The 494,643-nt window shown below is 41.5% G+C and overlaps 9 protein-coding genes across 26 annotated transcripts; 6 read left to right on the forward strand and 3 right to left on the reverse strand.

The window, feature by feature from the left end:
* Window positions 1-6,369: 6,369 nt before the first annotated feature.
* Window positions 6,370-17,829, reverse strand: psmg4 (proteasome (prosome, macropain) assembly chaperone 4). The gene is made up of 3 exons (XM_052016584.1): window positions 17,604-17,829; window positions 12,424-12,499; window positions 6,370-6,538 (listed from the first exon to the last, which is right to left on the reverse strand). The coding sequence occupies exons 1-3, from the start codon at window positions 17,784-17,786 to the stop codon at window positions 6,417-6,419; spliced, it is 381 nt and encodes a 126-aa protein (XP_051872544.1). The 5' UTR covers window positions 17,787-17,829; the 3' UTR covers window positions 6,370-6,416.
* Window positions 17,830-24,232: 6,403 nt separating this feature from the next.
* On the forward strand, window positions 24,233-30,522 carry LOC127570263 (tubulin beta chain). 6 transcript variants are annotated; one of them, XM_052015617.1, is made up of 5 exons: window positions 24,335-24,373; window positions 24,966-25,074; window positions 25,909-26,031; window positions 27,530-27,640; window positions 29,020-30,521. In XM_052015617.1, exons 4-5 carry the CDS (start codon window positions 27,580-27,582, stop codon window positions 30,078-30,080), a joined length of 1,122 nt encoding a protein of 373 aa, XP_051871577.1. In that variant the 5' UTR covers window positions 24,335-24,373; window positions 24,966-25,074; window positions 25,909-26,031; window positions 27,530-27,579; the 3' UTR covers window positions 30,081-30,521. The 6 variants fall into 6 exon arrangements, with proteins under 6 accessions (XP_051871574.1, XP_051871577.1, XP_051871578.1 ...); XM_052015614.1 differs by lacking the exon at window positions 25,909-26,031 and having other exon boundaries at window positions 24,233-24,373; XM_052015618.1 differs by lacking the exon at window positions 24,335-24,373 and having other exon boundaries at window positions 24,968-25,074; window positions 25,927-26,031.
* Window positions 30,523-33,059: 2,537 nt separating this feature from the next.
* On the forward strand, window positions 33,060-79,784 carry LOC127570259 (serpin B6-like). The gene is made up of 8 exons (XM_052015607.1): window positions 33,060-33,173; window positions 49,495-49,571; window positions 59,737-59,902; window positions 61,967-62,104; window positions 71,908-72,025; window positions 77,214-77,356; window positions 77,442-77,597; window positions 77,990-79,784. Exons 3-8 carry the CDS (start codon window positions 59,744-59,746, stop codon window positions 78,392-78,394), a joined length of 1,119 nt encoding a protein of 372 aa, XP_051871567.1. The 5' UTR covers window positions 33,060-33,173; window positions 49,495-49,571; window positions 59,737-59,743; the 3' UTR covers window positions 78,395-79,784.
* Window positions 79,785-79,793: 9 nt separating this feature from the next.
* ripk1l (receptor (TNFRSF)-interacting serine-threonine kinase 1, like) lies at window positions 79,794-146,262 on the reverse strand. 2 transcript variants are annotated; one of them, XM_052015605.1, is made up of 12 exons: window positions 146,150-146,262; window positions 119,147-119,346; window positions 114,051-114,204; window positions 112,747-112,884; window positions 106,995-107,223; window positions 99,503-99,652; window positions 96,792-96,868; window positions 94,885-94,987; window positions 91,705-92,310; window positions 85,345-85,452; window positions 83,465-83,620; window positions 79,794-80,090 (listed from the first exon to the last, which is right to left on the reverse strand). In XM_052015605.1, the coding sequence occupies exons 2-12, from the start codon at window positions 119,296-119,298 to the stop codon at window positions 79,813-79,815; spliced, it is 2,151 nt and encodes a 716-aa protein (XP_051871565.1). In that variant the 5' UTR covers window positions 119,299-119,346; window positions 146,150-146,262; the 3' UTR covers window positions 79,794-79,812. The 2 variants fall into 2 exon arrangements, with proteins under 2 accessions (XP_051871565.1, XP_051871566.1); XM_052015606.1 differs by lacking the exon at window positions 146,150-146,262 and adding an exon at window positions 136,509-136,588.
* Window positions 146,263-146,811: 549 nt separating this feature from the next.
* Window positions 146,812-265,504, forward strand: LOC127570492 (dnaJ homolog subfamily C member 13). 5 transcript variants are annotated; one of them, XM_052016125.1, is made up of 58 exons: window positions 146,812-146,922; window positions 154,228-154,308; window positions 160,104-160,179; window positions 161,261-161,410; window positions 164,930-164,971; window positions 167,598-167,798; window positions 171,385-171,591; window positions 171,789-171,884; window positions 175,801-175,892; window positions 179,667-179,833; window positions 180,196-180,275; window positions 180,362-180,531; window positions 181,645-181,744; window positions 184,019-184,126; window positions 184,855-185,010; window positions 185,489-185,545; window positions 188,967-189,088; window positions 189,166-189,241; window positions 191,018-191,113; window positions 192,351-192,494; window positions 193,367-193,384; window positions 196,440-196,522; window positions 200,274-200,427; window positions 201,877-201,980; window positions 202,067-202,226; window positions 204,816-204,878; window positions 205,041-205,142; window positions 205,226-205,330; window positions 206,161-206,363; window positions 207,306-207,390; window positions 207,549-207,703; window positions 207,817-207,862; window positions 209,524-209,678; window positions 212,459-212,660; window positions 214,106-214,221; window positions 215,544-215,622; window positions 215,851-215,986; window positions 219,660-219,841; window positions 220,130-220,204; window positions 220,288-220,407; window positions 220,611-220,790; window positions 220,971-221,138; window positions 227,247-227,360; window positions 228,458-228,574; window positions 229,859-230,036; window positions 231,591-231,682; window positions 234,135-234,234; window positions 235,781-235,855; window positions 237,497-237,609; window positions 241,987-242,156; window positions 243,571-243,613; window positions 248,001-248,174; window positions 249,232-249,411; window positions 257,314-257,454; window positions 260,665-260,808; window positions 262,017-262,116; window positions 263,853-263,956; window positions 264,693-264,818. In XM_052016125.1, exons 2-57 carry the CDS (start codon window positions 154,241-154,243, stop codon window positions 263,909-263,911), a joined length of 6,699 nt encoding a protein of 2,232 aa, XP_051872085.1. In that variant the 5' UTR covers window positions 146,812-146,922; window positions 154,228-154,240; the 3' UTR covers window positions 263,912-263,956; window positions 264,693-264,818. The 5 variants fall into 5 exon arrangements, with proteins under 5 accessions (XP_051872085.1, XP_051872082.1, XP_051872083.1 ...); XM_052016122.1 differs by lacking the exon at window positions 263,853-263,956 and having other exon boundaries at window positions 264,693-265,504; XM_052016123.1 differs by lacking the exon at window positions 263,853-263,956 and having other exon boundaries at window positions 193,370-193,384; window positions 264,693-265,504.
* A 5,142-nt stretch (window positions 265,505-270,646) lies between these two features.
* Window positions 270,647-335,666, forward strand: topbp1 (DNA topoisomerase II binding protein 1). Of its 3 annotated transcripts, none has more exons than XM_052015837.1 (28): window positions 270,647-271,071; window positions 272,817-272,915; window positions 272,993-273,127; window positions 276,277-276,420; window positions 279,591-279,772; window positions 284,372-284,565; window positions 287,241-287,423; window positions 287,680-287,849; window positions 288,075-288,238; window positions 293,032-293,279; window positions 296,113-296,414; window positions 299,001-299,173; window positions 301,032-301,243; window positions 302,853-303,130; window positions 306,364-306,540; window positions 308,327-308,433; window positions 308,532-308,655; window positions 310,587-310,730; window positions 319,911-320,016; window positions 322,542-322,725; window positions 324,198-324,427; window positions 326,042-326,175; window positions 327,945-328,050; window positions 328,478-328,641; window positions 329,413-329,553; window positions 331,158-331,250; window positions 332,870-333,031; window positions 335,267-335,666. In XM_052015837.1, exons 2-28 carry the CDS (start codon window positions 272,826-272,828, stop codon window positions 335,378-335,380), a joined length of 4,461 nt encoding a protein of 1,486 aa, XP_051871797.1. In that variant the 5' UTR covers window positions 270,647-271,071; window positions 272,817-272,825; the 3' UTR covers window positions 335,381-335,666. The 3 variants fall into 3 exon arrangements, with proteins under 3 accessions (XP_051871797.1, XP_051871798.1, XP_051871799.1); XM_052015838.1 differs by having other exon boundaries at window positions 270,647-270,866; window positions 335,267-335,657; XM_052015839.1 differs by lacking the exons at window positions 270,647-271,071; window positions 272,817-272,915; window positions 272,993-273,127; window positions 276,277-276,420; window positions 279,591-279,772 and having other exon boundaries at window positions 284,388-284,565; window positions 287,315-287,423; window positions 335,267-335,657.
* Window positions 335,667-340,383: 4,717 nt separating this feature from the next.
* cdv3 (carnitine deficiency-associated gene expressed in ventricle 3) lies at window positions 340,384-374,523 on the reverse strand. Of its 2 annotated transcripts, XM_052016003.1 has the most exons (7): window positions 374,080-374,522; window positions 366,335-366,411; window positions 358,866-359,002; window positions 357,713-357,872; window positions 351,324-354,228; window positions 342,418-342,481; window positions 340,384-340,588 (listed from the first exon to the last, which is right to left on the reverse strand). In XM_052016003.1, exons 1-5 carry the CDS (start codon window positions 374,419-374,421, stop codon window positions 354,102-354,104), a joined length of 843 nt encoding a protein of 280 aa, XP_051871963.1. In that variant the 5' UTR covers window positions 374,422-374,522; the 3' UTR covers window positions 340,384-340,588; window positions 342,418-342,481; window positions 351,324-354,101. The 2 variants fall into 2 exon arrangements, with proteins under 2 accessions (XP_051871963.1, XP_051871964.1); XM_052016004.1 differs by lacking the exon at window positions 351,324-354,228 and having other exon boundaries at window positions 374,080-374,523.
* Window positions 374,524-374,801: 278 nt separating this feature from the next.
* lztfl1 (leucine zipper transcription factor-like 1) lies at window positions 374,802-429,995 on the forward strand. 4 transcript variants are annotated; one of them, XM_052016208.1, is made up of 11 exons: window positions 374,802-374,859; window positions 393,958-394,082; window positions 397,665-397,859; window positions 403,879-403,939; window positions 407,912-407,983; window positions 409,404-409,469; window positions 409,594-409,671; window positions 418,256-418,432; window positions 422,908-423,011; window positions 429,114-429,155; window positions 429,701-429,933. In XM_052016208.1, the coding sequence occupies exons 1-10, from the start codon at window positions 374,839-374,841 to the stop codon at window positions 429,130-429,132; spliced, it is 918 nt and encodes a 305-aa protein (XP_051872168.1). In that variant the 5' UTR covers window positions 374,802-374,838; the 3' UTR covers window positions 429,133-429,155; window positions 429,701-429,933. The 4 variants fall into 4 exon arrangements, with proteins under 4 accessions (XP_051872168.1, XP_051872167.1, XP_051872171.1 ...); XM_052016207.1 differs by having other exon boundaries at window positions 429,114-429,933; XM_052016211.1 differs by having other exon boundaries at window positions 418,274-418,432; window positions 429,114-429,933.
* A 38,918-nt stretch (window positions 429,996-468,913) lies between these two features.
* LOC127570358 (C-C chemokine receptor type 9-like) lies at window positions 468,914-487,378 on the forward strand. 2 transcript variants are annotated; one of them, XM_052015832.1, is made up of 2 exons: window positions 468,914-469,051; window positions 484,721-487,378. In XM_052015832.1, exon 2 carries the CDS (start codon window positions 484,729-484,731, stop codon window positions 485,791-485,793), a length of 1,065 nt encoding a protein of 354 aa, XP_051871792.1. In that variant the 5' UTR covers window positions 468,914-469,051; window positions 484,721-484,728; the 3' UTR covers window positions 485,794-487,378. The 2 variants fall into 2 exon arrangements, with proteins under 2 accessions (XP_051871792.1, XP_051871793.1); XM_052015833.1 differs by lacking the exon at window positions 468,914-469,051 and adding an exon at window positions 476,039-476,137.
* The last annotated feature ends 7,265 nt before the right edge of the window (window positions 487,379-494,643 follow it).

Below are 494,643 nucleotides of genomic sequence, written 5' to 3' on the forward strand. Positions count from 1 at the left end.
ACAAGCATGTGAGGTATGGCAACCACTGGATTGTTTTCTCTTTGCCTGTTGACTTGAGTTTTACCTGGGGTCCTTGATGCCACAATCTTATTCTGCATCACTGTCAAGGGCAGTCACACACTTCTCGAGTTCAGCTCTTTGGTCCATGTTTGAACCAAGACTGAGAGATCTGGAGCTGAATGATATTGGGGAAATCCAAACTGGACATTGAGCAGGTTATTGGAGAGCAAGTGCTGCTTGACAACAACCTCCCAGTACTGATTGAGAATAGACTGCTAGGGTGGTAATCGGCCAGATTGGATCTGTCCTGTTTTTTTGTGAACTGGATGTACCTGGGTAATTTTTTACATTGTTGGGTAGATGGTGGTGTAACTGTATGGGACAGCTCAGCTAGAGGCATGGCTAGTCCTAGAGAGCCTTTGCTGCATCCAATGCTCTCAGCCATTTCTTGATATCCCGTGGAGTCAATTGAATTGAATGAACACTAGCTTTTGAAGGTGGGATTTCAGGAGGGAGCAAAGATGGATTTACTCACTCAACCCTTGTCAAGGCTTCAGCCTTGTCCAGGAACATCACTATCAGTGGGGGTGGAGATGGTCTTGGAGCTACCTCCTTCAGTTATCTGTTTAATGGTCTACTGCTGTTGAAGACTAGCTGTGGCAGGATGGCAGAGATTTGATCTACTCTGTTGGGTGGTGGAGTTCCATCTTTCCCATGCTGTTTAGTATTCTGGGGGACTTGTTTTGCAGCACCACCAGGTTTAACCTTCATTATACATCCCTGGTCGGCCTGGGAGCCGTTGGAGCAGCGTGTGTCTAGCAGGTAGGGGCTGAGTATTTAAGACAGTGTTGATTGGTTAATTAGAGGGAGTGAGTACTTGAGATAATAGGCAGGGACAAATATAAGGAGTGGTAACTGAAGAGGACCGGCCAGTGTGTGAGTGGCTCAGGGTAGGAGTGGAGCTCTGAGGCTTTGGCTCAAGAGGCTTCGGCGAGCAGAGGTTGAGGAAGAGCTTGCACCCAGAGAGGTAAGGCTGGGTAGGTTTCTTTAATTTAATTAATGTAGGAGTAGGTAATGAAGACAACAGTTAGGGCTGTTGTGTGCTCCGTATGCAGTATGTGGGAAGTCAGGGACAGCACACTTGTCCCTGATGACTACACCTGTAAAAGGTGCATCCAGCTGCAGCTCCTGACAAACCCAGTTAGGGAACTGGAGCAGGAGCTGGATGAACTTCAGATCATTCATGAGGCAGAGGCAGAAATAGACAGGAGTTTCGGGGAGATGGTCACCCCTAGAAGTCATGAGGCAGGTAGCTGGGTGACTGTTAGGAAAGGGAAGGGGTATAGACAGAAAGAGCAGAGCACCCCTGTGGCCGTTCCCATCAACAAAAGTATACCATTTTGGATACTGCTGGTGGGAACAACCTACCTACAAGTTATAGTGGTCACATCTCTGGCACCGAGGCAGGACCCTCAGCTCACAAAAGGAGGGAAAAGAGGAGAGCAGTAGTGATAGGGGATTCGATAGTTAGGGGGACAGATAGGAGGTTCTGTGGGAGAGATCAAGAATCCCGGATGGTCTGTTGCCTCCCTGGTGCCAGGGTCTGCGATATCTCAGATCGAGTTCTCAATTATTCTCAGGAGGGAGGGTGAGCAGCCAGATGTCGTGGTCCATGTAGGGATCAATGACGTGGGTAGGAAGGAGGAGGAGGTCCTGCAAAGAGTTTAGAGAATTAGGTGCAAAGTTGAAGGACAGGACCTCAAAGGTTGCAATCTCAGGATTACTACCCGTGCCACGTGCCAGTGAGGCTAGAAATAGGAGGATCATGCAGCTAAATACGTGGCTAAGGAGATGGTGCAGGAGGGAGGGCTTCATGTTTCTGGACAATTGGGCTTTGTTCCAGGGAAGGTGGAACCTGTTCCAAAGGGACGGTTTGCACCTGAACTGGAGGGGGACTAACATACTTGTGGGTAGGTTTGCTAGTGCTGCTCTGGGGGGTTTAAACTAGATTTGCAGGGGGAGGGGAACCAGAGTGTTAGAGCAGGTAATGAGGTGCAGGAGGAAAATGGTCATGCAAGGACTGCAGGTATAGACAGAAATCAAAAGTTTGTACGTGATGTTCTCAGGTGTATCTATTTCAATGCAAGGAGTATTGAGCTTAGGGCGTGGATTGGCAGGTGGGATTACGACATTATTACTATTAGTGAGACTTGGTGGCAGGAGGGGCAGAACTGGCAGCTTAATGTTCCAGGGTTCCATTGTTTCAGATGTGATAGAGGGGGAGGGATGAAAGGGGGAGGAGTGGCATTACTAGTCAGGGAAAATATCACAGCTGTACGTAGACAGGACAGCCCAGAGGGCTCGTCTACAGAGGCCATATGGGCGGAGCTGAGGAACAGGAAATGTGTGGCCACAATAATAGGGTTATATTATAGACCGCCCAATAGTCAGAATTGGAGGAACAAATCTATGGTGAGATAGCAGATCAATGTAAGAAAGTTGTAATAGTAGGGGATTTTAACTTTCCACATATTGACTGGGACTCCCACACTGTGAAAGGGCTGGATGGCTTGGAATTTGTCAAATGTGTTCAGGAAAGTTTTCTAAATCAATATATAGAGGTACCAACGAGAGACGATGCAATGCTTGATATCCTATTAGGGAACCAGACAGGTCAGGTGACAGAAGTATGTGTAGGTGAGCATTTTGGGTCCAGTGACCATAATGTATTTAGTTTCAAGTTACTTATGGATAAGGACAGGTCTGGTCCTAGAGTTGAGGTTCTAAATTGGAGAAAGACCAATTTTGTGGAAATGAGAAACCATCTAGGAAGAGTGGATTGGGATAAGTTGTTTTCTGGCAAGGATGTGCTCACTAAGTGTAAGGCCTTCAAAGGCGAAATTTAGAGAGTACAAAGTTTGCATGTTCCTGCCAGGATTAAAGGCAAAGTTAACAAGCATAGGGAACCTTGGTTTTAAAGGGATATTGGTGCTCTGGTTAAGAAAAAGAGAGGTGTATAGCAGGTATAGGCAACTGGGAACATGAGGTACTTGAAGAGTATAGAAAATGTAAGAAAATACCAGAAGAAGGAAATCAGGAAGGCAAAGACATGAGGTTGCTTTGGCAGATAATGTGAAGGTAAACCCAAAGGGTTTCTACAAGTATATTAAGAGTCAAAAAAATAGTAAGGGACAAAATTGGTCCCCTCCAAGATCAGAGTGGTCGTCTATGTGTGGAGCCTCAGGAGATGGGGGAGATCTTAAACAGTTTTTTTTTGCATCAGTATTTACTCAGGAAACTGGCATAGTGGATATGGAAGGAAGGGAAACAAGCAGTAGTGTCATGGAACATATAGAGATTAAAGAGGAGGAGGTGCTTGCTGCTTTACAGCGAATAAAGGTAGATAAATCCCCCGGGCCTGACATTTCCTTGGACCTTGAGAGAGACTAGTGTAGAAATTGCAGGGGTCCTGGCAGATGTCCTTAGCCACGGGTGTGGTGCCAGAGGACTGGAGGGTGGCTCATGTTAAAAAAGGCTCTAAAAGTAAACCAGGTAATTACAGGCCGGTGAGCCTGACATCAGTAGTAGGTAAATTATTGGAAGGTGTTCTGAGAGATTGGATATACAAGTATTTGGACAGCCAAGGGCTGATTAAGGATAGTCAGCATGGCCTTGTGTGTGGTAGATCGTGTTTAACGAATCTTGTAGAGTTTTTTGAGGAGGTTACCAAGAAAGTAGATGAAGGAAAGACTGTGGATGTTGTCTACATGGACTTTAGTAAGGCCTTTGACAAGGTCCCACATGGGAGGTTAGTTCAGAAGGTTCAGTCACTAGGTAACCATTGGAAAGGTTGTAAACTGGATTTGAAATTGGCTGTGTGGGAGAAGACAGATTGGTAGTGAATGATTGTTTCTCAGACTGGAGGCCTGTGACTAGTGGTGTACCTCAGGGATCTGTGCTGGGTCCATTGTTGTTTGTTGTCTATATCATTGATCTAGATGATAATGTGGTAAATTGGATCAGCAACTTTGCTGATGACACGAAGATTGGAGGCATAGTGGACAGCGAGGAAGGCTTTCAAAGCTTGCAGAGGGATCTGAACCAACTGGAAAAATGGGCCAGAAGATGGCAGATGGAATTTAATGCAGACAAGTGTGAGGTGTTGCATTTTGGAAGGACAAATCAAGGTAGGACATACACAGTAAATGGTAGGGCACTGAGGAGTGCGGAGGAACAAAGGGATCTGGGAGTTCAGATACATAATTCCCTGAAAGTGGTGTCACAGGTAGACAGGGTTGTAAAAAAGGCTTTTGGCATCCTGGCATTCATAAATCAAAGTATTGAGTACAGGAGTTGGGACGTCATGGTGAGGTTGTATAAGACATTGGTGAGGCCAAATTTGGAGTATTGCGTGCAGTTCTGGTCACCTAACTATAGGAAGGATATCAGTAAGATTGAAAGAGTGCAGAGGAGATTTACTAGAATGTTGCCGGGTCTTCAGGAGTTGAGTTACAGGGAAAGATTGAACAGGTTAGGACTTTATCAAATCTCCCCTCATTCTTCTACACACCAAGGAATAAAGGTTTACAAAATTGAGGAGCATAGACAGTTAATACGAGTAGGCTCTTTCCACCTAGATTAGGAGAGATAAGTATGAGAGGACATGGCTTTAGGGTGAAAGGTTTAGGGGGAACCTTATGGGGAACTTCACTCAGAGAGTGGTGAAAGTGTGGAACGGGCTGCCATCTGATGTAGTAAATGCGGGGTCACTCTTAAGTTTGAAGAATAAATTGGATAGATACATGGACAGGAGAGGTCTGGAGGGTTATGGACTGGGTGCAGGTAAATGGGACTAGTGGAATAATGTTTCAGCAGACTAGAAGGGCTGAATGGCCTGTTTTCTGTGCTGTAGTATTCTATGGTCCTGATGTGCCTTCATAGTCACAAGCACACTTGTGAAAAGAAAATTTGTATGGAGATGTGGTCTGTAATATTGCAATAACCCCATTATTGAATAAGGCATACAGCACTGAAAACAAGCCCTTCAGCCCAACTTGTACATGCAGACTAGGTTGCCTAACTGAGCTCATCCCATTCGCCCACATTTGGCCTGTATCCCTCTAAACGTCTCCTATCCATGTACCTGTCTTAAACATTTGTAATTGTACTTGCCTCTACCACTTCCTCTGGCAGCTTGTTCCATACACCCACCACCCTCTGAGTTTCCCCTTGGGTCCCTTTTTAAAATCTGACCCCTCTCACCTTAAACCTATGCCCTCTAGTTTTAGACCCCCCCCCTACCCTGGGGAAAAGGGTCATTGAAACATGTGATCTAGGGTTCATAGCGGCTGTTTTCTTCCAAAGGTTATGGGGTCAGGCCTTAAATGAAGAGTGGGCACAATTAGCAGTGGCTGAGCAGTGGATGGGAAATTAAATGAAGATGGGGGTGTGGTGAAGAAACTTCATTACTTGAAGGTTTTGCATTGCACAACAGGGAGCTGCTAATTCACATCAAACACTGATTGAACCTGCTCTTAAATGTTGAAGGTGAGATGGAGGATATGGCCTGAGCATGCACTCCTGAGATCAGCATTCTCTTCCTTCAGGATAAATGTGATGGGCTTGTGGCCCAACACCCTTATGGTGCGGTTCTTAAGTCAATCATTTTCCAGTTGAGGTTCAAATTGTTGCTAACACTGCCCTCAGGTGGCATAAGGTGCTACTGCAGCATTCTAATCTTGATTTAATGTGTATAGTTTGAAGAAAGCTGGGACACTTTGTTTTACAGGAGTTAAAGGATGAGGTAGGTTCAGTCACAGCACATTATCCTTCCTACGCCAACTGCAACTGAAGGTTGGAAACACAAGAGACTGCGGATGCTGGAATCTGGAGTAAAAAAACAAGCTGCTGGAGGAACTCAATGGGTCAGGCAGCATCTGTGGAGGGAAATGGACAGTCGGTGTTTCAGTTTGAGACAGTGAGTCAGGCAACATCTGTAGACCAGTCCTGATGCATGGAGTTCCTCTGAAGTGTGTGCAGGCTCCAGGGGCTGTTGTGGAGATTCACCATCGTTCTCATGGCTCTGCCTCCCTAAAGCACTTGTAATTGTAGACCTTGCATGGACTTATGGCAGTGATCTCAAGGGATGCCTGTAATCTGCACACGCATAACGGGAGACTGCAAACAGTCTGTGAAGTGGCAGCAGCAGGATTTTGTGTAGGAGTCCAGAAATTCCACAACTACAGTAGTTCATTGGGAAGTCTCAATGCCAGGTACCTTGCTCGCTCAAAGCTGGTGGAATCAGCAAACCTACAATTCTTGTTGCACTAGTCAATTCCCTATTTCAAGAAGGCATAAAGGAGGCAGAAATTTTACAAACATTTTATTAATCAAATCAGTATATATTAAAAGCACACTTAGAATTTATCTGGATTGGCCTCCATTTCCTGTTTGATTCTGTTTTCCACTTCTAGGGACAGGCTAGTGTTGGTATTGGGCAAGTTATAGCTGATGAACACTTGTTTCCCAGTCTTCTTGGCTGCATTAAACATAAAGGAAGGTTTTAAATAAAGCTAATAATAAAAAAAACCCTGCAATAGCTTGAACATAAACATAAGAGATTGGGAATACTCAGCAGGTCAGGAAGCATCTGTGGGGAAAGAGACTGGGTTATTGCTTCACTCCAATGCCCTTTCATCACAACTAGGAAAAGTTAGAGATTTTAACTTGTAGACAAGAGGGAGGGGGTGGGGAAGACAAAAGGGAATATCTGATAGGGTGGAGAATTGGAATTGGTCTATTATTGTCACTTGTGCTGAGGTACAGTGGAAAAACTTGTCTTACGTACCATTCATACAGATCAATTCATTACATAGTGCATTGAGATGGTATAGGGTAAAATACATAATGCAGAGTAAAGTATCACAGCAACAGAGAAAATGCAGTGCAGGTAGACAATAAGGTGCAAGGTCATAATGAGTTAGACTGTCAGGGCAATAGTCCATCTTATCATACTTGGAAACCATGCAATAGTCTTATAACAGTAGGATAGAAACTGTCCTTAAGCCTGGTGGTACATGCTCTCAGGCTTTTGTATCTTCTGCCTGATGAGAGAAGGGTGAAAAGAAAATGTCCTGGGTGGGTGAGGTCTTTGATTATGCTGGCTGCTTTACCAAGGCAGCGAGAAGTACAAGATATCTTTTATTAGTCACATGTACATCGAAACTGTGAAATGCATCTTTTTGCAAAGTGTTCTTGGGGGGGGGGGGGCAGCCCACAAGTGTCGCCACACTTCTGGCACCAACATAGCATGCCCACAACTTCTTAACCTGTACGTCTTTGAAATAGCGTCCATGGAGAGAAGGCTAGTTTCTGTGATGTGCTGAGCTGTCCAGGGAGAGATTGGCATAGGAGGTGAATGAGGACAGGGAAGGGGTTCAGCATTGCTTTTCCCTCTTCACTCCTCATTCATTCCCTTCAATTGACCTGTTCTCTGCATAGATCAGGTGCTGCTAACCAGCCTTCCCCACAATATCTCAGCTGCACCAACATCTATGGCAATCTCCACCCTATCCCAGACATTCTATTTGTTCTCTCTGGCCTTTCCTCTACTTTGCAATTCAAAGTTAGTTAATTTCTCCTGTTCCGATGAAAGGTCATTGTCCTGAAATATTAACTGTTCAGCTGCCCAGCCTGCTTGTAGTTCCAGCATTTTATGTTGAGAGCTGAAGGAAAACAGGTTCACAATCAACATTGAGAGCTGTCTATTTTGCATTTATTAGCATCTAATTGGATACATCACTTAAATTATCTTGATGTAATGCAAAAATTTATGAATAAGCAAGCAGGTAAATTACCCACACATCAGCTGTAACCAAAATCCTTTGCTTCTGTCTTCCCCCCCCACCCCTCCCCCAACCCACCCACAATACTACTAATCCACATTCTTCCCCATTTTAGAATATTGAGATATATTGGTTAATTATCACCATTTTACACCACACAAGCTCCAGTGTCAATCCTCTTCCATGTGGATATCATAACCATCAATTAAAGAGTGTTCCTGGTACATCTATCTGACATATGAAGATGTGTGTGGTTGTTGTGTTGATTTGGAATGTGCCCACATATACACACATACTTAGCATTCACCCAATTAAACAAATATCAAACTGCAAATCAAAAAAACCAGCAGATACTGGAAACCTGAAATGAAAACTGAAAATAGTGGAAATACTCAGCAGGTCAGGCAGCATCTGTGGAAAGAGAAACGGTTAATGTTTCAGGTCAAAGCTGCCTAACTCAGCTGGGTTTTTACCTAGTGCAACACATCAAAACTGATGTGATAGTGCAAGGAATTGAACACTGTCCCTCAACTCACTTGACAACTGTTTAAAACAAAAAGTAACTTGACAAAAATGAAAGGGTTAATAAAATTACAATATCGAGCCAATTCTTTCTCGCGTGGTTCCCCCAGTTCTACCAAACCAGTCCTGGAATACATAGAAATGAGCAAAAAGTAAGTTCAACATCTGATTTCCAACTTTAATCATTGGGAAAATGCTAGAATTAATGGTTCAGAAAACCGTAACCCCAACCATTCAGAAATTGAATTGTAGCCTTATGAGAGGGCTATAGATTTAAAAGAACTCTGAGAATGTAACAAACAAGGTAGATAAAGGGGAACTGGTAGATGTAGTGTATTTAGATTTCCAGAATTCATTTGCTAAGACACCAAAATGTTCCATCACACAGGGGGTTTGTGGTATTGGGGATAATGTACTTCCAAGGGCAGAAGGTTGGCTAACTGACAGGATCGGCAGGTTATTTTCAGGTTGACAAAAGTTGTTTATTATTGTTCCATGTACTGAGATACTGTGAAAAACTTTGTTTTTCGTCCCATCCATGCAGATATATTGCAGTTTTATCAAGTTAGTACAAAGGTAAAAGCAATGAAAAGGTAGAATATAAAATTCTCCCCCTAATACTCCCCTAAACTAGATTTGCAGGGGGAGGGGAACCAGAGTGTTAGAACAGATAGTGAGGTGGAGGAGGAAAAAGGTCATGCGAGGACTGCAAGTATAGACAGAAATCAAAGGTTTGTACGTGGTAGAAATGTTCTCAGGTGCATCTATTTCAATGCAAGGAGTATTGTAGGTAAGGCAGATGAGCTTAGGGCGTGGATTGACACGTGGGATTTTTACATTATTGCTATTAGTGAGACTTGGATGCAGGAGGGGCAGGACTGGCAGCTTAATGTCCCGGGGTTCCATTGTTTCAGACGTGATAGAGGGGGAGGGATGAAAGGGGGAGGAGTGGCATTACTAGTCAAGGAAAGTATCACAGCTGTACGGAGACAGGACAGCCTGGAGGGCTCATCTACAGAGGCCATATGGGCGGAGCTGAGGAACAGGAAACGTGTGGCCACACTAATAGGGTTGTATGATAGACCGCCCAATAGTCAGAGAGAATTGGAGGAACAAATTTGTAGTGAGATAGCAGACCAACGTAAGAAACAAAGTTGTAATAGTAGGGGATTTTTAACTTTTAATATTGACTGGGACTCCCACACTGTGAAAGGGCTGGATGGCTTGGAATTTGTCAAATATGTGTTCAGGAAAGTTTTCTAAATCAATATATAGAGGTACCAACGAGAGAGGATGCAATACTTGAACTCCTATTAGGGAACCAGACAGGTCAGGTGACAGAAGTATGTGTAGGGGAGCATTTTGGGTCCAGTGACCATAATGTCATTAGTTTCAAGTTACTTATGGATAAGGACAGGTCTGGTCCTCGAGTTGAGGTTCTAAATTGGAGAAAGGCCAATTTTGTGGAAATGAGAAAGGATCTAGGAAGAGTGGATTAGGATGAGTTGTTTTCTGGCAAGGATGTGCTCACTAAGTGTAAGGCCTTCAAAGGCGAAATTTTGAGAGTACAGAGTTTGCATGTTCCTGCCAGGATTAAAGGCAAAGTTAAAGAGCATAGGGAACCTTGTTTTCAAGGGATATTGGTGATCTGCTTAAGAAAAAGAGAGGTGTATAGCAGGTATAGGCAACTAGGAACAAATGAGGTTCTTGAAGAGTATAGAAAAAGTAAGAAAATACTAAAAAAGGAAATCAGGAAGGCAAAAAGACGACATGAGGTTGCTCTGGCAGATAATGTGAAGGTAAATCCAAAGGGTTTCTATATGAAGAATAAAAGGATAGTAAGGGACAAAATTGGTCCCCTAGAAGATCAGAGTGGTCGTCTATGTGTGGAGCCTCAGGAGATGGGGGAGATCTTAAACAATTTTTTGCATCAGTATTTACGCAGGAAACGGGCACAGTGGATATGGAAGGAAGGGAAACAAGCAGTAGTGTCATGGAACATACAGAGATTAAAGAAGAGAAGGTGCTTGCTGCCTTACAGTGAATAAAGGTAGATAAATCCCCTGGGCCAGATAAGATATTTCCTTGGACCTTGAGGGAGACTAGTGTAGAAATTGCAGGGGCCCTGGCAGATATATTTAAAATGTCCTTAGCCACGGGTGTGGTGCCGGAGGACTGGAGGGAAGCTCATGTTGTTCTGTTGTTTAAAAAAGGATCTAAAAGTAAGCCAGGTAATTACAGGCTGGTGAGCCTGACATCAGTAGTGGGTAAATTATTGGAAGGTGTTCTGAGAGATTGGATATACAAGTATTTGGACAACCAAGGGCTGATTAAGAAAAGTCAGCATAGCTTTGTGCGTGGTAGATCGTGTTTAACGAATCTTGTAGAGTTTTTTGAGGAGGTTACCAAGAAAGTAGATGAAGGAAAGGCTGTGGATGTTGTCTACATGGACTTTAGTAAGGCCTTTGACAAGGTCCCATATGGGAGGTTAGTTCAGAAGGTTCAGACACTAGGTATCCAGTGGAGAGGTTGTAAACTGGATTCGATATTGGCTGTGTGGGAGAAGACAGAAAGTGGTAGTGGATGATTGTTTCTCAGACTGGAGGCCTGTGACTAGTGGTTTGCCTCAGGGATCTGTGCTGGGGCCATTGTTGTTTGTTGTCTATATCAATGATCTAGATGATAATGTAGTAAATTGGATTAGCAAGTTTGCTGATGACACTAAGATTGGAGGCATAGTGGACAGCGAGGAAGGCTTTCAAAGCTTGTAGAGGGATCTGAACCAAATGGAAGAATGGGCCCAAAAAATGGCAGATGGAATTTAATGCAGACAAGTGTGAGGTGTTGCATTTTGGAAGGACAAATCGGGGGGGGGGGGGGGAACATACACAGTAAATGGTAGGGCACTGAGGAGTGCGGAGGAACAAAGGGATCTGGGAGTTCAGATACATAATTCCCTGAAAGTGGCGTCACAGGTAGACAGGGTTGTAAAGAAGGCTTTTGGCTTCCTGGCATTCATAAATCAAAGTATTGAGTACAGGAGTTGGGATGTTATGGTGAGGTTGTACATTGGTGAGGCCAAATTTGGAGTATTGCGTGCAGTTCTGGTCACCTAACTATAGGAAGGATATCAGTAAGATTGAAAGAGTGCAGAGGAGATTTACTAGAATGTTGCTGGGTCTTCAGGAGTTGAGTTGAGGGAAAGATTGAACAGGTTAGAACTTTATTCTTTGGAGCGCAGAAGAATAAGGAGAGATTTGATAGAGGTTTACAAAATTATGAGGGGTATAGACTGAGTTAATGCGAATAGGCTCTTTCCACCTAGATTAGGAGAGACAAGTACGAGAGGACATGGCTTTAGGGTGAAAGGGGAAAGGTTTAGGGGGAACATTAGGGGGAATTTCTTCACTCAAAGAGTGGTGGGAGTGTGGAACGGGCTGCCATCTGATGTAGTAAATGCGGACTCACTCTTAAGAATAAATTGGATAGATACATGGACGGGAGTGGTCTGGAAGGTTATGGACTGGGTGCAGGTAAATGGGACTAGCGGGATAACGTCTTGGCACAGACTAGAAGGGCCAAATGGCCTGTTTTTCTGTGCTGTAGTGTTCTATGTTCTATGGTTCTATAGTGTTACAGTTACAGTTGCAGTGCAGACACCATGACGAGGTAGATTGTGAGTTCAAGAGTACATCAAAAAATGAAATGCCAGAATTAAAAATCAAAACTCTACAGATACTGGGAAATAAAAATAGAAAATGCTGGAAACATTCACCAGGTCAGGCAGCGCCTGTGGAAAAGTAAACAATATTAACACTACAGATACCAAGCTTTCTTGGCCAGGGTGTAGGAGTACTTTCAGGAGCCTCTTGGATCTATCACCATGATGGTAAACTGGCCTCTCTCTCTCCCCGGTGAGTGTGGGTCCTTTTCACCACTAATTGAAAACCCAAACCCAACAGCTGAGATCCTGTCAATGTGCCTGGGACCAGAAGCATGAGGACAAGAAAAGAAACACAATGGAAAATAGTCATTTCAAATGAATAAGTTATCTTACCTAGTCTTTGTGCTATGGAGTTAGGTGTGGTATCAGAGGTGTCTCCAAGGATTAGTGAGGACACTGGAGTTGGGTCCTGAAAACCAGGAGCAAAAGTTACATTAAATCCAGTACTCTGAACTCCTTAATCTCCTAATAAAGGAATGCATTCATCTTTTGATATTGCACATGAAAATTACATTTATCGCCTTATACATATTGTCTGATTTTGTTTCCAGTGTGATCACTGTTTTCAGAGACAAAGTGTATCACATTAACAAGCTCCGTTGGGACAGTTGATCAGTTTCTGCCAATGTTGGTTGTCCACTCCTGACTGAGTAATCTCACAGTTATCACCACCTGAATACCAGACACATTGAAAAAAATCTCACTGCTCAGCACCCATACACAAAAGGAACACCAGCAGCTGGCCTATTCTACCCCTCCTGCCTGCTCCACCATTCAATCATGGCTGACCTTTCATCTCACTGCACTTTACACTAACTCCATATGATTCCCTTTATCATTAATCTCAGACCCGAGTATACTCTGCCACTTAGCTGCTTCTGTTCTCTGCTGAAGAATTTTCTTCTCGTCTTAATCCCGAATGGCTGATCCCCATTCTGAGATTGTAGCCCCCTGGTTTTGTTCACCCCAATCAGGGGAAACATCCCATCTCCTAAGCCCTGTAAATAACTTTGTTTTCATGAGATCATCAGCACAGCATCAAGAAGATCTACTGTTGAAACATGTACACAAACATAGGATACTGTGGTACCAGGATACGGTGAATTGTGGTTTCAAGGATTTGGGGAACGTGGACTTGGGCTGTTGCCTTTGGACTCGTTCAATATTCCTGCTTGCGTAGAGTCCTAGAATAATACAGCACAGAAACAGGCCCTTCGTCCCAATTTGTCCAACCTGACCGAGTCTACCTGAGCTAGTCTCACTTGTCTGCGTTTGGCCCATTATCTCTCTAAACCTTTCCTATCCACGTACCTGTCTAAATGTCTCTTAAATACTGTAATTTCTACCACCTCTACCACTTCCTCTGGCAGCTCATTCCATATACCCATCACCCTCTGTGTGAAGGAGTTGCCCCCCCAGGTCCCTTTTAAATCTTTCACCTTTCACTTTAAACCTATGCCCTCTAGTTTTTAGTTCCCTTTTCCTAAGGGAAAGACCATGTGCGTTCACCCTATCTAAAGCCCTCATGATTTTATACGCCTCTATAAGGTCACCCCTCACTCTCCTACATTCCAAGGAATAAGGTCCTAGCCTGCCCAACCTCTCCCTATAACTCAGTCCCTCAAGTCCTGGCAGCATCTTTGTGAATCTTTTCTGCACTCTTCCCAGTTTAACGATGTCCTTCCCATAACAGAGTGACCACAATTCTACACAACACTCCAAGTGCTGTCTCACCAATGTCTTCTACAACCACAACATAATGTCCCAATTCCTATAGTCAATGCCCTGACTGATGATCAGCCTTAACCTAGTTGAATGGGGGAAGAGGTTTGAGGGGCTGCTGTATCTTGTTCTTAGGAAAACACAGAAAAGGTGGGCATGTGTTTCAGAAACAAGATATTCAGGAACTTGGAGATGGATTTGGAAATGGGGCACTGACTCCCATGGCCACGGGTTGGTGGCTGGAAGCGAGGTTGAGGACAGCAGATTTAAGGAAGATGTCAGTACTTGGGGAACCAGGGGCCAGGAAAGGAGGGTTTGCTGTTTTGTCAGAATAGGGTCAAAGGATCAAGGGGTGGGTCACATGGACAAGCTGAGCTCTGACAGGATTGGGGGGGGGGGTGGGGTGGGGGGAGTTGGAAGAAAAACCATGAAAAGCTCTGACTTGCAGATTTTTAAGTGCTTATTGAGATCCTATTGAACGTGGGGAGGGCCTTTGAACCAGAAATGTTTCAGGCAGTGAGTTTCAACAGATTCATTTTCCTTCACTCATCTCCACTGCTATGAATTAGCTTAAATCTGTACCACTGGCTTTTGACATTTAGGTCCTTCCACCACACCCATGTCTGTATCATCTACTCTTCTGTGAAGACATTTACCATGGAATATCTTGCACCTCCTACAGACCTCTCATCCTTCTGCAGTGTTGAGCTTCCCATTTTTTAATCATATCTTTCACCTTTTCTACCTCAGTATTAATGGATTGGGAGGGTCCTCTTTTTTTTTCCCATTGGGAACATATTTGGTCTGAGCCCTCATTATTTTGTCTTTGAACACTTCCACTGTTTTAGCTTCAAGCAGAGTTTACACTCCATTTTTGTTTGATCATATCTCAGCCAATAGTAAAACTGGCCTTAACCCAATTTAACACTTTTATTCCAGCCCACGTGTGTCCTTTTCCATAAGGATGATGAATTTAACTGTATTATGATCACTACTCCCCGCATGCACCCTCTATAGTTCAGTTCACTTCCTAAAATTAACTCAATTTTTTTCCCCATCTCCTGCCAGGCTTAATTACAAAAGTCATTGAGTGCACTACAAAAGTTCTGTCTAGTGACGTTATAGTAGCTGAATTCCCCTAGGAGCACCATGTTTAATTCAGATCTACACTTCTCTCCCTCTCTGCCAGCTTCAGAGCCGATAGTAACTTACAGCAATGTGAACACCAATTTTTTTTCCTCAGTGTAAACTTACCATATGAAACCTCCTCAATGCTTGGAATGTCACATGACCAGGTTAATTTTAATCATGTGCTTAAAAGAATGATATTTTGCCATTGATAGAGAGAATGTCTTTGGACTGGACTGGAATGTGACTGGGATCATGTGTTTACTTGAATACTGTAACTGTTGTCATTACTAATTATGCAAATAAAATATTTTTTTGAACATATTGATTGGATCAGAACTATACTGTAATAAACCAGCAATTTACAATACTGGTGTGAATGTTCACTCAACCATCATTGGTGCAACTCTTTCCCCACCACATCCCAATTACATCTGACAACCCTGTGACCAGGCGTGCTGAACACACATTGCTGTGTGTCAACAATGGCTTCAACACCAGCCTCTCACACCCATTTCTAGCCTCAGTACCTTGCCTTTATGTGTACACAAATTTACCCTTGAAACCATCAGCAGGTATCTGGAAAAGATCAATGATGGATCAGAATCCGTGCAGTGATGATGATAGAAAAATCAGCACCTCCTCCATGGAGATCAGGACCGAAAATGGCCTTCATCCTTACTAATGGAAGCTTTGGTAGCAGGTACTGCGAACCTCTGAGGTGCTGCCTCAAACAGGGAACATGAAAAAGACCAATTCCTCAGGTTGATTTCTCCTTCTCCCTCTCTCACTTTCTCACTAGGAATACATGCCTCGTGCCCCGAAATTTTGCACCTTCAACCCCATGGTGGTATCACCACCACTTTGAAAGCAAAGTTCTATTTTGCTTGAGACACACACAACTTTACTGTCTCATCTCACAGACAGCATAATCTTAAATTTCACATCCTTGTAATGTTCAGAGTTCTGCAACATGTAATCCACTCTCACCTGGACAGTAGACTGAGTTGCCTTCTTGTGATTACTACTCAATAAATCATGAATTCCTCAGCATACCCTATGACTGATTCCCCCACACATGGTTGCCTAATATTATAGTAATAGGACAGGTCAACTGGTCCAGATCCATGTTTATTCTGCACACAAGCCTTCCTCTTCATCAGCATAATCTTTTACATTTTCCCTTGTGTTTATCCAGCTTCTCATTAAATGCACCTCAGCCACTCCCTGTGGGACCAAGTTCCACATTCTCACTATTCTCTGAATAAGGAGGTTTCTCCAGAATACCCCACTGAATCCATTCATACCTTAAAGCTTTATGATCCCTAGTATTCGTGTCATCATGAACAGGTGGATATATCCATGGGTAGCACAGTGGCACAGCTAGCAGAGCTGCTGCCTCATAACGCCTGTGACCAGGTTCAGCCCTGACCTCAGAGACTGTCTGATAGAAACTTAGCATTAAACTTCTCTGCTTTTCAACTCTGTCTCACCAGAAGTAAAAACAAGAGTTCAACGTGCTTTAATGGTCTTCTTACCCTGTGCCATTACTTTAGGTGCTTTATGTATATGTGTCCCACATTGCTCTGCTCCTCAACCCTTTTTGGACGCTATTTTTCATTTGGTATCTGCCTCCTTGTTTTTCCTACAAAATTCACCCCACAGTGATTTATATTTCATTTACTCTGACAAATAGCACAGCCATTCAATGAGTTCATTAATGTTTCCTGTGTTTTATCACAGTCCCATTGTAGTAACGCCACAGCCTGTGATCTGAACCTAGAGGGAAGTCCCTGTGACATTCATTAAAGCTCAGTTACTGTCCTCAGCGTTGGCACAAAAGGTTTGGTGACATCCACTAATTTTGAAATTGTTCTTGTAATTCCCAGAAACATGAGAAGGCCAGTCAGCCCCTGGTGTCTGTTCCACCATTAAATACAATCATAGCTGATCAGGCCAGCTTCCTCCACCAACCCCAAAGCCCTCAATTCCCTTAATATACAAAAATCTATCGATCTCTAGTGATTTCTGTAAAAGGAAGGGCAAAATTTTCTCTCAGAAGGTTGAGAATCTTTGGAACTCTTTTCCTCAAAGGGCGGTGGAAGCTGAGGTAGATAAATGAGGGGGTGAGCATGAATGTGGAGCTGAGGTTATGGACTAGCCACAATCTTCCTAAATGGCAGGGCAGACTCCTGCTTCTAATTCGTGTGACCAATGGTGTAGTACCAAAACTGCTGGTACGCCAGCTCCCAGATTTTGCTGTCTTGAGGACCGAGTGGCAATGCCCTGGCCTCTGGCCTGGCTGCAGCCAGCTTGCTGTCCAACCCCAAATCCCTCCTGTTTAACTCAAGCGCCATGCTTGAATTCAATGAGTGCTGCATACAAACCATCCTGCACAGCACTTTGAGGCGTTGCGCTATAACACCTAAGTAATGGTTCCTCAGGAGACTGTAGCCAGAGCACAGGATCCCTTTGCCATGTTTATAGAACCAGGCTGTTCCAAGAGGCAGTAATATTTCCCCCTTGTTCCTTATGTCTTACGCAGTCCCGTTTCTGCAGAAAGGGCGGTGCAACCTCACGGACCCCAGCATTGCGACTGTACTCTGTATGCAACGACTCCCCTTGCTGCATTAACACTTTCAACCCTGCTTCACGTTACTCACGAATCTGGTGGTCATGGCGACCGCGAGGTTGGAGAGGGTGGGGGCGGTGCCAACCCACAGGAAGAAGCTGCCCGACATCCTGAGGACGTGGAAATACACCGACTGGCCGGCCAGCTTCTCGCTAAAGTCATGCACTGATAGGGTCCCGGTCCCCGTCCCCAAACCATCCCCAGCTGCCGACATGGCCGGCTCCAGCTTCCTGCACCAGCCAGCACACCTCCTGGGAGCCGTGCGCCTGTCAATCATTTGCCCGGGCTGGAACTTCCGGGTCTGCCTGTCAATCACTCGCCCCGGGCAGCGCATCCTGGCCCACCTATCAATCACTCGCCCCGGGCAGCGCATCCTGGCCCACCTATCAATCACTCGCTCCAGGCCAGCGCTTCCGAGTCCACCTTGTGTTGTAGCTCCAAAGAAATAAGGAGGCAGCTCGTTACGGCAAGATTGCCGTGGTCCAAAGCAACATTGCAGGCTCTCTTACATACTGGATAGGGGGTCATAGTTCCTTAAGGGGCTGCAGCCAGAGCCGGGAGCGTGGCCCAGCTGCACTGGAGGGAAGAACGGAGAGTTTGTTTTTATACTGGTTTTCGGATGTGGGCATTGCTGACAAGATCAGCATGATCACCCTTGAGAGGGTGGTGGTGAGCCGCCTTTTTGAATTTCTGCAGCCCTTCTGGTGAAGATGCTCGCACAGTGCTGTTGGGGAGGGAGTTCCAGGATTTACATAGTGAAGGGTCGGTGATATATTTCCAAGCCAATGTGGTGTGCAGCTTGCAGGGGTGGTGGTGCTCCCGTGGACCGATTTCCCTTATCCATCTTGGGTATGGAGGTAACGGGTTTGGGAGCTGCTGTCAGAGTAGCCTGTGTGCATAATGTAAGTGTATTTTGTAGATGGTGGACACTGCAGCCACTGTGGAGGGAATAATATTTAGTGTGGTGATAGAGGTGCCAATCAAGCAGGCTGTTTTGTCCTAGACAATGTTAAGCTTCTCGAGAGTTGTTAGAGCTCAACATATCCTGGCAAGTAGAGAGTGCTACTGACTTGGGCCTTGCAGATGGTGGAAAGGCCTTTGGGTGTCAGGGGGTGAGTCACTCATCGCAAGATACCCCGCCTCTCTTGCCTTGTAGCCACAGTATTTAGGTAGATGTCTAGCTGAGTTTTTGTCAATGATGCTTGACCTATTGAGTGTTTCCAGCATTTTCTAGTTTTATTTCAGATTTCCAGCATCCAAAGTTTTCTTTATTTCCATTTAACAGGGGTATTACCAGTGTTGTAAGAACATAACAAGCAAGAACAGGCTTTATAGCACCTCAGATTAGCTCTGCAGGTCAGTAAGATCCAATTTTTAACTCAACTCTGCTCTCTCACCAATCTCCACAATCCTTGATTCCACTACAGTCCAATAATCTAACTCCGTGCTGCTTGCTGATTGAATGTCCACAGCTTGCTGTGGTATCTGGATGTATCACGGCTTGGTACAGCAACTGCTCTGCCCAGGACTGCAAGAAGCTGAGTTGTGGTCACAGCCCAGCACATCACAGACACCAGCCTACCCTCCTTGGATTCTGTCTTTACCTCTCGTTGTCTTGGTGAAGCAGCCAGCATAATCAAAGACCCCACCCACCCAGGATATTCTCTCTTCTCTCCTCTTCCATCGGGTAGAAGATACAGGAGCCTGAGGGCACGTACCACCAGATTTAAGGACAGCTTCTACCCCATTGTGATAAGATTATTGAACGGTTCCCTTATACAATGAGATAGACTATGACCTCACTATCTGCCTTGTTGTGACCTTGCACCTTATTGCACTGCGATTTCTCTGTAGCTGTGACACTTTGTGCTGTTGTTGTTTTTACCTGTACTACATCAATGCACTCTGTACTAACTCAATGTAACTGCACTGTGTAATGAATTGACCTGTACAAGTTTTTCACTGTACCTTGGTACAAGTGACAACAATAAACCAATACCAACCACTTATTCTCTCACCTTATTCTGGACTCCTCCACCAGGGGGAGTCTCAGCAAATTAAATAACCATAGTGTTAGAGTGGAGAACAGAACTCACCAAAGGGTAAATTCAGAAGAGGAAGATGGAAGGGTAAGGCTGTAGAACAGATAATAAACACAATACAGTACAATGCCATAATAGATGTCCAAACCAGCCTTCCTTCCACTGATTCCATCTACACTTCCTGTTGCCTCAGGAAAGCAGCTAACATAATCAAGGACTCCCACCCCAGTCATTCTCTCTTCTCCCCTCTCCCATTGGGTAGAAGATACAAATGATTGAAAACATGTACCACCAGGCTCAAGGACAGCTTCTATCCTGCTGTTATTAGACTCTCAAACAGACCCCTCATATTCTAAAGATGAATTCTTAATCTCCCAATCTATCTCGTCATGGCTCTTGCACTTTATTCGTCTACCTGCACTGCACTTTCTCTGTAACTGTAATACTATATTCTGTATTCTGTTTTCTTTTTACTACCTTGATGTACTTATGGAATAAAAGGCCTGGCTGGCATGCAAAACAAAAATTCTTCACTATATTTTGTTACATGTGACAATAATAAACCAATAATAATGTTAAAGGGTGAATAAACTATAACTATCTCTGGTTTGTGGTCATTTCATAGCCCCACCCAAGCCTATTCTACATTTCTTCAACATCCTTTCCCTCTAATGTCTCTAAACCATCCATTCACATAAGCACACAAGAAAGTGGAGCAGGAATGGACCATTTGACCCTTCAAGTCTGCTCCACCATTTATCAAGGTTTTGGCTCCATTTTCTTGCATTATCCCCATAGCCCTTGATTCCTTTAACATCCAGAGAATAGTTTATAGGCCCCATAACAGAGGTTGGATGGAGTACAAATCAGAACATTACAGGTGCATAAAGAATAATGCATCAAAGATTGGTAAAAAAAAAATCAGAATCTTAGTATAGAGGACATTTTCAGAGACGGCATTCAAGATAGATTCAGATTTGGATTAGTTTATTGTCATATCCACCAGGGTGCAATGATCTAAATCATTACAAAGGGCATAAGGCTGCTGGAGCGGAGGATGGGTACTCCTGGGCCTGATCCTAATTTGAGGAGGGACAGTGAGAGGAAAGACCTGATCCACAGTGAAAGAAAACCAAGGCTTCGGCAGGTCACTCTCTTGCTACACCAGTGCAGGGACAGGATATTTTAGACCTTGTATTGCCTTATGAGGTGGGGATAATTAATAACTTTAATAAGTGTACCCCTGGTGAATTATGATCAAAATAAGAATTCATATTGAACTTGGCAGTAATTTAATTAAGTCCAAAACTAAGGTCTTGTTCTCATTACATCTTCACATGTAATTATGAAGGGACAGTTGGCTAAAATAAATTAGGAAAGCAAAATCAAATGTCAAAAGAAACAATGATTTGCAATGAAGATAAGAGATAAAAATACTTCACTGGAAATGTGGTCTAACCATGCAGATCCAGAATAGCAGAAGAGCACGATGTTACCATGAATATGAAAGGAATGCAGGGATATGGATCATGTATAGGTAGCAGAGATTTAGTTTAATTTGGCATCGTGTTTGGCACAGAATATCAAAACATGCAGCCACAGCCAATAGTTAGGACGGATTTTGGAATGTTGGCCTTTTTTGTAAGGGGGTTGGAGTAAATAAAAAGGGAATTTCTGATGCAACTCCACCGTGCAGAGAAGGTTCACTGGGTTAACTCCTGGGATGAAAGCATTGATATATGAAGAGAAGTTGAGCAGGTTGGGCCAATACTCAACTGGAGTTTAGAAGAATGAGAGGTGGTCTTACTGAAACATAGGGGGATTGACAGGGTGGGTGCCAGGAGGATATTTCCCCTAGCGGGGGTATCTAGAACGAGGAGGCCGTTTCAGAACAAGAGGTCAGCCATTTCAGATGTAGATGAGGAAGAATTTCTCAGAGGGTCGTCACCCTTTGGATTCTTTCCCCAGAGACCCGTGGAGGTGGAATCACTGAATATATGGAGATTGACAGATACTTGAACTACAGGGGAGGGGTATGAAGAGGGAGCAGGACATTGGTGCTGAGGCCAAGATTGGATCAGCCATGATCTTATCGTTGGCTGAGCAGCTCCAGGGGCTGATAGGACAATGAGCGCTCCTGTTTCTTACTTTGTTTCCGCTGGGGTGGGACGGAGGGGATCTCTCACCTCCCCTGGGGTGGGAGGTTGGGGGTCCCTCACCTTCTGTGTGATGGGATGGAGGAGCTCCCTTACCTCCCCTGGGGTGGAACGGAGGGGCTCCCTTACCTCTTCCCCCCAGTCCCCAGCGGGCCCTCGCTCCTCCTCTCTCCCTCCCTCCCTCCCTCCTTCGATGTTTTGTTACATTGATTCTCTTCCTTCAGGCCCGCTGAACGAGGTTTGTCCTCTGCTCCCGATGCCGGGGGAGGAGATGGGGTGGGTCTGGATGGACGGTCCAGAGCCAGCGGGAGGAGGTGGGTGATAGGAGCGGGGGAGGTTCGGGCCGAGGATCCAGAGCCGAGCGGGGCCCCCAGTCCCGTTTCCCACCCCCCCCCCCCCCCCCCCCCCCCCCCCGCCGGACGCCGCCCGCGTTCTCACTGGGAGCGCGGCGCCGAGCCCCCGCGGTGTTTGCAGTGACTCGGAGCGGGGACTGGGCTTAAAAGCAGCCCCGCCGATCAAGCGGAGCCGCCCTCCGCCGGTCCCGCAGTTGTGGTCCGCAGCACCGGCCGGGACGTCGGACACGGGGTGTGCAGGGGGTGATCCCACAGCAGCAAGCCGGGACACCTCCAGCCGACAGGGGCAGGGTCGCGCCCTGGAGCGGGGTTCCACCGGCAACAGCTCCCAGACGTGCGCCGCCCTGCAGCAACCTGCGATATTGTCCTCGGACGCTGATGCACTTACTGCAAGGACAGGAAAAGGGTGCCGCTGCTGGCGTGCTGGCTGCATGGGTGGGTGGGCAAGTAGCTTGCCTCGCTGGCTGCATGGGTGAGGAAGGAGCTTGCCTCGCTGGCTGCATGAGCAGGGAAGGAGTTTGCATTGCTGGCTGACAGCGCGGTGCAGCCCGGCTCGTTCCCCGGTGAATGGCTGTGCCACAGTCCCGCACACTGCAGCTCCCGGGAGAAGGGAGACCTCACCTGTACCCCCAACAGTGCGAAAAAAATTCCCGCAAACACCTCCAAATAAAATACCGGAGTACATTGTAGTTAACTTATAAACGCGTTGCAGTGATTTAGCAACGCTGACGACTCTCAGTGGGAAGGCATGGGTTCTGCACTAAACTAGGAGGGGCAGTGCTGAGGGAGCGCCGTATTCGGAAAGGGGCAGTACCGAGGGAGCGCCGTATTCGGAAAGGGGCAGTACCGAGGGAGTGCCGCACTGTGAATAACATCGTAGTCCGGCAGCCGGGGGGGGGGGGGGGGGGCGTGACGAACAGTGCCATGCTGTCTGAGGTGATGTCTTTTCACTGCTGCTGAAGCCACCTCTGCCATCTCAGCTGATGTGATCAGTCACATGAGAACACAACCAAGGCAGACTGTTGCCTCCGATATTCCAGGGGATTTCATCCACCTTCCACTTGCAGGAGAGGATATTTGGGGGAAATCTCGTATTGGTGCTTAAAATTGCATCTGGTTCTAATTGAAAGAGGTGCAGAGAGAAAGTATCCGGGGGCAACTAGCCAGCGACTAAGGGGTACGGGTCCAGGGTGAATGGCAAAGACTTGGAGACGGGAAGGATTGCTCTAAGCATTGAGCTGTTCTGGTCTGAAATCAGATCCAATTCATTTCCTTCCAATAGGAAACTAGACAAATATCTGAAGGGGGGAAGAAGTATAGGAGCATGGCTTGTTGGAGAACTCCACACAAAACGCTGGAGGAACCCAGTAGGTCAGGCAGCATCTATGGAGGGGAATGGACAGTCGACGTTTCGGGTGGAGACCCTTCAGCCGGACCCTTCATACTTGGAGAGCTCGATGGATTGATTGGCCCTCACATATATTCATAGAGTTATATAGGCCCTTCGGCCCAACTCGTCCACGCTGACCAAGAGGCCCACCTCAGCTAGTCCCATTTGCTTGTGTTTGACCCATCTCCCTCCATGGCCTCCCATGCATGTACCTGTCGAAAAGTCTTTTAAATGTTATTACTGTACCTGCCTCAACCACTTCCTCTGGCAACTCGTTCCACATACCCACCACCCTCTGCGTGAAGAAGTTGCACCTCATGTGCCTTTTAAATCTTTCCCCTCGCATCTTAAACCCATGCCCTCTAGTTTTTAGTTCCCCTTCCCTTGGAAAAAAAACCTGTGCATTCACCCTATGCCCCTTATGATTTTATACACCTCCCCCCCCGGGCTCCTACGCTCCAAAGAATAAAATCCCAGCCTGCTCAACCTCTCCCTGTAACTCGTGCCCTCGAGTCCTGGCAACATTCTCGTAAAATTCCCCTGTGCTGGAATATTCCACCACCCCACCAACCCCTGCATTGGAGCCCAAGGATGGAGAGCATCTGGGTTAGTGTGAGTCACTGGGCAGGACGTTGGTGCTCTGTGATTGGTTGGTCCATGTCATATGTGGCAGAGGTCCCGCCTCCAGTCCTTGCTCCTCCAATCCTGGTGTACCAGGTTTGCCGGGTGGGCGGGGCTGCGGGTTCCTTGTTGGGCTGCGGAGAGGCAGCGCTGCACAGTGTGAGTGAGCGGCGAAGCTGAAGATGCGGGAGATTGTGCACATTCAGACCGGCCAGTGCGGGAACCAGATCGGTGCCAAGGTACGACCCTCAGGCGGGCCCGCCCAGTCTTCTTTGGGGTGTCCCTCAACCTTTCCTTTGTTTTAAATCTTGCGGGGAACATATTTTGGCTGAAAAAATCCTCCAAAGACAATACATTCATGCTGAGATTGCAAAAATCGTGCCTTTGTTAAAATCCTTCGCATAATGCGCCATTTAAAAGGTTATTTATTACGTATATTGTCTCCGATTTGCTAAATGCAATGGGGGTCTTTATTTCTGTATGGACATTATGGGGATCAGATATAAAGGATTTCACAGAAGCAGCCACTGTGAATGTTACAATGGACCATTCACAGGGAACGTAAGGTTTGGTTAAATTTGCTGTGGTATCTTAGATTCTGAAGCAGTGTTTGACCCTATTCAATGCTCCCTGAGATTTTTGTTTGGGAGGAGGGATTTTTTTTTGTTTCTTGCCGGAGGAAAAAGAGTAATATTGAATTCTCAAACGTGAATGCGTGAGTGGAAGTCTTTGTTGGCTGGTAGCGGTGGGGAATTTGTCCAACAGCTTCCCCGGGGTGGGGGTTAGCGGAGAGGATCTCTACAATAACTATGCTGTTTTCTGTCTCGCCAGTTCTGGGAGGTGATCAGTGATGAACATGGCATCGATCCCACCGGCTCCTACCAGGGAGATGGCGACCTACAACTGGAGAGAATCAATGTCTACTATAACGAGGCGGCAGGTACCGGATTCTCCTCCTCCCCTCTTCCTCCTTAACGTTTTTTTTTGCCGGGAGAATGGGACACGTTTGCTTCATTCTTCCTGCCGAACCTTCTCTCCCAGGCACCGTCCATTATTCATTTCATCAGAGTCCTGTGGGAATTGGAAGCAGCCGCCCTTTTCTGTAAAGAGTGGATGGGTGTTGCCTCTTCCCCCAAGAAGCTTAGCAGCACATCACTGAATGCACAGATTGAAGCCCCTGCAATGTATCCTCAAAGGTATTTGCATCGATAGATTGCACAACAAAACCGCCCATTTTACACAAAAGCCCTAAGAGGGAGAACAGCGATCGATTAAAGATTTTAAGGAAATTTTCAGTTGTTCTCGGGAGGCCGAAAGACCCCAGGATACCAGTGAGTTTATCAGATTACTGCCCATATGTTAGCATGGTTTGATGAGCAGACACTATTGCTCGAATCTGATAAACATCTCTTCCATCGCAGCACTATTTTGTGGGATGTGCGTTTGGCCCTTGGTAGGATAGGGTCTTTGTAAGATTGGGAATATGATTTTCCTTTGTGTGCCCTCCTCAAATGTTTGAAGATCCCTTGAATTAATAACCCGAGTAAAGCAATTTGGGGATTGGGAAACAGGATTGAAATGAGACAAAATCCAAAACCCTGGCTGCCAATTTATCTGTCCTATACTTCATCCCTTCATCCTGTGTTGACCTTGCTAGCTTGACTGACTACCAGTGTCATCAGTTATGACAAGGCTATTTGTTTGGTTAATGTATATTGCAATGCCTCATGGTGTAGAATATTTAACAATGTCGACCTGAACAAAACTAATATAGCTTCACTGTGTCACGCAGTGGGGTCTATTTCTCATTTGTTTTTAGTTTTTTTAATCCTTGCCACTCTGCTCAATGGTGACGTCAGATGCTGCCCAACCACCCAGTAACAGAGTTAATGTGGCGGTGAGTATTGGCAGGCTGTCTGACCTCCTGGATGAATATCCTCTCCTGCAGAAAACTATAGCATCCCTGCTACTGTCAACTTTCAGGCCTGTTTGACACTATACTCACTGGATGAACGCATTGAGCCCATGGGGGAGTCTGTTGTGTAAGTATAATGTATCCGTCTGGAAGCCATGTGATTAATAGTCTCTTGATAACGGGTTCTCAACTGGTGTCACATTGGGGTCAATTAGAAAACAGAACAGTACAGCACAGGAACAAGCCCTTCAACCCACAACGTCTGTGCCGAAATTGCCAGTTGATTAATTCTATCCCAATATTAAACGCTACATTCCTGCAAATTTATCTCAGGACCGTGTGGGTCAGAATGAAGTAGTTTGGAAATTTCTCTACAAGACTGATATAAAGTCTACTGCTTCCACATCTGATAAACCTATAATAACCTTAGATTTTACTCATTTGTATTCAAGAATATTACAATCCTGTGGCAAGAAAGAGCCTTATTTAAATTTTGAAGAATCTACATTGGTATCCAGAAACATGGATACTTTAATTTGACTGTAACAATGGTTCATTAATATTAGATTCTTAAATAATAATGGGAATCAGTGCTCAATCTCCAGTAGCGGAGATGATGGCTGTGTGTGACTGGGTAACTGATAATAATATGACATGACCAGGTAAGAATGGTGTGACGTGCTGGTGTTTATCTGAGTTGTTCTCTGAAAACTGGTTTCACTTGGGGATGATGTGGTCTCCAGACACATCAAGGGGTGTGGGGAGAGAACAGAAGCCGTGACCATATCGCATGCTGGAGCAGGCTCGAGGAAAAATGGTCTACTCCTGCTCCCATTTTTCTATGTTTTTGTTTCAGGAATAATGGGGAATTTACTGCTGGAGGATGGGCTGTCCATGCTCCCCTGTCTTATGAGCCCTGTCTGTTATGCAGCCCCTTATCTATGAATCCATCTCCGAACACTCTTGCCTCAGTCAATGTTCACCCTCAGTATAGTTAGTCACCTCCTGCAGTGCTGGCATATGCTGGAGGTGAGGACTTTAATTGAAGATTATTTTGTTTTAATTGCTCCATACCATAATGACAGCCAAGGCTTTGTAGTGGCTTTGCTGTGATAGTAGCTTCTGAGCAGAGTTTGTGGATTTGGACAGCTTCCAAGCGGTCTTGTCAACCCACGTCTTCCTTGCAGAGGGAAACCTTTCTGCTGCCCATCCTTTCCTCCAGCCTATTGCACTGGAGAAGATTCCCCCAATTGTTGGGGTTTAAGAATGGACACATGCTTCACACCAGTATGCTGCACTGCAAATCAAGACATAACCTTGTGCTGGTTTAATGAAGTTCAGGAATTTATTTTGTCCTATTGCACACAAAATATTTTGTCTTCCATCTAAAATTCTGACTGAGCACAATGCCTGCCTTTGTTAGATGATGCTGACTGCATAACTTGGACTCCATAACGCTGTCACTTTGTTCCTCCCACAGTTAGCAAGTACGTACCCCGAGCCATTCTGGTGGATTTGGAGCCTGGCACAATGGATTCTGTCAGATCTGGGCCTTTTGGGCAGATTTTCAGACCTGATAACTTTGTATTCGGTATGAATCCTTTCATGCTTAGGACTAGAATTGTTATTTCAGTATCTTTTTGCCCTTGCTAGTGATTGTTAAAGGCTAGGGCTGATATGGAACAGCCAAAAATCGAGCTTCTGCTATTGTTTGAGGGGAGAAAAGGTCTCTCCCCTCCAGGTTTCTCATTCACTGGAACTGAGATGTTTGTCTGCTGCTGCTCATCGGTGCACCGACAAGAGCATTGTCTACTTATGAGCTGGAAGCGTCCTTTCCCACTTCGGGGAAATGAGTTAGGTTCCCTTTAGCAAATTAAATTAACAGTGCTGCTCATGGCCAGTGTGGTGAGTGAGTTGATAAGGAGGACTTTTTAAATTGGAATTAAGTCACTGGCCTGTAAATCTGTAAATGAGCCCAGCCTCATCAGTTCAGGGCAGCAGGAAATGTGATCAGGACCTGGCTGTCTGCTGTGATGGTGCAGACTGAAAAAAGGGTGTCCATCACCATGCATGAAACAATGAAACAGAAGAAAGGCCCCCCCACACACATACCTGCCAGCCTGCTGTATCAGTTTCTGCCAGAGAACTGAGGCTGGAAGGGAGAGTGCAAGGCTGCCAGTCCTCTTGGTGTCTTTGGACCTCCCTGGAGGGGCAGACAGGCTGTTTGTTCCATGGTAACACCAGCCCAGTGCACATCCACAACAAATGTAGCCCCACCCCTCTGCTCCAGACTAGCACCTTCCCCGTAAACCCATCATTTTGTAAGGTCTAAATGAAGAAGGAAAGTTACTCACTTTCAGTCTGAAGCTTGCCCAACAGTCTTTCCAAGGTGCATTTGTGCCTCTTCACCCATAGGTTGGGAGTGTGCTGGTTTACAGCCAGAGAATCCTGACAGCCAGAGATGTGGTTCTCACTTCCTTGAAGACCTGATGAGTGAACCAGTCTGTGTATGAGCTGGTGGAGGGGTGCTTCCCCCACTGTGGGAGACCTGCTGTCCCCTAGCTTGCCAATGTCTGTAGAAGCTGGTTCACCCTGGTCTGTCCTGGGCCCCTCCACAGACCCAGTGGAGAGTGAGGCTTCATGACGGACAGCCTCTAGCTGCTCTAATGGCTCAATGTCCAGTGTCTGGTGTCCAGCAACCCAACGTGCCTGCAGTGGATGACCTGTGCAGTGGGCAAGAGCAAAAACACCGGCAGTTGACTGCACAGATCTGGACATCTTCATAAACAACAAGGTGGCCTGAATTGGATGCCAATTCCTTCATATCTACCTGGGAGTCTGCAGAGCAGCTGGACTAATTAGAATGCTCATTGAAAGTGCTAGTACAGGCATGATGTCCTGAGTCGTCTGGGCTATGAAGCAGCAAAGGTATTTTAAAACTAACACTTGTTGTTGAACAAAATCCTGTAGGCCAGAGCGGTGCAGGCAACAACTGGGCCAAAGGCCATTACACGGAAGGAGCTGAGCTGGTGGACTCCGTGCTGGACGTAGTCAGGAAAGAAGCTGAGAGCTGCGACTGTCTACAGGGCTTCCAGCTCACCCATTCGTTGGGTGGAGGCACCGGCTCCGGCATGGGCACACTGCTCATCAGCAAGATCCGTGAGGAGTACCCCGACCGCATCATGAACACCTTCAGCGTCATGCCTTCCCCTAAGGTGTCGGATACGGTGGTGGAACCCTACAACGCCACCCTCTCCGTCCACCAGCTGGTGGAGAACACGGACGAGACCTACTCCATCGACAATGAAGCCCTGTATGACATCTGCTTCCGCACGCTGAAGCTCACCACCCCAACCTACGGCGACCTCAACCACTTGGTGTCGGCCACCATGAGCGGGGTGACCACCTGCCTGCGCTTCCCGGGGCAGCTGAACACCGACCTGCGCAAGCTGGCCGTCAACATGGTGCCCTTCCCCCGCCTCCACTTCTTCATGCCAGGCTTTGCACCACTGACCAGCCGCGGGAGTCAGCAGTACCGAGCCCTCAGCGTGCCCGAGCTGACCCAGCAGATGTTTGACGCCAAAAACATGATGGCGGCCTGCGACCCCCGCCACGGCCGCTACCTCACCGTGGCCGCCATCTTCCGGGGGAGGATGTCCATGAAGGAGGTGGACGAGCAGATGCTGAACATCCAGAACAAGAACAGCAGCTACTTTGTGGAGTGGATCCCCAACAACGTGAAGACGGCTGTGTGTGACATTCCACCCCGCGGCCTGAAGATGTCTGCCACCTTCATTGGCAACAGTACGGCCATCCAGGAGCTCTTCAAGCGCATCTCTGAGCAGTTCACTGCCATGTTCCGCCGTAAAGCTTTCCTCCACTGGTACACGGGTGAGGGCATGGACGAGATGGAGTTCACTGAGGCTGAGAGCAACATGAATGACTTGGTGTCGGAGTATCAGCAGTACCAGGATGCCACAGCTGATGAACAAGGCGAGTTTGAGGAGGAAGAAGGCGACGAGGATGCTTGAAGGTTTGGCACCTCCCCCTCCCCTTACTGTGGAAGCTGGCAGTGTTGTAGTTTTGTTCTCCTTTCGATCTCTTGACACATTGTGGTTTTAGTTGTAAATCTTGTGAATGTCTAACATAGAATTCTGGTAGGAAAGTTGCTGTGGAACCATGTTGACAATTGTGACACATTCGACAGCAGAAGATGTTTTCCATTTGGCTAATCACTGATAAGATTTTAAAAACGTGTCAAATAAAGTTAGTTTTTTTTTAAAATCAATGAAATTTCGAAGTGACACCTGGTTTGGAATGCTTACTCGTTTGTACTACATGATTTCACTGTGTAATAAATGAACAAAGTCCTTGGACATGTTCATCATCAGTAGGCTCTGCTACCTCCTGTCACCTACTGTGCACAGGATCAGCAATACCTTTAAAACAAGTTAACTTCCACCTCCAGCTTTTCTCTCTGCCTGTCTTGACATTTCCCTCCTCTTTCTATTGCCACTGTTGGCAGTCCCACCAAAGAGCCATCCTCTTTTCCCACACATTTGCCATATCCATGCAATATTTTCCCTGAGCCATTGAGTCTAAAAATGGTAAACTAGTTTCCATTAAATCTGGCCGCCCAGTTATCGTACTGAGTTCTACCCGGGGGTGATCATAGGTTCAATGCTCAGGCACAATGCAGCCTGCAGTAGATCCAGCCCCTCTACTTTAAGCTCACAAACATAGTGTGAGTTCAAAATCAGTAGAGTTTATTGTCAATGTGCACAAGTACATGTATGCAAAAGTGTAATGAAAAACTTACCTGCAGCAGCATCATATAAGCAGCATTTACAAGAAAAACATAAACATAAAACAATTTTTACAAGAAAGAACACAATTAGAACAAAAAAACAAAGTCTGTTTTAGTGCAAAGCGGTCATTGTGTTGCTAAACAGTAGTGATTAACTTGTGCCAGTTGGTTCAAGAACTGAATGGTTGAAGGGAAGTAACTGTTCTTGAACCTAGTGTACCTCCTGCCCAATAGTAGCTGCGAGAAGATGGCATGGCCCGGATGGTGGGGATCTTTGATGATGGATGTAGCCTTTTTGAGGCAGTGCCTCCTGTAGATACTACCGATGATGGTGAGGGATGTGCCCGTGATGTATTGGGCAGAGTCCAAAATTCTCTGCAGCTTCTTACATTCCTGCATATTTGATTTGCTGTACCAGACTATGATGCAACCAGTCAGGATACTTTCAACAGTACATCTGTAGAAGTTTGTTAGAGCGTTCGGTGACAAGCCAAACTTCCTAAGAAAGTAAAGACATGGCGCGCTTTACTTTGGTTTGAGGAGTGGGAGGCACATTGGTGCTGCAAACTCATGCAGGAATACCATGATGGTTGCAATTGTCTCAGAGTACAGTTGTTGCTAATCAACTATTTAGCATTTGATCCCTACACCTTCTCCTTCACCACCATTCAGGGCCCTAGACAATCCTTCCAGGTGAGGCAGTACTTCACCTGTGAATCTGAGGGTGTAATTTATTGCCTCTGGTGCTCCCGGTGTGGCCTCCTCTACATTGGTGAGACCCGACACAGACTGAGTGATCGCTTCGTCAAGCACCTTCATTCCGTCCGCTGCAAAAGCAAGGATCCCCCAGTGGCCACCCACTTCAATTCCACATCCCACTCCCACAATGATATGTCCATCCACAGCCTCCTCTGCTGCCACATTGAGGCCAGGCATAGGTTGGAGGAACAACACCTCATATTTCACCTTGGTGGTCTCCAACCTGACGGCCTCAACATCGATTTCTCTAACTTCCAATAACCCCTCCCCTCTTCTCCCCTTCTTTTCCCTCCTTTGTCTTCCCTCATTCCTGTGGCCCCCTCCCCCCCTTTCCCCCGCCCTCATGACCTGCCTATCTATTCCCCACCTCCGTCCCTTTATTCTATGGTCCACTACCAGATTTCTTCTTCTTCAGCCCTTTGCCTCTTCTATCACCTCTCAGCTTCTTAGATCTCCCCCACCCTCCTACCTTCCCCCACTCCCACCCTCCTACCTTCCTCCCGTCACCTGGACTCACCTATCACCTGCCTGCATGTCCTGTTGCAGGAAGATGATTGTGTGTGTTGCAGTAAACTATTTTTCTTTGTTCCTCTGTGCAACCCAGCCAGAAGCTAATTATTAATGCAATCTTGGGAAGCAGCAGAGAAGTATAGAAATAATCACATGTTGATACTGAACCTTGCAATCTTGGAGTTCTGAGGCTCCCTGTCTTTATGACTGGGAGCAAGGAATCGTCTTCCTGCTGTCAGTGCTTCTATGCAATCCACATTCATTTGCCTTATCCCACCCTTGTTACAGGAGCACCTGGTTGGATTTATCTCCACCCACTTAGTTGCTGCTTTATCTGAAGGAGCTCTCTGAGCAGACAGCAGACATTATTGGTTGCCCATCTTTCCCTATGTTTACCTTGCGTTCAAAACCACTCCCATAAGCAAACCTCACATCTCAGGTGTCCAGCAATTTGTAAAGATTTGCAGGGTTTAAACTGAGCAGCGTTATTTTTGAGGCAATCAACAAAGACATCATGGCAATTACTATAGAGAACCATTCTACGTGGGCTGATGTACACACCTGTAGATGTAGCACGATGAGTATCGGGTGATAAAGTTGACTGTGGACTTAAGACAGCAACCTTGTTGAGTGGTGATCACTGGGTTGTATCAAGTGACTGTAGGGCTGTATGGAAATAAAGCCTGATGCCATTGCTGGACCTGCTGAATTTGTTCAATTTCTATGCCACAAATCTCACACTGTAGCAGATGGGTTCACAATACCGACCCTTTAAGTGTCACAGCATTCAGTGTGGTAAGTTCCTAACACGTGCCATTAGGAGTGGAGCGGGCAATCTCCTGCAACGGGACCTTTGCTCACCTTTTAACAAACAAACTGGGCTGGCGCAGTTCGCCTGCTCGCTCTGCGGCGGAGCGCAGGCCGCCTCACACCGCGGGCTTCAGACCTGGCCAATCAGGAGTCGCGCGGAGGGGACTTTCCGTGAGGAAGAAGCAAGTTCTGCAAAAGCAGCTTTGAACTCTGCCGGCCAGGATTCAACTTCTGCAAGGTTTGTTTACTGGGGTTTAGTGGAACCAGATATCGCAGCTCCAACGAAAGCCACTCATGAACAACAACCACCAGTGTTTGTATAGATTCCATAACGTTATAAAATTGCCCCGGCTCCTCTGGGTGGGTGACTGGGCCAAGAAAAGGTTGTGAATTCAGGACCTTGGGTACAAAAATCCAGGCTGACATTTGACACAAGGGATGAATTACTGTAGTATTGAAGGTTCATGAAATGAGGTTTTATGGGTAGAGATTAGGAACAAGAAGAGTTTGTCACTTTGCTGGGGATGTATTATAGACCTCCCAATAGTCAACAGCAGATAGAGGAACAGACATATCAGAGACGTGTAATAAAAATAGGGTTTTACTACTAGTGAATTACAATTTCCCAAACATTAACTGGGATTATTTTAGCATTAAAGGCACAGCGGGGGGGGGGGGGGGCAGAATTTTTGAGCTGTGTTCAGGAGAGCTTTTTGACACTAAGTAAACTGACCAATGAGGGATGGGCATTATCTTCGGGAATGATCTGCTCAAGTGGAGGGAGTGTCAGCGGGGAGCCTTTTGGTGATAGTGACCATAACTCCGTGTATTTCAAAGTGGTTATGGAAGAAAGATAGGGATGGACCAAGGAAGGCAAACTTCATTAAAATAAGACAGGACCTGGCAAAGATTGACTGGGAGCACCTACTTGCACGTAAGTCTACAGCTGCATAGTGAGAAGTATTCAAAGGTGAAACAGTGAGAGTTCAGGGCCAACGTGTTTCTGTAAGGGCGAAAGCCAGGGGTAACAAATAGAGGGAACCCTGGACGTTGAGGGATATTGAAGGTTGGATAAGGAGAAAAAGGGAAGCATATGGCAGGTGTAAGAAGGGGGAGACCTGTCAAGAATATAGAAAGTGTAAGGGAGATGCTTAAAAAGGAAATTAGAAGGGCAAAGAGGGATTATGAAATGTTACTGGCAAACAGACTGAGGTAAATCTGAAGCTGTTTTATGTATATTAAGGGCGAAAGAATAACCAGAGAAAGAGTGGGGCCCATTAGGGACAATGGGGGCAATCTGCATGTGGATCCAGAAGGTACAGGTGAAGTCATAAATTAACACTTTTCTTCGGTATCCACAAAGGAAGTGGAATTTGTAGGTGGAGGATTCAGTGAAGGGGAGGGTGGATTTCTAGTGCAAGTCTTCATAAATAAAGAGGGGATACTACTGGGTGCCTTAGCAGTCTTAAAGGTAGATAAATACTCAGGGCCAGATGGCATTTATCCCAGGCTGCTACAGGAGGTAAGGGAAGAGATTGCTGGAACTCTGACTGAGATTTTTAAATCTTCATTGGCCACAAGTGAGGTACCAGATGACCGGAGGACTGCAAATGTGAACCCTCTCTTCAAAAAGGGCAGCAAGGAAAAGCGTGGTAATTGCAGACCTGTGAGCCTAACATCAGTAGGAGGGATTTTATTGGAAAAAATCCTGAGGGGCAGGATTAATCAGAGATAGCCAGCATAGCTTTGTCAAGGTCAGATCCTGTCTGATAAAATGTTTTGAAGAGGTAACAAGGTGTATTGATGAGGGAAGTAGGTGTGGTTTACATTGACTTCAGAAAGGTCTTTGACAAGGTCCCACGTGGGAGACTGATCCAAAAGGATAGGGCCCATGGGATCCAGGGCATGATGGTAAATAGGATACAAAATTGGATTGGCAATAGGAGACAGAGGGTGCTGGTAGAGGGTTGTTTTAGTGATTGGATGCCTGATCCACAGGGATCGATGCTGGGACACTTGGTGTTTGTAATATACATGAATTTGGATGTGGATGTAGGTGGCATGATCAGTAAGTTCGCAGATGACATCAAGATTGGTGGAGTTGTTAATATTGTGGAAGAGAGTGGTCTTAGGCTACAGGGTGATAGTGATGCATTGGTGAAATGAGCTGAAAAATAGAAGATGGAGTTTAATCCTGATAAATGTGAGTTGATGCATTTTGAGGGCACTGATGAGGCTAGCAAAAACACCATGAATGACAGGGTCCTAGAGAGTATTGAGGAACAGAGGGACCTTGGTGTACAAGTCCATAGATCCTTGAAGGTGATAGTACAGGTAGATAATGTGGTTAAGGTGGCATATGAGATGCTGGCCTTCATTAGTTGTGTCATTGAATACCAGAGCAGGGAGGTTATACTCCAACTTTATAAAACATTGGTCAGACCTCAGCTGGAGAACTGTGTGCAGTTCTGGTTACCATACTATAAAAAGAATGTGGTAGTGATGGAGAGGGCGCAGAGGAGATTCGCCAGGATATTGCCTGGGATAGAGCATTTCAGTTATGAGGAAAGACTGTAGAGGCTAGGTCTCTTCTCCGTGGAGCAGGGAGGTTAAGAAGGGACATCACTGAAATGTATAAGATTATGAAGGGTATCGATAGGGTAGATAGCAGGAAAAATTTCCCTATATCAGAGACAGATAAAACTAGAGGACATAGATTTAGAGTAAGGGGGATGAGATTTAGAGGGGAACTGAAGGGAGACCTTTTACACCCAGGGAGCGGTAGGTATCAGGAATACGCTGCCTGAGAGACTGGTGGAAGCAGAATTGCTGACAGTATTTAATAATTGTCCAGACAAGCACTTGAATTGCCTAGGCATAGAAAGCTATGGGCCACATGCTAGAAGATGGGATTAATACAGATGGATTGGTTGGCATGGGTGCGGTGGGCTGACTGGGCTATTTCCATTCAGTACAACTGTGTAACTCTATGATATCAATGTTGTCAATGGTAAAATGGACGAAAAATAGCAGATGGAATTTAATCCTGAAAAATGTGAGGTGATGTTGGAAGAGAGGTCACCACACTTTAGGAAAGATATGATTTCATTGGAGATGGTGCAGAGAAGATCCACCAGGATGTTCCCTGTGATGGAGCGTTTTAGTTATGAGAGACTAGATAGGCTGGGTTCATTTTCCTTGGGGCAGAGGAGGCTCAGGGGAGGACCTGATGAAGGTATACAAAATTATGGGAGGTGCAGATAAGGTAGAGAGTAGGAAACTTTTCCCCATGTCTAAAACCAGAAGTCATAGGCTTAGAATAAGGTTTAAAAGGGATCTGAGGAAGAAATTTTTCACCTAGGGGATAGTTGGAATCTGGAACATGCTGCCTGAGGGGGTGATGAAGGCAGGTATTCCCAAACATTTAAGAAGTACTTGGATGTACACTTGAAGAGCCAAAGGCATATAGAAGGCTATGGACTGGGTGGTGTAAGCTGGGAGTGTTACAGATAGGCACGTGGTGAGTTGAAGGGCATATTTCTGTGTTGTAAGGCTCTAAGACTGTTAAGGAAGCTCCAAAAGCTTAGTCACCGAGCTAACCTATAAGGGTGATCTTAAAGAAGGAGAGAGGTTGAGAGGACTAGGAAGGGAATTCCAGAGTTTAGGGCTCAGCAGCTACTGACATGGATGCAAGAGCTGGAGGGCTGGAGTCTGGAATCGAAGCACAGGCTTCTTGAAGAGTAAAAGGGCTGGAGGACATTCCAGAGACAGAGAAAGCATGGAAGAATATGAAGGAAAATTTAAAACTTGAGGCATGGGAGTCGCACAGAGGTGGAATCTCTCTTTTGCACGCACAATGCGCACACTGCAAAAACCAGTGTGGGTCATTGGTGGTGGACTGAAATTCCACCCTTTCTGCTCAGACAGTGTAGTTAAGGGACTTAGAATACTGGAGTGCCCGGATTAATCTCAAGCTTTATTTCATTTAAGTGGTCCAACCATCCCACTTCTTGGATGATATTTTCTTTCAGTTGAAGTGCATTCCAGGCAGAGGAGAATTGACCTCCATTCTCAAACCAACTATTTTTATTGACACAGCTACGAAAGATTATGCTCTGATTAAATGAATGTTGGAAGTCTTGTTGCATATACTGTCCATCTCAACCCTTCCATAAGGCAGTTAAGCTCACGAGCAGGCTACAAAAGCAAGTTGTGTTTGTTTTCTGGCAGGACATGCAGTCTGTTGACAGAGAAATGGGGGGCTGGGTGGGGGGGGGGAAGGATCTGCTTTAAGAAATTTGGCTGTCAAAGGAGGTTCTGTAAAGTTCAGGGAGCAGCAGAAAGTCCTGTCAACCCTGTACATCAGATGTTAGGGACAGCTGGAAAGCCAGGCATGTTGTGGGTGGGATCTGTTCCCGATCACTGGATGGAATCTGGCAGGAGCCAGGCTACCTGCTGGGAGGCTGGTCCAAGGAAAGTTTTGCTGTTGACCACACAATCCTGGGTCCTTGTGAATGCTTAGTGACTCTGGGACTATTTGTGTTCCAGTAATTCAGCTCGGGAATGGATTCTTTTACAACCTGGGCACCTGGTTATGGAAACCTAAAGATGGCTGTTCCCTGCTGCTGTTGTGGTACAGCCAACTTTCCATTGAAATGCAGGACATCTCTTAGAATATGCGACCACTGGCAGTCCCCTTATCCAATCCAATCTGTTGATAGTCAAGGCAGACCCACTCATTCCATAGAACCGTAGAACCATACAGCACAAAACAGGCCCTTCGGCCCACCGTGTCGTGTCGTCCATCAGACCACCCTCACACTACCTAACCCCTTCCTCCCGCATATCCCTCTATCTCACGTTCCTCCATATGCCTATCCAACAAGCTCTTGAACCTGTTCAATGTATCTGCCTCCACCACCACCCCAGGCAGTGCATTCCATGCACCAACCACTCTCTGGGTGAAAAACCTCCCTCTGACATCTCCCCTGAACCTCCCACCCATAACCTTAAAGCCATGACCTCTCGTCTTGAGCACTGGTGCCCTGGGAAGGAGGCGCTGACTGTCTACTCTATCTATTCCTCTCAATATTTTATATACCTCTATCATGTCTCCTCTCATCCTCCTCCTTTCCAGTGAATAAAGCCTTAGCACCTTAAGCCTCTCCTCATATTCAATACCCTCCAATCCAGGCAGCATCCTGGTAAATCTCCTCTGCACCCTCTCCAATGCCTCCACATCCTTCCTATAATGAGGCGACCAGAACTGAACACAGTACTCTAAATGTGGCCTAACTAGAGTTTTGTAAAGCTGCATCATAACCTCGCGGCTCTTAAACTCAATCCCGCGACTTATGAAAGCCAACATCCCATTGGCCTTCTTAACTGCTCTTTCCACCTGTGAGGCAACTTTCAACAAACTGTGAATATGAACCCCCAGATCCCTCTGCTCCTCCACACTGCCAAGTACCTTGCCATTTACCCTGTACTCTGCCCTGGAGTTTGTCCTTCCAAAGTGTACCACCTCACACTTCTCCGGATTGAACTCCATCTGCCACTTGTCAGCCCAGCTCTGCATCCTATCAATATCCCTCTGTAAGCTCCGACAGCCCTCCACACTATCCACAACACCGCCTATCTTAGTGTCGTCTGCAAACTTACTAACCCAGCCCTCCACCCCCTCATCTAAGTCATCTATAAATATCACAAAAAGTAGAGGTCCCAGAACCGATCCCTGCGGGACACCACTAGTCACTGCCTTCCAATCCGAGGGCACTCCTTCCACCACAACCCTCTGCTTTCTACATGCAAGCCAATTCCTAATCCACACAGCCAAGCTTCCTTGGATCCCTCGGCCTCTGACCTTCTGAAGAAGCCTACCATGAGGAACCTTATCAAATGCCTTACTAAAATCCATGTAAACCACATCCACCACACTGCCCTCATCAATCTTCCTGGTCACCTCCTCAAAGAACTCTATCAGGCTTGTGAGGCAAGATCTTCCCTTCACAAAGCCATGCTGGCTGTCCCTAATCAGTCCATGATTCTCTAGGTGTTCATAAATCCTATCCCTTAGAATCCTTTCTAACAGCTTACCCACCACAGACGTGAGACTCACCGGTCTATAATTCCCTGGCCTATCCCTATTACCTTTTTTGAACAAGGGGACCACATTCGCAATCCTCCAATCCTCCGGCACCACCCCCATAGACAACGAGGACTCAAAGATCCTTACCAGCGGTTCAGCAATCTCCTCCCTAGCCTCTCGAAGCAGCCTGGGGAAAATCCCGTCAGGCCCCGGAGATTTATCTGTCTTAATATTATTTAACAACTTCAACACATCCTCCCTCTTGATATCAACAACCTCGAGAACATTACCCCTACTAGCACTCCCTTCCGCATCATCAAGACCCCTCTCCCTGGTGAATACCGAAGAGAAGTACCCATTCAGAACTTCTCCCACTTCCGCCGCCTCCAGGCAAATTCTCCCACCTTTGTCTTTAATCGGACCTACCTTCACCCTAGCCATCCTCCTACCCTTCACGTACTTGAAAAAGGCCTTGGGATTTTCCTTAACCCTACTAGCCAAAGCCTTTTCATGTCCCCTTCTAGCTCTCCTCAGCCCTTTCTTAAGTTCCTTCCTCGCTACCCTATATTCCTCACGGGCCCTGTCTGAACCTTGCTGCTTATACCTCACGTATGTTACCTTCTTCTCCTTAACAAGTCGTTCCACCTCTCTCGTCACCCACGGTTCCTTCACCCTGCCATTCCTTCTCTGCTTCACCAGGACATATTTATCCCTAACATCCTGCATAAGATCCCTGAATATCGACCACATCCCCATGGTACATTTTCCTTCAAAAAGGACATCCCAATTTACACTCCCAAGTTCTCTCCTTATAGCCTCGTAGTTAGCCCTTCCCCAATTGAAAAACCTCTTGTCCTCTGCACCTGTCCCTGTCCATGACAATTTTAAAGGTTATGGAGCAATGGTTACTGTCCCCCAAATGCTCACCCACCGATAGATCCTTCACCTGTCCCGGTTCATTTCCTAAAACTAGATCTAACATGGCATTCCCTCTAGTCGGCCTGTCAACATACTGCGTCAGGAATCCCTCCTGGACACACTTAACAAATTCTGTCCCATCTAAACCTTACTTCCCGGAAGGTTATTACATACGTATATGCCTAAAGAGGGCAAGAATAGGCTATTCAGCCCCTCGAACCTGCCCTGACATTTAATAAGATCATTGTGCAGAAACAAGTTCAGATACATAGCAACATATTAAATGTATAAACCCGGGCCCCATCTGCCCATTCAAGAGGGTGTGAAGGATCCCATTGGCAATAGCTACTACCCATTGGTTGCTTTATCCAGATTTAATTCTAAAGAAAGGACAGCAATCTGTTTCTCTCTCCCTGACTCATCCTGACCAGCTGATTCTTCCTGCATTTTCTAGTGTGGTTTTTTGAAGCTGATTCTCATAGTTTGCACCTCAACAGCTCCTCGTTGACCGGAGTGATCAGGAGAATGCTGGGAGGCCCAGAGGTACTGGGCCAGGCTGAGTCTTTTCAATGTCTGAAGGACCCTTCAGAAACCTGAAGCCTGGGGATTTGCTACAGTTGGTGGATCTTCACCACCACAAGCTAAAAGGGCAGTGTGCAGCAGCCGTCCTGGTACACCTGAGGGTGCTTTCTGGTCTCAGTGTGATTTAAATCATAAGAATCGTAGTCATACAGTACGGAAACTGTCCCTTTGGCTCACCCAGTCTATGCCAACCATTGAGCACCTTGCTATACTAATCTCATCTCTAACCTATATCCTGTTTGTACAAGTGCCGATGGTTAGAGTTGGAGTGTCAGCAAGCCAGTAGCTCCCAACTCTGGGAAGAACAATCTGCAGACAGCTATCAATCCAGAAACAACTGGTCTCCCAATGCCTCATTTATATTATTTTTTTCCACTTTAAAAGGCAAGCAACCCCCACCATTGTGCGCTTCCTGTATAATTCCCCTGCCTTTTGAAACAAGATCTCATTTCCCATTTACAGTAAACATCCTGTAAAATCCAGCTGCACTTGAAAAAAGTAACAACTGATGGAATCATGCAGGTTCCCAGAAATCCAAGCAGATGTAAGGCTCACACTTGGGTGTAAACCCACCTTATTCACAGTATCTCAACACTGACCTCAAACTGAAATGTTTACTCTGTTTCTTTCTCAACAGATGCTGCTTGACCTGCTGTGTGTTTCCAGCATTCTGTCTTTATTAAAGATTTCCATCATCTGCAGTCTTTTGTTTTGGATTACTGATGATAAGATAAGATTTCTTTATTAGTCACATGTACATCAAAACACACAGTGAAATGCATCTTTTGCATAGTGTTCTGGGGCAGCCTGCAAGTGTCGCCACGCTTCTGGCGTCAACATAGCATGCCCACAACTTCCTAACCTGTACATCTTTGGAATGTGGGAGGAAACTGGAGCACCCAGAGGAAACCCACGCAGACACGGGGAGAACATACAAGCTCTTTACAGACAGTGGCCGCAATTGAACCCGGGTCCCTGGTGCTTTAAAGCATTACGCTAACTGCTACATTACTGTGCCTGCCCCTGGCGTAGTCGGGCTAACAATAGAGCAATCAAAAAAACAGGAAATTCCAGATGCTGGAGATCAGAAATAAACTTGCAACTGGAACTGAAAATACAGGACACAGAGGTAGCTAAGGATCTGAAGTAAGTGAGAATAGAGTAAATACTCAGCAAATCAGGCAGCATCTGTGAAGGGAGAAGCACTTGAATTAACATTACAAGCTGATGATCTTACATCAGAACTGGGTCAGTTCTGATACAAACCAGAAAGGCTGGTTATCACAAATTGTTGAATTCAATGTTGACTCAGTGTGCCCATACGGGAGATAAGGTGTTGTTACTCAAGATTAGCAATGAAGGAGGCCAAAGATAGAGAGCTGTGATGGAGAATTAAAGTGACAGCTGAACAGATACTCAGAGTCACCCTTGCAGACTGAATGGAGGTGCTCCACAAAATGGTCACCCAATCTGTATCTGGTTTCTCCAATGCTGAGGAGACCTCACTGTGACCACCGAATTAGGTACACTAGATTGGAAGAAGTGCAAGTGAATCACTGCTTCACCTGGAAAGACAGTTTGGGCCTCTGGATGGAGGGAGGGGAAGAGGTGAAAGGACAAGTATTCCACCTCCAGTAGTTGCTTGGAAAGGTGCTGTGAGGAGTGGGAGTTGGTGAAGTTTGTCTCTTGTTGTCTTGGTGAAGCAGCCAGCATAATCAAAGACCCCACCCACCCAGAACATTCTCTCTTCTCTTTCATCGGGTAGAAGATACAGGAGCCTGAGGGCATGTACCACCAGACTTAAGGACAGCTTCTACCCCACTGTGATAAGACTATTGAACAATTCCCTTATACAATGAGATGGACTATGACCTCACGGTCTACCTTGTTGTGACCTTGCACCTTATTGCACTGCACTTTCTCTGTAGCTGTGACACTTTACTCTGTACTGTTATTGTTTTTACCTGTACTACCTCAATGCACTCTGTACTAACTCAATGTAACTGCACTGTGTAATGAATTGACCTGTACAATCGGTGTGCAAGACAAGTTTTTCACTGTACCTTGGTACAAGTGACAATAATAAGCCAATACCGATACCAAGATGGAAGAGTGGACCAGGGAGTTATGCTGAAAGGGGAGGGGAGGGGATGGTGTGTCTGTGGGGGCCACCTTCTTAATGGTGGTGGAAATGACAGAGAATGATCCATTGAATATGGAGGCTGGTATGGTGGAACCCCATCTTTGCTCTGGGTGGGAGGAGAGGGAGTGAGAAGAAGAGGAAATGGAGCAGAACCTATTTTGCTGGAGGGGAAGCCAGAGTTGAGGAAAAGGAAGACACCTGAGAGGCACTGGTGTGGGAAGTCTCATTTATCAGAGCAGATGTATGCTCAACCTGTGTACCAGTTTGGTGAAAATCCAGTGATCTGTGGTGCAGTGAACCTTCCCATTCCCTCCAGTACATCAGTAAGCTGTGTATATTTTTAAACTGAGGCATTTGACACTCATTTCTGTTTAATATTAGTAATGCTATTTTCATATCATTATTTAAAAATGTACGAAAATCACTTAATCTGTATGGACAGAATTCTGAAGGGTGCTTCTCCCCAGTGTGGAACTAGTTGTATGTTATTTAGCTGGTGGGCACCACTTTCACAGCTAGTTTCTGGTCTGAAATATGTCAATGCCTGCAGCAGCTTAGACCAAATGGAATCATTAGTATTTCACGTTCGTTTAGTAATTCTGAGTCCCGGCATTACGGTCCTGCTGGGGTCAGAGCCTCCAGTGTATCATGGAACCTAAAGAACCTGAAAACCAACTGTCCCAGTATTAGGGAATGCTGGAGCAGTGTTGATAGTTACAGGAATTATTAAATAAATAGGATGGTCCCATTTAGTTAACACTTGTGGTGCGCACTGATTAAAAACCTGCCTTTACTTTCACAAATCACACAATGACAGAGCAACTTTTGGCTCATTTTCTTGAAAAGCTACTCATTAACACAAGACAGTAAATGGGTTCGATGGTGCCTCAGTGGTTAAATTACCAGACTAGTAACCCAGAGACCAGGACTAACAGTTCAGAGACCCAAGTTCAAATCCCACCATGACTGATGTGGAATTTAAATTCCATTTGGCATTGAAAAAATTTCACTCTGGCATCTATTGATGATCACAAAACTACTGGATTATTTTTAAATCTCAGCTGGTTCACTATGTTCTTCAGGAGAGGAAATCTGCCATCCTACCCTTTCTGTGACTCTAGACCCACCAATGTGGTTGACTTTCCATTGCTCTTTGAAATGACACAGGAAGCCACTTAGTTGAAGGGCACTAGGGGCTGAGACCTGCTGGCAAAGCCACAATTCATTAAAAATGTCATTCACATGACCTTACTTACTCAGGAAATTATCATGTGACTTACCTGCTCATAATTGCTCACCGGATACCTTTGCCCCTCAAACCTTTTCCTCATGTTTAGCATTTGACTGATGTCTCTGTTTCAGTGTATGTGCTCCAAGTAATGCTTTCAGCGAGTAGCAGTCTGGTCCTGAATGTAACATTTCTGTTCTTAAGTAGAAATGAGGTTTGAATCCCATTTAAATTCCTGCATGGAATTTATTTCAATAATAACAGTGTAAAGTCAATATTTTTTAAACTAGATATATCAGCTACTATGTCTTTCAGAAATTTATCTTTTATTTCAGATATTTTGAAGTTCCAGTTTTATTCTTTTTATTTGACAGTATATTGCAGATTACTTCTTTGTTGGACTGTGTTATTTCTGTAAAGGCAGAATTAATAAGCAGTGTTCCTGATCTTTGTGTGGGGGCTGAGGTACTCTGATTGCAAGAAACCTTTTAAAGAGAATTATGTTTTAAAAGTCCAAGGCAAGGCCTATTAAAATCTAAGAAAGAAACCAGGTTAGTAAAGGTCATCATTGCATTCATTTCTGGCTGGTGGGTGCAATTGTTGACTTGGAATTGTTGAAGGACATTTCGGAGTATTTCATGATTCTGAACAAGCTGTCTCTTTACTCGCAGACTTAGGTGAAGGCAATACCTTCAATGTTGTACATATAGTAGATGAACACTCATTGCTATCAATGTCAGCTTCTTGTAAACATTGCAGATCCCTGCTTTCTAATCTGCATAAACACATTAATATTTAGTTAAGTGCCAATCTGATGATCAGAAACTGCAATGTAAGCTTTGCTCTAGCTATGGCTGTCAGGGAGGCTGATTACTTCAGACACAGATAATTGGATGAATTAAAAATCTGGCCTTTTGTTTCATTCTTAGTTCTGAAAGATAAGTTACAGTCATAGAGTTACACAGCATGGAAACAGGCCCTTTGGCCCAACTCGTCCATGCCAACCAAGTTGCCTACCTGAGCTAGTCTCATTTGCCTACGTTTGGCCCATGTTCGTCTAAACCTTTCTTATCCATGTACTTGTTTAAATGTCTTTTAAACGTTGTAATTTTACGCACTTCTATCACTTCCTCTGGCAGTTCTAACCATATGCCCACCACTGTGTGAAAAAGTGGCCCCTCAGGTCTCCATTAAATATTTCCCCTCTCACCTTAAACCTATGCTCTCTACTTTTAGAGTCCCCCACCCTGGGGGAAAAAACTGTGACCATTCACTTTATCTATGCCCCTTATGCTCCAGAGAGAAAAAAAGCCCAGGCTGTCCAGTCTCTCCTTGTAACTCAGGCCCATCAGTCCAGTAACATCCTTGTGAATCTTTTCTGCACCCTTTCCAGCTTAGTGACATCCTTCCTTAAGCTGGGTGACCAGAACTGCACAATACTCCAAGTGTGGTCTCATTGACATCCTGTACAGCTGTAACATGATGTCCCGACTCCTGTACTCAATACCCTGACTGATGTAGGCACTTTTTTTACCACCCTGTCTACCTGTGTCGCAACTTTCAGGGAACTATGTACCTGTACCCCTAGGTCTCTCTGTTTTACAGCACCCTCCAGGACCCTAACATTTACTGTGCAAGTCCTGCCCTGGTTTGACGTGCCAAAATGCAACACCTCGCACTTCTCTGAGTTAAATTCCACCTACCATTCTGTGGCCCACTTTCCCAGTTGATCTAAATCCTGTTGTAATCTGAGATAACCTTCTTCACTGTCCACTACACCATCAATTTTGGTGTCATCTACAAACTTACTAACCATACCAACTACATTCTCATTCAAGTCGTTAATATAGATGACGAATAAAAATGGATCCAGCACTGACCCCTGAGGCACACCACTGGTCACAGGCCTCCAATCTGTAAAACAACCCTCCACCAGCACCCTCTGACTCCTTCCACCGTCAATTTTGAATCCAGTTGGTTAGCTCACTGTGGATCCCATGTAATCTAATCTTCCAGACCAGCCTACCATGTGGGGCCTTGTCAAAGGCCTTGCTAAAGTTAGAATAATTGATTCTGTAGCTGCTTTAGGTTCTGTCTTTATTCACCACAGAAGTGAATGTGGTCAGGTTCAATTTGCTTATCTGAAGATTTATTCGTTTCAGCTGCATTTTCCAGAAAACATCAGTAAAGATAGTGTGGTTGACACTATCCACCATCAGTTCCAGCTGAATTAACTGTTCACTGCCTCATGGTAGGGAGTGTTAACTGTTGAATAACACTGCAAGAGATGCTACATTAAAGGTTTAAACTCAAAGTGCAAAACCAAATTAAATTAGATCACCCTCAGCATATCCCATGATGACCAAATTCCTGACCTTTACTCTCTGTTCATGCTACACCCCATAAGATTACTTTGGCCACTTTTTGAAGCCGGGGGGGGGGGGGGGGTGCGGGCATGTGTGCCCACATGTACCTGTGACTACTTATTTGTTGGAGGGGCCTGAACCACTGTTGGCCCTTCCCTCTACACTTCCCTCTGTAGGTTTTGTTTACATTCTCCAGCTTTACACCTACCGCTTGTTTCGTTTATGGCTCCAACTACAGCCGGAAACGGGAACAGTGTGCAACCAAAATGGTGAGCCAGCCTTGTAACCCTATAAATTGTTGGTGCAAGCGCACTTTTAGAACACTATCGCCAGTCCTGATCACTACAGCACTAAAAGACTATCACAACTGGAAGAGATGCAGAAGAGGGCAACCAGATGATTGGTGATAGGATGGAGCATAGGAGGGATTGTGAATTAGATGGATAATGGGATGTAGGGTGGATGATGAGATGGATGATTTCAGGGAATGGATGATGGGATGGGTGGTTTGATGAGATGGATGGCTGGATTATGGAAAGTGGGCATTTTCGTGAAGGAAATGGGGTTGGTAGATGATATCATTGCAGCTCTTAGGAACCTAAAACAAGGACCCAAGCTAGTTGTTTCACCTTGGTTTGTAAGAGATCCTGAGCCCTGGCTTTGATGCAGGTAACAGCAAAACAATCTGCAAAGGCAATATTTCAATGAGTAAGTGGTCAGTCTATAAAAAGGACTCGCAAGGAGATGACTTGTTGAATGGTAACCTCACCCTTGACCTGTGCTCAGTGGGTTTGGTGAGCTTGGAGGCAGCAGGTGAGTTTTGGTTGGCAGAGTGCCCTCATCCCTCCACTATTGGATTTCCTTGCTTTCCACCGTGTCCTGCTGCAGACGGATAGAGACCGATTGCTGTGATTAATCAACAAGTCCATTCATATTGTATCCTGATACCAGAGGGAATGGAAAAGGTAAATGTATCATCCTTGAGCTTCTCTCAACCAGCTATTCCAATGATAGGAGGACTGGTTCTTAACGTTACTGCATCCCTCTGTTGGAAAGTACCTTGGTAATGGTGCCTGTCAGAACTGTCATCTTTGAAATTCAGTAACAATGCCGCACATTGCACATTTCTAACGGCATCCCCACAGAGCAACCGATAACCTTCTATGTTTTACCTCTTGCCACCAACCTGCCTTTGCTTATGCTAACGGAAATATCTTTTCAATGTTCATTCTTTTTAACCATAATGCCTCCCTACTTATTAAATGAGAGATAGCAATCTAGTCTATATGCTGGTGGTGTAAACTACACAGTTGCCTTAATGAGTTCTTGTTATTTTTGGAAAAAAAACAAGCCTGCAATTACCGTTCTCAGTTTGACTCTTTTTAGTTTTGTGATTATTCATCCTTTCCCAAACCCTGTAAGATATTCTAGGCTCACCTTTCACAGCAAATTCGGGATTCCTTGTCCTTGCTTTGAGATCTTAAATTGTGTACACTGAAAATGAAGCATAAGCCTTGTCTGATAACTGTTGCTGGATTATTCGATAGGAAGGCATTGTAAGTTTAAAATATTAAATATTTAAGTTACAGATGGTGAACGACCACGTAAGTAATAGCCACATGAGTGAACAAACTACAACATACCAGCCTGGGTTGGCCAAATGCCAGAGGGGCTGGTGTGTTGCTAAACCACCAAAGCCTTGTTTTTCAACGCGACTTCATCTGTGACTCCCACTGAATGGCCCAGTGAATTGGTCATTAAATGAACCTAATGTGGTAAACTGTGAACATGCTGTCCTAACATGGACAGTAACCCACCCAAGCAATGAAAAGGTGGAGCTGAGGAAAGCAGAGAAATGTACAAGAGATTCAGGAGACCAATGTTGCTAAATGTGTGAAAGTAACTGATTGGGGCTGCCCTCACTGCCCAGTCAGATTAAGCCTGTGCCTGGACCCAAGGACAGCACATTCAGTGAAGATATCCAGGCCTAGAAACAGCATATCCTATGGAGAAAAGGGCTCCAAAACTTGGTGTAGTTATTGAGAAAAGCATGCCAGAACAGGAGGGGAAAAAAGTGTCAGAGAATATATGAAACTATAATGTACACAGGTTGACCCCTTTTCCATTAATTTGCCAATTTAAAGAAAAAAGTACCATTATAAAGAGGCCTACATACTATAAAATAACTAAAATAGATTAATAAAAATGATGTTTAAGTAGCTATGTGTTTTTTATTAAATATATACGTGCTCAAAAACACATCTAAATTAAGCACAAAAAATAATTTGTCAGAGAGCCTATGGCTTGAACTTGGGCTGGAGAGCTTCAAGTATCAGCACTGCGTCACATACATCCCAAAATGGATGCAGTGGATTAAGTCTAAGTGTTCGTATAACTTTTTATAACTCTAAAATAATACCTTTCTTTTCCTCTAATTTTTCTATGTAAGCTAATTACTCTAATCCAGTGTTGTTTGCTCATCAGGAATTTCAAATTGGCTTTCTTTTCCTAGTCTCTGATTCTAACTGTCCCTCCCCTGTGTCTGCTGCGTTCTGCAGGAACTGGTTGGGCAAGGAGGGGACTGGGAAACTGAAGACCATGACTTAGCTGCTGTGCAGCAGCTGCTGACTAGCATGTTCCAATGTTAACCTGAGAGGTGCAGAGTCCTTCTTTAAGTACGCAGCAAAGGTAAAATTTACCCCAACCCTCAAACTGGGAGACAAATTAAACAGTCCCTGAGAATGGAACAACTGTACTGAGTCCAGCAGGTAAAAAGTTCAAGTTTATTGTCATAGGCATGAATACACAGGATATAAATACCATGGATATTAGCTTTTTGCAGCAGCAGCACAGTACATTATGGACATGACAGAAATGAACCTTCATCCTGAACCCAAAAACGATCAGAAGGGAAATTTCCTGACTATCAGAACATCAGTGTTTATCAAACAGTAAGATAGTCATCTGTAACCACAAATGGCAAGCAGTTCTGCCTTGTTTTCTCCATTCAACGTATGATTAGGAGTTAACATAACGTATGATCAGGAGTTAACATACCATCTGTATCCAACTGAATTTCCACTTTAACAGAAGTTGAATGCTCCATGATGTTCACAGTTCCTCATCAACAGCTTTAGATTTGTGAAGATTACTGACAGTTCTGGATTTATAGTCAGGGTGTATAGTCAGGGTAATTCACACTCTTATCAACATTTTACTTTCACTTTGGTTTAGAAAGTGGAGTGGTTCAGTTCCTGTAGGAGAGGCTGCGATAACAGGATCTCTGGAGCAACAAGCAGGAATTTGAAACGGTATGTGTGCATGTTTAAAGTTGATAAATTGCAATGTTACTATCATGCCAATGTAAAAGGCTTTGTGGTTTAGTGAAATTGTTTAATGCAGGTATTTCCATGGCTTGGGGAGAGCACTCATAGTCTCTTCAATATTTGCTGGTAGCAAGTACTCAAGCTGTTGGTTTCGTCATATTATTACAAACAACAGTCATTTATGTAAGTGACCTGGATGAAGGCAGTGAAGGTATTGTTTGTTAAATTTGCCAGTGACACAAAGATATGAAAGTAAGTTGTGAAAGGAGACTACAAATGTTCAATGCAAAGTTAAATCAGTAGGCAGTGATCTGGCAAACGAAGTATAACGTAGGAAAATGTGAAACTGTCCATTTTGAAAAATGAAGCACATTATCTAAATGGCGAGAGACTGCAGAGCTCTCAATGCAGAGGAGCCTAGGTCCTTGGACATGATTCACAAAGGGCTTGACTGCAGATAGAGCAAATAATTAGGGAACAGAAACTGAAACGGGAGGATCCGGTACAGACAGTCATGCAGTGCTGGTCTGAGGAAGCAGATGAGCTCCTACGTGACTGCTTTGAGACAGTGGACTGGTCCACATTCAAAGACTCAGCTGCCAGCCTTGATGAGTATGCCACCACCATCACAGACTTTATCAGCAAGTGTGTGGAGGACTGTGTACCAAAGAAGACAATATGGGTGTTCCCAAACAGGAAACCATGGATGAACCGGGAGATCCACTCCCTACTGAAGGCGAGGACTGCTGCACACAAATCTGGTGATCCTGATCTGTACAAGAAATCGAGGTATGACCTTCGGAAAGCTATCAGGGACGCCAAGAGGCAATACCAACTCAAAATAGAGTCCCTGACCAGCCGCCAGTTATGGCAGGGCTTACATGCCATAACAGGCTATAAGACGAAGTCAGGCTGCATAGCTAACAACAGCGCATCCCTTCCTGATGAACTTAACGCATTCTATGCATGTTTTGAACAAAAGGGAAGTGGATTGTCACCATCCATCCTGACAGCCACCAACGCAGCTGAACCTGTGATCACAGTGGAGGACGTAAGATCAGTCTTCCGGAGAGTGAACACGAGGAAAGCACCTGGCCCAGATGGTGTCCCAGGCCGCATGCTCAGATCTTGTGCTGATCAGCTGGCAGAAGTATTTGCGGACATATTCAACCTCTCCCTGCTTCAATCTCAGGTTCCCACCTGTTTTAAGAAGACCACTATCATCCCGGTACCAAAGAAAAGCAAGGTAACGTGCCTCAATGACTACCGACCAGTGGCTCTGACATCCACCACCATGAAGTGCTTTGAGAGGTTGGTCATGGCACGCATCAACTCCAGCCTCCCAGACAATCTTGACCCACTGCAATTCACCTATCGCCAAAACAGGTCTACAGTGGATGCCATCTCCCTGGCCCTACACTCAGCTCTGGAGCATCTGCACAGTAAAGACACCTACGTTAGACTATTGTTTATGGACTACAGCTCTGCCTTCAATACAATAATCCCAGGCAAGCTTGTCACCAAACTCCGAGACCTAGGACTCAACATCTCCCTCTGTAACTGGATCCTTGACTTTCTAACAAACAGACCACAATCAGTGAGGATAGGCAGCAATACCTCCAGCACAATTATTCTCAACACTGGTGCCCCACGAGGCTGCGTCCTCAGCCCTCTACTCTACTCTCTATACGCTCATGACTGTGTGGCCAGCTTCTGCTCTAACTGCCATCTACAAGTTTGCAGATGATACCACCGTTGTAGGCCATATCTCAAACAGCGATGAGTCGGAGTACAGGAAGGAGGTAGAGAGCTTAGTGGAATGGTGTCATGACAATGACCTTTCCCTTAATGCCAACAAAACAAAAGAGCTGGTCATTGATTTCAGGAAAGGGGGCAGTGTACATGCACCTGTCGACATCAATGGTGCTGAGGTCGAGAGGGTTGAGAGCTTCAAGTTCCTGGGAGTGAACATCACCAACAGCTTGTCCTGGTCAAATCACGTAGATGCCATGGGCAAGAAAGCTCACCAGTGCCTCTACTTCCTCAGGAAGCTAAAGAAATTTGGTTTGTCCCCTTTGACTCTCACCAACTTTTACCGATGCACTATAGAAAGCATCCTATCTGGATGTATCACGGCTTGGTATGGCAACTGCTCTGCCCAGGACAGCAAGAAACTGCAGAGAGTTGTGGACATGGCCCAGCACATCACGGACACCAGCCTCCCCCCCTTGGACTCTGTCTTTACCTCTCATTGTCTTGGTGAAGCAGCCAGCATAATCAAAGACCCCACCCACCCAGGACATTCTCTCTTCTCTCCTCTTCCATCGGGTAGAAGATACAGGAGCCTGAGGGCACGTACCACCAGACTTAAGGACAGTTTCTACCCCACTGTGATAAGACTATTGAACAGTTCCCTTATACAATGAGATGGACTATGACCTCACACTCTACCTTGTTGTGACCTTGCACCTTATTGCACTGCACTTTCTCTGTAGCTGTGACACTTTACTCTGTACTGTACTGTTATCATTTTTACCTGTACTACATCAATGGACTTTGTACTAACTCAATGTAACTGCACTGTGTAATGAATTGACCTGTACGATCGGTATGCAAGACAAATTTTTCACTTTTTCACTGTACCTCAGTACAAGTGACAATATTAAACCAATACCAATACTAAACTAACAACATGTTGTTCATTGCTGGCGGAATTGAATGCAAAAGCGATGGGGATTACTGAGGCCAATCTGGTGTACTATGTACAATATGGCCTCATTCAAGGAAGCAATTTAGGGAAGGTTGATACTGGACTAATACTGTAAGTGAGTGGGTTGTCTTATGAGGAAAGGTTGGATAGGCTGGACTCGTATTTAGAAAAGTGAGAGGGGACTTAATTGAAACATATTATCCTGAGGGGTTTTGACAGATGTGCAGATTCCTCCATGGGAGGTTCTGGATCTAAGGATCACTGTTTAAAAATAAGGGGTTTCATTTAAGACAAGGCAGAGAACCATGAGTCTTTGGAATTGTCTTCCTTGGAGCCTTTGAAGATTTTAAAGACCGAGCTAGATAGATTCTTGATACACGTGGGGATGATAGGTTACTGGAGTTAGGTGGGAATATGGAACTGAGGTTGCAGTCAAACCAACCGAGATCTTATTAAATGGCAGTGCAGAGGTGAGGGGCCGAGTGGCCTGTTTCTGCTCCTAATTCTATATTAGTTTCTATGTCTGTACAGACAATAATGAGAAGTGGTTCTGCAACTGGGCATTTGCTGTGGGAATTAGTAGACACATGAGACTGCAGATGCTGGAGGAACTCAGCAGGTCAGGGCAGCATCTGTGGAGGGAAATGGACAGTCACAGTCAACGTTTCAGGTGAAGACCCTTCATCTGGACTCATAGATGCTGCCTGACCTGCTGTGTTCCTCCAGTGTTTTGTGTGTTGCTGTGGGAGTTAATTTGCTGTCACTGTACTGAAGGAATCTTGGGCTTCAGAATGGCCACTACATTTCAGGCACAATTCAGGGGCAGTTCCAATGTGCTTCCTTTGAAGCCAATTCCTCTTTTGTGTGGTTGGTAGACTTGCTGGTATTCCCCACCCCAGCCCAACCCCATCTAACGACACAACCTCAGTACTGAGCTGAAGTGCAGGAGTTAAGTTGTAATAACTGAACTATTATGTCATCTAGCTGCTACAGCAATCTGATTCTCCTCACTGTCCTTTTTACAGAGAGTGGTTAACGTTAGCCCTTAGGATAGTAATCAGGAGGGATGTTTGAACGCTGGCTGGTAAACTCCAGCCCCTGTTGACAGCACAACCCCATAAAAAAACTTATGTGAAATTCCACCCACCTCCTGCTCACACGCAGTCACCATATTCCAGCAACAAGAATGATAACGTTGGGAGCTTCAGTAGCAACTATTAACCTTCACCAAGTCCCCAGTAACAGCAGCTTTCCTCTCCCGTAATGATTTCCAGAGGCCATTGCCCTAAAAGGGAACTTCTCGAGTTAATTTTGAGTTAATTGTTAATATTTAATATTGTGGCCTATTTCCCTGTAATCTATTCTCTGTCACACAGGCCCATCAACTCCCTACAAATCTCTTGCCATCCACCCACACTGGGGCAAATCACAGCAGGCAAGTAATCTGCTCCCATATCATTGGGACGTGGGAGGTAACCAGAGCACCTGGGGGGAACCAATGTGCAAGTGCCACACCCTCAGCATCAGAGGTCAAGATTGGACTTGAGCTTTGAGGCAGCTGCTGCGCCACCATTGCCCTTCCAACATCCCTCATTGTAGCTAAGTTGTGAAGCTGGCATATGTAGACAATGGCCCAAAACATGGACCCTGGCCTTGTCCTTCTAGATGGTAGAGGCCATACCTATGACCTCTACCATCTAGAAGGACAAGGGCAGCAAAACCATGGGAACATCACGACCTGGAAGTTGCCCTCCAAGCCACACACTATTCTGACTTGGAAATGTATCACTGTTCCTTCAGAGTTGCTGGGTCAAAATCCTGGAACTCTGTCCCTAACAGCATTATGGGCATACCCACACTTCAAGGACTGCAGCGGTTCAAGAAGGCAGCTCTCCACCACCTTCTCAAGGGCAATTAGGGATGGGCAATTAGGGATGGGCAATTAAAAGCTGGCTCAGCCTGAGAAGCTCACATCCCTGGAATGAATATATATAAAAAAAGCTTCCCACAAGGATTTGGTAATTTATGAGGCATAAGAGCTTCCTCATTGTGTCAGGTATTAGTTCAAAAGAATTTGTAACACCCAGTTACTGTGATGACATTGAACTGCCTACAGAGTTAATCGCATCAAAGAATTCTCACATACTGAAGGACTTTCAAATTACTTTTTTTAAAGCAGGGTTCTAAATAAAGAATATAATTTAAAGTTGATATAAAGTTTCTAGAATAAAACATATTTTAAAATCACAAGCTTTAGAACATTTTGTGCATGGAAATTATGGTATACACAGAATTTTAGTGGCTTAAAGCTTGGTAAACAGCAATTATGGCTAGAAAGTTATGAAAACCCCATTTTGTTATGGTGTTACTGGATATTTTTAGTGAAGCCTGTTTGCAAAACACTTGAATTCTGATCAGGTTCAGTGATGTCAGCACTGGAGAAACTGCAAACAGTGTAGTCTATGAAGAGAAGCAGACCAGCAGCAACATCAGAATTTCAGTGGTCAACCGTACTTATAGTGTTAGTTGTACAGACCAACACCAATGGGATCATCAAACAAGAAGCTGGAGGAACCCAACGGGTTAGGCAACATTTGTGGAGGGAAATGGACAGTTGACATTTTGGGTTGAGACCAGTTGAGATGAAGGGTCACGACCTGGATGTCAACTGTCCATTTCCCTCCATAGATGCTGCCTGACCTGGTGAATTCCTCCAGCTTTTTGTTTGTTGCGCTAGATTTCAGCATCTGCAGTCTCTTGCTTCTCCACCAGGAAGATCATTATCATTACTACCTCAGAACTTAGGTCAATATGGTGGAGACTCTCTCTTCCAACAACCATCTCAGGCTTCATACCTTCTACGCTCAGATCCACAGAGGACATTCAATATCCTTAGCCTTGGTCTTCCCTGTCGTCCTTGATTATTCACTGCTGCTCTCTTTCTGAGTGTTTTCACTCACCAGCTCTTTCTTCCTCCTCTTGCAACCCCCCAAGCCATGTTGAAATGAAGATTTTAGGGAGCAGTGATCTGTGCCGACTTCGGGTACAAAGAAAGAAATGTGCCCACTGAACCGTGCAGCAAATGCGCATACATGCGCCTGTAGGTTGATTGCTTAGTGGATCAATTGCAAGAATGTGGCATGTATGCATGCACGCGCATGCCAGTCGATCATTCTGCAGAGTGATGACGCACTCCTACACGAGGAATGTTACTTTTGGTGCGGGACCTTGGGAACTCACATGCTTTTTGTCTCTGTCGGCCTTCTCGATGATCTACAACTGTAAGTTGCTTAGTTTCTTTACTTTGGTTAACATGACTCAGTAAAATTGCTTATTCTACTGCCCATTGTTGTTCTTGTTCTGTGCACACGTAACAATTGGCGATGAGGATCAAAGCAAGAATAGCCTGTCTACTTCAAGCACCCAATCTATTTTGGGCCACAACTATGGCAAAATCAACACCGGAAACCTGGCTACAATGGAAGAAAATCTTCTAGGACTACATCAAACTTCTGCCAATTTTAACACCAGTGGCACTGGAGGAAGCAACGAAACTCCAGCTGCTTCACATGCACTTGGGAGACCTCGGGCAGAGATACTTTGATGTATTATACTTTTAAGTATACCCCTGGAAACAAAAGTGTTTTTGCCGACGCCTTGAGCAGATTACTAGTTGTTGAGGGCACAGTATCTGGCACCTCTCCATTCGAGGTTGTTCACCTGTCACAAAGCCTAGATGAAACACCAATCAAAAGTCGCCTCATTAGGAAGTGGACAGCCTGTGATCCACTCCGATCACAGGTAAAAAGAGCACTACAGGTTAGTTGGCCCACCAGCCCTTCACCCGAATTTCAACCATTTACAAATCACCAACATGAACTGAACCTACAGGATGGCTGCATATTATGGGGCAGTCGAGTAGTGATTCCCCCTCAAGGCTCCAAGCACATACTCCGTGATCTCCATGACGCTCACCCTGGGGTGGTCAGAATGAAGGCACTTGTGAGAAGCTATGTGTGGTGGCTGAAAATTGACACTGATATTGAGAATATGGTGCGCGTCTGCCTTATTTGTCAGAAGATGCAAAAAGCATCACCAAAGGCCCCCCTCAAACCATGGGCCTGACTTGATTCCCTGTGGAAGCACATTCGTGTCGATTATTTTGGACCGTTCTGGGGACATATGTTTCTGGTTATTGTGGATGCCCATTCGAAGTGGATAGAGGCGTTACCTACTTGTACATTGTGTTCCTCAACAACTACTAAAACTAAACTATGGTCTGTCTTTGCTACATTTGGTATTCCGGAAATTATCGTATCTGACAATGACCCAGCTTTCACGATTGCAGAATTTAAGGAGTTTGTAGAGAAGAATGGTATTAGGCACCTGACAATGGAAAAGGAAACACAGGGTGACTTGATGACAAAATTAAGCCGTTTCCTTTTCCATTACTGAATCACCCCAAATGAACTAATGGGTGCATCCCCTGCCGAATTAATGTTCAAGCTCCTTTACACACCAGATTCGAACTCCTGCTGCCAGCCGTCCAGGAATGAACTTGCAGCAAACAAGAGGCCATGAAACAAAACCATGATACCCATACCAGGCTGCAAACGTTTGGTGCCGATGACAAAGTCTACACTCAACTCGCGCACGAAGAAAACTGGCAACCGGCCATCATCCGGCAATGTAATAGTCAAGTTGCAGAACTTGAACTGCCAGATTTGGATCATGTACGCTGGCGAACCGACGGAGGACCTGGCAAAGCCACAGAAGCATCCCCTGCTGACGAAGCAACTGTTCAACCAGATGAACCAACAGACGCTTCATCAAGAGGGAAGGACCTTCACAGCCCACCGACCTTGGCATCGGCTAGTCAGGAAGACACCAAGAGAGAAGCCGCCCCGCTGCGGCGGTCCTCGAGGGTGTATCGGCTGGAGGGCCGATACCAGGCAGGATAGCGGCGGAAAAATCATTTCTTCGTTTTTCTATGTTCACCTAACTTATTTAATTCCCCTGCTATGGGGGGAAGGATGAACCATACAGAGAACACGGCGCATGTGCACGCCTATGCGCGTCTGTCGGTTAATCGCTCAGCGGATCAATTGCAAGAACGCGGCATGTGCGCGCCTGCCGGTCGATCCCTCCGCAGAGTGATGACGCTCTCCTACGTGAGGAACTTTACTTTTGGCATGACTTAGGGGACTCACGCACTTTTTGTCTCTATTGGCCTTCTTGATGATCTACAACTGTAAGTTCCTTTACTTTGGTTAACGTGACCCAGTAAAAACGTTTATTCTACTGCCGGTTATTGTTCTTGCTCCATACATGCATAACACCCAGCACTTGTGTTTGACCAGGTTGAGAATGGTCAGAGGTAGGACCCCAAGCCTCATTAGTGTTAACTGTTGAACTCCTGTTGCATGTGGCAACACCTCAGCAGCCTGTTGGTTTCAGAAATTAATTTCGGACTGACAGTGTCTTTAAGAATTATACTTGCTTTTTACAGCACAGAAAGAGGCCATTCAGCTCAGTGGGTCTATGCCATCCCCAGTAGAGCAATCCACCAGTCTCATTCCTTGTTCCTTTCTCCGGGAAGGCGGGAGCAATAGGAGTAGTGCCAGCAGAATGTGCAAGGAGGGCAGGTTGTTGGTTGACTGGTATATAATGGAGTTTGGGAGAGAACATCTGATAACCTGAAGTGTTGGGTCTGTTTCTACCCCCACAGCTGCTGCCTGGTCTGTTGAGTATTTTTTTTCATTTTTATTTCAGAGCTTCCTGGTCCATTCAAATTTTACTGGTGGTGGTTGCCAGCCACTGGGTGGGAATCCTGTGTGCAGCTCCCATTTTAGGGAAAAGTCCCTTAAGCTCAATTTTAGATCAGCTGATTTTTGGGCTTCCTTTGGGCATAGGATGTTAATTCCTGAAAGTGACTCTTGTAACCCTGGTGTTATTGTTGAGAAATAGAGACAATGAGGTCTAGTTTCTACCTGAATTAATTAGAGCAAGACATTTTTCATCCGATTCCTCAAAACTGTAGAGTTCCAAATATTCACACAACCTTTCTTTCCACTGTCACGAACCAGCAACAAAAGAAACACACTGAGCATGATTCAGAGTTAAAAACTATTTTATTAATCACTACTTATGATAATACGTAAAATAAAAATAAAAATGTTAGTAGGTTAGAATTCAAAAATGTTAAACCTCGAACGTTAACCCCAAAACTAAACTCTTCGTGTGTGTGTGTGGCAAAGTCCAAAACTCCAAATGGTTCTTAAAGTTCAGTTCCGCAAGCCATGGTTCTTAAAGTTCAGTTCCGCAAGCCATAAGGTGAAACGTGAGCAAGGGCTTCTTCAACAACCACCGTTGTCAGAAGATAAGACGTAGATGTCGAAAAACAGAGAGAGAGTAAATACGAAATCCAAATGTTCCACGATGGAACCCCAGCGACACTTCAGTGTTTACTCGGTAGTGACTTCCTCACCCCGAAAAGCATCCGAATCGTGGTCGTCCACACACAGAAATACCTGTTTCCTTCTACAGGTCAGCAACAAAGTGAACTCCACCGGATTACTTCCAACTTCCATACATGGATTTCAGTGGCAGACACAGTTATTGTTTCTCATCCATCGATAGAGAAAACTAGCAGGCTGGTGTCTCTCTCCCTTCTCTCTCTCTCTCTCCTTCTTCTAACTTCTTCAACAACGTCATTACGTCCTTTACCTTCTATTGACGTAAGCACGCCCCACACACACATACACACACACTCTATACCTTAAAGGGACTTTCACTGAGTCCGTAACACCACTTAATGATTCCTAATATCCCAACCATTATTTAATTATTCATTTTTTTCAGGATCTAGGTATCTCTGACAAGGCTCCTCCTTCATTGATCTGAACTGAGTGGCTCACCAGGCCGTTTTAGAGAACATTTAAGAGTCAACTGGAGAGACCGGAGTCCCATATAGGCTGAACTGGGTTAGGACAGCAGATTTCATGTGAATCATTTTTAAGTGGTTGCAAAGAAATTTAATTTTCAACTCTGGTTTCCTGGTAGCGCTGATGGTCCGTCTGTTGCAAAATCTGAACACTGTAGTACAGGAGGAGGGCATTTTGTCCATCCAGCCAAAAGCAATGCAATGCATCTCCCAACCTCATTCTTTCTCCACTTCCTTGCAATTTATGCAGCTCTCCTGATTTATTTGGACATTATATAGAGAGGTGGGAGATGGGGGGGGGGGGGGCGGTGGTGATGAGGGAAATGCAGTGGGAGTCCATGAACAGGTGAGAGACCTGTACACGTGGCCCATGGCAAACTGAAAGCTGCTTCCAAAAAGTTTCGCAGTGAGTTAAAATTTTTCCAATGTTTTAGTTGGAACTGGGATTACTATAGGAGCACTCCATGTTCAACTTGTGTTTTCCTTTTGCTTTCTAGAACAGCGATGACTAATGCTAACACTAAATTTGCCCTCGACCTCCTGAGGCAGCTCAGTGCAGAAAACGGAACAGAGAACATTTTCTTTTCTCCATTAAGTATATCAATGGCTCTGTTAATGGTCTACCTTGGTGCTCGAGGCAGCACCGCTATTCAGATGGCCAAGGTAAGTGAACGTTAGGTTGGTATAATTGTACAGGAATGTAATGGGCAGGTGAGCTCACTAATCCAATTGCTCCAGTAGCTCAGTATTTGTCTCCAGGAATTTCTTTATAATTTCACATCTACTTTACTCTTTCATGCACCTTACCAGACTATGTATTTTCTATCTGTAACTCCCAAACATGGCTTTTTATTCAACAGTTGAGCAAAACTCTTTTGCCGATAAATGCAATTGTTTTGTTTGTTCTGGGTATCACATGTAAGACCAGCATTTATTGAGCATGTCAGATGGATTGTTTAGAGACCCAGTAATGGTGCCATATATATTGCTGTTCTTCCTCTCTCTTATTTTCTCCTTTATCACCTCTTCTGAAAACACTGACCCACTCAGGAAGTCTTTTGGGACCCTATCCTAAAAGCTGTTCTTCATGAGTCATATAGTGCATTTTGGTAGAGGACGCAATTGTCCAGAATATGGCGGTGAATGGACAGCATAAGAATCCGTCCAAATACGTTCCTAATCATCCCTGCCCTAGATTTATATTATATTCTGCATGAAAGTTCATTCAGCACAGAACAAGGCTTCTACCATTAGGTTTAGCACTAGAACGTTTAAACCAGTTTTTAAATACTGAGCCATCACTGTGTTAAAGTGGTGCTGCTCTCTAAGCTTTGGACCAACGTGCATTGGCAAACAAAGTAAAGGGACCATTCCTCTGTTCCCAGCTACAGATCCCATTAGCTCCACCATTGATACCAGAGTCATGCAGCACAGAAATGAATCCTTCAGCCCACCATGTCCATGCCAACCTTTTTGCCCATCTACATTAATCCCATTTGACCATATTAGGACTGTATTATGCAATGCCTTCCCTATTCAAGTGTCTGTCTAAATGCTTCTGAAATGTGATTGTATTTGATTCCTCCTTCATCTCTGGCAGTGGTCCAGATGTCAATCACTCTCTGTGTAATAAAAATACTTTACCCCTCAGATCCCCCTTCAAAGCTCCTTCCTCTCCCCTTAAATCTATGCTTTTTTGTTTCTGATACCTCTACCATGGATGGCAGTATTTCTCAGCTACTAAAGCGCTAATGTAGAATTCCTGTCTTAAACAGCAACCTATCCCCCCACCCCCCACCCCCAGCCCACCTCCAGTTCCTCCTTGGAGGCTCCTTAAAACTTAACTCAGACTAAACACTTGGTCACTTGCCCTGATATTTTTCTTTTCCTGTTCTTTTGTTAGTAGACCCCATCACCACCATCACCACATGAATTATCTTGAAAGGTGATCAATAAGTGGAAGTTGGATCAGTGCTCAATGTCAGGGAAGATGTACAGAAGCCTAAAGTCCCACACCACCAGGTTCAGGCATAATGACTTTCCTACAACCATCAGGTTCTTGAACCAACCTGCACAACCCTAACCCTACCTCAGCAATGGAAAGGACGGCACGGTAGCGTAGCAGTTAGCGTGACACTATTACAGCGCCAGCGATCAGGTTCAATTCCTGATGCTGTCTGTAAGGAGTTTGTACATTCTCCCCGTGTCTGTGTGGGTTTCCTCCGGGTGCTCCGGTTTCCTCCCACATTCCAAAGATGTATGGGTAGGTTAATGTGGTTTTAAATGGGCAACGCGGACTCATTGGGCCGGAAGGGCCTGTTACCGTGCTGTATAAATAAAGTTTAAAGTTTAAACACTATAGATCACCTCTTGCTCTACCATGGACTTGTTTCTGATTGTATTTTTTGCACTAATGTCTTGTTTTTGCAGTCTTTTTCTTCACTCTCTTGTATAATTTACGTACGATTTATGTTCTGTGTTGTTTTTCTTTGTGCCTATGATGCTGCTACAAGCAAGTTTATCATTGTATCTGTACTTCACTGTACTTGCGCACATGACAATAAACTTGATTTGACTTGACACTCACCACACAGTGAAAACATATTTGAATCCACAATCCCTCACCCTGCTAAGCATTAAAATATAAAAAGTAATGCTTCTGAAATGCCTGAATTTATGACGTTCTAATGTCTTAGGAGTGAATGTTATATCTGTTCACATCCGTAGGTGCTGCATCTTGGAGCTGAGGAACAACCCCATTGTGGATTCCAGCAACTCCAGTGCAATGTGAATAAACCCAGCCCTTCTCATCTTCTGAAGACAGCAAATGGTCTCTATGGAGAAAGAAGTTTCAACTTTCACTCAGTAAGGGGCAATCAAACATTGCTGAACAAGAAAGGCAAATGTGTTCAGTTCTATTATTGGAAGGGGAGTGGTGGTAGGGAGGGAAGAGTTTATTCTGTTACTTTATCTACAGGAGGCCACTTTAGTAGCTCATAAACAGGCAGGGTGCTTACAAGTTCAAGTCCTCATGGTTTTCAGAAGTTTGTTTCAGAGAACAGCCCAGATAATTAAATCTGCTGCTCCCTGCCTACACAGGCTTGTCTGCCTTTGCCGGTATTCAGCTCATGGACACTGCTGCTGCTAATATGCCAGTCACTCCACAACCCAGTTGGTTGGCAACTGTGTTGCTAGGAGGAATACATTTCTGCCGTTTCTGGAAAGGAACAAGCTTCAGAAAGTAAGCGGAAACTTTCCTTAACTGCGAAAGAAATGCTTCCGGTTGAGCAGTGGGGAGAGAACTACTTTCTCTGCATTCTGCTGCTGATGAGTCTAAGGCTAGTGGGATACTTTGATCAACAGAATGTCACAAAATTCCAGTGCAGGAACTGAAGCCTACTTTGTGCCAGCCAACTCCACCTGCTCTTATTTTATATTCATGTATCTGGGACAAACTGAAATTAAAAGCTATAATAAATCCTGATCCAAAGTTTTCATCAACAAGTTTCATAGTATACTCCTTAAATCATTCAGGTCACCTCTCATGGAATAAGGGCAACATCAGTTTGGAACAGAAGAGGCAAACATATACAGTAAAACTCTGATAATCTGGTATCTGATTGTTTGGAAACCCCACTGGGCTCATGTGGCTCACTCACTTAAACACTAAGTTCTCGTTATCAAGGGATTTGCATACTCATGACATAGGCCATGTATTACTGGGAGTGAAGGCCAGGTGTGCAGCCAGAGCAGGGGTCCAGAGTGCTTCTATATTTCAACTTGTTTGTAGCTGGTCTGACACCAAGGTCCCAAGAGTGTTGGACTATTGGTGTTTTACTGTAACGGTTATCTCCTGAGAGTGGCCGGTGGAGCCAATCCTTTCATCAGAACACATCAAGCAGTGAAGTAACAAGGCTTGCTGCTGCCCTCAAAAAGTTACCCACTACTGTCAGTTCATGGTTCCCCAGAATCCAGCGCCATGATGCCATCATGGATGCTAAACCACTCATACTAAAACATTCTTAGACAGCAGATTGGATATTTTAAACAATTTAGGGTGCAAAAGATGTTATGGAACATTGATAATTTTACAGTAGTTGAAGATAAAACATTTAAAAAAATAATAGCTTTAATAATCTTTTAATAATAGCTGGTGTATGTGAGGTCATCCACTTTGGAAGGAAAAATAGAAGATCAGATTATTATTTAAATGGTGAAAGATTGCAGCATGCTGTTGTGCAGAGGGACTTAGGAGTGCTTGTGCATGGATCACAAAAGGTTGGTTTGCAGGTGCAACAGGTTATCAAGAAGGCAAATGGAATGTTGGTCTTCATTGCTCGAGGGACTGAATTTAAGAGCAAGGAGGTTATGCTGCAATTGTACAGGGTACTGGTGAGGCCGCACCTGAAGTACTGCGTACAGTTCTAGTCTCCTTACTTGGGAAAAGATATACTGGCTTTGGAGGCGATACAGAGGAGGTCCACCAGGTTGATTCTGGAGATGAGGGGGTTAGCCTATGAGGAGAGATTGTGTCACCTGGGACTATACTTGCTGGAATTCAGAAGAATGAGAGGGGACCTTATAGAAACATATAAAATTATGAAATGGGTAGATAAGATAGAGGCAGGAAAGTTGTTTTCACTGGTGAGTGAGACTAGAACTAGGGGACATAGTCTCAAGATTCAGGGGAATAGATTTAGGACAGAGATGAGGAGAAACTGCTTTTCCCAGAGGGTAGTGAATTTGTGGAATTCTCTGCCCAGCGAAGCAGTAGAGGTTACCTCATTAAATATATTTAAGACAGAGTCAGAGAGATTTTTGCATAATAGGGGAATTAAGGGTTATGGGGAAAAGGCAGGTAGGTGGATCTGAGTCCTTGGCCAGATCAGCCATGATCTTATTGAATGGCGGAGCAGGCTCAATGGGCCAGATGGTCTACTCCTACTTATGTTTAAAATATTTTTATATTTTGATATATTTGAGGACATTACAATCCAAATACATAAATCTGGGTTGTTATTCTCTTAAGGTCTGTTTGTTAAACAGTAGAAACACATTTCAAATGAAGTATTGCATCTTGTGTAACAAAGAAAGAGATTTTCAGTGAGAATACCAAACATTTGTAAATACCTTTGTTTCCGTCAATGACCTGATTTCCCTGGGTCATGCTGGAGAAGGGTGCCAACAACCATGGCTTATGAAGGGGCGCAGATTTAAGGCAGCAACTTTGTGACTGGTTTCTACGGAGATGCTGCTCAACTGGCTGAGTTCTTCCTACATTTTCTATTTTTGTTTCAGATTCCAGCATCTGCAGTTTTACTTGTTTTTCATTCAGGATTTCTGTGTTGATCTGCAAAGCTGTTGTTGGTTTCATTATGTAGTAACAGTGAGCAGTGAATGCCAACAGTGTTATCATCACTGCATCCACTAATTCTGGGCTGTTAACCCCGTTGTCTCGATCCAAAACTGCTGTCTGACATCAAAAGTTCTTACAGCGATTTTAAATGTTTGGATCTGGAGTATTTTGCATCTGGAGTATTTTGGCTCCACATAAAGTGCCTAAATCAGTGGTTCTCCACTTTTTGTGTGGGCTACACCAGGTTAACAGTCCAGATCACTAGGAGCCACTCATATGAAATGCACTTTATTTTAGCTGAATGTGACTAGAAGTATCCAGTCATGTATCCACAAACATAAATGCTAGAATTTATTTAGTTTGGTTTCTGTTGGATAGAAGGGTGTTATGTGTTTGTGTGTTTATCACATAACTTCCATCAAATCATTTTTAAACCTTTGGTTAGTACTGAAGACCCAATAACAGGCTGGGTTTTTGATCCCACCAGCTTCTTATAGTTGATCTTGTGGCGACTCACCGTCTAGTCGGGCGAACCGGCTCGGCAGTTGGGACGCGCGGCGTCGGAGCGACGAGGCCCAAGATGGCGGTGGGCCTCGTCTTTCCGAGCGACGGGGAGAACCCGCGCGCGGGAAAGTCCTGATGACGTAGGACTTACATCATTACCGGTTGTTTTGGGCGGGAACATTCTCCCTTAAAGGGCTCGCGCAAGGCGGGAAAATAAACCAGTTCTGTTTGGCAATCCTCCGAGTAGAGTCGTTTTATTCCGCGGTAGCAACCGCTACATTGGTGACCCCGACGGTCCAAACGGCTTTTGGACCCGCGAAATGAACGACAGCGCAGCAGCCAATGCAGTGGCCCTCAAGCTGCCCACCTTTTGGACACTTCGGCCCAGCGTCTGGTTTGACCAGGCCGAAGCGCAATTCCACCTTCGGCAGATCACCTCCGACTCCACGAAGTACTACCATGTGGTTAACTCTCTGGACCAGGAGACAGCCGCCCAGGTTGGAGACTTCATCCAGTCGCCTCCGGAGGAAGATAAGTACCCGGCTTTCAAAGACCTTTTGATCCGGACCTTTGGCCTCTCCCGTCGTGAGCGCACCACCCGCCTGCTTCATCTGGATGGCCTGGGGGACAGATCCCCATCCGCCCTAATGAATGAGATGCTGGCATTGGTCGAGGGTTACAAGCCATGCCTGATGTTCGAACAGGCCTTCCTCGAACAGCTCCCCGATGACATCCACTTGTTGTTAGCTGACGCCGACTTCAGCAACCCCCGTGAGGTGGCCGCCCGGGCAGATGTTCTGTGGAGGGCCAAGCGCGAGAGCGGTTCGTCCGTCAGTCAAATCACCAGGCCGCGAGCCCACCGCCCGCCTCGCCCGGCCCCAGCAACCGAGCAACCATGCCCCAGGAACGCAGACGACGACACGGGTGACCAGCTGTGCTTCTACCATCAGAGGTGGGGTGTGGAGGCCCGTCGATGCCGCCCACCCTGCAAGTTTCAGGGAAACGCCAGGGCCAGCCGCCGCTGATGGCTACGGCGGCTGGCCGCCGACAGAGCCTCCTATTCGTTCAGGACAAGAAATCTGGACGGCGTTTCCTCGTTGATACTGGAGCGGAGGTCAGTATTTTGCCCCCGACAGGCCGCGACACTCATGACAGGCCACCAGGTCCTCTACTCAATGCCGCCAACGGTACAACGATACGGTCTTTCGGCACCCGTACGCTTCAATTACACTTTGGCGGCAGCCGTTTTACCTGGACCTTTACCCTTGCCACCGTCGCCCGACCACTCCTAGGAGCCGATTTCCTTCGGGCCCACAACCTGTTAGTCAACCTGCGAAGGAAGCGGTTAGTCCACTCTAGCACTCTCCGGACCTATCCCCTGGGAGAAATCAGCCCACCAGCCCCGCGCCTGGACTCCATTTCCCTTTCTGGCGACGATTTCACCAAGCTCCTAGCCGAATTCCCATCGATTTTGGCACCTTCGTTTACAAACTCTAGGCCCACACACGGGGTACGACACCACATCATTACCACAGGGCCACCCCTTCATGCCCGAGCACGACGATTACCTCCAGACAAGCTCCGCCTGGCAAAGGAAGAGTTCCATCACATGGAGGAGCTGGGGATTGTTCGCAGGTCAGACAGCCCCTGGGCCTCCCCCCTGCACGTGGTCCCCAAAGCCACCGGAGGGTGGAGGCCCTGCGGCGACTACCGCAGGCTGAATGACGCCACCACCCCGGACCGCTATCCCATCCCTCACATCCAGGACTTCGCAGCGAACTTACACGGGGCCCGCATCTTTTCCAAAGTGGACCTGGTTAGGGGATACCACCAAATCCCGGTCCATCCGGATGACGTCCCCAAAACTGCGATTATCACCCCATTCGGCCTTTTCGAATTCCTTCGGATGCCGTTCGGCCTTAAGAACGCCGCACAGACCTTCCAGCGGCTGATGGACGCGGTAGGCCGAGACCTGGACTTCGTGTTCATTTACTTGGACGACATACTGATCGCCAGCCGTAACCGCCAGGAACACCTTTCCCACCTCCGCCAGCTGTATTCCCGCCTCCGCGATTTCGGCCTCACGATCAACCCGTCCAAGTGCCAATTCAGACTTGAGTCTATCGATTTCCTCGGCCACAAAATCACCAGCGACGGGGCAACACCCCTACCCGCCAAGGTGGATGCTATCCGCCATTTTGCCCGCCCCGACACAGTCAAAGGCCTACAGGAATTCCTGGGGATGGTCAACTTTTACCATCGTTTCATCCCTGCAGCAGCCCGTATCATGCGCCCTCTGTTCTCACTGCTGGCTGGTAAGGGCAAGGACATCACTTGGACTGATGAGGCTGCGGCTGCTTTCGTTAAGGCCAAAGACGCCCTGGCAGACGCCACGATGCTGGTACACCCCAGGACTGACGTCCCGACTGCCCTCACAGTAGACGCGTCCAACACCGCGGTGGGTGGGGTACTGGAACAGCTACTCGAAGGCTGCTGGCAACCCTTGGCATTTTTCAGCAAGCACCTTAGACCGCCCAAACCGAAGTACAGCGCTTTTGATCGGGAACTTCTAGCGCTGTATCTGGCGGTCTGGCATTTCCGATACTTTCTAGAAGGCAGGCCTTTCACCGCTTTCACCGATCATAAGCCTCTGTCCTTTGCCTTCTCCAAAGTCTCCGATCCCTGGTCAGCTCGTCAGCAGAGACATTTATCCTACATTTCCAAGTTCACAACTGACATCCAACATGTCTCCGGAAAGGATAATGTCATTGCTGATGCACTTTCCAGACCAACCATCCACAACCTATCCTTGGGTGTCGACTACACGGCCCTGGCTGACGCACAGCAAGCCGACGACGAACTGCCCAGCTACAGAACCGCAGTCTCGGGTCTGCAGCTCCGAGATTTCTTGGTTGGTCCAGGTCAGCGGACCCTACTTTGCGACGTTGCGACTGGTCAGCCCCGCCCTATAGTTCCTGCAGCCTGGCGGAGATGCGTTTTTGACTCGGTACATGGGTTGGCGCACCCGTCCATCAGATCTACTGTCTGACTGGTCGCCAGCAAGTTTGTCTGGCATGGCCTGCGCAAACAGGTCAGTGAGTGGGCCAGGACTTGTCCACACTGCCAGACGTCAAAAATCCAGCGACACACCAAGGTCCCACCACAGCAGTTCGAGCCTACCCGTAGGAGGTTCGACCACATACACGTCGACCTCGTGGGCCCTCTGCCGGTTTCAAGAGGAGCCCGGTACCTCCTTACCATCGTGGACCGGTTCACGAGGTGGCCTGAGGCAACCCCCCTGACTGACATCACCACTGATTCCTGCGCCCGGGCGCTGCTCACAACTTGGGTCTCACGTTTTGGCGTTCCGGCCCACATCACTTCAGACAGAGGCACCCAATTCACTTCCAGTCTCTGGGCTGCATTAGCGAACCTGCTAGGGACGCAGCTGCACACCACCACGGCCTACCATCCTCAATCAAACGGGTTGGTGGAACGTTTTCACCGCCATCTGAAATCGGCCTTGATGGCCCGCCTGAAGGGTCCTAACTGGGTTGACGAGCTGCCTTGGGTCCTGCTCGGCATACGCACTGCCCCCAAAGAAGACCTCCGCACTTCGTCAGCTGAGCTTGCATACGGGGCGCCACTAGTTGTCCCCGGGGATTTCATACCTGCCCTTCGGGACCAAGGGGAACAGCCCCCTGCAGTCCTACAAAGACAGTGCGAGAAGCTTGGCGACTTGGCCCCGAGTCCCACCTCACAGCACGGTCAAGCCCCATCCTACCAGCCCAAGGAACTACGGGACTGTAAGTTTGTTTTCGTTCGCAGGGGCACACCTCAGGCGCCATTGCAACGACCATATGAGGGACCGTTTCGAGTCATACGGAATAACGGATCCACTTTTATTTTGGACATTGGAGGCAGGGAACAGGTTTTCACGGCGGACCGCCTCAAACCGGCCCATTTGGATCTGCAACAGCCTGTCGAGGTTGCCACGCCGCGACGCAGAGGCCGCCCCCCCTAAGTGGCAGCTGGCACAGCCCACGGACCTTGGGGACTGTATCGCCGGTTCTGGGGGGGGTTGTGTGGCGACTCACCGTCTAGTCGGGCGAACCGGCTCCACAGTCGGGTCGCGCGGCGTCGGAGCGACGAGGCCCAAGATGGCAGCGGGCCTCGTCTTTCCGAGCGATGGGGAGAACCCGCGCGAGGGAAAGTCCTGATGACGTAGTTATTACCGGTTGTTTTGGGAAGGGAACATTCTCCCTTAAAGGGCCCGCGCAAGGCGGGAAAATAAACCAGTTCTGTTTGGCAATCCTCCGAGTAGTCTTGTTTTATTCCGCGGTAGCAACCGCTACAATCTTAACTTATCCATGCCTTACAAATTAAATTATTAAAACAATACAAATTTACTGGTTTGCATTGTAAAAATACAGATTACAATTTGTATTGCTTTCTCCCAGAGATTAAATAACATGAAAGCTGTTGGTTTCAGTTTGATTGCTGCCAATATACTCAGTAAGTTACATCCCAATGTGGGTTCAGGAAGACTTCAGGTGAGCTAGCTCCACTCCCCCATCCCTCACCATGCTCAGTTCGATCTCATGCAGCGGTAATCACTGGTTATGTCAGCACCAGGCCCAGTCTTGCTTCTCCAGCTCAGTGGATTGATCAACCACTCTGACATACCACAAAACGAGCAGTGAAAAATCAAACCAATCTGAAATACAAACAGAAAGTGCTGCAAACACTCAGTGGGTCCAATTGCATCTGTACAAGGAGAAAAAAAAATTCAGATTCTGATGATGGGTCTTCACTCTGAATTGTTATCTCTGATTTTCTTTCCACCGATGCTGCCTGGTCTGCTGCGTGCTTCCAGCGTTATCTGTTTTCATTTTGGTACAAAGCCCTTACCTGGAGCAGAGCAGCTTTTAGGGAGTGAAAAGTGATATGCTAGTAGCTTGGCTACTCTGACTCACAAATAAACATTTTGGATACTTCCATGATTCGTACAGGGAAAACATGTGGATACTAGTCCCTTTAGCCTTATGGGAGATCTGAGTTCAGACAGGCCAGTTGTGGCACATCTGCCTTACACCACATACCATGTTTCTTACATCAGCCTGAATACCTTGTTTTGGACTTATCTTGAAGCATTCTTGGGCTTTTCTATAAAACATTCCTTAATATACAATTTATTTAAAGCAAATAAAAACTTTGGTAACCCAAGGCTTAATCTCTCATGAATTTTTTTTTTACAGAGAGGGAGAAATAATTATGGAAACAAGTTTTTTTTAACCTGTCTCAACACCCATCACATTGGGTTATACTACCACTATTTAATGAACAGAAAGTATGTATTGTTATGGCAAAAATGGCACATTTCAGAATCCTGTTAATCGAATGAGTTTAATTAGTTTATTAAATAATTGTGCTTGATTTAAAGAGTGGTCAAAACAAAATTCAGATCCAGTTGGATGGTTTTCTGATCTTTAATATTCATTGTATAGAAAAAAATACACATTGCACTCACATAAAACAATAGTACTAATTTTCAAATGCAGTCATCATCCACTCAAATTAGAAATACACATGGTGGCAATGTGCTTAACAGATTCACATGGCTTCTAAGAACATATGAATCAGAAGTACAGAAGTGTCATTTGGCTTGAACACTTAATAGTCTGGATGACATTCTAAATCAAGTTATCTTCCTGTCGAATCACTATCCATTAATTTCCTCAGTATTACAAATACCTATTGGTCCATTTTGAAGAATTTTTATCTCTGTTCTAAACATCTGCCCCCTTATTCAGAGACTGTGATCACCCATTCTAGTTTCCCCAGCCAGGGAAAACATCCTATTAGCATTTACCCTGTCAAGCACTTTAGGATTTAATGTGTTCCAATACAGTCCTCTCTCATTCTTCTAAATACAGGAACTTATGTGCCCCTTTACTCATTCTTTCTACTAAAGCAATTCCAGGAATCAATCTAGTGAACATTCATTGCAATTCTCCCAAGGAAAGTACTCTTCCTTTAATAAGACTGCTAAAATTGTCCACAGTGCATCGGACCCTATAAAACTGCAGGGAGAAAAAAAGTTTCCATTCTTTTCTTTCACTGTAGTCCTTCTGTAATGATCACTATACAAACCAATTTGTGAGCTGTGTAAAGGACATCCAGGTAAAGTGTATTCCACATTTCTGATTTCCCCACTTCTGTCAATAATTGTATTTCTCCACATTGAATTCCATCTGCCATCATCTTGGGCCCATCCAGTTTCGTGTTGACTGTGTACAGAGGGATACAGTACATTTGGTCCCCTCTTCAATGTCACTGACCTAAATTAACCCTATGATTACAGCATACCAACCAAGGAATGACCCACCGTTTTGTGGCAGGTCACCAACTGTAAATGCTTGCTGATATATTAACTTCAATTTTCTGAGTCCTAACTATGTGCAATAATTTCTCATGTGGCACTTGTCAAATATTTTCAAAACAGAAGACACTGCAGTCTTTGGTTCCCCCGTACCTAGACTGCTCATTACAACATCAAAAGCTCTTCACAGATGAGTTGACTACAATTTTCTTTTCATAAATCTGTACTGACTCTGTCCAAAATGTAATGAGCAGGGCCCATTTTGCCAGATCAGTGCAATCAGCTAATGGGTTCCATGCAATCCAGGCATAAGGTGTAGTCCCTTCCTTTTCCTGAATATACATCTCTGCTTACTGTTTTTTGTAACACTTTTTCCTGTCATTATTGGCTCCACAATTCAATGTTGTTCTTGTGCTGTTTTTGCAGGAATATATTGAATCCATATCCAAATTCTACCAGACAGAGCTTACTGCTGTTGATTTTGCAGAAGAAGCAGAAGAGGCCAGAATCCAGATCAACTCATGGGTGGAAGAACGGACTGAGGGTAAAAAGTCTAGTAACAGAACAGGATTGTGGCTAGAGCCCCTCTCAAATCTTCCACTACGTTAATTTATGGATCAAGATATTTTCAATCATTTCCTTTTAAAAATATTTGAACACTTTGATAAAAATGAAGTCATACCCTGAAAAATAAATGTCAAAATAGGAAGAAGAGGAATCTGGGGGTTGCATATACATAGGTCATAAAGTATTAGTAAGACCATTTTAAAAAAAGAAAAATGAAGCATAATGCTAAGGTTGTATCGAGCCCTCGTTAGATCATACAGAACACCGAACAGTCTGGTCTCCAAACTATAAAAACAGAGAGGCATTGGAAAAGCTGCTAACAAGATTTAAAGAAAAATGCTAGAATTGAGAGGTTATAACTAGAAACTGAACAGGCAGGAATTATTTTCTTTATAAAAGAGAAAGCTGAGGGATGAACTGTCACAGATTATGGAAGGATTTGATAAGATTGGTGTAGTGAAGATATCTTGCAGCTCAGACCAGAAGTAGAAGTAGTCTCCCTAGTGAGGCATTCACTAAGTGATGGATCCTGGCGAAACAATATCTCAAATGATGTCACCACAGAGAACCTTTGCAAAAAATGCACTAACTGTGGAAAGGCTTTCTTTATCCCTGATGACAATATTTTACTGGAAAGAGAGGAGATAGCCAGTATAAAAAGGTGGGTGGAAGTGGGGAGGGGAACTGGTGGGAGGAATATGTGGGTGATGAGCAGATGGAGACGGCAGGGGAGGGGAAAGATGGGGTGATGGGGCCGTTGGGATAAGGAACAAAAAAAGAGACAGAGGGGAGTGGTTTTACTAGAAGTTAGCCCATCACCCACACATTCCTCCCAATGGTTCCCCCCCCCCCAACCTCCTTCCCTTTATTCCATGGCCCACTGTCCTCCTATCCATTTCCTTCAGCCCTTTCTTACTTCCACCTATTGCCTCCTAGCTTCTTGCATCATTCCCACTCTTCACCCCCCCCAGCCACCTGAATCCACCTATCATCACCCAGCTCTTGCTCCACCCCTTCCACCCACCTTTTTATTACTGGCTATCTCCCTTCTTTTATTTCCAGTCCTGTTGAAGGGTCTTGACCTGAAACGTTGACTGTTCATTTCCCTCCATAGATGCTGCCTGACCCACTGAGTTCCTCCAGCTCCTTTGTGTGTTGCTCCAGATTTCCAGCATCTGCAGTCTCCTGTGTCTCCAATATTTTAATGGAGAGTATCTTTGCTTCCAAGGCTACTCATTTATCTCCATCAACACAGAGGACTGGTGTCAAAGTAGAGCTGTAAGGTCCTGAATGATGAGGGTTACCTAAGCAGTTATATATTAATGCTGGTTTTGACAATGTTAAGCTTTCTGGAGAGCCAGCCCAAGGATATTTTGATGGAAGATCCTAAAGATTTAGATCTGAAGATTTTAGATGTAGATTTTATGGATATTATTCTAAGTTGCAAGGGACTTGTGGAGAATAGTGGCCTTGCGTCTAGGAATAGGGCCACTGTTGAAGCCAGTGCTAAGGTTTTAAAAGAAGTTAAGATTGTATATACCATTTAGCAGTTGGTTTGTGAATTATATAATGGGAGTCCTTAGAATTTAATGTCATTATCAGAAAAAAATCCTGATGTATTGATTGATGTACAGTGTTTGAGGTGTGATAAGATGAGTAAATATCATGTTGCTTTCCATTATATCAAATGTAGAGCTGTATGGTTGATCAGAGTGAGGATACGACAGGAAGGAACGGGTCTTTCCAGGTTCAGTAATGTGGAGTGATTTTTTTTCATCGATGACTGGTTTAGGTCAGCACAAAATACATAGTTATCTGCTGTCAGGCAGTACTAAGAGAGCGTTAGGAGTAAATATTTCTGTTGGTAATGCTATTGGTGTTGGTAGTAAGGCAAGACCCTTATCTGTCTAGACTAAGGCCAGACTGCAATGTGCAGATTTGTTGTAAAAGGTCAAGTGTATTTGCTAAACAAGTTCCAAAAAAGATAGTGATGATACCTGCTTTAGGCAGGGAGTGTACATATCTAGGAGAAGAGAGAATCCTAACTTGGGTTTTAGGAGATTCACTAAAAGCAAGAGTCAATACTTAAAGGTTCAGAGGCTGTTTGATGAGAACCAAATGATGCTGGTGGGGCAATTAATGGGCTGACCAATAAGCATCGTCTGTCCATTAGAGATCAGCGCTTTAGATGGATTTTTATAGATCTCTGTTAGCAATAACCATATACACATTGCCAAGTTTAGTCTCTTTTAAAATGGGCAAATAATGAGAAGTGTTAGAATCAGTTGATGTCACCAAGATTCCAGAGGCCTCAGATGGAGTCCAAAGGATTCAAAACACCCCAATGGATTAAAACTTGATGAGGTCAGAAAGATTCATATGAATATTTTAGCTTAGTTTTATTCTTTTTGATTTGTGTGTGGAAAAATGCAGGTTAACATCAACTAAAATGTGACCTTATGGTCAAGTTGCAAAATATAGATAACTGGAGGCCAAACACCATCAGTTCCATTTTGCTCAGGATCTTTGCAAAGATACTTGCCAAGAGATTATGCCATGCAATGACCTTGCATATTGGTTGAAAGGGTTTTCTGGTGGCTACCCCAGGCTAACCAAAATGTTCCACTTTAAGGAACTGAATGCTAGGGGCCAAGCAGTATTGGAAGACACCTGTTGTTTTTGTAGCCCTACCAAAAGCTTTTTGAATTAATAATGAAAACCTTATGTTGTATGGGAACTGAGAAATGTTTTATTGACTTTGCTGTGGACCATTATTTAAGCTTAATCATGATGATTGAAGGCAAATAAGTAACTGAACCCATTCCTATTGAGAGAGCAGTGAAGCAGGGCAACCCACTCTCCCCAATTTTATTTATCATTATGATGGAGATTTTGTTATGAACTTTAGTTAAGGCGAGCTGTGTTTTTTATTTCAAGAGTTTGATGCAATTCTCATGTGGTCATGATCAAAAAGCTAAAGATCATTGACAGAATCTGTTTAAGACAGGTCTGAAAATTAATATGAACAAGGTGACCATTTTTATATGGCCTCATTAAATATAAAGGTTTTACTTCTATAAATGGAAAAATTGAAAATGAGTAACAATAAGAGCAAAAAACAAAATGCTGGAGGACTCAACTGGTCAGGCAGCATCTGTGGAGGGACCAGTCCAGTTGAAGGGTCTCGATCTGAAGGATCGACTGTCCATTTCCCTCCACAGATGCTACCTGACCCACTGAGTTCCTCCAGCAGCTTGCTTTTTGCTCCAGATTCCAATATCTGCAGTCTCTTGTCTCTCCATGCATAATGTCGACCTTGATTTTACTGCCCCAAGCTCATTTAAGTATTTGGGTGCCTGGGTAGACCAGTGGATAGTTGCGTTAGAGACTGTTATGTTAGACAGTTGGTTGAAGAATTTGTTAAAAACTATACAGAAGTTGGAATTTTTCAAGTATTTATGATTCCATGTTTTTATTGCTGGTTTTATGTAAGGTTTCACAAAATCCTTTATTAGACTTGGATGAGATAATTAGGAATGCCATGTAGAAGGAGATTGTACTCTAGAGCTAGGGAGGGGGATCTTGGTATACCTAAAGTGACGTGCTAATTTTTCTGGTGATTATAAGTTAGCTGAAAGGGTTTCGTCAAGCTGGAGGTGTTCCGGTACCCCTCTCTTTTGAATTTGCAGGTATTAATTTGGTTAAAACTATTGCTGGGAATGAAGTTTGTCAAGTTTCAATGATGCTTTAGAACAACTGAAATAGAGGCAGAGAATACAGTTGTTGCTGATACTGATGAAGGTTATTCTACCAGGATTAGAAATGGGTGTGACAGTACTTGAGGTCTGGTCAGAACTACCATATCAGGGCATTGGGATGGAATACTTTAAGAATGATAGTAATTTGAGTGATTGGATTAGGGGATATATCAAATTTTATTGGTTTTTTTTACTAAGATCAAACATACCCTGTTAACAGCAGTCCTATTAAACCTGGGATGGATAAGACCTGAAATAATGCTAGATGTCCAACGAAATGAGCCATGGCGCACTGCAGAAAAAAGATTAAGAGACATCATAGAATATTAGACCTACTATTGAGTAATGCTTCACAGTACAGCTGGGTGGTACTAAAGGAAGCAAGACTTGTCAGTGGTGATGGTAAGGTGTGGATCCTGGATCTCATCACTAGAAAGGATAATACTGCTGTAGTAGCATATATATCCATCAATTTAGATGAAAATAATAGCATGGATGGATAAATTTACCAAACATGCTCCCTTGGAAATCACTACCTTGGAGTGCTAAGGTGTATTTATATTGTTCTAATTAATGTAATAAAGTTTGTTTTAAATTCTTTTTCTTCATTACATCAGATGATGTAATTTCATGTTATAATTAGTTGGATTTCTGATCCACTGGTGGTTGGCACTCCACCTTGGTTTAATTCGCTTCACAGTGTGTTTTTGTTACATTATCTACTGGATGTGTCTGTAGATGAACTACTGAAAAACTCAAAAAAGATGGCAACATGTGTGTTCAATACAGAGTAGCTATTAATAAATCCAGTCAGGAATTCAGAAGAAACTAAGAAGTGGTGAGGACATGGAACTGATGGTCTAGTTGAGGTGAACAGCAGGGATGCGTACGTTAATGGGAAGAGGTGAGGGAAGGCTCTTCAGGAACACAAACATTGCCTTGGTCCTGTTGGGCCAACAACTGGTTTTCATGCCATAAAGTAGAACTCCAATAATCCGTTATCTGACTATTTGGAAGTCCTGACAGTTTGGCATGTGGCTCACCAAGTGCTTGCTACGCTCCCTTCCCAATCACCGGGGCCCTGGTTCCTGCGCTCCTTTTCCACTTGTTGGGGTCCTGGCTCCTGCTTTCTCTTTAAACTTATCAGGTTCACTGAGAAATTTATTATAATACTGTACAACATCTGAAAAAAGTAAATTAAGATTGTGTTGAGGTAATAATATGAATATAATTCAATTGTCTGGAAAGTCTGCTAATTCGGCATCAAAGTCCCAAGCATGTGAAATTATGCGAATTTTACTGTACTTTGTAACATTGAAAATACTTTGTACTGTACTTTGTAACATTGAAAATACTTTGTAAAAATGGTTCTGTAAATAATAAATCTTGTGCCCAATGTGATTTAAGGCAAGATCCAGAACTTGTTAGCTCAAGGTGCAGTTGATTCACAGTCAAAGCTTGTCCTTGTGAATGCTGTCTACTTCAAAGGGATGTGGGAGAAGAAGTTTAATGAAGAAGCTACCAAGGAGCGGCTATTCAAGTTCAGTGAGGTAGCTACATCTGGTAGGAAAATGTTCTGTCAAAGCTTTAAATTTATTATAGATAATTAATTAACAAATGTTCTGTTTCCCCCAGGACGAATCCAAGCCGGTGAAAATGATGTACCAAAAAGGAACATTCAAGGCATCATTTATTGAGGAGGTTGCAACTGACATCCTAGAGCTCCCTTATGTTCAAAATGAGCTGAGTATGTTAATCCTGCTACCTGAGGAAATTGGTGGACTCGAGGAGGTAACTTATTAGTTGTGATATCAAATCAAAGTTAAACTGACTAAAAATAAAAGGAAATGTACTATATATTCTTATTGCTTTTGCATCTGGTTTATCAAGAGTTGTAGAAAAAAAGTTTTTTGTATAGGGAAAGAAGCAGATATGATCACTATTTTAAACAGTCCAAGACTGAACCAATACAGCAACATGTAATCTGTTAGTGGTAAGTACATCTTGTGCATCTTTAATTGAAAAGTTTAGCCTGATAATTCTGTCACGTAATGTTTCAGTGTTAGTAAAACAACTGAAGTGCTGTCAGGTTTGATTTGTATCTATTGGATGGACCATGCTTGGAATTTCTGGAAAAAATCAAGTTATCCATTTAATGAATCACTGATTTCTTTCTACTTTAGCTTGAGAAAAAGCTGACAAGTGACAAATTACTGCAATGGACCAGCCCAGAAAACCTGGATCCGTCCGAAATGTCGGTTTACCTGCCCAAATTTAAGTTAGAAGCAAATTACGATCTGGAATCTACACTTACACTGATGGGAATGTCAGAAGCTTTTGACTGTAAAAGTGCGGATTTCTCGGGTATGACAGTAGTAGGCAGCCTGTCTTTATCCAAAATAGTTCACAAATCCTTTGTGGAAGTTAATGAAGAAGGAACTGAAGGAGCAGCCAGCTCACAGGCCACCATGATGTTTCGGAGCTTACACTTTGAAAATGAATTCATAGCTGACCATCCATTCCTATTTTTCATCAGGCACAACAAAACTCAAAGCATCTTATTCTTTGGAAGATTCTCTTCGCCTTAAACAGATATTTTACTTGTGTTGCAATTAGCGCCTATTATTTGTCTGCCTGATATGCACTTAACAATCTTATTTATATAGGATTGCAGCAGAACATTTCAGAATGAACAAATTTACTTGATAAAAGAATTACTGTGTAGTTGAATTTCACATGATCTGAGTTGCCGTGTATTCATTATTATTTTGGTACCAATTAAATTTAATATTTACACTCAATTATTATAGAATTTCAGAGCATAGAAAGTGCTAGTTGTCTGAAAGAGCTCACTGTATAGTTCCCCTGTCGTGTCCATTCCCCAGTCCTACATTCTTTTTAGTTGATCAAGTTAATTGACTTGCACCGTCAAATGAACATTTAACTGCACTGCAAATCAAACAACATACCTGAAAAGATATGAATCAGTGTTCTATGAACTCACCCATATTACACTGCAGAAGCTGACAATAGACTAAGGCAATAATTATTGTAAGGAAACAGGAGCTTCATTATGTCAAAGTAGAATATTGTAATTACATTGGTCAGATAAGTGGTGGAGTTGGATAGAAATTTATTTGCTTTGTGCCTGTTGTGCCTATCTTTCCAAGTAGGTATTGGCTCCACTGCTTGACACATTCTTTCAGTGTCTATAAATACCTAAAAAATGTGTCAAGCAGTGTGTAAATGCAAGTGAAGGATCTCTTTACAAAATTAATCATTGATAACTGGGAGGCAGTCTGTCTTCACAGTTTCAAACCAGACATGCTCACTTGAAAAAATTTAAAAATGCTGTCTGTGGAATGAGAACCAGAGTGCTACCCTTGACTCCAGTCCTGGGATGAAGTGCACCCTGATCTTAGATGAGATCTGGTACACCTCAAAATCCAATTCTGCAAAGTACGGACAGGTTGAGTGGTGCTTGGGGTTTTAGACAGGGCCCAATTTCAGGCCAGTCTAATTGGGTGCAATTCACTGAGGGCTGTGCTCACCCAAGCCTGTGCTAACTTCCACATCATGTTTAAGCAATTGCACAGTGATGGCATAAAACCTATCCTGTTCAATAAAGCTGGACTTCACCATTCTAAACTGCTCCACGAGCCTAACTGACACAGCAGTCCACAGACTTGATCAAGCTGTTACAAGATCACTTCATTTTGTTTAGAAGAAAATAAGATCTGGATATGCAGTCTTGCAAGTTAGTTTTTTTGCTGTGACATGTCATAAGATTTCAAGACCATGTCTCAGACTGCTACATAAAATCAATCTGATCACCATTTCTTCATTTTGTACCAATGCTCTGCGAGGATGCAAATGTCTACTTCATTGTTCCAAATCATTGAAAAGTTTAAGCACAGGAGCAGCAAAGCAATCTCAAGTCTTGAGGTGATGCATCTGCACGTGAACAGGATTCTGCATATAGCCTTACCTTGAAACAGGATAAAACTCAGAGACAGTTTTGAAGACTCAGAGTGAGGTCTGACCTGTTGCAACTATTCAGGGCTTGAACTAGCTTCCGAACAGTGGCACCCTTTGACCCTTCTTTCATTTGCCACTTGTGTAGCATTTTATAAACCTTTTCTTTCAGTCCATCTCTTTCATAGTCATGGTCAATTTCATCAATTTCTGATTCTCTGAACCCAAGCTTACGAGCACAGTGTTTCCAATCTTTCCCAAGTTCTCCTCGCAAGAGGTCCAGATGAGCTTCTTTAACTGGGTTATTGGCTGAATGTGGGGAGAAAGAATAGTCAGTGCCACATTCTTCATCAGTGTGAAGAAATAAAAAAAATCTAACATATATGCTGCCCAATGGTATAGTAGGTAGTGTTGCAGCTCAGAGCTCCAGTAACCTGGGTTCAATCCTGACCCCTCTGCTGCCTGTGTGGAGTTTGCACATTCTCCCTGTGACCATGTGGGTTTTTGCCACTGGTTTGGTGGGTTCATTGACTGCTGTAAATTGCTTCTAGTATGTAGGTGAGTGTCAGAATTGGTGGGAATGTGGGGAGAATAAAATGGGATCAGTGTAGGATTAGAGTAAATAGGTGCCTAACAGTTGGCACTGATTTGGTGAACTGAGGGGGCTGTTTCCATGTTGTAGAACTCCATGACTCGTGTGCCAGGCAATAACCACTTTCCCTGCACTTTCCCTGTTGAATTCCCCACTAACAACATCCAGGTGATCACCACTAACTAAAATCTTAACTGGCTTAACCATATTGTGGTTAGAGGCAGAATATCCACTATTGTGAACTGCAAGTACAATTGGTATTCTTTCAATCCTGCATCTCTGGAACTCCATGCCAAACAGTACCATCTTCACCAAAGGAATTGCTACAATTTAAGATAACAGTTCACCACCATTTTCTCAAGGGATAGAAAGTTAATGATAAAATGGCCCATATTCTGTAAACATCCTTAAAAAAAATTAAGGAAATCTTTTAAGTTGGAAGGATAAAAGCAAACTAAATACAACAGTAAAATATTTATGCTGGAAATATGTTATTTTAACATGATAATTTTAATATGGGCTGAGGCTTTCAATCCAGATAAATGTGAGGTTTTGCATTTTGGGAGATCAAACCAGGGTAGGACTTGTACAGTGAATGTTAGGGCCCTGGGGAGTGTTATGGAACAGAGGGACCTGGGAATGCAAGCACATAGTTCACAGGTAGATTGGGTGGTGAAGAAGGTGTTTGGCAGCTGGCCTTCATCAGTCAGGGCACTGAATATGGGAGTTGGGAAGTTATGTTGCAATTATACGAGACATTGGTGAGGTTGCACTTGGAGTATTGTGTACAGTTTTGGCCACCCTGTTATAGGAAAGATGTTATTAAACTAGAAGGAGTGCAGAAAAGATTTACCAGTGTTACTAGCCAGGTTGCTATTTGGTGAACGTCCCTTTAAGGCACCTGGACAGTAGAGTAGTAGTGTGTGTGTGTTATCTCCAAGACGGCAAGAATAATTGGAGCATGCTGGCTGCTTTGCATGGAGAGAGAGAGAGAGACACTGACTGCTGGTCTCTGTATCGATGGATGAAGAACAATAGCTGTGTCTGTCACTACAATCCATGTATGGATTTTTGGAGCAATCAGGTGGAGTCCACTTTGTCGTTAACCTGTACTGGAAAGCAGGTATTTCTGTGGGCGACCACGTATCGAATGCCTTTGAGGTGGCAGATACTTCGGAATAAAGCAGTGGAGATCTTCAGTGATTGAGGTGTCATATGGGTTTCATCGTGGAACATGTGGATTTTGTAAATTCTCTCTACATTCTCTCTACATTTTCTCTTCAGTCAACAGTCGTTTTGCAAAAGCCCTTGCTCACGTTCTACCTTATGACTTGCTGAACTGAACTTTGAGAACTATTCCTAGACTTGGGGTTTGGGAATTTGCCACACACTCTTCTAGTTTAGTTTTGAGGTTAATGTTTATATCTAACATTTTTTCTTTTCTTATTATTACAAGTAGTTATTAATAGTTTTTAACACTTATACATGGCTCGTTGCGTTTCTACTGTTGCTAATACGTAACACCAGGAATGTTGCCTGGATTTGGGGGCTTGAGTTACAAGGAGAGGTTGCATAGACTTGGACTTTTTTTCCTGGAATGTAGGAGAGACCTGACAGAGGTGTACAAGATCATGAGGGGCATAGACGGGGTGAAAGCACATAGTCTTTTTCCCCAGGGAGGAGGTGCTAAAAACAAGAGGGCATAGGTTTAAGATCAGAGGCGAGAGATTTAAAAGGGACATCAGGGGCAGCTTCTTCACGCAAAGTGTGGTGCATATTTGGAATGAGCTGCCAGAAATAGTGGTTGAAGCAGGCACATTAGCAACATTTAAAAGCCATCTAGATAAGTAGATGGACAGGAGAAGTTTAGAGGGCTATGGGCCAAATGTGGGCAGATGGGACTAGCTCACTGGGCAACACAGTTGCCATGGGCCAGTTGGGCTGAAGGGCTTGTTTCCATGCTCTATGACTCTGTTGTAGAGTATTATTATACAAGCATGACTGGATTGTTTAAACACTCATTATATGGGTGGACTTTAAGCAACCTCACTTGATGCACAATTTTTTAAACACGACCTTAATGCTGGTGAAGTGGGTTGAAAGCAGCTCAGATAGTGTAATGGCAGAAAAAGTACCCAATGTACACAGTGAAGTTGCTGAGTAGGCTTGAAGTTATATGGCCAGAAGTCAGGCCTGAGAACATGTTTATCTAACAAGCTTGGGCAACTAACTCTGCGTCAGGCTGTGATCAGGAGTTTGGTGCAATACATTCACACATTCTGTGGAGGTTGCACTGTGCAACATTGCCACACAGTGTCTTGGTCTTTAATTTTCTCCCCCTTAAAGAGATCCTTCACTCGTCTCACAGTAAATTCCTATTAATTATCTTGCTTAGTACAGTACCTAATAATGCCTGCATTTATGCTGGATATTTTCTTAATGAATTAATTTAGAAGTGCGTTGATGGTTGACTGACAGCGTTGCCATGCACTAAGTTAGGATTACTTTAGCATTAAAGGTCAACGTGCATCAGAACATGCACAAGTTGTCTATTGACCAGCTTGTGACCGTCATTGGGAGAGGCAGATCGACATGCTCCTTTTGAGGGTTAGAACCAGAGTAGCAAATGGAATGCCACCTACTATAAGTGAAACACTATTGTAACTGGAAATATGTTTCTTCGTAGTCACTGGATCAAAATCCGAATCATCATCTAAATATCATGTGGGAATACCTTCACCAGACCACAGAACACTACAGCACAGTATAGGCCCTTCAGCCCACAATGTTGTGCCAACATTTTATCCTGCTCTAAGATCTATCTAACCCTTTCCTCCCACATACCCCTATTTTTCTATCATTTGTGTCTATCTAAGAGTCTCTTAAATGTCCCTAGTGTATCTGCCCCCACAACCTCTGCCGGCAGTGCATTCCACGCACCCGCCACTCTGTGTAAAAACTTACCTCCGACATCCCCCTTATACCTTCCTCCAATCACCTTAAAATTATGTCCCCTCATGTTATTTCAAATTATTACTCCATAACAATAAGCAGTTTGTTGATTTACATGATGCTGAAAGTTTTGTCTTACCCAGACCCTCCAGATGCTGAGCATTTGCTGTTTGTCTGGAAAATTTGAAATCTTGCTGCTTTTTTCTATTAACAACTGTCTTTTCAATATACATAGTGTTATTGTCACCGATTTGAACTCCCTTGGCCTCAGATAGGCAGATGCTTGGTGAACCCTCTAAAGCAAAAAAAAAGGACACAAAAGACTGCAGATGTTGTAATATGGAGTAAAAAAAAACTGCTGGAGGAACTCAGTGGGTCAGACAGCATCTGTTGAGACAAAAGGATGGTTGACGTTTCAGATTGAGACCCTGCATCGGGACTGAGAGTAGAGATAGCCCATATAAAATGGTGAGAGGGAGGGTTGAGGCAGGGGCAGGTAGGTGATGGGTGGAACCAGTTGAGAGGGGAAATGATGGGAAGATGGAGCCCGGTGGGGTAGAGAGGGGGGTGGGAAGTCTCAAACATCCTTTTGACTCCACTGTTGTTGTCTGAAGCAATTGTTTTTTGTCAAAGTACAAGAATGTACCATTAAGGGATAAGAACATGAAACACTTATAATCATGTGGCTTAATAAGAAACTAATGTTTATGCAAACACTTTAGATTAAACCAGTCATTTTGAGTTAGTGTCATGGTGATGCAGATATGAAGAATTCTGGAAAGTTCAGTGCCACTTCCAGTAAACGTCAACACCCTTGCATTTATACATCACCTTTAACATAGCAAAGAACAATGAAAATTTTAAAATCACATTTGCAAATTTTACAAAATTATACTTTCATTTAAACTTTGTCTCTTAGTTCTGTTCAGAATAACAGAGGTAGTTATGTGAAGAAAGACTACATAACTCTCACTGCTCAAATTTCTTTGTTGTATCTGCTTTTACCAACTTTATTTTAATAATGTTAAACTTCATGGAAAATAAACTGAGCATGCACACAAAAAGTACACTTATTTACTCATCTAAAAAAATTCCAAATTCATTGACTAGTTACTCTCTCTCTCTGTGAGATTTTCACTCATGCAACAATGAATAAGTTCCCCTGCGGAGATGAGCCTGTTCAGTCCTTCTCACAGACCTGCAGCTGAGATCTAGAACACAAACTAGAGTGAAGGAGGTTGAAAGATGACCTTACAGCGGTTTATAAAATCATAAGGGCCATATACAAAATGTATTGTCATAGTCTTTTTCCCAGGGTAGAGGAGTCTAAAACTAGAGGCCATAGGTTTAAGGTGAGAGGGGGAAGATTTAAAGGGGACTTGAGAGGCAAGTTTCTCACACAGAGGGTGGTGGCTAAATGGAATGAGTTGTCAGAGGAAGTGGTAGAGGTGGATACAATTATATTTAAAAGACATTTGGACAGGTTTAAAGGGATAAGGGCCAAATGCAGGTAAATAGGACTACTCAGAAAGACACCTTGGTTGGCATGGATAGTTGGGCTGAAGGGCCTATTTCTATGCTGTATAGCTCTATGACTCTAACCTGGTTTGCCACAAGTCTGTGGCACAACAATGCAGTATTCTAGTAGCATCACTATCATGCTGATGCAAGTGTAACCCAGGCCTCCAGCAAAGTTTTGTTTCAATCAATTGGGAAATTCACCAGAACAACCCAAGTGACTGTCCAATTTTCCACCCTTCTTTCAAATTTATCGTCTTGGAATTGGTTGTTCATTACATGGTCCTAGGTGGGAATGTGTTCAACCTGTCCAGGGCAGCTGGCACCTTAATACTGTATACCAGCACACCAAAGACATCCTAAAGTTCTGCTCTGTATCAATTTCAATGCACTTTTCTGATTTGGTACCAACAAAGTACAATGGCAAATCATTTCACCAACAAGTATATTACTACTCGAGCTCTTCAACACCAATAACTCCCAGATAAAACAAACTCTTACCCTGGCCAAAATATTTCAGGTTGCTATCACTCATGTGTTCAAACTGGCCGGTAGGATTCCGAAGAAAATTCCCAATATATGGATTGGATTCACCTTGATTTCTTGAGACTGGGGGGAAAAGACAAAAGGAAGATTCTGGATGATTTTTAGTGATATTTTGTAAATTAGTCTTCATTTCTAACCCAGAGACAATATTCTGCAAAGGTAGAATTAACTTTTCTGACAGTGAAGGAGAATTCAAACTTTCAACCAAAGGCTTTGACACCAATAGATACTTAATGTCTAAACTGCAAGGTCATTCCCTAGAGGGCACTATTGACCAGGAGTGTCACAAGCTCAGTCATAATTGTGCAAAAATACCTATTGTGTCAAGTTAGAATTGGTGGAAAGCATAATGGACACCTTCATTAATGGGCTACAAAGCCTCCACTTTCTAATAGCCACAGCAGCAACTTTTATTTAAGCAGCACCTTCAACACTGCAAAATGTTTAGTTTACTTCATAGAAGGATTGTTAAAGAAAATTCGAAACTGGGCCATGCAAGGAGATGGTAAGGCAGGTGTCCAAAACCTTCAGAAGCAGATTTTAAGGAGCACCTTAAACAAAAAAGGATGAAATTCTAGATCACAGGGATAATTAAAATTTGAGGATAATGCCTCTTGGGACAGAATTGGAAGAGTACAAATAAAGAGTTAGGAGGGTACTCAATGGAGTGACCTGAAAACATGAGTAATTTAAAATTCAGGTGTTACTCAACTGAGAACCAATGTAAATCAAAAAGCACAGAGTGATACATCAACAGAACGGTGCAAGCTTGGAAGTGGCAAAGCTTTGGATGACCTCAAATATATGGAAGGTAGGGCAAGGGAAGCTAGGTAGGAGGGATGTTGCAATAATCAAGGCTTGGGGTATCAAAGGAATGAATGGAGTTTTTAGCACTAAAAGATGGGGCAAGGTCATAGTTGGGCAATATAATGGTAGCATTTAATAGGCAGTTAGTGTTGATACATCATATATAATGTCTGAAACTCATCTCAAGGTCAGATTATGGAAGTGTACTGTGAAATTTTGATATCTCTTGGAAGGTTGATCCACATACATTTTGCACTACAGTTCACTAAAGATGCACACCTTTTGGTACGTCTTTAATACTTATGCAACTAGACCATTCCAAGTCAGTCATGGATGAATCAAGAGTTGAACCTCATTTGAAAAGGTAACACGTGTCTTGATTTCCTCATGGAAAGCAGGCATCAGCTTAACAGGACACTGAATAATTTCTGTTTGTTAGGATTCACAAGAGTTTAGGGTGTGGAGATAGTACCATATTTTGGAGGCCATGGGACCTTTCCAATAACTCCTAGCAGATAATGGAGTATTGACAAGAGGGTCAAAGTACTAAACAAGGCAGTCCCAAGTCATGCATCAGGAGATCCAATCTGTCAGTTATCCAACATTTGCCTTAAAAACCCCACTTTGTTTCTCCCTATTAGTTACCTACAATTTTTGCCTCATATTAACTTTTGGATGACAATGTTGGTAAATTTGGTGATGACACCAAAATTGGTGGTATAGCGGACAGTGGAGGTTACCTTAGATTACAACAGGATCTAGATTAACTGGGAAAGTGGGCCACAGAATGGCAGATGGAATTTAACTCGGACAAGTGCAAAGTGATGTATTTGGGGAAGTTAAACCAGGGCAGGACTTACACAGCAAGTGACGAGGCTCTGGGGAGTGTTATAGAACAGAGAGATCTAGGGTACAAGTACATAGTTCCCTGAAAGTGGCAACACAGGTAGACAGGGTGGTGAATAAGGCATTTGGCATTTGCCTTTATCAGTCAGTGCATTGAGTACAAGAGTTGGGACATCATGTTACAGCTGTACAAGATGTTGGTGAGACCAAACTTGGAGTACTGTGTGCTGTTCTGATCACCTAGCTATAGAAAGGATGTCATTTAGCTGGAAAGGGCGCAGAAAAGCTTCACAAGGACGATACTGGGACCAGAGGGGTTGAATTATAAGAAGAGGCTGGGGCTTTATTCCCTGGAGTGTAGGAGGCTGTGGGGGTGACCTTTTAAAGGGATATAAAATCACGAGGGGCATAGATAAGGTGAATGGTCACAGTCACAGGGTAGGGGAGTCTAAAACTAGAGGGCATAGGTTTAAGGTGAGAAGGGAAAGATTTAAAGGGGACCTGAGAAGCAGGTTTTTCCACACAGAGGATGGTGGGTAAATGGAACAAGTTATCAGAGGAAGTGGCAGAGGCAGGTACAATTATATTTAAAAGACATTTAGACAGGTACATGGATAGGAAAGGTTTAGAGGATATGGGTCAGGCGCAGGCAAATAGGACTAGCTCAGGTAGGCATCTTGGTTGGCATAGATAAGTTGGGCTGAAGGGCTCATCTCTGTGCTGTATAACTCTATGACTCTATTTTTAGCAGTTCTCCAGCCTGGGAAAACACAGACATCTTTATTGGATTTTTAAGGCAAATAATTGTTGAAACTATAGTTAGATCCATATGCAATTGCATATCTTTAAGTGGACATTTCCTTTTAATTTGAGCATCTAACTGGATTACGTGCATTCCCATCAGGATCATTCCAAGCCAGATGTAGAACTGTGCTCATCTAGAGTCATCTTGGTGCTTTGAACACTTTTTTGCACTGGACTTCCCTGGCACAGCTTTTAGTGATACCACAGGACTGAACTTCTGACTATGATTGAGTGTGAAAGTATGTAGCCTACTCTGACAACATGAGCAAACTCTGTTGTAAAGTCATGGTCGGGCATCCTATGAGACCCAGGCTCACAGCCACCAGCACACCATACTATACCCATCAGCTGCAGATTCTAGATTAGAACTCCAAGAATACAGCATTAACTTATCTTTGTGAGGTTTGATACTTTGAAGCCGAAATGCCTGGTCTGCCCAGCTGATGGTTATCTGGCACTGACTATTTACTATAGCAAAAAAATCTATGTATGTATATTTTGTCCAACTATGCCAGATAGAGAGTCTGAATTCATGGTAAGATGGGGAGAAAATTGGATGAAACATTTATTACTAGCAGAGTCAGTCATAAAGTTGTACAGCACAGAAACAGGCTCTTTGGCCCACCATGTCCATGCCAACCCATTTGCCCATCTACACTAATCCCATTTACCTGCATTGGAACCATATTCTTCAATGCCTTGCCTATTTAAGTGACTAAGTAAATGCCTCTTAAAAGTAGTGATTGTATCTGATTCCATCACCTCCTCTGGCAGTGTATTCCAGATATCAACCACCCTCTGTGTTAAAAACTTACCCCACATATCCCCTTTAAAGTTCCTTTTTCTCACATTAAACCCATGCCCTCATGTTTCTGATACCCCTACTGTGGGAAAAAGATTTTGACTATCTACCCTATCGATGCCTTTCATGATCTTATATACTGTACTTCTATCAGGTCACCCCTCAGCCTCCTTTGCTCCAAGGAAAACAAGCCCAGCCTAACTAATCTGTCCCCCTAACTAAAGCGCTCCAATCCAGGCAACATCCTAGTGAATCTCCGCTGCACTCTCTCCAATACAATCACATCCTTCCTATTGTATGGTGACCAGAACTGCACACAATACCCCAAGTGTGGCTAAACCAATGTTTTGTAAAGTTGCAAACGTTCCTACATTACATCTGTTCCAATCAGGCTCTTAATTGACACTGAATTTCCAGGATACGTCATCAGTCATGGGATTCCTCCAGAGCTCCATATGAAAGGATGGCTTCTGAGCGACAGAACTGCCCAGATCTTGCAGAAACAGCTGTTTGACAGAGCTATAAGACCATGTAATACCACTATTGTAAGAGTCTTGGCAATACATTCAGCTGCCTTCAGGGAACAAAAGAGGGTTTGCCTTTACTCCACAGCACCTACCCCACAGCTGTACTTCACTGTGACTTCTACAACACTGTCTGCAGATAGAAATTCCCGGGGAGATGACCAGCTTTCTAAGTCATAGAGTAGTACAGCATGGAAACAGGCCCTTTGGCCCAACTGGTCCATGCCAACCAAGGTGCCCACCAAACATCCCTTTTGCCCATGTTTGGCCCATATCCCTCTAAATTCCTCCTATCCATGTACTTATCCAAATGTCTTTTAAATGTTGTTATTGTACTTGCCTCAACCACTTCCTTTGGCAGCTCATTCCACATATGCATCATCCTCTGCATGAAGTTGTCCCTCAGTTCCCTTTTAAATCTTTCACCTCTCACCTTAAACCTATGCCCTCTAGTTTTTAGTTCTTCCCTGTGAAAAAGACTGTGTGTACACCCTATCTGTGCCTCTCATGATTTTAATACACCTATTTAAGGTCACCCCTCTATCTCCTACGTTCCAAGGAAAAAAGTCCTAGCCTGCCCAACCTCTCCCTATAACTCAGGTCCTTAAGTCCTGGCAGCATCCTCGTAAATCTTCTCTGCACTCTTTCCAGTTTAATGATATCTTTCCTATAACACAGCAACCAAAACTATACACAATACTCTAAGTGTGGTCTCACAAATGTTTTGTATAACTGCAACATAACGTCCTAACTCCTAAACTCAATACCCTAACTGATGAAGGTCAGCATGCCAAATGCTTTCTTCACCACCCTGTCTACTTGTACGCTGCTTTCAGAGTAGCACAGCATGGAGTGGAACAGTACCACTGCCTTTCAAGGTACTCCTCAATAATCGTTACAAAGAACTTCAGATAACTTACCATTGAAGCTCCTCTATGTTTAACATTAATACGTCTCCCCATTCTCAAATAAATTACAATTCCTTCAATATTGTACCCACCCTGAAACCCACAACAGACCTTCTCAACCATGGTTTATATCATTGAACTGAAGAAAAAATACCAAAAGTGCATCTGTATGACAGAAACTATTCTTTATCTCTTCTCACACCTCCATAGCAGCACCTTGGTTTTTCTTTTGTCTCATTCAAAATTTCTGAAATTGAGCTATTCCCATAGCAATGCGGTCATGGGAGGCAACCACTGCCAGCTGCATTGCTCTAGATTCCACCTGGGCCTCTTGGTGTTGCCTCCTACAAACACTTGAATGATGCTACATGGAAGAGGATTTGATGCATGTAACATGCTACAATCCTGAGGCAGCAAGTCCAAGTGAGTTGATCTCAGCTATCACTGGGCCCTGGATCTACGTCCCCACTGACTGACAGGTGGTTTGGTCCAATAAAACCCATCAGATCCCCAAAGCTTGGAGACACAGTCCTGTGGTGTTGCAAAGTACTCAGCCCAATCTGTCCCCTACTGCTGACAGTATAGGAATCTCTGTTTCCATGGAAGCAGAGCCATTGACTGGTCTCTGACTACCCCTGAGCAAGGAACCTGTCAGAGATCCTAGTAGAGTTACCATGTACTCCATTCACAATTGCAACAAGATGATAGTTCAATCCAGAACATTCAAGTTCAGGTTACCCCTGAACAACTAACAAAGGTTATGAAAGAAAGGAAATGTTACTGCATAATCCAAAAGTAAAATAGAAAAGTGAAATATTTCAAAATGTGACTTTAAAACTTTTTATTGTCTCCCTATTCTCAAAAAGCATGCAGAACAAGCTAAAGTACCACACAAGACAAACTTTGGTTAGACTGATCAACAGGATAGGGAAAACATGCTTAAATAGGAACAGGATTAGGTTATTTAGTCCTTCAGATTTATTCATAATTCAAACTATGACCCACGTCTTTTCTCCAGTTTTCAAAATATTTTTAATAACTTGAGATTGATTTTTTTGTATAAAATTATAAAACAGTTGGAGACTTCACAGGCAGGGCAGTATTTCTGAACAGAAAAATATTGCTTTGTGAGGGACATGCATGTCCAATATTTTCCAGTTCAACACTCAGCTTTTCAAATCTAGTAGGGTGTTCAAAGAACGTAATAGCTTCAACTAGATTGACTACTTACGTGGCTTGACTTCAGTTGTAACCTCCATCTCTCTCAGTGCATGTTCCCTAGGACACTAACCTCATTCACCCATTTACAAACATCAGCTTAAATCAAATAGTTCCTGTTCGTGTCTTTCCCTTTGTTAAAAGTTGTTTGGAATATACTTTGGAGCAGGCACATCATTGTGCTATAGCATCTTAATTTGCAAAGAGAAAAATTCTGCAAATGCCGAATTGACTGATTTGACTATACAGTGCAGGACCCACAAACAAGAACAATTAATCATGCATAGCAGGTGTAGTCTTTGCAGAAAGCATTAATGCTGTGCTAAACAATTGGAGACTTAAGCGTAAAATTTAAAAAAGGAAGGTCTGACATCATAAGTTACCTCAAATTAATGTAGCATATTACCTGCCCGTAGATATTGCTCCCAGATTTTGTGCTGCCCAGTTGGTGAACCACCAGTTTCTGCAACAGGAATAGGACCTGGTGTTCTCTGGGCTGGTGCTCTGTAGTCTACAGAGAATCCTGTAGAGCTTATTTTGCTTGGGTCGTGAAAGTTTGTTTCTTCCTTTACTGGCTTTGAAAGGCTCATTAAACTTGCAAAGGAGTTTTCCACATTCTGTTGAACCTGATGAGGGTTTGAATCCTGGGAGCAATACAGATCCTCAGATGGTTCAACCTTAGCCAAGCTTGTGGCAAGATAAGGCAGCATTAAAGAAGGGTAGGAACTTCCAAAAGCAGGTTCATTAGAAACTCTTTTGCTTCTTTCCTTCCTTATCTGTTCAAAATTAGTTGGAGAAATTGAAGCGTCTAGGCGGCTGCCAGTCAAGTGATAATTCATTTCCTCCTCTAGTTTTCTCCTTACTTGTGCATCATCAGCACTCTCATTGTCACAGGCACTGCTGTCAAGATCATTCTCTGCTGGTTCACTTAACTTGCAGGATGAAAAAGTTACCTCTAGAGTGTTACCATTAGCAGAAATTCCTTGTGAGCTGTGCAAAGAGTTTGGATCATCTACAAAATTGAAAACATTATTATTACAACTCCACCTTCTTCGCTCTTTATAAAAGGAAAATGTTACATTGAGTTAATTATTTCAAAATGTGTTTTATGCTGCAAGATTGTAAATACAACCGTGCGTCTCAGTAACCTTCACTCCTGCACTTTACATGGACCCAGTCTGGCAAGGATACCGCAGTGCCTCAAGAGGGTGACATCCATCACCAAGGACCCTCACCATAATTCTTCTCAGGTACAGGAGCCTGAAGACCCACACTCAATAATTCAGAAACAGCTTCTTCCTCCCCGCCATCAGATTTCTGAACAGTCCATGAACACTACCTCGTTATTGCTTTTTGTTTTGCACTATTTATTTACGTTTGTAACTTATAGTAATCTTTGCACTGTACTGCTGCTGCAAAACAACAAATTTCATGTCATGTATGTCAGTGATAATAATTCTGATAGGAAACCTGTCCCTAATATAACACTAATCATTTCCACTGGTAAGACGCATCTTTTTTACTTGAAGCTTGTGTAATTTTTTTCCCTACATTGCAGAAACAATCAGCACAATGTTTAGCGCAGAATTTACTGTATCCAATAAAGTTGAACAAATCATTGGTCAACACTGAGCTATAACCTCTGTGCACCTACATAAAGGAAGGATTTGCTTTATCACTGGTTCCACATGACATCAGCTAAATCCATGAGGAGCTATCTGAGAAAATCACAAAGAATCCAGGTATGATTCTCAGGTTCTGTCGAGTCTACTGACCACAGTTATCACTGGCCTCAGTCCCCCTAAAAACGTCATGAGTACTTGTTGATCCCACCACCTGGCCATTATGCAGTGCTTTTGTGGAAAGGCATGTGGACAACAGACAGACATGATGAAAAACTACAACAAAAAATACTGGAGGAACACAGTAGGTTTGTGAGGACCCTTCATCAGAACTTCAGAATTGATAAAACAAGCGTGTTAAAGGTGGAAGATGGAGACAACACAGGGAATGATTACAATAGGACAATGTCATCAAGTATAATAATTACTTACAAAAACAGCAGTTGGAGACAGAAGGTGACAGAAAGGAGAGCTAGGAAGGGGGGAAAGGATGGAGGGGGAGAGGGAGGGTGGAAAGAGAGAGAGAGGGTGGGTGGAGAGAGAGGGTGGGTGGAGAGAGAGGGTGGGTGGAGAGAGAGGGTGGGCGGAGAGAGAGAGAGAATGGGTGGAGAGAGGGGTTGAAGAGAGAGGGGGTGGCGAGAGAGAGAGAGGGGTGGCGAGAGGGGGGTGGCGAGAGAGAGAGAGGGGTGGTGAGAGAGAGAGAGTGGGTGGAGAGAGAGGGTGGGTGGAGAGAGAGAGGTTGGAGAGAGGGGGTGGTGAGAGAGAGGGAGGTGGCAGGAGAGAGGGGTGGCGAGAGAGAGAGGGGGTGGCGAGAGAGAGAGGGGTGGCGAGAGAGAGGGGGTGGCGAGAGAGAGGGGGTGGCGAGAGGGGGTGGCGAGAGCGAGAGGGTGGCGAGAGAGAGAGGGGTGGTGAGAGAGAGAGGGGTGGCGAGGGGGTGGCGAGAGAGAGAGAGGGGTGGTGGTGAGAGAGTGGGTGATGAGAGAGAGAGGGTGGGTGGAGAGAGAGAGGTTGGAGAGAGAGAGGTTGGAGAGAGGGGGGTGGCGAGAGAGAGAGGGGTGGAGAGAGAGAGAGGGGTGGCGAGAGAGACAGAGGGGGTGGTGAGAGAGAGAGAGGGGGTGGTGAGAGGGAGAGGGGGTGGTGAGAGGGAGAGAGAGAGTGTGGGTGGAGAGAGAGAGACAGACATAGAGGTTGGAGAGGGGGTGGTGAGAGAGAGAGAGGGTGGCGAGAGAGAGGGGTGGTGAGAGAGAGAGAGGTGGGGTGGAGGGAGAGAGAGGGGGGGTGGAGGGAGAGGTGGAGAGGGTGGAGAGAGAGAGGGTGGGTGGAGAGAGAGAGGGTGGGTGGCGAGAGAGAGAAAGAAAGAGTGAAAGAGAGAGAGTGATACACAGTCTGAGAGCGAGAGTTTCAAAGAGAGAAATATCCCGAGGGCTTCAACATACCCACAAAGTGCTGATCCTGAAGGTTACAGTGGACATCATAGAAGCAAAGTAGCAGTGGAGTACGAGTGGGGTGTAGAATTAAAATGACAAACTACCAGAAATTCAGGATCACTTTCCTGAAGGTGGAAAAGTCTGGGTTCCCACACTGGCCTAATCTGTCATTCGAAACAGGAGAGAAGTATTCATCCTCGGTTCTGAGGGGCTGCCTAAGAAAAAATGCAGTGACTCAGACAAAATGAAAGTCACTTAGACAAGAAGGATTCCAAACACAGGTGAAATAGTTTCCAACAAGGAAGCAACAAGTTCAGGAGAGGAAGGGGGAAAGGAATTGGGGGGCAAACATATAAAATTAAGGATTCACATGAAATTTGAGAAATCTGTATAAATTGATTTTTAACATTTTCAAGAAACAAGGCATGAAACAAACAATCTTTGATTCAGAGTTAAAATTCCTCAAAGGCAGATCAATATACAAGAGTAAATTTGTTCCCATTTTATTAGGATTAATTTGCTGTTTTAAAAATTTACCTTTTGGAGGCGTGTCTGGCATAAGACCAACGCAATCCACTTGCAAAGACTTCATCCTTTTCACCAGTTGTCTTGGAGCAGTTGGCCTCTTCAGGGACAGCTCCTGAAGTGATTGAAACAATAGGTCCATGACAAGCATTCTAAGGAAGGCCAAGGCCATGAAATCATATAACAGCTCATTTGTGATTCTGGACTATATTAATAGAAGGCTGACAAGTCCCAAAATCAGTGACAACTCCGGAGACCAACCATCGCAGAAGTAGCAACCCCCATGTCTGGGACGAGGAGACGGGAAATCCTCTCAAGAACCTGACCAGTTCACAAGTGTACGGGTAATAAAAGTTAGTGTCTGTAATAAGGAAAGAACCAAAATAAGTGTAGTGAACTATTAAAGAGAAAGTCCCTACTCTCTGTTCCGATGTGTTGTGGCCGTTTTGAAGCAATAGGCTCCCAGCCCCTTGTTACAGGAATAAATCATAACAATCTTTGTTACTTCCCATTAAGTAAATCCTTCATTGTGACTGGTTCTGTTGTAGATCTTTTGGTTAGTATCATGGCTTGTGTGTCTTCATAGAGCAAGCGTAAGATGAATATGAATTCAGTGGGCACCTGTATTTAGAGAAAGGTGTTCCACGTTCCCTACTGACCATATGGAACGAGTTGCCAGAAGAAGTGGTTGAGGCAGGTACAATAACAACATTTAAAAAAAACACTTGGACAGGTACATAGATAGGAAAGATTTAGAAGGATATGGACCAAATGCGGGCAAATGGGACTAGCTTAGATGAGTATCTTGGCCACCATGGACGAGTTGGGCCGACGGGCCTTTTTCCACGCTGTATGTGACAGAGTCAAAGGTTTTGCTGAGGTCAAAGAATACCACGTACAGTAACTTGTGCTGTCCTTGCACTTTTCCAGGAATTGTTGCATGCTGCAGATCACGTTTGCTGTACCTCTAGATGGCAGTGGGCTGTAATTCCCCAGACATCAGTTATGGGGCTCTACTTTAATGCAATCTACATTAACAAATTAGACGACTGGATCAAGTGTAATGTATTCAAGTTGGTTCCTAATACAAAGGTAGGCAGGAAAGTAAGCTGGTAGAAAACTACAAAATTATGTGGAGGAATATTAGCTTATCACTTTGGTAAATGTAGAAAAGCAGAACAGTACTTAATTGGTTTGAGACCATGACATGTTGATGTTCAGAGAGATCTGGGTGTCTTTGTACAAGAGACACAAAGTTAGTATGGAGGTTGCAGTATATAATTAAAGCAGCATATGGAACACTGACTTTTATCACAAGAGGGATGGAGTACATGAGTAGGGAAGACGTCTGTAATCATACAGCACTTTGTGATCCCACACCTGAATCACTGTGTAGAGTTCTGGCCTCCTTATTTAAGAAAAGGTATCCATGCCCACAGCAAAGATTGATTCTTTGGGATGACAGAGTCATCTTAAGAGGAAAGATTTAGCAGTTTGCCCACAAATATTACACACTTACAAATGCAGATGTCCAGATCTGTTGTGAACAAAGTAAGTACTACTGGCTAAGTCAGGCAATTAACAAAATATTGGTTGTTAAAGCACAGAATGATTGAAGACTATAACTGAGGAGTTGGTAAAATAGTGAAAGTACAGGTTGGTACCAGTCTCAGCGCAAGAACATGAAGTAGGAGGAGGCAGGCAAAGGGTCCATGAGTCTGCTTCACCATTCAACATAGTCACAAGTTTAACATGATCAGAAGGGGTACCTTTGACACATTCCACATGTCAGCTGTTCTAGGCAGATTAACAAAAAGGTGTCAACTTAAAAAAGTTACACTTCAGAATTTTAAAATGGACATTCAATTATCAAATCGATGCAGTAAATGTGACACTTTACTTTTTGGAACAATACTTACTCTCAACTTTTCCACATCATCATCAATATATTTCTGCAGATTTTCTTCATAAAATGGTTGGAATCCCAGATTGCACTCTGAAACAGAGAGAGCTATTACTTAATTCTAAATTTCTCTTACAGAGTGTCTTCCAGAGTTGCCCTTTGAACAGACAATTGTGTTTAAAAGCTGGAAAGGTATGAGAATACAAAAACTAGTAAAGAGAAAAGAAATCAGCACTCAGTAGCCACTTTTTAAAAAATTTTATTTACAGCGCGGTAACAGGCCCTTCCAGCCCAATGAGTCCGTGCCGCCCACCACTTCTTGATGGAATAGCTATAATGGGCAGGCCACTGAGCCAAAGCATAATTCTCTCTGGTCAGCTATTCCCCTGGTGACATCCAACTCACAGGTCAGCAACTCTCCAATTTCTGCAGGATGTTCTGGCATCTGACTTTCCACTCTGGAATCAAATATCCCGAAGACACAAGAGACTGCAGCTGCTGCAATCTGGAGCAACAAACAATCTGAGTCCTGATGCAGGGTTTCAACCCGAAATGTCATCAATTCCTTTCCTCCCACAGATGCTGCTTGACTCAGAGTTCCTCTAGCAGATTATTTTTGCTCCAGATTCCAGCATCTGCCATCTGTTGTGTCTCCAATCTGCTGGAGGAACTCAGTGGGTCGAGCAGCATCTATGAGGGGAAAGGAATTGTCGACATTCCAGGTTGAAACCCTGCATCAAGACTGAGAGTGGAGAGGGGCGAAAGCCAGTATATCCTGAGCTGAGGAGGCAGGATGCAGTTAACATCAGCCATGACTAGTATTAACTCCATTCATCTTGACTAAATAATTCAGTAGTTTATTGTTTGTTTAAACTCTTTGTTTTAATTAATTTTGAGGAACTTACTGTATTTTTAAGTAGATTTTTAATAATCTATTTGAAATGATTTTAAATGGTTCTGATTATCAGAGAAATTTTAAAATAGTTAAAAGGCCTTTGACAGCACCAAGCTATGGGGCATTCTGGAGCAGGACCTCAGGATATGAAGTCCAAGGCTCAGCTGTTGCTCATAACCCATTCTGCTTCTCAGGTCGGCCACGGCATTCAGATTGATTAGTCTCACGAAAGGTAATGCAGGAAATGCAAGGGAGGGAGGGCAAGGTGGACGGTGAGCTGGATTGAGTACAATCTGGCCCACAGGTCTGGCTAGGTATTAGAAGATACTTCATCAACATCCTGCAGGATCCTCTGTAGGTATGCAAGAAGTACTTGGCTCAATGGTAGGAAGCAAAGAGTGATGGTGGAAAGTTGTTTCTTGAACTGGTGACCCGTGACTAGTGGTGTGCCACAGGGATCGGTGCTGGGACCTTTGTTGTTCATTATTTATATAAACAATTTGGATGAGAATGTACAAAGCATGGTTAGTAAGTTTGCGGATACACTAAAATAGGTGGCATCATAGACAGTGAAGAAATTTCTCAAAAATTACAGTGGGATCTTGATCAGCTTTGTAAGTGGGCCAAGGATTGGCAAATGGCATTCAACCCAGATAAGTGCAAGGTGATGCATTTTATGAGGACAAACCAGAGTAGGATTTATACTGTGAATAGTAGCACCCTGGGGAGAGTTATTGAACAGAGGGACCTAGGGGTACAGGTACATAGTTCACTGAAAGTGGCGTCACAGGTAGGCAGGGTGGTGAAGAAAGAATTTGGCATGTTAGCCTTCATCAGTCAGGGCACTGAGTATAAGAGTTGGGATGTTATGTCGCATTTTTACAAGAAGTTGGTGAGGCCACACTTGGAGTACTGTATACAGTTTTGGTTATCTGGTCATAGGAAGGATCTCATTAAGCTGGAAAGAGTGCAAAGAAGATTTATGAGAATGTTGCCAGACTCAGTAGCCTGAGTTACAGGTAGGGGTTAGGCAGGCTAGGATTTTATTCCTTGTAATACAGGAGACTGAGGGGCAATCTTGTAGAGGTGTATAAAATCATGAGGGGCATAGATAGGATGAACCCACACAGTTTCTTTCCCAGAGAAAGGGAACCAAAAACTAGAGATGGGAAAGATTTAAAGGGGACCTGAGGGGCAAGTTTTTCACACAGAGGGTGGTGGGTATAAGGAACAAGCTGCCAGAGGAAGTGGTAGAGGTGGGTACAATAACAACGTTTAAAACACATTTGGATAAGTACATGGATAAGAAAGGGTTTAGAGGGATAAGGGCCAAACGCAGGCAAATGGGACTAGCTTAGGTGGGCACCTTGTTTGGCATGGATGAATTGGACTGACAGGCCTGCTTCCATGCTGTATTACTTGATGACTCTAACTAAAAGGGAGACCAACTTTTTGATATAATAAATTCACTTTTACTGACTTGAATGGCAGGCATCATTATGTATTATAGAATGGGAGCCTACTGCAGGATGCACAACATCACTTAAAATTAAATGTATCCACATTGATAATTACAGTATTATTCAGCTTACATTAAAGAGCTAGTATGTGTAAAAAATACAGGATTGCAGAGAAAAGAATTCTACCCTCAGCAATGAGAAGAGATGCAGTCATTATTCTGTTCAAGTAGGATGACCTGAATTGTAAGTCCAACAGTTTCTTCTAGACTCATTGGCAGAGACCTGCTTTCCTATGCAGGTCATATCTGCCTAGCTTTCCTCAATAGGATTGACAGCTCTTACCAAAGAGTGAAAGATTAGTCAGTTGCCCACCTGAAAAAGTCGGCCTCTCCTCAGGTTTATTTGCCCAGCACCGCTGCATCAAAAAAACCATCTCTTTAGGGGATTCATCAGGAATGAGATTAAGGTCAGGGCGATCTCCTCTAAGAACTAGGTTCATAACCTGGGTATCATTTAATGCATCTGAAAAGATACCAAGAAGGAATAAAAACAACAGAAATACATTACGCATCATTTTTAAATGGGTCTGCCAATACATAACAGGCAACAGAAGTCTGCTGTTTTTAGGTTTGATAGTATCAACTCTTGTTTCTCTCTCCTCAGATGCTGCCTGACCTGCTGTATCCCTGGAATTTTCTGTTTTTATCATATAATGAGTAGAATTGAGGTGAAATTAGTGCTTATACCAGACAAGTACTTATATACATCAGTATCTTTATAAAGTACATTAAATACTCCCAAGAACCTTCACTGTTAAGCTATCAAACAAAATATGGCACTAAACTGCATAAGACTAGGGCAGATGATTAAAGCAAATATCCATTTCATCTAGTGGGGAGTATCATCTCAATTTGCTTTAATTTACAATCTCTCAAGTGATGAAAATTACGTCAGTGTTTCTAGATACAGGAATCAAATTCCTACATATCTCCCAGTATGCCTCTTTCAAATGACCTAACACAGCACAGAAATTTCAATAAGAATTAAAAGCAGAAAATGCTGTAAATACTCCACAAGTCAGGCAGCAGCTGTGGAGAGAGAAACAGTTAACACTTCAGATTAATGACCTTCCAATACAATAAGAAATCAGATTAATGATGAACAAGTCATTTCTGGCCAGAGGACCAGCAAAGAGATAGACAAGCTGATGAACAGCAGAAAAATATTCCTGAATCTGCACTAACATAGGCTTCTGCAAGCATGGACAATCACCAGCATACTGGCTTTCATGCCAGTGTAACATCATTATATTTATACAATCAAGTGGGCATCAGGACTGCTGAGAAGAGTAACATAACTAAAGCTGGGGTCACTGCGGTGGCCAAGATGCCAGGTTCTTTGAGTGATTTGTGCATTCTCGAAATTCACCAGAAGAGGAACCCCAGACCTGCCCAGCAATAGTTGCAGTTCAATCTTGTTTTTCAGTAAAATATTCATTCAAGGAAATCAAGTGCTATGTATGATTATGGCAGCATTAGCATCCACGTAGCAAAGCCTGGTCTCCAGATGCCTTGCCATTGGATCAGGACACAGTGTCCTTTGCTCTATGAAGTCATGTGGGAGTTGGTGTGCAACAGCTACTCCACGATGAAAGAAAGCACACACAGTTAACTGCCGCTCCTCAATATGAATTGAGACCTGAAATGTCAGGACCTTCGAGGACAATGCCAACAGCAACAGAACTGAATGCTGCTCCACTATCATAGTTCAGGAATTCATATGATTTTACATCGTTGCATGAAGTGAGACATGATGAGGCCAGTCTAAAAAGCAAGGCAGTGGCTATATCTGAAGGAACAAACTGGAAGAAGAACACTGTTTTCCGAGAGTAAGCTTTGCCAGCAAGGATGAGCTAGTCTAGCGTCTCAGCAGCTGTCCCTCCAGAATAATTGAAGACCTCAGGATGCTCTAACATAGAACCAACATGCTGTGGACATCAAAACATGCACCCAACCATGAAGTCAAGAATGACTTCTACTTAGTCCTTGAAAATAACCTGGTCCACATCCCAATGGGAGAGAAACTGATCCTCCTGGTTGATTTCAATGCCATATTGGGAAGGCACACAATGTTCTGGCAAGCTATGATCAGTAAGTATGGAGTAGGGAAGAGAAACTTTTTTTTGCCAAAATGTTTGGAGTTCAGGATCATCAAAATAAATACCCTGCTTCATCAGAGGGACAACCACACTTCATCATGGCAACACACCCAGTCCAAGCACCTGTTAAATTATATAATTGTCCAAGTGAGGGAACACTTAGATGTCCACATCAGCCACACCATGACTGGCACAGATGACTGCTGGACTGACCACTGCCTGATCCACTCCATTCTCTCCATCAGCCTGGCCCCAAAACATCATTGCCATATGAAGATCAGTGATGAAGCTCTTATGTACCCCACAAAGGCAACTCTTAGCCTGCACCTCACATACAACATAGAACAGTACAGCACAGGAATAGGCCCTTCAGCCCACCAAGTGTGTACTGACCATGATGCCGATCCACATAATTCCATCTGCCTGCACGTGATCTGTATCCCTCTCTTCTCTGCCTGCTCATGTCTATCTAAATGCCTCTTAAAAGTTGTTATCACATCTGCTTCTACCACCTCCCTGGCAGTATGTTCCAGGCACCTACCATCCTGTGCAAAAAACTTGCCTTGCAAATCTCCTTTAAACTTTCCCTCTCTCATGTTAAACCTATGCCCTCTAGTGTTTGACATTTCCACATTGGGAAAAAGACTCTATCTATCCTTTCTGTGCCTCTTGTAATTTTATATACTTCTCTCAGGTTGCCCCACAGTCTCTGATGCTCAAGAGTAAACAATCCAAGTTTGTCCAACCTCTCCTTGTAGCTACTACTCTTCAATCCAGGCAATAACCTGGTGAACACCTTCTGCACCCTCTCCAAAGTCTCCACATCCTTCCTGTAATATGGCAACCAGAACAGCACACAATACTCCAAATGTGACCCAACCAAAAAGTTTTATACAGATGCAACATGACCTGTCAATTTTTATACTCAGTGCCCCAACTGATGAAGGCAAGCATGCTGTATGCCTTCTTTACCACCATATCCACTTGTGTTGCCACTTTCAGGAAGCTATGGACTTGTACCCAAGATCCCTCTGTATGTCAATGTTCCCAAGGGTCCTACCATTTACTGAATGCTTTCTTCTTGCATTTGACCTCCCAAACTGCAGCAACTCACACTTGTCCAATTAAACTGCCAATTAATCCAACTGCCATTGGAAAGTTGGAAACCCAAATTTCCAACTGATCTGTCAATTCCCAGGCTACATGAGCTGCAAAGTATCCACCGCTACCGGACTGCCCTGAGGCCTGCTTTAACCACCATATGTGAAGAAACTCCTGGTTTCTCTACCAAGAAAAACCAGGGCTGGTTTGATGAAAGAGCTAATCAGTCTGAGACACATGGCATCCCTGGACTGGAATCTCTGCTTTCATTTGATGGAAAAGAAACCACTCTACAGGCACCTGAAGGCAGAGGTCTAGCAGAAAACCTGTGACCTAAATAACAGATGGTGGATGGAGAGAATGCAGGAGACTTGGCAACTCTCTGACATCCCTGGTAAACGTGAGTTGTTCAGTGCTGTAAAACACATCTTGCCCCAACACTCGAGGGCCCCCCAACTGAAAGCCAGGGACAGGCAGGCAGCCATTGCCCACTGAACAGAACACAGAAGACCTCCTTGACTGCAATTCTGTCCTTGATGCAAGAGCCCTGGATGCCATCCCACAGCAGTTTACTTAGCCTAGCCTTGCCAATTTTCCTCATGGGGAAATTGTTGAGAAGGCCATATCCCAATTCAAAAATAACAAGGCCTCAGAAGCAGATGTAAAACCTACAACCCAGTAGTGAAGAGCTTCAGTTACAGATGCACAATCTCATCATGTACAATTGGGGAGAGGATATATAAGAAGACCTCATAGATACCAGAATAGTGGTCATCTTCTGGAAAGTAGACATGTCTGACGATAGTAACTACAGAGAAGGCAGTGACACTAACTAAAAGGTTTTACAACAGAACAAGTCTCAGTGAAGACTCACATCAAACAAGGCCATGTAATTTTCCTTCAGAAAGGATCATCCTTTAGAAAGATCTTCCCTATACTCTGTGGTCAACAATCTCGAGACAGGATACCCTGAGGCTCTCTTCAACATCACAGGGGACTTCAATCAGGCCAACCTCAGGAGTGTGTTACCAAAATACTATCAGCACATCTCCTGCTCCACCAGGGGCACCAACACCCTTGACCACTGCTATACAACCATCAAAGATGCCTTCTGAGCCACCCCTTGTCTTCACTTTGGGAAATCAGACCACCAGGCTGTGCTCCTTCTCCCTGCATACAAACAGAAGCTGAAACGGGAGAATCCGGTACGGAGAGTCGTGCAATGCTGGTCTGAGGAAGCAGATGAGCTTCTACGTGACTGCTTTGAGACAGTGGACTGGACCATGTCCAAAGACTCAGCTGCCAGCCTTGATGAGTATGCCACCACCATCACAGACTTTATCAGCAAGTGTGTGGAGGACAGGTGTACCAAAGGGGACAATACAGGTGTTCCCAAACAGGAAGCCATGGATGAACCGGGAGATCCACTCCCTACTGAAGGAGAGGACCGCTGCACACAAATCTGGTAATCCTGATCTGTACAAGAAAGCGAGGCATGACCTTCGTAAAGCTATAAGGGGGGGGCAGCACGGTAACGTAGCGGTTAGTGTGACGCTATTACAGCGCCAGCGATCGGGGTTCGATTCCCGTCGCTGTCTGTAAGGAGTTTGTATGTTCTGCCGTGTGTGCGTGGGTTTCCTCCGGGAGCTCTGGTTTCCTCCCACATTCCAAAGACGTACGGGTAGGTTAATTTGGGTTTAAAAAATGGGCGGCGTGGACTTGTTGGGCCGGAAGGGCCTGTTACCATGCTGTAAATAGAATTCAATTCAATGCCAAGAGGCAATACCAACTCAAAATTGAGTCCCTGACCAGCCGCCAATTATGGCAGGGCTTACATGCCATAACAGGCTACAAGATGAAGTCAGGCTGCATAGCTAACAACAGCGCATCCCTTCCTGATGAACTTAACACATTCTATCCACGTTTTGAACAAAAAGGAAGTGGACGGTCACCATCCACTCTGACAGCCACCAACGCAGCTGAACCTGTGATCATAGTGGAGGACGTAAGATCAGTCTTCCGAAGAGTGAACACGAGGAAAGCACCTGGCCCAGATGGTGTCCCAGGCTGCGTGCTCAGATCTTGTGCTGATCAGCTGGCAGAAGTATTTGCGGACATATTCAACCTCTCCCTGCTTCAATCTCAGGTTCCCTCCTGTTTTAAGAAGACCACTATCATCCCGGTACCAAAGAAAAGCAAGGTAACATGCCTCAATGACTACTGACCAGTGGCTCTGACATCCACCACCATGAAGTGCTTTGAGAGGTTGGTCATGGCACTCATCAACTCCAGCCTGCCAGACAACCTGGACCTATTGCAATTTGCCTATCGCCGAAACAGGCCATCTCCCTGGCCCTTCACTCAGCTCTGGAGCATCTGGACAGTAAGGACACTTACGTTAGACTATTGTTTATTGACTACAGCTCTGCCTTCAATACAATAATACCAAGCAAGCTTGTCACCAAACTCTGAGACCTAGGACTCAACACCTCCCTCTGTAATAAACAGGCCGCAATCAGTGAGGATAGGCAGCAATACCTCCGGCACAATTATTCTCAACACTGGTGCACCTCAAGGCTGCGTCCTCAGCCCTTTACTCTACTCCCTATACGCTCATGACTGTGTGGCCAGATTCTGCTCTAATTCCATCTTCAAGTTTGCAGATGATACTACCGTTGTAAGCCGTATCTCAAACAGTGATGAATCGGAGTACAGGAAGGAGATAGAGAGCTTAGTGGAATGGTGTTATGACAACAACCTTTCCCTTAATGTCAACAAAACTAAAGAGCTGGTCATTGACTTCAGGAAAGGGGGCGGTGTACATACACCTGTCTACATCAATGGTGCTGAGGTCGAGAGAGTTGACAGCATCAAGTTCCTGGGAATGAACATCACCAACAACCTGTCCTGGACAAACCACGTGGATGCCATGGCCAAGAAAGCTCACCAGCGCCTCTACTTCCTCAGAAGGCTAAAGAAATTTGGTTTGTCCCCTTTGACTCTCACCAACTTTTACCGATGCACCATAGAAAGCATCCTATCAGGATGTATCATGGCTTGGTATGGCAACTGCTCTGCCCAAGACTGCAAGAAGCTGCAGAGAGTTGTGGACACAGCCCAGCGCATCACGGACACCAGTCTCCCCTCCTTGGACTCTGTCTTTACCTCCCGTTGTCTTGGTGAAGCAGCTAGCATAATCAAAGACCCCACCCAGCCGGGACATTCTCTCTTCTCTACTCTTCCATCGGGTAGAAGATACAGGTGCCTGAGGGCACATACCACCAGACTTAAGGACAGCTTCTACCCCACTGTGATAAGACTATTGAACAGTTCCCTTATACAATGAGATGGACTATGACCTATGACCTCATGATCTACCTTGTTGTGACCTTGCACCTTATTGCACTGCACTTTCTCTGTAGCTGTGACACTTTACTCTGTACTGTTATTTTTTTTACCTGTACTACATCAATGCACTCTGTACTAACTTGATGTAACTGCACTGTGTAATGAATTGACCTGTAAGATCGGTTTGTAAGACAAGTTTTTCACTGCACCTCGGTACAAGTGACAATAATAAACCAATACCAATACCAATACAAACCTACTCCCTCCTACACCACACTGCCCCAAACAAAAAAAAGATTTAAGATCAGACCCTGGAAAACAAGGACAACTATTAATATCTCAGGAATCACCTCTTGGCAAAGGTAGATATTGATGATTAAATTCACCACCACCTTCAATAAGCTAGCACAACCTTTGATCAATTAAGAAATAAGATAATTGAAGATCGAGATTTCAGACCTGGCACAAAAGTCATGGTCTACTAGGCAGCAGTGATCTCTGCCCTCCTACATGTTTCTAAAGCTGGACTACTTATAGCAGGCACCTTGAGACAATGGAAGAATTTTCTGCAAAATCCTCCAAATTCACTGGAAGGATAAGTGAACAAACATCAGTGTCTTCTCCTAACAACATCTCGAGCATTGAGGTTTTACTAATTATTTGTTGGGTACATTGGGCTGGGCATGTTAGTAGCATTCCTGACACCAGACTTCCAAAAGGCTCTACTCCAGACTCTGCTGTGGGTGGAGATTATCAGGTGGACAGAGAAAAAGATTCAGGAATGTGCTAAAAGCCTCCTTGAAGAAGGGCAACAAACCCACTGACTCCTGGGAAGTCCTGGTCCATGACCACTCAAAATGGTGGAGTATTTGGGATGGTATTAAGAACCTCGAGGCCATGTATCAGGACAACACAAATGCTCTGTGTAAACAGTGGAAGGAAGACAATAGTTCACAGATTATCCATCCACCCATTCTGTCAACCACCTCCTGCCCCATCTGTGGTCTGCAGTTTCCACAATGACCTCATCAGCCACCTCAGAACCCATAAAACTAGAGTGCAAGCAAGTCATCCTTGATCTCGGAGAACTGCCTAAGAAGTAGAAAAAGACATTGTTCAGTGCAGATGGAATTGAATATATTAACACTGAACAATATTCAAAAACCACACTGGAAAAGAAACAAATAGAAAATACAAAGAATGAGCAGCAAATGTTAATGGATGGTCAGAAAAGTGCATTAGTCAGGAGTAACTCACTTTCATACGGTTCTCTGTTAGTCAGAATCACCCACACCACAATGGAAAAGCTATACACGTCAGACTTTTCTGTGGCTTTGGTATTCAGTGACTGCAAATGCTCAGGTGCCAGGTACGCCAGCGTGCCTGCATTATTCTGGGGCTTCGAACCCATTTGGCGCCTTCTCTTAAGTTCTTCAGTAGTCAATCGGCTCCAAGTTCGAAAAATTGACACACCAAGATCTGCAATCTAACGGTAAAGACAATTGGACACCAATTAGGAAGCAAAAAAAGTTTCTCCTAATCTGCCACGTAAAATGATATGCAGTTTGCAAAAGAATAAACTTAGCTATTTGAGGATTTTCTGCACTTTAAAAGTCTACACCCATGGTAATCAATCATTAACACTACTGACAGATACTTAGGCTGGTAAATCTACCTACCTTGCACCTTTGGTCAATCTTCTTCCCCTAGGCAGTCTTCAGGATTGAGGATGACCTGTTTCCGAGTTCTACCATGGGAACAGATTATCAGATGGACTGAAGAAAAGGTTCAAGTATGTGCTCAAGGGTTCCTTGAAGAAATGCAACACTGGGAACCCCGGGCCCATGACCATTCCAAGTGGAGGAGCATTCAGAACTTTTAGGCCATATATCAGGTGCACATAGAGGTCACATATAAGCTGTGGAAGAGAGCATCACCTCACAAACTATTCATCTCCAGCCTATCTCTGAAAGAGAGTCTCCAATTCCAACATTGGCCACCTCAGAATGGTGCACCTGCTTTAGGAGTTAGGCATGTAAACAACATGGCTTGGTTAAGTAGCCAATGAAGTAATTAAATTTAAAGCTTTAATGCTGGGGATATTGGATTGGGAGAGGACAATGACATTAATTTACTTATCCTTTCAGTGAATTTCAAACATCAACAGTACTTGTGGTATTTTTCCAGTGCCTTGAGGCAGCATCTGTAGGTAGTCCAGGTTTCAGAAGAAGACATAGAACATTGCTGCCTCATAGTCCATGAATTTTTTGCCAGGTTTGAGGTTTTGATTTTCAGATGTGTTGTCCTCAACCAACCAAAGACTGTCCTGATGCATTAAAGGTGGTGGTGAATTTCATCATTGCTGTCTGCCTTTGCTGAGAGATGACTCTTAGAGGGGAAGTGTTTCACATTTTTCATGATATGATGTGAATCTTTAAGTTGGGAGGGCAGTGTGCTGCATTTGGGTCAGGGTAGTAGAGGAACTTTGGCTTGTGGATGTTGTGTGAATGGCTCATCCTCTCCTGTGCTTCAGTGAAAGCATTGACAATGGCTTGGAGCTCAGCCACTGAGGATGCAATATTTGTATTTGCACCTGCATACTAGAGATCAGTTACTGAAGTCCATGTGATCTTGGTTCTGGAATGTAGTTGCCATAGTTTAAACAGCTTCCCATTAGCTGGGAAGTTTGACAGAGGAGAGGTGAAACAGTGCAGCAAGAGAGATTAAGGAAGGCACTGGGTCAGTGATGCAGCCTTGTTTGACACCAGCCTTCAGATACATACCTAAGAAAGCAGGGATTTGTTATGGAGCTGCAATACTGCTACAGGAATTTATAATCTCCACTTCCTTTCATCAATGCCATCCCACCTAAATTTTCTTTCAGAGAAACATCATAGCACATTTTGCCCACTGACTCTCTGCTGGCCCTGAGACCAATTGATGCTTGTGTTACATTTCTCTAAACATCAATTTAAAAGGCATCAACGAATTATTTTTATAAACCAAATAAACTCATGACAGAGGACTGGAATATAAGTATTCATCTGCCAATACTGCCGGCACCATTTGCTAAACAGTCTCCATGGAACAGGCAATTAGAGGAACTCAGTACTAGCAAGTCCTTTTGCTGTAAACAATTGCAATTCTGATGTTATTTGGCCTTACCTAACTTTCAGTGCCTGGTTTTACTTAAAGGATCTACAGCAGGCCATGCCCAAACTATACAAGAGAAACTGCTAGGCCACTGATTGCATGGCTGGAGGAGGAGAATGAATGCTCAGCTTTTCCCCACGAACACAGGGACAGCCCAGGAGTTGTTTGGCTCATTGAACCATGCTGGCTCTCTGCAAGAGTGATCTAGTCAGTTCCGCTCTCCAGATTTTTCCTGTGTAGCTCTATTTGTTTCTTCTAGTACCCAGACAGTGAACTCTAGATCAGGACCACTGTCTATACGAACAACTTCTTCCTCATGTTTCACCTGGTTCTCCTGCAGAACCCTAACCCTAACCCACACCCTCTGGTTCTCGACCATTCTACCAGTAGGAAGAGATTGTCTTTTTTCACTGTCTGGATTCCGCATGACCACAAACACCACTTTCAAATCACACCCCAACTTCTCTTCTCCAAGAAATTTAGCTTCCTGATGTCACTCTCTCACATCCCCAAGTCTATTCTACTAATTTTTTAAAATCTATTTCCTAGATTTAAATTAAATTTTTAAATTTAAATTTTATTTACAGCGAGTCCACACCGCTCATTTGAAACCCAAGTTAACCTACCCGTATGTCTTTGGAATGTGGGAGGAAACTGGAGCACCCGGAGGAAACCCACGCAGACATGGGAGAACGTACAAACTCCTTACAGACAGTGACGGGAATTGAACCCCGATTGCTGGCGCTGTAATAGCGTCGCGCTAACCACTACGCTACCATGCCGTCTTCATGTCTTTCCCATAATGTGGTGACAAGAACTGGGCACACTAGCCCAGGTGCAGTTGAACACATTTTATAGACGTTCGACATAACCTCTTTGCTTTTTCACTCTGTGTCTCAATAAATAAAGCCCAGGATTCTGTATGCTTTCTTCATCACTTTCTCAACCTGCTTATTACCTTCAACTATCTGCGCACACATTAGTATTGGCATTGGTTCACATACACCCAAATCTTCTTGCATTCTCTCCTCCTCTCAACTCCTCGTCAGCTCCATGGAGGGTCTATGGGAATGTCCTGGCACAATCCCATGAATGGCTTGTCCAGTCTAATCAGGCAAGATCTACCCCATAATTATAAATCTCTTGAGCGCATAGAGTCATAGAGTCACAGAGTAACACAGTATGGAAACAGGCCCTTTGGCCTAACTTCTCCATGCCGACCATGGTGCCCACCAAGCTAATCCCATTTGCCTGCGTTTAGCCCATATCCCTCTAAGCCCCTCCTATCCATATACTTACTCAAATGTCTTTTAAATGTTACTATTGTACCTGCCTCAACCATTTCATCTGGCAGTTCACTCCATATACTCACTACTCTCTACATGAAGAAGTTGCCCGTCAGTTCCCTTTTAAACATTTCACCTCTCACCTTAAACCTATGCCCTCTAGTTTTTAGTTCTCCTTCCTTGGGATAAAGACTATGTGTGCTCACCACATCTATACCCCTCATATGATTTTATACACCCCTCAATTTCCTACGTTCCAAGGAATGAAGTCCTTGAGAAACAAAGGACTGCAGATGCTGGAATCTAAATGAAAAACACAATGATGCTGGAGGAATTCAGCAGGCCAGGCAGCATCCATAGAGAAAAGCAGCTGGTCAATGTTTTGGGTCAGGACCCTTCTTCAGGACTGAAAATAGGAAAAGGGGTAGCCTGATATATAGGAGGGAAAAGCAGAGCAGAGATAGGTGGACAAAAGAGGGGAGGCAGGGTGGGCACAGGGCGGTGATAGGTAGGTGCAGGTAAGAGATAGTGATAGGCAGGTGCAGAGGAGGAGAGGTGAGCAGATCCACTAGAGGATGGGTCAAAAGGTTTAAGGGGAGAAAAGGTAGAAAAAAAGGCTAGGAAAGGGAAGAAAAGAAGCATGGTGGAAGGGGGGGTGGTTGGAATTACCTATAGTGGGAGAATTCAATGTTCATGCCATTAGGCTGCAAGGTTCCAGGAAAAAGAAGAGGTGCTGTTCCTCCACTTTGCACTTGGAATTCTCCTGGCAGTGGAGGAGGCCGAGGACTGATATATCAGTGATAGTGTGGGAGGGGGAGTTAAAATGACTGGCAATGGGGAGATGCAGGTCGCGGTTACGGACAGAGCGCAGGTGTTCTGTGAAATGGTCACCTAGTCTGTGTTTGGTCTCACCAATGTAGAGGAGGCCATACTTGGAGCACCAGATGCAATAGGTGATATTAAGGGAGGTGCAGGTGAATCTCTGCTCACCTGAAAGGACTGTTTGGGTCCTTGGATGGAGGTGATGGAGGTGGTGTAGGGGCAGGTGTTGCATCTATGGCGGGGACAATGAAAAGTTCCCGGGGTAGGAAGTGGGGAGAAGTGAACAAGGGAGTTGCGGAAAGAGCGGTCCCTGCAAAAGGCAGAAAGGGGTGGGGAGGGGAAGATAAGCTTGGTGGTGGGGTCCCATTGGAGATGGCGGAAGTGGCGGAGAACGATGTGTTGGCTACATAGGTTGGTGGGATGAAATGTGAGGACAAGGGGGACCCTATCCCTGTTGAGTCTGGGAGAGGTGGGGTTGAGAGCGGAAGTGCAGGAAATGGCAGAGATATGGGCGCAAGCTCTCTCGACCACAGTTGGGGGGAAGCCCCGGTTAGAAAAGAAGTTGGACATCTCGGATGTCCTGGAGCGGAAAGCCTCAGCATGGGAGCAGATGTGGCGGAGGCGGAGAAATTGCGAAAAAGGGATAGCATCCTTGAAAGAGGGTGGGAGGAGCTATAATTGAGGTAGCTGTGGGCGTCAGTGGGCTTGCAGAAGATGTCAGTGGATAAGGAATCTCCTGAGATGTACACAGAAAGATCAAGGAAGGAGAGGGAGGTGTCAGAGATAGTCCAAGTGAATTGGAGAACTGGGTGAAAATCGATGGTGAAATTTATGAAACTGTTGAGTTTTATTAAACTCAAGTCCTATAAGTAAAGTCCTAACCTGCTTAACCTCCCTCTATAACTCAGGATCTCGAGTCCTGGCAGCATCCTTGTAAATCTTCTCTGCACTCTTTCCAATTTAATGTCTTTCCTATAACACGACAACCAAAACTGTACACAATACTCCAAGTGTGGTCTCACCAATGTCTTGTACAACTGCAATATAACGTCCTAGTTCTATACTCAATGCCCTGACTGATAAAGGTAAGTGTACCAAGTGCCTTCTTCACCACCCTACCTGTGATGCAACTTTCAGCGAATTATATACCTGTTCTTGTAGGTCCCTCTGTTCCACAACACTCCCCTGGGCCCAACCATTCACTGTACAAGTCCTACTCTGGTTTGACTCCTCAAAATGTAATATTTCACACTTATCCAAATTGAAAGCCATTTGCCAATTTTTGGTCGACTTACCTAGCTGATCAAGATAGAAATACAGAGAGCAATAAATTTCATCAAAACAAATGCAAGGAAGTTCTTCTAATTTTTTTCAATTACTTCACTGAATCAGAAGGCTGTGGGTTCAGGTTTCACTCCAAGGACATCAGCATATAATCCACGCCTGAGGGCATGCTGCACTGTCATAGGATTCAAATGAGAAGTCAAACTGAGACTTCAGCTGCCACTCAGAATAATATATAAAAAAATTTGTGACCCAACTTCAAAACAAAGCTTGAGTTTAAGTTAATAGTAATAGTAATTAACATTACTAAAACAGATTACTTCATGGCTAATTTTTGCTTGATTTGCAATAAAAGCAGAAAATGCTGGGAGCACTGACCAGTTCAGGCAGTGTCAGTGGAAGAGATACAGTTAACGTTTCAGGTTGAAGAATATTCATCAGAACGTACTTAATTTGTTTTTTACCTTGATATGATAATCTGCATCAACCAAGATGTTTTCAGGCTTTAGGTCTTTGTGTACAATATTCATGACATGTAAATAAGCCATCCCTTCTATAATTTCCAGAATTATTCTTCCTTTTACAGTTAATGGAATAGTTACCTGGAAAATAAAATGATTCATGAAAAGCAAATGATTCATCATACTGCAAAATGTTAATCTGTAATATTGTCTGAAAATTCAACCCAAACTTTGGATTTTCCTAAATTCTCACAAAGGTGCTGCCTTGGTGAATTGCAGATGGCTTTTGCAATTTTATTCCATTTTAATTAATATTTATTTCTAGTCCTAAGAATTCACTGAAAAAAGGCAAGTGTATAATTCGATAGAGACCAAGTGTTGGCATGTAATCATTTATCCCAGGAGCAAACATTACTCAGATGTGTACAGTTTATTTAAATGAAATGCAGCACACTAGAGGGCCTCTAAGAGTAGAAATAGTTTGCCTGCCAGTGATTTCATACAGTATTTAAAATATTTCTTTAGTACTATCACTTAAGATGCAACTTGTTTTGGTCAGTATGTAAAGACACCAGCTACTTCGATACTACACAATATAGGATGGGAACCTTAGACCTATGTTAATTTTACCTGGGGCAGGTAGATTCACTATTATCAGCACCCACAAGATTCTGAAACTAAGGATTAGGGGTTTGCAAAAAAAAATGCAGCCATTTAATGCTGCTCTGCCAGACAATGGAAATAATTAAAGACTTGTTAACCGATTTTACAATATATACCAAAAAAATCAACAATGCAAGGAACCTGACAATTATTCAGGTTTGAAAACTGTTAAAAGAATCACAGAATCATAGATATAGAATGAGTGCATTCAGCCCATTTTCCACTTTCCCCTCTCCCCTCAAGTGCCTATCCAGATTATCTTTGAAAGCTCTGATTGCCTTCATTACCACCAACTTTCCAGGCAATGAATGCAGATCATAAACATTCTCTGCATGAAACTTTTCTCCTCTCAAATCACCATGTAACATTGTACTATTATCCCTAGTCCTCAAACCATCTGCTAATGGGAACCTCCTTCTATTTACCTCATCTAAACCTGTCATGACTTTGCTTACCTACATCTGCAAAGGCAGATGGTAGATACATAGATCATTAGATAATAGATGCTACCTGGCATCTTGCACAATACATAATGCATGTATTATAATGTGTGCAAATTTTTAAGGTAAAGGAATTTATGGTCTCATTATATGTTTATGATATATACCCTTCTCAACATGACAAACGACTCATTCAACACTTACACTCTTTAAAAGCTGCAGCAGGTTTCCATTCTCCATGAACTCCATGACAAGTGAATAATTCCCATCTTCTAAAATAACTCCAATCAACTTTATTACCCGATCATGATTCAATTTATGCATCATTTTACCTTCCTCGAGGAGTGATCCATTATATCTGCAAAATGGAAAAACTGAATTAAAATTACTTGAACTTCCACACTTAAACTGGCAGGTGTGCAAGATCATTGATAGTTCTAAATACTGTGTGTTTTTATATAATTTCCTAACATAGTACAAATAGATTTTTTTTTAAATTTGAGAACCAAACTTGATGATGATTACAGAAACATTTGTATTGAGACTTCTGACTTTTTCTGTAGTTTGACACATATTATTTCTCAAATGGAAGATGGTTTTTATTATTTACAGTCAATATTACACTATTCTGGGCTGTAGCACTTCTGTAACAACCATTGGTATAATTCTTGACAAAACACTACTCTGTGAATTCTAAGCATTCAAATTCATAATCAGTTGGTACTATTCTGGCAGCAGGTTTTATTTAATTATTGAGTGAAACATTCCAATGTGCTTTAAAATGCTGAAATGCGAACAATCGAAGTTGTTCATTCATCCTAAAACATTTTTTCTACAAAATGAAATGTGTAACTTCCATATAGCCTATTGTCTGACAAAAACAGACAAAGACTAACAAGATGAAAGGATGGCAAGGTTTTGGAACCCTGGATGACAAGTTATATTGTAAGTTTAGTCAAAAAGAAAAATGAAGCACATGCAACGTTTAAGAAGCTAAAATTGGACAAGGCCCTTGAGGAATATAAAGGAAGCAGGAAAGAACTCAGACAAGGAATTAGAAGGGCTAAAAGGCGCCATGAAATATCCTTGGGGAGTAGAATTAAGGGGAATCGCCAGGCATTTTATACATATATTAAAAGTAAGAGGGTAGCTAGGGAAAGGGTAGGTCCACTCAAGGACAAACAAGGAAATCTATACCTGGAGTCAGAGAAAGTGGGCGAGTTTCTAAGTGAGTACTTTGCATTGGTATTCACCAAGGAGAAGGGCATGGATGATGGTGAGATTAGGGAGGGGTATGTTGATATTCTAGGGCATGCTGATATTAAGGAGGAGGAGGTGATGGGTCTCTTGAAAAACGTTAAGGTGGATAAGTCCCCAGAGCCTGATGGGATCTATCCCAGGTTATTGAAAGAAGAAAGAAAGGGGATTGCCAGAGTCTTGACAGAGATCTTTGTATCCCCTTTAGCCAGAGGCAAGGTCCTAAAAGACTGGAGAATAGCCAATGTTGTTCCTTTGTTTAAGAAGGGCAACAGGGTCAAACCAGGAAATTATAGGTCAATGAGCCTTACATCAGTAGTAGGGAAAGTACTGGAGAAGATTCTTAGGGACAGGATTTGCTCCCATCTGGAAAAACATGGACATTACGAATAGTCAGCATGGCTTTGTGCGGGGGAAGTCACGTCTTACAAACTTGGGCTTTTTGAGGAAGTGACGAAGATGATTGATGATAGTAGGGCAATGAATGTTGTCTACATGGACTTTAGTAAGGCATTTGACAAGGCTGGTCCAGAAGATTAAATCATATTGGGTCCACGGTGAATTGATTAGTTAGATGCAAAATTGGCTTAGTCATGAAAGACAGAGGGTAGTGGTAGAGGGATGTTTCTCTGACTGGAGATCTATGACCATGTGTTCCACAAGGATTAGTGCATATATGATCTGGATGAAAATGTAGGTGGTCTGATTAGTACCTCTACAGGTGACACAAAAACTGGTGGAGTTGTGGATAGTGAGGAAGGTTGTCAAAGGATAAAGTGGGATATAGATCAGTTGGAAACTTGGACAGAGAAATGACAGATGGAGTTTAATCCAGACAAGTGTGAGGTGTTACACTTTGGAAGGTCAAATGTATAAATTATAGAGTAAATGGCAGCATCCTCAGGATCATTGAAGTACAGAGGGATTTTGGGGTGCAAGTCCATAGCTCCCTGAAAGTGGCAATACAAATGCATAGGGTGGTAAAAAAGGCATTTTGCATACTTGCCTTCATTGTTGGAGCACTGAGTATAAAAGTTAGGAAGTCATGTTACAGCTGTATAAAACTGTGGTTAGGCCACATTTTGGAGTATTGTGAGCAGTTCTGGTTACTGCATTACAGGAAGAATGCGGAGGCTTTTGAAAGGGTGCAGAAAAGGTTCACCATGATGTTACCAGGGTTATAGAGTATTACCTACAAGGAGAGTTTGGACAAACCTGGATTGTTTTCACTGGAGCGTTGGAGGATGACGGGTGACCTGAAAAGTATATAAAACTATGAGAGGCATAGATAGAGTAGGTAGTCAGAGTCTTTTTCCCAGGATGGAAATGTCAAATACTAAAAGGCTTAGCTTTAATTTGAGAGGGGGAAGTTTAAAGGAAATATGCGAGAAGTTTTTTTCTTTTTACACAGAGAATGGTACCTGGAATGTACTGACTGGGAAGATGGTAAAAGCAGATATAACAGCAACGTTTAAGAATCATTTAAGACACATGAACAGGCAGGGAATAGAGGGATACAAACCAGGCACAGGCAGATGGAATTAGGTGGGTTGGCATCTTGGTTGGTGTAGACATGGTGGGCTTAAGGGCCTGTTCCTTTGCTGTGCTGCTTTATGTTTTATGTTCAGACAATTCCTAAAATAGGCTAGAGTCACATCTTTCCCATTTGCCTAATCTAACATAACAATGTGAAGGAATAGTGTCTTGCTTAGAATGAGGTTGGTCATATCATTACATTGTCACAAAGAAAAAGGAGTCTAGAGGAAACAGGTACAGCCTGCAGGAAATACAGAACGGGAAGTATAATAAAATTACTTCTACAAAAAGGGCTAGATTTAATTTATCCTAAGAAACATGAGTCCTGACCAGACCACAGGCATTTGCACGTGAGGTTGGTTCTCTCAATATGGTTTAAGTAGTTTGTTTAAAAGAAAAATCATCTGCGTTACTAATGTGAAAACAGTGGGCAGTATCTATATTTCAGCCATGTATTAAATGCTTGACATCAACTCCTGAGTATCAGCAAAAGTGTATTCAGAAGATCTCCAAACCCACTCAGACAATGTTATAATGAACATTGGGCTGAATCTCACTACCTACTTAACACCTGTGGAGCAAACAAACAGACGACATTCCAAACTAACCATAGCATGGGAGCCCTGTAATTGATTTCAATTAAATGTATAAATGCTGCAAGTTCTGCTTGTCACCTACTTCAGGGTTTTTTGAGATGGTACAAAGTTAGCGCCTTGAGGTGCTTAGACTACTTTCCTCTAGTTGCCTTAACTTCTGAGGAAGATGTTATGGCATTCCGTGACATTCACCTGTTTGCTAGTGTGCAAATGCTGCAAATAACAAGAGAGTTGATGGAGGAAGGAGGATCTGACAGCCAAATATGTTAAGGTTATACATCATTTAACAGTTTTGCAGCAGATAGTGATAAGCAGAAAGGACACAGCATGGACTCAAACAATAACAAATCCCAAATAGATACCCAAGTAAGTGAGCTCATCTTAGTGATAGCACTTGACTACCTGAACAACTGGTCAGTGGAATGACCAGTAACAGGCTGAATAGAGGTAGAAGAAAAAGTTAAAGCCATGATCTCCAGACGCTGCTTTATCCATAATTTAGGGAAAGGAAAATTACAAAAGAAATCATAATCTTGAATAACAAAACACAATTAGCATAGAAACAGGCCCTTTGGCCCACAGAGACCACCAAACACCTACTTACACTAATCACATTTTTTATTCTCCCCACATTTCCACCAGCTCTCCCATGATTTTACCAGTCATCTACACACAGAGCAATTTAGACTATCAACCTGCACGTCTCTGTAACATGGGAGAAAACAAGAGGACCCAGAGGAAACCCACATGGTCAAAAAGAGAATGTGCAAATTAGTGGTCACTGGAGCTGTGAGGTAGTAGCACTACTTGCTGTGCCATTGTGCCACCCAAATAGATGTACAAAAAGGCAAACAAACACCAAATATATCTAAAACCAGTCAAAGATCGAATGTACCTAACATCAAGACCATCTTAGTGTAAACATTCTATAATTCATTACAAAGAGACTTAATGAACAGAATATGGTAAATGTTATAACAATACAAATCTGCTATTCATTATGGTATTAACAAGTTCTGGTAATATTTTTGGACAAAAGTATAAAAGCAAGTTATTATTTAGGATTCCAGGTTTCCCAATTTTGATTAGAATATTGAATGTGATTTTATTAATGTGGCCTTGCTAATGAAACTGCAGTCTGGACATAATCCACACAGATCCACAGTTTTTCCATGGTTCATTGCAGTAAGCTTTTTTTTAAGTGCATAGTTAACATCAGTAATTCAAGGATACAACAAGAATTTCCAAGGTTCTGATTTCTAATACTCAGCTAGCAAGCTGTATCAAGACATGTGCATATATAAGATAAAACTTGTCTCAAAAGGATATATCCTATGGTAGGATGTTTTAGAGACAATTGCGGGGATAATGTTGTCTTTGTTAATAAAAAGCTGGAAATATTACATCAACAGCTTGTGTTGACATCAAGTGAAAATTAGGAGGGATGTAAAACTAGCTTTTGATTTACAGTTGCCTGTTTCAGCCAAAAATTCACTCCCCCCACCTCCGTCCTCCCCCATTCCATCCATTCAAGTGTCTGGCCTCAAATGAAAAACTTGTAAACTTCTACTCTAATGATCCTTAATTAGAATTGGTGCAGTCTTGCTGCTGATCCCTAAGGATAACCAGAATATCCATGGAATTGGATGCCCAATGTTAAACCGAGCAGGGCAGCAACCCAAAGCTACTGAATAACCCACTATAGGAAACACCAGTAATCCTTGGGTTGGATAGATAGGAATGCAAGCTTTTGGCAAGCACCCAACATTGGAAAACTCTCTGAAAAAAACTTGTTTATATACAATCATGGGAATTCCTGAATTTTGAAAAAATATATACTATTTTCTGACTATTATGACCATTCTTGAAAAGGTAAAGAACTTTGCACAGAATAAGCTATGTTGCACTTACTCCATTCGCTGTGGTCCTGTATATACTGTTTTTAAAACAACGAGTCCATGATTTTTCCTGTGGCATAATGAAACCATTCCAAATCCTCCACCATCCATAGGATGTTTCTCAATCAGTTCTTTGGAATCAATGTGGATGTCATCCAAAGACATAATTGTTCCAACCGGGTTTTTCCTTACAGCTAGTTAGTTTTGCAGCACCTATTACAAGATAGAGAAATCAATCCACATGCAATATTACCGATTAAAACACATTGGCGTCTCAAATCATCCAAAACATTCCCAGAATCCAACACATGCATCTTTTTTTTCCCAAAAAGATGATATATCTTACACATTACCCCTACTAGATTATAGATTATATGGCAGTCGAAGGCCACTCTTCCTTCAAATTACTGCAGCATGATAAAATGTACTTATTGACATCTGGGTGTTGCTGCCAAGGCCGGCAATTATGGCCCAACCCTAAAATGCCCTTGAGGTGGTGGTGAGCCACTTTCTGGAACATCTGCAGTACTTTTGGTGAAGGGAGATTCTAAATTTAGACCCTCTGACAACGAAGGAACCAGAGATATATTTCCAAATCAGGATGACACATGACTTGGAGGGAACCTCCAGGTGATGACATTCGTATGTGCCTGATGCCTTTGGTAGTAAAGGCTAGGGTTATGAAGGGGCTATCGGGTAGCCTTGCCAGGTAACTGCAATGTATTTTGCAAATGGCACAAAACACACTGCAGCTATGGAGCACATGTGGTGGAGGGAATGAGCGGTTAGGGCAGTTAATGGGGTGCCAAACAAGCAGGGTGATTTATCCTGAATGGTGATGAGCTGCACGCATACAGCGCAGAGTATTCTATCATACTGCAGACTTGTATCTTGTAGATGCTGGAAAGGAGACACAATGGACTGCAGATACTGGAATCTGGAGCAAGAAACAAATTGCTGGAGGCACAGTGGGTCAGGCAGCATCTGTAGAGCAAAATGGACAGTTGAGGTTTTGGACTGAGACCCTTCATCTGGACGACTGTCCAGATGTAGGATGTTGACCAGAAACCTTGACTGTCCATTTCCCTCTATAAATGCTGCCTGACCCACTGAGATGCTGGAAAGGCTTTGGGACGTCAGGAGGCAATTCAGGATAACCAGCCTCTGACCTGGTAGGGATAGTATTAAGCGGCTGGTCCAGTTGAGTTTTTGGTCATTGCTGTTGTTGTTGGGGGGGGGGGGGGGTGGCATCTGTTGATTATAGATAATACCATTGAAAGTCAAGGGTAAATGGTTATGCGCACTCTTGCTGGAACTGGTCATTGCTTGGCACTTCTGTGGCATGAATGCTACTTAACACTTATTAGCCCATGCTTAAAGGATGTCTGGGTCTTGCTGCACTCAAATATAGGTTGGTCCATCTTCTGAAGAGTTCCAAATGGAATTGTGGAATGATCAACAAACATCCCTCTCTGACCTTATGATAGAAGAAAGGCCATTGGTGAAGCAGTTTAAGATGGTTCAGGGCAGGTTATCAAAACCATGCCAATACTACTTCTCTCTTTTGAGCACGTAGGTGTAGCCTACCCATCACAGATGTATTAGTGCCTCAATGCTGAGGATGTTGACCTTGTAACTGACATTAGTTTGCTAATCCTACCAGTGGACTGGGGGTGCTACACACACAGCATTGGTGGGAACTTTCCAGTATTCTAAGGTGCCTGCTTGTACTTAGCTAAAATCACTAGACCATGAGCTTCATGCCAGCTTTGAGGTCCTGATCCTCCAACTCTCCTTGCTTCAGAAAGCCAAAGGATGCACCGTTCCACTGAAGGTGATAGTGAATTTCATCATCAATATCCATCTTCATTGAGGAGGTAACTCCTGAGAAACAGAAAGCGGTCCATGTTTTCCAGGGTGTGGTCATGTATCTTTATAATCAGAAGGCAATGCTTTTCAGAGGGCGCAAGTCAGGAGAGGACTTTTGTGGATGTTCAGTGCTGTGTACTTTAGTGAACAACTCGACAATGGAGCCTAGCTTCCAAGTAAGTATCATATGCATACTGAAGCTTGATGAAAGAAATTAGAGTAACCTTGGCTCTCGAGTGGAGGAGATGGAGATTGAACAGTTTCTCCTTTTGATCTGTAGGCTCTACTTCTGTAGAAAATGCTGGAGGCACTGCTGAGACGAAGAATGAGGGAAGTGTAGGGGTGATGACACAGCCTCACTTGACACCTCTCTGCACTGATGTTGGGTCTGTTGTGGACTCGTTGGATTGCAAACTATCATGCAGCATACATACGATGGGGATGAATTTCTGTGGGCAGACAAATTTGAGAAGAAAGCTCCACAGTCCTACCAGATTGATGGTTTTTGAGAGGTCAAAGGTCAAAATACAATGGTTGATGTTACTTCCTCCATTTCCCTTGGAGTTGTTGTCCTGTTAAGATCATATTGACTTTGCCTCTAGATGGCAGAATCCACACTGAGCCAGGGAGCATTTCTTCAGCCAGGTGGGGGAGAGGAGGGTGGTTGAGGAAGACCAGGACAATGACTTTCCCTTTGCTAGACTCTTCCATAGTTACCACATTCAGGAAAAGAGCTCGGTCCCTATCACCCCTTTCTAGACCATGGTCTGAGAAGCTGCCGCATGGGGCCAGGTTGGGGGGGGGGGGGGGGCAGAGGGACCAAGGCCCCAACTCAAATCCCAGTCCAACTTTCCCACTGTGGGCTAGCTTTGTTCCCCTGCACTGCCATCCAAGCAGCACTGAGGTCCATCATGGTGCCCACCTGGTAACCAGAAGCTGTGGCATCAATCTCAAGAAAGATTGATGCCTAGACGGCTTTTTGTTAAGAAAATACCACTTAGTAATGGCACCTGAGGTCTTTCCTCAGGGTTGGAGAGTAAGGAAGGGCATAGGGAAGAAAGGAGAAGAGCAAACGACCAGGAGCAGGGGGAGGTTAGGTGCTTGGCGCACGAAAGGAAGGAGGGGGCAAGCAGGGATGTGTGTGTGCAGGGATTGAGTACATGTTCTCAGGCACCTATGCATACATCTACCTTTTTGTAATGCTAATACCCATGCAGCAGAGCATTGACTCCAGGCATCTTGGACTTCTCAGCCACTAGGCCAAGACCTTGCTCTGTCTAGTCTACATGGTAGCTGGTGTACAATGGTCATCCCACGTTGAAAGAAATCATGACAGGCTTCTTCTAATCCTCAACATGTAGTCTGGGACCTGGAACATCAGAACAATCCCAATAGTGACAGATCTGAATGTCGCTCTGCTATCATAACCTGGGAACTCAGACGCTTTGGCATGTTCTTATGTTAACAGTGCTGCCCTGAGGAGGAGATGGCCAGGTCAAAGAACAAAGCAATGGGTACTCCTTCCTCTGAAGAGCAAACCAGAAGAGCCACACCAACACTGTCAAGTGGGTTTTGCTATAAAGAATGAGCTAGTCTTGCCACCAGTACTCCAACCCCACCACCCACTGGGATGTGAACATCTTGTGGTCAGTGTCATACCTTGCACAAAGAAAAATGGGCACTGGAGGTCAATCATCCTAGCCCCAGGACGCCATTGTAGGAATTCTTCAGGGCAGTGTCCTTAGCCCAATCATCTCCAGTTGATTCATCAATGACCTTCCTTTCATGATGAGGTCAGAAGTGGGGATGTTCATTGATGATTGCATGATATTAATTCCATTCACAATCCTCAGCAAATGAAGCAGCTCATGCATACAACAGGACCTGGGCTGATAAAGTGGCATGGAACATTCATATCACAGAAGGACCAGACACTGATCATCTTCAATAAGAGAGACCGTCTAACCACCTACTCTTGATATTCCATGACATTTCCATGGCCTAATCACCATCAACATCCTGGCCATGTCATAAATACCTTGGCTACAAGAGCTGATCAGAGACTGGATATCCTGTGGCAAGTGAATGACCTCTCGACATTCTAGAGCTATCCACCATCTACAAGGCACAAGTCAGGAATGTTGTTCCTTGAACAATCAAGAAACTTGACACCATCCAGGACAAAGCAGCCCAGTTGAATGTTCAGGCCAATGGATGAGATACCATTCATTCCCGCTACCAGTGGGGCTGCAGTGTATACCATGCAAAAATGCGCCTGTTGTTATTCACCTAGGCTACTCCAACAGCAGCTTAAAATCTGTAACATCTATCATCGAGAAAGGCAAGAATGGTTGGGAATACCACTACCAAATATTAATTTGGAAGTAACTTGCAAATATTAATCTTCATTGATGCTGGGTCTAAATCCTGGAACTACTTAACCAACTGCACTGTGGGAATACCTTCACTACAGCAGTTCAAGAAAGGCAGCTCACCAGCACCTTCTCAAGGGCAGCTAGGGAAGCACAGTAAATGCCGGCCATACAAATGATGACCAAATCTCAGATAATGAATAAAGAGTCTCTGAACCCATGGGGGCAGCTGACCCTTTATCCAGCGATCAGGAGTTGCTGGCCAGCTATTAATATGTCTCACATCAGATCTCCTGGCAGGCATGGTAGTGTAGCGGGAGGGCAGGCACGGTAGTGTAGCGGTTAGCGTAACGCTTTACAGCACCAACAACCCAGGTTCAGTTCCGGCTGCTGTTGGTAAGGAGTTTGTACGTTCTCCCTGTGTCTGCGTGGGTTTCCTCCAGGTGCTCCGGTTTCCTCCCACATTCCAAAAAAAAGATGTACAGGTTAGGAAGTTGTGAGCTGCTATGTTGGTGCTGGAAGCGTGGCGACACTTGCAGGCTGCCCCCAGAACACTATGCAAAAAGATGTATTTCACTGTGTGTTTCGATGTACACGTGACTAATAAAGATATTTTATCTTGTCTTATGGCACAACTTAACTTGTGAAACCATTGCCTGGAGATTTATATCCAAGGCATTCATCCTAAAGGTTTCATTTTAGAAACAATATTATTTCATTAATGTAGACTAGAAAAGCCTTCATTATTAGAACTAGAAAAACTACAAATATTACAGATATATTTTATTCCCTTGGAGGAAATTTTCTGTTTAAAACTGTATGACCTCTCAGATTTCACCGTATGTTCTGTGTCCAGGCATAGTTAGTAATAATGGTAAAATTGCAGCTCATATTCCAGGAGCTCAGCTCCTTCCTGCCTTAATAGAAAGAATAAAGTGAAATTTGTTCTTTCAAAACCTTGCTGTACGTTCACCAAGTTTAACAAAACTGCAATGTTTGGTGCAATGTCAATACTTAAACTGAAAGAAAATCTGCAAATGAATATTTTCATTGCAAACACATTAGAGGTAAGTTTCTCTTTCAGTACAAGCCAGACATCAGTAGAAAGGATCAGTTTTACACACCATTTCAATCTTCAAATGAATATTATTTATTTCAACCTCTTCTTATGGCAGCAAGCTCCACATTCTTGCCCTCTTTGTGGAAGAGGTTTCTTCTGAATTCCCAGTTAGATTTTTTAAGCCTGGCAACACTAAGCAATATAATCTTGGGAAAAAATATGGCGATATAAACCTGTAGTCATCCAGATGTTGATGGTTTGGTATTGCACATCCATGGCAGCTGAGAAATAGAGGAACTAATAGTAGAATTGCTAATACCAAATGGGAAGCAGAGAACTTCAACGAGCATGGCAAGCATGAGATAAATGGGGAACTTAAAACAGAAGAATCCTCAACCTTGGTTTTCAAATCCTTCCTTGTTCTCACCCCTTCTTTTGTCTGTAATCTCCTCCAGCTCTATACTGCACAGTTGTACAGGATACTGGTGAGGCTACATTTGGAGTATTGTGTACAGTTTTGATCGCCTTATTTAAGAAAGGATATACTGACTTTGGAGGCAGTCCAAGTGAGATTCACCAAGCTAATTCCTGGGATGAGAGGGCTGTCCTATCACTACTGGCTAGAGAAGTTAGATTCATTCTGTGGAGTTTAGAAGAATGAGGGATTACCCTATTGCAACAGACAAGATCCTGAGGGGGCATGACAGGGTGGATGTTGAGATGTTTCGATTAGTGGGAGAATCTTGAATGAGGGGACACAGTTAAAAGATTAGTGAATGGTCATTTAAAACTGAGGTATGTCGAAATTACTTCTTGCAGACGGTGGCTAATCTCTAGAATTCTCTAGACCAGAGGATTGTGAAGGCTAGCTCACTGTAAATACTTAAAATGGAGTAATATAATTTTTTGAAAATTGAGGACTATGGTGACTGGTGACTGGTATAGAAGAGGAGGGGAGGCTAGGGGTGGATAAGCCATGATTATATGTCGAATCGTAGGGGAGGCTTGAGAAGCCAAGTGGCCTATTCATGTTCCTATTTTCTTATTTTCTAACCCTCCTGTGCTCTTCAATTTCTGGTCTTTTGCACACACGCCAAATTTAATTCATCACTGGTTGTGCCTTCAGCCGTTGAGACCAAAGCTCTGGAATTACTTCACTAATCTTCAATCCTCCTTTAAGATGCTCCTTAAAACCTCTCTTTTTGACCAGGCTTGTGGTCACATGACCCAAGATCTCTTTTAGTGGGTCAAAAACTAACTTTGTTTGACAATACTCCTGTAAGTGTCTTGATAGGTTTTAAAACACATTTTTAACATAAATGAAAATTGTTATAGTAGTGAACTCAGATAGGATTCTATTTACAAAACTATTTGAACCTCAATTTGGATATCATCAGACCATCACTTGCCTTTAGTCTTGATCTGGTAATTGTGACTTGCAAATATATTGCTAATGCTTTTTGACTTAGTATCCAACTCTTTAATGCCACTGTGGAAGTTACTTTTACTAGACAAACTGCAGCAACTCAAGCAGCTCAGTCCTCACCACCTTCCTGAGGGAAATTATGGAGAGGCAATACACGCTGACCCTGCCCATGGATCCCAGTGTATGTGAAGTGGTCAGCATCTTCCAGGTTCCTGTTGTCAAGCTTCACTGTTGGAGTTTAGTGTCGTACAGTAACAGTAGGTTGGTAGAGGACAGTTGCCTTGCAGACGGTCAGTGTCCATCCTCGTATGCTTCAGTGAATGAGTTGACAGTGGCTACAGAGATTCTCAGTGCAGTCACTGTAGCTAGAACAGTTTCCCATTAGTTCTGATGATTAGCTCCTTACCTTCAGAAAGTCAATTGGAGGCAAATTGCAGCAAATTGTCAAAAAGGATTTAATGATATGTTGGGGAAAAGTTGTATGTTTGTTTTTACACCAGTCTGTACTGAGATTGGCTCTGTTGTAGATTCATTGGTTAGGATCATGGCTTGCACGCTATCATGAAGCAAACATAAGGTGGAGATGAATTTCAGTTGGCAGCCAAATTTGAGAAGAATTTTCCACAGTCCCCTCCTGGATGATGAAAGGCTGTAGAGAGGTCAAAAAAAGGCCACATATAGCAATTGCTACTTCTCCCTGCATTTTTTCTTGAATTGAGGCAAGGTGAATATCATGTCCACTGTGTCTCCAGATGGACAGAATCCAGACTGAGATTCTGGGAGCAACTCTTCAGCGAATAGGAGGAAGCAATTGAGGAGGATCCTGGCAGTCACTTTTCTTGTGGCAGATAGCAGGGAGACCTCTCTATAATTATCACAGTCAGCTGATATATATTCCTCTTTCTAGATGTGGATAATGATGTATATTAAACTTTTCTCCTGGTTTTTGTGGTTTCTCCTTCATTTACTTTAGTTTGATGGCAAAATCCTGTTATCAGTCTCACACAATCAAAAGTGGCAAACAGATTATAAAGCAACTTTACAAAACCACAGCAATAAAAAACTTGAAGGAATGAAAAATCAGTTTCATTTTCTGTTAAGAGTCTGCAGTAACCAATAAGCTTCACCTCTGATTCACCTGCTTCCACTCTGCTCTCTCTGTCTGTGACCTCCTGCAATGTTTTGACAAGACCCAATGCAAGCTCGAGGAAAAATGCCTCATCTTCCATATGGGCACATTGCAGCCTTCCAGATTCAATATCTCATTCTCCAACTTTTGATAACATGCTCTTTCTTGCTGTCTATTTAAAAAACAGTTTTGCCTGCCATCCCCTTTTCCTTTCCTCTTTGTGCATTGTCTGGCCTCTGGGCATGTCCCATTACTAACAAATTACACAGCTATAGGAGCATAATCTGATCCCACATGCCACATGGATTTCACTCTATCAAAAATTTCCCTTTGATCCACCCATCGCCCTCCCATGCCTAGACTAATGTGTTTCTCTCTTTCTCAGGTCCGATGAAGGGCTCCTCACCTGAAATATTAACTCTCTTTCCACAAATGCTGCCTGACCTGCTGACTTCTTCCATTTTCTATTCTTATATCACATTAACCCAATTTTACTTATTCATCTGCACTAATTTGTTTCTATAATTTTGTTACTAACATTGACTTTATCAAATTCCTTCCATAATGCAATTCTTAATTAAAAAAAAGTCAAGAATATTGGCTAAACTGCTTTCCATAACTCAATTTATATATCAAAAAAAAATTCCAAGAATATGGGTTAAACTGAAAAGTTAAACCATCAACTTTTTGCTTTAAAGCACATTTTCTCAGTATTTCAAAAACTTCAGTCCATGAAGGAAACGAAACTACTGCATTGAGAAGGCAGGATATGGGGAAAAAAAATTCACAATAATACAAAAGTTAATCTATATCCCTATATTTATCTAAGCAAATCTGGTCAATTTCTTTCTCTCTCAGTCCCAAGTACGTGTCCACAAAATCTCAATAGAGCTAGGAATTGCACAATTATTTCTTGAATCTACTAAATTTACTGGGTGGCAATGAAATCTATTAATTAATGTGCAGATACACAAGTGTGTTAAACTGGATATTTAAAAAAATTATTACATGTTTTATTTAGAGTTTTTACATTCCTTGAAAGCATTGTTTAAACTGAATTGGTATCTTATGCAAATTCAAGGACATTTGACATCTCAATATTATGGTGAAAAGTGTTTAATATTTAACATTCATATTTTCTTTCATCCTTTCTTAGCTCTCACACTTTATTCTGCCTTTACATGTTCTGTAAGAAGTGATTTGATTATCCAGAAATGTTTATTTTCCAGTCTTTGCCCCACTGAATGTTTGCTTGCATCACTCATATTCCAGATGCAAGCACACTTACACAACTATTTGTTCTAATATGTGTATCCTGAGCACATTCTAATTGTTGTTGCCAGGTTCAAGTGACTACCACAACTGATGCTCCAGCCACATCAAAACCTTGCCGGTTTACAGCAAAGAACCTGGTTAGATGTTGGAAACCAAGGTTGAAAATTCAAGCTTATTGTCCCCAACACCAATGAAGGAATAGCAATATGTTTCCAAGACAGGATGGTGTGCGACTTAGAAGGGAACTTGCAGGTGGGAGTGTTCCCATTCCTTTTCCATGATTAGTATTGTGGGTTTGGGATGTAGTATTGGAATATCTAATGAACAACTACAATGCATTTGCAGCCGCAGTGCACTGGTAGTGGAGGGGATGAATGGTTAGGGTGCTGGACTGGATGCCAGCTAAGCTGACTGCTTTGTTCAGGATGGAGTTGAGCTTTCTGGGTATTGTTGGATCTGCACTCATCATATTCCTGTCTTGACCTTTGTAGATAGTCGAAAGGCTTTGACAAGTTAGGGGGAAGGCTTACTCTTCATAGTATACCCAGCCTCTGATTTGCTCTTGCAGCAAAACAGTATTGATGGTGAGATTGGGTCTCGAGTGGTCCTGATGAATTGGGCATCATTGAGCAAGTACCTTTTGATTGAAAGTACACTAATTGGGGACTCTCTTGGTGGCTAGATGGAGTAGGTCGCATCTTGGCACTGCTCCACTCACCTTTTAATTTCTTGTACACCACCCCTTAATAAGACTTTTATAAGACTGATCTTGATTTTTAATTGCCAGAAATGAACACCAGGGCTAAAGCTGCAGCTGATAGCAAGAGTAATGGAGACCCTCAACTTATTTTGGAAGCTATTTCTAAACTGGATAAAAAGCTTGATCAGAGACTTGCCACTTTGGAAACGCTGTTAAAGGAGATTGAAGACAGACAAGCAACACTCATACAGGAGAGTGTTAAACAACAGCAATTAATTGCTGAACTGGATGAAGCTGGCAAAGAGAGAGATCGTAAACTGAGCTTACTGGAAAAAGATTTAACTGCGACCGTCCAAAGACTGGAACAGCAAAGACAGAGGATTATTGATTTAGAAAGCCGCAGTCGGAGAAACAATTTGAGGATTATTAGCCTTCCCGAAGACGCTGAAACTGGTAATTCTATCGAAATTTTTTCTAAACTTCTGATGGATATGTTTGGCTCTGAAGTTTTTTCTGTACGTCCTATACTTGATCGTGCTCATCGAGCGTTAAGACCAAAACCGCCGGCAGAGCAAAAACCATGGCCAGTAATATTGAAATTTCACTATGTGAGTACTAAAGAGCATTTGATTCGAATCGCTCGTCGTTGAGGAATGACCCAATATAAAGATTGGAAGTTTCGTCTGGTTGAAGATTACAGCCCACAAGTTATGAAAGAGAGACTGCATTACAAACCAATTATGTCACGACTTTATCAAGGGAACTATCAACCTGCATTATTGATCCCAGCTCGTCTGAGGATTGTACTCCTCGACAAATCACGCCGATGGTTTAATTCCATCAAGGAAGCTGAAGAATTTATCAAAGATTAACTTTTGACTTCACATGGTTAAGAAACGTGCTATTCTTTGATTTTTATACCTATTTGGTCTACTAGGTAATAATTAACTTACAGATTTGAATGTTTTTTTAAGTCCGGAGATATTTTCCTGCCCTTTGTTAACACTTCCGTGCTTGGGTCTGGAACATGGATGCTTACCATATTTCTATTTAACAATACTTTTTTTCCTTTTATTATTTTACTTTAATATTTTTAATGGTTTGTTTTGGTAATAATTAAAAATCTGAGTGACTGATTGCTTTTTTTTCTTTTGAAATAATAGTAAGATTGTATTTTTTAAATGTCGATGGTCAGTATTTTTGACTGTGTAGAACTTTTTCAGCAAGCGTGTTTACATTTCGAAATTCTGCTTTGGGTACTTGTACCCTCATGTTTTGACTATCGGTGGTGTCTTGCATTCCTTTTAACTTGGTGATTTGCCACCAAAAGAGGTGGGGTTAAGGAATTTAGCGGGTAGCATTCTGGCTATCTATTGGCCAGTTTTCAGGCTTTGGTGGGCGGGGGTGGGGCTGTTTTTTGGTTAGTTGTTTTCTTCCTCTGGACTGATAAACTACAAATATGCCTGAATTGTCATCATATCCGGCTCCTCTGTGAACTTTTTCCTCTTCCTGTTAATGAGTTTCCTGTGCAGTAAGGTTAACCCTTTACATACCATATGTTTTTAGTCTATTAAAATGTATAAGGTGATTAATTTTGTTTCATGGAATATGAACAGTTCAAATAATCCAATTAAGCGCAAGAAGATTTTTAAAGTTTTTCATAGACTGAACGCTCAGATTATTTTTGCGCAGGAGACTCATATTAGGAGAGAGGATAATCAGCGCTTTTTTAGATTTTGGAGGGGTCAACAGTTTCATTCTAATTCACAAGCAAAGGTGAAGGAGTCTCTATTTGTATAGACTCCTCAATTTCATTTGCTCATCATGAAACAATTTCAGACCCGAATGGTAGATTTTTATTAATTACTGGCTTAATTCATAACAAAAAAGTTGTTATGGTTAATGTTTATGCACCTAATGTTGATCATCCCAAGTTTTTTAAACATTTATTTGCATCTTTTCCTAATTTAAACAAATATACCTTGATTATGGGTGGAGGTTTCAATTGTTGTTTAAACCCTTCAATAGATAGATCTGTGTCGAATCACATACTTCCAAACAAATCCGCTCTCTTTATTAATGCCTTCTTAGTTGATTCCGGAATTTTAGAAGTTTGGAGATTTCTACACTCATATGATAAAGAGTTTTCATTCTTTTCTCATGTCTATCACAACTACTCTAGGATTGATTACTTTTTTATTGACTCTCCATTAGCTCCATTTGTTATTGACTGTAAGTATGATGCAATTGCCATTTCTGATCATGTGCCATTGAAACTATCAATTAAATTAGCAGACGTACCCTCTGGTGCCAGACAATGGCGACTCAATCCTTCTCTATTGCAGGATTTAGACTTTGTTCATTTTATTAAAGAACAGATTTCCTTTTTTTTCTCAACTAATTTTATGGAAGAAATTTCCAGTGTGATATTATGGGATACCTTTAAAGCTTATATCAGTGGTCAAATTATTTCATACTCTACTGGATTGAAAAAATGAACTAATAATGAATTACGTATATTGGCTGATAAGATTAAAGAAATCGATAAAAAAATACTCTGATGCTCATAATTTGGAGCTCTATAAAAAGAGAACTTAACTTCAATTACAACACAGTTTATTATTAACATTTCCAATTGAAAATCAATTACTCAAAACTAGGAGTCAGTTTTATATACATGGTGATAAATCTGGTAAATTGTTGGCCAACCAACTGAAAGCTGCTTCAACTAAACGTCAGATTATTAAAGTTCGTAAACAAGATGGTAATTACACAGAGGACCATGATCAAATTAATAAATCTTTTCAAGAATTTTATACTTCTTTATATGAATTAGAATTTCCTGAGGATTCTACATCAATGCATGAATTTTTAAGGAACTTGAAAACTCCGAAATTATCACTTAATGAACATTTAATATTAGATGTACTCATTTCGGAGGAAGAAATAAAGAAAGCAATTTCTTCAATGAATTTGGGTAAAATACCCGGTCCCGCTGGGTATACAGTTGAATTTTTAAAATCCTTTTCTGATCTTCTCTCTTCCTGGTTAGGTAAAATTTTTAAAGATGCCCTATCAGTAGGTAAATTACCACAATCCTTTTATGAAGCAACTCTCTCTTTAATTCTTAAAAAGGATAAAGATCCCACTGAATGTGCATCTTACAGACCTAATTCTCTATTGAATGTGGATTCCAAAATTTTTTCCAAAATATTGGCTTCTAGACTAGAAAAGGTACTTCCACAAATTATTTCTGATGACCAGACAGGATTTATTAAGAATCGTTATTTGCATTTTAATATTAGGAGGTTAATGAATATTGTATATACCCCTTCATCTACAATTCCAGAATGTGTTATCTCGCTAGATGCTGAGAAGGCGTTTGATAGAGTCGAATGGGAATATTTATTCAACACGCTTGAGAAATTTAATTTTAGCCCAAATTTTATATCCGCGATTAAAGTGATTTACCATACACCTATGGCTTCAATACTTACTAATAATCAGAGATCCCCCTTTTTCAGGCTTTTTCGAGGCACTAGGCTGCCCTTTAAGGGCTTTATTATTTGATATTGCCTTGGAACCCTTGGCAATTGCCTTTCGGGACTCTTCTAACATATTTGGTATCACTCGTGGAAAGGGGACCCATAAGATATCACTATATGCAGATGACCTGTTACTCTATATCTCTAACCTGGAGAAATCTATCCCTGCAGTATTATCACTGCTTGCTCAGTTTAGTGTTTTTTCTGGTTATAGATTAAATCTCAATAAGAGTGAACTTTTCTCATTAAATATGCAAGTCCCAATTTATAGGCAATTACCATTTAGATTAGTGACTGATTATTTTACATATCTGGACGTTAAAATTACCAAGAAGCACAAGGACTTATTCAAAGTTAGCTATTTACCTTTAATTGATCACGTTAAACAATTGTTTACTAAATGGTCCCCATGCTGAATTAATGCAGTTAAGATGAATATTTTACCAAAATTTTTGTATTTACTTCAGGCGGTTCCAACTTTCATCTCGAAATCCTTTTTCGATACTATTGATTCTAAAATTCTTTCATATATATGGCAGAATAAAAACCCAAGGTTAAGTAAGAAATTATTTACAAAATTTAAAAAGGGTGGTGGTATGGTTTTGCCTAACTTTAGATTTTACTATTGGGCAATTAATATTAGATATTTAATTTTCTGGGCACAAGATTTAGATGTAATTCAATGCCCTCGATGGGTGTATCTTGAGTATGAGTCCATGCAAGGATTTTCATTAGCTTCTATTTGAGGAGCCTCAACCCCTTTTGCACTTACTAAATTGAGTAAACAAATGACTAACCCAATAGTTAAACATACAATACGAATATGGTTTCAATTTCATACATTTTTTGGATTGAATAAATTCATTTTATCAAGTCCTATCCAATCCAATTTTTTTCTTTCAACTATCCAGAACTGATTTAGCTTTTTCTTTATGGAAAATGAAGGGAATAACATGCTTTCATGATTTATTCATTGATAACTGTTTTTTGTCTTTTGAACAGCTGTCTAATAAATACAATTTGCCTAGATCACATTTTTTTCCCCAATATTTACAGATTAGAAATTTTTTAAAAGTTATTTCACCTTCTTTTCTGATACCATACAAAATTGAAATTATGGAAAAAATTTTAGGTTTTAATCCTTATCAGAAGGCTTGAGAGCAATAATTTATGATCTGATTATGAAAATACGTCTAGAGACACTTGATAAAATTAAGAATGAATGGGAAAGAGAACTCCAGATACTTTTACCTACAGAGACATGGAAGAAAATTCTCCAATTAGCTAATACATCTTCAATGTGTGCTAGACACTCCTTGATACAGTTTAAGGTGGTTCACAGGACCCATATGTCTAAGGACAAGTTAGCCCGTTTTTATCACCATATAAATCCTATATGTGACAGATGTAATTCGGAGGTGACTTCCCTGACATATATGTTTTGGTCCTGTCCTCTTTTAGAAAAATATTGGAAAGACATTTTTAATATTATTTCAACTGTATTGAATATTGATTTACAACCCCATCCTATTACTACAATTTTTGGGTTACCAATGATGGATTCTGGCCATTTATCTGCTTCTGCTTGTCGTATAATTGCTTTTGTTAAATTAATGGCCAAGAGATCCATTCTATTTAAATGGAAGGATCCTATACCTCCTACCACATTTCAATGGTTTTTTCAAACAATAACATGTTTAAACTTAGAAAAAATTAGGAGTGGTACTGTTGATCCTTTGCTTAAATTTGAGGAAGTCTGGAGTCCATTTATTCAGTATTTCCATATGATATAAGCAGACCTTTCTCGAATCCCTTTCAATAACCTTTGAATACAGAGGAGCGGAGCTAACGACATAATAATGTTTTTTTTAAAAACCGAAGAAATATCAGTCCAGTTTTTTTTTTGAAGTTTTTGGTTTGCTTTTGTTTATTTTTATTTTGATTTGGGGATTCTCTTTTCATATTATTAAATTTCTTTTCAATTTTTTTGTATCATGCTCACTTAGCAAGAGAGCGGGAGGTCCAGATTATATATTTGACTCCTTGTGAGTATATATATTAACTGTTATTATTGTTATCCCGATCTCTTCGCACCATATGTATAAATCACTAATGTTATGTATATTAATTTGAATTAATTTGAAATTCAATAAAAAGATTGAAAAAGAAAGTAAACTAATTGAGCAGTAGGTAGTAGGTATTTGATTTATCCTTTTTTGTGGACAAGACATACACGGGCAATTTTCCACATTTTGGATCACTGTTACTGTATCAAATTAGCATGGCAACAAACTTAGTGTGGAGTACAAGTCTTCTGTACTAAAGTGAGCATGTAGTTAATCATTTCAAGTTAAAACTCCAGTGACCTGCTCTGGATGCATTTTGTATATGCACAAAAATGTGATTATAATAATAATGTACTGGTTGGTCATTTTATACATTTTTAACCTCCTGATACATTATATCCCTATCTTCTCTACTATCCCCACTTATTCTAGCATCTTTGTCTCCATTTGGTTTATTCAGTTCTTTTCTCCCTCAATTAAGTTTGAATTTTTTGTGCTCATCACAATAAATCAGCAGCTCAGAATCAGAAGAGCAAAAACATACCTGGAATTACATAACTCATAGCAGTAGTCGGTCATTAGGCCACTCGTGCCTACACAGCCATTCTACTAACAGCTGATCTTTCATATTGGTGCAACTTTCCTGAACTAATCTCAACTTCCTTGATTCCCATAACCCCTAAAAATCAGTCCATCTCCAACTTGAATACACTGAGCAACTGAGCCATCACAGTCCTCATGGATAGAAAATTCTAAGATTCAGTACCCCCTGGGCATAATTTCTGTCCTGAATATTCGATTCCTTATTCTGTGTCACCCAGTTCTTGACATCCTAGCCAGAGGAAGCATTAACTCCCATCTACTTTGCCATGAATTTTTGAGAATTACAAAAATAGAAAGTAATGAACTCAAGAGATGAGACAAAGAATTTTAAAGTTTCCTAGTGAGCAACTATTTATTTCCACCCCTCCCCCATGCCTTATTTTTGATAAACGAGAACTCTCTTCAACTATATCCTTTGCTTCTCAATACCCAACAACTAAATACTCACAAATTACTTTAAAATGTGTCTCCTAATACCATCCTCTCTGGTTGCTTCCCCAACATCTTTGATCTTTACTTCACTTTAATCAGGTCTACAACAACACCTTCTGCTCCTTGATACCATTAACTTTTTGACCACCCAGTTTGATCCTCAGGTGAGTAGTGGCCACTCAAAGTGGCAGATCGCGCCCCCCCCCACCCCACTATAGGAGATTGGGTTGACCCCCAACTCTATGGGTAAGAGATGGTGGGGTCTAACCTCAAATGTGGGAATTACAGAGGTGGGGGAGAACAGACCCAAATTGGGAGATTAGGGTGGGAGTGTGTGTCTGGTGTGTGTGCCTGTGCGTCTCATGTACACGTCTGGTGTGTGTGCACCTGGTGTGTGTTTATCTGGTGTGTGTGCCTGTGCGTCTCATGTACACGTCTGGTGTGTGTGCACCTGGTGTGTGTTTATCTGGTATGTGTGCAGGCCTGTGTGTCTGGGGTGTGTGTGTCTGTGTGCACATGCATCTGGTATGAGTACATGTCTGTCTGGTGTGTGTGTATATACACTGGTGTGTCTAGGGTGTGTATGTGTGCACATGCATCTGGCATGCGTGTATGCGCGCGCGGGCGCCTGGTGTGTGTGTGTGTGTGTGCGCGCGCCTGCCTGTATGTGCGTGTACGTGTGCCTGGTGGCTTCCCCAAGTGTGAACTACGATCCCTGACACCACTGTCGCTTCCTGTAGCCAGAAGCTGGCTGTGCTCTCTTTCACTCTCGGTCGCCATCCCTATACCGGAAAAGCATCGAGCGGCGGGACATTAGCACAATCGGACCCCGCGAGCGGGAATCTCGGCACGTCCGCAACTCCGCCCGACAGATCATGATCCCCGACCCCGGCCTTACCTGTCCCCACCGACTCGGTTTCACTAAATTACTTCCGGACTCAGTCCCAATTCGGTTCTTCACAAACTTCACAACAATTTGCCCCGCCCTCGGAAATCCCCTTGCATTTCAGTCCCGCCTCTCCCCGCTCAACCCGCCGGCGCCTGATCCTCCATCTCCCGCCCTCTCACTAAGTATGTATTTCCAGCACTAAATTAATAAAATAAATATATTGCACTTCTAAAAGTCAGGTCTAGGGTGATAATGGCGTTCATTTCGGAGATGCACGAGTTCGTGAAAGAGTACATGAGATTAGGAAATGGTCTCTAAACTACTTGTTCGCAGTTCTTATAAAAGTTGATAGTAACCGGAGTGGTCGGGTTTTTGACCTACCAGTTCCCTTTTTTGTACCACGGCTTGGGGCAAGTATTAAAAAATGCACACGATGAACGGATTTACTTAATCCAAAAAAATGCTGTAGATAGCAACTCGAGCAACATAGACTCGTGGAGAAAAACAAATAAAACTGCAGATGCTGGAATGTGTGAAAAACAATAACAAAAACAAAATGCTTGAAGTACTCAGCCTGTCCAGCAGCATCTGTGGAAAGGAAAACCATTACGGTCTAGGATCCATCCTCTGAAGGGTCCATGACCTGAAATGTTAACTGGCTTACTTTTTCACAGATGCTGCTTGACTGGCCAAGTTCTTCCAGCATTTCTGATCCCTGCAGAATACCACTGGGCACAGATTTTCTGTCAGAATAACACCCCTGCACCACTACCCTGTCTTCCATGGCCAAGTCAATTTGGAATCCAATCTACCAAGTCTCCATGGACTCCATGGGCCTTAATCTTCTGGATCGGCCTACCATGGGGGATCATGTTGAATGCTTTACTAAAGTCCATGTAAACAACATCCACTGCCCAAGCTCATCACCTCTTTACAAGAACTCAATCAAGATTGTAAGACATGACCTCATCCTGACTAATCCATGCCGACTATCCCCAAAAGGTCCATGCTTTTCCAGATATGAGTAAATCCTATCCCTATGAATCTTCTCCAATAATTTCTCTACCCCTAATGTAAGGCCCATTGACCTGTAATTTCCCAGTTTGTCCCTATGGCCTTCTTAAAGAAAGGAAAAACATTGGCAATTCTCCAGTCCTTTGTGACCTTGCCTCTGGCTAAAGAAGGATACAAAGATCTGTCAAGGCCCCAGCATTCTCCTCTCTTGCCTCTTTCAATAACCTGGGATAGATCCCATTAGGCCCTGGGGATTTATGCATCTTAATGTTCTTCAAAAGACCCAACACCTCCTCTTCTTGATATCAACATGCCCTAGAGTAAGTATCAGGATACTCCTCCCTGATCTCTCTATTCTCCATATTCTTCTCTTTGGTAAATACTGATGAGAAGTAATCTGCCATTCATTTTTCTCAGCTTGCTATCCCCTTCCTTTCCTTATGTTTTTGATTCTGCTTTGATTTACTTTCCCTACCTATCTACTCTCTTTAAAACCTGTATACCTTCAATGGATGTGAATAGATTTTTTTGCTGCAAAGATAAGGTTACCTTTAGAGCTCAGGTATAAACTTAAAACCCAACCTGATCACAGTCATTCTGAACTCAACTTGAGCCTGAGGACTTACAATCTTTTTCATAAGTGACTCTACCATTGCTGTAGATAAAACACTCAAAAATGCCATTGTCCATAATTCCATCCCAGACACTCAACCCAGCACTGGAGGGTGTCTGTGTGTTTCCAAATTTTAAAATTTTGTTCCCATGCAAAACTTTTAACTGTGTTTCTTCCTGCAACCCATCTCCCAACTCGCCAGCTTGTGATCCAATAGCTCCTGAATCGAATTTGCATCTCCTCTAATCTGTCTGTTCTTTTCAGAGCACTTTCTCTCAATGCCTGATAGGATACACCTGCTCCAAATGTGATCTGTTGTAGAACATAGAACAGTACAACACAAGAACAGGCCCTTTGGCTCACAATGTTGTGCCAAACTAATTAAACTAATAGTTAAACACCTAACAAAACTAATCTCTTCTGCCTACATAATGTCCATATCCCTCCATTCTCTACATATTCATGTTTCTCAAACACATCTGTTGTACTTGCCTCCACTACCACCCCTGGCAGCACATTCCAGGCACCCACCACTCTCTATGTAAAAAACTTGCCCCACTCATCTCCTTTCAATTTACCCCTTCTCACCGTAATTGCATACCCTCTAGTATTAGACATTTCAACCCTGGGAAAAGGATGCCAGCTGTCTACTCTATCTCTGCCTCTCATAATCTTATAAACTTCTAGCAGGTTTCCCCTAAGCCTCCACTGCTCCAGAGAAAAACAACATAGATTTGTCCAACCTAGCACGTCCTGTAATCCACACAGCATCCTGGTACACCTCCATCCAGATAAGTCTTAACCAGAGTTCTATAAAGCTGCAACATAACTTCCTGATTCTTGAACTCAGTGCCTCGACTAATAAAGGCAAACATGCCAGATGCCTTCTTTACCATCCTATCAACCTGTGCAGCCACTTTCAAGGAGCTATGGACCTGGACTCCAAGATCTCTCTGTATAGTAACTCTGTTAAGGGTCTTACCATTAACAGAGTACTTTCCCTTTACATTTGATCTCCCAAAGAGTAACACCTCAGACTTGGCCAGATTAAACTCCATCTGCCATTTCTCCACCCACATCTGCAACTGATCTATATCCCGCTGTATCCTTTGGCAATCTTCTACACTATCCACAATGCCACCAATCTTTGTATCAGTCTGTGAACTTACTAACCTACCCATCCATGTTTTCATCCAAGTCATTTATATATAATCACAAACAACTGAGGTCCCACACGGATCCTTGCAGAACGCCAGTAGTCACAGACCTCCAGCCAGAATAAGTCCCATCGACAACATCCATAGCTTCATCAATCACCTTCATCACTTCCTTGAAAAACTCAATCAAGTTAATAAGACATGACTTGCCCAGCACAAAGCCATGCTGACTGTCCCTAATTAGGCCATGGTTTTCCAAATGCTCATAAATCCTATCCCTAAGGATCCTATCCAATAGTTTCCCTGCCATTGAATTGAGGCTCACTGGTTTCTTTATTTCCCTTTTTGAATAACAGAACAACATTAGCTACTTACCAGTCCTCCGAGACCTCGCCTGTGGCAAGAGAGGACATGAAGAACTTGGTGAAGGCCCCAGCAATCTCACCTCTTGCCTCTCTCAATAACCTGGGGTATATCCCACCAGGCCCTGGGGACTTGATGTTCTTCAAGAAACCCAACACTACCTCGTCCTTTATCTCAAAATACCCTAGCATATTAGCATGCTCCACACTGATCTCACCATCCTCCAGATCCTTCTTCTTGGTAAATAATGATGCAAAGTATTCATCTGGGACCTCATTCAGTCGTATGAGAAGTCGCCTCACAGTGCTTGCACAGAGACTCTACCAAACTATAATGAACTGAACTGACCCAGCTGGACCCAACCCCAAAGATATACCCAACCCAAACCCAACACATACAACTGGTAGGCTTTGAGGACAGTGAATGAGGGCTGGACAGACTTACCAGTATGCCAGATGTGGCTTACATTACAATATATTTTGCATCACAGGCTTAATACTTTTCCTCTAGTGATTTCAGGTTATAAACTGCTCCTCCATTTTTGTCTCTTATTTCCTGCTATCTTTGGTATGTGTATTTTTTTATTACTGAGAAGACAAATGCAAAATATTTGTTTAACCGCTTTACTGCTTCCTCATTCCCCAGCTTTAGTTTCCAGGGATCCAACATTTACTTTTGCTACTCTTTCTTTTCACTTCCAGAAACTATTTTTACATTCCTCATTCTATTCTTTTTCAGTCATCCTTTACTTGTTTTGATCTGTCAATCCTCATGTCTGCCACTATTTTTTGCAAGGTTACAAGCCTTTCAGTCTTTAATCATCTTTATCTTTCTGTATAGCCATGGATGAATCCTCTTAAATAAAAAATGCAGACAGCTGCAAATACTCAGAATGTCAGCTAGCATTCGTAGAAAGAGGAATTCTTAAATGTTTCAGATTGATGACTTTTCATCAACTTTGGATACCCATCTGTCTCCACCCCAAAAGTGATTAATAAGACCCAAGGATTCACTTATCTTGTACTGGCTCCTCTCTCAGTGCTCCTCATATTTTGCTTTTTTTTTTCCTCTTCAAGTCAGCATTCTCCATCTCTTTTTTTTTTAAAAATAACATTCCACTATGGTGGTCCTAACTTTAGAACCTTCACCCTTTCTAGGAACCCTTGGCAAGTTGCTGCTTTCAAGAAGTGTGGCACAAAGCTCCATGAACATGGCAGTAAATGAATCTGTTTAAAAGTAACACCATTTAAACTTTGGTCTCCTGCGTCCTTAACTATTCAGAATTATTGATGGTACTTCATGGTAAGAGTAGTTTTAGCATGGATTATTGAACTGGCGAGTTGAGGGTATATTTAGATAGGAACAAAAGTCTATACATACAGGAAGGTTAGCTCTAATCCACTCACTTCCTGATTTTACTGAAGCCAGCTAAGGTTAAGCAGGAAACCTGGTCCCAGGAGGTGGGTTGTCATTGAGTATGCCAATACAGCTCACCACCTTTGACTCTGTTTTACTCTGGACATCAAGTCCTGAGCTTCAGGAAGGTGCACAGAGGAAGCAACAGCATTGAGGAGTAGTGTACAAAGAAGAGTACGAATGCTCTCGCTCAGTTGGTTGCGTAAAGTGCCGCATCATCAGAACTCCCACCCAGAGGTCAGTGATCAGACTTCATATTTTCTTACAACGTAGATAGATGCCCTGCAGCCCATTGTCCGTGCCAACTCTCAAAGCAATTCCATTTCTCTATTCTGTAAGCTAGTCTCTCACACTTACCTATTAAATCCACCCCCCCCAGTTATCCCACCACCCATCTACAATAGGGGTAATTTACAGTAGCCACTTAACCTAAACACCAGCATGTTTTTTTGGAATGTGGGAGGAAACCATAGCACCCAGACAAAATCCATGTGGCCACAAAGAGAATGTGCTAACTCCAGACTGATAACCCAGGAGGTCAAGATTGCAGCCAGATCACTGGAGCTATGAGTCAGTAGCACTACCTTTACCTTCACCATCACTGTGTTGCTACAGAGATGCTGCTGCTAGTGATCTATCTGGTCTTGCAACTTCTTCTGGAGTACTGATTGGAACCAAAACCCTGTAAAGCAGCCAGACTTCCAGGTAGGGTTCCACTTAAATAAAAGTTACTCCTGAAGATCAAAGGCTGCATCACCTGGTGTTTGCAGAAAAATTCCTTGAGACTAGGTAAGTTTCATAAATAATCATATTTTTTGGATCAAATGCATAGAGTTTTCAGGTATGACCACCATTATACCCCTGTCATCAATTTCAGTCTCAAAAAGAAATAAAGCACAGCTTTAGCAATTTCACACAAGAAAAAAAATGTTTAGAGGCAATTTACTTAACTCCTCTTTTGAGCACACTCATCTTGGAAGATAACCCCAAAGTCTGCAGAAAAGATATTCAGTTCATCATGCCATTAAAAGAAATACAATCCCACTGCCTGCTCCAATGCCTACCATCTGATCCATAATTCTCTAGTTACTTTCATTTGAAGGACCTACTCTCAGCAGTCCTGTGTCGTCATCATCACTGATCTTGGAGTCATACAGCCATAGAGTAATACAGGCCCTTCATCCCAACGAGTCTATGCCGACTACATCGCCCACTTTGCTAGCCCCAATTTCCTGCGTTCAGCCCATATCCATCCAGGCCCCTTCCCTCCATGTAAAACCACACATGCTTAAGGTGAAACTTGAACTCACAGCCTCAGTATTTCTCCATCCTGTACTGTCATATAAGCATTGCACGCTGATTATGCCATTAGAGCTCTAGAGATCTTGTGCAAAAAATAACCCTGCTGATCCATTTAAAAGCACTGAAAATCCATTTTAAAGTCTAATGAGTTAATTGCATAATATGTATTGTCAATTCCTAATTACTTTCCATGTATTCTACATTTCCTTATAACATAGAAGGCCATTCAGCCTATTGAGTCCATGCAGACTTTCACAGCAATCCCATCAATCCCATTCCCTCACACATTTCCCAACAACCTTTTTTGTTTAAAACACACATGCTCATTTACAACCCCTCCACATTCTCACACTATCCCCTACACTATGGGAAAATTTAGTGGCCAATTCACCTAACAACCAGCATGTGGGAAGGAACTGGAGCTTCCACGGTCACAAGGAAAGGTGCAAACTCCATGTAGTCAGCACCAGAGGTCAGGATCAAACCTGGGTGGCCAAAGCTGTGAGACAGTTGCACTACTTTCGATGCCAGTGTGGGCTATTATCCACCTCAAATAACAAACCTAAATTGTAATAACCACATTTAGAAATGTAAAAGTGAAAATTTAAGCAGAATTGCCCAGATACTGTGAAATGGCAGTTCTATCTACTCTCCATCAGCAGTCTTGTGTAGATTATAAGTAACTACTAAAATAGAACTTGTGTCTCCAAATCTTTGCCATTTACTAAACATCACCAATGTTAATTAAAATAACACTTACACAAAGATGCTAATAAAATTATATTCTGGCAAATAATTTACCCTTCTCTTTGACTTCCAATACCGACAATGTTTTAAGTTATTCCTCAAGATTATAAATTTCACAGGATTTATTGAATCTCATGGGAACGTATCATTATTAATAACTATTACACAAGTACTTAAGAGTAGACTCTCAGGTTTTAAAAGTGAAGGATAAATGACTAATTAGGCAGAGCCATATTCTACATTCATATAAATCAACATTCTCTTTCATTCTGACTCTATGTGTGCATGTTTTCACATTACAGCATCAAATTAACTGCAATAATTTTTGATTTAATAAGAACCACTGCCCAAACTTTCATCTTCTCTGAACTTTCCAACCAAATGAATTAATTTTGACTAAAAACACATAAATGGAATAAAGGTTTTCTACAGGAATATCACACAGCTATACTTGGAGTATTCACTACCTGAAATAATATGGATCAACTTGATAATCACAACATGTTTATAGCTGTTCCACTGCTGAGAAAACATCTGTGACTCTTACGGGTGAGTGAACAAAGAAAATTTGTGGTCTCTGCTGAACAGAAATTGTTAAAGCACCAATATTGCTTTTCACTTCACTGGAACTGAAACTGAAACTAGCCTTCCAGTAAGAAGCATGTTTCACAGGCAAATATTAACAGGTAATGTTAACATTTTAAAACTATCTCCAATTATCTTTTGAAAGTTGCTATTAAATCTGCTTGAACTGACCTTCACGTTCTAGATCACAGTTTTCTGCGTAAAAAAAATCTGCTTATTTCCCCTCTCATTGACAATTACGGTAAATCTGTGTCCTTTGGTAATCCCTCCTCCTGCCACTGAATTTCAGATTTCAATTGATTGCTTTCTTTTGAATTCAGCAAACTTTCTTTAAATTTATCTGGAGTTACTGTGATGAGGCTGGCTCTACACCTTTCCACACAAATTGCAATTTACATTTTAAAATGATACTTGATCTTGAAGGGTCAAGTGAGTTTCATTGGAGGTCTAGATCTAAAAACAGAAAAGGCTAATTTCTTGTATCAATTCAAGTCTATGTTCTTGCTGTGCTCTAGAATAAGGTCTGTTGATTATGTACACTGTTAACCTCTCTTTGCAATCTCTGAAGGATGCATCTTTGTAGCTGACCTTCCTGCCCAGTACACTCAATGGGGGTGAAAATATATCAGCCTCTTTCTGTACTAATTATTCTACCAATCTTATCCCTTGGATGCACCAGCAGATAATATTCCCATACTTTTTCTTATTTTCTTCCCAAATGACTTTAATTTTTAATTAAGGACTTTGAAGATGACAATTATTTGATGGATGGCAGCACCTTTGACCCATGCAAATGGCCTAGTCTGCCAAGCTACCATTAGAAATCATTTGTCCCTTCCCAAGTCATCTGATAATTTCTTCCCCTTTGAATGTCTCATCTGCACGTCTTTAAAAATCATCACCTAATAACTCTAGAATCTACTCTGATTTCACACCAAGATGTTCTTTTTTCCTATACCCTTCATGATTTTAAATACCTCCGTCAGATCTCCCCACAGCCTCTTCTATCCAAGGAGACTCATCCCAGCTTAGTTCTACTGCATAACTAAAGCCCCTCGTTCATAGGATTAATTTTGTACATCTCTTCCGCATGCTCTCTGAAGCTTTTACAACCTTCCTGACGTGAGGCACCCATAAATGGGCATAATATTATAGTTGTGGCCAAACCAAAGTTTTATAAAGTTAATCACAACTTGCTTGCTCTTGACTCAATGGTTTCATTTAAGAAACCCTGGACTCCATGTGCTATTTTAACTACTTTGTCAATCGGTCTTGCCATTTTCAATAAACACACAAATCCCCTGATCTCTGTTCTTGTCTGATTTTAGAATTGCATTTACATTGTTTATCATCATTCTTCCTACCAAATACAAATCCTCTGCATTTCTCAGCATTATACTTCATCTGCTACTTATCCACACATTCCACCAACCTGACTCCTTGAAATCTGTTGCTGTTCTCCTTATGAATCACAATGTCTCCAAGTTTAGTGTCACCTGAAAATGTGGAAGTTGAGCCCTGAGAACTCAAGTTCAAATCATTGAAATGAATTAAGAAAAGCAATAGTGCTAGTAGTGATCCCTGAGGAACTCCTGGCCAAAAAAGTCTTTCACTCCTGCTACTTAGCCAATATTCTACCCATGCTGCCACAGCCCCTTTAATTCCATGGCTTTCAATATTGATGTGACACCTATCAAAGGCCTTTTGAAGTCCATATATACCAATCAACAGCATTTTCCTCATCAAATTTCTCTGTTACGTCATCAAAAGCACTATGGACTTGCACCCTTAATCCCTCTGTACATCAATGCTCCCAAGGATCCTGCCATTTACTGTATACTTTCCTCTGGCATTTGACCCCCCAAAGTGCAACACCTCACACTTGTTTGGATTAAACTCCATCTACCATTTCTCTGCCAAATATCCAGCTGATCTATATCCTGCTCTACCCTTTGACAACCTTCCTCAACTGCTGGCTGGTGGAGAATATCCATGTGGCACCCAACCCACCACAATATAGCTTACAAATTTGCCTTGAGAAAGCAGCCAACATAATCAAACCCGTTCCCCCCCCCCCACCCTAGTCATTTTCCTTTCTCCCTCTTTCCATTGGGCAGAAGATACAAAAGCTTGAAAACACGTACCATCAGGCTCAAGGACAGATTCTATCCCTCTTGAATGGACCTCTTGGATAAATATGAACTCTTGACCTCACAATCCACTTTGTCATGGTCCTTGCACCTGCAGCACACTTTCTCTGTAACTATAACATGATATTTTGCATTCTGTTATTGCTTTTCCCTTTGTACTACCTTGATGTACTTATGTTTGGAATAATCTGTCTGGATGGCATGCAAAACAAAGCTTTTCACCGTATCTTGGTACATTTGACGTTAATAAATCAATTACCAGTTCCTGTCTCCAAATGCACCCCTTTCCCTTTTACAATTTACCTGATCAGGATATGGCTGGGTAATATTTTTGCAACAAGGAATAAGAGTCATTGGAAACGAAGAACAAATTCTTAATGAATAATCCCACAGATCATTCTACTGGTCTGAGTTCCCACACTGAGAGCGAGCCCTGCTAAACAGATGTAGAACAGGACTACATGCAGCTGTGTCACACTCCTTCAGATTCGGATTAGTTTATTGTCACATACACCTGAGTGCGATGAAATTCCTTTTGCTCCTTTAGCTACTGCGGCAAGGCACGGCGTTGCATGTTGTTGAAGGGAACTCAGGCCGTCCCCTAGCTCGGCGGACAGGCACTCTCCGTTCGGCCGCAGCCGGCCGGCTCAGGCCGTACCCATGGAAACGGCAGACGCTCTCCGCGCCCACACACCCCTCCTACTGCCGTCCGACTTCATGAACCTTTTGGAAGCCGATTTGAGCAAACAGGGGCGCCGCTCGGCCTTTCCGGGGACCCTTTTCTGCCAACTAAAGTCGGAAGGAACCCTTAAAGACACACACAATCCCAATGCAAAACCTTGACACCACACTCCCCACCAGCAACAGCCGGGCGTCTGTTTAAAACGCCGCAACATCCGCGTGCTAGCTGGTCATCGCAATTTCCGGTCTGTCAGGTGGTGGTCGCGTGACGACGAGGGCGCGTGCGCAGTGCGGGCTGTCAGAAAATGGCCGCTTCCTAGGCGAAGGGGGGAAGGAACCGGAGCGGAGCTGTCGACTGAGGCGGGAGTGAGACTCAGCTTCCCTCAGCGCTGCAGGTAACCTGCCGCGTCTGGAGCTCAGGCTTTGTCTGCGATCAATATGAGGTGGCGTGGGCTGGACGGTAGCTTCGGCCACCGTCCCTGGGCTGGAGTTGGTGCTCGACCGCCGTGGAGTGTGAGGGGCGGGGGTGGGTAACCGCCGACTGGCGGCGCCTCATCCTCTGCTCCATAGACAGCGGCTGGGGGGCTGCAGCCCCGGGCTCCTCTGTCTGGACCCGTCCTGGTGGTCTTGTCGCTCCTTTCTGGCCCGTTGTTTGGTCCGGTCTGATGTTGTGCAATTTTTGTGTGGTTACCTTATTCGTTAAAGTTAACATTGATTTTACAACTAGGATGTAACAGTTGGCAGTATGGGACACCGAGGTCACGAACTTATAAAAGGCAAAAAAGTACTTGGTAAGCCTTTCAGCCGATGAAATAGAGTCACGTCCGCAGTTAACTTGGATATCAAGACCTTAAAAACAGCAGCAGTATAATTGACCGGGTAATCTATTTTTAGTGCAGGCTCAAGAGGGTATTTACTCGAGGAACTCCCATATTTTGCTCTGTACCACTGGTTCCGGCAGATAACTTGACTGACAGTTCAATTTAAGTGTATGGTACTGAAACGTCAACCTAGATTATATCTGCAATATAGGGGCTTCTTTGTTAGAGGCTAACGCTGTTATAAATACATGACCCATGCAATTGAAAAGCCTAGATTAGCTGTAATAACAAAATCCCGTGTCTTTGATTCCTATGGTGAAAATAAATTGCTCTTGTGTACGTGAGTCCACTTAGTTCCCACTTCTCTAAACTTTCTTTCTCTCGTCTTCTATATGTCACATGCAGTCTGCTCTCTACTCTTTCCCTGAATTTCTGCAGATAATGCTTTCATCTTTCTCCTGCCTCCAACAGGGTATTCTTACTACAAATTTCATAATTAAGCAGCAAACAAGAGGAAGGTAACAAATGGAGGAATTAAAAAAAGATGTACTTATATGCTGACTTAAGTGATAATATCCTGAAAAATGTTTAAGTATGTTTGAAGTGTAGTAGGAAGTTTGATGTTCAATTTGAGTGAATCAAGCAACCACAAAAAGGAAAGTAGTAATGATCAGTTAATAAGTGAGGGATAAACAAATGAAGATTCAAAATAAAGCCCTGACATTTATCATCTTTTAGAGCATGTGTATCTGAAAGTCTTTGAGATGAAACATTGAACTTAGGTCCCTTTGCACTGGAGAAGTCAATCCTCTGGGATTTGAAACTCTTTCTAGGGCTCAAGTGTTACCTGTTGGGCTACATTTGACAGTTTGGGCTTGAACAAAATAGAATAAAAATACTTGCAAGGTGTTTGAATAAAATTGATAAAGCAAAAACATCTGGGTATGATGGGGATAGTGAAGAGGAAAATTTTAGACTGAAGGAAGGCTTATCAATTGGATAGGAAAGTGACAAATGGAATTTAAAGAAATGTAAGAGGAGGTGCCACTTGAAATGGAATAAATGGTAAATCGAAGAGCAGTGACCAGTGTGTGGGAACAAGGGAAGTGTATACCCACAGATCCTTGTCAGCAAGATGGGTCAAAAGGTGGTGAAATAGGCATATGGCATATTTTCCCTTCAACTAGAAGAAAATAGGTTAGGGAGGGTTTGCTGGAGTTGTATACAATACTAGTAGGGCACAGCTTGATTACTGTGTATTGACCTCATCACTGCATTACAGGAAAGATAGTGCAGGTCATTGGCAAGGTTTTGTTTATCATAGAATTATACCATATCAATGGCTGAACACTCATTTGTACCTACAGCTCGACCCTCTGCCTCCACAAGATTTTCCTTTTGATCCCTAATTGATGCAATTCTTTCTTTGTTTATTTGTTGTTTGTTTTCCCTTTCTATCTGCTACCCTTTCTTCATAGGACCTGCTTACACCTTTATTGTGCTTTTGCCAATATTTCTAATTTTTGTTATGAAATTTACCTCATAACTTTGTTCCTGAAACAATTGAATTATAAACTGGTGAAATTTATTTGCACAAGTTTCTTTTTAAGATTTTGTTATGACTTTCTTTTGTTAAGATGGTCGTGCACTTTTATTGCAAAAGATCCTCTCGAGCAACTTTTGCTCATTCATGTCAATAGGCCTGGGAGTTTTGCACTAATTAGTTGCCTCTGTCCATGTGAATACTTGAACTGTTACTAGCAGAGCAAGAGCATGTTTCCAGATGTGATTTCCCTGACTTGCTGTTTGCAAAGGTATCTGCCAAGTGTTATTAGAAATCTGAATTTTGGGCTTGGAAATTGTTTGCAATTTAACTTTTACATTCTCCCTTGGATTATTGAAGGCATTTTGTTTTGCAACATAAGGTATAAAATATTATTTTGTGCATTTGATATATGCACTTCTAAACTGCATTGGTGCCCATATCTTGTATGGATTATTATGAGACACCCCACCTAATCATTTCTCCAAATATGAGCTCAATAAGTGTGCTGCATTGTTTTTAGTTTTTAAACTGAGATTTATTGCTCATATGTTCAACAGGCAGACCCATATTATCAGAGGCTTCTCCCTATTTAAAACACTTCAGGATTTTGTAATAACCATGTACAAGTTTCTCTAAGCCCTAATCGTGCAAGATGTCCTTGTGTCACAATTTTCTTTGAAACTATTGTGAAAGTAAGATCATATAACAAGATGAATTACTTTCTATCTTGACTAGAGGACAGCTTTAAGGAAGTTTTACAAATGAGCAGCATCACTGTATTAAATGCAGTCCAAGGCAGTGTTTAAATAGGGCAAACAGTGATTTGTACTGTAAGCCTTATAAACTAGTGGAGCTTGATAAGTTTCTTCATGCTGGACTGTATCACAGGAGTGTCAGATCCATTTTTGCTCTTGGTGCAGCAGTTAGATTTGTACCTAAAACCTTTCCATGGCAAGCCAACCTTTTAAGCTTCTGTGTATGGAGCAGAGATGTCATTTGAAGCTCTTCCACATTTGCCAAGGTTGAAGCGTCAGTTGCGAAGCATGATTGCTGAATGTTACAGGAAATTGAACATCATTACCTCTGCCTCCACCCTAACTCAGCAACTAATTGTTTGATGTCTTTGGAAGGTGTTTGTGGTTATCTGCATTTTATGCCATCTGTTAAATATTAAGCATTTCGTCTTGAATTGGTATATTTGAGTTGTTCGAAACAGCAAATTTCTAAAAACAAGACCATGTTTCATGCTGCTCTAGTCGTATCTTATTGTCAAACTATCATTCCTGCTACTGTGGAACCAATTGTCTTGAAATCCCCTTTTTCAATACAATTACTTTTATTGCTGCCTTTTTAAAAATGTTTTTAAGCAAGTTTCTTCTGTCAACTTCCAGGAAGAGTAGGGTGTTGAGATATAAGCACCCAGTCAAACATGGGTTGTTTCATTTGGGCATTGTTTAAAAAATGGTGCCACTAATCCACAGAACAACCTGCAGAGAGCCAGCCTGTTGTGGTTGACATTTTTTTAAAAAGGTGTAAATTTATATCAGCAATTCTTGGTGTTGATCTCGGCTGCTTTTTGTTTTTAAAGCTTTGATATTGTTTGCTTACTCCGTTGTACGTTATTGTCATTAACTTTTTGGTGGCTAGACTTCTGCCAAAATGGCATTGATCCTAATTAAGCTTTTTAATATTTTTTAATCTTTTGGATTGTAGACATCACTGTCAAGCCTGGTATTTTTTTTTTTGCCCACTTCTAATCGTCCTTGAGAAGTTCGTAGTTGATCCCACCTTGAACCATTATCTTTCTGGTGAAGGTACTCCCCATGTGCTGTTGGGGAGGAAGTTCCAGGATTTGGATCCAGTGATGTATTTCCAGGTCAGGATTGTTTGACTTGGGGAACCTGCAGGTAGTTGTTCCCATATGTCTGTTGCCATTGGGTGGGAAAGGTTATGGGTTTGGGAGATGTTGTTCAAGTAGTCTGGATGAGTAATTGCAGTGCATATTGTAGATGGTGCACACTGCAGCCATTGTGTCATTGGTTAATGGATGCCAATCAAGTGGGTTATTTCTAAAATGAATGGTGTCTAGCTTCTTGAGTCGTTGGAATTGCACTTGGGCATACAAGTGAAGAGTATTCCATCACTCTTTTTATTTTGTAGATGGTGAAAAGACTTGGATATTAGGAACTGCCACTTGCTGCAGGATACCCACCCAATCTGAGCTGCTCTTGTCACTATGATATTTGTGGCTGGTCCGGTTGACCCCACAAAATATTGATGGAGAACTTGGCAATGATAATGCCATTGAGTCTCAAGTGTAAGAGTGTCTGTCTTGTTAGAGATACCAGACAATATGAATGTTATTTATCACTTATCAGTCCACCCCTCCATGTTGTCCAAGTCTTGCTACAGGCAGGTAGTGGGCTGCTTCATTTCGCCAAGGAGTTGCATATGGAATGAGCAGTGAATGACCCCATTTTTGAAGTACTGATGGAAGGATAGTAGTTTTTAGGCAGTTGAAGATGGTGGAGGCTAGGAGATGTCCATAAGTGATGATGACTCCTGGGACTGGGAATGACTAACCTATAACCACAGCCATCTTCCATTCTGCAGGGAAATACTTAGAATAGGCAGATCTTGGAAGGTTAGTTTTTTTTGAAGTGAGGTGGGGGGGAATACTGCTGCATACCAAAATGTGTGCAATCTTTACAGATTATTTGCTTTTGGGGTTCTCTTGTTTGTAGCTGGAAATAAGTCAGTGAAGTTTGTCATTCCTACATATGCAATGTGAGAAAACGAGGAAAGATTTAAAAGACTGAGAAGTATAACAGAATATTGGGGGAATTAACATTCTTTTCATTAAGAAGTTAATTCAAAAATGAAGGATTGCATTGAAGGGTAGCATAGTGGAAATGGGAACTTAGTGGATGTTTGGATGTAGAGAAGATTGTATATGGGATTGGGTGAAGGGACACAAATTTGAAGTTGAGTAGGGAGGAAACACCATCTGGCCTAAGAGTTTTTTTTGCCTGTTAAGTTATTGGTTTGGAATACTATGTGATGTTGTGGATGTGAATTTGTTGGTATATTGAGGCAGTAGAATTTATTTGAAAATCATTAGCTGAGTTGACTAGCTGCAAAAATAAAGCTTTGAAAAATTGGCTATGAGCGTTTGAACCACATGAATGTGATTCTGATTTTAGTTTAGAACAAATAAACTAGTCTTCATTTATCTGCAGTTGAATTGATTTGCATTATTTGATTCAACTGACTTTGCAATATTTTGATGTCCAATGAGGAAAACTAATCTTTGGGAATGCATGGTCAATCTTTTTGGGAGAAATTGCTGAAACCTTTTGCAAAACCTGTCTCATTTATTTTTGCCTGTAATCAAATAGGTGATTCTTTCTGAAACTTTTGGATTTTATCTATATAGCACAGTAACAGGCCCTTCCAGCGCAACGAGTCTGCGCCACCCACGTTAACCTACCCGTACATCTTTAGAATGTGGGAGGGAACTGGAGCACCCAGGAGAACATTCAAACTCCTTGCAGACAATGGGAATTGAACTGTGATCACTGGCGCTGTAATAGCGTTGCGCTAACCACTACGCCACCATACTGTCTCGACTGGGTCTAAATTTGACTCTTTTGAGTAGCATACATCCTCAGATATGGGCCCATGAACCTTGAAGGTGTCATTTGAATTTGATTGTTCTCATTGCAATCTGGAGCCAATTACATTTGCCTTCAATTTCTGCATCATATGTTTTTCGTCTTCTACACTTGCAAGGTTTGTTGTCTTTCTCAGTGTTAATTAACTTCCTGTAATGATTGTATATTGATATCTAATAAATTTTGGAATTTAGTTCCAAAGGTCCTCTGGATTATATTGGCATTGGAAGCAGCCTGCTAGTGCTGGGAGTCCCACTGCAAACTAAGTTGTATTTAATTTTGTAGCATATGCTGACTTCATAATTTACCTATTCAAAAAGTAGGCTCTGTGTGGCAGGATAAGGGATGAGCATGTATTGAATGGCAGACTCATGCATTCATAATTTCTAGCTTAAATTGTTTGAAATCAGGAAAATTGCAGGGAACATCAAGAAAGTAGAGATGAAAGCTACCATTCCTGTTGCCCAAAAACTGCAGAACCACGCAATCAAACAACAGATTAGCAGTGGCAAAGAACTTTTGCAATGTTACATAAAATTTCTGGAAGTTGCTGTCTTCCTACTGCAGCTCTACAAGGCTCGGTACTCGCTTTTCATTGTGTATACGTTAATGATTTTGGACTTGAATGTAAGGGACATCAAAGGTTTTCAGAAGATAGAAAAACTGACCCTGTTATTGACAGCTAGAAGGAAAGCTTGAGATAGCAGGAAGATCTAACTGCTCTGGCCTGTTGGGCAGAAAAGTGGCAAAAGGAATGCAATCCAGATAAGTGAGTAATGCATTTGGGGATGTGGTATAAGGCAAGAGAATACAAAATACAGTAAAACTCTAATCTGTTATCCAGTAGTTTGGCATCAGGCTCAACAGGGTCCTGTTTCCCCACACTTTTAAACTTGCTACATTCACTGGAAATTTCATGCTATATATTTATAACATCTTAAAAGCAAAGTGTGTTGGGGAATTAATAGGAGTTATATTCCAATAGTCCTGAAATATGCAAGTCTGGTGCCACCTAAGTCCTGAGGGTGCTGGATTATCAGTTTTTCTGAAAATGGGAGGATGTCGAGTGGGGAAGAACAAATGACTGTACATCCACGGGCCTTTAAAGGTGGCAATACGGACATGAGATGCTTTTCCTTCATTAGCTGAGGCATTGAACATAAGAGCTGGAAAGTAAAGCTGGAATTGTAAACAATATATCAGAGAATAAATAGGAGGCAATTATTTCTTTAGGTGGAGGGGTCAAAAAGCAAAAGACATAAATTTGGAATAACTAGTAGAAGGATTAGAACAGAAATGAGGAAAAATCTCTTCACTCAGTAATAGAGGTCTGAAAGTACCTGAAAGGTTGATTAAAGGAAGAAACCCACTCCATGACTTTGAATTTCCTCTGCTGCTCCATTGAGAAATTTGAACACAATTCTGGGTCATCAGCCCAGGTCTGTGGATTGCTGGTCCAGTAAACACTGGTCCTGTCCCCCTGTATGTTGTCATTATATGGCCAATTGTGGGAGCTTCTGTGTGGAAATTTGACTTCTGGGACTTGCACACTGATACCCCAATATACTTCATTGGGATATCCTGGGGTTCTAAATGGTGCTCCAGAAAGCAAGTCTTCATCTGCCTAATGCTTACAAGTATAACAAATTTATTTTTCAGGTCACACTTCAAAATGAATGTCATCAAAGAGAATAAAGATTTGGCCTGCTTCTACACAACAAAACACTCATGGAGGGGAAAGTAAGTTCTTTCTGATATTGGTTTTAATGGCTTGTTTTGGATGATTATAAAAAACACATGATTAAGTGGTTTGATTACTATTACTGTTTTGAATTTCATAAACAGTTTGTTTTGATTTTCAGTTGTAATTGAAGATTTGGATTGTTGATTGTGAAGAAGCATCTATCTATAAGGTGCTATATCACCTCTCGATGATTCGGCATTTTGTCCAAAAGGCAGTTAAATTTGCACTGGTATTGCTGTTGTGTTGATGTAACATTTTTGATGTACACTGTGGTATAAATGGAAAGTTGATTTTAATCAATTGTTCAGTTTTTCTACATGTACTATGCTTATGAGGTAATGCATTCTGTTGCTGCTTTGTCCTCTGTAATTCCTGAGTTAGGAGGCACTAATGTTAGAAGTGGGAATTTCAAATCTAAGCCATTGAAGGTGATTGTTTTGATTTTAAGAAGGTGAGCTGTAGGAAATGTAATTTTTTTTGTAAGAAACCGCTAGACTATTTTGTTTACTTGCAATTGTAATTTTCTAATAGATATTGAAGGTAAAAGTGAACCATAGATTAAAGGACAAATCTCTTTGTAATTTTAATTTTAAAGACCTAATCTAGTTAACCTAACTTCATCTAATTTACGTAATTGAAGGAAATGCTTGCAATCAGCAAAGTTGATAGAAAAAGATAGGATTTGGTTGCACAAAGCTATATTTCAGAATCTTAGCACTCCCATGCTTGGCTTTAGAAATATTAATGTCTCCTCTGAAATTTGGCATTTTCCCTTGTCTTTCTTACTGATTTCTGCATGTTCTCAATGAAGCTGATTTACAAGAGCCTGAAGGGTTTCAGTTGACGGCAGTTTTCCAAATCTCCATTGATTTGTAGTTCATGAAATTGTAGTTATAGTATCGGGTGTGTGAAATTCATGGTCAAGTAGATCTTGCTGTGAGGGCAAGTATGAGGATCAATGAAGTGCAAAAGAATAAAAATAAGAAAATCATCAATTGACACATCATAAATTCAGAACCATAAATATACAGATAACTAATACTTAGCTTAAATAAGTATTATAGAGTCATAGAGTTGTACAACATGGAAATGGGCCCTTCAGCCTAATTTGTACACGCTGACCAAGTTGCCTACCTGAGCTAGTCCCAATTGCCTGCATAGGGACCATATCCTTAAACCTTTTCTATCTATGTAACTATCTAAATGTTGTACCTGCCTCTACCGCTTCCTCTGGCAGCTTAATCCATACACCTACTACGTGGAAAAACTTGCCCCTCAGGTCCCCTTTAAATCTTTCCCCCTCACCTAAAACATGTTTTGGGCTCCCTCTATCGGGGTGGGGGGGGGGGGGAGAGAGTCTTGTGACCATTGATCTTATCTATGCCCCTCATGATTTTGTATACTTCTACAAGGTCCCCCCTCAGTCTCCTATGCTCCATGGAAAATAACCAGAGATTATCCAGTCTCTCCTTGTAACTCAAGCTCTCCAGTCCCAGTACTATTCTTATGAATCTTTCCAGCTTAATAACATCCTTCCTATAGCTGGGTGACCAGAACTGCTCCAAGTGCTGTCTCACCAATGTCATGTACAGCTGTACTCAGTGCTCTGACTGATGAAGGCAAGCATACCAAACACTTTCTTCGTGGCCCTGTCTACTTGTGTTACTTTCAGGGAACTATGTACTTGTACCCCTAGGGCCTCTGTTCTACAGCACTCTCCAGAGCCCTGTCACTTAGTGTGCAAGTCTTGCCCTGATTTAACTTCCCAAAATGCAACACCTTGCCTTCGTTAGAGTTCAATTCCATCTGCCATTCCTTGGCCCACTTTCCCAGTTGATCTAGATCCTGTTGTACTCCTGGGTAACATTTCTCCCCTGTACACCAAACCACCAATTTTAGTGTCATCTGCAAATTTACTAAACACGCCACCTATATTCTCATCCAAGTTGTTAATATAGATGACAAACAAGGGTGGACCCAGCATGGATTCCTGTAGCACACCACTGGTCACAGACCTCCAATCTGAGAAAACAACCCTCCACTATTACTCTGACTCCAACCACCAAGCCAATTTTTTATCCCATTGGCTAGCTCACCCTGGATGCATGTAATTTAACCCAGAACAGCCTACCATGCAGGGCACTTCTAAAGTCCATGTAGATAAAGTCTACTACCCTGCCCTCATTAATTCCCTTGGTCACTTCAAAAGAACACAATCAAATTTGAGAGGCTATTCACCGTGCTGACTGTCTTTGCCTTTCCAAATGCAGGTAGACTCTGACCCTCGGAATCCTCTCCAGTAACTTTCCCACTGCTGGGCTCTTTGGCCTGTAGTTCCCTGGTTCGCTGAAGGGAACAAGCAGCTCTTAAAGGCACAATGTTAGCTGCCCTTCTGTTGTCTGGTATCTTGCCCATAGCTAACGATACAAAAATCTCTGCCAGGGCCCAGCAACTTCTTCCCTGCCTTACCATAATGCCCTTTAATACACTTGGTCAGGTCCTGGGGTGTCTTTATGTGCTTTAAGACTGCCAGCACCACCTCTTTTGTAATGTGGATATGTTTCAATACATTGCTATTCTTGTCCCTGAACTCTTCCTACATTTAAAGTGCCTCCCACTTGCCAGATGACCCTTTACTGGCTAATAGCATTCCCCAATCAACCTTTGCAAATTCCTGTCTAATACCATCAAGACTTCTTTGTCAGTGTTTGGGAAATCAGCTATAATTAAGCCATTTTTTTTAGTTTGTGTTCCAGGACAGACTCCAAGTATCTAACATTTCTGTTTAATTTAATTCATCCTTTGGTCTAGGCAGCTGTTTTGAGACCAGTTTTGAGGAAATGCAGTGAGCTGGTCATGGTTGCATGAAAAAGAAAGCATATCTTGAATCCTGACCAATATAACAATTCTGAGCACTTCAATAAGCTTCTAAAAGTTCCAGCACTAATTCATGAGTCAGCATTTGTCTGACTCATTACATTTCAATTGTGGACTCTTCAATCAACATTGATTTCAAGTGCATTTTAAGCAAGACTCAAATCCTTTCTGTAATTACGCAACTGTTTCAGCTACAGAAAAAGGAAGCTAAAGCTGCAAATATAATGTTACAAAGTCTTGCTGCCCAAGAGATCATTGGCCATTCTGCCCATTATGCTTGTGTTATCTCTTTTCAAAATGTTTAGGTTCATATTCCTGCTTTTCCTCAGAACTCTGCAAATCAATCCTTTTTGTTTGTACCTGCACACGAACTTGTAGCAAAAGTGCTAGGTGTGAATGCTTGATCTTTGTATCTCTGCGTTGATTTTGCTGTGAGTACTAGGAGTACTAGCATGGGTGTCAACATACAGTATATAAGGACAGAAAAATGTAATACTTTCCACCATTGCAGTTTAGAATATATAGATATTTTCAGTATTTTGGGTACCTTGATATAAGATCTCATTGTTGCTAGAGGGAAGTTCAATTAAGTATTAGTAAAAGTGGTTAAACTTGTGCTAAAACCAGTAAACTTACTGAACTATTTAAATTTGCTTTATTTAAAGATGGACTTGTTTAACTCTTGTATAGCACCTAATGGTTTTGGTACTTATTTGTTTAATTTGTTTATGAATGTTTTATGCCACAGTTTTGCTGCTCTTGAGTGCAAGTGAACTCAATTGATGCAATTGTATTTTGACTGGAAGGACAATTTCTTTTCCACCAATGATTGATTGTGCCCAAGCAACATTCCACAAAAATTGTGAACCAAATTTGCATTGAGCAGAATACAGAGAAACATTGTGCTTTAATCCAATAATGAAATTAGTACCTACCAATCCATTCACTCAGCCAAAGTGTTCAAGATGTTTCTTAAACCCAAGTGTAAAATGTCAAACATCAGCTTTTAATTTCCTCAAAAATGATTTGATTACTAGAATTACTTGTGGGTGGACTTGAATAGAGTAGAAAATGCTCTCGTAAAAGTGCATTCTCTATGCAATAGAAGCCAATCATTATTTGCAAGAACTGTGGATAACAACTCGTGATGGATTGTTACTTCAAACTTGGAGTACTTTATTGGATGCCAAACATCAATGCCAAGGTCCATATTATTAAATATTTTGATAATCTTTTGATTTGTTTCTTTCAAACAGTTAAGAATGTAGGCAGAATGTGGATTTTGCTAGAGGTGGAGAAGGAACACAGATATCTATAACTGTTCATAGTGTAGAATAGATCTTCCAAATTTTACTTGCAGTTTAAAGTTAACACTACCATCTTGCTCTTTGAATGACATCCCAAGTTGTATCTGTAAATCTAAGTCAGCTAAAGCACTGGTAGGTAGGAAAATATTTGGAAAAGGACAAGCAGAGGGGATTTCTGTAATGTGAATGTGTGTGCAGCAGGCATTTAACAAAATAGTTTCATTGGCTGTCATTAGTCACGTATCACTACCTTTAATCCAGTTGCCAGCATTCTTGTGCAATGCTAAAGGTCAAATCCCATAAGCCTCTAGGTGAAACTCCTGAAGAAACACTGCATTGTCAGAGGTGCTGTCTTTTGGATATGTACTTTAAAGATCCATGGTACTATCGTGAAGAATAGGGGAGTTGCCCTGAATGTCTTGGTCAATATTTATACCTCATTGTATTGGAAATGTTGATTATCAGGCCATGATGATGTTGCTATTTTTTTGTTTACGAATTGGCTACAACATTTGAGTCCTTCATTGATTAGTGTAAAAACCATTTTGACTCAAAGTTGCAAAAGGCACTCTATATATGTAAGTCTGACTTTAGTGGATTAGCATTAAACAAATGAGTTGTGAACCATGAGTATAAATGGCTTCTGAGAATAGTTTGCATATATGTGTGTATATGTTTTGCAGCATGTGGAACAAAGTTGGATCTAAATTGTGGGGAGGAGCCAGATAGAGCTAAATAATGCAATCTGCTAAATAAAGAAGAGGATCTATACTTAAATATTGAATCATATGTGTTTGAAGGTGAGGAAATTAAAGTGTGGGGTATGGTAATATGGCAGAAGGAAAAGTATGAGCACCAATTGGAAAACAATGAAGGAGATGAGACTATGGATAAATTGTACTCGTAAGATATCTTCAACCATTAGTAGAGGAAAAGATATTTGAATCCATTAAATCAGTAGATTTTGGGAAACTTCAGCTGACTACAAATATAATGGTTTGAAGAGGGGAAAAAATGGAACTTTGTTTTAGGATCCCATTTGTAACTGGTACCTAAGAAGCCTGATGGAGTGCTGCTCAGACTAGTATTAAGACATTACTCCCAGCAGGGAGGAACAATGACAATAGGGGAAAACTTACATGAGTAAACAAACAATTTTCAAAGTAATTATTTGACAGAGAACCAAGACTAGAAGCAACTTGAAGAAAATGGTTTTGGAGTTGCCCAGTAAAAGGCTCAAGTCTGTGGGGCAAGGGGGAGTTTTGGTGGGGTGAGAATGTTGATTAATGGTATTGGTTAATATTTAATATTAAAAGGTAATCAATAAGAATTCAGAAATATTCTAAGTAGTGGAATGAACTATCCAATAATGTACTGACATGAATAAATATGAAGGTAGAACTGCAGCTGACAGAAAATTACACTAAGCACCAAAAAAACTGATATGAAAGAGTTAAGAAATTTGATTTTCAGATGCTCATTCAATAGATTTAAGATGAACCACTGAAGTAACTAATTTAAAATGTTCAAATTAACCAAAACCTTTTTCAAAAACAAACTGTACAGAAATTGATGTTTACCCATGTTTGTTTTTTCCTTTTTTTTAGATATAAGCGAGTCTTTTCTGTTGGTACACATGCTGTAACCACTTACAATCCCAGCACCCTTGAAGTTACTAATCAGGTAATGAATAATAGTATTCCTGACACTTTGATTCCCTGTTTTAGTGCTGTAAATTATATTTACGATTGGAGATGACTGAAATCTCTTTAGGAGTGGGTATGTTGTTGACTTGCCCTTTCCCTTGGCCTCATTTTAGATTACCCCATCCCATTAACAATCAGTTTTTGGTTATTTTGAGGCTTTGCCATGGCATTTGTAAAGTTTCCAACTTTATTTACCTAAACTAACTCTAATCTTTTGTTATTTCTTAGGAATCTGGCTTTTTCATGTGTGTTGGTCTGCCAAAAACCAGTAGCCTAGCTTGTGACTTGTGCACTAACCACACAACTGTGCCCTCGGACATTTGTTCGAACAGCTATAGAAAGCATAGTTGTTTCTGGATGGTTATCCTAAATTATAAGTTACTTGTGTTTCAAGATCATTTGATTATATCTCACCTATAAATTTTGAGAGTTTAATAGAGCATTTAAAATCATTCAAGCACTTGAGCTTGAATGCTTCACTATTTGCGCAGGCCTAACTGAAATCCAGTTCCTGTTCTAATTCCCTTATGAACATTTCTCTATCCTGGAATGAGAATCTGCATGTTTTGCATGAGTCAGCTTGTATTGCTGAAAATTGATCTGTCTTGGACTTGTAGCATTCAGATTACAGTTCCTTAAATGGACCTGCACTCTAAGTTTTGGGTCTGGGCTTTCTTGAGACAGGTGCCTTTCTAAGGCTATGGCAAACAAATGCTTTTAAGTTGTCTGATACTTTTTAATTTCCATTGACATTTAAATTGAATATTGCCTTATCACACCTGGCCAAAATAAAGCAAACGGTTTGTATACTTTAAAGATGAAAGCTGATTTCAAATATTACTTCCTGTGAAGTGCTTAATTCTAAAGAAGCTATGTGGTGGCTGAGTTTTTATTTTTCTGAATCCCCCAACATTTAAGAGGTGTAGAGTTTTTAAATTTCTTCAGTATGGCTGTGCTTAGGAGCTTGAGAGCATCTGCAGTATACAAGATTAAAGTTCAATGTTTAATTTCAACTCTGCTAAAGAAAATGCATTAACTATGGAAAACTTGCCTTGTAGTGGGCTTATGGAGATATCTGCAGCATTGGTCCTGTAGGCAAAGGACAAGGTACAGAATTCAACCTAACCTTTCGTAAAGGAAGTGGGAAAAAATCTGAAACCCTCAAATTTTCCACTGAACATAGAACAGAGTTGCTGACAGAGGCATTGGTAAGTACGACTAGTTTCAGGAACACTGGCTGTGTATGTTGCTACGACAAAGTAATGCAATCATTGGTGCTTTTTGCACTTTGCATTTAACAGTGAAGGTGGTAGTCTATGAATGGCCATTGTCATATTTGCTCAGATAGCTACCTTTAAATCCACAGATATTGCTCTCTTTGCAGAAGCTGCTTTGTGAGGCATGTCATGGGAAAGTCTTGTAGGTTAGGACACAACACATCTAAGGACTAATAGCATGGATTTGTGGTTGTAGTAAGGGTGAGATTTTCTGTAACAATGACCAAGTCAGAAAACAGCAATTTTAGGAGTACTGCAGTCAATGATACAGCCCCCAGCTTTGTAACCTTCTCCATAATACCCAGGGGAAATTAGTGAAGTATCTGTACTACTCAGATATTTACAAACTGCTCTCAATGTAAATATTCTGGAAATATTTTTGTTGTGAGTTTCTAATGCCAAATACAGGCACATGACAAACTATGACCCTACGTTCATTTCATGAGGTTTGTAATTGTAAGTAATTTGAATTATAATTTTTGTTGTTTGATATTTTGGCTTTTCCTTTATAAAACTTTCAGTTTGCTAAAAATACACAATTTCTTATTTGCTGTCTTTAAGAATTCTCTGATGTAATTGTATGTCTAGTCATTCAAACAATGGATGTTGAACACTAGAGACCCATTTTGAACTGTTATCTTACAGCAAACATTGGGTGGGTGGAAATAGAAATCTTTTTGTGGGCAGTTGGCTGGAAAGTCTAGTCCTTGGCACCTATTTGAATTGATGGAATGAAAGTTCTATTGTGACACCATGAAATACCTAGTTTAAATGGCTTCTAATGTTATCCACCTAATTCTTGAGTCTTCAATATGGAATGATGCTGATGGGTATACAGGCTGGGAGAATAGCTGGTTAAAATGGAAATCTTCTGAATTTCTTGAGTGGAAATCTGTGGCATTTACAGACAAGGGGAAAACTTCATTACATGGCTTGGCCAGAATTTCTGTAATAGTATGCAGTACTTGGAATTTGAGTGGCACAGCTGGTAGCTTCTTTGAGCAATACAGTGTAGGAATGGGCCCTTTGGTCCTGACCACAGATGCTCGCTGTGTGGAGTTTGCTCATTCTCCCTCTGACTGCCTGGGTTTCCTCCAGATGTTCAGTTTCCTCCCACATTCCCAAAGATGTGGGTTGATAGGTCAATTGGCCACTAATTTGCCCCTAGTATGGAGGTGAGTTGTAGAATTTGGGGGAGAGATGAGCATGTGGTGAGAATATTTAAAATAAAGATTAATGTAGGATTAGTGCAAGTAGGTGGTTGATGGTTGGTGTGGGTTTGGTGCACTGAAGGGCCTGTTTTTGTACTATATCTCTCTCTGACTCTAACTTGAACCTTCTAGTCTTTTCCTGAACCACATCTTGGGAAAGATAAGATCTTTATTAGTTGCATGTACATTGAAACACACAATGATCTATTGCGTAGAGAGTTCTGGCGGCAGCCCACAAGTGTCGCCACACTTCCGGCGCCAACATAGTATGCCCACAACTTCCTAACCTGTATGTCTTTGGAATGTGGGAGGAAACCCACGCAGACATGGGGAGAATGTACAAACTCCTTACAAGCAGTGGCTGGAATTGAACCCAGATTGCTGGCGCTGTAAAGCATTATGCTAACTGCTACACTACCATGCCTGCCCAAGCAGTTTTACCTTGTTGCTTATGCTCAACTGTCAAAGTTTAATGGGAAAATGTCTGTTACAATGTTAAATCCCAGTCGACTCCAAAACTGTTTAGTGGTCAAGTGTACTTCCCTTTGAAGGAATACAATTGCCAAACACACCAAATTTTACAGGACTATTTAGATAATATCTGATTGGATGATCAGCAGCAGCTAGAACTCTCTGCAGAGATAATAATGGAGCAGTAATTAGCAAATAATTGAATTATAAAATGTATAGATAATTCTACTTTTATATAGTATTTCCTCTTCCAGACCCTCTGCCAAATGACATTAACAGTTCTTGTGTACTGTCCTGATCTCCCTGAATCTGTTGTTGTCATCTGTCTACTTGAAGAAAAACCTCCATTTTTTTTCTATATACCCAAACTACCACCATATTTCTACATGTCCTTTTCTGAAGTCCTTTAGTTTGTCTGTTTTATGTATATCCATGGTTCCTTGAATTCCTTCAAGGTTTAAGATATGCCTAAATAGCTCTCATTAAAATCAATAATAGTTGGTAAGACTATTATAAATGTAAATCATTTCTTCTCGTGTTCTCTGGCAACCTTATTCACCATACCAACCTCATCCATGACCATTTTCTATCCTGCTGTAACCAGGGAATTGCCAGTGATGGATTTTTCTCTGCTCCTACACCATTATTCTAGTGATTTCAAAAGATCCATCCTTGGTCCTGTCCTTCTCATTTACATACTGCCCCTTGTTGTCATCTGATTCTGCACAGACAATGATAATACCCAGCTCTACCTTACGACCTCCTCTATTGATCCTTTCACTATTTTTAAATTGTCAGGCCATTTATCTGACTTGCAATACTGGATGGGGCATATATTTTCTCCAACTAAACATTAGAAAAACTGATGCTTTATATTTTGCCACTTTTGATCCTGAGATGAACTCTGACACATCTACCTACTGCCCAACCCACCTGGAGTATTGTCCAATTTCATCCCTACCTTTACTCATTTACTGAAACCCCTACTTGTCTTTATCTTTAGATGACTATTCCAAAGCAGTCTTGGCTGTCTTCCCTCATTTTGCACTCTGTAAACCCAAGACCATCTATAATTCTGCAAGTATCCTGTTCACAACCCTGTGTGGTGATTGGAACTTGCTTTGGTTAGACAATATTTCTATTTTTAAACTTATTTTTCTGAAATCACTTCATAGCCTCAAGTTTTTATCTCTCATCTAGGGCTGAAAGCCTCCCAAATCTCTTCTTTCAATTTTGGCCTCTTGATCCCAAAGTTTAATTGCTTCACCATTAGCAGCTATGCTTTCAGCTGAGGCCATAAATCTCCCTGCTGCTTTCCTCTGAACTTTTATTTGTAGCAATGTTTTGTAGCTCAGTTGCATTTTATTTGATAACTGCCTTAGCAAGTTTTAGCAAATTGATAATTCTATATTGGTAATAGAATTCTTTTTTTTTTCCCCTGACTAATTGGCAGCCAATGCACCAAGTTGTGGATTTCTTTATTTTAAGACACTGATCGGCCGGCTACATTTTTGAAAACAATGTTTGATACTAGAGGTATTTGCCCCATCTTGCATTTAATCATTACAAGGTTTGGTGATGTAGGATAAAGGAACAGCTAAGACGACATGGACAATTTCTACTCAAGCTGGTAATTTGTTTTTATGTGAGCCAGTTGACTATTGATTTGTATTGCCTTAATCAGATATTTTGTTTAGCTATGATGGAAAATTGTCTTCTACATTTCTTTTATTAAACGATTTATGGATCTTTATTTTCATTTGTACAGCGGTTCAGGACTGAATTTTCAGAGGGAAAAATCACTGGAAAGGTAAATTGCCAGTTATGCTGTTAAGAACTCTTGGCTATGATGAATTTTTAATGCCTTTGAATAAATTATAGTTGAACATTTTAAATACCATTAAGAAGCTCATAACCTTTATTTTAAACTTCCTGTATCAATAAAAATGTTAAGTGTTTTTCAGTCTTCCAGAGCACTTTTATGAAGCAGCATTTGAAGTCATAATTTTTTTCTCTGGCAAATTATTGTTTCTTGAGTTGAATGTTGCAAGTTTTGTGATTTGCATTGTGTGGCAATAACCAAATTGCTTTTCGACCAATCCTGCACCTAGGCAAGTGAAATCTAAAGTGAAAATATTAGTCAAGCCATCAATTAGCATCTGAGACTTCACTATCAAGTCCAGGTTTAGGTTTATCACTGACATGTTGTGAAATTTATTGTTTTGCAGCAGCAGTACTGTGCAAGATATTACTGTAAGTAAGTTACCAAAAATAAATAGTGCAAAAGTGGAATAACAAGGTAGTGTTCATGGACCGTTCAGAAATCTGATGGCAGAGGGGAAGAAGCTGTTCCTAAAATGTTGAGTGTGGGTCTTCAGGCTCCTGTACCACCTTCCTGATGGTAGTAATCAAAGGGCATGTCCTGGATGGTAAGGGTCCCTAATGATAGCTGCTGCTGCCTTGAGGCACCATCTCTTGAAGATGTCCTCTACTGGCTAATGTCTACAACCCTCTTGGTGTTGGTTTATTATCACTTGTACCAAGGTACAGTGAAAAACTTGTCTTGCATACTGTTCGTACAGATCAATTCATTACACAGTGCATTGGGGTAAAAACAATAACAGAATACAGTAAAGTGTCACAGCTACAGAGGAAGTGCAGTGCAGGTAACATTGGTAGTACATAGTGACATAGAATTTACATTTCAAAGGGTAGAATGGTTATAGTAGAATTAATGAGTAGATCTGTAGAGAGCAGCTTTCAATGAGTCACCACGCTCAGTGCTTCTTGATCCTGCACATTGGAGCCTCCATACCAGATGGTGATGCAGCCAGTTAGAATGCTGTTCACCATATCTGTAGAAATTTGTAAGAATCTTTTGACATGTCAAACCTCCTCAAACTCCTAATGAAGTAGAGCCGCTGGTGTGCCGCCTTTATGATTTGCATCAATGTGTTGGGCCCAAGATAGATCCTCTTGAGATGTTGATGGCCAGGAACTTGAAGCTGCTCACCCTTTCCACTGCTGACCCCTCAATGAGGACTGGTGTGTGGTCATTCAGTTCCTTGGTCTTGCTAACAGTGAGTGCGAGGTTGTTGTCGTGACACCACTCAACCAGTTGATCTATTTCACTCCTGTACTCGTCGCCATCTGAGATTCTGCCAACCATAGTAGCGTCATTGGGGAATTTATAGATGGCGTTTGAGCTGTGCCTAGCCCCACAGTCATGTGTAGAGAGAGCGTAGAACAGTGGGCTAAGCACGCATCCTTGAGGTGTGCCTGTGTCAGTGAGGAGGAGATGTTATTACCGATCCTCACTGACTGTGGTCTCCTGATAAGGAAGTCAAGGGTCCAGTTTCAGAGGAGGTACAGAGGCCCAGGTTTTGAAGCTTGTTAATTAGTACTGAGGTGTCGAATGCCAAGCTGTAATAGATAAACAGCAGCTTGACTTGTGTCTTGCTGTTTATTGCTACTAATTTGCTACTTCCTTCCTGAATTCATAACTGTTATCCTGCATCTCACCACCACCTGTGCACTTTCCTAACCTCTAGCATTGGTCTCACACATAGGCTTGATTCCACTCATACATTTTGTCATACTGATGATTGATCGGATAATACTTATCTTTAATCTGGGAAAGCTTGGGGCAGGGTGATGGCGTTTGAAGTCTGGGTTATGTGCCCTTGATTAAGAATAATTCATTTTATGCAGTTTGACTCCATATTGCAAAATGCTTGCACATCTGAGGCTTTGTGGGTAAAGATGTAAAATGGTGTCAAGTGGTGTTGAGGTTGCAGATAATGTATGCCCTGTAGATATCTACGAGGTGCATTAAATGATTTAATGCAGTTACTTATGCTGCATACATTTGGGTGCTTTGACCTCTTTAGCAAGAATATCACTGTTTTTATCCAGCTGTGGCTCCTGCAACATTGGCCTATGTGAATTCATTTATATTTGGGGTAGACCAATGGAAATGTGTGGCTCCTGAATTTATGGCAACGTGGATGTGTACTGCTTTTGTACACATTTATACACGTGTAAATACAATAGCAATCGCATGGTAAATGTAGAAGCACATTCCCTGCTGCAAATGCAAAATATCCTGGAAATATGTTGGGGGTTGGGGGGGGGAGTGCATGTGAATTTTGGATTGGTTTAGCACAAACAATTCTTTGTGCAAATATTTATAATAAAAATGAATTTTGATATTTTCCTTGATTTCAATAGTTGCAATTCTACTTTCCATATGTTATACAGCCAGTTTTTATAACATTCTGTAATGCAAACATGAATCTATTCAACACTTTGGATCCAATTTTTGCAGGATCCAGGGAATTGGTATTGGGCACTTGTATGTTAGGAAAACCGTCATGTATGTGCCCATAGAACCAGTGTATCAGTGATGGAGAATTACTGCTTTGTTTTCTTTCTAGCGCTATAACTGTTACAAGCATCACTGGACAGATACAAGAAAGTCGGTTGTCCTTGAAGTTACTCCTGGAGGAATAGATCAGATTGATCCTTCAACTAATAAGGTTCTCTGTTCCTATGACTACAAAAACATTGAAGGGTTTGCAGAACTGTCAGATTATCAGGGAGGCTTTTGCATAATTCATGGCGGATTTAGTCGATTGGTAAGCTTTTGTCATTTATCATGTCAAAATTCAAGCATTTAATAAAACTTGGTCTACTTGTGTTTTGAAGTTTTTAAACAAAATTTCTAAAATTTCTGCCCACTTGTTGTTGGAAATATAATCTGTGCAATATAATATAAACATTGAATTAATGACCAATTTAACCTTTACTTGAACTGCAGCTTTACTTTTTCACTTGTCATCTGATTTCATATGGAGGAGTTGAGGTTGAATTGAATTGTCCATGTTCATATCTACCTGAGTAACCTTGTCATCTTCCCCCTTCTCACAGATCAGTCCCTTTTATTCCTTGTACATCCCTGCCATCTATTGCGATGCTCCCTTCCTAACTCCTTTTCTGTGTCCACTTAAGTAAGTTAAAACAATACTTTGAGATTCTCAGATGTCCAGAACATCACTGCTATCTGCTGCAATGCATCCTTGGCCCCCACCTGTGCATTCCCCATCATAGGCTTAAACAGATATCATGACCAACTGGCTTTTCCATGCATTATTAGACCAAGCTGAAGCCCACAAAGTGCTATTAGGTTTTGCTTGGCCACAAACCTCCAAGAGTGAAGAGTTCTGGAATACAAAGATAACCATGGCTTTACACTAACCATGATCTTAAACCCTTCGATTATTTCCTCCATCATTCCAAATCATGTACTTCATGGTCTGTATCAAGAAGACTGAAAACATCTATTGCTGTTATCTTTGCTACTTCCCTTCACCTAACTTACCGAGGCAAAATTACCTGAAGTTTCCCTATGCCTATCCATGAACTGCAGCTTTCTAGAAGTCCTCTCCAATAATTTTCCTTTGTCCCACTGCAAATTTGCATAATGAGGCCCACCTTCCTGAAAGTGGCTGCACAGGTTAATAGGGTGATAAAGAAGGCATTTAGCTTGTTTGAGTTCGATGTCCTCCTGGCATGCCTGGGTCCATGGTATGCTATTGTTATCTTTGTATTCTAGAAGGTATTGAGTTCAAGAGTCAGGAAGTTGTGTTGCAGCTTTATAAAACTGGTTAGACTGCATCTGGAGTATTGCATTCAATTCTGTTTAGTCCATTATAGGAAGGACATGGAGGCTTTAGTGAGGGTACAGAAGAGGTTTACCAAGATGCTGCCTGGATTAAAGGGCATGTGCTATAAGGATAAGTTGGGTAAACTTGGGTTGTTTTCTCTGGAGTGGCAGAGGCTGAGGGGAGACCTGATAGAAGTTTATAAGATTGAGAGGCATAGAGTAGACGGCCAGTATCTTTTTCCCAGGGTCGAAATGTCTGATATTCGGGCATGCATTTAAGGTGAGGGGATAAATTCAAAGTAGATGTACGGGACAAGTTTTTTTTAGTGGTGGGTACCTGAAATGTGTTGCCGGGGTGGTGGTGGAGGTAAATACGATAGCGCTGTTTATGAGGCTCTTAGGCACATGAATGTGCAGAGAATGGAGGTATATGGGCACTATATAGGCAGAAGGAATTAGCTTGGTTGGGTGTTTAACTATTAGTTTAATTCAGCACAGACATCATGGGCCAAAGGGCCTGTTCCTGTGCTGTACTATTCTATGTTCTGTTAAGAAGTCAGCATTGCAGAGATATTTATGAAACGTGATAAGTATATACGTCAGGCAGGATACTGGAGAGAACTTGGGCAGATTGCCTTTCTGCTTCAGAATAGAGGTCCTCCCCAGGTTACTTATGCACAGCTCGTACATCAGCAAGAATCTGGGAGACTGGCAGGATGGATTTGTCAGCTGCTATAGGGCTGCAGGCGTCATCTGCCATGTGGGAACTCGGGGCTGCTTTTCTGACTCGCGAACTGTCCAGGTTACAAACATGTCACAGGAACAGAACCCTGCTGTAACTTGGGGAGGAGCTGTAATGCATGTGGAATCTTTTGAGCTCACCTAAGAGGACTATGGGTTTATGCTTGAGTGGATATAAAGAAGTGATAAAAGTTTATAAAATTGAGAGGCATAGAGAAGGTAGACAGCCAGAACTTTTTCCCAGGGTAGAAATGTAGAATACTAGAGGACATGGCCTTAAGGTGAGAGGGAGAAATTTTAAAGAGGATGAGCAGGGCAAGTTTTTTTTAAGTGTGGTAGGTGCCTGGAAAGCACTGTGGAGTGGTAGTGGAAGCAGACGTGATAGAGCCTATCCAAGAGGCTTTTGGATAGGCACATGAATATACAGGGAATAGAGGGATATAGATGTGTTCTGGCAGGAGAGATTAGTTTAATTTGGCATCATGGCTGGCATAGACATTATGGGCTGAAGGGCCTGTTCCTGTGCTATAATTTATTGCCCACTAAATTAACTATAGCATCTCCCCTCTGACATTTTTAACTGATTTCTGTGAATGATTTCTTCTCATATTTTCCTCCACCCTTTCAAATGTGTTCTTGCAATATTCCACCCTCAACTATGCTTTCATCTCAATTATTGAACATTCCTTTCCAAATTTGCTGCTCTTTCCCATATCCAGTGTGTTGAGTCCTTGTTTTCAGCATGTCTCCCTCATCAGCTAATCAAACTGCTTACTTCCTATTTTGAGCAAAGCCCCGTCAACTCCTGGCCTAAAAATGCCTCAAATTTAAATTTCTCAACCTTTCAACAATCTTCAGTCTTTACCAAAATCTGCTTTTTTTCTGACCCTTTTGCAATGGTGTTAGATTTGACCCTGAGATGAACTTGGACCCATTTACAAGGGGTCACGAAGACCACTTGGTCTAGCAGTACCTGACTTCTCCTCCACAATTCTGTTATTTGACTTGGCTTTTACTTTCTGACTGGCCTCTCTAGTTCTTCCCTCTAAAGATGATCCAACTCTCTGCCTGAGTCTACTTTGCACCAACTTCCATTTAACCATCATCCTCGTGTTTGGTGACCTATATAAATTCAAGGTTGAGCAATGGTTTGATTTGTAATTTGCATTTCTTTTAACTTCATGCCAAGGCATTGTTTCCTCCCTCTGGAGAATTGAATGGCTGGAGGAGATTCCAAAGTACTTGTTCCCCTCATAAACTCTGACCTGTTGAGCATCCCTGTATTTAATCACTCCATTGTTGGCAAGGCCCTAAAATCTAAAATTCCTTTTCTAAACTGCTTCTCCAGCTTTTCCTTTTCAGTCACTCTTAAAATTGTGCTTTGGCCAAATGTTTGGTCATGTGGATAATTGCCAATCGTTGTTTGATGATGCTCCTTGGGACATTGTCTAAGTGAAACTCTTTAAATTTCATACTAGCATCCTTCCTCTGCCAGTCTAATGGTTTTCATAATTCTGGCCTTGGTGCACATACAGTTTGGTCTCAAAATTAGTTTCTGTATCTTGAGGTTGGTAGGTTCAAAGCCTTGGGGTGCTCCCTAAACTCTCTTCTTTTATCAGATACTCCTTACAATCATCCTCTTTGACCAAGCTTTTGGTCATCTCCCTTAATGATTCCTTATGTGACTCAGATGCCTGTAAATGCTTGTGACAGTCAACCATATTAAGGGTGCATGGTGTTGATAACTCTTGCAAGATCAGTGAAGGTTCACTTGCAATACAGTAATTCATTCTCAATCAATATTCTTGTAATTCTAGCATCTCTTTGCATCTGAACAAAGGGAAGAGATCATCAAAAGTGCAATTGACCATGCAGGCAACTTCATTGGCATTTCTCTACGCATCCGGAAAGAACCATTTGAATTCGATTTGTACCAAAATCACCGCTTTGGAAAATACAGCAATGATGAATCCATTACATCACTAGCAGAATTCATTGTGCAAAAAATTGCACAAAGGCATCAGGTATGTTGCTTTTAAGATGAATTGAGCATTCAAGTTGCAACATTCTTTAGTTGATTGTAAACTGCTGAAGCAATGTCATCTCGTAATGTATTTTTTCAGCCTGGAGTTATGTATGAGCTCATCATTTTACTTGAATTTGCATTGTGCAGCAGTTCCCTGTTTATGTATTAGAAATATAATTTTTACTTTTTTCCTAGGATCCAGTGAAAAGAGTATTAGCACTTACAGAAACGTGTTTAGTGGAGCGTGATCCAGCTACCTACAATATTGTGACATTAAAGCCTTTAGCAGAGGTTTGTTTTGCTTTTGACCAATATACTTTATTTGTGTTCCATTTAAAGTAAAAATGAGAGTACTCTATTCCCTGTCAAAAGGGGAGTGATTCATTCCAAACTGTCTGCCTAAGATAGTTTGGATTCTGGGAGATGCATTGTAGTTTCTTCTTCTGCCTGAACTTGCTAACCTGTGCAAGAATTTCAGAAAGGTGTTATGAAATTTCTGAAATACATCTTTCTAAATTGCCCTTATTGAAGAGCTGTTGATTTACTGATTCACTTAGTGTCCAGTGACTATCAAGTATTGATCAATTTCACACCCTTTTAAATTCCCTAGTCACATAGTTTCAAGTACAGTGACAATTGCATAGGTAAAATTGAAAAGCTTGAGGTGTTTAAAGCTACAAAAGTATTTTCAAACATATTTGAGCTATCAGGTAGCTTATAAGATTTAATGGTCAAGAACTACATAATGGCAGAGTTAATAAAGCTACTGCCTCATGGCTCCAGTGGCCCAGGTTGAATCCTGGCCTGGATACTGACTGTGGAGTTTGTATATTCTCCCTGTAATAGTGTGGGTTTCTCCCAGGTGCCCTGATGTCCTTCAGCATTCTAAAGATGTGTAGGTTATAGAGTCACAGAGCGATGCAGCATGGTTCCTTCAGCCCAACAAGTCCAAGCCAATCATGGTGCCCACCCAGCTAGTCCCAATTTCCTGTGTTTGGCCCAAAGCATCTAAACCCTGCCTCTCCGTGTACCTATCCAAGTGCTTCTTAAATGATACTATTGTACCTGCCTCAACCACTCCCCTGGCAGCTCGTTCCATATACTCACCATCCTCTGTGTGGAAAATGTTGCCCCTCAGGTCCCTTTTAAATCTTTTTCCTTAAATCTATGCCCCCTAGTTTTGGACCCCCCTACCCTGGGGGAAAAGACTGTTACCATCCACCTTATCTATGCCTCATAATTTTAAACATTTCTGTAAGGTCGCCCCTCATTCCCTATGTTCCAAGAAATAAAGACCTAGCCTGGCCAACCTTTCCCTATAACTCAGGCCCCCTAATCCTGGCAACATCCTCAAATCTTTTCTGCACTCTGTACAGTTTAACCAAGTCTTTCCTATAACAGGGTGACCAAAACTGTACACAGTACTCCACATGCAACTCCTATACTGATGAAGGCCAACATGCTAAAAGCCTTTCACCACCCTGTCTACCTGTGATGCTGCTTTCAATGAACTATGCACTTGTGCTCCTAGGTCCCTCTGTTCCTTTTACACTCCCTAGTGCCCCACCATTCATAGTACAAATCCTACATTGGTTTGACTTTCCAAAATGCATCAGCTTGCACTTATCTGTATTGAAATCCATTTGCCACTCCTCGGCCCTCTTTCCTAACTGATCAAGACCCCTTTGTAATTGACGACAACCTTCACCATCAACAACACTTCCTAATTTCGTGTCATCTGCGAACTTGCTGATCAAGCCTTGTGCATTTGCATCCAAATCATTTACATAAATAATGAATAACAAGGGTCCCAACACCAACTTCTGCGACACACCACTAGTCACTCTCCTCCATTCTGAGAAACAACCTTCAACCACCACCCTCTGTTTCCTATCTTCGAGTCAGTTTTGAATCCACCTAACTAGCTTTCCCTGAATTTCATGACCGGTCTAACCTTCCAGACCAGCCTACCATGCAGGACCTTGTCAAAGGCCTTGCTAAAGTCCAAATAGAAAACATCCATTGCCCTACCTTTATCTACCTTTTTTTGGTCACCTCTTCAAAAAAAAACTCAAATTTTGTCAGGAACGGCTTTCCATGCCCAAAGTCATACTGATTCCTGATCAGACTGTCCATCCAAATACTGGTAGATCCTGTCCCTCAGAATTCCCTCCAGTGGCTTCCCCACTACTAATGTCAGGCTGACTGGCCTGTTGTTCCCTGGCTTGTCCTTGCTACCCTTCTTGAACAACGGTACAACATATGCCACCTTCCAGTCTTTCAGGAACTTCACCAGTGGCTAAAGATGAAGCAAATATCTCTGCAAGGGCCTCCGCAATTTCTTCCATAGCCTCCCACAAAGTCTGAAGATGCACTTGGTTAGGCCCTGGGGATTTATCCATCTTAATGTGTTGCATGGCTGCAAATACTTACTCCAAAACATCTCCACTAGTTTCCCTTATCTCTTGGGCAAAGAGACGGAGAAATATTTGTTTAAAAATCCCATCTCCTGTAGCTCAAGACAGGCTGCCCTGTTGATCTCCAAGGGGACCTATTCTCTCCCTATCCACCCTTTTAATCTTTATATAGCTATAGAACCTCTTGGGATTTTCCATAACATTAGCTGCCAGATCCGTCCCGTACCCTCTTTGCCCTCCTGACTTCCCCCTCGTGTTCTTAATCTTTTTATAGTTATCAAGGGATTTGCTTGTCCCCAACCTCCTAAACCCAATGTATGCTTCCTTTCTCTTGACGAGACCCCTAATATCCCTCATCAGCCAAGGTTCTTTAAACTTGCCAGCTTTACCCTTCACCCTGACAGGAACACGCTGCTCCTGGACTCTTGCCATAACACTCTTAAAAGCCTCCCACTTGCTATTTGTTCCTTTCCTTTCAAACAGGCTCAGTCAATTGACCTCTGCTAGATCCTGTCTAATTCCACAAATTAGCCCTGCTCCTGTTTAGGACCCTAACCTGTGGACCTGTCCTATCCTTTCCCATCACTACCTTAGAACGAATAGCATTACGGTCACTAGAGCCAAAGTGCTCCCTGACTGCCACTTCCATTACTTGCCCTACCTCGTTCCCTGAGAGGAGGTCCAGTATTGCACCCTCCTGAGTAGGGTCCTCTATATATAGACTCAGGAAACTTTCCTGGACACACTTTGTAAATTCCACCCCATCCAGACCTTTAACACTGGGTAGTCCAGTCAATACCAGGGATATTAAAATCTCCCACTGATACAAACTATTATTCTTACAACTATGAGCAATCTCTCTGCACACCTGCTCTTCAAGTTCCTGCTGGCTATTTGGTGGGGGGGTGGGGGGGGGTGTCCATAATACAGCCCCACTAGAGTGACCCCTTGTTTCCAAGTTCTACCCACATGAGCTCACTGGACAATTGCCCCAAGAATGTCATCTCCAAGTTATGTCCTCCCTTATCAAAAAAAAGGTAGCACCCCTCCTCACTTGATCTCTGTCACACCTGGAGTATCTGTATCCTGGAATCTTAAGCTGCCAGTTCTGCCTTTCTCTTAGCCATGTTTCTGTTATGGTCATAACATCCCAGTCCTCAGAGCTAATCCACGCTCTGGGTTTGTCTGCCTTGCCTGTTAAACTGCATTTCAATGTACAAGATTTAACTGAGTATTCCTTTCCTTGGCTATCGTGATTACTAAACTTGCTCCTGCTGGCCACTGCTTTATCCCATGACTTGCTCCTGATCAGAGTCCCACCATCTCTCTTGCCCCCCCCCAAATCAGGGTAATTGAGCACAGTAAATTGCCCCTAGTGTAGGGAGTGGTAGAATCTGCAGAGAGTTGTTGGAAATGTGGGGAAACAAAAAAGGACAAATGTAAATGGTCGGCATAAACATGGTGGGCTGAAAGGTCTGGTTCTTTGTGTGACTTAGTGATGTTTCACTATTTCAAGTCTTTTAGTGAACTATTAGTAGCAGCACAAAGTAGAGCTTTGTACTTTTGAAGATGAAGAAAACTCTAGGTCTATTCCTAGATTTCCCCCATTGTTTGTAACAGCAATCTGGCCTTTGGCTTAATTTTGTAAATGGTCTTTTGGGATTTTTAGTTAAAGGAACTGGCTTGTATTTTGCATTTGCTTTTTGTTCAGTTTTAATCTTCAGTGATTAAAATTGTTTTCTATTAGTGAAATTATTCACGTTTCTTCATTCCTTCCATCTTCCCCACAGATATTTTCTCTAGTGCTCGACCCTGAAAATCCTCAGCAGTTTAATATCGAATATATTAAAGGTCATGTTTATAAATACTCATCAACTGAAAGGTATGATATTTTAGGACTCCCATAATTTTGTATGTATTAGACATCAGGGAAAAAAAATGGATGACCTCGGACAAAAGCAAGATGCAGAAGCGATTTCGCTTTCTGAATGTTTTAACTTGTTAACAAACTAGTCTTCTGGAGCAGCTGTTCTTAAATTATTTGTATGTCATTTACCTTTAACATGTTTTCAATAACTTTGTATTTCTTGGAATGACAAAGCATTGAAAGAGGACACTTGTTCCTTGCCTCTGCCAGTTCTGTGAAAGAATTATCAAGTGGTCCTGCTATCCTTGTCACATAGCCATGAAAATATTTACTGTTTCCTCCTGTTCTCCTTGGATGAAATCTGCTTTATTGCCCTTTCATGGAATTTGAAACTAATGTGGATGAGGAATTAGTTAAGTGGTAGGAGAGAGACTTGTCAAGTTTAGTGAGTATGTATTTAATAAACAGGATGTGACTAAATGTTTGTTGGCAATCTGTTTCATGGCCTCTGTTTTGGATTTTACTAAAATTACCGAGATGAAGGAATTGGCAACCAAATATTCAGAATTGCTGTTACAATTAGATGGCAGGGGTCAACTGAACTTGGAGATTTTCATTAGGGTAGTTAAGGTTCACAAAACCAGAGTGGATATTGGGCATTAAGGTACAGATCAGCCGTTATCTAGTTGAATGGCAGTAACGAGAATCTCAAAGCTGTTCTGCCTTTCAGGAATTGCATTCTAGACCCTTGTGATTTTTTTTTGGGACATAGGAGTTGGTGTTGAGTTGCATACTTGAAGTGAAAGCAAGGCCTAGGTGAGTCTGCACCTGGACCATTGTACATAGTTTTGGTCATCTTCCCTAAAAATGTATTGCCATTGAGGCATTTACTAAACTGGCTTCAGGGATGGTGAATTTTCTAAGAGAGTGAGTAGACCAAGTCAGTATTCTCTAGAGCTCAGAAGAATAAGGCCATTGAATCTTAGTGGGGCTCACAGGCTGGATACAGGGAGCTAGCTTTCTCCTAGCTAAGGAGGGGTTGCAGTGTCAGATTTGAGGAGTAGGCTATTTGGGACTAGAGAAATTTTATTATTCAGAGTGGTGAATCTTTGTAATTCTCCACTTTGGAGGGCTGTGGCAGCACTGTTGTGCTAATTCAAAATAGAAATCAATAAATTTCTGGATATTTAGGAACTCGAGGGATTGTGCAGTAAAATGGAGTTGAGGCAGATGATCAACCATGATCTTGACAAGTGTGAGGCAGCGTCAAACAGCCAGATGGTCTGCTCCTGTTCATACTAATGTTCTTCCCTTCCTCACCTTACAAATCACTCACCTCTGGATTTGGTACTAATTTGCAACTTGTCCTCCCGTTACTGACTTTCCTGTCAATGGAAATATTTTATCTTATTGATCAATATCCCTCCGATTTTAACACTTTCATTAAATCCTTCATTTCACTTTCTGTACATCAAGGGAGACAACCCCAGCTTCTGCAGTCTTTCTGAAACTGAAGTTCCTCTTCCCTGGTAACATTCTGGTAAATCTCCTTTACAACCTTCTAGAGCGTGGTGTACAGATTACATACAATACTCCATTTAAAGCTATACCAGTGATTTATAAAGGTTTAATGTTGGCATCCCTATTTATTTTCTGCTCTTTTAATAAAGTCAAGAGTCCTGTATCCTTTTGACTGTCTTGTCAACTGGCAATTTTCAAAGATTTGTGTGTGTGAATCCATTGGTCTTTCTTCCTGCACCCCTTTAATATTGTTTAATTTAAACAATGTTGCCTTTGCTAATCCTTTCAACATTCATCAATTAATGCATCTGCAGTAAAATCCCTGTGTCTGCTCCATTTCATCAGTCTAGCTTTGTCATCCTGAAGACTTGTGTTCCCAAGCATTGTCATCAGAAAACTTTGAAAATATTTTATAAGAAAGTCCTGCTCATTGAATTCAAGAAAATCAATTTTATGATTTGAATGTAGCCACTTGTACTTCAAGCTTTTCCAAGCTAGTTATTCAGTAGTCCAATTTTTCAGTGCTGCTTATCTGAGGACTGTAAAATGTGCATGCGCCTCTGATCTTGACATATTCCACCACTGGAATATCTGCTGTATCATTTTACTTGGCTAACCATGTTTCCTTATCTGCTTACAACATTAAGCCAAGAGCAGATTTCACACCTGGTATGCTTTTTTTAAATGCTTGATTACCAAGTAATTGAAAATCTGCCTGTTTTCAATCTATTTAAAACCTAGATAAAACTTCTATCCTATACTCCACTTTGCATACAATTTTAGAAGGAAGACCCAACTGAGGAAAAGTGATGACTAGAGCAGAAGTCCTGGAGTTCTGTGTGCAACAGTCATCTTATGTTTCTGGTTGCATTCATTTTAACACTCCTTGCCACTCACACACCAACCTGTCGTGTCTGTCCTCTGCCTTCTCCATTGCCGTGGAGAGGCCAAACACAAATTGGAAGAACAAAATCTCTTATTCCACTTGGGTATCTTACAACCCAATGGTATGAACATTGAGTTTTCCAATTTCCTGTAACCCATACTCCTTGTGTACTCCTCTGACACACTCTCTCGTCTACCTAGTTTTCTTCTCTTTTGCTCACCTCTCCCATCCACTGCTGTCCTGATTCCATCTGCCCATCAACCTTCCACGTCTGGTTCCACTTATCACCTACCAGACCTTTTACCACTCCTCCCTTGTACAGTTATATACTGGCAGTCTTTCCTCTCCTGATGCATGGTCTTGACCTTTTGCTGCCTCAGATGCTGCCTGACTGAGTTCTTCCAATGTTCTGTTTTTTGTTTGAAAGTCCTGGAGTCTTTGATTTGATTCTTGATTATGGCATTTTAGTTTATCAGTTCAACCTTTAACATGACCATAAGATCCAACATCTCAAACATGTTTATGTCAGATTGACTCACCGGAAAATTTTGATTTATTTAGCACAGTGCTGCACAGCAAGGTTCATTGAGAATTAGGATTAACAGTTGCACTGAAATACTGTAAATTATCTTTAAACTTAATTTGACATTAACCCAAATTAGTTTTGTTGATATGGATGCTATAAAATTTAAGCTTAGTTTCTTTTTGTTTCATGTTAAATTCCTGTTGTATGCCATTTGCTAAAATTTATGGTGACACACTTTTGTATTTTTTTTCCTTGCCCAGATAAATCAATGATAAATGCCCTTTCCTGTTTTCCTCAATTGCCTTCTCGTGGTTTCAGCTGCTTTGTCTCTAATTTTGAGAAACAGCATATCCACTGTAAACTTAATCAGGTCTAACAGCTTATCATAACCCTTTGTTCCTTGTAAATGATATGTTTCTCAATTGTCTATGTACCCAAATTGAATCTGCATGTAACTTCATTTTCAATACATTGACTGTACATCCATTTTCTGTTCATACTTTAAGCAAATTCTGCACATTTAATGAGGAGGCATCCTGCTAACCCAGGGTTTCAATTTCATTCCTTTATTGATATTACATTTCCTTGGTAAAGGACACAGAAGTAACAGACCCCTTTCTGCAGGCATTCCATGGTTTTAAGAGCAAATGGCAATAGACCTCGCTATAATTCAGTGAGCATATTGCATTTATAGATTTAACAATGTTGATATATGGAAGAGTTTTCTATGTAAAACATTACCTAACAAAGGAAACTATTTTGTTTCATTTGGAGATGATTTTAGTTTTTTGGTCTTGAGTAACTGACTAATAGTGTTGAATCTAAAACCAATTCATCTATTATGAATAATTCTTAGAGATTCCTTAATGGCTAGCCTGCTGGATGGAGTGAGAGCTTCTGGGAACAGAGATGTGTGTGTAAAGATGATGCCAACTCACAAGGGCCAGAGATGGGGTTTACTGAGTATGCCAGTAGATGAAGAAGTAGAAAGTCTACATCTCAGGTTTCTAAATGCCCCACCAAGTAAGTGAATCTGATGTATATTTCATTGTAAAATTTTTAGTCTTTCCTGCTTCATGTGTCTAGTATTTCAAGTTTTCTTAATGTTCTAACTAATGCAACATTAAATTTGAGGTTAAGTAGAAATTCTGCTATTTCTGGTTGCCGTTCCAACGTGGAGTCCATAGACTTTTACTTCTCATTTATAGCATGTGTTGAAACATCAACCATTTCTTTTCAGCAGATGACATTGCCTCAATGAATTGCAATTAAAATATGGTTATGATTTAATTAAATAGCTCCAGCTGAAAATTATTTTTCAATAACACAGCTGATTTATAGAAAAATTGCACTGTACTGAATTTTAATTTCATATTGTATTTCAGATGGTAACTTTTCAGATGCAGTTTTCAGGTTTAATGCAAACATCTCCTACAGTGGTGTTCTGCATGCAGTGACACAAGATGTAAGAATTACTTTCCTTTTAAAAAATCTTGCAAATCTTTCCCCCCTTGTGTGAGGTGGTAAGCATTAAAGATTTTTTTTAAACAGGGTCTTTTTTCAGAGAACAAGGAGAAACTGATTAATAATGCTATCACAGCATTGCTCTCTCAAGAAGGAGATCAAAGTGCCAATAATGCAGAACTGGAGAGTCAATTTCAGGCTGTAAGACGGTTGGTTGCTTCAAAGGCTGGCTTTCAAGCTTTCACAAAGCTTCCCAAGTAAGAAGTTTTCGCTATAATGAAAAGCAAAAAAAACCTGCAGATGCAGAAAATCTGAAATAAAACAATAAAATCTTAGAAATATTCAGCATGTCAAGCATTGTCTGTGGAGAGAACTTGAGTGATCATTCAGAACTGGGAAAAAATAAAATGAACATGTTTTAAGTTGCAGAGGTGGATGGGGTGAAGAGAACAAAAGGAATGTCTGTGGGGGGAGACCAAGAGAATCCAGATGAGACAAGTGCTGTTTGTGTGGTCTGAGAGTGCGAAGAATGGTTAAGTGCAGCTTGGAGGTGGTATAACTAGAGGGAGACAAATGATGGCACAACAGTGTAGCGCAAAAGCCAATGGTGCTGGAGCTATATGTACAAACCACAGCAGTTACTGGAAATCAGAAATAAATAAAACAATGTTGGGAATACTTAGCAGGTTGTGTATTGTCTGAGGTGCTCTATATTAGAACTTCAAGATGCAAATTAATTATGTGTGGGTGTGTCCTTTCATCTGGTATCTGAACTGAGACGTGTGGTTTTTCCAAGGAATGTTTGCAGCAAGCTTGGGTTGCATGTGGTTATAGATCAGCACAGCCATTGTAATAATAATGTAGATTGTTCTATTTTAGTTGGGGGGGGGGGGGGTGGATGCGGAGATGGTGCAGGGTGACAAAAGCAAAAACTGCAGGCCACTGAGTAAAATCAATAGACTGGTCAAATATAGTATTCTCAAGTCTCAAAATTAGCAGTACGACCAAAGGGACCTTTGTAATTGCTGCAATCTTGTCCCTTAACACAGACACACATCTTAAAACTGTCTCTTTTTGCTCTTTAAATGCAATAATTTGTGCTTTACATATGTGACCAATTGAAATTGCTAGATATTGCTGACCATTTTTAATGTTTGGTTGGGAGTGGGAGGAGGGAAGCTCAAGGGTCCATTCTCCAAGATGACATTTTCAGTTGTAATTAATTACCACAAGCAGATGCAAATCCCCTCAAACTGGAGACCCAGCAGAAAGGCCAGAATGTTATTACTTTGCTTTGTTTATCATAGATCTGCAGGAGTCATGGCATTCCTCTGTATTGATAAGCACATTTCCCTGTTCAAAACATTCAGGTTTCGGGAGAGGCTTGGTGTGAAGACGGTGAAAGCTTTGAAAAGAAACCATGATGGTGTTACACATGCTGCCATTGATATGTTATGTGCCCTGATGTGTGTAAGTCCAGGATGTGCTCTATCGAATGCCATATTTGTAAAAGCAACAGATATTGTTGTACAACGTTTTAAGCCATGAATTCTTAAGATTGATGTATTTCTGTACAACCAGAGTAGGTTTAAAACTCCCCATCTAGACTTGCTTTGTAACTTGCACAGTTATGGAATTTTACAAGCAACTATTCAGCTTATTATGCTTGCATTAGGTCTTTACCCAATATATGCAAGTTTTTGTACTTCAAATATTCATCTAAGAATTTTGTTCTGTTCCTATCCTTTTTTGGCTTGGGGAATAGAGCAAGTAATAATGACTTTTTTCCAGAAGTATTGGGCACAATGTTCCAGCAGAGTTTTAAAAGGTCCAGCACTATTGTAATATGTCAATTATTGTAACTTGGTGTCTTTGTATTTACTAAACATCTATTCTCCTCATGATTCTCTTAATCAATGTTTTGGATCTTTCTCATTTGGTTAATGACTATTCTGCTGGTGAAAATGGTTTCTCCCATCTCCCTATTAGTTACGAACACTGCCTGTTAACTTGCCACTTAGTCTTCCCTGCAACAAGAAGCACAGTCCCCTTCCAAGACCTTGCTATCCTTCCTAAAGGGTAATCCTTGGAATTGGATACAAAACTTGAGCAGAGGGATGGCTACTGTTTATTAACAGTGTATGGTGCCTCTTGTGTATTTGGTAGGCATTAATAATGCAAGCATAAATCCAAGGGAGAAAAGGAATTTGTAGATAAAGCCAAAATTAGCTGTGGTTGATGGGAAGAAATCTGTAGACTTAAAGGCATTGATGGAGTAGTCAGGTGGGCAGAAAAGTGGTGCTGGCATTCAGTCCCGAGGGAGGCAATGCATTTGGTTAGGGAAAGCAAGTTCTAAAATACTGAGAAATGTAGAAGAACAGAGGGATGTAGGAGTGTGTCTCTGTTCCCTGAAAGTAGAAGTGGGCTTGGTAGACAAAGCAAAGCACATGGGATGCTTGCCTTTATTGCACAAGGATGGATGTGATTGCAATGGGATGGGAAGTTTGTGAAGATATTGTCACAACTGGAGAAATTGTTTGGTTGGGCCAAGGATTTTGCTTCAGAACAAAGGCACTGAGAGGAGATGCTGTTCCATTTTGTGGGAAGGACCAGCAACAAAAGAAACACACTAAGTCATGATTCAGTGTTAGAAACTGTTTTATTAATAACTACTTATGATAATAAGAAAAATAAAAGTAAAACTGCTAGAAGTAAATAAATGTTAGATCTTAAGCTTTAACCCCAAAAACTAAACTTGAAGTGTGTGTGTGGCAAATTCCCAAACTGCAAGTCCAGGAATAGTTCTCAAAGTTCAGTTCAGCGAGCCATAAGGTGAAATGTGAGCAAAGGCTTCTGCAAAACCACCGTTGACCAAAGAGAAAATGTAGAGAGAAAATAGAGTAATTATGAAATCCAAATGTTCCACGATGGAACCCATACGACACCTCAATCACTGATCTCCATTCCTTTGTTCCAAAGTATCTGCCACCCCAAAAAGGCATTCGAGACATGGCCGTCCACACAAATACCTGTTTCCTTCTATAGGTTAATGACAAAGTGGAGTCCACTGGATTATTCCAAAAATCCATATGTGGATTGTAGTGACACAGTTATTGTTTTTCATCCATTGATACAGAGACCAGCAGGCAGGGTGTGTCTCTCTTTTTCTGTGACAGTGCATGCGCGCGCATACACGCACAGTCTTAAAGGGACGTTCACCAATAGTAACCTAATCTGTAACAAGGACTAATTCTCATAGTGGTAATTAAGTGCCATAGTCTTGAGGTTAAAGGTGGAAAGCTTGGAGGGCGGTTGAAGAAAAAGGTGCTTTTAAAGTTGGATACGTGGAATTCGCAAACAAAGGTGGAAGGGGTAGAAGTCTTTGCTTTTAAAGTACCAGGGCTGTGGGCCAAGAGCTGGGAGATAGAATTATTCTAAATGGCTCTCTTTCAGCTAGCATGAGCACAGCAAGCTGGCTGCTTGTGCTATTAATATTTCAGATTTCATTAAAAAGTTAAGCATTGCTTTTATTAGTGTCAATTTATTGATGAAACCAAGGATACTGTACCCTCTTCAATGAGCTTATCAGCTTGTTCTGTCACCTTGAACCATGCATGTGAATTTTGTTGTAGGACATGTATTAATATTATACATCTTTAGAATCCTGGATTTTTAATTTGTACAATGACTTTGTATTTTTGAAGAATTAAATTTTTATGCGAGAATATCTATTTTTGCTTTTAGCCAATGCATGATGACTATGACTTGAGACAAGAGCAATTGAACAAAGCATCACTTCTATCCTCAAAAAAGTTCTTAGAAAACTTACTTGATAAATTCAATGCCCATGTGGTAAGTCTTTCAAATGGATTGTAGCTTATTTTTTTAAATTACCTATTAAATAACTGAATACGTCTTTTGATGAAAGCTTTGTATTTGATGTGCTGGTTTATGTCCTGATGCATAGTAATCTATCACTTTAAAAATAAAAATACCACTTCTAGCAGTTTGTGAAGGATTTCAATTTTTAATTTGAATTGTGCAGATCCTTTGCCTTTTGGGATAATTGAGGTTGTACTTTGTATAAGTGAACCATTTGCCTCACGAATTTCCTAATTTTGCCAAGTAAAATAGGTTTAATGTAAATGGGTGCTCATACTTGATGGGCCAAAGGGGCCTTTTCCATGGCGTATGACTATTACTGTGACATGGAGATATTGTATTATAACCTATAAACCTTTTTGCCAGGTTACTGTTCTTTCCTTGCTCTATCATGCCCCTATTCCAACTACCCGTCTTTCCTACAGAGAATCTGACACGGAAGAAGTAGAATCTGAAAAATCAAACTGAGCACTGGTACTGAAAGATGATGGTAACTACAGAATAAACTGGTTGGCTACTGTGCTAAAGGGCTTGTAATAAGACACATTGCATCTTTGACCAATGATGCCAGCTCATTATTAACTGTTTCTCTTCACGGAATGCTGACCGCCTTGCTGAGTATTTCCAGCATTTATTATTTTGATTTCTACCAGGCTAGTGCTGTTTTCACAAAATACTTCCATTTTTCTCCTCTGCAGGACCATGGGACAGGTGCACTGGTGATTAGTTCCCTTCTTGATTTTCTTACCTTTGCACTCTGTGCTCCATACAGTGAGACAACTGAAGGACAGCAGTTTGATATGTTGTTAGAAATGGTGGCAGAAATTGGAAGAACCTTATTCAAACTTTTCCAGGTATGTCATTCCCTTTGTAAACATTTTGTTGTAAATTTAAATCTTGCAGGCTTGTTCTGGAAAATATTGGAGTCCACAGGACTTGATCTTTTTGCAACTCCAAGGATATAAGGGATATCCTTGCTATTCTTTGTTGATCTGTACATCTAGCTGTAAAAGGTGTTTGAAGTAGTCTCAGATCAGTTCCATGTGTGTATGGCATTTAAAATATTTTTGTCTTATTTGTTTGAGCTAGCTCACAGATGCCATTATAACTGGGACACAACTATGGTTGAGGTGTTGCAACTTAAGTACTGGTAGCTTTACTGAAGTATAGATAATTTGGAGCAAGTTAACTTTGATTCTTGAAGTAGAATTCTTGCTAATTCATTTTAATTTGTGTATCTGTAATCAAGTTTGCAGGTTCCAAGTGTTTCAATGTGTTCAATGATTTTGTAACCAATTTTTTTTTAAAAAATCAATTTCTCTTCATTCTTAGCACCCTTCAATGGCGATTGTAAAAGGTGCTGGTTTAGTGATGAAAGCTATTATTGAGGTGAGTGTTAGTTATGAACTGAGCTCTATAGCTTCTATCCTTTTTTTTGTCACCTCCCACTAACTTTTTGATTCACTGTTGGAACAAGGGTGATGAACTTAAGAGCATGAGTAAGCACATGGAACTACAACATAGCGGCCATTACAGAGACTTGGCTGTCACGAGCAGGAATGGCTGCTGGATGTTCTGGGGTTTAGATGTTTCAAAAGGGACAGGGATGGAGGTAAAAGAGGTGGGAGAGTGGCTTTGCTGATCAGGGACAGTATCACAGCTGTAGAAAGGGAGGATGTCCTGGAGGGATCATCCACTGAGTCAGTGTGGGTGGAAGTCAGAAACGGGAAGGGAGCGATCACTCTATTGGGAGTTTTCTACAGATCCCCCCAATGACAGCAGAGGGGCAGATTTTGGAGAAGTGCAAAAATAACAGGGTTGTTGTCATGGGTGATTTCAACTTCCCTAATATTGATTGGCACTCCTGAGTGTAAAGGGGATAGATGGGACAGAGTTTGTTAGGTGTGTCCAGGAAGGATTCCTGACACGGTATGTGGACAGGCCGACTAGAGGAGAGGCCATACTGGACCTGATACTAGGCAATGAACCTGTTTTCAAATCTCTCGGTGGGAGAGCATTTTGGAGACAGTGACCATAACTCCTTGACCTTTACTATAGCCTTGGAGAGGGATAGGAGTAGACGATATAGTAAAGTATGTAATTGGGGGAGGGGGGATTATGATGCTATTAGGCAGGAACTTGGGAGCGTAAATTGGGAACAGATGTTCTTGGGGAAGTGCACAACGGAAATGTGAAGGTTGTTTAGGAAATACTTGCATGGTATTCTGAATGCATTTGTCCTACTGAGACAGGGTAAGGATGGTAGAGTGAAGGAACCATAGTTGTCAAGGGGAAGAAAGCTTACCTAAGGTTTAGAAAGCAAGGATCAGACAGGGCCCTGGAGAGTTTCAAGGCAGCCAGGAGGGAGCTTAAGAATGGACTTGGAGCTAGAAGGGGGCATGAGAAGGTCTTGGCAAGTAGGATTAAGGAAAACTCCAAAGCATTCTACACGTGAAGAATAGGAGGATGACTAGAGTGAGGGTAGGACCGATTAGGGATAAAGAGGAAATGTGTGCCTGGAATAGGAAGAGGTAGGGGAGGTCCTTAATGAATACTTCAGTATTCACCAAAGAGACCTTGAAGTTTGAGGATGGCATATGACAGGCTGATACGCTAGAGCATGTCAACATGAGGAAAGAGGATGTGCTGGAACTTTTGAAAAACATTAGGATAGATAAGTAACCAGGGCCAGACAGGATATATCCAAGGTTATTATGGGAAGAGATTGCTGTGCCTTTGGCAATGATCTTTGCATCCTCACTGGCTACAGGAATAGTGCCAGATGATTGGAGGGAGGGAACATTTCCTTTGTTCAAGAAAGGGAGTAAGAACAACCCTGGGAATTACAGGCCAGTGAGTCTTACTTCAGTGGTGGGCAAATTACTAGAAGATTCTTAGAGGATTTATGGGTATTTAAAGAAGCATAGGCTGATTAGGGACAGTCAACATGGCTTTGTGAGGGGCAAGTTGTGCCTCATGAGCCTGATTTGAATTCTTTGAGGATGTGACAAGGCACATTGAAGGTAGAGCAGTGGATGTGGTGTACATGGATTTTAGTAAGGTGTTTGATAAGGTTCCTCATGGAAGGCTCATTCAGAAAGTCAGGAGGCGGGAGTTCCAGGGAAACTTGGCTGTGTGGATTCAGAATTGGCTCACCCATAGAAGACAGGGTGGTTGTAGATGGAGCATATTCTGCCTGGAGATCAGTGACTGGTGGTGTTCTGCTGGGATCTGTTCTGGGACCCCTGCTCTTTGTGACTTTTTTTTATATATAAATGACTTGGATGAGTATGTGGAAGGGTGGGTTAGTATGTTTGCTGATGATACAAATGTTGATGGTGTTGTGGATAGTGCAGAAGGTTGCTGTAGGTTACAGCAGGACATTGATAGGATGCAGAGCTGGGCTGAGAAGTGGCAGATGGAGTTCAACCTGGAAAAGTGTGAAGTGATGTACTTTAGAAGATCAAATTTGAAGGCAGAATACAAGGTTAGTGGTAGGACTCTTAATGTGGAGGAACAGGGTTATCTTGGCATCCACTTCCAAAGATCCCTCAAGGTTGCCACACAGGTTGATAGGTTGTTAAGAAGGCGTATGGTGTGTTGGCCTTCATTAGTTGGATATTGAGTTCAAGGGCTGCCAGGTAATGTTGCAGCTCTATAAAACTCTGGTAGGACCACACTTGGAGTATTGTCTTCAGTTCTAGTCACCTCATTATGGGAAGGATGTGGAAGCTTTAGAGAGGGTGCAAAGGAGATTTACCAGGATGCTACCTGGATTGGAGAGCATGTCTTATGAGTAAGCTAGGGCTTTTCTCTTTGGCGTGAGGAGGATGAGAGGTGACTTGATAGAGGTGTACAAGATAAGAGGCATAGATAGTGGACAGTCACATTTTCCCAGGGCGAAAATGGCTCACACGAGGGGGTATAATTTTAAGGTGATTGGAAGAAGGTATGGGAGGGATGTCAGAGGCAAATTTTTTTGTTTTACACAGGTGGGTACTTGGAACGCCCTTCCAGCAGTGTTGGTGAAGGCAGATATATTAGGGACATTTAAGAGACTCTTAGCCACATGAATGATAGAAAAATGGAGGGCTATGTGAGAGGAAAGTGTTAGATAGATCTTAGAGCAAAATAAAATGTTGGCACAACATTGTGGGCTCAAGGACCTGTACTGTGCTATAATATTCATTTTAGAGTTAACATAGAATACAAGGTTCTAATTAAATATAGCCACTCCCTGGACACTGTTTCAGGCTGAACCTGGTGTGTGTAACCTTGAAACATGGTGCCTGGATTGAGCTTCAACCTTGCAGCTGCTTGTAATCAGGCCTGCCTATTTTCCAGCTCCTTATGAAAGCTCAATTATGTCAGACTTGACAGAACTTGCTATGCCATTGCAGCCCTAGTTGTATCTGAAACTTTGTTCGTATAGTAACCTATACCAAGTACCCTTCACCTATCACCCTTGTGCGATCAAGCTTTGAAGCCATGTGATACCAAAAATTTTAAATGTTAACCCTTGTCTTCAGACTCCTTCCTCAATCTGAACCCTCCCAAATCTTGGTATTCTCCCACTGTAGCCTCTTATCTGATTTTCTTCCCTGCATCATTGATGGCTATGACTTCAGCTGTTGAAACCTGAAGCTTCGCAACTTCCTCCCTAAGCATCTTTACCACTCTAAAAGCACATCTTTGAAATTATTCTCAATCCTGTCTTAATGTCTTCTAAGTGCCTTGGTGTTAAATTTTATATGAACATTCAAATGCTTTTTGTAAAATGAAAACTCTAATTTCTTTTGTTCCAAACAAGGAGGGTGACAAGGAAATAGCTACAAAGATGCAAGAACTTGCCTTAAGTGAAGGTGCTCTACCTTGTCACTTGCATACATCAATGTTTACAGTTAGTGCAGATCAGCGCATGCTGACTAATAGGTAAGTTTATCTTGTGGCAGAGCATTGCTTATTAACCCTCTAGGTTCTTAACTAATGACAGAATTATGCTGTTTCAGGCAGTTAAGTAGACATCTGGTTGGTCTTTGGACAGCAGAAAATCCAACAGCATTGAATTTGTTAAAACGGATATTGGTAAGTAATTTTCAAAGTCCTGTTATGTAGCCTTGTAAACTGGTGCTAAATGTTCAGAATATCTCCTGCAGACTGATTCAGAGAACAAGATTATTGCTAAAATTGTATACTTTCCCAAAATGCTGTGCCTCTCCGACAAATTCAGTTCTTGTCTCCAATCTCACAAGATGCTTTTTTTTGTCTTATGTCAAGTTTCTATTCAAGAAACTTGATCACAGTAGTAATGTTTACTACCAGATCATCATCCTTTTGAGATTCTTTAAAACTGTAGTTTAACATCATAATCTGAAATCTTTTTACTTCAGAAATAAAAATAAATGCTGAAAATTTCTGAGCAAGATAGACCACATCTGTGCAGAGAAGCAAAGTTCAGATTTTAGTAACATTTGGCTAGATCGAGAAATTGGTGGGGGAAGCAAGTTGCAAGATGTAGGGAAAATGGGGAGGGAGGCAAAAAAGTGAAAATTGCAGATTAGATGGCTCAAGGCAAATGACAAAGGTAATGGGATAAGTAAGCAAAGGATGGCTACAGAAGAGAAATGGGGATACAAAATCACTCTCGTTGCTGATCATCTAAAGCTCTTGAGGTACCTATGATGTGCTGTTGAGGTGTTGTTGAGCTTTGCTGGATTAGTGCAGGAGGCTAATATTGTAGATTAATTGGGGAATGGAGAATTGACTGGATGTTCAGGTCATACTGAATGAAAACAAGATGGGAAGTGAAGGGATGAAATCCTATCAATGAATTCCTGAATAGAACAAAGGATGTGCATTGCAGTTCCTTTATCATAACTGTGCCCAAATCGCATGGCTCCCAGATCAAGTGTTGGAGCAGTTCAAGCATGTTTCATAACTGGGCTGGGCACCATATGGCAGCTTTGTTCAAGGTGGCCATACATTCAGAATGAATTTGTATTTTAACTGGTTCCAAGCAGATGGGATAGAGTAGAAGGTAGTAAAATGAATATGGTTACAAACTCAAAAGTTTGAGTACCAGAGTCTATGAAATAAGATATTCAGAATCATGAGGTGGAGGCAAGTCTCTTTACAGCTGAATAGTGGAAGCATTTGAAATGCATGCCATAACCAGAGGCTGTTGTCACAAGTAATTATAACTTGATGGACCTATCAAATGCAATAAAAGCAAGAGTATGGAATTGAATACAATAGGCTGGAATTTGCTTGATCTTGCATTTGTCCTAAGGAATGCAGGTGGCCATATTGACCTTCTATGGCTGTGTGGCTTCCAGTGACCTGGCCTTTCTGCACTGGTGGTACTGAGGCAAATTGGTCCATGAGGGACAACAAAATGGATGCTGTCAGAAGGTCTTTTCAGTTTCTAAATGTTTCTAATTAAGCAAAATGAAAAGCCTTGTTTTAATATTTGGGGAGAAAAAACAACTTCCACTTCTCCATCCAGATAGCAAACAAATTGGTGTTGCCTGACTCCAGATGCGGAGTGAGAGATCAAGTGTGACCTCCAGTGCATTCTGTACTTTTGTGTTGCAGTGTACAGGGGTGGAAGTCCAGAGTGCACTGATGCATGCACTGTGTAGTTAGCTGGCAATTCTGTACAGAATCAATTAAAAAGTACTTAAGCTTTGATTTTGTAAAAACTTAAATTGTGTCATTTTCCTCCCAGAATCATTTGTGACTATAACATGAAAATGTGGTTTGGTATTTCGTACTTTTTGGTGCTTCAATGCTGTTCATGCCTAGTTCTACTTCTATTTGGGGAATTTTGCGCTTAAAAGTAAGTAATTCTTGTTTTTTTAGCCAACAGGGTTATTGGCGTTCCTTGATAGCACAGAGCAAGTACCAGAGAAAGAGGTTGACAGGATGCATATCAGGGACAACTTAAAAATTGCAGCAGTAAGTCATGAATGTCTGTGTTTATGAAATGTCACCAAAAATGAAATACTCTTATAGAAAACTCCTTGAACTAGTAGAGAAAGCCATGTGAGAATGGAATAGCTGAGGTGGTTGCTCAGAAAAAAAGGCCATGGTGTGGTGATTTCTGGATGAGTAATTCAACACCAGTTCAGAGAACAGTATAATAAATTCTACCAATTTGGGAATTTAAATTATTTTTGGAAAATTTGATCAGTAGAGGTGACCATGGAGTTCAGGTTGTTTGAAAAATGGGTTCACAAGTCTCCTTTGGGGGGGGGGGGGGGGAACGAAAAACTAGTCATTTTATACCATTGAGTTTAAATAAGTGGGCTATTAATAAGACAAGTTCAAATCTCACCATGGAACTCAAATTTATGAAATAAACTTGGAATGAAAAGTTGGCATTAATGTGAACATGAAGCTGCAGGATTTTTGTTTAAAAACCCATTTGCTTCACTAATGCCTTCTATTCTCTCCTGGCATTCTGGTCTCTGATTCCAGAACTTTTAGGTTCTTAACTGTTCTCTGAATGATTTCTTTAACTATTTCAGTTTGAGGAGCATCGGAGGTGGGAGTTGGTGCTGGCCTTGCCAGAGATGTCTGTATTCCATGAATGAATAAGGAATGCTGGCCTTCCCTAGGAAAAAATGTGAATCCAGCCTTGTACCAGAGTTAACTGATGAACTCTTAACTATTGTAATACCCTGGAAAGCTGCCTGGTTGTAATAATCCAACTGCTGACAAATGGTGAAAGATGACCCATACCGATGTCTTGGTAGCCCATATGGGTAATAAACTCCAGCCTTGCTAGTAATTCCACCATCCCACGTTTTAATCTAGTATAAACATGGTGTTCCCAAAGAATGTGAACAACCTTTTTTTTTACATAATTAGATTGGAAGCAATGACTTGGGACACGAGGGAGCAGCTTCCAAAGTGCCTGTAGTTGGCCGCTGGGAATTGCTTTCAATTTCTTTCCTCTAAAAATAGTGTTCAGATCAAAAACTGCTGAAAATAGAACAAGCCAGCGACCAGCACACTCTGAGTAAGTCTTTACTCTGAGGCTCTCCACTCTTTGTCCAGTATAAACTGTAATTTCCTGTCACTTGAAGCTTCTATTCTAGATATTTTAGCCCCGAATAAAATTTGAAACATACAGACTACTTGAAAGCATTATCTGCTTGTACTTAAATTTCTTATTTTCTTAATCCATCAGGATCAATATGGAAAATTTGGTAAGGTACCAGAATGGCAACGCCGAGCTGGAAGGGCTGCTAAGGAGGTTGAAAAATTTGCCAAAGAGAAAGTTGATTTACTTTTATTGCACTGGAGGGACAGAATGGGCATTGTTCAAAAAGAGGTGAGAGGAGTTTCCTTGTGATAATACTGTGGGGAAATGACTCCAGCTAAGGACGTGAACAAGTGTTGGTGAATGGAGAAACAAGAGGTGGTAGCTGCTGGAATCTGGAGCAACGCACAAAATGCTAGAGGAACTCAGTGGGTCAGGCAGCATCTATGGAGGGAAATGGACAGCTGATGTTTCAGGTTGACCTGAAATGTTGACTGTCCATTTCTCTCCATAGATGCTGCCTGACCTGATTTCCTCCAACGTTTTAAGTGTTGGAGAATAACTGGAAGAAAGTTTCTGCTTGGAGAAGTTGTTTGCCACTGACTTAGTGGGACACCAACAGCACTAAGTTTTGAAATTGATTTATTCATCAAATCTCTGTGCACTTAAATACTTGATAAAAGTGGATTCCCAGGACACTGTTTAGTATCAGCCTAAGCTCAGTAATACCACAGATGTACAGTAATTGCCAGAACATTCTGGAGAGGTCGTGGGGCTGCGGGTTTGAGATAAACTCGCATATGGAATTTCGATATTGTTATGGACAGGAACTCCTGTGAATTGACTGTAAAAGTGGAGGGTGGGTAGAATAGAAGAGGAATAAAAAGGATCAACTTAACCTAGTATTTTCTAGTTGTGGTGTAAAACATCAATGAAATCCATTCCATGTAAAAGCATGTAAAGACTGAAGTTTGAACTTGGCATTTCCTTAAGATTTGTATGGGGTGAATATTGGATGGATTTTTGCATGGAGGCATTGCTAATCAGCAAGTTTTATATTTGATTTGTTAGCAAATACTGACTGCTTCTGTTTGCAAAATTTGGTTTCCTCCTGCTTTTAAAGTTAATTTTGTTTTTCCCTCCCATTGTTCTTGATTCAAAAGCAGGATAGGAACAATCTGGTGAGTAAAAGCTGCTTTTTATTGGCTTGTGCTCATGCATGTTGATGTGAATTGTCTACACTTAATGCAATTGCTTTTTGTACACTGGGCTGGGTCTCTCTGAAACGTACACTGGATGGTCAATTGTGGTTTTTAACCTGGTAATTAAAAAGTTGTACCTATCATTTCAAGTTTCTTGGAAGATGTTGGGAAGAGGATACAGCAGTGAAAATACTGACCTAAGATGTTCCCTTTTGAGGTCCTCCCTCTCACTCAGAATTGGTCTAGCAAGGGTGACAGCTGTACAAAAATATTATTTGCAGCATCCAAATTTTAACAATCTAATTTCAGGAGTCTGCTCTGAATAAGAAACAGGCTAACACTTTAATAACCCCCCCACCCTGAGCAATTAACCACCCACTGCCTATCAGGTTCCTCAAAGGTCCATCCAATAGGCCTGTGTTATAGGGTGATTGGTAATGTGAACCAATGAAATATTGCATAAAGTACTACAGTTAGAGAAGCCTAACCCATTGATTCTTGCATCTGGTGAAGTTTGCATATGGTAATTTTTTTCTTGCTATCTTGTTTTCTGTTGTCCTGACTGGTAGGAATTAAATATTCACTTATTTAAATTTTGAAGGGATATCTGGTGCATCTAGATTCCATTAGTTTCTAGTACGTCCATACACCACCCTTATGCAATGCATCATAATTTAGTTCTGTTATCACTGATTCTGCTTGCTTTGTGTCACACCTCTGGGGAAAATGTGATTTTATTTAACTATTTTACTTCATTCCTTGTCTACAGACTGGCTGTGGTGCACTCCACTTCTGTAGCCTTTGTGCCTGGTGTTGCTCTATCTGTGGAAAATTTGACATTGGCTTATTTAATTGCTTCCCTCAGCAGTGCCATTTATCACAAAGTGCTTTCAGCCCCTTGCTCTTAATGTAATTGGTATTGCCTTCCAACCTTCAGTAACTGACATAACTTGGATTGGCCAGCTTTCCTCATTTGAGATCCAAGATCGGTTTAGGAATACAGTGTTACAGCCTTCTCTTATGGGATGATTTTTTTTTGCTTTAAATAACCCAATATAAATGTTTTTTAAACCAAATATTGTTTTATACTGAGTGTGTAAAGTATTTCAAAACTGTTCCAGATTAACCTTAATGATAAAACTCAGAACATTAGCTCCTCTTTTTATTTTTTAAAAAAAGCAGAGGAATGTTAACCAGCAAAGATGAAGAAGAGCTATTCAGTCTCTCAAGCTAGTTTCACCATTATTACATTACAGCTGATTTGTATCAAAATTGCTTCTACCTGCCTTGTTCCCAACACACTTTGAAACTTTCATTAGGTTTGACTCCACTGCTTTTTGGGGCAAGAATTTTAGGTTTCCACTGCTATTAAGAAATGCTTCTTGCCAATCTCTCCAATTTATCGATGCTTTGACAGTAACTAGGGTGAATTATGAGGAACCAGTTAGCATGCATGGATTTCTATTTGATAGCATTTAACACATGTAGTTGTGGGAGTAATATTTTAGCAAGGAAAGGTTGACTTAAAGAATGGAAAAAAGGATTTGCAGATCAGTATTTTAAAAAAATTGCAGAAATTATGGAAAGATTAAGAAAAATAGGAAGCTAATAGATCATCCTTTACTTGCCTTGGAGTTGGTACAGATTCAATACACTGGGTTTATTCTTAAGATGGGGGTTTTGTCTTGTGAGAGATTTAAGTAAAACTGACTATACACACTGAAGTTGAGAATTTCACTGAGCTGTAAAAGATTTTAAGAGCAATTGACAGAGTTGATGCTGAGAGGCTGTCTTCTCCAGCTTGAAAGTATAAAAGCATGTGGTCCAGATCGGGGTGTCAGCCATTCAAGACTGACATGAAACATGAGATTTCTTTATTCAAGTTATAAATCCTAGAGAGCAGTAGATGCAAAATATAATATTTTAGATTTTGGCAAAAGGAATTGGGGGATATCTGTCCAGAAAGTGAAGGAGATAGAGACTTGAGAGATCTTGTGACCTATTCCCTCATTCTCATGTTCTTATCTTTGAGTAGCCTAGCTATTATTTTGTCTCTAATCTAGAGAGAATTCGCCCAATGCAGCCTGTGGTTGTGGTGAAACTTCCACCCTATTTATTGCAATAATATTGAAAAAGATCCATTTATTTTGATTTAGTTCTCTAATTTTCATATTTCATAACTTTTAAATCTTGCAATTCCTGGAGTGCCATTTAGAAAATCCTCCTTCTGTTTTTTCACTGCACCACTGTCAATGAGCTTAGAAATGTATCTTTCTTTAAAGTGATTTATGCAGTCAAAATGCTGATAACAGTACTGATCCCTACAAGCCATAATTTGTCTCGCTCTGCTAATTGGCAAACATGATCTCTATCACCTATAGCCCTATAAATTCCTAATCATGTCTATACATTGCCTCTACTTCTAGGCACATTCATTGTTCAGGCTTTTGTGTTGCTGAAAATTTAAATCCAAATAACTAACATCCAATTATATTTCCTTGTCTATCATAATAGTTGCCTGCTCAGGTTGGGTGTGGTTTGCTCTGTACCTCATGATCAGTTAAATTTTTTAGAAATGCTTGGTCATGCTGTCTCTCCTTTTCAAATAATTTTTACTCCTTAATAAAGGAAGCTTGTTCAGAACATGATCCTTGTACATTCTGGCTGGTAAATACCTTGACCATGTTTGCCCAGATTACAGCTAGAAGATGTAAAAGGGCAGTTTGTCAATCAAACACTCTTGATTTTACAGTATATGTGGACTTTTTATTGTCTGCACCTTTATTTTGAAAACAATACTAATGCTACATGTCTTTATTCTCAGGCTGCATGTCTCATATTTAACTATTCAGCACTTGTTATAGGTTAATCATGTATCCTCTTTAGAAAACATTTCAAGATATTTTAAATACAAAAGTATTAAGTACCCACACCGGAGGGTTTTGTGTAACATGCTTCCACAAATTGTTATAAACTGTTTGGTGTAAATATCTGTATCATTCGATTCATTGAATTCTTTTTCTTGGATTTGTAGAATCCTAACCAAAAACCAGTTATTTTAAGAAAAAGACGACAAAGGATTAAAATAGAAGCAAATTGGGATCTCTTCTATTATAAGTAAGGCATTAATATTTATTTTCATCCTTTTGTACTAGGGCAATATGTAGATACTGATGAAATGTCTAGCACTGTCTTCACTAGCCCCTTTGCCACCTCTGAAAATCTCGCAGGTATTGCAATATGTTCACATAGATATCTTGCTGAATTTGCAACTTAAACATGGTTCCATTTTTGCCACTGGTTGGAGGTTTAAGAAATGGAGTAGGAAAATAATGTCAAGCCTGTTCAGTATTCACTTCATTCAAAATTATGACTAATTTGTGATCAAACTCCATTTTTCTGCCTTTGAGTATCCCCAAACTTTAATCATCAAAAATCTATCAGTCCAATGCTTAAAATTAGCAATTGATCCAGCATCATCTACCATTGTGTATGTTCTAAATTTCTGCCAACCTCCTGGAAGTGTTTCTCAACTTCAATCAAGATCCTGGCTTTAATTGCTTCAAAGGCACAAACTGTTGTCTCCTTTTTTGTTTTACTTTTTTTTGTCTCTTCTTGACTGACCTTCATTCTAGGCACCCCAGTAAGGGGAAAAGTCTTCATGCTTCTACCATCTACCTTAAGATTCTTGTACATTGAGAATTTCTCACTCCTCTAAACCCAAGAAAGTATGTCTTTTCTGTTAACCCTCTATTTGTATGGTGAACTTTGTTTTTCAGGTATGTTTGGTATTACCACAATGTCAAGTCCCTGCAAGGTTATTTGTGCCTACTGCTAATGAATCTTATTTATCACAGTTGTCAAATATGTATTCTAAAATTTGTCCACCTTTCTCATAGACTGTCTATTCCCACCTAATGCTGTACTACTATCTACTTTAGTGCTATGCACCACTCCCACTCCTTTGTGAACCATATTTCTATTTCCACTATTGTATGCTGGCGCCCATTCCACTGCCAATTTAGTTTTTCTTTATTCCTAATCATTCCCAGCTTTTCTCTTGCTACCTGCTTACTGTTGATAAGCCTGTAAAAAGACTTCTTGTTGAATTTTTTTAGCTGCCAATCTTTTTACTTGGCCTATTTTCCTTTAAACTTCCTTTTCAGCTTCTGTGTTCAACTTGGTTCTTGTGTCATGTGTTATTTCATCTTTGCTGACTCAAACAAAAACTAAGTGCTGGAAGCATACAATAGATCAAGCAGAATAAGTAGGGAGAGCGAGTTGACATTTCAATTGGACCTGAGAAATGGTGAAGGTTTACTTATTGCAGCTGATCTGTCTAGATGAGATTGGAAGAAAAAAAATAAAAACTGGAATTGAGCAATTGACCTGAACAGATGCTGGAAACCTGATTATAAAACAATGCAGGAAATACTCTCATTGGATGTAACATCTGTGAAGAATTAGAAACAATATCACAGGTTGGGCGGCATGGTAGCATAGCAGTTAGTGTGACGCCATTACAGCGCCAGCGATCGGGTTTCGATTCCTGACACTGTCTGTAAGGAGTTTGTACGTTCTCCTGTGTCTGCGTGGGTTTCCTCCGGGTGCTCTGGTTTCCCTCCACATTCCAAAGACGTACGGGTAGGTTAATTTGGGTTTAAAATGGGCAGTGCGGACTCGTTGGGCTGGAAGGGCCTGTTACCACACTGTAAATAAAATTTTAAAAATTTAAATTTAATGACCTTGATCAGAATCGGAAATCTGGTTATCAATTGAATCGGGCTCCCCAGGTTTGTAACATGCTGGTCGGAAGATACAATGCTGTTCCTTGAGCTAGTTGGGCTTTGCTGAAACAGCATGAGGAAAAGGAGTCACTGGGATGGAAAATTTAAAGTGACAGGTGGCTGGAAGCTCAGAATCACCAGGATCCTCAAAGACATCCTTTTCTGACGAGCACTGTCGTATCCTCAATCAGTTCTGCACTCCAGACTTTATCCTTATGTGTTTATCAGGCATGATCTACCCTTGACAGATCCATGAAGGCTGTTACTGAACAGCTGAAACTTTGCAAAGTATTCAGTTACTTTATCCTTAATTATAAACTGGAGTAACTTCTCTACAAAGGATATTGATACCAAGTGTTTAACTGCGACAACATGATAGCTTGCACTGTGCTGAGCAGCATTAGTGTTATGGATGGCAGTTTGTTGCAGCAGTTGCAGCTGTTGCCTTATTGCTCCAGGGAACTGGGTTCAATCCTAACCCTGGGTGCTATCTGTGTAGAATTTGCATGTGTTCAGGTACTCTGGCTTCCTTGTGCATCCAAAGATCTGCTGGTGGGTTATTTCCCTGCTGTAAATTACCTCTTAATGGCAAGAAAGAAAATCAAAATGATAGGTGTGTGAGAGAATGAGTTGCAGGTGTACAGGGAAGGGAGGAGGAACAGGACTAAAATAATTTCCTTCTCTGGGACCTGGCATGGGCTGAATGGCTTCCTGTGTAATAGGAATGTTGCTAGTTGGCAAGCAAAAATCAGGAACCTGTATCCTCAAGGGACTGAGTCTGGATCTGTCCTGTACACTTTCAGGAAACTGAAGTAAATTTATTAATCTTTCATCTGGTAATATCTTGAATTCCCTGGAGGGCTTGACTATTTGGGACTTAACCAATTAAAATCTAATACCACTGAAGGCCTCTATCTTTTCTCCCCTGATAAAATTCTGTGCAGGCAGTAATTGACAGCCATACAAAATTTGTTTTGCTTTTAAATTACTGCACATGGCTTTGAAAATGCAAACATACTACTGACCAATCCCATTTATCTACAGAATATGCTGATTAGCAGCCTGATGGTGATTTAAAAAAAACATTGGCAAGCAGATGCATGGGTAAAAGTATGACCAAAAAAAGGTGTATGCTGTTACATGAGGGAAAATAGGGATTTTGCTGAAGAAATAAAGGGCAAACCTCAGCTCAGTAAATGTGCAGTTGCCAGTTCTGTGGTTTGTGGCAGAACTATTTATCAGAGCAGCCATGCAGTTCAGTGAATGCAAAACTGAAAACTTCACTTTCCTGGAACAATACAGGCCACTAACAGAAACTGTAAAAATGAAAGCAAGATGTTGCTTCCAGAATTTAAACAGAATGTTGTGAACATGCAGCAGGTCTTCATGTTAATTCACCCACCCCCCTCCAACCACCCCAGGTGCTGACCTGAATGTTTCCAGCATATTGTTTTTCTGATTTCAAACATCTGCCATGTATTGATTTTTTTTGACTTGTGAATTTGGCCAGTGGTGCATTCTGCATTGACCTAAGTGCAAGGGCCCCATGCTGAGGTGCTCTTTAAGAGCCTCCAGCAGCTTGCTGTGCCATATGTATGCTAGCTTTACAGCATGTATTTGCTTGAGATATTCAAGTGATTTGCAATAAATTGAGCCTGGTGAGTAACAAAAATAAGTAGGCATGAACTTTGCCAAAAGCCCCAGGATACAAGACAATCTAGTTGTACGTATTCTTTTGATGCTCTATAATGAGAAGCTCAGATTGGAAGGATATCGAATAAGAAGTGTGTAATTCCCTTGATGGCAATGTTGCTTGGAAAATTTCTCATTATGTGGTGAGCAAAAGATACTGATGGTATTTCTTACTGAAGTTTTCAGGAAAAAAAATTTGACATGCACTAATGAAAACCAAGAAACCCTTGAACTGATTCAGAACTTTAAACAACAGATTCAAGTCCTATTTGTAACATGCTATTAAAATCTAGTTAGCATTTATTGCAATATTTGTTTGAGGAAATGATGCTTAAATGCAGTTCTAAATTTCATACAGTAATCTAAAAGTAATCAGTCATTCCTCCTAGATTTCAGATGGATCATGCCAAATCCAACTTAATCTGGAATTACAAAACAAGAGAAGAATTAAGAGATGCTTTTGAAGCAGAAATGAGAGCGTTTAACATCGATAGAGAGCTGGGCAATGCCAGTGTTATCTCATGGAATCACCAGGAATTTGAAGTAAGAGAAAATTCTATTCTAAATTAATGCGTTATTTGTCTTATTCTGTTCCATGAGCCCTTTGTGTGATAAATGTGGCTTTCAGTAACAAATGTCCATTTTCTTTCTTATTCCTTTATCTCTGCCTCTCCCTCTTTCTCTCCTCCTCAACGCCCCCTGCCCTCCTCGGACTAATATGGTTGAGTTGTTTCCTACCTTTTATTCAATAAGCCATTCTAAAATGTAAGAAGGCCAAAGCCAGTGCATCTACTATTTGTACATAGTGCAGACTTTAGGGTCCAAGGATTTTATCAATGTGTTCTGGTTAGTTACTCCAGTATTAATTCATGGTGTTCGTAAGTCTTCCATTCTCAATGCCTTTTGGTTACTTATAATACTTGAGTTATGTCTGGTCTAATATTGCACATAATGCCTGTTCTATTTCCATAATCCCTATTGTGTGCAATTCTGGTCACCATACTATAAAAAGCATGTGATTGCATTGGAGAAGGGAGACTATTGTCTGGATTGGAGAGATTAGATAGTTTGGGTTTGTTTTCCCTGGAGCGAAGGAGGCTGAGGGGTGACCTGATGGAAGTTTACAAAATTTATAAGAGGCATAAGTAGGGTAGATGGTCAGAATTTTTTTCCCAAGGAAGAGGGCATAGGTTTGAGGAGTTTTAAAGGGGATCTAAAGGGAAGGTTTTTAAACAATGTGGTTGATATCTGGAGTGTCCTGTCAGAGGAGGTGGAGTCTGATATCACTACATTAAGGCATTTAGATAGGTACTTAAGTAGGCAAGACGTGGAAGGATATGGTCCTAATGCAGGCAAATGGGATGAGTGTGGATGAGCAAAAACGTTGGCATGGATGTGGTGAGCTGAAGGGCCTGTCTCTGTGCTGTAGGACTGTGACTCTATTATTTACCCCATTACTATTTACTTGTTTACTTTTACTAATCTTTGCATATAAAACTTTCGTTATAATAAATGAGTAAATCGTCCCTTTTCTGAATTGTTTTATAAAATTCGCCCAATCCCAGAGTTTACTACACTTTACAAATTCTTGTTTTCATTAGATGAATTTTATTGTCTAATTTCAGTTGCAACCAATTAAGTTTTGTCCTTAATTGTTTCTCCAAATGTGGGTAGGACAAACTAAAAGCTAAAGTGAATATAGGAATTTTCACTGGCATTAAACAGGGTTTTCATTTTTCTAAAACCTACTGGATAAGTGCTGAAAATGTGTATTCTGGTAACAGTATTTTGATGCATATTGCACCAAAGCTGAAGAAGAATTAATACTGACCAAACCAGACAGTGGGAATCTCAGGAGTCTACTGTATGAAGGATTTTGTTATTCTTTCTGGAAGTATGGTTATGTTATGCAAGACTGTTGTATCTAATGCAGTTGCTACTTTCAAATAATTTGGGAATCTTTCAGCACTGGTTAGCATTTTCCTTATTCAGGTTAAGTACGAATGCCTCGTAGATGAAATCAAAATTGGAGATTATTATCTGCGTCTGCTCTTGGAAGAAGGGGAAAATGAAGAGATCGGTGCAATCAAGAGATCGTAAGCCTGAGTGCATATTACACATTTCTTTGCTTAATTGTATTTTTCTTCTTTGTATCTTTTTTCAATGTGTGCATTTATTGCAGGTATGAATTTTTCAATGAGTTGTATCATCGCTTCTTGCTTACTCCTAAAGTGAATATGAAGTGTTTATGTTTACAAGCTTTGACCATTGTTTACGGCAAATGCTATGAGGAGATAGGACCATTCAGTGATACTAAATACATTGTTGGAATGCTGGACAGGGTGAGCACAACAACTCTTTTGAACTTCCTTCATAGCTTAGTGTATCTTTAAAGAAGCTGCACGTGGGATGTGTTTTCCAAATGGGCGAATTCTTTTTCATTGCACTACAACTAAACCCATTTAATGTAGCCTTGGAATTGCTCTTCATTTGTTTCCTCTAAAACAATGCTGCTGGGGGTGAAGTTGGACCCATTTTCAGTGTTTTGGAGATTTACAAATAGAAGTTAAAGCTGTTGCAACTTGCATTATTGTACTTTGCAAAATGTCACATTTTTTGGACAGGCTAGTGCACAAGTGTTACATTAAAGAGTATTATTTTTCTTGATGTACAGTAGGGCTGCTCAATTACAAGCTGTGGAGCTTGTGCATTAACTACAGTTTTTTGATTTGGCTGCAATGGTTATTTGAGTTTCTCAGTAATCTGTGTGCAAAAGTTAATCACAAATTGTACTAAGTGCTCTGGTTTGTAATTAGACTTTGGCTCCTAGTGTCTCTCAAATCATTGAAGCATTTAGACAACACTAGCTTAGAACAATGGAAACTTAAGTTTTTGTTTAATTGATGTGCCTGTTTGTTTTCATTGGATTCCTTGTGCAGAATGTTAATTTCTTTCTGTTAGGAAGGGCAGTCTGTAAAATGTCAGATGTTTAGTTAAAGGTTAACAAATTGATATCCAATAATTCTCCCATTTTATGAAGGAAACACATTCGAAATGCTTTATCATTCAAATAATAAGTATTGTGTCACTGTCTCCAACAGCTTTGTCTTGTGTTAAGGTGTCATGTGGCATTCTGAATCAAGTGATTTTTGAAAGTGGTCCACATCATTTGGGCACTTGATCTAAGTTTGATTCTACAGAAGACTCGAAACAGTAGTATCATTAGTGAATTGAACAAGCAGAATCTTTGCTTTTCCATGAGGCCTATGGATGGTGCTGTTTGTCATTTGATGGCATTATGGAGAATCTTGCATCTATAGATATGGCTGTTGCCTAACTGGCTAGACTCAGTTCTTGTAGATTCCACCTTTGGCCAGTGGCATCATATTACTGCAGTTTCAGATTCCACTTAAATTTAAATTTTTTTAAAAATTTTATTTACAGCGTGGTAACAGGCCCTTCCAGCCCAACGAGTCCGCGCTGCCCATTTTAAACCCAAATTAACCTACCCATACGTCTTCTGGAATGTGGGAGGAAACCCACGCAGACATGGGAGAACGTACAAACTCCTTACAGCGACAGGAATTGAACCCCAACCGCTGGCGCTGTAATAGTGTCGCGCTAACCGCTATGCTATTATTATTGTAGATATTAAGCAGTTTGGATCCTGCAGTCAGATATTATCAAGATCTCATTTATTAGATGGATATATCTGGGCATGTTTCAAGACTGTTTCAAAAACAATGAGATTGTGCTGTGCATGTCTTGAAGACAAGCTTTAGCAACTGGCAGTCTTTGCACTTGAGTCCCTTTTTGGTTTCATCAGTTCGTATTCTGCCTTGGAATCATTGACTAGATAAGTGCAAAGGGAATGCATGTGAGCTGGGGAAAAATTCTTATATGGGATCATTGCTATAAGAGAAGGTTTTATGCTAGGGTGACCTTTTAAACCTTGTTTATAAAATTGAATATAAGGTAGGCCCTTTTTCCATCCATTGGAAGCACCATTTGAAACTGTGGATATTATTTGTGAAGTGACTAAAGGTGATCTAAATGTTTGGATTGACCATTAGTTCCTCAAAAATACTTCTGATGCAGCATCACTTTAATATTTGTGGAAATTTATAAAGGACTACACCATAAACTTTTTTCATTATCCCTAGTTTTTTCAGGTCAGTGAATTAATTGCATTGAAAGCAAGAAATGGCAAGACTTTGCTACTGAAATTGCTGCTTGTCATTTATCACTTCTGAACAACTACTGCTCAGTCTTTTGCTGTTGAACTCATTGTAATAATTGACACTCTATTAATGGAATCTAATCACTGAATGCAAGATGCCAATCTGGTCAGTTTAGTTTTTTAAAAGCTAAAAGAATTAAACTTAGTTAAATTACTTTGTCAACATGTACAATTTGTGGCGTAATCCACAGGATTTGACACATAGAAAACTATTGCTGCAGACATTTCCTATTATGCTGCCATAAAAAGTAATGTGATAGTGACCAGATCTGTCTTTGTAAGATCAGTTGAGAGAAATTGGTCAGGACTCCAAGGGATGACTCTGCTCTTGCTATGGGATCTTTTAAGTTCCATGCAACGAGGCAAATGAGTCCAGAATTCAGCTACTCATTTGAAAGACAATATCTTTGAACAGTGCAGCATTGCAGTGCCAGCATGGACTTTCGAGTTTTTCTCTAGAGGGAATTGAATTCTTGACACTTGAAGCGATAATGCTAGCCATTGCCTTGTCAGTTGACTCTATCTGTACAATCATGTACAAGATCTGTAATTTTAACAGAAGGGAATATTTTAGGTTGTAGATGATACTGTATTTGAAATATTAGCTAAAGGTTAATCCTTCAGCTTGGATTTCATGTAGATGAAAATTTCAAAGTACATCACAGCTGACGTTAATCTTGTGTTTTTCCAGTGTACAGACAAACTGGAGCGGGATAGACTAATTCTTTTTCTAAACAAACTGATTCTTAACAAGGTGAGGAAGTATCCAAATTTTCAAACTGTTACTTGGCTAACTGATAAGCGGTACATGGTTATTGTTATACCTTTTTTAATATCCAATTAATGTGAAATATTGTGACTGAATAAATATACTCCAATCATTAAAGTGAATGCCAGGAACTGCCATTTGTTACAGAAAAATGTTAAGGATATCATGGATTCCACTGGAGTGAGAATCCTTGTGGACTTGCTTACTCTGGCTCACCTCCACACAAGCAGAGCTACTGTTCCATTGCAGGTGAGTATAACTGATTCACCTCCCATTTTATGTTAAGGGTGATTTGATATTTAAGAAATCATGATGGTCATGTTTGATTTCAGAGCAATGTTATTGAAGCAGCACCTGACATGAAGAGAGAAAGTGAAAAAGAATGGTACTTTGGCAATGCAGATAAGGAACGCCGTGGTCCTTACAGTTTTGAAGAGGTATGTTTTATTGGGATGGAATTTATTGCCTCACCCTGGGTAAACTTTATAATAGCAATTCTCTAAATGTAGCACCACTTGCGTCACAGCTTATGGAAGAGTCTTCATCAAAATGCAATAGTGCAAAATATAAAGGTATTAAGGGTGGTTTCTTTGTCTGTCCTATTTTCTTTATCCCCCTCATTGTTCTCTAGTCTCCCTTTAAATACAACCGTGCAATTCTTTAAAATGTTCAATCCCCATTATTTGGGGATTCTATAGCTAGAGAGCCCAATCTAAACTTTAGACTGCTTGTTAAACTGCTTCTGTTTATTTGGAGAATAAGTAGGCTCCCACTCTATCCTCAGCTGTGGTAAATGGGTTCATTAGCTGCAGTAAACTTGACCCTGCTGAGAAAGCTGTCTTGGGTTCTTTAAAAAGCAACAAAAAGGAAGAGTTTTCCAACATTGATTACACTTTCAAATCTAATGTTTTACCATTGTTAGTATAGTGTAAGTTTTTGAATGTCAGGAAATTGCCATTGCTCTGAAACAGCTAATACCATGTACCTTGCTGTTTGATTAGCCATTGAAATGTCCTGAAGCCATCTGTCTGATTATTAATCTGGTTGAGTCCTAGATGGCATGATGGTCCAAATGGCCAATGTCAAATACTGTTCAAGCATAAGGAACATGTCATATGAATCCATCTTCGTATTGAAGTGACTGCCAAGCAATGCTTTTCTCCATACCCAAAATATTTGCAACTATGTATAGTTTGTTGAAAATTTGTCTCTTCTGTCATCTATTTTTGTGTGCTGTCAGTAATTAAAGTTGTTTTTTCTACTCCAGATGACAGAATTTTGGAAAAATGGTGTACTGACACCAAAGACTCGTTGCTGGGCACAGGGAATGGATGGTTGGCGGGCATTGCAGAATATTCCACAGCTGAAATGGTGTCTCTTAGCTAATGGACAACCTGTACTGAATGAGACTGATCTTGCTACACTTATTCTTAACATGCTTATTACCATGTGCGAATATTTCCCCAGCAGGTATCAGGGTTGTTGCTTTTGCCATTTTAATTTGTACTCCAATGTGAATGATTATCAAAGTAACTTGCTTACTTGACCATGTATGCATCAGGAATGATATTGGTGGTTTCATGATAACCCATATGTGCTTGAATCTCAAAAATTAGCAGGCAGGTCCAACACATAGTTAAGAAGGCAAACCACATGTTGGCCTTTATTTGGAAGGGTTTGGAGTTTAAAAATGGGGAGATTTTGGTACAGTTGTGCAGAGTGTTGGTGAGGTCAACTGGAATATTGTACACAGTTTTGGACCCTTTACCTAAAACAAGAAGGATATGGTAGCATTAGAGGCAGTCTGAAGGAGATTCAGTAGGCTAATTCTTGGGATGGAAGAGTTGCTCTATCAAGAGAGGCTAGACAGTTTGGGTCTCTATTCCTTGGTTTAGAAGAATGAGGGGTGACCTTATTCAAGTTCCTAAGGAGGCTTGACCAGGTAGATATTATGTTTTCACTAATAGAGTTGTGAACAAGGGGGCAGAACTAAGAGCCAGTCATTTAAAACTGGGGTGCATAGAAATTTCTTGAGGTTAGTGAATCTCCAGAATTTTAAGCCTGAGTGTGGTGGAGGCCAGATCATTAGGAATATTAAAAGTGGATATAAATATTTGAAAGATTGGAGAATTGAGGGCTATGAGGAATTGGCACAGAAGAGGAGCTGAAGCCAACATGCATCAGCCACGATCATCATGATTGGTGAGGTAGGCTTTGGGTCTGCTGGCCTACTATTTTCTTGTGATTTTTGTGTTCAAAATTAGATGAAACTTGAACAGTCAAGACATTTTCGTAGAATCAGTTAATGTCTTTGAAGTTTTTCATGTTTTACGGTAACAACTGTAGATCAGTGCATACCCTACATAAATTGGGATTGTCATTAAAGTTTTTGAACTTTTTGCATTCTTCTAGGGATCAAGATAATGCTATTATAAGACCCCTACCCAGAATAAAGCGATTGCTCACAGACAATACATGCCTTTCTCACATTGTTCAGGTACTCTTGGATTTTATTTAAATCTATCGTTTAACTTTTTTGTCTTGCATTGTTGGTCTCATAAAATGAATAATATGGCAAATTTAATCCTGTTAAATTTTGAGATATTTTGATCAAAATGTCGTGTACTCACTGTACCCTGCTCATTTTCATTTTAGCTTTTGGTGACTTTTGATCCCATTCTGGTTGAGAAAGTTGCTATCTTGTTGCACTATGTGATGCAGGACAACCCACAGCTGCCTCGCCTCTACCTCACTGGTGTATTTTTCTTTATAATGATGTACACAGGTTCCAATGTACTTCCTATTGCAAGGTAATAACATCAATACTAATTTGCATTGGTTGGGATGGAGGAAGGTTATTCATCCTTGGGTCTGATTTACAATGTGCATAATCTCAAACTATCTGAACATTCTTTTCCTTTAGGTTTTTGAAGTATACTCACTTGAAGCAGGCATTCAGAACAGAAGAGGTTGGTATCAATTCAAATACAAGCTGGCCCAAAAGTTGAAATTGCTAACTCCTTGTTAACCAGAATAATTTTTGCCAAATAAAAAACTTTTATGATCTAAACACCTTGCTTGCATTTAGTGACTAGAATTTACTAATATGCCCTTGTTTTCTTTCCAAGATATCAGTAATCTTTCATGAGGGAAATGATCTTGGGTGCTGAGCTTCCATCATTTTCCTGCCTTTGTGTCTCAGCATAGCCCCTTACCATGTGTCACTAAAATTTCAATCTCATCAATGGTACTTTTGGTCAAAAGCCTGTTAATTACAATTCTTACTCAAAGTTCAACAGAGGTAAAGCCAATGAAATTTAAAATGTGTCCCCTGAGGAAAATCTGTGCATCTGCTTGATGAGTATTATTGAGTATCATGGGTAATTAACCTTTTGAAGATCAATGCAGTACCAGGAACATGGGGTATGCATTCAATTAGTGTTTTAACTCATAGGGACCTGTTGCTGTTCCATAGTTTAAGGATCATTTGTCCACAAAACACTTGATGTTCCCCCCCGCATCTACATTTTACAGCAGTCCTGTCATGTTTTCAGGACTAGGTTTTTTGAATGAAAAGATGTTGATTTTTGAGGCTTTCCCTCACTCAGTGGTCTGCTGGCTTTTACATAAGTGAGTGCATTAATAAGTAGCTTGCCCAAAACTCTGCATACTTTTTCATGTGTCTTGGCAGTGATCTTTCAAATGTTAAATTCGTATCCATCCATCTTTAAAGCATCGAAACTAATTGCTTTGGGTGTCCCTCACTTGATATTTTTATGTTGGATTCTGTTTAGCAGTTAATGTTGTGGTGTCTCATTTTTCTGTACACTTAACAAATTTCCCCTTTTGAGACTAACTACCTGCATAAATGATTTAACTCTTGACCTCACAATCTACCTCATTCTATCTTTCCACCTTATTGTCTACCTGCACTACACTTTCTCTGTAGCTATGACGCTTTATTCATTCTGTATTGTATTACCCCAATGCACTGTGTACTTAATTGATCTGTATGAACTGTATGCAAGACAAGTTTTTCACTGTACCTTGGTACAAGTGACGATAAACCAATTCCAATTTATGCTGTGAAGTATTGGGAAACTGTGAAACTCCTCCTTTAAAACTGCTTTGCCGATATCATGGCCTAGTAAAATCCTCTTGTCGTGAAAGGAGCTTGATTTGCCCAATGTCAATAGGGAATCCAAAATTAGTCACTGGAAGTGTTAAATTTAATGTGCTCTCCTATAACTATTCAATTTATTATGTAAATTTAGTATAAATTATGCCATTTACTAAAAATCATCAGTACAAATATTATTCTAGGTAGCGGGGCAGTAGCTTTGTCAGTTGTAGGCTTTTCAGTTTGGTGCTGAATTAACAGCCTTTGAAGTAACTTTATTGAAGCCAATGTTTTCTCATTAGTGCAGTCATAAATATTGAACTGTTGTGGTTCTTGGTTGAATGTCTTCCAAGTTGAAAAAGATAGTTATGGTTTTAATAAGCAAGTGGATAGATTTGTCATGTAGCACTTTAAATTTAAAGCATAAGCCAGATTTTAAGCCCTGGGGTAGGGGTAATAGTGGAAAAGGCAAATGCAACATTCCAACTTTTTAATCTGTATTTTCTGCAGGCAAAAGGACAAGATTTGGTGCAGCGGAGTGTTCTGGGACATATTCTTCCTGAAGCAATGGTCTGTTACTTGGAAAACTATGAACCAGAAAAATTTTCAGAGATTTTCCTAGGTGAATTTGATACTCCAGAAGCAATTTGGAGCAATGAAATGAGGTACAGGTGTAAATTTCCTGTGACAGTTGTCAGTCAGTGTATTGCTTGTAATAATTTTATTCCTTGATATAAGTAGGGGGCACTGGTTTGGGTGGTAGAAGGATTAGAGGAGAAATTGAGAAAATTATTCCATTCTTGGGATGAGTGGTGGGTCTGAAATTTGCTGCCTGAAAGAGTGAAGGCAAAGACTCTCACCGAATTTAAAAATATATTTGGATGAGCACTTTGAGAGCTGTAACCTGCAGTGTAGTGGACCAAGAACTGAGAAGTGGGATTAACCTAAAGTAATCAAGGCTGGCCTGACATAATGGATCATGGCTTCCTGTGCTATGAATAACTGTCATTCAATGATTCTACACTAGTCACAATTGTATACACCTCAATTAGATCTATTCCATTAAACCTGGCTCTCCTTTGTTCTAAAGAGAGCTGCCTCATCTTAGGCACTCTCCACTTGTAACTATAATTCTCCAGCCTAGTAATTCACAAGTCATCTGCACCCTCCAATGCCACCACATCCCGCCATAATAATGCATAGTATCGTAGCTGTGGCCTAACTAATGTTTTCTGAGTTCTAGCATGACTTCCCTTGCATATTATTTGCCTCGTCCAATAAAGGCAAGTATTCCGTTTTGTATCTTACCCACCTTATCAAACTGCCCTGCCACCATCAGCCAAGGAACTACAGGCCGGCCAGCTTGATGTCAGTAGTGAGGAAGTTACTGGAAGGAATTCTGAGGGACAGGATCTAGCAGCATTTGGATAGACCCTCTGATTAGGAAGAGTTAGCATGATTTTGTGTGTGGGAAGTTGTGCTCGATGAACCTTTTAGTTTTTTGAAGTGGATGTTGTCTTGGACTAGCAAGGCTTTCAAGGCCCCACATGGTAGGCTGGTCTGGAAGGATGGGTCCCATGGAATCCAGGGAGAGCTAGTTAGGTGGACTCAAAATTGGCTCTGGGTAGGAAGCAGAGGGTGGTGGTTGAAGGTTGTTTCTCAGAATGGAGACCGGTGACTAGTGGTGTGCCACAGGAGTCGGTGTTGGGAGCCTTGTCATTCGTTATTTGTATAAATGTTTTGGATGTGAATGCACAAGGCTTGATCAGTAAATTGGCAGATGACACAAAATTAGGTGGTGTTGATAGTGAAGAAGGTTATTATCGATTACAGGGAGATCCTGATCATTTAGGGAAGTGGGCCGAGGAGTGGCAGATGGAATTCAATACAGATGAGTGTGAGGTGATGCATGTGTAAAGGAACAGAGGGACCTAGGAGTACAAGTGCATAGTTCGTTGAATGTGGCGTCATAGGTAGACAGGGTGGTGAAAAAGGTAGGATGCTGGCCTTCAGTCAGGACACTGAGTATAGGAGTTGGAACATTATGTTGCAATTGTCTAAGTCATTGATGAGGCCGAACTTGGAGTAATGTGTAGTTTTGGTTGCCATTATAGGAAAGATGTGGTTAAACTGGAAAGAGTGCAAAAAAATTTGATGTTGCCAGGGCTAGAGGGCCTGAGTTATAGGGAGAGGTTGGCCAGGCTAAGTCTTTATACCTTGGAACGTAGGAGAATGAGGTGACCTTGCAGAAATATTTAAAATTGAGGCTTGGATAAGGTGGACGGTAATGGTCTCTTCCCCAGGGTACAGGAGTCCAAAACTAAGGGGCATAGATTTAGGGTGAAAGGGGGAAGATTTAAAAGGGATCTGAGAGACAACTTTCACGCAGAGGGTGGCGAGTATGTGGAATGAGCTGCCAGTGGAAGTGGTTGAGGCAGGTACAATAGTACCATTTTTAAGAGGCATCTGGATAGTTACATGGAGGAGCAGGGCTTAGGGATATGGGTTGAATGCAGGAAATTGGGACTAGCTGGTGGACACCGTGGTTGGCATGGACTCATTGGGTTGAAGGGCCTGTATCCATGCTGTATTGTTCTATGACTGACTCCTTGCTATTGATCACATTCCCAATTTTTGAATGGACAAACTGTCTAATTGTGGCCCTGGAGTTCAAATCATTTGTGCTACAAACAGCAAGGGGCCTAGTACTGATCATGTACAACTCAGCTGTCTAATCTATTGTCACTAAAATTACCATTTGATTATTAGCCTTTCTGTCATGAGCTAATTTTTAATTCAAGACTCCACTTTCTGTTGGATCCCTTAGACTTTTACTTCCTTGATCAATCTTGCTATATGGGAGTTTAACACCTTGCTGTAATCAATGTATACTTTAAAAATAAAAAATGCTCTCTGCTACTGCTTCAAAAATTAGTAGTCAAATGTGACCTTCAATTAACCTGTACTATAAATGCTGATTTTTTTTTTATGCTGTCCCTTGGAATGTTTTCCAACAATTTGCCCACTATTGATGTCAAATTGACTGAACTGTAGCTACTTGGTCTATCCCCTCCTTTTAAGCAAAGTTCTGGAAATTTAGTGGGAATACATTTCCGGGTAACTTTCAAACAAGGAAAGCTGGTATGAGTGTCTCCTTTGCCAAATGACAGTACTAATTAAGCAATGCAATAATAAGGCTGAAAGACATCAAGGCATCCAAATCTGTATTTGCATAGAACAATGGCTTTTGATCAAAGCTTGGTTATTTAACACTTGTAATCCATCTAAGTAGCTTTGTCAATCCATATTCCTATGCCAAACTACCTAAAAGTAATTGTATATTACCAGGTATGAACTTGTGCGATATACTTTTATGTCTGGGGGGGAGGGGGGGAGAAAAACTATTTCTGTGATCTAACCAGTCAATTTTCTTTTCTTAAAATAGGCGATTAACAATTGAAAAGATTGCTGCTCATTTAGCAGATTTTACACCTCGCCTGCAAAGCAACACAAGAGCCTTGTACCAATACTGCCCCATCCCTGCAATCAGCTATCCTCAACTGGAAAATGAGCTTTTCTGTAACATCTACTATCTTAAACATCTCTGTGACACAGTGCATTTTCCTGACTGGCCTATTAAAGATCCTGTAAGTTATCTGAATTCTAATAAGAGCATTAAATATTTTGAATCAGTCTTCCCTGCAGAAGACGCTCTGATAGCTGACGTAGAGGGGATCTAAGGGTCTAATGACAGGAAATAAGGCAAAGGTAATGGAGGATAAAAAAGGGATTGGATAGATATCCTGGATCTGATGGCCTGAAATCTCGGATTTAAGGGGTGCACTGCAGAGATAGCAGAAGCTTAGTGATGATTTTTCTAAAATGTTCTATATTCTGGAACAGTTGCAGTATGTTCAAAGGTAGCTAAAGAGAATGGGGAACTATAGTCCAGTTGGCCTGATATTTGGTGGAATTCTGAAATCCAGCAGGGCACTTAAATCTTGATACGATTAGCAGTCAACAATAGTTTAATGAAGGGGGATTTTAAAAGTTCTCATCCTGATTTCAGATCTTTCCACGGCACCTCCCCTCCAAAACTCTCTAATCCTCCAATCCTGTAAGTATTCCAGATAACTTCACTCCTCCAATTTGGCACCTTGATCATTCTTCATTTGCTTCTCAAATGGAGGCCATGACTTCAGCTATTATGCTCCTAAAATCAGGAATTCCCTTAAACCTTCACATCACTATATCTCACATCACTATATCTCACATCCCTATATCTCACATCCCTTAAGATGCTCTTTGCAACCCACTATCTTGAATGAGCCTTTAGTCATCCACCTAACTTTGTTTCGCAACAATTTTGACAGTTCAGCAGTACCTTTTAACAAGGTCAATTAGATTGCAACATTTATTTGGATGTGACCATATTGGTACCCTGCTTAGCACTGCCCCACAAAAAATTGATTTGTTATAACACTCCTGAAGCCTGATCATGTACAAGTACAAACCCCAGTACTAATGCTTGATTTGCATGCTAGTGTGAGGGGAATCCAGTGTTCGTACTTGCCCTCTGCTGGAGCTCCCGCAACAATAAAACAGTGATCATATCATTGCATGGCTCGGTGGGAGTGACTTGTCAAGGCAATGTTCATTGGCTGCCTGTGAGGACAGTTGGGTGAGCTGGAGCAAGATGTGGGGCTTGGGTACACAGTGGCCAGCTGTTACTAACCCTTGTACCAAGGTTTAAGGACAGTTTGCTACATGGAAACTTCGCTAAATATTGCAGAAGGGAAGAACCTGAGCACTCTTCTACTGGATAGGTTGGCATTTTTTGGGTATTTGCTGCTTTAGATTTGTAGTTTGGATATTTTTTGAAAAATTAACTGCAATACCTAAAATGTTCTATTTAAAATAATATCTAGATCACTGCACGACAAATTGCAAAATAAGCTTTTTTTTAAATCTTCTACGTGGAATTGTCAGTTTATCAAAGTTAATTTTGGCAAAGTAGATTACTGCTGTTGATTTTGGTGAACATCTAGATTTGAACATGAATATGCTTATGGTAATTGTTGACTTTATCTAGGTAAGATTGCTTAAAGACACACTGGATGCTTGGAAAAAGGAAGTGGAAAAGAAGCCTCCTTCAATGTCAATTGATGAAGCATACGAGGTTTTGAACCTTCCAAAGGGACAAGGAATGTGAGTAGCTCATGGAAGTTTTATTAGGTCAGAAAAGATAGTTGTGATGCAATTGGCTGAAGTAATGGTCAAATCTTGCCAAATAACTCTTCCATTAACCTTAATTATTTTCAATTTCATTGGCAATACCTCAGATATACTCCAATCCTATCCTGTATTTGTAAAATACACATGGTAAATCTGTATGTGGAAAGTGCAACACTGCAGGAATTAATGAATACAAAATAAGCAATGTTCATAAAATGATCAAGTTACAAACCCTGCCTTGTGGTTAATACCAAGTTAGCAAGTCCATGTAACTGTTTTATTCCCCTGAAGCTTCAGTAATTCATTTTCTATCTGAAATGCAATTTGATGGTTTTATCATATGGTTTTCAACTTGTTGCATTGGCTATTTTGCATTGCCAGGTGACTGGTTGTACTTCTGTCTACTACTTTATTCTAACTCCTGGAACCATATTGCATTTTTTTTCAAATAGCAAGTTGATGAACCAGTTGAAACCTTATGGTTTAAAAAAAACTTGTTAATTTTTAAATGTCAAAAGTATTTTAATTATTGGAAGTTAAACTTGCCTATTTTGTTTACTACCTTAGGTTTTCACATGTTTATCCTGCCTCAAAAGTTTGGTATTTTACCTTGAGAGCTTCAAATGGTTTTGTGCATTCTCAGTATGCGTAGCTTGTAGAAGTTCCATTATGCAGCCTCTCCAACAGTATAACTGAAAGCTTGTCTATTTGAACTACTTTGCTTCTAAAATGTGTTCCATGAGCAGATCATTTAATCCAAGTGGTATGTTTGTGGGGCTTCTCCCTATGTTCTTTGTCAGCATTTCCTTCTATCTTTTTCCCTTCTCTTTCCTCAAATACACCTCTGCTATTTGTCTGAACAAGTATGAATGAGTTCCACATTCTAATCACTGTCTAAGTTGAATTTTTTTTCCTGAATTCTCCATTGGATTCATTAGTGTATATTTTCCCCTGAATTGTGGTATACCCACAAATGGAAACGTATCTTTCCTGTTAACCTCCAAAATGATTACTTCTGTAGGGTCACCTCTTGGCTTCCTCCATAGGAGAATGCTCACCTGTTCAATATTGAACTTTCTAAACTTGGCTGAGTGGGCTCTGTTCTACAAGAGCAAAAGACAGACTTTACCTTGGGCAGGCATGCACTCCAGTAGCATGAATTCCCAGTAGCTTAATGACTCGAATCTGGAGGCATGGGTGGCCAAGGGGGGACTTCTGAAGACTAAGTAGGGAATTCTCTATCTTCTGAAAAATGTTAGCCATGTAATCTGATGTGCCATGAATTTTCTTGATAGGCAGGATGAGAGCAAGATAAGGAAAGCTTACTTTCGCCTTGCGCAGAAGTATCACCCGGACAAGAATCCTGAAGGCAGGGTATGTTCTGTGAGCAAACAGTTGTGAAATATGCGTGTCCCTTTATGTATGACTTGAAAGAACATTTACAGCATCAGTTAAGCTTTGCATTTTTTGTATGGTCTTAAACAATTACCAACTTCAGTTTTTTACTTTGAGCTTTTGCTTGGTACATAGTCTAGATGTATTCATCTATACCTGTTTAATTGGCAATCTTGTAATATTATTCTGTATTGATCATTTTTCAAGGATGTCTTTGAAAAGGTGAACAAGGCTTATGAATACTTGTGCACAAAATCAGCCAAAGTGGTAGATGGGCCTGATCCTGAGAACATTATCCTTATTTTGAAAACGCAAAGCATCCTCTTCAACAGATACAAAAAGGGTGAGATCATCATCTATCAGAACTGTTGACTGACTTTTCTCATGTGCCAAAAACGAGGATCTTTATTTCTTGGATATAAATTCATTTTTAAATGGTAAAAGTGTGCTCATTACATTTGGAAGTACATTGAAGAACTAATTGTGATTGACTAATTGAAAGCCGTAACAAGGGTAGAGAGAAAGTTGGCAGCCACAGGGTAGTCAGCCTTATGAAGGAGCTGGGAAACTTCCACAGAGAATCTGAGATTAAATTTTTCTTTTGAAAAGCATAGTTAAATGAAAGGCAGCATTGGTTTGTTAAAGGGAAATTGTATTTGACTAACAATTGAATTCTTTGAATGAATGGATTGGATGACAGTAATCACAGAAGCATCAAGAAATCAAAGGGTCTTTGACCTGAAACGTTAACTCTTTCTCTCCCACAGATGCAGCTTAACCAGCTGAGTATTTCCGGCATTCTGGTTTTAATAGGAGATTTAATAGATGTGTTTTTTTTTTAAATAGGGATAATTATGTGCAGTGGGAAAATAATGGAGTACAGTTTTAATGTAATTAGCCAAAGAACCTGGAATGAGATGAGAATGCTTTTACAGGGCAACTTGTATGGAATACCTTGCCAGAGAAAGTTTTTGGGAGAAGCTTCATTAAATTTGTGTAATTGAGGAGCCCTGAACAGAACGTAGAACAATACAGCGCAGGAACAAGTGCTTTGGCCCATGATGTTGTGCTGAACTAACTAAACTAGTAATTGCCTAACTAAACTAATCCCTTATGCCTGCACGAGGTCCCTCCATTCTCTGTGCCTATCTGAGAGCCTCTTAAACACAATCATATTTGCCTCCGCTACCACCCCTGGCAGCACATTCCAGGTACCCACTAATGTGTATTTAAAAACAAAAGAAAAACTTTCCTACACATCTCCTTTTGAACTTGCTCCCTCTCATCTTAAATGCATGCCCTCTAGTATTAGACCCTGGGGAAAAGATACCAGCTATCTATTCTATCTCTGCCCCTCATAATCTGATAAACTTCTATCAGGTCTCCCCTCAGCCTCCACTGCTCCAGAGAAAACAACCCAAGTTTGTCCAGCCTCTGCTTCATAGCACATGCCTTCTAATCCAGACAGCATCCTGGTAAACCTCTCTTGCACTGCCTCCACATCCTCCCTATAATAGGGTGACCAGAATAGAATGCAATACTTCAGATGTGGCCTTTGTATAGCTGCAACATAACTTCCTGACCCTTGAACTCATACCTTGACTAATAAAAGCAAGCATGCCATACGCTGCCTTTACCACCCTATCAACTTGTGCAGTTACTTTCAGGGAGCAAGGAACTTGGATCCCAAGATCCCTCTGTACATCAACACTCTTAAGGGTCCTGCATTAACTATGTATTGTCCCTTTATATTTGATCTCCCAAAGTGTAACACTCACACTTGCCCGGATTAAACTCCATCTGCCATTTCTCCACTAAAATAGGAAGGACGTAGTTTCCTTAGTGGCAGGATCAAAACCTGAGGGCATAGATTTAAAAATGTTAGATTAGAGAGGACTTGAAATGATTTTTACCCACTGGGTGGTAGGGCTCTGAAACTAGCTTGATGCTACAAGCAGAAGCCCTTAACATTTTTTTTCCTCAAAGTACTTGCACATTCTAGCTCAAGTAGACATTTTAGGGCTAGAGGTTATTTAATGGAGTTTAGGTAACACTTTTTCATTCACGTAGATGTGGTGTCATTAGTTTTTATCGTGATAGTTGTGCAGTGGTCCACCTTCTGTCCCCTGAGTCCATGCCTACCTTTATCCCCATCTACATAAATCCCATTTGCCCTTATTGGATCCACATCCTTCCATGCCTAGCCTACTTAAGTCCAAATGCCTCTTAAACATAGCGATTGTATCTGATTCCGTCATCTCTTCTGTCAGTGAGTTCTGGATATCAACCTCTTTAAACAAAAACTTTCCTGTCAGAACTCAAAGCTCCTTTCTCTTTTTAAACTTCTGCTCACTTATGATACCTCTACTTTGAGATTCCTGCCTTTCCTTTACAAGTGGTTACATTTCAAAAGTACTTCATTTGTTGTGAAGTGTTTGGAATGTCCTGAAGTAATGAACTGTGATAAAAAAACTTTATCCTTTCACACCCTAGGACTAGAAATCCAATGGGATATAAAAGATTGCAAATGCAACCCAATCTGAAGCAAACAGTCGGGTCTTGAAGTACTGAGCCTTCATCTATTATTTACAAAGAACTGCCTGGCCTGATCTGGCTTGCCCCGAGGACTTGATTCTTTTTGATACCTGACTTGCACTGTCTTATCAGGCAAAACATCCACTATTGTATTGTGTGGAGGTACTACTTTTCTGAAGGGGATGAATTCAGATTGGATCTGGGCAGCTCAAAAGTGCAAAAATAGGGGGGAAAAAAAAGCCACAATCTAATGTTGTTGTTGTTTGATATTTCCCTCTGTCATAACCAAACCAGAGGACCAAAGTGAAGAAGAGCAGGCAAGGAACAGTACACCTTACAAGCATATCTTAAATGGGATACCATCCTGTTGAAGCTACGATGCAGGGTTACATGTGTACTAACCAGCAGATGCAGCATGTAATAGGCAGAGCTAAGCTCTCTCAAAATCAACTAACCAAAGGTCTGCAATCCTGTCACATCCTGTCATAAATTTCCATGGATAATGAAATCACTAACAAAGAGGCAGAGCGCAACAGCACAGATGTGGCTGAAGCATTTGCAACAATCTTCTGCCAGCCATGTTGAATGGACAGTTCATCTTGGCAGCTTCGGGAGGTCTGTGGCTCAGAAGCCAGGCTTTAGTAAATTCTGTCCACTGCAAAATATTTGCAAGTAGCTAACTGTATTGGATGTAGCAAAGATTTTGGATTCTGACAGACTGGCTTAAGTACTCTACAGCTGAGCTGTTGCTGCTCCCAAGCCCTGACCATTCTTTTGAAGTTGCTGCCATAAATCCTTGATCTCCGTACATATTTGTGGGAGTAATTCACCATCTGGATCTGTGTGATTCATGATGATTTTTGGCTACACCTTTCTGAACACAGTTGGGAAAGAACAGTAAATACTAGCTTGCATTATCTGCATTTCATAAATAATAAAACATATCAAAACACTAGAATATGCCCCCTCCCCATATGATCCCATGTAGTTAATTGAATGATGATTGGGGGTGCAATTTGTTGGTCTTTAATATACTTTCTAAATATGAGACACTTCTGTGGAAAACCAACCTGTCCTTGAACAGTCCAGTGTTTGATTAGTTAACAACCTTGCAAAGACCTGCATGAATTGCATGTTTCTTCTGTTAGAATTTTATTTGTGGGAGACTGACATCTTAGAGCCTGTTAACTTTGGCCATTTCTTAGAACACATTGCAGAGTTAGTGGGGGCAAGGGTAAGAAGAGCTGTCATTTTGTTTGTAATGTGGCAGTATACCTGAAGTGCCTGGACTTGTAACCCAGCTGTGGTTCTGACAGCATAACATTTTCACGTGTTCCAGTCTCTCTTGTTAACCCACTGAAGTTGGGCAAACTGAGGTTAGATTATTGGTCAAAACTTTCTGCAGAGTAAATGCAATTAGTAACTTATGAATCTTTTGCAATCTTTATTGTTCTGTTTAACTGTCACTTAATTTTCCTTAGACCTTGAGCCCTATAAATATGCAGGATACCCGATGTTGATAAAAACTATTACCATGGAAACTTCAGATGATCAACTGTTTTCCAAGGTGTCCTTGTTGCCGGCTTCCACTGAATTGGCCTTTCACACTGTAAACTGCTCAGCATTGAATGCTGAGGAGCTTCGCAGAGAGAATGGAATAGAGGTAACTTATGCACAACAATATATGAGGAATGAAAATAAGCATAGCTTTAAAAATCCCATTGTGCTACAAGTTTGGAAGTGTCAAGAGGGGATGCAGTTTGTAAATATTTTCTCAATATTTAAGTCTGTTTACATAGTGATGTTCGTTGTCCAGATGTGATTTGGTCTTCGCAGCCTGTATTTTAAGGACTGGATAAATGCATTAAGTTCTGTGTGCTGTTTAGAGTGAGTGCTTTTTTCCATCAGCTTCCAACATTCATGAATTTTCTAAACGGTTAACTGTTACCAGGTACTACAAGATGGCTTTGCACGTTGTGTGGCAGTGTTAACAAACTCGAGCAAAAAGGATGATATGGCTGTGCAGGTACAATGACTCAATTTTAGTGGGACTTAAAATACTGTATCCAGCTAATTAATAGAATTTAATGTGCCACCTCTTTGCTTTAGGTTTGTGGCCATATCTGCCAGTGCTACAGCGTCGCAGCTCAGTTTGAGGAATGCAGGGAAAAGATAACAGAAATGCCCACAATCATAAGAGACCTCTGCAGGTTGCTGTATTATGGCAAAGTAGGTATTTGCACAGCAAGTCTGATTGCTGTCTGCTAGGTTATTGCAGTTTTTAAAATTTGGACCTGTTGCTTTATCTAAACTTTCTGATACATGGTATTTCTCAAGTGCAGCACTGCATACAATGGAGTGAGTAAAATCTCCTATTTGTGCTTTAATCCACCTAAGTTTTTATACGTGTTCTATGTGCCCATCTTTCACAGAAATTACCGCGGATGGCGATGTTGGCAGTAGAATGTATCGGTTCTTTTTCTGTGGATTACTGGTTACAGACGCATTTGTTTCAAGCTGGTATTTTGTGGCACCTTCTTGTCTATCTCTTCAACTATGACTACACACTGGAAGAAAGTGGCATTCAAAAGTCTGAAGAAACCAATCAGCAGGTAGTTGACACTAGCATTATTTTAGTGTTTATCAGACTTCGATTTCTAAAATGAAAATTAGTTTAGTTTGGTTTTGGAGAATTCCATTTAGCTTATCTAAATATTGTTATATAATTTTACCTTAAGAAATACTGCAATATAGTCTGTAGCAAAATTAATTGTTCTGTTTCTTTTAAACAGGAAGTTTCTAACAGTCTTGCAAAGATCTGTGTAACTGCTCTGAGTCGATTAGGTGGTTATTTGCCAGGAGAAAAGGCAACGCCTGAAAACCCTACCATAAGGAAATGCTTGGCAGCTTTATTATCACCTTATGTCTCAAGAAGGCTTTCTAAAGATAGTCCAGCAGAGGTGATGTTCTATTTCACTCTTAAGTGCATGAAATTCCTTAAATTATCCATGCCAATAACAAGTTTCGCTTGTATGAGTGATGCCACAGCCAATAAGGTAACATGGGTTTTGTTAACAGCTTGTTAGTGAATTACTTTGGAGCAAAAGTAATACTGTAAGGTTTTCATAGTCTCTCCCTCAGTAGAAGAGAGATTAGTCATTTTGTTAGCAAGATGTTTTCACATAAGTGCTTCTCCAATTAATGATCCCTTGGCAGTTTGGTGATAAGATGCTAAAAAATGAATCTTGGCATATGACTTTAATTTGGTAGCACTTTAAAATTGATCTTTATTAAAAAAATATTAAAATTAATAAGACCTTGAGCAGCTTATGAAAGCCCCTCAAACAAAATTTGGCAGTCTGCAACTGGAGATGTTAGTGCAAATAGCCTAGTCAGGGGTAGGTTTTGTGGAGCGTGTTAAAGGAGGAAAAAGGTGGCTTAATGCAGGTTTGGAGTTTAGGACTAAATCAAATGAAGGGATGAGTGCCATTGCATACTTTAATGCTCTCAAATCTGTGAATAACTTCAAAGCCAAAGTACGATTTTTGTTTAAGTGAAAAGTATTTTCTGAATGTCTAGAGTATTGGTCTCCAGTAGTTAAAATTATATAGACTTGTAGCTCAGTTTATATTGTTCCTTTTGGCTAATGTAATGGTAGCAAAGGAGTTTTTTCAATAAAGGTGGCAGAGAAAAAATGATATTTAAAATTATTCCATGTTAATACAGTGGCATGCAAAAGTTTGGGCACTACTGGTCAAAATTTCTGTTACTGTGAATAGCTGAGTAAAAGATGACCTGATTTCCAAAAGGCATAAAGTTAGATGACACATTTCTTTAATATTTTAAGCAAGATTACTTTTTTATTTCCATCTTTTACAGTTTCAAAATAACAAAAAAGGAAAAGGGCCCAAAGCAAAAGTTTGGGCACCCTACATGGTCAGTACTTAGTAACACCCCCTTTGGCAAGTATCGCAGCTTGTAAATGCTTTCTGTAGCCAGCTAAGTCTTTCATTTCTTGTTTGAGGGATTTTCGCCCATTCTTCCTTGCAAAATATTGAGATTCTTGGGCCATCTTGCATGCACTGCTCTTTTGAGGTCTATCCACAGATTTTCAATGATGTTTCGGTCAGGAGACTGTGGGCCATGGCAAAACCTTCAGCTTGTGCCTCTTGAGGTAGTCCATTGTGAATTTTGAGGTGGGTTTACAATTGTTATCCTGTTGTAGAAGCCATCCTCTTTTCATCTTCAGCTTTTTTTTAAACAGACGGTGTGATGTTTGTTTCCAGAATTTGCTGGTATTTAATTGAATACATTCTTCCCTCTACCAGAGAAATGTTTCCCATGCCACTGGCTGCAACACAAGCCCAAAGCATGATCGATCCACCCCCGTGCTTAACCGTTGGAGAGGTGTTCTTTTCATGAAATTCTGCACCCTTTTTTCTCCAAACATACCTTTGCTCATTGTGGCCAAGAAGTTCTATTTTGACTTCATCAGTCCACAGGACTTGTTTAAATGCATCAGGCTTGTTTAGATGTTCCTTTGCAAACTTCTGACGCTGAATTTTGTGGTGAGGATGCAGGAAAGTTTGGAGAAAAAAGGGTGCAGAATTTCATGAAAAGAACACCCCCCCCCCCCCCCCCACAACACCACCAACTGTTAAGCTTGCAGGTAGATTGATCATGCTTTGGGCTTGTGTTGCAGCCAGTGGCACAGGGAATATTTCACTGGTAGAGAGAAGAATGAATTCAATTAGATACCAGCAAATTCTGGAAGCAAACATCACACCATCTGTATATATAAAAAAAAGCTGAAGGTGAAAAGAGGATGGCTTCTACAACAGGATAACGATCCTAAATACCTCAAAATCCACCATGGACTACCTCAAGAGGCACAAGCTGAAGGTTTTGCCATGGCCCTCACAGTCCCCCAACCTAAACATCATCGAAAATCTGTGGATAGACCTCAAAAGAGCAGTGCATGCAGGACAGCCCAAGAATATCTCAGAACTAGATGCCTTTTGCAAGGAAGAATAGGCGAAAATCCCCCAATCAAGAATTGAAAGACTCTTAGCTGGCTACAGAAAGCATTTACAAGCTGTGATACTTGCCAAAGGGGGTGTTACTAAGTGCTGACCATGCAGGGTGCCCAAACTTTTGCTTTGGGCCCCTTTCCTTTCTTGTTATTTTCAAACTGTAAAAGATGGAAATAAAAAAGTAATCTTAAAATATTAAAGAAATGTTATCTTTAACTTTATGCCTTTTGGAAATCAGGTCATCTTTTACTCACTTAGCTATTCACAGTAACAGAAATTTTGACCAGTGGTGCCCAAACTTTTGCATGCCACTGTAGGTGTTCTGGCATGCTGAGCTCGTGGTGAATTGCTGGAGCTGAATTTTTTTATTTTTGTCCCTTGCATTAGCATCAATTAGTTCTTGGTCTGTTCAGCAGCCTTCTACAATTGATCCCAACAGTTAACTTTGATTCAGACTTCAGAAATCCCCCTGCTCTGAAGTATTGGGTCTGTAAACTTTTGGTAGGTCACTGATTCCAGGACCTGATTAATTACAGAGATGTCATTATTTATCTTCCATACTTTTGGCACTCTGCCCCCTGCCACCTTTATGGCAAATTGCTGTCGTCCTCTCTCAACCATATAGATTAAACTATTTGCTTTGGCTGAGCCCTGGTATTTGTATGTTACTGCAGCCTCCCATGCTGTAGCAGGCTGTCTTCTTGCAATGTGACCTTTTTGTCCAGAAGTTTGAGCCACCAGATTTGTCATCTTGATGGAATGTTCAACCAAGGTGCTTCAAGTCCACCTATCAAATTCACTAGACCAGTGCCCATTGTCAGTAGTTAATGAACTAACTTATTCAGAAATGGCCAAAGTCTCAGTTGAAGAGTAATTTCTTATTGGCTGAAGACCTTTATTAAGCTTCATTGCTCTGCTAGTTGCTCCACATTTTGCTTGTGATGGAGCTAGTTTGAGTTAAAATGAGCAAAATCCAAACACTGCTGTAGAATAAGTATCACGTAAGAGCTATTTGAGACATGGTTGAAAAGTGTCCAAAGTTTAGAGTTAAATGTTCCAGGGTACTTTTCAGAAGAGTCAAAGTGGGGGGGGGGGGGGGGAGGTGGACCTGAATTTTTATATAATGTTTATGAAAGGGATGTTAAATTCATTAAAAATAATGAAGGATGCTGTGCAAAGTTCATCCATTTTCAAGGAAGAAGACAGACCTCCTAGGAGTAGTGAATTGGGTTGAAATTGGCTTTCGATAGGACAGAGGGGATAGGTAGTTTGTGAACTGGTTTGTTCCTTCTGATTATGCATGGCTCCTGTGTCCACCTGATGCATGACTTTGATTCCTGATACCATCCTGAATGCTTATCCACTTTAAGCAGTTAAAGGCCAGGTGTCCTTGGGTGGTACAGCGGTGCAACTAGTTCAGCAGCTTCCTCTGTTTTAGAAACTCTGGTTCAATCCTGACCTTCAATTCTGTTTATGTAGAGTCTGCACATTCTCCTTGTGATTTGCATTGGTTTCCTTTGAATGCTCCAGCTTTCTTTTCCCATCCCAAAGTTGTCAGATACAGCAGGGAAATGGGCCCTTTAGTCCACCGTCCATCGTGACCATCAACTACCCATTTGCACTAATCCTACCATCTATCAGCTCCCTCTAGATTTTACTACCCATCTACATATTAAGGCAAATTTACAATGACTATTTAACCCACCAACCTGCGCGTTCCTGGTATGTGGGAAGAAAATAGCATTCAGAGGACATCCACATCACAGAGAGCATGCAAAATCTGTGCAGGCAGCACCAGAGATGAGGGTTTAATCTCTGGTGCTGCCTGCATAGACTTTGCATGTATGGAGATGAATGGTAGAATCTGATGGGAATGTGGGGAGATAAAATGAAATTGGTGTAGGATTGGTCTAAGCGAGGGTTTGAAGGTTGGACAGTTAGCTGAAAGGGACTTTCTCATGCTCTGATGCTAAGTCACTGAGGATGTTGTAATAGTACAAGGATGTTGTAATAATACAGGGAAGTTTTGAGCATATCCTGTTTGCTTGGTAATCATCTCCTAAGGTGGAACTGGGAATAGTGTCTATTTTGGGGGTCTCATGTTAGGCATGTGAATGACATGGCCAGCCCATTGTAGCCAACTGAGTATAACTTGGGCCTCTGGGGATTTTGGGCTGGGAAAGGGCACTGAAGTTGGTTCATTTTTCCTTCCAGTGAACTTGGAGGATTTTGCAGAGACAGTTGTAGTATTTTTTCCAGCGCCTTGACCTACCTGCTTATAGGTATTGCACATCTTGGAAGCATATAGGAGGGCAGGATCACTGCTGCCTGGTAGATCATAGGTTTTGTGCCAGGGCTGATGTCTTGATCATTAAATACTCTCCCTCCAGTTGACCAAAATGGTTGTGCTGGCTTATTTGAAAGTGATGGTGAGTTTCATCAATGTCTGCCGCCTTAAGAGGTGGCTCCTGAGATGTGTGAAGTGGCCCATGTTGTTGGAGGGTAGTGTGGTGCAGTGGTGACAGATTGGTAGAGGACCTTGGTGTTGCAGATGCAGAACCGAAATCTGTCCTCTCCTGTGTTTTGGTGAATGAGTTAATGTCTTTGAGCTTGGCTTCCCAAGTGTGCAAAAGCAAGCATCATGCTTAAACTGCCAGCTTGTCTACTGAGACAGGGTGACCTTGGATCTGGAGTGTAGTCACTGTAGATTGAGCAGTTCACTATTTGGCTCTATTCCCATGAGCAGTTTGTTGGAGGTAAGGTGTAACATTGTGGCAAGAGCCAAGTGAATGAGTGAAGGCATAGGTAAGCTAATGTGGGGGGAAAAAAATTAGGTCATCCACTTTGGTAGGAAAATAAAGATGGAGTATCTTTTTTAAATGGTAAGAGCTTGCAAGGTTTTGGTGTTCAGAGATGGGTGCCCTTGTATCTGAATCACTGAAAGTTAATGTGCAGGTTCAGCAACAATATAAGGCAGACCCTGGTTATGCAAAGGGAGAGCTGTTTAAGCCAATTTCTCCATAAGTCAAATGTTCACTATCCATATTGTATCCATATAGCTATCCATATTGTATCACTACGTGCACTTGTTATAATTTCATTTCATTGAATAATCACCCTTTCGCTACCTATAATTTAAACTAATGGAACACATGCTGTATCCAATCACTAGTGAATACCATGAAATGTATTATTACTAGCTTGAAAAATACTTTAAAAATGTATGGGAGAATTTGCAAAAGTTGGATTTCCATAAGGCGGGGTCATTTGTTAACAAGGGAGCCCTTGTACTGGCCTTTTATTGCAGAAGTATGAGGACAAGTGTAAAGACTTTGGTCCCTGATGAGACTGCACCTGGAATATTGTGCATGGATCTGACTTCACAATATATTTGTGATAGAATTGTAACAAAAGTTCACTGGAATGATTCCTTGCATGCAGGTAGATTGTTCAGTGTGGCAAGATTGAGCAGGCTGAGCCTGTACTCGAGTTCAGAAGAACAAGTGAATTTATTAATGTACAAAATTCTTTGGTGTTTTGATCGGGTTGATGTGGGGAAGAGGTTCCATGTGGCTGTGGTACCTAGAAATCAGCTTCAAAACAAAAGGTCAGCCATTCAGGACAGATGAGAGGAATTTCTTCATCCAGAGATCAGTGAATATTGGGAATTCTCTGTCCAGGAGGGCTATGGAGTTTGAGTTGCTAATCGATAAATTTTTGGATATTTAAAACAAAATCAAAGAGTAAGAGGTTAATGCAAGAAAGTGGCACTGAGGTAAAATATCACCATTAACCATTATTTTTGAATGGTGGGTCAGGCATAAGGAATTGATTGGTCTATTCTTGTGCTCTTTTCTTCTAATCAAGCCCAATTTAAATTGCCTTATTCCAGTGTGGTGAGAAATGGTTGATGTCAAGGCTATTCTTAAGACTACCTTTATTTTAAACCTTGACATTAGTCAGGCTTCACCTTTATATATGAATTGAAATAATCAGGTTTGCTTTCTATATTAGAACGTGTTTTGTTTTAAACAGATCCTCAAAATGCTCAACAGTAACACTGAAAACCCATATTTGATCTGGAGCAATGGTACCAGAGCAGAACTGCTGGAATTCCTTGAAGCACAGCAGGAAAGCATGATAAAAAGGGTGAGGCACACATTTAAATTCTGACTTTACAGTAATGGAGCAAGTCAAGCTGGTTCAGTTAACACTTGTACTCTAAGCACTGTTAGGGGATATTCCAGTGTGTTTGAAAACTAGGCTAAAAAGAGTTGCAGGTATTTGGAGAGGTAATTCCAGATATTGGGGTCTGGTTGCGGAGCAAGTTAATCTGGAATATGCAAGAAATGAGTCCTGTAAGGCTGTAGATGGGGAATGGAGAGCCCATGATGGAATTTAAAATGAATTATTTCTAAATTGGAGGGCCACTGGAGCAAGAGAAATCTCATTCACTTAAGTTATTGTGCTATGGGCAACAGTTCACGCAATGTACAAGATGGGAGACAGGTCTGGATGGTATCAAGGTAGACTGTTCTGAAGATGCAACGGCTTGGATGTTAATTTAGATAACTTGGACAGGGTTGTTGATGGAGCAGGTTAGAGATGGAAGTAGGTGGTCTTGGTGTAGATACCAGAGTCAGAAGTTTAGCTCTGTTATAATGGGCACAGGTTCAGCCGTGGAATGGTGTAGGTAGCCAATGGTGGGGAATGGAATTTGCTGTGGGGACTGAAGATGGCCTTTGGCATGCCAGCATTGGGAGAGAGTTTTATTTATGTAACATTTTACGAGAGGCTGGGTAACTACTTGGGGGCAACTTGGGTACAATTGCTTAAATTGCAGGTGGTATACAAAATCTGTTATGACTCCCTTTTTGTAGTTAAATTAATACTGGGTTAGTGGAATTGGTACATTGTCTCTGCTATTTCACCATGTACCAAAGTCAGCTTGGACTGATGCACACTGCTGCTATTCAGTCCAAATTAACTCTGTCCAAATGCTAATGTAGAATTTAATGTAGAAGGTTGTCACTTTGTTACCCTAATACATGGCATATTTAGAAATATTTGATACTCATAATGAAGGATCATCATTTGTTGAGTATCTTTTGTTTTTTCTTTTTTGTTCATGGCCCAATTTTTAACCAATCTAAAAGCCATGTTTCCAGTAACAGAAAATTGTATTACTGCAAAAATCCAAAATGCATTGGTTGGCACCTAAAGTAATCTCAATATCTTTCCTCAAGGGGGATTGTGATAAAAATTATGGTGCAGAGTTTGTTTTCAGCGAACATGCTAAGGAGCTCATTGTCGGTGAAATTTTTGTCCGAGTCTACAATGAACAACCAGCATTCCCATTAGAGGTAAGATTGCACCATCTTGGTTCTTTCCCTAGAAACAAAATGGTTGTCTTGGTTGATTTTCAAAGCTGTCATATAAAAATAATTAAAGTTGATGGAAAAAGTGGGTGAAAATTATTTCTATTGTATTCCAAAATTAATGACACACGTGAATATCTGGTATTTGCTTTCTTCCTCTGGAATCTGACCCATTTGTTTTGGTACACAACTTCTGCCCATTTTCCCCTACATCCTTTCTCTACCATTTAATCACTAGCAGCATTGCTTACTTTAGTGAAGACAGGAAGTTTCCCCACTGTCTCCATGTGAATTTACTTTGATTCCTGATCCTGTTGCACTATCCTTTTACTCAAGTAGTTATAGAATCAGAATCATGCAGCAGGGAAGCAGGCCATTCAGCCCAACTTGTCAACATTGACCAGTGGGCACCCATCCATATTAATGCTGTTACCCAGCACTTGGTCCATAACCTTCTATGCCTAGGCAATATAAGTGCTCATCTAGATATTTGGTGCAAACCTTTTCTCCATTTTTTTCCTGAAATTTACCTTTGCACTCTATTTGCCCTGAGTTTCTACTTCTAACCTTTTGAACAATTATATCCTTACCTGATGATATTTATATCCTTGCCTGACTTCTACAGTGCTAAGCTTTTTTGGAGAATGGTATAAGGCATATCAGTGTAGCTGTCATGCAATCCAATTTATCAATGAAATGAGGGAAAAAAAGAAATATTAACCTCAGTTATTGAGAGAATACTCCATGATGTAGCACCAGGATTGATACCAGAAGCGCACTGCACATGATATGTGAAGAGGTCACTAGCTGAAGGTTAAGTAACAACTCTGGATTCATTCATGGCAATCATTCGAACTTGTTTCCTGACTCGAAGCTTTCCACTTTATCCAAGGCCCAAGAGGTTTGTGATGGAATACATTCAACTTGCCTTATTCAGTACAGTTCCAACGTTGATCAAGAAGCTTGATGCATGGCAACCTGATTGATGTTTTAGGCTTTATGCAATGTCTGGTGCTTTTAGTTGTCTGTGACAATTGTAATCTGGTTGCTATTACATTTTCTGAAGCCCTTCACCCATTTCACCTGTATCTTTGTGCCAAATTGAGGGATTAGCTGATAGACAGAATAAGTTTGCTTTAGTTGGAGCATTTAAAATGTTTATTTTTGTTTGGTAACTTTACTGTTTGAGGTTGTGCTGTGGAAACAAACAATGAAATTTGACACCTAGCAAATTTTCATTAAGACTAATGCTGTGGCCTTTTCTCTCAGTTTCCAAAGGCATTTGCAGCCAGCCTGCTTGATTATATAGGCTCACAAGCACAATACCTACACACACTAATGGCCATCACACAGACTGGAAAAGTGGAATCTGATCAATATGAAGACAGATTAAGGCGAGCTGAAATGGCTTTGGAAGCACTACGTAATGTCATCAAAAACAATCCAGGTTAGTGTAGCTTGATTTTAATGTGCAATGCCATATTATTGCAAAGTTCTCTTTTCGAATGAGATGGCAAATCAAGGATCCATTTGCCTTTTATGTATTGTGGCTAACACTCTTTACCATTAAAAATGCATAAGTGCACTATTCCTTGTGGGATATGTGTATAGATGATTCAGTGAACAGCAACATGGCAGTTGTAGGATAATGTGAAGTTTTTCACTTTGATATAAAAAGCAGGGTGCATGGTGTCAGACTGAAGCATTTGGATCTCTTTGTCCCTTGTCACAATCTCAAAGTTAACATGCAGCTAGAGCAAACAGAATGAAAACAAAAGTTTGGATGTAAAAGCAAGTTTTTGCTACAGTAATGCAAGGTTTAGGTAAGATGTTGGATGCTTTTTGTGGTCCTGTTTAAAGGCTTTGAAATGTTCAAAAAGACTGTTTCCAGACATGATGGAGAATCTGTATGTCCTAGAATGTATATGAATGAGAGCTGATCCCACTGAAGCAAAGGAGCTTTGCGTGGTAGGTATGGGGATTGTTTTTTCCGGCCATGGAGACCAGAACAAGAGGTCACTGTTACAATAAGTAATGAAGTGAGAAATTTCTTTGGAGGATTTTTTACATTCTGTGCCTCCAGGATAGATTGTGTTTGAGTTAATTTAGTGATTATTCAAGACAGATTCTGGGAAGCTGAAAGTATCCATGGGTACAAGAATAGTAGAGGAAGTTGAGATTGAGGATCAGTCAAATTGAATGCCCTACTCTTTATGTAGGAGCAATGGATGTGTTACAAGGTATTTGGTCATGCTCAAATTCAGCTAGATTAGCTGGATGTGAATTGCCTTTACAAATCAATGCTGATCTCCAAGCTTCCCACTGAGTGCTTCCTTTTTTAAGAAGAGCACCGGCCTTTTCCATTTATAATCTTCTGGAGAGAAAAGTGAATTGCTTTTTAGAAATGGCCCCTATTCCACCTCTCTCCAGCATTATCTATTAATGACGAGAGTGCATCAAACTCTTTGTATGTAGTTGGTGGATGCTGGAATTTATTGCTTTTTTTGTTTGCTGAGAAATTTGATTTAAATATTATCCATGAAATCCAAGTGCCTTTTCATAGAGCAATTGTATAAACAAGGTTTCCAAATATTTATTTCAAGCTTGCTGATCCCTCCCCAGGAGTGATTTGTCCTGATGATTTGCCATTTTAGAGAATGTTAATTTGTGGATGGAGTGAAGAGTGGCAGTCAGGAGCTGCAGGGTGAAAGCTGCTTGGAGTATGTTAAGCAACAAACAATCTGCTGGAGGAACTCAGCGGGTCAAGCAACATTTTTGGGGGTGTGGAGGGAGGAATTGTTGATATTATGTGTTGAAATCCTGCATCAGGACTGATTTTTTTTTTCTCCCCCCCCCCACAGATGCTGCTTGACCCAGTGAGTGTAGTCTCTTGTTTCTCCATTGGATTATGTTAAATTCTTGTATTGTGATGTTGCACTCTGTTCAGTTTCTTTAAATTCCAGTTTACACTTATAGGTCTTCGTTGTGAGTTTTGTTTCAGGTGCCGAAATGGAATGCATTGGTCACTTTAAATTAATCTTTTCTCTCTTACGGGTGCATGGAGCTGGGCAGGTCCAACAGCTTGCATTGGAGGTAAGTCGTGGATTTGTTACTGGTTAAGGTATCTTTCCAGCCTGGTTTTTCCCTTTTTGGACCTTTTGCAGTGGTGTGGGAAATTTGTGACACGGGTATTGGCTTGTAATAACTGAGATCCACATTCCACACTGCCATTTGTGTGCACTATTGTGTTACAGCATTTCAACTGTGTGGATGTGAATCAGTTTTGGTTGCAATGAGATTAGAGTCAGAAACAAGCCATTCAGTCCTTCTCAGTTCCTCCATCTCTGCCATTTCTGTTCTCATGATGAGGCTTTCCATTCCAGGACATCTGGGATGTCTTCTCTTTTCAGAAAACGGGGTTTCCCTTCCACTGTTATCAATGCAGCCCTCGCCACATCTCCTCCATTTCCCTTGTCCTCACCTACCACCCTACGAGTCTCCGCATCCAACGTATCATTCTCCACAACTTCCTCCATCTCCAACGGGATCCCACCACCAAGCACATCTTCCTCTCCCCTCTTGCCTTTCTGCAGGGATCACTTTCAATGCAACTCCCTTGGCCGCTTGCCCCTCCCCACTGGTCCCCCTCCAGGCACTTATCCCTGCAACCATGCTAGGTGTTACACCTGCCCCTACACCTCCTCCCTCACCACCATTCAGGGCCTCAAACAATCCTTCCTGGTGAGTTAGCACTTCACATGTGAATCCATCGGTGTCATCTATTGCATCCAGTGCTCCCGGTGCAGCGGCCTCTACATTGGTGAGACCTGACACAGGTTGCGGGATCGCTTCATCGAGCACCTTTGCTCCGTCCGCTGCTAAGAGCAAGGATCTCCTGGTGTCCAGCCATTTTGATTCCACTTCCCATTCCCACACATTCCCATGGCCGCCTCTATTGCCAAGTTGAGGCTAGACGTAGGTGAGGGGAGCAACACCTCACGTTCCATCTTGGTAGTCTCCAACCTGACAGCATCAACATCGATTTTTTTTTCCTCTAATTTTTGGTAACCACTCCTCTGGTTTCTCCCCCACCCCTCCCTTTTTTGTTTTCCCTCATCCCTCTGGCCCCTTTACCCCCTTCTTTTCCCCTCCCCTGCCCTCATGACCTGCCTGTCATCCACACCTTCCTCTGGTTTCCCCCCTCCTTCCCCTTTTTTCTTTGGTCTACTGTCCTATCAGATTCCACCTTCTACCCTTTGACTCTTCCACCTATCACCTCCCAACTTCTTGCATCATTCCCTCTTCCCCTACTTTTTCCTCCCCTCTTTGCTCACCCCCCCCCCCAACCAAAAACCTGGATTCACCTATCATCTGCCAGCTCGTGCTCCTCCCCCTCCCACCACCCTTTTATTCTGGCTTCTGCACTCTTTCTTTGCAGTCCTGAAGGGTCTCTGCCCGTAACGTCAACTGTTCAATTCCCTCCATAGATGCTGCCTGACCTGCTGAGCTCCTCCAGCATTTTTGTGTGTTAAGCCATTTAGTCCACCACATCCATGCTGACCAGTGGGCCTCCCAATGGTGTCCAATATTAGGCATATTAATCTCATCTTCCAGCACTTGGCCTGTAGCCTTCTATGCCCAGGCAATTCAAGTACTCATCTAGACATTTAAATGCTGTTAGTAACTGCTTCCACCACTCCTTTCAGGCAGTATATTCTGGATACTCACCACTCTCTGGGTAAAGATTCCTGCTACATCTCTTGCCCCTTACTCTAACTCTATGTCGTCTAGTTTTATCTAAACATTATGTCCAAAATTGTTTATAATTAGACTAAAAATGACTTGTATTTTATAATGCCTTTTATTGTGCAAGGTGCTTTTCAGGAATATTTTTCTTTAACTATGTTAGCTCTATTCAGGGTTTTCTTTTTCTGAAGAGGCAATAGCTTTGTATATTTATAAGAATTCAGTGCATTGATGTATAACTTCAGTTGTCTGAGAGCATTTAATAGAATGGATTTAGTGGAAGTGGCAGCTTTGAAAATTTAATGCTTTTAGAGCTCTGTCTTCCATATCTGAAAAGATAACTTTTTTAAGGAAAATATTGGACACCATTAGGCTTCCCCCCTCTGGTATTTGTCAGTGATGGGGCAATAATCGTGCTTTGTAGATGTTGCAGTGTAGAAGTAGGCAGGGCTGCATTTATGCTGGAGCAACACTTCAAGTTGGACTGAAGGTTTAGCAGAGGTAATAGTCCTATCTTGGGGGGGGGGGGGGGGGGGGGTGGAAGCCCTGGTGTTTATTATGTACATGTTAATGCTTAAAAATAACTGGTGATTTGCAAAACCCAATGTTTGATCTAAAGATGTGCTTTTAGAAAATTTGGTGTATAGTATGGATAATGTAGGTCACTGTCTTTACTCAAGGTTTTCTAATTTCCAGTTCTGTAAAGATCAGTCCTGTGGATTAGAAATCTGCTTTTATTATGAATGTTTGCAAAGAGTTGCATGAACAAAATGTATTTGAATATTTTCATACACCATAGGTAGTGAACATAGTAACGGCTAATCAAGAATGTGTAAATAACATTGCTGAATCATTAGTCCTTTCGAATCTTCTGGTTCTACTGCATTCTTTGCCATCCAGTAAGTAAACCTTCATTGTCAAAAATGAGGTGGGGGGTGGGGGAAGGGAGCGGGTGGGGGGGGTGCGGGGGAGAAGAGAAGAAATATAAAATAGATTCCTTGAGTTTGCATTATAGCTTTATTTTGCAACTAACTTGTCTGGATGTTTTTAGCTTGGGTTGTGAAGTATTTAAATTCAGTCCAGCTGATGTCTCATCTTGTTCTCAGAATGTGGGTCTTGCTGGCTAGGTCAGCATCCCCAATTTGTTCTGACTTAATGGCTTGGCCAGAGCATTTCAGAGGGCAGTTGAGAATTGAGTTGCATATAGATCCAAATGGTTTGGTTTGTGGGTTGGTGTCATCTTAGTTGAGTTACTGAAAATGAGTTATCAGGCAGGGGCGATGAAATCTGGCAGGGGCCTGCATCAAATTTAGTTACTCCTATATTGAGAATGTGGCCAGGCTTGAATTTAATGATTTGTTCATTTGCCTGCCTTCTGATCATGCCAGTAATTTATCACTGTGAAATTGTAAATATCATCAGCATACTAGCTGCCTGTTAACCAGTGAGAGGAGGGCTTGCTTAATATTTTGTGTACTATGGGCAATGATGAGGTGGGCTTTGGCAAAAGCTGGTAAGACTGGAAGCATACTGTCCTGAATGTTTCCAGCATTTTGTGTTTGGACTTTAGGCTTGTGCTTGAAACAATATTATGCTGCTTTTCACAGCTTAAATACTTGCCTCCAAAAAATGTTGGAGGGGAACCTAGTCTGCTTTGACCTTCAGTTTTACCTGCAGAGAAATGAGAGCTTTTTCAAATATTCAATGCTGTCCCAACCCAATGTAACATTAGAAGGAATTTTTATTTAATTAGCACTGTCCTTGAATCTTTTTGAATGCATGAATGATGTTGCTCAAATCGTTTGCAAAACCAAATTTAGATAATTCGGCACTGTGTTGATTACTTGTCTACATGGTGCAATAAATCATTCCATTCCCATATAGGTGGGTTTACTTCATTTTTGTCTGTTTATCACTCATTTACTATCCTGGACCTTCCGGTGTTTATTCTGACTTCACTGTCCATCCTGCCCTTTGTCATTCTGAAACACTCGTCATTCCAAGGGAACACCAGGAAAACTGCACCACAACTTGGGACCTCAGCAGATTTATAGAGTCTATCTGATTGCAGTCTTGCTGTTCCCTCTGGGTCAGATGAAACCTTGCTTGCCATGGCACAATTTAACTGGCCTTAATGGAAGGTTTTGTGTGGGGAGGAAAAAAGTGATTAGTCTCAACTCTCCTGGCTGTTTCTCAATTCATCCTGAGCCCAAGCTGAAATATGGCTTGGGGGGGGGGGAAACAGACCAGACATTTTGACTCAGTTGAAAATTATTGTAGATAAGATATGTTTAAAGGAGAAATGTGGCAAAACAACACAAGAAATGGCAGCAATAAGCTAAGCTTTCACTTGTGATGCAACTGGGGAGGCCAAATGCAGATAAGCAGAAAAGTATTCTTGTATCCAAATTTTAAGGTGCTTTAAAATTTCAATCTGCCTCTTAGGTCGCCAGCTCGTCCTTGAAACACTCTATGCTTTGACATCAAATACAAAGATCATAAAAGAAGCCATGGGGAAAGGTAAGTTTCTTATTGACCCATTGTCTGAACATACTGATGTTGGGATTCCACTGTTGGATGTTAATGTATACTCACTCCAGTGTTTTGTTGCGAAGGAATTGAGCAGATGCACAATAATCTCAAGCTTTGCTTTGAATTATCTCTCTAGCAGCAAACTGTGAATGTAATATGTTGTAAACATTTATAAAGTTTGCTGTAGTAATTATAGATGGACTATGGATTGGTGAAAAGAATAAATGCTTAAAATGGATGTCCATTAAAACCTAACTTAGGTGCAGCTTTGGTTTTCTGGACACTTGAATTTCTGAATAATTCTGTTAAAGATGGGTATTTTCAATGGGATTATTTACCAAATGCAAGTAATTTCCATTCAATGGTATTGTTCTTGGGATTAAAAGAAAGTGGTGCTAATTTATAATATCTGCAGTTTAGAATATGGGATGAAGTTGCATGATCTGTTTTTCTTATCTGGTTTTTGGTCTTTCTTTTGACTTCCCTGCATTTATTAAAGTGTACAAATAATTCAGTGTCTGATTGTTCAGAATAGCTGGGAATGTGGGCTGGATATGTGGCCAGAGCCAGCATTGAGTGCAAAACTTTATTTATACAGCATAGTAACAGGCCCTTTGAGCCCATACCACCCAATTACACCCATGTGCAAGCCAGGATTTGGAGAGTTTGAAGCCAAAACTCAAAGTTCTGTGTCCTGCGTTTCCTTTACACTCACTGTGGCTCAGTTTCCCAATGCCTTGAAATGATTATACTATTATGGAACTTTTTTTTTTCCAAACAAAACCAAAATAAAGCTGGATTAGGGTACCTTCAAATGGCCTAGAAAATTTGTTTGGCACCACAAGTCAAGGGTGCAGGATTATTGGGGTTTTATTGTTTTTGGAAAGATGTGTTGGTTTGCAAGTGAAGGAAATATACTTGTTGGAAATATAGAAGTTGCCCTCGGAAATGAGGTAGAATAGAGGAATCTGTGTTTAATTATGTACACAAGGCATTAATGGTAAAGTCTTTTTGAGCACACAAATTCAGTAGCTTGATCCCTGGGATGACCACTCGTTCTAAACTCCAGGCCTATATTCCCTGGAGTTTAGAACGAGTGGTCATCTCATTGAGAAATGAGATTCCGAGAGGGATTAACAGGGTAAATGCTGAGAGGCTGTTTGCTCTTGCTGGAGAATCTAGGACTTTAGGCATCATCTTGGGATAAAGAGTTGGCCATGGAACTGAGATGAGAAATCCCTAAAAAAAAACAAAAGGTTGTAAATCTTTGGAATTCCTAAATCAAAGGGCTGCAGATGCTCAATAAATTTTTGGACATTAAGTGTATTGAAGATGTAAGGTTTGGGTATTCAGTTAACTGATTGCTTTGAAAGCTGGAGCTGGCTTAAGAAACTATGTACTTTTTCATGTGTAGACCAAGGTTTTAAAGGCATCTTTGGTCAGCATGTGTCTACATTCAAGCATGAATGTTACACGTTCATTAGAGGTGTTTATTCAACCTCTGGTCACCTCCATTAAGAGGTTTTTGGTTGAGGAATTAATATGCTCTTAATTATTGTCATTTCAATTATGCAATTTATTTTGGGTACATTTGAGAAGAGTAAACTTATCTACTGCTGTGCTCTTCAGGTGCCCTCATATATCTTCTAGACATGTTTTGTAATTCAACACATCCTCAAATTCGAGCCCAAACTGCAGAGCTCTTTGCCAAAATGATCACAGATAAGCTTGTTGGACCAAAGGTATGTAATTGTTTACCTAGAATCAAATAGTACATATATAGGGTAACCAATCTGTGCCAGTGTTTTTGCTCCACTCTATTCCATCATTCTTCCTCTAACTGCATTAACATTATCCTATTCCTTCTTGTGCATATGTAGCCTTTTTAAATGTTATTTTCCTTGACCACTCCCATTGACAAGTTTCAGTGCATCAATTGCTTCCAAACTCCCCTTTTAATTTCTTGTATTTTTTACGCTAAAGGCCTCTAATTCTGCCTTCTCCCACAAGTAGACTGCACAGTGGTGCAGCCAATAGGCCTGTTGCCTCAGAGTGCCAGAGACCCAAGTTCAGCTCTGATCTTGGGTGCTGTTTGTGCGAAGTTTGCATGTTCTCCCTGTGATCATATGGTTTTCCTCTGGGTGCTCTGACTTCCTCCCACCAGGTTTATAGATTAGTTGGCTGCTGTAAATTGCCCCTAATGTGTAGGTGAGTGGTAGAATCTGGGGCAGTTGATGAGAAACTGAGGAGAATAAAAAGAAAATGGGATTAATGTAGGATTGGTGTAAATGGGTGCTTGATGGTCAGTGTGAACTTGGTGGGTCAAAGGGCCTGTTTCGTGCTGTATCTTTCTGACCCAAGTTCAAGCACCATCTAAAGGCTTTGGACCAAAAATTGAGAGTGCAGCATTTTGGTATTGGTTTATTATTGTCACTTGTACCAAAGTACAGTGAAAAACTTATCTTGCATACAGTTCATACAGATCAATTCATTACACAGTGTGTTGAAGTAGTACAGGGTAAAAGCAATAACAGAATACAGAGTAAAGTGTCACAGCTACAGGGAAGTGCATTGCAGGTGGACAATAAGGTGCAAGGTCACAACAAGGTAGTTTGAGTTCAAGAGTCCATCTCATCTTATAAGGGAACCATTCAATATTCTTATTTTGAACCCCAGCTCATACAGCACAGAAATAGGCCCTTCAGCCCACTAATGTACAGTTTAGAGGAAGAAAATATATAGCCAAGCGAGTGTTTCTTAAAAGGAGTCAATTGCTTAGAAATAAGTGAAGGTTAATACTGATGAGTAATTCTGATTTTATAGGTGCTTTTCTACCATTGAGGAAAAACTCTTATTGGCTGAATTTATCTAATGGAGGTGTTAATGTGCTTGGGATTTAGAATGTGGCTAAAAATGTGCCTTTTTAAAGGAGTACAAGCAAGAAACATTGGTTAACTCTAATTTCTCCTAGCTGTTTACAGATGTCTTCATTGCAAATGACAGCACTTAGGAAAAATGAAACTTGTTGGCAATAATTCATCCTCTGGAATGCAATAGGTTGAGCATAGAAAGGAGAGGCTGAGCATTGAAATTGGGAGATGAGTTACAATCACAGCAAGAAACTCAAAGCAAAAAATTCAGCAATGTTTCAAAGCATTTCACTATGAAAAGACATGGCAGTTGTTTCAGTGGTGCTTGCAGGGTGAATTACAGATAGTTCAAGGTTATTGACAAATTAGGTTCAGCCAAGTATGAATGCAACTAGCATAGGAGGATGACTGTGGATCTGCTTAGTGCCAAAGGTTTGGATGGGACGGAATTTGTTAAGTGTGTCCAGGAGGGATTCCTGACGCAGTATGTTGACAGGCCGACTAGAGGGAATGCCATGTTAGATCTAGTTTTAGGAAATGAACCGGGCCAGGTGAAGGATCTATCAGTGGGTGAGCATTTGGGGGACAGTGACCATTGCTCCATAACCTTTAAAATTGTCATGGACAGGGACAGGTGCAGAGAGGACAAGAGGTTTTTCAATTGGGGAAGGGCTAACTACGAGGCTATAAGGAGAGAACTTGGGAGTGTAAATTGGGATGTCCTTTTTGAAGGAAAATGTACCATGGGGATGTGGTCGATATTCAGGGATCTTAGGCAGGATGTTAGGGATAAATATGTCCCGGTGAGGCAGAGAAGGAATGGCAGGGTGAAGGAACCGTGGGTGACGAGAGGGGTGGAACGACTTGTTAGGGAGAAGAAGGTAGCATACGTGAGGTATAAGCAGCAAGGTTCAGACAGGGCCTGTGAGGAATATAGGGTAGTGAGGAAGGAACTTTAAGAAAAGGCTGAGGAGAGCTAGAAGGGGACATGAAAAGGCTTTGGCTAGTAGGGTTAAGGAAAATCCCAAGGCCTTTTTCAAGTACGTGAAGGGTAGGAGGATGGCTAGGGTGAAGGTAGATCCGATTAAGGACAAAGGTGGGAGAATTTGCCTGGAGGCGGCGGAAGTGGGAGAAGTTCTGAATGGGTACTTCTCTTCGGTATTCACCAGGGAGAGGGGTCTTGATGATGCGGAAGGGAGTGCTGGTAGGGGTAATGTTCTCGAGGTTGTTGATATCAAGAGGGAGGATGTGTTGAAGTGGATTTTCCCCAGGCTGCTTCGAGAGGCTAGGGAGGAGATTGCTGAACTGCTGGTAAGGATCTTTGAGTCCTCGTTGTCTACGGGGGTGGTGCCAGAGGATTGGGGGGTTGCGAATGTGGTCCCCTTGTTCAAAAAAGGTAATAGGGATAGGCCAGGGAATTATAGACCGGTGAGTCTCACGTCTGTGGTGGGTAAGCTGTTAGAAAGGATTCTAAGGGATAGGATTTATGAACACCTTGAGAATCATGGACTGATTAGGGACAGCCAGCATGGCTTTGTGAAGGGAAGATCTTGCCTCACAAGCCTGATAGAGTTCTTTGAGGAGGTGACCAGGAAGATTGATGAGGGCAGTGCGGTGGATGTGGCTTACATGGATTTTAGTAAGGCATTTGATAAGGTTCCTCATGGTAGGCTTCTTCAGAAGGTCAGAGGCCAAGGGATCCAAGGAAGCTTGGCTGTATGGATTAGGAATTGGCTTGCATGTAGAAAGCAGAGGGTTGTGGTGGAAGGAGTGCCCTCGGATTGGAAGGCAGTGACTAGTGGTGTCCCGCAGGGATCGGTTCTGGGACCTCTACTTTTTGTGATATTTATAGATGACTTAGATGAGGGGGTGGAGGGCTGGGTTAGTAAGTTTGCGGACGACACTAAGATAGGCGGTGTTGTGGATAGTGTGGAGGGCTGTCGGAGCTTACAGAGGGATATTGATAGGATGCAGAGCTGGGCTGACAAGTGGCAGATGGAGTTCAATCCGGAGAAGTGTGAGGTGGTACACTTTGGAAGGACAAACTCCAGGGCAGAGTACAGGGTAAACGGCAAGGTACTTGGCAGTGTGGAGGAGCAGAGGGATCTGGGGGTTCATATTCACAGTTCATTGAAAGTTGCCTCACAGGTGGAAAGAGCAGTTAAGAAGGCCAATGGGATGTTGGCTTTCATAAGTCGCGGGATTGAGTTTAAGAGCCGCGAGGTGATGATGCAGCTTTACAAAACTCTAGTTAGGCCACACTTAGAGTACTGTGTTCAGTTCTGGTCGCCTCATTATAGGAAGGATGTGGAGGCACTGGAGAGGGTGCAGAGGAGATTTACCAGGATGCTGCCTGGATTGGAGGGTATTGAATATGAGGAGAGGCTTAAGGTGCTAAGGCTTTATTCACTGGAAAGGAGGAGGATGAGAGGAGACATGATAGAGGTATATAAAATATTGAGAGGAATAGATAGAGTAGACAGTCAGCGCCTCCTTCCCAGGGCACCAATGCTCAAGACGAGAGGTCATGGCTTTAAGGTTATGGGTGGGAGGTTCAGGGGAGATGTCAGAGGGAGGTTTTTCACCCAAAGAGTGGTTGGTGCATGGAATGCACTGCCTGGGGTGGTGGTGGAGGCAGATACATTGAACAGGTTCAAGAGCTTGTTGGATAGGCATATGGAGGAACGTGAGATAGAGGGATATGCAGGAGGAAGGGGTTAGGTAGTGTGAGGATGGTCTGATGGACGGCACAACATGGTGGGCCGAAGGGCCTGTTTTGTGCTGTATGGTTCTATGGTTCAATGATTTGTGGGTTAACATACCTACAGAGAAGTACCTCTGTTAATTAATATATTGATATGATTTTCCCCTTTATCCTGTCATGCTTGTGTTTTCCTAAGAATGAAGGGATCAGGTTAATACAGAATAGGAAATTAATTATACCTCTTGGGGAAATTATAGCTATAATTGCCCATTTGCTGATAAAGTTGGAATAAATTCCCATAACAAACTTACATGTGATCTCCTCTCAATCCCACACTGATTTCTTACCCTGATCTGCATTGGTGCTCTCTGGAGTATTCCACATAGCTTTTTTTTTTGGAATTGCCTGCCTAGCAGGCAAACTCTTTCATGGAATACTGTTGGGATACGATATGCCTTGGAAATTGTCAATTTGGTGCTTGTCATGTTAATGATTTAATTATTAAGCAGGCTCAAACTGTTGCAATAACTGTTATTTGAACTTAGGTGAGGATAACTTTGACCAAATTTCTACCTGGTGTCTTCATGGATGCCATGAGGGACAATCCTGAAGCATCTGTGCACATATTTGAAGGGACTCATGAAAATCCAGAGCTGATATGGAATGACAACTCCAGGGAGAGAGTGTCTACAACTGTTCGAGAAATGATGCTTGAGTGCGTAAACTAATGGTGACATTGCATTTCTTAAAATTATCAAATGATTTCATTTTTTTTTCTGTTGCTCTTTAATCAGCAGACATCTAGATTGTATTGAACAAAGGCAAAGCAGAAAGATTCTCATAACTTGCAATTTCATGTTCAAAGCTAATATTTCTAAGGTTTACTATATATTGACAATGCCACTCCAAATTGCCTATAGTTTAGGAAAATGTATATTCTGGAAAACTTTCAAATAACTTCCTTTAAAATGGAAGCAGTGATCACCATAGTCACAGGAGGTGGTTATTCCTCACAGGGAACCTATTCACCATTGAATAAAATAGCTGATGTATATCCCAACTATTTACCCATAGTGAACTTCTTAGAACTCTAATCACCTTTAGCAAGCAAAATCCAAGTGCCTCAGATTTTTAAATTATATATCAAGTTAACGTTCTGTGGAGAAGCTGTCACACTTCTGTCAGTCTTTGTATGAACCAGCTTTTCCAAACTTTTGTCTTGAAAGCCTGCCACTATTTTAATGTTGTGTTCCTTGCCTTGGATATGCCCATCAGTGTAAAATGTTTTGGTTTATCTACGTTAATAGTTCCTTTCAAGTTCCTAAAACTCAAATTTCACTTAACCCTCTGAGGTCCAGGGAATGCAAGTAACTTGTGTAAGTTCACAATATCACCATTTTTGTCCCTGTTTAACATTCTGATAAATCTTCACATCCTTCCAAAGTCTATCAAAGTTTCAATGATATAGTACATAAAATTTTGCTGAGTACTTTCTGGCAGGATTTTGTGTAGTAACAAAATTTCCTTTCACGTTCTACTCCAATTAAACCTTTTGATTAGTTTCCATGTATGTTCTATATATCCTATTATAATATGGGGACTTAGGAAAGGGTTGTTCATAAGACTAGAAGCTAGGTAACACAGCTTTTCTGCTCTTGATATTCTGTACTCCATCTCTGTGAATTATTGTATGCTCTTGAATTTAGTTAAGTGACATGTCAATAACTTATTTCACAACTTGTTCTTTGGAGACTACTCGCCTATTTTCTCATTCCTCATTTTCTAGATTAATGTGTTCTCTTGTATTTAAATCCTCCATTGGCAAATTTCTATTCGGTGTTGAAAAGTTAACGTTGTAATATTTATTTCAGTTACTTTGTAGACTTGTGCTCTCACATTGTATAGGCACAAAATTGATAGTGTCACAAAGCACAAGATAGCTGAGAAACTGAAGAATTTCAAGAGCAGGCAAGAAACTGGGGTTTGAATTAGCCGGACTTACTGGAACTGTGTCCAAAACTGGAAGCATTCCATCCTGAGAACAGCCACCTATCCATAGACATTAAAAATTCAGTGGAGTTGGATTATAGTATAAGTTAGTGAAACTGATATTTTAAATTTTGTTACAGGCACTTCAAGCAGCAATATGACAATCCAGATATAAACTGGAAGGTAAGGAGAGATTGTAGAACTAATTCAGATCTTGAAGAGTCTTTGAATTAATGTGATGCATTCTCCTGTAATTTCAATATCTAGTTTGAGTAATCATAAATCTAATGGATTGTTTTAAAAACCCATCTCTTTTGGTGGTTGTGTTACTGAATAATTTAGAAATGAGGTTTAGACAGTGCTTAAAATGAAACTGAAACGTTAGCCCCTGTGCTAATGTAGAAAATCCATCTTGGTTTGTTCTTGAAATCCCCACCAACACAGCAAGTCTTTCTCAGATTCAATCCATCCAAATGTGATGACAGATACAAAATGAAGCATTGGCAATGGGGCCAGAAAATGTTGACTGTGGTACTGAAGATTTGTGCTCCAGAACTAACTAAATTCCAACCAAGTTGTTCCAGTACAGTTGCATCACTGGGATCTATCTGACAATGTGGAAAATTGCCATGCTGCATCCTGTTCACAAGAAGGATAAATCCAATCGGACTAATGACAGCCCAATCAAGGTACTCTCAGCAAAGGCACAGCCTCAGAATAAAGGGACGTCCCTTTTGAACTGAGATGAGGAATTTCTTCAGCCAGAGTGTGGTGAGTCTGTGGAATTCATTGCCACAGAGCACTGTGGAGGCCAAGTCATTGGTGTACTTGAGGCGGTGGTTGATAGGTTCTTGATTGGTAAGGGGGTTTAAAGGTTATGGGGAGAAGGCAGGAGAATGGGATTGAGGGGAAAAAAGAATCAGACATAGTTGAATGGCAGAGCGGGCTCGATCAGCTAATGGCCTGATTCTGCTCCTGTATCTTATGGTCTTAAAATGAGGAAAGAGGTTGCTGACAGTGCTGACAAGCAGCAGTTAACAATCTGTTCAGCAATAAAAAACAATGCTGGAAATACCCATCAGGTCAAGCAGCATCTCTGGAGAGAGCCAAGTTGCTCTTTCGAGTCATTGACCTTTCATCAGGTCAGCTGCGCCCAGTTTGGACTTTGCTAGGACCATTTAGCTCTAGACAACCTTGATTCAAACCTGGGCCAAGGAGCTGAATTTCAGGGGCTGAGTGATTGCCCTTGGCATCAAGGAATCTTGGGAAAACTGAAGTTAATGGGCATCAAAGGGGAAAGCACTGCAGTCGTCAGTCATACCTTGCACAAAGGAAGATGGTTATGAAGGTCAATCATCCCAGCCCCAGGACAGCACTGCAAGAGTTCCTTAGGGAAGTGTCCTGGGCTCAGCTATCTTCAGGAGCTTCATCACTGACCTACCATTAATCTCGGGAGTAGGGGTGTTTGTTAATGAGTGCAGTGTTCAGTTTCATTCACAACTCCTTAATAAATGAACCAGTTACTGCTTACATGTAGCAAGACCAAAACAGTCATATGCTATGCTGCTGCAAGTAAGTTTTTCATTGCACTTGTGCATATGACAAACTCAACTTTGACAATATTGAGAACATATTCATTGTCATTCCCATAATTGAGGGCAAGTTCGATTCAACATGAGTTATCAAAGGATTTTTGATTACAAACTCCATTTTGGTAGTGCTCTCTAGATAAAAAGGGTGTAGTTTAATTTGAGTCAATTTTATTCCATAGTTCCATATAGCCCAAGTCTCTGTTTTTGTTGGGGCTTCTTGCTGGAGTTGAAGTATGCTTTAACCCTATTGCTGCATTGACTATTTTCTTGCCCCAACCCACCAATTGTTTTTAATGCCCAGTTCTTTGGTCTTATGACACAGCAGAGCTGAATCACCCCAACATTCCTGTTCTACTATGTATTAGACAAAATATTTGTCAGCAGTGGTTTAACACCTGCATCTTCTAGTGTCACGTGCCGGTTTGGTGGTCAGATTCATTCAGTTCAGTTGGGTTAAGCTGGTCTCCTGAGAAGCAGTTTTTAGCTGCTGCATGCATGATGAAATGTTAGATGTAATTTCTTTGGATGCCTATGCGATATTGCATTTGTAGGATTATTATTATTAAGCTGCAAGTATTCTGGAATGTTCATGGAAATGTGCACTCCTCAGTAGTGAATATAAAATCAATATAGACATTTCTGTAAAATTTCATGGGCTTGATTGTAGATGGAAGGTGTAGTTGAAACCTTGCTGTGTTCACTGCAAAACACTGTTCATGAAGGCCATCTTACAACGAAGACAAAGTTGCACTGTTATACTCAGTTAATGGCTCTAGACTAATAATTGCCCCTTAACTAAAGGTCAGGCCTGAGATAACTTGTGGTGTCCACATCATTTTTACTCATGAACATTGCCGGGACTGGAGGGCTTGAGTTATAAGGAACAATTGGATGGGTTGGGGTGACTTTCCCCTGGAGTAAAGGAGGCTGAGGGATGACCTCAGAGGTTTATAAAGTTGAGAGGCATAAATAGGGTAGATTGTGGGAATTTTTCCCAGGGTAGGAGAGCCTAAAACTAGAGGGCATAGATTTGTGAGAGGGGAAAGATTTAAAAGGGGGGGGGGGTGGGCAAGATTTTCCAGCGGGTGGTGGGTATATGGAACAAGCTGCCAGAAGAGAGGGTAGAGGCAAGTACAACTCTACAACTTAAAGCACATGGGTAGATGGATAGGAAATGTTTAGAGGGACATGGGCCAAATGCAGGCAATGGGATTAGTGTAGGTAGGCGTCTTGGTCAGCATGGATGAATTAGCTAAAGGGCTTGTTCCTGTGCTGTATGGCTCAATGAATCCTATGAAAGTTGTGGATTACACACACAAGTTATATATTTAACCAAATCTGGTTAGGCCACACTTGGGAGTATTGTGTTCAGTTCTGGTTGCCTCATTATAGGAAGGATATGGAAGCTTTAGAGGGTGCAGAGGGGATTTACCAGGATGTTGCCTGGGTTGGAGAGCATGTCTTATGAGGATAGGTTGAGTGAGCTGGGACTTTTCTCTTTGGAGAGAAGGAGGATGAGAGGTGACTTGATAGAGGTGTACAAGATGATAAGAAACATAGATCGACAGTCAGATTTTTTTCCCAGGGTGACAATGGTTGACGTGAGGGGACATAATTTTAAGGTGATTGGAGGAAGGTATAAGGGGGATGTCAGGGGTAAGTTTTTTTTTACACAAAGTGGTGGGTGCATGGAACGCACTGCTGGAAGAGGCTGTGGGGGCAGGTATATTAGGGACATTTAAGAGACTCTTAAAGACATGAATGATAGAGAAATGGGGAACTATGTGGGAGGGAAGGGTTAGATAGATCTTAGAGCAGGGTAAAATGTCAGCACAACATTGTGGGCTGAAGGGCCTGTACTGTTGTGTAATGTTCTATCTTCTAATTTGCAAAGATGATGAACTAGAAAATGTAACAGAAATAAAGAAATTCAGCTCTTGACATATCCTTTTTAAATCAGATAACTAACATCTGTGAATTAAACTTTGTACTTGTATACAAATATTAGATTAGAAAGCCTTCATCAATCTACATTGCTCTTGCTACTTTAAATATTGACAGATCTACACAGGGAAAAAGTCTTTCAACGTGTTGGCTACCTTCTCAACTTATGTGATTATGTCCATGTGCTTTTGTGGGTGTATCACGACATCAGAGATGGTCAACACCTTGAAAATGTGGATGAATGTTATCACTGTATTGGCTGGTGCCCTGACACGGCTGAAAGGGAGCCTCATCTTGATTAAATCTATGGTTGACGGTAACACTTGTCTGGTGTGCCACAGGAAAATAAAGCTTTGCTGCATGTATTTGACACACAATACTACAGGGGAAGGGGAACAAACTGTGGTATAAGCATCAATCTTTTTCTTTCAGTCTTTTTATTGAATTTCAAATTAATATACATAACATTAATATACATATGGTGCGAAGAGATTGGGATAACAATAATAACAGTTAACATATACTCACAAGGAGTGAAATATATGATCTGGACCTCCCGCTCTCTCACTAAGTGAACACGATACCAAAAAAAATTGAAAAGAAATTTCTTTATATGAAAAGAAAACCCCCAGATCAAAAAAAAAAGTATAACAAAAGCATCAATCTGTACTTTTTTTTCAATCCTACACTTGGCTGTCAGATGACAAGGCTATTTATTTTCTATTCCAAAGGGAAGGTCTTGGCCTTCACTTGCACCTGCCATGACAAGACCAATAATGAAATTCTGGATTTTTAAAAAAAACTTGAGACCTATAGCTCAGTAACAAATTTAGGGTAACTGTGTCATGCCACTACTCTTCTCTCAGGATGAAGAGTAGTACCAAAAAGTAATACCAAACTTGGTACAGAATTGAAGGTGGACAGATTACAAAACTGATTCATTAACTATGGATTAAAATATAGCTTGTTTTGACTGGTAGTCTGTAAAGGAATGATTTTGTTTAGGTAACACTAATGATTTCTGTGCTCTTCAGTTGCCTGAGGACTTTGTAGTTGTCTATGGTGAAGTTGGAGATGAATTGTCAGTAGGAGGAGTCTTCTTGAGGATCTTTATTGCACAGCCAGGTTGGGTTCTTCGCAAACCTCGGGAATTTCTTGTTGCATTGCTGGAGAAATTAACTGAGCTTCTGGAATCAAATAATCCTAATGTAAGTCCAATGTGTGTTATGTCAAAGGATGCATGAATGTGCAGAAAACCTAATCTGTGGTTGGAAATGTGAATGCATCTTTCAAGTCTACAGCAGTTACTTCCATATGAAATGGTTGACCACACTCCCAGTACAAAATCTACATTTGCAGATGACTCTCAAATTGGGATACAATTAACTTTGAAGTTTGCAGTAAAGTGCAAAACATTAACAACCTTGCAGAATGAGCCAAATGGGAAATGAATTTCAATATTGGTGTGTCTGCAACCATGAAGTTTGATAGGACCATTAACTCCAAATAAGGGAACAGAAAATGATCAATGACTGCAGATTCACAATGTTGAGTAGCACCAAGTTCATACCATAAGATATGCAAATACCAGGATTTCTAGAAGAATCAACCTCTCTTGAATTCATGTTAAACTTAGATCATTGGTTACAGCACACTTGAACTACAGTGCACAATTTTGGTCTCCAAATTACAGAAGGATTTGAAAGCTGAGGAGAGAAAAAGAATTATAAACCAAAACACTAGAATGGGGTGGGTGCAGCAATTAGGAACTATTGAATAACCAGAGGACCCTTTCAGATGCCCCTTTCTTATACTATGAAGCTGAGTGTGACTTTGAAAACTGCAATAAAGTTATGGAGAAATGTAATAGATTGGGCATGGAAACAATGCTCCCAATTGTGGAGAGTCCAAAATGAGGGGAAATAAATACAACATAGACACCAAAAGTCCTGTGGGGAGTTTGGGAGAAAATTTTCACTTGAGTGATGAGAATTTGACTCCATTAATTGGAGTGCTTAAGATGAATAGTGCAGAAATTAATTCAAAGCCAGATAGGCATAAGGGAGAAAGGAATTGAAGGATATATTGATGCGATAAAAGGAGGATCAAGTAGTGAATAAACATTGTTGTAATTAAATTCATCCAAATGTCACTTTGCTATGTCATTTTATTTGTGTAGATTTCTCTCCACAGGTTAAATTATAAAATGGTGGGAAACAAAGTCCGTATCTTGCACACTTGTAATTGGTCGTCTTCTCTGCACAGGGTGAAACTTTAGAAATGGTTACCACAGCAGCAGTCTGCCTCTTTTATTCGCAGCCTCAGCTGGCAGACCAGGTACCTCCATTAGGCCACCTTCCTAAAGTTATTAACGCTCTGAACCACAAAAATAATGCCATCCCCAAGTCATCAATCCGGCTCATTCATGCTCTTTCTGACAATGAGGTAAAGATTTATTTTATTCCAGTGTGAAATACCAATTTTGATTTTCTTATTCTACAGTTCTTAATTTTTACTGTTTTAATCATCAGGTTCTGAGAGTTAATCTTCATTGCATTTGTTTGATTTGATTTTTTTTGTCATTCCTGTAACTAGTACTTCACCCTCATGACTTGCTATGTTTTAGGTTAGCTTCGAATATTTTCCTCAATTGTGCTGCTATAGACTGCCTCTATCATCAAGACCATCTGCCCCATGATCTGAACCTTCAAGCTCTTCAGTATGTAGTGTATTGAATGCCAGGTTAATCATTCCAAATACATAGGGCAAGGCTCATAATAAGTAATCCTCCCACTTCTATAATGAGTTTTACATCAATGCAGATGGTTAATTGTCTATGCTCAAAGGCACCTTTTAACGCTTTAAGACGTTTGTCATGTGATTACTTACAAAAGAAAACTAGTGAAAATAATCAGCTGAATAAAATGTTGGAATTTGATAATTTATCAAAGTAATAAGTAATTAGTATTTCTCAGGAAATATAGTGGGCTTCTTACCAATTCCACAAATACAAGCTTAAGGAGTTCAGTTTTATCATAATGAATCACCCCAAGACATCTAATTGCTTTTACCTTCCTGTTTTTTGCACACTTGGGTTTTTGGGTGTAAGGGTTAGTTTTTGTTAGGGTTTTTAGTGTAAGGTTTAGATTTTTTAAGTTTTTTAAGTAGTCGAGTGGGGGCTGGACTGCGCAGGCGCGGCGCGGGCAGCTTAAAAAGCAAACAGCCTAGAGAGCGGGCAGCGGAGTGAGTAGCAGCAGAGTGTTCTGGGCTTTGGCTCAAGGGGCTTCGGCGTGAAGGGGCAAGGAGGGTAAGTAGCTGGTAAGTAGGTAAAGGCAAGGTTTAGCTTTTGGTCATTATAGATTTGTAGGTGGGACTAACTAGGGGGAAAAAAAAGGTAGTCAGATGGAGGACATGGTGGTGTGCTGCAGCTGTTTGATGTGGGAACTCGTGGACCTTGCTGCGGTCCAAGATGGCCACATCTGCAGTAAGTGCTTGAGGCTGGACGAACTTCGGCTCAGAGTTGATGAGCTGGAGTCGCAGCTACAAACACCGCGCAGCATAAGGGAGGGAGAGAGTTATGTAGACACGGTGCATGAGGTGACAGTCACCCCCCTTAGGGTAGGTACATCTGAGGTTCAGGAGGCAGCTAGAATGGTGACGGTCAGGGGAGGGAAGAGGAAGAAGAAGTCAGGCAGGCAGACAGGACAGAGAGCCCCGGAGGCTGTTCCCCTCAGTAACAAGTTTTCTGCCTTGGAAGCTGTTGAGGGGGATGACCTGCAGGGGCCTAGCTGCAGTTACCAGGTCTCTGGCACTGGGACTGGTACTGCTGCTCAGAAGGGAAGGGTGGGAAAGAGACATGCGGTAGTGATAGGGGACTCGATAGTCAGGGAAACAGACAGGAGGTTCTGTGGCAGTGAGCATGAATCCCTGATGGTATGTTGCCTCCCAGGTGCCAGGGTCCAGGATGTCACTGATCGGGTCCACAGAATTCTTGAGTGGGAGGGAGAGCAGCCAGAAGTTGTGGTCCATATTGGCACCAATGACATAGGTAGGAAGGGGGATGAGGTCCTGAAGAGTGAGTTCAGGGAGCTAGGCAGAAAATTGAGGAACAGGACCTCAAGGGTAGCAATCTCGGCATTGCTGCCAGTGCCACGTGATAGTGAAGGTAGGAATAGGAGGAGGTGGCTGAGAAGTTGGTGCAGGAGGGATGGTTTTAGATTTCTGGATCATTGGGATCTCTTCTCGGGAAGGTGGGACCTGTACAGAGAGGACGGGTTACACCCGAACCAGAAGGGGGCCAATATCCTTGCGGCGAGATTTGCTAGGGTGGTACAGGAGGGTTTAAACTAGTTTGTGAGGGGGAAGGGAACCGGAGGAGTAGGTCAGAGGAAGAAGGGAATGGGGAAAAGTTAGATCAAACAGGTAGAGAGGCTTTGGGGAAGGAGAAGCAGAATACAGGCTGTAAAAGTAGTAAGGTAGATGGACTGAAGTGTGTTTACTTAAATGCAAGAAGTGTCAGGAATAAGGGGGATGAACTGAGGGCTTGGATAAGTATGGGGGACTATGATATCGTGGCTATTACTGAGACGTGGCTGACGTCGAGAGGAGTGGATATTGAATATTCCTGGTTTTCGGTGTTTTAAGAGGGATAGGGAAGGGGGGAGAAGAGGTGGAGGGGTGGCGATACTGGTCAGGGACACTGTTACGGCTGTGGAAAAGATGGATGTTGTAGAAGGATCATCTCTAGAGTCTGTATGGGTGGAGTTAAGGAACAAGAAAGGAGCAGTTACTCTACTAGGAGTATTCTATAGGCCCCCCGGTAGCAGTAGAGATATAGAGGAGCAGATTGGCAGGCAGTGTTTGGAGAGAAGCAGAAATAACAGGGTTATTATAATGGGAGACTTCAACTTCCCAAATATAGACTGGAACCTGCTTAGTGCCAAAGGTTTAGATGGGACGGAATTTGTTAAGTGTGTCCAGGAGGGATTCCTGACGCAGTATGTTGACAGGCTGACTAGAGGGAATGCCATGTTAGATCTAGTTTTAGGAAATGAACCGGGCCAGGTGAAGGATCTATCAGTGGGTGAGCATTTGGGGGACAGTGACCATTGCTCCATAACCTTTAAAATTGTCATGGACAGGGACAGGTGCAGAGAGGACAAGAGGTTTTTCAATTGGGGAAGGGCTAACTACGAGGCTATAAGGAGAGAACTTGGGAGTGTAAATTGGGATGTCCTTTTTGAAGGAAAATGTACCATGGGGATGTGGTCGATATTCAGGGATCTTAGGCAGGATGTTAGGGATAAATATGTCCCGGTGAGGCAGAGAAGGAATGGCAGGGTGAAGGAACCGTGGGTGACGAGAGGGGTGGAACGACTTGTTAGGGAGAAGAAGGTAGCATACGTGAGGTATAAGCAGCAAGGTTCAGACAGGGCCTGTGAGGAATATAGGGTAGTGAGGAAGGAACTTTAAGAAAAGGCTGAGGAGAGCTAGAAGGGGACATGAAAAGGCTTTGGCTAGTAGGGTTAAGGAAAATCCCAAGGCCTTTTTCAAGTACGTGAAGGGTAGGAGGATGGCTAGGGTGAAGGTAGATCCGATTAAGGACAAAGGTGGGAGAATTTGCCTGGAGGCGGCGGAAGTGGGAGAAGTTCTGAATGGGTACTTCTCTTCGGTATTCACCAGGGAGAGGGGTCTTGATGATGCGGAAGGGAGTGCTGGTAGGGGTAATGTTCTCGAGGTTGTTGATATCAAGAGGGAGGATGTGTTGAAGTGGATTTTCCCCAGGCTGCTTCGAGAGGCTAGGGAGGAGATTGCTGAACTGCTGGTAAGGATCTTTGAGTCCTCGTTGTCTACGGGGGTGGTGCCAGAGGATTGGGGGGTTGCGAATGTGGTCCCCTTGTTCAAAAAAGGTAATAGGGATAGGCCAGGGAATTATAGACCGGTGAGTCTCACGTCTGTGGTGGGTAAGCTGTTAGAAAGGATTCTAAGGGATAGGATTTATGAACACCTTGAGAATCATGGACTGATTAGGGACAGCCAGCATGGCTTTGTGAAGGGAAGATCTTGCCTCACAAGCCTGATAGAGTTCTTTGAGGAGGTGACCAGGAAGATTGATGAGGGCAGTGCGGTGGATGTGGCTTACATGGATTTTAGTAAGGCATTTGATAAGGTTCCTCATGGTAGGCTTCTTCAGAAGGTCAGAGGCCAAGGGATCCAAGGAAGCTTGGCTGTATGGATTAGGAATTGGCTTGCATGTAGAAAGCAGAGGGTTGTGGTGGAAGGAGTGCCCTCGGATTGGAAGGCAGTGACTAGTGGTGTCCCGCAGGGATCGGTTCTGGGACCTCTACTTTTTGTGATATTTATAGATGACTTAGATGAGGGGGTGGAGGGCTGGGTTAGTAAGTTTGCGGACGACACTAAGATAGGCGGTGTTGTGGATAGTGTGGAGGGCTGTCGGAGCTTACAGAGGGATATTGATAGGATGCAGAGCTGGGCTGACAAGTGGCAGATGGAGTTCAATCCGGAGAAGTGTGAGGTGGTACACTTTGGAAGGACAAACTCCAGGGCAGAGTACAGGGTAAACGGCAAGGTACTTGGCAGTGTGGAGGAGCAGAGGGATCTGGGGGTTCATATTCACAGTTCATTGAAAGTTGCCTCACAGGTGGAAAGAGCAGTTAAGAAGGCCAATGGGATGTTGGCTTTCATAAGTCGCGGGATTGAGTTTACGAGCCGCGAGGTGATGATGCAGCTTTACAAAACTCTAGTTAGGCCACACTTAGAGTACTGTGTTCAGTTCTGGTCGCCTCATTATAGGAAGGATGTGGAGGCACTGGAGAGGGTGCAGAGGAGATTTACCAGGATGCTGCCTGGATTGGAGGGTATTGAATATGAGGAGAGGCTTAAGGTGCTAAGGCTTTATTCACTGGAAAGGAGGAGGATGAGAGGAGACATGATAGAGGTATATAAAATATTGAGAGGAATAGATAGAGTAGACAGTCAGCGCCTCCTTCCCAGGGCACCAATGCTCAAAACAAGAGGTCATGGCTTTAAGGTTATGGGTGGGAGGTTCAGGGGAGATGTCGGAGGGAGGTTTTTCACCCAAAGAGTGGTTGGTGCATGGAATGCACTGCCTGGGGTGGTGGTGGAGGCAGATACATTGAACAGGTTCAAGAGCTTGTTGGATAGGCATATGGAGGAACGTGAGATAGAGGGATATGTGGGAGGAAGGGGTTAGGTAGTGTGAGGGTGGTCTGATGGACGGCACGACACGGTGGGCCGAAGGGCCTGTTTTGTGCTGTATGGTTCTATGGTTTTGAGCAGATGTTTTGAAAATCAGCCTGTCAAATCAAGGTAATTCACTAAACAATGCCAGTGGCATTTACAACCTACAAATGTGGGTTGAGTGAGGGTGACAATCAATAGGTATTGATAAATTGGGTTGATAATTTAATCTTAAATTACATTTCACTTGTGCTTTTTACCAACTAATTTAATCCAAAGTTGTTTCTCCCATAACCATCCTAATGGACAGAAAGTAAATGTTCACTTCAAACTTGCACCAACTCAGTTAAGCACACCCTATGTCTTGATTAAAGTAGAAATCTAATCTCTAAGTAAATTTAACTTGCAGTTAGAAAAAAATCTTTCAAACTGTCCTAAGTAAGGTGATTTGCCATGAAAGAATGCAGACAAATTAGATGGACCATTCCTATGCTCTGCTTGTTTCATAAACTGCCCGCCTGCCCATAATGATGAGAAATCGGTTTGCATCTTATCTATAAAAAGGAATAAAACCAATTGCTGGAAATGCTCAGCAGATCTGCCAATATCTTTTGAGAGTGTGTTAATGTTTTGGGTTGATAACTGAAGGTCATTGACTTGAATTGTTGAGACATGAGACTGCAGGTGCTGGAATCTGGAGGAACCCAGCATCTATGGAGGGAAATACAGTCGACTTTTCAGGTGAAGACCCTTCATCTGGACCTGAATTGCTAACTCTGTTCATCTCTTTACAGATGCTGCCGAACTTGCTGAGTATTTTGAGCATGTTCTGTTTTTTTCCACATTTCTGCACCTGCAGTTTTTTTTATAATTAAAATGAATAATCTGTAAGACTGACTTAATCACTATCTATGCATTACAGCTATAGCTTTAATTTATAGTTAACAATTTTATCAACTTCTTGTCTTAGTCAGTGACCCTGTTCATTCAGCAACTTTTGCAGCCCTCCATCTCTGCAGGCTGTGTTCCCCTTGATTTTATTTTCTAAACATTGCTCCTCTGTTCAGACCTCCTTGCCGTTACTGCATTGGACTCCATAAAGTTTTGTTTTGCTAAAGCTGCCCTATTTTACCATGCCTGAGCTTTAAAGGACTGTTGCACAATCTGGTAGTGTTATAAGACAACCGTTGCCCTCAATGTCCCAAATCAAAAACCTACAGATTTTGGAAATCTCAAATAAAACCAAAAGGAAGGTCAGGCAGCCATTTCCTTCAATATCTTGCTCAAAACCTTTAATGACGATCTTGATATTTTGCAAGATTTTTTAAGCCATTTTCCTGTTTTGCAATTTGCACTATTAATGTCCTTTTGCTGCATTTGTAACTCCGGCAGTAGGATTGCTATTACTCTTTGCATTTCTATAAACCCTTTGGGTTTTATGCAAGATTTATTAATTACACATAGGGCACTTGCTCATCTACAATATGTACAGCTCTTGAATTGTTCAACTTTTCACATTCATTTTGTTCCATTAATAGTGTGCCCAGTTTACTGTGAAATATTCCCGCATAATCCTTTGGTCAGCCTTGCCAGAGTTTGATTGTTCATAACTTGCCATCCTGTCCCTTGGCCCCAAAATTGAATTCTGTACTGTTGCAGCCACATTAAGTGGTTGTTCTCTCAGCATGAGAATGTTGACTAATTTTGGCTTGTGATTTGACATTAAATCTAATGTTTCCTTTTCGCTCTGCTCCAGAACACATCACTACTAGAAACTGGGCTGATTACACCTGAAACTGCTTCCCTTTGGGACTTGAGCTGTTTTGTCCTGCAGTCTGTGGTGAAATTAGTCTCCTATTATCCACATGTATTTTTGTGAATTAGCTTTTCCGATCTCAGTACTTGTTCATCCAACCACAGGTCTGTAGGGAACACTTAACAAGATTTTTTTGCTATTCCTCAGTAGGAACTGTCTAGGTTGTATAAATTGTCTGCTCACTCTTAACAATAAGTTAATGCTGTAGTAGCATTTTTATCAATGTTACTACTCGTTCTTCAATTTCCTCTTCTTGATTAAAATGTTATAACCTGGATATTTATCATCCAGTCACATACAGTTTGTAGGTAGGTCTTATTTAAACCATATGTTTCAAATTCACTTTTTTGATTCCTTTATGTACTCCTGTTAGTCACAGACCCCACTATGTTCTTTCACCCTGATCATCCTCTTGCACATTTTATCCAATACTGTTCTTGTTCTGCATTTTTATCAGTTACTTTCCTATTCCTTGATCTATAAATATGGATATTCTCTTCAACACTTCGAATTTCTCCCACTTTCCTTGCCTTTTTAAGCTGATTTTTTTTTTAGTTCTGCCTGGGGATCTGTTTCCGCTCCACCACTGGATTGATTCATTCTTTGAGGGCCTAACCCAGGTCAGATGCAGCTGAAGAGATTCATTCTCCTTCCAGGAGAATTCCTTTCTCTCACTAATCCTTGGCACTCATTTTCTTCCCTTACCAGCTTGTCATGCCATTTGCCTGTGGCTCAGGTGACACAATCAACTTTTGAGTTTGTCTTTTGATTTAGCCCTTGAACTCCTGATACTCACTCACAGCAGGAACTTAATCTTTGTACCTTTTGATTCCAGACCAGGGTTATGATTTGTTCTTCACTCTCCCTTTTCAAACTCCCTTAATAAAGTTTAACTTGACACCAGATGTGTTAAACATGCTTTAGAGATCTTCATGTGGATGTTATCTTCCCCTTGTTGTTGAATCCCTGGCTGTGATAACAGGCTGTCCTAACCGTTGCCTTTCTGTACATCACCAAAGTTAGCAAGTTGTACCTGTTGGACAAGATTCTGCAGTGTGATGGCATTAATTGTAGAAAGGGGAAAGGAAGAATTGCACTTGGGCAGTGCTTACTGACACCTAGAAGTTGGTATTACGTAGTTATCACCAACATTGTCAGATTATGTTCATACAATTAAACAAAAATGTGTGTAAACAAAAAAAAAGCCAGTTAATAGCTCAATCTCAAGTTAACACTTGCACAGAATATTTTTTTAACTTGCAGCAAGTGAAATTGTTTCTCAGCTTAATGAGACTAACTTCTTGTTTAAGTTTTGTGTCCGAGCCATGGCTGTACTGGAAACCATTGGGCCTTTGATGAATGGAATGAAGGTTCGATCGGATATGATAGGCCTTGCCTCGGAGTCTCTGAATCGAATGTTCCAGAAGGAGCAGACTGACTTGGTGGCTCAGGTGGGTATCCCTTTGATAATTTCATGTACCTGAATTGCCATCTGTTGAACATTGCTTCTCAACATATTTTTGTAAAAATGGGATGTATCTGTAGTTGCTGAGAAAATTGGAGGCATAGTGAAAAGGCTGGTTACAATTGCCCAATCCTCCCTGGTGGGGCTGGAGGATTGGAGAGTGGTAAATTTTACAACCCTTAATGTAGCAACGTCCCAGGCAACTAATTACAAGCCACTTTGTTTACATCTGTGGCAGGCAAGTGTTTAGAAATGAAAATGTAAGTGGGGGGGGGGGGGAGATAAAAAGAGGTCTCTGCACAAAAATATTCAAGACAAATATCTGACTAAACTTATTAACAAGGTAAGGTTATAAGTGCACAAACAACAGAAGCAGGAGCAAACTATTTGGCCCTTGTGCCTGCCCACATTTCAATGAGATCAAGAGTGATCCTCCACAGTCCTCAAGAAGAGAATGCGAAAGATTCACAACCCTATGGGTGAAGGAATTTTCTTTGTCCTGAATGGCAAACTCCTTATTTTGAGACTGATCCCTGGTTTTGGACACCTGAGCTAGGGAAACATCATCCCTGTATCTACTCATGCACCTTAAGAATTTTGTATGCTTCAATAAAACTCAGTAGACTTAACCTCCCCGCCTAGGACAACTCCCAACTGCTTCCTGCCTGCATCTCTGGTATCACTCTGAACTTGTACTCTCTCCATCACTTGTGTATCCTTCCTTGGGTCCAGAGATGGTACACAGTATTCCAGCTGTGTTCTTGCTGGGACTGTGTACAATTGTAGGGAAACTCTCTTGTACTGAAATCCTCTAGTAATAAAGGCCAAAGTATTTGTTTGCTTGCTTTACCTGCATGTTAACTTGCAGTCATTGATATCAAACTCTCTCCTTAAAACATTTACTGCTTTACTGTTACAACCCAAGTGGTAGACTTCACATTTTTCCACGTTCAAATGCCATGTCCTTGCCCAGTCACTTAGCCTGGGTGGGGTAGTGGCTACAATGAGTGGTTGGGGTGGGGTGAGTACTGAGCTGGAGGAGTTGACAGGACTAGCAGGGCCAATGCCATGAAGTGGTTTGAACAAGTGGGAATTTGAAGTTGTGGGCATTTAAATCAAGAGCCATTGAAAGTTGTTGGAACAAGGAAGAATGATGAGACATTGTAAGCTTCAACAGCTCATGAATTCAAATACTCCAGATCTTTCTTCCCTTCACTCTCCTATGACCCCATTTCTCCCACCAATTCTATCCCCTGCTGCCTCTTCACCATCCCTTCTAATCACCCCTCACTAGTACTGAACAATCAGTCCTCAGTATAGGCCTCTGTTCCATCCCCATATAGAGTCGTAGAGTAATACAGCATGGCCCAACTCATCAATGCTGACCACTTCCTTTCTGCTTGGTTCAAAGCTGAGCCTTCTATTGAATGATAATGGAATTGCTCAGCACCTTCCTGAACAAGTCCTACAAATATTCACAAATGTTAGCTTACCATTGTGGTCACCACACTGAATGATGTGATAGCACGAGAGGGTGTGTGAAGGAGATTTACAACAATGTAGAAGATTTTAAGATTGAGATATCTTTAGTCACATGTACATCGAAACACAGTGAAATGCATCTTTTGCAATGAGTGTTCTGGGGGCAGCCTACAAGTGTCGCCACGTTTCCAGTGCCAATGTAGCATGCCCACAACTTGGTCATGAGATAGTTTTGGATCGTATTCTTTGGAATACGGGAAATTGAGCAGTACAAAATGATAGGCTTAGAGATGAGCAGTTGTATCCGTGAATTCTGAGTCTGATATGATGAGCTCTTCTGCCACTAACTAGTCTTTGGTATTGGTTTATTATTGTCACTTGTACCGAGGTACAGTGAAAAGCTTGTCTTACAAACCGATTGTACAGGTCAATTCATTACACAGTGCAGTTACATTGAGTTAGCCCCAGACTGTGGATCTTTTTCCTTAATTGTGGCTTCCCCTCTACAATTTCCTGTATCTTTACTCTTGCCCTCTCCTCCCAACTGGAGTAAGAATAAAGTTCTGGTCCTCTCAGTCCACCCCACCAGTTCAATAGATCGCCCTTCACAATTTCCACCTTCGATGAGATGCCACCACCAAATACCCTGCTTTTCAGCATTCCTAAAGGCTCGATCCCTTTGACTCCATGATCCTCTTCCACCTCGGTCACCACTCCTCTTCTCACAGCTTTTTTACCCCATCACTTCCCACCATCTAGGGACGTGAACAGTCCTTCCAGAAGAAGCAGTGCACTGTCTCAGTGAAGCCCAATGTATGCTTTCCACGCATCCCAGGCAACTAATTACAAGGACATGTCATTTACCATCTGGGCTCTATATCAAATTCAACAGTGACACCATTTTCTGTTCGTATCAGAGCTGGCTATTTCTGCTGTCAGGTTATCCATCTGCAGTATTAACTTTCTCTTTCCACAGACACTGCCCAATGCACTATCATTTCCAGCATTTTCCTTTTGGTTTCAGTGTTCAACAACAGCTCTGGCTGGCATTTCACAGCTCTAAAATCCCTTTGTTTCTAACTGCTTTCTGTAAACCTTGACCTCCTGCAGTTGTCTCCCTCTCCAACTTGAAGCTATCTTGTTTCCTCTCCCAGTTCTGGTCTCTGACCTGAAACGTTAACTGTTTCTCTTTCCACAGATGCAGCCTGAGCTGAATATTTCCAACATCATTTTTGATTTCAGAATGTTGCAAAGGCCTGGTGTGGGATGAAATGTAGTCAGAGCTGAAGTCAAGGGTACAAGCTGAGCATGGTGTGTTTGAACAGATGGCAGTGGGACTTGCTGGGGAACCAGGTCTTTATTGGCAGATGAGCTCAGGTGGGGCAGAAGCAGGCAATATTTGAAAGGCGGAGATGCGTGTGTTTAGTGTGGAAGGATGGGAGTGGGATATTCACCACATCCATCAACATCCCATGTATCTCTGAGCTCTGTGTTAGAGTGCACTGAACTAGATATTGAAGTAGCAGTTAGTAAGCTGGGCTCAGTACAAGATTTATAAGTCAGTTAGAATTGTACAGCTGGAATTTCTCTCCCTTTACTGCTTTGCAGCATGGTTAAAGTTTTAATAGACTTGTGGAAATAGTAAATTTACAACTCTTTGGTAACAGTGACTTGGAAATTAAAACATTTTCCTTTTTTTTTTTACCCCCACAAGGGTCTGAAGATGGAGTTGGTGCCATATCTTTTGCAGCTGTTGGAAGGAGTAGGACTTGAGAGGGTTGAAAACCCAGCTGCTACTAAAGCTCAGATTGTAAATGCACTTAAATCAATGACACGGAGTTTACAATATGGTGAACAGGTAAATGTGTTCATTTCCCAAATGATGCCCTGATGAAAAATCCAGACCAATTCAAGATGTTGCCCCATTGCTAAAATAATCTATACATTTGGATACCTGATAACCCAAGCCAATCAAAGTAAATAGTGGGAAATGAGAGTGTGCCATTGGGGAGAAAAGTTTATTTTTTCCAAATCTTATTTGTAAATTCTATGTCCCAAAGAAATGGATGGAGGTATTGCCAGAATTAAAGTATTACTGAAACCATTGGAATGCCACAGTATGCCAGTATAAGGCTGAAGGTACTTTACATTGAAGGCCTTACTGGTTTGCCTGCTGTGGGCAGTAATCTGTGCCAATCTGGAAAGAGATTTGCTGAAATGTTTTTTTTCACTGGAGATTCCCAGTAGGAACACAAGCCACGTCTGACTTTCTGCAAGATTTACTGCATAGCACCTCGCCTTGTAAACAAATTATTGATTTTTGTTTATTGTCCTGTGAACTTGGCACTATACCATTTGTGGTTTAAGATCGTTACTTACAGCTCACCATATCCATGCTGAGCACTACCCTTGGACTGTATAGTGCTAAGTGACAGCCTACGTGGTCTAAAGTTGGTCAAACTGATTGGAGAGGGACACAATCATTGTAATCAGATTCTACATTGCTCCTTTCTATCTCAGTATGTGTTGACCATGGTAATAAAAGTTTGAGCTTCCAGCCCTCGTGGACTCCTCGTTTTGACTCCATACCCCTTGACACTTTCTAAAGCTGAGTTTAGACTTTGAGTGCAGCAGGTGAGCTGTGTTTTGAGCTACTTGTGTAATGATGATGCTAGTGCCTAAGTATCAAGAAAAAACGTTTTTCCGTATCTACTGTAAAACCACTTTATATTTGAAATAAAAACCAGTATGCTGGAAAACTGCTGAAGTCAGATCAGATGCAATTCTTAATCAGAACCACAACCCCCTAATGGACTTGATCATTTAACCAAGAGTGGTGAAAAGTCAGTTTTCAGGAATTGATCAAATGAGAAAACTTTTCATCTTATTGTTCCATGCGTGAAGAATTAATATACCTGTTATATTTTTGATTGTATCATTGTCATTGTGTTGGCTTTGATAATTAATTTTTTGCTACTCTATGTTCAGTGTGGAGAGGTGGCATTGTTCTTGTGTACAGTCATCTGGGGTGTTGGTTACAATGTGTTTAACAACATTTTTGTTTAGGTGAATGAAATCCTGTGTCGTTCTTCTGTGTGGAGTGCCTTTAAAGACCAGAAGCATGATTTATTCATTTCTGAGTCTCATGCAGCAGGATATCTGACAGGTGAGTAACTCTCTAGCGAGTGTCTAATACAATGATTTGAATTATGGCTTGTACTTCAGACCTGACTCCTGATGGCAGCTGCTCTTTCCAAGTAAGCAACTTTTACTAGAAATATTCAAGGAAGAGCTGGCTGTTTACTGTTTCAAGCATTTAAAGGTTACTTGGGCATTCCATTTGGAGGACTTGAGAGATTCTGTTTTGAACAGCACTTTTCTTTTTCCCTCAATGTTGAATTTGAAGCTGATGGGTATGACAACCAGTCCTTCTAGTCTGATTTTTATTTTACTTTCCCATTCTTGAGTAACCTGTTCTGGATAAACCATCTGTTTATCTTATTGTTGGCTTCTAGTTTTGTAACGTGGATTCAGAAGTGGAAAATTCACTGATTTGACAGTGTCATGATTATCAGTCCCAACTCTAGAAGCCGCCGGGTCAGACCAACTGGAATTTTGGCTTGAAAGTATTGTCCTTTTTCAGCCCCTTCAAAAAGACGTGCTAGAGGGGATGTGAGGGGAAAAGGTACAAACGGGAGGCTCTGGTTGTCATAACCATCTATCAACTATGAATTAAACATTTAAAGGCAAAAAAAATGCTATTCAAAATACAATCTCTCAAGTGCTCCAAATGGAATTCCCAAGTAAATTTAAATACTGGAAACAGTAAATAGGAAGCACTTCCTCGAATAATGCAAAAAGCAAGTGTATAAAGAGTAATAGTACTGGAAAATCAATTTTCAAGTTGAGAGTAATAATGGTAAATGGCTGAATCTTGGTAACATTAGCACCAAATAAAATTGTTATTCATTGGAATATGCTTGTGCACCTCTTGCTCTCCCCTTTTAATATTTTGTTTAATGCCACCTAAAATTGTGATTGGACTAGCTTCAATAATAGTTTGAGGCAATATGTGCCATACTCCACAAAACCTTTTGCATGAGAACATAAGTACTGATGCAACATTTATATTACTTATTCACAGAGTAACAGAATGTTCCAGTAGCCCAGTTGCCTTAAGCTTCTTTTGTTCAACTCTATTTGAGCAATAAATCCTTGTGTGCAAATTATGCTTTAATGTGACATCTGTTGAATTGGCAATTGGCTTAAGGGCTTCCTGAAGCCCTTTCACTTGAGCCTTATTTAGAAGCTGTGGACACAGGATTTTTTTAAAAAAAGCACCAAAGGTACAGATGAGCTGATCACTATCATCTTTTGCATTTCGTCACTATAGCTGTTCTAGGAAGAATTTGGTTGCTGCTAAAGCTGGGAATAATTGGTACTCTTGATCTAATTGTAGATGCCATAGTGTCACCAATATGCAGACAGTTTGTTCCTCATTTATATCTGCAAACCACTGATTTGAAGCACTCTGGTAGAACAAAGCTTTCGTTGGGGACTTCATAAAATGACTATGAAACTAACTGCCAGGATTAGCTTTTGACTGCTTGTGAGCTTTTTATGAAGTGCAATGCCTCTCATTTTATGGTATTTACAAAGGGCTCTTTAATAGAATGTCACCAGTAAAATTCACTTGAGGCTTGTTCATTTATGTTACACCCTCACTTCAGTCACATTTTATGCTGGATATTCAGTACTAATTCTATTGCTCAAGTTCTTATGTAAAAGATTAACAGCTACCCAAGATAATCCGTGCTTTTCTGCTTAATTTACTTAATACGGCATTATGCTTTTCTCTCTGCTTTCTTCTATCACTTTCTGTGTATCTTTTCTCTTCCCTAGGTGCCTCACCTTCCCTCCTTACTGGTACTAGTCCCCTTCATCTCAGAAGTGGGCTTTAGGGCTTCTCTGGCAGGCACAATGTTCAATTCTTAACTGTGCAGCAGGTAGATAAAATCTTCCTCAATGCTTGTTTTTGAGGTTTTTCTTTAAATTACTTGTACATCCAGACTTTTGTCTGTGGATTTACTGGCTTGAAGTTTTTTTCCTCAAAACATCCAAAAATTGGATGTACTCAAGTGAGACCTCTCAAACTCTCTCATGCTCATATGGACTTTTTCCATAGCTAGACTACCCTTCCCTATACCAACTGAGATTAAAGTTGTTAATTCATTAATTTGCTGGGTGTGGGCACTGGCAAGTCCATTATTTGCTCCTGAAAAAGTGGTGATGAACCACCATCTAGGGATTGTTGCATTCCCTGTGGTAAAGTTTCCCCCACAGGCTGGGTAAGGAGCTTCAGGATTTGGATCAAATGCTGAAGGGACAGCAGTGTGTTTGTAAGTCAAGGTGGTGTGACCTGGAGAATTTGTGGGTGGAGTTCCATGTGCCTGCTGACCTGTTCTAACTGGCAGAGTATGGGGTTTGGGAGATGCAGCTGAAGAAGCCTTGGTGAGTGGCATGTCTTGGGATTGACATTTTTGATGTAGATTAAGAAATTAGGATCTTGTAATGAGTTGAAATGAAAAAAAAAATTAGAAATTAATATTTTGGGGTACTCTCAAAACTGTAAATTTTCATAAACTTTTATGTGGTGTTGGTTTAAGAGCAACAGTAGTAATTTCCAAAGTGTTCTGTAAACAAATCCAAACATACTTTGCAACTTGTATTCTTTTTATCCAGGTCCTGGAATTGCTGGCTATCTTACTTCAGGAACAATATCACCAGTAATTCCAAGTGGACCACCCCCTGTAGACAGTGAAGTGGTTGATGTAGCCAGATGAAAGATGGCCAACACTCCTTGCCTTGAAGATGAAGTACATCATAGTTGTGAACCATCCTTATTATGACCTGAATAAAGTGTTGTAAACAATTACAAAGAAGTTAATTCTTCCCACTTGTTACATTCAGAATATAATGCTTACATTTTATTTGTAAAATGGTAATTTTATACAGGTGATCAACAAGTTCCATTGAAAATGGTATTGTTCACGAAATGGAAAGCTCAAGATTTTTCAAATACCCAAATATTTACTTTCTTTGCACTTGATATATCTGACTGTAAATCTAAATACTGGATTGTTTTTCTTAATTTTACAGTTTTAGTTTTCAGTTTGTGGGATAGCAGGAGTTGGAATCTCTCCAACTGGTTAACCTTCTGCCTGAAATTTTAAAAGCACGACAGTAAGGCAAGTTTTTTTGAGAAGTAACAAACATTAACTAAACCAGTTTCTGATCAGGCCATGGACCACTGTTCTGCTACTGGCTAATCTTTAATGAGCCTGCTTAAAACGTTGTAAAACATTTGTATAACTGCTTTCTATTTCTGATGAGATGCCTCAAAAGTGCTAACCTGGACATTCATATTATAAATACTTAATGTAATTGTGACCTGTGCTATACAATACCAATATGTAAACTTTCTATATTTGAATGTACATTAGTAAATCAGTCTTGTACATAAAATTTTAAGAATAAAGTGCAAAGGGAATTAGCATCCTTGGTTGTGTAATATTCTGCATTAATGCAGTAATCTGCTTGTGCTACTTCAGTAAGTTGAAGATGTTCTCCAACAGAATATTTTGTATTAAGATCTGTTTTAGCTCCTTTGCTTCTTTTTTTACAAAAAAATGAGAGACCAAACCTCAAATTCTGCATCAGCAACGAATTTGACGAAGCAACAGATCTTTTCTAACCTGGATTTGCATCTGAAAGGAACAGTGAGATGAATCTTGGAACAATTCGCAATGTAATACTGTCTTAATATGGTAAAATGCCACAAGGATTTGAGAGTTTTGAATAACTTAAGGTTTGCAAATGGTGAATGAGGGAAGCCAGGAATACATTGGAATAGTCATGTCCAGACATGAAGTTTCAGCGGCAGTTGAGCAGAGGGAGGCTTGAGCCATGAGACAGGTGGGAGCTGATTGTCCTAATGACATGACAGATGTAGTCTTGACATGCAACTTGGTCAAACAGATTGCTAAGACTGCACTCTTTGTCATGGAGAGGGATGGAGCTAGCACTTCGGAATAAAGTTTGTGTTGGGCCAAAGGCATTGGATCCTGGCTTTATGCAAGGGACCTGGGCTTTGCAGGCCAAGCCAGCATTTAGTTGCCATTGCTGGGTGCACTTGAAAGTGGTGGTGAGCTGCCTTGAACTGCTCCAGTCCTCCAGGTGTGGCTGTACCCACAATGCTCTTGGAGTTCCAGGATTTTGACCCAGTGACAGTGAAGGGACTGATTTTATTTTATTTATCTTTGTCTATTTATCGTGTGGTAACAGGCCCTTCCAGCCCAACTAGTCCGCGCTGCCCATTTTAAACCCCAACTTAACCTACCTGTACTTTAGAATGTGGGAGGAAACCGGAGCACCCGGCAGAAACCCACGCAGACATGGGGAGAACGTACCAACTCCTTACGGACAGTATATTTCTAGGTCAAGATGCTGTGTGGCTTGGGGGGCAACTTCCAGGTGGTGGTATTCCCTTGTTCTCTCTGGTAGAGGTGGTGGGCTTCAAAGGTGCTGAGTTGCTACAGTGCATACCATAGGTGGTACAAACTGCTACTTGTGTTGCCAGAGTGACTGGTTTTGGATGGGGTGCCTATCAAGTGGGTCGTATGGTGTTGAGCTACCAGATGCTTGTCATTCTGCTGGTCTGATGTCAAACTTTAGCTGAGCAGAAATTGTGGTGGTGAGATAGAGCTGAGTGTCACCACTATGTGGAAATGAAAAAAAACTGCAGATGCTGGAACTCTGAAACAAAACCAAAAATGCAGGGAAGAGGTAACGGGCAGCATTTGTGGATAGAAACAGATACTGTTTTGGGTTGAAGACCCCTCATCTTTAGTTTCTCTCTCCCTCTCGCCACTGGTGTGGCCTGACCTGAGTGTTTCCAGCATTTGGTTTTTGTCCTCTTACCTCAGATCAATTCACTAAGCAACGACAAATTGCTGAAGAGATATGAGAGGCTTGGTTAGATTCTTGGTCTCCAGTGGCGATAATGCAGAAGAAGCAAGGTAAACCTTTCCAGATGATTTTCTGCCTTCCAACTGGATGAATATTAGAACTAAATGATAGTAGGTAATGAGGGTGGAATGCAACAGGTGTGTAGATTTACATTTGTAACGAGGGGAATTTTGGTTCTGCGGCAGGTACAGAAATCTGGAATATAAAAGCAAGGACATACTGCTGAGGCTTTATAAGGTGACTGTCAGACCACATTTGGAATATTGTGAGCAATTTTGGGCCCTGTATCTAATGAAGGATGTGCTGGTCCTGGAGAGGGCCCAGTGGAGATTCACAAGAATGATCCCAGGAATGAAAAGCTTTAATGTATGAGGAGTATTTGATGTTTCTGGGCCTGTACTTGTTCAGAGGGATTAAGGGAGTGTTCTCTCATTAAAATCTACTGGATACTGAAAGGCCTGGATAGAGAGGATGTGGAGAGGATGTCTCCGTTAGTAGGAGATTCTAGGATCTGAGGGCACAGCCTCAAAGGGCCATCCCTTTAAAACTGAGATGAGGAATTTCTTTAGCCAGAGGGTGATGAATCTGTGGAATTCATTGCCACAGGGAGCTGTGGAGGCCAAGTCATTGGGTGTATTTAAGGCAGAGATTGATAGGTTCTTGAATGGTAAGGGGGTTACAGGAAGAAGGTGGGAGAATGGGTTTTAAAAATAATCAACCATGATTGAATGCTGGATCAGACTCTGGGCTGAATGACCTAATTCTGCTCCTATATCTTGTGGTCTTAAATCTGATTACAGGTGTTAGTCATGGAGCTCCAGGAGAGAGAGAAGGATTTAGGAAGCACCTCAATGAAGGGCAGTAGAGAGGCAAGGAGATTTTTCTTTAGATGGAGGTTAGTGCTTGAAGAAACCTTCTGTCAGGTGACTGACTCAAAAAAAAATTGGGTGGTCGGCATTTCATTGGGTTTAGTGCAGAGGTCAAAATGACAAGAGCTAAGAGATGATGGGATATTTAAGAAACGAGTGAGATGTGAGTTGGCTGAGGTAGGAAGGAGTCAGTTGGCATGATTGTCTTGCTCATAGTGATGAAGACAAAGAACTTAAATGTTTGGGTGTGAAGTTTGGAAAGACTACAGTTTAGAAGAGATGCTAAGAGCCAGCTTTGCATGGCTGAACAATCCTGAATTGGTGAGCTATTTTCACAGATGTGCATAGAATCCAATGGTGCTTTGATATGGGCAGTTTTGGTACTAACAGTGAAACTAATTCTGTCGAGCCTTCATATTGTTCCTTCTACAAGACGGTAGACAGGATGATGAAGGCTTTGTTAAAGGCACTGCCTTCATACACCAGCTGAGTGGCCTGCTCCATTTTACGTTTAGTCAAGCTTCATATTGTGTGTAAGATGTATCTGCAATGGTGCGAGACCATCACTGTGCACTCCCTATGTGGAGAAGTTGCCGGTATTCAGTACATTCCCATCCCAAGTAACCATCAAACAACCACTTTCCACTCTGCAGCCTGTAACACTGGTCTGGCAGTGTCTGTGAACTGTCTCCCAAGCCCACTATCTCAGGGCTTGCTTGGGTGGGGTAAGTGCACCAGACCAACCCCTGGATCCCCTCTCTATCCCAGGCCTTCAGACACACAGTCCCTCGATTTATTCTCATGATTGCTTGTGCCCAACTATGGCCAATAATAATACCCAACTAGATCCATTTATCTCCATTGAGAACCAACAGTTCACCTCTCCATTACTTGGAGAATTCTTCCTGCATTTGGGCTGTTGTTTTGCTGTCTCAGTGGAAAGTAATAAGCTGGCCTGAACTCTATTGTCCTTCACGTGCGCAATAGATAATGTTCATTTTTTTTCATTTTCATCTCTTCATTGTCTGATTATACTGTGTGTATAAAACCTTGGGACTGTTCCATAACTTTGCTCTGTGTCTGAGACAAATAGAAACTACTATCTTTATTGGCAGATACAAGACTGCAGATGCTGGAATCTGTAATACTTAAGAGCTTACATGCCACACCATATGCTCTGACCTGATGACAATAGCATGAGGCCACTTTGAATGGGCATTCTGAGGCTGGATAGCTTTCATGAAGAATATTTCTCTTCTGGTGAAGGGCATTAGTAGTGGCCATCAAAATGCCTCCTAAAATATAATGGGGAATTCAGTAGAAGCTCTTTTACTGTGACATTTGAAGAGAGAAGAAAATTAAATGGAAGAATTGAAAACAAAAGAGACTTAGTTTGTATGAAGTTGAAGGGATGATGTGAAGTGGATTCATGCTGACATTTGGTTAGTGTCAGTGTGGGAGCATAACTGCAGTAATTTTCCACCTGAGACAATTTTACAGTGCTGTGTTTTCCCCCACTATTCCTGATACTGAGACATGGAGATAACTTCAAGATGCTGTATACCAGGGATAGTATTGTACAAGTCTCAACTCTGACAATTGTGAACCAGGCGGCTAAGGTGATTGAGAACCAGCAAGAATTCAAAGTTTCAAGTAAGTACATATATGGAAAAGGAATTGACTTCAGCCATGTAATAAGCTATTAAAATCAAAGCAATATCTGACAAGTTTACAAAGAAATATGAAAAGGTGTTTCATGAGATGATTGATAGCAACAACTCTAGAGACCAACAAATTGCAGAAGAAGCAACTAAGTATCTGAGTCAGAGGAACCTGCCATGTCAAACCCTGGCTGGGTTCACCGAGAGCAGGTAATATCCAAATAGACTTGATGAGTTTTGAAGGCTGTGAAACTGCTAAAAGAGTTGTGTAACCAAAGAATTAATGAAGTTTGTTTTGGTACTACATAGTGAATCTTTGAACTAATCGCAATTAATAAAGAAATATAGTTAATGGGCAAAGTCAAAGGCTGGTGTGGTTTGTTGTGTGCTGCATTTAATTTGGTTTAATTGGCAACATTACCCTAACAGCAGTGAGAATGTGGAACTTGCTCCCATAGGGAGTTGTTGAAGAAAATAGTATGGATTAAGGGGGTCTGGACAAGCACACGAGAGGGGAACAGGGTCACAATGATAGATGAGGAACAGCAGGAGAGGATTGGATGGAGTGCAGACACTGATGTGGTTTGTTTGGGTTAAGTGTACATCCTAGGTAATCCTTGTCAAGGGAATTTGGAAATGGAAAAGAATAGGGGAATGCCACTAAGGATTGCTTTACTAGGAGCTGGCATAGCCCAGATGGAGCAAATAGCCACCTTCAGTGTCATTACAAACTTGAATTTTAATTTGTGCCTTTGTAAGGCTGTGTCCTGATAAATGAATAATGCAAACAAGAACTGGGTAAATCCTTAAGGGGGTATTTCCTCAGGTAATGGGAAGGATCATAGGGTCAGCAACACAAAGTGGGCAGGCAAAGTTACTGGACCTGGCAGACCCTCCTCCCACTCAGGTGTGCCTGCACCTGAGCCCAGAGTTCCCTTTTCTTGTCTGGGTATGCAGCACCTGGGCCCGGACTTCCTTCATCACAGCCAGATGTGCCCACACCTGGCCCAGAGTTTCCTCCTCCTGCCCAGATGTGTCCACACCTGGCCCAGAGTTTCCTCCTCCTGCAGCAATGCTGCCAGAAGCCCCGCCCATTTCCAGTAAGTCACGTGACCCCTTCATTCGCGCGCCGCTTCCTTCAAGGCCCGAACTTATTTCCATCCAGGAAAATGCCTGAAATCTTTTCCCCCCTGAAAACCCGGGCGATAATCTGACCACAATCACCCCTTCAGGTTATATACAACCTCAGGCGGTGCTCGCCCAGGTTCGCCTCAGGACGGTCCCCGTTTCCCGGGTAACAGTCGCCGGGCAACGGGGGCCTTCCGGTGGCGCGACGGACGGGCTGGAGGCCGCCTGAGGTGAGGCGATACCGGGCCCGGGCTCTCTCTCGCCGGCCGGGTTTTCGGGGGTTGGAGGCGTGGAGCTGGGGTCTGGTGGGTGCCCGGTGCGAGCTCCGGCGGCGCCGGACGCGGGACAGCACCGCTCGGAGGTGAGGAGGGAACGAGGCGGCCCCCGGACCTGGCGCCAGTTCTTCAGGCCTGTCGTCTTCTCCCCGTGCATCATGTAAGCTTGGCCCCTGGCGATTCTGCGGTGACTCTGTGCTACTCTCCTGCCCAAAGCCAGTGTCTGATGGAGAGAGGGAGGAGTGTAGCCCAGTAAAGGGCAGCGAGGGGAACGTACACATACATGGTACTGAAGTACTAGATGAGTGTGTGCGTCTGTGTTCGCCAGGGAGGAGGGTGCCTGCAAAGTAACAGTGAAGGAAGAGGTGGTTGGGACACTAGATACGTTAAATATTGATGGCGCAGAGTTATTAAAAGTTTATTAAATCTAACTAGGTAAATCGCCAGGACTGGATGGGACGTATCCTAGGATTTTGAAGGCAGGATGGGAGGAAATCACTGGGACACAATCTTCCAATACTCTTTGGATTAGAGGGTGGTACTAGAGGACTGGAGATTGGCAGATGCCACTCTCCTGTTCAAGTTAAAAGAGTAAGGATATGCCCAGTAACTGAAGGCCAAGGAGGTCAACGCTATTGGTGAGAAAGCATTTGAAAACATTGACCCGCTTGGAGGAAATTGGATTAATTAAGGCAAACCGGCATGGATGTGTTAAAGACAAATGGAATTTAAACACTTTGGCATCTGTTTTATCGAATTGACATAGTTGATGAGGGTAATGCAGTTGATATTGTGTGTATAGACTTCCAGAAGGTGTTTGATAAGGTTTCACATAACAGGCATAATAAAGTTGAAGCTGAACATGGCATAAAAGAGACGTTGACAGAATAGATAGAAGTTGGTTAAGTAACAGACAACGCAGCACCATAGTGAATGACTGTTTTTCAGACTGGAGAAAGGTGTATAGTAGCATTCCTTGGGGATCAGAGCTGGAGCTGTTGCTTTTGTTTTTGATAAATGTTAATGACCTGGAGTTGCAAACCAGAATCCTAAATTTGCAATGACAAAAAACTTGATAGTATTGTGAACCGTGTGCAGGATACGGACAGAATGGGCAAATGCATGGCAGATGAAGTTTAGTGCAGAGAAATGTGAGGTGATGCAATTTGGTGGAAAACTGAGGAGAAGTAACAGAATAAAGGATACTTTGCTAAAGAAAGTGCAGGAGCAGAAGAGGCTGTTGGGTTGAAGTTCTTTTCCCTTTTATTTTATACCTGTGATCTCTGGTAGCTCAAGGATATATTTTTAAAAGTTGCCACAATTACGCTGGAAATTCAATTCTTGAGGGACTGAATTTTTGTGTTTGGAAGTTGAACATGATATAGGAATTGTTTTGGGACGATCGCGGGTTCTTTGAATTATTCAAAAGAAGGAAAGACTTGCATTTCTATAGAGTCTTCCTTAACCTTTGGAAGTCCAAGGCACTTTGGAACCAATGAAGTGCTTTTTAAGTGCAGTCACTATTGTAGGGAACACACCAAGGTGCCACAGAGAGCAATTTGTTAATGACCATGTTATAGGGGGTGGGGGGGGGGGGGTGTTGATTGAGATGTAATATTATAAAGGTATCCTTGAACCACCAACTACACAAGCTGAGGTAGATAATGACTTATTAAGCATGGGTTTGAAAGCTACTGTGAAGACTCGGGAATAGTGGGGTTGAGGTTTCAATTCCCCACTGCTTTGAGAGGGTGCCATAGGACCTTTACTGTTTTCATATCTTGAAATGACAGCCAGAGAGTAAATCTTTCTTCCATATTGCCTGGTAGATTGCAGAAGGTCATTGTGTATCAGTAAATGAGAGACTAAATGTAAATTGATATTATTTTTTATCTCCAAATTCAGATTGTGAAAATGGCGAAGTCTGCAGGCCGAGAGTCTTTCCTTGTAAAGTTTATAAAAACAAAGGGGAAAGATTCTGAATATTTCACAAAAGCTTTTAAGGTTGGTTAAACATTTTAAAGTTTCTTTTAATTTCATTAAATACAAATAAGCTTGAGTATTATTTTCCTGCTTTCCAGGCAATTAAAGAACTTAAATCAGAGGAATTTCTGCAGACTGTCAATGAAGATGAAGTGTTTAGTTTAAAAGTAAAGGACAGCTCGCTTTATATATGTGACCCATTTGAGGGAGCTGCTTATGATCATCTAAAAAAGGTGCTTATTTTTATGTTTTTATCTTGTGGAATGAAGTTTTCCTTTTATGTTTGTTTTTTATCACTTGCTACAAAAGCATAAACAAAATCAAATATAATACCTGCTGCTACTGTTTTATATGGCAATGGTACCCAGATACAATCAAAGGCAGGAAAGTGGAACTAATTAAATCCCCATAAATCCATCAGTGCACTCAAGTCCATTTTGTCAAGTTTTGGTTCACTTCTGCATAAATACCTTGACTCAGTTAACTCATGAGACTTGATGTGGAAAGCTGGAATTGTTCTTCATCAGCTTGAAGTTGCCATACAGTTATTCTCTCCTCCAAACTTAGCACATTCCTGCCTACCCCCTCCCGACTCCATCTGCCCATTTTTTGTCTTTATCTGTTTCCACCGTCACCCCACAGCCTCTGTCTCCACAATCATCCCCTTGCCCCACCTGGCTCCATCTTCCCATCATCCCCACTCCCCTCATGTGGGTTCACTTATCACCTACCAGCCCTGTCCCATCTATCCCTCTCACCTCTTTATACAGGCCATCCTCCCTCTACACTCTCAGTTCTGGTGCAGGGACTCAACCCGAAACGTTGATCATCCCTTTGCTGCTTGACCTGCTGAGTTCTTCCAGCAATTTGTCTTTTAGTGCGAAGATGTATTTTGACTCTCTCTAAACCATCTGGGGCCCATCCAAATTTGGCATAGTTCACCTGGTTAGTAGGACTTATACAGAGATGAGTTGAACACTGAGAAATCCATGAAGGAGAACCGTGACCGCCCATCATCATTTGAAGAGTTCACTTTTCTATTGTGGTATGTTGCTTCCCTGGAAATAAATTCCAGAATATCAGTTCCCACCATAAATCTTGGATGTGTTGGCCTCCATAGGAGTATTTTCAAGTGCTCTTAATTAGTTTTATTTTTTTTTAGTTTTTTTAAAAAAATAATTTATGTTCATTCTAATGGTTTTTAAATGTGTCTTTATTAGTCCTGGGTTCAACAGGAGACAAAGGTCTGCCCCACCCAGTCTCGCCTATTCTTAAAAGCTGTCAGGGTGTTCCAAGGGCAGAACACAAGGACAATGTTGCCAGAGACTAAGAGACCTCTTTACACCTCATTGGATATTTCCTTGGTGTGAACAATCTGGATGTTGAGATTTAAATGGACAAATGTTGGCATTTTCCTTTGGAATTATTAGTGCTTGCCTGAAAAACCTTGGCCTAGATATGATCAAATAGATCACAGCATGGTACGAACTACTGAATGAATTGTTGAATACTAAGCAGGTACATAAACTAAACAGTTCTATGCTTCTGATATTATTTAAGGCAATCTTGAAATAAAAACATGTATTTCTTTTGGCTGTATTGCTTAGTTAATAATTCTTAAAACTCTTGTAATTAAAGTAGAACCTTCATTTCTTCAAAAAACTTGATCAACATCTGCAACAGATCAACATGTAAGCTGGGTTTCTGCTTAAGGGAAAAGGGCGACAGTCACCCCAGCACTATCACAGAACAGTGAGCAGTAATCATCCTTTACTATGTGTGCGCTGTGATTAGCAAGGAGGATCGAAAAGTAATCCAGATTAGAAAAAGATTACTTTTCTCAATGATTTAATGTTAGAAGAAGGTTAATGAGGCAAGAAGCGGCTCTGTTGAGAATGCATTGATGAGAAATTAACTATGAGCACATATGAGGCATCCAAGTACCAGGAACCAAGAAAGGTTGGAAGAAAAACTGTTGTTCAAAGATAAAAGCAGAAAATACTAGAGATAATTGGTGGGTCAAGAAGCATTTGTGGGAAGTTAATATTTTGTGCTGACGACTCCTCATCAGGATTTACCCTCACTGGCAGTCAAGCAAGTTTCAGTAGATCTTGATTACTTGTTTGCCTCTCTAACAGGAGATGTCAACACCTCTATGAATGTGCCTAGCTCTTTTTAGAATGCTTGTATCAAATCAGGCACACAGACAACTTGTTTTTGAGGTAGTTAATTTTTGCAAAAAGAACCATTCTTAACATCTGGCCTAATTCTGTGCATCTGACGTTTATCTCCCCTCTTGATTTTAATCAAATCATTTACCCACCTATGGAAAAATGTTATTCCCATTACAAAGACCTAGTATTTCCAAAGGATTAATATTTTCCAACAGTAATGACCTGTATAAACCCTTTAACATGGTAGGATGTCCCACAGTATTCACTGAAGCGTTATTAAACAAAATTTGGTAATAGGGTACATTGCAGCAGATAAGCCAAATTTTAAGAAGGAATGTTGTAAAGATTGACATGAGAGTTAGAGGTTTAAAGAGGAAATTCCAGAGTTTAGGAAGGTCTTAACAGCTGAAAAAATAAAGCTGTAAAAAAGACCAGAATTAGAATGCAAGTATCTGAGGATTGTAGGGTTGAGTACAGCAGATGATTGAGCTGGTGGAAAAGGAAAATAAGAATTTATTTCCCTGCACCTCTGCAACTTATCTTCTTTCAACCTCCCATCAACTCCACTTTCCTCCCAGCACATCTTTGGGTTGTAGTAGAAATCGAGAGCAAGCGGTGGAAACCTATGTGGTCAAAGGGAGAATTTGCAAATTCGCATAGATGATACCAGAGGTCAGGATAGGACCTGGATCACTGAAGCTGCAAGGCAGCAATGCTAACTGCTCTGCCTGCTTGAAGCAACATTATACCTTTTTGTACCTCATTTGTTCTTACAGAAGCGGGATAGATAAGGTGGATGGTCACTGTCTTTTTCCCAGAGTAGGGGAGTCTAAAACTAGAAGCCAAAGGTTTAAGGTGAGAGGGAAAATATTTAGAGGGGTCCTAAGAAGTAAGTTTTTCACACATAGGGTGGTAGGTATATGGAATGAGCTGCCAGGGGAACTGGCAGAGGCAGATACAATTACAATACTTAAAAGACATTTAGACAGGTACATAGTTTACAGGGCTATTGGCCAAATGCAGGCAAATGGGACTAGCGCAGGAAGGCAGCTTGGTCAGCATGGACGAGCAGGGCCAAAGGGCCTGATCCCGTGCTGTATAACTCTATGAGAACATGAATCTTGAGAGTTGGCAGTTCTGGTATCACAATCCTACTGTGGGCATAGCAATCACTGTTTTAACCTTTGACATTTCTTCATTCTGTTCAGCTTGGTTGTAGGATTGTTGGTCCACAAGTAGTTATATTTTGTCTTCAGCAACAACGGAATGTACCTGAAGCTATTCATCCTGTCTACAGCATGGTCATGGCTGATGTGGTGGTTTCATGCACCAGCTTGGAGAAGAAAACCAGAGTAAGTAAAGTGGTACTAAATGAAGCTTAACAGAGAATATTGAATTTCTTATTACACTTTATGTTCAATTTAATAAGGTATTTATGCTCATTGGGTCATACAGAATGGAAACAAGCCCTATGGACACTGGGGCTGTGCCAACCACCAGATACCCATTTACACTAGTTTCATTTTAATTCACATCCGCCCCCCACCCCCCCCCCCCCCCATTCCCATCAACTCCCCCCAGATTCTACCCCCCAGCTTCACACTGGCAGCAATTAACAATGACCAATTAACCAGCTCCGGACATCCTTGGGAGGAGGGAAGAAACCCACATAGTCATGCAGACTCTGCACAGACAGCACTGGAGGTCAGGATTGAACCTGGAGCTCTGAGACGGTAGCTCTACCAGCTGCACCATTGTATCCCCACAAGCATACCTACAACCTTTACAAATAACAGCCATTGGCCTCCTGCATGGAAGAAGTGCGGGTCCAGAGGAGCAGCTAAAGCTTGCATGGAGTGGACGTGATCTTATAGATTCATTTTGTCAGGAGATATTATTTAAGGTGCTATATAGAATGCCAGTTGAAGGGGCTGTTTTATTCTGGATGCTACTGAGCTGTTTGTTGGAACTACAGTCTTCTAGCCAACTACTTTATCTCACATTTGACTTGTCTTGAAGATGGTGGAAAGGCTTTGGAGACTTGGGAAGTAACTTGCTTCAGATGTGGCTGGATCAATAAAATTTCTGATTAACCTTGACACCCGAGGATGTTGTTAGTGGAGGATTCAATCATGATAATGCTATTAAATGCTTTGTAGAGATGGTCATTATCTGACACTGTCTGTTGTAAATGTTACTTGCCACTTAGCAGCCCAGGCTTAATAATGTCCAGGTCTTTCAATAGGTGGGCACAGACCCATTCATTATCTGAGAACTTGCGGATGGAACAGGACACCGCAATCATCAACAAACATCCCATTTCTGATGTTATGGCAGAGGGCAAGGCCATTGATAAACTAGTTGAAGGTGGTTAGGTTCAGCACATTGCCCCAAGGAATGTCTATGGCAATATCCTGTGGCTGAAATGATTTATATTGTTTGGTTTATTATGACTCTAGCCATTGAATAGTTTTTCTCTGATTCTCATTACCTCCATTTTGTCTAGGCTCTTTGAGTTAAATGCTGCCTTTCTGTCAGGATAATCATTTTCATCTTGACGGCTATCTGGGCTGGTAGCTCTACCAGCTGTGCCACAGTGTTCCCAAAATTCAGCTACTTTGTACTTGTTTAGACCAAGAACTAGTAGCTCAGGTGGAACTTAAGATACGTATAGGTAAGGTCATCTTGAGAGCACTGTCAGTGACTCTATTCTATTACAGTAATCATGTGAGAATAATTGGTGGAAACACATCTAACCAACAACATGCAAAAATGCCAGTGTTCCAGCTGTAGTGGAATAGCGGTGTACCAATTTTGGTCATGTCTACAGCACTGGTCAGACTGATCTTGTAGCCTTTATTATATTGAATGTGTTCACGTGTTTCTGGATATCACATGGAGTGATTCACATCAACTAAACTCTGATTTTATTACGTGAGGTCTTCAGATGGATCATCCACGTTGCAGTTCTGATTGCAAAAATTTTAGTTATGTCTTTTGGACTTGTCTGCTGTGTTCCTCCCTTGTCGAAGTCTGTAATATTCTTAAAGGTTGCTCTTGTTAGTTATTAAATTGACTACCTCCATATGCAACTGGTTTTGCCAGTAATAGAGTTTTGATGTGAACCATTAGTTGTACAATCATTTGGATCTGTCTATCGCATGATGCTCCTGTCCTGGTTTGTAGCTTCATCTGGATGGCTGTTTTTTTGGTGTGTTTGTTCTACCCCTGGGATGAGCTCTCCATTGGATCAGGTTTGATGGTAATAGGATTGGGAGGAATTTGTTTCACTTTAGATCAAAAGCTAAGAGGGCATATAAAATTTCAAACTAGGAGAGAAATTCCATTTCAATTTCATTTTTTAATTCTGGAAAGTAAAGTCTTGCTAATAGTTTTGTTGAAAGTTAATTTGTTTTTAGTTCATTGTTTAGAATGTTCTGAGCTGTTTCTTTGTGATGCTAGAATTTATTAGCTTAATGACAAAGGAAAAATCAGCCATTTAGTAAAATGTAATTGATTTTTAAACATTTTTGTTTTAATTTAGACTATCAATTCATATATTTATTCACTGCCAGGGCCCTGTGGAGTGTTATGGGACAGAGGGACCTTGGACTGCAAGTGCACAGTTCACTGAAAGCGAAAAGTCAAAGGTAGATAAGGTGGTGAAGAAGGCATTTGGCACACTGGCCTTCATCAGTCAGGGCATTGAGTATAGGAGTTGCGAAGAAGTTGGTGAGGCCTCACTTGGAGTATTGTGTACAGTTTTGGCCACCTTGTTATAGGAAAGATGTTATTAAACTAGAAAGAGTGCAGAAAAGATTTACTAGGATGTTGCCTGGACTTGAGGGCCCGAATTACAAGGAGAGACAGTGTAGACTAGGACTTTATTCCCTGGAATGTAGGAGATTGAGAGGTAACCTGATAGAGGTATAGAAGATCATGAGATCAGGGTGAAACCACAGTCTTTTTCCCAGGGAGGGGTGCTGAAAACAAGAGTGCATAGGTTTAAGATCAGAGATTTGAAAGAGACAACAAGGGGCCGCTTCTTTATGCAAAGGGTGGTGCGTATTTGGAATGAGCTGCCAGAAATAGTGGTTGAGGAGGGCACATTAGCAACATTTAAAAGCCATCTGAATAAGTACGTGGATAGGAGAGGCGTGGAGGGCTATGGGCCAAACGCAGGCAAATGGGTTTAGCTCGCTGGGCAACACAGTCAGCATGAACAAGTTGAGCTGAAAAGCCTGTTTTCATGCTGTATGACTCTGACTCTATGCTGACATTAAATATAAATTAATTATTAAATGCAGCCGATCAGCATTGGTAACATTAACAGTCTGAACACATCTGGTAGCTTGCAATAAAGTTCAATGGGCCAGTAACATTAAGTAAACATGTTAAGTCAAGATTTTAAGTAATTATCTCCTGAAGACTGATTTGCTGAGTTCCTTCAGCATTTTGTGCATGTTGCTCCAGATTCCAGCATCTGCAGAATTTCTGAATAAGTTCTATGTTATTTCCTAAGGATGAAGTACATCAACAAGTCCAGCTGATGGGTGGAAGGATCCTCCGTGACTTTAACATTTCAGTGACTCATCTGATAGCTGGAGAGGTTGGAAGCAAGAAGTACTTGGTGGCTGCCAATCTGAAAAAACCCATTTTGCTTCCATCCTGGGTCAAAGCATGCTGGGAGAAAGCACAACAGAGGTAAGTGCTCATAGCTGCACAGGCAATGCTTCCTTTTAAGACTTTTTAAAATACAGTGGTAACATTCTGATGTGTATTTGTTGCTTTTTATTAAAGGAAAAGACCCAATGTCAGAAAGCCCCAAGTGCTTCACAGCCCAATGAGGTACTTTTGAAATAAAAAGAAATGCTGGAAATACTCAGCAGGTTAGACAATATCCATAGAAAGACCTTTCATTAAAACTTTTGAAGCACAATTATAGTTATAATGAAGACAACTTTGGACCCAGGCCTGCAAAGTATAAAGAGAGTAAACACTTGTATAGGATCTTTCACATCATTTTAGAAAGCCCCAAAGCTCTTTACAGCCAATAAAGTATTTTTTTTTGAAGTGTAGTCACAGCTACCAGTTTGTGCACAGCAAACCCCTGCAATCACTGATGAGATGATCTTGACCACATGAGGTTTTTTTTTCCAGAAATATTGATAATATCCACTTGGATATTGGGCAAAATCCCTTGCTGTTGCAACAGACAGTGCCTTGGAACCTTGGCATGGTTCATTGACCTGGTTCTGCTGGCTGTATGGCACTGACAAGGGCATCAGGGGAGTGGGTGGCAGGAGAAATTACTTTTGCTATCTTTTTAAGAACATACAAATAGCTACTGGAGTAATCTGCATGGTACTTCAAGCTCCACTGCCTGACAAGATCATGGCTGATCTTCCTCAACATTTTATTGCTTGATCCCCATATTCTTCAATATTCCTGAATTTCAAAAGTCTACTAATATCACTCTTGAATGTAATCGGTTCCCATATCCCTGTTGTGTGGAAAACTCCAAAGGTTTGTAATCTTCTGAGTAAATAAGTTGGGTCTGTATTCCTTGGAGCTTAGAAGAATGGGACATAATTTTATTGAAACATATAAATCCTGAGGGGACATAACAGGGTAGATGTTGAGAGGTTTCCACAAAATAGAGAGTCTCCAAAAAGGGGACATTGTTACAAGGTAGAGGTGTGATCATTTAAAACTGAGGTATGTAAGAATTTCTTCTCAGAGGTTTGTGAAGGCCAGGTAACTAGACCTGTTTAAAGAGGAAGCAGATAAATTTGAGAGATCAGGGACTTGAGGACTATATGGAACTAGCACAGAGAAGAATTGAGGCCTGGGGCAGATTGGCCATGAGCCCATTGAATGTCAGGGCATGATTGGGAAGCTAGGTGGCCTACTTCTGACCCTACTTTCTTGTATTCTTGTGAGGAAATTCCTCCTGACTTTGGCCCAAACTGTTTGACTTCTTACCCTGAACCTATGTTCCTTACTTCTAATCTCTTCTACCAAGTAAAACAATCTCATCATTTATCCTATGAAGCTCCTTCAGAAACTTGTTTCATTGAGAGCACGTACCATTCTTACAAATTCCAGTGAATATAGACCTGGATTACTCAATTGTTCTTCTTGGGAGATTCTTCTCATCCCACAAATCGATTTATTAGACCTCTGTGGCATTGTCTCTAATGCAAACACATTCTTCCTGAGATAGTCTCAGGAAAACTCAAGCTGAAATGTATCCAGTCTGGTCTCACCAAAACCCTTTATAGTTGCTGAAAAATGTCCTTAATCTTCCGTGCCACTGAAATGAAGGCCTTTGGGCTGTTTGGTTCCCTAGTTATTTTTGTCATGCATCTCATTCATGTACAAGCACAGTCGAATATCCCTGGGCATAGTTTGGTGAAAAAAAAAATGGTTTTCTGTTATTTTATCATATACTTGCCTAATTTGCTTAACCTGTCCATCTTCTTTTACAATCTCATTATGTTCTATTCAGAGCTTAATTTTTCGTTTTGCTTTGTATCATTCCAAACTTGGTTATATTGCAAGTGAGTCCTTTATTCAGTTGGATATAGCTAAAACCCAAGCAGTGGTTCTTGCACAACCCTACTAGTTACAGTTGCTGATGTGGAAATGACCTGTTCATTCTTAGCCATTTTTTTTTCTATGTGTTGCCAATCTTCAGTCCATGCTATTACCCCCATTCCAAATCTCTGAGTAATGACCTCTAATGTAGCAGCTTTTCAAATGCCCTTTTGAAAATCCAAATATACTACTTTGGATTTCCTTTCCGCTGGACGCATCAAAACTTTTTTTAGGAAGTTGTTAACACTATTTTCCTTTCATGAAATCATGTTGATTCTACATAATCATGTTATGCTTTACATGCCCTATTACTGCTGCCTTAAATGGACTGCAACATTTTGCTGACAGCTAATGTCAAGCTAACTGACCAGTAGTCCCATGTTTTTTTTCTTTCCCTCCTTTCCATTTATACTTCCTGTTTTCTAATCTACTTGGATCATTCTGGAGCCTAGGAAACCTTAGTAAACCACAGACAATGTGAAAGTCTTAGAAAGTGCAGGAAAGATTTAGTAGAATGATTCCAGAGACAAGGAATTTCATCCATAAGGTTAAACTGGAGCAGCTGGGATTTTTCTCTCTGGAGCAAAAATGTTGAAGGGTGATTTGATACAGCTGTACAAGATGATGATTGGTTTAGATGGAGTATGTAGAGGGAAGCTGTTCCCAGCAGCAGGCGGTTCATTTCCACTGAATTAAAGCAGGTGGTGATGTTCCTGTTTTTGGATGTGAGCTACTGTCAGGTGTCAGTTTAAAGAGAATCACTACCATCTGTAGTTCTGATGTCTCCAAGTGGCCTTAGCTACCTCTTACAATAAAGCATTACAGACAGAAAGCCAGGAAGGAAAAGGCACCATTCTATTTTCAACATTTCACAGATTCCCTAAGACTAAAGGGAAGGTGAAATGCTATAATTAAAAATACTTTAAAGTCTGTTATTTTTAAATCGTATGAGAGGATTACAATCCATAGACATGAAGTCAGTGTTCTTTAATGCCAGATGATATTGGCTTAATATGCCTTTTTTTTAAAAACACTCGTCTTTCAGGCATTACATTTTCAGGTTATTTTACAGTGAGTTGAGTAATAACTATCTGATGCTTTTGTCAATTCAGCTGATTTCTTTTGTGTCTGGTGAAGACTACAAGAGCATGTAGCCTCTGAAGGGAGACTGAATCATGAATGGCACAGTGATATCTGAGTTAAATTAGTATGCATAGAAACCCTTGAGTTCCTACTGGTTTCACATTTTAATGATAGAACATGCGGACAAATTCAGGCCATTCAAAGTTACTGTTTGTCAAAAAGAACACGGAAGTTAGTAGAACCATTTCTTAAATGTGGAGGGAAATTAGGACTTGGGATGTCCTTGTGGAAACAACAGGGGGCAGGTTATAGAGAAGGAATGGGATTCTGGAGGGCTCCTTCAGAGAGCTGGTCCTGATGTTATGGTTCCAGTGCTGGGAAAAAAATAGTGATTTCAAGTATGCTATTAATTGGTGGATGTGAAAGTAACGTTAAATATGGGTTGTGCTATAAAACTTTATAGCTACTTTAAAAAAGGTTTCATTTGTGTGTCTTCATGAGTGAATTGATATATTATGTAATGGGTACAAACTGGTTGCTGCATTTACCTATTAACAGTAACTACACTTAATAAGAATTCATTAGATGCAAAGAACTTTGGGATCTCCTGAGAATGTCATAGAGTAATACAGCACAGAAACAGGCCCTTCAGCCCAAATTGTCCATGCCAACCAAGATGCCCATCTAAGCCAGTCCCATTTGCCAGTGTTTGGCCCATATCCCTCTAAACCTTTCCTATCCATATACCTGCCCAAAATGTATTTTAAACGTTATTATTGAGGTTCCTGCCTCAATCACTTCCTCTGGCAGCTCATTCCATATACGCACCATTGTCTGCAGGAAGAAGTTAACCCTTGGGTCCCTTTTAAATCTCTCCCCTCTTACCTTAAACCTATGCCCTCTAGTTCTTGATTCCCCAGCCCTGGGGAAAAAACACTGAGTGCATTCACCCTGTCTATGCCCCTCATGATTTTATACACAGAATGGAGGAAATACTCAAAAGTCAGGCAAACAGAGAATCAGAGGCAACATTTCAGGCCAATGACCATGCACCACAATTATCTGAGCACTGCCAGCATTTTCTATTTTTAATTTCAGATTTCAAGTATCCACAGCATTTTAGTTTCAAACAATTTTCTATACTCCATTGAGTAAAAGCCTAGTCCAGAACCCATCCTCATAACTTAACCCCTTTGGTCCCGCTACACAAAGAGCAGGGTCGCTCGACTGCCTCTCCCCCCACCCCCCCAGTGGAAGGATCTGTGAGGAAGATGCAGGCACAAACCTCAGCCCAGTAGCCTGTGCTCCCTAGGCCAGAATCCCTCAATCACTTCTCTGAAGCAGGAGAGAGATCCAGCTCGCTTGGTGGAAGATTTCAGGTAACATCTCACCTTCTGTCTGATGGCCAACCAGAACAGGGGAGAACAGCTGTGGTGGAGTCGACCACAACAGCCTTCCCTGAACTGTGAGCGCCTGTCGCCTGGCGCACTGTAAATAAAAGCATTTTATAGTGTTTTTGAAGTTGTATTTCATTTATTGGTATCTAGAGACGTAGCTCACAATACAACTCTTACTGTATCATTACTTGTACAGATTTGATTCTTGCTTTCTTTCAAACAGAATGATAAACCTTGCAGACGTGAACATGGAAGAGCACCTCTGTCCTCCATTCCTTGGCTGCACCATCTGTGTGACGGGACTCAGCAGCTTGGACAGGCAGGAAGTGCAGCGACTTACCCTGGAGAATGGAGGTCTGTACACTGGACAGCTGAAGATGAATGAATGCACACATCTTATTGTACAAGAAGCTAAAGGTAAAAGCACCGTGTGTGATTTTTGTACCTGGCAAATTTGATATAGTGAAACCACTACACTACAATAGTGCTTCAAAATATTAATATTGCAGTTTTTGTTTGTGTTTTAGCTCTATTTCTTGCTAAATAAAACTACCATTTTTTATCTTCATTAAGCCCAAGATATGGGTGTTGTAAGCTTTTAGAAATAAATGTAGGAATGGTTAATAATGCGCCAATTTTCATTCTGCTGCTTTGAGCATAAAAAGAGTATTGTATTTGTAAATGAGCAATGACCACAGCTGGATTGGTAAATAGCATGTTGTATGGGTCAATAGACAACAAAATGAGGAAAGCCATCTTCACTTAATTATCTAGAAATATTTACAGCATTGTTGTTCAATAGAAATTTCTGTAGCTGTCTATGTAATAATGGCATCGGTGTTTTGGGCACATTATTTTAGTGGAATGTACTTTGTCTGCGTTTGCACAATGCAGGGGAATGTGTTTCAAAGGTCACAGATTACCCAAATGGTTGGGAATAGCAGGGTTTCCTGGTTTATAAAGAAATAACATTTACCATAATTACTACAGTATAATTGTAAAAGACAGATATAACCTGTAACAGTTGGAACAAGGTGGCTGACAGGTTGTGGTTTTTGTTTGGTTGTCTCAAGATAGTCAAGATAAGGATCCACCCCAAAATCCTCTCTTTAATCTTTTCCTGGACTGCAATATGTTGCCAGTTCTGATCATTGGTTTTAGGAGCAGGAAGGATATGTATAAGCCCTTCAATTTGCCTCTCCAGTTGTTTGAAGGCGACTAGCAGGATGGGCTTCTCTTAGTCTGGGGACTTAACTTCTTGTTTAGGTATCTGATTAATTTTCAAGGCCAACTAGTTAAATGATGGTTTCAACCCCAAGTTTTTTTTAATTTCTGCTGCAGTATACCAAGGCCTTTTTCTGGTCAATGTCCACTTTCTACCAATAATTTCTGCAGAGGATCTACATTCAGCCTTCCAAGGCTGCTGACGTAGTTAAGACAGCTGGTCAACACAAGTGGGTTGTAAACCAGTGTGTATGGGAACGTGTAAGTGGGAACTGGCCTCCTTACAAACCATGAACTCTTAACGTCTTTACAAGTTTTATTGATTATAAACCAGTTCACTCTTATTTGCTATAATACTGTTTCTATCAATTCCTTCTTTGAGATTCTCACAATTGCCCCCTTGACTAATCTATCTTTTTCTAACCTGTTTTCTTGCACTCACTAATTTCTTGCATCATGTGGCTGCAGAGGTTACTGTCTTTTACTTTCTAAACAAATGCAGCAACCCACGTGTGGATTCCTATTTAGCTATGTGTGACGAGCGGTTAATGTATAAGAAAATATTGCCTTGCAATAATTGACAATATTGGAATCCAGTTGTTAAATCATTCATTGTTTTTGTCTCTGGTACTCTACCTGGAAGTTCATGTCAAATAGTTGATTATAATATAAGATGAAAAGATTGGAAATAGTTGGGCAGTGTCCATGGAAAGAAATAGTGTTAGTGTTTCAAGTTGATGACAATCTAATTCAAGTTGATAGTACTCAATCTGACATTCATTAGTTTAAATTGTTTTGTCCTTGACCTATTGAGGTTTGGTCTTCTGGATTTACTTCCTTTAACTATTTACAACCTTGTGTTATCTTGTATTTTTCACAGACACTCCTGATCCTTCTTCACAGACTGAAATTTAAAGTTCCTCCACTCTTTTCTCAAAGTTGAGTTTCTCTGACAGTAGAGATCAGACTCTTACCTCTTTGAACTGGTTCCAGGGCTTGCATTTCTTCCTCTTCTCCATCATCAGAATTAGAAGGGGTAGTCTGAAAGAGTTATAAGACTTGAGCGTGATGGCCTCTGCCATGTTTATGGCTTGATTGATTACTGATCTGAATTTGGACGCACTGACCGTCACATCTACTACATTCCCTAGATTTCTTTGAACTTCATTGCAATTTCTTAAAGACTATTTTGGCTATTTAATAGTGCAAATAAGTTAAATTTTCAAAATGCTTTTAAAACTTAAAAGCCAAGCAAAAAATAGACAACTATGAGTTTACTTATAAATCTGATTGATCATTGATAGTTTTATATTCTAATTATACAAAGATAATCTGCACTCTAGTTTGCAGGATTGGGCAAGTCTACTCCCTTCAGGTTCCTATATGCTTCAGCAACAATTTCCTTAATGAGTAGGGTTCTTCTCTGCTTTTATAGTGTTTGGGTAATGTAGAAATGCCTGCTTTCATCAAATAAAAGTTATTGAACAGTATTACTTTTGAATGTATGATTTCATCCCAGTGAATTCTTCATAATTTCTACAACCTTACCTATATTTTGACAGAAATCTTTCTCCAGATTTACTTTCACTTTAAAGAGGGGAACCGGATCCCTTCTCCTCCACCCACCTCCCAGCCCGCTCAAGCAGTAGCATTTGTTTCACAGACTAAACTTCCATCACATAATGCACTCTGTGGAATATTCACTTTTCCAAAAGCAATTCTCCAGTTAGCTCACTCTATTTCAGATTACTAGATACAGCTCTCATTGTCCTTGAATGTTCACTTAATCAACATTCACAACGGGTAAAATAATTATTTTAACCTAATATAAGTCATTGATTTGCTTATGCTTTCTGCTGTCTGCTCAGGTCAGAAGTATGAATGTGCACAAAAGTGGAATGTATATTGCGTGTCTATCCAATGGTTCTTTGATTCTATTAAGCTGGGTGCTTGCCAAGATGAAGGCAATTATAAAGTTGAATCAGAAAGAAAATCTAAAGATTTAGCTCCAAGCACTTCAACTCCTACAAATATTAGAGATGCATTGAACCGTAAGTAGGACATACTTGTGTTCTTCCTTGTCTTTTTTGCTGGCGCCTCAGAATTTGGTATTTCTGCATTGTTTTTGTTTAAAAGATACTCAACTAATGTAATAACCCAATATAAAATGGAGGTTGTCTTAGTTAACTAGATTTTCACAGAAGCACTAGACACAATGCCTGTAAGTTTATTCTCACCTACAAACTGAGTTTCATTCATTTCATTGACTAGTTGTCTCTTTACATTTGGTATTTTGCCTATTCTTAGCTCAACCTCTATCAGATGTGAGCCATATTTCCAATATTAGCATGAGTTGCATCAATGAATCTGCATTCTCCTCTGCCATGACTGCTAGGCTTGAAGTGCCTGATGACCAGCTTGAAGCACTGGATCTTAGTCTTTCTGAAGTTCCTGAGGATTTGTTGGATGGATGCAAAGTAAGAATGCTTAAAGTTGCTTCTCAGGAATTGTATCACTGGATAATTGTATGGACTGAAACTACAAGGATATGTTCATGTTTGAATACATATAAACATTTTAAGGACATTTTTATTATTTATTAACCTCTTAATTCCAAAATATTTTTCTGATGAATAATTATTGTAAACGAGTAGCTTTTTACATATAAAATCTGACATATGGATGTATATGTATCTTGTCAGATCTATTTATCTGGATTTGGTGGTAAAAAGTTGGATAAATTAAGGCGGATGATTAACTTTGGAGGTGGTGTTCGCTTTAATCAAACCTCTGAAGGTGTTACTCACATAATTGTGGGAGAAGAAGATAAGGAGCTGAAACAGTGTTTAAACAAAATATCACACAGGTATAGTCATTGCATGTTTGGTACAGAAAGATAACATGAAGTGAAATGCATATAATTATCATGTTTGTGTATAGTTGTACATCATATCTGCTCTTTGCATAACAAAAACCCAGTTTCCAGATGTTTGTTGGTTTAGACATGTAACTTACTTGTATTGATCTGCTGAAATATTGTTAGGAAATTTTTCTTATAGTATTGCTCAAGGTTAGAGTACAGTTGATAAATACAGGTAAAACATGGAAGATATGGTATGTTTTGGTTTTGATGGTTTTGGTAGGTCCCGGGTTAAAATTTTTGATGGATGAATAGTGGTTAGTTTACCAAAGCAAAAACAAGAAGGAACATGTACTTTACATATTATCAGATGGCCGACAGTGCTTCAGTGATTTACTTGTGATGTGTAGTAAATCTAAAGCTGTTGGGCCATAACAACAGATCAGTTCTGATTGAAAGGCCATTGACTGGAAAAGTTGACTCTTTCCACCAATGTTGCCTGACCATTAAAGGTGTCCAGTTTTTGTTTTTATTTCCAGTTTATAGTATCTGATTTTTTTTTGCTCTTTAGCAATAGGAGTGCCTCGAGAATGATCTGCTATTTGATTAAACCATTACCACCCTTGATTATTATGTGTTTTTGATTGATTTACCTTGGTTAACCCCTAGCTAACAAAATCTATTAATTGCAGGATTCAAAACTTTTGGAGAATATTTGTGAAGCAGTAATTGATTTTCTGCACGGATGACTTTGTACTGGATTCTGCCGGCAGAGAAAATAGATTCTCTGCATCTATCCTATTGAACCTTTTATCCTGTCACTTAAGATGCCCTCAACCTTCTGGAGAATACTAGAAATCTGTTAACCATTTCATTCCTTAAATCATTCTGGTGGATCTATGTTGTGCATATTCTAAAGAGGAAAAATATTTCTTAAAAAGTTTGTGCTCAAAAATAAATACAGTATAATTGGGGTCTGACCATTGCTTCATTCAGAAGCAACATAACTCACTTCCCATTATATCCCCAATTGGGATAAAACCAAATATTTTCTGTTTTAATCTAAAAAGCTAATGCTGGAAATACTGGGCAGACCAAGAGCATCTGTAGAGAGGGAAACAAATTTAATATTTCATGTAGGTTTCCTTTCATCAGCACCAAATGTGATTCTATTATAAAATGATGCTGAAAATCTGAATTTGTCTTGTATTTCCAATGACAAAATTCTTTGAAAACTTATTTGGCCACTTAGCAGATCTCCTGTCATTGCTCACAGAGAACCAATCAATTTTTTAAAAAGATTTATTTGTTCACTGTTTCTGGGTGACTTTTGCTTTTGCTGGTATTTATTGCCAATTCCTCTGCCATTTTAGAAGGCAGTTAAAAGTTGACCACTGTTTTGGATCTGGAGTTGCACATATTTCAAACCAGATGATGGCAGACTAGCATCACTGAAGACCTTTGGTAAACTAGATGGATTTTTTTTAATGGCATTCAGGTACTTTTGTGGTTGCTATTACTGATTTTAGCTCTTTAATCTTTTAAGGTTTTCAGGTTGCTGTGATGGGGTTTAAATCTGACTAACTGTGAAGCACCGAGGGACTTCTGATACTCTGTAAAGCATTCAAAGTGCATGTGCCTTCTTATTTATTTTTCTTTGGTAAATTAGCCAACTATTCATCCATCAAAATTTTCAACCCAGGCCTTTTGATATTAATCCAGAAACCAAAATCTTTCTATTAGCATTTATTCTGTAGAAGTGGATGACAGCCACTGTCACTTCAGTTACCCATCTTGTTTAGGATCTGTTGCTGGGAATTGGTCTTATTCATTCATTCCTTTTTCTTTAGTATATACAGTAAAATTCCAATAATCCTGCATCTGATTGTTCGCAAATCCTAATGGTCCAGCATCTGACTCGCTCATTAGTCCGTTAATGTGAGCTGGGGGGGTACAGAGTGTAAGCGGAGTGTGTGGCCAGAGCTATGGGTCTGGAGTGGGGCCATGGTCAGGAATGTGGGATGAGTGTGTGGCCAGAGCCAAGGTTGGGGTCAGAAACGTGGGTGGGTTCGCAGCCAGAGCTGGGGTCTAGAGTGTTTGTGTATTTCTCACTCACTTTAAAGTGTATTTCCTCCTTGCTTTAAATTCACTGGGCTCATAGGAAAAATTATCAAATATTGTGTAGCATGTAAAACCAAATGTGCTTGGGTATTAATAGGAGTAACATCCAATAGTCCAGAAAAACTGTTAGTCCAGCAGCACCAAAGTTCCCAGGGTGCTGGATTATTGAAGTTTTACTGTATCATTCTTCGTTTTCCTGTTTTATTTTTTTTCCCTTGTTTTGCTTTGTTTTTATTCGTATATCAAAAGACAGATTGGGTGTTGCTTTGTGCAGCACATATGTTCAGAGTGCAGGGGCATCCCTATGCTTCTCATTGCCCATCTCTTCAATTCTCTACATAAAAAGCTGGAGGAACTCAGCGGGTCAGGCAGCACCAATGGAGGGAAATTGTTGATGTTTCGGATTGAGACCCTTCATCTGGACTGAAGATGCTGTATATTTCCCTCCACAGATGCTGCCTGACCCGCTGAGTTCCTCCAACTTTTTGTGTGTTGCTCGAGATTCCAGCATCTGCAGTCTCTTGAGACTTTAATTCTCTATCCCACTCTGACTTATTTCTCTGTGGATTCCTGCACTGCTAAAACAAGGCCCAATTGAACACCTTGAGGAACAGCACCTCATCTTCTGTGTGGACATGTTGCAGCCTTCCACAAATTCCACAACTTCAGATAAATTGCTTTCTCTGTTTGTATCAGGATTGGCCAGTTCTGCATTAGGTTATCCATCTGTAATATTAGCTCAGTTTTTCTCTCTCCATAAGCACAGGCTGACCTGCTGGATGTTTTCTGCAGCCCTGGATTTTTGCAACTTTTGCATTCTTTTGTTTTTCTTCTCTCTTTCTAACTTGCCCCATTTCCCAATGTAAATGTTCCTTTATTCATGTTCTCTCTTGTTCATTTCCTTTCTCTCTCTCTCTCTCTCTCTCTCTCTCATTCATTTTCTTTCTCTCTTGTTTGTTTTCTCTCTCTCATTTGTTTTCTCTCTCTCCTCCCCTCTCTTTCATTTGTTTCCTCTCTCGTTCTTTCTCTCTCCCTCCTTCTCTCGTCCACTCTCATCCTCCCTAATATATCAACCAAATGACTTCTTGTGCAGTTTATCTACACAGCAACCCTGCCCTCACTCCATCAGAGAGATTCCCTTTGTCCCATTCATCCTTTTCCCACCCTCTCTATATCTTAAAACTAATTGGGTTTGTTTCTGTACCAGTTTTGACAAAGGGTCTTTGACCTGCAATGCAATTCTGTTTCTCTTTCCATTGACATTGTCTGACCTGCTGAGTGTTTCCAGCATCTTATGTTTTTGTTTCAGATTTCCAACATCTGCAGTTTTTTGATATTGACAAATCCTGTCCTGTGTATTTCTGCCTATGCCTTGTTCTACTTTCTTAAGCTGCCCCAGGTGGATTTACCCAATGGTGCAGTGTGGTGGGTGCGGCAAGTTAAAGTGGAAGGAGATCTGAAACCTGGAAATTGTACAGCTCTGAGGCATGATGTGTTGGGTGGGCAAAGAGGTTAGCCATAGACCAAGGAAGATATGCAAAGTACAAAGCAACAGAGCAGTACAGAGAGGTACAGGAATTCTGGCCATCCATTAGCACCACTACCACACTGTTTCCATGACTTATTTGATTATCAGGGTGGTGTTCTGGATGACTTAGATTAAGAGCTTCCAGGTTGCATGGCCAAAGATTCCTGGAGCAGCTTGAGTAGTGTCCACTGCTAGATGTTTTCTAACCAGGTCATTTTTACTTTTATATTTATCTCTTTTCCCTTTGCTTCTTATTTTGAGAGTCTATTGCTGCTTATTGAAATTTTATTTCAGGTTCTTGCAAGTGCTCCTCAGCTTTGCCTTTCAATGCTTTGTGGCTGAGTTTGACAAGAGATGCAACAAAAGCTTTGCATAATCTGATTTGGCAATGCTGATGGCTTTGTTGTTCCATATTGCTGTCAGTTTGGTTGTGTTTTTTTGTCCCCTTTGCTTTCTTCATTTCAACACTTGATATGTTGTCTAAGGTGATAATGGATCCCAAATATTTAAAGGTCCTCACCCAGGCTTGCTAATTTTTTAAAATTCATTTTTCAGGATCTGGGCATTACAGACAAGGCTAGCATTTGTTGTCCATCTCTAATTGCTCTTGAAATGAGTATCTTGCTGGGCCATTTCAAAGGGCAATTAAGAGTCTGCCATATTCATGTTTCTAGAGTCACATGTAGACCAGGCTGGATAAGATTTACTTCCCCAAAATACATTAGTGAACTAAATGGGTTTTTATGACAACCCTGACACTTTTGTGGTCATTGTCACTAATGACTTGTTTAAAAATAAAATCCAGGTTATTAATTGAACTTAAATCCCACAATTGTCTTGATGGGAGTTGAACTCAAGTCTCTGGGTTGTTAGTCCAGGTCATTGAATTGGTGGTCCAGTAAATTAACTCTTGTGCCACCACCAATGCCGAATTAGATTATAGAATAGAAAGCTGATGGTGTTTGTGGAATCATTACTCATTATTGGGCGAGACCACTGGCCTTGTAGATACCTTTTCTGGAAGCTTGCATATTCTTGGTGTATGAAAGTATTAGTCAAGAAGAATCATCTTTTAGAAATTTGAATGTTTATTAATGTCCTTTGCAACTTTTGAATGGAATGATATTTATTGAACTAATATTTGTGTCAGGCCACATGTGGTTACAGCAAAGTGGTTAGTGGATTGCTTTTCCAAGAAACATCTACTTCCTGCTGAGCAGTATTTCCATCCAAATTATCAGCCTGATGTTCCAATACCAGGACATGTCAGCGGTAACCAAACCCATTTGACTCTGAACGGCAGTAACACACTGAAAGCAGCCACAGTCAGTCCCAACAGACAGCAACAAGCAGATGATGATCTCCTATTACAGTACCTGGAGAACAACAAAACTGTAGGTTAGAGACTAATCTTTTAATTTTTAATTTCAAATATTGTGGTGACTTATGCTGCAGTTTCTTCCCTCAGAGGCCTGGGCATTGTTGGGTCAGTAGACTACCTTTTCATCTCTATGCTTCAACCTGATTTTGGGTGGAAATTAAAGATTTTTCGTGTCACCAGTTATGAGCAAGTCTATTAGTGCTCCTGTATTTCTATACACATTTCTTAAAGTTATTTAGCTTCTCTGTAGTTCTAAGTGTTATGCTGTTTAGAAATATTAAATTATTTTATCTTGGATTTAAAGTAGATGACCATATCCTTCCTCACATTGAATACCCAACTGCTAGCTTTCTCATTTGCTTAATCTGTCCCTGTTACCATGTTGCTCCCTTGATATAGCCTATTACATATCATAACTGGGTACCAATGTGGGTATGTAATTCTCTGTTCCTTTATTCAAGTTATTGATATGTATATTGAAAAGCCAAGGTCTTAGTATAGATCTCTGGGGAACAGCCACATACCTCACCCTGCCAATTAGCACACATTCCATTTATCCATGCTCTGCCTTATACTTTCCAAATAATTACCAGCCCATGTAACAGGATTACCTTCAATTATTTTAAAGTATCTCATAATCTGCTGTGTAGGCCTTCTTCAGATTCTTTCTAAAAGTTCGTATAAACGACAGCTATGGACGTTACCTGCCAACCTCCTCAGGGCTGTCCTCAAAAAAAAACTAAATTGGGCTACTTGAGTTCCAACAATCCTAAAGAAGCTCTTCACTAACTGGGGCAAATCAGCCACTTGACTGGAATCCCACCCACCACCCTAAATGTTTATTCCTATCACCAATATACAGTGCACTTGCCTAGGCTACTCCAGCAGCATCTCCCAAACCCTCTCACCAGGGTGGACGAGGGCAGCAGATACACTGGCTTCCTTCCACATCGCCTGACATCCTGACTTAGAAATATACTGATGTTCCTTCCTGGGTCTAAATCCTGGACTGCAGCACCTCAAGAGCTTGGTTCAAAGCCAAATTCTCATGAGTAATTAGATATGAGCAATAAATGATTGCCTTGTCAGCAATGCCTACAATCTGAAAAATGAACAAAAATAAAGTCTGTCCTTTGCTGAATCCCCTGACGTCACCCTGCTAGATAGTAAAGTCCAAATCCAAAATGATGAATGCCTGCACAGCGGCAGGGTCATGTGCAGCATGATGCTGTAATGTGGTTGGGCCTATTTTTTGATTCTGGCAAAGCCGTTCCCCAGGATTCGGGAAGCATTCAAAAGCTATTAAAAATCAATTATAAAAGCAATCATTTTTTAAAATTAAATCACTCGAAACACTTAAAACTGTCTTAAGTAATTAAAAACATTAAAGCAAACAACTAATTAAACACTCTAAAGTATCTTGTCTTCTTCATAGCCTTTTCTTTCCATTCAAATGAATGGGTTTGATGTTCTGGCTTAAGCTCTCACCTGGCAAAAGATCAGGAAGATTACACACCTTGAGTGCCGAGAAATTCAACAAGTTCATGCTTTGCTGCTGAATTCCACGTGGAGTGGAGTCTAATGTCAGTGCAGCCAGTGACTTCAGAACATCAGCATTTGCAGTCCTAAACTCACTGATGTCACTTGGGGCTAAATGCAGTAGTTAAAAACAAAACTGCTAGCATGACCCAACAAGTTGCAGCCCATTACTGATAGATTATACTGACAGATAATGACACTGGTTGAGAGAAGGTGGTTAAAGCTTGTTAGTGGCAACTGATCTGTCTGACAAGGTGTAAGTAAAGACCGAGAGCAAAGGAGAAAAAGTAGTGCTGGAACTATGAGATACTCAGTGGTTGCTGGGAAAATGAAATCAAAGAGAATGCTTGAAATACCAGCAGGTCAGGCAGCGGAGGGAGTAAAACTAAATTCATGTTACGGGTTGATGCAACAGTAAAGGCATCTGAAATTTTTGAGATCTGACAGGCAATTAATTGTTGAGTCCCAAGGTCTGTTAGGTGCCTAGGCAGAAAATGAGATGTTGTTTCTTGAGCTTGTGTTTGTTGAAACCATATAAGAGGCCAAAAACGAAGTCAGAGTGGGATGGAAAATTAAGGTGACAGGTGACTGGAAGCTCAGGGTCACTGTTGTGGACTGAACAGAGATGTTCTGCAAAGTAGTCCCCAATGTGCATTTTGGTTTCTCAACATAACGGATTATACATTGCATACCACATTAACTTTCTTAATCCCTGGAAGTCTCTCTAGCGTAAAATAAATCATTTCTATACATTGCCAAATGGGCTAATGTACCATTCATGGTATTTGTCATTCCTGTTTCTTTTAGATCACTTATCAAAATAACCTTGGCCAATATTCAATCGAATCTAATCTAGGCAAGGTCATCTTGATCTAGTGGAGGTATCGATGTGGGATACAAAACCACTTTTGTCAATTCACTCATTGTATGTTGGGTGCTATGCGTGCTTTGAAAGGTGGCAGTTCACAAAGTTTTAGAATGCATGGTTATCCAATCATTGATGCAAAAAAGCCAGGTCTCATGCACAGAAGTATTTAACATGGAGGTATTTACATTTTTGAAAGATCGGGGAATTGAGGGCTATGGGGATTTGACACAGAGGAGTTGAGGCCTGAGATAGATCAGCCTTGGTCACAGGGGCAGACTTGGGCTGGTGGGCCTATTCCTGCTCCTGTTTTCTTGTGTTCCAAGTTAGTTCAGTCTGCACTTTGAATTGTTGTCTTGTTTGATTGTTAAAATGTAATATGTTCTCATTTTTCCTTCTGCTTCAATTAATTGTTAATCAGATGTTTTTCTTGTCATATACTGTAGAAGGTCCCGACAATGGGAAAAAAACTGACAGTCTCCATGCAACCATGCTGGAAAATAATGAGTTAGCAAACACTTCTGCAAACCAAACCAAATGTGCAGAGGAAGGACTATTTTGGAAAAAGCGATTTCTAATATTTGGCTTTACTAAAGAAGATGAAACCTATATGTCTGAAGTCATTGAGAGAAGTGGCGGGAAGGTTCTACAACCCCACAGCCGGGCTGTTGCAGACTATGCAGTTGTGCCTTTACTGGGAACTTATGTGGATGCAACTGTGGGCGAAGTGGTTACAAATACCTGGCTGGTAAGAAAATTGTTATTAATGACACTTCGCTGTATCAAATGTAGGTAATACAAGTAACTGCTTTTTCAATTATATGACACTTGCTGCTAAGTTGATTTCTCATCTTGTGGTATGACACATGAAAAGCATTGTTTGGGGCAGATTTTTTAAAAATCCTCCTGACCTCCTCAATTTGGAAATAATGAACAAAATTGTATTTTGAACTGAGTATAATCAAACTATTGGATATTATTACCAAAAAGACAAAGACTTTCTATTGAGTTTTGCCTTAATTTAGTTGTCCTAGAAAAAATCAAGACATGTTAAAAGTAAATGAGTGACTTGGTTGAACCATCAGTTTTGCAAGACCCAACTTTGGTTCATGCTGACCTTTGAAAGTTTTACGTTTAAAATGAATGCTTTATGGAAAGGTATTCATTTGACTGTAAAATTGTTATGTGTTAGCTCGGTGATGCAAATGCTTTATTAATTTACTTACAGCCTTGAGTTGGTTGATACACGAATGTACAGAAAATGTTTTCAGTATTGATCAATATCAGATCGTCCCTTTGCCAGTGACTAACTAGTAATACGCATGAAATAAAGCAATGTCTAATTACATGTACTTCCATTATTCTCCTATGTCTGCTTAACCATTCAGTGGTAAAATTGGCTGAGCCATATATGGTATCTGGCCTATTTTGGTGTCCATTGGATTCCATTTGTATTGCACAGCCAATTTGGGATCCTTCAAAGATCACTGTACCAATCATCAGGTTATTGGCTCTGTCACAAGAGTAAACTACTCTTTACAATTTCATTTTTGACATCCTGTGTGATTGTGACAAAACTAGTCTATGTCTCATCATTCTTTAAAGATCGTCCACTTTGTACTTCATCACCCTTTCACTGGCACCTAGCTTTATGGGAAAACACTTGCCTTATTTCAGTTTTGTCCATCCAGCCAAAGAATTACTGCAATACCTAATCCCTCATCTGCACTGTTACTTCTAGTTTCCCCCAAGGAACCATTGACCATACTTTTCTTGTCTATCGCCTACTTCTTGGCAGCTTCATCTGAAAACAGAGCATCAGTTTCTGTGTGTGGTGATGACATCTGGCTTCAGTTAACCCTCCCTTTGTCTCTATCTGTCATTTCAACTAAATATTGGGAAGTCCAAAGTCATTACCTTTGATCCCCATCATAAATTGTTTCATCCATGCTCCTCCTGACTTAAACTGAATCAAACTGTGCCCAAAAATTTTTTTCCATTTTGGTTCTGAAGTCCAGACTACATAACCATCCTTCACTAAATCTGCCTTTCTCCATTTCCTTCACCTTCTTCAGTTTGCCTGCTATTGAAACACTTAACTACACATTTGCTACCCCTGTATTTGACAATTGCACTGCTCACTAGGCAAATTGCTCTCTTTCTCCCTTTCATAATCCTGAGGTCATGCAGAACACTGCTGCCCATTTTCTTATTTGCACCAAATCCTATTCATCTAGAGCCCCTGTGTTTGCTGACCTACATTGACTTCTGGTTGAGCATTGTCTCATTTTTAAACTGCTTCATCTGTGATTTCAGTTGCTTCCATTGCTTTTTCTTCCCCTAGTTTTGTAATCTCAACCTGTTAACCTGCTGAGATAAGTGTACTCCTTCAGTTCTGGCCTCCTGATTATTCCCCAACTTCCTACCATTCCTTCAGCTACTTGCGTCATAAACTCTGGAATTCCCTTAATAAACCTCTGACTTTTTATTTCACTTCCTTCCTTTAGGATACACTCTAAAACCTATTCTTTAGGCAGACTTTTGGCTACCTGCCCAACACATCTTTGTGGGCTTGTCAAGTGTTGAAAGTTTTACCATTAAGAGTCATGGAATGTTTTGCTATTCCAAAGTAGTGTGTAAGTTGTTATTGTAATTGAGGAATGAGGGGTGGGGCAGAACGGGAGCATAGCCAGAGACCTAGGTGCTGCTCATCAGCAGTTTTCAACCCTAAAGTGGCTAGAACACCCTAAGATGGTGTTCCTGCTCTTGAACAGCCACACTTTGTTGGCAAAGCTAACATTACATGGAAAAAAAATTAAAAATCCATTCATCTCCAATGGCAATCTTTGGGAAATTAGGGTAAGAATAGGTCAGCCAGGCAGTCAAAGCTCATCTTTAATTTCCCACCAGCAGCTTTTTGAATAATCCCAATGTTTTTACCTTGTCTACTCTGGCTGATTATAACAAACATTTATAATTGAATGAAAAGGTTCTTTGGATAGCATTGAATTAAAATATACGTTTGATTAAATTTTGAAGACTGTAGGTGCTACTTTTATAAATGCAATAATTGACAGTTGACTTCTCTTTTTAAACATTATTTTATATTGATTTCAATTCAATTCTTGTGATTTTAGTTCATGAAGGAGTTAAGTTCCGTGTACTGTCTCCAGTAATCATTACAAGTTGCTTGCCAACTCATAAATATCTATTATATTATGCATGGCTATTAGTTTTTTGATGGTAGGTATGCTTTACTGCAATTTGTCATTATTACTGATTTTAAAGGATATTAAAGGAATGTGTTTCACTGTTGATCTTCCTCCTGTTGCAGGCAATGTGCATGGATCAGCAGCATGTTCTTCCTTCACAGTCCAATGCCTTATTTACCCCTATATCCTATGTGGAAGGAAGCAATCCACTGAATAACTGCGTACTTTCTATTAGCCAGTTTACTGGAGTAGAACGTGATGCACTATTTAACATAGCAGAATTACTTGGAGCAAGGTAACTGCACATGAAAACGGAAATCTGCAGACTATCTACTGTACACGTTGTTTAAAGCCATCCTTCTGGACATGTTTATCATGGATTCCCTGTGATTTAATATGCATATGGTAAAAGTTAGAGTTCTCTAATGGGAGAAAAGAAATCACCTTGGTTGCCTGCTTGAGAATTTCTGGATACGTATGGGCAAATGGTATAACTGTTCTATACCACATGTTACATCTTGCCAACTGGAAGAAGGCCTGTTTGTACCTGCTCTGTTTCCTGTTAGCCAGTCATCTTACTATTTTCTATTTTACCTTATTTCTTTTGTTCCTTTCCTTGATTTCTACTTGTTTTCCTTGCATCTTGGGTGCTTTATCTGCATCTTTTTATTCTGAAGACTAATCTATTTATTTAATATCTGTAATTTCCTGATTTGTAATTATCGTATACCCTTTGTCATTAAGTGACAAACATTATTAGATACCCTCTTTCTCTTAATGTTGTAACATCTTTTGGTGTTGCCTTTTGATATCTCAAGCCCCTTTTTTTGAATTTGTTTTATGCAGCTGTTACTACTTGCATTATATCCTTTTGCTGGTCATTATTTCTTCCTCATTCTCTTGGATTTCTCCCATTCCTTTGCATTTGTACAATCCCTTTCTTTTACAAAATGCAGCCGGTGGGTTACATCTAACCCACACACTTCTTCCCAGTCTGACAAGACCCACTTATGTGGCAGTGAGAGAGAGCTGGATAGAAGATCCTACTGACCAGCCCAGTTTTCTTCCATGTGCCTGCCCAGCTTTTAACACGTCAATCTAACTACACTCTCTTTCTGTATTTCCTAAATTGGACAATTACATTAGTTCTCTGGGTAATTTTAGAGGGTTCTGGCTGCTGTGTTGATTTAGCACTAAGTTGAAAATTTCACTCATGGTAACAGAGTGTGCGATATCTGAAATAAAAAAAAGGGTGGTTTGTAGAACAAAGAACCTGAGATTGGCAGCCGGACAGTCACAGCTCAAGTTCTTCCTGCCCCAGCCAAAAGTATAATTTCCTGAAGGTAATCATCAAATTTGCATTTGAGTGAATCAGTCATTCCTTTTATCATGTCTGTACAGAGATAGTTCCACAGATTTCATCTTGCTCACTAAAATGTTATTGTTGATCAGTTTTGAACTTGCATTCATGCAAAGATTGTGATCTTGAGTTCTGTTTTAGACAAAGTGAAGCACTTGGCAGGGTCTACACTAACCAGGCCCTTTTAGAATCATAGAAAATATAATTATACTGCCTCTTGGCATTGTTCTTAGTGAGAATGTTCCTAAGTTAGACCTTGTAATTCAGTCCCTCGATCCTTTCAATCATTTGGGTTATGTTCTTTATGCTTTCGATTGCTGCCTGTATTGCAGCAACTGGATCTACAATATTGAGTCACACCAGTGATTTATAAAATTATGGGATTGTCTCACTGATATTATTTTCCTCCAATTAAATTAAAGGTATAGGCTAGAGTAAGACAACATGGGGTAAATGTAAATCAAAAGCAGATAAGTAATAATTATATAGAACTTGAACAAAACTGTAGTTGTGTACAAAGGAGTGCGTGCAGTCCAATGATCACCTTTTAGTATCTGACATTACTTCTGGTATTAGCTGTGCTTTCTGGAATAATTATTGACTTTTTCACACAAGGGAAAACTTAATTGCTGCTTTGCCTTGTTAGTTGCATTAGAAGAAACTGTTACCATTCCCCAAAATCTTGGTCCAATATGGGTAGGGAATTAAAATAATAGATTTTAAATGAAATACAGCCTTAATCAGAAGACATGTGCACATAACAGAATGTATTGAAATTTCTTGCTTTGCTTAGAGTGCAGGAATTTTTTGTTCGAAAAGCTAATGTGAAGAAAGACATGCTTGCCAGCACCCATTTGGTCTTGCAAGAACCACAAGGCTCTAAGTATGAAGCTGCAAAAAAGTGGGGTTTACCAGCTGTATCTTCTGCTTGGCTGTTTGAATCAGCTCGATCAGGAAAGAAGGCTGATGAAAATAAATTCTTAGTAGAAAATTTTAATAACCCTGGTAAGTGTTATGTGAATGATTGTTTAAACCCCATTTTCAAGCTATAAATATTAAAGATGAAGATAATGAGAAGTATTTTACATTGTCATAAATTGATCTTGCTCCTATGTCATTTGAATCCCATTGATGACACCTTCCATTGTCTGCTGATAGGATGGTGAATAGCTTGTTCTGCTTTATAGGCCCAAGGAATGCCTGGGCAATTTTCCATAATGTTGGAACCATACCAATGCTATAACTGTACTGGATTAGCTTGGCTAGCGTTACAACTATTTCTGGAGTGTAGGCCGTATTACTACGGCTAGAATCTTGTTCAGTGCTATAGTCTTTGTACAATCCATAGATGAAGTGAATCGAATTGGCTGAAGATCTGTGTCAGTTATGATGGGGATCTCAGGTGGAAGCCCTGTAGATGGCTGAACATTGTTGATTTGTCTTTCACACTTCACATTAGGCCCACCTTTGCTGTTGGAGCTGCCCCACCCTGTATAGTTTTTTTTAAGTATCCAATATAATTCTCAACTAGATGTGGCAGGACTACAGAGTTTTGGATTGATATCAGTTGTGATAATGTCAGTTGCACACTGCTTTTGCTGTTTTATGTGCATGCAGACCACTGTGTTGCAGCTTCAGTACATTTTTAAATGTTCCTGGTGCTGCTGTTGGCACGTCCTTCTGCTCAGACTTTCCACATTTCCCTGATAGAGGTGCCTTCCTACTTAGTTCCATAAGTCACCATTACCTTCTTCTGCAACAACAGAATCTCAGACTCCATGAGTAGACTAACCATGGGCATTTTAAATGAAGGTTTCCAAAGCAAAATACTGGAAAGCTATAACAAAAATAGAAAATACTGGGAATACATAATAGATCAGAACAGATGAAAGGTCATCACCTGAAATATTAACTGTTTCTCTGCACAAATACTGCTTGCCCTGCTGAGGATTTCCAGCACTTTCTGATCTCATTAAGAGGAAATTTCACATTGTATGTATACAGTTCCATACATTTACTGTGTTGCCATTTTGTTTTACAAGAAAGAAAAGGTTTGGATAGAACTATTGTTTTCAAAGTATATTGGGACCTTTCTGCTCTCTTTTTTCCAAAATACTTCTAATCAACTTTGAACTTGGTAATTCTGTTTCTAGTTGCTTGTTGAGTATTTTTGGAGTTTTCTGCTTTTATTTCAGATTTCCAACATGCACAATATTTTGCTTCTGTATTTAGAAGTCATGAATTTGTATTGAATATTACTGTTGCCTCCTTAAAGCACTCCCGTCCTTGAAGGTGGTTCTTGAAACCTACATCTTTGATCATGTTGTTTTCATGTGCCCTAATATCTCCTTATGTGACTTGGTGTTAAATTTTGTTCAGCAGAAACCTGCTGAAGTACAGTGATTATCAGTGCTATTATCAGATTAAGTTGAAGGCCTTAGATAAATGCAAAGTCATTGCTTTGGAGCTAAGGATTTAAATGATCATGTTCCTGTTTGTATTAGTGAAAATTTTCTGTTGATTTCTGCAACTTTATTTAATGTTGGAATCTGTGACTATGCATGATTTTGTTCAAATATTTTAATCCTTTTATTAAATTTTTACATGAATAAAGTTGAAGAAGCGAATCAGGCTGCCACAGATTTATGCAAAATACCAGAACGTTCACCTGAGCTTCCCTCATCCAAGCTAAGCACCACTGTGACTCCACTGGATATAAATAGGTTCCAGAGTAAAGCCTTCCAGATGGTTGTATCTCAACAAAACAAAGCAGACAAAACAGAAGCAGAAGTAGAAGAACCCAGTCGGCAGAAAGAAGCTAATTTGCGACTTGATACACCTTCAAAATTCCTGTGTAAGGACAAGCTCTTCAAGCCATCCTTTGATGTTCAGGTACTTGCACACTCTTCTAATGCAAGATAGAAAAGGTTGCCAACAGATTTAATGGCTTTGTAATAAATACACTTGGCTTAGGTAATTTGCACATGTTGGACGAACACTGGAGTTAATGTTGGAGGTGTGGAATCTTTATTATAACAAGGTGTTATTCAAGAATAGCATTTTGAAACAAAGCTATGGGAGGGGACCAGGATAAGATGCCCCTTGTCCTTGCTTACCATCAACCAGCTCTCACAGTCAACAGATCCTCCTCTAGATCTTTTGACAGTTCCAATACTGTGAGCTGATGAATCATCCTCTCTCCTCCTCTTGCAGCATTATAAACCCAGCATCTACAGTATTCTATTAGCAAATCTGGTATAGTTTACGTAAGGAATGTATATAATAATTTAACTGGAATATGAAATGCAAAACATTAGTCCTTGGTCTTGGGGAGCTGGCCTGAACCACATTGTCTATTCATCCTGGTTTCCTAAATATCTACTGATGGTTCCTGCTCTTCAGAATTGCATGATTCAAGGTCATACCTTACCTTAATTGTCACCTTAAGGTCGATATGCCAGAATCATCCATTAAAATCCCTGGGTACATCCTGTCCTACCAGTCGGGTAGACCCAACAGAAGGGACAGTCTTCAACATTGACTCCCAGGCCCTAAGAAATCTTGTAGTATGAGGTTAACCATGGGCAAGGAAAACTCCTCCTGATTATCATCTACCATCCTAGTTTAGCTGATGAATCAGTGCTATTCAATATTGAATAATACTTGGAAGAAGTACTTGAAGTAACAAGAGCACAGAATATACACTAGATGAGGGACTTCAGTGTCCCTAACCAAGACTAGCTTTGATGATGCCATCACAGACCAAGCTGGCTGAGTTCTGAAAGGCATGGCTGCCAGACTGGGTCTCAGGCAAGTAGTGAGTTGAACCAACAGAAGGGATAAATTTACTTTACCTTGTCTTCACCAATCTGCCTGTGGCAGATGCATCTGTTCATGCATTGGTAGGAGTGACCATCGCAAAATCCTGCCTTCACACTGAGGAAGCCCTCTAATTGTGTTGTGTGGTGCTACAATCATGCTTAGTGGGATAGACTCTGAACAGACCTGACATTTCAAAACTGGGTACCTGTGAGGCACTGTGGCCACCAGCAGCAACAGAAGTGTGCACCACCACATGGCCTGGCACATCCATGACTCTACCTTGCTATTAAGCCAGGAGATCAACCCTGGTTCATTTCAGAATGGCACCCCAGGAGTAGCAGCAGGCATACCGGAAAATGAAGTGCCAACTTGGTAAAACTGCAACACAGGACTACCTGCATGCTAGACTACCTGCAGTAAACATAAGTAAAACAATTCACAGCCAATGTGCCAAATCAATACTCTGCAGTCTTTCCTGATCTAGCAGTGAATGGTGGTAGTCAATTAAAACAGCAAATGCGAGGTGTAGGCTGCAATAGCATCCATGTCCCCAACAGTGGCAGGGCCCTGTTTGTGAGTGCTAAAGACAAATATGAAGCATTCACAACTATGTTTAGTCAGATGTGCCAAGTGGATGATCAGTCTGACATCCCCGAGGTCGCCACCATCACAGGTGGCAGTCTTTATCTAATCTAAGGTGACCTGAAAGAAACATATAAAATTATGAAAGGCATTGATAATGTAGATAGTCAGAGTCTTTTTCCCAGGATGGAAATGTCAGATACCAGAGGGCATAGGACAAAGCACCCCATTCATCACTCCATATGTTAATAGTTGTACCACTGATGCGCAGTGGCTGCTGTGTGTATTATCTACAAAATGCACAGCTGTTACTCGCCCAAGTTGCTCTAATAGCACTTTCCAGGCCTGTGACCTCTACCACCAAGGATAGGAGAGCCAAGTGCATTGAAACACTACCACCCGCAGGATACCATGCAAATTGCATGCCTTCCTGACTTGTATATCTCTGTTCATTCATCATAGCTAGGTCTAAATCGTGGTACTCCCTACCCAACAGAATTTGGGGCACTTTCACCAGAAGGACTGCATTGGTTCAAGGGCGTTGAGGGATGGGCAAAAATTGTTGGCCTTGCCACAGCAATGTCCAGACCCAAAATGTCCTTGTACCTCATCTCTAGGACATGAGAAATAGGAGCAGGAGTAGGCCATTCAATCCCTCATGCCTGCTGCACTATTCAGTAAGATGATGGCTGATCTTTTACCACAGTGCCACTTTGCTACACTAATCCCATATTAATTCCTTTAATATCTAAAAATCTATCAATCTCTATCTTGAGAATACTCCACAACTGAGCTTCCATGGTGCTCTTGGGCAGAGGATTTTATACGTCTACATCAAATGAACTCTGGCTTGGAGTAAATTAATGTCTTACAGTTACCGTATTCTCCAGTCTAATTGAGTGGTTCTTATTTGTAGATATTAAGTGCTTTGAAAGTGAAATCACTGTTTTAATGCAGGAAGCATAGAAACCAGTATTTACTCCAGAATTCTCCCACTTTAAGTAATCCCCATCCCCCCCTTCCCCACAAACCACACACCCACCTCAAACCAGGCTTCTTCTCTTCTTCCCTTTCCTAGCCTCCCTTTTTCTCCTTTCTCTCCTTACCGTTGACCCATCCCCCGGTGGTCTGCTCTCCCCTCCTCCCCTGCACTTGCCTACTACTATCTTTTATCTGCACCTACCTATCACCACCTTGTGCCCATCCCATCTCCCCTCTTTTGTCCACCTGTCACTGCTCAGCTTTTCCCTCCTATATATTGGGCTTCCCCTTTTCTTATCTTCAGTCCTGAAGAAGGGTCCTGACCTGAAACATTGACGCCTGCTTTTCTCCACGGATGCTGCCTGGCCTGCTGAGTTCCTCATCCATCATGTTTTTCTCCAGTATTTACTCAGCAGGTCCTTGCATTAGTTGTATTCTGCCTGTTATAAATGGATCATAATAGTGTTGAATTCGGTGACGATTTTTCTATAAACTTGAATAAATTGTCCCAGAATGTTACAGTGGGCAATCTACTGATAGTTGTATAGTAACAAAACTCTCAATTAAAATAGCTCTATTTATGTTTTGAAGCCTGTACAGGCTTATGTATTATCTGAATGTCTGTAAACTCAATAAATTTGGCTCTTGATTGTCATTTGAATCCTTTGATGCTGTTTCACTGCATTGCAATCCTTCCTAATTATACGTATGTACTATCAATTACATTTTCTTCGATACAGGATGCATTGGCAATTCTGGAAACTCCAAAGAATCCAAATGGACGGAACAGAAAGATGAGTACTCCCCTTTCTGAAGTCATTGGTAGGAATCTGAAGGTGGCTTTAGCTAATAGTAGACGGAATGTAGTAGTGTCATCTGCAGCTAGCCCACAACTTCATGTGCCTGAACCAGCTAAGGTAAAATGAAAATATAATTTTTTAACACTTGGGGCTGAATGTACTTTTGCTTCATAGACATTCAATTTCTAGGCAAATTGGATGTTCTTATTGAAGCCTTTAGGAGTGGCACAGTGTTGCAGCAGTTGGAGCTGCTATCTCTCAGCTCCAGGAACCCAGGTTTAATCTTGGCCTTGGCTATTGTCTGCATGAGTTTGCATGTTCACCCTGTGATCACGTGGTTTGCTTCAGTTTCCTCCCAAAAGGGAAAGATGTATGTGCTGGTTAGCACTGTAAATTACCCCCAATGTAAATGGGTAGCAGGAGAATTGGGGAAGTGATATTGATGGGAATGTAAGACGGAAAAAAGTGATTTGGTGTAGATGAGTGATTGATAGTCTGTGTAGATATGATGGGCTGAAGCACTTGTTTCCATGATGTATGACTCTATAACATTTCCATATTCATAATTATAGAACCAAATTTTAAGCTTTGTAAGCATCTATTTCCTTCTCTATTTGTTTTATTCAAATGCCTCTTTAAGCCCAAATTTCCAGTATCAGAACTACAGGAAAATACTACAGATGGTGAAAAAATCAGAAATAAAAACAAAAAATATTGTGGTGTTGATAATCAGAAATAAAACAGAAAATGCTGGTTACTCAAGTGCCTGATAGTTTTCTTCTCCATTGAACCTTTCAGTCTCTTCTTACTCCCCTGTTTGTTCTTATATCCTCTTATTTCAAGCAACATTGATGCTTCATTTTGCACCATAAGTTAGCAGTCATTGTTCTAGATAATGACTTCTGCTTCAGTATAGAAATTATAAAGAGCTGGAGGAGCAACGCCTTATATTCTGCCTGGGTAGTCTACAACCCAATGGCATGAATATTAAGTTTTCCAATTTTAGGTAAACCCCTCCTCCCCTTCTCCCCCTGTCCTTCTGATCCTCCAGTCCTCCCCTTCTTTTGTCCCCTTTCCCAGTCCCCCTTCACCCATCTTTGTCCCCTTCCCCGTCCTGGCTCTGTCCACCTTCACCCACTCCATCCACCCACAGTTTCCCCTCACCTCCCATCTGGTTTCAAATGTCGTTCACCTCGCCCTTCTCCTCTAATGGTTCCCATTCTCACCTCCTTTACTTACCCGAATCTGGTTCTGGTAGTGCTTTGTGTTCCTGCTTATCTCCCTTCAGCAGCTGTCTCCCATCTTCATACTCCCCTCCCCCCACCGTGCTCCATCTCTTGTCTTTTCTTTTTCCTCTCTCTCTTTGTCTACCTCCATCTGTCATTCACCTGCCACACTCTTCCAACTCCACCCCTGCTCACTTCCCCTACCCAGCACTACCATCTTACATCCTTCTTCATTCCAGCCTTGGAATCCTTTCTTGCCACTTCCCTTCTCCTCTTTATGCTGGCCATCTCGCCTCTCCACTCTCAGTCCTGATGCAGGGTTTCGACCTGAAATGTCAACAATTTCCTCCCACAGATGCTGCTTGATCCGCCAAGTTCCTCCAGCAGATTGTTTGTTGCTCTAGAAATTATAAAGTATTGGCATCAACGTTTTCCAGTTTCCAATCAAACTAAAAAAATTTCTGGAGAACTATGTTTGTTTGTTTGTTTATTTATTCTGTAATGCTACTCTGTGTCAGTGCAGTACGTTTATATATTGGGAAAAAAAGCTTATCTCAACTAAATGAGATTTCTGTAGATTGTAATGCTTTTTCTCATGTTTTGTAATTCCCTCCTATGAAACCTACCCACATAATGAATAAAAACATTCACTGCAATTTTGTTGCTTTCTTTGACAGGAAGAACCTAACATCTTAGCAGATGTTGTGATTTGTGTCAGTAAGAAGCTTGGTAAGCGACAGGGCGATTTGAATGCAATTGCAGCCTCTCTGGGAGCAGATTACAGGTATTGATTTATTGCTCCATGCACCCACTCTTTAGATTGGATTTTTCCTACTTTGGACAGGCCAAAGCAAACGTTATGCTTAATATTTTCGTTTTTAGGTGGAGTTACGATGAAACGGTAACACATTTCATCTACCAGGGCAGACAGAATGACACCAGTCGGGAATACAAATCAGTCAAAGAAAAGGGCATTCACATTGTCTCAGAATACTGGCTGTTTGCAGTAAGAAAACAATTTCTTTTTTGATGCAGTTTGTTTTGGGGCTCTTCATAAAGTTACATCAAAAAGTGTCCTCTGCTTTGAACTTCTATTTATTTGTTTGCATCAGTGATGGTCTGAAAATTGCTATTATGTACAGTGCTTTAACACATCTAACTGTTAGAATGTTGAACTATATTTCTAGAATGAGAGAACTTTGCTGTCCTTCTCTTTGTCCCATTCGTTTTTCCATTCCCCATGTCCTCTTTCTTTAAACAAAAAAGTATTATAATTTTTAAAGTTTTTGTTGATTTGGCCATAACTATTGTTCTAAATTCCAGCTATTGTGGGTGCATTATAAACAATTCCTTCTTGTCTCCCTTCTTACATCTGATCAGTTTACTTTGTTTTCTGTTTAAACTGTTAACTGTTATAAATGTACTTATTTTGTACAATTGTTATTCTCAATGTAAACTCCATGGCTCATCCTGTGCATTGTCCATTTTGCCACATGATCCATTGAAGTTTTTAGGTGAAATTATGATTACTTCATCTGCCAAGGGGTCTACTCCTGCTTCTATTTGTTGTGTTAAATTGCAACAAGTATAGGAAAAGTAAAATTCATTAGTGTAGCTGTACAAATCATAGAATTGTTATAGCGCACAAGGAGACCAGTTAGCCAGTCAAGACCAAGCTGCCTCCTTGCTGAGAAATAAGTCCTACTCTATCATCCCTTACCCATACCTCAAACTATTTTCCATTAAGTTACTTTCCAACTGCCTTTTGAAAATCCAGTTTTCACCATTCTTTTATTATAGAGAATTGAAGAACCAGATTTTCTCTTGTTACCATTTAGGGCTTTTGGATCTGGTAACATTGGTTAGAATTGAATAATGTATGAAGTATTGCTGTTGCTCCTTGAAAAGAATTGCATCCCAGCTTTCAGACATTTGTGATGGCTGGTTTTTCCAAAGCTGTGGGACATCATTTTTGGGTCGCTTTTAATGGTTTACAAGTGGGAATAGTGGAACACTACTTCTGTGCTTGCTATTATCATCAAATCCCAATTAAAGGAGCACCATACAAGTTTTCTATTTCCTACAGCATTGTTTCTATCTAAATGACATTGCTAAGTTAATGATATCTTGTATCATGCTTCTGCCAGATCCTACTTATTTATACAAAACCCTTCATTATTTGGAGACAATATCATTAAGTTTCTCGTATGTAAGGAGAACACCTTCAGGTTCTCTAGCCTAGCCACAATATTGAGGTCCCTCATACTGTTCTATCACATTAACTTTGCAGTGTGTCTATGATTTTTAATTCCTTCCTAATCTGTTGTTCAGACTAGACACAGTACTAAAGCTAAGTTAGGCCTAACCACCAACAAAAGATCACTCAGCTGAAATGATGACACTTTTTCTTCATGGATTTGTGCGATATTTGCACTTATTTTTTATTCCCAAGGTCTATCACTGTTTTGTTGAAAATCAAAAAAACTGCACATACTGGAAATCTGCAACAAAAACGTAAAATGCTAGAAAAACACAAGTCAGGAAACATCCATGGAAAGGGAAAATGGCCAACATTTCTGGTCTGCAACCCTTTGATGGAACTGACAATTGGTTGCAGATGAAATTGTAATGAAGGGTTGCAGACCCAAAACTGTTTCTCTTTCTGCTTGAACTGCTGAGTTTTTACAGCATATTCTGTTTTTGCCCCACTATTTTGTTGCCTGTTTTGCACAGATTTGTAATAGTGAAAAATAAGTGGAATATATCAACAAGTTCTACAAAATCCTAAATTCCTCAAAAATTTGGTGGCTGTAGAAATATGAAGTCAATATTTTGATTGAATTGAAACTACAGTGGAATATGATTTCATTGTTACCACTTTTGTATTTTATGAACAGTTTGTAATTAGAGCACTATGTCTGGAATTATTTGATACAGTGTGCTGATGAACAGAAAAAGGTGCCTGAATCTCTTTATCCTCACACGTATAATCCTAACATGAGTCTGGATATGAATGCTGTTCAAGAAGTTAAAGTCTCCTCTCGCCAATGCCCTTCTGAAGCAAGATGTGGGGATGAACAGGTATGGTAAGAATGTATAAGATAGTATAATTTGTGCTACCTTTATTGATACCCATGTTTCCTTGGAGAATTTGCGTGTTTCAGTCCTATTGACAACATTCCAACAAAGTTTACTGGCAGATCTCCCATACTATTGCTTGAGGGGCCAAGTGTTCCTCCTTGATTCTGAAAGATATAGGCCACATAGTCACCTTTCAAAACTTTGGAATTGCAATTGGTTTATTGTTGTCACTTGTACGGTGGAAAAACTTGTCTTGCATAACGTTCATACAGATCAATTCATTACACAGTGCATTGAGGTAATACAAGGTAAAATAATACAGAATGCAGAGTAAAGTGTCACAGATTCAGAGAAAGTGCAGTGCAGGCAGACTATAAGGTGCAAGGTCATAGCAGGGTAGATTGTGAGGTTAAGAGTCCATCTTATCGTACTAGGGAAGTGTTCAATATTCTTATAACAGCGGGATAGAAGCTGTCCTTGAGCCTGGTGGTACTTGCTTTCAGGCTTTTGTATCTTCTGCCTGATGGGAGAGAGGAGAAGGGAGAATGTTCGGGGTGGGTGGGGTCTTTGATTATATTGGCTGCTTTACAGAGGCAGCAAGAAGTATAGACAAAGTCCATGGAGGGGAGGGTGGTTTCCGTGATGTGCTGAGCTGTGTCCACAACTCTCTGCATTTTCTTGTGATCCCAGGCAGAGCAGTTGCCATACCAAGTCCTGATGCATCCGGATACGATGCTTTCTAAGATGCATCAATAAAAATTGGTGAGGGTCAACAGGGACATGCCACATTTCTTTAGCCTCCTAAGGAAGTATAGGTGCTGGTGAGCTTTTTTGGCCTTGGTGTCTGTGTGTTGACCAGTGGCTCTGACATCCACCATCATGAAGTGCTTTGAGAGGTTGGTCATGGCACGCATCGACTCCAGCCTACCAGACAACCTGGACCCATTGCAATTCGTCTATCGGCGAAACAGATCTACAGTGGATGCCATCTCCCTGGTCCTTCACTCAGCCCTGGAGCATCTGGACAGTAAAGACACATACGTTAGACTATTGTTTATTGACTACAGCTCTGCCTTCAATACAATAATTCCAAGCAAGCTTGTCACCAAACTCCAAGGCCTAGGACTCAATCCTTGACTTTCTAACAAACAGACCACAATCTGTGAGGATAGGCAGCAATACCTCCGGCACGATTATTCTCAACACTGGTGCCCCACAAGGCTGTGTCCTCAGCCGTCTACTCCCTATACACTCGTGACTGTGTGGCCAGATTCTGCTCTAACTCCATCTACAAGTTTGCAGATGATACCACTGTTACAGGCTGTATTTCAAACAGCGATGAGTCGGAGTACAGGAAGGAGATAGAGAGCTTAGTGGAATGGTGTCATGACAACAATCTTTCCCTCAATGTCAATGAAACAAAAGAGCAGGTCATTGACATCAGGAAAGGAACCTGTCTACATCGATGGTGCTGAGGTCGAGAGGGTTGAGACCTTCAAGTTCCTGGGAGTGAACATCACCAACAGCCTGTCCTGGTCAAATCACGTTGATGCCACGGCCAAGAAAGCTCACCAGTGCCTCTACTTCCTCAGGAGGTTAAAGAAATTTGGTTTGTTCCCTTTGACTCTCACCAGCTTTTACCGATGCACCACAGAAAGCATCCTATCTGGATGTATCATGGCTTGGTACAGCAACTGCTCTGCCCAGGACCGCAAGAAGCTGCAGAGAGCTGTGGACACAGCCCAGTGCATCACGGACACCAGCCTCCCCTCCTTGGTCTTTACCTCTCGTTGTCTTGGTGAAGCAGCCAGCATAATCAAAGACTCCACCCACCCAGGACATTCTCTCTTCTCTCCTTTTCCATCGGGTAGAAGATACAGGAGCCTGAGGGCACGTACCACCAGACTTAAGGACAGCTTCTACCCCACTGTGATAAGACTATTGAACGGTTCCCTTATACAATGAGATGGACTGTGACCTCACGATCTATCTTGTTGTGACCTTGCACCTTATTGCACTGCACTTTCTCTGTAGATGTGACACTTTACTCTGTACTGTTATTGTTTTTACCTGTACTACATCAATGCACTCTGTACTAACTCAGTGTAACTGCACTGTGTAATGAATTGACCTATACGGTGGGTTTGTAAGACAAGCTTTTCACTGTACCTCAGTACAAGTGACAATAATAAACCAATACCAATATATGGTTGGACCAGGACAGGCTATTGGTGATGTTCACATCAAGGAACTTGAAGTTCTTAACCATCTGGACCTCAGCACCATTGATGTAGACAGGAGGATGTGCACCACCCCCCTTCAATTAAATAAAGAGATTCCATTCCCCACTCTTGTTTTCCATTCTCAGTCTGTTTAAAAAATATGCTTTGTACACTTTTGACAGTGGGTTTATAGTATTGAGACATAATATATTTCTTCTTCTCCCCAGCCCCACATTTGCCAAATCCAGAGTTATTTTAGTGATTTATCTCTCTTCCTCTTTTTAACATAATAGCTTTGTAGTTTTTCATAATACTTTCTTTGGTGCAAGTATCTCCCTTGGAGAATTTTCCAAAGACCTGTTCCCGAAAAGGCCATCTTGTAAATTTATATAAAGTAAAATATATATTTATAAAGTAAATTGTAAATAAATAAATGCTAGCCTTGCAAGTGACACACAGATTCTGAAGGTGAATACCTAACACAAAAACTCAGGCAAAATTCTTTGAATTGCAGGCACTCATGGCGAATATGGTTGCCATGGATTCCGGTGGTTTCCATCTTGCTGTTCTTGATGTAAATTTTTTTACTTAATCAATTTATTTAATTCTTTCAGTGCTGCCTGAACCTTACCTAAATCGCTTACTTATCAAACACCATACTCTGTGGACACTGTGCTAAAAATGTGCTGAGCCTTTACCTGTGAATAAAGATTTATGTTCCCAGGTAACAGCATAAGTTGTCTGACTTCAATTAATCAGTTCTAGTTGTTACCCAATTGCCTAACAGACTTCTTGTCTATATCGCAGCAATTTAAAATCACAAGTTTAAGAGAATTTAACTGTAAAACTAAATTAAATCAATAACTTTTAAATGCAGGATGATTTAAGTATGAAAGTAAAGACATGTACTCCAATTTTATAGGCTCTGGAGAGACAACACCTGCAGCATTACATAGTGTTCTGTTCTAACCTAAGGACGGTCATATATGCAATAATAGGATGCAATGAAAATTCACCAGATTGACTCCTGAGATGGGGGAGTTTTTCCTCTGAGGAAAAGTTTGATTAGACTAGGCTTAGAGTTTAGACTGAGTGGTGATCTCATCAAAATGTACAAAATTCTGACATGGCTTAACAGGTTTGATGCATGGATGAAATTATTCGTGGCTGCGGTGTCCAGAAGCAGGGTCACAGTCTCAAAATAAAGGTTCAACATTTCAGGGCAGAAATTAAATTTCTTCACCAACTAAGTGAATTATCTACCCAAATGGTCTGTGGATGCTCTGCTGCTGAGTATAGTCAAGACAGAGGTAGAAAACCAGTCATGATCTTACTGAATAGCAGAGCAGAATTTTCTGTGTCGTTGCCAAATTTACTGATAAAAGCAAAGAGAAGATATGAAGAAATGTTACCTACAAAGAAAATCCAGAGACGTTTTACAAGTTCATTAGAAAAAACACGAGAAATTGGATGTTATTCTCTGTAGCTGCAAGTGAGAGTCCTAAAGGTTGTGTTGCCTGTCTTCTTGGGGCTGGAGAGGAATGGAATGGGATTCCATGTGGGAGCTAAAGGATGATGAGCAGCCAGAGTCCAAATTAAAAGGCTGAAACATAAAGGTAGTAATCTCTGGATTACTAGTTGAGCCACTGGCAAATTGGCATAGAATAAGCAAGATTGGAGAATTTAATACAAAAGTTTGGTATGGAGAAAGTACTGGGGAAAGATGTATCAATTCCACTGGGTCCAGTGTTCTTTAAAAAATTGAATAACTAGGATGGTGGATAAGACTTTAAGCTAGTGATTGGGGGGTGGTGGGGTGAATAGATTCCAGTGGGGAAGATTTTGCAAGTTGCAGAGAAAAGACAAAGTGAGAGTTCAGTATAGCAAAATGAATAATGATAACCAGAGCCTTTAGGAAGGGACTGTACTTAAGAATTACAGAAGTATATAAGAGCAGGGAAAATGTTACAAAGACAAAATTGAAGTGTGATACTGAGTTCATGAAGATAGGTGAATTAATGGCACAAATAGAAGTAAATGGGGGCTCCAAATAATAGCCATTACAGAGGCGTGGTTGCAATGTGATCAAGGTTGGAAATTAAATATTCTAGGATAATTAACTTTGAGATATAGAAAAGGAGGTGGGGAATCACTAATATTTAGAGACTGGGATATAGAGAAAAGATCTTGGCTCAGAAAATCAAGAAGAATTAGTGTGGGTGTTGAGAAATAACAAGGAGCGGGAAAATAGTGGGAGTTGTATGCAGACCCCCAAAGCAGTAATGGTAATAGAGGGCATTGTATAGATCAGGAAATGAGGGTGGGGAATTTTAATCTACATATAGAATGGGTGAACCAATTGGGCAGTACTGTGCAGGATGAATATATGGAGCATATTCCATATAATTATGTTGAGGAACCAAGGAAGGAAAATTTATTTTAGATTTAGTATTGCTTAATGAAAAAGGGGCAATCGATGATATGGTAATTAAGGGTCCTTTAGGGATAATAAAATGTTATATAAAGGTTGAAAAATATTTATTTCAATTTAATCCAGGGTCTTGAACCAGAATAAAGGCATGAGCTGTGAGTTGGCTACGGTAGAGGAAGCTATATTAAAAGGTATCAAAGTGAACAAGCAATGGCTAGTTTTTTAAACGTTGAGGCAAAAAAAACAAGAATAGTCAGCCATAGCTATTCAAAGAATTTAAAAATAAAATTAAATAAAAGTTTATAGCATTGCCAAAAATAGCTAGAAATGGAAAGATTGATGAAATTTTACAATAAGGCATTGACGTACTGAAGAATTGGGAAAGTAGAATATCAAAGGCTTTCGAGACATGTACAAACAGATTACAAGAGCTTCTGTTGATATCTATAAAGGAGAAGATTAGCTAAACATATTGTGGGTTTTTTACAGACCATAATGTGAGAAATTATATTGGGGAATAAGGAATTAACAAAGAAATTGGAGGATATCCTGTCTGCTCGTAATGGAAAAGGGCATTGGAAATAGTTGGGAAATGCAAATCTAGAGGCGTTCAGTGGAATTAGTATTGGAGAAGATAAAGAGAGTGAGAGCTTACAGATTTATGGGATTTGATGACTTGCTTCCGAGGGCATTGAAGGAGTTGGCTATGAAGATAATGGATGCACTGATCATCATCTTCCAAAATTCCATAGATTCTAGGACAATTCCCACAGATTGGAAGGTAGCAAATGCTACCTCAGAATTAAAGAAGGACTGAAAGAGAAAATAAGGAACTGTAGGACAATTAGCTTGAATTAGCAATAGGGAAAATGCTAGAATCCATATCGAGGAAGTAGTCATGGGACACTTGGAAACCAATAATAGGATTGGGCAGTCAACATGAACCAATGAAAGGAAAACCATGTTTAACAAATCTGTTGTGATGTTTTGAGGTTAGAACAATCAGAATAGTTATGGCGTTTTCAGTCTTTCAGAAGGCCAATGAAACGATGGCACATGAGATTATTAAACAAAATTGGGGTGCACAGTAATGAGGGTAGCCGACTGGTGTGGATTGTAAAACAGAAATTAGGCATAACTGGGTTATTTTTGCATTGATAGGTTGTGACCAGTAGAGTGCCACAGGGAACAGTACTGTCGCAAGCTACAACAGTGATTTAAATGAGGATCAAGTATAATGTATCTAAAGCTTGGCAGCAGTGTGGATTTTGGGGAGGATCCAGAGCATCTTCAGGGGGATATAGACAAGCAAGTGTATGGCAGATGAAATTGGACAAATGTGAGGTCATCCACTTCGATAGAAAAATAGAAAGGTGATTTTTTTTTAATGGTGAGAAATTGAAAAGAGTTAATTTTCAGAGGGACATCGGTGTCCTTGTATACAGATCACTGGAAGTCAACGTCCAGGTTCAGCAAACAACTAGCAAGGCAGATAAGAACATAAGAAGTAGAAGCAGGACATCTGGCCTGTCAAGCCTGCTCCGCCATTCATTAAGATCATGGCTGATCTGCCTGTGGACTCAGCTCCACCTACCTGCCTTTCCCCAGAACCCTTAATTCCCCTACTATGCAAAAATCTATCTATACTTATTTAATGAGGTAGCCTCTACTGCTTCCCTGGACAGAGAATTCCACAGATTCACTAGTCTCTGGGAAAAGCAGTTTCTCTTCATGTCTGTCCTAAATCTATTCCCCTGAATCTTGAGGCTATGTCCCCTGCAGTGGCATGCAGAAGTTTGGGCACCCCTGGTCAAAATTTCTGTTACTGTGAATAGCTAAGCGAGTAAAAGATAACCTGATTTCCAAAAGGCATAAAGTTAAAGATGACACATTTCTTTAATATTTTAAGTAAGATTACTTTTTTATTTCCATCTTATACAGTTTCAAAATAACAAAAAAGGAAAAGGGCCCGAAGCAAAAGTTTGGGCACCCTGCATGGTTAGTACTTAATAACATCCCCTTTGGCAAGTATCACAGCTTGTAAACGCTTTCTGTAGCCAGCTAAGAGTCTTTCAGTTCTTGTTTGGGGGATTTTTGCCCATTCTTCCTTGCAAAAGGCTTCTAGTTCTGTGAGATTCTTGGGCCGTCTTGCATGCACTGCTCTTTTGAGGTCTATTCATAGATTTTCAATGATGTTTACGTTGGGGGACCTTGAGGGCCATGGCAAAACCTTCAGCTTGTGCCTCTTGAGGTAGTCCATTGTGGATTTTGAGGTGTGTTTAGGATTGTTATCCTGTTGTAGAAGCAATCCTCTTTTCATCTTCAGCTTTTTTTACAGACAGTGTGATGTTTGCTTCCAGAATTTGCTGGTATTTAATTGAATTCATTCTTCCCTCTACCAGTGAAATGTTCCCCGTGCCACTGGCCGCAACACAAGCCCAAAGCATGGTCGATCCACCCCCATGCTTAACAGTTGGAGAGGTGTTCTTTTCATGAAATTCTGCACCGTTTTTTCTCCAAACATACCTTTGCTCATTGCGGCCAAAAAGTTCTATTTTAACTTCATCAGTCCACAGGACTTGTTTCCAAAATGCATCAGGTTTGTTTAGATGTTTGCAAACTTCTGATGCTGAATTTTGTGGTGAGGATGCAGGAAAGTTTGGAGAAAAAAGGGTGCAGAATTTCATGAAATGAACACCTCTCCAACTGTTAAGCACGGGGGTGGATCGATCATGCTTTGTGCTTGTGTTGCAGCCAGTGGCACGGGAAAGATCTCACTGGTAGAGGGAAGAATGAATTCAATTAAATACCAGCAAATTCTGGAAGCAAACATCACACCATCTGTAAAAAAAAAAGCTGAAGATGAAAAGAGGATGGCTTCTACAACAGGATAACAATCCTAAACACACCTCAAAATCCACCATGGACTACCTCAAGAGGCACAAGCTGAAGGTTTTGCCATGGCCCTCACAGTCCCCCAACCTAAACATCATCGAAAATCTGTGGATAGACCTCAAAAGAGCAGTGCATGCAAGATGGCCCAAGAATCTCACAGAACTAGAAGCCCTTTGCAAGGAAGAATGGGCGAAAATCCGCCAAACAAGAATTGAAAGACTCTTAGCTGGCTACAGAAAGCGTTTACAAGCTGTGATACTTGCCAAAGGGGGTGTTACTAAGTACTGACCATGTAGGGTGCCCAAACTTTTGCTTCGGGCCCTTTTCCTTTTTTATTTTGAAACTGTAAAAGATGGAGATAAAGAAGTAATCTTGCTTAAAATATTAAAGAAATGTGTCATCTTTAACTTTATGCCTTTTGGAAATCAGGTCATCTTTTACTCGCTTAGCTATTCACAGTAACAGAAATTTTGACCAGGGGTACCCAAACTTTTGCATGCCACTGTAATTCTCACCTACCAGTGGAAACAACCTTCCTGCCTCTATCTTATCCTTTTCATAATTTTATATGTTTCTATAAGATCCCCTCTTGGCATGTTGCCCTTTAGTACAGGTGGATTTAAATCTAAGAGTAGATGCATCTTGCTCCATGGGGTTTTACTCTGTGGAAAATCGCAACACAGAGGGTTTTCTAGGAACACAACCCCTCTGTAACATGAGGTTTGCCTGTGTTTAGTTTGAAGGTCTTTTTACAACCTTAGTTATTTGAGTTGTCAAGGTGTGAGTCCTAGCCCACTTCAAGTGTAGCCTGTCCTAAATGAACAACGCTTTCTTTTCCCAGTACTGGTGCAGCTGCTGCATGAGCTGAAACCCATTTCCCTGATCTATGATCCATGACTGAATCCTGTGATGGCTGGGCTGCCATGTGGGGAGATTAGGTAAACTCGGTTTGTATTCACTAGAGCTTAGAATGAGAGAGAATCTAATTCTGATGGGGCTAGACAGACTGAGTGTGGGGAGAATGTCCCTCTCTCTGGCTGGCATGTCTAGGATGGTGGGGGGGGGGGGGGGGGGGGGGGCCGTTGGTTACAGTCCCAGGTTACAGGGCAAGAGATTTAGTACTGAGATCATTGAGATGATGATGAACTTGTGGAATTCTCTACTACTTAGGGCTGTAGAATGTTTTTAAGATGAGAGATGCATTTCTGACACAAAAGGCATGAAGGGAATTGGGGATAAAGCAGGAAATGGTATAGAAGTGATCAGTCACTATCGTATTGATTGGTGGAGCAGGCTTGAAAGGGCTGGTAATTGAGAGATGATTACCTTTGTAGTTCTGCTTTTTAATCTGGCCCCTAGCTACGTCTTCTCTCTCAGCAAAAGCCCTTTCTTGGTTCTGTATATGTCACGGGTTAGGTGGGCTAAATGTCAGATTAATCCAGCAACCACCAGTGTTTTAAATGTTTTCATTCCAGGAACTGTGTCTAGGCTCAGAACTGATACCCAGGGGAATAAGTTTGCATTGAAGGATTTATTCCACCATTTTTGTTACTAAAGTAAATTAAATGTGAATTTGTTTCACCTTTTTGCTAATGCAAATAAATGACCACTGCTGATGGTTTTTTTTGGCAGGCGACTGTCCCGGTGGATGAGCAAGTTGAGAGTGAAAATGATGAAAAATCAAATAATGAACAAACTCTCCAGGAGGAAAAAAATCCTCAAAATGAAGGTTTTGGAGGTAAAGTGAGACTTTTAATTAACATCCAGTAAACTGATTTGTTTCTGCTTGCTGGCACTCATTTGCAAGCAAACAATTTTTCATTACTTAATATTATATGAATTTTGGCATTGTATTCTTGAAAATATTGTTGCATTAATAATAGATTAATGTTTGCCTGGATAGATTAATGTTTGTACAGACCCCTAACCTTTACAATTGTTACCATATTTATTAAAGCAAGGTATAGAAAAAAATCCCGTATGAATATATTAGTCCTCATCTGCTAACACTAAACCAGCCTTAGTAAACTAATCCAGTTTCTCTTCACTTACTATCTGTATGCAGAGGACAGCCTGTTCTATTTGTCTACTTCTGTTAAGATCCTCCCTCGCGAAACTGATTGCTAGTGTGACATCCAGTAATTGAACAGACATTTCCTGGCTAGGTGCATGTTTGCTTCCTAAAAACACTATGTAGTATTTTACTGTGTACAAGGTGCTATATGGATGCAAGTGCTTGTCCTGTCCCTGCATTCTTTTTCTTGCTCAAATATTTTATCTACTTTGCAAATTGTCTCTGTTGCAACTGCATCCATGTTCTAACTGCTTTTTATTTAAAAGAAATTACATATGTTATAATCTCATCCTGGTTTATTGTTGCCACTCCTGCTGCTGAGTGAGGGCCATGGACTAACTTTGACTTCTCAAAACCTTTCCACTATCTGTGTGATGGTATAGCTTTACTTGGCTGAAGGAGTGCAGCTGCAACACCGTGGGAAGATCAGGACTCAGTCCTGATGAAGGGTCTCGAACCGAAACGTTGACTGTCCATTTCTCTCCAATAGATGCTGCCTGACCCATTGAGATCCTCCAGCATCTTGTTTGTTGCTCCAGATTTCAGCATTTGCAGTTTCTTGTGTCTCCATTTTCCTCAAAAGATATTAGTCTCGATCTCCTCTGAACTGCTTTCAACTCATCAATATTCTTCCTTAAGTAAGAAGTCCAATATTGTATATAGCACTACAGATGTGGCCTCACCTGTGCCCTCACCTGTGCCCTATTATCACTGAAGCATATCACTGTTCTTTAGTATTCAGTTGCCCTGGTAATAAACAATAATATTGCGTTAACTTTCCTAAATACCTACAATGCCCACATACTAGTATTTTCAAGTCCCTTGTTAGGGGATAAATCTGCAAGTCTGAAATCTGCAATCTCTCATCATTTAAATTGTAAGACTTTTTTTTCCCTGCCAAATTGGACAGTTTCACATTTTTACCCCACTATAGTGCATTTGCCAGATCGCTGCCTACTCATTTAACCTTTGTAGCCTCTTTATGTCCTCATCACAATTTACTTTCCTACCTGTGTTTGTGTCATCAGCAAACTTAGCAATTATCCTTTTGGTGCCTTCATCCAAGGCATTTATATAAATTATAAAAAGTTAAGGCCTCAGCACCAATCCCTGGACACAACACTCTTGCCAACTAGATTACGAATGCTCAGTGCCTACTCTCTGCTTCCTGTTACCCAGCTAATATTTTCTCCATCCTGATTTATTAGCTTTAATTTTCCACAATAATCTTGTTTCTGTACCTAAGACCAGAGGGCAAGGGTTTAAGTCAAGGAGTAAGAGGTCTAGAGGAAGAATTTTGTCACCCAGAGGGTAGTTGGAATCAGGAATGACTGAGAAGGTGGTGGAGGCAGCTTTTAAGAAGCATCTGGACGAGCAATTGAATTGCCTAGGCATTAAGTTGGCAGTGGACCAGGTGCTAGTAAATGGGATTAGTATAGATAGGTACTTGGCATGGTGGGCCAAAGGGCCTGTTTCTGTGCTATATGATTCTGACCTATCAAATGTCTTTTGCAAATCTAAGTATAGTATAGCTAGCTACTGGTTTTCCGTTATCCATAGGACATGTTACTACTTCAAAGACTCCCAATAAGTTGGTCAAACTTGACTTTCCTCTCAAAACCATGTTGACGTTGCCTGATTACCTTGAATTTTTCTAAGTCCCCTGCTGTAAAGTAATAACTTCTAACATTTTTCCTATGGTATATGTCTGTAGATCCTGCCTTGTGTCCCTTTTTGAATAAAGGGACATTTGCTGTTTTCCAATCTAATGAAATCTCACCCAGATCAAAGGAATTTTGGAAAACTAATGCATCAATCATATCATCATCCACTTCCTTTAAGATCCTAGGATGAAGTCCATCAGGATCTGGAGACTTATCAGTCTGCAGCTCTGACAGTTTGCTTGGTACCACTTTCATGGTGATTGTTATTGTGATATTTATTATTTCCACAGTATGGATACTATGGTTGCAGTATTTATCATCTACAAATTATATTATAGGAGGATGTTAAGAACTTCTGAGCAGCATCTCCTAAATACATGACCTCTTACCTCGAAGCACAAGGGCAACAGGGGGCATCAATGTTAATCAGAATTGTATTCTGATAGTTTTATTTTAAAGCAGACTTCTCTACATAACCTGTCTGATTATAAACTACCTTTTCTGCCTTTATATACCATTTTACAGACTTGACAGAAACTTCCGAAATGAGGGAAAATTTTCAGCGTCAGTTACAGGAAATAATGTCTGCTACAAGAGTGGAGAAACCAGTGGGACACCGTGGAGCTGTGTCAAGGGGAATTCTGGAGTACTCCCCTTCAGCTGATGGTGCCCTTCGTGCAGGGCGTAGCAGAGCACTGGAATCTCTCAGGTCTCTTCTATGTTGACATTAAAATTGCAGTTCTTTGCAAAACAAAAAGTTATGGAATGCTTTGTTACAACTTTAATAAATGCCTTGTAGAAATTAGGTTATTTTTAGCAGTTATGTGGGGCACAATATGTCCACATCTTGCTCAAATAATACAATGTGTTTGTTCAGTGAGAATTAGTTCACATCTCTCAAATGTATTTTTAAATTACTGTGTTTCAGTTTTATTTTTATCTCTGTTTCCTGCATTTGCTACTCAGCTGGATTATTGAACTGCAACTTTATTCCTGTATTAAATAAGAACTCAAAAGCTTAGAATTTGTGTTCAGTTTTGGTTGCTCTGCTATAGGAAGGATGCCATTGAGCTGCAGAGGAGATTTACAAGGATGTTGCCAGGAGTCAAGGGACATAGGTGTATAAAAATCATAAGGAGCATAGATAGGAGGAATGCACACAGTCTCTTTCCCAGGGTTGGGGAATCAAGAACTAAAGGACATAGGTTTAGGGTGAGGGGGGGAAAGATGTAATAGGTACTTGAGGGGCAACTATTTCCACCCAGAGGGTGGTCCATATATGAATGAGCTGCCAAAGGAAGTTTTTGAGGCAGGTACATTAACAACATTTAAAAAGCACTGGGACAGGTACGTGGATAGGAAAGGTTTAGAGGGATATGGGCCAAAAACAGACATACGGGACTAGCTTAGATTGGAACCTTGGTTAGCATGGACCAGTTGGGCCGAAGAGCCTGTTTCCATTCTCTGTGACTCTGAATCAATAGTAATAGTAAAAGAAATATCTATAATAAAATACCATTACAAAGGGGCCATAATTCATTTTGATTTCTCTTTACAACTTCCTGGCAGATTAATTTAGAATGCCTAAAAATAATACAGTATTTAGATGAAAATATGTGAGCCATCAGTTTATAAATACACAAATGTTCAACTTGCATCTGCACTTCCAATACACTGAAAAGAGTGCAGAAAAGATTTTCGAGGATGTTGCCAGGGCTTGAATGACTGAGTTATAGAGAGACGTTGAGCAGGCTAGGACTTTGTTCACTGGAGTGTAGGAGAATGAGGGATGATCTTATAGAGGTGTATAAAATCATGAGGGGCATAGAGAGGGTTAATGCACACAGTCTTTTCTCCAGGACTGGGGAATAAAGAGCTAGAGGACATAGGTTTAAAGTGAGAGGGGAGAGATTTAATAGAAACCTGAGGGACGGCTTTTTCACCCAGAGGGTAGTCGTTGTATGGATTGAGCTGCCAGAGGAAGTGGTTGAGGCAGGTACATTAACAAGACACTTGGACAAGTATATGGATAGGAAAGGTTTAGAGTGGTATAGGCCAAATGTGGGTAAAAGGGCCTAGCTTAGATAGGCATCTTGGTTGACATGGACCATTTGGGCTGAAGAGCCTGTTTTTGTGCTCTGTGACTCTATGACTCAATGATTCTAATATCCTTATCTTTAGGTGCTCACATCCAGCTATAATGGACATCAATACGGAGCCATCACAAAATGAGCAGATTATTTGGGATGATCCCACAGCTAGGGAAGAGAGAGCCAAGTTGGCCAACAACCTGCAGTGGCCTGGCAGCCCCTCTCAGTACTCTGAGCAGTTTCAGAAGAACACAGAGCAGGTGGAGGAGCAAAATGCAAAACACAGAGAATCTTTAACTGATTCAGAAATGGCTGCAATAGGTACTTTAAATTAGTTTTTCCTGTGCCTTAAATATTTTTGTTTTCTCACTATATAGATTTAAGTGTTGTGTTTCTGAATAATACATTTTCCTGCTGTTGTTCAATGTCTTTGTCATGCTTAAACAGCAGAAACATAATGAGCTGCTTGACCTTGTAAATATTTCAACCAAATTTAATTTTAAGTGGCCTTCTGGGGTATTTATTACTTCCATGAATGTTTGATTTATGCCGTAATTGGAAACATCTCAAGGCTTTGTTTTGTGTATAAAAAGATGTTTAGTAAGGAGGGAGGAAAGAAAGATAACTTATTTATCAGTAACTCTTCATTAAACTTTATTCCTGGTTTCCCAAAATTACTACCAAATCTTTTGGAATGGATGAAGCCAAGAGACAGAGAAATTCCAAGTAGCTCACCTCTTTCAAACAGTTACGTTTATGAATTTAAAAATTCTGGAATCATTTATTATATGTCTCATTCAAGGTTCCCCAAGGCAGTTTAAAGCTAATAAAGTCCTTTACTAATTGTAATCATTGTTGTAGGAAAATTAGCCCAATAATGTTCGTTTCTGCAACAATTTTCTCTTTTGGTTGAAAATTCCTGTGATTCCAGTTTGGGAAAGAAATGCAAATAGCCACTGAGAACCTAGAAAACATTGGTGTTTGGCAGGATCTTGGTGAAATTCTGTGTGAGAAGCAAAAAGTATCCATGCAAGTACAGTAAGCAAATACTGTCCTTTGTTCAAAACCTTACTCAGTGGCAAAATTGGTGAAGTGTATATGGAGATCATCACACTTCAGTGCAGGCTGTTGTTGATGCTGGGATTTAATGATTAAAGGTTGACTGACCTTTGTCTCATGTTTCAACTTGCATTTTTGATGAGCAAATTTTGTATTTGTAGAAGGCCTTACTCACTGTAAGTCTGTGTAGAGTTTGCAGTCTGATCATTGATCCCACCATCGCCGCAGTTATCAGCTAATGCAAACTGAACTTGGTATCTTTTAGTGTCTAAAATGCAGAAAACTCATGGTTAAAATTTACTGAATAGCCTAGGAGCCGGGTAAACTCATTTAGCAGAATCAATGTAACTGAAATGGGAATTCTTTGGTCAATTTCAATCCATCATAAGGTGAAAGCCCATTCTAATTGTGTCAATTGCTACACTAACAGCATATAAATAAAGTGTAGGTTAGTATGTGAAGCAGATTTCAAATTTCATGAATCTTAAATTTGTATCATCGCACTTTAGCCTTCCAAGTAGGTCTTAATATATTAGCATTGACCTATTTTTTCTCTTTTTTTAACTATGCTTTTATCCATATCATTTGAATGACTGAGGACCTTCCCCTCCAATTCTAATGCCTATTCACTCTATCTGCTTCATTAATATTTGGATTTTAGTTTGAAAGGAGCTGAAATGGTTTCAGGGCAACTTCCTGTAACCAATAGTGGTTGAGGAAGATCCTGTGATTAGAATGTAAGCCTTTTAATATTATACGCATGCATTCGGACTTGATTTAAGAGGTAAATTAATAGTGAAAAGATTGTGTGTAACATGCATATTTCTCTTTACCATGTTAATGAAGTCTCTGATATTGACTCTGCTTATGTTGTAGAAATTCCACAGCAAGTTGTAGCAGCAAACTGTGACATTCCAGTGAAGGATGATCACCTCACCCCTACACCTCAAGCACCCAGTATTGCCTTTCCACTGGCAAAACCTCTAGTGGCACCACAGCCTAAAGAACAGGTTAGGAAAATACTTGGGATTTAGTGTGACAAAAATAGGAATATGGGGAAAGTAAGGAAGTGATTTGAAAAGAAATGCAGGAGAATTAACATGATGTTCATACAACTCATGTGAGCACAAGTACATTACTATGCCCAAAGTTTTTGAATCTTAACTAACTTTATATTTAATTTAACGTTCCTCTTTTATAATGGCTTTAAAGAATCAATAAAAGCACTGTTCTGTATCATTGCATAGGACTTTTCTGTTCTTGTCAAGCAAATGATGTGCTGAGATTTTTTTGTATTTCAGTCTAGTGTTTATGTTCACTTTTTCTTAATCTTTAGTCTTCAGACATTCTTTAAGTTCTCAGTGTCAATGTACAAGGAAAATAGATTGAAGATACTGAAATGAAGAAACTTTTCACAAACCATTGAAATGTACTCTGGTCCTATTAAATGATGAAAATGTAATTTCCTGAATGCAACCGATAGAGGATCAACAGTGATGTTGAATTAATCAATATGAATAATTGTATGGTGTGGATTGGGAAATTCAATATTAATGTTCAAATATACACCTTCCTTCCACCAAAGGATATCTAATTTAATATTCCTTCTCAACTAGCTTTGAAATATGCTTCCTTATAATTTTTGCCATCTATGTACTTTTCTTCCAGACAAATTGAAATATGATTTGAACAAATATGTGTAATCTATCTCTCTTTCTAGCTCTTTTTTAAAAAAAATGCTTACCCCACCCCTCCCCATGCATTCCTTATAGCCTTTAATTTTCTGTGCCTAGTGTGGAGGAGTATGTGGGGAAACCACAGTTGGCTTGTTCATCCTCCAAGCTCCATGTTCTATCCCTTGCTCCATAAGTAATCTGCAAATCTCAACAGGTGTTAGGCCACCAGACCAGAGCTTGAAAGTAGATGCTGAGTCTCAACAATTCTAAAATCATGACATCTTCTGACATCTCAATCCAGAGATTTCAAATTTCAGTAGATGATGATGAGCAAAGCATGTCTTACTGTGTTTCTGTGGTTCCAAGTAGCTCATAGTAATAATAACAACTTTAATTTTTATGATGCCTTTAATATAGTAAATAAAAACAATGCATTGCTTGGAAGTTTTATGAAAGAAAGTTGAAACTGAATCATGTAAGGGGATATTGGTCAACAAGAAGGTTTTAAAGATCAGATCAAAAGAGTAAAGAGGTGCGTAAATGGAGATGGTTAGGGAGGGAATTGTAGGGTTTGTGCCATGGTAGACACAACCATCAGTGATGCACTGATTTAAATGTAGCTCCCAAGATCTCAAAGGATTGTACAGATATAGGAAATTACAGATAAAGTGAATGACAAGTCTGCAGGTGCATTTGAAAAACAGAATTTTAAAATTTTCCCATGGCTTTCCCAGAAGCCAATGAAGGCTGGGAAGCGCAGTGGGAATAGGTGAATGGAACTTGATGCAAGATCTGAGCAGCGGGGTTTTGGATGACCTTTGTTTACAAAAAGCTCACCAAATGCGAGTTGGAATAACTAAGCCTAGAAGAATCAAAGGAATAGATGTGAGTTTCAGCATCATATGAGCTGAGACAGGGGCAGAGTTGGGGGACATTATGGATGTGGAAATAGACAGCCTCAGTGTTGACACAGATATGTGGTGAAAGCTCCTCTGAGGGACCAAGGCTACAAACAGTCTGGTTCAACTTCAGATGATTACAAGAGAGCAGATGCAGTTGGTGAGGAATGGAATTCATACCAATGTTTTTGGTAAAACTTTCAGGTTGCTATTGGTGAAAGTAAAGAGCCTCCTGTTCAGCGGAGATTCCAGTTATCATCACTGAACCCTCAGGAGCGGATTGACTACTGCCATCTGATTGAGCAGTTAGGTGTGGTATTTTTCTTCTAATTCATGCAATACCTTATTTTAAAAAAAATTCTTCTGCCAAAATATTCATAATGCTACTTTACTGTGCTTTATTATTGTGCTACTTTACTGTACTGTCCCCTGTCTCTCCTCATCTCTGACCCCCTTGCCTTTCCCCATCCCTGCTCACCTCTCCCACTGAACCCGCCTCCTCACCTCTCCCCTTCTCTGATTTTTCCCCCCCCCCTTGCCTCTCCCCACCACTGACATCTCTTCCCCCCCCCCACTGCTCCCCATCTCTGGCCCCTCACCACTCTGTTTATACACATCTAAGGATACTGGAATACTGTGGCATAAGATGAGCCTACCGATCATTAACAGTGACTAAGTCTTCATATTCAGTGACTTGACCAGTTATCAAGGGAAGTGTGAATTTTGCTTGGTTTTAGGTGCTGTGGTACTCGACAGACAGTGCTTTGATCCTTCCTGTACACACATCATCGTCGGACAGCCGTTGCGCAACGAAAAGTATCTGGCTTCTATGGCAGCTGGAAAGTGGGTTCTTCATCGATCCTATTTGGAGGCTTGCAGAGTTGCTGCCAAATTTATCCAGGTTATGTATTCCCAACAGACTATCTCAAGATTTAGTCTCATTCAGAACTTATTTATGAGGCCTTTACTTTTGTTCCTTTATTTTCCTTCTAATTCTTTTGTACATGCCACTAGTTAAAGCTATTTTGGAGATATGTGAAGGTGATTACAGTTCCAGGATGTATTTTTGCCCTAACACGAGGACATTGAGACCGCTTTCCTGTTATCTTTTGCCTCTCTGTAAAGCTTATGACAGTGTTAGCTCTCTGTTGCCAGCTCCGATCATAACCATGGTAGGTAAACCTTATTCAGTCAATTAATGCGTGCTTTTGATTTTGAGAAAATTTTGTTAGACATTATGTATGTTCTTAAAATTTAATTGTTGGCAAAATGATATTTTATTTCCGATACTTGTTCAGGTTTTTATGACTTAAGATTTTTTTGAGCTCTGGAATATAACCATTGAAACATTGGAATTAATGAGCAACAGCCTTGCAATTTGTGAGTTTCCACTTGATGTAATGTAATGTAATGATGTTCCTTCATAAATTGAGGCATACGTGTAACAGAAAATTAAATGGAATGTAACTCCCTTCATTTGCAACCAGTGATACTTCTGCTAGTTAATTATTTTTTCCGTGATCTTATTGTGGGTTCATAGTAATGCTGAAATTGAAAGTCTAAAAATCCAAAATGAAAACAGAAGATGTTCTAAATATTAGGCAGGTAAGGTGGTATCGTTGGAGAGAGAATAGATGTTTCAGTTCAGCTCATGATTCCTTACCTTTTTTAGGAGGAAAACTATGAATGGGGCAGTAGTTTCATCCTTGATGTGCTTCCTGGAATTAGTCTACAGCAGAAAAAACTTGCAGTAGCTGCTATGCGCTGGAGAAAGAAGCTGGAGGTGCTGAGACAAAAGAATGATAGTGCTGAGGTACTGTAATCATGAATTGTCCTCACTTTTGCAGTTTTATGGGTCTTTGGTCACTGAATACAAGAAACTCCATTGGGCAGTCACTAGGTGTATGGACAACATTGCCTTGGCAGATGCATCGCTAGGATGTTGGACATTAGAGACACACAGCCCAGACTGTACAAAGTTCAACAAGGAATGTCAATTTTTTTGTGTGAAGAGGAATTGTTGAAATTTCCCTTTTGAATGTTCATTTACGGCTGTCAAACCAGATCTTAAAAGATTAAATGTATTGCAGGTTTGAAAGCAAGAGCGAGCATTCACATTATTTACTACCACGCCTCCAAAGGTGAAGAGTTTGCATACAGTGAATCGTGATGTCCAGTCACTATCCTGCAAACAAATGAAAAGAGAACCAATTCGTTTATCCTTTCCTAATATGTATACCATTGAATTTCTGATATCATCTTCTCTGCAGAAGAAGCTTCTTTTTGTATGCAGAATGGTGTTTAAAAAAAAACTTCATACTTTGTGCTGAACATGTGAAGCTGTTGACTCAAAGTGTGAGCCAAACTCAAGTTGATAGATCAATGTTAATTTTAATTTTTTAGACAATCTGCTATTGCCCTGCTCTAGTATTTGCTCCTGTCACTAAGCCGAAACACTGCATGTGTCCACTTGAAAAGAAATATAACTTGGATTGAGAATGCAGAAGCCCATGAGATAAGCTGGACTTGATCAAAATAACTATTCCAAAAGCTGCATTTTGCCACTTTGCACTTTTGGTCTCAAACGAGATGGGAAAGAATTTGGGTGTTCTGGAGTTCATGGAGAGCAATGCAAGTACTGCAAAGATTGTAAATTTTTTTTTTAAAAAAGCAGTGTTTAACAAAGGCATTCATGGTGCTATTGAAAAGCATTTCTGAGTCTTCCAAGAGACCCTTGAGAAGCAACAAAGACATACAAGAATTATACATCAGAAGAAGAAATTATACATCAGTATTTTGTTTAAGGGAAAAGAATTCAAAATGCATAATGTTAATGATATTAATATAGACAAATGCAGAGGTCATTAAAAGGCAAACCAGTTTATTTATAGAGGGATAAAACTGAAAAGTAGATAAGTTATACTGAACACGTAGTTAGAAAGCACTTTAAATACTACATAAAATTCTAGAATCCATATTATAGAAAATGATAGGCACTGGAGAACGTGCAGAGATTCACAGGGATGATACTAGATATGTGAATTTATAGATAGCAGGAAAAAAATGAAGAGAATGGGGTTGTTTTCCCTCAAGAAAGTTGAGGGATGACCCTTCACTTGTGTAGAAGAACAAAACTAGAGGCCATCAATATAAGTTGGTCAGAGAGTCACCAAGAAATCTAGAGGAGATTTTGTAAGAGACTTATTTGCCTATAGAGTGGGGAGGATGTGGAAGGGACCAGTGCAGGTGTGCTTATGGTGAGACTGGACAAGGGAGAAGGGATTGGAGAATTAGAAGTGGAAAGGTGGAGGAGACTCGACTGGAACACAGATAATGGAGTGGATGGGTTTGGCCAGGTGGCTTGTTTCTGCATTCTATATCCTTTGTAACCTTGTGTAACTTGTCTTATCTCTGCAGGTTGGTGCATTCAGTGGCTGGAAAGTTATTTTAAATTTTGATCACACCAAAGAGGCAGGCTTCAGGAGACTTTTGCTTTCTGGTGGAGCCAAGGTCAGTTCCTTTTTGTAGATTCTGATTCCAAATGTCTTGCATTGCATATGTGTACATCTTCTCTGAGGATTTCATCGGCTTGCATTCCACACAGATCCATGGCAATTAAAACCATCTGCAGGGCTGCAAGTCTTGATTGGCAGAATAAGCACAATAATTGCACCTCAAATATCTAATCATTATTGGAGCTAATTTACTACTCAGCTCCAGGAATGAGGAACAAATATAAAAACAAAATCAAGCAATTTTATAAAGCTCCCATCCTCCACCAGAAATAGAAAACAAAATAATCAATAAGATTCTTATTGTTGTGTCATTTGGGGAATATTCTTCCTTTAGAGGTACTGAGCATTTTATGATAGCATTATTTACCTTTTTAAGTGTGTTATAAAATCACTTAACTTGACATAAATGTTTTAGCTCCCTAACTTATAACTTTTTATGCTCTGGGCTCCAGTGGGTTCAACACAATTCTGCTTTTCACACCTCTGCCATTTTGACCCGTACCCAGATCACATTATTCCCCATTGTTGCTCAGATTTTAACTTTGTGGATATCAGGGATATCAGGGAAATTTCGGTTTCCTCCATGTGAAAGAAAGTGGTTGAAATCCAAATTAGGGAACATCATTTATTCTTAACCTTGCAGCTTTTAATGCTGTTGTTCATTTGGTGACTGTTCAGCCTGTGTGACTCACAATAGAGCTTCACCTGGCCCATTGATGATCTCAACTTCTTAATAGGGTTGAGATGGTGGAAAGACCCAGCTGATCAGAAAGCGTCTGTGGGGAGAGAGAGACAGTTAACATTTCAGGTCAGAACTGGAAAAGAGAAAACAAGTTAATTTTAAGTTGCAGGGAGAGTGGGGAAGGGACGGATAGGACAGAGGGATTTTTCTGATGGGATAAGGCCATGGTTGCTATGGTGACATACTGTTGATAAAGCGTATCTGGTTGATAGGTTAATGAGGGCAATTAGACAAAGTGAAAACGGACAAAAGGACTTGTAAAAACTCTTAACTGCAGGTCAGCGCTGTAGAGAATGCCCAACACATCAAGAGGTGTCTGTGGAGAGAAATTAACTGAGTTAATATTACAGGTGGACAACCAGCAGCAGAATTGTACGATTCTGATGCAAGCAGAAAGTGAGATGCCTGAAATTGTTGAACTTGATATTGATGGATTGTGACAGGAGTTAAAAAATGGGATTAGTGTTGGACTGGAGGAAGGCATGGACTCTGGGCTGAACGGCCCATTACAGTGCTGTATGACTCTGTGATTCTCTTCAAAGTGCCCATCTAGCATTTCCTGTTTATATTTCAGATTTCCAGTTAAAGTTTTTTGATTTTCAAGTGTTCATCTCATCCAGGAGGTAACATCCATAATAATGCAGCATTCCTTCAGTACCATGCTGGAGTGTCAACTAGGTCATTGTACACATGTCACTGGAGTGGGATTGAAGTGTCATAAGAGCAGGAGGAGCAAAGGTGGTCAGCCCTGCCACCTCAGGCGTCCTTCTGTCTACAATGGACTAAATACACCGCCATAAACTCTATTTGAAGGATGCAATAAATAATCTGAGTACGGCTCTCTTTGGTATAACTGTGACTGTGTATTTCAGGTCCTTCCAAGTCATTTGTTACCCGAATACAAAGAAGCCACTCATCTGTTTGCCGACTTCAGCAAACTTAAACCAGAAGACCTGAGAGTGAACTTGACTGAGGCCATGGAACAGAATGTACTGTGCCTCAAACCAGAATACATTGCAGACTACCTCATACAGGTTTGTCCCACATTCTTAATCTGCATAAAAATGATGTATAGTGTAGGCTGCTGTTTTTGTAAATATCTAAACTAAAGCCTTTTGAATGGTTCAGATGTACAGTTACTAAAAGGGCATTTCTTGCTAAATTTTGTTACCACTCATCTAATTTTTTGAGTATTTAGATACAAAAAGAACCACTTAACACACATAAGAAAGAAACAGACATGAATGTAGTTAAGGCCTTTAGGTTGTCTCAAAGCACTTTACAGCCAGTTAACTACTTTTGACGTAAGAAAGGAAGATGGTGGAAACACTCAGCATGTCAAGTAGCATCCATAGGGAGTGGTCAGATCAAGGACCCTTCGTGTGTGGTCAGTGTAATATTGCAGGAGGCAGTTTGTTTAAAGCAGGATCCCACATTAGCATTGTGATAACGACCAAGGATTACTCCAGACAAAGTCACTGAGGAGAACACTCATCTTTTCTAAGAAATATTGTAAAAGAACTATTATGTTCACCTAAAAGAGATGGCCTTGGTTTAACATCTCATCCACAACAATGCAGCATTTCTTCAGTACCATGCTGGAGTGTCAACTAGGTTATTGTACACATGTCACTGGAGTGGGATTGAACCCACTGTTAAGAACCAGAAACAAAAGAAACACACCGAGTCATGTATAAGTGTTAAAAACTACTTTATTAATAACTACTTATGAGAATAAGAAAAATATAAGTAAAAATGTTAAATCTTAAATATTAACCCCAAAACCTAAACTCTTAGTGTGTGTGTGTGTGGCAGACTCCCAAAATGCAAGTCCAGGAATAGTTTTCAAAGCTCAGTTCAGCTAGCCATAAGGTGAAACGTGAGCAAAGGCTTCTTCAACAACCACCATTGACTGAAGACAAAACGTAGAGAGAAAATAGAGAGTAATTACGAAATCCAAATGTTCCACTCTGGAAATCATACAACACCTCAGTGTCTACTCAGCAGTGACTACTCCACCGCTTTCTTCCGAAGCATCTGCCACCCCGAAAGGCACTCGAATCATGGCCGTCCACACAAATACCTGTTTCCCACTACAGGTTAACGACAAAGTGGACTGCACTGGATTATTCCAAAAATCCATACGTGGATTGTAGTGACAGGCACAGTTATTGTTCTACTTCCATCGATAGAGACTAGCAGGTCTCTCTCCCCCCCTGCCTCTCTCCCCTCCTCTCTCCCCTCCTCTCTCTTCCCCCCCTCCCCCCCCACACACACAAACACCATCATGCTCTATCTTAAAGGGATATTCATCAGTAGTAACCTAGTCCGTAACACCACCACATAGTGACTTGGAATGTGAGAGTGCTGCCAGCTGAGCCTTGGCTGACACAAACCAGCTTACCTTTTAAGTGAAGATGCAAGAGGACTTAGATGCTGGAATCTGAGGCAAAAATTAAGGTGCTGGAGGAACTCAGTGGGTCAGGCAGCATCTGTGGAGGGAAATGGGCAGTTGACATTTTGGGTCGAAACCCTTCATCTGCAGTCAACTGTCTATTTCCCCCCAGAGACACTGCCAGACCCACTGAGTTCCTCCAGCAGCTTGTTTTTAATCCTTTAAGTGTAGGCCCTTTGTCAAAGCTGCTGTATACCCAAAACTTTCACCAGACTTCTATTTCTGTTCTCTAAAGTTTCTCTTTTAAAATTTGATATTCAGCAGTGTTTTAATTCTCTTTTCAGGATCTGTCTGATCTGGTACTCTTTTGCTTGTATACTGTGTTCTCAGTTGTTTCTTGAAATCACATGAAGTGAATTAAACAGGCTTGGAACTGGCTTCTGCAGTGTAGGGATCTGACTAATGTTTTTTAAAACAAAATATTCTTCCAAGCCGTGTGTATCTTTTGATAGTGAAGAGGGAGATGCAGCTGGTTATGTGAATTATTTGTGATACAAGGCAGAAACAGACAAGCCTCATGAGCTTGGTTCTGACAGGAATTTACACAAGATCGCAGCTTGAATGCTGCATCTTTTTTATTTATTCTGAGACCTAATAATTACTGTTATCCAGGGCACATATGCTAATTAGGGGTAAATTACAAATTGTTATGCTTTATCTTGTGATTTAATCAGCCTGCGTATAGATAGTAATAACTGAAGAATGACAGTTTGAAAGCTTGGAAGACTGGGACGGATTTAAGAGGCAGTTGTTGAGAGCTATTCTTTCAGTCACTAATCTTCAAAATAAGCTGGTTGTATATTTTCCTTTCCAGGAGCGCCCCCCTCCGATAGAGAATTACTACCTTACCGACGAGACAGGCAGTGGAGCTCGGAAACGGAAATCATCTGACGACCACACTGATACAAAAAGGAGTAGGAAAACGTGAATTAATATTTTCCCTTTTTGATAAACTTTACAGATATTGCACAGTCGAACTGCAATTACACCTGAGGTCAGGTGAATATTCCTGCCAGTGGCTAAATGGTATGGAATGGATTTCCAACATCGGGCATCTTAATTCCAGCTGCTTATGGGCTAAATGTTGGAAAATTAAAAATAACACTCTGAAATATCCTTTGTAAAATTTATTACCAAGGCCACCTCATATTTGCTAGTCAAATGATCATTTGATTACATTTTTGTTTGTATTTTAAATAAATATATTTGCCTAGAAAATCTTGGTTGCAGACTGTTAGTTTTTAGAGTATCTATTACCTTTTAATGTCTGTACTTTGCATCACCTAAAGCAATTTTTCTCTCCCTCTTTTCCTGTCTTTACTTTCTGGAGAGACCATTCCTTCCTGCAGAGACCATTCCTTCCTGCATACCCATGGATCATGGTCCATTTAACTCATGAGGTGATAAAACTAAAGAGCTAACACCTTGTCCAAAAATCATCTAACTGAAAAGTAGCCTTGATAAATGTTTAATAACTTATATTTCTTTTATTATGTTAGTTTTCATAATTGTTAATAATTTATGTGGGTTCATCTGTACCTAACAGTAACAGCAGTATTAAAACCCCAGTGGCAGGAGAAAGCAGTCATCCGTAACAACAAAGTGTCTTGAATACATCCAAAGCTTTTAAAATGCCAACAATTCTGCATCCAAATCTTTTAAAGTATCACCTGCTGTCGCATAACTATTACCCTATGCCTTTATTGAGATTACATGGAACATTTCAATGTGAACACTGATTACTTATTGGTGTAGCTGGATAGCTTAAAAGTTTGCTACATAGACAAACTCTGCCTGTACTCGATGTATCAAACTGCATCCCCCAGCTGGGGCATCAGATGATACACCTCGATGAAAGACATTGTGATGATTTACTGTACAGTGTAGTGAACAGAGGTTCTGGTTCTCCATTAATTGCTTTGAGCTTTATTTTGAGAGAATTAGAAATGCAGTTCTAATTCTGTCCATAACCACTTCCAAGTGGATGTAAACTTACTGTTACTTGTAGAGTAATGTGATGACAAAAATGACCAAGATAGGCAGAAGGCAGCAGTACCAAAAATGGGTATTAAGGTAGCAGGGACCTGTGAATTATCCATTAGTGTGAAAGGTGGCAGAGAGAAACTGGGAAATTATATGGTTGTTGCCAGAATGTATTGCTGGGACAGTAAACATTTGGGTACTTAAGAGCTAATAGGTGAGAACCAGTGTGGGTATGTAGGGGGAATGATATGCCTAACATTGTTAACAGTCCAACAGTTGAACTATATATTTAATAGTTTATTAGTAATAGATTAGGGAGCATCCAAAAACTACTTGCTGCTCCTTACAGTTGTGGTCCCAGTGTATACTCTGAGGACGCTGATGTGGGTTGAGCAAGTTGACCATTTACAGATCAACAGCACACTCCCTGTTGATGTCATATACAGTTTGCAGGTGATTGACATTTGAGCTGTGTCCCATTTTGGGGTGGACTGTGTTCAAACCCCCAAAATGGGACATGGCAGGGAAATGTCACTGAGATTTCTGTGTCAATCATTTGGGAGGAAATGGGAGCTTGGGAAATGTACAACTATTCTAAAATATTTGGACTAAGTTCCATCTTTTTAATTATTTGCCCAAATACCGGCCTACAAGGTGGAAGTTTTCCAAGCAATGACCAAGAGATTCCACCTCCCAGCGGTATGGTAAGTGATGGACAATTGGAAAGTGGCAGTTCACCGAGCAGTAAGCCACTCCTCTGATATCATCACCTGTCTGTGAATGAAGGACCAACAGTTGCTCCCAGAATTGCCTATTGGATGATTTGGTTGAATAGTGATGCTCTTCCTGAAGCTTTCAATAATTTCCAAGTATTGAACTGGAGTATTCTTATTGACAGGTTAGGGAATGGTGGAGGTGACAAAGAGTAGGAATAATATTTGTCAAGTAGGATGTGACTGGTGTCTCCCTGGCATCTGTACTGGGGCTTATGCTTTTCACTATATATGGGAAGGATGAAGTTGGAGATTTAAATTACAACTCAGACAATGTTGTTGATGGGAGCAAACGCTGCTCAAGCAAGTGGGCAAAGCTAGCTGACAAGTTCGTTGTGGGACAGTATGATGTCATTTACTTTGGACCTAAGCAAAATAAGATGTTTTCAGAAAGATGAGAAGCTCAGAACTATGGTAAAGTGGAGATATGAGTTCATATCACAGAGCTGGTGGACCTGACTCCCATTTCACCACCTCCCAAAATGGTGCGAAGTGCTTTTGATTGTGCACACATTGCCTTCCAAGTTCCCCATACTCTCTCTCTACAGCTGAAGAGGTAGCTCACAGACAGTTTTATGATGAGGCCACGGGCTGAATGCTGGGTAATTGCAAAGTACACATGGTCAGAATATCAGTCTTCAGCAGTACTGAGAAAAGATAACTGGGCTAATTTTGTAGAAAAGCTCATACCCACAGTTAGTAAAGCAATAAACTGACCTGAAAATGCAGGTGAGAGGTAATTTGAACAGCATGATACATGCCTGGTGCTTAGATAATGCTGGTTTGTCAAGGAAAAACATTAAATCTGGACAGGGTTTTATGTTGGAACATAATTGGAGGTTATCTTTATGTGTATTGTCATGTTATTTTAATATCAAAGCTGTGGAGGAGGAAAGGAGTGGGTAAAGTTATTGAGCTAAAAGTATTTTAAAATACTGAATGGATTTTACAGGGAAAAAATAGTCGCAAAAGGGCAATGTGTATCAGTATAGTGGACAGGAAACATTGGAATGTGAGCAAGTCAGAAGTAAGAAAATTGGTTAGAGAAATTTTTTTGCTTTAGTATAAGATGATTTGTACATAAAGTTTGAGGAACTCAAAAAAAAAACTGCTAGGGAAAAAAATCAGGGAATCTTCCAACAGTTTATTTTTTGCTCCAGCATCTGCAGTCTGTGTCTTTCTTGGCAGGCAAGCTTTATAATAGTCTGAAGATAAATCCTTCACCTTTACCCTAAAATATTACCCAATTTCTGCTCATCAGCTGCTGAAACACAAAGGTATTATTCCAAGCAAGTGTGACTATTGCAACAAATCTGTCTGGCCACCCTTGGGTGCCAGAGTTTATGGATTTGATCTAATAAAGACTGGACCATGTTCCAACACACTGGACCATGTTCCAACACACCAACATCCCCCATTTGATGATACACTACTTGCATTTTAAAATTCTCATCCTTGTTTGTTTTCAATGCAAATTCCTCCCCTTTGTCTCCACAAGATATCCGTACTCTGACTGCTCCATAATTATCAGGCATTTCTTCAGCAGCCAATTCTCCAAGTTCTGCAAAGAATCAAACAAGATAAAGTAGGATTGGGATTTGTGCAGTGTTGAAGGTGGAAACAGATGCTTGGTAAGTAGTGGATCTCCACTTGAAAGCTCAACCCATTTCAAAATAGGCCACACAAGAGTCTGGCATGGGAATAAGATTTGTAATACAGGGTGTCACAAGAGAGAATGTCCAGGGTGGGTGGGGTCCTTGATTATGCTGACTGCTTTACTGAGGCAGCAAGTGTAGACAAAGTCCATGGAGGGGAGGCTGGTTTCTATGATGTGCTGAGCTGTGTCCAAAACTCTCTACTGTTTCTTGCAGTCACAGGCAGAGCAGCTGCCATACCAAGCCGTGATGCATCCGGATAGGTTGCTTTCTATGGTGCATTGATAAAAGTTGGTCAGTGTCAAAGGGTTACATGCCAAATTTCTTTAGCCTCCTGAGGAGGTAGAGGTGCTGGTGAGCTTTCCTGACTGTGGCTTCTACATGGTTGGACCAGGACAGGCTATTGGTGATATTCACTCCTAGGAACTTGAAGCTCTTAACCCTCTGGACCTCAGCACCGTTGACATAGACAGGAGCATGTGTACAACCCCACCCCCTTTCCTGAAGTTGATGATCAGCTAGGTTGTTGTCATTACACTTTTCATTAGGCTGTTTGTCTATCTCCTTCCTGTACTCTGAATTATCATTATTTGAGATATGGCCCATTACAGTGGTATCATCTGCAAACTTGCAGGGGTTAGAGCAGAATCTGGCCATGCAGTCATAAGTGTATAAGGAGTAGAGTAGGGGGCTGAGGATGCAGCCTTGGACACTATTCTCTAGCTACAAACCAAGACAAGTGTAATCCCACAATTTAAGAGGCAGAGGAAGACATCAACAGCTGCAGAGAACCAGAAGGGGTAGATTCTTTACCACAATTGTGTCAGGGATACAGAGGTTTTCATGGAGCGGTGGGAAATATGGACATGGTGAGTACTAACTGTACACAAATGCTGCCTGACCAGCAGGTACTGGATTAATCCAAAATAAAAATTAGAAAATTTGTAGGTTTCACAGAATACATTAGATTTACTAAAGTGCTTCCCTGGACAAACATTTCAATATTCTTCATTCCTCTCATAAGAATCCCACACTTCTACTCAGAAATCATCCATTTTAATTATTACACTCTTCATTTGCAAGATTGATTTGGGTAACATTATTCTTCTCTATTTGCCTCTAGTTTGTTTCACATATTCCCACCAACCCAGTAAATATGTCACATCTTACACCTCCAGTTTATTAGCAGCTTGCCCACTTAGTGAGTCCCTTGTTGCTCCCATATGAAGTAGCTTCATTATTGCCAGCAACACACACAAAATGCTGGAGGAACTCAGCAGGCCAAGTCACATCTAATGGAGAGAAATAAACAGGCTCTCCACTTCTTTCTGGACAACAGACCCAACCAGTTCCTCTCCGCCACCCAAAATCTCGTGTCTCCATTATTGCCCCTTTGTTTACCCAATGACACATGGTCACAATACTGAATTATTCCCTGCCCCATTCCCAATCGAGCAAATTCCCTTGAATAAAAGAGGCAAGATTTGTTTCAGAAAATAATCATGTGGAAAGTCAGCCTATAGAAGTAATCAATTTAGAACTTTAATGGTTTACACTGCATGTGAAACAATTCCAACTCAACAGCTGAATGCATTAAGTGCTGTCACTGCTCCAAGAGAAATGATAGCAGTATCTTTCAACCTTCATTGGTTTTCCAGCACCAAGTCTGAACAATATTGTAGCACTCTAGATCTGGCTGCATCTTCCACAGTTACTCATCAGTGCCTGCAAATAAATGAAGAGCAGTGACAGAAATATCATACATGGACTGAGCCTTTACAAAAGCAAATCATGTGGCAAAAAAAATTGGAAGAAAGATGACCTTATCAGGAAACCAAAAGTTATAAAGCAGTCTGGGGGCTCTGGCACACGATTCAAAAATACAATCCAATTTTCTAATGAAATGATCAAAGAGAGATATCTGAGAGAAACTATAGTTTCAAACTGTAACTTTATCTGGCTCTGTTTATATACAAGGTTGTGGAAACATCTGATTATTCACTGATTCTTCAATAAGGAACAATTGGAGGCAAGCTGTGCAGGTATCAAATTGCTGTGGAAAGGTTGATGGGTTATGATCCGTTGCTTTGTTAATCTTGCTCAGCAGACTTGTGCTATCATACTGTACAAAACAAATGCTAATGTGAATTTTATTGAACATATATTTGGCACTTTGAATATAATCTGCCCCAAAAGCAGCAGTAGTTTAAGCATTCATTCCATGTTAGAAGACTTCCACAAAATCAATCAGATTCTGAGTGAGTCCATTGCAGTATAAGCCTATGCAAATGTTAGTCATCAGCAAGGTTTGGGAAATTTATATAATGGGTTTGAATCACAGCAGGTGCTTAAGTGTTTCATTTAAACCTCTTGGGATAGTCTGTCCCTTTCGTAGTCCCTTCTTCCACCACCCCCCCCCCCAACCAAATGTAAATTATGACATTAGGAGATAAGGTGAAAAGATGTTTTTATTAAATATAAGTGATTTGCAGTAAAAGGAAAGCTGCTTGCCCTTTGCATTAAGGTGCAGGGTGAAAAAAAACCTTAGGAATACTCAGGTGGCTGTAGAGAGGGAAAATTAACTTTTCAATTTCAAACTTTCATTAGAACTGTGCTGTGTTTGATTAAAAATCAGTAACTTGAAAGGTTAACTTGTTCTCCACAGACACTGATGTATTGGGTACTTACAGCAACTTTGATTTTATTTCAAAACCCATCAAGCAGAACTGCTGTATTTCTTTGTCTTATTTTAGTTGGATATGGTCTGCATTCTCACACTCAGTGCTGTGGGAAGGTGCTTATTAATTCATGTTTCCATTGACAGCTACTTCAGTTGCTAGCCCTCTCAGTAAACCAACAGGCGTGGGATTAAAGCCCCACTCCAGAGACAAGCACTAGAATGTCTGTCCCACTGCAGTAATGCAACTTTAAAGCAGTATTATTTGGGTTCCCTGGTGGACACAGACGGTCCCAAGATGCTATTTTAAACAAAAGCAGAGGGGTTATCCTCAGTGCCTTTGACCGATATTTGGCCCTCAGTCAACATCATGAAAGTGGACTATCTGGTTGCTATGGCATTGTTTGTGGGAGCTGCCCAGGTGCAGTTTAACTTACGTTTACAAAATTACAACTCCAAAAGTGCTTCAATGGCTGCAAATGGATTGGGAGCCTTGCTGTATATAAATGCAAGTCTTTTTACTCAATTCATGAATTCACAACACTAACGAGTACTCAACACCTAAGTGCCTTAAAATTCATTTTTGCATAATACAATTATAACCATGTTTGGTCAGGGCTTATTCTTTTAGAACAATGATTGGTCAGATGTAGAACATGAACATTTTGCATACATCATATTTGAACAGAAGCTATTTTGGGTTGTGCACAATCAAAACATTTCTACATATTTTTAATCATTTAAAATGGTTTCTTCGCCTTGTAACTTAAACATTAAATCCACTTGTGAACTCAAGATGTTTATACCAAATGAAATCCAGAGTGGACCTTGCTCAGAAATTACTATACATCAGATGCCATGTAGAAATGTTACCTACCTTGGTGAGGTCTTGCCCAATTCTTCAGATTAAGCCTCCACATACTTCAGGGTTAGCCAAAGGTCTCAAAGTGGGAAAGGCCAAAGTGAGAACAAGGAAGAAGAAGAAAAAAAATGTCAGGCAACACAGTCCCTGCATCAGACACACTTCTTCAATTGCAAATAAACCCATAGACAATCTCATGCACAAAAAGCAGGTGATATTTTTATATTATGTCAAATAAGTAAATTTACTCAATCCTATGTAATGCTCAGTTCAAAGTTGCAGAACATTTACTCTGCATCAGAATAAAATGTGAACAAATATTAACTTACAGAATTCCTCATTTGTTCCCCACATTGAAATAAAATAGAATCTATAAGAAATGCTTCCTGATACACTTTACCAATCAAAATAGAAACAACTTAAAAGTTCAGAGATAGAGGTGAGCTTTGAACTGTACACTTCAAGATACATGTAATAGCAGAAACAAGTCTTCTGACAACAGGCACATTAATTCAGAAAATGCTGCAGGCAACATGATTCTGAACACTTTTGATTATTCTACAGTTGCATCAGAATGCAGAAACACAGCAGAAATATTCCCCAAACACAAAGCCCTGGAAAAGAGGGTATATGCCAGCTCTTCAACCTCCAAAAGAACCAAGTTCTACTACTTAAACCATTCTAAAGGAAAACGTCAAGCCTATCTAGTGAACTAGATCAAAGCCAAATCCCAACTATACATTGGATCAAAACCCGATCTTAGTCACCATACATCAATATAGCAGCGATGGATAAAATTACATTCCAATGTTTTTAGCAGTTTCAACCTGGTCCCTGTTCCACTTTAAAGGGAACATTTGGCACCTTCAATCCCATAGTAATAATACAGTGCAATGGACAGGCCCTCAAGTTAACTGTCATTCAATGAGATCAGGACTGATTTTTTAACTCATCACAAGTTTCCTGCCCAATGTGTAGTCCTCACTTCCTCTAGGTTTCCAAAAATCTATCAGTCTCACCCTTAAACATACAACAAATTCCATCACCTTTGGGGTAGAGAATTCCAAAAGGTAAACACACTGCTTAAATGGTAAGCCCAAATCGGGGCTTGTCTACTGCCAGAGGAAACAGCCTCTCAGCATCTTGGTACAAGTAGACAATGTCCATTCTTAATTCCAAGAAGAACAGGTCAAAATGGCAACAAAAATGGAAATACTTTTCACATGCAACATTGGGAATGTGATCACTGCCATCTCAAACCATGATACATATCATTTGCTGAATCACTGATGCATGGTTCAAATCAGTATACTGCAAATTGAAAAATTAAAATGCTTTAAGGAAAAATGGAAATATGTACTGCACTAAATTCAGCTCCTACAGAGGAATATTCTCCAATGGACTAAAAACCAAAGATAGTGTTATTTATCAGGCAGAATAGAGAAGGAAGAGAATGGTGGTAGTTGGCAGGGGAAGCAGTCTCTCTTCCTTCCCATTCAGGCTGACAGCACAATGAGGGAGTGCGACATCACCAAACATACACTGGAGAAGACTTCAACCAAAGATCAAGGCTCTTGAAGTAATGCAAAAAATCAAGCCAGCATCAATACAGCAGACTTCATTATCTTATCCAATATTTTCACTTGACCATTACCACACAAGTTGACTACTCTTTTACCATCTCTGCTGTTGCAGATCAAGTACATGCTCTACCTAGTAAGTACCTGAACTTGAAACCAATTTATTAGTGAAGCAGTTTGGTTTGTGAAACACTAATTATCTTGCAGTTTTTTTTGCTCAGTAAAACATTTGAATTGTGCTATATAGTTTGAGATGTTTACTTGAAACAAAGATAAAGAAAAATAAACATTACTAGTCATTACTTAATATGTAGAACACAAGATATTTTATTAAGCATTGCCAAGTTGTACTGAGAACAACAGAAGGAATAGATTGCCCTATATGTATAGCAAACATTATCCACCAATCAGAACATTTTGCTCATGAAGCAGCCTTCCAGTTCTATGCTAGGCTGGTATAGAAACACCATCAAGTCCAAAGGAAGAAAGCAGCTCTATGAAACATTCAAAGGCCAAAATACAAACAGAAACTTGTGACATATGGAACAAGTGCAGGAGATGCAGCAACTATTTCATAACTTTCATGCATAGATCCCTCAAAGACACCTATGCTCCAAACACCCAAGGACTCAGCACTGGATGCCTCTACCCTGATAAGCTGTCCTCTATTCTTGGTTCTCAGCAGGTTAAGGAAGGAACTCTTCAAATTTAAAATCCATGTATTAATTAAATTGATCAAAATATAAAATGTTCCAAAAAAGGTAGAGAAGCTAGTGTCAAAGTTTACCATAGCCTTGGAGAGGGATAGGAGCAGACGATATGGGAAAGTATTTAACTGGGGGAGGGGGAATTATGATGCTATTAGGCAGGAACTTGGGAGCATAAATTGGGAACAGATGTTCTTGGGGAAGTGCACAACAGAAATGTGGAGGTTGTTTAGGAAGTACTTGCATGGGCTTCTGGATAGCTTTGTCCCATTGAAACAGGGTAAGGATGGTAGAGTGAAGGAACCATAGTTGACAAGAGATGTAGTATATCTTGTCAGGAGGAAGAAAGAAGCTTACCTGAAGTTTAGAAAGCATGGATGTAGAAGAATAAATGGCGTCTTTTGACTATATGGGCTGATGGGATACTTGACATTGTATTAGAGTACTATGCTTGCAGTCAACAGTAAATCTGGGGTTGGAGCCAGGGGGTCTGCAGAACACTGCTGAAACCAGACTTTGAAATAAAACAGGATGCGAGGTCAGCCTTGAGCACACTGATAAGTGGAACTGATTGGTGTTGTTTTTGTCTTATCTTGATTAAATTCTTAAGTGTGTAACAACCATAATTGAACTAGTCACGTGATATAGCTGTTGTTTTAACATACAAAATAAGCTTGCAACCTTCTGTATGTTAGAGTCTGGGTAACAGTGGAGATCGTTGCCCACTCTCCATGGTACCATGTATAAATAAAAGCCTTGGAACGAAACTGAGTTATTGTCTCGTATTGTAAGTAAAAATTAGAGATTCTATGACAATGGATCAGACAGGGCTCTGGAGGGTTACAAGGTGGCCAGGAGGGAGCTTAAGAATGGACTTAGGAGAACTAGAAGGGGGCACGAGAAGTCCTTGGCGAGTAGGATCAAGGAAAACCCCAATGTGTTCTACACATATGTGAAGAATAGGAGGATGACTCGAGTGAGGGTAGAACTGATCAGGGATAAAAGAGGAAACATGTGCCTGGAGTCGGAAGAGGTAAGGGAGGTCCTTAATGAATACTTTGCTTCAGTATTCACCAGAGAGAGAGAGAGACCTTGACATTTGTGAGGATGGCGTACGACAGGCTGATACGCTAGGGCATGTCGACGTGAGGAAAGAGGACACGCTGGAACTGTTGAAAAACATAAGGATAGATAAGTCACCAGGGCCAGACGGGATATATCCAAGGTTATTTATGGGAAGCGATTTCTGTGCCTTTGGCAATGATCTTTTCATCCTCACTGGCCACAGGAGTAGTGCCAGATGATTGGAGGGTGGCAAATGTTGTCCCTTTAAGAACAGGAGTAGAGATAATCCTGGGAATTACAGACCAGCGTCTTACTTCAGTGGTGAGCAAGATTCTTAGAGACAGGATTTATGGGCATTTAGAGAAGCATAGGCTGATTAGGGACAGTCAGCATGGATTTGTGAGGGGCAGGTCGTGCCTCACGAGCCTGATTGAATTCTTTGAGGATGTGACAAAAGCACATTGATGAAGGTAGAGCAGTGGATGTGGTGTACATGGATTTTAGTAAGGGGTTTGATAAGATTCCTCATGGAAGGCTCATTCAGAAAGTCAGGAGGAATGGGATCCAGGGAAACTTGGCTGTGTGGATTCAAAATTGGCTTACCCATAAAAGACAGAGGGTGGTGGTAGATGGAGCGTATTCTGCCTAGAGGTCGGTGACCAGTGGTGTTCTGCAGGGATCCATTCTGGGACCACTGCTCTTTGTGATTTTCATAAATGACTTGGATGAGGATGTGGAAGGCTGGGTTAGTAAGTTTGCTGACGATACAAAGGTTGGTGGTGTTGTGGATAGTGTAGAAGGTTGCTGTAGATTACAACAGGATATTGATAGAATACAGAACTGGGCTGAGAAGTGGCAGATGGAGTTCGACCCAGAAAAGTGTGAAGTGATACACTTCGGGAGATCAAATTTGAAGGCAGAATACAAGGTTAATGGCAGGACTCTTAGCAGTGTGGAGGAACAGAGGGATCTTGGGGTCCACATCCATAGATCCTTAAGGTTGCCACGCAGGTTGATAGGGTTGTTAAGAAAGCACGTTGGCCTTCATTAGTCGGGGTATTGAGTTCAAGAGCCGCGAGGTGATGTTGCAGCTCTGTAGAACTCTGGTCAGACCACACTTGGAGTATTGTGTTCAGTTCTGGTTGCCTCATTATAGGAGGGATGTGGAAGCTTTAGAGAGGGTGCAGAGGAGATTTACAAGGATGCTACCTGGATTGGAGAGCATGTTTTATGAGAATAGGTTGAGTGAACTAGGGCTTTTCTCTTTGGAGAGGAGGATGAAAGGTGACTTGATAGAGGTGTACAAGATGATAAGAGACATAGACTGAAAGGACAGTCAGAGACTTTTTCCCAGGGAGACAATGGCTAACTCAAGGGGGCATAATTTTAAGATGATTGAAGATAAGGGGGATGTCGGGGTAAGTTTTTTTTTTGACAGAGTGCTGGGTGTGTGGAACACACTGCCAGCAGAGGTTGTGGGGGCAGATACATTAGGGACATGTAAGAGACACTTAGACACATGAATGATAGAGAAATGGGGGGCTATGTGGGAGGGAAGGGTTAGATAGATCTTAGAGCAGGATAAAATGTCAGCACAACATTGTGGGCCAAAGGGCTGTAATGTTCTAAAATCGGAACACAAACAGGACTAAACCGTGCAAGAATTAAGTGAGGAATCATATCTATATGGCTTGTGGAATTTGAAATATCTTGCTCCAAAAGGGAGCTGAAAGCTGGGTCAAATGAAACTGAAGAGAGATCAGCAGATTGTTATTTGAGAGGATCAGGGACAGAATGGAGTTGCAGGATACAACAATCAGCACCCAACTGAATAGTGAACAAGCACGTGGTCGACCAGCAGGCAAGTCAGCATCTGTGGAGAAACAGTTAACATCTCTAGAGACAAGTCATCACCTTGAAACATCAACTCTTCCTTGCCCCAGATGCTGCTCATGTACTTCCAGCATTGTTTTAACTTCTGATTTTTGCAGTCTTTTGCTCTAACTCTGTGACCTGCACTTGCTCGTCATTCTTCATGCACACCTTTTCCACAAGACATGGGGGCAGGGGTGATAAGACAGGTAATAGGCTCCTTTCCCAACAACACAAATGGGAATCGTGGCCTTCCAAAGGAAAAAGGAAGTCTTAAGCATGTAAGTAAACTCTTACCCATGCTCAGTCATGCACATTGCAGGAGCCAAAGCACCTTTCCTACTCTTAGGAATTGATTTAAGTCATAGTCAAAGTCATACACACAGAACCAGGCCCTTCCGCCTTCCATGTCCGTACTGGCCATCAAGTATCTATCTATACTAAACCCATTTACCAGCATTCGTTCCCTCAGCGATTTAAGTGCTTGTTGTGAGTTCCTGCCTCCACCACCCTCTCCAGCAGTGCTCCAGATTGCAACCATCCCAAGTGAAAAAGTTCTTGCTCAGTTCCCCTATAAATCTTTTACTCTTCACTTCAAACTCAGACCTTCTAGTTCAAGACTAATTTTAGGATATGGCACAGAAATTCCTTTCACATGTTGATGTACACGTCACTAGAAATACCTCATGGAAGTTAAAGCCAGCACAACAGACAAACTGGCAGAATCCTTGTATTTCCACAGGGACACAAATACAGCACCAGGAGAAAAAAAAATCTGCTTCTCATGGTGTTGGTATTTGGCTTTTTGGATTGGCTAAATTAGGCCTAACATCAAAGTCTTATAGTCATTTACTTCTGACTTTACTGCACAATACCACCAGATGTTCTACAGCTGAGGCAAAAAGACTGGCGGGAGATGTGGCAAGACAAAGGTGTAGAATGAAATGCTAGCAACCTTAGAGACATCCCAGCGACAAACCTGAACACTACCCGACTGCACGGACTGAGGAACTCTCATTGAGACAGTGAAGTTGCATGAAAAAGATGGGAGGAGCATTGTTTTCACTGTGCTCGTCATTGAGAACAAGTTAGTCTGGAGTCTCAGCAAGTCCTTTTGTGGGATAAGTGAATCTCTCATTCTGACATGGAGCCAGCAGTGTATAAAGTCCAACCCCAAAAACTATGAATGAGGTTAAGGAAAAAAATTCTACTCCAACTTGAGCAATGCTTTGCCCACATCACTGAGTGAGAGAACTCCTGGGAGACTTCAATGCCAGGGTCGGATAGGATGCAAAGATACTAGAGGAACTCAGCAGGTCAGGCAGCATCTGAGGGGGGGAAATGGACAGTTGACATTTCGGGTTGAGACCCTTCATCTCGAAGGGTGTGATTGTTAAAGAGGGAGTAGGGAAATAGAACTCTAGTGGAGTCTTCACGATGAAACACCTGGAATGTGGTAATGACATAACCACTGCCTTCTTGTAGTGGAGACAAACATTCAACATGCTCACTCCAGTCAACAGTAATTATTAGACTAGATCACTGTCTGACTGAGACAAGGATGTCATATAACCCATGCTATGACAGATGCCCTCAGAACTGACCACTTCATCAGACTGGCCCATAAACAATGGCAGCAACAGAAACATTGTGGCATGAAAGTCAGTGCTGAAGGTCTCATGAACCCAGCCATAGGCCTTCTCCAACAGTGCATCAGATGGCTTTATCACTCCCAACAGAAGAGTCAACAGACTGCCACGTCCACTATAATTAGTGTGGATGGGTATTTGATGGCCAACATTGACGTGGTGGGCAAAAGGGCCTGTTTCTCTGCTGTATGATCCTATAAATCAGAGACTTGCTACCAGAAAACCCCAGGACTGGTTTGATGAGAATGATTAGGAGACTTGGGAGCTAATTAACCAAAACACAAGGCAGTCTTGGATTGGAAACTCGTCTAGGGAAGTAAAGCATCAAAGGCCAAAATGCTATCAGAAAATTATGACATGTGGAACAAGTGCAGATGATGTAACTATTTCATAACTTCCATGCATAATCCCTCGGAGACATCTATGGCCCAAACACCCAAGGACTCAACCTGCTGAGAACCTAGGATAGAGAACAGCTCATCAGGGATAGAGGCATCCAATGCTAAGGAAGGAACACTTCAAAATAACTCAACTGAGTGATTTTTCTTCTTTCAAGATTCCTTGATCTAAACTGGACAGTGGTGAACCCTACTGAGTGCTTTAGAGACATGAACAATCTACAGCAGGTACCTCAGAACACTGGGGAGATACGAAGGCTGTCTCCGACTATATAGCTGCAGCATGACTTCCTTACTCTTGTACTTTTAGTCAGACCACACTTAGGGTATTGTGTGGTCTGACTAAAAGTACAAGAGTAAGGAAGTCACACTGCAGCTAGTCACCCTATTATAGGAAGGATGTGGAGACCGTGGAAAGTGGGCAGAAGGGGTTTACCAGGATGCTGCCTGGATTAGAGGGTTATGAGGTACAAGTTTGGACAAACTGGTTTGTTCTCTCTAAAGCATTGAAGGATGAGGGGAGACATGATAAAGGTTTTTTAAATTATGAGAGACACAGATAAGGTAGACAGTCCAAAATCTTTTCCCCAGGGTAGAAATATCAAACACAAGAGGACATGATTTTAAGGTTGGGAAGTGAGGGGCAAGTTTGTCTTTTTTCAAAAACACAGAGTGATAGGTGTTTGGAATGGGTTACCAGAGGTAGTAGTGTAAGCAGCCAGTTCAGTGGAGTTTAAGAGGCTTTTAGATAGACACATGAATATGAAGGGAATGGAGGGATATGGATGATACACAACAGAACATTTGGTATAAATTGGTATCAAGATCAGCACAACATCATGGGCCAAGTGGCCTGTCCAGTGCTGTACTGTTCTTTGTATTTAATAATCAAAGACCTCAGCCACCCTGGACATTCTCTCTTCTCCCCTCAGGCAGAAGATACAAAAGCCTGAAAGCACATACCACCAGGCTCAAGGACAGCTTCTATCCCACTGTTATAAGACTATTGAACAGTTCCCTAGTACGATAAGATGGACTCTTGACCTCACAACCTACCTCATTGTGACCTTGCACCTCACTGCACTTTCTCTGTAACTGTTACACATTATTCTGCATTCTGTCCTGATTTACCTTGTACTACCTCGATGCACTCTGTAATGAATTGATCCGTACGAACAGAATGCAAGACAAAATTTTCACTGTACCTTGGCGCGTGAAAACAATAAACCAATTCCAATGAAATTAGCAAGGATGTCAATTCTGAAAAGAAATTCCAAAAATGGATCCACTAGGACATTGTACACAAATAAAATCAAAGATCTCCCTGTGGGGGAAAAAACCTTTTGGTACTTTTCTGCTTTTCAGAGTTTACAGCAGAGTATGCTTCTAAATACCTTAGTGACAATAGAACTCCTCTCTTACAAGTGATATAAACAAGTCAAAGATCTATAACGTTTTCAAAATGAGGTTTGCTGTATGAAAAGGCTTTATGAAACAAGAAACCAGCTTTAGAAACGAGAAGCAGAAAATAGAATCACCCTTTTATTTTACACATCCTCAAACATAATTACTGAAATTAACAGATGTTAAAACATCCACTGTTAGGATTGAGAAATGGTGGCACTTTAACAAAACCAAGAGTGATCTCACCTCAGCTTTACACTCGGAATACGTTTCTGACATCCATATTGTGGAGCTTTATGTAGTATGAAGTCATGAGGCAGACAAGATTCCTGCTGGATCCACCCATGATTTTTGCTCACAAGATGCTGGACTGTCAAGTTAACTCTTTACTTTTAAACAACTGCAGTTCAACGTCCAACTAGATTTTGAAACCTCAAGAACCTACTAGATAAGGTAGGAGAATGAGATATTCGATTGTTTAGTATTTTTCCCCTCAAGGTTCATTTTATAATCTTGTTCCACATTTAAATAGCTTAATATTTCATCTCATATTCCATTTTATATACCAATTAAACACTGGCCATAAACCTTTATTCTTCGATTCCTCCGCCTTTTCCACTTACATGTGTTTCGTTTGAAACAGTGAAAAAATTACTGTGCAAGATCTGATCAATGCATTAAAAGAGAATCATCGTAGCTTGGCCTGGGGGATGTAGCAGTCTTCAGCCTCACTAACCCATCAAATACATTGTTGCATTAAATCATATTAGAACTGCCATTTGACCTTTGGTACTCCTTCTATTTGCAGCTATTGTTTGCTTTGCTATTTGATTTACTGCCACTTTTCAATACTGACTGCAAAACCCAATTGTGCATTTGCAGCAGTGTTTTATTTTAGATTGTCAGCATTTCAACTTGTTTTGCCCAGCAACTGATAAACTTTGATTAGTATACAAGAAGCATTAGAAGTATGCACTGGATTCGACTAAGCTGAGTAATTGTTACGAGGCTGATACTTAATTTTAGATAAAAACTTCTTCTCAAACAAATGAAATTGGTTAAAGTCTTTTTCAATTGCTCTCACAGGCAATGCACTGGCAGTATGATTACCTTCAACTGTACGAGAATATGGGACTGAAGAGATATGGTGGCAGGTGTCCCTTAAACTATAATGGAAACTCTGCAACTATTCTCACTTATTACAGGAAGTCTCCTTGTAGTATAAAATAAGATGTCCAAGCACATTTTCACTGTTAACTTCATGAACAAAAAATGACTTTGGATACAATACTGAAAAATGTCCTCTGTTATACAATGTTTTGAAAACCAAGTTAAATCCCAGTACAATGCCAACTGCTACCAATAGACATACCTCAATGGAGTGTAGTCGTTCTAGTAGCTGACATGAAACAGGCCTGCAACTGAGAGTATCAGTTGAATTATCTTTCTTCCCCCCACCCCAACCTTACCATGTCACCTATTGCAAAAGATTGAGGCACAAATCACAAAAATCCAATAGTTATTGCTCCAACTAATCCTGCAGCAATTTATAGCCATTATAAAGAGACAAAATATTCACATGTTGCAGATTTATTGATTTATTTCTTTTTCCACCAGTACAGCCATAATACATGCCCAGGATTCAAATATGTTCAGACAATAGCTGCTGTTCCATTTGTATAGCACAAAATAGGTTCTAAATCTGCATGTTAAAACAATCCAATAATGCCTACCAAGTGTTGCTGTTAGTTCTTGAAGAGAGAATTAGTTTTATTGCAAGTTAAAAGGAAGGGAATTTCAAAATGCAACTGGTCAGAGCCTAAGATGCACTTATTTCACTATGCCCAATTCTAAAAGTGGTCTTAAAGCTTTAAGAAAATACTGTACCAGTCTTCATAAATAGTTGTACAGTTGTCATTTTTGAACTGTAACCTTAAGCTTTATTTTCCCCTTGTTAAGGTTTCATAATAGTTAATTATATAAATACACAAAAGTAGGATGAATTAAATTCAACCTCCAGAGATTGTGACAAGTGTCATCATTCATGTCACATAACAAACACTAGATTTTGATTGTTCAGGTGAGATTATGCAAATAATTCTAAAAGGAACACTTGTTTGCAAATCCCTGTTTTCCCGTCCCCCATTTCTAGGTTTTAACTGTTGGTCACCACTTTAGTTTTCTACCGTTCTTACAAAGTTGAAGATTTGAGGACTGTGTGGTCTTGCGAGTGTTGCCACTTAAAAAGTAAATGTAAATCTCAAATGAATATTTACCCAAGATCCAAGTTAGATTATAGTTCTTTGAGCATCAAGGATACTTGGAGAAGGACACTGCTGTGTATTTCATTTCTGCATTATTTCCAAAAACAGACTGTGAATAATCTTAAGCAAGGAGGTGATGCAGTCCAAGCTTTTGCATGCAACCACCTAGCCCCAACTTGAAAACCAGATGTTTTAATAGATGCCACACAAGATTTTTATTTTACGGTAAGGTCACTTAATGTTATGCAGCCTCAAATTCAATTTGTAGACTGTCATACAATTTCTATTTCTGCTCCCAGGAATTTAGCAGATTAATACTCTATAATGTTGAACTAGTGTTGTAACACTCCTTTAAAAAAGTGATGGCAAACGAGGTACGGTCAAAATGGTGTCCACAGTTCTCACTGCCAAACTGAGGTAGTCACCTTTGAGGCTCAACATTCAACTAGAAAGCAGGATTATAAACAAATGGACCACTTAATGGCTGCATTTTCAATCTTTATCCAAAAAAATGTCATTCCAAGACTGACACTTCATTCAAACCCTTGTATCAATTCGAGTCCATAGCAGATGACAGCAGTTATTGTGCTTCAAGCTTAAAATTCCCATGATGCCTTGCAGATGCCTCGTTTGTCCACAGAAGCCTATGCCACCTCAATTAAACATTTTTCTGGCATTATGTGAAGACAGGTGGGTTCCATGTTGCTTAGTTACCTGGGATGGAACACAGAGCAGCAGTCTGTAAAATATGCACCAATATTTACTGCTCTTCAAGAACAGCAAACTGGTTGCCAAGTTCTAGCTGAACGGACTGATTTTTAGAACCATCCTCTCTGGCTCTGCTTTTGTATTTCACCATCTCAAAGGTCTTTTCCATTTCTTTATCTCTGGAGAAAAATAAGTTATGATCAGCTAGACAAATGTTCAAACACAACAATAAAAAGCGTCCAAACAAGTATTAGATTACCTACCATACATATGGTCTTCCTCACTCTTTGAATGGTTCAACCGCCACATACAAATGAACAGGCTATCTTTCAATAAGGGAGATCCACCAGGACACTGCAATCTGCATAACACCTATATAAACTTTAAGGGTCAGAGTTCTCCCCTACCCAGAACAGGCCACATTTTGTGAATGTAGTTAGGTTCTTCTGAAGGCAACAGCAGTGACAGTAAACAAAATATTAAGCTCCAAGTTCCACAGAAATAGGAAAAGGTAACAATAGGAAACAAAACTTTGTACTTGGAGGACAAGCTACATTCAAGGAAGGACAACCTTACGTACAGCAGGTAATCTAGCACTTAACACTTTTGTTCAACCTCCACCCATAAGTGTGTTCCACTTTAGCATAGGACAAAAACTGTAAGTGCCATTCCTTAATACTGAGGCAAGATAGGCTTTGCAAATTAACATTAATAATTATTTCATTTAGAGAGCAGAAAATTGTAAAGAGTGGTCTAAAATGTGGCCAGAGCACAAAGCAATTATCCTAACTGGCCATACCTTTATCAATGATTATATTAACTTTTGTTACAAAACCATCTAAACAGGACATGAAAGCTCCACAAATATCACCAAAATGAAAGATTCAATACTGAGGCAAATCTGAATGAGCTTCAGACAAACATCAAGGCTATTTTCATTTAAATAGATCTAATCATGCATTTGTTTCCGCACCACGGCCTGTGCAATTGGAAGCCTCATAGCTTTCACTTTACAAGCTTCTTTAAGTCTCCTAAGGCATGGGTACCAATGCCTAGGCCAGGTTTTGTTAATCATCTGTGAGCATCCCTAACTGTCCTTTAGCAGATGGCAGCAAGTCTGGCGCAGGCTGTGTGGTACAGATGCTAGCTAGACAGTTCCAGGATATTGACCCAGTGACAACTACGGGATTACTATATTTTCTAGTCAGGTTGATGTAGATTAGAAATTCTGCAGGTGGTATTGTCAAGAGCCTTCTATTGGACCTTTCAGACCATCACAGACATGGGTATGAGCTGTCCAAGAAACCTTAGTAAGTTACTGCAATACACTGCAGCTGTCTGTTAGAGACTATGTGTTTTAAGGTGGTGGATGGACAATTTCCAGCTTGTTGACAGCCCTTAAGGTTCATGGCTTGTCTCAAGATTGAAGTGGTAAGGTGCCTTCTGGTAGATTGATGGCATTGCACTCTGTAGAAACAGTTGAAGTTGCCATAATGATCTCATTGCTACATGTAATTCTTACAGGATTGTGGATTCAAATGCTGAAGCAAAGTTATGGCATTGCTCATCCACCCAGCTGTCTAGAATCTTTTTCACAGGTGGTGACTTTCTGGAATTCTCTGCCCCAGAGACCTGTGGGGGCTACCCATTAGAAGTATTTAAAGTTGAGACAGATACAGCTTTGAAAGACCGGGGGTCAGAGCTATGGGGATCTGACAGAGGAGTTGCTGCGCCAAGGGTAGATCAGCCATGGTCACACTGAGTGGCAGGGCAGGCTGAGGGACCTAGCCCTGCTCCTATCTTGAGTTCTTGTACCATTGTCCTTGGCCTACCCCTGCTCCCATCTTGTGTTCATGTACCATTCTTGCACCAATTCCATCTCTGGAACATCAACCTACTGGGATCATATTACAATATCATAAAACTGCACATATATCTATAGTTAGGCCAGGAATGATTCAATGTAGAGTATCACTAAAGAAAGCACATGACAATCTCCAGTACCCAGTTAAAAAGTGATAACACCCTGTACACAATTTCTGCTCTGTACAAACGTCCACTGCCATCGACTCTCACAAAAATGAGCCTAAATTCTAAAAGACATTGGTCAGTTCCCTAGATGCATCACATTAACAAATATCACTTTCTTATGAAAGCTCAATATGCAGGATTATTCTCTGGCTCAAAAGAAAATGGACAATATCCTTGCTTTGAGTACCTTAGGTCAACATAATGCAGAACCTTCTGTAATTATGGGGCTAAAGGATCCTTCTTACAAGCAGTCTATCCCAAGGATGTTCTTTTAAATCTTAGAAAAATGCAAGAACTCAACATTCTCAGACATATTCTTCAAATTCCATGTTCCACTTTTTTTTTTAAAACCATCAGAAAGCGTCTCAACTAAGAATTCTCTGTAATAAGAACAGGAATCCACCACTTACAACCATAAGCTGAGGATCTGCTTCCTACTCCCAAATTCAAGGGTGGCTTTCTCAGTTTCCAAAGGAAACTTGTACATTCAGACATCCAGGCAATTGCAAAGCACACTCCACCATGCTTACAATTGCTTATTTTTCACGAAAAACATGCTTGTTTGATGAACATGCTTGTTTGATGAAAGTGTCAACTGAGGGCATTTTATTAACAAGAAAACCTAAATTCAAGCACTGTTAAGCACAAAGATTCTGCAGTTGGCTTGACTGCCTTGCCACACCTATTGGATCCTGTACTGGGGTTATCACAACCATGTTTGGTTTAACTGATTTAGTCCAGATGACAATTCAATCATAGTAGCCTATTTGTATGTGGAGATTGAACAAATAAGGATGTAAAAATGAAAGTCAGATTATCGAAAAATAAACATTTTTAAGTGAACTCCATAATGTCAAGCTGATTGGCAGACAAAGTGAATTGTATTTTCTGTACAAAATGTGGTTCTTCATTTTCAATTCTTCCTTCAAAGATCCATATTTAAAGTGTATTGGGCAGCAACCCTTTGAGAACTAATCCAGAGGCAATTTAAGCCAATAAAATTACCTGTTGTTGCTGTTAGTTATATTTCAGGCATCTATTTTAATCTGAACTGCCCAATATCTGCAATGCACACTTGGAGGTTAACAGTAACCATGGGAAATAATTTATTTTGAAAAAAATACATGTATATACAGCTTCTGTACCCAGCTACTCCATCAGTCTCTCTATCCATGAGCACAAAGTTAGATTCAGGACCTCCATTCACTGCTGCCCCAACTGATTCATGACTGAACTCTTGCTTGGCTCACAGTGCACTAAGAAGTGTACTTACTCATTGGCCCATTTTTATATCTTGCTCACATTTGTTAAACAAACCTAATGTTTGGCCAGAATCTTTATGAAATAAAGGCTATACAAATATTGTACATTTTTGTATTGTTGGAAATAAGCCAAAGAACACAATGATGCCATATTCATGGGCAAGAGTGCATTGTAGTACAGCCCACAAGATTCACAAGTTGTTGGGCAAATGGCTGACCATCAAGTCCATAAATCAGTTAAAAACTGAAAATGAAGAACCTATCACGGAAAAACACTTTCACACCATAAGTGAAAAAAATGCTTTAAACGCATTACAGTGATCAAACAAGTAGATAATCACTGACAGCAAGTAAACACATTCAGGCTTACTTTCTGGTTTCTACATGCTTTGCTGATGCTTGTAGGGATGGAAACTGTGCATCATTGAAGATCTCGGGTGGTCCTTGTGATTGTGTTCTTCTCACATTACCCGATCTGGCTCCAGGAGGCCGATATACACCAGATGGTTTTGCTTCTGGGACTTCTTCAACTGGAATCATAATGAAGTTAAAAAGCAGATTTTAGCTAAAGCAGTTCAAAATTATACACATTAAGGAAACAATAATGAATCAACATGGTACACTAGGCCTGCAGGGTTAGATCCTAGGTTAACCATATGAATCTGTATGGGAATCTGAGTAGCCTGCTCTGGAAGTAAAGAGAATTAGGGTCAAAAGTGACCATTTCAACCGACTCGAAAGTACCAATAAGCCTTATAGAATTATTACGCCTACCCTTTTGCTCGATGAACAAAACAGCAAGAATAGGGGAAGCAATGCAGTAAGAAAAAGTTTAATAAATTCTCCAGGACAAAACACCCAATGCCTGCCAGAAGTACAAGTCACTTCATTCTTCCTGTGAACACAAATTTAAGCCCTCCTTTAATGCTGCAGCTCTTTAAACTTAAAGATGCAAGAATTAGTAATGGGTATTTCTTAACAGGTGCAAAGAGGCTACACCCCAAAAGCTTTAGAATGGAAATGATTTCCAAATCTAATAGCTCCTGAACATTAGTGGGAAAAAGAACCATTACAGCAATATAACTCAGATAAAAGACATTTCAGGAAAGTCTAAGCCTTGTTTAGATTACGTGTTAAGACACCTGTGCTTTAAAGGTTCCATTCAAAGCACAAAAACTTTCAACTCAAGGAATAAGGGTCAAGTTACTCAGGTATGAAGAGTCAAGTAGTCTTTTAAAGTGTTCCACATAACAAACGGAGTGGCATAATTAAGAATACTAATCATTCAAATACAATCCTGCTTTGACAACTATTTCATAGTCTTGTAGCTATGTGTTGAATGTAAAGGTCCTATAAACATTTCCTAAAATTCCACTTGAACAGCTTCATAGTCTACTGTTAACAGAGCATATTCAATAATGTCACTGTAGATTGGCTGATGATTCTAAGCTATTTAGAGGTTAGCAATGTAGGAATACAGGAGTAGAAGTCCTTCAGTCTAATTTCTCACTGTCTATGCTTACCTACAGTGACAGGTGCCTGCACTGGCGTTATCTTGTTCCAAGGTCCAATGGTCCTATCCCCTTCTCTATACGAGATATTCTCTCCATCCTCATCTTGATCTTCTTTCTTCTCATTATCTTCTTCCTCTCTTTCATCACTAGAGTTAGTAACAGCTAGCATTAAACTAATATTCAGAAAGTCCAAACAGCTTAAAATTATGTATAGGCATGCACTTAAACAATACCATAATTATGCCTTCAATTAATACTCCAGACTCATAATTAAGCAAAATTCAGGATGTTCAATTTTAGAATGTGAACTTTGGAGCTACGATGAATAGACTGTCACGTCTTTAAACCAAGAAAATTTCACCCCATTCTTTTCTCATACTGTTGCTATTTTGCTGCAAATATACAACCACATACCAAAAGGACAGTCTGCCACATTTCAAACTTTCCCCAGAAGGCACACAAACATAGGTTAGTATTAGCCTGATTTTATTTGTTGTGTATGACCAGCCCCTAACACCTTTCAGTTTTAACAGTTGCAAACGTAGCTTGCTGCCTGAGTGAGAAGGAACATTTTCTACATTTTTCTAAACAGCTCAAAGCTGCTACAATATTCTGTATTCCTCTTGTTCAAGAGAAGATTTTGTTTATCAAAAGGAGCACAGCGAGCTGAAACATACCAAATAACTCAATGCTGCTGAGGTTAATAAGTTCAAAACTCTACTTCAACAACACCAGTCTAATATCCACTGAACTGCACCGTGGTGCATGCTATACATTTACAACTTTCTCTGCCACGTACCCCGGAACACTAGTCATGCTAGTGAGTGCTGATCTTAGTAACACGATGAATGGTACCATCTCAGAGACCGAGCAGCTGGAGAACTGAACATCCCTAGTCACTTCACACTGCAGATGAATGAGGGCCAGGATTGGCTGAGATGAGAGGGCATAACATCCTACATTCCTAATCTTTGCCAACCTTCAATCAACAACCATGGGAAGAAACGAAGGTGATTTGAGACTCAAGGCATCCTGGTCATTATCTTCCCACCACCACCCCCCCACCCCCACGACTGATAAGATCAGATTTTTATTAGTCATATGTACATCAAAACACACAGTGAAATACATCTTTTGCGTAGTGATGTTGGGGGGCTGCCCGCAAGTGTCACCACGCTTCTGGCATCAACATAGCATGCCCATAATTTCCTAACCTATACATCTTTGGAATGTGGGAGGAAATCGGAGCACCCGGAGGAAACCCACACAAACATGGGGAGAACTGAATAATAACAAGTCTTACTTTCCATAGAAAATGCAAGACATTCAGCCCTTGAAACTCATTTCACTATACAAATTGATCAAGAATGATCTATATTCCAATTACATTCAATTTTGCAACTCAATCATCAAAAATTAATCTCAGCACTGGAAGTTCCAATTGTCCAATCACTCATGACTTTACGGGGAATAGTTTAGATTTCAATTACCTGTTGGGAGATAAAATGCTTCTTGACTCCCCTCCCACCCCCTAAAAAGCCTGGCCATAAATTTTATTATGCCCACTTGCTCGACTCGATGGCAATAGCTCCTTTACTGAGATTTTACATATTTGATCAGAACATCTTTCAGATTCAAACAATTATAAGACTAGGCGTTCTATACGCATTTTAAGAGGAAGCGAGTAACCAGGTAAAGAGTAGGCCCCCTTAGGGACCACAGAGGCAATCTGTGCATGGAGCTGGATGTGGATGATGTCCTCAATGAATACTTCTCATCTGCTTTCACTAAGGACATGGTAGAGGGAGAGTTCCTAGCAGGAGATGGTGAGGTTCTGAAGCATGTTAGCATTAGGAAAGGCTAGAGGTCTTGCAAAACAAAGGAGGACAAATCCACCGTGCCCGATGAGATGTATCCCAGGCAGCTATAGGAGGCCAGCAACTTTATCATTTTTGCATTTTGTTAGCCATGGGCAAAGTACCAAGTGACCGGAGAATGGCAAATCTTGTTCCTTTATTCAAAAAGTGCAGCAGTGATAAGCCACATAACTACAGGCCAGCAAATCTTACATCAGTGGTTTGGAAACAATTGGAAAAAAAAATCTAGGGGATAGCATTTATCTTCACTTAGAAAGACTGGGATTGATTAAGGATCGTCAGCATGTCTTTGTTCATGGGAAATCCTGCCTGTCAAATTTGCCTGAATTTTTTGAGGAATGAGGGGAATGCAGTACTAAGGCCTTTCACACGGTCTCACATGGTAAGCTGATCCAGAAGGTTAGAGCCTTTGGGATCCAGGGCAGGCTGGCAAACTGTGCTTGGTAATGGGTGGCGGTAGTGAAGGCTTGTGTTTCTCATCAAAAGTCTCCAACTGGTGTACAGTGCCAAGACCCTTGATGTTTGTGATACACGTTAATGACTAGAACATGAATATACAAGGTATGATGTGCAAGCTTACATTTGATAAAAACTGGTGATGTTGTGGATAGAGAGGAAAGTTGTTCAGGGTACAGCGTGATTTAGATCAGTTAGAAACTTGAGCAAAGGAATGGCAAATGGAACTTAATTCTGACAAATGCCAGGTGATGAATTTTGGGAAGGCCAACAAAGGTAGGATGTACACAATAAATGGTAGGGCCCTTGGGAGTGCTGATGAACAGAGGGACCTTGGGGTACACGTCAACAAATCCCCGAAAGTTGCAGTAATGAAGGATAAGATGGTGAAGGCATGTGGGATGCCTGCCTTCTTTAGCTGTGGCACAGAATACAAAAACTGGGACATTATGTTACAGCTTTGTAAAACTTTGCTTAAATCACATGGTGGTAATGCATGCAGCACTAACCCCTGAACTGTAGGAAGCATCTGAGTGCACCAGAGAGGGTGTGGAGGAAATTCACCAGGATGTTGCCTGGATTGCAGCATTAAGATTACAAGGACAGACTAGATAGGCTTGGTTTGTTTTACCTGGAGCGGAGGTGGATGAGGGGTGACCTGACAGAGGTAAAGAGAATTAGGAAGGTTATAGATAGGGTAGATAGTAAAAAATCTTTCTCCCACAGTCGATAAGTCAAAGCCAAGAGAACGTAGGTGGTTTAGCGTGGATCTTAGAGGAAGTTTTTCCAGAGGGTGGCTGGAGTCTGCAATGCACTGCCTTAAGAGTTGCTGGAGGCAAAGACTCTCATGACATTTAGGAAACATCTAGACAAGTACTTAAATCACCAAGGCATAGAAGGTTATGGATCTAATGTGGGTAAATGGGAGTAGTGTAGGGAGGTACAGTGGGCAGCATGGACATGGTGGACCAAAGAGCCTGTTTCTGTGCTGTATGACTATGAACGTGTCTAATTTAATCTGTTCGCACAATTTAACTTTATAGACACCAATAGCGATTTTACAAAAACTAACACATACTTATGCAGGGAAATAAATTCAACTCATCATTTACTTTACTACCTTTACTATTTTCCTAAGCATTACTTATCCTTCATTATAGTTATTGCCAAAAACAAAGGAGTCCAGGTGGATTCTGACCAAAGCTTTAAATAGCCAACTCCCACGAAATTGAGAATAGTTCTTGTATATGTCTACTAGTTTGAAAACCAAATCTCTCCGATCTTCTAAACTTCTGTTTATCATTTAGAAAATCACCTGATTTACTGTTCTAAAAGGCCATCAAAACAGGAAACTACTTCAACACATCTACCCTAATAAACTCCTTTATCATTCATTCAACTTTCCAGACTCAGTGTAGCGGTTAGTGTAACGCTTTACAGCGCCAGTGACCCGGGTCCAAATCCGGCCACTGCCTGTAAGGAGTTTGTACGTTCTCCCCGTGTCTGCGTGGGTTTCCTCTGATTTCCTCCCACATTCCAAAGACAAACAGGTTAGGAAGTTGTGGGCATGCTATGTTGGTGCTGGAAACGTGGCAACACTTGCGGGCTGCTCCCAGAACACTCTACGCAAAAAGATGCATTTCAGTGTGTGTTTCGATGTACATGTGATTAATACAGATATCTTATCAAGGAAAACTCAAGTGCCAATCCCTTTTGGAATTATATATTGAAACCAGATCTTAATGTCTGCAAGTGAAATAGGCTTAATTATTTTTCTTCAAAAATGTAATATCTTGAATTGATCTCTTCTATGTTCAAAAGTCAATAATAATCATGGTTTTAGGTTGCTGGTTTTATCTGCGATGGAGATAATAGTAATAGTTATCATGCCCTCAAAATTAAGTAGGACTAAACAGGAGTTAGGATAGCATAAAGATTGGGGCAGAGTACTGTAGGTGTTAAGTGACTGGACCAGTGGATCTCCGGACCATTGATGCAGAAGTTCAAACCCATCAAGGCAGCTGAGGAATTTAAACTCATGTAATTAAAATAAACTTGAAACTGAAAACTAGCCTCAAAAATAGTAACTATGTAACTACCAGATTGTTGCAGAACATTTGGTGCATTAATACCTTCCAGGAAAGGAAAACTGCTATTGTTACCAAGTCAGACCTATATGTGACTCCAGAAACACGAGAGATTGAGTGCTAACTGCCTCAATTTGGGTAATTGAGGACAATAAACCCAGGCATTGCCAGGGACATCTACATTCTCTTGGTGAATGAATAAAGTCAATCCATGAGAATTCTATTTTTGTGTTAATAGGGGCTAAATTTGCTGATAATACAAAGATAGGTGATAAAGAAAGGTTCAAGGAGGATGCATTGAATCTGCGAAGGGATATAAATAACAAGAGATCTCACTGACACATACAAAATTCTGACAGAGTTCGGCAAGCTGGAGACAGGATGTTTCAAGTAGCTGAGTCTAGAACCAGGAGTCACAAGCGTAGTCCATTTAGGACTGGGATGAGGAGAAATCGCACTCAGAAGATGGTGTTTCTTTGAAATTCTCTATCCCAGAGGGTTGTATTGTTTAGTCATCAAGTTCACTTTGAGTTTGATGAACCTGTGGAATTCTCTACAAGATGACTAGGCAGGCCAAGTTGCTGAATATTTTTGAGGTAAATAGTTTTCTAGATACAAAAGGGACCAAAGGGTATAGCAAGAGGGGAAAAAAAACTTGAAATAGAGGATCAGCCATCATCACACCAAATGCAGAGCAGAGTTAGATGCCTAAATGGCTAGGCTTGCTCCTGTGTTTCTACATTAAGCAAATGAGAAAACAATTCACATATAGGAGTATAATGTGAGAAAATGCAAGATTATCTGCTTGGATAGAAAGGATTCTATTAAAAGAACGTCTATTAAATGGAGAAAGATTACAGATTGCTGCAGTACGAAGGGATTTGACGACCTCATGCACAAAACACAAAATTAGCAAACAGGTACGAAAGTAATTAGGAAGCCAAACAGAGTTTAACTCTATTGGATATAGGTGGTGGAATATAAAAGTAGGGATGTCTTGCTACAATTGCACAGAATGTCACAGGAAGGTGATTAGATTCCCTTAATGGAGATGATCATTATTTGGCATCAGTGTGGCTAGTATACTATCTCCTACCTTCAACCCACACCTTGATGTTATCCAGGTCTTGCTGCAGATGTATATAACTAAGTGAGGAGATGCAAATGGAGATATCACTGAAACCCTCTTCTAATTTATGATGGGCAGCTGACAATGTTCAGGCTCAGGATCCCAAGTAATTTTTGAAGCATTTTCCTGGGGTTGAGGTGCTCAACCTAAAGCCATCTTCATTTGTACTAGATACCACAACATTCCCCTTGAATGGACTGGAGGAAGAATATATTCTTATGATTCAAACAGCTTAACATAAGAAATAGCAAAAGTAGGCCATTATTCCACTCATTTTGCCTGCCATTCAGTATCATGACTGATCTGTTATCTCTGTCACTTTCTTGTATCCCTTAATTCCATTCATCTTTTGCAAAAGCAGAACAAGGTTTGAAGGCTTTAAAAAAAATGGATTGCTCGGCTCCAGTAAGAGCAGAGTGCAAAAGCATGGTAAATCTATATATAATGCTGATTAGAACTCAGCTGGAATTCTGGGCACCATACTGTAGGTAAAATGCAGAAGGTTTGATTTGATGACTACACAAGTTATCTACTAGAACGGATCAAGGATGCTGGCTCCAGTTACATGGAAAGGCTGAGGAAGCTGGTGTTCTCCTTAATACAACAAAGATAAAAAGATTGAATGAAAGGTGTATTTGAAAATAAGTTACATTAAAATAATTCATTATAAAGACTATGAAAAGCTTTGATAGAATAAATATTTTTCCATTAAGAGGATCAGTAGCTAAAGGAGAGAGATTCAAAGTTGACTAGCAAAAGTACAAGAGACAATATGATAAAAAACAAAACAGCAAACTGTAATATGGAATTTACTACCTGATAAGGTTGCAGTAGATTGAAGAGTTATATTCTAGGGTGTGGGATAAACACTTGAAGGTGGGAGTAAAAACTCAGTGATAGAGAAGCAATAGGGGAATGGTACTGAAAGAGCACAATGGGCCAAATGATCATGCCACAATATGATCAGGTTACAACTAATAAAATGAATTGACATGAATTTTCTCCTTTATTCATTTCTGAGCTTTGGATGTCTATGGTATAATCAACATGTCACTAATCATCAACTGCTCTTGATGAGACCATGGTAAACATCCTTATTGAACCAGCAGCTCTTCTAGTGAAGATACCAGCAATGGTACGTGGGATGGGGTCCCAGGATAATGAAGGAACTGGGATACATTTCCAAGTCAGACACAGGTAAGTCCAAACATGGATGCTACAGTGTACCGTTAAGATAGTAGCCAAAGCTATGGCCATATCAGTTAAGAAATTTTCACAACTATAACTGCATAACATCCTACTAAGTGGGGGTGCTCACATGCTTCTGAAGCCCTTCTTCCTCTGGGTGGTAAAGGTCACAGGTGTGGGAGGTGCTGTCAAAGTAGCCAAAGCAAGCTGCTGCAGTGCATTTTTGTTTAAGGTATTTTCACACAGCAACCACTGTGCGCTGCTGATGAAGGTAATGCATATTTAGGATGGAGTACCAATCAAGCAGGTTGCTGTGTCCTGGATGGTGCCAAGCATTGAGTGGTGATGAACTTAGATAGTGATCCATCATACTTCTAATTTATGCATCAAAGGAAGTAGAAAGGCTGCAGGAGGCAGGTACTGCAGGACATGCAGTCACTGATCCACTCTTGCAGAGGAACTTCATGTGGTTGGCCCAATTGAGTTTCTACTCAGTGGCAACTTCTAGGATGTTGATGGGGGACTCAGTGATGGTAAAGCCTTTGAGCATCAAGGGAAGGTGGTTAGACTCTCTTGGAGTGGTCATTACTTAGTATTTGTGGCATAAATGTAATTTGCTACTAAATAAATCACTAAGCAAATAAAATAAGTCCCACCTGTCTACTTCTTGTAATTATGGTTTAAGCTGAGTGAAAAAGTTTCCTTTAACTGAAAGACTAAATGGTTAATTTCTTTGCTCACCTGATTTGTAAGGCATGGATCCTTAAACCACTGTAATCAACTTCCTTTTGTTCAAACTCCTTCCATTCCTCATCCTCCTGTAATAAATCTAAAGATTAGTTTATACACATTGATTATTTTATAAATAGACAATCAATGGTCTGTAAAAATCTCAAGGTTTGGCATAATGTAGAAAACAGAACTAAATAAAAAATTAACCAATGAAAGCCAGTGTCTTCTGTTGTGTTGTGAACTGAAGCACCCAAGCAAAAAAATTCTGGGATTAAAAATAAAGGCCATTCAGCTTTCCACGGGTCATTCTTCTACAACCTCATAATTGAACCACGAATATCTGGCTAAATGCATTCCAAATATTCCAGTGACCATGTCCCTACACCTAGCTTATGTAGCCGAAGTGTGGATTCAAGCCAACTCTGGATCTAGGGGATCACAACTCTTTTGGACATACAAATGCTCTGAAATTATTCCCCATGTTCCTGAATTCAAAGTCTTCAGATGGTGCAAAACAGAAACTGTAGCAATAGAGGGGATAAAAGCAAATTTCAGAAGGGCAAGTTAACTTTGCAGACAAGTCAGATGTTTAATGTGAAGTTCAGTGTGAAGTAATGCATCTTGACAGGAAAAAATGAACAGCAGCAACATGCATTATGTGGTATATTTAAGAAGTTCAGGAAAAGCTGGAGGATAATCAAAAGCCTTTGTAAAAGTAACATAAGATGTAAAAGTTATGCTAAAGTTGTAATAATCACTGGACAGGCTTCAGCTACTTTGGTGTCAATTCTGGCCATTGCATGTACTGGGGTGTCATGGATTTAGAGAGAATACAGAGGATTTACTAAAATAATAACTTGCGAGAGACCACCAACATGGAGAGACTGGGGAAGAAAAATGGATTGCCCTCTTAAAGTACAGATGGTTCACAGTCCAAATCATGTGGGAATTCGAAAGAAATACAGAAAAAGTACAAGCAGCAAGAAAAAGTATTTAAGATAATTAGCGAAATAACAAGATTTTAGTTTTTTTTAAACTCGGTGCATAAATATAATACAGATCACTGTCTGAAAGGAGGTTCCAAGGGGAACTGCAATATCCACACTCGAAAGACAAAAACTGTATTATGAGGAAAAGGAGAGAGCAGAATTTGATAACTCTTTCAGAAGTCTGCAAGGTCACAGTGAACATAATGACCTTCTGCATTCTTTGATTAAATGGGCTAATGCACTACTATGTAATGATTGGGGAAAAAAAAGGAAACCAAGTCAGCGATGAAGGATGACTGTCAATGGTGTGGGGTTGCAAAAGGCCAGTGGTGAAAGTATACTAAGCTACTGGCAAGTTGAGGGTGGTGATGTGAAGGACCAGGTCAATAATGGGTTTTAAGAAAGAGCTTACTTGATGCATAGAAAGCAACCCATTTGGCCCTTCAAGCCTGCTCTACCATCTAATACATCATGGCTGATCAACCATCTTAATGCCACATTCCCATTCTCTCCACATACCCCATGACACTTTGCATCTAAAAATCTAATTTTAAATAGATTCAGTTATTTGGCTTCTATGGCACCATGGTAGTGAACTCCACAGATTCATCACCCACTTTCTCATTAGTCCTAAATCTCTTGCGCTGCAAAGGCCGTGACCCACACTCTAGACACTCCATCCAAGAGGCTGGGTCCTCCTCACGGCCAGTCTGTCTAACCCCATCAGAATGTTGCAAACTTGAATGAGACCCCCTCTCACTCAAAGTTCTGGTAAATACAAAGCTAATCAACCTAACCACACCTCACATACAGTCTTGCCATCCTAGTTACCAGTCTGGCAAACCTCATTGCACTCCTAGTTAGGATATCTATTGTGAAGGAGACCAAAACTGCACACAATCCTCCTTGTGTGGTCTCACCAAGACTCTTGGGCTTGTATCCACTTACTATGAAGGCCAACATATCATTTGTCTTAACTGCTTGCTGCAGCTGCAGTGACTGGTGTTCCAAGGACATCCAAATCTCTCTGTGCATCAACATAATTTAAATAATATGCCACCTTTATATTTTCCTACCAAAGTGAAAAACTTTGCATTTATCTACATTATACTGCACCCACCAAGTATTTATTCATTCACTCAATCCAAGCCTCTTTGCATTCTCCTTACAATACCACCTAGTTTAGTATCATTGACATAACTTTAACTGAGGCCCAAACATTGAAAATCCAAGTACACCACATTCACTGGTTTCCTCATCTATTTTATCACCTGTATTCTCAAAACTTCAGGTTGGTAAGACAAAACTTCAAGTTGGTAAGACATGGTGTTGCTAACAAGGTAAGTCAGCAAGCAAATGTGGAGCTGTGCCTATTGAACGTCAATCTTAGCCTTCACTATAGCACAGGGATACAAGTATTTCCTTCAGCCCCCAATGCATATTGCCCCATCCAATAAGATTCCTGACCCGTGATCTGATTCCATATATTCTTCAATTCTGAACATTCTGATAAGATTTTTGCTAACCACAAAAAAAATTAGCTTAATGTTTGCAAAAAGTTTTTTAAAAATGCAGAATAAATCAAGGACCTAAATAGTCCACACTGTTCCTTTGGTTGAGGTGAATTCCAGCTGCAGGATAGGAGTGACTACACTCAATATCAAAGCACATTTTAGAGATTATGGTATCAATAATAACCAATAGACATCATAAAGAGTAGTCAGATCTTCGAGCCTGTGCCACAAATCATTATGACCAATTACCTCAGCTTCATTTTCCTGCATTTTGCCAAAATCTCCCAGTTCCAATCTACCGATCCATGTACTGAATGAACTCAATGACTAAATCACTACAGCCCACTAGAGTAGAGAAATGAGAAGGATAGCCACCCTTAGTGAAGAAATTTCTCATCATCTCACTCCTAAATCGCCTATCCTGATTGGCCCACCCACACCACCACCACCACCACCACCCCCCCCCCCCCCGACTCCTCAGCTGGGGGAAAGGTCCTCCCTGTATCCATCTTGTCAAGACTTGTAAAAATTTTTTTCAACTGAGATTACTACAATGGAATTACGATGTTTTGGCCATTACAGGGACTTAGCTGTCGCAAGGGTAGGATTGGCTGCTTGATGTTCCAGAGTTTAGATATTTCAAAAGCAATAGGGAGGAAGATTAAGATGTGGGGTAGGGTAGGGTGAGGGAGTGGCATTGCTAATCAGGGATAGTATCACAGCTGCAGAATGGGAGGATGTTGTGGAGGGACCTTCTACTGAGTCAGTGTGGATTAAAGTCAGAAACAGGAAGGGAGCAATCACTCTACTTGAGTATTCTATAGGACCCCCAATAGCCACTGGGACACTGAGGAGCAGATAGGCGGATTTTGGAAAAGTGCAAATGTAACAGGGTTGTCATGGGTGACTTCACCTTCCCTAATATTGATTGGCATCACCTTAGTGCAAAAGGTTTAGATGGGGCAGAAGTTGTTAGATGTGTCCAGGAAGGATTCCTAACACAGTTATGTGGACAGGCCAACTAGAGGAGAGGCCATACTGGATCTAGTACTAGGCAATGAACCTGGTTAGGTAACAGACCTCTCGGTGGGTGAGCATTTTGGAGATAGTGACCAAACTCCCTGACCTTTAGCATAGCTATAGATAAGCATAGGAGCAGACAATATGGGAAAGTATTTAATTGGGGGAGGGCTAATTATGACTGTATTAGACAAGAACTTGGGAACATAAATTGGGAACTGATGTTCCCGGAAATGCACAGAAGAAATGTGGAGGTTGTGTAGGAACAACTTGCATCGGGTTCTGGATAGGTTTGTCCTACTGAGACAGGGAAAGGATGGTACGGTAAAGGAAACATGGTTGACAAGAGAGGAGGAACATTTAGTCAAGAGGAAGGAGGAAGCATACTTAAGGTTTAGGAAGCAAAAATCAGGCAGGGCTCTTGAGAATTATAAGGTACCTAGGAAGAAGCTCAAGAAGGTTCTTAGGAGAGCTATTAAGGGGACATGAGAAGGCCTTGGTGAGTAGGATTAAGGAAAACCCCAAGGCATTTTACACATATGCAAAGAACAGGAAGATGACGAGAGGGAAGACCACTCAGGGATAAAAGGGGAACTGTGCCTGGAGGCAGAGGAGGTAGGGGAGGTCCTCAAAGAATACCTTGCTTCAGTGTTCAACAGGGAGAGGTAGCTTGATGAATGTGAGGTCAGCATAGAACAGGCTAATGTGCTGGAGCATGTTGAGGTTAAGAAAGAGGTAGTGTTGGAGCTTCCAAAAAATATTAGGATAGGTAAGTCCCTGGGACCGGACAGGATATACTACAGGTTACTACAGGAAGAGATTGCTGGAATGTTGATCTTTGTGTCCTCCCTGGCCACAGGAATGTACCAGAGGATTGGAGGATGGCAAATGTTGTTCTGTGGTTCAAGAAAAGTAATAGGGATAATCCTGGGAATTATAGATCAGTGAGTCTTACATCAAGGGTGGGCAAACTATTTTAGAGGATTCTTAGGGACAGGACTTATGAGCATTTGGAGAAGCATAGTCTTATTAGGGATAGTCAGCATGGCTTCAGGGGGCAGATCGTGCCTCATGAGCTTAATTGAGTTAGGCTCAAAACAAATTGATGAAGGTAGAGCTGTGGATGTAGTGTATATGGATTTTAGTGAGGCTTTTGACAAGGTTTCCCTTGGTAGGTTCATCCATAAAGTCATGAGGCATGGGATCCATGGAGACTTGGCTGCATGGATTCAGAGTTGGCTTGCCGACAGAAGGCAGAGGGTAGTCATAAATGGAATGTACTCTGCCTGGAGGTTGATGACTAGTGGTGTTCTGCAGTGATCTGTTCTGGGACCCCTGCTCTGTGAATTTTACAAATGACTTGGATGAAGAAGTGGAGGGGTGTGTTAGTAAGTTTGCAGATGACACGAAGGTTGGAAGTATTGTGGATAGTGTGGAAGGTTGTCGTAGGTTACAACAGGATATAGACAGGATGGAGGGTTGGACAGAAGAGGCAGATGGAGTTCAATCCCGAAAAGTATGAAGTGATACACTTTGGAAGATAGAACTTGAAGGCAGAGTACAAAGTTAATTGCAGGTTCTTAGCAGTGTGGAGGAACAGAGGGATATTGGGGTCCAAGTCCATAGATCCCTCAAAGTTGTTGCGAAGTTGATAGGGTGGTTAAGAAGGCGTATGGTGTGCTGGCCTACATTAGTCGGGGGATTGAGTTCAAGAGCTGCGAGGTAATATTGCAGCTCTATAAATCTCTGGTTAGACCACACTTGGAGTATTGTTTAGTTCTGCTCACTTCATTATAGGGAGGATATGGAAGCTTTAGAGAGTGCAGAGGAGCTTTACCAGAAAGCTGCCTGGATAAGGGAACATGTCTTACGAGGAAAAGTTGAGCAAGCTAGAACTTTTCACTTTGGAGCAACGAATGATGAGAAGCGACTTGGAGGTGATTAAGATTATGAGAGGTGTAGATAGAGTGGACAGCCAGCATCTTTTTCCCAGGGTGGCAATGGCCAATACCAAAGGACATCCATTTAGGGTGAATGGAGGAAAGTTTAGGGGAGATGTCAGAGGTAGGTTATTTTTTGTTTAAAAGCACAGAGTGGTGGGTGCCTGGAACACACTGCTGGGGGCGGTGATAGAGGCTGATATAATAAGGACATTTAAAAGACTCTTAGAATAGGCACGTGGATGTAAGAAAAAATGGAGGATAATGGGCTGTGTAGGAGAGAAGGGTGAGGTTGATCGCGGAGTAGGTCTATATAGGTCGGCACAACATTGTGGGCCAAAGGGCCTGAACTGTGCTGTAATGTTCTATTCCTTGTATGGCAAACCTGCCATCACAGGAACTAATATGACAGCTTTCTTCCACCCCCCCCCCCCCAAATTCTCTCCCCGGTTCATCTTTTCCGTCTCCCCTGGTTCATCTTTTCCGTCTCCCCCCCACCCTTACCTAAATTTATTACCTCCCCTCACCTGGATCCATCTGCCCCCCACCACATACCTTTCCAGCTGGGTTTCTTCTTCCTCGGCCTACCCTTCCTATCCCCTCCCAGCTCCATCTGCATCTCACCTGGTTCTACCAGTCACCTACCAGCCCCCATTTCATCCCTTGCTCTCACTGCTTTATACTGGCCATCTTCTCTCTACACTCTAATGTAAGGTTTCAATGCAACACATGGACCATCCAGAGATGCTGCTTGAGCTGCTGAGTTCCCAAGTTTGTTTTTACTTCTTTCAAAGAACTTGAACAGGCACAACAGATGTAATAACCTCCTGCATTCTATAATTCATTAACTGAGCAACTTCACTGACAAGTAATGACAGTTTAAAAAAATTGGAAGTCAGCTACTTTCCCCAAAGATGGAACAAGGGTGCGGTTGCAAGAGTTAGCCACTTACATATATGGGCAACTTACTGAAATTGTACATAGCACATTGGAAGATTATAAATCACCTCAACCCCTGGAAAAGGCTAAAAGTATTCTTCAAAACTCTAGGCTTGACCACCTTCAGCTCCTTCAGTGTCAAAAACTAGAATGATTGTTCATAATTTCATTCGCAGGTCATGAAATAACACTCAATCTCATGAGAGGTCACTCACACAACATAAATGCCTGACAATGACTTCTTCATCTCTTGCATTCCATCACATTACTTTCAGTAACCACTCTAACATTAACACTTTCTTTGGGGTGGAGATTGACACAAGCACAGACTTACCATAAATACCGTGTCTACTAGGGTAGGTCAGAACCTGGTTATTCTGCAAGAATTCACCCACTACAAGGCACATCAGAAGTGTCATGCAATACTACAATATGCTTAAAACTATCCACAAAAACCTCAAAAACTCAAAATGAAAATAAAAAGAAACGACTTCCCCACCCTCCCTGCAGCTTAACAAGCTTCTTTTCTCTCCTTCCCAGTTCTGACAAATGGTCTTCAACCTGGAATATTAACTTAACTCTTGCATAGATGCGGCCTAACCCGAGTATTTCAGCCTAAGGAACGTAGTTTTCACAACCTAGACATCCCACTTAACATTATAATAACCCTTTTGCACCATCTAAGATTATTTTTGCTGTTCAGAACAAAGGGATGCAGCCGAGATATGTTTGCATAAATACACAGCATTAAACTTAGCTAATACAGCCTAAAGGCTAAATGAACAAATGCAATATGGCTACATAAAACCACGTTAGCGCTGCTGAGTCCGAGAGGCTTACAAACTAATCAGACAAAATGAAAGATAAACGCTCAACATGTGCGTTTAAGGATAATTAAGAGAAACAGGAAGCGCTTAAGACCGATGAATGTACGATCGCCAATAGGAAGGGCAAAGGAAATCAGTGAGGGCAAAGGAAACCAGCGAGGCCAGAATTTGAGAAACATGTTTTTTCTTCCCCCATCGCCCACTTCACTCTCAACCTCTCACGTTAACCAGACTTCCCGCTTCATCTTCCTTTCCTTTCCTCTCCCCGTCCGAACAACCCAGAAGATTTTCCCCCTTCCCACCACACATGCAAAGCATGACTCAACCTTCCACCATGCAACGCCCCCTCCCAAAAAGCTCTTCCTCTCCGCCCTCGTGTGCGCCACCGGCCCCCCCATCCATCCTCCACTGGGACGAGGGAGGATATTCTCGACCGCACCTCGGGTGCCAAGACCCTATTCCCTCATGTGCCCCATGCACAAGGCCGGGGGCCTCCAGTGCAACGAGCCGGCGAGGCCTGCTCACCCTGGGCCGCTCCTGCTGCGGGTCCTGGTTCTCCCCCTTCGCCATCCGCTCCTTCTCCTTCTTAGGCTTCTTGGCGACTCCGGTCGGGGCGGGGGCCGTTGCCGGCGCCGCGTCAGCGGACGCCGCGGCCGGGTCGGTGAGCGAGGCCGCAGTCACGGCCGGCTCCGGGGCCGAGGCCGGGGCCGGTGCAGGCTCGGCCGACAAGGCCACGGGCTCGGCCGCCACGGCAGCTTTGGGCGGCGCGGCCGGCCCTGCCTTCGCCACTTTGGTTTTGTCTTTCTTCTTCTTCTTGTCTCTTTTGGCGAAGAAATCATCGAGGCTCTGGTGCTCCCGCTCGGCCATGGCGGCGGTTACCAGGAGACGGCCCGAGACTACTGCCGTCCTGTCCGCGCGCCCATGCCGCCTCGCCGCAGCCCAACTTGCCCTCGCCGGAACCGGAAACCGCCCCGATTGTCAGGCCCGGCGACCAACCAGACCTCCTCGGAGCCAACCAATCGCGGCCGGCGGCGAGGGAATGGGGCGGGCAGGTACGTCCTTTCCATCAGGTTTGGCTGCGTGGAGCGCGGCGGGGGACGTGCGTGTATGTGGGAGGCAACTGACGGGAATAGGGGGCAGTGCATGTGTGTGGGGACAACCAATGGGGTGTGGGGGCGGGCAACTGACAGGGAATGGGGTAGCTGACCGTGTGTGCGTGTGTGGGTAGCTGACGGGGTGTGGGCCGTGTGTGAGAGAGGAGTGACTGCGGCAGGAGGAGACAGGATGGAGAAAGAAAAGGAGCGGGTGAGGTGGGATGGGGAGAGAGAACAGAGCTGGGGCTAGGGAGGAGAAAGGGAGTGGGGAACAGGGGTGGGGGTTGGGAAAGGGAATGGGGTAGGGCGAGAGAAACAGGTGGGGAGGGTACTCGGCCCCTTGCTGCTGCTCTGCCACATAAGATCATAGCCAATCTTATTGAAACTTCAGAGGAGATATGATACTGTAGGTGCTGGAATCTGGAGCAACACACAAAGCATTGCAGGAACTCAAGCAGGTCAGAAGGCATCTTATGGAGGGAAATAGATGATGTTTCGGGTCAAGATTCTTCGCCAATTCGAATGAAGCATTGCTAACTAAAACTTCAATTCTACATTCCCATCTGTCTAGGTATCCTTTCATCTCCTTACTTATCAAGAATTTACCCACATCTGCCTCAGAAGTACTCAAATGCTCTGCTTCCACTGCCCTTTGAGGAAGAGAGTTCTAAAGACTCTTAGCACATGTTTGAGAGTTTGCTTTCAACATCTTTATTCCTTTAAGAAGTATGAATGAAATTTATTATACAAACAAATGATTAATATCTGTGTACACATTGACCAACTGCAGATGAATCTAAAATGCCCTGAACTTTACCCTCACATCTTCAGTCCAGGCTGTCGGCAGGTATCAACATTTATGCCTGTAATAACTTGTGATCCCTTTCCTAACTGTTTCATTCCAAACCAAAGCAGATGACTGGAGCTCATCGTTAGGTTGCCTGAGTTTAGCCGGACAGAGTTCACCCTTTCCCATCAACACGTTTCCATTATTCTTGTTTGTTTACCTTCTATTTGTACACAAGATTATATGTTGTTAAAGTGTCCTTTGGAATAATCTAATTTTTGCTTCATTCATTAGCTTATATTATGGTTAACTATGGTTGACTGGATTTCTGTTTTCTAAGGGGATATGGTTAGCACAAAGTGGCACTTAGTAAAAGATTAGCTCATTGAATGGCAGAGTAGGTACATGGTGGAGTCACAGAAGGGCTACTATTATATCTCCTGTCAACAGCAGTCTGTTGCTGTCATATCCTGCTTGTGATTAGTTCACAAAGAAAGCTGTTTGGTTGGGAAGGGCTTCATGTGAACTGTGCTGGGAGAAGTATCCTGTAGTAGGAGAGCACATGGCTATCATGTGACAGTAACAACACTGACCCCTCTGGTCAGAGGACAGCATTGCTCCTCTGACTGGAAGTGACACCACTGTCAATCAAGGTGTGGCTCCACCCCACCCATCCGGTGTGGGCATAGGGATTGGCCCTGGAGAGCACCTTTGTTCCTGAACCTGCCTGACCATTGGCCTGTCTAAATCACTTGGCCAGGCTCCACCCAGCCCCATAAGAGTGTTGCACTCCCCAGCCCTTCCTCTTTCAACTGCCCCAGGAGTAGTGAAACCACTGGTAAGAGTGTGCACCACCATGTGGTTTGGGAGCATCTTAGATTCCAGGGAGTGTTAGAGCCAATGCTTGTGTAGGTCAAGGTATTCAGGCATTGAAGTATTTATCCTCCATCTTTGAGATTCCAAAAGAACCTTTTCACACAACACCTGGCAAATTGCATAACTAGGGTTATAGAGAGGGCATTCAACTAATTATGTTGAGAGGCCAGGGTTCTAGTGACAGGATGTTTAATAAATCAAAGAAAATGAGAGATCATTGGCACAGGATAGTGAAGAGGTGAATAAAAATAAAACATGATAGAAGAGTCCAGAAAATAACCAAAATTATAGCAGAAATTGAATCCAAAGTAAAAGTTGTTACAAGTTTATCTGAACAAAATGTGCAATATTTGTAACAAGATGGATGAGCTAATGGCAAAATAGAAATGAGTTTGATTTAAAAGCTATTAGAGTTGTGGTTGCAGGGTGACCAGGATTGGCAGTTCAGTATTTCAGATTATTCAATATTCTGAAAGTATAGGGGGAAAAAAAATAGGACAGTATTAGTCAGGGAAGGTACCAATGCAATAGCAGGTAGTGATATAGTAATGATATGGAATAATTTGGAGTGGAAAGGAGACATGTCAGAGTGGTCTATAGGCCCCCCCAAGGTGTTGCCACACAATAGGATAAAGCATAAACAGGCAAATATTAAAGACATGCAAGAAGGGAACAACAATCATCATGGACAATTTTAACCTGCATATTGATTGGACTAATCAAACCTGGCAAGGGTGCCATGGAAGAGGGATTTGTGAAATGCATCAAGGATTGTTTTGCAGGGTAATATGGGAAAGAATCTACTGCTGAACAGGCAGTTTTAGATTTTTCTTTTGTAAAAAGATACAAGAAAACTAGTGCCACAATATGGCAGAATTACAGTTTGAGGGCAATCACCTTGGGCACTGCCCCCAAAGACAATATCAGTCAACTTAAATAAGGGTAATTACAATGGTATGAAGGAAGTTGTTTAAAGTGGACTTGGCAAATAGGTCAGTGCATGAGCAGTAGCTGATGTTTAAGCAACTATTTCATAACACTCAGCAGCAATTTATCCCAATCAGAAAGGTACACAATGAAAATGATGAACTCTGGTTAATGAAGGTAAAGAAAAATATTACATCAAAAGCTAGAGCATATAAAGTAACAAAAGCTATGGTAGACCAGACAACTGGGAATTTTTCAGGAACCAACAGTAGACTAAAAAGCTAATGTGCAGGGAGAAAATTCATTATGACAGTATGACAGTGAAACAAATAGCATAAGCTTCTATGAATGTGTATTAAAATAAGATAAAGGTGTGTGGGAAAGTGAGACTGGGGAATTAATAACAGGAAAGAGCAAATAATTTTATACCAATTCTTTGCATCACATTTCAGTGGAAGACACTGCAAATATCCCAATGATAACAGACAGGTAATTTCAAACAGGAGGGAAGAACTTGTAACAATCCCTATCACAAGGGACAAAATGTTGGAAAAATCTAATGGGACTAAAGGCAGACAAGTCATTAAGACCTAATGGTCTTCAAGGATTTTAAAGAAAGCAGCTGCAGAGATAGAATCTTTAAGAACTCACCAAGTTCTGAGAGGGTGCCAGCTGATTGGAAAACTGCAAATGTGATTCCCTTGTTCAAAGGAAAGCTTAACATGTTGTTGGAAGGTACTAGAGGTATCACTTGGAGAAGCTTAATGCAATCAAGTCAATGTGGTCTTACAAAAGAAATTTTTATAAAAAACCCACACTTGATAAATGTGTTAGAGTTCTTTGATAATATAACAAGCAGAATTAATGAATGTCACAATGCTGGAATCCAGAGCAACATACACAAAGAGTGCTGGAGGAACTCAGCAGGCCAGGCAGCACCTATGGAGAGAAATAAACAGTTGATATTTCATGTCTCTACCAGGAGGTTTTTTGACCAGAAACAAACATTGACTGTTTATTTCTCTCCATAGATGCTACCTGACCTGCTGAGTTCCACCAATAACAGTTAATAGATGTACTGGATTGGGATTTTCATTAGACATTTAAAAACATATCACAAGAGGCTGATGCACAAGTGCTTATGGTTTTGGGGTGGTGGTAGTAGTAGTGGGAAGATCGAAGACTGGACATCACAGAAGACAGAATCAGAATAAATGGATGGCCAGCTGCTGTGGTGCACTTGAGGCAGTGGTGAAATTCATCAATGTCTGCCTTCATAGAGGTGGCTTGCAAGATATGTTCATGCTCAACTTTATCGTTGGGGGGCGGGGGCTGGTTGTTGTATGTGGTGTCATGCAGTGGGGCAGGTTAGTAGAAAACTTTGAATATTTATAAATGGAACTGATCTTTATATGCAGAGGATTCTAGGAATAGAGTGCATAGTTTAAAAAAGTACAAGTGAAAAGCAGATATGGTATAGTTATTACCAAGTTTGGAATTCTAGCATTGGGAATACAAGTGATAGATGTCTGTTACCCATGAGATATTAAGGGATATCTGAAGCAGATGGTATTCCTGCTAAAATTCTAAAACTTGGCCAAGAGGAACTTCAGACATTTACAACCTTGGAGATGCAAGGGACTGCAGATGCTGGAATGTGAAATACTGGTAGAAGCTGTCTGAGCTGCTGGTGTGCGTTTTCAAGCTTTTGACCTGTACTGCTCTTGGAGTTAGTGCACAGTTAAGAGCTTATCCATTGTGCCTCTTTGGTGGACAGCATTCACAGTGACTCAGGGAACAATTCGTCAGCTACTGGTAGGCGATGGCAGAGGAGGACTCTTGAAATGATTTCCCCAGAGAACAGAACACACCTGTCGTTCTTGTAGTCACATTTCTTGAAGATGGTTGAGCCCTAACTATAATAAATGAGATTGTTTGTTGCTACATTCAGTCTGCTGGAGGAACTCAGCTGGTCGAGCAGCATCTGTGGGGGAATGGAATTGTCGACGTTTCAGGTCGAACCCCTGCATCGGTCCAGATTCCAGCATCTGCAGTTTCTTGCGTCTCCGAGGTGGTCCACTCACTGGATGAATGAAGGGGCCCCCACCGCAGACAAGCCCCTGGAAGCATGAGCCTGCGTCCCAGGGTTTGCAGAGTTGCAGAAGCGAAAGAAACTGCCGGGAATCGGAAGCAAATCAAAATAGAGTTAGAGCAAGACACCCTTCGGCCCCTTCACTCACCCAGTGCCATTGACCAGTTGCCCCATTTGCCAGCACCGGACTCGGGGGGATGGGGGTGGTCGTGATTGGAGGGCGCCGATGCCACGTGCGCAGCTGACGTGCGCCGTTGCCGTGGTGATGAGTCTGTCGGGCCTCAGGCTGGCTGAGCGGCGGATTTGTGCGGCGCCGTCGGCGGGCGAGGAGCAGCGGGAGTCGGGGGGCCGCGTTATCCGAATCCGACATGGTAGGCGCGGGGCGACTGCGCTGCGTCCACGGCGACCGGAGCTTTTGAACGGCCGCAGGGTCCCTGAACTGGTGCCGAGGGTCTCGGGCTGGTGTGAGGGGCCTGTAATGGGGGTCGGCCACTAACTGGGCTTTGGGCATTGGGCTTGCTTCCACCCCAGTTGACGAGTGGCAGACGCCTGTGTGATTTACTTCAATTTACGTCGTTGAACACATCGGGAAACAGATTTGGAATGCTGTTTCTGCTAGGAGTTGGTATTCATGGGGAGAGCAGTGTCAGTACAGGATTTGGTGCTTAAAAATACCTGGGACTGTGTTGCAAAAACCAAGTTGCAGATGCAGGAAACTTGAAAATAAAAACGAAGTACTGGAGATACTTATTCAGTGGGCCAGACAGCATCCATGGAGCTGGAAGTTGGGTCCACCACTTTTCTTCAGGATTGTGAAAATAAGGGGACAAGTGTTTTAAGTTGCATGGGCAAAGGAGTGGAACAAACAAGGATGGGGACCAAGATTGTCCAGGTGCCATAAATGCTGTCTGGGTAATGAATGCTTATTAATCTCAGTTGATCTGTCTGGTGGAGTGTAAATTGAGGAAGTTGAATGAGGCTGTTGGGCGGAGAAGTGTTGGAACTGAGATGCAGAACACAGTAGTTACTGGAAATACTTAGACACTACCTAATCTGTGAAGAGAAAAAACACCAAGTTAATATTGAAGGTGGATCACCATGCTAATGTTACCACAACCTTGTGAATCCCTTATCCTTATTAAATGTGACAGCACTTTTTGCAGCAAGACCACAAGACATAGGAGCAGAATTAGGCCATTCAGTCCATCAAGTATGCTTCACCATTCGATCATGGCTGATCTATTTTTCCCCTCTCAACCCCATTCTCCTGCCTTCTCCCTATAACTTTTGACACCCCTACTAATAGAGAACCTATTAACCTCTACTTTAAATATACCCAATGACTTGGCCTCCACAGCCATTTGTGGTAATTAATTCCAGATTCATCACCCTCTGGCTAAAGAAATTCTCCCTCAGTTCCAAAGGGACATCCTTTTATGGAGGCTGTGCCCTGTGGTCCTAGACTCTCACTACTGGAAACATGTCCACTCTATTCAGGCCTTTTAATATTTGGTAGGTTTCAAAGAGATTCTCTTCTTCCCCCCCCCCCCCCCCCAAATATTCTTCTAAACTCCGGCAAGTACAGGCCCAGAACCATCACTCGTGTTAACCCTTTCATCCCCAGGATCATTCTCAAACCTCCTCTGAACCTCTCCAGTGCCAGCACATCCTTCTTTAGACATGGGGCCTAAAACTGCTCACAATACTCCAAATGTGGTCTGACCAATGCCTTAAAACCTCAGTATTACATCCTTTCTTTTATATTCTAGTCTTCTTGAAATGAATGCTAACATTGCATTTGCTTTCCTTACTACCAACTCAACCTGCAAGTTAACCTTTAGGGAATCTTCCACTAGGACTCCCAAGTCCCTTTGCACCTCCAATTTCTGGATTCACTCCATTAGAAAACACCACCTTTATTCCTTCTACCAAAGTGTATGACAATACACTTCCCTACACTGTGTTCTATCTGCCACTCTGCCCATTTTCCCCAACCTGTGCAAGTCCTTCTGAAGACCATTTCCTCAATACTACCTGCCCCACCACCTATCTTTGTATCATCTGCAAATTTGGCCACAAAGCCATCAATTCTGCCATCCAGATCATTAACATCATGTGAAGAGTAGTGGACCCAACAGACCCCTGCAGAACACTAGTCACTGGCAGCCAATCAGAAGAGGCCTCCTTCATTTCCACTGCCTTCTGACAGTCAGCCAATCTTCTATCCATGCTCGTACTTTTCCTGTAATACCATGCACAGCACCTTGTCAAAGGCCTTCTGAAAATTCAAGTAAACAACATCCACTGACTCCTTTGTCTATCCTGCTTGTTACTTCCTCAAAGAATTCCAGCTGATTTGTCAAGCAAGATCTCCCCTTAAGGAAAACATGCTGACTTCAGCCTATTTTAATCATGTTTCCAAGTACCCCAAAACCTCATCCTTAATAATGGTCTCTAACATCTTACTAACCACTGAAGTCAGGCTAACCCATCTATAATTTCCTGTTTTTTTGCCTCCCTTTCTTAGAGTGGAATGAGATTTGTGATTTTCCAATCCTCTGGAACCTTGAAAGATCATTACTAATACCTCCACAATCTCTTCAGCTACCTCTTTCAGAACCCTGGGGTGTAGTCCATCTGGTCCAGGTGACTTATCCATCTTCAGGCCTTTCAGCTTCCCAAGCAGCATCTCCTTAATAGCAACTACACTCACTTCTGCCCCAACTCTAATTTCTGGTACATTGCTGGTGTCTTCCAGTGAAAACTGACTCAAACACATTGTCTGCTATTTTTGTTCCCCATTTTTTTCTCTGGCATCATTTTCCAAGTCTGATGTCCACTCTTGCTTTTACTCTTTATAGATCTGAAAAACTTTTGGTATCTTCCTATTATTGGCTAGTTTGCCTTCATATTTCATCTTTTCTCCCCTTATTGCTTTAGTTACCTTCTGTTGGTTTTTAAAAGCTTCCCAATACTCTAGCTTTCCACTGATTTTTGCAATATTGTATGCCCTCTTTTGCACTTTGACTTCCCTCATCCTCCCTCTAGGGTGCTTCTTCTTGGGATGAAGTGATCCTGCATCTTCCAAATTACTCCCAAAAAGTCTTCCAAAAAATTCCTGCTCTACTACTATCCCTGCTGGGGTCCCCTTCCAGTCAACTTTGGCCAGCTCCTCTCATGCCTCTGTAGTTACCTTTACTCAACTGTAATATTGATGCATCTAATTTTATCTTCTCCCTCAAACTGACAGGAGCTGATCACTGTCTCCCAAGCATTCCTTTACTTTAAGTTCCTTAATCAAATCTGGTTCATTGCACAACACCAAATCCAGAATTGCCTTTTCCCTAGTGGTATGGGCCACAAGCTGCTCTAAAAAACCATGAGGCATTCTACAAATTCCTTCTCTTGGGATCCAATACCAACCTGATTTTCCCAGTCTGCATGCATATTGAAGTCCCCATGACCATAGTAACATTGCCCTTCTTACAGGCCTTTATCTCCTGTTCTAATTTGTACCCCATATCATTCAGAGGCTTGTATACAATTCACATCAGGGAATTTTTCCTCCTTAGTTTCTTAACTCTACCCACAAGGATTCTACATCTTTTCATCCTATGTCACTTCTTGCTGAGGATTTGATTAACCAGAGTCACCCCACCTCCTCTGCCCACCTTTGTCTTTGATAGTATGTATATCCTTGGATGTTTAGCTCCCAACTGCTATCTTCTTTCAGCCACAACTGATGCCTATGTCATACCCGCCAATTTCTAACTGCACTAATAAGCTCATCTACCTTGTTCCATATACTGCACGCATTCAAATAACTCCTTCAGTCCTGTACTCATCACCCCCTTCTCAAATTTTTCTCCATGTTGCCTGAAGTTAAATTCTTATCCTTTTCTAAACTTTATTCTGGAGACTTCAGTAACCTCTCCTGCCCACTTTCCTTTTTACTTTATCCACACTTTTCCAATCTGTTGAACCTACCCCTCCTACAATTTAGTTTAAAGCCCTATCCACAGCCCAGTTAGGTGATTCACCAGGACCCTGGTCCCAGCATGGTTTAGGTGGAGCCCATCCCATCAGAACAGCTCCCTCTCCCCAATACTGGTGTTAATGTCCCACAAATTCAAACCCACTTCTCCCACATCAATCTTTGAGCCACACATTTCTGATCTTATTAACCATGCACCAATTTGCACATAGCTCAGGTAGCAATCCAGAGATTACTTTTTTTCATTCTGCTTTTTAAATTTAGTTCCTAGTTGCTCTTTCCTTGTTCTACCTACCACATGGACCACAACAACTGGATCTTTCCCCTCCCACTCTAAATTCCTCTGTAGGTCAGATGAGATGTGCCAAACCCAGGCAGACAACAGCCTTAAGGATTCTTAATCCTTACAATAGAGAACTGAGATATTCCCCCAACTATACTATCCCCAATTACAACTACATTTCTTTTCTCCCCTTCTTGAATGGCTCCCTGAGCTACAGTTTGGTTGCTCATCCTTCCTAAAGCCCCCAGTCCCACCCACACAGAGCAAGCATCTCAGACCTATTAGACAAACTCAAGGGCTGAGGCTCCTCCAGCACCACCTCTTGGGTTCCCCCTACAAGTTTCACTCACAATCACACCCTCTTGTCCCTCACCACAGACCAAATTTGAAGCAGTTAACCTAATGGGTGTGACTGCCTCCTGAAACAACATCCAGGTAACTCTTCCCCATCCCTGATGTGTCAGTGTTTGAAGCTCAGATTTCAGGTCATTAATTTTGAACTCAAGTTCCTCAAGTAACCAACACTTACTGCAGATGTGGCCACAAAGATCCACCTGCTCCCACAGGATGCTGCTGCAACACATCACCTCATTCTGCATTCCTACTTTATTTAATTAGTTGAAAATTAATATCTTTTTATTTAATTACTGTTATCAGTAACCTCATTTAAGTATCAGCTACAAGCCTACTAAGCAATTAGTCCATCTGAGTAGTGTAAAGAGGTAAGGGTCTTACCTGGTACTCTTGCACCAATGTCTCTCTTCACACACACTGGGCCACTCCACTTTAGCTTACCTTCCTTTTATTGGCAGCAGCTGCTGCCCTATTATCCAATGAGCCAATCAACATACCCTATCAAATGCCTCTTAAAACAAAGATGTATTCACTGGTTCTCTTTATTGGCCCTACTTGCCAAATCAACAAAAATATGATTTTTTTTCAAGTTGACTCATAATTATATAATTTTCCAAGTGCCCTGTTGTTACATCTTTAATAATGGATTTCAGGAATTTGCCACCAAGAAATGTCAGGATAATTAGTCTATTGTTCATTATTTTTCTAATTTCTTAAATGGTGGTGTTGTACTTGCTGCCTTCTGATCTGCTGGAACCATTCAGAATCTAGGGAACTTTGGAGAATTGTCACCGATGCATCTACTATCTCTGTAGTTGCCTCTTTTAGCAGCACATCTGTCAGGTCCCAAGGAGTTGTCATCTTAATTTCTCCAGTACTTTCTCTTCATGATATTAATATTGAGTTTAAGTTCCTTACTCTCATTAGCCTTTGGTTTATATCTGCAACATTTACTGGGCCTTCAGTAGTGAAGATAGATACAAAATAGTTGTATAATACCTCAGCAATTTATTTATTCCTCATAATTTCTTTGAGCATTTGTCAATATAGGACCCAAGTTTACTTTTACTACTCTTTATTTTTACTGAGCAGTGGATGCTCTTCCTTTTTTTTGCTGATTTACTTTCACAATGTATCTTCTCTCTTTCTTGAACTTTTGATGTTTCCAAAAGTCTCTCAATCCTTGGATTTACTACTGTTTAAACAAATTTATAAGCTTTTTTTAAAAAATAAAATCTGGTACTATACCTTCTTAGTTAGCCATGGCTGTATAATTTTTCTTGAACTTTTAATTTTCCAATAGAATACATATTCATTGAGAATTTTTGAAATATTTCTTTAAATGGTTACCATTTGTTTCTCTTCTGGAAAATCTTTTAATCTAATTTCCCAATCTATTTTGGCTAGTGCATCCCTTACACCCAGATAATTATCTCCTATTTAAGCTCAGGAGTATAATTTCTATCATATTGTGAACACTTTTCTCAAGAGGATCCTTTACTCTGATATTGCTAATTAATTCTATTTTATTATAAAAGACAATGTCTAAAATAATCTATTCTCTAGTTTGTGCAGTGGCATATTGTTTCAAAAAACTTTACCAATAGCATTCTATGAACTTAACTTTTGAGTAATTTTTGCACTTTAATTTACTAAGTCTGAGGTTCTGAATTTCAACCTGAAAGCTTCTTCTACATTTTGAGTGGTCACAGGCCAGGGATTCCCATAAATCAGTCAGGATATTACACATTTTCAAGGAGCATTTGAGAACATCCGTGAAATGTGTCCTTTGCTCACCTGGTGATCTCTTGTGACAGGACTCAGTTTAGAGTACCTGTTTCTGGTGTCAGGTGTTGGGATGCAAATGATGTACACAGCACATCGGAGCTGACTGCGTGTAATTAGGGCTTCAGTGCTAGGAATGTTTGCTATGGAGAATTTGCTGATTATTGTTTGCTTATCTTGCTGGCGAATTTGGAGGATTTTGTGGTGACAGTGTTAGTGATATCTCTCCAGTGCTTTGAGGTGGCTATGTAGACAATTCATGTCTCTGAGGCACACAGGACCATAGGGATCACTACTGTGCAGGGTTTGAGGACTTCACTCTGTTTTCCTCAGCAGGTCAAAGGCTGTGCTAGTGGATTGAATGTAACAGTGAATTACATCATCCATCTCTGGAAAAGCATGATTTGCAAGGAGGGAATAGGGAAATCTAACATCAATGGAGTTATCCTCTTGACAATGTGCTGGCAGCATGGTCTGTCAAAGTCGATACCTTATTTTGTCTGAGGGACAAGCACAAGATCTCATGGCAACAGCCCTGCTCCTGGCACTGAAACCTATCAAATTATGCTATTGTTGAAGCAAGGATGTCCACATCACTGTGATAAGTACTGATGATTGTTGGACTGACCACCACCTTACCTGCTTCATTATCTCCATCAGCCTGACATCAGAACAACAGTGTTAATAGAAATGTTGCAGCAAGAAAGTCAGTGTTGAATGACTCCACAAAGAAGACTCTCTTCAGACAGCAGTTGTCAGGCAGCCTGACAAACCCTAATCAACAGGAGCTGCAAAGTGTTCTCAGTGTCTGGACTGCCCTGATGTCCACCATAATTAGCACCTTTGGAGCAACCCTTGGCTTATCTACCAGAAAATGTTAAGACAGCTTGATGAAAATGACCAGGAGATCCAGGGGTTTTATAATAACAAACATAACTAGTTCTTGGATGAAAACTCCACCACATCTTTCAGGAAAAGAAACAGTACAATAGACACTTGTATAAAACTCATGACTTAAAGAACAGAAAGAAGGCAGAAAGCCAAGACCATCTGCACACCTACTGAGACCCAAGAATGGAGGAGAATTTATCAAGAATAGAGAGACAGTCAGCACCTGCTGAAAGGAGTGCTGAGATAAGAGATCAGCCATGGTCCTATTGAATATTGGAGTAGACGCAGGTGAACTTCTCTTTCTATTTCTTATGTTCACTTTGAAGAACTTAATAATCATGACTGTTATTGACATGAATGTTCTTGATTCCATTCCAGAGCAAAGTATCTTGTCCAGCCTTGATGCCACCCAGACCAACAAGTAGAAAAAGCCATATGCCAACTGAAAGTCGACAAGGCTTCTGAAGCAGATGGCATCTCTGCTGGAGTTCTAAAACTTAGCAGCAAGAACATCCAGTCACAAAATCATAATATCTCTCATGTCCAGGAAGAGGAGGACGTTCCAGGGAACCTCCAAGATGCCTCAATTATGTATGATTTTAAGAAAGGAGACAAATATGATTACAGTAACTCCAGAGTGCTTTCCCTGCTGTCTGCCACAGGAGATCCTCCTTGATTGCCTCCTCACAGTGGACAAACAGCTGCTCCCTGATATGAATTATTGATTCTGTCCATCTAGAGGTGCAATGGATACGATCTTCACCACATGTCAACTCCCAAGAGACACACTGGGAGCAACACCAAAGAATATATATATGACGTATTTTGATCTCAAAACATTTTGGTTCCATCAATCAAAAGGGACTGTGGAGCATTCTTCACAAATTTGGCTGCCTGCAGAAAATTGCTAAAAGGTTACAACAGAGTTAATCTTGGTGTAGATCAATATCAAACAAGGCTTCGCTTCAACACTTCTTCTCTCAATATTTCTTGCCGTATTGCTGTACTTCACCTCCAACAAGACAGACATTGTCATCTTGCAACAATGTCACTAACAGCTATTTGTGCACTCAGTTTGCCTATTTGTAAAAACTTCTAATAGATAAAAAAGAGAAAAGCAATATGGATCCCATAGAGATGACAATACATCTATTGTGCCCTCGGTTTGTCCAATGGTTGTATTTTACTTGAATTTTTGGAACTCAGTAAGGGAGCGATCACTCTATTGGGAGTATTCTATAGGCCCCCCAGTAACCACCAGGACACTGAGGAGCAGATAAGTAGGCAGATTTTGGAAAGGTGCAAAAATAACAGGGTTCTTGTCGTGGAAGGCTTCAACTTCCCTAATATTGATTGGCACATCCTTAGTGCAAAAGGTTTAGATGGGGCAGTATTTGTTAGGTGTGTCTGGGAAGAATGGCCAGGCCAATTAGAGGAGAGGACATACTGGATCTAGTACTAGGCAATGAACCTGGTCAGGTGACAGACCACTTGGTGGGCGAGCATTTCAGAGATAGTGACCACAATTCCCTGACCTTTACATAGCCATGGACAGGGATAGGAGCAGATAAGATGGGAAAGCTTTCAATTGGGGAAGGGCTAATTAGGACCGTATTAGGCAGGAACTTGGGAGCGTAAATTGGGAATAGATATCCTCAGGGAAATGCACAGAAGAAATGTGGAGGCTGTTTAGGGACAACTTGCATGGGGTTCTGGATTGGTTTGTCCCACTGAGACAGGGAAAGGATGGTAGGGTAAGGGAACCATGGTTGACAGGTGCAAAATTTAGTCAAGAGGAAGAAGGAAGCATACTTAAGGTTTAGGAAGCAAAAATGAGGCAGGGTTCTTGAGAATTATAAGGTAGCCAGGAAAGAGCTTAAGAAGGGACTTAGGAGAGCTAGAAGGAAACATGAGAAGGCCTTGGTGAGTAGAATTAAGGAAAACCCCAAGGCATTCTACGCGTGCGTAAAGGAAAGGAGAATGACTAGAGTGAGGATAGGACCGCTCAGGGATAAAGGGGGAAACATGTTGGTAAGGGAGGTCCTTAAAGAAAACTTTGCTTCAGTGTTCAACAAGGAGAGGGACTTTGACGTAGAGCAGGCTAATGTGCTGGAGCATGTTGAGGTTAAGAAAAAGGTAGTGTTGGAGCTTCCAAAAAACATTAGAATAGATGTCCCCAGGACCAGACAATATACCGCAGGTTACTACGGGAGGCGAGGGAAGTTTTGCTGGGGTGTTGACGATGATATTTGCATCCTTCCTGGCCACAGGAGTGGTACCAGAGGATTGGAGGATGGCAAATGTTGTTCCCTTGTTCAAGAAAGGTAATAGGGATAATCCTGGGAATTATAGACTAGTGAGTCTTATGTCAGTAGTGGGCAAGCTATTGGAGAGGATTCTTAGGGACAGGATTTATGAGCATTTGGAGAGCGAGCTCTTATTAGGGATAGTCAGCATAGCTTTGTAAGGCGCAGTTCGTGCCTCACAAACCTAATTGGGTTTTTTGAGGCAGTGACAAAATAAATTGATAAAGGTAGAGCAGTGGATGTGTTGTATATGGACTTTAGTAAGGCATTTGACAAGGTTCCCCATGGTAGGCTGATTCAGAAAGTCATGAGGCATGGGATCCATGGAGACTTGGCTGCATGGATTTCGAATTGGCTTACCCACAGAAGGCAGAGGGTGGTAGTAGATGGAGAGTATTCTGCCTGTAGGTCGGTGACCAGTGGTGTTCTGCAGTGATCTGTCTGGGACCCCTCCTCTTTGTGATTTTTATAAATGACTTGATGAGGAAGTGGAGGGATCGGTTAGTAAGTTTGCAGATGACACGAAGGTTGGAGGTGTTGTGGATAGTGTAGAAGGTTGCCGTAGGTTAGTACAGAATATAGGCAGGATGCAGAGTTGGGCAGAGAAGTGGCAGATGGAGTTCAATCCGGAAAAGTGTGAAGTGATACACTTTGGAAGAAAGAACTTGAAGGCAGAGTATAAGGTTAATGGTAGGATTCTTAGCAGCGTGGAGGAACAGAGGGATCTTGGGGCCCAAGTCCATAGATCCCTCAAAGTTGCCGCGCAAGTTGATAGGGTGGTTAAGAAGGCGTATGGTGTGCTGGCCTTCATTAGTCAGGGTATTGAGTTCAAGAGCTGCGAGGTAATGTTGCAGCTCTGTGAAACTCTGGTTAGACCACACTTAGAGTTTTGTGTTCAGTTCTGGTCACCTCATTATAAGAAGGATGTGGAAGCTTTAGAGAGGGTGCAGAGCAGATTTACAAGGATGCTGCCTGGATTAAAGAACATGTCTTTTGAGGAAAGGGTGAGCGAGCTGGGGCTTTTCTCTTTTTTTTAACCAAAATAAACTTTATTCATAATAAAAGACAAACTATATACAATAATAAAACAGTGCAAACCTTTACATTCATGTACAGATCAGTCATTAGTGTTACATTTTATAAAACCACAGCACCACGTCACCCGTGTGGCTCCCTGGGGTGATACCCCAATCCCATATTTACAATCTTTAAGGGGATTCTTTGGCTGACCCTGCCCCTCCCTCTCCAGTGGCAGAAGAACCCTAAACTGTTGTCCTTCCCCACCGAGCCTTCGCATTGACTGCACCCAGCTTCAGTGTGTCCCTCAGCATGTATTCCTGCAGCCTGGAATATGCCAGTCGGCAGCATTCCCCTATGGACATTTCGCAGTGCTGGAAGACCAACAAGTTTCGGGCAGACCAAAGGGCGTCTTTCACCGAGTTGATGACCTTCCAGCGGCAGTTGCTGTCCGTCTGTGTGTCTGTCCCCGGGAACAGCCCATAGATCAGAGAATCCTCTGTTACGCAGCTGCTGGGAATGAACCGTGACAAGGACCCTTGCATCTTTCGCCACACCCTCCTCGCAAACCCACAGCCCTCAAAGAGGCGGCAACCGTCTTGTCCCCAGTGCAGTCCTCCCAGGGGCAGCGCATGCTGGGAGTGAGGTTCCGACCATGCAGGAAGGATCTGACTGGGAGTGCCCCTCTCACCGCCAGCCAAGTGAGGTCTTGGTGCTTGTTGGTGAGTTCTGGCGATGAGGCATTCTGCCAGATGGTCTGGACAGTCTGCTCAGGGAACCACCCCACAGTATCCATTGAGTCCTTCTGCATTGTCTGCAGGATGTTACATGCTGACCACTGCCTGATGGACTTGTGGTCAAAGGTGTCGGTCTGGAAGAACTTTTCCACGAAGGACCGGTAGTGCGGCAACGTCCAGCTGACTGGGGCGTTGCACGGCAATGGGGTCAGGCCCATCCTTTGCAAAGCAGGAACAGGTAGAACCTCGGTACATAGTGACACTTGGTGCCCACATACTTTGGTTCCACGCACAGCCTGATGCAGCCACAGACGAAGGTGGTCATCAGGATGAGGGCGACACTGGGGACACCTTTACCCCTACTGTCCAGGGACTTGTGCATGGTGACCCTTTTTTTTATTCAAAATAAACTTTATTCATAATAAGAGACAAACTATATACAATTACAAAACAGTGCAAACCTTTACATTCTTGTACAGATCATTCATTAGTGTTACCTTTTTATATATATTAAAAAAAAACAGCACCGATGCCACACGTGTGGCTCCCTGGAAGCTACCCGGTCCTGTATTTACAATACTTAGGGGCTTTCTCACCTGTCCCCGCCCCTCCCTCTCCAGTGGCAGAAGAACCCTAAAGTGTAGTCCTTCCCCACCGAGCCTTTTGAGTTGGCTGCACCCAGTTTCAGTGCGTCCCTCAGCACGTACTCCTGCAGCCTGGAATGTGCCAGCCGGCAGCATTCCCCTACGGACATTTCGCACCCATTGGACCGGCACAGGATGAGAGGCAACTTGATAGAGGTGTATAAAATTATGAGAGGCATAGATAGTGTGGACAGCCAGCACCTTTTCCCCAGGGCGGCAATGACCAATACCAAAGGACATCAGTTGAAGGTCCAAGGAGGAAAGTTTAGGGGAGATATCAGAGGCAGGTTTTTTTTACACAGGGAATGATGAGTGCCTGGAATGCACTGCCAGGGGTGGTGGTAGAGACTGATACAATAGGGACATTTAAAAGACTCTGAGGCACAGGGAAGTAAGAAAAATGGAGGGTTATGGGCTGTGTAGGAGGGAAGGGTTAGATTGATCAGGGAGTAGGTGTTTATATAGTCGGCACAACATTGTTGTGTGGAACCTTTCTATGTTCTAAGTTATGCACATTATGTTTCTAAGGAAGAATTTTTACACGTAGAATTAATGCTGCCGGAAACGGTGGTGGAGGCTGATATGACAGGGTCTTTCCAGAGACTGTTAGATAGGTACATGGAGCTGAGTAAAATAGGGGGCTACGGGTAAGCCTAGTAACTTCTAGGGTAGGGACATGTTCGGCACAGCTTTGTGGGCCGAAGGGCCTGAATTGTGCTGTAGTTTTTCTATGTTCTATGTTCTAAATTGGCTGGTGAACTGAAAACTCTTAGCAATGAGAAAAGGAAATATAAAATGCCCTACTTTTTTGTGGGCAGATCATTGATATCCTGTAAGGATTTGTTCTGGTTTTCTTTTTAAGATTCCATGAACTGCATAATGTGTTATATGTTAATATGAAATTTTCTAATGAATCTAAACTAATGCCAGGCAACAGAAGTTAGTAAAATTTAAAATGAATCCGAGCCATTTGAGATGGTGGACTAAGGAATGAATATCATATATTTTGATGTTCAGATTTACAAACTGGGAAAGAAACTGAGGCAAGCAGAATGCTTATTCAGGAAAATTACAAAAGGTTTAGAAATAATAAGTATTGTATTAAATTAAATTTTATTTACAGCGTGGTAACAGGCCCTTTCGGCCCAACGAGTCCGCGCCACCCATTTTAAACCCCAAATTAACCTACCCGTACATCTTTAGAATGTGGGAGGAAACCGGAGCACCCAGAGGAAATCCACGCAGACACGGGAGAATGTACAAACTCCTTACAGACAGCGACGGGAATCGAACCCCGATCGCTGGCGCTGTAATAGCGTCGCGCTAACCGCTACGCTACCGTGACGCCCCCAAACGCTACCGTGCTGCCCCCAAATTTTTTATTAGTTGAAGTGGCGCTGGTTAAAACAGATGGGTATTGATAGAAATGATTAAATGCTTTATTAAACAGAATGTTGCTGAGCAGCTGGAAATGTGGACAATGTCATGCCATATAATGTGACCAGTGAGATATATAATGTAGGAGTACTGCAGTTTCTTCTGCTATGTTAATATTGCACCTCTTTAATGCAGGATTGGGCCAAATGTCTTGCGTGCCTCCATTTTGATCCTTGCTCTGATGCTGACCACAAACTTCATTGATACTATGAGAGTACTTCACAGTATGGTTACTGCTGAAAGATTCCAGTCCTATTTCATTGCACATGGTTTGAGTGTTCCACTGAACTTCCTGTGCCTGGTGCTCATGAAGAGAAATTTCATCTGCTCCTGTGCTATAGGCATGTTAGTCAGGTCAATTCAATATTGAATGGGTGAAAAATGTTTCAAAGTATCTTTTTAAGAAGAAAAAACTTATTATCAAAATGAAATGGCTTTAATTTCTTTTCATTTTCTAATAATTTCTCACCTCTTTCGCCCACTGCTTCTGTGCCAAACCTCAGCTTTATGCCAACAAAGTAGTGCCCCTGTTCATTTAAGTGGCATTGCCCATCCTCAGTAGAAAGGTTCTTTTTCTAAACTTTATTAATTAAAATAATGTTACAAAATTATTTTTAATATCTTTTACTTTTCACTCATCTAAATGTATTTACTACATTTCCACATGTTTCTGATCTCAGAGTTATTTAGAAACAGTGGGAACGGCCTCACTGATACCACAATCTAGCAGAAGCCATCAGAGCAGTCCATGGTAGGGCCTTGGTTTCTGCTGCCTGAGGCCTAATAGCCTCTTGTGGACCACTCTGCGTCATAAAACACCCAATAGCTGTGAAAATGAGGCCCTGGTTGTTGGAAGCTGCAAGAGTAAATGCAACCATTTATTTCCCATGGGAGGCTAACACAGGGCATGGGTGGGTCACAGACGGTATTGAATGTACTGATTGGTTGGTTGTGGGAGCAATTTGGAAATGTTTTTGACGTCAGTGGTTGTGAGGGAATTCAACTAGGCCATTTACACTCTTGTCAGTGTTGCTAATATTAAGTTTTCCTGCCTAAACATTTAATCTTTTTTCTGAAGAATAGTGTTATTCATTGATTTCATTTTTCATATTGAAAAAAAATTAATAATTGAATGATTTACTGTGAATAGGAAACTAACTTTACCTTTTCCTCTCTCAGGCTGAGCTGGGATTAAATGAACATCATCAGAATGCAGTAATCAGCTACATGCGCTTTGCTCGTTCAAAAAGAGCACTGAGATTGAAAACCGTCGATTCTTGCTTTCAAGACCTGATGGACAGCAGGTGTGCATCACACTTATAGACTGCTGATTAGAAGAAACAGTGAATATTGTATATTGTGTGTAATTGTTATTCAGTTGCCAGGGTGTTTTAATGTAAATGGTTAGTCAACTTATTGTTCTTTGAAGATGTAAGACTAAAAGTTTGATAAATACAAAACAAAATGACTTTATATTGTCTGGCTATCATGGTACTGTCTGACGTGCAAACAGAATATTTTTTTCCAGTTTTGGGCATCTAGTATCACTATCCCATTTTACATTAGATTTAGCCTGGTGGAGTGAAGCCCCTTATCTCGCTTCACAATACTGGGATTTAACATGCAACCCTAAAACCACATCCTGCTATGCTAGTTTTAGATATTCCAAGATATTTCTGTGTGAAATTCCCAAATGGTATCTCATTATAGACACTTTTACACTGTCAGTCAAAATTTATGTTGTTTTTTTTTTAATTATCTAGTATTCAAGAGTTTTTTTTACGTGATTCCTCCTTGCTGACTGTGGAATGTATGAGTCCATGTCTTTATGTAATCTGTTTCAGTTAGATATTGTAAATGCATTTAGCAAAATGTGAAATAAAACTGCAACAAATTGTAGAAGGTTGAAGGAAAAACAAAAAAAACACGAAGTACTTCATAAATGAGATCATATCTTGGCAGAAAACAACTGACAACACTGAGCATGGACCCTTTGTCAAAATTTGGTAAATCCATTTCTTATAATATAGGCAAAAAATGCTGGAAACACTGAACAGGTCAGGCAGCAGCAGTTTCAGGTCTGGGATCCTTCCATTTCCTCAATACGTTTCATTATTTCTGTAGAAACCCTGCAGAATTGGGTGTGTAAGGATGGAGAGATGGTCATTTGTTTTTAAGCAGCAAACACTGAATATAGGAAAATAATGAATGCTGAGCATTCTGATAATAAATTGGGAATAAGCCCTTGACCTTCAACAATACTGAGACTCCTAGTGTCAGCATCTAGTGCAACCAGAAGAGCAAATGGCTTAATGTCCAATCTCTCATTGCATTTCCAGAATCAACACACCTCGAATGAGGAGTCTGATAGAATGCTTAGCGCATTATTGATAATATAAGACTAAGAGATGTGAGGTTATGAATTAGGTCAGTCAGAAGGGTGGGCAGAATGCTGACCAGGCATATTGGAACAAGAGACCCTCCAATTGGAAAAGTGGAAGCATTATCTACAAGTTGTAGAGGTTTTGATTATTAGGCATATGGTAAACAGTATATTTGTAAATAGTATGGAGTCCTTATACATAAGTTTACCAACCTGGGACTAGTGTGAAGTGTACCTTGAGAAAATATTGAAAAGAAAGTGGACAATCCAAATCTTGCAGTCCATATTGGTTCATACTTGACAAAATTTACTGTTGGCAGAGTGTTATAAACTAAATTAAAGGACTTAACAAGGATTACAGTCTCTGAATTAGTATGTGGGTTGCAAACAAATTGCTGTAAGGGTATTAACATTAGGGAGTGACACATCAAGGAGTGATGTGAGGAATGGAACACTGGCACCATACTGAGACATACAGGAACTGGTTCCACCTATACTGCAAAGGTTCTGGCTGAAAGGATAAATAGGGCAGTTGTGAAGATTTAAAATTACTAACTGTTGGGAAGGATTCAAGGAGAGGAGGTAGTAAAACAGTTCTAAAGCAAACAAAGAGGAAGAGAGTTTCATCAAAAATAGACTGACTTCATTTGCCTGCAGATGTGGTAGAGGTGAGCTCCATTGTAGTCTTCAAGGGGAATTTGGATAAATGTACAATGAAAAAAAATAAAAAAAGCAAAGATCATGACTTTTACACAAAGAAAGCAAAAATGACAAATCTGAACTAAAATATTGAATATGAAAAGAAAAATCAATGCCAAAAGCTTTTTACAATTGTATAGGGTGAAAAAGATAGCCTCATGAAAACAGTTAATGGAATTACTTTGTATCATTACTTATAGTAAAGGAAGGGGAGTACGTACTGAATATAATTAGGAAACGAGTAAAGCATTTTGCAGAAAACCCTTCCTCAAGATAAGGGTGGAACTGGATTGGAACACTTACATATCAATTTGAAATTTGAGATACGTAGGATTTTATTAACCAAATATATTCGGGTGGGAAAGGTCAAATATGGTTACATGAAGTTGGGTTTGCGATCAGGGTAGGAACTTAATAGAAATAGGAATAGGCCATTGAGTCCCTCCTTTCTGCTCTGACATTCAATAGGATCATGGTGGATCTTTTATCTCAGTATCACTTTCCTGTACTAACCCCATAATCTCATTGAGTGATGGAGTGGGCTATTCAGGTTAAATGCTTATTTTTGCTCATGTATGAATTCTGAAATTGAAATACCACTTAATAAGCGACACCTTTTTAGGACAGAGAATTTGTTTGATCAGTACCATTTTGATGTAATATCTATTGCCACACTGTGGCTACTGCTTTGATTCATTGGATGCCCTGTAGAGATTAACCAAGTTTATTGTGACTGCACCACCTCCTGTGACTTCTTCTGAGGAAAAACTAGGAGCAATTTCTTGGACACACCTTTTTGCCAAGATGTTAAACTATATTGCTGTTGGTTCATTGCCAATAGATCATTGCTCTGGAATTGCCTACCTAACATCACTACAAAAAAGGTACTGGTCCAAGGAGAATAGCCCTCATCACTTGAGGACAATTATCCACATCATGAGAATGTTTATTTTTAAAATAATGATACATTAATTTGCATCTGATTAAAAAGAGTTACACTAAAATTCAATTACACAGAGAAGCTTGGGAAAGAGAATACTAGTCTTTCCTATCACCTGCGTTGCTTGGTTTTGTCACAGTGAGAACAGGAAGTCCATAAGTAGTTAGAAACTTATCAGGCAAACAGTTAAGTTAACTCAAAGAATTAACTATCCTATCACCTGCGTTGCTTGGTTTTGTCACAGTGAGAACAGGAAGTCCATAAGTAGTTAGAAACTTATCAGGCAAACAGTTAAATTAACTCAAAGAATTAAGATATCTAAAAATACTAGCACCATGGCCAGGCAGCTGTGTTCCTTCATTAAATCAGTGCAAAGGGCTTGAACCAGGTTTAACCTCAGGGCTGATCAAGGAAATTCTCCATTGTAATTGTTCTTGAACTGCACTCCATGAGGAGTTCAATGTTGGAGAGCAAATGAAGAAACATTGATAAGATATTTGGACTCAACACCTTAATGCCATTGCTGTGAATATTCCCAGGAATGAATGACACTTTGGTAATGTCAGTTTTGTACCTATTTAGGTAAGTTCCAAAGTTCAGTTGTTTTGTACAAGAATACTAGATTGAGGCTCAGGTAGAAGGAGGGTATGAAACACCTTCTTGGATATATTCTGGCTGCTGGCTGAATACTGGCAATGGAAAAAGTCCTCTGGTATCTTCTTCCCTACCATCTCAGCCGGGGAATAGTCATTATCATGGTACCAGCTTAATGCATATATAAATTGATTTCAGCTTAGAAATGTAATAAAGGGATGCTTAATGATTTGGAAATACAATGTCTAATGTTTATTATTTTTGTACTAGACTGACTGAAGACACATTCACTGTGGATGAAGTGACAGAAATTCTAAATGGACTGAAGGTTGTTGTTCATAGTGAGGTAGAGTCCGAGCTCATCAACACCACTTACACTAATGTGCTGCTACTGCGTCAGTTGTTCTGCCAGGCTGAGAAATGGTACCTGAAGTTGCAAACGGACATTTCTGATCTGGAAAACAGGTAGATCATTTACAGTTTTTAAAAGTGCAGATGTATTAACCTAAGTACAAAAACGGCAATCTAAACTCACCATAGCTAATTTGCTATGCAGAAAATGTTCACATAAAATGTTTTTTTAGTTGTTAAAATTACCAATCCAAGTAAACTTGTCTGGTTTGTCACATCTTATATTTGAATATTATATTCATCAATTGGGCACTTCCATGTGAAAATTCAATTAAACATTGGAGGTAGATTAGATCTCCATGGGTAAAAGCAGTGAACAAATCGAAGATGATGAGAAAACAAATTTATTAAAAACTGAAAATATTGATATTATAAATTATTAATATTAACATCTTAGAAGGTTCTGGAATCATTGTGAAGGAAGTTGGAATCCTGTTGTAGCAGGTTGTTAGGAATTATTAAGGCATCCTGCACCCTACATACTCAGATTAATGCCTCCAGGGACTGCACATATAGAATGGTGGTTGTGAGGAGAATATTGGCACAGAATTTATGGTCAGGTTGATATTGACCCATAAAAATACTCACTACTTTGCACAGTTCCCCTGCAGGAAGGTAAAAAGAAGCTGATCCTCAGCGGTGAGTAGGCAGTGGCTGTTCTACAACATTAATTGCACCACCAGGGTGCCCTGTAAAACTTCTTTAAAAAAACTACAACAGGTAGCTGGCCAGTGCTCTTTGGTGTAATCAGCTGTTAAAACTATCCTAAACATCTTCCTAAACATCCAAAAATTATTAAAAACTATAAAAATGCAAAATTAGACCTTTAAAGTTTTAAAAAATTTCTTTAAAACACAAACAGTTAAATTAATTCAATGAATTAAAATATCTAAAAATACTAACACCATGACCAGGCAGCTGTTCTCCTTCATTAAATCAATGCAAAAGAGCTTGAACCAGGTTTAGCCTCAGGGTTGATCAAGGGAATTCTCCATTGTAATTGTTCTTGAACTGCACTCCATGAGGAATCCAATGTTGGAGAGCAAATGAAGAAACATTGATACAAAGCTGTTAACAGGTGTCTGGAATTTCCATGAAATATCTGAGTTCACATGTTCTAACCCAGGCTATTAACATTGCCTGATGTTTCTAAGTAATAGTTTTTTTTATGAAATGCCAAAGATAATTTAACTTCTACAAAGTCATTGTGTTGTCAACTTCAACGTGTTCATAAGAAACCTTGAGTGTGTATATGCTATAAATCTGAACCACTTTTACATCAGCTGTCTAAGGAAACAGGATAAGATGGCAAGAAGAGGGCACAGACACAGATATTCTCACACAGGCAAACGTTTTGAGCATTTGCCTCTACTGATGAGATCATAGATGATGTAGGCAGGTCATGATCTGCATGTTTTCTATGCTGATTTAAATAGAGAAAACATCTTGTTTTCTTCAATATTGAGAATCTTGCTCATCATTACACCTGGAAAACTGCTAAGACAGAGTAGAAGTGCAAGCAGCATAACCTGTTGCTCATCAGCTGCTCATATACATACTGAAAACAAACCAACCAGTAATATCATAACCATCCTTAAACTCATTGCATTCTCTTAGTTTTAGGAAATTTGCATACAGTCAAATAATGAGTCAAGAAGCTTGTATGCAGCAAATCCAGTCCAGTGGAATTGGGAAGGCAGGAGACTGCAGATGCTGGAGCAACACACAAGATGCTGGAGGAGCTCGACAGGTCTTGCAGCATCAATGGAGGGAAATGGACAATGGACTTTTTGGGTCGAGACCCTTCAGCTGAGCCGCTAGAGTCTCCAGTCCAGGTGAAGGGTCTGACTGGAAACGTCAACTGTCCATTTCCTACCAAAGATGCTCAGATAGAATTGGGATCTGCATTGAGAACTAAATATTAGATAGCTGTGTAATCACTCATAATGTGTGTTCCCCTTGAATGCATCTTAATCATTTCATCACATGGTTGTGTGTCCCACGTTTCTTCTGAGTACATCATTAGATATTTTAGTGACCATCTACATTTGTAAATAGTAAAACCCTGCCCCTACCTCCCTAAGAAATGCTTTAACAGTCAGCTAAGGCACATTCCCAGGTTTACCAGCTATCAAAACTGCTAATAAATGAATACATTCAAAAATTGTAACAAACTAACCAGTCTATTAAAATTGTTTAAACTAATTTTCTAATTAATAAATAAAACGTAACCATGGAAAACTTATAACAATTGAAGGTATTTAAGTTAAACCAATTAGTTCAAAAATGTAAATTATGTGTAACTTGCATGTCTCCTTTGCAGTTGTTCCTTTCCATTGAAGTAAGAGGAGTTACTGAACCAGACAGTGCAGATTCAATGGTAGATTTCCCATCATAATTGTTGGGAAATTTCAGGAAGTTGACATTCCACTGCTGGACTCGACATTGTAGAGCAGCCAGATTGACAGCAGTGAGGGCTTTCAGGAAGTTCAGAACATCTGCTTTCGTACACACTTACATAGGTGTCCTGACAGTTACCTGGGGAAATGCCAGCAGTTCCATATACATAAGTTGTCCACTAGTCTTGTTCCTTTATGTAATGTATATTTACTGAGCCTGTTTTTATTCTTAAAAGTTATTTTATAAATCTGTTGAATGATTAAAAAAAACTAATCTCCATTAATCATTAGATTAAAAAATAGTTTTGCTTGCACTATTAAACAATAACACAAATAATATTTTTGAAGTTCTTTAATATTTTCAAATACTGATTTCAATTATGACAGGAGAAAATGTATAGTGCTCAAATTAGGAATACTTGCTCAGTAAAAGTGAGAAACGAAGAACAGTATTTTTCAACTCACATTCAGATACAAGTACTGCAGTACAATGCCTATCATGAATGTACATAACCATGCTCAAAAGAAATTTCAAACTTTAGAGCCTGCAAGTCAACAGTCTTTTATCTGGTTCAGCCATTAACTAGTACTGTAAGGTTTGTTTATGGAGATGATGCCAACTGGTTCCTATGTGTACAGTCATCTGTACTTATATCTTGTTCTCATAATAGAACCATAGAACCATAGAACAGTACAGCACAATACAGGCCCTTCAGCCCACCATGCTGTGCCGACCTTTAAACCACGCCTAAAACTATCTAACCCCTTCTTCCCACATATTCCCCTATTTTAAATTCCTCCAAATGCTTATCTAACAATCTCTTGAATTTGACCAACGTATCAGCCTCCACCACCACCCCAGGCAGCTCATTCCATGCACCAACCACTCTCTGGGTGAAAAACCTCCCTCTGATATCTCCCTTCAACTTCCCACCCATTACTTTAAAGCCATGCCCTCTTGTATTGAGCATTGGTGCCCTGGGAAAGAGGTGCTGGCTGTCCACTCCATCTATTCCTCTTAATATTTTGTATACTTCTAACATGTCTCTCCTCATCCTCCTTCTCTCCAACGAGTAAAGCCCCAGCTCCCTTAGTCTCTCCTCATAATCCATACTCTCCAATCCAGGCAGCATCCTGGTAAATCTCCTCTGCACCCTTTCCAACGCTTCCACATCCTTCCTATAATGAGGCGACCAGAACTGGACACAGTATTCTAAGTGTGGCCTAACCAGAGTTTTGTAGAGCTGCATCATTACCTCGCGGCTCTTAAACTCGATCCCACGATTTATGAAAGCTAACATCCCATAAGCTTTCTTAACTACCCTATCCACCTGAGAGGCAACTTTCAGTGATCTGTGGATATGAACCCCCAGATCCCTCTGCTCCTCCACATTCCCCAGAATCCTGCCATTGACCTTGTACTCTGCCTTGGAGTTTGTCCTTCCAAAGTGTACCACCTCACACTTCTCTGGATTGAACTCCATCTGCCACTTCTCAGCCCAGCTCTGCATCCTATCAATATCCCTCTGTAAGCTTCAACAGCCCTTCACACTATCCACAACACCACTGTGTCGTCTGCAAACTTGCTAACCCACCCTTCCACCCCCTCATCCAAGTCATTAATAAATATCACGAAAAGTAGAGGTCCCAGAACCGATCCTTGTGGGACACCACTAGTCAATCTGAATGCACTCCCTCCACCACAACCCTCTGCTTTCTACAGGCAAGCCAATTCTGAATCCACACAGCCAAGCCTCCCTGGATCCCATGCTCTCTGAAGAAGCCTACCATGTGGAACCTTGTCAAACGCCTTACTAAAATCCATGTAGACCGCATCTACTGCTCTACCCTCATCAATCTTCCTGGTCACCTCCTCAAGGAACCCTATCAGGCTTGTGAGACATGATCTTCCCTTCACAAAGCCATGCTGGCTGTCCCTAATCAGTCCATGATCCTCTAAATGCTCATAGATCATGTCTCTTAGAATCCTTTCCAACATGTCACAGAAGAGGATCATTCAGCCCGTTGGGTCCATATTCGCTCCTGGGGAGCAATGCCATTAGTCCCATTCCTCCTCTCTTTCAACCTTGCTTGTGTAAAAGCTTATCAACACACCTATCTACTTAACCTATCCACAAGAACCCTGGTATTATTTCTGTTTAGGTGGAATTTATACCAGCAATACAGCTTCTTGCTCCACTACTGGTGCAGTCTCCCATTAAATAGAATTCATCCCTTTCATAACACTTTTTAAGTCATATAATCCAATTATGTGATCTGTCTGTTTCCATGCTAGTTAGCATGTTGCTCCAGCAGTAAACTAGATCATCACCCTTTTTTCACAATTTAAATCTGTCTTCCCATGGCTTTCTTAGCATGACTTCCTTGATAGTTCAAACGTCATTGGTCCTAATATGGAGCATAACTACTAGACCATCTTCACCCTCTTTCAATTTCTCTTACAGTTTGTCTGAACTATCTTTACACTACACTATCTAAATATTAGTTTTTGGTTATAGCTGGAGAGGATACCAAATTCCCCTGTCTTCTGTTTTTCTGAAGAACCTTTGCATCCTTTCCATCCTTCTGCGCCCCCACCCCACTGCCCTTCCAAATCCCCTCACTCTTTTAGCTTTCTGGCTCACTGTGGCATGATTATTAGTCTGGATATTCTCCTCATATCCCTCATCTTTACCCCACAAGATGCAAGAATAATTTACTTGCTAGATAGGACGAGTGACTGTGGTGCCACCTTCTGTTAACCTCTGGTGTCACTTGGTGCTCCTTCTGTTCTTTTTTTCCATTTTTTATTTCTGGCCAGGCTACATAGCAGTTTCAAATCACAGAGAAGTTGAGTTTGCCTGAGGTGCAGGTTGAAAAAAATGCAAGTGGAGAACAGTTCTAAATCGACTTGCCCAAGTCTTCTCCCCAACTTGCTCATTTCCCTATACTATTTTTGTATCTTACTTTTCCTGCCCCTCTTCCTTTGCTTTACCCTGTCAGGTCTGCGGTGAAATGTTTTGAAGCTCAGTGGTGGAGACAGCAAAGCACAAAAATTACATCAACATTTAATTTTTTTTAGAAAAAGTAATTTACCAAGAAGGATTGCAAAATCAACCAGACAGCAAACTGGGAGGTGCACTTAGTCTAGAGATCAATTGAAGTAAGCCTTGAGATAGGTTTGCAAGTTATGAAAAAAAAGAGAATACCTGGCATCAAGTGATGGAAATAATATAACACAACTGTGATTGATAGAAGAAAAAAAGTGCAAGTTATAGGAAAGGAGTGTTAAAGTACAAAGGTTTTTGCAGAAGAAACCCTTTATGTACATTAGGGAGTGGGAAACCCAGTGACATTCAGAGTAAGCTGTATGGTTCCTATAAATTGAAAGACTTAACATAATTTGGGAAGATGTGTAAGCCCTGTGATAGTAAAGCTTGATGCCTGTAAATGGGAAAATTGATGGGCATTATGCATTGTTTGTTATAGCATACTGTTGTCAATATAAAAAGGTACATGTACTAATTTTAAAGGCTGGTGTTAACTGGATTCCCATTCTCATGCTATTTCATTTGAAAGCTGACCCACTGACCTTTTAATAATCAAACTTAGGGCTTTTTAAGCATTTTAGGAATTTATTGCTAATTTTTCTTTTTCTTTTATTTTAACTTCAGAGAACTCTTGGAACAAGTGGCAGAATTTGAAAAGACAGAATTTACTTCATCAGGAAAAAAAGTAAGTTTAACTTAAACTTGGTAAAGTTTTATCTACTTATTTTGCAATTGAACATTAAGCTATTTCTCGTTTGGGATATAAGATAGAGTTTATCACAACATTTCTGCAACCATGCAGGTGCACAGAGTCATTACAGCACAAAATGAGATAATTAGGCCCATCATGTTTTGCTGATTCTTTTAAGATTGATCCATTCCCTTGCTCTTTTGTCATAGCCCTGAATATTTTTACCTTGAAATACATCCTGTTCCCTTTTGAAAGCTGTAATTGACTCTGCATTAACCACATCTTAAATTAGTGCATTCCAGATTATGACTGTGCACTTATTGAAAAAAGACTCCTTTTTCCAATTTACCCTGGATCTTTTTAAGTATTATTTCCTTTGATCCTTGAACCCTCTGGTAATGGGAAAACTTTGTCTCAGTTTGCACAATCTGTCAAGATTTTGAACACTATCATATCTGATCTCAACCTTCTCTGCTCTATGGAAAACAACCTAGATTCTCTAGTCAATCCTTGTAAAAGAAATCCCTGGAACCATTTTAGTAAACTTCTTTGGAATCCTCATATCATTCTTAAAGTGTCAGGACCAGCATTGGATGATTCTCTTTTTGTGTCCTATTTATTTTATAAGGGTTCCTTGTTTTTAGACTTCTGTTAATGGATCACATATATTTTGTTAACCACTTTCTCAATTGCCCTGCTGCCTACAAAGATTTATCCACATATAGATCTAGGTCTTTTGTTTCTGCACTCACTTGACAGTTGTACCATTCAGAGTAAGGATCATTTGTTCATCTCTGCTATAAATTTCAGCTGCCATATATCTGCCCACTCTAGTAACCAGTGTCCTCTTGATGTCTATTACTTAATGTTTACCACACTTTTCAGCTTTGTGATATCTGCATATTTGGTAATTTTATCCTGCACATCCATGTCTGAGCTATTTATACTATCAAAAGTAGCAGTAGTCCCAATACCAATCCCCTGGGGAACACCACACCAGTCTGAAAAGCAACCGTTCAGAAATAATCTCTGCTTTCTGTCCCTCAGCTGATTTTAAATCCACCCTGCCACTGGCTCTTTTGCTACTGGGCTTTTTATGTAGAAATTTATAAAACATGACTTTCCTTTCACAAACCCATGTTGCTTCTGGCCAATATTTCCTAAAATATTTCCTATTATTTTCCAAGTGTTCTGTTATCACTTCCTTATTAATAAATTCCAGAATTTTCCCTCTTTCTGATGTCAAGTTAACTGGTCTATAGTTCCTCGTTTTTTCATCCCACCCCTTTTTTAATGGTGGGACTACCTTGTAATCTATAGGAACCGTTCTAGAATCTATGGAATTTTGGAAGACCCACTGTCTCCATAGCTACATCTATGGGACCCACGTTAATTTTAGAAAATCTTTTGATTTATCCATAGAAACTCTTGGTCTGTTTTTATGTTTCTCACTAACCTATTCTTGAATTCTATTTTCCCTTTCCTTATCAATGCCTTAACCCTCTTTTGCTCAGTTCTGAAACTATCTCAGTTCTCGGATACCAATTTGTTGGCAACATTATAATCCTTTTCCTTTGATTTAATATTTTAACTTCCCCTGATAGCCGTGGCTGGACCATTTTTCCTGTTCTTTTTCCTTAAGTGGATATATATATATCACTTGTTAACATATGCACTAATTCTTTAAATGTTACCCATTGCTTGTTTCAATATACCTCATTCTTCTGTAGTTGCTTTATTCAGATTTGAGACCCTACTATCAAATTGAATCAAATACTTTAAACTTACATAAAAACTCTGTCATATTGTGATCACAATTCTCTAAAAGCCCCTTTACTGCCAAATCATCTATTAAACCTTTCTCATTTCACAATAATAATTGTAAAATAGCCTGCTCGCTTGTTAGTATGTTGTTCTGGATAACCATCTCTTTTAAACTCCAATGAATTTCCCCTCTACATTAGTATCACCCATTTTGTTTGTCTAGTCTATCTATAGATTAAAACTTCATCATTATTGTATTAACAATGTTACATAAGCCTCTGATTTCCTGGTTTATACTAGGTCCTACATTAACACCACTGCTTGGGGACCTGTATACAACTCTGACTGGTGGTTTGCCCCCCCTACTGTTTCTTAGCTCCACTCAGTCTAATCCTGCTACTTCATTTTCTGAGCTAAAATCCTTCCTCTGTACTGTCTGTAATTCTTTAGTCTCAGGACTACCCTACCTCCTTTTTATATTTTGCTGTCTTCTAATCCTGAAATATTTAGTTGCCCCTCACACTCAGCCTTCCTATCCCTCACTCTAGTTTTCTCCACTGTCCGTGTTCCCCCTTCTCTCCTCTCTTTGTTTCAGCAAATATTTTTCATACTTCCTGCACTGTGATGCTTTTTATCATCTCCCACTTTTGTGAAGTGCCAAGGATTCGTTAGTAACTGTATCATATAGGCACAGATTACCATTCTTAATCTCCAATAGCCCTTGGGTTTTATCATGTTTGCAAACTATTATTGGGTTTCCCTTTATATTACCAAGTCCAGGACTGATTGTTCTCTTGTTGAAAATAAAAAGAAAATGTGGGAAACACTCAGCAGGTCAGGCAGCATCTGTCATAAGAGAGTTAATCTTTCAAATCTTGCTAAGACCCCTATTCCTTGTTGCCTATCTATATTCCTCTAGGCTTTTGCAGTATTGAGCCCTTGCATCTGATGTAAACTTCCCCTTTTTTGCCTTATTCTACCTTGTTCTGCTCAGATTTTGGAGATCCCTTCCAGGAACATATTTACTCTGAGCCCCTCTCTATTTATGCATCCTTTCAGTTATTCTGACACTGATTCTAGTTCACCTTTGCTAAATTATATATGTGCCTAGTAAAATTGGTGTCTCCTATTTCAGATTTTTTACTGCTGATCTAATTTGGTTCTTTTCCATTGTTATGTTAAATCTAACCGAATGTGATCACTACTGTACAACGCCCTGAAATTTACACCCATTCAGCTTCATAATCACACCAAGTTCAGCAAGATTCCTCTTTCATAAAAACAGAAAATGCTGGAAACACTCAGCAGGTCAGCAGTCATCTGTGGAAAGTGAAATAGAGTTAACGTTTCAGGTCTTGCTAAATACTGGTTAAAAAGAGTTCAGCTGAATGCATTTTAAAAATTCTGTACCTTTTATACCTTATACACAGTTCTATTCTGGTTATTATCAGAGTATTTGAAATGCTCCCACCATTACTGCCTTTTGTTTTTGCTTTTCAGAAATTTGCCCACGTATTTGCTGTTGCCTTCGTCTGATTGTCTGGAGACCCATTGTACACACATAATTGTACAACTGGCCTGCTTTTTATTTACACATGTCCATTGATGTCCACAGCTCATCTAGACTCCTTGTACTGGTGAATGTACAATAAGATCCAGCAAAATTCCCATGATGTCGATCTTATAGTCTTTGTTTCCTCTCCCTTCTAAACTCACTCACTAACTCTCGCCTTCCATTCCCAATTAGCCTCTCCCATTTCCAAGTCCACACTCAAGTTCCATCTCCGTGTTGAACTATTTTAAACTACTCCAACACCACAAGCAAACTTCCCTGCAAGGGATGGCCCTAACAAGGTGAACCCATCTGGCATGTATTGGTTTCTAATGCTTCCACTGCGCAAAGAAAACCTCAGGAATCTCACTGTTTCTTAACACAAGTGCAGATTTAAGAGTTTTTTGTATTGCCTTTATTTTTTGATAATTGTCTCTCTATTCTATTATTTTTATTCCATTTGCAATGTCCTTTTTTTAATAATCAATTTTTAAGTTTATCTTGATGTCTTTGTTTATAGAATGGAAACCTACTGTACTAAGCAAAACTTTATTTATAGACTGACACTAAATCAGTATATTGATATCTATAACCTACCATGTGATGTAATGATCAAGCATATTCATTTGGTCCCTTGTTTTACCCTACAGGCAAGCACAGAAATCAGTAAACCAAAACTTGCTCCTTTGAATGAAGGAGGAGTGTCTGAACTCTTGAGCAAGGTGAGACTTGTCTGAGGAAAGTATAACTAAAATATATTTAAAGGTATAGATAGGGTAGATGATCAGAGTCTTTCTCCCAGGGCAGAAATGTCAAATACTAGAGGACATAGCTTTAAGGTGAGAGTGGAAAAGTTTAAAGGAGATGTGTGAGGCAGATTTTTTTTTAACAGAGTGATAGGTGCCTGGAACGTCCTGTCGGGTGGGGGTGGGGGGTGGTGTTGGAAGCAGATACAATAGTGATTATTAAGAGGCATTTAGACAGCCACATGAACACGCAGGGAATGAAGGGATATGGATCATGTGCAGGCAGATGGGGTCAGTTAAAATTGACATCATGGTTGGCACGGACATCATGGGCTGAAGAGCCTGTTCCTGTGCTGTATTGTTCTATGTTCTATATATTCAAGAAATTTTTTTAAAAATGAGTTAATGACAGTTTTCATCCTGTTGTTAAATAATAATGAAGACCAACGTTCCTGAATAGTTAAGTCAATGTTCTTTGCCTTTGATATAGATTTGTTATCTTGTTGAATTGTTGTGGAGTTATTGTCTTGCCTCTTTCTCTCCTAGCTGCCATTGATCTCTTCATTCCGTCAATTCTGGCTTCTTGTAGATCCCTTGTTTCCTTCACTCCATTGTTGGGGTGCATGTGGCCCATTATTAAGTATTTTGGTCACATATACTGCTAACTTAGATAAAAAGTATGTTTTTTGGATGATATGTTGCGGGGGGAGTGATGTGAGGGACCAAGTTGGTGGGGCAAGGTCCAGTCCAGGTTTATCAGCCCCATACGCTCCATCTGTTCTTGACATGGCTGACTTACCAGCATCAGTTTTGGAGTGCTGACAAGGATGTAAGTCAGAACCAGATTGGATCTAGATCAAGGCATACTGCAGATGCAGAGTTGGAGTAAGGAAAGGAGAGTGGAAAAAATTTAGACCAATCAGGATGCCGAGACAATTACCCCAAGACAGTGATGGGCAGGTAGCTAATCAAACAGAAGCCCTGGATTTTTATTCACTCTCCCTCCTCTGCCATGCCATATCTCAACTGCACCCATACCTCTCTTTGCTTCACCCTGGCACCTCTCTTCCCCATGCCTCTTAAGTATAAAGCTGGGGGACCAGATATGAAGTACTCCTGATCCTCGGCTCAGGAAGTTGCAGAATATCCCTGGACTCAATGATGAGTCTAGAGTGGAGAAAAATTTCAGATGCAGGCACATTCTGTACATCCACACTGTGATCCACAGACATGGAAGTCCACTGAATCATCAGCTAGCAACCTTTGCAATGGAAACCCAATATTTTGGCAAAAAAGACAACAGTGCATTAATTTTATTAAAATTCTGGATTTCATTTGTGATAAAGACTGGGTAAGTTGTTATGAGAATGTATGAGTTTTACCTTTATTTGTACAGGAAATTACACGACTCCAAGAGGAGAATGATAAGCTGAAGGCAAGACTGAAATCTATAGAAGCACAGGTAATGTGATTATCATTACGTGATCATTGACAACCAAGAATTGAAGAAATGTAAGACCAGTTTCCTTATTTCAAGATGTATGTTTCTTGAAGCATATGACTATTTTTAATTACTGAAATTTTAGGCCACAAATGCACTGGATGAAAAGTTCAAATTAGAGCGGGTTCTTAAGGATTTAGAAAAAGCCCAAGGGGACCAAGAGGTAAGCCAAGTTTAAAATTAGATGCCTGATATGCATTATTTTTCCAATACTCTACAAACAATCAGAAATATGTAATAGTGTTCTATTTGATACCTTGACCGACCATTGCACAAAGGGTTTATTGAATGGATGTATTCAATGTGTTTAATATTTGCTTAAGTCTTATAAGATACAATATGATTCGTGGAGTTGGAAGGGGAGTCTCTTGAGTTATCCTGACTGAAAAAGTTGTTTCTAGCTGTACTACTTGTTGTTTGGGAGACTTGTAAACTGTAGACTCCTTTATGGATTTGGCTGCAGCTGCAAAAATAGGGTTTGATTTTTAAAGGGACATCCTATCAAGGAATAGGAGGAGGCCATTCAACTCTTAGACTTGTTCTGCTATTTAGTTAGCTGTTTTGTATCTCAATTCCATTTACTTGACTTCATCCATTCTACTGAATATTATAATAAAACTCCCGCAAGCTTGGCTTTGAACATTTCAATTGACCTAACATCCACAGCATTTTGGGGAGAAAATCCCCTCAAATCGCTTTCTAATTCCACTCCTAAAAGCCTTGCTTTGATTTTGGCCTTTGTTACAAAGTAGTTGGAGTATAAAAGTGGGGAACTTTTGCTACACCTGTGCAAGGTGTTGGTGAGACCACAGTTGGAGTACTGGGTACTATTTTGGCTGCCTTAATTTACAGAGGGGCATATTTGCATTTGAGACATTTTGGAGAAGGTTCACTGGATTGATTCCTAGGACAGAGGGGTTGTGTTGTGAGTAAAGCTTGAGCAGGTTTGTCCAATGTTTATCCGTACCTAAGGCAATAGGAGGTGATCTTATTGAAACATACGTCCTAAGTCAGCTGGACAGGGTGGATGTTGAAAGGACATTTCCCCTTGTAAGGGAATCTAGAAATAATAATGTCAAATTAAGGGATACCTGTTTAAGATGTAGACAGGAGGAATTTCTTCTCAGAGTTATGAATCTTTAGAATTCAGTAACCCAGAGGGATGTGAAGGGTGAATCATTGAATTAATTCAAGCAGGAAAGTGGAGCTGAGGCCAAGATCAGATCAGTCACAATCTTCTTGAATGGCAGTGCAGACTTGAGAGGCAAATGGCCTTCCCCCTGTTTCTTATGCTCTTTTACCAAATATACTTGTAGCTCTTTTGAATTCCTGTTTGTGCCAACCTCTGATTCTAAAGGCTGTGGCTTTTCACCCACTTACATGTTTTCTAAAGAAAACAGGCTTTTGTGGTGTGGAGTTTCAATGCAACCATCATGACTGCATGGGAGGGCTGGTCAGGTGACCCTATGGTGTAGCATTTGGACCTCGTGCCACAAGATTTGCTGCAGCCTTGGCCAACCACACAGGATTGCCCAGCAGCACATGTTGTGGCCGCAACAACTCAGTTAATGGCAGGTGGGTATTGGGTTGGACTGCGCGGGTCAAGTGGCCAGATAAAGAACAAATAGACTTCAGTGTGGAGAAGTGTGAGGTGGTATATTTGCAGAGGATAAGCAGGAAACTTGCAATAAATGTATACTGAAAATTGTGGATACACAGAGGGATCCTCATACTTGCATCTGCAGATTCCTGAAAGTAGCAGGGCATGGACATTAGGTGATTATGAAGGCACATGCAGTGGCATGCAAAAGTTTGGGCACCCCTGATCAAAATTTCTGTTACTGTGAATAGCTAAGCGAGTGAAGGATGACCTGATTTCCAAAGGGAATAAAGTTAAAGATGACACATTTCTTTAATATTTTAAGGGAGATTAGTTTTTTATTTCCATCTTTTACAGTTTCAAAATAACAAGAAAGGAAAAGAGCCTGAAGCAAAAGTTTGGGCACCCTGCATGGTCAGTACTTAGTAACACCCCCTTTGGCAAGTATCACAGCTTGTAAACGCTTTCTGTAGCCAGCTAAGAGTCTTTCAATTCTTGTTTGGGGGATTTTCGCCCATTCTTCCTTGCAAAAGGCTTCTAGTTCTGTGAGATTCTTGGGCCGTCTTGCATGCACTGCTCTTTTGAGGTCTATCCACAGATTTTCGATGATATTTAGGTCAGGGGACTGTGAGGCCCATGGCAAAACCTCCAGCTTGTGCCTCTTGAGTCCATTGTGGATTTTGAGGTGTGGTTAGGATTGTTATCCTGTTGTAGAAGCCGTCCTCTTTTCGTCTTCAGCTTTTTTTTACAATGGTGCGATGTTTGCTTCCAGAGTTTGCTGGTATTTAATTGAATTCATTCTTCCCTCTGCCAGTGAAATGTTCCCCGTGCCACTGGCTGCAACACAAGCCCAAAGCATGATCGATCCACCCCTGTGCTTAACAGTTGGAGAGGTGTTCTTTTCATGAAATGCTGCACCCCTTTTTCTCCAAACATACCTCTGCTCATTGCGGCCAAAAAGTTCTATTTTAACTTCATCAGTCCACAGGACTTGTTTCCAAAATGCATCAGGCTTGTTTAGATGTTCCTTTGCAAACTTCTGACACTGAATTTTGTGGTGAGGATGCAGGAAAGGTTTTCTTCTGATGACTCTTCCAGGAAGGTCATATTTGTGCAGGTGTCGCTGCACAGTAGAACAGTGCACCGCCACTCCAGAGCCTGTTAAATCTTCCTGAAGGTCTTTTGCAGTCAAACGGGGGTTTTGATTTGCCTTTCTAGCAATCCTACGAGCAATTCTCTCAGAAAGTTTTCTTAGCCTTCCAGACCTCAACTTGACCGCCACCGTTCCTGTTAACTGCCATTTCTTAATTACATTACGAACTGAGGAAGCAGCTACCTGAAAACGCTTTGCTATGTTCTTATAGCCTCCTGTTGCTTTGTGGGCATCATTTATTTTAATTTTCAGAGAGCTAGGCAGCTGATTAGAGGAGCCCATGGCTGCTGATTGTTGGGACAAGGTTTGAGGAGTCAGGGTATTTATAAAGCTTTGAAATTTGCATCACCTGGCCTTTCCTAACGATGACTGTGAACAAGCCATAGCCCTAACAAGCTAATGAAGGTCTGAGGCCTTGGTAAAAGTTATCTGAGAGCTCAAATCTCTTGGGGTGCCCAAACTTTTGCATGGTGCTCCTTTCCTTTTTTCACTCTGAAATTGTACAAAACAAAAATAATACACTAATCTTGCTTAAAATGTTGAAAAGAATGTTTCATCTTTAACTTTCTGACTTTTGGAGGTCAGTTCATCTTCTACTCACTTAACTTTCCACAGTAGCAGAAATTTTGACCGGGGTGCCCAAACTTTTGCATGCCACTGTAGGATACTATCCTCTTGTTAGCCAGGAGAATAGCAGGGAGCTTCAGCTTAGGGTTCTCCACATTGTATCCCAAGAATAAGGAATGGGTTGTGGACAGCAATGCCAGCTTTCATTTCAAGCATGCATTTTTAAAAATATATATATATTTAGGAGAACTGCAAATGGTATTGGTATTGGTTTATTATTGTCACTTGTACTGAGGTACAGTGAAAAACTTGTCTTGCAAACCGATCATACAGGACAATTCATTACACAGTGCAGTTACATTGAGTTAGTACAGAGTGCATTGAGGTAGTACAGGTAAAAACAATAACAGTACAGAGTAAAGTTTCACAGCTACAGAGAAAGTGCATTGCAATAAGGTGCAAGGTCACAACAAGGTAGATCGTGAGGTCATAGTACCATTGTATAAGGGAACCATTCAATAGTCTTATCACAGTGGGTAGAAGCTGGCCTTAAGTCTGGTGGTACATGTCCTCAGGCTCCTGTACCTTCTACCCGATGGAAGAGGAGAGAAGAGAGAATGTCCCGAGTGGGTGGTGTCTTTGATTATGCTTGCTGCTTCACCAAGACAACGAGAGGTAAAGACAGAGTCCAAGGAGGGGAGGCTGGTGACCGTGATGCGCTGGGCTGTGTCCACAACTCTCTGCAGTTTCTTGCGGTACTGGGCAGAGCAGTTGCTGTACCAAGCCATGATACATCCAGATAGGATGCTTTCTGTGGTGCATCAGTAGAAGTTGGTGAGAATCAAAGGGGACAAACCAAATTTCTTTAGCCTCCTGAGGAAGTAGAGGCACTGGTGAGCTTCCTTGGCCGTGGCATCTACATGATTTGACCAGGACAGGCTGTTGGTGATGTTCATTCCCAGGAAGTTGAAGCTCTCAACCTTCTCTACCTCAGCACCATTGATGCAGACAGGTGCATGTACATCACCCCCTTTCCTTAAGTCAATGACCAGCTCTTTTGTTTTGTTGACATTGAGGGCAAGGTTGTTGTCATGACACCATTCCACTAAGCTCTGTACTCTTCCTGTACTCTGACTCATCGCTGTTTGAGATACAGCCTACAACGGTGGTATCATCTGCAAACTTGTAGATGGAGTTAGAGCAGAATCTGGCCACACAGTCATGAGTGTACAGGGAGTAGAGTAGACGGCTGAGGACACAGCCTCGTGGGGCACCAGTGTTGAGAATAATTGTGCCGGAGGTATTGCTGCCTATCCTCACAGATTGTGGTCTGTTTGTTAGAAAGTCAAGGATCCAGTTACAGAGGGATGTGTTGAGTCCTAGGTCTCGGAGTTTGGTGACAAGCTTGCTTGAAGGCAGAGCTGTAGTCAATAAACAATAGTCTAATAAATGCATATATTATTTAGATTTTTAAAAAAATATACATTAGTTAGGCCAAAAATAATATTTGACATCGGTAAGGGCATGAGCAAAATATCCAGAACGGAACAGTTTTATATACATTGTTGGGAGCAATGTATCAACACAAGTGGCAGCAGCAGGATTGTGATTCGTACTCAGGATTCAGAAGAGGACTTAAGACCTGGCTTGGAGATTCTCCCTATTTCAGTAAGTTAGTTTACAGACCATGCAAGTACTCCGGTTGGATACTGATGTAAAGATTATCTAATTATAGCTTATATTATTACTTAATGGAGTCTTTAGTACCGCAGACAGTGAGTTGGATCTTTTTTGAAGTTTCATTTTTCCACACTAAAGCTAAAGACCCAGACATTGATTCAACCACCGCCTACAGATGTTCAAGTGCCCACTTGTTATGTGCGAGTCTGTACTGTGAGATTTGTTTTAGGTTTAAGAAAATTAAAATACTTCACCCAAGAATTTGTTACAAAAGTGAATCACATTTTTGGCACATATCATCATAAATTTAAAAATATGAGCATACATTTTGTCCTCACACCAAGCAGAGATAGGATTTCTGTGTAGTAGCTGACAATGCACCATCAGGATATAGTGTTACACAATCCCTGGATTATCTCTCTTGCTGAGGTGAATGCCCTGGAGATTTACTGCCAGACAGATCTAACACTGTGACAGGCCCCAGAGACTAAAGCAATGAGACCCTGAAGATTGAGCTACGTAAGGCCCCAGAGACTAATCGGGGGGAGGCCTGACACGGTTCCTAGGTTATCATTCTGCCAAGGCAAGTGCCCTGGAGTCTGACCACCAGGCAGCCCTGACACTATGTGAGGCTCCGGAGATTAACTAGTGGGCAGGTTTGACGGTACTTGAGGCCTCATAGGCTGACCAGTGGACAGGCAAGCCACTGCAATAAACCCAGAGACTAACTTACGGATCAGCCTGACACCATGTGACTCCCAACAAACTAATCAGCAAGCAGGCCTGACACCATGATGGGTTGTGGAGACCAAGCTGTGGGAAGTCCTGGCACTGTGTGAGACTCCAGAGACTGACCAGTAGACAGGCCGGATATCACATGAGGTCCCAGAGACCAACCAGTGGGAGACCCCAATTCACATAGACCTTACCTCCCTGGAGACTGACCGTCAGAGAAACTGGCATTGCATGAGGTTCCAGTGTCAGGGGTGGCCCTACACCAACATCAGAAGAAATTGGGAATAACTTGCTCCTCCTGCCAGGTCAGCAGGAGGAGCAAGTTGATGTGGTACATTTGGAATTTCAGAAGACCTGAAATAAAATGCCACACAGGAGATTATTGAAGAAAATTAATGTGCATGAGATTGGGGATAGTGTACTGGCTTGGATTGAAAACTAGGTAATGAACAGGAAACAATGAGTAGACATAAATGAGTCATTTTTAGGTTGGGAGACTGTGACCAGTAGAATGCTGCTGGGGATCCCCCCGTTCATAATCTATATCTATGATTTAGATGAGGAGGGTAAGTGTAATATGTCTAGATTTGCTGATGTTACAAAGCTAGGTGGCAGTGTGGGCTTTGAGGAGGATATGGAGAGACCTCAAGAAGATATAGGCAGGTTAAGTGAATAGATGAGACTGTGGCAGATATAATGTGAAAAATGTGAAATAATCCACTTTGGTAGAAAAAAAAGCAGAGTGCTTTTAAATGATGGAGGATTAAAAAATATGGGTGTTCAGAGGGACCTGGGTGCTTTGTACACAATTCATTTGAAATTAAAATACAGCTACAGCAAGCAATTGGGAAGACAAAGCAGTATCTTGGGCTTTATTACAATAGATTTGAATAGAAGCAAAAATGCCCTGTTGCTCTCCTATCGGACCATGGTGACACTGCATCTGGAGAAGGATTATATTTGCAATTGAGGGAGTGTAACAAAGGTTCACCAGATGAATTCTTAGGGTGAGAGGATTTCTACTAAGGAGAGCTTAAGGAGACCGGGTCTATACTCTTCTGAGTTTAGAGGAATGAGAGGTGATCCCATTGAAACGTGCACTATTTTTACTGGGTATTTGCAGAGATGTTTCCCCTGGCTGGGTATCTAAAGCCAGGGATCACAGCTGGCTATTTAAGATGGATGTGAAGAATGTTTTTCACCTAAAGGCTAGAAAATATTTGGAATTTTCTACTTGAAGGCAATGAAAACTCATTAGTTGTGTATATTCAAGATAGAACTCAATAGATTCTTGGATATTAATGGAATCAAGGGATACAGGGTTAGTGCAAGCAAGTGGCACTGATGTAAAAGATGGTGTATGATTTTATTGAATGGTGGAGCAGGTGCAAGGGGCCAAATGGCCTTCTGCTATTTCCTTTGAGCAGGAGCACTCAAGTAGGTAGAATCGTGTATGGGTTTGCCATCAAGGAGACACTCCATATAAATAAAGATGTAATAACAATAACAGTAATAGTTAAGAAAATTAAGTCTTCCTACATCTGGTCTGCAGGCTCTGCTTTGGTGCATACAAGTAAACCAGGTCACTATGTGATGTAGGGCTCCTAAGTTCATCAAAGCTGCATGGTCATGTCATCAGACCTTGGTTTTGTGATGTTTGGGCTGGCCTGTGGATTTCCTGCCCCACCCCAGTACCTCTATGGCTTTACGAGAAAACTGACATCCATAATCAAAATCTACAAGACAGCCAAATTTCCTTTCAGATGAATCCTCCACAATACAGGACTATTGGGAATAAGAAATTTGTAAAACTCTAGTTAGACTACAGCTAATGTACTGAAAGTGGTTCTATTTAGCACTTTATGGGGAGTGATAGATTTATGAGAATGTTGCCAGGACTGCAGAATCATAGTTATGAGGAGGGATTGACTAGATTGTGGTTCTTTTCTTAGGAATAAGGATGCTGAGGGTTTACTTAACTGAGGTGTATAAGATTGTGAGGCTCCTTGATAGTAAAGTCCTATAATCCTCAACACAGAGGTCAATATTTGGGGCTGACAGGTTTAAAGTAATTGATAGATAAATTATTGGATAGATAAGAAATTATTTCAACCAGAATTAATTCTGGAACTCACTGCCTGAAATGGTGTTAGACACCAACTTTCATTGCATTTAAAAAAAATTACTGAGCAGTTGATAAGTTAGTCATAGAGCCATACAGCACAGAGACGCACACTTCAGCCCACCAAGTCTGTGCTGCCCACCAATCTCACACGGTTCCCATTTTATTATCTCCACATTCCCACTGACTTCCCCCAGATTCTTCCAGCCACTTAAACACTATGAGTAATTTACAGTGGCCAACTAAGTCTTTGGGATGTGGGAGGAAACCAGAGCACCCGAAGGAAACCCACAAAGAAAAAGGTAGAACATGCAAATTCCATGTGTACAATGCCAGGAGTCAGGATTGAACCTGGGTAGTTCTACTAGCTGCTCCACTTTGCACAATTACTGACAAAGAGCTGGGAAGTGGAATTGGGCTGAATAGCATTTGTTTTTAACTCGACAGGCAGAATGGTCTCCTCCTGTATCATAAATTACTATGATTCTGAGGTTTCAAATTTGGGAATCTATTCTTTGTTCTTATTGAAGCCTTGATAACGAGGTCCAAAAGGGAGGTTTTGGTGTTGCAGATACCAGTTGTTTTATTTTAAATTTTGAAACATTTGTTTTTACCACGTTACTAAAAAATAAGATATGTTTTTGTAAATGTTATCTTTGTCTATTGCATGTTTGTCCAGAGTCATATTTTAATTGAAATTTACTTACTTCCTGTTGCTTGCCTGAATGGTATTTTGGTATGTATTATTTAATAATCTCAGACCTCACTGAATTGCTTAGATGTATAAAAGCACACAATGGGTATAATAGTCAACTGCATTTAATTTTCTAATGGCCTTTTGTTGTATTACAGTACAAAAAAATTACAAGACGTTTTGATCTTTTTCTTAGTCCAAATTGAAAACACAGGAGGTTGCTGATCTTGAAGCAACATTGGCAACACTGAAGGCTGATTTTGAGAAGAGCCTGAACATGAGCAGTGAGAACCAGAAGAGTTTAGAAAATAATCTCATTGCCACCAAACATGATCTGCTAAAAGTACAGGAAGATCTCTTGTTAGCTGAGAAGGTTTGTATCATATATCTCTTCATTGAATAGAAATGAATAAATGCTCTTAAGAAATTAAGACTGATGCTAGCTACAGACAGAATAACATAAAAGCACTAAAGGCTAGCAAATGGAAGCAGTCTAGACCTGTGGGAGAAAGACAAAAAGCAAGTCTGCACTTGTGCTGCAGAATAACTGTGTTAGCAAAGGTGGAGAAAAGTTTTCATATCAGCATTGTAGATAATGGAAAAAACATATTAGTGATCCTGTTTGACAATATAGTGGATAATCCTTGTCTAAGGGAAATTGGCATCAAAGCAGACATAACTGAGATTAGGAAACTGGACTAAAGGTTACAGTCCAAAAGACAGAGAGAGAAACGAAGAGGGTTAGAACGTAGAACAGTACAGCACATGAACAGGCCCTTCAGCCCACGATGTTTGTGCCAACCATGATGCTAATATAAACTAATCCCATCTGCCTCCACATGGTCCATATCCCTCCATTCCCTACATGTTCATGTGTGTATTTAAATGCCTCTTAAATGTTGCTGTCGTATCTGCTTCCACTACTGCCCCTGGCAGCACATTCTAAGCACCTGTGTGTTAAACAAAAAAACTTTGCCTTGTAAATCTCCTCTCATTTAAACCTATGCCCTCTAGTATTTGACATGTCCAGTCTGGGAAAAAGACTCAGACTATATATCATAATTTTATAAACTTCCCTCAGGTTGCCCCTCAGCCTCTGACGCTCCAGAGAAAACAACCAAGTTTGTCCATCCTCTCCTTATAGTTAATACACTTCAATCCAGGCAACATCCTGATGAACCTCTGCACTCGAATTCAGGTTAAATTAGAAAAAAATTATGAGTAAAAGTAAAACTGTCCAACTGCAACGTACGCCTAGTTGGTTCAATACTGACCTTTTAGGGAAGTAATCCCATCCCTGACTTCCCTGGAACTGCACATGGCTCCAGTCCCACACAGAGATGAATTCTTAACTACACACTGGAGTGTCTAACAAGCAATTGTATGAATAATGTTCAGGACTTCTAGGGACAGTTAAAATATTGCTGGATTTGCCAGCAGTGCCCATTTCTAAGAATGCATGCATCTTTTCTTTAAGATAATAATAGTATCATTCAGGTGGTTCTGATACTGTGGGAAAGCCATTTGGCCCATTGTCCCAGTGCTAGCACTTTGGAAGAACAATTCCAATTGCCCTGTTTTGCTTTTTCCTTTTAGTTCTACAAATACTTCGTTTCCATTTATATATCCAATTTCCTTTTAAAATTCACAATTAAATCTGCTTACATTAACCTTTTAGTTAGTGGAAACCAGATGCATATAAATTGCTACATAAAAACATGTTATCCCTTTTAAGAGTTAAAGACCTTGATATGGATACGGGGATGCAATCCATAAGCAGCTCATGCTTCCACAGGAGCAATGGGTTGTTGCATGTGAGCAGTTAGCTGACCTCCATCAACAGAGAGATGTTGTATGTCAACAGATTACCTTCCTGTAGGAGCAAAAAGATGCCACAGATGAGCGGATTACTGTCCTACACAGGAAAAGATATGGTGCATTGGAACTAAGATATATCACAAGGGGTAACCTGACCAGCAAGGTCAGGCTATTGATTACCCCCTTTGCAAGGGCACCAAGTCATCTTTGAGGGAGCACATTCACCCAAGTCCCACAGCTAGTATCCAAGACTGCTCATTCAATTGGTCCTGGACAGAAGTCTGTAGCTGACCTATCTTGTGGATGTCTGTGCAGACACAAACTGAAAAGGAGCAGCTTTTCAGCAGACAGACCGCAGCCATATGGGGGACTTTTTTTACACAGCATTAGAGAGCCCTTGTCGTGCTATGTTAGAGGATGTCAAAACCCACATATAAGGCAGTGAAATAGGAAAAGCAGTAGGGTGTGATTTTAATAAAAATATTATGATTTTCAGTGTTTGTGTTATTTGACTTTCTGTTTCTAAATAATTCTGAACACACTGAGCTGAGTCCATTTAGAGCAAATAGCATGTTTCATTACACTGCTGTGGCACTGCCCTGCCTTGGCTAGAAAGGTTGCTGACACAGTGTTATTGATGGCGTCAACAGTGAGGCACCCATGGAATGGGTACATCAGGATACTAATCACTACAGAGGGACAAGGAGTTCTTGGAGTGCATGTCCACAGGTCCCTGAAGATCACAAGGCAGGTAAAGAAGTTAGTTAAGAGAACACAAGGCACACTTGCCTTTATCAGCTAAAGCATTGACTATAAGAGCCAGGAGATTGTATTGGAACTATATAAAGCATTAGATAGACCACAGTTGTAGTGGAAATTAACAAGGGTGTCACTGGGCTGGAGAATTATTGTTACGAGAAGGTACTGATTAGGCTGGGGCTGCTTTCTTTGAAATGAAGGAGGCAGAAGAGGGATTTAATCGAGGTGCACAAAATCATGAGAATCCTACAAAGGATGAACAGGATTGACCTCTCTCACTTGGCAGAGGGGTCAATAATAGAGTATAGCTTTAAATTATTGGTACAAGGATTTGAAGGGAGTTGAGGAAACATTTTTCATCTAAAGAGCAAGTGGGAGGTCTCAACTTTGTGTGAAAGAGTGGTGGAAACCGAAATTTTCATCACATTTAAAAAGTAACTGGAAGAGGACTTGAAATGCTGTACTGCATACAACTATAGTCAGAGAGCTGAGATATGGGGTAACCCTATTGGCTCCATCTTTGACCAGCAGAGGCACGATGGGCCAAGGATTCTATGAAATGGGTATCAATAGGAAATGCATGAAAGGGTCAGAGAGGCTCCTTATGGGATGTGAAAATATGAAGTAGAATTAATGAAGTTCACTAGATCACATTAAGACTAGGAAGCAGTTCTTCTTTGATGCATTTGAAAACAAAACATAGTTCTCACTGAGGATAAATTTAAAAATTGGCTTAGAGAAAAGCTATAAAACACCAGAAAAAAATGACAGTGGCTTCTGCTGCTTGTAAAATGATAGGCCAATTTAGAAGTGGGATAATGCTAAAGGAATCAAGAGATATGAAGAGCAGGCAGGAACGGTACTGAAGTGGATTATTGGGCATGATTGTGTTGAGTGGTCCAGACCAACTCCTGGTCCAACTTTCTGTGTTAAAGACAGAATTCTAGAATTCTATGGTCTTTTCCACGAAGAAAACTATTTTGTTGAGTAGCTGGGACTTTTGGCAGAGAATTTGTAGAATCATTGTTAAATATGATGAAACACCGGCACTGTATGAAACCCCGGCACTGTATGAAACCAGCATATATCACTCAGTTTCCTCAAATATTTTGTTTTGAAATTTTGGTTTAGGCGTATCTGATATCTTATTGCATCTATGCAAAACCTATTGGAAAAATCTTTGACATTGGTATTTAAAATTGGTGAAGTAATGGATTATGATTTTGGGTGTGTACTTGTAAAATCTGCAATTTTGTTAATACTTGCTGTTGCTCCCTCACTGCTAATGTAGCTCCTTGGCTACCACCATCTCACTCTGCCCCCAAGCAATATGTTGTGCTTTCAGTTCCCTGTTCCTATTGGAGATGACCTTCACAAAAATCAAAACGCAAAAGTTTCAGCCATGGTTGCCTAACAATTTGGATTGGAACGGGCAGCCTGCTATACCCTTGTCTGATTGGCTCTACTAAAAATGCAGTATAATGTTACAACTGTACAAATCATTGGTGAGACCACACCTGGAATATTGTGTACAGTTCTGGTCACCACACTATAAGAAGGATAGGTGATTGAGCTGGAGAGGGTGTAGAAAAGATTTACAAGGGATGTGGCCTGGACTGGAGGGGTTGAGTTAGAAGGAAATGGATTGGCTGAGACTTTTTCTTGGAGTGAAGGAGGCTGAAGGGAGATGTTATAGAGGTTTGTAGAATCATGAGGAGCATAGATAAGGTGGAAGGACGCAGTCTTTTTCCCATGGTAGGGAAGTCCAAAATCTAGGGGGCATCTGTTTAAAGTAAGAGGAGAAAGATTTAAAGGAGACCTGAGAGGCATGTTTTACACACAGAGGGTGGTGGGTGTATGGAACAAGCTATCAGAGGAAGTGGTAGAGACAGGTACAGTTACAATGTTTAAAAGACATTTGGATAGGTACATGGATAGAAAAGGCTTAGAGGGATAGGGCCCAAACCCAGACAAATTCAGGTAGATATCTTGGTTGGCATGGATGAGTTGGGCTGAAGAGCCTGCTTTCATGGTGTATAACTCTGTGACTCTATGATGGGCCAGCCAGTCTGTTATTACTTATTTCGTGTTTTGTGCCAATGTGGACTCTGCCCAGAGAAAACAGAGGCAGCTGCTCATCATTATAAAACAGCAAGCACTGACATAAAATATTTTCCTGTTTTATTAGAAAGCCTTGCTCAGTCTGGTATGTTGTGTTTGAGTGACAATTTATGTGCTACTCTTTTAATGAAATGTTAATTTGATTCACAGGAATTAGAGAAGAAGTTCCAGGAAACAGCTGCTTACCGCAACATGAAAGAATTATTAACAAAGAAGAATGAGCAAGTGAAGGAACTACGCAAACGTCTTTCACAGTAAGTTGACATCTGAAAATTTTTCTTATCTATCCAGATTTATAAGGGTAGCAATTCTTCACTATATTCCACAGTACAGTTTGAACTTGGAAGGCCATTTAGCTATTTTTATTCAGATGTTCAATAATACTGTAAATCCTTCCATTTTAGTATCTAATTATTTCTTCAATGATATTTGAGTTTGCCTTCACCATTTTATCTGGAAGTAAGTACCAAAAATTGAGCAATTTTTGGGTAAGGCTGTACTCTTTTAGTTAAGTAGCTCTATTCCTTGTATTCCTTTTGTCAGAGTAGGAAAAATTTTGATGAGAATGCAGATGAAGTCAATAGAATAAGCATTGCTTCCACATCATATATGTGGTTTTGCAGAAGATTAAATGATTTAATTGCAGTTTTTAAGATAAAAACCACTGTTCAAATGCCTTCTCATTACAACTGTACCACTTGCCCACTCTCAATGAAGCAATCTTATCAAGCCCCTCTCCCAGCACAGTGCACTCTGCTATAATCAGCACAGCTTTCAAAGGTGAACACGAAATCAGGCTCAACACTCTACTGCAGTGGCAAGGGAATTCTGCATGGTCAGTTGTTCAGCAGCAAGGGAGTAGCATACTGTCAGATAAGTAGGCTTTCACTTGAGGCATTAAACTAAAGTCCTGCCAACTCACTTGAGTTGAGTTAAAAGATTCCATGGCACTATTTGGTATTGGTATTGGTATTTGTACTGGTATTGGTATTGGTTTATTATTGTCACTTGTACCGAGGTACATTGAAAACCTTGTCTTGCATACCAATCGTACAGATCAATTCATTACACAGTGCAGTTACATTGGGTTAGTACAGAGTGCATTGAGGTAGTACAAAGTGCATTGATGTAGTTCAGGTAGAAACCAGTAACAGTACAGAGTAAAGTGTCACAGCTACAGAGAAAGTGCAGTGCAATAAAGTGCAAGGTCACAACAAGGTAGATCGTGAGGTCAGAGTCCATCTCATTGTATAAGGGAACCATTCAATAGTCTTATCACAGTGGGGTAGAAGCTGTCCTTAATTCTGGTGTTACTTGCCCTCAGGCTCCTGTATCTTCTTTCCAATGGAAGAGGAGAGAAGAGAGAATGACCTGGGAGGGTGGGGTATTTGATTATGCTGGCTGCTTCACCAAGACAGCGAGAGGTAAAGACAGAGTCCAAGGAGGGGAGGCTGGTGTCTGTGATGCTCTGGGCTGTCCCCACAACTCTCTGCAGTTTCTTGCGGTCCTGGGCAGAGCAGTTGCCGTACCAAGCCGTGATACATCCAGATAGGATGCTTTCTATGGTGCATCGATAAAAGTTGGTGAGAGACAAAGGGGACAAACCAAATTTCTTTAGCCTCCTGAGGAGCAGGGGTTATCCATGGTATCCTGCCTATTAGTTATTCACAATGAATATCACTAAAAACAGATTACCTGACCATTATTGGGTTGCCATTTGTGGGACTTCACTGTTTGCAAATTGACTTTTATTTCCCAATTATAATAGTGGCTTTTTTAAAAGTTCTTCATTGCATATAAAGCATTTTGGGATGTCATGAAAAGTACTATTAAATGTAAATTGCTAGTGGAGACCAACACAGTGAATCCCCCAGCCTCCGGTTGAGAAGGGACAAAATGGAAAATCTATCTACATGTGACACAAGGTTTTATTTATACCTGGCTCCACCTATCGCTTCCCAGCTCTTGCTCCACCCCTGCCCCTCGCCTCTTTATACTGGCTATCTCCCCTCTACTCTTTAGTCCAGATGAAGGGTCTCAACCTGAAATGTCGACTGTCCACTTCCCTCCACAGATGCTGCCCAACCTGCTGAGTTCCTCCAGCATTTTGTTTGTTGTTCCAATTCCAGCATCTGCAGTCTCTTGTGTCTCCTCTTTGCTTATACCTAGTCCACCTTTTTTCTTCCTGCTCTCCCACATCCTGCACACTTGGCATATCAATCTCCAGTTGCCTCCTACTTACTTCCCTCCCTCTGCTCTTACTGTCAAACCCTTAACTCCTGCCTCATGCTCATTTCACTTCCTCAGAATGCATAAGCTGTGTAGTCATTGGAGGAAGCAAACAAGATTGATCATGAAGATACATTATCACTTTATGTGACACTTAGAGCCACAGATTTAGATATTAATACCACTGGTGGTCCATGTCGGACTGGAAACTTAATAGCACTGCCTACATAAATACTGTGGCGATGAAAGTAGGTGAGTATTCTGTGACGGGGACTGACCAACTCACTCTCCACTTGAGGAAAAGAATGACTTTTTATTAGCATTTTCCCTCCCGATCAGGACATTCCAAAGAGCTTTACAACCAACAAAGTATTTTGAAGCATAGTTTCTGTTATAACATAGGAAATGTGACAACCCATTTATGTACAGCAAGCTCTCACAAAAAGCAATGTGATAATGGCCAGATAAACAGCTTTGGAAAAGTTGATTGAGGTATAAAGGTCAGTTCACCAGGGATAACACCCATTCTCTCTTCAAAATTATACCATGGTTGTCTTTTGCATCCATTTGAAAAGAAGGCCTCTGTTTAATGTCTCTTCCTGAAGATCCTGGGTATTGCACTGGAATGTAAGTGTACCTTTCTTTGCTCAAGTCTATGTATCCAAAGAACGATGAAAATGTAGAATTCACCACTACATGGTGGTTGAAATGAATAACATAACCATATTTAAGAGGAGACTAGACAAACATGAGAGGGAAAGAAAATAGAAGGTTGCACTGATAGATTTAGACGAAAAAACAAATAAAACTGCAGATACTGGAATTGGAAACAAAACCAGAAATGTTGGAAGAACTCCACCTGCCAAGCAGCACTTGAGGAAAGAGAAATTATTTAATGTTTGGGGTCAGGGACTCTTCCTCAGATCTGGAGGAAGAGTGGAGGATTGAAAACAAAAGACCTCATGGAAATAGGTTCAAACAGATCAGATGATAAGGAGCATGAGTACTGACCATTAGCAAGGCATTTTAAAGAAACAGAATGAGAAAGGGGATAAGCATGATAATGGGAAACAATGAGAGAGTAGTTTACCTGAAGTTAGAAAATTCCAGAAGGTTGCAAAGTGCCCAGTTGGAAGACAAGATATTGTTCTTCTAGGTTATGTTGGGCCTCATTATGGCAGTGGAGGGAGCAGAAGTGGGACTGAGAATTAAAGTGGCAACAAGAAGCTCAGAATCACCCCAACAGACTGAATGCAGGTGCTCTGCAAAGCGATCACCCAATCTTGCTTTGAAAACTGCAACCCCTCCACTCTTCCCCCAGTTCTGAGGCAGGGTCCTTGATCCAAAATTTTCTCTTTCCACAGAAGCTGCCTGATTGGCTGAGTTCTTCCAGTATTTTTGTGTTTGTTTTAGATGAGAAAAGATGGGAAGAGGCCTTGAGGAAAGCATAGACACCAGCATGGAGTGGTTGGGCCTGTTCTGTGCTGCTCTACACAATGTAGTCTCTGGAATGTGGATTCTGTGGGATTTGAACAGATCCATCTGAACCAGGTCCAAAGTGCCACCAACTGAGCCAGTGCAGTTTCAACAACAAACAAAAGCTTAGCGTCATCGTGACATCCCATCACCTCCTGAAACATTTGCACCCTTCACCAGTGGCTTACGTAGCTGCAGTCTTGTATTTACAAAATCCACTGCACTAAAACATGCAAGCAGGACCCAAAGGAGAGTAGTGCATGGGGTTCTAGCCACACGGTCAGTGTTGATTGGTATAATGAAAGCATATGGAATACCTATCATGTATAATTAGGGCAATCTAATATAAAACAAAGAGAACCATAGTGCCTTTGACCTAAACCTTGATTTGACTCATCACCTGTCATCCTTCACCCCCTCCTTGGTCCACCTATCACCTCCCCTCCCCTCTTTATACTGACTATCTTCCCTCTGCACTCTCCATCCTGATGCAGGATCTCAACCCGAAACAATGAGAATTCCTTTCCCCCCCACAGATGCTGCTTGTCCCACTGAGTTCCTCCAGCAGTTTGTTTTTTGCTCTGGATTAGACTCAGTCTCTGGTAGCATTCCCATTTCTGGTCCTGCCACTTGGCGGGAATAGAGGTCAAGAGGAGAGCTATCAGATTAATACCTTGTGCAAAAGAAAACACTTATTTACTATGTATAGGTCAGTGAGATAAGTACTTTTGAAAACTATACCAGGAAGATTTGATTTAAATAGTTAAAGTAAGGAGCCGGCTAGATCTCGTACATCAGGACAGATTATTTAATTTGGATAAATTAGGGAGAAGATGGGGTCATAAGTTATATAAGGATAGAACTACTTTAATATTGAGATGAGAGCTACTGCTCTTGACATTAAGTCAGCATTGAACAGACTGTGGCATTAAGGAGCCCTGGTAAAATTTAATTAGATGGAAATCAGAGAAAATGTCATCCACTGGCTGATGCTTGCACAAAGAAAGAAAGTTGTGATGATTAAGGGCAATCAACAGGCCTCATTCATGCTGCAAGGGCAATTCTAGGCCCAACCATTTTCAAAAGCTTCATTAATAACTTTTCTTCCTTTACGATGTCAAGGATGGGGCTGTTTGCTGATGATTGTCACATCTTTAATTACATTAATGACTCAAATAATAATCAGCCTATATCAATATGCAGCAAAATCTAGACATTACTAAGGTATGGCTGATAATTGATAAATAACGTTTACCTCACACAGTTACAAGGCACTAACAAGGGAGAATGTAACCGTCTATCCTTGACATTCATTGATATTGTCATGCTGAATCCCTACCTGTAACATCATGGATTGACTGTTGACCAGAAACTTAACTGGGTCAGCCACGTAAATGCTGTGCTTCAAGAGGAGGTCAGAGATTGGGTATTATGTGGTGAGTGATTCACCTCCTGACTCCCTAAAGCCTGTAAGGGAAATGTCAGGACTTTGATGGAAGACTGTCCATTTGACTGGATGAGTGCAGCTCCAACACCACTTGTCAAGCTTGACATCATCCAGGACAAAGCAGGCCACTTAATTGGTACCACATTCACCACCCTACCATTATGCTCATTACAAGCACACAGTGGTTGCAAAATGATCTGCAGCAACATACCTAGGCTTCTCCAAATCCATGAATGCTACCATCTAAAAGGACAAGGGGAGCTAGCATGTGGGAATGTCGCCTCATGGGTGGAGGTGGGGGTTGCTCTGTGCAAGCTACATATTATCCTGACTTGGAAATATATTGATGTTCCTTAGTCATAGTTGGGCCTAAATCTTGGGACTATTATCTAATGGCATTGTTGGAGAACCTTTAAAAGAAATGCAGCAGTTCAAGTAAGCAACACAAACTGCTCCAAAGCCTTTACAGATAAGATAGTGCCAGCAATGCCCACATCCAATAAATAAAATTCATTAACTTCTTTCATGGTTTGATCTTTGTAATGGATAACTAGCTCATCTAATAGGTGCAGATTTGCTGCAAATGTTTAAGAAGGATGGTGACTGTAAAAAGCTACATTCAAAGATTAGGTGGGATACTGGATGATGTGCTACCTGTTTACTGTTAACTCCTGGAATTCATTTGTGATCACTCTTATGGTGAAATGGGGTGGGGGAAGGAAGGTGTGAAGAGAGGAACAATGGTCAGCAGGAATTTCCCCACAATTCTTGTTCCCTGGAAGTGGCTGGATTGATTTTTAGAGTCATACTGTACAGTAGGGAACCTAGCTGGCCGTCATGTGCCTTCCACAGTTTGGCCAATAGCCTTCTAAGCCAAGACCTTGTTAATGTTATTTGTTACTCTCGTATTATTGGTGAGGGTGCTCAATATCCTTTCATAACAACCTTGACAGACCAGTTGTCTTTTTCTGATTTTCCTTTTTAAAGATATGTTTGAGTCTTTTGTGTTGAGTACTAAAAGCAAAGAGCACATTACCTCATAATTAAAACGTATAGGTTCCAAGTTATAAATCTTCAATTATATCTTAAATCGGTAACAATAGTTTTAAAAATAACCTCTTGGGATATTTAGGGTATGTACTTTTAATTTCCTGGTGTTTTTATCCTGAAAGTAGAACACTAACTGTGTGCTTAATACTTTTAGGTATGAAGCAGAAGACTAAAGACATTTTGGATTCTTGTCAAGGTGCTTTGGAAAATAAATTTTAATTAGCTGCTTTTTCATGTTTGGGGGATTTTATTTAGAATTGTTTCTTCTAACATTTTTGCTTTAAATTAAAAACTGTTACATATATTTTAATGTCTTCGGTCCTTATAATTTTCTTGTAATCAGTTTCATTTCTAGGTGCATGCATGTTAGTGATGCTGCAACCAATAATCATGAATTACTAGTCACTTCTATTGACGCAACAGATGGACAGAGAGTACCATCATAAAGATTAAATCAAAACAATGAATTACCCCATCATATATGCTTGAGTGAATGAACTTGCATATATACAGCACCTTATTATGTTCTCAGACAGACAGATTAGTTTATATCCAATAAGTCTACCTGAAGTGCAGGCACTTACGTAATTGAGAGAAACTGAAGAGCCATTTTTTTCATGTTGACACTTGTGGGAATTTCATGGTCATGATTTCACAGTCATAACTTAATTATGATTACCATTTAGAGCATAGTGATTAAATGTGATATTGCCAAGTCTTTTACAATACTTTTAATTGCAGAACCAGCTTCACAGAAAGAAACCTTCTTTGAGATGAACATCTTTGCCAGTATATTATTTTGTCATGCATTGAGTGGCTAAGAGCTTTTAGGAGATATTATTAAAGCCTTTTTTTTCCCATCAGTTATGTAGACTTTAGAGCTAGTACCATATTTCTTTTGAAATTCAGTGCAATTTGCTGTGAAATATTGTCACACCTCTAAATAATAAATATATTTCTGGTTTGAAAGTTGGCACTTACATTGGTCTTTGTATTCATCTATGAAGACTAAAATATATTAAAAAGTTAATTTTCTGAGCTGCTTTGTTATTGTTTCAGTACTAGGTAATAGTGCGCTTCATCCTACTGAATCAATGAAAGGGTGTTGATTCATAGTGCAATATTATTTATAAATAATGTACTATTTATAACACACATATAGCAACTGCATTCTACTCTTGTCAGAACACAAATTTACAATAACAGGAACTTTTTATGTACTTGCTGCTTTAGAGAATATCCCTCAAATTGTCTACCGTCACATGACTCCCAACCCTTTTTTCTCAACTAGTTGTGCATTGAATCTACAGGCTTCAGAATTAATTCTTTGCACACTGCAGTAGCTTGACCGTCCTCATTTTTCACTTCCATGCTTTGTAAATCAATCTGAATAAATTGTCTGACAAAATCAGGTCTAAATTTTGGAACCTCCACCAGTCTTAACCTCATAATTTAAATTCTTGATCTTCCTTTTTGTTCTCCTTCCAACAGATTCAGGACTTGTTGACTTTAACCTCTAGATTTATTCCTTCATTCTACCATGTACCACTGTTTCATTCAAATGAGACGTGTTGGGAGTGAGGATGAAATGATAATTAGAATCTCCCTGGGGCCAAATTAGCTACAGAATCTTATGGAAACACAAGAGACTGTAGATGCTGGAATCTGGAGCAACACACAAAACACTGGAAGAACTCAGCAGGTCCATAGATGCTGCCTGATCTATCCTGACATCCTTAGGTCCCTTATTCTGACATCTGAACTATGTGGGCTCACAGTTCTACAGTGCACTGTCTGATAATTGATCTGTCAAACCCTGTTATTTAGTGGGATCTGGAGATGGAAGGTATCACTTGGTGCCCTCCCTCTCTTCTGCCCTTGACAATTCAGCAGAGCAACTGTCCTGCTGGCCACTCTATGCTGTATTTCCATTTGAGATTGGTGGATTAGAAAGGTTTAAATCCCCACAGAAGGAAGAGAACTCGGAATCAGATCAGGTTTATTATCACTATCTTATATGACATGAAATTTGTTGTTTTGTGGCAACAGTACAGTGCAAAGACATAAAATTACTATAAATTACAAAATAAATAGTGCAAAAAAAGGAATAACGAGGTAGTGCCACATTGAGGGCAGACGCAGGTTGAAAGAAAACACCTCATATTCCGCCTTGGTAGCCTCCAACCTGACAGCCTCAACATCGATTTCTCTAACTTCCAGTAACCCCCCTCCCCTTTTTTCCTCCCTCCCCCCCCTTTGTCTTCCCTCATTCCTGTGGCCCCCTCACCCCTTCTCTTTCCCTTTCCCCCACCCTCATGACCTGCCCATCTATTCCCCACCTCCTTCCCTTTATTCCATGGTCCACTGCCCTCTCCTACCAGATTCCTTCTTCTTCAGCCTTTGCCTCTTCTACCTTTCACCTCTCAGCTTCTTACACCCCCCCCCCACCTACTTCCCCCTCTCACCTGCCAGCCTGTGCCACTCCCCCTCCCCTGACTTTCTTATTCTGGCTTCTGCCCTCCTCCTTTCCAGTTCTGATGAAGGGTCTTGACCTTTAACATTGACTGTTTATTTCCCTCCATAGATGCTGCCTGACCTGCTGAGTTCCTCCAGCATTTTGTGTGTGTTGCTTCAGATTCCAGCATCGTAGCATAGCATTCATGGGTTCATGGACTGTTCAGAAATCTGATGGCAGAGGGGAAGAAGCTGTTCCTAAATCATTGAGTGTGAGTCTTCAGGTTCCTGTACCTCCTCTCTGATGGTAGTAATGTGAAGAGGGCATGTCATGGATGGTGACGGTCCTTAGTGATGGATGCCAACTTCTTGAGGCACTGCCTCTTGAAGCTGACCTCAGTGGTGGAGAGGGTTGTGCCTGTGATGGAGCTGGCTGAGTCTACAACCCTCTGCAGCGTCTTTCAATCTTGAAGCCTCCATCCCAGGTGGTGATGCAACCAGTCAGAGTGCTCTCCACTGTACATCTGTAGAAATTTGCAAGAGTCTTTGGTGACATACCAAATCTCCTCCAACTCCTAATGGAACTGCTGGCAAGCCTTCTTCGTGTTTGCATCAATGTGTTGGGCCCATCTGAGATGTTGACACCCAGGAACTTGAAGCTGCTCACCCTTTCCACTGCTGACCCCTCAATGAGGACTGGTGTGTGTTCTCCTGACTTCCCCCTTCTGAAGTCCACAATCAATTCCTTGTCTTGCTGACGTTGAGTGGGAGGTTGTTGTTGCAACACCACTCAACCAGCCAATCTGTCTCGCTGCTCTACACTCCCTTGTCACTATCTGAGATTAGGAGTCGCCAATGCCTAAAGTTTAAAAAAAAGCTGCTGGATGAACACTGCGGGTCAGGCAGCATCTGTGGAGGGAAAGGGATCGTCAACGTTTCAGTCAAGACCCTGCATTAGAATTCCTAAAGATTGCCCGTTGTCAAATTGGGCCTGAGTTTGTCAATTTAGGGAAGTCAGGGTATACACAAAGCAAAATTATCCAGTCATAAGCAAACAGAAACTCTATTTAGGTGGTTTCCTCAGTCATTTTTGGAGATCTGCACATGAGGTGCTCTATTAACCAAAAAACACTGTTCCAATAAGCATGTACTCCTGAACAAATTACTTCCTTTGTGTGTAGATATAGTGGAACCATTATCATGTATACTCACTCAAATTGTCTCCCTTTTGCTTTCATGTTCCAGTAACCATTCCTACATTTATTCACAAAGCACTGCTGCTTGTTGCCATGGTTATATGTACCTCCCTTGTGAAATCAGCTGAAGACAGCAATTTTGCTTTGAATGCTCTTGAGCAAGTAATTATGCAGTACGTGAATATTCTGTGGTAAGGTGTTTTGGACAGACGTGGATTTATCAGCATTTATAGCTTCCCTAGAAATGAGTCTGGAGTCTAGCATTACACGTGTTTTATAATTTCTGTATTATTAAAAAAATCAGGTCTCTTCTATTCTTGTCAATAACAAATCTGAGAAAATTGAGGAAGTGGTACTGGAACAATCTTAGGACTGGGGACACCGAGGTTGTGAACAATTTCAGACAGTGGCCAGGGAGATTGTGGCAGTGAATGCAAACTTCTGTGCATCCATTACTGGGTATCAGACAAGCAGTCGACAATTTAGAGATGATGGAGGCATTGATTGGTGGTGTTGATAAAGCTGGATGTCTTCAGATCATTAGCCCCAGCCTTGCCTAACTAGTCTTGAAATATTACCACTATGCTACTACAGCCCCGTGTGATGGAATTTGCAGATAACACTTCACAAACTGAAACGGCAGTGCTGAATCTCCACTCCAATTAACTGAATCAAAGTTGCAAAATGGGTGCATTCTATTATTCCCTGTTCAAATGACAGCTTTATCAGAGAGATATAGAGCAATTTGCAACTTAAGCTGGGCAAATTTTATTTAGTTCCAGGATCTCCTGGTACTTCGGAATAAGTAGTTTTAAATATTTTGCATCTTTTGTAAACCTGTTAGAGGTTTCCATTGGGTTTTCCTTTTCAGTTTTCTGTTGGAATCTTCTGTATGTACACATCATTATATGGTTAGGTACCTCACATTTTTCATCTGAATGATTGCCAACAAAGTTGATGTACTTTATTTTTTTTAAAAATTGGAGCAAGGTACCAATTAGGATGTCAGTAAATCCTCAGCAAACAGTGGATGTTTCTAACATGCATAGTTTTGTATGAATTATTACTTCTCAATCTATTTTTAGCATTTGTTGCACATGTTACAAGGTTAATATGAGTTCTGTGCACAAGATGGCCAATTGCACAGCAGTGAATGGATGTCAAATTTCTGAGCTTTCATTTCCCTGCCACTTTAATTCTCCATCCCACTCTGACTCCTCCTTTGGCTTCCTATACTGTTCCAATGAAGCCCAGTACAAGCTCAGGGAACAGCACCTCATCTTCCATCCAGGCAGGCTGCAGCTCTCAGAACTCGATATTGAATTCAACAATAATCAACTTTTCCAGTTTCCATCAGAACTGTCCAGTAGCTGGAACCAGGAGCAAAAATTAAACTGCTGGAGAGCTCATTGTTCCTGACCAGCTGAATTCCTACAGCAGTTTGTTTTCTGCACCTTTAATGTTAATGCAGTTTTTTCTCTCTCCTTAGATGTTACCCGATCTGTTGAGTATTTCCATCATTCTCTGTTATTTCAGATTTTCATTAACTACTGTGTTCTGTATCTCACAGTTCCAGCATGTTTTTTTCCTCTTTTTTTTAAACTTCCAGCACACCTCCAGAATGATCGCTCTCTTAGACAGCACTGAAAACAGTTGTGTCACTGGAACATTCTTGGTCTCCATCCTATCGCTGACATTCCATTTGCGCTCTCCACTTCTGTCTTCTCTGCAACTTAAAGCACTTCTGTTTTCTTAACTTTCCACTCCACAGGCCTGTTGATTATTGATATTTTTTCCCAGATTTCTTAGGGCTTTCAAGAAATTATTAGTCTGTTGTCCACTATCAGTGAATTATTTTTGCACTTAGGAGGTGTAAAATATACCTTTTTTTCTGCCATTTACTGCTTCATTATTTTATGTACCAGTTAAAATATTTTGTTGGTGCCAATGGGAGTGGTTGGTTTGATCCCTTTTGAATGGCTGCTTGGTTATTACATTCAAGTCTCAGATCACCATTGAACAAAACTCTAGATGATGACTCGAATCTTCATCTAGTGCTTTTGCTAATACCTTGGATCCTAAACTGAGACTTTTCTGAATGGTTGGACATATGAAACAAGTCCCAAAAAGTTTTTTTTTGATTTTGAATTTTAATTGTTTTAAATAAGTGTTTGTTGCAGACATCATGGGCTGAAGGTCCAGTTCCTGTACTGTTCTATGTTCTAAATTATAAATATATATAAAAATATTGACTACACAGCATCATTCCCTTTTTTAATTTCTTCTGCCTTCCCATCCTATCATGAACTTTCACTTTATTCTACCCCAACCTAGATTTGCTTTACTTATAATTCCATGTCAAGCTTTTCTTATTTCTGATGAAGGGTCATTAACCTGAAATATTAACTCTATTTTTTGCTCTACTGTTGTAGTCTGACCTTCTGAGCATTTGCAGCAGTGGCTGTTTTTATTTAAAAAGTAATTTTTGATGGCCACCCCCTTTTTAAATTAAAAAGCTAATGGCAGATTTTGCAGTGCCCTTCTCCCAAAAGTTGCTCAGTAGTTGATCTGTTGAAGGAAAAGTTGGTGCTAATTGTTAGCCTCATTTGGTGCCCAATTTTTCTTTATACCTTTTCTGGTGTCCACAGCTGACTGCAGGAATTGAACGCAGCAAAGTAACTTACATGAATATCCAAGGAATCTGAACAGCTGTTTTCACTAATGAAATTAGGAGCCATAAAGTTCCCATTACTGCTCTCCTCATTGCTCTTTTGACACCATCTGTCCTCAATGTCATGTTTGCCTTGCCAAGAAAGGTCTTTTAATTTTGAATAAAAATGATTTTGCTCCTTTGACATGTAGTGAATGGGCCTCTACAAAAATGTTACATAGTAACGAATAAAGTGTTTTTACTTAAACAGGAACAACCACAAATCCCATTTGCTAACTTTATCTGTCTAACCATCCCCTCTCCTGTGCACTAACAACTAATGTTCTTTGTAATAGAAGGAATATTCTCTCCAATCCCACCCCTTATCTGTATAACTTCTGTATCCTACTTGGAATAAAGAGGGAAGCCATACTGTCAAACTGGTATCTTCCTTTCTCCAGACATTAATATAACCCTAAATAATAAATTAATGAGAGAGTAATTTATGATTTGTTGAACATAACAAAATCATTACAAGTAAGTAATATGCCTTACACTCATATTTAGGATTTGGACTTCTGCCCAAAATTTTAAAAAACAATATGCTAGAAATACTCAGTGGGTCTGGCAGAATCTGTGGAAAGAGAAACAGAGAAGTCCTTCAGCATATTTAAGACTAAGTTAGAGATGTTTCTAATCAGTAATGGTAGTGGAATCAATGGTGAAAGGGCAGGATAGTTGGATCAACAATACTACTGTTGAATGGTGAAGCAGGGGCTGAATGGCCTGCTGCTGTTAGCACTTCTTATGGCTTTATAGTTTTACTGCAAGATGGAAGCTTTTCATCAACATTTGTACAAGGTAGTTCTTTGTCTTGACTGGTTAAGAGTACGTGACTCCATCCTGTAAGTATAGTACCAAGAGCTTTCCCTGGGTCTAATTCAGACTTAAATCAGATCTCTCCAGTCTGTTTTCTAACCACTGTGTCTGGCTCCTGTTCTTATCTACATGAGATAGTTCCAGATGCAGTAAAATGATGAATAGTTATTGTATGAATCCACAGCTTGAAAAGACTTACACAAAAAGCTCAATGGTGTTACTGTTCTGAGTCAAATAGGTTTCATTACTTCCTGTGATAAATGCAACTGGTAAAACAAAACACTTCAGCTAATAGAGAAGTGACAAACACCAAAATGTTTATATAAAGTACTAAAATAAAGTCCTGAGCTCCTCCACCTGTGGAACCATTGCTATCTTTTGGGACTTGATGGTCAACATTTCCTAATATGGATCAAATTCTGGATATATCAAAAGCAGCTCTGCTGTATTATCAGCATTATTTGTCCCACACAAAGGGAGTTGTTGGGCTCCCCACACATAAATATAGATACACTTCCAGGGTCCCTCATATAACACCTTGATATAATCCCATTCCATGCAAATTTGAGGTAGAATTTTCTTTGCATCGTGTTTGTACCACTGTTCAACTTCAATATCTAAATGAGAAAACAGCAGGTCAAATCCAACCTGGCCAGTTAACATTTCATCAGTCTACTTTCAACCACCTCGAAAATCAGGCAACAATTGCCCACCAATGACCTTCTCACTGTGATCCTGTAATTTTCCTCAAAAACCACTTGACTGTGAATCTCTTTATAACCTTGGTCTAAACATATATTAAAGAGCTGAATTCTAGAAGTAAAATGAGAGACACTGGCAGCAGCCTACTTAATTGTAATAAAGACCTCCAATTATTTTATCAGACTTATCCTGTCACATGATCCAGGCAGTGCTCCTAACATTATCATTGAAAATGTTCCTTTACAAATTTCTAACTGATCCTGAAAAAGTGGGAAACTGCTTCTGACCTAACCTCCAAGGCAGAGTGTCCGTTACCCAAGGGCGCATTGGTTTTCTTGCAAAACCACATCAGTTTACAACAACGGGAATAAGTCAAGATTGAAATCAAAATAATTCTGGAACTAATGCATTTTCCTCAACTCAGCCCACCCTCCTCACTCTTGCAAAGAGCCAGAGACTTCAGCTTGAATATTTATGCAAGAAAATATTAACATATTTAACATACTTGAAGATTCAATCACAGCATGCATATTGTTCATGTCCTAAGCAATTGAACTGAAGTGTAAAATCAATTGGGATCTATGTATGCAAACAACAGGAAATTCAATCGCTGAATTATTGTAAATTATGAATCTATACACAGATTCCATTTAGTTTAAAGAGGTAATGTTGATTATAATACAATGCTTGTTGGATTCACTGATGCAACACTAAAGCATGCATTTCTGCTGAAGAAACCATGTGTGCCTTGAGTGAAAGATGGGCCTTAAAGAAAGGGGAAGACCAGTTAACTCATGTTAAGGATCAGTCCGCACCTGAGCTGCTTTTGGGGAGTTTGACACCGAAGACAAGTATGAACTCTTCTCTGATGCACCAGATGGCTCTGATGTTCCAGGTAATGCTGTACGTTCTCTTTGATTTGGTGGAGGGGGAGGGGTGGGGTTTAGTTGCCTGACTGTTTAGATGCTTCCCCCCCCCCCCCCCCAATGTATATACCTCCAATGTCAAAATGTGCAATCATCCATCAGAAAATTTATGGTGTTTGCTCCCGTCTCTGAGCTGCCAGTTCTGGTTTAATCATTCTGTTTGAGATAAATTACTTGAATCTGTGGTTATCTTAGAGAACTGCCACTTCAAGAGGTGCCAATGTGGCTTTATAAGTCTCTGCTTCTAGCAAGACTATTATGATAGCATGCAGTTGCTATGCACAACCAGATTGAGATATTTACATCTCCATGACATCTTCACAAGAAAATCACTCCCCATGGCACCACAAGAAATTGCCCTAGGCATTCTGTGCATTGCCAAGCTAGTGTAATTTCTCTGTTAATGTTAGAATTTCTAGCCCTATAGTTTTGCGATGCTACATTGGCCTAGATTTCCATTTTATTATGAGTAGGTAATGACAAAGGGGATTAGATTGGTTAAACTCTGAAATCTGGAGTCGCCAATCCAAGTTCCTCTCCAGAATATTTAAAATTTCCATTTTTCATATGAATGCACAGATTAGGAGCAGGAATAGGTCACTCAGCCCTTGAACCTTTTCTGCTATTCAATAATTGAATACAAGAGCATGGCTGATCATAACCCCAACTCTGCCTTCCCATCTACCTGCAGCAACCTTTCACCTTGCTTATCAGGAACGTATGTACTTCTACCATAAAAATGTTCAAAGATTCTGCTTCCTCCACCCTTTGAGGAAGAGAGTTCCAAAAAGACTGACAAACCTCTGAGAGGAAAAAAAGTCACCTCAACTCTGTTTAAAATGGGTGACTCTTACTTCTAGATTCTCCCACAGAAGAAATATTCTCTCCACAGCCACCTGTCAAAGCCCCTCAGGATCTTGAGCAGCACACAAAGGTGTTGGAGGAATTCAGCAGGTCAGGCATCCTTATTCTGGATGTCTCAACCTGAAACATCAACTATCCATTTCCCTCCATAGATGCTGCCTGACCAACTGAACTCCTCCAGCATCTTGTGTGCTATCCAGGTATTAGTCTAGTAAATGAAAACAAAAAAATTGCAGATGCTGGAAATTTGAAACAGAAACAATAAATACTGGAAACACTCAGCATGTCAAGCAGTGGAAAGAGAACCAGAGTTACCGTTGTAAGTCAGAGATCATTCAAAACTGGAAAATAAAGAAAAAGTTAAAATTGCAAATAAGATGGTGGGAAAGATCAATAGAATGAAGGGAGTATCTATGATAGGGTGAGGCCAGGTCCAATGAGTTAATGGGGCAGTTAGATGACGATTGTGCTCCTTTCTCTGTAATATGTTGTTAATAGCAGAGTTTGAGACATACCTAGCAAATTAGGCTGCAACTAATGGACAGAGAAAAATTGAACCAATACCACAGATGGGTGACTTATAGCAGAAATGGCCAGTTGTGAAACAGACTAAGAAAGTGAGTATTGTGAAGTTGGAGATTCCGATTTTGAGGTGCCTGCTGGAAGATGAGGTATTATTCCTCAGTCTTGGGTTGGGCCAAGTTACTCTAAGAGATCTTCTCTGAACTGCTTCCAACACATTAACATCCCTCCTTAAATAAGGAGACTAATACTCTACACAGTACTTCAGATGAGGTCTCACTAATGCCCCATATAACTAAAGCATAATCTCCATGTTTTATATTAATCCCCCTTGTAATAAACAACCATTAGTTTTCGCAATTACTTGTTTACCTGCATATTCATCTTCTGTGCATCATGCATCAGGACACTCCAATCCCTTGGCTCCTTGGAGCTCTGCAATCTCTCACCATTCAGATAATACGCTTGTTTTTCGTTTTTCCTGCCAAAATAGACAATTTCACATTTTCACACACAATACTCCATTTATCAGATCTTTGCCCACTCACTTAACCTATCTATATCCCTTTGTATCCTCCTTATGTCCACTTCACAAATCTACTTTCCTATCTCTCTGTCATGAACAAATTTAGCAACCATGCCTTCAAGACATTTATAGAAATGGTAAAATGTTAAGGCCACAGCACCAATCCTAGTAGTGTATCACTCATTACATCTTGCTAACCAGGAAAAGACTCATTCGTGCTGACTCTCTATTTCCTGTTAGCCAGCAATCTTCAATCCTCACTATTATGTTACCTCCTGCAAAGTTAACTTTTATTTTTCACCACAGCAGCATCTTTATCAACCAGCCTCTAAAGTGCACTCACCAGTTCCCCTTTATCGATAACACATCTTTCTTCTTCGAAGAACTCCAATAAATTTGCTGATATAATTTCCCCTTCACAAAACCCTGTTGACTTTGTCTAATACCTTGAATATTTTATTAGGCGCTCTTCAACGATAGCTTCTCACATTTTCCCTACGACCGATGTTAAGTTAACTGGTCTGTTTCCTGCTTTCTGTCTCCCTCCCTTTTTGAATAGTTACATTTGCTATTTTTCAATCTGATGAAATCATCCCCAAGTCAAAGGAACTTTGGAAAATTATAAACTATCTCACTAGCCACTTCTTTTAAGAACCCTAGGATGAAGTCCATCAGACCCCAAGACTTGTCGGTCGGCAGCTCCAACAATTTGCTCTGTATCACTGCCCTGGCGACTGTAATTTTCCCCGAGTTCCTCCCTCACTTTCAATACCCAATTTACAGCTATTTCTGGGATGTTACTTGTCAAAGTCGAGTTTATTGCCACATGCACAAGTACATGTATGCTCAGGTGCAATGAAAAACTTACTTGCAGCAGCATCACAGGCACATAGCATCAGATACACAACATACTAGTTATGAAGGCTGATGGAAAATATCTGTTTGATTCATCTGCTGTCTCCTTGTTTTCTGTTATTAACTCCCCAGACTCAACTTCCATTGGACCTAATACCCATTTAACTTTTTTCAAAACACAAGTGGAAGCTTGTACTATCAGTTCTTGCATTTTGGACTAACTTTACCTTGTACTATTTTTGAGAGTTGCAAACCCTGTGCCCCACGCCTCTGCCTCATTCACCTTCACATCAGTGTGTTAGGTGGATATACTGAAATGTTTTGATGTTACAGGCTGTCCCCAGGTTACAAACACCCGACATGTGGACTCCCCTACATATGAATGAGCAGATTTACGAATTTTCGACTTAACGAAAATTTTCCGATGAATTTTTAAACAATTATTGTAACAAGTCAAGCTTCCCACACTTTATAGCAAAGCTTCACCGGTGAGTGTGAGGCAAATCCAGTGACTTGGGGTGAGCCGGTGTGGTCGGAGCCTGACCGTGCAGCTGTATGCTGCCGAGGCGGAGGCGATACTTTTGGCAGGAATTAGTGGTTTGAGCCACTGTGCCAGCTGTTCGGAGGTCTCTATGGGCGGGGGTTTGCCGGCTGCTGCGGGGCTGCAGGCACTTTCTGCCAGGAAGGAATGGGGCATTTCCGTGTGCCTTCTCTCCCCATCCCTCCCGAGCCTCGCTGACTCAGTGCGTGAGCCGAGTGAGGCTGCTCCCTGCTGTGAGCGCTGAGCGGACCCACTCGCTCACGCACTGAGTCAGAGAGGACGGCTGGCGGCTGCTTTTCCCATGCCGCCTCACTGTCCCGTCACCACTCTTTCCATGATCCTCTCCCACCGTTTCTGTTCATTTCTGACTCACGAACAGTTTGAGTTATGAACCGTTCTCAGGAACGGAACCCTGCCGTAACCCGCGGCCTGCCCGTACCAGACTTGGCACGATGTGAAAGCACAATAGGTAACGCTGTCCAACGACACAGATGCTGGAAACAGCCACCAGCCTAACAAATGGTTTGACCACAAACACATTTAAACGCTTTAGAGGGCGTTTTAAATACTTGCTCACTAACGTAAATTAATTTTATAGACCAGCTTCTGCTTATCCCAGAGTTTGGAATTGTGTTATATAAATTTGTCTAACGCTACTATAACTGAAGCATTGTTCACATACTGAACATTTTCCACCTTCCACCCAACCGACCTCCACCACCACTGCACACCCTGGCTGCAAGGTGTGTACCATCTACACTGTGCACTGCAGCAACTCACGAAGGCTTCTTCGACAGCTCCAAAACCGGCATCGAATGCATCAAACAGACTCCACTTGCAAATTCCCCTCCAAATCACATAACATCCCAACTGGGAACTAAATCGTCATACCATCATCGCCACTGAGAATGACGATAAATCCTGAAACTCTACCCAACAGCAGTGTTGAAGTATCTGATCAGCGAGGAGTGCGACAGATTGACAGCTGGTTATCACAATCTTAAAGGAAATTAAGAATAGACAATAAAAGTTGGTCACGCAAGTGATGCCCCTATCCAGTGCATGAATAAAAATAACCTTCACCCATATGGTGCTGAAATGTGTGGATCCTGTTAACTGGGGAGAGTCCAGAGTGACATTTACTATCAGCTGTCATCTTGGGAGAGATGATCTGATCAACAAATTGATCTGAAATGACAAATAATAGAGGGCATGCATTTAAGGTGAGAGGGGAAAGGAGATATGTGGGGTCAGTTTTTTATATGGAGAGTGGTGGGTGCCTGAAACAGGCTGCTAGGGGGAGTGGTGGAAGCAGATACAATGGTGATATTTAAGATGCTGTTAGACACATGAATATGCAGGTAATGGAGGAATATACCAGGCAGAAGAGACTTAATTTAATTCAGCATTGTGTTAGGCGCACACATTGTGGGCTGACGGGCCTGTTCTTGTGCTATACTGTTGTATGTTGTGTGTTCTGTGTAACAAATTAGTTGGTGCTGTAATCATGTCATTTATGAAAGTGGCTTTACTCAGCTACTTAAACAGAAATCATTAGGAATGATAATTGGGATGTTGAATATCATCATTGCCTTTTGCCGATAATAGATTTTACTTAAAGTGTGAACCTCTCAAGTTCCCAAGGGCCATTTAATCACTTCTTAACCAACATTTGAATGGAAGATTCAGAGAGTTGGGAGCCGTCGGTTGTTGATGGCACAATACAAGCACAGAGTTGCATCAGTGTACAAATTGCCATGTAACTTGGCCAGAAGTAATAAATCTCCAAGCCAGCATCTCTGGGGAATTTTAATTTAACAGTTTAACAGTTAGAAATCTTGATGTAATTGGCATATTTGGCCTTTTTATCATTTATATTTTTGGCTTCAGAGTTGTGTTTTTTCTGGTAAATCACAGAATTGTTTAACAATTTCTGACTCATTTTTAAAGTCTGCTTTCATTACAAAACCACATTTTGGTCTCGAAACACCTCAGTTAGCTCAGCAAGTTAGTCACTGAGGAGTTGAGCTACACTGAATCAGTTCCCACGTTCAGTTTGTACTCAGTGAGCTGAGCCAACTTGGAGGTTCTGACTGGAGAGGGCAATGGAATAATCCCCTGCCACTTTTCAAAAATTTCCAGGGGATCTTTTACGTACGCTGAGACATCAGATGTGGCCTGGTTTAATCTCTTGTTCTGAAGGTGCCATTTTTGTTAGTGCAACACTCTCTTTGTCAGAAATGATTACATGGGGTGGAACTTGAGCCAGGCATTTGATTTAGAGGCAAGATCCCTAAACAAAGAGACAGAATTTACACTTTTGATAGACAGGATATTCAATAAGCGTCTGATAGACATGCACACATACACCAAATCCAGGTTGCTATTGACATTTAAAATTCAGGTCAAGCTTAACTCTAACCTCAATGGGTCCAGCACTATCTGTGGAGAGACAATTGAGGCTTAACTTTTCAGCTCAATGACTTTTGATGTTCTAATGAAAGATTGTCGATCCCAAAAGTTAACTCTGTTCCTCTCTCTATGCAGGTTGTCCGAATTGCTGAGTATTTCCAGCATTTTCTATTTTTAGTTCCTTTAACTGCGAGTTACCTGCATTGTGGAAACATGAGTCAAATGAGTGCTGGTCATCCTAATTCTAAGAAACTTTCAGCAGCTCGTTGAGCACACATGTATGGCCTAAGACATTGCAGCTTTAGCAGAGCAGACACCAGCTTTCTTAATTAAAGGAACAGCTCCTGGTGTTCCACCTGGGTAATCTACATCTTGGCAGCATGAACACTGAGTTCTCCAACTCCCAGTAACTGCTTCCCCCTCTGTCCCTGTTCTCTCCCCTTCTGATCCACCAGCCCCCATCACCCGATATCTCTTCTGTCCTCCACCCACTCCATCTGCCCGTCACCCGCACACTCCTCCCACCAGTTCCCCTCTCCCCACTACTCCTCTTTGTCCTCCCCACTTCCCTTCCTTGATTCTATGCTCCACCTTTCTCTCCTATCAGATTCCATCATCTTCAGCCTGTTGTCACTTTCGCCTATCGCCTCCCACTTTCTGGTGCCATTCCCCATCTCCCCTCCTCCATCTGCCTATCACCCCCCACTCACCTGGATCCACCTATACCCTGCCAGCACTTGCCCCACCCTTTCCCTCCACATTTTTTTTTACCGGCTATCTCCCCTCTATCTGTCAGTCTAGCATGAAATGGTACAATTTTGCACTTCAATTAAGATTCTATCTAATTTCACTAACACTGGGTGCATTTGCTTCATCCTTTATGCCTAATCTCATTCACCGCCTGTTCTGCACAGAGACGTCTCTGCCGAGTCTAATCTCCGTCATCTTGCATTCTAATTCTGTGCTCTATGTATTTTGATATATCATTTTTTAACAAAACAATGTGTACACATCCTTGCCAGTTTTATGTTAAATATTCTTGCTGAGTGTACTTGGTTGTGGCAATCCCACTGCCGAGTTAACTGGTCATAGCCCTGATTCAGTCCATGCAATACTGAGGGATTGCTGCACAGTTGGCAATGCTATCCTTTGGAAGTGACATTAAAGTGAGACCTCTGCTGCCTCCTGCATGGATGTAAAATATTCCTCAGCAAGATCCCTGGGGTAGTATAGTGGTTAAGTTACTGGACTAGCTCTGTAGGCTTGGACCGTTCATTCAGAGACATAAATGCAAATACCAACACAGCAACTAGAGAGTTAACTTCAAAGTATTTAAATTCCAAGTAATTAAATAAATTTGGGGATTTTAAAAATGATTTGCCATTTGTAATTTGTAAACACCCATTTGGTTCCGGGAAGGAAGTCTGCAATCCTTGTCTTTCCTATGTGTGACTTAAGATGTGGTTGACTCTTAATTTCCTCATATCAGGGCATTTAGGGATAGACGGTAAATGCTGGTGCTGCCAGATGTTCACATCCCATAAATGAAAAATATATTTGGAATGGATGTGGGGTTCTGGTATCATAACCAATATTCATACCTTACCAACACCAATTAAAAGGTTGATTTGGACAATTATCCCATTTGACTGCACTTCAAAAGCAGTGCATTGACTATAAAGCACTTTGCAATGACCTAGGCACAATATAAGTGTAATTTTCTTTTATAACATAGTGCTTCACATGATAGGCTAATGAATAAGCCCATGGATAAATCTCGCCCTCCATTCAGAACTTGCTGCTGGCAATCTAAATCAATATTCCATCAACCAAAGAGGGGGCTGCAGACACATGGCACCAAGAGCTGAAGTGAAAATCATTCTCCTTTCCTGTGAGTGTCTGAACAAATTGACTTTTATGGAGCCATAAATGGCTTGTTGAAGTCCATTTTACTGCTGTTAGTTTCTTCGAATCCCTTTTATATGTGTGAAAAGATATCGTCAGGTGCAGATGCTCTATAATAGAATCCTCTATGTGTAGTTTTTAAACTTTTATCAGTGAACATTTATTGTAAAAAATTATTGTGAACATATACAAGCATTAAAAGAGAACTATGGAGACCTTTTGGAAAAGTGATTGTGCAACTGGTCAGGGAGAGACATGGAGTCAACACCGAACATTCACACTCACTCAGTGTATGCTTGGTTTGGCTGACTTGTGTGACAAGGCATATGAATTTCCAAAGGTGGGTGTGAAGGAAGAAACTCAATTATCCATTCTCAGCACATGCTGCCTGACCTGCAGTGTGTTTTCAAATAAAATAGTCCTCCATGGACTCTGTCTATACTTCCCGCTGCCTTGGTAAAGCAGCCAGCATAATCAAAGGCCCCACCCACCCCAGACATTCTGTCTTCTCCCCTCTCCCATCAGGCAGAAGATATAAAAGCCCGAAATCACATACCACCAGGCTCAAGAACAGCTTCTATCCCACTGTTGTAAGACTATTGAACGGTTCCCTAGTACAAGAAGATGGACTCTTGACCTCAATCTACCTCGTTATGACTTTGCACCTTATTGTCTACCTGTACTGCACTTTCTCTGTAGCTGTGACATTTTACTCTGCATTCAGTATTGTTTTGCCTTGTACTACCGCAATGTAGTGTGTGATGAATTGACCTGTATGAATGGTTCGGAAGACAGTTTTTCCACTGTATCTTGGTACAAGTGACAATAATAAACCAATTCCAATTCCAAAATGCTGGAAATATTCAACAGGTCAGGCAGCATCTGTAGAAAGAGAACAGTTCTGACAAAGCATCTCAGACTTGAAAAGTTGATACCGTTTTTCTTTCTACAGATGCTGCCTGACCTGCTGAGTGTTTCCAGCATTTTCCATTTTTATTTTAGATTTCCAGCATCTGTTTTTGATTTTCACATGTTTTCAACATTCTGGTTTGGAAATTCATTCATGTTGCTCTGTGTTGTTGTGTGCTGTGCAATTGGATTTTGAAATTTAGTGGAATTCTGCCTGATTCGGTGGTAATTGGTATTTGGTTTATCATTGTCACATGTACCAAAAGACTTTGTTTTGTATGCCATCCATAGAGATCATTTCATCACATCAGTGCATTGAGGTAGTACAAGGGAAGAATGCAGAGTATAGTGTTACAGTTACAGCAAAAGTGCAGTACCGGCAGAGAATAAGGTGCAAGGCCATAACGAGGTAGATTGTGAGGTCAAGAGTTCACCTTATCGTATAAGAAGTCTGTTCAATAGTCTTATAACAGCAGGATAGAAGCTGTCTTTGAGCCTGGTAGTGGATGAACAAGAGACAAGAACACAAGAATATAGGAGCAGAAGTAGGCCACTCGGCCCCTCAAGATTGCCCTTCCATTCAATATAATCAGGGTAGTTCCATGCTAGCCTCAAGAGTTCAAATTACATCAGGCTAACTAGGGAATTTAAATTCAGTCAATCTCAATAATCTTGTATTTTTTAAAAAATAAACTAATCCCAGTAATGGTGACCACGAAACTATTAGAATTTCATAAAACCTATCTAGTTTTTACAGGACAGTAAATCGGCCCATACCTGGTCTGTCACTTCTGTGAGTTTAGACCTACAGCAGTGTGGTTGATTCTTAGCTGCCCTGGGAAGTAGTCCAGCAAGAAATACATTGCACTAAAAGCTCCACGGGACACCATAAAAATAAAACTGGACAAGCTTCAGATTTGGATATGGGAAAGTGATTCCCAGTCCTGTCAATCTTGTGGAGGCCCTCTGAAGAACAGCTGGAGGTGGGTGTCTACATTGGGAGAGCTACCTCAGACACTATGTAAGTAACAACCTGATATAATTGCAACCACTGTAACCTGAGCCATAACATCCAATGTGCCAGGCTCCTCCATCACAATTCCCCTGTGTCATCAGACAAGGTGACACAGAGGAGTACAGGCAGAAGAGGTTAGCTCTGGGAGTCTTCAACATTGATTCCAAGTCCCATGAAGTCTCACAGCTTCAAATTCTACACAGGTAAGGAAGTCTCTTCCTGATTACCACCGACCATCCTCCCTCAACTGAGGGATCAGTGCTTTTCGCTGTTGAACAAGGGATGCTGGAAATAGCAAGGGCACAGAATGTATGTTGCAGTGAGGGCTTCAATATCTGTCACCAAGGGTGACCCCAGCATCACTGCTGAATGAGCTGGCCGAGTCTTGAAGGACACAGCTGCCAGTTGTAGGAGGTCACTCATCTCAGCCCCAGGGCATCACACTGCAGGAGTTCCTCAAGGCAACATCCTGGGCCCAACTACTTCTAGTTGCTTCATCAATGACCTTCTTTCCAGAAGCGTCCAAGGTGGTGATGTACATGGATGATTGCACAATGTCCGTTTCTACAGAATGAAACAGCCCATGCCTGCATGCAACAAAACCTGGACAACATTCAGGCATGGGCAGATAAGTGACAGGTATCACTCACTGGGCACTGACCACTTCCAATAGGTTGGAGACTAACTAGCATTGATATTCATTACCATTGCTGAGTGCCCCATTATGTTCGTCCTTGGCATAGTGGGTGGTCGTCATTGACCAGGAACTTAACTGGAGCAGCCATATAAATACTGTGGCTACAGAAGCAAGTCAGAGGCTATGTATTCTGCAGTAAGTGACTTGCCTCCTGATTCTACAAAACCCTTATACTATCTTCAAATCACTTGTCTGGAATACGAAGTGACACCAGTGATGGAATACTCTCCACCTGCCTGGATAAGTGCAGCTAAAACAATACTTAAGAAGCTCGACACTAGCTAGGACAAGTAGCCCACTTGATATGCACCCCATCCACCAGTTTAAACCATCAGTCCTCCATCATAGCTCACAGTGCTTGCACCATCCACAAAATGCACCGTGATGCACTACTCCAACAGCACCTCCCAAACCTGTGACCTTTATCACCAAGAAAGACCAGGGCAGCAGGCACACAGGAACACCACCATCAACAGGTTCCCCCTCAAGTTGAACACCTTCAAGGTGATCGTCATTCCTTCACTGTTGTGGGGTCAAAATCATGGAACTCGCCAATGGCACTGTAGGAGCACCTTCAACAGGAGGACTGCTGCTCACCCCCACCTTCTCAAGGACAAGTAGGGATGGGCAGTAAGTGCTGGCCACATCCCATTAACAACACGCCACAACTTCTCATCTGGTAACTGTGGCTGACCATCCAATGCAGCAGCAAAGCTCGATAGCTAAGAACAACCTGGCGTTGTCTCAGCAGGCACATTTTACAAACATAACCATGTAGCCCATGTCAGATAACAGGAAATGGTATGGTGACATCAAGCATCAAAAAGCCTTCAGCAACTAGTACGGGATTCACAGTTTACTCACCGATCCATTTTGAACTGGTGCAATGTGAACCACGTTAATGTAGAGCAGGGGCAGGTCTCCTGGATCAGTTGTCAGCCTTTGGTACCAACCTCAAGAGAGTCACACAATATATTACAGCGAGATGCTGAGGAAACATCTGCTCCTGCTTCTGTGAAAAGGCTGTTGAGGCTGAAGCCACATTTTGTTCATGTGCAGGCTGCAGATGTCTGCATGGAAGGCATCAAAAGCCCAAACAAACTCGATGACGCCTACATTGTGCCTGTATCTTCAATTCTTACTCAGAGTTTGGAGAGGATGCGGTGCAGCACTGCTTATAGCACATGTTCATTTGAATACTAACGTCTAGCCAAAAGCTAACATGGATATGAAATTAGTTTAAGACATTTTACAGGAGCATTACCAGACAGAAGTTGACAATGGTGCAAAGGGGGAGAGCATTAGAGCAGGTGACTAAATGGTTATTCATCACCACAGGTTTTAAGGAATGTATTAAAAGAGAAAAAGAGAGACAGAGGGAGGAGGTGGTGGGGGTAGTGAAGTGGAGATGTTAAATAAGCAAATTCCAGAGCTTGAAGCCCAGAATCTGAAATCACAGATATAAAAACAGAAAATGCTTGCAAGGTTCTGCAGGTCAGGCAGCATCCATGGATGGAGAAACAGTTAGCATTTCACATCAAGACCTTGTGTCAGGACTGAGAGCGTGGATTCAGTGGAGCGGCAGCGAAAGTGCAGCTTGTGCAGGATGGATTTGGATTGGATGTAGAGTTCTCAGAGGGTTACAGGAAAAGAGATTGGCATGGCAGACCATGAAGGGAATTAAACACAGGGAAGAGAATTTTAACATCACAGTGCTGGTAAGCTAGGAACCAACACAAGCAGGGCATACAGGGTTGGTGGTACAAAATTCATGATCTGGGCACTTCACTCCTGTAGCTGACTTCATTGGCAACCTCAATGGATGATTTCACTGGGAAAGAGGTTTCTTCAGGCAGTAGCAAAGGGTGTGTCCCAGTGAAGAAGGTATGACTTCCATATTTCCCTACAAAAAGGCCATCTCTGCCTATCGGGTCTGTGCCAGCCCATTCTCCCACTACTTGACCTTGTAACCTATTCCAACTCCGGTACCTGACACTCCAAAGATGCAACTTGATTGGTGCTGAGAACACAGCCAGAGCACTGAATGGAATTCAATGCTGAAAGGCTGTGCCACTGTGAAGAATAGATTACAGGGGGCCGAAATCACTGTTACCTGGTAGACCATGAGCTTTGAGCTGACTTTCAGGTCATGAGCTCCAAATGGTCTTTTCAACAGAGAGCCAAAAGCACTGGAGGGGGTGGGGAAGTTCACCCTGGAAGTGCCCACCAATCACCTTGCTAACACTTTAGGACATAGAGATGATTCGGCCCAATAATAGTCAAGCATGCTCAAGCAATATTTGATTGATTCTCATAATGTCCATGTTACCTCAGCATAGGTCTTTTCCAGAGCATCATGCCAATCCTGCAGTCTGCTCTCACTGGTGCCGGTGGAGTTCTGTGATACTGTCCTAAAAAGAGGGAAGGGGTTCTGCTGCATCCTCTCAAGATAGCAACTGTGTCAGCCACCTCTTCCACCCAACTCCACCCTTGAGTGCCGCACTGCCAGTGACCCAGGCTGCCTCAGCCCATGTCCAGATGATGCCGAGTGCAGCTCGATCCTCAAGATCCACTACTACTTAAGGTCACCCACCTCAGCTGTCCTGGATGGAAGATCTGCAGCTTTGCAGGTAGTTGCCACTGGGGTAATAATTGGGAGAGAAAGCAGAAGAGGGCAATAAGCACACGAGACAAGCATTAAAGAGTTGTAATTATTATTCACTTCTGTTAACAATTAGATACAAAGGGAACTGAGTGATTTGGTAAATTTGCTTTCATACAGTCATAGAACAGCACAGAAACAGGCCCTTTGGCCCACCATATCTATGCCAACCAGCAAGTGTTCATCTATTCCACTTACCAGCACTTGGTCTGTAGCCTTCTATGCCTTGGCAATTCAAGTGTTCATCTAGATACTCTTTAAACATTGAGAGTACTTGCCTCCACTACTTTGCTTCTGGATTTCTTTTGATGGTGAACAAAATGCATGAATTTGGAATGATGTAAGGCATTAGGGTGTGGATTTGGGTTGTGGGATGGCTGGTGTCTTGTGGATGGGAGCACTGCTTCTTCTTCGAGGTAGCTGGCAGCTTGGTGGTCAATCGCTCACCTCACCTTCCTCTTCAAGGTGGCAGATGGCAGAGCCTTCAGCAAAAAACAAATCTAGATTTTATTTTAATGATTTTAACTTTTGTTGGACTCTCGCTTCTCAAAATACATTTCTAAATTGAGAACTATTTCCTGAACTTGGTATTTTTTCCTCTTAGAAGCTGTCCCCATACACTAAAAGAAAAAAAACAAACAAGTCCAGGTCTACATTGAGTACATTGAAAATATGGGAAACACTCAACAGGTCAGGCAGCATCTGTGGAGAGAGAAACCAGGTCAATGTTTCAGATTAAAGATCCGATGAAGGTTCATTGACACAAAAAGTTAATACTGTTTCTCTTTCCACAGATCCACAGAAGTAATATGCTCTTGAAATTCTCTATTTCAATGGCATGACTAACGTGCTGGATTGGATTCAGGTCATGATTAGATCAACCTTGAACTTGAAGCAGATTCAAGGACAAGTGTCATATTTTCTATGTTCTGAAGATACAAGAGAACTAAAAATGGTATCAACCAAACTATTGCTCACCTTCTAATTATGCCAAGTCTTCTGTGGATGGACTGTATCAAAAATGAGGAACAATAGTGAGTGACAACACCCTGATGAGTTAATCATCTGTCAGGAGTAATTTGCATCCAGCTGTTACATTGTCAGTGAATGAAGCAGAATGGTGACTGTCCTTTTGTTGTAGTTCACTTTTACACTAGATTTTACTAATTGATTTGAGGGATTAATAGGACAAATTTAAGGATGTAACGTTTAATAAGTATGTTAACTACAGTATGTTTTACTTATTGTGTGCGGTCCTTCACATTGGATGTACCAGAGGACTGGGTCAGATGACACACTTGCAGACCAATAAGTACAGGAAGTCAGTTCCCCTCCATACACAATGCCCAGGAGCAAGTGTACAAGGTTAGGGAAATGGCAAGTGATCAATAGGACTTGGTGATCTTGAGTGTTGAATCATGTCCCTGGGAGGACTGGGAAAGGCAGGAGAGGAGGAATAGTCACAGGAGAGGGGTGAAGACAAAGTGCCAGGAACAAAGGGAGAATAGGAAAGAAACAGCAGAATTGTGGGAGGGGCAGAGTAGAGGAGTGGAATTGGGGAAGGTGACCCAGGTGATCAGGGACATGGAGAGCAAGCTTGTGATAAGGGAGAAGGGAGTGAGGGACAGGGGAGGGGAGTGAGGCAGCGGGACCAGGCAAGTGGTAGTGGGTAGTGAAGGTGAAGGAGCAGAAGAGGGGAGTGAGGGTGAGGGAGCAGTGGTGGGGAGTGAGGGTTAAGAAGCAGTGGTGGGGAGTGAGGGTGAAGGAGCACTGGTGACTAATGAGGCAGTAAATAGAACACACAATGGTACAGCATAAGAACAGGCCTTTCGGCCCACAATGTCTGTGCTGAACACAGTGCCAAATTAAACTAAATCTCATCTGCCTGCACATGATCCATTTCCCTCCATATTCACGTGTCTAACAGCATCTTAAACACCGTTATTATATCTTCTTCCACCACTAACTCCAGTAGAAGTAATAAGAGAGTGTGGGAGTAGTGATTAGTGAGGGTGGGGAGCAGTTTGAGACACATCTAGTGGGGACAGGTAGTGAATTAGCATTAATGGGGGAGTGAAGGTGAGAGGGCAGGCTGTGAGGATGAGGAGCGATTGGGTAATGGTGTGACAGAGGAATCAGAGCTGTAGGAGGAACGTGGGTTGAGCAGATGTACTGGGAATCCGGTGATGTTGGGAGAGAGGAATAGTGCTGATCACACTGGGGGTGAGGGTGAATCAGAATCAGACTTATTATCACTGTCCTATGATGTGAAATTTGTTATTTTGTGGCACCAGTACAGTGTAAAGACATAAAAATCTATAAATTACATAAGTAAATAGTGCAAAGGATTAATGATGTAGTGTTTATGGGTTCAGGGATCATTAAGAAATCTGATGGTGGAGGGGAAGAAGCTGTTCCTGAATCATTGAGTGTGGGTCTTCAGGCTCCTGGACCTCCTCCCTGATGGTAGTAACAAGGAGAGTGCATGTGCCGGATGGTGAAGGCCCTTAATGATAGAAGCCGCCTTCTTGAGGCACCGCCTCCTGAAGATGTCCTCGATGGTGGAGAGGGTTGTGCCTGTGATGGAGCTGGCTGAGTCTACAACCCTCTACAGCCTCTTGCAATCCTGTGCATTGGAGCCTCCAACCAGTCAGAATGCTCTCCACTGTACATCTATAGAAGTTTGTAAGAGACTTTGGTGACATACCAAATCTCCTCAAACTCCTAACAAAGTAGAGCCTCTGACATGCCTTCTTCATGATTGCATCAATGTGTTGGGCCCAGGGTAGATCGTCTGAGGTTTTGAAGCCCAGGAACTTGAAGCTGCTCACCCTTTCCACCACTGACCCCTCAATGAGGATCAGTGCATGTTCTCCTGACTTCCCCTTCCTGAAGTCCACAATCTTGGTCTTGCTGACGTTGAGTGTGAGGTTGTTGTTGCAACACCACTCAACCAGCCAATCTACCTCACTCCTGTAAGCTTCCTCATCGCCATCTGAGATTCTACCAACACCAGTGGTGTCATTGGCAAATTTATAGATGGTGTTTGAGCTGTGCTCAGCCACACAGTCATGAGTGTAGCGAGAGTAGAGCAGTGGGCTAAGCACACATCCTTGAGGTGCGCCTGTGTTGATTGTCAGCGAGGAGGAGATGTTATTACCGATCAGCACTGACTGTGGTCTCCTGATAAGAAAGTCAAGGATCCAGTTGCAGAAGGAGGTACAGAGGCCCAGGTTTTTAAGCTTGGTGATTAATACTGAGGGGATGATGGTGTTGAATGCCGAGCTGTAATTGATAAACAGTAGCCTGAGGTATGTCCTGCAGTTACTTAGGTACCCCAAGGCAGAGTGAAGAGCCAGTGAAAGTGTGTCTGCTGTAGACCTGTTGTGGCAGTAGGTGAATTGCAGCAGATCCAGGTCCTTGCTTAGGCAGGAGTTAATTCTAGTCATAACCAATCTCTCAAACCACTTCATCACAGTAGATATGAGTGCTACTGAGTGATAGCCATTGAGGCAGCCCACCCTGGTCTTCTTGGGCACTGGTATGATTGCTACCCTTTTGAGGTAGGTGGGAACAGACCACAGCAGTGAGAGGTTGAAGATGTCCTTGAACACTCCAGCCAGTTAGTCAGCACAGGTTTTCAGTACCCAGCCAGGTACATCGTTGGGGCCTGGATATCAGCTTCTGGGATAGAGGTCACAGGGTCGTTGGATGCTGTGGGGATTCACCCAGGTATCGTGTCATTTTCCCTTTTAAATCATGCATAAAAGGGGAGTGAAGCATCACTGCCATTTATGCTGTTAGGTTTCAACTTACAGGAAGTAATGGCATGCAAACCCTGCCACAGCTGTCGTGCATCCGATAGTGTCTCTAGCGTCAATTGGAATTGCCTTTTCACTCTTGTGATGGACTTCTGTAGGTTGTACCTGGACTTCCTGTAGGATTCTGGATCTCTGGTCTTGAACGCCACAGATTTGGCCCTCAGCAGATTGCGAATCTCTTGGTTCATCCAGGGCTTCTGGTTTGTGAAAACCCAGTATGTTATCGAAGGCACACTCTCGTCCATGCAGGTCTTGATGGGTGTGTGATAATGGAGTGAGCCAGCAAGTTGTAGAAATGGAAAGCGATATCAAATTTCTTGGGAGGTATAATGAGATACCAAGAAATTGACGTTGGCCTTCAAAGTGAGAACTGACTGCATGGCAGACATATGCAACAAAATGATTGAACAATAGCAAAGGTTTTAGAAAAGGGACCATAATTACTATGTGAATGTGCCCCATTCTGGGTTCAAGGCCCACTCTCATACCAGGTGTTATTGCTCAGTGATCTCAGAGGAAGCGGGGATAGGAGGAGTTAGCATTTATCTATGTGTTAATAACTGAAGAGATAAATGTGCCAACCGCAAACTCTAGGAATAGCTTCAAGTATAAAAGCTGATGCCATTCTCAAAGATGAATAACAGATAAATACTCTTAGTGTGCTGCCACTGTGGGCTCATTTCAGTGCTGCATCCATTACTGCCCTCCTCACCGTTCACCACCATTCCAAGCTTTGTTCCAAGCTACCTAAACTGCAAGATGAACTTCAAAGAGATTGCCTCTTCATTGTAGGCAGTCAGAGAAAATTGCAGAAATGTATTACTTACTTTTATTAATTGCAGAAACATCAGTGGGTATATTTTCTTTTTGGGTAGAAACTACAGACTGATATTAAGTTTTTTTTCCTGAAACATTTAAATCATACATAATGGCTTTTATTTCAATTCACATCCCCTGGTACAGTGCAGTTGAATGCACCAGCCAGTAAGGCAGTTGGCTTTGTTATATGGTCCACTGCGTGAGCAGTGAACCTTGGATCTAGGACTGGGTCGGCAGGCAGCAGGCTCAGAGTGGTTTAGACATGGGATACAGGGCTTGAGAGCAGCTGGTGGGGGAGACTGGAGACCCTGGAGTAGTAGGACGGAGATCCAGGGAGCCTCCCTGAGGGAGGCCAGAGACTGCAGGAGCTAGAGGACTTGGTCTGAAGTAGGAGGCTTGAGTGTGGAATCCACCATTTCCTCAACATTTTCCTCAAAGGGAGAAGGCAGGGTGGATCACAAGTGGAGCTGAAAGGGTGAAGGGTGAACCAGGAGCAGGGACAGACAGAGTGAAGGGGCAACTGACCTAGGGATGTGCAACAGTAATCGGCTGCAGGGTGATTGGGAGTGGACCGGGCAATGTGAAGAGGGTATGCACACGACAGAGTGAAGCAGAAAGTGATGTGGGTAAATGGAATTAGTGTAGATGGGTACAAGGGCGGCATAGACATGGTGGGCCGAAAGGCCTGTTTCTGTGCTGTATGACACTGTGACTGTGATCACAGTTTAGGCAGCCCCCCAAACGTCTCTTAACTTGAGAATTTCACCCTGCACATCCAGTTAACATGTCAATCTAAATGAAATGGTGGTCCTAGCATTGACCCTTGCAGAATACCACTGTGACAGAAAGAACTGAGCTGTTTGACATTGGAGTGAGTGTATACCAGGTGTACATGCTGTAGTACACCATTCACGGCTGCACCATACTCTATGTGGAAACTACACTTTGAATTTCTCGACAGTACATGGCTCATATTCTGAAAGTAAACACAACAGAAGGCACAGCTTTGAATCTTAAAGGATAGTTAAGAAAGAGAGCTCTGGGAACACCACCTTGTACCAGACTAAAAGAAAACTGTTCACTTCTGCTTTCTGACTTAAGCCAATTTCCTGCCTCTGTTGCCACTAACCTTTTAATTCCATGGGCCTCTGTTCAGCGAACCAGCCTCTTGTGTGGGACTTTGTCAAATGCTTTCTGAGTGTTTTTGTAGACAACATCTACTACCATTCCTGCATCAACCTTCTCCTCTACCTCAACAGGTAATTCAAGTCAGATTAGTCAGGTGCAATTTGCCTTTACTAATTCTGTGCTGGTTCTCCTTGATTAATTCACACTTATTTATATGCTATTAATATTTGTTCTGTTTAATGTCTCTAAATGCTCCCCACAACCAAGGTTAAACTGACTGGCCTGTGGCACTGGCAATTCCTACACTCCTTATAAACAGTCCTCTGGCATCCTCCCTGTATCTAGGGAGGATTGGGAGATTAAGGCAAGCCTGCCTGTAATCCTGACCCACTCCTCCATCTGTATTCCTCGCCTTCTGTATCCTTTGCCCTTGCCCTCTGCAACCCCCACCCTTGGCAGCCTGGAATCTATTCCACCTGGCCAAGGTGACTTTTTTAAACCTATTTCCACTCTTTCTAAAACCTTCTCCATATTCACCACACCATTATTTTTCCCATCACTCTTCTACTGACTGTTGGCAACACCCTCTCCCTTGGTAGATTTCTCTGCCCTATTCCTAGTACCTGCTTAATACTTACATTTGTACACTGGACAATTGGATTCCCATTTGTGTTAACTGCCTTTCTCTGCTCATATTCTCCTCAGCTTATTTTCCTTGTTGCTTCCCTTCTCAGCTTCCAAACTCCAGTTCTCACTGGAGTTATTCACCTAATGTACACCATTTCCCTTTCTCTCATTGGCCACTTTATCTTTATCATCCAGGGAGCTCTAGCTTCGATTTACTTCCCTTGTCTCCTTGTAGGAATATACCTAGCCTGTGCCTAAAACGTCTCCCCTTTGAAGGTCCTGTTATGGTTTTACCTGTCAACGTTTGGTTCTACTTTATTTTGGTACCTTCTCATCCTATTGAAATTATCCTTCCTCTAATTTAGAAAATCTACTTCAGATTTCTCCTTGGCTCTCTCCATTATTAATCTGAACCTTATGATCCAATGATCACAGCTCCCCAAGTGTCTTCTCACTAACACTTAGTTCACCTTGTTCCCCAAAAGCAAATGCAAAAATGGTGCCTTCCTTGTGCATTGAAAACAAACAAGTTCTCCAGAATACGTAGAAAGGCCAGCCTATTTTTCCTCTTTAACACCGTTCCAATCCACATTCGATGATTTGAAATTCCTCAATATCCTCCTGCAAGTTTTGTTGTTGGTTTGCTGTCCTCATTTGGAATTCCCCAACAGTGACATAGGCGTCTTCTTTCTTCTTTGCACTAACCAAATGCATTCTGTCCTGAGGGATGGTGAGTTCGGACAAAGGATCCCAGGTTTGAAACATTGACTGTTTTTCTCAGATGCTAAATGCTTTGGCATTGGATATTTTTATTGCATACTGTTCTTGACTTCTTGAGGACAGCTTCTTCCTCCAGCACCATAACCATAAGAGCATAAGTCATAGGAGCAGAATTAGGCCATTTGACCCATCGAGTCTGCTCCACCATTCAATTGAGGCTGATCTTTTTTTCATGCCCATTCTCCTGCCTTCTCCCTGTAACCCTTAACCCCCTTACTAATCAAGAACTTATCCATCTCTGCCTTAAGTACACCCAATTACTTGGCCTCCACAGCCCTCTGTGGCAAGGAATGCCACAGATTCACCACCCTCTGGCTGAAGAAGTTCCTCCTCATCTCAGTTCTAAAGGGATATCCCTTTATTTTGAAGCTATGCCCTTGGATGCTAGATTCTCCCACTAATGGAAACATCTTCTCCACGTCCACTCTATCCAGGCCTTTCAGTATCCAGTAGGTTTCAATGAGATCCCCCCTCATCCTTCTGAACTCCATCAAGTACAGGACCAGAGACATCAAATGTTCTGCATACATTAAGCCTTTCATTCCAGGGATCATTCTTGTGAACCTTCTCCAGGGCCAGCACATCCTTCCTTAGATATGGGGCCCAAAATTGCTCACAATATTCCAAATGCAGTCTGACCAATGCCTTATAAAGCCTCAGCAGTGCGTCCTTGCTTTTATATTCTAGATCTCTTGAAATGAACGCTAACATAGCATTTGCCTTCCTTACTACTGACTCAACCTGCAAGTTAATCCTAAGGGAATCCTGCACCAGGACTCCCAAGTCCCTTTACACCTCCAATTTCTGAAATCTCTCTCCATTTAGAAGATAGTCTACGCCTTGATTCTTCCTACCAAAGTGCATAACCTCACACTTCCCTACGCTGTATTCCATCTGCCACTTCTTTGCCCGTTCTCTCAACTTGACCAAGTCCTTCTGCAGACTCCCTGCCTCTGCAACACTACCTGTCCCTCCACCTATCCTTGTATTGTCTTCAAACGTGGCCACAATGCCATCAGTTCCTTCATCCAGATCATTAATGTATAAAGTAAAAAGTTGCAGTCCCGACACTGACCCCTGCATAACTCCACTAGTCACTGGCAGCCATCCTTAAAAAGACCCCTTTATGCCCACTCTCTGATTTCTGCCAGTCAGCCAATCTTTTATCCCTGCTAGTACCTTGCCTTTAACACCATGGGTTCTTATCTTGTTTAGTAGCCCTGTGTGCAACACCTTCTCAAAGACCTTCTGAAAATCCAAGTAAACATCTTCCTTAATCAGTACTGCCTCCCATCTTCCCTTCCCTCCATCTTTTCTGAATACCCTGGATCCTGTCCTTCCCAACCATTTTTCAATTATCTTTAAAGTGTCACAATCCCACACAGATAACAGTACATACAGCTCCATAAAAAAACCACCAGAACCTTCCCCTAAATCCCCATTTAATCACGCCGTCCACTAATGCCCCATTCATCACTGTGTTTCTGTAGTGTGGTTTCCAAGGCTCATATTTATGGTTTGCAGCAAGACTGCAAAGAGAAGATGTAGATCCTTTTCCACAAATTCGTGCTGCTGTTAAATCATTCTGTTGCAGATGTCTGTTGGATAGTCATTTCTCACGTTTGAAGTTAACGTCAGTTTCCTATGGACTACTGTTTTTATTAGCCAATTATTTTTCACAGTTTGAAAGTTGTAAATGAAATGGAATAAATTGACTGTCTGATAGTTGCATTTGCCATTTGACAGAAGTGTTAGGAGATTTTATTTGGCCTCCTGAAGCCACAAAGTAGTGGGCAGGAAACCATTATGAGTAAGAACAAAGTGCTCTTTATCTTTGCAGAGCAAAGGTTTAATACCATTTGGGTTCCTGCTGCAACATTGATTTTTGGCTGATGTTGGCTGCCTCAGGCTAAAACCATACCATTAAAGTCTTGTTACTTATTGTTACTTGTTCATCTTTCACTATCTGGGCTTTGTTGGTAAGGACAGCATTTTATACTCCCTCTTTCACTGCCCTTGAACTTGTTGGGCCATCAGCGTCAGAGGGAGTTTTAAGACTCAACCACTATTGGAGTCAGACTGCGGAATGTTGACAGATTTCCTTTGGGGAACTAGAAGAGTTTTTAACAAACCAGATTTTTTGCGCTTTTCGTTATGAACAATGAGTTTATGCTAACATTCCAGATTACTAACTGAATATAAATGCCACAGCTGCCTTGTAGGAGGTAGCAAAACTACGCTACTATTGCCTGCCTCTGATCTCCAGACTCCTGACTGTACCCCACAGCCCCTGATGTCTCCTACCATGTAATTCCAAACCATTGCTTTGCAATCCCCAGTCTCTCACTCCTAAAGCCTCTCCTCCTCACTTCCTGATTTTCCATTTCCCACACACTGATCAACCCATCTGTCCCTTTCCAGTTTCCTATCTCTCCATCCCTGAACCTGAACATCTTGGTCTGCTATGTCTTTGTCCCTTTTGACACCTTCCCCAAAATATGCACTATAAAATCATAAAAATTATAGCACAGAAGGCCATTCAGCCCATCATATTTGTGCAAGCCAAAAAGGAGCATCCTAGGTGACTGCCCAATACTCACCCCACAGTCATGTGGGTTCCAGTGCTTCAGGTGGCCTTTTAAATGTGTGAGGGTTACTGACATTACAGCCTTTCAGGCAGCGAGTTCCTGAGCCCTCACTGCAATTTGGGTGAAAAAATTTTCAGAGTACACGGAACATAGAACAGTGCAGCACAGGAACAGGTCCTTCAGCCCACAATGTCTGTGTTGAACGTGATGCCAAATCAAACTAAATCTCTTCGGCCTGCACATAATCCATATCTTTCCATTTCCTGCATATTTGAGAGTCTATCCAGAGGCCTCTTAAATGCCACTAATCTTTTTGCTTTCTGTTTTCTTTTTACTACCTTGATGTAATTATGTATGGCACGATTTAACTAGATGGCATGCAAAACAAAAGCTTTTCACTGTATCTTGGTACATGTGACAATAATAATAAATCATGCCTTTAACCCTTCGATCAGTTTACAGATCCACCCCCCTCCCCTGCTTATTAGCCCCTCTACTAAGAGAAATAAATTCTTGTTCTTCATCCTGACTAGCTCTTTTGGAAGTTTGCACACCTCAGTTAAGTATCTCCGCAGCATCTTTTGTTCCAAGGGATACATCCTTAGCCTTGGCAGACTTTCCTTAGTTATAGTTCCCCAGCCCTGGAAACATCTCCCCTGCACACCCTACTGTCCTATTCCCATGGTGTACTCAGTATTCAAACTGCGTCGTAACTAGTGTTTCCCACAGTTCTGGCAATAACCTCCTTGCTCTATTATATTCTGTGTCTCAGCTAAGAACCCAAGAATGCCATATCTCAAAGTCAAAGTTGAGTTTATTGTCATATGTACAAGTACATGTATGTACAGGTGCAATGAAAAACCTCTTGCAGCAGCATCACAGGCACAAAGCATTAGAGGCACAACATTCGCAAGAAAAACATAAATTAAGCAAAATTATACAAAAAATAACAATTAGAACAAAAAACAAACTAAAGTCCATTGTAGTGCAAAGTGGTCATAGTGTTGCTATATTGAAGTAGTGATTAGGGTTGTGCAGGTTGGTTCAAGAACCGAATTGCTGAAGGGAAATAATTGTACTTGAACCTGGTGGTGTGGGAATCTGTTGGATAAGTTCATATTTCAGTTTGCTTTTTGAAAGTAAAGCACGTGACGATTGGTGAGGAAGGTAAGGTAAGGTGTTTGGAGACACAAGAGACCACAGATGCTGGAATATAGAGCAAAAACAAACTGCTGGAGGAACTCAGTGGGTTGAGCAGCATCTGAGGGAATTAGAATTGTTGACATTTTGGGTTGAAACCTTCCACCAGGACTGAAAGTGGAGAGGGAAGATAGCCGGTATAAAGAGGAGAGGAGGAGGGGTGAGACAGGGGCCGGTGGGTGGTTGGTGGACCGAGGAGGGGTGAAAGATGATGGGAAGAAGGAGCCGGGAGGGGTGAAGTTGGGAGACAGAGGCAAGGGGGTGATAGGGGCAGCAGACAAAGAAACAAATGGTAGATGGAGCCAGATTGGGTGGGGGTGGTGGAGAGGGTTAGGGTGAAGGTGGTGCAGAGTCTGGAGAGGGATAAGCAGGAACACAAAGGCTACCAGTGCTGGACTCTGATGTAAGGAAGGTGATAATGGGAACCATTAGGCAGATAGAACCATATGGAGGACAGGATCCGATGGGTGAAGTGTATGGGTGGACTGAAGCAGGAGAGGGAGGGGGATGAAAATGGGTGTGTGGGTATGGGGAAAGGGAACAAAAATGGGAGAGCCAGCACTGGATCGAAGGAGAGAGGGAGGAGAACACAGGAGGTAAGGGTTACCTGAAATTGGAAAACTCAGTGTTTATATCATTGCGCTGTAGGCTGCCCGGGTGAAATATGAGGTGTTGTTCTTCCAGTCTGGGACTGCTAGTGAATGAGGAGATCCAGTTGAACTCCTCTGTGAGTGGATCTCAGCAACATTTGGCACACCTAGGATATACAATGCAGCTTGTAGAGCTGCTCCCTCACTGCTCCAGAGACCCAGGTTCAATCCTGACCTATGGTGCTGTCTGTGTGGAGTTTGCAGGTTCTCACTGTGAGAGAGTGGGTTTCCTCTGGGTGCTCCAGTTTCCACCCATCCCAAAGATGTGCGGGTTGGTAAGTGAATCAGCCACTGTACATTGTCCTTCACATGTTGGCGAGTGATGGAATTTAGGGGGAATTGATGTGACTGTGGGGAGAATAAAAAAATGAGATTGGTGTGGGATTAGTGTAAATGGGTACTTGATGGTTGATGTGGACTTGGTGGGACAAAGAGCCTGTGTCCACGCTGTATGGCACTGCTCCCTTCACCATTTACTATCTCCTGACTTCCAACAACATATAAATCTATGTTACAAATGGGAGAGATGGTACCTTCAACCAAACAGCCAGAAGAATATTTTAGGGCTAGAACTAATAACTTACTTGGAATAAAATATTGATCTTGATGATGAAAAGAGAGAATGATTTTTTTTGAACTCAGCAGGTCAGGCAGCATCTGTGGATAGAGAAACAGAGTTAACATTTCAGATCAAAGCCACTTCATTAGACCTAGAGAAGAGAGGGAGCAAGTTAGCTTTAAATTCAGAGGAGGTGGGGGGAACAGGTGATAGGACAAAGGGAATATCTGTGATAGGTGAGGCCAGGGTTGGCTTGGTGATAAGTTGTGGTCAATGGGTTAATGGTGGTTATTAGAGAGCGATAATACAAAGGTGTGTAAAATGCTGCACATTGTGGGACATGCTCAACAGGTCAGACTGTGCTAATGGAGAGAGAAATGGCCAGTTCTGACACAGACACAGAAAGTCAGCTATACACATTCTGCTGGCAGAACTCAGCAGGTCGAGCAGCATCTGTGGGAGGAAAGGAATTGTCAATGTTTCGGGTTGAAATTCTCATTAGGACTGAGAGTGGAGAGGGAAGTGAGCTACCTGAAGTGGGAGAATTTGATACTGAGTTCAGAAGGTTGCAACATGCCCAGATGGGAGATGAGGTGCTGCTCCTCAATCTTGCATTGTGTTGGGTCTCATTGTAGCAGTGCAGGAGATCAGAGCAGGAGTGGGACGGGGAATTCAAATGGAACTTTGCTTCATTTCTTGACAGTAAACTCAGGTTGAGTATACGACCTATCAAGTTTCACCCGGTGCCTGTTTCAAAGTCTTTGACCTTAATGATGGCAGGAAACACATGTTGAGGGAGCCGGTATAAAGCTTCAATAAGGGACTACACCAGGATGTGGAGAAACTGGCAGGTATGGAGGGAGTTTATTTTTGTGAAACGTTCTTTATTTTTGTCCTATCACTTTCCCAGTAATTTGGTCCAACACCTGTTTCCACTCCCACTGAGAAACAGGAAACGTAATGAATCATATATTGTACAGGGCTACAACAGCTCGGGCTTCATTGCAGTTATCCATGCTTCACAAACAAGACAACACAGGGTCTGAACCTATTCGGTGACACTCCTTGAGGCTGCATGGACCTCATTAGACCTGTCCTCTGCTGGGAGTCTTGCTGGGATTGACGGCCATGAGTGAAGGGTCTATCGTCCTTGGGTTATCAGCCCAATACATGTCCTTGGGGGCTATGGAGAATTCAATAATGATAGTTGAACCATGAATGAGCCCTGGCTGCACTAACAAACAGGATCACACACTGGAGCCTGCCCTGTTCATCTGTTCAGAAGGTTCAAGGGCTCATGGTGAGCTTTGAGTTACGGAGGGGGGGGGGGAGGGGGGGGGAAAGATCCGTCAATTGCACACTAAAATTGTGGGCAACCAAAGAGCCTTTAGAAATGGCTTTCTCCCCTGTCCCCCACCTTTCCTTTCTCTATCCATCTCCTTCTCACTCTCTGGCTCTCTCTCACTCCACTGTTCTCCATATTTCTCCCTTTTTCTGTCCCCTCCTCATCTCTCTATCCTCCTCTCTCCCTCCCTCCCCCTTCTCTCTCTCTAAGCCCCACTGCTTTCCCTTTCACCAATTTCTCTCGCTGGTCAGTCGGAGATCCCACAATGTTGCTTGGAGGTGCTTGAGGCAGAGCTTTGTTCCTCTTCTAAAGCCAGTAGCCTTTACTCAGTAGAAAGGTTGTCTCCTGAGGCCCCAACCACAGGAACTTCCTGCACCACAAACCCTGGTGAGCAAAGGTCCCTGTTGGGGCTAATCTGGCTTCCTGGGTGACTTTGTCCATTATAAAACCAAAAAATGTCTCAGCAACACACCCTGCTTAAGACTGTTATGTGTGAGCACAGTTGGAGATCAGATCTTTATCACAGAGTCACTAGAGTCATACAGATAGAAACAGGCTGTTCAGCCCACCGAGTCCATGCTGACCACCAACTTTCCATTTAACTAATCCTACACTAATCCCATTTTATTCTCCCCACACTCCCATCAACTCCTCCCAGATTCTACCCCTCATCAATACACCAGGAGCAACTTACAGAGGCCAATGAACAACCAACCTACATGTCTTTGGCGTGAGGGCAGAAACTAGAGCACCCAGAGGAAACCTACACAGCCACAGGGAGAATGTTCAAACTCCACACAGAGAGGAGCTGAGGTCAGGATTGAACCAGGGTCACTGGAGCTCTGAGGCAGCAGCTCTACTAGCTGAGCTGGCTCAGCTCCTCTGTGTTAAATGGGGACCGAGTGCACCACGGAGCTCCAGTAATTGATCCCCCAGCTGTTTGCTGGAAGCACTGGCCAAGGGAGGAGATGTAGCTGCTCCCCCTCAGGATGACACTGCTCATTGACACACCACTGTCAGAGCCTCACTGTCACTGGCCTATCCACACCGTGGCTGCTCGGGCCCAGACAGTCCATCTGTTGCCGGGATTACCCGACCTGAGGCAGTCACTCCCACTGCAGCCTGACCACTGCCACTGGTTGGGCTCAATCCCGACCTCCGTACTGGGAACATTGGCCTGACATGGGATGCTGATGTTGGTTGGCTTTTCCTGCCAGGTGTCTGCTCTTCTGCAGCTTGTCACCCCAACCTATGTTTTAGAATGTAGAACATAGAACTGTACAACGCAGCAACAGGCCCTTCAGCCCACAATGTTTTGCTCCTGTACGTGAGCTCGTGCAGTGAAAGGACAGAAGCAAGGACACAGAATGTCCTCCTCCTCCCACCACATTGACTGCTGGCTCCTTACCTTCCTCCTCCTCCTCCACTGGTGGTTGGCACAAGTTCTCCCCTGTGAGCCAACAGTGATTAGAACACAATCAACAGCGTGGCAGTTGTGTGTGCATTGTCCTTTTTGTTGGAGCAATTCAAAGATCAGCACTGGATTCGGTCTGTTAACAGCAAGGCAGTTTATTCAGGGCTCGACTTAGCTGATGCATTAGGGAGAACGACCCAGAATGTTTTTGGCTCCTTCTGCCTGACTTACAGAGTCGTGGCAATACATACTTGTTACAGAGCTTAGCATATGTGAGCAATGTTCCTCAAACACAATGTTATCAGCACATATACTGCCTATGTGCAGACCTTTACTAACTGCAGGAGCCTGACGACTAGCTGTTGCGTCCTGTTTGTTCTGCAGTTGCTATCCACAAGGTCACAACAAGACATTTTATTGCAAAACAAGTATATCAGATTGTCCTTACTTATGCAACCACACCATTGCTGAATCTGCCTAACTCTGTTAACCTGCCTAATTATATTAGGACATAGAACAGTACAGCACAGGGACAAGGTTCTTTGGGTCACTATGTTGTGCCAAACTAATGAGATCTAATCCCTTCTGCCTGCACATGGTCCATATCCCTCCATTCTCTGCTCATTCATGTGCCTATCTAAGAGCCTCTTAAATGCCTCTATGGTATCTGCCCTGGCAGTGCATTCCAGGCACCTACTGCTCTCTGTGTAAGAAAACTTGCTCCGCACATCTCCTTTCCTCCCTCACCTTAAATGCATACCCTCTAGTATTAGACAGTTCGACCCTGGTGTTGTGAAACAGGTTCAGGGTCTCAGAAGGCGAGGACTCTGAATGCAGTCTTAGAGATAAATGATTTGTTTACAAAAGACAAACATGGGGAAAGGGTAACAGGAATAACACACACACACACAGTTGATATCGAGCGTGGGAAAATCGCATTGGAGGTAAAATACACACACACAACAAACTGGGTACAGACAATCAAAGAAAAACAATACGATACCTGCCACCCCTTGACTCAGTGCAGGCACGGCTCTGTGCTGCCAGGGATACTAACTAAGATGATCCCAACCCTTTTAACAGTGCACACCTCACCAATGGTTTCTCCAGCGCCATTTCACAGTGCTCAGCCTGGGGCAAAGCAGGGTCATCCCTCAGAGACAAAAGAGAGAGAGAGAGCCGAGCACATGTGGCACTCTTTATAGTGCTGGAGGGCTGGGGGGTCCAGCCCAGGTAATTTAAAAAGGCCAATGGCCCGGTGCCGGCAAGGACTAATCGATCATGAAGGCCAATGGTCAGGTGTGCACTGATGGGTGGGGCAGGGCCAAACCTTGATTGGCAGTGGTGTGTCTTCCAACCAGGTAGCGGCAGTGCTGTCACATGGCAGCCACGACCCTCCACGATACACATGGGGCAAAAGATATCTGGGCTGTCTACTCTGTCTATGCCTCTCATAATGTTATAAACTTCTATCAGGTCTCCCCTCAGCCTCGGGTGCTCTGGAAAAAATAACCCTAGTTTGTCCAACATCTCCTTATAGCACCTACCCTCTGATACAGGCAGCATCCTGGTAAACCTCTTCTGCACCCTCTCCAAAGCCTCGACATCCTCCCTATAATGGGGCAATTAGATTTGAATGCAATACTCCAGATGCGGCCTAACCAGAGTTTTATAAAGCTGCAAAATAACTTCCTGTCTCTTGAACTCAGTGCCTCAACTAATAAAGGCAAGCATGCAGTCACCCCTAACCATCCCTACCCCACTTTCTACTTCCAGAAATGATTAGACAGTGAGGGAGTGACGGAGACAGAGTATATGATTCTTGCCCACTCCAGAGATTGTGTGTGTCCTGGGTGCTGGGGTTGGATGTCCCAGCACCCATTAAGAGGAGGAGCTCTCCTCCAGGCTGGTCATTGGCTGAAACTGGGACAGCCTTCCCTCCTTTCTGTCTGGGAGGCAAGTGCTCAATTCTTGGAATTTGCTACAAAACTAAGTGTCTAATTAGTAAGTTGGAGCCATGAGCTGGTTGGCTGATTTAATGAATGTAGTGTCTCTGTCTGGCTGTAAGTGGGTTTGGTGAATTGAGACTTGGCTGCTGAGTGGTTAGGGTGCTTCAGGTAGAGGGGGTATATCTATCAGCTGCCGAACGTCGAGCTCTCACCTTCATTGTCCTTCTGAGGTCATGATACTTCCTATAGTGCCCCATATCTGGAGGTGTCATCTCCACCATCACTTCCTGCCGGTGTGGCTCTGGACAGTCTAAGCACCCCCACCTTGTTTCTGCTGCAGATCTCTTAAGACAGGTTGAAGTAAGGGGCTCCCTTCATCCTCTCTTCCCACTGTGGGCTCACTCACAGCAATGAACTGCTCAGGGCCCCTCTGAGACCTGGAACCCTGGCCTCATACCTATAGTGAAACTAAATGATGAACAACAGGACAAATGAAGCTTCTCCCATTCTAACAACCCACCGGAAAATTTTGTATTTTCTGCCAACTTCTTAATTATGCCTTCTACACTTAAGTCACTAATAAATACCACAAAAAGTTGAAGAGCCTCTGAAACAACCATTAATCTCTCATTAATCATTTCAATTAGTTTACTAAAATCAGCCTTGTTAAATCTGCAACTCGGTTTGTGACACACCCTTTCCCCTTCACACCTAATATTGCATTCAGTTATGCCCACCTGTGGCTAGATTATTGTTGGCTGATACAATCTCCTAACTCATCACTAAATCTAACATACTTTGTGCTCCTGTTGGTTCAAGTACGTTTTGACACAGAAAACTGTCCCAAATATGCTTTGGGACTTTTCCTGTTTCTTCTAGTCTGTGTGAAAATGAGTGTCTCCAATCAAAACTACTCTATTTTTTCATTTGCTTTTTTGTATCTTGGTATTTCACTACTATTAGGCTTCAGGTAACTCTCAGTTCTAGCCAGAGAATTTCTACTAACTGTTTACCATTCCTTTATATCAAATCCCCTGTGCTTTCTAACGACATTGGAACCCGGAAGATTTATTACCCATTTGTGCTCCGTTTGTAGCCAGATGTCAGGGATAATCGCTACATCATCCCCTTAAAGTTGAATTTGTGTCTGTAATTCTGTTTTATTTGTTCTGTTATGTCCATTAGTGTGTATACCTTAGTGGACAACTGGCCCTATCCTGCCCTTATTCCCTAATGTTTCTTCGCTTGCACATAACTGATACATTCCTTGTTGCTGTTGAATGTTGTTGTGGGTCTTGTCATTTGCTGAGGAGTTGTGAATGAAATTGAATGTTATTCAATCAGTAGTGAACATCCCTGCTTCTGACCTTATGAGGGAAGGTCTTTGTTGAAGCAGCTGAAGATTGTCGGGCTCAGGACACTGCACAGAGGAACTCCTGAAGTGAGGTCTTAGGATCACTGACTTCCAACAACCATAACGATCTTCCTTCATGTGAGGTATGACTCCAACCAATTCCTCAGGTTTTGTGAAGCTTTCTTAGAACAAGAGTAATACAAAGCCCTAATGTTATTGTGGTTGAGAAGCTCTTCCATGCATTGTGGTCAGATGTGAATACGTAAATTATGAGTGATCTGGCATGTTGTGAAGACAGAAAGAGGAAATTTAAAGAGCACTCTGACAGGGCGTGTGAGATACCCATTGGCACTGGGGAGCCGTTGTAGAACAGAGAGTGCCAGGCACTGAAGACGACAGCTGCACAGAAGTGCCTATTCACTGCTTCTTTCTTCAAGGTAACAACCGATTTGTCAATTTTTAATTTAGAACTTGTTCAGTAGTTTTAACCTGTAGAACTAATGGCAAAGAGACTAATTTTTAATGACTGGTGATATTTGGGGAGAAAAACAAAAAAAAACAGATGTTGAAAATCTAAAACAGAAAATGCTGGAATTACTCAGTAGGTCAGGCAGCATCTGTGGAGAGAGTTAACATTCCAGGCCAGTGACTTGTCATCAGGAGTATTTCCAGCATTTTGTGATTTTTGTTTAATATTCAGGGGGTTCTGCATCAGTAATTCAACCAGCTTCAGTGCTGCAAGAAAGCAGAGGCAGCATTTCTTTACGCGGGGGCGGCTTAACTGTGGAATTCTCAGCTACCAGTCTCCTCTGTAATTGTACTGAAAAGGGTTAAAGTGTATGGGATTTAAGTGGAATGGCAAAGACATGGTAGCTCATGTGTTGAAACTTTTTATGATCCAATTATACTTATGATATTTCTGCTAGACTGCAGGAATCTGGAGCAAACCTGGAATCAATATATTTTCTTTAATGATCAATAGAGAGATTTTTTCCAGGGTCTGCATTGCCTGAGTATTTCTTATTATATTTACATTATTATTAAAGACATCCTAATACAGGAAACTCAATGGACTTCCTAGGTCAGGATAAAAGAAAATGATAACTTTAACAGCACACTCTCTATTTTCCTGAACTGCTGTGTGAACCCCCGGTTTCAGGAGTCCATTAATTAACAGGCAATGTCTTGAGCCAGGGAGAAAGGCCTCAGCCTCACTGTTCAATCAACACTACTAATGAGCCAAGTTGGCTAGCTAATGATGAGGACTGTCCAGATGTAGCCATAGAGATGTACAGCACGGAAACAGGCCCATTGGCCCACCGAGTCTGCACTGACCATCAAGCACCCACTTACACTAATCCCATTTTATTCTCCCCACATCCCCATCAACTGCCCCCAGATTTTACCACTCATCCACAAACTAGGGGAAATTTACAATTAACCTACAACCGGAGCACCCACACAGTCACAGAGAAAACATGCAAACTCCACACAGCAAGCAGCCGACATCAGGATCAAAGCCAAGTAGCTGGAGTTGTGAGGCAGCAGCTCTAACTACTGTGCCACAGTGCTGCCCCATCTGGTTCTCAAGTTAATTAAGTTGCTGCAGTCCCAGTCCCAGTTTCCCATCAACAATTGTGTCATCTTAGAGTAAGGCCGTGACTTCAGAGAGACCCCACTCAGTTTCTCCTGAATGAATTATTGAATTGGGATGGAACATTCCTTGACATATGAGCAACAAAGAAAAGCTGGAGCTGTAGGGCAAGGAGATGAAAGGATATGAAACCAAGGAGTCAGTTTAAGGGTTCTGACTGATGTATGTGGTCACGAACAACATGATAAGGGCTGGGTAGGAGCCTAAAATAAATTAGCTGTGAATTCTCAAGAAGCAAGATACTTGTGTTAAGTATTCTGAGCTGTCCTACTCTGATAAATTTATGGGGGACACTCAAAGTTAATCATGTGAACAGAAGTATTAAGCCTGGATGACATTTAAAATTATGAACAACAAGGTAAATCAGTGGGATCTACACTGTTAAGATGATAATAAAATATTTACAAGGATAATGCCAGAACTGAGAGATTATGGAAATGAGTATTGACTTGGTAGAACCCTTTAGTATTTGATAAGATAGATGTAGAGATAATGTTTTACTTGTGGTTGAAATCAAAATTAATGGGCACAGGTATAAGATCATAATTAAATTTAATAGGTGATTCTATGGCAATGCCTTCACCTGGAAAGGGTAAGAATTCTCTCCCACATACTTTGGTTGGAGCAGATAAGTTAAGGGAGACTGGATAAACATGGGAATAGAAAGACAGAGAGAGTTGGGGAGCGTCATGTGGAGAAAAAGGATAGACATCCTTAAACTGAATGCCATGTCAGTGCTTAACATTCTATGGGTGACGAGAGAGGTGGAACAACTAGTTAGGAAGAAGAAGGCAGCATACATAAGATGTAAGCAGCAAGGATCAGATAGGGCTCGTGAGGAATATAGAGTAGCAATGAAGGAACTTAAGAAGGGGCTGAGGAGAGCAAGAAAGGGACATGAAAAGGCTTTGGCAAGTAGGGTTAAGGAGAATCCCAAGGCTTTTATCTCGTACGTGAAGAGCAGAAGGATGACGAGAGTAAAGGTAGGACCGATTAGGGACAAAGGTAGGAAGATGTACCTGGAAGCTGTGGAAGTGAGTGAGGTTCTCAATGAATACTTCTCCAGTATTCACCAAGGAGAGGGGTCTTGAGGATGCTGAGGACAGTGTTGGTAAGGTTAATGTTCTAGAGCATGTAGATATCAAGAGAGAGGATGTGTTGGAGTTGTTAGAAAATATTAAGACAGATAAGTCCCCGGGGCCTGATGGAATATTCCTCAGGCTGCTTCGCGAGGTGAGGGAGGAGACTGCTGAACCGTTGGCTAGGATCTTTGAGTCCTCATTGTCCACGGGAATGGTACTGGAGGATTGGAGGGTGGCAAATGTTGTCCCCTTATTCAAAAAAGGAAGTAGGGATAGTCCAAGGAATTACAGACCAGTGAGTCTCACGTCTGTGGTGGAAAGGATTCTAAGAGATAGGATCTATGAGCATTTAGAGAATCATGGACTGATTACGGACAGCCAGCACGGCTTTGTGAAGGGAAGATCTTGCCTCACAAGCCTGATAGGGTTCCTTGAGGAGGTGACCAGGAAGATTGATGAGGGTAGTGTAGTAGATGTGGTCTACATGGATTTTAGTAAGGCGTTTGACAAGGTTCCACATGGTAGGCTTCTTCAGAAGGGGAAGGGATCCAGGGAAACTTGGCCATGTGGATTCAGAATTGGCTTGCCTGTAGAAAGCAGAGGGTTGTGGTGGAGGGAGTGCATTCAGATTGGAGGGCTGTGACTAGTGGTGTCCCACAAGGATCAGTTCTGGGACCTCTACTTTTCGTGATATTTATTAATGACTTGGAGGAGGGGGTGGAAGGGTGGGTTAGCAAGTTTGCAGACGACACAAAGGTCGGTGGTGTTGTGGATAGTGTGGAGGGCTGTCGAAGCCTACAGAGGGATATTGATAGGATGCAGAGCTGGGCTGAGAAGTGGCAGATGGAGTTCAATCCGGAGAAGTGTGAGGTGGTACACTTTGGAAGGACAAACTCCAAGGCCGAGTACAAGGTTAATGGCAGGATTCTGGGGAGTGTGGAGGAGGAGAGGGATCTGGGGGTTCATATCCACAGATCACTGAAAGTTGCCTCACAGGTGGATAGGGTAGTTAAGAAAGCTTATGGGATGTTAGCTTTCATAAATCGGGGGATCGAGTTTAAGAGCCGCGAGGTAATGATGCAGCTCTACAAAACTTTGGCTAGACCACACTTGGAGTACTGTGTCCAGTTCTGGTCGCCTCATTATAGGCAGGATGTGGAAGCATTGGAAAGGGTGCAGAGGAGATTTACCAGGATGCTGCCTGGATTGGAAAGTATGGATTATGAGGAGAGACTAAGGGAGCTAGGGCTTTACTCATTGGAGAGGAGGAGGATGAGGGGAGACATGATAGAGGTATACAAAATATTAAGAGGAATAGATAGAGTGGACAGCCAGCACCTCTTTCGCAGGGCACCAATGCTCAATACAAGAGGACATGGCTTTAAGGTAATGGGTGGGAAGTTGAAGGGAGATATCAGAGGGAGGTTTTTCACCCAGAGAGTGGTTGTGCATGGAATTCGCTGCCAGGGGTGGTGGTGGAGGCTGATACAATGGTCAAGTTCAAGAGATTGTTAGATAAGCATATGGAGGAATTTAAAATAGGGGAATATGTGGGAGGAAGGAGTTAGTTAGTCTAAGGCGTGGTTTAAAGGTCAGCACAACATGGTGGGCCAAAGGGCCTGTATTGTGCTGTATTGTTCTATAGTTCTATGTAAATCCTTGCTTAGAGTTAATCAACAGGCAAAGAAATGAATGAAATATATAGGTTCACTAAAAAGTTTCATGTGTTCTTTCTGCATGTGCTTATAAGGCTGAGGGCAGGAAGATGTCTTTTACAAAACAATTTTCTTAATGACTATGATTTTTTTCTGCACATTACTAAAAGGTTAAGAAAATATTCATGTCCTTATAGGAGATAGAAGACAAGGTTGGTTTTGTAGATATATTTTGTAATTTATACATTGCTCTGCCAATTGAGAGAACTGTTGAAATGATTGACTAGGGAGGGGAATGGGTGGAAAAGGTTGCGTAGGCATCTTATCAGATTAAAAGCACGGGACTAACACTTGCCCCGAAACCTCTTTGAAATGCTAACATTCAGCACCACACGAATAATTGATTAGATTTTACTCATTCTCAAAACCTTATGAAAACAAAGTCTCATCGGTCTTTTTTAGAATAAAAATAATTGATAAATTGGGGTTTCTGTTCTGAACTTGAAAAGAAAAAAGTAAAATCAGTAGTTAAAGGCACAAAATAGATGTATTGGGATGTCACAACAGATAGGGGTTAGAGTTATAATATAAGGTTTGAGAACTTATGTTTTATTATTATGAGAGCAGAGAACAACCTTATTGAGTTACTGAACAGCAAAAAAAAATCTGGAAATCTAAAATTAAACAGAAAATGCTGAAAATACTCAGCAAGTCAGGCAGCATCTGTGGAGAGAGAAAATCAGAGTTGGTGTTTATGGTCAATGATTTTTATCAGGGACAATATAGAATGTAAGATTCTGTTCTAAAAGAGGTGCAGAAGCAGAGGTTCCTAGGGGTGTGGATGCACAAATCATTGGAAGTGGCAGGGCAGGTTGAGAGAATGGTTAGTAAGGCATACATAATTCTGGGCCTAGACTATAAAAGTGGGGAAGTCATACTAAACCTTTATAAAACACTGGCCAAATGGAGAATTGTGTGCAATTCTGTTTGTCCCATTAGAGGAAAGGTGTAAAGGCATTGAAGAGGGTCCAGAAAAGATTCATGAGAATTGTTCCTGGGTTGGGGGACCACAGTTACAAGGAGAGATTAGAGGGGCTGGGGCTGTTTGTTCTTAAAGGGAAGACTGAGGGGGATTGGATAAAGATAGATAAAATGATGAGGGGTCAGGACAGTTGGAGGTGTTTGCACTTGTGGAGGTGTCAAAGCCAGAAGTCAGAGGTACAAGAGAAAGAGTAAAAGATTTAAGAGTGACATGAGAAAAATGTTTTTTTACGCAGCATGTGGTTGGAATCTGGAATGCACTGCCAGGTGGAGGGAGGTCCCTTAATTTTATCCTGCACTGTTCCCAATCCCATTTGACTCATTCTAGACCACGTTTGGCCAGAGAGAGGTGATACCAGACAGTGCCCTCTCCATGATTAGAACTTCCCTGGATGACTGTTGATCTCAAGAAGCTCCTCGCCATCCAGGACAAAGCAGCTCACTTGATTGGCAGCCCATCCATCACTCTAAACATTCACCCCTCCAGCAGTGGCGACAGTGGCTACAGTCTCCCTGACTCCAGACACTGCCCATTCTCAGCAGGCTTCCCACACAACAGAACCCATTGGAGATATTTTCAGCAGTTGTGGTCAGGTGATCTTTATTGCTCGAACCTTGAAGTCAGCAAACAGATGAAAGAGTCAGCACTGGGTGTAATACTAATAAGTGCAAACTGTGCAGTCACAAAGCAAACAAAACCTCCTGGGCTAAAGGTTGCATCAGCCTTCATCTGAAAAGACCAATTGAATACCATTTTGCAGCTCCATAGTACCAAGGAGGTGTGAGTCTCCTTGTAGCCCAGATTTAGTGTAACCATTTATGTGCAAATTATTTACATGTAGAAACTCTAGACCCTGTAATTATAAGAACTTTGTACATTAAATTCAGTTAACACTTGTGTAGTATGAAAATTAACAGTTTACATGAATGCATTTCAATATTTGGAACAAACATTAAACCACAACACATATTGACATTAAATGGGGACACAAGAGACTGCAGATGTTGGAATCTGGAGCAACACACAATCCACTGGAGGAACTCAGTGGGTAGAGCAGCAAGGACCTGATACAGGGTTTTGACCTGAAACGCTGACAATTTCTTTCCCCCCACGGATATTGCTCAGCCCCTTGAGTTCCTCCAGCAAGTCGTTTGTTGCATGTAGACATCAAAGTTTCACTATTAGAACTGCTGGAAATATTTGCATTATCAGAATATACTTGTATTCAGGTGGAATAGTGTATCTACGGCTGGTCTCAGACACATTGTTCAGATCTATTGTAACATTTTAGTTTTAGAAATTTAAATATTTCTAAAATATTAGAACTGTACAGAAGTCCCACACCACCAGGTTCAAGAACAGCTACTCCCTTAAACCTTTCAGTTCTTGAACCAACCTGCACAATCCTAATCTCTACCTCAGTGTAGCAACATTATGACAACTTTGACCACTTTGGACTTCAATGAACTTTGTTTTTTGGTTCTAATTGTATTCTTTCTTGTACAATTCTTGTATAATTTATGTTCTTCTTCTGAATGTTGTGCCTCTAATGCTATATGCCTGTAATGCTGCTGCAAGTAAGTTTTTCATTACACCTGTGCATACATGTACTTGTGGGTATGAAAATGACAATAAACTCAACTTGATTTGACTGTAGTATTTTTCAATACAGAAATAATGCTTTTATTCTTTTTCAGAAGCTCAGCATTGCTGGCAAGGCCAGTACATTGCCTACCCCCAAGTGCCCTTGAAAAGTTGGTGGTGAGCTACCTCCTTGAACCACTGCAGTCTTTCTGGTAAAGGTGTCCCTACAGTACTGTTGGGGGGAGTTCCAGTATTTAGATCCAGTGACGATGAAGGACCAGTGATATATTTCCAAATCAAGATGGTGTGTGACTTGGTGAGAGGGTATCCATCCTCCAACATGACCACAATATTTAAATCAATATGACACCCACCACCAGGATATTGTTGGTAGGGTCTCACCATTCAATGTCAAGGGTAGGTTGTTAGATTCTCTCTTGTTGGAGATGGTCAAAGTCTGGGACTAGAATGAGCCAAATGTTATTTCCCCCTTCTCAGCCCATACTTGATTATTGTCCAGGTCTTATTGTATGCAAGCACGGGTTGCTTTATTTGCTGAGGAGTTGTGAATGGACACAGTGTAATCATCTGGCTCTATGACAGTAGGTCATCACTGAAGCAGCTGAAAATGGTTGGGCCTAGGACACTGCCCTGAGGAACACCCAGCACTGTTCGGGGTGAGATAACTGGTGTCCAACAACCACAACCACCCTAGCCTTTTCTCTTTGATCCCTATTGACTTTAGTTCTACCAGGGCTCCCTGATGCCACACTCCATCAAATGCTGCCTTGATGTCGAGGGTGGTCACTCTCACGTCACCTCTGGAATTCAGCTCTTTGGTCCATGTTTGAACCAAGGCTGTGACGAGATCTGTAGCTGAGTAGTCGCATTAAAACCCAAACAGGGCATTAGTGACCCCTTACAGTATACCCAGGCTATTCAGGGCTGATGTCAAGGGCTTTCCATTAGAAAAGCAGGTGGAAATCTGCAGGCTTCTTCCCCAAAGATGCTGCAGTGGCTGGAGGGACACTGAAGTGGGAATGTACATGAGGTATTTAATGGTTATAGAACTGAGGCGTGTGATAGTAATGAAGATACAGCTCGAACTGAACGACACAACAAACTAGAGGGGGTGATGGTTCCTTTCTATTCATTGCAACACTGAACACGCCACAGAATTCCTAATTCTGAGCAGGCACTGTGGACTTTTTTGCATTTCTCTCTTACGTTTTTTCATCTCAACACTTACATTTGATCCCTTCCGAAGCAAAGAGATAACCTGTCACTATTTACTGCACATAACTTTATAATTCTAGGAAAAGCAGCATCTGTGGAAAGGGAAGCAGAGCTGACATTTCAGGTCAGTAATCTTCACAGGTGTAGAAACCTCGAATGGTTACAGCACACACAACGAGGTCATTCAGCCCATCGAGTCTGTGCCAGCCCTCTGCCAGTGCAGCTCTCTATTTCCATCTCTCTCTATTTTTTCACACCATGGTCGTATACAGGTGTCCAGAACAGTGTGAGTCTCAGGCCACTTCGAAGGTATACTGTTGGAATGATGCTTCCTCTGGTGACCTCTGGGTGCTAACAACTTTAAACCCTCTCGTGCACCATTCCTGGGCCAGTGAGAGGATGAAAACCGATCCCTGTGCTGGATTTGAGAAAGTGAATTCCTTATTCTGGTGATCGGTGAAATCTAAGCTTGGAGGCTTCTCTGTTGTTGTAAAGGTGCACTGCCGGCTTAGGGAGGCCTGGAAATCCAAACTCACTCCATCAAGGTGGAAAATATTTCCTGCCGGGAATCTCGCTCCCCAGAGAGGTTGGATGGCTCCAGAGCACCGTTATAGAGGTTGAATACGGCAAATTAATAGTCTGGTCTCTAAGTGGCAAAAAGAAATGGGGAAGGAATGTAATTTTCATCAGGGCAAAAACTGAGCTCTGGCAAGAGCTGATGTCAAGCCAGAAGGTGATAGAATTTATAATCTTGTTTTATCCAGGTACCAACCTGTTTACAAGTTATGTGATGCTGAGGCAAATTAAGTCTGTTTTCTTGTTTACATTAAGTATTGCAAAATGTGATGATCCAGTTTTCAAATGACTGAGGATGTGGGCTAACTTGTGGTTTGTACTCACTAGCTCTGCACCTGACTGATGTAAATCTTTGGGTGTCAGTGGTTTGAATGAAAAACACAATGTTTAACTGAAAACCATCTAACAGAGCACCCTTTTACAAAAGAGCTGTTGGCGCATGTAACCCCAATGATGAAGCTGATTAGAGAGCCTGGGTGGCCATTTAAGGTAGATTTTTGTGCAATGGCGTGACTGAAATGCACTGATAATGTTTCAAAACTGCATACAGAAAATAATCTTGCAAAAGTCAGTTTCTGCATTGGGTTTATTCTGGTGCTGAAAGACCTTCCTCACTGCACACTCCACCTGCTCAATAAATGGTGCAGAGCCACATTTTAGTGCACTTTGCAACTTTAATGAAGAATAGAAAAAGACTTTGTTTTAATACAAAATAAACTTTATTCATAATAAAAGACAAACTATATACAATTACAAAACAGTGCAAACCTTTACATTCTTGAACAGATCATTCATTAGTGATACCTTTTTATATAGAAAACAGCACCGATGCCACACGTGTGGCTCCCTGGAAACTACCCGGTTCTGTATTTACAATATTTAGGGGCTTTCTCACCTGTCCCCGCCCCTCCCTCTCCAGTGGCAGAAGAACCCTAAACTGTAGTCCTTCACCACCGAGCCTTTGCGTTGGCTGCGCCCAGCTTCAGTGCGTCCCTCAGCACGTACTCCTGCAGCCTGGAATGTGCCAGCCGGCAGCATTCCCCTACGGACATCTTGCAGTGCTGGAAGACCAAGTTTCGGGCAGACCAAAGAGCATCTTTCACCGAGTCGGTGACCTTCCAGCAGCAGTTGATGTCCGTCTCTGTGTGTGTCCCCAGCTGCTGCTGAGGATGAACCGTGACAAGGACCCTTGAATAAGACTGGGTGTTTACTGTGAGAGGTGTGAAGCCTGAGCTTTTCCAGTTGGGTTGTCTGCCTCTGATGCGTTAATGCACAGAGGATCCTGTTAATGTGCAGAGGGGTGCATTTTGGATCTGGGCAACCCTTCAAGGATTTTGTCCAAACATTGGGTCTGCAGATAACAAGAGCCATGTGTGCAGAGACAGGGGAGAACCCCTCACTGGGTGGCTCAGCCTCTGGAGGATGGTCTGGGAACCTTCCTTGGACAGATCCCTTTGGGGAATGAATTAACTGGCTCTTCTTTGGGTTTAAGCATAACTTTTACACTCAGTAGTTCTGAAGCGCAGGATCCCATGTGTTTGTTAATTGGTCCCTGGAAAATTGTAGCTATGAGGAAAGATTGGATAGGCTGTGGTTGTTTCCATTGGAATATAAAGAAAGCTGAGGGGAGACTTAATTGATGTATGAACTTAGGAAGGGTCAGGATACGGTAAATGAAAAGACCTACCTCCCTTAGCAGGGAGGTCAAACCAAAGGGGCGTGGATTTAAAGTATTTCTTAGAATAATTCGAGGGGAGAATGGGAAAGGTTTTTCCACTCACAGAGCAGTGGGGGTCTGGATCTCATTGCCTGAGGGGATGGGGGAAATTGTTGGGTGTGGACTTGAAGAGCCTCACCTGCAGGTACAAACCCAGTGTTGGGGGGCTGGTGGGATTGGATCGGGAACTCTTTTTCTACAGCACGGATATGATGGGTCAAATGGTGTCCTCCTTCATCATAAATTTTCTATTATTCGATAAATATGGCTCATCAGCTTCAAAGATCCATATATGTGAACTTCCAGGGTATGTCTGTTTAATCCTGCATCACGTTCAGCCTACACATTTACAAGGTTAGGACCGTTACGTAGCCAAAAGCAGTTTGTACAGACACTCAAGGGAGTCCATTTGCTCTGACTGGCTTCCATAACTTCAAATGCATGTATGTACCAGGTTCCTGGTACTGTTAGAGTAACAAAGCAGGTCGTTAGAACTTCCAGGGAAGTTCTTGGCATAAGTTCTTGTGATTCCAAAGAGCAAGTGACTCAGAAACTCTCTGGGCATTTTAGCACCTTAAGAAAACTTAAGCCAAAAATCACACTATGTTTTACATAAGCTGGAGCTGAAAGCCTTGTCTGATTTTGGCTTCAGTCATATTTCAGAATGATTTCCAACCCAGACATTAGTTCTAGTCTAGCACAGGAGGATTTTTAATACATTCCATTTGTTACCATAAAATCAATCTCTAATGGCGGCATTTCACACTGTAAATACCTGAACAACCTGTTGGAAGAATAGATGCCTTACTGCTTTAGCCAGGGTGAAATTAACAGCAGATGTTTGGAAACAAGCAAGATTTATTTGAGGAAAAGGATATCATACAAAGGGAAGGCTGAATTATGGAAGGAATAATTTAATCTCTACCTAATGTTAACTCTTGCAGCATTGTTGTATTTTTATCTGGCCGAAATAATTTCTTGTAAAGTTAAGAATCTAAATTAGTGGGCTGAAATTTATCAAAAACTTCATTAGGATGCTGCCTGGATTAGAGAGTATTAGCTATAAGGAGAGATTGGACAAACTTAGGTTGTTTTCTCTGGAGCATCGGAGGCTGATGGGAGACCTGGTAGAAGTTTATAAAATTGTGAGAAGCATAGATAGAGTAGACAGTCAAAGTCCTTTTCCCAAGGTAGAGGTGTCAAATACTAGAGGACATAGCCTTAAGGTGAGAGTGGAAAAGTTTAAAGGAGATATGCAGGGTAAGATTTTTACACAGAGAGTGGTAGGTGTCTAGAATGTGCTGCCGGGGTAATAGTGGAAGTAGATACGATAGTGGTGTTTAAAAGGCATTTATACAGGCACATGAATATGCATGGATGGAGGGATATGGATCATGTGCAGGGGAATAGGTTTAGTTTAAATTGGCATCATGGTTGGCACAGTCATAGTGGGCTGAAGGGCCTGTTCCTGTGCTGTACTGTTCTATGTTCTATGTTCTAAGTGTTTTGAATTCAGAACCTCAGTCCCAAATGTGTAAGTGAGTGCCCATGGTACAGAACATTCTGCTGGGAATAGGGATCATTGCTTTACTTGGAAATCCCTCAGTTTCAACCACTGCAAACTAACCTGGTTGTAGGGTTTTTTTGGTCTTTAGAACTGCAGAGGGAAAATGCTGAATCTGAGGAGACTAACTCAGATTCAGAAGGGGTAGGGAAAACGAGACTCAGTTCATGAAGGGGAAGTCGAGGTACTGCAGTTTCTGGAGTTGTGACTTCATGTTGTCAGGTCAGAAAGTGCGGTCAGTCAAGCAGCACTTACCAACATCCAGTGGGTTTCTCCAGGACCACTCTACCTCAGACCTCATCACAGCCTTGGTCCAAACATGGGCCAATGGTCTAAATTCCAGGGCTGAGAGTGGGCTTCCTTGGCATAGATCATTGAAAGTGGCATCACAGGTAGACAGTGTGGTTTAACATGCTGGCCTTCATCAGTCAGGGCATTGAGTATAGGAGTTGGGACACTGAGTGTGGCATCAAGGAGCCCCGGTAAAATGGAACTCCATGGGCATTAAAGGAAAACACTCCCATGGTCAGAGACCAACCTTGAACCTAAGAAGATGGTTGAGGTTGTCAGAGATCACCGATGACAGTAAGCACCAGGGCTTCACTACAGGAGGTCCTCAGGGCAGTGACCAAAGCCACTTACCTCAAAAGATCAGGAGTAGGGATGTTTGCCAATGATTGCACCATGTTCTTTTCCATTCGTCACTCCTCAGCAAGTGAAGCAGTCCATGCCTGCGTGCAGCAAGATCTGGACAATATTCAGGACAGATAAGTGGCAAGTAACATTCTTGCCACAGTGAGAGAGAGTCTAACCATATTTAATGACAATGCCATCACTGAGTTTCCCACCACCAATATCCTGGGGTTACCATTGACCAGATAATCAAATGGACCAGAATATCTGTGGCTACAAGGCAGGTCAGAGGTTGTGTATCCTGCAATGAGTGACTCACCTCCTGACCCTCCAAGGCCTTTCCATCAATTACAAGGCACAAGTCAGGTGCATGATGGAATACATTTTACTGGGCTGGCGAGGTACAGTGCCAACAACTCCCACGAAGTTCAATGCCATCAGGATGAAGCAGCCTAATGACTGGTAACCCATCTACCACCCTAAACATTCAGGCCCTTCACCATGGGTGCACAGTGTGTACCATCTACAAATACACTACTGTTACCTGCCCAGGCTACTCCAACAGCACCACCTAAACCCACCACCACATGGAAACACCACCACCTGCAGATTCCCCTCCAGGTCACACACCATCCTGATGTAGAAATACATCACTGGGCCTTCATTGTCACCTGGTCTAATTCATGGAACCCTGTCCCCAATAACATTTTGGGAACATCTTTACCAGAAGGACTGGAATAGTTCAAAGAAGCTGCTCACCAACACATTTCCAAGGGCTATTAGGGATGGCCAATAAATGCTGGCTGGTCAGCGGTAAAGTAGTTCCAAGTCATCTAATAAATGACTAAAAATGAGTTCTGGCCACTTGATAATCCCCAGATTTAATTGTTCCACTACTGGGGTCTTTGTCTTCAGCTGTCTAGACCCTGAGCGCTGTAATTCTCATGCTAAGCATCTTTACCACTCTCTAATTTCTCACATTTTTATTTTACTCATATTTCCTCATATCAGAGAAGGAGGCCATTCAGCCCATTGAGTCGATGTCAGTTCTCAAGAGCAGTCCCCATTCCCCATTTATTTCTGTACCATCTATTCTCCTTCACATGCTTATCAACTCCCCCCGACTCTCTTGTCACCCACCTACACTAGAGGTAATTTACAGTTGTAAATTAATCTACACGGAGCACCCAGGGGAAACCCACCCAGTCACCGGGAGAATGTGCAAACTCCACACAGACAGTGTCGGAGGTCAGGATTGTACCTGGATCACTGGAGCGGCAAGGCAGCACCATTAACTGCTGCATCACTGTGCTACCTACGAGGATGCTCTTGTGACCAACTGCAAACACCCTCTCAGTAAGAGTGCTGCTTTTGTGCTGGTGATTCAATGGCTATGGCTCAAGGTTGAACTCCTTACAGAGATGTGCAGTGGTGGAACTTGAACCTGCTGTGGGTCTGAGGAATCTGCCCACCAACCCAGAGTCTGTTCATTTCAATGGAGAGTATTGGTTGTGAGGGACCTGGTACGTATATCATCACTTATGTTATTTAATTGCATTTATTTAAATGTTATTTTTAAAGGGTTTTAAATACTTCAAAATAATTATGGAATTTTTTTTCATTGATTTGTAATAATTTTTCACAATTTTGAATAGTTCTACTTTTTTATTTATTCACTTAGCAGGATCTGGTGGCGAAACATTACCCTGAAACTCTGTAGTTCTTCCAGTGAAGGTGCTGTTGGGGAGAATGTTCCAGGATTTGGACCCGGCACTGATGAAGGACTGGCAATGTATTTCCAAGTCAGGACAGCGTATAACATGGAGGGGAAGCTGCAGGTGGTGGTGTTCCCAATGCACCTGCTGCCCTCTGACCTTTTTTTGGGTGGGAGAGGTCACAGGTTTGGGAGGTGCTGTCAGAATTGTCTTGACAGCACCTGAAATGTTAACCCTGTTTCTCTCTCCACTGATGCTGCCTGACCTACTGAGTATCTCCAGCATTTTCCGCATTCATTCAGAGTCCTTGAGAGGCTCAACAGTCTGGGGGGCTTGGCTTAGCCAATTACAGATAATTTTGTACCATTTTGTGGGCGGAGCTTATCTTCATTGCATCATGCAAAACCTTGACATCACATAGGGCCTTGCTGTTTGATTTGGGACAGGTTTGGCTGTAAACCAACACAAAGGAGTCCCTGCATATTGGTCAGTGCTGAGCTTAGGCAACTCTCTGCTGGCAGCATTTTCTTGCCTATTGAGTTCTTTCTGCCAGCTTTTTAAGGATAATCACTTTGTCCAGGTACTTCACATCCTAAGGTTGAATCCTCGTGTTTTTCCCCTCGATAAGAAACAGTAAAGCAAATGTGTGCTTTTGTACATCCAGGTCTGATAACAGGAACCTAACATCAGTGAACAGGAAACTAACTGAGAAACTGGATTGTGAATATTTATGTATCTTGTCAATTTAATACTAGTTTATCCTGAATTTCTCCAGCACTTTTTAAATGCAGGGGAAAATAGTATTAAATTGATGTAAGAGCAGCTTCTTCCCCACTACTATCGGACTCCTGAACCAATCACCTCTTTCATATCCCCTTCCTGGTGGTGCTGCCATGTTCTTGGACTCTTAATTCTACCTCTCTTGGTTACTCCATTATTGTCACTTTAGCATTTCTTTTTGCACTACTTCAGATTGCACTACAATCTTTGCACCATTCTGCTGTTTTGCACTTTGTATTTATTATTGCCATGTATACTGTTTACTCTGTGAGCTTCATGCAAGCAAGGAATTTCATTGTACTCTTATGTATATGACAACAAACTAATCTAATCTAATCATGTAGAAAGTGGTAATTTACTTTACAATTAATCCGTTGATGCCCTGAAAGTAGGATCGGTTACTAAGTATTTACTAAGAATTGTTTACTGGAATTGTTCACTGCATGTTTATCAAGTCGTCTTAAGATATTAATCATAGATGAGAAACTTTGTTACATCTTTTCATAAATGGTCACCTTGGTTCCTAATTAGCTGTTACTATGGTTGCTTAACTGGTGGATATGTTCACTTGCAGGCAAGGACATGGCAGGAGCTGACCAATATTTTACCCCCACAACCAATGACTACAGCTCCGAGTATTCAATTTATGACTATGATGAAGAATCAAATGGATTATGCAGAAAATCAGAAGTCCGACAATTTGCCCAATATTTTCTTCCGCCTTTCTACTTCACTGTGTTTCTGTTAGGCTTTGTGGGGAATGTTTTGGTTGTAGTGTTGTATGTTTACTACAAGAGAATAAAAAGCATGACGGATGTCTATCTCTTGAACCTAGCTATCGCTGACATCCTCTTCCTCTGCACTCTGCCGTTCTGGGCACTGGATGCAATATCTGGATGGATATTTGGAAATTTTATGTGCAAAACTGCTAACAGCATTTATAAGATAAACTTCTTCAGCTGCATCTTATTGCTGTCTTGTATCAGCATTGACCGTTACATTGCTATTGTGAAAGCAGTTAAGGCACGGGCTTCAAAGAAAAAAATACTTCTTCACAGCAAGTTAATCTCTCTAGTTGTCTGGGTGTTTGCAGTGCTGTTGTCTCTGCCAGAATTTTGCTTTAGCTTACAAGACGAAGCCCAGAAGTGTTCTACAGTCTATCCAGGGAATAGCCTGAAAGCCACAGGGTTTGCAGTTCAGGTGGCTGCTGGGTTTTTCCTGCCTTTTGCAGTCATGACATTTTGCTATTCCATGATCATTTGGAAGCTTCTCCAGGCCAGAAAATTGCAAAGGCACAAAGCTATAAAGGTGATAGGGGCTGTGGTGGGTGTCTTCGTTTTCTCACAGTTACCGTACAACAGCATCATAATCATGAAGGCCATGGATGCTATCAATATTACAATAACCAACTGCCAAACCATTAAGAACCTGGATATTGCCACCCAGATTACACAGTGCTTTGCTTTCCTGCACTCCTGTCTGAACCCACTGCTGTATGCATTTATAGGGGTGAAATTCCGAAAAGATCTGTCGAAAATCATGAAAGACATAGGCTGTGTCAGCACCTTAACCAAACCACAACAGAGCTCTTGTAAATTCTCTCCCGATTATTCAGAAACCGAAACAACAGGGACGTTTTCCTTATAAACCCCAGTTAACAGAGGCATACTACAGGGTGCTGGTGTTTGAAATACAAATGTTCCATCTAAGCATCTGGAATGGCAAAAAGATAGAACCCATGGAAAGAATTTTGTTTTTTATGTTTTTCTACTTTATGTCAAACTTATTTTTCGAGTTAAGATAAATTAATTTTGCTATCATTAAAAGAGAAAGTTTTGTAGAATTGAACTTGCTATTAAAAGGGAAATGAGTCACAAAGAGCCTGCTGTTCAAAAATAAATATTAAAATGGGCAGTGCAGCGGCATCATGCCTGAGTAATAACCCAGTGATATCATAACGTAACACAGGTTTACATCCTCAGCCTGAAAGGTGTCGTTAGAAGGAATGAGGGAGTGAGATTTTCAGTTACACTCGCAAGGCCTGGGCTCTGGAGTACAGATCACAGACATGAAGCTAAATCCCACCGTGGCAACAGAGAAATTTAAACCAAGTTAATTAAAGAATCTGGAATTCCATGAACACAATTATTATGATACAGAGGGAGGTCGTTTGGCCTATTGACTTTGTATTGGTTCCCAGGGGAACAGTTCAAGCGATCCAATTCCCTTTTGTCTCATTGTAAGGGTAATGGTGAACATTACGGTTAAATATTATTTGTTTTTCTGCTCTCCTGTGGGGTGGGAAACCAGCATCCCTAAGCTTTATGGCCCAGGTGTCTCTGCAGATCTAAAGTTATGTGGCTGGCCCTTAACCCTCCCCTGGACTGACCTACCAGGGCATAGTCCTGGAGTCTTTAAACATCAGCACCTTGTAAATGTAAAAAGAACCATAGATCAGTGAAGCGCAGTGGAAGAACCCAAGAGTAGTGAAAGGGTTAGAGAACCAGGCACAATACCAGTGAGATACTATTGTGACCATTCCTCATCAAAAACTTATACAGTGACAGCTTTACAAAGGGTTTTGTTTATTTTGGCATTAGAATGCCTGAGTAGGAATTTAAGGTCTGGGCTATTTTAAACCTTGGCAGGTTTCATGCATTAAAATGTGTTTTACCAATGCAATAATGCAATGGTTGCAGTATTTTTATTGGTTGGCTGAAAGCAAATTTTTGCCAGAATTTACTGCTGTCAGTGGTTGTTGGGTGGGCTGCTGGGAATGAGTTGAATAGGTAGTATATGCAAGATGCCAGAACGTGTGGGAGAGATCTGAATGAGGAGAAATTATTGCAAGAAAAGGGACGGGTCATTTAAAACCGAGGTATGTAGAAATTTCTTCTTTCAGAGGGTGGTGAATATCTGGAATTCTTTGTCCCAGAAAGTTGTGGAGGCAAGATCATTAGAAGAACTTAAAGTAGAGGTGGATACATTTTTGAGAGCTGTGGGGATCTGACACGGAGATGGAGTTGAGGCCTGGGGTAGATCAGCCATCGAGTGGCTGGCAGGCTTGAGAGGCTGAGTGGTTAAGTCCCACTCCTGTTTTTTTCTGTTCTTGCGTCAGACACTGAAGATTAAAAGAATTAACTAGTTATTTTAGAGAAAGTAGTAATCCATACAGTTATCATTATGTAGTTTTAACACATCAAATAATCATCTTGTAGTGATTAAATGTACTTTGCTGTTTTATCGTACATTGCATTCAATATTTTGTAATCTTTCTCTTATTTTTGCATTTGCTTTGAGAATAAAACTATGTATGTTCTGGACCCTAAAGAATTCGACTGTTTTCTTTGTACAGAGACTTGTTATTGTGATGTACATTTTATTAATGTGTATCTTGTGTAACTTGGTGTGTCATAGATAGGACATTTATGCTGCAGTTTTACTACTTTATATATTGAGTCCTAAGTGATGGACAAATATGTTGGCCAGGTGTTGCTGTTTTGGACACAAATGTCGATCCAGCTACAAATTCTATTCAAAGCTCAGTTTTCAGAAATTTCTGTACAAGTTCACTTGCATATCATCAAATGCACGACCTTCTTTGAACCCATAATATTAGACATACAGCAAAGTAAAAAGACTTTGTTTTAAATAAAATTGCATTAAAAAAACTCTTCAACATACAAGAGTGATCCATAGGGGTTTAGTGTAGCCAGCATAGGTTAAACACATAAAGGCAATTTTCAACATAGTATCTGGCTAATTCAAAAAGCTAAAAATTACAGATGCTGAAAATCAGAAGTAAAAGCTGAAAATGCTGAGGAACTCCACAAGTCTGTGTAGAGAGAAGTGGAAAGATGAGGGGAGGATCTCATTGAAACCTACTGGATACTGAGAGGCCTGGATAGAGTGAACGTGGAGAGTGTGTTTCCGTTAGTAGGAGAGTCTGGGATCTGAGGGCACAGCCTCAGAATAAAGGAGTGTCCCTTTAAAACTGAGATGAGGAGGAATTTCTTCAGCCGGAGGGTGGTGAATCTGTGGAATTCGTTGCCACAGAGAGCTATGGAGGCCAAGTCATTGGGTGTATTTAAAGCAGAGATTGATAGGTTCTTGATCGGTAAGGGGGGAAGGTGGGAGAATGGGGTTAAAAAATAAATCAGCCATGATTGAATGGCAGAGCAGACTCGATGGGCTGAATGGTCTAATTCACAGGAGTAGAATCTTATGGTCTTATGGAATTCACCATCAGGCCAATGACCTTCCATCAAGACCCTTTTGTTGTATTTATTTTCAGTTATTGTCAGCAATGCCAGCATTTACTGCTCATCCCTAATTGCCCTTGAGAAGGTGGTGGTGACTCGCTCTGGTGCTCCCACAGTGCTGTTGGGGAGGGAGTTCCATGATTTAGACCCAGCGATGATGAAGGACCAGCAACATATTTCCAAGTCAGGATGGTGTGAGGCTTGGAGGGGAGCCAGCATGTGGTGGTGCTTCCTGCCCTTGCCCTTCTTGGTGGTGCAGGTACTCTTGTAGGTGGTACAGACTGTGGCCATGTAGGGACCATGAGGTCTGGAGTGGATGGTCCTGGTGAAACACAAACTGGGTGAGTTGGTTACTGGCAAGCAAGTACCACCAGCCAGCACAGTAGGCAACACCTTCCATAATTTTGTAGATGATTGAGAGTAGACTGATTGAGCAGAAGTTAGTTGGACTGGATTTGTCCTGCTTTTTGCGAACAATTTTCTACATCTTCATTAGATGCCAGTGCTGTAACAGAACTGTAACAGGTTGGCTAGAGGAGCACATTGCTCTGGAGGTTTGCAGTGCTACAGTTGTTGCCAGGATTTAAGGGCCTGAGTTATAGGGAGAGGTTGGGCAGGCTAGGACTTTATTCCTCGGAGTGTAGGAAATAGAGGAATGACTTCTAGAGGTGGATAAAATCATGAGGGGCATAGAAAGGGTGAACGCACACAGAGAAAGGGAATCAGAAACTAGAGGGCATAGGTTTAAGGTGAGAGGGGAAAGATTTTTAAAATGGACCTGAGGGGCAACTTCTTCACGCAGAGGGTGGTGAGTATATGGAATGAACTACTGAAGGAAGTGGTGGAGGCAGGTTTACTAAGATTTAAAAGACACTTGGATAAGTACATGGAAAGAAGGGGTTTAGAGGGATATTGGACAAATGTGGGCAAATGGGACTAGATTGGAGGGGCATCTTGGTTGGCATGGACGAGCTGGGTTGAAGCTGTATTACTCTATGACTCTATGTGATGTTGACTGTCCTCACAGTATTAGCTTATCCAGAGTTCTCAGTATCATATTGAATAAATCAAATTGGTTGAAGATTGGCTTCTTTGATGGTGAGGATCTCAGAAGGAAGCTGGGCAAAGTATCCCTGAACAGTCTATAGAAACAGCAGGGAAACCAGGACACTGCTGGTTTCCTGACCTTCACCATGGTCATCCTCAGTCAGCAGACATCACAAACTCCGTGGACATTCATCGCTTATGTGTTGACTAGTTTGTTCATAATTGGAAAAGACTCAAGCAACGTGTTGGGCCTGGTGAGGTGAAACAGCCTACTCAATCCTCACAAACCAAACATGACCATCAGTGCGGCCTCTCAGCTAGTAGAACTGCTGAAATAATTAAATGTTTTAAATCACCACTGATACTGTGGCAACTTCAGAGGATTGTGAACACTGGGATCTCCCAGTGATGGGTCCTGATCCTCGGCTGTAAAACTGAGGCCAAAGGGCTTGGGAGAAACATGCTGACGTACACGGTTGGAAATAACACGGACTCTGGGGACATCTGATTTGCAAACTAGTACCCATTTGTCGGGGCTGAGCCTGGTTAACACTACCTGGAAAATCACTATTGATGAAGGCGAGGAATCCACTAGGGACCAGAGTGAGGGTGTAGAGAGCCAAGGTCCCAGTACAGAGAAGCGGTGAAGAGACCGCCAGGACAGGTATCTGTCAGGTGATGAATTGTGAGCCTTCACCATGTTTCCAAGAATACATTTTGCTGTTTCCCACATTATGGCAATCCCCACATCTCTGAGGAAATTGGGACAATAATATCCTGACAGTATGTCAAGGTACAGGTGAAATGGACTTCTGCAGGTCATTGCTCATTGAATTATAAATACTAGTTGAATGCAGTAGCTGGGATTAAAAAGCCCACTGCCAAGACCTGATCTTCCAAGCTTGAGGTCAGAGAGTTCCCCAGTTATGAAGGGACCATGCCCACCCTGATACTGGTCAATTCTGGAGTTTGTACTTGATGGAGATGATCAACTCATTGGCTGTCTCATTTTCAGCAGGAGCCAATGACCAAGCTCATTGGTTATCCATAATCATCATCCTGTTACCAGGCACAGTGAGTGCTGGACACCAGGGGACAGCTCTGGATGGGGTTCTAGTTTCTGCAGCTAGGGCAACACTGGGCAGTTTTGGAGATCATTTGCTGCAGCACAAAGGGAGCTGGGTGTCCTTGTAAACCAAACAAAGTGGAGGGCTCACCCTTTTATGACAGATGAGGAGGAATTTCCTTTTGAGGCCTGATAAGCCTTTGGAATTCTCAATCCCAGAGAGTCAGGGAAAGGATCCAAGGTAGATAGATTTCTGGAGAGGGGAGTTGAAGGTTATGGGGAACTGGCAGGAAAGTGGAGCTGAGGGCAAGATTAGGTCTGGCACAATCTCATTAAATGTCAGAGCAAATGGCCTACTCCAACTCCCCCAGCAATGTTTACTTGGATTGAATGCTGTTGTAACTGGTATCACTCATCAATGGGTCTGGGGCCCTATTTCAGATGTTCATAAAAACACTGGGCCAATGGCTTCCATCAGTAGAGCCACACACAGCTATTGAAACTTGTCTGTGCAGTGGAACACAAGAGACTGAGGCTGAAACTATCAGTGCCTAGGCCACAGGAGTCCATATGGAACCCAGCAGCCAAAGCTGGGGAATGGCCGCTCAGTCCTGGTGGAGAGATGGTGAGAGATGGAGAGAGAATGAGAACAGCCTGCAGCTCCCTTAGAGAAAAGCGTTGGTAGATGGGCAGCTCTCTCTAACAAACACTAGAGTCTACTTTAAATATTCTGCCAATTACTTGATGAAGCTGCTGAACTTGCCAGTACAGTGTGGTGGAGAGAGCATGAATTCCATCTGCAGTTGTCCACATCTAGAGTGCTCTGTTTATGAAGGAAGTTTCCCTTCAAAACAAACCCCCACCATCCTATACTCAGCACCCATCACCACAGCTTAGTTTACAGTGGCTTGGGAAGATCTGACCCGGTGTAGGAAATGCCGCCCCATTGATTTCAGTGGGGTTTATGGGGCACTCACTTTTAAAAACTATTTGTTTCAGTTCATCATTGGAGACATTTAAAAAACCATTAACGTTGGTGACATCCCTCCTGGGTTTCCTTCCATCAGAGGCATTTTGTGAGTGAGGCTGCCACACTCCCCCCACCCAACCACAATGTGGACTGTGTTCTGGGCCGTGGAGCCCCAGTGAGATGGCAGGTCCAGTACACCAGAGCACACAGCGACCCTGATTCAGCCAATTAAAAAACAAGGACACTGCAGCGGACATGTTGGTTGGCTGGTATAATGTAACAAGTCAGTGGTGATTGGCTGGTCTGTTGTAAGTCAGTGGTGATTGGCAGGTCCATCAGCAATGCATGAGTACAGAGGAGTGGCAGGCAGAGAAAGCATTTATTGGTCACCACAGTGGTGCCAGCCGGTAGAGCCACTGCCTCACAGCTCTAGTGACCCAGGTTCAGTCCTGACCTCGGGTGCTGTCTGTGTGGAGTTTGCATGTTCTCCCTGTAACCAAGTGGGCTTCACCCAGGTGCTCTGGTTTCCTACCACACCCCAAAGATGTGAGGGTTGGTAGGTTTATTGTCCGCTGTAAATGGTCCTTGGTGTTGGTGGCTGGTAGAATCTGAGGGGAGTTGATGGGAATGCAGGGAGAATTAAAAATGGGATTAGTGTAAAAGGGTGGTTGATGATAGGTGGGTGGAGGGGCCTGTTTCCGTGCTGTACCCCAGGGACCGGCCTGGATAGGCAGTTAAACCCAACCCCACCAGGGCCCACATGAGCCTAAGGGCACACATAATGTGTTCAACACGAGCATGACACAGACCTAGCCCTGTCAGGCTGGGATCTACAGTGGTCCCTACTGCAGAGCACCTTGTCCCTGAAGAGAACATACTCTGTGGGAAAAGACACAACTAACTCACTGTTACAGTGTGATTGGAGAGTGGGATGTTTTCCACTTGTTCTTCTGTCAAACAGACTGTCACCTAAGCAATGACCAAAATCTATTTTCCTCACTGTTGTGGTACCAGACCCAAATGTTTCATCTGAGGTTCTGGGCGGAGATTTATCTCCACTTTGGACATTGTTTGGTGTGTCCATGTTAAATCAGGTCCGTTTTAAGGATTTCTCAGACTGCAGAGACTCCTTACAATTGGCAACTGTCCGAGAAGCTCAGTCTGGGTGTTTGCTGTGGTGTGTGAAGGGTTTTACATGGCTATAACTTGTTACAAACAGATGTCACTAGGGACCAGACTAAAGATGAAGCAAAAGAAGTAATCCTGTGTCAGAGCTCTTACCTTGACACTGTGGCCAGAATATCACTAGACTGACATACATCACCCTTCACTGGTGTCAGACCATCTCCAACACTGGGGGATGTCAAAGAAATTGTGAAGGGCACCTGGAGTGTAGGCACTGCACTGAAGGATCTCACTCTAAGAGTCAGCTTGGATACCCTCATGCCTGCAGTGTCCTTCAGTGGTTAGAGGGGAGAGTTGGTCTGGATCGAGTGGATGCGGACAGTATGTTTCCATTAGTAGGAGAGTCTGGGATTTGAGGGTACAGACTAGGAATAAAGGGACATCCCTTTAGAACTGAGATGAGGAGGAATTTCTTCAGCCAGAGGGTGGTGAATCTGTGGAATTCCTTGTCACAGAGGGCTGTGGAAGCCAAGTCATTGGGTGTATTTAAGACAGAGGTTGATAGGTTTTTGATTGATAAAGCAGTTAAGGGTTATGGGGAGAAGGCGCGAGAATTGGGTTGAAAAAAAATCAGCCATGATTAAGTGGCAGAGTGGATTTGATCGGTTGAATGGCCTAATTCTGCTCATACGTCTTATGGTCCTGTGGTGACTGCGGTGGTGGGAGAAGAGTGGATTGGTCTTCACAGGGGTGGGGTGTGGTAGTGGTGATGCAAGGAAAGGCTGCTAAAGTTCCCTCAAAATCCCTTTCAACACCAGGAACAGACACAATGCCATTGGTCATTCCCTGAACAGCAGGAGGGGCCGACGGGCTCTTCCTGCTTCCATTTCTCATGTTCTGTGGCTACGTGTTCACAGAGCATGACCACGTTGCACTCGCTTTGGCTGGACGAGCAGGCTAGCTGAGGAATAGCAACACAGCTCGCGGACGTTGGGTGGCGTTCTCAGTGCTGCTACAGTGGCCGAGATGCTAGCCATCAGATACTGCCCTCTGGTTGGCTCCACGTGTGTTGATGTGCAGCTGCCCACTACTTCCCTTCCAGTAGAGCTGTGTGGCACCTGGCATTCTCCCTTGCACAGCCCTCCCCACCATTGACAGCATCTACAGGAGGTGCTGCCTCAGGAAGGCGTCTACCATTAAGGATTCCCACCATCCAGGTCATACCCTCTTCTTGCAGCTACCATCAGGCAGGAGATACAAAGCCTGAAGTGCCACACCACCAGCTTCAGGAACAACTACTTTACCAATAATCATTAGGCTCTTGAACTGACGTGCACAACCCTAACCCCACCTCAGCAATGGAACACTACGGACCACCTCTGGCACTACCGTGGACTTATCTCTGATTGTGTTTTGTTTTGCACAATCTTTTTATCTCTTCACTGTCTTGTGTAATCTATGTTGTGTGTGTTGTCTGAACCTACCTGCCTGTGATGCTGCTGTAAGCAAGTTTTTCACCGTGCCTGTACCTCACCGTATTTCTACACATGACGATAAACTCGACATGACTGGGCTGTTGTTTCAGTGGGTCTGGAGGGACTCCCTGGGTGCTGAGCCCACATGACCCTCCCTCCTGGTCTGTCCATAAATTTCTTGTGTGAGTGACGCTGGGGACTGGGGGGGGGGGGGGGGGGGGGCTAGGGGGTGGCGGGCAGAAACCTGGGTCATTCTCCCTGGCATCGCCATCTCACTGTTGAGCTTCCTTCACAAGTGAATGTCTACCTCTTGGTTTAGGATCAAGCAATATCTCCCAGCCTAAATCTGCTCAGAGTCAACCCAAGGTAATTAGCATAAGAACTGGAGATGAAATGAGAAAAAACTTTTCTCTTAACATTAGTCTGGCAGCACATTGGATACAGAGTTAAGAGTTGTTTTCAGAAATAATTGAAAGAGAACTTGCAGGAATGTAGGGAAAGAGCAGTGAACTGCTGCAGAAGGACCTTCATTTGCAATCAGCCATTTTACTA

Source organism: Pristis pectinata, chromosome 5, assembly GCF_009764475.1.
Source record: "Pristis pectinata isolate sPriPec2 chromosome 5, sPriPec2.1.pri, whole genome shotgun sequence".
NCBI classification, from domain to species: Eukaryota; Metazoa; Chordata; class Chondrichthyes; order Rhinopristiformes; family Pristidae; genus Pristis; species Pristis pectinata.

Bases quoted from the DNA above. Each gene is read 5' to 3' on its own strand.
- LOC127570263 (XM_052015614.1), top strand. From the start codon at position 24,317: ATGCGGGAGATTGTGCACATTCAGACCGGCCAGTGCGGGAACCAGATC. The intron at 25,075-27,529 runs GTACCGGATTCT...TTCCTCCCACAG, and splicing joins CTACTATAACGAGGCGGCAG to TTAGCAAGTACGTACCCCGA. The intron at 27,641-29,019 runs GTATGAATCCTT...AAAATCCTGTAG, and splicing joins ACCTGATAACTTTGTATTCG to GCCAGAGCGGTGCAGGCAAC.
- lztfl1 (XM_052016207.1), top strand. From the start codon at position 374,839: ATGGAGAAAGAAAAGGAGCGG. The intron at 409,470-409,593 runs GTAATGTGATTA...CTGAAATTTTAG, and splicing joins TGAAATCTATAGAAGCACAG to GCCACAAATGCACTGGATGA. The intron at 418,433-422,907 runs GTTTGTATCATA...TTTGATTCACAG, and splicing joins ATCTCTTGTTAGCTGAGAAG to GAATTAGAGAAGAAGTTCCA.
- topbp1 (XM_052015837.1), top strand. From the start codon at position 272,826: ATGGCGAAGTCTGCAGGCCGAGAGTCTTTCCTTGTAAAGTTTATAAAA. The intron at 287,424-287,679 runs GTAAGTAGGACA...GCCTATTCTTAG, and splicing joins TATTAGAGATGCATTGAACC to CTCAACCTCTATCAGATGTG. The intron at 287,850-288,074 runs GTAAGAATGCTT...GTATCTTGTCAG, and splicing joins ATTTGTTGGATGGATGCAAA to ATCTATTTATCTGGATTTGG.
- LOC127570358 (XM_052015832.1), top strand. From the start codon at position 484,729: ATGGCAGGAGCTGACCAATATTTTACCCCCACAACCAATGACTACAGC.
- LOC127570259 (XM_052015607.1), top strand. From the start codon at position 59,744: ATGACTAATGCTAACACTAAATTTGCCCTCGACCTCCTGAGGCAGCTC. The intron at 59,903-61,966 runs GTAAGTGAACGT...TCACATCCGTAG, and splicing joins CCGCTATTCAGATGGCCAAG to GTGCTGCATCTTGGAGCTGA. The intron at 72,026-77,213 runs GTAAAAAGTCTA...ATGTGATTTAAG, and splicing joins GGTGGAAGAACGGACTGAGG to GCAAGATCCAGAACTTGTTA.
- ripk1l (XM_052015605.1), bottom strand. From the start codon at position 119,298: ATGTCTTTGGATGACATCCACATTGATTCCAAAGAACTGATTGAGAAA. The intron at 99,653-106,994 runs GTGAGTTACTCC...GTATCTTTTCAG, and splicing joins TAACAGAGAACCGTATGAAA to ATGCATTAAATGATACCCAG. The intron at 94,988-96,791 runs GTAAGTATTGTT...CAATCACTTCAG, and splicing joins ATGATGTGGAAAAGTTGAGA to GAGCTGTCCCTGAAGAGGCC.
- cdv3 (XM_052016003.1), bottom strand. From the start codon at position 374,421: ATGGCCGAGCGGGAGCACCAGAGCCTCGATGATTTCTTCGCCAAAAGA. The intron at 366,412-374,079 runs GTGAGCAGGCCT...GATTTATTACAG, and splicing joins CGCAGCAGGAGCGGCCCAGG to GAGGATGAGGAATGGAAGGA. The intron at 357,873-358,865 runs GTAAGCATAGAC...TTATGATTCCAG, and splicing joins GCAGGCACCTGTCACTGTAG to TTGAAGAAGTCCCAGAAGCA.
- psmg4 (XM_052016584.1), bottom strand. From the start codon at position 17,786: ATGTCGGCAGCTGGGGATGGTTTGGGGACGGGGACCGGGACCCTATCA. The intron at 12,500-17,603 runs GTGAGTAACGTG...CCTGGTTTTCAG, and splicing joins TCGCCATGACCACCAGATTC to GACCCAACTCCAGTGTCCTC. The intron at 6,539-12,423 runs GTAAGATAACTT...TGTTTAATGCAG, and splicing joins CTCCATAGCACAAAGACTAG to CCAAGAAGACTGGGAAACAA.
- LOC127570492 (XM_052016122.1), top strand. From the start codon at position 154,241: ATGAATGTCATCAAAGAGAATAAAGATTTGGCCTGCTTCTACACAACA. The intron at 171,592-171,788 runs GTATGTTGCTTT...CTTTTTTCCTAG, and splicing joins AAATTGCACAAAGGCATCAG to GATCCAGTGAAAAGAGTATT. The intron at 204,879-205,040 runs GTGAGGAAGTAT...CATTTGTTACAG, and splicing joins ACAAACTGATTCTTAACAAG to AAAAATGTTAAGGATATCAT.